At 52.7% G+C, this 508,765-nt stretch overlaps 16 protein-coding genes and 4 long non-coding RNA genes across 45 annotated transcripts; 12 read left to right on the forward strand and 8 right to left on the reverse strand.

Annotated features, from left to right (window-relative positions):
* Positions 1–479: 479 nt before the first annotated feature.
* On the reverse strand, positions 480–51,456 carry IKZF3 (IKAROS family zinc finger 3). Of its 3 annotated transcripts, none has more exons than XM_050934527.1 (8): positions 51,345–51,456; positions 40,610–40,663; positions 39,444–39,551; positions 23,363–23,623; positions 22,475–22,642; positions 19,852–19,968; positions 11,150–11,266; positions 480–4,850 (listed from the first exon to the last, which is right to left on the reverse strand). In XM_050934527.1, exons 1-8 carry the CDS (start codon positions 51,349–51,351, stop codon positions 4,147–4,149), a joined length of 1,536 nt encoding a protein of 511 aa, XP_050790484.1. In that variant the 5' UTR covers positions 51,352–51,456; the 3' UTR covers positions 480–4,146. The 3 variants fall into 3 exon arrangements, with proteins under 3 accessions (XP_050790484.1, XP_050790483.1, XP_050790485.1); XM_050934526.1 differs by having other exon boundaries at positions 39,444–39,554; XM_050934528.1 differs by lacking the exon at positions 22,475–22,642 and having other exon boundaries at positions 39,444–39,554.
* A 7,034-nt stretch (positions 51,457–58,490) lies between these two features.
* ZPBP2 (zona pellucida binding protein 2) lies at positions 58,491–73,028 on the forward strand. The gene is made up of 8 exons (XM_050934535.1): positions 58,491–58,569; positions 59,947–60,027; positions 62,521–62,646; positions 64,109–64,270; positions 65,235–65,453; positions 69,351–69,436; positions 70,593–70,770; positions 72,931–73,028. Exons 1-8 carry the CDS (start codon positions 58,491–58,493, stop codon positions 73,026–73,028), a joined length of 1,029 nt encoding a protein of 342 aa, XP_050790492.1.
* Positions 73,029–78,601: 5,573 nt separating this feature from the next.
* On the reverse strand, positions 78,602–95,777 carry LOC127040749 (gasdermin-C2-like). Its single transcript, XM_050935305.1, has 11 exons — positions 95,627–95,777; positions 94,015–94,247; positions 93,283–93,457; positions 90,872–91,040; positions 89,595–89,697; positions 88,979–89,026; positions 88,147–88,179; positions 87,457–87,596; positions 85,750–85,927; positions 84,467–84,540; positions 78,602–80,092 (listed from the first exon to the last, which is right to left on the reverse strand). The coding sequence occupies exons 2-11, from the start codon at positions 94,223–94,225 to the stop codon at positions 79,859–79,861; spliced, it is 1,365 nt and encodes a 454-aa protein (XP_050791262.1). The 5' UTR covers positions 94,226–94,247; positions 95,627–95,777; the 3' UTR covers positions 78,602–79,858.
* Positions 95,778–108,202: 12,425 nt separating this feature from the next.
* On the reverse strand, positions 108,203–115,698 carry LRRC3C (leucine rich repeat containing 3C). Of its 2 annotated transcripts, XM_050935303.1 has the most exons (3): positions 115,331–115,698; positions 113,837–114,082; positions 108,203–109,763 (listed from the first exon to the last, which is right to left on the reverse strand). In XM_050935303.1, the coding sequence occupies exon 3, from the start codon at positions 109,680–109,682 to the stop codon at positions 108,900–108,902; it is 783 nt and encodes a 260-aa protein (XP_050791260.1). In that variant the 5' UTR covers positions 109,683–109,763; positions 113,837–114,082; positions 115,331–115,698; the 3' UTR covers positions 108,203–108,899. The 2 variants fall into 2 exon arrangements, with proteins under 2 accessions (XP_050791260.1, XP_050791261.1); XM_050935304.1 differs by lacking the exon at positions 113,837–114,082.
* Positions 115,699–154,332: 38,634 nt separating this feature from the next.
* On the forward strand, positions 154,333–173,353 carry ORMDL3 (ORMDL sphingolipid biosynthesis regulator 3). 2 transcript variants are annotated; one of them, XM_050934802.1, is made up of 4 exons: positions 154,333–154,415; positions 162,655–162,860; positions 166,171–166,322; positions 167,917–173,353. In XM_050934802.1, the coding sequence occupies exons 2-4, from the start codon at positions 162,687–162,689 to the stop codon at positions 168,050–168,052; spliced, it is 462 nt and encodes a 153-aa protein (XP_050790759.1). In that variant the 5' UTR covers positions 154,333–154,415; positions 162,655–162,686; the 3' UTR covers positions 168,053–173,353. The 2 variants fall into 2 exon arrangements, with proteins under 2 accessions (XP_050790759.1, XP_050790758.1); XM_050934801.1 differs by lacking the exon at positions 154,333–154,415 and adding an exon at positions 159,189–159,296.
* A 2,421-nt stretch (positions 173,354–175,774) lies between these two features.
* GSDMA (gasdermin A) lies at positions 175,775–190,084 on the forward strand. 3 transcript variants are annotated; one of them, XM_050934785.1, is made up of 11 exons: positions 175,775–175,999; positions 180,371–180,611; positions 180,848–181,037; positions 181,391–181,556; positions 181,661–181,754; positions 181,986–182,027; positions 182,585–182,614; positions 183,912–184,057; positions 184,574–184,724; positions 185,415–185,488; positions 187,005–190,084. In XM_050934785.1, exons 2-11 carry the CDS (start codon positions 180,398–180,400, stop codon positions 187,245–187,247), a joined length of 1,350 nt encoding a protein of 449 aa, XP_050790742.1. In that variant the 5' UTR covers positions 175,775–175,999; positions 180,371–180,397; the 3' UTR covers positions 187,248–190,084. The 3 variants fall into 3 exon arrangements, with proteins under 3 accessions (XP_050790742.1, XP_050790743.1, XP_050790744.1); XM_050934786.1 differs by lacking the exon at positions 185,415–185,488; XM_050934787.1 differs by lacking the exons at positions 184,574–184,724; positions 185,415–185,488.
* Positions 190,085–190,121: 37 nt separating this feature from the next.
* Positions 190,122–194,133, reverse strand: LOC127040537 (uncharacterized). Its single transcript, XR_007771456.1, has 2 exons — positions 194,036–194,133; positions 190,122–191,259 (listed from the first exon to the last, which is right to left on the reverse strand). It is a non-coding gene; the product is annotated as an uncharacterized LOC127040537 (long non-coding RNA).
* A 394-nt stretch (positions 194,134–194,527) lies between these two features.
* Positions 194,528–205,237, forward strand: PSMD3 (proteasome 26S subunit, non-ATPase 3). Of its 2 annotated transcripts, XM_050934781.1 has the most exons (12): positions 194,542–194,762; positions 196,361–196,551; positions 197,041–197,178; positions 197,734–197,870; positions 198,085–198,275; positions 200,141–200,244; positions 200,728–200,842; positions 201,952–202,071; positions 202,338–202,441; positions 202,991–203,146; positions 204,236–204,286; positions 204,657–205,237. In XM_050934781.1, exons 1-12 carry the CDS (start codon positions 194,585–194,587, stop codon positions 204,732–204,734), a joined length of 1,563 nt encoding a protein of 520 aa, XP_050790738.1. In that variant the 5' UTR covers positions 194,542–194,584; the 3' UTR covers positions 204,735–205,237. The 2 variants fall into 2 exon arrangements, with proteins under 2 accessions (XP_050790737.1, XP_050790738.1); XM_050934780.1 differs by lacking the exons at positions 202,991–203,146; positions 204,236–204,286; positions 204,657–205,237 and adding an exon at positions 202,575–202,983 and having other exon boundaries at positions 194,528–194,762.
* A 9-nt stretch (positions 205,238–205,246) lies between these two features.
* Positions 205,247–206,706, reverse strand: LOC127040538 (uncharacterized). The gene is made up of 2 exons (XR_007771457.1): positions 205,654–206,706; positions 205,247–205,458 (listed from the first exon to the last, which is right to left on the reverse strand). It is a non-coding gene; the product is annotated as an uncharacterized LOC127040538 (long non-coding RNA).
* Positions 206,707–213,927: 7,221 nt separating this feature from the next.
* Positions 213,928–221,434, forward strand: CSF3 (colony stimulating factor 3). The gene is made up of 5 exons (XM_050934800.1): positions 213,928–214,540; positions 215,255–215,424; positions 217,381–217,488; positions 218,456–218,602; positions 219,043–221,434. Exons 1-5 carry the CDS (start codon positions 214,384–214,386, stop codon positions 219,214–219,216), a joined length of 756 nt encoding a protein of 251 aa, XP_050790757.1. The 5' UTR covers positions 213,928–214,383; the 3' UTR covers positions 219,217–221,434.
* Positions 221,435–224,210: 2,776 nt separating this feature from the next.
* Positions 224,211–228,555, reverse strand: LOC127040536 (uncharacterized). The gene is made up of 2 exons (XR_007771455.1): positions 228,000–228,555; positions 224,211–226,868 (listed from the first exon to the last, which is right to left on the reverse strand). It is a non-coding gene; the product is annotated as an uncharacterized LOC127040536 (long non-coding RNA).
* Positions 228,556–234,189: 5,634 nt separating this feature from the next.
* Positions 234,190–440,442, reverse strand: MED24 (mediator complex subunit 24). Of its 7 annotated transcripts, none has more exons than XM_050934758.1 (26): positions 440,436–440,442; positions 269,138–269,276; positions 264,442–264,524; positions 263,825–263,863; positions 260,960–261,033; positions 258,690–258,913; positions 257,966–258,077; positions 257,017–257,167; positions 256,422–256,535; positions 255,078–255,125; positions 253,424–253,506; positions 252,182–252,268; positions 251,537–251,648; positions 250,632–250,774; positions 248,680–248,717; positions 247,811–247,893; positions 244,533–244,711; positions 244,122–244,221; positions 243,096–243,271; positions 242,397–242,661; positions 241,915–242,096; positions 241,282–241,375; positions 240,754–240,853; positions 237,457–237,537; positions 236,699–236,847; positions 234,190–235,813 (listed from the first exon to the last, which is right to left on the reverse strand). In XM_050934758.1, exons 2-26 carry the CDS (start codon positions 269,265–269,267, stop codon positions 235,697–235,699), a joined length of 2,964 nt encoding a protein of 987 aa, XP_050790715.1. In that variant the 5' UTR covers positions 269,268–269,276; positions 440,436–440,442; the 3' UTR covers positions 234,190–235,696. The 7 variants fall into 7 exon arrangements, with proteins under 7 accessions (XP_050790715.1, XP_050790716.1, XP_050790712.1 ...); XM_050934759.1 differs by lacking the exon at positions 440,436–440,442 and adding an exon at positions 269,916–269,955 and having other exon boundaries at positions 237,457–237,534; XM_050934755.1 differs by lacking the exon at positions 440,436–440,442 and adding an exon at positions 269,916–269,955.
* On the forward strand, positions 291,896–332,711 carry THRA (thyroid hormone receptor alpha). Of its 2 annotated transcripts, XM_050934795.1 has the most exons (10): positions 291,896–291,972; positions 312,421–312,514; positions 320,740–320,989; positions 324,010–324,071; positions 325,773–325,873; positions 326,367–326,514; positions 326,851–327,056; positions 328,519–328,665; positions 328,941–329,199; positions 331,955–332,711. In XM_050934795.1, the coding sequence occupies exons 3-10, from the start codon at positions 320,937–320,939 to the stop codon at positions 332,203–332,205; spliced, it is 1,227 nt and encodes a 408-aa protein (XP_050790752.1). In that variant the 5' UTR covers positions 291,896–291,972; positions 312,421–312,514; positions 320,740–320,936; the 3' UTR covers positions 332,206–332,711. The 2 variants fall into 2 exon arrangements, with proteins under 2 accessions (XP_050790752.1, XP_050790751.1); XM_050934794.1 differs by lacking the exons at positions 291,896–291,972; positions 312,421–312,514; positions 320,740–320,989 and having other exon boundaries at positions 323,807–324,071.
* Positions 331,100–331,593, forward strand: LOC127040539 (uncharacterized). The gene is made up of 3 exons (XR_007771458.1): positions 331,100–331,172; positions 331,241–331,289; positions 331,530–331,593. It is a non-coding gene; the product is annotated as an uncharacterized LOC127040539 (long non-coding RNA).
* On the reverse strand, positions 340,219–351,807 carry NR1D1 (nuclear receptor subfamily 1 group D member 1). The gene is made up of 8 exons (XM_050934767.1): positions 351,100–351,807; positions 345,430–345,762; positions 344,978–345,066; positions 343,769–343,913; positions 342,607–343,235; positions 341,840–342,025; positions 341,126–341,336; positions 340,219–340,635 (listed from the first exon to the last, which is right to left on the reverse strand). The coding sequence occupies exons 1-8, from the start codon at positions 351,551–351,553 to the stop codon at positions 340,436–340,438; spliced, it is 2,247 nt and encodes a 748-aa protein (XP_050790724.1). The 5' UTR covers positions 351,554–351,807; the 3' UTR covers positions 340,219–340,435.
* Positions 371,606–384,812, forward strand: MSL1 (MSL complex subunit 1). 3 transcript variants are annotated; one of them, XM_050934776.1, is made up of 9 exons: positions 371,606–372,574; positions 375,350–375,571; positions 375,698–375,921; positions 377,690–378,072; positions 381,326–381,390; positions 381,922–381,989; positions 383,266–383,390; positions 383,536–383,608; positions 384,557–384,812. In XM_050934776.1, the coding sequence occupies exons 1-9, from the start codon at positions 371,930–371,932 to the stop codon at positions 384,645–384,647; spliced, it is 1,896 nt and encodes a 631-aa protein (XP_050790733.1). In that variant the 5' UTR covers positions 371,606–371,929; the 3' UTR covers positions 384,648–384,812. The 3 variants fall into 3 exon arrangements, with proteins under 3 accessions (XP_050790733.1, XP_050790734.1, XP_050790735.1); XM_050934777.1 differs by lacking the exon at positions 375,350–375,571 and having other exon boundaries at positions 371,612–372,574; positions 384,536–384,812; XM_050934778.1 differs by lacking the exon at positions 375,350–375,571 and having other exon boundaries at positions 371,643–372,574.
* CASC3 (CASC3 exon junction complex subunit) lies at positions 388,994–406,657 on the forward strand. 4 transcript variants are annotated; one of them, XM_050934769.1, is made up of 14 exons: positions 388,994–389,222; positions 391,357–391,384; positions 391,791–391,828; positions 394,129–394,287; positions 394,381–394,532; positions 395,072–395,248; positions 395,670–396,367; positions 399,616–399,683; positions 399,926–400,040; positions 400,828–400,926; positions 402,021–402,235; positions 403,703–403,825; positions 403,959–404,035; positions 404,833–406,657. In XM_050934769.1, the coding sequence occupies exons 1-13, from the start codon at positions 388,998–389,000 to the stop codon at positions 403,992–403,994; spliced, it is 2,133 nt and encodes a 710-aa protein (XP_050790726.1). In that variant the 5' UTR covers positions 388,994–388,997; the 3' UTR covers positions 403,995–404,035; positions 404,833–406,657. The 4 variants fall into 4 exon arrangements, with proteins under 4 accessions (XP_050790726.1, XP_050790727.1, XP_050790728.1 ...); XM_050934770.1 differs by having other exon boundaries at positions 403,972–404,035; XM_050934771.1 differs by lacking the exon at positions 403,959–404,035 and having other exon boundaries at positions 388,994–389,140; positions 389,171–389,222.
* Positions 420,952–447,372, forward strand: RAPGEFL1 (Rap guanine nucleotide exchange factor like 1). Of its 2 annotated transcripts, XM_050934775.1 has the most exons (15): positions 420,952–421,366; positions 434,054–434,132; positions 435,101–435,251; positions 435,745–435,842; positions 436,148–436,260; positions 436,954–437,121; positions 437,985–438,082; positions 438,888–439,010; positions 439,562–439,740; positions 440,157–440,247; positions 441,637–441,687; positions 442,657–442,744; positions 443,562–443,626; positions 445,931–445,985; positions 446,406–447,372. In XM_050934775.1, the coding sequence occupies exons 1-15, from the start codon at positions 420,952–420,954 to the stop codon at positions 446,528–446,530; spliced, it is 1,899 nt and encodes a 632-aa protein (XP_050790732.1). In that variant the 3' UTR covers positions 446,531–447,372. The 2 variants fall into 2 exon arrangements, with proteins under 2 accessions (XP_050790732.1, XP_050790731.1); XM_050934774.1 differs by lacking the exon at positions 420,952–421,366 and having other exon boundaries at positions 433,130–434,132.
* A 1,681-nt stretch (positions 447,373–449,053) lies between these two features.
* On the forward strand, positions 449,054–473,696 carry WIPF2 (WAS/WASL interacting protein family member 2). 6 transcript variants are annotated; one of them, XR_007771454.1, is made up of 9 exons: positions 455,945–461,180; positions 463,591–463,717; positions 464,690–464,822; positions 465,299–465,412; positions 466,176–466,838; positions 467,992–468,201; positions 469,616–469,717; positions 470,492–470,969; positions 471,012–473,696. XR_007771454.1 is itself a non-coding variant. In XM_050934789.1 (8 exons), exons 2-8 carry the CDS (start codon positions 463,655–463,657, stop codon positions 470,530–470,532), a joined length of 1,326 nt encoding a protein of 441 aa, XP_050790746.1. In that variant the 5' UTR covers positions 449,054–449,163; positions 463,591–463,654; the 3' UTR covers positions 470,533–473,696. The 6 variants fall into 6 exon arrangements, 5 of the variants coding, with proteins under 5 accessions (XP_050790746.1, XP_050790749.1, XP_050790747.1 ...); XM_050934789.1 differs by lacking the exon at positions 455,945–461,180 and adding an exon at positions 449,054–449,163 and having other exon boundaries at positions 470,492–473,696; XM_050934792.1 differs by lacking the exon at positions 455,945–461,180 and adding an exon at positions 449,469–450,210 and having other exon boundaries at positions 470,492–473,696.
* A 2,971-nt stretch (positions 473,697–476,667) lies between these two features.
* On the forward strand, positions 476,668–488,493 carry CDC6 (cell division cycle 6). The gene is made up of 12 exons (XM_050934779.1): positions 476,668–476,755; positions 477,320–477,517; positions 480,080–480,337; positions 480,423–480,622; positions 482,078–482,253; positions 482,671–482,777; positions 483,141–483,280; positions 483,895–483,995; positions 485,373–485,437; positions 486,367–486,581; positions 486,927–487,067; positions 487,600–488,493. Exons 1-12 carry the CDS (start codon positions 476,668–476,670, stop codon positions 487,687–487,689), a joined length of 1,779 nt encoding a protein of 592 aa, XP_050790736.1. The 3' UTR covers positions 487,690–488,493.
* Positions 488,494–508,765: the final 20,272 nt, after the last annotated feature.

A 508,765-nucleotide genomic window follows, 5' to 3' on the forward strand; every position in this document is an offset into this window, starting at 1 on the left:
AATTACATTTTAAATGACGTTGCTTAAACATTTTTAAAACCTTATTTACTTTACAAACAACAATAGTTTAGTTCTATATTATAGAAAGAGACCTTCTAAACACATTAAAATGTATTACTGGCACACGAAACCTTAAATTAGAGTAAATAAATGAAGACTCGGCACAGAACTTCTGAAAGGCTGCTGACCCCTGTGATAGATTAAAGCTTAATAAGACAAATTCTCAGCATTTGGAATCTAGGGGCTGCCTATCTGACTTAATTTGTCTTAATTAAATAAAAAAATTTATTCAACATATAAGCATTGTGTTTTGTAGCATCTGAAAGCATCAATCAGGGATCATGCCCCCATTATTCTAGGCCTTTTACAAACACACAATTGCAGTACATCTATTTGTTATATCTGCTGAGACATCTTTAGCAATTATAAATATTGGATATTCTTTTTGTAGACCTGTCCTTCAAAACATCAGTAAAATGTTAAACAAAAAAATAACATTTATTCCTTAATGATACAATACAATTTCAAAAACCATATCAATGTTTTGTATGTGTGCAATTTATCAGTTAGTACAACAAAGAATTGACTGAGACAAAGAAAACTGTTGATCAGACTGCATTTCAGAAAAATGTGTATGGAAATGTTTTCATACTGAAATCAACTGAACCAGCAGTGTTAAAATAGGCCAGTAGAACAAATTAGTCTAGCAACAGTTTGCAAAAGTTTTTCATTTTGCAGTTCAGGTAATTTTGCAAAGTCATCAATAGGTTTTTCAACCCTGGCGTTTGAACTCTTTGCAGCAGGGGTTGGCAAAATATATCTTGCAAGCTAAATGTGACTCTCAGTATCCAGCGATGTGATCCACCTTCTTTCTGATAAACAGACATGGCCAAAACAGACTACTTGCTTCACCATGCACTCTTTCCTTCTGACCTAGTGGAAGGTTGCTGAGATCAAGATGGAGCATTGCAAGATGGTATCTGTGAGCTACCCCTCCATATTAAAGATGAGGTAAGTTTCAACCTGCTCAATTTTCTGCCAATTAGGGGGCAAATCCTGATTTAAATGGAAAGCAGCGGTGCTCAGCACTTTGCAGGAGTAGGCCTTATGTACTTCTCCAGCTTCAGTGCCAGTATGTGATTAACGCAGTCCTGAGCCCAAGTGGGAATAGACCCAAACACACACTCATGAAGTTAATGAGGATTTATGTGTCAGATAAAAGGGACTCATTAAAATACACTGCTCATTGGGCCCAAAAAATGGCTATGAACAATTTCTTTTGGTGCAGTATGTCTTAACAACACTTCTTTGCCTGAGTAGTGGTGGGAAAAGACTGCCTACTAGGAGCAGATTCTGTGAAACTTCTCTTTCAAAAAACTGTCAATGTAGCTCAAACTGAACTTTTCACAGGTTCAGTGGTTGATTGCTCACTTTATCTGGGAAATAATGGGTGGGTAGGTGGCTGAAGCCCTGCCTAGCTGAACAATAAGTGAAGAGTGGGAGAGTAAATTCTGGGCAAAGTAATCTTCAAGGATTCTATGGTGGTGTGAGAAAGAAGCTGATGGTATTTGATGTAATATACATGCAGTAATTCAAGGTGTTTCCTGTGCTAATGACTAGGTAACACTTCACTTATTTGTACTTTTTCATCTTTCTAAATGATTTTGTTTAACCCTAATGAGAAACATTTTTTCTACGGTGTACATATATATTGATCATTTTCACCATGAAAATACAGCTGTCTTTGGAAAGAAATGTAGAAACTGTTTATCAGCTCACAGTAATTTAGGACAGGAAATAAAGAAGAATACAGTATGTTTCTGCCCCACCCTTTTTAGGCAACCTCCTGTTGTAAGAGACCCACTCCAAAGTATTTCCAAATATACTGAGCATGAACCTAATGTCCTTTATCTCATTCTACAGATCTTCTTGTAAGTCAGGAGTAACTCAACTGAAGGGTTTTGTAGTAGTACTGTGGCACGGGTGTTTTTTGGGGGTAGGAGGGGCATCCACCCAGCTCACTAAAAATGTCCCTGGCAATAAGAAGTTTTCTACCACAAAGATATTCATGAAAGTATTTTACAACTATGTATCTACAAATTGAACACAAATGGACAAAAATATCTTCCCCACTCTGCACAAAAAATATAGCACTTTTATAGTACTTTTCAACTTCATAGCATTTTACAAACATTAATTTTATTAATCCTCACACATACCCCTATCAGGCAGAGAAAATATTATCATCCCCTTTTTACACGAGAAAATAAGTCAGGGAGAGGTGAAGTGATTTGTCCAAGATCACAGAAGGAGCCAGTGTCAGAGGCAGAATTAGAATTCCCTGTTTCTTGACACTCAGTCCTCTATTCAGAACACTAGCTCCCACTTTTCCTTCATGGAAAAAAGTGAAACACATAATGCAGCAGTTGACACAACACTGAAAAAGTACAAAATAAGTGCTCAAACCAAATATTCACTGGCTGAAAAAATCCAGCAAAACACATCTAACTCTACATTATATAAAAGATTTTAAAAAAATAAACATACACTCAGCAAAATTATTATCATATTCACATCTTCAGCACAGTGACTAATAATACAGCTGCAGAACAATGATTAGATTAAAAGAACTATTTTAAAAACTGTCTTCAAAGTAATCGTAAATACTCATTTTGCAAAACAGCACATTTCACTCCAAGGGATATCCCCATGTAAAACCAGAAAGTGTGATTGAATTGTCCGCTCCCACACATTCTTACATGAAGATTCTCACGGTAGCTACTGCTAATATCTGCCAGGACACTATGATTCTACTTGGCAACGCTAAATCCGAAATATATTGAGTCAAATTCTATGCCCATCTACACAGCCGCATGGCCATCAGTGAGGTTACATGGATGTAAATGAGGGTAGCATCTGATCCAATACATTTTGAGCCTAGCTTTCCTCTCACACAGGTGTAACACAAGTGAGAGGAGACTTGGGACGTTTATTTTCACATCCAGTACACTTTCATCCAAAAATTGCTTTCTAAATCAAAAAGTTTTCATGATATTTGTTCTATATGTTATCTTCTCTGTTCGCTCTCTGAGTTATAGTAACCTCATACTGCCCAATCCTGCTGCCCTTAGATAAGCAAAAATCCCATTTGCCTTAATGAGCATTTTGGCTGCCCATTGATATTTTAGAGACTGCTCCTACACCAGGTGAAGTCAGTGTGAGTTTTGATATTGATGTCAGTGGGAGCAGAATTGGGTCTAAGTCTCTTTGCAATTTTGTTCTGCTAGAAAGACACATACTTGATCCGTCAATGAAAAGCAGGATTTCCTCCAGAATTTAGGGGCAAGCCAACAAAGGGTCTCAATGGGTATCCCAAAAGCGTACTCAGTTAAAAAAACCAAAACCTCCAATAGCTCAGATGGCTTATTTGGGTATTACTGAGTAAGAGGTGAGTGGGGAGAGACTTTAAAGAAAGTGAACAGAGTGGGGTAAGCAAAAGCAAAGTGTGGTGAGACAACACACTCTTTAAGACTTTGGGGGAAATATTTAAAAGTTATTTAATACGATCTCCCCAGATATGTGTTTTCCCTGTTTCAATAATTTAGCCATTTTAGGAATACCTCAGGAATTGAAACACTAACAGAAAGTGTCTCTTGTGTGTTACTGGCTGGAATACAGTGGTTCTGAAAGGGCAGTAAGGATAGACAATCTTTTGTGCTGAATTTCAACTTTTTTTATGAGAATTATTACATCAATATTTGACTTTGTATTTCACTCAGAATACAGCTAGATTTCCATTTTGCTATTACTGGAAGCAAATGTTCTAACAAAAATACATGTTAAAATATTTGAAAACATATCTTAAGTTGTTATTAATTTTCACAAAAATAAAGTTCATACAAAATCTGTATCTGCCTGTCTTTGGTATTTATATATAGTGCCAGTCACCGCAGTATCTAGGCACAGATGCTACAGAATACTGCATTTCGAGTAACAAATAAAAAGCCCCATCAGTACTTTGCTACTACAAGGGACACTAACATTTTTAGAATTGGCACAAAAAATATTTAAGCAATTTTTTTAGTCAAATTTTAAAAACAAACAAATCTAAAACAGATCCTTTGGTCTCTTGGAAAATCAATCCTTTTACTTCAGGACCACTCTGTGCTCTCCTCGTGCTATATGTGAGGAGAACTCATATCTGTCTTGGCTTCTGTACCCACACATGTTGCATTCGAAAGGATCACGGAATCCGTGGCATCCCATATGAATGGTGAACATCACATAATCCAAAAACAAGACACGACAATGGTCACATCTGTAGACCCCAATGACATCACCTTCCTTATTGATAACCTTAAAGGCATCACGTGGGCATATGGTTGGTGGCTTGATTATGTCATATGGCCTTGGGAGCTCCTTCAAGGACTGGAGGCCATTGCGGACCTGGGAGGGGATCATTTGGTTTTGATGGTAGGTGTGACTCTGGCGCTCCTCATGGTTGCTATCAGTATCTGTGGAGTCTTGGCCGCTGTTGTTTGGGGAAAGGCCTCTGTCAGAAGACAAACTTTTGTCTCTAAGGTGGGCATGGCTCTTCTCTGTGTCTTGTGCATTGCCATTTGACATTTCAGAGCGGGTCAGTGGTATGGGATACAAGCTGCTGATGACAGGAACCATCTCAGAAGTGGGAGCCGGTGGGGTTTGTACAAGGGGACGCAGTGCTTCTGCTCCAAGATAGCTGATGGCATTATTTATGGCCTGGTCCATCATACGTCCTTGCATCATTTCGCTTTCCTTTTCATACAAGAAACTGGAATTGTAATTAATGTCAAAGCTATGTCGCTTCTCACCTACAAGAGAGGAAAGAAACTGAATTACTGAGTGGATTGTAAAAGTATTGAAACTGTAGGATCCTTTTCTAAATAGCAGTAGTCCATGAAAAGGAAACAGATTTGAATTTAGCTGTATGCTCTTTGGGGTAGGCATGCTGTTTATGTAAGTAAATTGACTTTTTGAAGCACAAGCCCATAGGAAATGGAGCAATAGAGAAGTTAGTTAAGCAACTTGCTGGCCAATCCATCACTGAGCTTGATAGTTCTGGGATTTAAGGAAAAGATATTAGGAAAGATTGTCAAGGATTTATTTCCTTCATCTTTACATAAAATCATGAAAATTGATTTATGAAAAATAAAACAGGCAAAAAAGTCAATTAGTCAATAAACAAAATCCACAGCAGGTCCTTAGAACATTCCCTCTAGCTCTTTGATCATCTCCTGAGAAATTGTACTCTTCTGTGACGGGGAGGGTAAACAGGCCACTGTCAGAAGACAGAATACTGGGCTAGATGGATCTTTGGTCTGACCCAGTATGGCTGTTCTTATACCATTCATTGCTTTATATATATATAATGTATTCTCCTTTTACTTATCTCTCTCTAAATTAAGTAGTTGGAAGGCCTCTTCAATAAGATTACAAAGGCATAATTCTGGGACGATTGCACTTAGTCTTTTTACACGTCTTTGCATGGGAGCCCTCACTTAAGCTTTCTTTTTGCAGCTCGTTTGTTCTTATTGGGACTGATTCTCCATTATGTTACCTGGGTGTAAAACTGTAGAATTACACTGGAGAATAATGCCTATTGTATTTTAATACATTAAATTTAACAAGAATTTATGCATATTCCCAACCTAGACTACGGCATAATATAGCTCCCCTTGGACTGGAATTGTTTTCTTTTAACTCCGTGAAGGTTCTCAGATAATACAGTATTGGCAGCCATATAAGTAGAGATAATGTATTCTTTTGGAACATTACATTACATCAGGCTAGATTATGACTATTTCTAATGCAGTCGCACAGGGGAGCAAAGCCCACCTCTGCCCTGACCATGTTAATGCTGCACATATTGTACTCAGCCAAGCATCAAGGGAATGGGGAGAGAGCAGAGGGTCTACACAACTGAAATTCTCCTCATAGCCCTGCTAGCAAAGTATGGGACAAGGAAGGTTAGTGTGGGTGGAGCCATGGCCCTAACCCTTTGTGTGCCAGGTGCAAGGAAGGAAGAAAGCTGCACTCCAAAAAAGACTGAAGTAACTCTTTTGTGGATGTCTAGAAATAAGTAACTGAATTCTGTGGTTAAATGAAACTTACCATCTTTCATAGTTAAGAAAATGGACAAGCCTGAATGTTCACATGCAAGTGACTTGCAAACATCAGATCCACTAATCTCTGAGTTACGGTAACTCAAATAGTACAGATGTTTATCAGTCACCTGTAGACACTATGACTCAATGTATATGAAACTCACCAGGTTCCACTGCAAAGACAGCAAAACCAGCAGCTCACGTTTCTTTTATAAAACACTTTTATAAAAAAGGTTAGTGAACCACAAGAATGTAACTGGTTCCAACCCTCAGCAAAACTTGTGATCCAACTTCTATTCAGAGGGAACAATAATGGTATAACACATTTGAATGACTCATAATACCACCTCTAGACAAATGAAAGGTTTAATCAAAACAGAAATTAAAAAATAACAAGAGCAAAAATATACAGAATCTTACTATGAAACTCCTGTTAAAAAGCTCAGCAGACATTGAAATAAGAGTTGAAACAAATGCCCTGCCCTCTTGTGGTCATTAACGATCTGGCACTACTTTTTCCAATAGATGTGAGAGCCCTCAGATCCTGTTCAAACTCCCACTTAGTTAATTCCATTCTGCTTCCATAAAATTCCATATGATAGTTCAATTAGATAGAATTCCCAACTTCACTCCCCTGACATAAACAGGGGTGTCATGTGCTGTGCACCTTTAAAAAGCTTCCATATGCCACACCATAAACAGTGGTAGGTGAATGATTCCTACATGTATTTATCAGGTTATTAAGTTTGTTAAACACTTTGGGATGAAAGGTGTTACATATTCAATAATATAGTAAGTGGAATTATTATTAGATCTCATTACTGAAGGCACTAAATGTCAGAAAAATTAGTAAGTATATATTCTTCACTGCATTTACATCATACCAAATGATAACAAAACATTATAGGCGAACGGATGGAGTTCCACCGATTTTGTTGTGTTCTAAGTCAACAACTCTTTGCTTAAAAGGAGATAAAAGGCAGCTCAAACTTTGCCCCATTAAGACAGCAACAAGATATGGGGTGAAAGAAAAGAAGAGTAGATTAGGAAAAGGCAAGAGTGCATGAGAGTAATGGAATAAAGTGAAGAAGATTAATTAGGGCATAAAGTAGTGATACAATTTTATTTATTGCAGCATTGTGGGACAATGCATGAGATTACTGTGAGTTAAATTGCTATTGCTCCCAAAGGAAGTACCACAAAGTTACTGTGAAACACCAAATTAAGAACCAAGCCTACATTCTCTTCTACTGTTGATTTACAAAGCTAACTACTACACATTTTAAGAAATATCTTTCCCCAGTTAATCTTTTTCCCCTCAGTTTAATGCAAAACTTTCCCCTTCAGAATTCACACGATCATATAATGCAAACACATTGCCAGTTGCTGCTCAGTGATGCTTACTCTACAGCAGTATGCAGATTTTTGTGACATGATGAGGTGTGGACACTGGAAAAAGGGAGTGAACCTGCTTCCTGTTGCTCTGCTAACTAAGGCAGGCCATTAGTTACTTCACACAGAGAGCTGGCGGTATTTGCTGAAGTTTCAAAACTGTACTAGCACATTTACCACTGGGGAGAAAGATATTTTTAATTCTGCTCTCAAAAAGAAGTAGCGCAAAATGAGCCATATGGACAGTTGTGTAAACTGGCACAGCTTAATTGATTTCAATAGAGCTACTCTGATTTACACCAGCTGAGGATCTACCCCAATGTATATTCTATTCAAGAGAGGAGCAAGTTTAATTGAAAGGTTTGCCTACCAAGCTATATTCCTATTACTGGGTATCAGTTCCACTTAACGTACAACTAGAAAAAATGGCTAACTGAAATGGTAATTACAAGGTGCTAAATACTACAAGTTTGGTACACATTAGAAATCTGTCAGAAAGACGGGGAGTGCAACAGCTGTTCTCCCAAAACCGATGGAAAGGCCAAAGGCAGAACCTCTGCAACAGGAACCATGAAGGGAAGGTCTCAGGTAAGTTTTAGGAGTCTGGGGTATGGTTTGTTCATGTATATTCATATATGTCATGGCAATTGCAACTGCACATACCCACACAAATTATTTACACCAGTGGTTCTCAACCTGCAGGCCAATTAGCACACAGCTGTAGCCTATCTTAGCTGTGTGCTAAAGGCCATGGGCTCCAGGCTCCCAGCTGCCCTGCAGCACAGTGAGCTCCAGGCAGCTAACTGCCACGTAGCCACACATAGTGGGGCGCGGTGTCCGGGCAGCCAGCTGCTGCCTGGCCCTGTACAGCAGGTCCGGGTCTTGAGGCCCTGCATGGTGGGCATTGGGGTCCCTGCCCCCTGCCCAGCTCTCCGCTCCTGGCCCCAGTCTGTGGAGGTGTCTCTGGGCAGAGGGCGTGGAGCATAGGGGTTTATGTGAGGGTTTAATTGGGGGACACTGTGGTTCTCAACCTGCAGCCCAGATAACAATATGTGGCCCACAATGATAAATAGGGTGAGAACCACTGATTTACACAATGGGGCCACTGCTGGTCAGAATGGGATACATAATCTTTTAGAGCCATTTACACGATGGGCCAGAGTTTGGCCTACAGAAAGGGTGAGAGTCTGCAATGTCACCATGTTTAAGAGGAGTCAACAGACAATTTAATAGTTTTTCTTGTTAGTAGACTTCTTTCACAGAAACGAGCCTAGGCTGGCCTGTTGGTTTACATCTCCTTATCCCTCCTTCCTGAGGAAATGGAAAATCAGCACCCTTTTGAGAACTCTTTCCCAAGAAATCACAAAACTGTCCTGGCAGATTTTTCCTCCTGCACATATAGTTCAAGAAGTCACAAAAGTCAAGTCGAGGTCGAAAAGACTGCTGCTGCAAACATGCCACTCAAGAATAAAAGGGAGTGAGTGACTCATGCTTTTTTCACATAATACCCAACCACGTCATGCTTGTAGCAGAGGTTCTAGAGAAACAGCATGTTTCAGAACTCAATTACTCTGTATCACTAAAAGAATGTCCTCAGTGCCCCCAACTTATCCCCAAAACCACTTCTTTATACCACTGTGTCAGCTTTCACTGTTAATAAACTGTACCAATGAAACATTACAATAGAATACAAAGGGCTCTATCGTGCAAGGTGCTGAGCAAAGCACTTCAGCTCATGCTTAACTTTAACCACGTGCTTAAATTCTAATGAAAAGTTCAACACATGCTTAAGTGGTTTACTGAATCAAGGATTAAGTTATTTGTTGCCCTGGGCAAGAGTGTTTAGCACCTTGTAAAATCATCCCCCTCCCCCTCCATGAATTATGATGACAAAAATCAGAGGCTGCTCTCAATACCAAAAAGAAGAGCTAAAGAACTTGAGAAGCATTTTAGGAATCACAGTATGGCCTGCAAGGCCTAATCCCCAAGGCCAATATTTTCAAACCTGGGTACCTAAAGTTAGGGTCCTAAATCCATATTTAGGTGCCTATGTAAAAGTGGTTTGTTTTTTTGGCATGGTGAAAGTTCACGAGTTTCCATTGAAACCAACAGGTGCTATAGGTGCTCAGCACCTTTGAAAATCAGGTCACTTTTATTTAGATGTCTAAATTTTTACTTAGGAGCCTACCCTTTGGTACCCAGATTTGAAAATTTGGGCCCAGAATTTCAAGAAACATCCTTAGTACCCCTCTATGCAGGGTGCAGATCAGACTGTATGAAAATGGTTTGCTCAAGTTCTGGCAGATGATTTCTATCACTATTCTCTTTCTTTCTTTTCTGAGAGTGTGAATGTAAATTACCACAGAGGCCAGTATTTGCAATAGAAAATGTATATTAAGAAAATTATGCATCCTGTACCACATATATCCCTCTGGAAAATGTATGATTAAGACATTATTAGTAGCAATGTTTCATAACTGCAGGCTAATTAAACTCCTGAGCTCAAACACAACTTCATATAGTGCAAAATAAATAATTATGACCACAGACAGAGGTAAGCACTGCTGAGAAACAGGACCTGCCATCAAACTCAGATATACAGGATTATTTAAAAATTACACCTTTGATTGGTTAGCTATTTTAATTAAAATATCACAGTATATAGTTTTTTATTTAAACTTGAAACAAATCTAGCTACATATGAGATAAGTATTATTACTAGTACTACATACCCATTTCAGCAGGCTACTTGGCAAAAAGAAATGTGTTTTAAACTTATTTTGATTTCTGCAGAAAACATCTGGGCTATTTTAGTATACCAGTGATATAAACTAGAGTCAAATATTTTTCTGTGATAATTTGTTTATAATCTCATTTTGAAAGCTCAAGATTCAGTAAAACTGAAATGAAATGAAAGCAATTTTATAAACATTCATTAAAGAAAACAACAAATTATATGAGGCCTTGCTATTTAAGATTTCCAATTTGCCAAACATTGATTTTATAAAATTAAACCCAAAGTAAATTCTATGGAAATGTATTGTGGCCATATTTTTTAACCAGAACAAGAAAGGGGTTGACCCTATAATTCAGATTCAAATTTTTAAAAATGACTTTCAAAAATTCAGTAATTTTCTGTCTTTGGGCTCTATTCTGCAGTGCCTCCTGCAAGGAGGTACTGAGGACTTTCGACTTCCATTGACTACGATGAGAGTTCAAGGTACTCGCCCCTAACAGGATCAAGCCCTCTGATTCTTCCCCAGTAAAACACTAGTAGAAAGGTTTTCTCACACACATACAGCTCCAATCCCCCCCACCCCACCCACCCCCCGTAAAATGTATATTTATTAACCATGCAAACACTAACACAAACAGGTACACAAAATACAGTATGAATTCAGATCTATTTGTCATTTATCTAATTGAACAATTTCTCTTGTTTATCAAATACCTGTAATCAGTAAGTAGAAGCACAGCAGGAAAGCAGAAGTTACCTTATTTAAATACATGATATACTAGAAAGGGCCCTTCATAACAAGTACTGCTATTGTATCTGTTGGTTACCAGCCCTCACACAGTTAACTGCTGCATGTGAAAAAAATATTTATTCTTACCAATAAATTTCTGAGGCATTGAACTTTTTCGTTTTGCCACGTTGCTCGCTAACCTGTCCAGCACAAGTGCTCTTTCAGTCCCCATCTCTGCTTTGATGTGCCTTGCCTCCACGCTTGCTAGTTTGGAAAATGTGAAAAGAAAACACACGTAGGTTAAAAAAAAAAAAGAAGAAAAAAAAGGAAGAGATGAATGGTTTAATCTCCGGAGTTTGCCACAGTAACTGGAAGGAAACAGTCTGGAGATCTGATGTAAACTTGTTTTGTTGTTTTTCTGTTGTTCTTGTTCCTTGCGTCTTGGGCACCAGTTGCGGTCAGTGGAACCAAGCACAGAAACGCACACAAATCTTGCAGTCTTAAGCTCGTGCAGGAGAGCATAACCCATACAAAACCAATATCTTCATTAGCAAGAGGAAGTGTAAAATAAACAGGCTGGACGTGGTTGGTTACAAAATACAGATGGAGATATAAGCCCTGCTCGGCTTTCCTTTTGATTCTGAGTAACACTATGTGACAGCTGCAGACCAACAAAATTCTTCAAGACAGCTTAAAAAAAGATACAGTCCCTATGTTATATTATCAAAAGAGTGCAAGCATTTTAATAATACTGCTCAGAAACTGGGGTCATTAGTAAGCTGGCAACAAAGAAACATAAAAACGTCCTATAAATTTTACATTTTTTTAAATAGCATTACAATACTGTCTCCCATTCCCAATTTTTTTCCAGATTCTAGAAAAAGTCTGTTATCTAGTGTTACATTTTTTCTGTTTGTTACAACTGAAATTCACTGTGCACCCTCCATCTATGCATCACCTGCAGTTTTATCATTAGCTATTCAGATCTATTTAAAACTATTTAAACTTCCTAGAATTTCTGAAATTTAGGAATACTCGGTGTGTGTCTGTTCATCTAGTGCTGTGGCTCTTGGCCATTTTAAGCAACTTACCATATTCCAGAGTAAGACTAACCAGCGCCCACTGTCACACATTCACACACTGTGGATGCTCTCAACCTCTTCAAATTTCTCCAGACTTATGAACTGGACCAGCCATGAATACCTGTTTGTCACCTCAACCCAGTATTGCCAGTCACATTCTGATTTTAACTGCTCTAGCCCCCAGATTCTTGTTTTCTCCTCAGGGATAGGTATTATTATTAGTGATATGTATTAGAGCACCACTAAGAGGCACTACCCAAGATTAGGGCCACATCAGGGTAGAAACTAAACAAACATATCAGAGACAGATGTGCCCCAAAGAGCTTACAATCTAAATGGACAAAGGCTAGAAGGGAAGTAACTTGCCCAAGGTCACACAGCAGGTTGGGCTGTGGGATGACCTCACTGTAAATGGACAATTTAAATGTTATCATATTTCACATGGATACCATAAGATTTGTCGCCTTGCCTAGAGAGAAGTCTTATCATAAATGGAGGCTACATAAACATTTTGATGCTGCAGACCAATTAAATGCAGTTTATAAAGTATTAGACCTAAATTAATCTGTTTGCTAAAAATACAGCAGTAGAAATAACGTAAAATATGGCTGTGGAAACAAAAGTGCAATATCATCTTCCTTTAAGCTATTGTGCAGTATTTTTCTGACATTTAAAAATAAGTTAAACCTTACATGTTTACTGTTACTGTTATTGATATTGGATGTACTTCAATCAGTACTAACCATGACTCATCAAACCTCAGCTATGATTATTTAGTTTATCAATGTTTGTACAGCATTTTGAATATGTAAAGTGCTTCACAAGTGTTAAGTATTAAACTGCTCCTGCCATGAAATCTAGCTATATATATGACTTAGAATGGATGGAATAACAAGGTCTGTATCTCCATTGTGTTACTCTGGTCTTATGCAAGTGTACCTCCATTGATTTACATGATAAATCAGACCCACAAGTGAACACATTCACAGTGTTTTAAAGATAATAGTACCTTGCCTTTATATTGTGATTCTTTTTAATCCAAAGGATCACAAGCTGCTAAACAAACTTAAGAAACATATATATACTATAAACAGAGATCACTTTATCAACTGCTAAAATGCAGCTGCCTCTGGGGTGATAGAGTATACAAACATAACATAGCAGTTGAAGTGAGGAAGTGAAGAAGAATACCAAAATCAGTTGAAACTGCAAGAGAAAGTTAAGTAGGCAAAATTTAATTACCCAAGTTGGATTTTGGCCAGGATCTTTGGGTTAACTCTTGCAAATAGTGCAATGGGATCTTTAATGTCAGCTTACATCTCATCCAAAAGCTGTCACATTCAGCAACACCATATGCCTTAGCATCATGCTGGGGCATTTGGTTTGATACTAATTCAGGGGAAGAGCACCTGCTACTAAATCCCCAGCACCACTCCGTATGGCACCCTGGGTTATCTTTGGAGGTCTCCTAGCCAAGTTCTGAATCATCCTAAACCCAGGAGGCTTTTGATTTTGACAGGATCACTGTACAAGGCAGTTTGCTATTAATATTGAAAAGAAACTCAGCAACCCACATCTCTCCTGAACAAAAACAAGTTAAGGATTATGTTTTCAACTGTGGTCACTTTTTAGACCCAGAAGCTTTTCACTGGAATGAAAAATATCAACGCAAAAGAGGGCACAATAAATATGTGATAACAGTACTGCTTACTTGTTTATTTCTTTCCTGTTCACAGATCTTGGTTTGTTTGCTTTTTCTATTTTCTTTTATTCCTCCTATGCCTCTAAGTCTTCCCTAGTATCCTCTCATCAGTTTTTGGTGGTGGTGTTTTTTAATATACGTTCTCAGATCTACCTTATGTATCTATTGGTAGAACTCTAGAAGCAAGAAACGGTGACTACAAGATGTTTTACTCAGCCCAAGACCTATATTGGGAGTTATCCTTAGCATCTTGATGTCAAATTGGTTTTATCAATGCCATTTATTTACCACTGATGGAACCTTACAACATTACAGTCTAAAATGGTAGACATGCAGCTTCCTGCTGGGTGACACTAATATTCTGTGCAGAGAAGAGATTGCTGAAGAGACACTAAATATTGACCTACATAGTATGTTCTGGGTCATCTGCAAATGTCAGTTTTCTACACTGTTGTGTCTCATGATTTTAATTTTTTCTTCTGCATGCTAGTAGCCCTTTGTTTTTAAGAAACTCCAAAATATGGGCTGCAAAATATATTTGCAATCTCTTCAAAATGTAGTTCTAGAAAAACAATATGTTTGTTTCTGTAGCAGAGGTGTACAGGCATAGGCTCAGCTGTCCCACACCTTATCAGTGCAGTTCTCCCTGTCTAAAGGCTGGCCTGAGATAATCCCATCTACCTGTTCATTCTTGTCCCTTTAATTAATAAAGAATAATACTTAGTAATTATGTGGCATTTTTCCTCATCCAAAGATCACAAAACACTTCTCAAAGGTAGGTAAGTATCTTTATGTCCATTTTATAGATGAAGAAACTGAGGCTCAACGAGGCAATGTGTCTTCTAAAGTGACTGCAATTGCAGTTGGTCAGTTTTTAGCCAGTCTTTAGGACTGGAACCCACATCTCCTGACTCCTGCTCTGGTACTTTATTCACTTGATGTTTCAAGTAGCAACTGTGTCATTTCAACACGTAGTAAATAATATAATCTAAATACACCATGCATCTTTTTTTGTTTTTGTTGTTTTGTCACTTATTGACCTAGGATGGCTCAGAAGGATCTGGATTTAAATCAGCAACCATCTGAAAACTGATTTCTGGATGGCTTGACAGAGGCACAAGGAAATGACAGATGACTTGCCCAAGGTTACATAGAGAGTAACTGAAAAGCATGATCGAAAACCTAGACTCAATGAAGTTATACTACTTTAGACTGTGATCTTGATATGTCACTCAAATCAAATCATGTTGGCCATGGTTCATCTTTGAATGGGACAGTACCATAAAAACTCCCAAGGGTGCTGCAGGAAGTGTTGGAGATCCATTAGGTATTTTTCCCTCTGAACCTTTACTAATCAATGCCCTAGCATGGTGTTACAAACACTGAGGAGCTGTTTTTCAGATGAAATGTAAAGCCAAGTTTCTGATCGTGGCCTTCTACCCAAGAGTAGGGAGTGTTAGCTCTAGTGTCCTGACCATTTTCAACTGAACTCTCCCTGAAGTCACAACTGGTTATGGCATTCTTCATTTAATGTCTTAGACATCTGTGTAGTGCTTATAAATGCTGTTGTCCACTCTATCAGTGTTCGCATTTCAGATGTAAGTGTGTGCACATTTCAGTGTTAGTCCTTTGTTTAAAAAACGTTTTGGGATGAAAAGCATTACATACATGTGAGCTATTTTTCATTACTGACCACCACTTTTGCTATAATCATTAGACCCGTTATACTAATTTCTTGAGAGCAGAGACTCGTTATACTAATTTCTTAAGAGAGCACTGTCTCTAGTAAGCTTTACTGTCTACTACCATGCTGTAGAAATAGAGGGAGTTGGTCCTTTTCTTCCAGTCATGAACATTGATATTTTATCATTCGGCCTGTAATGAATTGTTTCCACAATGTGGTTTCTGTCACACTGTGACTATACTTTTTAGTGCATGTGGGCATCGTTAGCAAACCCTGAAGTGCTAAATGAAGCTCAAATTAGAGGCATTGCTTCCTGTCACATCTACTGTGTGGTCACTAAATAATGGAGAGTGGAACACAGAGGTGGGTTATTGTGCTAAGAAAACGGTGTGATCAGAGATTGTTATCAAGGACGGAGCTAAGTTCTAACAACCCTGTTACATAAAATCTTTTTTTCAGCAATATTGTTATAATGCCACATTCTGAGCAAGTAGAATACTAAAATGCAAAGGGAAATTATTTAAAATTTTAAAAGAATGGATGAACTGGAGTTTGCTGAAAATTCTGTTTAACTAGAGTTCTGTTTTTTTATTTTTTTGCCCTTTTCTTCAGTTTATTTATTTCAGTTGTAGTTCTATTAACAGTCTGACACTCAACTTTTAAGGGATACATTAGGTTTCCATAATACACAGTGTATTCTGCTGTTGCTGCTGCTTCTGCTACTATTATTACTACTGTGTTGTGTTTTTTTTTCTAGTGATCTCGAAGAGCTATACAAACAATAATTAAGCCTCACAATCTTCTGGCAAGATAGGTGCAGTAAATCTTATAGCTATTTTAGAGATAAACTGAGGCATTAAGAGGGTAAGACACTTACAGGACTCCCAGTCCACGGATATTACTTTTAACTTTTGGAATTCAACTTTAGATTATGGACTTTGTCCAGAAGTCACTAAAAAGAATAAATATTCTCCAAGCTTTGTAGAGAGCCTGTGTGCCTCAGGGAAATTATATGTTTGTATGTTTGGTTTTAGTTTATTTTTTTTAATAAAAGAAGGTTAATATTTGCATTTATAAGTTAGTAACAAGATACAACTATTGGAGAAGGATGAGAAAAAAATGGGATCGGCCTGCAGATTTTATTCTCCTGAAAGCAGCGAGAATAGACTTGGTCATCAAAACATGTATCTATGTTGAGGAAAAAAAATTATGACATATATTGTCTGCTCCTGGAGTCTATTAAGTTCCTCTCCAAGCCAGAGTGAATTTCTGGCTTTAACTCCAGAGAACACAGGTCTTGGTCTTACTCTGCTCTAGTTTTCATAGAAGAGAGTAAATTGAAAAAACAGATCCATTTAAGTACAAATCACAATATTCATCCAGTTCTGAGACTAAGGACAACATTTTCAAAAGGGCTGAAGTGTTGTAGAAGCCTGAATCCCATTTTCAAAAGACACTTAGGCACTTAGGAACCTAAACCTCATTGCCTTTTGATGAGGCACCTAAGGCACCTAAATACCTAAAACCAATTTTGAAAGTGAGATTTAGGAGCCCAACGTCTCTTAGGTATTTTTTAATATTATCCTGAATGTCTAAAAATGTCAGCACAACATTGCAATGTGTCTCCTTGAAGCACCATATGGAAATCATAATTGTTCCCGTGGCCGGTCTACATAATCACATGTTCCTATTACTATTATCCTCATCCTCCCACCACAGTTTCCTCCATTTATTTATTACACACCCTACTGCATCTTGTCTTAAATTAGGGTGTAAAGCTCTTCTGGATAGAGACTGTCTTTTACTATGGGTTTTTGCACCTATTACAATGAGATTAGTTAGGCCTTCTGGACATAACTGTAATAAATAAGAATAATCATAATAGCAGCAGCAGGGTTACGGGTAAGAGGAGCAATGATATGACATTTCAAGATTTTGCTCCTGTTGTCTCAACCAGTGTGGTGGGGGAGGTGGGGAATGCCACATTGAGGTGGAAACTTCTGAAATATTGACAAACATAAGGTGAATCTTTTTGCATATCAGCCACTGTGATCAATGCATGTTCCACGTGTGGAACGAGGGCAGAATATGCCATCTAATACAGTGCCTAACAGCAGAGAATTGAACAAAAATGCCTCAGCAAGATCTGAGTTCCTGTTTTTCGTAATCTTACAATGCTACTATTTTTTAAGGTATGAGGCCTTAAAGGCTGAATATACCGATACATAATGCTGTACTGGAAATTTATATTTCCTCTATGACCAATTTATGGCATACTGTACTACTTTAGCACTATATTTCAGAGATTATGGATAAGTGAAAAGTTGCCATTCTGAAGTGAGTACAAATAATGGCAACGACTATAAAGCAGAAATCTACAGTACGTATAAAGTTTCTGTGCCTCAATTTCCCTGTGGTGGACATCTCAATGTGATTGCCACCATGTGAGTGTACCTTGTAAGATAAAACTGCAGTTATGGTATGTACAGGTTCTCATGAAAATCACAACTTGCTGACACACTCAGTTAACCATTTAGTTTTACTGATACTTAACACATTTCTTTGTGCGCAAAAAGGAAAAACACTCTATGAAGCACTAATTAACTTTGATAAATCATCATTTCCTGAATTTTTTTTTCTTCACACTAAAGGCCAAACCTGCAAGCAGCTCTGCAAGGTGGGAAGGAATCCCTGCACCCATTGCAGAATCCTAATAAATCAGTGGGGCTCCATGGGTGCAAGGGCTTACCTTTGTGGTGCTGCTTGCAGAAACAGGGTCTAAAATAGCTGAATATTTTTTCTTGATAGCCATGTCCCAACAAGAATTTTATGTTTGAAGTGTCCATGTTAATTCCATAACTTTATTACTATTTATTATTATTATTCACATAAAAGAAGTATTTTAATCCTTATTTTACATTTTTAAATTTTCATATTTTATCAGAGGAAAACATGCACTTAAACTCTTTGTTTGAAAAGAAACATCTATTTCAAATTCAGAACCAAAAATGAGAGGCTTGATACTTTACATTCACTTTTCAAGGCAGGAAGTTCCTACCTATAAGAGCAGGAGAATGGGAGCCAGAATGCTGAGGTTTTAGACTCATATCTACTACTGACTAGGTCTGTAAACTTTCAGCAAGTCACAATCTCTCTATGCCTGTCTAAAATGAGGATAATTATATTTTCCTACCTTTTAGAGATGTTGTGAGGCTTAATTTATGTTTCGAAATTCCCTGATGAAAATAGCTATAGAAAGGGAGAGTATTGTTGTTGTTACTTTTGTCACTGAAATATTTTCTGAAATCCAGTATTGGAGTAATGAAAAGGAAAACAGAAGTTACAAACTATTATTGGAAATTAACTTTTAAATCAGGTGACAAACCTTGCTTCAAAATAACTAAAGGAATTTAAGTCACTGACCAATATAGACACTACATGAATGTAAAATTAGTTTGCCTGAATTCACAAACGGTTGTTTTCAGTTATTAAACTACTTAGACATTGTCACAAGAAAGTTATTTTTATTTTATTTTGTTTCAATTTGGAACAATAAAAAGAACCTCTATTCTGGCTCTGAATGCTGTGTCAATTATTTAAAATTACAAAACTAAGTTCAATCAGTTGACCTCTTCTCCAAGTAGCAACTCATAATCAAATACTAATACCCATTGCCTTTGCCTATACCTCAATTTTACCATTTCCCTTCAAAAGCCAAGTATAACGTATGAGCCCCTTTCAGCGTGCCCTGAAAGTGAGCAAATGGAACATGGATTTTTTATGTTCACATAATATGCATATTTCTATCTCCTTGTTTATTATTCAATATTTCCCATCTAAACTTCTCTCTGCATTAGAGGCTGGTCTAGCAAGAGTGTCAGAATTCCCACCCCATTTCCATCCCCTAGCCCTATACTTTTGCAGTTGAAACACTAACAAATTCTAACTGATTATGATGGTATCAAACAGCAAATATTAATCTACTGAAAATTGTTCTGAATGGACTAACACATGCAAACAATTGCTGTAATGAAATACCAGCAGCAACTCATCTAATGAAATAAACCACATAATAGTACTAGCGTAGGACTAATTTAATTTAATGTGTGTGTCACCTACAGAAATGCTGTGTATGAAGAATTCTGGATGTTTTATTGAAAGTAACAGTGAAATAAAAAAGTAATTAAAATAAAAGCGTTCTTTAACTAACTGCCTGAGGGGTGCATTAAGCTAGACCTTCTTATAAGAACTGCAGTCCCTTAGGTTACTACAAATGATTGTAGCGAAAACTGTTTTCAGGCTGCAAATTAACAGTTTGCCAGATGCCCTTTTTAAGGCACTGTAACATACAAAGACAAGCACTGTAATCTGATAAACTCACCAGCCTCACACATGCCAGTGCTCTGCAAGTAAGTACGACATCGCTCTTTATGCTCCTCTAATGAGCTTCTCTGCTTGTAACTCCTTCCACAAAACTCACATTTGTAGGGCTTCTCCACTAGAAAGAAAAGATGGCAGGATAAAATAACCACATGAGACTGATGAAACACTGCCTTTCTGGTATATGACCACATAATTACTGATAACTCTCAATTTAACACTTGGGGGATGCCTTAAATTCCTATGTAATTGGTAACTATTATTATTATTATTTATTACTATGAAATCAAGGTTAACTAAGAGTGAAATTCACCCCAGTATGGAGGGTCCATACATGGCTCTCTTCATTACTTAAGTCTAGCAGTGCCCTACTACAGTAATGGAATATCTGTCAGAGAGCTTCTGCACTGCATGCAGCTGAGATCTGTGTCAAGTAGGCTGGAAAACAGGCCAACAGGGGCATACCAAAGGGGTTACTGGACCTGGATTTCCAGATTCATACAGCCCAAATTCTGACATCATGACTGCAGAAAGGCAGTATTGGAACCCTGCAGACTGCTCACAGGTCAGGGTCTAGATTATGTTCTCATCCAAACTCTGCAGATCAATTTATGGTGTATGGGATACGAATTCACCCTAGGATAGTCATTTTATGTTAGTAAAGTTATAAATAATCGCTAAAATATGTCTGAGATTTTCTAAGTAAGCACAGTTTTAACAAAATGAATACAGCACTTTGAATGATAGACTTTTCCTGGTAGAATATAAAATAAATATGCAATAGATACATATCTGTTGATACCATGCTAACACTACTAATGTAAATTATTATCATTTAATTAGCATGTTGCTTTTAAAAAGATCTATTCAGATGTTATCTTCTCCCTCTTGGAAGGATAAAGAGTCTCCCTTTGTTCACCCTTAGCATGTCAGAACAGTTCAGTTTTCCTTAATGCATTTCACATCCTAAGATTACATGAGGCAGTGCTCTTAGGCTCAGACTTTCATAAGTTAGCCTCCACATTTGCAGAATCAGGAACAAAACCTAGACGCTCTGATTCCTAGTACCCTACTCTTAAGCACTAGCTTCTCTTGGCATAACCCCCTAACATAGAGACACTACACTTGTCTGAAACAGGACTTGAATCATCGTTACTTAACCTTGTACTGATTTACTTCAACAGGGTTAATAAAACCAGTGGAAGCCCTATATGGATGCTCTTATTTCAGTTTCAGAATGGCTTATTTCAATGTAGGGTAAACATGTTCCTAATCAATTTAAGATAAGCTGAAATAAACCTAGTTTAAACTGAAATAAAAGTATCCATACAGCCTTTACACTGCTTTAATTGAATTAGTCTAAAACATCCCTTATATTAAACTAGTGCCACTCTGTGCAGACAAGTTCAAAGGCACGCAGGTGCAAACCCCTTCTTGAATCAGTACAACACATATATATTGGGAATTTGCACTCTATACCAATACAAAAAGAACAACAACCCCAAAATCCGGTATAATTAGGGCCTTTGTTTATTTATTTAAAGATTTTAACATCTTTTAATTAGTCACTAACAGACTTCTCAGAACAATTTTAAATCACAAACAGCTTCTGATTGTAAGGTTATTAGTTCACATATTGTTTGGCAGCTGTGCCAAAGAGGGTTGCTGCATTGTTGATTAAGATGCATTTGAAGCATGATGTTTTTATGTGTGTCTTGATGGGGACGTGTAGTTTTGTTGATCTGGGTCAAAGTCAAATCAGAACCTTGTTTATTCATGTAAGAATCTCATTTTTAACTTTGATTCTTTGTAAGGTTAAACTTTTTTTTCTGCATACGGTAGTACATAGATAGTATCTGTCATTCAAAATGCTTTTTTTCTAAACCTCTATGTAATACATTAAGGACATATAAAAATAAAAAGGAGTAAGTATGATCTGATTGCTAAAGAGCAGGGCTAGGAATCAGAACATATGGGTTCTATTCCTAGGTTTCTGAGTGACTTGCAGTGTTGGGACAAGTCACCCCCAACTTTGTGCCTCCATTTCCCAATCTGTAAAATGGATATAATGTGTTAATAGATGTTAAAAAAATTAAATAACATTTGTTAAACTCTTTAAGATATTCAGATGAAAGGCACTAAAAAGGGCAGGTATTATTTGGTAGTTGAGTGACACCAGCCCTGGATATTCTCCTGGGGCCATTCTGATGATACAGGATAGAACAGCTCTAATAGACAAGAATGAGAAAGCCCTAGCGGAGTATAGTTTACTGCAACTATCAAAACTGAGAGTCTGATGGCATGGCCACATCTCCTAACGCAGAGGCCATGCCTAGATGTTATGCAGTGCAAACAAGTGAAGTAACTGGGTCTCTCTCATAGTACTCTTTCCTGAAAGAAAGGCTTCCTACAACCTTTTCCTCACTAGCACATCCATGCAGCAAAGAGCAGAACTGAGCCCCTAGGTGGAATGTACCATATATAGAACTAGAGATCATTGCAAATTGTTAGGTCTCCAGAATCCGACTGGCAGATTAAACCTTATTGATTAACCCTTTCTGTTTTCCACAATTGATGTCCTAGTGACACACATTTACAACATCTGTGTCTCTGTAGTCACTTACCAGAATGTGTCCTTAAGTGACCTGTTAGTGCATCTCTCCTTTGGCAGGCATAGCTGCAAAGATGACATTTAAAAGGTTTTTCCCCTGTATGTAGTTTAATGTGGCGGAGGAGGTTACCCTTCTGAGTAAAGGACGCTCCGCACTGATTACACTGGAATGGCCGTTCACCTTAAAATGACATTGAAAAAAAAGGACATTAAATATTTATATGGACATCACCTCCAGCCCCTCACCCTTTCCTTGTTGGAGGAGGAAAGAATGAGATACTGGATCAAATTCTGCCCTGGGACACACACACCACTCCTGTAAACCTCAGTGGACGTTACCTGTGAAGCTGGGGGCAGAATTTGGCACAATGTGTCAGTTTATGAGAAATATTCCAAATGTATAGTTTTTCTGTGGACTGGAAATACATTTTCTTGAGGAAGTTGATTCTAATATGTTGAGAATTTGCAGGAAAAAAAATCTTTTTAATTCTTTCCAGTCTGTACCTATTATGATAGTGACTTCGTGTTAAGGTATGGTATAAGGAGAAGCATGGCATGCAAGCAAGATGCAGCAACCAACAAAACAGCTTGACTCCTGGTTTTTGACCGACTAAGAAGTATTTACATGACGAAGTGCTAGTGCCTTTCATCCAAAATTCTCAAAGCACTTCACAAACATGCTTTTACAAACATTCAACCCTGATGTGATATGTAAATATTATTGTATTCATTAGCAGATGGGTAAAGAGAGGCACAGAAAGATTAAGTGACTTGCCCAAGGTCATATTTGCAGGTTCAGGAAGGGAACAGAGATTCCTGCTACCCTTTTAATCACTAGACCACACTCAAATCATATGCTGTCAAACTGTAGCTCTTTCAAGGATAATATAGGGACATTTACCAGTGTGGCTACGCTTATGAACCATCAAGACATTGAGGCTAATGCAGGCTAATCCACAGACATCGCAGTTCATCTTTCCACTAGTTGGCCTGATGTTGTCATATGAACCAGAATGTCTCTCCAGTTTAATGCTCTCATATTCATTATATTCTCTTGAATAGCTGTAAGGTATTTCAGATTCTTCTGTATTTTCCATAGGCTCTGAATTCAAAGCACTCTCTTCTCTTTCATTGTATTCACCCTTCACTTTGACCAAGTCATCTGCAGGTGAGCAATAAAGCACAAAATGAAAAATTATGTTAGAAGCTCTAATGTCTCTCTAAAACAAATCCACATTAGCTAATTTAATATAAAAAAGTTTAAAATAACTCTGCATGTTTGACGTAAATCCACAAAAATAATGAAATACAGTTAAGGCATCAGTCCTCATGGATCTTGCATTTATAGTGATAATCTTAAAGAAATAACCTTTACAAAAATTATATATATTAATTATTTTGGGGGATATTTTACTTCTAAGCTATATAAATACATGATACACTATATATCAAATTATTATTACCTTATATATACAGTACAGTATATACAAGAAAATATTTGTTCACATAATGAGACTATAGAAATTATTGCCTCAGGATGTCACTGAGGCCAAGAATACAGGGGAATCTTGCCCCTTCCTCTGAAGCATTTGGTGCTTGCCACTTGACTAGATGGACCACAGCTGTGATCCAGTATGCAATTCTGCTTTTCCTATATTGTAGTGTGAGGAGAGACCCTTTTAATTTAATTCTTCTCAACAATCCTCATCAGGATTTTCACTAATTATCACTTCAAATAACAATTTTTATCCAAGGATCTCAAAAGCTTTTAGAAGCACCCATTAATTTCCATTAAAATTGCAAAGAGATCTCAGAGGTCAAATTCCTCCCCAAGATATTTGCCCACAGTCACATAACACGTATCTGACAAAGAATTCAGGTATCCCCGAATATCAGCATCCTGCCCTATTGCTAGGCCATACTTGGCCTCCTTCTCCTAAATGTCCTTGGAAAGGCTCCTGGTCCTTTGAGTTCCCATTTTTTCTGGGTGGCTAATGAAGACAACCTCTTAGGTTTCGGTTAGAAAATGACCCTACCGGCAAGATGGGACAGTGGCACAAGTAGTTAGCCATTTGCAAATAATAACCCCTCACTCGGGAGACGATGCTCCAGGAGTAAAAACATGAGGAGGCAGACCATTCTTTTAGAGATAAAATATGTAATTTCCTGTTTGAAAGTATTGCACTCCTGGCCACCTGCTCCTTTCCAGAAATGAGGGTTAGACAGTTAAATATGGCCTTCCTGCTAAGCAAGGTGCGTGCCCTTTCTGTAATGTATAGAACATGGACTATCAAAACTGCATTATCTCTGGATCTGATAAAGAAACCACATCAGATGCAGAGAAAAAACAATTGGTGTCAGTGAAAATGAAGTGACAGCATAAAAAAATAAGTGAAAAAATAAAAACCAAGCAATAAACCCTTTCATGAAGTCAAACTTCTCAGCTAAAGTATGGAAGAAAAATACTCCTATGTCCTGAAGACTTTCAGTGAGCTCAGGCATTTATATGGGCACCAAGTATGCTTTTGTCTAAGTATATAGCCCTTTCCCACTAGGGTGCAATTTTCTGCCTGTAGCCTTACTTCTGGCTTAAAGGTATGAGGAGGTGGGGCAAGTGGTTGTGAGGGTCCTGGTCATGAGGAAAATTCCAGGTCTCGCCCGGTTTTTCCCATAGATGATTCTGTCAGCAGGGAGGTTGGCACTCAGAGCCCACAGATCACCCAAGGATTCAGACCTGTCTTGGGTAATGGTTCACTAGAGGTTCATCCACACAGGTACCTTATTTCTTCTTATCTGTTTCAGGAGTAACCCTGCCTCTCTATCTACCTCCTGGACAGTGCATCTCCTTTGGAGTCACAACACTGACAGGGTTTCCCTGCTTGAAGCTATTGCTTCCCATTCCCATGCCCCCAAGTGGGGGATTCTCCAGAACAGACAGGGCTCAAGCAAAAGTTAGTGTAGCCTCTAGTTGTATAACTTTGCACAATACTTACTGCTAGTTGTTGGGGGGAATGTTTAACAAAACTCTTTTCCACACAGATTTATTTTTTAATAAAAGAGGACAATCCTTACAAAATAATTCATCAGGTCCTGTACAGTGTGTTAAAAGAAAGTGCACACTGCAGCTGTACCTTGCTGATACCTTCAGAAATATGTTTAAATTTCCACTTACTAATTAATGTTTTACCTGTCATCTGTATTAAATGCAACTGCTTAGGGGAACAGAACTGGTCTTAACCTCTGATTTAGAAGACATCTCTATAGTTTTATCCTTTCTGTTTCCCACCACAAGTTCATGGTTCACATCTTTGTACTCTTTAGAGAAATATGCCAATGTTCATGTATATATTATACATGTGTTTTGTCCCTGATTTCCACTGGGACAGATGATGCAGACTGGTATAGTTTGAGCTATATCTTATGGTTCCACCATGGAAAATAACTGTTTTGCTTTTTCCTTATTGCACACTGTTTGCAATGTTTTTGTTTTCTGATGATAAATGAGAAGGATGCACCTGAGTTCTGATCAAGGCCCTCCCCCATAAATCATCTCTACCACTCCAGCTGTCGGTGATATCCCACCAAAGCTTGAGTGCTTTTCAGTTTGCATGTAGGCGTTAAAAGAACCTCAACGGAAAATTGCAGCTACTGACAACTAAAAGATAGCAGAAAGCAGAACCTATTAGGGAAGAGGTATTTCATTTTGAGTGAATGTTGGAATAGAAATATGTCCTTAAGATGTTGGCCATAATTAAGGGGAAAGTAGTACTACCAAAGTCCCTCAGTGTGCTTGTGATAGGAGAAGAGAACAAGTGGCAATATGTATGCCATTTTCCCAAGGAATAGAAATGGCCTAGGAAAAGTAGGTCAATAATTGATCAAGTGGTAGTAGAGGTCTGCACTGCCATGCAGGAGACAATTTCAATTTCTAGTCCTGGCCTTTTTGTTTTGCAAGCTGGCAGGCATAGGGAGCCCTATGGAAGCATAACATTGGTGGTTGGGTGGGGATGCTTCATGTTGCTTAAAGAGAGATTTTGACAGGTTCCAGAGAATGTCCAATCTAGTCCTCCTCAGCCAAAAGGAGAATGCACAGAATGGGGGAGGAGAATTAAAGTGAGGAAAGATGAGGATATTCTCACTGAAATACATATTGTCCCTTCCGTGTTCAGGAAAGTGAAGAGGTTAATAGAGAAGAATTAATTAATCTGTCCTGGCCTGGGTAACTACCTTCTTGGGGCCCCTCCTGAAGACAATACACACAGCAGAAAGGATCTGGTAGATTTTACATAACAAAGTGGCGGTGTGATACATTAGGGCTGATGCACATGGTTTCATTTCCTGGGGTGATGATTATGAGATGAAAGACATACTCCAGAGTAATATTTTTGTTTCACCTGAAACACTGTAAAAACAATGGGTTCTGGAAAAGATCCAAAATATAAAGCTGTGATGGCAACATTAGACTGAGTCACCACAGAAACTCTGCATATGTATGCTCTGTAAATTCAAGAATAATAATAAAAAGTCAGTAACAGCAAATAATTAAGAAAAACAAGTGTGTTGTCTTGACTATACTCTCTAATAAGAATTCTCAGGGGAACAGCCTTCAATTGCCATGCTTAATCCAATTCCTTGACATCAAACACAGGGAAAAGAATGTAAGTTTTGTGCTGTTACTGAGCAAAGTTTGTTACTGATGCTACAGAAGACAGAAAGATTAAGAATCAGAAGCCATTAAAGGCAACAGCACAACAGGGTGATGTTGCTCAAGTATTGTACGAGAAGTGGGGTCATAATAATGAAATCCTCAACACATGCAAAAAGTCAAATGGATAACAAAGAAACTTAATCATCTTAATGTGGCATTTTAATGATGCTACTGATTTGCTATGCCAATTCAGAGATAATGAGCCCCTAATGTTACAGATGTTCAGCCAGACTTAAAAAAAAAGAAAAGAAAAGGCTTTTCTTGTATGCCATTTCCTAACTATCAAATTAAACAAATTGTGAAAGCATCTAGATAGTTTACCAGATTTTGACAGCTGTTCACAGGATTTAGAAGCTTGGAGAACTAAAGAACAAAAAGGAAGTCTCTCTCTCTCTATATATATATATATTTATGAATATATAGAGAAGGATTAGAATGTTTTGTGACTACCTGTATCTGACTGATATTAACTGATGAATTGTTACATACAGTATGCAAATGTCTCCACAAACTGTTCCTAGAATTGTGAGTGGAAGACAGAATTGTGAGGTACTAAAACTACTCTTTGCCACCTCACAGAAAGTGAGATTTTCTAGCCTATGCTAGCAGAATAGCACAGTTGTATACCACAAAACTGAAGAAATCATAAGAGTTTACATATTAAAGAGAATTCACAATCCTGAATGTCTATGTAAAGCTCAGCAATCACTACCCAATGAACATAACACAATGTGCACATACTGTAATTCTATAACATGGCAACCATTTTCAATAATGTCAAGTGAAAGGGTAAACAAAGAAGAAAAATCCATAATTAAATATTGAGGAGATGCACACAGTTCATCCAATTACAAAACCTTAGATAAATTACTTCTTTTCTTTCCTTTCCATGTTTTCTTAAGATTTAATGAACATGTAATTTAACACTTTTTTTAAAATTTCAATACAGATTACAAAAATATTTTTCAGTATACTTAGTACTGGAGAAAGGTGCCAGGCAGGCAGCTTGCGATTTAGGCCAGGTCTAAACTACAAGCACTTTGCTAGTATAGATATAAAAAAAATTATTAAAGTTAATGTCAAAAAATTATGTAATACACAGGTTAAGAAAGAGTGTCTGTACATCTGGGTATAGTGCTTAGATTATCCATAAATACGAAGTTTGTTTAAAAGTCATAAGATACATATAATGAATGATCAGCAATAACCCAAATTTAGATGAATAAATTTAACAATACAGTTTAAATGTTAGCATCCAAGTATTTGGGTACATCACTCATGAAAAGTTGTACAGTGAGTTGGCTGTAGAAAGCAAATATAGGAATGAGAGTACATTGTCCCTCAGTAATTTAGCATTTAGGGTAAGTTGTCCATTTAGAACATACATATACTGGTAAAGCGCTCCTAGTGTGGATGCAGCTTTTACCAGTAAAACTACACTTTTGCTGGTATTACTGAATCTAAGGGATTTTGCGACACAGCTATGTCGGTCACAAATCACACCTCATCATATCTCTGACCAACACAGCTATGCCTGGTACAGAACAGGACAACACAAACAGATGCAGAGGATCTTTCCTTCACACCATTATGTCAACGTGGCTGAAGGTATCAACTGTAAGGATGAGAATGGAATTCAAGTCCTCCTGGCCCAGTCAGACTTTGAGGCTTCTCTGCTGAAACTGGTGATAAGGCCAATTAATGGTGACTGTGGTGATTTTTGTGAGAAGATCATTTGTCCACTAGGCACTGAAATTATATTCTCAAATCATTTCATAGTCCCCTGAATCACCATCAGATGAGCTCTATTAATCTGGACTGGATTCATGGGCAAGCAGAAGTAAAAGGTTCCACTACCTAACACCTGTCTTCTGAGCCAGCCCTTCTCCATTGTTCCAGACCATGTTCCAGAGCTGCGACCTTTCTGTATTTCTCCACCTGATTGTCCATTTAATTTCAAAACTCATGATTCCCCAGCAGTTGACTCCAACCATATCCCCTTCTGCCCTAGGAATAGAATAGGCCAGGCTGGAACTAACTGTACTCTGGCAATCCCAGTAGGTCTTATAGTCGCATTACAAGACAATGTGCTTACCAGCAGACTGGGGCTGCACTACATTGCACCAGGGACCGGGTGGAACAGCGCAAAGCCATCTTTGCTTCACTCTCCATAGGTGTTCCAAGCATTGAGCCAGTGTGCTGGAGATTTTGTCTTATCAAAATAATTATTTAATCTATAGATCAGATCCTCATCCAGTATAAATCAGCAAAGCTTCATTGACTTCAGTGAGTATCTGGCCCTATTGTTCTTTATTACTGTCATATTATTTTTGTCTGTTGCAACTAGTGTCTTTAATCTTAGTTCTATAATTCACCATCTACATTTTACAGTGATAAGGAATTAAACACCCATTTAACTTATACACTGTATACAGCACATTTCAAGGGTGATATCTAAATGAGCCAATGTAGCGTGCACCTGGTAGAAATTTCACTTCTAAAAATAGGAGAGAAACTTTCATAATTCCTCTCTGTGGAATGCATGTTCTATGCTAATTAGTCTCTTTATTTTTATTCAGACTTCAGACAAAAATAGAAGCAAATCAGACAAATACAGCACTTCAAATAGTATAAAAATCAGGAATAATCTTCCAAGCATTTGTATATTTAACGTCTATCTGTAACAATGTCCCTTTTAATAACTGTCCTCCTATCATCAAAATAGAATCTGATGTATCTTAAAATATAATTAATTACAACAAAATAAAACATCATAAGAATTATGCTGTAAAATCAAGTGAGCCAGGAAATTCAGAGTTAATCCTAACCCTCAGCTTCTTAGAGGTTTTTAATCAAAGACTAACATACTGATTTTTTTCCCTTGTGGAGACCTATAATTTCATGAAGGATCTTATGCCCAAATATTTTAAAGAGTACTGTCTGTTAGCTTTCATGTATTATCAATTGTCTTGACTGAAAGATGGCAACTATATATTATATCCAACTAAAGCTGCAGTAGGATTTTAGGGAAGTGGAATGTAAGCATCCTGGATGAAATCTGACTGGAACATCAGGCATTATTTGGGGATATGAGTTTACTATTGATTCAGAGAGAACACCACTTCCTACTGCATCACCTGCACTGCCTGAATTTTATCTTGAGCTCTCCCATTCAAATCCTGTCTATGCCAATGTTGCTTAATTTACAAGATTTTCTGGCACTGGTTTTCTGAACTTTAGTCTCCTTTAAAATCTCCCTTTCTTAAAAAAAAAAAAAAAAAGATTAAACTGAGTTTTCTTCTGTTACTATTTAGATAACATCACTCATAAAAGACATCTACAATTCCTAAAGTCCAGAAAGCCAGATACAATCACAACCGTTAAATCACACTTCAGTAAGACAGTTGAATCAGAAAACATCTGGACATAACAGTCAGACTGAAAGAGGTTACATGTTAAATTCTGATAATCTAATTCGTTAGTGTTTAAAGGTTATACTAAGACATATTACTAATGTGATCAGTCAGGCTTGACTTTCTTGGGTCATCTGTTTTTTAAAATGCATTTCAAAATCTGAAATGTTTAAAGTACAATCCTGCTAATCACTCTCAAGTAGATTTTCAAATGTCCTTTATTCCAATAGCACCTGATAATAGTAACTGATATTCATATAGCAAATTTGATTCCAAAATATTTTCAAAATTATGCACAATATACCGGACTGAGTAATCACTCTTGTGTGGAGTTTAGCAGCCAGTACACTATATGCATAAAGAAGGGAACATTTTGGCCCAAAAAAGCAAGGCAAATTCCTACCCTTATGAAAAGTACCAGTGGAAATTTAATGAACCTGCAGAGAAGACAGGACCTTCCTTTTTAAGGTATTGCCCAAAAGACCCAAACAGATTAAACTGCATGAAACTTAATTTATCTATTTGAAAGGTGAGTCAACCAAGCCAGGATTTGAATATATAATTCTTGATAATCCAGGTTTTGAAGCTAGATTTTTAGATTACAAATGCTTCCCCTCCAGAGTTACTTTGTTGCAATAATATAATCCATGAATTATTTTTTGCACTTTAGTCTAGCTTTGACCCCTCCGGGTTAATTTCTGCATTCCAGCATCTTTCCAGTGACTCAAACATTATTAAACTCATCCTTTTTTGCCACATAAATAGGTCTGGGGATAAAGTGTGAGTTATCTTAATTGATATTCTCTATTAGCCCATGTTTCTGTAAACTGATTCTTATCTAATATGACCTGTGATCTGATTTCCAGGGCCACTCCCTCATCTTCACCTCTCATGCATTGTATACTGCATGGGAAAATATAGGTCCCCTGGTCTAGATTTCATTTCAGTACAAAAAGAGAAAATAATTGTCCCTGTTTTAATTTCTTAGTTGTATTGTATGGATCTAAGGAATACAAACAATGTGAACAAAGAAAAGTGAGTACAGAATATATTTACCTTGAGAACTAAAAATGTTACTGGAAAAAAATTCCAGAATCTATTGAATAATAGTATGTACCTTTTTTCTCTTTGACCTTGCCTTCTCTGACCAGATATGATACAAATAGTCACATACCTCAAAAGAAATTTAGTCTCTTTTTCCTAGGTAAGGATAATGGATTAAACAGACTAAGGAAGTAGCTGCACATTTCTGGCTAAGGCAATCAAGATTACTGAGTTTTCATACCTCTAATTCCTAATTACATTGGGTCCTGTTATAAGTGCCCAGTACAACACAATCTGCAACTGTATGTCATTCATAAACAAGTTGTAATGAAACTGACTAATTTTTGTTGATGTCATTAAAAATGTTTGGCAGTATTGCTTTTTGTTGACAGTACAGTACTGCAGAGTTAAAACAAAGCAGAGTGAATCTTTTGTTGATAACATTAGGGAGATGTGACTTTCAGTTCATACATAGCTATCAAAGCTCACAGACTTGACACAGTTAACCAGTACAGACTCCTTGCCTGGTTTTAACGCTTACAGAAATCCCCTGTTAAGTGAACTTCTGCAGCAAAGTACTGCTGATGTTGTGAGATAAACCCTGAGTCCCATGAGCGGCAGGGCTCGATCTAGGCTTGGGAGATGTAATATTCTGATAAAAAACGGCACTTCCTTTTCAAGCAGATAAGTGCGTGTGCTAAACAGCACCACTGGAACCTCAGTGAGCGCCTAAGCGAGGGTTTGTCAGCCTCTCCTGTCTCACTCCAGCCTTTTAACCGCCCCCTTTCACACACCTAAATGCAGCAGCAATTAGCATCCATAAACCACAAATGTGGCTTCTATTTCTTTTTATTTCACAACCATGAAAGCTAGCTAACATTCATAACACTAAAAAAGTAGTCTGCCTCAACCAATGACGGAATTGAGACTTTAATTACAATACCTGTGCTTGACCTGTGTCTCCCATGGACACAAACATTTTTCATTTAATTTTTAAATTAAGGACTCTTCAGGTAAGCATATCTGCCACTCAAGGCCACCATGGTGGGGGATATGAAAAGGAAAGGGAAGTCTAAATCCTTCCCCCAATATCTGCCTCATTGCTTGTCTCTTTTCTGACTAGTTACAGGAAGCACCATAGGAACAGGTTTTTTTCATAGTTGCAGGCAGGCATACACCATGTGCACCACAGCATACAACTTCAATTCCCTTGGGGCAGCAAGGGTTTTTTTTTGTGCTTCACCAAGCTTTTTATTAACCTAGTACTATAGTCCTCTGTCTAACTGCTTGCACTATATTCAGTGATCAGACTAGAGTGAAGCCTATTTATTGGGCTGTGTGTGTGAAAGGCTGAATTTCACTCACCGTGTGTAACCTTTCCATTGCATGTTTTGAGCATGCAGTATGCAGGCAGAGGGAGCATATTACCCAGTGTGTTTGTGTGGCCAAGAGACTGTGCGAATTTTAAATTACTAGCTACAACTGCAGATTTTCTTGCAACTGATTTGCAATGTTCCTGTTTTCCACTGAAAACAGTGAAGACTGATACGGAAATACATCAAGAGTATTAGCTTTGATGAGATATTTTGACATTAATTCATTTATTGCCATTATTAATTTTCTGTAATGTCTCCTTGACGTTTCCCAATCTCACCATCTGCAAAGTTAGGCCAAAACTTCTACCAAACCAATCCAGAGTTGGACAAAATACAGATTTCAGTTGTCCCCACCTCGCACAAAGCCTGAAACCATGTCTCCATTATTCTATATAGAGACCACCTCCATTGATAATGCAAGATTAATAAGTGAACAAGCTCTAAGAAACTAGTGATTATTGTTACCAGATATGGATGATTTAATCAAATAACAGGGAAAATGCTGGCTTACAGCAGTAATACAGGAAAATTATTATTGTTGGAGATATTTTTAATTGAAAAAAATTCTAAACTATCAAATGCCTGATCGCCATCCAAGCAGATGAAGAACACCATTTGGGCATGGACAATGACCATAGGCTGGTGGAACTGAGTTCTTCTCAAAACCTGGCATGAGCGTCCATGGCTATATAACATCAGGATAGGAAAGGAGGCTTCTTGGTAGGCCTTCGGTGAGCTAAGCTTGATAGTGAAGCACCAGACCACAAGGATGAGAGCACTGCTTCAATGTGGAAGAGATTTTGGACTTCCTTGTGAAAACTGTCTGCCCTGGTCTTTTGGGGACAAGCTTGATGATGGGAAGTCAGTGGAGGGTATGTTGTGGAGGCTTGCAGGGCAATACAGAATGTGCTGCAGGGTGCGTGATCAAACAGAGTACAAAGGCCACAAGAGGGGCCAGAACATGGACAACGCTGGTTGCACAGATGCCATCAAAGCCTGGTTTGACCTGTAAAACTTTTGGGATTGGTGATGATGAAAAGAAGGAAAGAGCCAGCTAAGCCTGAGTCTGCACTCCTCACTTCCATTTCTAAAGGCGCAATGGTGGCAGCATCTTTTCTGCTACTGAACTCTTCCCTAGGCCTGGAACACACCACAACCCCAGCCTCCTTCCCCCATCCTGCTGTAAGCCAAGTTCCAGGACATTGTGGAATAGGGTTCTGTGCTTTGCATGGGGTGTGGCGGTCCCTGGTGTAGCTCCTCCATGGCATCCCCACCCAGAAGAGTGGACTGTCAGCTTTGCTGCTCTGGGACCTTCTCCACCCACAAAGGGATGCAGGCAAGCGTAGCATTTGAGTCACCCGAACTGAATCCATTTAAAATTCTTTACACTTAAATATTTATTTTTAATCTTCAAAGCTGCAGCAGTGATGAAAGCTTTGGTGGATCATCAAGGAATGTTCATGAATGTGTACACAAGGTGGTCCAGCAAAGAGCATAATGCCAGAATTTTCCAAAAACAGCAGACTTGTGGAGAGCAGAGAAAGGGGAACCGTATTCCCACTAACAATGTTGTCATGTTAGCGTTGTGATTCTGGATGACTTTGCATACCCATTTTTGCAATGGCTAATAAATCTTTTCATAGTTACGACAAACCCCAAAAGATGCACATCCAGTAGTAAATCCAGCAGGTGCAGCATGGGGTTGTGTAGCGGTGTCCCTGCTGGGCCCACCTGATTCCTGCCCCCGCTGGGCTGAGAAAGTCACTCAGAGTTCTTTGTTGGAGTACTCACCTGGTGTTTTACTTTACAAGTAGTGTTCCCATCACCGTTTCACCACAATACACACAATCCCTTTCTGCTTGTCTGCCAGCAGGCGAGAAGGGACAAGCTACTTTTCCCTTAGTGCAGCTTCCCCTTTTCCCAGCTCCTCTCCTGGCTTCCTTTCCCTGGGGCTTTTATCCAGCCCCAGCCTGAGGAAGCAGCAGCTGTTCCAGCTTCCCCAATCAGGGCCAGGTGATTTACCCAGCTCCAATTCACCTCCCTTAATTGGAGCTGGAGTGACAGAGGGTTGGCTAAGCAGCTTTCTGCTTAGCACCCTGTCACTGGGTGGAACGTGCATCCAGGTAACTGGAAGTAAAATGAAGATGGTTGTTGACCTGCAATGACTGTCCAGTGACTAATGTTCCAATTAATATCATACCCAATGCATTTTATATAGCAGATGTGAAAGCAAAAGTGAAGTTTTTAATTAACAGTCGAGTGTGAAGGCAGCTGGATTGGTATCAGTACATGCACAGTCACATAAGCAACTACACTTGAGCCTGCTAGCATAACCTACACTCAGCATGCTGCACAAATTAGAACTACTGTGTGCATACGCTACTGGACTGATGGTGCAGAACTGTATGTGAAGCAAACCCAAGACACAAGAACCAGAGGTCCCATAACACAAGAACCAGGAGTCACCCAATGAAATTAACAGGCAGCAGGTTTAAAACCAACATAAGGAAGTACTTCTTCACACAACACAGTCAACCTGTGGAACTCATTGCCAGGGGATGTTGTGAAGGTCAAAAGTATAACTGGTTCAAAAGAGAATTAGGTAAGTTTATGGAGGATAGGTCAATCAATGTCTATTAGTCAAGATAGTCAGGGATGCAACCACATGCTGTGGGTGTCCCTAAACCTCTGACTGCTAGAAACTGGAACTGGACTATATATTCCCTATCACTCAATAATTATCCTGTTCTGTTCATTCCCTCCAAAGCATCTTGCATTGGCCATTGGTGGAAGACACGACACTGAGCTAGATGGACAATTGGTCTGACCCACTGTAGCCATTGTTATGTTCTTAAGTAGTAAATGTCATTTTATGTTGTGATGCTGCGGTATGTCTTTTTATGTAATAAAAACATCCTTCTATTTCTCAAAATCTCTTTATTTGTACATTGAGGATCTTCACAGAGGAGTGGATTATTGTGGTGTTGCAGTAGGTTTATACTCTGGGTTGTTTCATGAAGGATGGATGTTATAATGGCGAGGTAGTTTACTGAAGAGTGAATTGATGATGTATCGATATTAATAACAGTATCTTTGATGTGTAAAATTCACAGGACCTTTGTTTTCAAGAATAAAAGTTACTGCACAAAAGAGGCTTGCAGGAGGTCAGCTGCCATATAAAATAATGTAACATATGTACAAGAGCAGGGTCAACATAAATGTTCTCTTCTCTGCACAAAAAATATATTATTTGGATAATTTCCTTTCCATACTATTGCAGATTGTTGAAGTGCCTGGGAAAATTTTGTGAAGGGGCTAAAGATAGGGGGTAGTCAAGTAACTACTAATGTCCCAATTGATGCCAGGTTATTGGGCAGGTGGTACATTGTAGGTTCAGGCCAGATTTTCAAAGATATGTACGTGACTAAAGATGCAAAGGAGTGCCCAGTGGGCTCTTCAAAAGCACCTAAGCAGCTTTGTCATTTAAATCCTTTTGAAAAATCCCATTAGGCATCTCCTGTAACAAACCCCTAACCTATCTCTGAGTTATTGAAGTCCTCAAATTGTAGTTTGAAGACCTCAAGCTGCAGAGAATCCTCCAGCAAGTGACCCCTGCCCCATGCTGCAGAGGAAGGCAAAAAATCTCCAGGGCCTCTGCCAATCTGCCCTGGAGGAAAATTCCTTCCCGACCCGAGATATGGCGATCAGTTAAACCCTGAGCATGTGGGCAAGACTCACCAGCCAGCACCCAGGAAAGAATTTTCTGTAGTAACTCAGATCCCACCCCATCTAACATCCCATCACAGATCACTGGGCATATTTACCTGCTAATAATCAAAGATCAATTGCCAAAATTAGACTATCCCATCATACCATCCCCTTCATAAACTTAAGCTTAGTCTTGAAGCCAGATATGTCTTTTGCCCCCATTACTCCCCTTGGAAGGCTGTTCCAGAACTTCACTCCTCTAATGGTTAGAAACCTTCATCTAATTTCAAGTCTAAACTTCCTAGTGTCCAATTTATATCCATTTGTTCTCGTGTTCACATTGGTACTAAGCTTAAATAATTCCTCTCCCACTTTCTACTCCTGCTGCCTGCGCTATACCTAGTTTGTGGAGAAATAAAGTACTTCTGTCTCCAATATGGTCATTCTAACCTCATTCACCAGTTTAGCACTAAATTTACTTTATGTATCGTTTTGTATTTTGTTAAAGCAGTTTTATTTTTAATTACTCAAAGGTTCGATGTGAAAGTTCATTTTAGATCAAAGTAAAACTGTTATTTCCAAGTTATGGCAAAAACAGATAATGTCTAACTTTATTCACTTAGATCAGCAGTTATCAAACCGTGGGTGGGGACCCCAAAGTGGGTCGGGACCCTGAGGGCTGGCTTGGGCTTCAGCTGTGGACCCCAACAAGTCTAAGCCTCAGAGCTTTAGCCCTGGTGGCAGGGCTCAGGTTATAGACTCTCTGCCTGGGGCTGAAGCCTTTGGTCTTCCTCTTTGGCACACCTAGGGCAGCAGAGCTCAAGTGGGCTCAGTCTTTGCTCCCCCCTCCTGGGGTCGTGTATTAAATTTTGTTGTCAGAAGGGAGTCGCGGTGCAATGAAGTTTTAGAATCCCTGATTTAGATGACCAATTAGAGACAATTTTTTAAAACGGCATGATTTAAGTAAATCCTGGTTCAGAAAACTGTCACCTGAAGCCACAGACATAATTTGTCTTGATACTACTGTATTTTCATGGACATGCTGTATTCAAGTGGCAATATGAAACTGGTAAAACACCACATGCCTTTTCCTCAGTATATATTACCACATCCTCTGCCAAGCAGTATTTTTCACTGTCTGTGGTTAAGAACTGGCATAAATGAACGTGCTCTACTCAGAGTAGCTGGAATGTTTATTAATGCTGTGATTTCACTTTATAACCATCCAGATACTGAGACCTGTTTCAAGGCCCCCCTCTCAAATTTTGCAACCCTAAAGGCCACACCATGACAGATTATAAGGAGTCCAAGGACTGCATCTTTTATCCTTTTTTGCCTGTTAGGTGCTTTGATACTACAGAGAAGAAGCCATACCCGTTTCTAGATAGAAAGAGTTAAAGACATATAAATGTACATAAGATATCTTTTCAATTAAAAATAGGTGCACATGGGTGTAATATTTGTGCTTATACTTGTATCTTCCTTGAGAGATATATAGAAATTGTTTGTTGTTTGAATTCATTGTCAATAAAAACATGGAGCTGCTCAGCTTCTTCCTCACTGAGCAGTTACAGGGAAAAGATTACTGCATACAGCAGTTGAAGATTCTAGTGCACCCCTGTCCCAGGAGTTTAGAATAATCTACTCTTTCTTTAGAAAATGAAGCTGAAAGCTGACAAAATATTCTGAGCTAACAAAGGGGCTAAGTGATATTGATGCACAGTGCCCTGCTAGCATGTATATCTTGTTATATGCAAACTACTTTTTTCAAAACATTTCAGTGTATGATTTTCAACAACAAAACATTGAGTGAATGATTCTGCATGAGGTGCATTACCCAAATAACCCTGCTTATCCTTCCTCTTGTTATCTGAAAGTCTGTCATGGCTCCCAACAAAATTGCACCCACATTCCCTTCTTCTACAGCAGGGGTAGGCAACCTATGGTATGCGTGCCGAAGGCAGCACGCAAGCTGATTTTCAGTGGCACTCACACTGCCTGGGTCCTGACCACTGGTCCAGGGCACTCTGCATTTTAATTTAATTTTAAATGAAGCTTCTTAAACATCTTAAAAACCTTATTTAAAACTATTGTTGTATGTAAAGTAGTTATATATTATAGACTTACAGAAAGACACCTTCTAAAAATGTTAAAATGTATTACTGGCATGCAAAACCTTAAATTAGAGTGAATAAATGAGGACTCGGCACACCATTTCTGAAAGGCTGCCAATCCCTGTTCTACAGTCTTGGTATCTGATATATTATTACTTAATATATGTGTATGACCTGTTTTGTCTGTGTAAGTAACACATTATAAGTTCTCTGGGGTAGGGACCATTTTTCCTTGAGCTTTTGTACAGCATTGAGCACACCATTAGAGTTTGCTAAATAATAAAGTCAGTTAATCTATGAACTCATTCATAAAACCAAGATTGAAATATACAGCATTTATCTGAGAACAAACCTGATAGTGTATGTTTCATGGGTCCTGTATGCATGACCTATGTGCAATCTGCACATGGAAATTGTTTGATGGGAAATAGTAGTACTCCAATCTGCATATCACCGGGAATCTGTTAAAATGTTCAGACCTCAAACTCATATTTCAATGTTTGTACATCACGTAGCACACGGGAGCATGATCTTAATTAAAACTTCTAGGCATGAACATAATACAATCAAAGGAATAAGATCTTTAACTATTGGTTTTCATCATGCAGCCCCTGTTTACCTCCTGTTTCTTCATGAGGTTGACTGTGCTCTTTCATATCTTCCCTACTATCCATGTTTTCCATCTCCTGGAATTTGTTCACATTACAGTCTTTCAAAACTTCCTGTCCTTCTGAAGAAAGGAAAATGTTAAATGATAATAATTAACCCTTCAATAGCACCTTCCATGTAATTATCTCAAGGCACTTTGGAAACGAAATAATTTTCACAACACTCGTGTCAGTACCCATTTTATGGATGGACAACATTGCAACATAGCTTAATAATTTGCTTATGATCATTCACTGAGTCATTGACTGAAGTGGGAATAGATCCCCAAAACTACACACCCTGCTAAAACAGCAACTATCACCAATGCCATAGAATATACATCTAAAAGGAGTGTCTATTGTTCAGACTTAAATATTCTGGAACTGTTCTGAGTCAAGTTAAAAACTGATATAAACTGAAGCATAATATGCTGTAGGACCTTTCTAATGTGTCCTATTGACTAGGAGACCCATTGCAAATTAGTTAATTTTATGAATTAGCATATAAATAAACAATAACTTTAAATAAAGCCTAGAAAATGATCACAAGATGTACTTTGTTCATATGGGGCTCAATCCTGCAAGGTGCTGAAAACTCTGGCCCCCATCTAGCAAAGTGCTTGAACACATACTTAACTTTAACCATATGAATAGTCTCATTGATGTCAATGGATTTGTGCTCCTAAATCACTTAGGTGCTTTTGGAAAAATTACACCCTTAAATATGAAAATTGTTAACTTCTTCACTGATGATCATTTTGACAGAAACAGCAGTTATGGTGCTTATCCCACAATTCCAGGCAGAAAAAGCCCAAACAATCTCTTAACCAGATACCAAAACCTCCAGCTTCATCTCTAAAACCTTTTCTTTTGTCCATGAGCAATGATAATTCTCTATCACACATTCTTTTGATTTCTCTTCTATCACATTATTTTCTAAAATTCTACCACCCTCTTATGTATTTACTTCAACTCCAGAGTTTAATTTTCTGTCCTGTAATGCCCATCTTCAGTTTTGTAATGTATCATCTAGTACATTGTTAATCTGAACAGACTGTGCAATTATTTCATTTTTTCCCAGTTAAAATTAACTAAGATTTTAAAGAGGAGGGTGAGAGAAAGCTTAAGGGTACAGTACCTGTAGCCACTGACTGTTCCTGAGAATTACTTAGGTCCATACCTGACTGTGAATCTGGAAAAGACACAGACAAAGTAAATGCTAGCAGCAATCTAAATTGCTAATAATATTTTTTAAATTTATCTCTGCTCTAACAAAGCTATAAGAGTATAATTTATTATGAATAAACCTACACAGCAAAATTGACACATTAATAATCTAAAGAAAGAGCTATCCAAGAATTATTTTTAGAAAGTGGAATTTGTGCAATATAATTAATTTATACCCATTCTTTTTCTATAGCTCGACTAGTGTTAGGTGTCCAAAACAAGCAAACAGCATTCTTCCTTTTATAGTTTCTCAGTATTAGTGAATCAAATCATCTATGTTTTCCATTTAAGACCTCATTCTGAATGCAGCTTGATGGTGATAGCTATGTATCGGGGAATCTCTGTGGAGCAGAGTACTAGATGCTCCTAAATTCCCTTATTAACAAAAGGAAAAAAGCTCTTATTAATTTTGCTACATCAAATTTATGTAACTAGGGGTGCAAAACCAACTTTGTTTCTGAATTCTCATAGGGGCAGAGATTTTAAAAAACTGGAGACTAAAGATAGACTCCTAAGTCTGTATTTAGAAACATATACAGTATATGTGATGTGAATTTCTAAACTGCTGAGCACCCAATAGGACACTTTGAAATCAGTGGGAGCTAAAGGTTCTCAGCACCTGTGAAAATGACTTAATTAGGTGTCTAAATATGACCTTAGTAGCTTAGGCAGTCATTGATTTTTTTAAAATCCTGGCCTGTGTAGATCAATGTACTGCACTTTCTAGATGCCTGTACTGTCATGACAACTTACAAATGTGGCTGATTTTAATATTCACCTTTTTAATGGTGCCATAGCTCCCTGTTCCTTTATTTCCTCTTTCCTTCACTATTTTTGTTTCTTTACTTTTACCTGTCAAAAAATCTTGAATTGTCTTTACACAATCAAACAAGAGACCCAGCACATAAAACTCATTCCTGACAGTTACATAACAGAAATACACATACTGTGGCAGTGAGGTGTTAACCACTACTGACATTTACCCCATAATTATCTTTCTTTACCACCACTGTTTATGGAACATTTTTGTGGTCTCTGCAACATCAAAATGTAAAGCTTTGTTAACTAAAAAGTAAAGATGCCTGGCACTGTGTGAGGTTATCCTAAAAGTTTTGGGTGAGTGTGACCTTGCTGACATGTTCAGCATAGTAAAAGTAAGTTTTTTTAAAAAAAGTCTTGTACCTGCCTGATAAAGTTGCTACAAATTTTGGATCTATTTTGGTCTCCTAAATGCTTATGTTTAGCTTTCATTTCTCAAATACTGTATGTGTGTAGCTCCCACTATGGTTAAATAGTAATTAGCAGTAAACAGCAAGAAAAATTGATCCTTTTTTGAAGTGGGATTGTCAAAAGTATTCAGCACTGGCCTAACTCTTCTCCCATCGAACTTAAATGGAAGCATTTAGACCAACACTTATGAAAATGTCATCTTAAAATTAAATCAGAATCCCTATCGTCTCTCACATTTAGTTATACATGGCATTTCCATAGTGTCTATTAGCCAAGGATACCAAAATGCTTTACAGACATTAATGAGGCCTCTGAAACTCCCTGTAAGTTAGGTTAATATTACTATACACATTTTACTGATGGGAAAAATTTAGTTATAGAAAAATTAAGTTAACCATTCGAGGTCAAACAAACTCAGAGGCAGACTCAAAAACAGCACCAAAAAGTACTGGTTCTCAAACTAGACCATAATATTTATTATAGGGCTGTCGATTAATCGCAGTTAACTCACGTGATTAACTCAAAATTAATTATCAGAGGAGTAGCCATGTTAGTCTGGATCTGTAAAAGCAGCAAAGAGTCCTGTGGCACCTTATAGACTAACAGACGTATTAGAGCATGAGCTTTCATGAGTGAATACCCACATCCATGCATCCGATGAAGTGGATATTCACTCACGAAAGCTCATGCTCCAATACATCTGTTAGTCTATAAGTGCCACAAGACTCTTTGCTGCTTTCAAAATTGATTGCGATTAAAAAATAAACCACCAATTAATTGGTGTTTTAATTGCACTGTTAAACAGAAAACCAGTTGAAATTCATTAAATATTTTGGATGTTTTTCTATATTTTCATATATATTGTATTATGTGTTGTAACTGAAATCAAAGTGTATATTATTTATTACAAATATTTGCACTGTAAAAATGATTTAAAATAGTATTTTTTCAATTCACCTCTACAAGTACTGTAGTGCAATCTCTTTGTTCTGAAAGTGTGACTTACAAATGTAGATGTTTTTTGTTACATAACTGCACTCAAAAACAAAACAATGTAAAACTTCAGAGCCTACAAGTCCACTCAGTTCTACTTCTTGTTCAGCCAATTGCTAAGACAAACATGTTTGTTTACATTTACAGGATATAATGCTGCCCTCTTCTTATTTACAATGTCACCAGAAAGCGAGAACAGGTATTTGCATGGCACTTTTGTAACTGGCATTGCAAGGTATTTACGTGCCAGATATGCTAAACATGTGTATGCCCCTTCATGCTTCGGCCAACATTACAGAGGACATGCTTCCATACTGATGATGGTCATTAAAAAATAATGCGTTAATTAAATTTGTGACTGAACTCCTTGGGGGAGAATTGTATATCCTCTGCTCTATCTGCATTCTGCCATATATTTCATGTTATAGCAGTCTCAGATGATGACCCAGCACATGTTGTTCATTTTAAGAACATTTTCATTGCAGATTTCACAAAACACAAAGAAGGTACCAATGTGAGATTTCTAACTACAACACTTGATCAAAGGTTTAAGAATCTGAAGTGCTTTCAAAATCTGAGAGGGACAAAGTGTGCAATATGCTTTCAGAAGTCTTAAAAGAACAACACTCTGATGTGGAAACTACAGAATCCGAACCATCAAAAAAAAATCAACTTTCTGCTGGCGGCATCTGACTCAAATAATGAAAATGAACATGCGTCGGTTCACACTGCTTTGGAGTCTTATCGCGCAGAACCCGTCATCAGCATGGACACGTGTCCCCTGGAATTGTGGTTGAAGCATGAAGGGACATATGAATCTTTAGCATATCTGGCACATAAATATCTTGTGACACCAGCTACAACAGCACCATGAGAACCCGTTCTCACTTTCAAGTTACATTGTAAACAAGAAGCAGAAAGCATTCTCTCCTACAAATATAAACAAACTTGTTTGCCTGAGCGATTGGCTGAACAAGAAGTAGGACTGAGTGGACTTGCAGGGTCTAAAATTTTACGTTGTTTTATTTTTGAATGCAGTTGGGTTTTTTACATAATTCTACATTTGTAAGTCCAACTTTCATGATAAAGAGACTGCACTACAGTACTTGTATTAAGTGAATTGAAAAATACTATTTCTTTTGTTTTTTTACAGTGCAAATACTTGTAATTAAAAATAAATATAAAGTGAGCACTGTACACTTTGTATTCTGTGTTGTAATTGAAATCAATATATTTGAAAATGTAGAAACCATCCACAAATATTTAAATAGATGGTATTCTATTATTAACAGTGCAGTTAATTTTTTTAATTGCGCGATTAATTTTTTTAATTGCTTGACAGCCTTAATTTATTCATGTCTCTTCATCCCTTCCAAGTCACCATGAGATCTCTATATAAGATCTAAAGCAGAGATATTCATAAAGACAAAGATGTCATAATATAATTCCTAAACATAAAGAGGTAATATCTCTCCATCTCTAAATCATTTGTTTTTCATTTAACTGCTATGGGATGACACAGCTCTGAAACCTAACAATTTAACACCATGTCCAGATTTATATGAAGTGTGATAATTCAGTAATATATATATTTGGACTGTGGAAATAACCTTCTCTTTGTCACTTCTGACTCATTTATGATTTTGTGATTTCTGAATAGTGTTGCATGTTGCAAAATAAAGTCTTCCAAAGTTAATATTTGAATGTGCAATTCAAGAAAGAACTTAAGCACATGCTTGAGTCTCTAAGTGCTTTCCTGAATCGGGGCCTGAATTAGAAAGAAAACAATTTGGGGGGGGGTTGGGTGTTCATGCTAATTTCTATAAAATGTTATACTTTTAAATGCTTTACAATAAATGGCCTGAAGGTTGCCTTGAAGGTACTTCATTTTGTATGACAGTTTTTTCCACTGAGAGACAAGGTGAATAAGGTAACAATTTTTTATTGAACCAGCTTCTGTTGGTAAGAGAAGCAGTTTTTGAGCTACACAGTGCTCCTTTTCAGATCTGGAAAAGGAACTCCTGGCATCACAGCAAAATGCAAGGTAAAACAAATTATTTAGCATAAGTAGCTAGTACATATTTTCCACTGGTTTTCTTGCCCATACATTTCACCAGGTACCTTATGTAATGAAAAAAGAGATCCCTTCGGCCAAAGACTTTCAGAGAAGACATCTTCTGAACAACCACCACCAGGGACAGCTAATGTTTTTCTTCAATCCCATTTCCCACTGATATCAAATAACCACTTGATATGCTGATCATCAGCTAAATAGAAGGGCTAAGTAGTTTTGTTCCATTAATGTTAATTTCCTTCTGTTTTACTGTCTGATTTCTTGGGCAACCATTTGCTGATCTGGTGGGTACTGTTCACAGGCAGTATTTTTTCACATGTATTGCTTTGATTTTTCCATACTCTGGTTTCATCTCTAATCCTTTCACAGTTGAATGGACAAATAAAATGTTGGTTTTAGCTACATGACATACATTTTTAGCTCCTGATGGGCCTGATCCCAAGAATATAAAAATATCCACCTCTAAGAAGGCAGGGACTGTCATTCACTACAAGTTTGTACAATGATTAGCACAATGGGACCCAACCTGTTGGAGATATTTAGGTTCTACCACAATATAAATGTTACACAATACATAATTTTTTTTCTTTTGAAGTATAGATAAAAAAATCATCTCCGATATCTGCAATGTAGATCTCAGAAATAAAGAAAGCTGTATTTTATATACTGTAACGTATAGCGCATAATTTGAAGACCTTCTCTAATTTTCACAAAAATGTACAGTACAGGTCTCCAGTTCTGCATGTCGTCTGCATTTTTGAAGCAGAATCTTAGAAAAGAACATATTTTGACCAAAAGTGGGTGAATTTACCCGGAGACAAAAGTCGCTTATGTGTTATCTAAAACAGGTTGATCTTTAGGCAAATTATGGAGTACACCCTGTTCTATGACCTTTTTGGAATAACTTGAGATCCTAGGCATCTCTTGAAGTGTTCTCAAAAAGGAATCATCTGGCATCATGTGATATTACCCACCTTAAAACTAAATAAGAAATCCAAATGCAAAATCCACCCTTGCTGTATCTCATGACACTCTGAGTGAATATCTGTCCACTGATATGTATATGCCCTTCCTGTGGCTTTCTTTGCCCTTTTCAGAAATTCTCACTCATAAAATAAATAAATAAATAAAATAAAAAAGCACTATCCCTGTTTTTTTTCCATTAGGAATGTAAAATGGCTAGTATTCTCTTCTGACAATGCAAATGCCTCAAATACTCTCCATTGGCAATGAGCACAATTAATAATAAAAGAAAAAAATAGCTAACTCTCTGATTATTAATGTATCCTCCAGTTACATTTTCAGTGTAATAATCAATTGTGAAATGTGAATTAGCTTTCCATTTTCATGTGATAAGAAATCCTCTTCAGAGCCTATATTATCTGAAACCATCAATCATGGGAATAAAAACAAATTATTACAAATCTTAACTCTTCATTAATCTGTTTTTTTTCCAAAGCCTAATTTTATTATATTCAAATCATACCCAAAGAAAAGGTGTTAAAATGCTCAGCAAAAAAGGTAGGGGTCCATTGATTCATGCAATGCAACTTTTTTCATATTTGTCTTAGATCATAAATAAACATATTACATTGTCATGTTCCAAAGTCACAGTCAAAAAGTTAAACGCAAAAAAAATTAAATATTACTAGAAATATTGGACTTAGAAATCAAGGAGTTTCACACCTAAGGCATTCGATTTGTCATTTTCTTACCCTATAATGTCTAAATATGAAAGCCTAGAACAGTGTATGACAGGCTTCTGCTGTGATACTGATGGGTAACTCCCAGCTGATAATAACTAGGTAGATGTCCGGTTGGGACCACTGACATCAATTCTAATTATTTGTGTGTTTATACCTTCTAAGTTGTACAAACATCTTGTGTATGTACCAAACAGCCTGATTTTGCTATACTATCATATTTTTATTCCACTGTGACAGAATCAAGAGGCCTTAAAATGAGTGGGAAAGGCTCCCTATGCAGGCATGGGCAGGGAGAGGGAACTTGGCTGGTGCAGAACTGGTGTAAGGACTCTGCAGGGGCCAAACTCCCAGAACTAAACACAGTGGGTAGATCAGGAACGTGTTGGGGGCATGTCTGCACTGTACTGTGGCAGCTATTTGCTCTTGAGGGTCCACAAATGGACTTGGGAAGTAAAATATAAATTAAAGTTACCTAGAGACTATCTTAAATTAGGGCTGATCTACGTCTACACAGTTTTTGTACCATTATATTGATTTAGAAACCAATATAGCTAAATCAGTACAACTCCCTAGAGTGGACACAGTTATACCACATAAAGGTATGCCTTATTCAAATAAGTTATATATAATATAAGCACCTTTGTATGGTATTCAATCAGCTATACCAGTATAAGAACTTTTATACTGTATTCAATAATCTATACCACTTTAATTCACTAAACTGTACCGATATAAGCATCTTTAAAGTTATAATTGCATCCATACTAGGGAGCTGTACCATTTTAACTATATCGGTTTTTAAAACCGCTCGTTATGGTGGTACAAAAATGGTGTTTAGACTAGCCCTTAAGCTCTCAGTGCAGGGACTATCCCTTTATGTGGATTTGTACAGTGCTTTGCACAATAGGACCCTGGTCATGACCAGGACCTTTGGGAAATACGTCACTATAAATAAATTAATTAATTCAAATAAAAAAAATAATGACATTATGTGTCATTTTTTCCCTCATTCACTAATACCACAGTCTTTGCATAACTTTCAGGCCTCAATATCCATTCATCTGCACCTGGATTTCATCAGACATTAGTCTTCTCTAAAAGACCTTCCTTCGAGCCCTTATGTTTTCTTCATATATATCCTCAGACCTCCCTTCTCAGTAAAATATTTTGAGCCAAATCCTTCCTTGTACCATGCAGGTGTGCTAGAAGGAGAAATGGACACAGGAAGCCTCTGTGCTCCATGAAAACAGTAAGACAATATCTCTACATAGCGCTCAGAAAAGCACAAGGAGGGGCTCACTTACATGCCAGCTAGTCCTCATAAACTTAATGGAGGCAGGAACTGCTGCCTAGGGTACATGGGAAGGGTGCAGCTGACTAAAGTGTATGTTGCATTTGGTGCGCAAAGTTCATTTACAAAACAGAAGTAAAGTGTAACAGATAGTGAGACTCACTCTATGCCAGCATTAGAGTTGTCAAATAATACTTAACAACAAACTTAGTCAAGGAATGTTGTTATATTTTAAGCCTAAAATCATTTAGAACAATTTATTCTGTTATTTGATCAGCAGACAGACATGGCTGAATAACTTGTGAACATATGTAATGAATCGTGTATTCAATGACTTGTGATTTTTTCCATTAAATATACAGTGAATAATATCTTTCTATTGGCCACACAGCTCTAACCAGCAGAATGGCAAGTGTGAAGCTGGCACTGTTATGTTCTCTTCTGTCTTTTTGCCACCACCAGTTAAAGGCAGGATTTTGCCTTTTTTATTAGTATATTACATTTTCCAATGCAACTGTAATTCTACACATCAAGGATGAAATCTCATCCCCACTGAAGTCAACTGAAGTTTTCCAATTGACTTCAATGGAGTCAGCATTTCACTGCAAATACCTATTTCACAGATTACTATTTGCATTCTCTTGTATTTTCAGTTTTTAAAGACAATTAACCCTGTTATTATTGCATGTAGTGGAGCAATTAAAACTATTTACTTTGTCTTGCTATAATCTTAATAGGCACAAGGAAACTTTGAAATAAAAATACAACAGTCTAGGCCTCTGTCTGCAATCAGATCTACACAGTTTAAATTTTGAATCCACCAAGATCAGTCTGTTACGTATAGTATGTAATTTCTTTTGTCACTGTCATATAATTTCCAATATTCTTCATATTCAAAACCATGTTATACTTCTAACAAGTGAACAAGGGAAAGCCTATTTAATTTTCAGGTTGAAGTGCCTTATTTGGCATTTCAAACCTCAATCACTTCCTGAAGAAAACACTTGGCCCTATTTCATCTTGTATTAAACAAAGTTATTTCTTTTCACTTTTTCGATTATATGTGTCCCTAATAGTATCTTTCTCATAGTTTCAGAGAGTCCAGCTAATACAGCATTAAAGCTCTTTCCCATTAAAGCATTCTCTTTTTCCTAATAATTTTAATTCCCTTTTTAAATGAGACATTTCAATTTTAGAAATAAATTATGCCATAACCTAAGTAGACTAAACTGATTCTTTTCCACCTTTTCCACCATGGCTCTCTGCTAAAACTAATATGCATTTTGAAAATGACCTTGAAAACTCAAAATGTAACAGTTTACAGATTTTTAGTCTATAGATCCCTCAAAATAAACACGATGGGACTTTAATCATCTTACATCCTTCCCCATGGACTGTGCCTCAACATGATGGAAAGACTTGAGTAATCTCATGACCCTGAAAACTATGCTGGCAGGAATATAACTAGTAGGGTCACCAGTGCCAGATTGGCTCCTACCCTTCAGCCTGACCAAAGGCAGTCTACCTGTCCTCCTGCTAAGAGGTTGGAAGAGGGCTAACAACTTGTTCCTGTAAAAAACAAAGCCGTTACAGAAATATACACTACTTCTCAGCTCAAAATTGGAAAACAGTGATGAAGGCCCTATGTTCCTCCTGGAATAATGAGACGTAAATCAAGCCAGTCTCATGGACTATACAGTATTTTAAGTTAGTCTTGGACATATGTTGGAAAATATAATGTCTAGTAGTATGCAGTTATGGACAACATTTTGATTTTCACTTTAAATTTCGATCTACATTGATATCTACCTTAAGAAACTGACCTTGTGTGGTATGTGGGATATCTTTACTCAGTTTATTCATCCCAATACATTAAATGCAAAAATGCTAATCACACAAGGTCAAATTCTGCATTCCTTAATAAAATAAACTTTCACTAAACTCTAACATTTGGTAAAGGAAGGACTACAGAATTTAGCTCATAAACACCAGGCCCAATCTGAAAACCCTTACTCTTGCAAGTAACCATGTGAGTAAAACCTCACTGAATTCTGTGGGATTACCTGTTCTTTTTTTAGGGCAGGAAAAACAAGGGAAGACATCCTGGCCCCACTGAAGTCAATGGTAAAGTTACATTGACTTCAATGGAGTCAGGATTTCACCTAAAAGTGTAAAACTAGGATTATAAAAGAAAACGTTACAGTTATTGTGTTCAGAGAGAATACAGTGTAACTTTATTCTATACAGCATCGTTTACATAAATTGCATCCGAAAACATAAGAAACTTTAGTACACTTCAAATGCATCAAGTGAATTTCAGAGTGTAGGATGTCACATGGGACCCATTGACAGCATGAAAACTTGAATCATCAGTAGCAAGATATATTTTACTTGCAAGAGTTTTTAAAAGACAAATAAGCAAATTTTTGGAGAAAAATATACATTTCACAGAGGTAGAGGCCTGCTTATTTCTTATTCAGAGACTGTTTGTTCTCACTTGCTGAATAAAAACATGCAGTAAGTAATCACAACTTGATCTACTAAGAAAAATGAAACTGACACAGGCAAGTAGGCAAACTGCAATTAGACCCATTCTTTCAAAGCATTCACCGCTATCAAGCTGTGGCTACCTGAATTGAGTCAGGTTGTATTTAAATTATGAGTCTTCCAGAAATGTACATCTCAAAATCTTTCATCACAAGAGGGCTAGACATTGTTAAAACAAAATTTTAATTTAACCTACAAGAAGGGGGTCTCCCCCTCGAACTGAGTGAGACTAGGCAGGGATGATTTTACTCTCAGGCTTTTTTAACATGAAGAATTGAAACAATGTATTAATAATCTCTCTCTCTCAAGCTACTAGTGAATGTGGGTAATTGCAAGGGTTGTTAATAATATGAAGAAACAAAGTATTTTGCCTCGTTTTAAATACTAGAACCTAAATTAACCTGCAACTTCGTTTCAACTGGATATGAAAGTTGAGTGCGCTTTTTATAAGCACAAAGAAACCCACACGCTCTTCATTCGTTAAAACCCAGAAGATGAGCTGTAGTTAAACCGGGCTCTAAATCTAACTTTAACATACACGTTGCACAGGTTCTGAAATTAAATGTAGAAAGAGGCTCGACTCGTTTCCTGTTTTATTGCAACACACGATTTGATTCCACCTCTATGGATTGGAATCTGGTTGCAGGAAAGACGGCAAAAGGAGAAACTTTCAATTAACTGCGAGGACAGTCATGATTTATAAAATACTCCTTTAAAGACGATTAAAGCAACCAAAAAAGAATCACCCAGGGATCCCTAAACCGGTGCACTACACCCTTGTAAAAACAGTGGAGTCTCTTCTCACCTTCCATGCTGCTGTTCCACGTGTGCTCCCTACTCCACGTGCTGGTCCAGGGCTCTAGGATTCTCAACTGCAGCAGGCGGGAGATTCCCAGCGACTGGGCTTCCGCTCTGGATAGGAGACGGTGACATCAGGCATTTAAAGGGACAGGAACTCATTGTCTGTGTGATTAGAGCGGCGCCGGGTGGTGGTTTGAAAACCTCGTGCAAAACTGCTGCGAGAACACACAGCCCCTGTAATCCCTCGCATGAGTCTGGGTGCAAAATTTCAACCTCTGGGCAGGAGAAATGGGCACATTTCAGAATTAGCAATTATTATGGTTAATTAACTAATTTAAAAATGCATTCATTTCATGTGATTGAAATATGTTTAGTTTCAGGCACAAAAAATGCCACCTCGACAGCTAAAATGTGTTACCAGCAAGTTATCTATAGTGGGAGGAAATCGGTGTGTTTTTGAGAGTTAAACCTGTAAGACCATGTATTCTGATAGGCGGAGGCAGTTGGATTAGTCCTAAAATAAACATTTAAAATGTCATTAGGATTTTTTAAAAGGCTTCTTCATAGTCCTGTAACCTGAGATTTATAAACATCATAACGTTTTACTCTTCTCCAGCACCCTTTATACCAAAGTGCTTTGCACACAATCTACACTGCAGAGGCACTGTAATGCAGATATCTGAGGGATATAGGGTCCTGCCTCCCCAATCTGTGTGCAGGATGCTTAATAATAGTGCAAAGGAAGGGGGGATTTTTGGTAGGAATATAAGGGCAAACTCCTATTCTCATACAAAGCACCAGTGGATCAAAAAGTGCCAGTGCAAACCCTACTCTTAGGAAAAGGGTCACAACAAACGTCATGGCTCTTTATCTCCATGTCTGCAGAGATGGCTTTCTGGCTTGCCAAGTAAAGAAGCAATGGCAGGGTCCCCAGAAACAGGCAGATACTACTTGGAGAAAGGAGCAAGGTGTACAAGACAGAATAACAACACTTGCCATTCATGGAGCTACAGCAGTGGCAGAGTTGGGAATAGAAGCCAGGTATCCTGATTACCAAATCCATGTCCTATTCCCTGGATTACATTGTCTCCCCGGAAGCTACTGAGGGACTCCCAAAAGCATGGGATCCATCCTGGAGGTGTCACTGGTGAAACAGGGAATAAGGTCTTATGTGACTGACCCTCTCCATGATCCCATCACCAGAGAGGGAAACTGGGCTCTGAGTTGCTGAGGATGTTGTAACACCTCTAAAATGTGGTGTCCTAAGTCATCACATGTCTTTACACTCACATATCTTTCTTAGTTCCCAGTGACTTGTTCCAGGGAAGTTTCTTCACATGTACAACATTATGATTAAAAAAACATTATTCTTTGAAAGGAATGGCCAAGGTGCATTCAAGGAATTCCACATGTCCCATGTCTGCCCTCATCTTGAATACAAACAGGGCATCAGCAGATACTAGTTTCCAGCATGCATGACCCATATTGGTCCAGTTGAACTACAGTTGTCTGTAAGATATATGCCTCCATATTAAACATAAAAGACAGATGCAATGTGTTCCATTCAAGCAATTTGCCATCGTAGCCCACATTTGTGAAAATAGTTTACCACTCCTTCCGTAAAGCAGGTGATCTAATGGACCCATAACCCATTAAAACATTTTTCCAGTTAAAAATGGTGCTTATCATTTATACAGTGGTTTTCATTTTTTAAGTCCTTTACAAGTATTAATTCCAACAATACCCCTTAAAAGTCATTTGGGGGCTACTTCGTTTCAGTCATCTATTACTTACTCAAAAGACAGTAACTACTGTATTGCTAAGAAGGATTTGACAGGAGTAACTCAGAACTACCTTGCCTTGGTGGGTTTGTGACTCATTTCTTACAATTTGGCAAGGGTAGTTTAGGACTTTGTTTGAAGGAGTGTTGCAATAGCACGCCAGCATGCCCACACTCAACATGAACAAATATTTTTCTTTCTTTATATTTAATTTCCTTTATGTGTTACTTGGACTGGTACTGTTTTTACATCATGTAAACATGGTGACATGGTCTTCAGACACTTGCATCAACACTGTTTTCTCTGTGTTATTCACCCTCGCAGGCTTGCATATATATTAACATGATATCGCTGAGACAACACTAGGCCTCTCTTTAGTCTTAATAAAAGAAAGTCAATGTTTGCTAGCTTTTTTAAAAAAAGCAAAAATAACTCAGCTGTTTAAAAAATGACAAATTACAAAGATGCCTAGTAATCATCAGTTATGATTAACTCCATTCAAATACCTTTGCTGCTAATAATGAATCATCTTTGTTCCTACAACTCAACAAAAAGTAGCATGAAACTGGGTCTAATAAACACTTGGGAACCAAATCAGCTGAAGTTTTGAATGTGCGAGAATTCACATGGTAACTAAAAATAGTTTTGTAATTGTTTTTATCAGAGTTCAGAATTATTTACCAAGAAATGGCCTTATGAAATTTTAAATGGCCTAGATATTACAATCAATGCATCAGCAACCAGCATCATCACAAGAACAATCATCTCATGACATGATTTGACATCATCTTATATTTGTATGAGCAACTTCAAGCTCTGGTGAGCGAAAGTAGGGGGGGGGGAATTAATACTTGAGATTGAGGCTTCTATGATTGTTATCAGTATGGAATACTTAATTTTTAAAAAATATGTTTTGCTTAATTTGGACTTTATGTTTTTAGAACTTGCAGCTTGTTTATGATCTATTTATTTGACAGTTGAGAAATTAAATAAAAGCATTGGAGTAAGAACTGGACTGAGAATTAATTTACGTTGTTACTTGACATTTTATGGGAACGATTACATCTCTAAGGTTATGGAGGCCAAGTCATGCAACCCATACTTCTGCAAGTAGTCCCTTTGAAGTCAATGAAAGTACTCATGCAATGATTGCAAAATCAAGAGACTAAAGTATTGGTGAATGAAATGGTGATCTGAAGAGATCTTTCAAAAGACAAACAGAACATGGCTCTGCTATTTGATAACAGTACAGCACAGGGATGTGATTCTAAGAGTTATTTTTTGTGACCTCCTGAAGACAGCATTCTGACTGAATGTCCATCCAGTTTCTATAACCCAAAAAGGGAGAAGAGCTAGACACTTCATGAAAGTCCCTGAGTATTTCACTGTTCCTAGTCTGTTCAGTGTCAAAGGTCCTGAGATACTACAGTATTGGATGATAGTGAAAAAAATAGAAAATATCAATAATATAGAAATGACTATGTTTGTAAGGATTATTAAAACTCTGAATGTTGACAACAGATGGAAGTACAAGAGACTTTATAAAATAAAATACTATTATTATTCCTTTTGACCAGAGCAGTTAGCTGGTATTCCAGGGTCTTGGGATAACTATTGTTATGTTTAGTTTGCCTGTATTAAATTCAAAGTTAGACTCATTGCGCCTTGGAAACACCCATTGCAACTGAAAAGTCAAAGCTGTAGGAAATAATAGAAGTTACAGGTTGGCTTCAGTGGAAGCAGGGAAGGATTGGGTTGTCTCTTCAGGGGACTGAGAAGGGACTGCCATTAAAAAAAGTGCTTTCATCACCTGAACTCTTTTTTCCATATACGCATTTTGCTGTCTGAATGAAATTGTAAAATTGGGTGTTTGTGAATTATAACATATTTATTGATCTATCAAGGGCCAGTAAGATGAGAAGCATTATCTGAATGCTAGTGTACTGACTCTAAAATACAACTTAATTCTTACTATAGAAAGTAAAATACACCAAGAGACAGATGCACAAATAAGTTTATTGCATATTGTATATGAATGCTCTATATTAAGGAATTGTTGTTTAGTAGATTAATGTAGCTTTGTTTAATTTTTAGAAGATCTTTCTATGTATTTGTACAGCGCCTAACATATTGGAGCCAGTGGGCGCTATCACAAGAATAATAAGTAAATAAAAAATATTTAAGGAAATAAACCAAACTGTATCACTTATTTTTTGGTTGACAAAGAATCTTTTTAAAGAAGAAAATGCTGTTCACAGATCTATTAAGAAGATGACCTAGCTGCTTTTAACTCAGAAATATCATACTGACTTTGAAAGGAATGAGTCATTTGGCTAGAAACATAGATCATAAGTCTCAATCTACAGAGATCCAAAACTGCAGACAAAGCTTTATAATGGAGAGAATCTTATTTTACAATAATTAACAAGTGGGATAATGAAAGTTTGTGTGGGACAGTCAAATTAAATTTGGGCATAAACATCCTCTGGAACAGACTGAGATATGACTAGTATATAACGGACACAGATTAGAACTGAATCACTTTGCCGATATCGCATAAGTGTGAAAAGTTAATTTGAGTAAAACTGAAAATCTTTGACACAGAGGAACGCTAGACCTTTTTGAGATGGTCCTAATTTTAAATTAATCAACTACTCGTTGAAACTAAAACCGAACCCCTTTTGACATATTCCTTACACCTGAGCCAGCTAGTCTAGACATAACCGTTAAGTTTTCCTGAACTTGAGTAAACTGAAATAATTAAAGCAGTACCAATGCTTAGGCAGGAAACTTTAAATAGCAGGAAAATTAGAGGATAAATAGTTTTAAAACACTAATGTTTTAGTCCATAATTGTGTTTTCATTCTCAACATTTTCCTTTCATAATTCAATATTATTCCCTTGGGAGGTTTCTTTCTTTCTTAATACTGTTAGCTAAAGTCTTTGGCATGTTTTCCGAACACGGTTATATGGCTGTTTCTAACAATGTCAGATATGAATACTGTGTCCAGGTACATTTTCTGAACATGGTTATTTTAACACTGTTTTTAGAAATGCAGTGTTACCAGCCCCAAATGTTCAAAAAAGTTGAGCCAGGCCCCCAAAATCATGAGATTGACTTAAAAATTATGATATTTTTAAAAACAATAAATCTGAAGCTCTTTTTGTTTGCATTTTGGATTTTGATACAAGATCACATTTTCAAGCTTTTTGCCACAATCAGTGCTGAAAATTTACTTAAAATTAAAAGAAATAGTAGAGAGTCTCAACTCATCACATGCCTCCAGAAGCTGGGGCTTTAAGAAAAAACACTAAACATTGCAGGGCTCACAATTAAATTGTGAAAGCTGACACAGCGGCGTGGGGACACAAACCATATTGTCACTGTGTCTAGCAATGGTTTCTAAACATGGTTATAGTGCAGTGCTGTTTCTAGCTGTGCGAAGGAGGGGCAGACATCACCATGCCACAGTTCTCTCAGGGTCCCTGAAGGTTTTTCTAATATTGTTGCTAGCTGTGTGAGCCAGGATATGGAGCACTGTGTTATGGTATTTGGAAATAATTTCTGGGCATGGTTATAACAACATTTCGACTGGTGCGGGGCATGGAGGTGTTGAGGATAGATGGCCTAGTGGTGCTCCGGGTGGTTCAACCCAAGGAAGGAGAATTATGCTTTTGCATTTTGCAACTTGCTTTACTGTGCTGGGGTGGAGAATGGGGTAGAAAGGGAGACCCACCCCGCCCAGTAGTTTTATTAAAGAGGGGGGATGCTGGCCTATCCAGCCAGATTTCCTGCACGGCCATCTCCTATCAGCCCCATCGGCCTTTCAGGTGGGCAGCTGACGACCAAGGTGGGCAGCTGACCTCCCCCCCACGAGGCAGGGACTCCCCTTAAGGGGGAAAGAGGCCTCTCTGGAGAATCAAGGTAGCAAATGGCAGCAGAAAGGAGGTGGGAAGAGCTGGTAGGCTTCGTATGCATCTGCCGCGACAGGTGCAAAAAAGCCGGGAAGGGCATTTGGCCTCGCGCTGCGGACGCGACAGGCGGAAAAAAGCCGGGAAGGGGCAGTTGCCCTCGCGCTGCGGACGCGACAGGCGGAAAAAAGCCGGGAAGGGCATTTGGCCTCGCGCTGCGGACGCGACAGGTGGAAAAAAGCCGGGAAGGGCATTTGGCCTCGCGCTGCGGATGCGACAGGCGGAAAAAAGCCGGGAAGGGGCATTTGGCCTCGCACTGCGGACGCAACAGGCGGAAAAAAGCCGGGAAGGGCATTTGGCCTCGCGCTGCGGATGCGACAGGTGGAAAAAAGCCGGGAAGGGCATTTGGCCTCGCGCTGCGGATGCAACAGGCGGAAAAAAGCCGGGAAGGGCATTTGGCCTCGCGCTGCGGACGCGACAGGTGGAAAAAAGCCGGGAAGGGCATTTGGCCTCGCGCTGCGGACGCAACAGGCGGAAAAAAGCCGGGAAGGGCATTTGGCCTCGCGCTGCGGATGCAACAGGCGGAAAAAAGCCGGGAAGGGCATTTGGCCTCGCGCTGCGGACGCGACAGGTGGAAAAAAGGCGGGAAGAGCATTTGCCCTCGCGCTGCAGACGCGACAGGTGGAAAAAAGCCGGGAAGGGCATTTGCGCGGACGGGCGGAAAAAAGCCGGGAAGGGCATTTGGCCTCGCGCTGCGGACGCGACAGACGGAAAAAAGCCGGGAAGGGCATTTGGCCTCGCGCTGCGGACGCGACAGACGGAAAAAAGCCGGGAAGGGCATTTGGCCTCGCGCTGCGGACGCGACAGACGGAAAAAAGCCGGGAAGGGCATTTGGCCTCGCACTGTGGACGCGACAGGAGGAAAAAGGGCGGGTAGGGCGATTGGTCTGGCGCTGCAGACGCGACAGGCGGAAGAGGCATTTGCCCTCGCGCTGGAGATGGGACAGGCGGAAAAAGGCGGGAAGGACATTTCGTCTCGCGCTGGGGACACAACAGGCAGAAAAAAGGCGGGAAGGGCCGTTGGCCTCGTGCTGCGCATGCGAAAGACGGAAAAAAGGCGGGAAGGGGCAGTTGGCCTCGCGCTGCGGACGCGACAGGCGGAAAAAAGGCGGGAAGGAGCAGTTGGCCTCGCGCTGCGGACGCGACAGGCGGAAAAAAAGGCGGGAAGGGCATTTGGCTTCCCCCCTGCACGGGCGACAGGCGGGAAGGGCCGTTGGCCGGGGGCTGCGGACGCCCGCGGAGAACGGCGGGCAGCGCAGAGCCGTTGGTCCCGCGCCGCGGCGGTTAGAAGGCTGCGGGCCGGGGCGGGGCTGCGAGGGGCGCTCGAGCGCTGTGCCCCGCCCCCTCCCCTCGGCAGAGAGCCGGGGTCGCGCGGGGGGGAGGGGACAGCGCTGGACCATGGAGGGCGGAGGCCGGGGGCTGAGCGCTCCGCTCCGCAGCGCGGCTCTCCTGTCCCTGGGGGTTTTGCTGACCCAAGGTAACCCGGGGGCATGGTGTCCTCACTCGCTGCGGGGCCGGCTCTCACCCTGCGGCTGTGGCTGGCAGAGGCACACCAGGTTCTCCCTGTGGCCCTCGCTCTGACAGGAAAGGGGCCATTGTCCTGTCCCAGAGCCCCTCACTGCCTGAGAGCAGAAACCATCAGGGCCTCCTGTTCCGCGTGGCTCATCACCGTGGCCTGGCTCTTCGGGAAGCCAGACACCAGAAGGGGCCATCCCACTGGCCTGGAGGCCTTCAGCGAAAGCCTGGGTCAGGGGTCATTGGGGACCCCCAAAATGGTGGGACAACGGTCCTCACACCCATTTGGGGCTCTCCTGAGAGAGTAGCCCTTGCACACGTACATCAAAGGGGGGCGACTCCCTTTAAACTGCTCAGTGGATATGGAAACTGGAGCACAGAAACGTGGGCCCCACACTCTCCACAAGGTCACTAATGCTGTGGCTTCCCTGAACCCCACTTTTGTCAGAGAAATCAGGGCCTCCTGCAACCTCAGCAGGTGCGTCCCTAACGCAATCCCAGCTGTGGGGAGATGCCCTTCTGTGGTGGGCGTCCCATAACCGTAGTTATCAGTTCTTTTGCCCCAAAGTCAGATGGGGTGTCTGGGAGTTGGGGAACCCTACAAATTATAAATAAACAGTATTCCTTTCGGATGAAATCTCTAACCTGTTCACTGAAATCTGTAACTATTCAGAGGTGCTGAGCTTGATCCAAGACAGTGCTTGGCATAAGCAGACAAAGCAATTGCTTAAGGACCATGAGCAACTCACAGCCCCCCCCCCATTAGTTAGTAGATATTATATGGGGGTGCCCCCTAAAATATTCCTGTTTAGGAGCTCAAGTGGATTAGCACAGGCCCTGCTATTGATTAGTTAAGCATGCAAAGCACTTCCTTCGCCTTTTGGGCAAAGTGTGCTGTTTCCACAGAACTTTCTGACCAGGGTAGTGAATGACGAATTAGAAATTGAACCAGGACTTTAAATAGCAGAAAATGGTTCAAACCAGTAGGTAATTCTTCTGGCTCCAAACTCCAGGTTTTTGTTTAGTATGCATTTATATCAGGGAAGTAATGCCCATTCTGTAAGTTTCATACAAGCTTGACAAGTTTTGTAGCTGAGAGCTGCAAATTGTTAAACAGCTTCCTTAATTACTTACATTTTTTTGGAAAGATAAATATTTAGCCAGTTTAGAGGCTCCAAAGTCAAGACAGGTTTACTGCTCAAACAGTAAACAGGAGTCCTTTTTTTAAGAAAAGGATGGAAGGGAGGGGAACTGCAAGAGTAAAATAAAAGAGGAAACAAACTACATTCAGATTTGATTTTTAAAATATTTTTTAAGTGTTACTGTGTTTTCTCTACAGTGGAAGCTGCAATTGATGAAGAACAATATTCTGTTAAAGTAATTAAAAAGAATTATATTTATGGCAACATCAAACATCAAGGTGATTATTTTTATAGTTAAGATCTAAGTAAGCATTTTAATACAATATTAATACAAATATAATAAATACAGCAATAAAGCATATAAACAAATATACATATGTAGATGACTGCGGCTGTGTTATTATAGCAAGAATTTCAAATCCTAATTATATAGATAATTACATAATTCTTCAAGCATATAAACTGGAAATGGATATCATAAAATAGGTAACTAAATTTTTTACTTCAAATTATTCCCTGCTGGAACAATTCAATTACTGTAATCTGAAAGCTGTCAACAAATCATACCTACTGTGCAATAAAGGACATTGTAAACAGAAAGATCTGTGAATTAAGTGATTGCATGGAGCAGTAGGATGTGCACTTAATGGGTTTTTATATAAAATGAAAAAGGTATTGGCAAAATGATAATTCATTCTACAAGCTATCAGCATTGCACAATCTTGGAGAGTCTGTTTTCAGTAAGGACTGTAAGTCAAGTATGCAGAACTGTGTTTTGGCCTAGGCCAGGGGTCTCCAAACTTTATCAGATGAGGGCCATATTAGATTTTTGAAGCGGCTTCATGGGCCAAAGCAACTGTTAAAGAAATTAAATATATGCAAAATTGTTAAACAACAATACTGTGCTATGTCAGTGTTGCATTAAATTCTAAATCAGATATAAAAGTTAATCGATGCAGGTACTGTGAAATCACAAAATATTTGTCAATACATTAAAAATCATTTCACATTTTTATTTTATTTCTAAACACTCACACATTTGTATCATACAAATACTGTTTGGTTCTATTAGTGCTGTAGCTAAAATTTAACCATTATGGAAGTGTTAATTTCTATCTTCTTTACTCCATTTATGGAGATGTAATCAAGCATCTGGCTTGTATTTTTACTCTAAGGCAGGGGTCTGTGCCTGCTCGGCTGCAGCAACGACTCTCCCCTAATTTGGCTCCCCTTTGGGGGGGACACTGACTCCCGGGGGCACTCACGCCTCTGCATAGCTCAGCTGTGCTGCCGCCCTGCATGAGCTGCTGCTGGCAGCCCCTCCCCATGCCTGCTCCGCTGCCTACTCAGCTGTTCGCTTCTCCCCTGTTGGTTGGAGGGCCGGACAAATGGAAGCCCCGGCCTGGATCCAGCCCACAGGCCGTAGTTTGGAGACCTCTGGCCTAGGCTGTAATGTTTTTAACTGAATCACAGTAAAGAAAGATAAAAGAGAACAATTATGTATTTTTAATCAGAGGACGGCGTATACATTAGACATGGTCTGGTGTGAATTCTTTAATCAGGGTCCCATTCTGACACAGATGGAGGTGGGTTTGAGAAAAAACTTGATTTGGCGTAAACGGTGTTTAAAAAGCCTTTGTACCAAGGTGCAGAGAGTCCAAACTGCTCTCTAAATACCTGTTTGCTATTACATGGTGGGTAACTTAGAGTGGCAGAGTATTTGGGGATGGCGAATGGTCATGCCTGGTGGGAAACAAGTACAGTTACTGGCATAGTAGCATTGATAGAAACCTGTTACATACCCAACAGCAGTGGAAAATGTATTTATTCCATACCTATTGTAACAGATCCCACAAATTATGTAGCTGAGATATAGAGTAGGGCTATAGCTTATTCGTTTCCATATGGATCCAGTCTGTACTTGTTCATTTCTTTCCTTTTTGTTCATTTACCAGTCTGACCCCATAAAGTATCTGATTGGTCAGCACAGTTAATAGAATTAATATAATAGATTTATTCTACAAAAGTTTAACACCACATGTTTACAACTACCTATTAAAGTTACAATGGAAACTGATTTAGAAAAACTCTAAAGAAGAGCTTGAATTTGGGTGGGAGGTGAGCCAAAGTCAATGGGAGCACAATTTATTATTTAATGAGAAATTAAATAGATCATATTAGAAGAATGCCCTTGAATCTTTAAGTTTTTCAGGGGTGTAAAATCTAAGTGCTGGCAGTGGTCAATTTATTGTATTTTAGCACTAGCCTTTGTTATATTAAAGCATTAACCTTTATCAGGATACACCATGGGAACAACACGTGCTGCTGAGTTGCTGGTGATTCCAACAATACTATTCCCATGATGCAGAGCTGTGGTTTAACAAACACTTTTCCCCTGTGGTGTCACTATAGAATTTTGTAAGTATTTAATGTCAGAATAAGGGTTCAGGTACTTCTTGCCTTCTCACCACCTCAGCTGCAAACTGGAGCTCTGATATTCTTAGACTGTCAAATCTTTGGAACTAGGACCATGTTTTCCAGTATATCTGGACAGTATGAAGCACATTATGGATAGTTCCACATTACAAAATAATAAATAATAATTAATAAAGAAGGCCATTAAGAGATTAGTGTAACGCTGAACTAATTTTGCAAGTTGCACCTAAAAAAGTAAAGAATTAAATAATGTATATGTATATATAAATTGATATTTAGTAATTTTGTTCAGTTTCAGCATTGCTGGTTTTTTAATTCATTCTCTTGTATTGCAGTGAACATTTATGTTAAAGTGTATACAAATAGTCCATTTTTAGTATGCATGGATTTGGCACTTTCTCAGAAAGAAGTAATAGATCCAAACTATTTATGGATTGGACCCAATGGAAAGACTCTAAAAGGCAAGTTACTTTCTCCTCATTACAGTTTATATACAGTCTTACTGTTTCCATGTTTATTCCATCACCTACTAATCCACGGAATCTGATTTTTCTGAATATCACATAACTAGAAACAATCCATATGTAATGGCAAAAATGAAAAATTCTACTGAGATCTTTTTTTCTATTTCTCTACTCTTTTACAGAAAAAAATTAATTCCATCACTAATGGTTGAGTAGATTTCAGAATTCTGTATGTGAGATCACGCGTTCTAAGTTTTTGGTGATCCCTATCACCAGTGAGATGGTGTGACTTGTGGGTCATATTATCCTATGTGAATTTGTTCATGGGTGCTTCCATTAATGTTCATTTCTTTAAGCCATTTTCCAGAAGAAATAATAATGTGTGATTAGTCAGAATTTGTTTTGGAGCTCTTCCTGATTTCCATAAAGAAAGGAGGTAATTTTCTTCACATAACTGACACAGATGTATAAAGCAGATTAAGGAAGCAGGGCTGGGGATTGAATATCCAATCAGGCATATAGAGGGAAACTGGAAGCACTATTAAAAATCACTGCTTGCTAACCAAATGGTGAGAGATTATGGAGAAGGTGGAGCTCCATGCCTAGTGGGCTGGGTTGTTGTTTGATTTGGGATTTTTCTGTTTGAATCTATATTTTCCTGTTTTGTTGCTGTTAGCTAAGCACAGACAGGAATAAAAGAATAAAACTGTGAAGAAAAGCTTCACTTGGTAAAAGACTTTGTAGCTGATCCAGCTGGCCCACTCCATCAGCTTACAGATGTAAACACACAAACATTCCCCACTCCACTAGTTTGAACACCAACAATGGTATTATGAATACCATAAATGAAAAAAATGAATTACTTTTTAAGAAACTAAGCAGTTTTCACATATATAATATTAGTTGGGTATTCACTTTATTAGCATATCAAGAGCATATTTTCACCTGTTCTTAAGTTGTCAAAACAGTTGATGCTTTGAAGTATTCTCAACAAATAAATACACAAAGCATGATTTGTACTTTACTAAGGGATGTAAAAACGTGACCTTTTATATATATTTAAAGGCTGTTTTAGTATTTTTATATATAAAGTGTATATTTTTTATTTTGATATATAGCAGTGCTAAAAGCACTCCCATCTTTATGTTCTCAACACACTTAACTTAAAATACATCTTAAGTGCAATAATTTAAGATAACCTGCTGCAAATCCTCCATTCTGTCAAATAATTCTGGACCCTTACAATTATATTCCCTCTTCCAAATTTTCAAATGCCTGAGGGAAAAAAATGAGATTTGCAACAAGTCCTGTAGGTCATTAGATCCAGACCAACATCTATAAGTAAATTCATACACCTTGTAAAGGTAAATATATCTTCTGTCATCTATTAGCATACTACATAAATTATGCATCAGTATTCTTCCAATATTAATCAGGTAGTTTCCTGTTTCCATTTTAGGACAAAGTTACGTCAATCTCACTGAAACAGGAAAACTGATGGTGAGAGGTTTTCAGGAGTCTATGTCTGGATCTTATACTTGCACTCTTTCTTATAAAACCATCAACACTGACATACAAGAAGAGAGAGAGAAATTTAAGACATATAAATTTATGGTATATGGTAAGACTGTACAAATTTGCTGGTACACTAATGCATGTGATTTTTCTGAATATTGGTTTATTAAAACAATTAGTTAGCACTGTATTCCAGAATGTAAGTTACATTTTCAAGCACCTTGGTGTTAAACATCTTTATTATTCTAAATACCAGTTTTTGAAAAATCAGTTCAATATAACTTTGATTTCAGTCAAATCAACACAACTGCCAAGAGCATATGGTGACTGTCCTTGAGAATGAAATAAACTTTACCCTTGGGAAAAATAGATGAGGTCATTGGCTTCTTCATGCCATTACCCAAAGATACCCAAGGTCAGAAGAGGAGGCTCTGGTGTGGTTGTGATCTTGTTCCAAAGAGGTGTCAAAGATGGGCTTCTGTCCTAGTCTGATCTTAGTTGATGACATGTGTTACAAGTGGTGGAAGGGTGACAGATTGTGCAGTTTAACAACCCCATCATTCTCCCAAAAACAGTTATAAAAAAATAAATGAAAGGAGAAAGAAACAGATATAATTTCTCTTTCCAGTCAGTCTTCAAAACTCTCCACCCTAAAATGCAGGTACATGAAGTACTTTCTTTAACAACTTCTCATCACGTTTCAGTTATGTCTACTTTTTAAGCAAGTGCACAGACTCAAGAATGGCCGTGTTCTGTGGCTATTTTGACATATAACATTTTCCCATGTTTGGTATTTAGACACATAGTCATATAAAAATATAGTGCATACACATGCAAAAATTCTTGTGCATATCAAACTAAATTAATAGTGTAACACCATTTAAGTCAAGGAAGCTATATCAAGGATACATTTGGCCCATCATGCTTAATACGTAAACAAATTGGTTTGCCTCTAAATAAAAGTCTATTTAGGATATAAGGTACAAAGAATAGTACTGCATAGGAAATATAACATGTGTGAGACAGACATTATATTGCATGTAATTATGTGTATACTAATTTTTTTGAAGCATATCGGGAGCCTGACTACACATACCAGATATCTGTTCGGTTTACTACAAAAGAGTGCACACTAGCAGCTAATGGTCAATTCTTTGAAGAGCTGAAGAAAATCTTGAATGATTTAATCTCTGATTTGACATGTCATGTTATAGAACCATCATACAAATGTCATGTCATCAAGATACCAAAGCATGGCCTCCTGGATGAGCTATTTGTTACTTTTCAAGGTAACAGATTTAAGCTTGTTTAAGAGGTAGTGTCACACTGTTACTTTATTAACAAAAGATTTCAATTAAAGACAATATAAATAACATTTGCAATTATATCATAGTCATATGTTCCCATGTATATTACTTCTCTGGTTTTCTTCAGAATTTCTGTATTTTTTCTTGTTAGCCTACAGATGGAGCTATAATGCAGCTTATGAGTTAGTTGAATTTATACTACTGTACTTTTTACAACCTTACTGGCAAAGGTTATTCTCTAACAGGGGTGTTGTTTGCAAAGGGCCTTGGGAAACATAGGAATGGACATACTGGATCAGACCATAGGTCTATCTAGCCCAGTATCCTGCCTTCTGATAGTGGCCAATGCCAGGTGCTTCAGAGGGAATGAACAGAACAGGTAGTCATGAAGTGATCCATACCTGTTGCCCATTCCCAGAAGATCATTTACTAAAGTCCAGATATAGTTCATTTATGATTCTTCATGAATGTTGTAATTCTATCAGAAAAATGATCAGATTTCTTCCTTGCTATTTTCTCTTTCTTGTTTCTTGCCACTTCCTTATTCGGGGTCGGCAATTTTTATAGTCTTCTTCCGAAACTCATGATTGTACACCTGGTTGTCATGCAAATTAGTCTCTCTAATGTCCACTGTTATCCTGTCCATGTACCAAGTCTTTGGCCTTCCCCTTGGTCATCTTCCATCCATGATCATTGCAAGGGCTAGCCTATCAACATAACTCTCAATTCTCCATTGGACATGTCCCTACCAATGTTGCCTAGCCTCCCTCAACTTGTCTTCATTTGGGGCAACCTGCATCATGCCCCTCACAACTTCATTTCATTTCCTATCATGGAGCGGGCAACCATTTTACCATCTCAGTATCTTCATTTCCGTGGTGGAAAGCATACTGATTTATTTTCTTGTGCCTGGCCAAGTCTCTGTTCTGCACATTTGGATGGGTAGAATTATAGTTTTACACTCTATCCTTTAATTTTATTGGCATCTTTTATCACGGATGACTGGGGTCAGCTCCCACCATTTGCACCAAGCAGCTTTGGTATAGTGCTGGACTTCACTCAGAAGGGCACTATTATCAGCAACCACTGATCCTGTGTATTTAGATTCTTTCATTTATCTAAGCTCTCTGCCTGTAATATCCTTTATGGTGTGTCCTCCTCCCTCAGTTACAACCTCTGTCTTGCTAACATTCACTCTAAGTCCTGCCTGCTCTATGTTGCCACTGTTCAAAGTTGGATTTCAGGGGCTCACAATCTTTCGCACAGATCACTGAGGCCATGTCTACGCTACGAGGGGAGATCAATCTAAGTTATGCAGCTTCAGCTACATGAATAACTTAGCTGAAGTCGACATACTTAGATCTACTTACCATGGGGTCCACAGTACGCAGTATTGACTGGAGATGCTTTCCCATTGACTTCCCTTTCACTTCTCATTCAGGTGGAGTACAGGACTTGATGGGAGAGCAATTGGCGGTCGATTTAGCGGGTAGACGCGCTAAATCGCCTGCCGATGCATTGATCACCGCACGTCAAACCCCCAATAAGTGTAGACAAGGCCTGACTCATCAGTGAACAGCATATTCCAAGGCAACTCCCTTCTCACTTATCACATCCAACGCAACTGCAAACAAAGAAGGATTCAACGCTGACCCCTCTTCCCCTAGTACAGCTAAACATTTACTGCTGTAGCAGACTATTATGGTAGTCACTCCATCAAAAATATCCTGAATAAGGCAACATACCCTTCTGGCACACCTCTCCATTGCAAATTCCACCAAGCTAATTTTCTTGATAACCATTCATACACCTTCTCCAAGTCAACAAAGGCTGCACCCAGTTGCTGTCTCTTGTCTCTAAACTTCTCCATGAGTATTCATAGAGCAAATATGGTATCAGTTGTACCCTTTCCCAGCATAAATCCATATTGACCCCTCCAAATCTCAAGTGTTCTCAGATGCTTTTCAATAATCTTCTCCCATATTTTCATAGTATGTGATGTCAGTTTAATTGGGCCATAATTGGCATACAATATAATATCTCCTTTGTGTTTAAAAATGGACACCACAAAGCTTTTATGGCATTCGTCCAGCATTTTCTGTTTCTTAAGAATATCATTGAACAGACTTGTAAAATACTTGATGCTGTCCCTTCTCATTTACTTCAGTGCGTCCACCAGTACTTCATCTAGCCTACACGCTGTCTTCTTTTTCATATTCCTCAGTGCCTCTGCAACTGCTTCCTCCTGTATGAAATCTGTTATGGCCTGGCTCTGCTTACACGTTCTTAGTTCCTCCTGTGAGTTCTCATTTGTCACTCTTTCAAAATAATCACTCCAGACATTCTTGATTGATTCACCATTGTTTGCAATATACCATGTTTATTTCTAGTATGTACAAACTCACATGAGCATTTTCTTTCTTGCTTTAGCGAGTTTTGGACAGTCTTTTCTCTGTCATATCTTCCTAGTTGATTATATAGTTTGTCACAAGCCAAATTTTTAGCTGTGACAACACTTCTAATGGCCTCTTTTTTCACCTCCATATACATCATTGCTCAGACTGCCATTTTTAAAAAGTTCCCTCTTTCTTATCCACAGATTTTTTTAACCTGAAGATTCCACCACCAAGTCTTCCTTCTTGTCCTTTTTGGCACTGTTTTAATCAATTCTAGTACTTCATATGCTGTTTCTATCAACATTAACTTTAATTTGTACCAGATATCCTCAACAAATCCCTTTGTGTAGTCAGGAAGTCTATGCATAATTTCTTGTTTAAAGATTTTTTTAATTCCCATCTTTAAGTTTCCAGTGCTTAGACCTTTTTGGTGCCCAGGGATTCAGGTGTTTCCAAAGTTTCTACATTTTGAAGTCCATAAGGATAGCTGACCTATAATGTTCTCTGTAGGTGTCATGGCACTGGGGAATTGATGAGGTACAGGGACACCTCGGACACATTTTTCTTGACTGTGTATCTGCCCTACATGAGGAGAATTCATCCGATGGGACCTGCAGTTGCTTTGTGGCAATTTTTCTTCATCAGAGTGAATGAATTACGCTCCCCACCTCACCACCACCACCCACGTTCACAAGCTTCAAAGTGCAAATCTGGATTTGGACCTTTCCATGGTTTGAAGTTATTTGTATATATGGGGGTTTGAATCTGTTCCCTCTCTACTTTCCAGATCTTTTCTCTTATAATGTAATTATTTTGTTAGTGAATGACACTAACATCACTAGATAGGAATCGTCAGGACCACTCCTTTTTTTCCTTATTAATAAATGATACCACATAGTTTTTTCCAGAACCTTGTATCTCTCCAGTTCTCCGTGACCCTTTGGAAATAATTATTAAGCATTCAGAATGTTCATTAGCTAATACTTTTAACATCCTAGAATGCCAAGCCAACTAGACTAACTGATTTGTATGTGTTCATGTTTTCTTAGTATTTCCTTACCTGTTTTTAATCAGTCGGAGGTAATCGAAGTTGCCTTTCCTTCCTGATTATCCATTTCTCTTTATTTTTATTATTAAAAACTCAGTTAAGTATCTTAGATCACAAGAATAATGGCTGTGAAAACAATATCTTGACCACAGAAACAAATGTAATAAAATAACTCTTCCTCACAAATTTGAGGCAAAATAGAGAGTGCCTCTGCTCTTGAGTTGTATTGTAATTGCATAAAATTAATGTAATATAAAGATAAGCAGCAGCAACAGTATGATGACTGGCATTTGCATGACAGTGCTTTGTAAAATAAATCTCCAAATGAAAGACACTCATTTCAGGATGCTCCTTTGTAATGTATTTTTCAAGGTATTTGTGATGAGCTATTACAAAACAGTTTTGCCTTTATACCCTTTCTCCTTTTCTCTATAGTAAATCCTTTTGCCCCAGGATGGGAAGCAGTTTGCCAACAGATTTCTTATGACTGTGAAGATGTAACCAACAGAAGAGTTCAGGAGGTAGGATATTTTTAATGTAAGCATACCTAAATAAAGGTGTGAATATTTTAGAACTCAAAATGAGGGAAGGAGCCGCTGCCAAGAGGGGATTTGTAAAATATGGACTACAAAGTTAGTTAAAGGTGAACTTTACTTTTCCCTGTACAAACCCTAGATAATTGGGCTTTGTGCAGGGAAGTCTCGAAGAGCAAGCGCAGCATGGAGAAAGAATTTATTCCATCAATCCACAAGCAGACCGTGGTGCTTTGGTGCAGTTATTCTAGATGTGGTGGGGAGTAGTAGCCATTGCTACTCCATGTTTCCTATGCAGATATTTTAGCCCATTGGATTCATGTAAATGGGAACTAGAGGCCCCTCCGCACATCCGTCCCCAGTGGTCCCCTGTGTAACTAATTTTGGACCATTGTGGAATGTTCCCCCCCCCACTTATTTAAAAGGACATGTAGATATCCATGCAGACGTCCCACTCTTAAATACTTTTCTTTGTATTCAGGATAGTCTGTCCACCATTGTATTCAGTGGGTCAGTAGGGTTTAAGTGTTATAGAAGGCTTTCATGGTCCCTTCACGCTACAGTGAATTTCACCATTAACATCTACAGATTTTGACTGGTTGCAATCTACCGTATGCAAAGAGCAGGAATGTGTATGTTATGTCTGGATTTTAAATAATTCAGCTCAAGATAGAAAACTGTATTTAAATGTCATATTTATCCAAAATTTGCTGAGGCCAGTGTTAATGTTGCTTATACATTTACTTTCTAAAATATGAAATTATGAAAATTAGCAATATCTTAACATGTACTGTATCTTTTATTTCAGTTTTCCTAGAACATAGATCTTTGGATTATGATTTGGTAGCTGTAATACAGTTTAAAGAAACTGTCAAATGTAGCTTCTGTTTTATATATAGTTCATTTAGCTTCTTGGTGATTGTTTATGATATACGTTATAAAGCCCTGATCCTAAAGGCCAACTAGAGCCAATGGAAAGACTCTGGATCAGGATGCAGTCCAGTGGGTGCAGGATCAGGCCCATATTGCATATCATATACATATTCAAGCAGAATTAGGACAAAATATATTTATTGATGTATCTGATCTACAAAAAACAAAATCCTAGAGTCATATTTATCATTTAATTGTTCCTAAATTTTAGGCAAGAGATCTCATTGAAGAATTTTTCCATAAACAAACATATGTTCTGAAGCACGAGTTTCGGAATGTACCTGCAATACATTATATAGACCATAGTTTTGAAGTTACTCGCATTGACAGCTGTCGTCCAGGTTTTGGAAAAAATGATGACATCCACAATGACTGCGCTAGTTGCTGTGGTAATTATAGAAAAATAAAGTATCCGTATTTTTTAGCAAGCAATATAAAGATTATTGTATATTAACCCTGCTTACAGGTTTTCTGCGATAGATATAGATATATAGATAGATAGATATAGTTATAGTTATATATAATGTAATATTTTAATATTGGTGATAAAAGTAAGTGTGCCACTGTTAATCTTTTGGAGAGGCATTGAGATTCTAGGTGATAAAGTTGGCAGGAATGGAAACAGCCAAGAAAAAAGTATTGATAGTATTTGATGCATATCATACTGTAATAAAGGCTACCACTGCTGTCATTGGCCCATCTGGAAATATGGCTAAATTACTTTCTCCTCTTGCTCTTAGATCAGTTATAGGATTCAGGACATAGGATCAATAAGACATTGTCACTTTCGTAGTACTGCTGTTTTAAAATAAATGCCCAACTGTTCTAGGAGTTCTCCTGCTACCAGTATCTATTTCTGAATTTAGGGTTACTGGAGGCAGGGCGTTCTCAGTAGGTCTTTAGTTCTTGCGCTCAGGCTGTGTCTTCACTGTGCACCTCACAGCAGTACAGCCACGTCACTGTAAGGCATGCAGTGTAGCCGCTCTTTGTGGTGAGGAGCAAGCTCTCCTGCCGACAGAATAAAACCATCCCCAAAGAGGGTCGGTAGCATTGTTGGCAAAAGTTTTACTGATGCAAGTGCAGTTTAGACGTAGCCTCCATTTGTGTTGACTTTCAGTATACAGTGCAAAGAAATGTAGGATTGGAAGGGACCTTGAGAGGTCATCTAGTCCAGCCTCCTGTGCTGAGGCAGGACCAAATATATGTAGACCATCTGGACAGGTGTTTGTCTAACCTGTACTTACAAACCTCCAGTGTCATGGATTCCACAGTTTTCCTTGGAAGCTTATTCTAGTGCTTAACAATTCCTATAATTAAGGCTAAAATTTTGTCAGGGATATTTTTACTAAAAGTCAGGAACAGATCACGGTCAATAGATAAAAATTCACAGCAGTCCGTGGCCTGTCCCTGACTTCGACTAAAAATATCCCTGACAAAATGGGGAGGTGGATTCCACTAAGCACCCATTGCTGCTGAGGTTCTGGGGTCCCCCGCCACCTGCAGCGAGTGGGAGCTCTGGGGTTCCCCACCCCTCATGGGGGCTAGCCTGCTGCTGGGTCCCCTTGCCCCCCTTCCTCCCCTGCAGTGCCTGAGAGCTCCTGGGGGTCCCCCAGCCATGGCTGGGCAGCTTCAGGGTCCACCTGCCGCAGCTGGACAGCTTCAGAAGATCCCCTTCCCGCCCACTGCAGCTGGGCAGCTACAGGGTCCCCCTGCAGTCCGTTGAGGCTGGGAAGTTGCGGAGCGACCTGTTCCCCTCCCCTGCGGGGGGATTTCCCGCTACAGCTGGGCAGCCGCATATGAGAATGTTCTGTGGGATTGTGTCAAAAGCTTTATAAAATCAAGATATATCACATCTGTAGTTTCACACCATCTACTAGGCTGGTATAGGTTTTTTAACAAGCTTATAGTTTGAACAGGTTGTATTTTTAAATTCTGAGTTTACCCAAAGGCTATGCAATACATATATGTTTTATACCTACAAAAATAAATAGCTAACCCTCCAGAAAAACTTCTCAGGAAAGTGCAGTTGGGGGTATTTACATGTCACTAGTCATTTCCAACGGTCACATCTGTTGCTCATGGCAACTGAAATTTGCAAGGCAGCCACATAGAGTCAATGTTACACAATATTAAGCAAAGTAAATGTGCACTGCTGGATTGGGACAAAGTGCTCAGCCCCTGGATTGAGCCCTTAATTTCTGATCAGACTTTTGGTTCAGGCTACTGTGTTATGAAGTGAATCTAAGTGTGTTGATCTCAGAGAAACTGAAAAAGGCATTCTGTAATACAGGTAGAGTTATCCTACAGGGTATGTCGAAATGGAGCATTAAAATATTAAATGAAAAGTCACTGATATAAAATATATTAAAATTAAGAATTTAGTTTTCCTTCATATGGTCACTTAGCTCAGTATGAAATATTCAACATGCAAAAATATAACTGGAGCTAGTTTAGTGATCTGCTGAAAGTTTGAAAATTCCATAATGTGTATAACCCAGCCCAAGGTGGAAGGCATCTGACTGAAATACTGTATATTTGTTTGGTTGCAGTGGTTTGTGACCCTGGAACATACAGTCCTAACAATGAAGTGAGTTGTCGGATTTGTACAAGCATTCGAATCAAACACTATGGAGCAAAATCTTGCTAATAAACTTAAAATAGAAATTGGAAAACTGAAGAAAAGTTGTGAAAGCATTATTATTCTTCTGTGATGTCCCTTTTTTTACCTCCAGTCTTGGGGCTTTTATATTTCAATAGCCAATCCTCTTAAGATTTATATAGCTTTACATTTTCTGTAGTCAGGAGCCACTTGTGGATAGAGATTCTAAAAAATGTCTAGTATAAAATGTTCATACTGAGGAGAGTAGTTCAATGGAAAACAAAGAATGCAAAGAAATTTATGAATATTAATAAGTGTTTTTTACAGAAAAATCTCTGGTTTGTGGTATTGACACTGAACACAGCATAGCACCGTACTTTAAATAAATGAAGGAGCCATAAACAATTAATGGAGAAGTGATATATGGTATAGCAGAATGATTGTAGAAGCATATTAATGTGTTATAATGCTTTAAGTAGAAGTCCATGTACATTAATGTTTGCTAGAATTTAATCTTGTAGGCTGGAAGTACATATTTAACCTCTATAATGTAAAAAATAAAACTATTTATTGTATTTTCTTTTGCTTTTTGTCCCTTTTTGGAAAAACATGGTTGTTACAACTTTCCTCTTTGCATATGAACTCCTTTTGAAGTCAGAGAGGTCGAAATCATTTATATTAATATATTGTACTGAGTTTGCTATAAGATATAGTGTACCAATATTATTAGCCATGCAAGCTAAATGTTTCAGAGCATGTTGTTAGAACTCATTTATAAACCCCTTTAAACACGGAATCTACAATGAAAACTCTGACACATTGTGTAGCTAAAATATTAATTTACTATACTGAGAATGAAACAAAAAGGGTTTCCAGACCATATCTAAGAAATTCAAAACAAATTCCAGAAAGTACTGTCTGCTTTCATCAGCAATTTGAAAACGTCTCCCTGCAACCACAGTACCAACATTCAAGGAGGATCATCTCCATTCTTCGTCTTTCTGAGACAGACAAATTAAGTTTTGTGTTGTTTAATGTAATTGACATGTCTCTTGGAGGAGTTCCTAAAAAACAAAGTTCTCTGTAGATATTAAAGATCAAATCACAATTTTTGTAAGAGTAGAGATTTGCCAAGAATAAAAGTGGTTATTTTCTTTTAACTTTAATTCACTGTAGAAAGTTCCTGCACATTTCTTTATGTTATCAAAGTGAAATCTCAGCATTTATATTGTGCCTGAAATCCTTCCATTCCAGCCTACTCTTCAAAGTTAGGCAGTATGATGATAAAAACACTGGCAGCCAGTTGAGCTTCTACCATTGCCTTCACCAGTGGGATCAGTGTGGAAGTTTAAAAAAAGCTTAATGTAGAGTAGGCCAACGAAGGCTGGAAAGACAGTTTTTCTGGTTGGGTGTTTTTTAATAAAAGCTTAGATTCCAGATCACATATTTAAAGGCAAGATATGTTGGCAAATTCCACAGTCCTGGAATCAGGAAACATAAAGGGCCTGTTTATATGACTTTTATGTTGTATTTTGCTTCCATCGTGCTTTCAGAAACTATATTATAAGAAAACAAAAAAGGTGCTGAGCATTTTGATCTCCATCTGCTTGCCTCCGTAGCTATTTCTTTTTCTCTGCATATCACCTGTGGCATGTGCTGGAGGTCCCAGGTGCCATGCTGTATGAACAGAAGCTTATTCTTTTCACAGCAGTTTTGAACCCTTCATCGTTTTACTGGATCAGTAAACAAGTCCAGGAACAAATTGTGCAAATATTAAGATAAAGTGGAAGTATTTATTCCCAGAAAGAATCTAACTTTTCAAAAGTAAAGCAAATTTGGTAACAATGTTATCTTATGGAATGAAGATATCTACAATGATAGACTGTATTACCTATAAAATAGAAGCTGTGTTAATACTACACTGTGGTATACAAGTGCTTTTCAAGTAACATTGTTTTTTGGTAATTTCATAATACACAATATGTATGTACCTTGCAAGCCTCTGAAAAAGTTGGCCTGAGATATTTCTTGAGTCCAAATAGGGTTAGCTATGTTTATTTTAAAATGGTTTGGTTTGTAAACCTAATATCTTACTAGAAGCTTTACAGTTCCCGGTGGGCGGGGGGAGAGGACCCTGAATTTTTAGATGTAAGTGGGGTTTTTTCATACATCTTTTGGAATTCCTGCTTCCTTAAAAAATGTTAAGCTCAGGGATACACTAAAATAGTTTTATTTTCACTTCTAGAATGAGTCTTTTCAGGTTGTCGTACTGCTACATTATGTGTAAACTGGTAGAAATACTCTGTTTCACTCTACAGCTATAAAGCCAACCCCTTTAGGAGGATCTGGGGGGAGCCATAACAAAGATAGTCCCTGGAAGCACAACTCCGGGGCCATTGGAAACTAGTGAGACTGAGTGACAGAGTAAACCAAGGGCAATCCAGGCAGGAGGCTCCTGCTTATCCCAGGGATCCATTGGTTTATGGGAGTGGAGCCCCCAACTTCTTTTGCAGGGGAGAATCACCATCTGAGTTCCCTCAACTTGTAGAGTTTCCTCTCCCTGTGAAGGTTTTCCCTTTAAGTAACGACCCTAAGTAAGGATTTCAGAATCTTGCACAATATGCAGTAGTCATCTAACCACATTGATTTTTATCTGTGGGGATAATATAAGCCATGAATTCTAGGATTGCAAGGGTGGTGATTAGCTCACAGCTGGCCATGTCATGATTTTTATTTCTTTCCAATAATACATTCTTCCTCAGCCACAGAATAAAACTGCTTTCCATTGGGTGTGCCAAACTGATTACCCACTCATCTGAGTGAAGAAGAATTCTTTAGAAGTTAATAACCAAGATTTAACTGTGTGATGAAAGGATACATTCAGAGGTCATGCTTCTAATTCTGTTGAAACTGATTCCAGCAGATAAATATACAGTATAATTGCAAATAAAACTACAGAGACATATGACATTAAAATGGATTAACGTATGTTCTTGTTCAAAGAAAAGTGATTACTATATCACTGTGGTTGATAATTTTACCTTGGAATTAAGTTCGTCCATGTGTTTGGCAATTTCCTGTATTTAGCTACAAACAGTACCGGTCATGCTGGTTTCAGATTTAACTCAGATGCCAACCCTTACCTAAATTACAAAGGATGGAATAAATATTAAATTAGAGACATTTACAAGTGATAAAACACAGTCTAGCTTGAGTACCTTGAACATTCCACTCTGTCTGAATATTACTGACATCAAATATATATTTCTGATCCAAAAAACCTGGGTAAGTAAGAAAGCTGATGATACTTACAAATATTAAAAAATCTTCAAACAATATTTGCTAAATAATTTAATTAATCATGCTGAGCACACATAGCACCCACAGTGAAGTGTATGGTATAAATGCTGAGTGAGAGAGTATATATTATATACAATGGGTGATCTACAAAGGAAATATTTACTTAGCTAGAGATTGCTTTCTAAGGAAGGGAAAATGCTCTAAGGAGCATCACCACCAAAACCCTGTACTGGTCCAGCAGTCACAATAATAATTGCAATGTATACCCTCGCCTTCCCAATAAACACACCTGTTCTTGGCACGCTCCAGCCCCAGCCTCCCATGTCCTGAGGCCTGACAATAAACCAGTCTGGAAAAGGCTCCAAGGCATCTGGTCATTGCATCCACTTTTTAAAAAAAAATACTTCTCCCATCTTAGAGCTCTGAGTCTCCTCTTCCATTGTGCACTGTGGAGTGAGGATAATTCATACCAACACATGCATCTGAGGAAGTGGGTATTCACCCACGAAAGCTCATGCTCCAAAACGTCTGTTAGTCTATAAGGTGCCACAGGATTCTTTGCTGCTTTTACAGATCCAGACTAACACGGCTACCCTCTGATACTTCATACCAACTTGAAGCTGGTTTAAGTTGTGCACCAGTTACACAACTCCACTGGGCTCATTTCTGCTGGGTTTGGTACCAAGCTGCCTCTTTTCCTATGGCCATACGCAAATGTACATTGATCTTGTTACCTGCACACATTAGGTCACTTCACCTTTTCCCAGTTCGTAGAGCTCCAGGCAAAAAGCACCTACCCTTGCCCAATTCATAGGGCTCAAGGCCACCTGTACCCAATTCGTAGGGCTCAGGGTGTAACTAACCTGGTCAATTTGAGTACCTACATCTTTTCCCAATACATAGGGCTCTGGGTGTATACTACTACTGCAGGTGTGCAGGACTTTTTACCAGTGAAAGAGCCTTACACAGTAATATACTGCATCACCTCTATTTATTAACAATCACCAAAAGCAGAATGCACATGCTACACATACAATGCTCACCACTCCCAATAAGACAAATTAATTTTTCTTGATGACCTGTCAGGATCAGGTCCATCTGGGGGACTCCAGTTTCTGCCCAGTGTCATTGGCAGAGTGTTGAGGTCTGGCAGCTCTGATCTTTGGGGCTGTGTCCCAGAGTTGGTTCCCAAAGAACTTTCTTTTAGACCCTAGTTTATATAGTGAAATTTGAGTTCTTTTTAGCTATACCTTAACCAATCGTTATACTAAAATTTTACTAACCAATCCTAACATAGTGTAACAAAATTCTCTAACCAATCTTATCCCACCCCCTTAATTAATTTACACCTAGCAAAATTAATTATGTAACAGACAAACAATTAAAGAACCAGACAGAGATCATACAGATAAACAATAGGGAAGTGGGGACCATAATGACAAAACAAAGAAATGAAGATTTCACAACCACAACTATTGACAAGTGATTTCAGGATACTATCAGACTAAGTTTTCTTTAGCCATCTTAAGATCTGTTTCTTTATCTGGTGATAGTGGGTGCCATTAGAACGGGGTCTCCTTCTTAATAGCCTGATATTACATTGTTTTAATGTAATTTAGATAGAAAGTGAGGATGTGACTTTCTGCTTCTCAGCTAATGGCTGCTGCTCGGGTGCTCTTTTAATCTGGCTGCAGACGAAGGCCATAGGCTTTAGGCCTTACAATATGGCTGCATACAAAGGCCTTATCCTTACAACCTCACCACCTTTTCCTGCACACGGTGGCAGGCATGTACCAGGGCTCAGATGAAATGCCATGTGATCTCATTTGCTGTGCACTTGTGCAGGATCATTCCAGAGAGGATTTTGGGATGCCCTTCACCCTTATTTGGTAGCACATGGGGCAATTTGTCCCTTTCCTCACTGTTACCCACTGCACACCAAAAAGAAAGATTGTCCTTGCAATTTACCACAGTAAAGTCATGTTGAGATAAGGGAAATGATTCCTTTTTACAGACAACTAATGTATTTTATATCCAATTTCTAGACCTTTGTCTGATACACCCGCAGTGCCCAGAGCTATACTGTGCCCAGGGATGGCTCCAGGCCCCAGCACGCCAAGCGCGTGCTTGGGCCGGCATGCCACAGGGGGCGCTCTGCCGGTCGCCGGCAGGGCAGCAGGCAGGCTGCCTTCGGCGGCATGCCTGCGGAGGGTCCGCTGGTCCCGCGGCTCTGGTGGACCTCCCGTAGGCATGCCTGTGGGAGGTCCGCCGAAGCCACAGGACCAGCGGACCCTCTGCAGGCACGCCTGCGGGAGGTCCACCGGAGCTGTGGGACCGGTGACCGGCAAAGTGCCCCCCGCAGCATGCTGCCGTGCTTCGGGCGGCGAAATGTCTAGAGCCGGCCCTGACTGTGCCATCCACATTTAAGCAAAATTTCCCACTGAGATCAATGGTGAGTTCTGCTTAAAGATGGATGGCAGGTGTAGCCCCTAGAAATCAGTTTATTTTCCTAATGAGTACCCCAGAAGAGACTTTTAGCCTTGAGCTGCTCCTGGACAGATATTTCAAGTGACCCTAATGAATATCATGCTTTAGGGCAGGGGTGGGCAAACCTTTTGGCCTGAGGGTCAAATTGTATGGCGAGTCATGAATGCTCACAAAATAGGGGGTAAGGGTATGGGAAGGGATGAGGGCTCCGTCTGGGAGTGAGAGCTCTGGGGTGGGGCTAGAAATGAGTTCAGGGTGTGGGAGGGGGCTCTGGGTTGGGGTGCAGGGGGGTAGGGCTCTGGGGGTGGGGCTGGGGATGAGGGGTTTGAGGTGCAGGATGGGTCTTCAGGCTGGGACCGAGGGGTTTGGAGAGTGGGAGGGGGATCAGGGCTGGGGCAGGGGGTTGGTTTACAGGGAAGGGGTGTGAGGGCTCCGGCTGGAGGTGCGGGCTCTGGGGTGGGGCTGGGGATGAGAGTTTTGGGGTGCAGGACAATGCTCCGGGCTGAGACCAATGGGTTTGGAGGGCAGGAGGAGGATCAGAGATGGGGCAGGTGGTGGGTGAGGGCTCTGGCTGGGGATGAGGAGTTTGGGGTACAGGAGGGGGCCCTGGGCTGGGATCAAGGGGTTCGGAGGGCGGGAGGGGGATCAGGGCTGTGGCAGGGGATTGAGGGGCAGTGGGCCTCAGGAATGCAGGCTCCGGGCGACACTTACAGCAAACAGCTCCCAGAAGCATGTCCCACCTCCAGCTGCGAGGCACAGCCAGGCGGCTCTGTGCGCTGCCCCATCCACAGGGGCCACTCCTGCAGCTCCTTTGGCCGGGAACCGTGGCCAATGGGAGTTGTGGGGACGGGGCCTGCAGATGGGGCAGCGGAGTGGGGAAAGCACTCAACCCTGTTCCCTTGCTGGAGGGCGGGAGCAGGGCAAGCTCCAGACCCCGCTCCCCAGCGGGAGCCGAGGACTGGATTAAATGGTCTGACAGACCAGATGTGGCTCGCGGGCTGTAATTTGCCCAACCCTGCTTTAGGGGGATGATTTGTAGCTCTTTGTTGATCCACATTTTTTATATTTACACCCTCCCACTTAAACTGGTATCACTCAGTTAGAATCCACAAAGCATACAAGGCTGCATACAGTACAGTTAGGTTTGATTGGGCTTCCTTATTCCACAGGTAGGTGAGAGAAGGTCTGTCTGTCTGTGGAATCAGTCCGCACATGTCCATCATTTCTGCAGTTACGTTCTTTTCTTCTTCTGGCAGAGAAGAGGCCAGGCTGAAGATGCTTTCTTCGTCACTGGAAAGAAGCCCCCACTCCAAGACGTCTTTCATCTTTGCAAAAGAAAAAAAAAAAGGAACCATAAAACAAAGGGTAAGGCAAGACAGTGAACATGACTTTAAAAGGCAAATGAAATGTTTGTCCATAAGCTGGGACATCAACTTACTGCCTAAACCGTGCTGGTTTGGAGTCTGTAACTATATCCAATATGAAGGAAGAGGAGGAGAACAGAAGCAGTTATATTGATCTTTAGAGAGCAGTGGCCACAGTTTTCAAAAGTGATTAAGGGATTTAAAACTGGGCACTCAAAATCACTAGAAGCTCTGATTTTCAGAGGGTGAGTGCTCAGCGCTTTCTGAAAATTGGGACCATTTAAGGTGTTTCAGGCTGAGCAACCAAAGTCACTAGTTGCTTTTAGAAAATCTATCAGATTTGTAGGGCACCACTCACTAGTATATTGGTTTTCATGACAAGTATGTGAGAATCCCTTTAGTTAAAGCATGTAAGGTCAGGTGTCATTTCATGCATAACCTTATTATAATTTTTTCTTAGTGATTCCATTTTTTTTCCTTTTGTCAAACTTGGGGAAATGCTGCACTCCTTACATTCATTTCAGTAGGAGGTTTATCTGAGAAAGGACTAAGATTTACTTCTTTTAGGTATTTTAGGATATACAAACCCCCTGTGACTTCACTGGTGCTGCATAAGGTGCAAGTCAGGTCAGAATTTAGGGTTGTCAGGATGGAATTTAGTGCTATGTTTTTAATGGAGCTTAATATTAACTCACATTCCCCTAGTCCCATGTACATCTTGGCTGCATCTCATTTAGCCTCTGAAGTTCATGTGCAGACCCTTTTACTATGATTCCTCATGTAATGTACATTATTATTTCTCCTCACCATTTCCTGCAACAGTTGTTGGATTAGACAAAGTTGCTATAGGATGTAAACTGCGTTTTGTAGGAAGCACTGGAGAATATTCTATCCAGTTTAATACCACTCTAGCACTGGAGAATACTGTAGCCAGTTGAAAAGCAAGCATAGGTTTTTATCAGATTTCTAATACAGCTTTATCCCCCTGTAATACCATCTTAGCCAGTTACTACCATATCAATTTATTATATCTGAGGACTGACTCACTTCAGTCATTATTATGAGTGTCTGTGGAGTTCAGTAATCTGGTTTAAAAACTATTTTGGACAGCTTTATACATCCAATTAACTTCACCCCCTAGAAATTAGGAGGGTTCAGGGCACTGGTTCTCAATATTTTCCATACAGCAACCTCATGTTACAACAGAAAAATTTTAGGACTCCCAACTAACCATAAAGAACAGGAAGGTGTTGCAACACTGGAACCTGCTAGTGACCCCCATGATGGTTCAGGGGTTGTCTAGTAGACTACAGAGGCTACTAAGCCTTTGGTTCAAGCCAGCCCAGGCTGATAATGACCAAAAGTCAATATCTTCTAATTACTGTTTGGGCATCTAGGCTGATATTTTCAAAGGAGCTTAAGGGAGTAAGGTGCCCAAATCCCATTCATTTCCAATGTGTTTTAGGCATCTAATTCACTTAGGCTCCTTCAAAAATCCCACCCCTGTACAATAGTGAGCTGGGTGGAAATAGTCCTTTTCCTAATGAGCTAATAATCCACACCACAAATAGCACCATCACCTGGCACTGATTGGTCCCTTTGTTGCCAGTGTCAGCAGAAAAGCCAAAGATGGAATGGGCTATTTTTCCTAAGGTGATATGTCCAAGTCAGGTTTAAGCAAAATTCATAGGTTCCAAGCCCAGAAGGGACAATTGTGATCATCTCATTTGACCTCCTGTGTAACACAGGTCATAGCACTTCCTCCAAAATAATTCTTAGAGCAGATCTTTTAGAAAAACGTCCAATCTTGATTTTAAAATTGTTAGTGAGGGAGAACCCACCATGACCCTTGGTAAGTTGTTCCAATGGGTTATTACTCTCACTGTTAAAACTTTACATCTTGTTTCCAGTCTGAATTTGTCTAGCTTCAACTTTCAGCCACTAGTTCATGTTATACCTTTCTCTCTTAGATTGAAAAGACCTTGTTAAATATTTGTTCCCCATGTAGGTACTTATAGATTATAATCAAGTCACCCTTTAACCTTCTCTTTATTATGTTAAATTGATGGAGCTCCTTGAGTCTAGCACTATAAGGCATGTCTTCTTCTCATCCTCTAATCATTCATGCGGCTTTTCTCTGAACCCTCTCCAATTTATCAACATCCGTGAATTGTGGACACCAGAACTGGACACAGTATTCCAGCCGCTCACACCAGCGCCAAATACAGAGATAGAATAACCTCTCTTCTACTCAAGATTCCCCTGTTTATGCATCTCAGGATTGCTTTAGCCCTTTTGGCCACAGCATCGCACTGGGAGTTCATGTGCAGCTGATTATCCACCATGACCCCCAAATCTTTTCCAGAGTCACTGCTTCCCGAGAGAGAGTCCCTCGCCCTGTAAATCTGGCCTACTTTCTTGGTTCCTAGATGCGTACATTTGCATTTAGCCATAAATGCATATAATTTGCTTGAGTCCGGTTAACCAAGCTCTGTATCAATGACCAGAATAATGATGAGACTGGAGCGTGCGGAAGGTTGTACTGCCACCGTACTATTTATCTCTCAGTGTATCTACCTGGGTCTTTGATATTTCTAAGGTGTTTCCATTCGCAGAACAGAATTAAAAGTTTCAGCCTCTAGGACTGCTTATCTGTGCCTTTCGCCAGCACTAAATTAATCCCGAAGAGCAATAAATAAAAGCTAGCTAGCAGCCCTAGTGTGAAAGATGTTATCACAGACAGCACTGATAAACATTTTCTAACCAAGCAAGGGACGGTCAACACTTTTATACTCTGCTGTGTGCTATGCTTGAGCAGACTAGGCAGGACTGGCACCAGGGTCTCTCGCGCCCTAGGCGCACGGCCATTTCGCCACCCTCCACGCTGATCCTGCGGCTCCGGTGGAGCTGCTGCAGGCATTCCTGCGGAGGGTCTGTTGGTCCGTGGCTCTGGTGGAGCTGCCGCAGGCATGCCTGCGGGAGGTCCACTGGAGCCGTGGGAGCAGCCCGACCATCCGCAGGCATGACTGCGGCAGCTCCACCGGAGCCGTGGACCAACGGACCCTCCACAGGCATGTCTGCGGCAGGTCAACCGGAGCCGCCTGTCACCCCTCCAGCAAAATGCCGCCCCCTCAATAATCCTGGCCCTAGGCGATTGCCTAGGCTGCCTAAATGGTAGTGCCGACCCTGAGACTAGGTATTTACTCTTGTTCCTTTAAGTAACAGGCTCACTACAGATGCAGAGAGGAGCATAAATCCAGAATGTATTCAGTCCATCACTTTTTACTGCAGCTATGTCTGCAATAGAGTAGTGATGGATGTAAGGAACCATCCCTACTAGAAGATACATGGAGACAGATTCCAAAGTGGGTAAATTAAATCTTTTCCTTATGCCTGAAATACTGTGGGAGAGGCTACAACTAGCAACAGTCTATAACCTGTACTGGGAATATTGAGGGAGGAGATCTTTGAGATCCAATTACAGTTACTGGAGACCTAATGCAGCCCTGAATTAGTCAGCCGGATACACAGATGATCACCGCCTTCTGGCCACCTGATACTGTTGTAAGATCTAGGGAACAGGAAATGCCTGAATTCATAGTGCGTCCCAAGCCACTTCGAGTCACGTCATGGTATAAACCTAGCAAAAGAATGGGTGTGTGTTTGGAGGGGGGGAAATGGAAGCAACTGGGTGTCCTATAACTCTGGCCTGGCTAACATGCTTGGCAAATGCTGCTGGCTCTCACTGGGGGTGGGGGTAGGGGTAGGGAAGAAATCAACTGAAGTATTTTAGTGGAGGTGGAGGCAATGGTTTGGTGGATTCTGACCCATCTCAGTCTCTGTCCACATCTTAGTCCATGGCCTCCTGCAAGGATAAACTGGAGATTAAAGGCCTGACTTGCTAAAGCTCAGTTCCCATTTTCAAAGGGGCCAGCACATTGAGGGCTGAGCTCATGGAAAAATCCAGCCTCCAGTGTGACACATGGGGTCTGCTGAGTGCCCAGCTTTTTTAAAAATTAACCATGGGGCCCTTTTTCTCACTAAAACATTCACCTCCTACAGGTGTTTGACCTCCAGCTAAAAAATCCACTCCTAGATATCGATCCACACAAGAGGCAGCTGTGAGGACATTGGTCAGAATGGCTTGGCATGGTTGCTCTGCAGTTTGTGCTGACTATAAAGGAAGCATCTTGAGCTCATATAGCACCTTGGTGAATCTCAGATGTACCAGTCCTGCCAAATATCCTGCTGGATGCTGTCCTGAGCTGTATCAATCAACTTTATTGCATTGTTAACTAGTAAATATTCAAAGATACGAGAGTGGGAGGATCTTACCAGCACAAGCTGCTTGGCCATCATGTTCTTCTCTATGCAGGTCACAAGTAGGGGCAGCACTCTAACGTCCAGATCTGTGAAAATTAAATCAGAACCTCAGAGAGAGTCAGAATAAGAAAAATGCTCGGTGTGGTGTGCTTTAGATGGAGCTGTTGAAAGTTCTGGGTGCATTGTAATAATTCGTTAATGTGATTCACGTTTTTAAAAATGCAAAATACCTTCTTTTCTCAATTGTTCAGTGCAGGTGAAGAATGCCAGATTATCAGCCCTTGAGGCTGAGAGTCCTTTGTTTCTCGAGCAGGTAGAGTGCAAATGGCAGCAATGTGCAAGTTTCGGTGCACATCTCCCCACTGATGCGCCTTAGCCCTACACACTACAACAAGTATGTGGAAAAATTGGAAAGAGTCTAGCGGAGGGCAACAAAAATGATTAGGGGACAGGAGCACATGACTTATAAGGAGAGGTTGAGGGAACTGGCATTTTAAGTTAAGCACTGGAAGAGGTTACCCAGGAAGGCTGTGGAATCCCTGTCACTGGAGGTTTTTAAGAACTGGTTAGATGAACATCTGTCATGGATAATCTAGGTATACTTAATCCTGCCTCAGTGCAGCGAGGTGGGCTAGAGGTCCTTTCCTGCCCAACACTTCTCTGATTCTTCTATGTTCAATATCCTGCTGACCCTTCCACACCCTCATTATGCTGGGTCTGTACTTTCCTGACATGATGTAGCAGTAGTCCAAAGCCAGCTGCTTCCAACCTGTGAAAACCTAGTTTCCTGGGATAAGGATAAGATGAACACTGCTTACTATAGAGCTTGATACTTCTAGTAAGACGCCATGATAGCATATAGGTTGGACTTCTTGCAAGATGGACTGGAATATCTTGCATGTGCTTCTGAGCATATCCCAGAAACTCAGCCCGATTTGTGTACTCCTTGAATATTATAGACAGTACTGGCTGAACAGCAATATCAGTTGCCGAAAGAATCAATAGAAGAGACATCTCAGGTTGGGTTTTCTCAAGTTCTCAATAGAAGATACAGTCCTGATTTTGAGAAAACACAAGGGCAATAGAAATTCTACATCCCACTGAAAAAAATCAACCCAGGAAGCTCAGATGAACATATGGGTATATGCTTATTTAGATCCAACACATAAAACTGCAGAACTCTATGTGGAAAACCTAGTTCTTTATGGATAAGGACCATCGTTCATGCTTTCCCCAAGCCATACATTTTTCAAGCAACTTTGAGACTGTCTCTACATTGATTGAAATCTCTGTACCTTCTAAAGAAGAACACAGGAAGTGTACCGGTTGCAATAATGAAGGGGCTTCTTCTCTCTGATTCTCACAGAAAACTCCTAAATCATGAAGCAAATTTTCCACCTGAGGCCAGAGAATTTTATCCAATGAGTCCAGCATTGAGTGCTTAGGTTGACCCCCTGCCAAGAACAGCTCCAGCTGGTGGTAAAATGAATAAAAGGGGAGGAGGGAGGAATGGCTGTCAGTCAAAGTATAGTTCCTTCCCCCAGAAGATTGGCATTTTGTGTGTATGCAGGCATGTGTGTGCAAACATGTATGATATAGATACCTGTCCCCTTAGCACTGTACTGGGACCACCAGACAAATGGGAACAACTCTCAGCCATTAGCCATCAGGCAGGATGCAAAACTGTGATGTAAAGGTGAAAGCTGCACTCTAAATCCCATTACTAATTTCCTGAACCATCCAGTCTCCCAGTCAATGCAATGGTTAAAGTATTTTTGACCCGGAATCTCATTTACATGATGGCCCCTTTACGTTCCTTTAATTTACATCAACTTTAAGGCATATTTACACTGCCAGAGTAGTGTAAAGGAGTCTTAGTGCAAATGCAAATCAGGATCTATATTTTAAACCCTTCCTTTTGGTAGTTCACAGCTATCTAACGGCCTGGTCTACACTTAAAAATTAGATCAAATTAGCCATGTCGTTCAGCGCTGTGAAAAATGTTGCTCCCTGAGCGCGGTGGTTAGGTTGACTTAACCCCCAGTGTAGGTGCAGCTAAGAATTTTTCCATTGACCTAGTTGCCACCTCTCAGATAGGTGTATTAACTAACTACATTACCAGAAAACCCCTTTCCATCAATATAGGAAGTGTCTATACTAAGACACTACAGCAGCTGTAGTGTAGACACACCCATCAGCTTAGATATTTTCCTCCAAGCCTCCTAACCTCTGTGTGGGATTTTCCTTGTAGCACCATGATCTAGCCCAGAGGTCCTCAAAGTGTGAGGTGCGCCCCCCTACGGGGGTGTGGAAGATCGTCCAGGGGGGTGCAGCGGGGCCCAGATCAGCCCCCCTGGGGTGGGGAGGGAGCACCACCCAGCCCCTCCCCACCCCCAGCTCTGCTCCAGTCCTGCTCCCAGCCAAGTCCCCAGCTCCTGACCCCATCCCTTGTCCCATCTCCAGCCTCAGCATAGCTCCGCTCCCAGCCCTGCCCCAGCCCCCAGCCTCAGCTGCTGACCGCAGCTCCATTCCTAGCCTGGGGCCGAGGCTGGGGGCACGGCCGGGAGCGGAGCAGCACCTGGCCGCAGGCCCAGCTGCTGGCCCCCACCACAGCCTGGCTGCGGCTCTGCTCCTGCACCCAGCTTTGGTTCTGCTCCTGGCCCGAGACACACCCTAACTGTAGTCCCAGCTCTCAGCCCCCTTACCTCTGTCCATGTTCCCACCCCCTAAGCCATGGCCCTGCTCCCAGCCTAGGCTCTGGGGGGTGCGGACAGGGTTGGGGGGGTAACCCTCAAAAGTTGGGGACCACTGATCTAGCCCATAGCTCTGTTATATCTGTGGTGGGTTACAAGAGTATTGTAGTGGCCAAGCAGATGGAGTGACGAATGTGTCTCTAATCTCTATTTAAGTGGCACTTGGCATGCATTAATATTAGAAATGCACAATCAATGTGTTTCTTGGCTTAATGTGAACTTGTCAAATGAAATTTAAAGAGCACATACCACAGTTTTAACATCTGATATAACATCGCCATCCTGCAGAAAACTCTTAAAGGTTCCCAGCAGTTTGATCCTGAAATCCTGACTCAGAGACATCAGCGGCTCACATTCTCTTTTGATGGTGCCCTTCACCTCCTGAAATACTGGTGGCGGATAAAAAGCAACATGCATCAGCACTCAGCCAGCCTATTCACCTAATGTTTCAATAAGCTACTCTACCAAGTCTGGCAATGGTGTGATGCATACATCAATGTGGTCTAGTGTTATAGCAAGAGAGTGGAGTCAAGCAATTATATTTTCATTGCAATGATGCTGACCTATTTGGAAAAAAAATGTTAACTACAATCAAAACACAGTAAAATAAAATTAAAAATAACAGAGCTAATACTAGACAGCCAAATACTGAGCAGTGCTGAGCACCTGTGACTTTGGAGACAGAACTCCTTGGTTCCATTCCCTGCTCTGTTACGGGTTCATTTTAGGACTTGGGCTAGTCATTTCAGTTCCTCCATCTGTTGCTGATATCCTCTTCATAACAGTGTTGTGTTGACTAACTGGTGTATGTTAATCATTTTGTGGGGAGCTAGATATATGAAAAGTATTATTACTTCTGCAGAGCCCCTTTTCAAGCCCTCTGAGATCAGAAAAACAGAAGCAAAATATGGAGAAAGGAATTAACAGCATTCTGCTTGCCTGTTAGTGAAGGCTCTGACTTATCCTTGAAGCCTGAAATGAGAAAAACATCAGTTTTGTCATTGGCCTACAATTAAATTGAAACAGAAGCTTAACAATAATATGTCTTTCTCTGTGGCCCTTTCTCAAGACTGTCAGAGAACTTTACAAGCAACCATTAACTGAGCTTCACAACCCCCTAGGAGCTAGAAATATTCATGGGGGAGTGTGTTTATACCCATTTTACGCCAGAGTGTACTAAAATCCAGTGAAGTTAAGCAGCTCAAGGCCACTCACCAACTCAATGGCAGAGCCAGGAACAGAGCCCAGGAGTTCCTGACTCTCCTTCCTTTTCACTAACGACTAGACCTGCCTTCTAATGACAGTCCAGATATGTGCCAGGTAGCTTTATCCTACAGCTATATTTTATGGGGTCTTCACTCATAGTAAATCTACTAACTGATCATTTACCTCCATCCATTGGTGCCATCATATGAGATTCCCTCTTAAGAACCCAAGTCCAGATGTCATTCTTTCAGCTACAGTGATTGATTTGAGAGTGTCTTTCTATTATCCCTCTAGGTCTCCACTCCAAATTTCCCTGTCTTCCTGTCCCAGAAACATTTTCTGGAGTGTCTCATGGCTGGTAAATTAATTTCTGGCTCAACAAAATACCCACGCTGACTCATTTTGACTTCAGCCATTATGAGACATGCCTGAGATGCAGTGCAGAGAACCAGCTAGTTAAGAGATGCTGAGGAGAGGAGGGGAATATAAGTGATATGAAAAAAGAGAGCTAAGAAAGCTAGAAGTTACATGTAGCTAGAGTAGGACAATACAATAAATTGCTTACCATCAGAAACAAACGAAGATTTCCAGTTTTGTAAATCCGCCCTGGCACCTGGAGAAGAAAATAGAAATTATTATTAATGATATTTTGACCTTCTCATGCTAGGATCTCAAAGTGTTTCCAATCACTCACTAATTAGGCCCTCAGCATATGTGTAATCCTTGTACATTTTATTATCCTGTTGTCAACAGATCAGGAAACTGAGGAACAGAGAGGGTGAGTGACTTTCCCAAGGTCACAGTAACTCAGTGACATCCAAACCAGGAGTCCTTGTAATGGTAGCATCTGAAGTTAGTGGACATTTGACCCCTACCAAATAAAAGTGGTATAAACTTGTGTAATCCTGACCCATGTTGTGTTATCAGGGCCAGGAAACAGAGACCAATCCCTTTCCAGCGCTTCTGAGAATCATACTTTTAGTCCAGGTGGGACATTCAGCCCCCAACTCTAGCCACAAGATACAACTGCCATGTTTCATCTAATATTGTTGTGAGGAAAGAGAAAATGCGTGGTGGTTGGGCTGCTGAAGGCAAGACGAATATAACTGCATTAAAGTTGGACCCATTACCCCGTGCCACATGTGACTTAATGGTTTCAACGCTTAGCTTAGATCACTTACAGAAAGTTCTTTCCTTCTGGATATTCAGGGGTTGTACGACATATGCCAGCACTGTGCCCTGAGGAATCAACATCATCTTCTTTTTAATGCTCTTGCCCCGCCCCTATGGAGTCAAACAGGACTCTGGTAAGATTCCTAAGGCAGGTCAATAAATCCTCAAGTGGGTACTTGACAAGCATTGATTCCTGGCAGAATCTATGGGGGGAAGGAGGTAGTTCTCCAGCTCCTTCATCCAAAACAGGCTTCTGCTTATTTATGGCTTTTAGACAAGGTTGCTCTGGAGAAAGGAACAAGCTGCAGGAAATAGGCTCCTGTTATGTACCTGATTTCAGCAGAGCAAAATACCCTGTAAATCTAGTCTCTTCTCTCCCCCCTCCCCTCTCTCTCAAAATCTTGGTGTGACTTTAAGTGTTGGCCAAAGTATGGCCAGTGGATAGCTTGGACATGATGGGCACCAGCAGCATCCCAGGCTGTGCTTCCACACTGCCCCCTGCTGGTGTGCCTCAAACCTCACCTATTGAGACTGTCCCTGGAATGAGAGGAGTTCTCATTCAAGCCAGAGACTTATCTTTGGAGTCTGCCTATACGTGGGCAAGTTAGAACCAATTGCGTTGTTGGTTTTGACAATACCTGTCCATTGAGAACTGGAGTGAGAAGTCTGCCTTCCTTTCCCCCACAATCATGTCTTTTCCCACTCCATGAAGCCCAGTGTGGCTGTTGCTGCATTCATATCTGCTGCACAGCCCTGGTTCTGTGACCGTCAGAGACCTTTAATTGGCCAGAGGAGACATGAGGTGTCTGGCAGCACTCCCAGACTGGGCAGTAAGATACCAGGATGGGAAATTAAACCAGAATCTCGTGCATGATGGCCATACAGAACACTGCCACCAATGGCAGTGAGTGCTAATGTTGTACTGACACCCGCTCATTAAGTTTTTCTACTGCTGTGTCACTTCTGTCAAATATGTGCTTCAGTGTGTGGGGTGCGGATGACACCAACTGCCACTTCCTCCATGCTGCTACTGAGTGACTAATGGAAGAGGCTGTTCCTGGAAATGAACACCTCTGGCAGGCACATAGGATTAGATGGAAGATACATTTATTTTACTGTAGATTTCATTTGTTTATTTCACTTATTCAGTGCTCCAAGTGCCTTCCTAGCTGATCCCAGTATCATGCGCTTTGCAAGCTGGTAGGAACACAGATATTAATACAATGGCTCCAACCACATCTGAGTCAGAGATCTGATTGAAATGACACAGTACAAATGCACAAACCTGTATTCCACCTATTTCCCCTGCTGTAATCATGACTTTGCCTCCTCCCTGGCTCGTCTTCTCAATGAGCAATGCTTCCTTTATCTCAAAAGCCTCAGTCACGACATACAACTTCCTCCTAGGGGAGCCTGAAAATTCTTTTATGAACTTGTGCGATGTGTCAATTTTCCTGCAGAGGACACAGAGTAACAATGAGAACATCATCTGCTGTTACTACAGAGGGTTTCAGCCCTGGTGCTTCAGGGCATCTGCCAAATACTAACCATAGCTGGTTAGGAAAAAAAAATTATAAGCAAGTTGTTCCTAGTGTAGCAGGAGGAAATCTTTACACCTTCTTCTGGTTAATGTTCTATTTTAGAAACATACATGAGCCTAGGCACTCAGACACTATTGTGACGAACAATAATCAGGGCTGGCTCCAGGTTTTTTGCCACCCCAAGTAAAAAAAAAAAGACGAAAGCTGCCGCCAAAGCAAAAAGCCGGAATGCCGCCCCTTGAAAAGGGCCGCCCCAAGGACATACTTGGAACGCTGGTGCCTAGAGCCGGCCCTGACAATATGAATGTATTTACCCTGATGAAACCCCTGTGGGGCAGGGAAATGCTATTATTCCCATTTTACAGATGGGAACTGAAGCAGAGAGAGGCTAAATGAGTTGACCAAGGTCACACAAGATGCCTGTGGTAAAGCAGTAAATTGAATCCAGGCCTCTGCAATTCTAGTGCACAGTTTAACCACAAGGCCTTCCTTCCTACCTGTACAGCCCTGCAGGATGTCCCAGGGCCACAGGGACTGGGAGTGTTGTGCTCAGTCCTTGTTGGAGGCAAATGTCGTAAGTCATTCCTCAGAGAACACTCTGGCCAGCAGAGGAATTTGTTTCACCTGCCAGAGGGTTGCTGAGCTCCAGACAGAGGTTTACCTTCTTCAGCTAGCAGGATGGCTTCCAGGAATGGGATTAAATGCTGTACATTGTTGTATTCATGTTGGGCTATATGGGCCCAGAAGGTTTAAGGTGTTAACATGACCTAGTCACTGTCCAACATTAAACAGTTTTAAACCAGGTTTGGGGTTTGGTAATATAGAGACTTCCACATATTTATTACCATGGAAAACGCAATATTAACTTTTTAGAAACTTTTATTAAAGATACAGAAGAAAAGGAAAAATAGGTAAAATATTTGAAATGCAAAGTATTAAGGAAGGTTTTCATTTCAACAATATCCCTTATTCCCTTTGCTTTTATCTGGAGAGAATTTTTAGAAGGAAATCCCTCCTACTTTCAGTCTTTTAGATGGTATTCAAGGGGATAATAATAGTCTTGTTTGGGGGAAAAAGAGAAGAAGAATTTAAATGGGCTGGTGGTGGTGGTGATGCTGTGTCAAAGTCCGGTGATGTTTCCTAAAAGACAAAACACTCACAAGTCGAGAGAGGAAACAACAGCAAAGATAGAAAATGCCACTTCTGTCTCTGATGTTGACTTTTATTTGCACTCTTCCTGCTGGAGAAACACAGGCCTGGAATTTATTATTAGCCACTCCGAGACCTGGCAAACGTATACCAACCTCAGGCTGTTTGATGCATTGCTTTTAACTATCTCTTTGATCACAGGTTTACAGCAGCATTGCAGAATATGCAGTCTGGGCTGGCTAAGCCAGGCTCTTATTAGACAGAAGGGAAAAGGAGAGAGGAGGGGGGAAAGAGAGAGAGAGAAAGAAGAAAAATAATAAGATGGGAAAGGAAAAGAACACTGGGATCCGGGGAGGGAGAATAACCAAGTCTCACATCCCAGGTGGCGTTGGGATTTATCATCTGGGTCCCTCTCTCTGGCCCAGTCTGGTTGAGACATCTCTTGAGATTAGGACAATAAAGTCCCAAAGATGTCACAATGGATCCTGGGTTCGCAGGAGGTGGTGGAGATGACAATCATGATGGTAAATCTCACTTCTTCTAGTCCACCCGTCCCCCAGACAGCAGTTATGAAACACCTTTTGATTTTTCCCCAAAGTCTTTTAAGGACCCCAAAATGGAAGTGGTGCGTGGAACAGCCCCTCACCCTAATTATTTCATTCATAATTAGGCCTAATTTTTGACACACTCATTTTGGTTTATTAATTTCTTGTTTCACACTTCCCTTGTTTACCAGGTTTAATATTTGCATACTCCTTGAATTATATTAGTTGGCCATTTTGTTTGTAATAATTCAGTCTGTCTCCCTTTTGTATCTTTTCCTTCAACATTTGTTGCAACAAGTCATTGTGACATTTTATAAACTTTCATTCACTTTTTACCGTTGAGCTCAATTAGTCAGTTTGCAAGTCCAGTTATTGCAACAGTGCCTGGCTATGGGAAGCAGATCTCAAGGCTGCAAAGGCAAGTCACTCCCAGAAGAGGTAAAATAAAAATCCATACTCACCACTGCCCTTTTTCAACCACATAGGCTTTTCTCACGGATATCTGAGAGACAGAGAATGAACTCTTCCCTGAGCCACCAAAGTCCACCTCAGTGGTCTGTAACTTAAGGCTGAGCTTTCCTCCTGCATTCTGGTCTGTGGTCTCGGAGTATCCTAACAGATCATCATATTTCACCTCTTGGGAAACAAAATTAATCAGGTTTCATTTATTGCAGAAACTCTTATTTGTACTTATTTCGTTAAGGTTTACCTCATGCTCTCACCGGTGGCTTTCTACAAACCCTCAATATACACAACAAAATCACCGCTTTCTTAGATGACTGGAAACTAGTCTCTCCCAAGGAAGTTGGAGTCAACCCAGCGTACACTGCAGGTGAGCACCAAAATCCAGGCAGGGATTTGTGAGTGACCTGTGAGGTCTAGTGGTCAGTTAGAACATAAGACTGGAGAGCTCAGATCTCCTGAGTTCTAATCCAGGCTCTGAGATTGACCTGCCATGTGATCTTGTGCTTGTTTCCTTGTGGCTTAGTTTACCCATCAGAGGAAACAATGTAAAAAATATTTACCTAGTGTACCTCCCAGGAGGGTGGTGAGGGCTTAATGAAATACTGTTTGTAAAGCACTTGGGATCCTTGAATGGAAGATGCTATAGAGGGGCACAGTTATTAGTTGACCCTTTCCCAAAATAACTGGTGATCTCTTGGCAGCCCTTTAAGTCTGAATTCAAGTCATACCTGCATCCATAGTTGTTCCTTCTTTGAATACATCTGTAAGTTTGTAGGGGGTGGCGAGATATTTTCTGGGTTGCCAAGGCAGCTTGGACTCTTCCTTCATGACCAAAGAGAAGAGTCTGTAACGATCGGCACTAGCCAAGCTGGATATAGGAATGAGCCTCCCGTCAGAGTCCAGCTCTTGTGTGAGCTGCTTGGCCACTCTAGCAAACATTTCCAGCCACTTGTAGCCAAATCTAATTAAAGATGGGACAGAAGGAGGTAGCTGATGGGTTAACAATGGACCATCTGTTTAAGGTAAATTATTGGAATACATGAAGTTAACATAATAATCATACTCATCATCTGTAGATTGCAAAGCACTTTACAAAGGAGGCTACTATTAGTTATTGTCTGTATTATGGCAGGGCCTAAAGGCATCAGCTGTGATCAAGACTCCATTGTGCTAGGCATTGTACATACATATAGTAAGAGACAGTCCCTGCCCAAGAAGTTTGCATTCTAAATAGATAATATAATCAATACATTATCTCGCTCACAGGAGTGTTCTGAAGGTTATTTAATGTCTACATAGTGGTTTGTAATCTTTCTCTGACAGGCTCAATATAAATGTGATGTATTATTATTATCATTATTACTTACATTCCATAGGAAGAGCTTCTGAAATCATAGAATCATAGAAGATTAGGGTTGGAAGAGACCTCAGGAGGTCCTGTAGTCCAACCCCTACTCAAAGCAGGACCAACGCCAACTAAATCATCCCAGACAGGTCTTTGTCAAGCTGGGCCTTAAAAACCTCTAAGGATGGAGATTCCATCACCTCCCTAGGTAACGCATTCCAGTGCTTCACCACCCTCCTAGTGAAACAGTGTTTCCTAATATCCAGCCTAGATTTCCCCCACTGCAACTTGAGACCATTGCTCCTTGCTCTGTCATCTGCCACCACTGAGAGCAGCCAAGCTCCATCCTCTTTGGAACCCCCCTTCAGGTAGTTGCTTAACTCAAGAACTGCGGCCTTAAAGAAAACCCACCAAATATAATGAAAGTTGTTAACACTGCTGTTTGAAGAGCAATACGTGACACATGATTTCCTATGGAAATTTGGGTTCAGGTTGGACTAGCTATACAAGTAATATATATTGTGATCTTGTCAGAGTCCATAGTTGATTTTCTTTTTTGTTCACCTCCTGCAAACTAACTATTTCCTGCAAAATGTGACATGCAGTGCCTGCTCAGGAGAAGCCTGGAACTGTCATAGGTTGGAAGAAGCAGGTGGTGCTGCAGATCGAGACCAAGGCACACTGATACAGGAGCAGGGCCCAGAGCTGGAATAGCAAGGGGCTGCAAGTCAGGACTGAGAGGCATTGATAGGGCTGTATGTAAGGGGCCCAGGACTAGAATAGTAAGGAAGAGGTGAGTCAGAAAGGATTAAGGAGCACCAGCAGAGAGCTGTGCAGAGAGCTCAGGACTGGAATAGTAAGGTCAAGTGTGGGAAGGAGTCAGGACTGAGATGCATTGGCAGAGGTGGATGTGAGTCCCAGCACTGAAAGAACAGATTTTGAAAATGGGAATGAAAAGGAGATTTCTGTCAGCATGTTTAAAAAAACTGACATACCTGGACTCTCACGCTTCACTTGTCCTGTATGCGGAGAAAATTCCCAATTGTTTTAACTGTGAGGAGAGGAGACGTGTGATGGCACCAGACTGTCCAATATGTTCCCACCAGCGAACTTCTGCCACTGCAATTTAAATCACCAAGTAGTGACTTTAAGTTCTAGGCTGTGCTTACCCACAAAGGGAAGTAGTTTACTGGCACTGGATTGCTTCACTTGTTATATCCACATGACTGTAGCCTTTTATTTTATCTTATACATTTTGTAATATGGTATTGCACCACTGTGGGCTCAGCTCTGGTCACTATAGTTTCAAGCTTAACAGAGTGAAAAAGTCACCTCTGCTGCTTGCTTTAGATTTAGAGTCTGTAAGAATACATAAAGAGCAAGGGTAGTGACTACACATATATTCACAAGTACAAGGTATCTGTTTTACAAGTTTCATTAAAGTTACAGTTAAAGTTATGATTACCCAAGCATATCAAAAGTCTATACAAACCTATGCACAAGTTGCAAATACAGTTATACTCACATGCTTAACAATAGTATTAGGGTCTGATGGGTCTCTGATGGATTGATCATCAGTAGAAGGATGGTTCTTGCTGGAGTCTCCCATAGGGAGCTCAATTTTCCTGCTCTGGGCATCTCTTTTTATAATGTAATTCTGACTATACCTCATTAGCATTTATGCACATTGTACACCCTGCATGGGCATGTGTTAGAAAAATGTGATTACTGGGTATCTTACTCTGTTAATTTTTCACAATATCATGCATAGGTACATCATCTTTTCATGTAATCTTAGGGCATTGGGTCATTCTTTGGTCATTTACTTATGTCAGCATTTCTTAGCTCTAAGGTCTAAAATAGCTAAGCTAAAATCTTGCAGGCCTCAGCCTACAGGCCTTGCGTGTCAACCCTACTCACTTTCACTTAGATACCTAATACATGATTATCCTTCTAACTATTGATCAGTTTTATACTTCTATAATCCTACAATTTAACTCTATTTACCATACAATGATTATATATAACATAACATGTTAGTTCATTATAACATCACACAATAAATGAACAATAAACTAAAATCATTGGCTACACGACTCAGAAACTTAGCAAATTTCTGTTGGAACGCCACAACTGGATTAAGGATTTAGGGGGGAGTTTTGGTGATTGTCTGCAAAGATGAGGAGAGGACAGAGTAGTTAAATAGACATGGGGAGTAATGGACAGGAGACTGGGTAGGAGAAATGGATGAGACTGTTCTTATGTCAAACATCTTTTTATTAACACCACTAACCTAGGTAATAAATCCCATTTATAGGATCTGGATTCTTTTATTTTTCCATGAATGAGCTAGTACGGTTGTTCCTTTATATAGACAACCAATGGCACTGTGAGTAAAACAGGGTCCCTTTTATTGAAGACAGTGTAAAATCAAACAAGTCTATCTGCTTTCCAACAGGAGACAATGACCTAAGTTTCTGAGCATTGGAACAATAGATTAGGTGCAGCTCACAGGATTGCCTATGGTTGGCAGTGTTACCTTCAGTAGGGGAAAGTTACAGCACCCTCTGCACTAACTGAAAGAGACCAGGGTATGTCAAAAAGGTTCCACTCCTTCCCCACTTGAGACTGAAGTCTGGTCTACACTGCAGGGTTAGGTTGAATTTAGCCGCGTTAGGTCGATTTAAAAATGCGTCCACACAACCAACCGCGTTACGTCGACCTAAAGGGCTCTTAAAATAGATTTCTGTACTCCTCCCCGGTGAGGGGAGTAATGCTAAAATTGACTTTGCTGGGTTGAATTTGGGGTAGTGCGTATGCAAATCGATGGTATTGGCCTCCGGGAGCTATCCCAGAGTGCCCCGTTGTGACTGCTCTGATGCACTAGCCAGGTACACAGGAAAAGATCTGGGAATCTTTGAATTTCATTTCCTGTTTGTTTAGCATGGCGAACTCAGCTGCAAAGGTGACCATGCAGTGCCCCCAGAATCGTAGAGCGTAGAATGTTTCTACGCTCCCCCTATCATCTTCGTCTCTGAGGTTATCACAGATTAGAAGTAAAAAAAAACGCAATTGCAATTACATGTTTTCAGAGCTCATGCAGCCCTCCTGCACTGATAGGGCACAGCTTAGTTACTTTATTTCGAAGGGGGGAGGGGGTTGACTTACAGGGAATTAAAATCAAGAAAGGAGGCAGGTTTGCATCAAGGAGAAACACACCCAGCTGTCACACCAAAGCCTGGCCAGTCATGAAACTGGTTTTCAAAGCCTCTCTGATGTGCAGCATGCCATGCTGTGCTCTTCTAATCACCCTGGTGTCTGGTGTAAAACAATTGTCTGCCATTGCTTTCATGGAGGGAGGAGTGACTGATGACATGTACCCAAAACCACCCGCGACAATGTTTTTGCCCCATCAGGCATTGGGAGCGTAACCCAGAATTCCAAAGGGGGGTGGAGACTGTGGGAACTGTGGGATAGCTACCCACAATGCACTGCTCCGTAAGTCGATGCGAGCCACAGGAGTGAGGACGCACTCCACCAACTTAATGCACTTAGTGTGGACATATGCAATTGACTGTATAAAAATCAACTTCTATAAAATCAACCTAATTTCGTAGTGTAGACATACCCTTAATTAAACTGGTTGTTAGCTAGCAAATTCCAACAGAGAATTCACTTGTGCAGAGTCCATGGTGTCTGACCATGAGCCTGTTGTTTCAAAGCTAATTACCCAGCAAATAGTTTGTTGGTCCAAGATTCTGTGCCATCCATTGCTATGGGTGCCAAAAGACCCAAAGAGGGAGAAGTAGGGGCTCATAGACTTTTCCTCTCTAAACCTCCATCTCCATAAGCACCAAGTGGGACAGGCCAGTGATGGCACTTGGGTGCCTTCATATACACACATCCCCCTCCTTCCACATCTGATCCCAAAAAGGTCAGAGGAAAGTGCCTGAAAGATAACTTGTGTAGACAAAAAGGGAAACACCCACCATCTGTCTGGCAGTGTATCATCTGCAGGAGTGCAGCCGTCAAAACAAGTCACGTCATGGTTGTGTCTGGAGCAAGCCATGTGATAAAGGAGGCTAATTTCCCATGAATGGGAGCTGTTCTTCCACATAAAGTCATGAGTTTTACCCTTTGTGGGACCAGGAAAGGTCACCTGCAAACTGCAGTAGAGATGACAATGGATCTGCCACCAGCAACAATACCTTCTTCTACTATAAGCTCTAGTATAATGCCCTGTGTTAGCTTAAGATGCTTGCCCATTACTGGCTGTGACAAAGTGGGACTGTTCTTGATGTGTATTTGAATATTGAGTGGGGAGTATTGGGAAGGTTGCAGAGAAGTTTTGCTGGGACTGCCTTTGGGGAAGGGAGGATACCTGAGCATGTAACATGAGAACCCAGGAGGGGAGTTGGAGGCCAGGGAACACCTCTGCCCAGGAAACTGGACAAAGGACACAAAGGCGGGGGGAGGAGCTGGGGGGAGGCTGAGTGAGTCGGCTGGAGGGAGTTTCAGTTTGGAGCTGGCAGGGAAATGGAGACCAGTTCCCCAGCAGGGCTTGGGCTTCCCAACGATGCCATGGCCTCCCTGGGGCCCCCAGATGGACCTAACTAAAGGGGGTCCTGTTGTCTGTACTGGCGAGACCTGTCTTGGACTGTGTTCCTGTCGTCTAAATAAACCTTCTGTTTTACTGGCTGGCTGAGAGTCATGGTGAATTGCGGGAAGCCAGGGTGCAGGGCCTAGTCTCCCCACACACTCCATGACACTGGCAGCCAAAGGTCTTTCCAGCCCTGCACTGGGTCACTGCAGGAGTCAGGAAAGAAGTTTTCCTCCCATGTGTAGATGACACCTCCAAATTATGAAAGCCCAGGGAGGGAGGGAGCGCGTACAGTGGTACAATGTCTGTTCTTTAGCCTGGCTGCTGGCCTTGTGCATCCTTCGGTACTAAATCTGACAAATTGGTTATGCTTTGGTGCACAGAACAATATGCAGGGGTGAAAGTAACTTAGAGGACTTAGGAGTCCTGAGGGGGCGTGGCCTCAACTGGAAGAGGCGGGGCCTCTCAAGATTTAAAGGCCTGGGACACCAGCTGTGGCTGGGAGCCCCAGGGCCTTTAAATCAACCCAAGGCTTCCAGCTGCAGAGGTGGCTGGGAGCCCCCAGGGCACAGGGGCAAATTAAAGAGCCTGGGGCTCCGGCTGCTGCGGAGCTCTGGACCCTTTAAATCCCCACCGCAACTCCAGCTGCTGGAGCCGTAGGCGGGATTTAAAGGGCTCTGGGCTGCCCACAGCCGGGGGAGCTCTGAGCCCTTTAAATCCAGCCCCAGCCTGGCCGCTGGAGCTATGGGTGGGATTCAAAGGGCTCTGGGCTGACCGCTGCAGCGGGGAGCCCAGAGCCCTTTAAATCCCCACTGCGGAAGCTGGTGTGGTCCAGCACGGCATACTGGCTCTTGCTGGGACGCCGTACCGGACCGGACCAGCTTACTTTCACCTCTGACGATATGATCTAGTGAGTAGAGCATGGAACTGTGCACCGGGACTCCTGTGTTCTTTTACTGGCTGTGCAATTGATGGGTCTCCTGGACAAGTCTCGGCTTTAGTTTACGAGTGTTATAGACTCACAGACTTTAAGGTCAGAAGGGACCATTATGATCATCCAGTCTGATCTCCTGCACAATGCAGGCCACAGAATCTCACCCACCCACTCCTGTACCAAACCCCTAACCTTAGTTCCAAGTCATTTACCAGGGAATCTTCTTCCCACCCCTTTAGAAAAAATATTGACGTTACCAACTGAACAACAGGGGGGTTGGGATGGTGATAGGGAAGCCCTCTGACTTACCCTAGCTTCTTCTGTTGTTAGAGAGGGGGAAGTGACATTTTCCCCTATCCCTGCCCTCTTCATAGACTATCAGGGGGTTAGAAGGGACCTCAGGAAGTCATCTAGTCCAACCCCGTCATAACATTTCTTCCCAGATCTGGACCTTAGCATCCAAAATATGGGTGTTAGCATGAAAACCTCCAATCTTAGTTACCAGCTTGGACCTGGTAATTGCTGCCACCAGCCAGGAATTATACAGTGCCTATCTCACTGTGGTCGCCCCAAAACCTTCCCAGGGGACCCCAAGACCCAGATTCCTTGAGTCTCACCACAAAGGGAAATAACCCACTTCCCTTCTCCCTCTTCCCCTCCAGGCGTTGCCTCCCTGGGTTCCTGGAGAGATATATAGATTCAAGCTCCATGAATCTAAACAAAGGGATTCCACCCTCCCTGCTTCAAGTCCTTGAAACACAAGTACCGAGAGATCTAACATCTCTCCCCCCTCACCCAGAGGGTATGCAAAGTCAGGCTTAGTAAATCTAACACAAAGAGACTTCCCCCCCCCCTTCGTTTCTTAGCCTTAACCAGTGAAAAACACTCAAACAGGTCTTAAAAAGAAAGCTTTATATAAAAAGAAAGAAAAAGGACATAAAATGGTCTCTGTATTAAGGTGACAATATACAGGGTCAATTGCTTAAAGGAAAAAAAATGAATAAACAGCCTTATCCAAAAAGAATACAATTTAACACATTCCAGCAACTACACACATGTAAATACAACAAAACAATATAAACTTATTGTCTTACTATCCTTGTACTTACAACTTGGAAACAGAAGATTAGAAAGCCTGGAGATAGAAAAATCACTCTCAGAGCCGAGAAAAGAACAGACCAAGAACAAAGGACTCACACTCAAAACTTCCCTCCACCCAGATTTGAAAAAGTGTTGTTTCCTGATTGGTCCTCTGGTTGGGTGTTGTTTGTTACCCCTTTCCAGGTGAAAGAGACATTAACCCTTAGCCATCTGTTTATGACAAAACCCCTGCTCAAAGCAGGACCAATCCCCAGCTTTTTGCCCTAAATAGCCCCCTCAAGGACTGAACTCACAACCCTGGGTTTAGCAGGCTATAAAGCACATTTCATGAGAATTAATGTTTGCAAAATAGGCCTTGAGATGAAAGTTTTCCTGTAATGTAAAGACAACAGTTTATTAGCTACTTATCTTTTCCTCCAAGGGGCCTCTGAACTATGCCCCTGCTTTGTTCTACTGCTGCTCTGTAGCAAAAATAAAAAATTTTAAAAAATCAATGCTTATCAAACAGAAACAAGATAAAATATGGATTGCTCAGACAAAGAGCTACCAAAGGGGCATGTTATGACTATATGTGAGTATATGAAAGGTGTAGGCCATAAGGGGAAAGGGGAATTGTTTAGAGTGCTAGGAGGAGGAGAAGGGGTTGCAACCAAGAACAATGAATTGAAACTGGTCAATAGATAGATAGATAGATATAGATGGAAAGTTAAAGGAAAATTAACTTATTAAGAAATGGACCAGTGAGTGTCTTTGGTTATGGTGCTGTTCTGCAGATTCTTCTGCAAAATTCCCTCTCCAGAGCTCCGACAGAGCAGGGAGGGTTCTCAGATGACAAGTGTCCAAATAAAGGAAGCAGTCACGCAACTGAGCCTGGAAGAACAGTTCTTTCACATGATGCAATTTCTCCTGCCGCCTGCTGACTTCTCTGCAGCCTTTGATGGGGGTAGCAGAGTTGCAGCCCAATATGATTCAATTAGGCCCATTGAGTGAGATTTTTAAATTTGATGCCTAGTGGGATTTTCAAAAGCATGTCAGTGCCTAACTCCCATTGATTGCAATGTGAATTAGGCAGCTAGGAGCTTTGAATGTCCCATTATATGGCTATCTACATACCTTTAAAAATCTGCCCCATTTTCCTTTTCCATCCTTTGTATACCAATCAGATGCAGTCATAGAATATCAGGATTGGAAGGGACCTCAGAAGATCATCTAGTCCAACCCCCTGCTCAAAGCAGGACAAATCCCCAGACAGTGTATTTTTTAACCCAAGTTCCCTAAATGGCCCCCGCAAGGATTTGATGCTGCTGAGCGGGCTGGCTCACCTTCCCATCCCCTGCTTCTGCACGAGCTGCCTATCTAATTTCAAATCTCTAAGTGACCTGAATTATTCTGATCCTGTGCATGGTCTCCTGTCTACAGAAACTTAACTGCTGTGTGTTCATTAATTCAAAGCTAAGGCAGGGTTACCACTAGGTGACAACCTGGGATTAAGGGATCTTATTTCTAAAAGCTCCATCCGCTTAACAGAAAGCAGAATGCCAACAATGATCCAGAAAAGTAGGGTAGGTAGGGTTTTTGGGCCAGGGAGCAGGGCTCCACCAGCATGAAGGATAGGGGTGTTTGCATTCTCTAAATGTCATGAGGATAACCCCAAAGGAAACTAACCAGCTTTTCCTGCCTATGATGTTAAAGTTATGTTATCAGCTTTGTGAGAGGCATTGGAAACAGACAGAGGCAATGTTTTCCAAGAGAGGACTTGCAATCGCCACCATCGCTGTCTGCCTCTTGCTCAGTCTGGCTGTAGAGACAAAGAAAGCCTCTCTCTGCTCACAGGGAAGCCTTGTTCTGCATGTACAACCCCAACGCCTACAGAGAGTCAAAAGCCAGAGGGTACCATCATGATCAACTAGTCTGACCTCTTGCATTACACAAGATGGACATGGAGATGCAAACAGAAGCAATGCAGACAGTACCACCCTTAATACCAGTATACACAGGGATGTGATCAGAGAACCGATGTATACATTTCATATAGACATACACAAAGAGTCAATGGACATGCTTTTACATGAACACACATGTATCCACAACACCAACATACACACACAAGAAACCAATACATATGCACACACTTCAGGAGACCCAGACATAAATACAGTACCCATGCATATACACTCAGAGACCCTCTCACACAGAACCTGACTACACACTCACATTTGGATACATGTCCTTGCCTAGTCCTCTTTCTTTGGGCCACTTCCTCTTTTATTTCCTTTCTGCTTCTGTACTTGCCCAGCTGGTCAACACTTTAAAAAAATAGTATTTAAACACCACTCTCTTTTACCCTGGTTCTCAAGGACATGTAGCAAAATGTCTTAGTTTGCCAGCTAATCAAAATAATATTGTATAGAACATGTGGCTGCTTTAACAATACCAGCTTAGCACTTCCTTAGATCTCTTCAGGGATGGGTTCTGGCTGCTAGTTTTAAATTAAATTAATGGAAGGAGGGTTTATTAAAATATGGACAGATCTTCCGAATTTGGGCCTCCATCTTCCAAAGGTCTGGCAGGGACTGAGAATGCTGCTGTCTGTATATGGTAAGTCTACACTGAAGAAAAAAAAACCCACAGAAGCGAGTTGTCAAGCCTAGGACAACTGACTCCGGTTTGCTCTTTGAGGCTAAAAATTGCAGCATAGTCATTCCCATGCTCAGACTGCAGCTGGGCTCTGAGACCCAGCCCACTCACTGGCTTTCAGATCCCAGCCCCAGTAAAGTGCAAGTCTACACTGCTCTTTTTAGCCTTGTAACATGAGCCCTAGGAGCCCAAGTCAGTTAACCTGGTGTGGCAGAGTGCTGAGACCTGACAGGTGGGCTTGCCCTCTGATCAGGGTAGCCTCAATTAGTTCCCCCAGTGAGGGCTGATTGAATAATTAGGTAATCAGAAGGAGAGGATGGGGAGGTAATAAACTAATTAATCCTCAGCTGGCTAACCTGATAAATACCAGGAAGGCAGCATTTTGGGGGAGGACAGGGCTAGCTGACTCTAGAATGGAAAAGCTTCCCTAGGGAGATCTTTTTTCCACCTGGGCCCTAGTAAAGAGGGGGTGAAAGATGCATGGATGTAAAACTGTGATGTTGCATTATACTGGTGGTGGTAGAAGGGTTTGGAATAAAATACAAACTGAACTCTAAAAGAAAGTGTGTCTGAGCAGTCTCTGAGGTATCTAAGAACAGGGACAGAGCATTGCCTGCTCAAACCCAGGCTCTGAGACTCGGGGTTGTTTTGGAGGGTTTTTTATTGTTGTGTAGACATACTCATGGGCCAGTATTTTGCATTACAGTTCTTCAGGCCCAAAATACACCAGGTCAGTTGGGCTGGATCCAAAGGTTGTTGAAGCAGATGAAGACTCCTATTGACTTGGGTTCTGGCCATTATGCGTTGGGGGGGGAATCTCCTTCCTCGGTTCCCACAGCAGGCTATCAGCTTGCACTGTAAAGCCTAGGCTACGGAATAACCACTGGGCATGTACCAATGCTACTAAGCACCCTCTAAACACTAACAGGTTCTTCTCAGCTTCCACTCTATCCTTACTGTTTATCCCACACACCCAAAACACTATCGTCTACAGCAGCATTAATTCACAGGGTCACTTCTGAATGGGAAAGTTCCTGGAATCTTGTATTCAGCCAGCGAGCTTCAGTGCCAAACAGAACATTTGACCAAAAAAAATGGAAGGAGTTCAGAGAAGAGCTCCAGAAATGATCAGGAAAGTTGAATGAGGAAAGATTTAGAAAGTTAGGAAGTTATGACTTGTCTAAACGACAGCTAAATGGTGGGGAAACATGGCAAATGTCTATAGCTACTGGAAGGGTATAAACACTCTAGAGGGAAATGTATTCTGCACAATGGTCTACAGAGCTCTTTTTCAGCCCTCCCAAGGAAGATAGAAGAGCAAGCAAATATAATTTGATGTATTTTATATGTGGTACTTAAAATGATGTCAATATACAAATAAATGGCGTTGCCCTTGACTTTGGTGTCGCAAAAGGTATAGTGGTGTATAAAAAGATAAGGCAAAAGCAATGACTGTTATTCAGCCTCCCTGAAATTCTGTGGGTGTGTTAATCATTGTGATCTCTACGGGGCCTTTTAGTAGCCTTGTTCATCTTTTTTCCTTCTTTTGTCAACAATGCCTCCAAAGCAGCAGGTGTGGCACTTCATAAAGATGCCAATTAGCTGTGAATTCTAAAGTCACAAAGTCAGCTCTGGCATACACACCACCAGGTAATTGAAAAGGTTTCCACTTATCTCCATCATCAGGTCACCAGATCACGGAAAAATCAGTGACTCATTTGTTATTGCAAACATAGGCAGTAAACAACTTCAAGGGATGCTTAGAGCTTCCTGCCCCAGCTTTCTATATAGGGGAAGTACCTAGTACGTTCCAGGCAGGCAAAGAAATCCAGTTCAGGATTTTGTCTTCCCAGGGGCTCTAACCAGACCGGATTTCATGAAGACTTAAAAAAATCCAGTCCAACTTCCTCTACTATTTATGTCAAATGGATGAACTGACAGAGGGAATTCCCTTTCAGCGTCTGACATGAGAGCATGACTTGCTCACTGGGATTTTTCACCAGCCACATGCAAATCCTGCACTGGATTTTAATGCCTCTTGGGAAGTGGATGGGGTTAGCTAGTGCCCCTGGGAAGAGAAGCTCCAAGGAATGTAGGAGTTGCCATATCAGATCATACTTCCACATCTCCTTCCATCCCGAGGCAGATTTTCATTTTTTCCTTTAAAACAGAAATAGCAACAAAAGCAAATTGAACAAATCTTGCCTTGTCTTTCCTGGAAATCACAATTGTAAACGGCACCATCACCATGTCTTGCTCTCAAGGGTTGGTAGTGGAATGACATCCGGCCACCAAAACTGTGATACTGATGTTAAAACATAAGAACCTTTTGCTTTTGTCCTGATAGGGATAAAGTGCTGAGACCAGGACTGGATGTAAGATGCACAAATTCATAGAATTTAAGGCCAGAAGGTACCATTAGATCACTTAGTCTGACAGCCTATATAACACAGGCTACAGAGTTTCACCCAGTTACACTGTATTGAGCCCAACAACTTATGTTTGGCTAAACATCTTCCAGAAAGGCATCTGGTCTTGATTTGAAGACTTTCAAGAGATGGAGAATCCACCACTTCCCTTGAGAGTTTGTTCCAAATTTGTCTTATTTCTCATTTCAATGTGTCTGGCTTCTGCTTCCAGCCATGGGTTCTTATTCTTTCCTTCTCTGCTAAATAAGGGTCAAACCACTTAGGCAGCTACCGAGGGCGCTGACTTTTTAGGGGTAGCTCCAGCCCACAACCTTCCTCCCCATCCAGGGCAGCTTTTGTGGGAGTGGGAAAGTGTTCTCCTTTAGGGATGATCCCAGCACTATGTCTACACTGCACCGAAAGCATTGAAATGCCTAGCTCCAATCCTGGCCTAGCCGGTCAGGTGGAATAATTGCCATGAGAGCAACATTTCATACCGTTCAGATGAGTGACACAAACTCCAAAGTAAAAGTCAACTTTATTCTCATATAAAGTAAGAAAATGAACAGTCTATTTAAGCATATCATTTGGTCAGATGTTATCAAGACATAATCCCACACGGTGAGCATGCTCTGACCACCATGTTTTAAACCTGGCATCCCAGAAGATCACAATTCTACTGGGCTTTTGTTACAGAGCATAGATGTCAGGGGTACTTGGGGTTGATGGCGGGGGGGGGGGGGAAATATGCAGTTCATTAATTCACATTTGGTTTTAATATGGACATCTGGATGACCCAGGTCATTGAATTAGCTGCTTTCAGCCTTCCATTTTCCAGCACATCAGATAGGTTTGTAAAGGGAAAACTTGTTAAACGATCTTTATTGTCAATGCACAAAAGTGGCATCAGACAGAGTCAAAAGGTGTTTGTGCGTGATGCAGGAGCCCTGCGGATGTTTGGAAAGTAGGCACTTCTGAATATATCTGAGCAGCTCTGAAGGCATTTGTGCATGGGACATCAGATTTTCTCACGAGCACCAAGTGAACTTTTGCTGCTTCCCACATCTAAATCTCTTTCAGATCATTTGGAGATTTCACCAACTTCCCCTTCCCCTAGTACTCAAATTTTCTTTTTGATGATTCAGGAAAATTTGGTCTCATGCTTGTCAGGGAGGGGCCTGAACCTAGACCCAACATCTACACCCCCCCAAAATGTTGTGAGAGTTCAGTTCATCATTAGGATCTGAATCCAGGTTCTGCTGCAGTAGGGTCTTCGTTAATAGTAATATAATATAATGGTTGGTTGCTGTCAGAACTACACAAGCAAGAAGAGAGACTTGAGGCCTGATCCAAAACCCACTCACATCAAAGCAAAGATTGAGCTCAAAGAACTTTGGTTCATGACCTTGACAGATTAAGGCAATTTACCCTTAGTCCATTTAGACTGGATGCAACAAAACAAAACAGCTTTACAGCCTTTTCCTCCTGGGCCAGAGGTAGATCCAGCTGTTAAATTTTAAGATTCTGGTTCCAGTTGGCTTTTCTTTCTTTAAACAGCAGCTGAATCTTGATTCAAACTTTGCAGCTGTCCTCCATCAAAGGCCATCCCAAACCTCTGATCCAAACACACACACCCCAAATCTTGGAGATAGTCCAATCAAGTTCCAAAATTTAGTGGATCAGGCCCCTCTCTAATTATTAGGTATTCAAATATTGTTTCTCAACATGGGACTGGGGGGATTCTATGCCCCAATACTGGAAACATAGAGAAGGGATGTTATTTTTTTTGGTGAGTGTGAGGGATGAGGCCACTTGCCAACAGAAGAAAGAAAGAAAAAAAGAAAGAGAGAAAGAAAGAGAAACTTAATTGTGGCTTCACTCTAACCCACCATATCCTTTTTTCTCCCAACATGTCACAGTGATAGGTCGACAAACTTGTGAGTTCTAAAGTAAACATGATGACCAAAGTTCTCTCTTCTGGAGGCAGTTAGATACAAGATTGTGAGGAATCTCCCCACTTCAAGGCAATGCCTTCTGGCCATGACCAGTATCCACTGGGAAAGTAGGAGACCCACTGTCTGAACCACTGATTTTTTTTAACACCTTAATGGATTCCTGTAAAGTATATAAAATTCTTTTAAAATTGTTTAATGTCTGCAAGGGGAATCATCTGAGTAATTACTGTATGCTTGAGGAGATACACTGGGTTTCGTTTCTTTTCTTTTCCCTCTGTTATTCAACACAATAAACAGATGCCCAAATCCCTCGTGGTGCTGCTGAGCCCTCGCTAATTGCTCTAGATCACAGCCCAGTTGGCTCTTGTTCTGCAGAATTGTGCATAGAGCTCAAGCCTTCCTTGCTCCTGTTTTATTCTGAACACGCAGGTCTGGGTCTCCTGAAATCGTCTCTTTGATTTCTAAAGAGAAAAACTAATTTGGTTGTTATTGTTGTTAACTAAAAGCCTCTTCAGCCTTTGTGTGTCTGTGGAGCTGATTGAATACCCATGAAACTCATCAGGGGTCTTTCCACAAACTTCCCCAGGGGTTCTACATTTCCTGGGGTTGGGGCAGGAGGGAGCGGTTTTTCAGTCACACCACAGTGCTAATGGTGGAGGACTCTTCTGACCTCCTCTGCTTGCTGGGCAAGGACTTCAGGTACTCAAGGTGCCGACGGGCATCTTCTTGGTTCTGCCGGACATAATAGACCAGGTAGGAGATCACCATGGCGAACCAGCCGAACATGGTGACCAGCATGGCTATGTCCGTGGTCTTTTTGTAAACGCTGCAGAAGTCCATGTCTGTGACCACTTGCAGGAAGGGCTTGCCAACATGCTCCTCCTTAGCAGAGGAGTCGCAGACGATGCTCCCAGAGGACCCAGCAACCAGGTCCACTGTCCTGATCAGCTCCTGGAGCCTGCAGTCGCACAGCCAAGGGTTGCTGGAGAGATTGACCTTGGCCTTCAGATTGCTAAAGACATCCGTATTGACTGACACCAGCTTGTTTGAGGACAAATCCAGGGAATGCAAGTGCTCCGACAAGCCCCGGAAAGCCCCACTCTCAATCCTGACGATGGCATTGTGAGACAGATCCAGCTCCAGCAGAACTGGCAAGTTCCGAAAGGCGTCAACGGGGAGGAAGGCAATCTGGTTGAAATCCAGGTAGAGTTTGTTAGTGTCGTTGGGTATGTCCTTAGGGACCTCTGTGAGCTGAGCGTTGCTGCACCGGAAGGTTTTGTAACCGCCCTCTTCTGCGTGGTAGCAGCCCTTGGAAAAGGTAGTGGCCGAATGGAAACAAAAGGTCATCAGAACAAAGCTCTGGAGAAGCAGCCACATGGTAACCGAGTGGCGGAGGAACCAGTCTACTAGAGGCATGGTGGGGTGTCTGCATAATCATGTGGCCACTTGCTTATCAGCTGTCTCTCTTTCTCAAGCAGGCCGCCGGATTCATCGTATCTGAGTAAGAGATAGCAAGGGGAAGATATAAAACATGCTAGACAGGGAGAAACAGTGTGGCGTTTATGTGATCCCAGTCCTTTATTCTCTCCATCTGGTGTCTCATAACAGCACCCACCGCTGTAATACCCAACCACCCCTTCCTGTTACACAACAGATGAATTATGGCTTCCGACATGGAGATCTGTCCTGGACACATCAGAAGTATCCAGGCCCAGAACTCAAGCCACTGAAAAAGTAGCATGTGCATGTATTGTAGGGCAATGGCTCTCAAACCTGGCTCTGTGGTCAGCATTTCCAAGCACTTTACCTGAATAACAGCCACACCCAGCAACTTCTGTCTGAAGATCTCAGATAGCATCACAAAAGGAAGCCAGGTATCAACATCCCCATCTCACAGAAGCACAGAGAAGTGACACAATTTGCCCAAGATCATATTTATTATTATTTGTGTGTATTACCGTGGTGCTGAGCAGCCTCAGTCACTGGTCCAGACCCCGTTGTACTAGGCATTGTACAAACATACAGCAAAAAGACAGTCCTGGCCCACAAAAGGCAGATTAGTGACAGAGCTGAGTCTAGAAGCTAAGGTCTTCTTGCTCTCCTAGTCCCATGCACTATCCAGAGAACTGGGACATCCTAACAGGTTGCTGTGGAAATGACAGTGATGCTGGGAGCAGAGAGAGGCAGGAGAATCAGGGCTGTTCACCTCCCTTCCTGGCCCTAGGAAGAGCACCAGTTATGGCCAAAAAATGGGTATTTCATTTCTCATTTCCATAATATGGATGAAGGCTCGGCATCATTGCCCAGGGCATGCCCAGTGTCTGCTCCCCCAGCACACCCCCTGCTGAGTCTAGTGAACCTACATGTATCGTGCTTTGCACTGCACTGCATGATGACTGAATGCATATGCTCATAGGGGCACAACTTGTGGAACTCCTTGCCTGAGGAGGTTGTGAGGGCTAGGACTATAACAGGGTTTAAAAGAGAACTGGATAAATTCATGGAGGTTAAGTCCATTAATGGCTATTAGCCAGGATGGGTAAGGAATGGTGTCCCTAGCCTCTGTTTGTCAGAGGATGGAGATGGATGGCAGGAGAGAGATCACTTGATCATTGCCTGTTAGGTTCACTTCCTCTGGGGCACCTGGCATTGGCCACTGTCTGTAGACAGGATACTGGGCTGGATGGATCTTTGGTCTGACCCAGTACGGCCATTCTTATGTTTTTAGGATGCTTCCCATTGAAATCAGTGGCAAAACTTCACCAAAATAGAGTTAGCCTCCTGCTCAGTGGATGCACATCTCCTCTTCGCAAGCTGCCTGTGCTACAAAGAATTTATAGGATTAAGCCTGAAGCAAAGATGGAGTAAAATCCTGACCCCACTGAAATCCATGTGAGTTTTACCATTGGCGTCAGTGGGAGGCAGGATTTCACCCTGGGACTCCAGGTGGGGAATAAGCAGCGGCGGCAAAATCCTGTGTTCAGGCAATCATTCTCTTAATAGAGACAACAAGGGGAGCAGAATGCAGAAATACTTGAGACAGAAGCAAAATTGGCCCCCAGAGTTGTCCAGGATTTGTCTGTTGCTCTTTAATTATGTGGTCTCTTACAAATTGATTTGGGGGTACAAAGATTCATCTACAGGGCTGCCATCACCCTGCTGTGGAAACTTGCAGTTGACCTTTCTGAGGTTTTTAATGCCAACAAACTCAAACAAGCAATTTCCATTCATCTCTCCAGAAAGATGCAAGCATAAGCAAATACTTTGGTGGGTGCATTTGCTTTTGATCCTGGTCCTAGCAAAAGTTAGCTTCCAGATTACCACTGGCCCCAACCCAGCTGGTTCACACACTGAGAAGGCTGGCTTTTGGCCAATACATCCCGTTGTGTCACCAAGTTTGGGTGGCCCCCACAAAGTGCTGTAATCGCATTCTCCATCCAGCTCTTTATTCCAGAAGGGAAGAACGTCAGCAAGAGAGAAACAAAAACAGAAAAAGGAAACTTGCTTGAGCAGAGCTTGCAAATATGTTCCCAGAGTGGATACAGCAGATAAGGGTCTCCCTGTGAAATCTACCAGCCTCCACGCTGCACAGAAAAAGCCCTCATATTTTTGAGCCTGACAGCAACTTCGATATCATACCAGCACTAACAATCCAAACGAGACACAGAAACTGTTGCCTGATTCAGCCCACGATTAAAGGAACATACATGAAAGGGTGCCCACATAGTCACTGAATTTAAAAACTGGGTGGGGTCCCCCAGGAATGGTTCAAATGGGGCAAGGGGTGAGGCATGCTTTAAAAAGCTGATGTGGGCTGCCTGGTGAGTTGATCTCTTCCAGATACAGGCCCTTCAAGATCTGTGCCCTTCTGCTCCCACAGCTGGCTGCCTTTTACAGGGGTTTTGCTAAAAATTACAGCAGTAGAATGGCAAGAGGAAACCTGATCTGCAAAAACAAGTAGACAAAAGTAATGAGGTAGGACTAAGTATTATCTAGACATGATGAGTTCACCAGCTCAGTAATGGGGCCACCTGTGGAAGTTTGCAGTCTCTCTGCCTGGACTTCTCCAGTTCTGAGGATGACTAGTCTCCAGGGCTGTCAACCCAGCTTTAAACTCCTATGAAATGTACATTTCTAGAGTAGCTTATCACAAGGAATCTCAAAGTAGGCGACAGACATTCAGCACTTGCATTCACCTATATGCTACTTCATTGTTTTTTGCTTGCATGGTGTTTTTTTTTTTTTTTTTTTTTTTTTTTTTTTAGCAATGATCAATGAAACGTTCATCCCAGTTTTAATTCCTGCAACCTTAAAGGAAACAGCACTATGTGGATGTACAATTCCTCCTCATTGCAAAGATGGTGATTAATAATCAACTGGCAATGCGTAGGTATCTTCCATCCACACCCCACACCAGTTCTGAGCTTATACATTTAAATGTGAATCTGAAACCTGCATGTTGATAATCATCCCCCACGGACAGGCTGTTTGGTTGGGTTTGGGTTTCCCAAAGCCTGTCTCAGGCTGCAGTGCCGCTTTACGGGGCTCCTGCTGGGAAACCTCTGTAAAATGGCAGCTTCCCTGAAGAAAGGCACCAGCACTATTTGCAGTGACGGAGGCCACGAAGCAGCAGCAGGGGTTTTTAAATACCAGTATTGAAAATCTCATCTCTTGACATATTAGTTCTTACTTAGCCAGTTGCTATTTAATTGTCTCTGATGATATGACTGCAGCTCCCTCTTCTCTGGGACTGGCCAAACAACCTGGCAACAGCATCTGAGAGCCGTCTTTGGCCCTCATTACCATGGTATCTCAGCACCTCACAATCTTTCATGTATTTAGTCTCAACACATCCCTGTGAGGCAGGGCAGGGCTATTATCTGCATTCTGCAGAGGAAGAATAGAGGCCAAGAGAAGCTAAGTGACTTTCCAAGGTCACACAGAAAGTCTGTGGCAGAGCATGCAGATTTTCAAAATCCTAGGCTGACATCTGAATCACTGCACCATCCTTCCTCTCTAACTTTGGCCCTAGGTTTGCATGGGACAGAAGCATTCAGCATCATTCAAGTGGTCAGAGGACCATTGACAGGCTCAGAAGGGGACACATCCAGCCTTCTTTGGTAGAAGAAGGGGATACCACACAGTGGGATATTTTAGCTGGGGAATGTGAAGTGAATATGGAAAATAGAGGAGATCTGGTAACCCCAAACACTGACTGTCTTGTGTTGGTGATGAGCCCTTTATCTCCTGATACCTGCAGCCAGACAGAGTGCAGAGACCAAACAAGAAATATATTCCAGAGAGTTGCAAAGTGTATCGCTGCACATCCAGCAGCAGTGAGGTGCACCTGTGAATTATTCCTGAAATCCCCAATCTGTCCAGTGTGTTCAAATGAAGCCAACCCCCTCCCCGACCTCTTGTGAGCCGCGAAAACAGGCAGAAAGGGGTAGTGCAATAGACACGCTGCATCCCTTTTGCATTAACCCTTCTCTGGCTGAGAGAAAGAAAGAAAGAGAAAGAAAGAAAGAAAGAAAATATTATATAATGTAAAACAAATATAACTGCAATACCTGCTGCCTTAATATTCCACTGCCTTTCAGGAAGAAAATTGCTTTTCTGCAGCCACCCGGTGATATTCAGTGGAAATCACCTTGCAGATCAGAAAATCTTCTGCAGGAGAAGTGGAACAATACTCCCCTATGTGTTTTATCAGGCAGTTTGCTCTTGAATTTCCTGAGATGAACCAGGGAAGTTGTGTCCTCCGCCCCCATCTCCCGCCTTTCAAGGAAACAGATCTTTGCCAGCAGACAGTCCCCCTAACAGGAGAGAGAAAGAAACTGTCCCACTATTCTCATATGATCAGCAGTATTTATTACTCCTTAGATGTGCATGGAACAGAAAGTCGAGGCTCCTCCAGGGACTTACCACGTGAAGTTAGACCGAAAACACAACGGCAGCGCAGGGAGCATGGCTGGGGGAGTGGGGAGCATCGATGGACTATACAGCTGACGGGGACAGCACCCTGACAAGGCACAGTTTGCTCTGAAGACAGAGACAGAAAGACTGCACATTCTCTTGGGCAGGGATTGTGTTTCTGTCCTGAGAGTGTCCAGCATACGCATGGGTGCCGGAATAAATCACAACAGCTCTGTGATCTGGGGGGTTTCCAACCTTTCGAATAAACGACAAGAAGAAAAATTTCTCTCTCATCTTTCCCGACTATTCAAGCCCTCTAGCTCGGGAAAGACGGTGCCATTTTCCCCATCACCAGAAGGAGGCGTCAGATCTGCTCCGGACCTAATACAGTGGTGGAGTCTTGGAGCTCTGGGGAAAAGAAACCCTGACAATGTATGGAGGGGATCCCCCCCCCCAGTGAAAGTTAGGGCAGAAGAGGAAGACCTCTCCCTGTTTGCAGTGAGGAGAAAGCAAATCCGCCAGCAGGTTAACCGGGGATAGATTTAAAACTGCACCTCCTGGGGTCTGATGTACATACAACACTCAACTCCCCTGTCTTGGGTAAGCTCAGATTTCATCTGATTTCTGAGACTCAGAGAGCAGCTGATAGAAACTTAACGCACACAACTTCTTGCCTCCCCCGAGTCCAGCTATTTGTTTGCATCAATCAGCAGACTCCCTCCCCCCCCCCGTTTCCTTCTCTTTTTTTACCTTTCGCTTTTGATTTGAAACATGCTTTCCCCTGCCCCTCCCCACCCCTCCCGCCGCCTCTCCTTTTCAAAGCCATTCCGAGAAGGTCAAAGCAGCCAAGCAGGTTTCTACCTAATTCTTTGGTTTTACCTTTGATATGAGCACGTGAAATGAGATCTTTAGAGGTTCTGCCGGATGACTGATCACACGGCCGGATTCTGATCAGTATAAATAGGAAGTTAGTGAAGTCACTCCAGATTTACACCTGTGCAACCCAGAGCAGAATTTGGCCGTCTCGCTTCTTTCCTGAACCGATCTGATGTTGTCTCATTTCTTCTCGCTTTGAGCATGTTTGAGGCAACCCCCGAGCCTCATCTCTTACCTTATTGCATTAACCGCATTAAGTGAAATTAACTCACCTTTCGTCAGTTGCATCTTTCTGCATCTACTCAAAGTCCTGGAACTGGAGAGGAAAAAGGGACAGAAACAGAAAGAAACCAGCTACGATTTCGACAAAAGCAGGCATCACAGCAGCTCCTGTTGTCACGGTACCCCTCCTGGAAGCAGGCTGCAGGCTGGGGGATCCTGATCGCTGGAAATAGGTCTCAATTCCAGCGTATGAGGAGGGGGTGGGGGCTGCAAGGTGCAGCCAGATGTGCAAAGAAAGAGGAGCGATAACAAATAACCCTTTCGGCTCAGCACCGTTGTATAAAGAAATCGCAGGCAAAGAAAAGCTACAGATGCTAGAGGGAAGGAAGCGGGTGCCCAGATGCTGGGGGTGTGCGTATCTGAGACTCTGTATGTGTGTGAGAGAGAAAAAGCAGTGGATTTTTCCTCGCCAGAGAATGATAGCCGTCCTCAGGGGATTGAAAACTCCGCCTGGAGAGAGAGAGAGAGTCTCCATGCAACCAGGGGGGAAAGCCCATTAGTTTTGGGAGAAGCAAAGCACTCAGACAGTAGCTGCAAGGTTCATTTTAGCAGAATCAACTCAACACCCCCTTTCTCGGAGATCTGCCCAGATATCTGGCCCCTGTATACTGGCAAATGGATTAGATGGAGATTTTAGCTACCTCTCCTTGAATGATGGGAGGCAGAGATAGCAGAGGGTTAGGCAGGTTAAACATTTCTTTAAAAAAAGAAAAAGATCTGTAAGAAGAGCAATCCAGAGTAACCCTGAGGATCAGAGTTGTTGTTGTAGGGTGCAGAGAACAGCCTTTGTCTGCTTCCTTTTTTCCCATTCAGCTATGGAGATCTGCTTTCAACCTTTTCTAAAGTGGGGAAGTCAGAAAAGACCCAAGATGGATGGTGGATTTAACTGGCTTCATATCAGTGTTGATATAGCTGCTCTTAGAATAAAGAAAGAAAAGTTTCCCTACCGATAATCTATATTTAGGTTTACCATATCAGTAAGTGTGGATGCTTTTACTGGTAGTTTATTTCACCACCGCTGAATGAAACAAGCTATATTGGGAAAAGCACAGTATTGCTGGTATAACTGCATCCACATTTGGAGCACACACCCGGACTGCTCACACCTCTTTAATACCCTTGACTGACATAGCTACGGTGGCAGAAATCTATAGTGTAGGGTAGACATAGCCTTAGATTCATATCATCTATCTTTGGGGGCAGCAGGGACTGTCTTCTTGTTCTGTGTTTGTTCAGCACCCAGCACCACAGGGTCCTGGTCTGTGACTGGGGCTCCTGGCCACTCTTGCAATATAAATAATTAAAATAATATTGGTATTTTATTCCTTCAAGGCCAGGACTTTATTTTCAGGGGTTTCAGTTCAACATTCCTTCCTTGCTTTAGAGGCCCTTCAAGGACTCACTCCATCCCATCTCATGAAACTTGTATCTCTCGGTTTTCCACCTCGTTCCCTCATCTCACCATTATTTATTATTTATTAGTTGGGTTATGGTAGCACCTAGAGGACCTGTAGGCCGGGCACTGCAGAGACACACAGTGAGAGACGGTCCCTGCCCTACATAATAATACCTAGCTCTTATGCAGCACTTTTCATCCATAGATCTCCAAGCACTTTGCAAAGGAGGTCAGTGTCATTATCACTATTTTAGAGATGGGGAAACTGAGGCACAGAGCAGGGAAATGACTTGTTCAAGGTCACCCTGCAGGCCAGTGGCAGAGCTGGGAGTCTCCTGAGTCCCAGGTAATCTGTGTCCCGGCCTAGTGCTCTGTCCACACAAGTCTTACAAAGGGTGGGAGAAAAGAAATATTATTTTATTGTAATATTGTACAGATAAGGAACTCGGGCTCAGAATGACTGACTTCATTCTCAAAGTTGCTGAGTACTTTCATGTCCCATAGACTTCAAGGGCATTGATGAATGCTGAGAACTTCTGAAAATCAGCCTATAAGTGGCTTGACCAGGATCATGCAAGAAATCTACGGAAGAGCCTAGAAATGAATGCAGGTTTCCTTAGCACCTGTGTTTTAACCACAAGACTGTTCTCCCTCTGCCAAGCCTTGGAGTTGGTGTGATGCTGGACGGTGCTAATAGCTGCCACCAGTGGAGTCTTAGATCCAAAAACAACCAGATCTCATTAAAACCAGTGGGTGGTCAAGCACTCGCTTTCAGGATCAACAGAAGGCACAATCAAGTCCCTTTATGTAGCAAAGAGAGTGGCAAACAGTGGAGGTGACTGCCCAAAGACTAAGCCACATTAGGTCAGAGCTAAGCCATGTGAACTGCAGGGTTCCCAAAGTTACAAATGCAGCCACTAGCATATTGGATGCAACTGGCACGTGCTGGAGGCAGAAAGTCAGGGACAAAGAGTTCTGAGCATGCCCTTGAGAGGAAGCAGAAATGCAGAGCTTCTTGGGCACAGAAATTGCTGGAGGGACAGACTTGGGGGCTAGGAAATGGCCTGCTGCTGTTTGTTCCTATTGTGTTCAGGGAAACAGGACTTTCTGTACGTTTTTTATAAAAAAAATTACACCAAGAGTAGACCAGACTCATACTACCAATTTCTCATCCTAATGGAAGCAACCCTGCAAAACCTCACTCAGCTCAAAGAGATTACAGTACCGTTGTAGTGTGTGTAAACCTGTGTTAAAATTGTAGGCTATCACTTCAGATTTCAGGGGGGTTTCTTGGTCCTGCTTTCAGGAACCCTAAGATTAGTCTCAGTCATCAGATAGTCAGTCTACGGAACAGTGAGGTGAGCTGAGCCTCTCTGATTTCAAGATTAGCCTGTTTGTCTCTTTCTGGTTTGGGTTCCTTTGTGTTATTGTTCTGAATTCTAAGCAATGAAGTGGTGTTACGCTGCCACCTTTCAGCAAGGGTCTTTTATGTTTTTAATCTAACTTCTCTCTGAATGTAAGCTGTGGACATAACCATAACCTTCACAGGTGCTATGAGGGCTTGCCTGGCATTGGACCTCAGGACAATTTACACACTAAGCAAGAAGTCTACCATAATGAATAATCCACACTCAGCTAGCACACACTATGCCTTCCTTCAGCCTGGCCCCTGGTTGGTGCAGCATCTCCATTGACCTCCTCTGCCTCTGGTTTCATTGACTTGCTGCCTGTGATCAAATCTCATCACCCGAGGGCAGTGTTCTGGGAGCAAGGTGGACACAGCAAGAGGCCACCTCAACATGGAAATCCATTCCAATCACAGACAGAACAAGCCCAGATTGTCCTGCCTTCAGAAAGAAAGACAAGGCATTTCTTTCTCTGCCAAAGTCGTCTTGCAATAACCATGTTGGGAGAAAACATCCAGTGTATAACTCCCTGGAGCTGAGCCATGGGAATAAAGGATAACAACAAGAACCACAAAATGCCTTGCACATCCACAGACCCAGCTGATGCCCTAAACCCAGGGTTGTGAGTTCAGTCCTTGAGGGGGCTGCTTAGGGATCTGGGGCAAAATCAGTACTTGGTCCTGCTAGTGAAGGCAGGGGGCTGGACTCAATGACCTTTTGGGGTCCCTTCCAGTTCTATAAGATAGGTATATCTCCATATATATATATATATATATAGTATGGGGGTGGGCAGGTAGGTCAATAGATAGACCTATAGAAAATAAAGCATTCCACCTAGAGAGAGGCCTGCCTGCCAGTTCCTTTGTGATCCCACAGGCAGCTCTGCTCCATTGCCAGGTGAAGCATAGCCACATTGCTGCAGCAGATCCTTCACCTTTGACCAAATAACAACCCCATGATGGAGCCAGCTGCTGCTCCATCCATGCACGCTCAGCACCTCCTTGCAGACTGTGCCTGTGTCCATCTGCATTTTCCTTTTAGCCCTTCGGTGTCATTTCTTGTTTGGCAAACACACCCAAGCGTGCAGGGTCAGCCCTTGGGGAAGCTCTTGCACTAATGAGGGCCTCTGCTGTGCCTGTAGGTTTATTCTTTACCTACCACTGGAAAGTCCTTCCTTTGGTTTGCTCTTCAGTCCCTGATATGCTGACAGCCTCTGACACAAACTGCTGAGCTTGGACTTGCTTGGCCACAGGGCCCAGGTGTAGGGAGACCTGTGGGTGGAGGGAGACTGGTAGATCAGTAGTCTCCAGTATGGCTCTCTGGCACCCAACACCCCGTATAGCTCCCAAGAGTCCTGTGGGACTTCAAAAAAAACTCTGCACATCTAGAACTTGGTGCCAGTGTGACCGGTTATACCCCTGGTATCGCCCCAAATAGGCCCTGCATTGTAGAATCATAGAATATCAGAGTTAGAAGGGACCTCAGGAGGTATCTAGTCCCACCCCCTGCTCAAAACAGGACCAATCCCCAACTAAATCATCCCAGCCGGGGCTTTGTCAAGTCGGGCCTTGAAAACTTCTAAAGAAGGAGATTCCACCACTTGCCTAGGTAAAATTAGGTTACTCTAGGCATCCTGGAATCGACTACTGAGTGTGATCATTATTGATCAATATCATTATGAAATCCCACCTATTTGCCTGGAGTTATTTTTTATTATTATTTTATTATGTTTACAAGCTGGTGAAAAAAGGATTCCAGGAACTCCCCATTTCCCCCTAAACCTTTGGGCTGAGATTATGGTTATTGCTAAAGTTCAGATATACAGATTTTTTTTCTCATCCCTTTTGATTTAGGAGAAAACTCTCTTCTCATTAGAAGGAATTCAGGGCCATTTGGGATACTACAAGCACCCAGAATTTGCAGCCACTGTGGGCTGCTTTGCTAGCTGAAGTCCCTTAACTTCGGAGTGAAAGGCACTGGAGTGACTTCCCTTAGGTCACTGCTAATCTTGTCCAGATCCTTTCCCATTCCTGGGAGCAAGGGAGGGGCACTTGATGAGCTGTGTGAGCTTGGCTTGGTTTAAGGATGATCTTAAATTCTTCATTTGCCTTTCAATGCAGGGAGCAAAAAAAATTTAATCATGCATTTCCATTCTCCCCAACTCATCTAAAAAATAAATAAATAAATAGCACTCCTGCAGCCAGGACCTTCTGATGATGCAACATGACTGCCTAGAGAACTAAAGAGAGACAGTGCATGTTTATTTTAAAGCCACTCAGTGGGAGCTGCATTGCACTGAGCAGCTCTGAATATTAGTCCCCCCACTGCCCTCTACTGGATGGATTCAGAACCTCTCCCCTGTGTGTCATAGGCCCTGTACGGCTAACAAAGCTGTTCCTTTCGCTTTAGGGGATTGTGCTTTTGGAGCAAGAAGAGCTGAGTTCTAGCCTTGCTATTGCTGCAAAGCTGTAAGAAGTCACTGGATGCAGCACAATGAGAACCATGCAGTTGCTAGTGGGCACTGACTTGTTACGTCAGCTGTCCCATTGGCACCAAAGAAGGAAGTGAGGCCATCGCACAGAGGAGGGGGCAAACTCTGGGCTCCTGAGCACTGGCAGGAACCAGGTGCATCAGAGAGAAGTCATTGGCACTGCCACCCCCACCTGCAGTGTGACATCTGCTTGTGGCTCCTCTTTTCCTGGGCGGGCTGATCTGCAGTGCAGACAGGACAAGGCACGGTGAGACAGGGAGCCCAGCAGCCTGCTTGGTAACAGACCCACTCCTAAGCATCAGACGAAATGCATGGTCATGGAAGAAGCCTGCGTGCAGCCTGCTCTGGGCTCAGAATTAAAGCAGTAATGATGCTGACAGCCTAGTTCTGGGTGTTTTATTTAGCACCGGAAGCCAAATCTAATGATGGGGCTAATTAGCCTCATTAGCCTCCCAGTGCCTGGTGGGTGTTACCAGTCCCATTAGTGGCATTGTGGTGACTCCAGGCCGTCATTGTTCCTGTGATTCTGGCTGCTCTCCTACGTAGCAACGGGCGGCCTGGTGTGCTCTGTTTATTCCACTGCAGGCTCCTCAGAGGAATCTGACTCAGAGGCAGGTGGATCGTCACCTGCTGCTGCAAACTGGCTCCCAGTCCACCATGGTGCTTTTTCCTACATGCTCTCAGATGTCGTCACACTCTCCCCCAGGGTTACTCTAGTTGTCCTGGAGGCCCCTTCTGCATTCATCACAGCAGAGAGGGAGTGTTACCCAGTTGTTGGGCATCAGGGAATTGGGGGTTAGGACTCCTGGGTTCTATTCCCAGCTCTGGGAAAGAAGTGGGGTGGGGGCAGAATTGGGAGTCAAGACTCCTGGATTCTGGTGCCAACTCGTCTTGTGGCTACAGGGAAGTTATTTTGTCTCTCCCTGCTTCAATTTTCCCATGTGTAAAAGGGGTGGGGTGGGGTGATCATACCCACCTTGCAGAGGGTCTGCAAAGGCTAATGAATGAGAGTTTGTGGGCTCCCTGGGAACGCATGGATACCAATCACGGCAGAAAGGTAACGTGTGGTTATTAACCCAAGTATGGAGCATGAAACAGAGACTGTGAAACTCACAAGGGCATATTATAAATCCTGCTACCACTCGCCCCAGCAAATCTGAGCTAAAAGCTTTTTGGAAATGTGAGTTACCCCTTGTCTGTGCTGGGATTTTAGCCGCCCCTACAGCTGATTTGTAGCCATGCTTTGCACTGCTGTAAGGTGCAACCGATTCAGTTGTGTCTACACAGGGGGCTTGCACAGTGCAGGTTAAAACCCCTGTGTAGACAAAGGCCTAGTTAGTTCAAACACAGAGAGAGGATCCTGGGGGCTGCTTCGTACAGCCACTTTGCTGCGCCAGCTTCACAGCCTGCACAGGAACAGCCCAGACGCCTTGGCTTGGCCGCCCTACTCAGGGCATTATGCCAAGCAGTGACGACACCATTCCCTGCTGAGCCACCTGCTGGCAACACATTGGGACCTGCATTCTGTTTTGAACATCCTTTAGCCGAGCCAGTATCTCTTGCTTACTAGAGATGGATTGTGACGTGCTGGCAGAGTGCTCGGAGCTGTACGAGATGCAGACTCTCCCTTCTCACAATCTGAGCAATGTTTGTCTCTAAAATGGTGGTGGTGTCTGCTCTAAACTCTCCTGCCATGGCTTGTCGTTTCCCACCTTCCCTGCCCTTCACACTGTGGTGGGGTGGGAAGTTGCTTAAGACCCAAACAGAGATCCCTAGAGAAAGAGAAATGAGCTCAGCAGCTCCTGGTATCAGCAGAAATCAGGGTCCCCTCTTGCTCCGCAAGCACTGAATTAAAATACCCCCACCCCCGCTTCCAGCAAGGCACACAGATAAGCTTCCAACCTAAGTTACCCACCACGTTCCTGCCTCCCTTGGAACCAAATTCACCCTGCATGTAACCCCACTGAATGCAAAGCACTTACAATATTTGCCTGGCTCCAGGCCAGCGAGGTAGCTCCTACACTCGCTGACGTGAAGCCTCCCCAGCTGGGGCCTCTTCCTGATTGTTTCCTAACATTTATTCTTGGCTGGGCATTGAGCTGGCCTCATGCACAGGGCAGCAGGGCCAGTTCCCATCAGCACAGCTGAAGAGATACAGACTCCTAGGTCCAGCCTGTTGGGTCCTGACTAAGCTGCTGCTGCTGCTGGTCAGGTAGCACAAGGCGCCCATCAGGGCAGCCGAGGTGGGTTCCACTGAGGGGTGACAGCAGCTCCGTGTGTGCTCACCAGCTGGTGGGCACGTCACTGGCAATACCCGGGCTGGGGGCCTCCCCCCATGCTCCTTTGGCATGGGGGCAGGTTTTGGCAGCATGGTGCCGGAGTGCCCCTTATGGAAGTAGGGGCTGAAAGCGTCCTTATGTAAAAGCGAGGCCCTGAGCGCCAGAGCCTGCTGGCAGGGGCGGGCCGTGTGGTCCTCTGCTCAGCAATGTCAGCGGGAATAATGGCCTTGGCAGCCTCGTGCCAGTCAGGGTCAGGAAAGAGCTGGGGTGAGGAGGTTTTATCTGCACTCCAGCGAAGGGAGCAGCAGAGTTTACACATGGAGAGGAGCATTTTGCAAGAACTCAGGTGCCCAGGGAGATCTGCTGTGCTGAACTTGTAGCTTTGCTGTGTGCGTGATACTGCTCCCACGGATGGCCTTGGACTCCCCTACCCTGGTTAGCATCCTCCCCACTTCTCTTTTGCAGTCTCCAGTCCTCAGAACATTGGCTGAGGGTTTCACAGGGGCCGCAGGGGGCTGGATACCGAGTCGTTTACTTTAGCTGAAGACACCTCACTCCTAGTCCCTTCCAAACTGCCAAGGGCACCCGAAGGTGTGCCGAAGCGCAGGCAGTAAAGGAGTCTACTCCTCCCCCAGACAGTGCTGCCATTCTGCTGGGAACAGCCATCAATCTACATGCCTGGGCTCCCTCACTGAAAGCGACAGAGCGTGACTGCCCTGCGTGTGGGAGCGTTCCTCCTTAGGGCCCACTTCCCAACTCGCAGCCCATCCCCGAGCACAACTCCCTGGGGAGCTGCTACTGCAGGGAGAGGCCTTTTGGTGGCCAGGGGGGCCACGAGGGACTGGCTGAGCAGTCCTGCACTCTGCCCTAACAGTCTGATCCCTGCCTTGTCAGCCTGGGAGCCCCAGTGAAACGTGACGTTCAAAGCAAGCTCCACACTACTCTCTTGTGTGTTAAATCCTAGCAGGCAGCCTGGACATTCATGGCTCAGTACTAACTGCAGCGTCATGATCTTTGATGCTATTTTGCCCTAGTGAATAAAATATCATTTTTATTGGTTTGGTTTGTTTGTAGAGATCCAGACTGAGGGGTGATGACAGAACTGTGGAGTGGGGGAGCTCCCGGGGTGGTGGTAGGGCTGTGGGGCAGGAACCCAAGGCTGGGAGAGAAGCGGGGGCTATGGGGCAGGATTGAAGAGTGTTGGCAGAGCTCTGTGAGAACACGACTGGAATACCTGTTGTAGGGAAAAAGGGACTTTCTCTGCTGCACTCTAACGGGCTCAAGAGCCAGAGCATGCCCCTTTCAGGCTCCACTCCCTTGTCTCTAACTGGCAAAGCTGTGAAACTGATCAGGGTGACATCTGTAACCCTTCCCCCTCCAGCAGCTTGGCGTTCAAGTATCATTTACTCGGCAAGAAACCCAAGCCTTGCCAGGCCACCTGAGCAGGGTCCGTACGGCAATGCTCTGGGCTCTGAATCTGAGAGGTGTCAGGTAGCTGCACCTCCAAAGAGGAAAAGCAAACGGCGGTGAACCTGTCTGCTTCATTGCAGCAAAGGGAAGGAGCCAGGCAGTGGAGAGAAACACAAAGCCGGGGCAGAAAGACGGACTTCGCCATCCTGCTAGGCTCCATAGGCCAGATTTTTAAACTATTTGAAAGATGCAGAGAGGTCACTGTGGTGTTTAGATGCTGCTTGTAATGATTAGAACTGGGAGCACTGGCTATTGGGAGTCTGAGAGGACAGGAAACAGGGAGGACGGGGAGGAGTTGAGGAGGCTGAGTGAGAGTAACAGAGGGTGCAGCAGCAGCTTGGTAAAGAGTTTCCACTGTAAATAAAGTCCTGTTGGAGCTTGTTAATACCTTGCCTGCCTGATACAACAGTCTAGTGGCATCGAGACCACTTAGAGATTAATGAGTCTGCTCTACAGCCTTCGCAGATAGGTATCTAAGTGGGATTTTCTTTGGGGACCTTCAGACCTTTACAGAGCTGACCCTGGGAAGCTTTCCAACAAACCTGGGCTGTGTCTCCAGCCAAACGCAGGCTGATTTAGAATACAGAGCTAGGCTTCCCAGAAGCTGGGAATGGGCGACAGGGGATGGATCACTCAGTGATTCCCTGCTCTGTTCATTCCCTCTGGGGCACTGGCATTGGCCACTGTCGGAAGACAGGACACTGGGCTAGATGGACCTTTGGTCTGACCCAGTCTGGCCTTTCTTGTGCTCTTATGGAGTCAATGCAGTGAAGTCATCGGCATTATCCTGTGGAGTAGAAATCACAGGATACTCTGTGATGTGAGAGTCAGCCTAAGACTTGCAAATGGGAATTATAGCTCGTGCTCAAGGGCTTTGCTGAATCGGGACCTGAGTGGTCTGTTTCCAAAGTTTTGGTCCAGCTTAGCCCCACAGCCTGCTTGCAGGGAAGGGATGGAGACAGCATAGCTATAGATGGTGAGAGAGATGGATTGGTTCCCCCAGCACCACAAGGCAGCATTGAAGCAGTCCACAACCCAAATTGTCAGGGGCCCAGTTCTCCAATGTCCTGCTGCATGTGTTACCAGAGTGAAGGGCGTATAAAATGATACCAAGTCAGATTGGTAGCATGTAGCATCCACTTTGCACTGGTATATGTGAATATGCAAAGTGGAGGGCAGGGCCGAATTGGGCACCTCGGGCCAGATACTCTGAAGCATTCATGCCCAGATTTCACTTCTGGTCAGGTTTTCAGTTCCATATGTAGGTGGGGGAATGGTCCCGCTCCATTCCCTTACACATATCCAAATTGCTGAGCTTTTTTGGAGATCTGGCCACTTATTTTGGCATGTAAATTGCATCTGAGGTGTCTGTAGCCAGTTGGAAAACAGACAAAATCTTCTTCTGTGAAGAGTTTTGTGCAAATTTTTTTTTTTGCACGGAAAAGAGAACTTTTTGATGAAGAAAAGAGACTGAACTCTTGCTGGTGGAGTTTTGTTTGATGCACTGGTTCGTGAGCTGGCTCCACTGGCTGACAGACAGAAAACCAGCCAAGATGCTGCTGCCTGGGTCACATGCCAAGTCCCACTCAAGAGAGACCTCAGGGCCCATTTCCACAGTGAGACATCCAAGTGTTTCATTAGCTTGTGGTTTGTTTTAAGAGGAAAAAAAAACCACCACTCCTTCCTGCCTTAGGGATTTACCAGAGACTTTTCCATCCCTCCCTCCCCCTACTGCTCTCTTTTTCCATCTGCCACAGCAACATCTCCTACAGAGAAAACCCCCAGCTGGTAAAATCAAAATGGGTTGAAATAATAACAGCCTCCCCCTCCCTCCCCAAATCCACCAGCCTAGTGATAAACAGAGAGGAAATAAAACATGATCACAAGCGTTCTTTGGTTTATTGCCTTCATTTCCCTGCTCCTAAACGCTCAATAAATTACACCAATGGAAGCAGTCTGGTATAGACTGAGCTGTGCATTTCAGCATATGTCGCTATTCCCTCTAAAGTCTGAATCATGGGTTCTAAGCCCATGAAGGTTAAACATGTTGAGAAGAGACAACCGTTGTGTGGGTTCCAGACTGTTAATAGGATGAGGATCCCAGCTACTGGGGGAAGGGGTGGAGTCCTGGTATGGAAAAGACTGAGAACCTCCACCCCTCAGATCTCTCCCTGGCTTCCAGCCGCTGCTCCCTTTTGCAAGGAAGCCGTTATGTGACAGTGCTCCTGTCTGGAGACTTTACATGGGTTCTTGGTTGTTTTCCTCCATCTCCCATGAGAGAGGCATTAGAACTGAATGTACATGTGGTGCTCTTTGTACGTAGGGATACAACACATGTAAGGGGACAGACCCACAGCCGGTGTAAACTCACACAGCCCTGCACCAGTCTACACCAGCCGAGGACCCAGCCCATCGTCATTAAATGGCTGCTGAGAGCAGCAGAAACCAAAGTCTCAGACAGGGGCACCAGGGAGGGAGACGTGTGGGCCTGGAAGGAGTGCTCACTGCCATCGGCCTTGATGACAGCACTGCGCTTGTCTATTTAAATTACACTGCAGACCAGGGGTCATCTGTTCCCATAGCCTTATTGCCACACAGACGACACAGCACCTCCTTAGTTTTGTTCTGTTCAGGGGGCAGGCACAGAGGACAAGTCAAATGCTGGGGGGACATTGTAAGACCCGATGCTGTGATTGTATCTGTCAGCTGTGATCCCTGAAACAACTCCCTCTTGCCTTGAATTTGACTGACCGATGTAGGGAGCAGAGGGAGGACATACCTGGATGGTTCCGGATCCCCTGGGTTGGGTAGCATGTTCCAAGATGGGCCATTGCTGTGATGCAAAGGAGCAATAAGCTGGTCTTGACTCATTTGGTCTGTTTTTCTTGTTGCGGTGGGGGGGACAGTTGCTTTGCGCAGTTGCAATCCCACACTGCAACCCCCCAGTGCTGTGAGCAGCCTGTACGGGAGAAGGTGCTTCGAATTAGGGTTGTGCCGCATAGCGTAAGTGATGAGTAATGGCGCGGACAAACTGGGCCCTGGGGGTTTGTCTCACAGAGGAGCCAGTGTTCTGCTAGTCTTCCTCCCTGGGTTTAAAATTCACACACCACTAGAAGAAAGGGGGGGGCGGGTGCTTTCTGAAGACCCCTCTCCTCAATAGTAATATTTGTCCAGGTTTAACTTTCTGGCATTGAAACGCACAGGGGCAATCCTGGAGCTGTTACGCTGGGCTCATTCTGTATGTACTCTGTGCTAACTCTGTGCTTAGTTATTACTCAGGCAAAACCCACATTGATCTCAGTGGGATTTTCCCCTGCCCAAGGATGGAGGGACAGATTGCACCTGACCCCTTTCCTGATGCAGAATGGGGAGGGAATGCTGGGCACTCACTGCTCCTTGCTCAGCGGCCGGACACCTCTGAGTGAAGTCCTGCTCCTGATCACCACCACTCTCCCCCCAGTGGAGCCAGGCAGCCCACCCCGGCACTCACTCCAGCCAGAGGGATGCATGCTGCACCCTCTACCAGGGCCATGCAGCAGCTGGGCTCTGTAACTCTGGAAGGGATTGTGGCTGCATGAAGCACATTTCCCCTGGAGGAGTGCAGCCCCACATCACCCCCAACGTAGGGCTGGGACTCCAGCGTGTAACAGAGCCCTGGGTGCGGAGTTCAGGGTGTTTAGCTCTCTTTACAATGTGGACATATGGGAAGGAGGGGAATGATTTTTTTCTGAATAAAGACCTTGTTATTATACACCTGCTCCCAGCAAGCAGCTCCTGGTCCTCCAAATACAGCTGATAACACAGCCCCTATTCAGCAACGCGGCTCCATGTTTGTTCTCTATTGTATTGCTCCTATTACGCCTTTCCATGGCAGACCGTGTGGGCTATTTGTCTGCGGCAGGTTACCTAACGTACAGCCAGCGCCCTGTGCACCCACTTAATAACACAGGGGGTTTCTTTTACAGTCCGTGGTACTGGCTCCGTTGTAGTTTATGGATAAACATAGTTAAGATACAGCTGATAGACCATCCTTCTCATTACACTGCCTTTACAGTCAATCTTACAGCAGCCAGGCCAATTCCCCAGACAGCAGGATTTCAGTCCCTTTGCTTCAGGGGTGAGTGATTTCTCCAGATCAAAAACAGCTCAATGTAAACCCAACAACGAGGCCAGACTCCATCTCCCACAGATCTCACTGTCTAGCTGATCTCAGGCTGCAGTTTCTCTCTCCCAGCAGGGTCTGGTTCTGAGTCATGTGGCCTCTGGACTCATGCCCTTCACGGGGGGAGCTGGGCTACACCTGAAGCAGGTGAGGATGAAGCCTGACCCTCTTGAAGGGCCAGCTTTCCCCGCCCCCGCCCCAGCTGCCCATGAAGTGTCATGTTCGCATGCAGCAGCAGAAGGGGAGCGGTCTCCCATTTGCGATGCATTTTCTCTGCTCCAGCACAGGAGCCATCATGACACACAGACGCATACTTGTACATGTCTGAGCAGTGAGGTGTGAGCTCTTCTGAGACCAGTAGGAGTTGGAAAGGGAATTCTCCCCCCATATTGGCAATTAACTTTCCGATCTGACTGGTGAACGCAAAGCCATAAGGCCTAATATTTAGATTGTAAGCCGCTTTGGGGCAGGGACCATCTGTTTGTTCTGTGTTTGTACTGCGCCTTGCATGACGGGGTCCTGTTCCAGGACTAGGGCCCCTAGGCAACATGATAATACAAATAATAAATGACCAGCAGACAAGTGATTATAGCATCATCAACAATCCCTTCCAGGAATGCCTAGTCCAGGCCAAGACTTAGGGATGCATTGTGTAGCAACACACAGGGAATGGTTTGGGCAAGGATATCCCTTGACTTGGCCCAGGGAAGGGTGAATCCCACCAGATCATGTGAAGCCCCAGGTTCGGTTGTGACATCGCCTCTTTTCAATAGGAACCTGTTGTGACAATACTGTCCCACAGCTCCACATGGGGTTTGGGAGCATTTCGCACACACACTGATTCAGTAACTCCCTTCTGAGACAGGGCAGTATTTTTATCCCTGTTTTACAGGTGGGGAAACTGAGGCACCAAGCAGGCATGTGACTTGCTCAAGGTCACAAAGGGTATGGCTACACTGCACACTAAGCCTGGGCTCTGAATCAAGCTAGATCTGAAGCCGCCTTCCATCCACACACAAATCAGTCGGACTTGGGTCAGCAAGCACTAGAACTCTGCTGGGGGGGGTCCTCGGAGCCTGAGTTCTGCCCTGACTCAGGTCCAAGCCCTGTCTTTTTGCAGTGTGGACGCTGCTCAAGCCACAGACCCAAGTCAGGAGTTCTGTATAGTGCAGTGTGAACGTGTGAGCACGGCCGTGAGACCCAGGTCCAGGCATTGTTAACACAGGTTTACAACCCTGTGTGGACGCCCAAGCGTGGGCTTGGAAACACCAAGCCCCACAGCCTCGAGCTGAGTTTGCCGTGTAGACACACTCAAAGGGAGATAGTGTCAAAGCTGGGAGTAGAACCCAGGAGTCCTTCTGCCGCTGTAACTGCTAGACAACACTCCCTCTGGCTTCACTTACAGCTAATCCATTCTAACCCAAAGCATTTTCTCCTTGACCCCCAGTGAGTGTGCAAACCCTCAATGCACCATGGTTTTCAGAACCATGGAGAACGACAGCCATTGATGGGAGCCAGGCTACTGAGAACAAAGTGTCCTGCTCATCCCCTCTGCCAAGGAGAAAGATCCAAGTGCAGAAGCGTTGCCCATTGACAAAAGTGCCACTGCCGGGGAATGTGAACCCAGCTCCTCCATCTGCCCATGCCACCGGCGAATGATTTCGATGTCTCGCTGGGACACTTTGTGCTATAAATAAAGCAGATCAGGGAATGAATTAATATGTCCCTGCAGTCAGGTTACATTCCATCCTGCAAAATGTACAGGGCAAGCCCTTCAAAGGCCAGAGCAACAGCTCCCCTCCCAGAGCGGAAAACACAGCCTGGGAATCTTATAGGACACTCCTCCACCAGACAGGGCTCCTCTCCAGAGCCAGAGACAGGACTCAGGAGTCCTGACCCTTATTCCCCTTGGGCTAACCACCAGATGTGACTCCCTGTCCAGAGCCAGAAATGGAATTTAGGAGTCCTGATTCCCAGGCCCCTGCGGTAACCACTAGACCATCCTCCCCTCCCAAATCATCACTCACAGAGAAACAGACAAAAAGGAAGTTTTATGGAGCTCATCAAGACAATCTCAGCAGCTGGGCAATGACATTGACAGAATGCTCCATGCCCTATGCCCTTACAGAGCCTGGCATGATGAACATTCACTGTAGATTGGTGATGAAATGAAGCCCAGAAATTAGATAGTCTTTATGTGGCTCCAAAAAGCACATTTTAAGCTTTGTGTATTTATATTCCTTTCCTTTAGCTCCAATAAATTGATACGTTATTTACCAGGTGACTGGCCCGGATCTTGGCTCAGTTAAGAAGAACAAAAACTGACACTTGCAAGAAAAACCAAAAAACCCCCGGCTGCCTATGAAGAAAAGGTCAATCCAAGGGATGAGGTCCCTCCAGCCTCCCTGTCTCTCTGGCAGCTGTGTTGTTTTAACATAAACCTCTCTTCATCTTCCCTAATGAGCCTTGTTCATTTAAGATCCCTGCGATTTGCGGAATGTTCACAAGAAGCTGTCCCGGAAGAAATAAACAACCTTCAGCCTCTGAAGTGATGAAGGTGGGTCTAGATTTCTCAGCCAAAAGGAGCAGGCCAGAACAGGGTGCTGCTCTAACATGTGGTCAGCAAACAGGCTGGAATCCAGAGCTGCAGAGGAGAAGAGCTTTGCGCCTGTGGTGGGATGATTATGAGCCAAGACAGAGAGGAGGGAGTTTAGGGGCTTCAGAGTCAGAATATATCCCCGACTCCGGGGACTGGAGGAGGGAAATGTCTCTGCAATGGCGTCTCCACTCAAGAATATCTCAGAACAAAGTGCTTTGGGGAGGTACCTGGGATACAAGCAGTGAGGCAGGTATGTCTGCACAGACATACCTGGGATACAGAGCAGTGACGCAGGTGCATCTCCATGGACATACCTGGGATACAGAGTAGAGAGGCTCCATCTGGCAGTACCCTTGGTCCAGGCTCATACAAATTGACTCTCTTTTTGTTTAGACAGATGAAAAATGGAGCAATTAAAGCCCCAGGTGTTTCCTTAGCAGAATCTCATTAGGATTTCCCTCTATTCCCCACAGTCCCACTGAAAGCCTGGCTATTTTTAGCAGGCTTGGCCCATTTCCAGGGCAGTGGGGAAGTGTGGAGGGGGGATGGCTTTCAGCAGGCACAAACAGTTTTTGATCTCCCCATGCTAATCCCTGGTCTCCTGGCAACAGGCAAGTGTGCACTTCTGAGATGCCTGGAGTTCCCCTGCTGAGAGCTCATCATGGGGGCCACGGGGCTGCTGTTGCCTGGGAAATGGGGGGAGTGTTTGCTGCTAGACTGGGGGGAGTTCTTGTGATTGAGACTCTCTCTCACCCCCTGGCAAAACCTCTGCTCTACTGTGATTATGGCAGCAGCTAGATTCCCCATTGAGCTGGTCACTGCACAGACACGTAGTGAGAGAATCGCTGCCCTGCAGAGCTCACGGTCTAAATAGGCAGAGGGTGGGAGGAGAAACTGAGGCACAGCAAAAGGAAGGGACTTGCCCAAGGTCACCCAGCAGGATGGTGGCAGAGCTAGGAATAAAAGCCAGGCGTCCTGACGCCCCACTCACTGCTTTATCGGTTGCACCACACTGCACCTCTGAGGTGTTTCTCTGTGGTCATTTTTCTTCTACCTGCAAGCACTCCAGGGCTCCATTAGAGAAGGGGTGGGGTTGAATGACCTTTCTTTGCAGCAGCCTCCGTGCTGACCCGCTCTCCAGGACCCCACCTGCCCTTGACGGTTAAGCGAGGCGGCCATCCGTCACCTTCCCCGTGCTCCCTTGCTGGGTTTGCATCATTCAGGAGCAATGTTTATTCCAAGCAGGTCTGCAGCCAGCTGGAAGCAGCTCTATCGCAGGAGGAGCGTGAACGGCTCCCCCCTGGGCATCCATGAGAGCCATCACCCTGCTGCCTTGTGAGAGGGCTCGGCTGCCGCAGCAGCATCTGTGACAGTGTAGCGCACCGAACACAGCGTGACCCCCAGCCCGAGGGTGCCCAAGGTTAGGCAGGACCTGGGTTTCTTGACTCCTCCAGGGACTCTCTGCTCCACCCATATTCCTGCAGGAGGCCCTAACTGCCAATTGGACAGGACAGCTGCATCCTTCCAGCCCTTAGGCTGCTTTGCTGGGGATTCCTCCCTTCCAAATAAGCCGTTTCAGTGAAATAACTGGAAATTGTTGGTGCCCGGGAAAGTGACGGCACTGCCCAGACCTCACTCAGTCCCCACACACAGCTGTACAGATGCCCCTCAGCCCTAATCCCTAGCGCCTTCATTACAGCTATTCCGTGTCCTCATGCCCCTAGTCCTGGCATAGGAAGGTGGGCCTGGCCACATTGGCCCCCCATGGGTATGTTCCCTGCATGCTCCTTATTTGTCTCTCCTGTCTAATGTCCCACAGAGAAGGTCCGGTGTTGAGATTTGATTTGTGGACAGTTGTCCCTGGAGGCAGGACACCACCAGCCAGGCCCTTGGCCTGACCCAGGCTGTCATGTATCCATTAGAAGGAGCCATCAATTGCACCTCATCCTGGAGGAGGAAAACCGACTGCCATATGAGCAGCTTCAAGTTCTGGTAGGGCTGGGCTGGAGCAGGCGGCTCAGTCAAAGCCAGGGGCTTTGGCCTCCGTTTCCTCTTTGCTGGGAAATACGAGCCGGCTGCAGGCAGGATTGTCATAAACAGATAGCTAAGGGTTAATGTCTCTTTCACCTGAAGCACCTGACCAGAGGACCAATCAGGAAACCGGATTTTTTCAACTTTGGGTGGAGGGAACTGAGTGTTTTTGTCTTTGTTTTCCGTCTGCCTGCCTCTCTGAGCTTTGGAGAAGTAGCTCTACTTTCTAGTCTTCTGTTTCTAAGTGTAAGGACAAAGAGATCAGATAGTAAGTTCTATGGTTTTCTTTTCTTTGGTATTTGCATGAATATAAGTGCTGGAGTGCTTTGATTTGTATTCTTTTTGAATAAGGCTGTTTATTCAATATTCTTTTAAGAAATTGCCCTGTATTGTGTCATCTTAATACAGAGAGACTATTTGTATTTTTTCTTTCTTTTTATATAAAGCTTTCTTTTAAGACCGGTTGGAGTTTTTCTTTACTTCAGGGAAATTGAGTCTGTACTCACCAGGGAATTGGTGGGAGGAAGAAATCAAGGGGAGATTTGTGTGTTGGATTGCTAGCCTGACTTTGCATTCCCTCTGGGGGAATAGGAAAGTACTTTTTGTTTCCAGGATTGGGAACAGAGAGGGAGATTCACTCTGTTTGGATTCACAGAACTTGTGTCTGTGTATCTCTCCAGGAGCACCTGGAGGGGGGAAGGGAAAAAGGATTATTTCCCTTTGTTGTGAGACTCAAGGGATTTGGGTCTTGGGGTCCCCAGGGAAGGTTTTTCAGAGGGACCAGAGTGCCCCAAAACACTCTAATTTTTTGGGTGGTGGCAGCAGGTACCAGGTCCAAGCTGGTAACTAAGCTTGGAGGTTTTCATGCTAACCCCCATATTTTGGACGCTAAGGTCCAAATCTGGGACTAAGGTTATTACATGAGTAGCAGCGGTGGGATATAGACAGAATCCAGAAGCCAGTAGGAATATTATATTTTTCTTTTCTCTGCTAAGGGCTTTTTAGCAGAGAGAAACAGTTTGGTTTTAAAAGGGAACCAGAGAGAAATTTTTTTTTTTTTTCTGCTCTCTCTGGCAGTTTGTGGCTTGCATGTTAAGCAGAAGTCGTTAAGGACTATTAACAGTCTTTTGTCACACAATAGCACTCCCATTGAGAGTCATACCAGCACTATATGAATGCAAATAAAGTGGTTTTTCAGGTTTACTTGACATTGAAGATTAGCTAAAGGCACTGTTGCTAGGCAGACTTCAGGAGGCAACAGAGAACCTGCAGTTCAGAAGATAAACACCGGAGGGCACCCCAACACAAGAAAACAGGAATCATGACTTCTAAGGCAAAAATTGACGCCGAAGAGCAAATCAAAGAAGCTGAACACAGGCGACAACTGGAAATAAAACAAAAAGAGATGGAAATGAAAGAAAGAGAAGAACAGATCAAAGAGGCAGCCTTCCAAAGAGAACAGGCAGCCTTCCAAAGAGAACAGGCAGCCCAAGAGGCAGCACACAAAAGAAAACTAGAAGAAGAAGAGATAGCCTACCGAAGGAAACAAGCAGAAGAAGAGTTGGCCCACCACCGAGAAATGGAAAAAACACCAAAAAGAAATGGAAAAAACACCAAAAAGAAATGGAAAAACAACAAAAAGAAATGGAAAAACAACAAAAAGAGAATGAAGAGAAGGAAAAACAGAGAAAACATGAACTGGAGTTGGTAAAAGCTGGGCTGCATGTGCCAGCCAACCCTAACAACCCGGCGCCAAGTATTGCTCCACAGCACAGGAAATTTCCCACCTACAAGGCAGGTGATGACACCGAGGCCTTCTTGGAAAATTTTGAAAGAGCCTGTCTTGGGTACAGCATTCCCGAAGACCAGTACATGGTAGAATTGAGGTCACAGCTCAGTGGACCTTTAGCAGAGGTGGCAGCTGAAATGCCTAAGCACCAAATGAATGACTATAAACTTTTCCTAACCAAGGCCAGATACAGGATGGGGATAACCCCAGATCATGCCCGTCGGCGTTTCAGAAACCAAAAGTGGAAACCAGAGGAGTCATTTCCCAAACACGCCTACTGCATTGCAAAAAACTATGAGGCCTGGCTAACAGGAAACAACATTCAAACCTTGGAAGAACTGAACCTCCTCATACAAATGGAGCAGTTCTTGGATGGTGTTCCTGAAGACATCACACGGTACATACAAGATGGAAACCCCAAGAATATCGCTGAGGCAGGGGAAATTGGAGCCAAATGGATGGAACTGGCAGAAAGCAAAAAAGCTACTGTCAAGGGGAACGATTACCCCAGGGGGCACACAGACCATAAACCCTATAACCGAGGACAGCCAAAGACCCCACATACCACCCAAGTAAAGCCACAGATACCCTACCCTTCAACCTCACCAGTCTCCAGTAACTCACCTCGGCCCAGTGACCCATCAGATGGAAGATGCTTTAAGTGTAATGAACTGGGACATATCAAGGCCAAGTGTCCCAAGAACACCATGCGAGTGCAATTCATTACACCACCATCACACCAAAGATCCCCAGGCCCGGATGCCTCTCAAATACCCTTGGAGCGAAGGGAAAATTTGAGAGTGGGCGGAAAGAAGGTTACTGCGTGGAGAGACACGGGGGCACAAGTGTCAGCTATCCACCAATCCTTCGTTGACCCCAAATTCATCAACCCAAAGGCCAAAGTTACAATTTACCCCTTCATGTCACAAGCTGTAGACTTGCCTACAGCTCAACTGCCTGTCCAGTACAAAGGCTGGTCAGGAATGTGGACTTTTGCAGTCTATGACAATTATCCTATCCCCATGCTACTGGGGGAAGACTTGGCCAACCAGGTGAGGCGGGCCAAGAGAGTGGGAATGGTTACACGTAGCCAAACCAGGCAAGCTTCCAGACCCATTCCTGTTCCTGAGCCGTCCACAGAGGCCCCGTCTGTGTTACCAGAGACCCAGACAGAGGTAGTGGACCCGGATTCCATGCCTACCACTGAAACAGCCACAGCATCTCCAGTCCCAGGCCCGGAACTGGAACAGCAACCAGCACCAGCAAGTGCAACCCCATCTTCAAACTCAACGCCAGAGGGCGCCAGCGAGCCAGAACTGGCAGAAGCAAAAGACAACCATACCCAAAAGGCTCAGCCAGAGCCTAAAATACCCTCAGGTGCACCAGCGGAGAGCGGTACACCAGCAACGGAAACAACACCATCACCTACATCGCTTCCAGAGGGACCGAGCCCAAGTCCACAGTCTGAGGAAGAACTGGTGACCCCAGCCTCAAGGGAACAGTTCCAGACTGAGCAGGAAGCAGATGACAGCCTTCAGAAAGCTTGGGCGGCGGCACGGAGCACCCCACCGCCTCTCAGCTCTTCTAATCGATCCCGGTTTGTTATAGACCAAGGACTTTTATACAAGGAAATTCTTTCTGGTGGACACCGGGAAGAATGGCAGCCGCAAAAACAGTTGGTGGTTCCAACTAAGTACCGGGAGAAGCTCTTAAGCTTAGCCCATGATCATCCCAGTGGCCATGCTGGGGTGAACAGAACCAAGGACCGGTTGGGGAAGTCCTTCCACTGGGAGGGGATGGGCAAGGATGTTGCCAAGTATGTCCGGTCTTGTGAGGTATGCCAAAGAGTGGGAAAGCCTCAAGACCAGGTCAAGGCCCCTCTCCAGCCACTCCCCATAATTGAGGTCCCATTTCAGCGAGTAGCTGTGGATATTCTGGGCCCTTTCCCAAAAAAGACGCCCAGAGGAAAGCAGTACGTACTGACTTTAGTGGACTTTGCTACCCGATGGCCAGAAGCAGTAGCTCTAGGCAACACCAGGGCTAACACTGTGTGCCTGGCCCTAACAGACATCTTTGCCAGGGTAGGTTGGCCCTCTGACATCCTTACAGATTCAGGGTCTAATTTCCTGGCAGGGACCATGGAAAAACTGTGGGAAACTCATGGGGTGAATCACTTGGTTGCCACCCCGTACCACCATCAAACCAATGGCCTGGTGGAAAGGTTCAATGGAACTTTGGGGGCCATGATACGAAAATTCATCAACGAATTCTCCAATAATTGGGACCTAGTGTTGCAGCAGTTGCTGTTTGCCTACAGGGCTGTACCACATCCCAGTTTAGGGTTTTCACCATTTGAACTTGTGTATGGTCACGAGGTTAAGGGGCCATTACAGTTGGTGAAGCAGCAATGGGAGGGGTTTACGCCTTCTCCAGGAACTAACATTCTGGACTTTGTAAGCAACCTACAAAGCACCCTCCGACACTCTTTAGCCCTTGCTAGAGAGAACCTAAAGGATGCTCAAGAAGAGCAAAAGGCCTGGTATGACAGACATGCCAGAGATCGGTCCTTCAAGGTAGGAGACCAGGTTATGGTCTTGAAGGCGCAACAGGCCCATAAGATGGAAGCATCATGGGAAGGGCCATTCACGGTCCAAGAGCGCCTGGGAGCTGTAAACTACCTCATAGCATTTCCCAATTCCTCACTAAAGCCTAAAGTGTACCATGTTAATTCTCTCAAGCCTTTCTATTCCAAAGACTTACAGGTTTGTCAGTTTACAGTCCAGGGAGAGGATGCTGAGTGGCCTGACGGTGTCTACTATGACGGGAAAAAAGACGGTGGCGTGGAAGAGGTCAACCTCTCAACCACCCTGGAACGTCTGCAGCGGCAACAAATCAAGGAGCTGTGCACTAGCTTCGCCCCATTGTTCTCAGCCACCCCAGGACGGACTGAACGGGCATACCCCTCCATTGATACAGGTAATGCTCACCCAATCAGAACCCCACCCTACCGAGTGTCTCCTCATGCCCAAGCTGCTATAGAACGGGAGATCCAGAACATGCTACAGATGGGTATAATCCGCTCATCTACCAGTGCATGGGCATCTCCAGTGGTTCTGGTACCCAAACCAGATGGGGAAATACGCTTTTGCGTGGACTACCGTAAGCTAAATGCGGTAACTCGTCCGGACAACTATCCAATGCCACGCACCGATGAGCTATTGGAGAAGTTGGGACGGGCCCAGTTCATCTCTACAATAGACTTAACCAAGGGGTACTGGCAAGTACCGCTAGATGAACCTGCCAAGGAGAGGTCAGCATTCGTCACCCATGCGGGGGTGTATGAATTCAATGTCCTTCCTTTCGGCCTTCGAAATGCACCCGCCACCTTCCAGAGGCTGGTAGATGGTCTACTAGCTGGACTGGGAGAATTTGCAGTTGCCTACCTCGATGATGTGGCCATTTTTTCAGACTCCTGGCCCGAACACCTACTACACCTGGAAAAGGTCTTTGAGCGCATCAGGCAGGCCGGACTAACTGTTAAGGCCAAAAAGTGTCAAATAGGCCAAAACAGAGTGACTTACCTGGGGCACCAGGTGGGTCGAGGAACCATAAACCCCCTACAGGCCAAGGTGGATGCTATCCAAAAGTGGCCTGTCCCACGGTCCAAGAAGCAGGTCCAATCCTTCTTAGGCTTGGCCGGATACTACAGGCGATTTGTACCCCACTACAGCCAAATCGCTGCCCCACTGACCGACCTGACCAAAAAGACCCAGCCAAATGCAGTTAAGTGGACTGATGAGTGTCAAAAGGCCTTTACCCAGCTTAAGGCGATGCTCATGTCTGACCCTGTGCTCAGGGCCCCGGATTTTGACAAGCCATTCCTAGTAACCACGGATGCATCTGAGCGTGGTATAGGAGCAGTGCTCATGCAGGAAGCAACAGATCACAACTTCCATCCTGTCGTGTTTCTCAGCAAGAAACTGTCTGAGAGGGAAAGTCACTGGTCAGTCAGTGAAAAGGAATGCTATGCCATTGTGTACGCCCTGGAAAAGCTACGCCCATATGTTTGGGGACGGCGGTTCCAACTACAAACTGACCATGCTGCACTAAAGTGGCTTCATACTGCCAAGGGGAACAACAAGAAACTTCTTCGTTGGAGTTTAGCTCTCCAAGATTTTGATTTTGAAATTCAGCACATCACAGGAGCTTCTAACAAAGTAGCTGATGCACTCTCCCGTGAGAGTTTCCCAGAATTCAGTAGTTAAAAAGTTTTCTTAAAATGTAGAAGTCTGTTAGTTAAATACTTAGGGGTATATGTAACGGTGCATGTGTTGTATTAATCTGTTTATTTTCAAGTTCTAGAAGGAAATCGCCGCCAGTGAGCTTCCCCACTGTCTGCAATTTGGGGGGCGTGTCATAAACAGATAGCTAAGGGTTAATGTCTCTTTCACCTGAAGCACCTGACCAGAGGACCAATCAGGAAACCGGATTTTTTCAACTTTGGGTGGAGGGAACTGAGTGTTTTTGTCTTTGTTTTCCGTCTGCCTGCCTCTCTGAGCTTTGGAGAAGTAGCTCTACTTTCTAGTCTTCTGTTTCTAAGTGTAAGGACAAAGAGATCAGATAGTAAGTTCTATGGTTTTCTTTTCTTTGGTATTTGCATGAATATAAGTGCTGGAGTGCTTTGATTTGTATTCTTTTTGAATAAGGCTGTTTATTCAATATTCTTTTAAGAAATTGCCCTGTATTGTGTCATCTTAATACAGAGAGACTATTTGTATTTTTTCTTTCTTTTTATATAAAGCTTTCTTTTAAGACCGGTTGGAGTTTTTCTTTACTTCAGGGAAATTGAGTCTGTACTCACCAGGGAATTGGTGGGAGGAAGAAATCAAGGGGAGATTTGTGTGTTGGATTGCTAGCCTGACTTTGCATTCCCTCTGGGGGAATAGGAAAGTACTTTTTGTTTCCAGGATTGGGAACAGAGAGGGAGATTCACTCTGTTTGGATTCACAGAACTTGTGTCTGTGTATCTCTCCAGGAGCACCTGGAGGGGGGAAGGGAAAAAGGATTATTTCCCTTTGTTGTGAGACTCAAGGGATTTGGGTCTTGGGGTCCCCAGGGAAGGTTTTTCAGAGGGACCAGAGTGCCCCAAAACACTCTAATTTTTTGGGTGGTGGCAGCAGGTACCAGGTCCAAGCTGGTAACTAAGCTTGGAGGTTTTCATGCTAACCCCCATATTTTGGACGCTAAGGTCCAAATCTGGGACTAAGGTTATTACAGATGCCTTAGAGACATTTCAGTCTGTCCCACTGGAGAGACAATAACCCATCTCATTTCATGGTGCTCCTAAGGCTGGTGCTAGGAGTAGAGTGGGGTTGCCTGGAAGTTATGACTCCTAATTTATTAGCAACCCGAGTTCCTGTGCTCAGGGAAAAGGGGCAAGTCTGGCCCCTCCCTCACCCTCTTTCCACCCCTTGCTGCACCTGGCATCTCCAGCCCCTATGTCTTCTAAACAGGCACAAAATTAATTCTGGAAGCAGGCAGCCCTCCTTGGTTTCTGGGTGTTGCTAATGTCAGCAGCCAGGGAAGTAGCTTTCGGCCAATGGTGCCACCCCACATAGCATGACAAAAGGCTTCCTCCAGCGTCAAACCACAGCAGGGCCTGGGCTCCTATTCCCTAGAACAGGGGCACAATGTGCTGGTCATTGGCAGAGCTCAGTGCCCTCAGCCATGTTTTACAGAGGGAGAAATCAAGGTACAGAGACTTTCCTAAGGTCAGGGGCAGACGTGGGACTAGAACCCCAGTGTCCTGACTCCTAGTCCTGTGTCTGTTCCTGCTTCATCGTGCTCCCTAATCATGCTGCTGTTTCCAAAGAGCAGCTTCACCTCACTCTTTCTGGGTCTGTCCCAAGTGTGGGTCCGAAGGGGCCTCCCCTCTCGCTCACTGCTGTTCCAGGCCCACCATCCAAGACTGGCTTCACCCTGGCACTGAGGCACCTGCAGGATCAATCTTGTATCACCAGAGATCCAACTGCTGCAGGCTTCTCCCGGCACTGCTAGGAGAAGCTCATGGCCTTTAGATAGACCTGTCCAAGAGCGGAGCATCACCCATGGAGACAGAGAGATGGTGCGAGACAACTTTGTTTAGCTTAACAATTCCCTGGGCCCCAAATCCCCTGCTAAATATAAGGACCAAGTGGCTCAATCTTTCTCATTATTCCCCTGCAAGATGAATGAGGCAAGGCAAAGGGTGACCATGGGACCTGGTTGTCGCTAGGCACCTGTCTGCACCCCAACGCTGATGTTGACCCGTAGTGCCATTCCAGATGAGATGGGGCAGGGCTGGGAAAAGCTCTCAATAGCAATACCCTCCATTTCAGCTGGCTAACAGAATTCATCCAGCTCAGTGCCCTAGGGGAAAGGACAGCAGCATAGCTGATGGGATCCTAGGGAAGTCTGAAGAACTGGGAGCCTAGATGCCATGGTGATGGGTGCATTATATTTGTGATAGATAGCTAAAGACAGCAGCACAGGGAGCTAGGGACAGACAGATGAGATATCTAGTTATAGACAGAGCAGGATATAAGGATCTGCCACTGGAATGCATCCACTTCTGGCAAAATGCAGCAACTACCACCGCACAACTGCTGTTTAGAACAGGAAGTGAAGAAGAATCCCATACCCAAGTGAAACCATGGAAGAAAATGTCAATGACCCCGTCTGGAATCAGGCCAGAGCAGCAGAGCAACCCATACCCCTCCCTGGTTCGTGGGGACAGTGCCGTAGGGCAAGTAGTCAGGATGGCAATTTAACACCGTACTGGAGAGGTGGCACCACCAGCAGCACAGCACCCTCTGGGCTCAGCAGGAAGAGCATCCAGAGCCGGAGCCCTGCCATGTCTTCCTGCAGATGGCTGGGATTTCCTCACAGGGCCCCATCCAAGCTTGGCCCAGCTTAGCAGGGGCTGGTATGGCTGCAGGACATGTGTTGCATAAATCTCCCTTTTGTCCTCCTCAGCCCTATTGTTACTGACCAAGAAGTTAATCTCCAGCCTGCAAGGAGTGAACCATCCTAAGAACCGGCCCCCAGCCCCCGGCCCTGTTTCCCCTGGGCAGCAGGAGCCAAAATTAGATCTGCTACGGACAGTAGCAGCCGCACCAAATGAGACCCAAGGCGCAATGGCCTGGACCCCAAAGCAGGCGATCTGGCGAGGCAGAGTTAATGCCACTGTCTGATGCAATCGAGTGCAGAGTGCTAAGCCTGGCAAAGGGGGAGGCCTTGGGGAGCCTCTGGGCGGGCTGGGGGTGTGGGTCAGAGTTCAGCACTGCCCTGATTCCTCTCTCCGGTGGGGAATCCCTCTGCTCTGCACTGGGCAGACAGCAGCGATTCAGAAGGCTGCAGGGCAGGGGGCAATAGCTGTGTGCTGGCCAACCCTCCTTAAACTGAGGGCAATGGATCCTGACCGGAGCCCTGCCTGGCCCTGAACAAAGTATTTGTCCTCTCTCTCCTACCTCTTCTCCAAGGAGAGATGGGGCTCCCTTTCCATCTCAGGAGCACTGCTCCTGCCTTGCCCCCCGGGGGGAGCTGCCAAGTAAGACCTCTCAGTGGGGACTCTGTCGCACCGTTACTCCTGCACAGGGAGAAACAATACACAGAACCCAGGTGTCCTGCATGGCAGCATGGAGCACTGGCTCTCTGACGCCATGGAGCCAGCCTGCCTGGAGAGCACTGGCCATTGCTGTACATCAACACAGCCCTGCTACTGCCGAGGGCTTTCACTTCCCTAGTCACAATTCATTACGGTTATTTATTTTCCTCGATGGCCACTTGGCAGCCTCATTACAGGCTCCACGAAGCCCCCGACAGCTGCCAGAAGATAAATCAGCCCCCGATGCGAGCCTGCAGTGCGGTACAATCCCAGCACAGACCGTTCCCAGCAGCGAGGATCCTGCTCTGCACAGAAACAGGGCCGCAGTGGGTTAAAAATAGCTGACGACCAGACTTCTCACTGAAGCGCTGCTGCTAAATATAGCAGCCTATTGACCCAGACTGCAAGCAGCAGCAGAAGTGGCAACCTCTGGGGAGGAGGCGGGGGTGGGGACATGGGGAAGTGTGGCCACTTGGGAAGGAATGCAAGCAAGGAAGGGAAGGATGCTTCTGAGTGAGGAAGGGGGAGAAGGAGCGTAGGGCAAGGCTCTCAGCTGGCATAAAGCAGGATTACTCCACTGAAGCGCTAGGGATGCCCCGGCTTACCCCAGTGGACAATCTGGCCCGTAGAATTGGGAGGTGGCATGAGGTCCTCGTCTCTAATCCCCTGATGCTGATGCATTGTTAGGAGTAGTAGCCTGGATGTACCTGCGACGCTCATTAGCAGAGCGTCTCACCCTTCACTTCCAAAAAGCTGCTGCCCCCAGCATGAACCACTGACCTCATTCCACTTGGCTGAGTCCGACGAGCCAACGATGCACAGCATGCTGGGAAGGCTCCAAGGCCCTTTGGGGCCAAGCCAGCCGGCTGAATACTGGTAGAGTCACATGGGGAGTCAGCCACCGCCCACTGGAGTCGGCAGAAAGCCTCCCTGGGGACTCCAAAGGGCTTTGGATCGTCAGTGAGTTGGGGCAGGAATGGTCTGTTTGTTCTGTGTTTGCCCAGCACCCAGCCCAGTGGGGTTCTGGGCCATGACTGGGTTTCTGAACCTACCACCACACAAAGAATAAATAACAAAGAGCAACATATTTTTTTCTCTGCTCCAGCACCTCCTCCTGCTCCAGTGCCTTATCCAGACCATCTCTTCTGGACTCTGGTTGCCAACAGCCACCTGAACTAGATGCTTCAGCAGTTTCCCTCTAGCAGACATTTATGGATGACTCTGGCCAGGGGTGAAGTTCCTTCCTGACCCCATGCAGTTAGTGGCTGGGCTGATGCCCTGAAGCAGAAGGGTTTATTTTCCTTATACACTTCTTGTATTTCACTGTGGATGTTCTTATTCTCCATAGAAACGTCTAATCCTGCAAGGAATCTGACAAAGCTCCCAGCCTCGGTGAGACCTTGGGGCAGGGAGCTTTTCAATGCACTATATAAGGAGAAGAAAGCAGAGCAAAATGTAACAAACAAAGGAAACCAATCTATTTTCCATCTCCCAAGAGTCCACGACCCCTCCTTATTGCCCCAACACAGCGAGGCTCAAAGTCTTGCAATAAATCCAGATGTCTTTACCCAGGGAGGCTCCTCCTTAGCTGGTGTAAAACAACCCAGCTGCCCTGAAGTCCATGTGGCAGTGCCAGTTTAACCAGCTGTGCTTCCGGCTCAGAATCCGTGCTCTTTGCTTCCACTATGTGGGTGCTATTATGGTACCTCTCCATGATAGAACAACCCCCATATCCCATCTTCACCTCCATCTCCACCCAACCCCTTGACCAGGGGCGGCTCTGGGTATTTTGCCGTCCCAAGCACGGCAGGCAGGCTGCCTTTGGCAGCTTGCCTACGGGAGGTCCCCAGTCCCGTGGATTCGGCGGCATGCCTGCAGGAGGTCTGCCAAAGCCACGGGACCAGTGGACCCTGTGCAGGCATGCCACCGAAGGCACCCTGCCTGCTGTGCTTGGGGCAACCAGCAGAGCACCCCCCACGGCTTGCCACCCCAGGCACGCGCTTGGCGTGCTGGTGCCTGGAGCCACCCCTGCCCTTTACGTGATGGAAGAAGAGGGGGGGATGGCTAAAGTGGGGGGGAAATGAGGGCCCTTCTCCCCCACCCCTCAGGAGATTAAAAAAAACTCTCCTGCTTTTCCCTAAACCCCAGCCGCTGCCCCAACACCGGTGGATCCCTCGCATGCAGTTGCAGGTGTGGGGTACATCTGGAGGAAGGTGCTGTTTCCTCTAATGGCAAGTGCTAGCAGATTGCCCAGCATACATATACAGAGAGAGAGAGAGACTCCTGGTGATTTCACACACAGGCAGCTGAGACAGGCTGCCTGATAAATGGCTGAAGGGGATTAATATTTATGGGATTTAAAAATAGCTGCTGCATTGAGTTTCCCACTCACGTGCAGAGCCAGCGGGATGCGGAGAAGCTGCTAAATTAGATGTCACAGTGCAGAGGGATTCTGCTCGCTCAGGCAGGAGAAGGGATAAAAATAGATTCTGCGTATGTACATGTGTCTCCTACACAACAGGGCAAACTCCACTGGGAGCTCCCTCCCTCCCTCCCCCATGAAAGAACAATCAGGCATCCCTGTCGTTGAGCAAGCCAGTGCCTTCCCCTGCTCCCCCAGCTCTGCTGCAAACACATCCTCCTCCACTGCGCCATCCCCTTTGTTCTTGCACCAGCTCTGTTTTCATTCATGCACTGTTCTTGCTTTTAGAGCAGAGATATTCCAAGCCAATACATAATTGAGCAGGGAAAGGTGTAGGTCTTTCACACAATATCAGAGCCTTTCTGCTGATTTGTGATAAAAAGCAAAAACAAATTGCAACATTTCAAGCTCTTGGAATGTCTCTGAAAGATTTCCACTAGCTCTAAGCAGAATCCAGTGTCTAGGCCCTCTGCTCTAACCTCACATTCCCTACCCAAGCCAGGAACAGAATCCAGGAGCTCTGGTTCCCTCTTTCCCATGGCTCTAACCACACTTGCTATCCCAAATCAGGGCTAGAACCCAGGAGTCCTGACACCCAGCCTCCTAGTCTAACCACTAGCCTCCACACCTCTCCTCATAGGTGGAACTAGAACTCAGGAATCCTGACTCCCAGTCCCCTGCTGTAACCATAAGAGGCCCCTCCCTTCCCTTGCCTTCCCTTCCCTTCCCCTCCCAGAGTTGAACTCAGGAGTCCTGATTCTCAGACCTTCTCTCAAAGTCAGCAATAGAACCCAGGAGTCCTAGTCCCCAGTTCTACCTACAGAGCTTCCTGAGGGAAGATCGTGGTCTAACCTCCTGCGGTTTCCAGCCTGCTCCCCTGAACAAAAAATTGGGGGGTTAGGTCTGTGTGGGATTCTCAGCAAGTGAAATAAGCAAATAAAGCAGATTAGCCACTGCAAGGGATGAAGCCTGGCAGGAACGGGAGAGTTTGCAAAGCAACAAAGGTTGGGGCAGGAGCTTCAGACAATATCGTAGAGGCTATGGAAAAAGACATGAACAGGGTGCCTGAGTCTGCTCTCTCATGCTGGTGTAACTCAGGAATAACTCCATTAAGTCTATGGCGTTTCAGGGTAACACCAGTGTCAGAGGAGCATCAAGGCTAGGCTAGGTCAGACCATAGGTCCATCCGGTCCCAAGTCCTGCCTTTGCACGTGACTAATCCTGATGCTTCAAAGGAAGGAAAAGCCCATAATGCATCTGGCCAATCATGCAAACCTGCACATAGGGAAAAGATTCCTTCTTGCCCCCTGCAGTGACCAGCTGATGCCCTGAAGCATGAAACTGGACCAAGCTTCATATATAACAATGTTGTTATTGGAAGTAAAATTGTCCAGCCCCTTTTTCTCAATCAAGCTGTAGTGTATCTCTGACCTCCTGGACCAGCAAACTCCCATTTTATGGCCTACAGCTGGACTCAGAAGAATGGTGCTTGGTAATTGTGTCTATCGGGTGGAGCTTGAGTAAACAGTGACACAATGGTCCCTCCCAGCAGGAATGGTTATCTAACCCTCCAGCTCCGTAAGGCCGGGATCACGCCCCTGTGCGCACATGGCAAGGGCAGGAATTAAAAAAAACTGAGTCCAAAATGTCAGCAGGGAAAGTAAATGAGCCAGATCCTCAGCTCAGTAAATCTGCATGCGCTGCTCGACTTCCCCAGCTGAGGGTCTGACCAAAGTGCACTGAAAGAGAGAAGGGATGGTTGCGGGGTCAGGGTGCTGGCTTGTGACTCCAGAGACGTGCCTGGAGTTCCCCGCTCTGCTCCAGACGCCCTGTGTGACCTTGAGTCAGTCAGTCTGGTCTCAGTTTCCCTCTGTACCATGGGCACTAGCCCTGCCTTGCCTTCCAGGGGCACGTGAGAGTAAATACTTCACAGACGGTGGGTGCTGTGTAAGACATAGACAAAGAGCAGCAGGCTGAGGGTGGGGCACAAGGCCCGTTGGAGACAGTTCCCTGCCAGAGGGACGGTGACGAGGCTACGTCTACACTACAGCTTATGTCGACATAATTTGTTTCATTGCTCCTTACTGCCCCTCCCCTGGCTGTGCTGCGATCAGTCAACGATATTCCGCTGCAGTCACGGGGGTGGACTGGGGAAGATCCCCAGCTCTCAGCTGGAGAGTCCCACCTGGAGGTAGCTGCTGGAATTAGCAGTGCTGCCACACCCCCTGGCTTGAAGTGGTCTCCATTATATCCAGGGTTTATGGTTTGAGTCAGTGGCTCTCAGCACCCCCCTCCCCACACTATAAATATTGTTCCAGCGCTCCTGTGCCGCAGCCTTAGCCAGCTCCACCAGTGTGTTCAGCCTGCAACTCTTGACAGTGCGGCCGACAGACAAAGTTTGTCCATCTGCTGCCTCCTTTAAAACTACATACACGGGAGGCATCCTCTGCTGTGCACGCACATTGCCAAGGCCATAAACAAGCTGCTGCTGTAAGGAAATCTCTGCCTCAGGGAGGTCACCTCTCTGCACTGCCACGCAGGCCCAGTCTTTGATAAACTAGGCAATCCTGAGTAATGCACGCGCCAGCAATTCCTAGCAGCCTCCTTAGAGCTTAGCCCAGCAGTGCCCATAGGGCGTATTGCCATCTCTTGGCAAACCCTGAGAATGCAGCAGCTGTCCAAGTCCAGCAGGGATTGCCATGACTTGAGAGCCAGCGCCTTCGGGCGGGTGTCCATCGCTGTGGTTATACTGATTTCAAGGGAACGAGGCTAGCTTACACCAGCTGAGGATTTTGCCAAAAGTCCCTTCAAGGAGCATTTATCAGAGACTCGGACCAATTATTTCACAATCAAGAAGAGAGGCTGGAACTAGGGGTGCTGGGGATACTGCAGCATTCTCTGGCTTGAAGTGGTTTCCATTCAATACAGGGTTTACAGAGTGGTTCAGTGGCTCTCAGCCCTCCTGCTGTAAAAATTGTTCCAGCGCTCCTGCAAGCCAGCAAAACAATCCCAGATAAACAGAATTGTAAGGGACCTTGAAAGGTCATTGAGTCTAGTCCTCTGCCTTCACTGGAGGACCAAGTGCTGTCCCTGACAGATTATTTCGCCCTGATCCCTAAATGGCCCCCCTCAAGGATTGAACTCAACCCTGGGTTTAGCAGGCCAAGATGCAAACCACTGAACTATCTCTCCCTCCCAGTCTTTTCATTTGTTCCTGAATTTTGCTTCATAGAAGAAAACTAGGCACTACAACTCCAGGAGAACCAGTGCCCTAGCATCATGGAAGCCACCCAAGCCAGAGACAGTTGAGGGTCCTTGTTTAGCAACATTACAAGAAGGAGAAAGTATGCAGGAGAGAGATTTAAAGTAGGGGCGACCCAGGAGTGCCCAGGTCTAGTGGGTATGGTACTGCTCTAGGGATCAGGGGAGCTGTATTCTATTCCAGATCTGCAACTGACCTGCTGTGTGACCTTGGGCAAGCTTTGGGCCTCAGTTTCCCTTTCTGCCTTTTGTCTATTCACATTGTAAACTCTGCATGGCAAGGACTGTTTCTCATTATGAATAATACAGGGCCTAGCGTAATCAGACCCTGATCTCAGTTGGAGCCTCTAACTGCTACTGTAATACAATTAATAATAACCAGGGACGTCAATAGCTCTGGGTTTGCCCAATGAAGGCAGCTGCATGAGGTGCCAACATAATATCTCTGTAGTGCTAGAGGCTGTCATGGAGATTTCCACTCTGTACATCCAGCGTGCTGTAAAAATGCAGCCACCTCTGGGTCACCAGCTTAAATCCATCCCACATCAGCAGTAACCAGAATAGTATTTCCATTGCATGGCACTTCAGTGAAGTAGTTGTGACGGTTTGGGGGGTCTCAGTCCAGCTCTCAGTGGAAAGTTATTCACATTACAGAAAACACTAGCCCAGGCAGCACTAAATCGCAATGTAATGGATGATATTACAGATTAATCATGCAGGCGAGTTAATTAGGCAGTTGGTACAAATAAATCTCCCAGATCAAAAGGTCACGTCAAGTGTAATTAATGTGGTGGAAAGAGCTGTGCTGCCACACAAACACACTCATTTGCATGCACACTCACACACACAATTCTCACACATGCATACATTCACAAACATATTTACTCACTGACCCCCTAGGTACTAGGATGACAAGCCTGGACCGTGGCGGCCTCACTGCTTGCTCAAGCATAGCTGGTGTGGGGATGCCTACCCAAACTGGGAATTACCCCTCCTGCTGCAGTGTAGTAGATGTACCTTTCACACACACACATTCACTCACACACCTATTAAATTGACTCTGTCTCACACACACACAATGTAATTTACTCCCATACTCAGACACTAACTCGCACAAACACACTCTTCTCACATGTAACCCTAAATTAAACTTTGCTCCCCATCAACAGCCATGCTATTTTGGCTCAGGTTGCTAGTATGACTCCAGCTGACAGCTCGGAGAGAAAAGATGAAGAGCCAGACACCTTGCATGTGCTTCTGAGAGCCTGGCTGGGCACTCACACTCAGCAGTTAGAGGGCTATAACATGGCAGAGAGGCACTGATTGCTGGTAAGAGCGCAGGAAAACCTCAGTTACTTCTATTCAGAGCATCACCGGAAAGCTCGCCATGTTCTTATGCTTGCTGCTCGAATTCCAGTCAAAGAAAACAAGGTTTCTCTGGCTAATTATTGCACAATCAGAGCGGAGAAAAAAATCAAATGAAAATCTGGGCTAAAATGAAATTCAGCAAGTTGGACTTGAGGGGTATTGACAGTACAGCGTGCAGGAGCCCAAGGCTGGAACAGTGGTGGGGCTGCGAGTCGGGATTGGGAGGAACCCAGGACCTGAGCCGAGGGTGCTGTGCAGCAGAGCGGTGTGTGTGAGGCCCAGGACTGGCCTATCAGATGGCATGGCCTGTCAGCATGGAGGTGCACTGGTAGAGTCCTGAGGGAGCTCCAATCAAAACAGCAGGGGGTGCTGTGCGTCAGGGCTGAGGTGCATCTGCAGAGCCATGTGCAAGATCTTAGCACAGCATCCATGGGTCTCTCTCCAGCCATACAGAGCTTGGAGTCCCGCACTCTCAGGAGCTGCACCTTCACCTACATTCATCTGATGGCAGCCTGTGCTTATAAAACAGGAAAGGAAGTGACTGGTAACAGCAGCCTGGGCTCTGAGCTGCTCTGCTGGGTTAGTTCTCAAGACAAAGCGAGTGGGAGGGTCTGAATGTTTTTCCAAACTCTGGGGTAGTGGTTAAAATGGCAATCCATGTGCACTAGCGTTAACTCCTCTGCCCATTAGAGCCCGCCTGAGTGGTAATTAGGGGGACACCATGGTAAGACAATTACACCCTCTCCCCCCCCGAAATGTAGAGTCTGAGTTTCAGTGGGAGCTGCTGGGCATGCCGCACTTTTGAAAATCAGGCCACTTTATTATGGTGCCTAAATGTGGATTTAGGATGCAGTTTTCCAAGGCACATCTGGCAGTTGAGCTCCCAGTTCCCACGCCTTTGACCATCGCTCTGGAGGGTCAGAGGAAGAGATAGGCAGCTACCTTGGGGGTAACAAGGAAGAACTCGTGAGCTCCAGCGACTCTGGTCACATGCACCATACTCCACCAAGCCCCACATATGAGCTTAGGAAGGGATTTTCTCTCCACCACTGCAGGACCCTCAGGTGGTTGAGCTGGTTATCACTGGGAACTGAACCAAGGCATACCAGTGCTAAATGCAGGAGCTGAAACAACCAGAGCCAAAGAGGTAGGTTCTGCAGCTGTCGACTGTAGAAGATTTACATCCCTGTGGATCAGACACACAGGGGAATGTGTAAGTCATTCTGAGCAGAGAGTTACATTTGCTTTTCCCCACTTTCTGCTGGAGCAGTGATTGATCAAGTCACAGATCAATGACTATGGGCACTGATGTCTTCAGCTTTCCGAACCTCCCTCTCTGATCCTGGTCAGCTAAGGCAGATACTACAGTAAATGAGCCCGTGCCAGGGAGAGACCAATGAGTCCAAATGTCTGACGGAGAAGCAACTCATCCTGGGAGCTGGTTTCCAAATAACAGAATGCCCCCCTCTGCTGCTGCTTGGTGGGAAAAGCTCACAAGCTGCACAAAGCAAATATAGCCAGCATGCAAATGAGCCATGCATAGGGAGGGGCTGTAGCGGTAAGGTACTTAGCTTTGATTATTTAGCAGACTAATGCAGGACTCCCTTGCCATGCACAAGCCAAAGAATTCAGAGGTGGAGACAGGATCCTGACCTTGGTCCCAGGATGTCATAATACATACAACTATTATAGGATTATTAGAGATTGGTAGTGTAACACCAACAGACCCTGGTCATCAGCGGGCAGGATTGAACCTGGGACCTCTGGAGCTTACTGCATGAGTCTCTACTGCATGAGCTAAAAGCCAGCTGGCTAAGGCTGTAGGCTGGACTCATTTTCTCTCTCTAAGTGGTCTCAGTGCCACTAGATGGGACAGAACACCACACTCAGGAGTTGTGTGGGTTACAGTAACACAATGGGTGTCACTGGTTAGCTAATGGTTATTCACAGACACACTCTCAGCCCCTGAGCCTGTAAAGCACTTAAGCACCTGCTTCACATTTTGCAAGTGAGTAGTTCTCTGGAAGTCAACACGACTGCTCTTGGGTTTAAAAATGAGGCACATGCTTAAGTGTTTGCTGGATCAGAGCCTCAGTTTGCAGCTGGCTATGAACATGTTATGCCTACCCCTATAGTATTATACTTGAATCCCACAGAGTATGCTACATTACATGTGATTATTATTGCTATTAACAGTTGGTGTTCATTGTTGTATGTTATTATAGCACCTCTCAACCCACAGGAGTCCCAAAGTGCCATACAGACAGTATGTACATGGCACCATTGAAGTGCAGCCACTTCTGGGGTGGAGGCCAACAGCCAACTAATACACAAGTGTGGGAAGGGGAGAGGAATTTTGGCCAAACACTTCAAGACCAACTCCCCACACTTAAAAAAAGGGCAATGGGCTCTTTAATACCCAAGCAGAGAGGACAGGGCTCCAGTTTTTAAGGTCTTATCAGAGAAAGACAACTAGAAAACTGCCTGGGACACACAAGTTAAGCATTGGGTGGGGTCAGGGTGTCTTTTGAAACAATCTTAAAAATCCAGACTCTGATCTGTGCAGACATGAAAGAACCCATGAGGGACTTTTCATAAAACCCAGAGTTTGGCCCAGTGTCCTTAGGCCAAATTTCCTTCCTCCCCGTTGTATATTTCTGCCACTATCTGGAAGCGAGAAACTTGGATGTTTTGGAAAGGCTGGTATCCTGGGCTAAAACTCAGGCAAGCTGGATTCAGTTCTACCACAGACTCCTTGAGTGACATGGGCAAAGTGATCTCATCTCTCCAGCCCTCAGTTTCCCTCTGTACAAAGCAGGTAACTGTCCTTCCTATGTCTGTCTTGTCTAGTTAGACTGTAAGTTCTTTGTCTCTCATTATATATATATGTATAGCATCTAGCACAATGGGGCCCTCAAGGTGCTACCATAATAATAATTATAATCTGGGGGAGAATATAAGGACAGAAGTGTATGAGAGTAGGAAAGCCTTTTGGAGGAAAGTGGAGAAAAAAGGAGAACTGTTTAGTGAGTGCCTGCCTTTGCTAAAGTGTGTTGCACACTGTGCCCAGCAGCCTGAAAGGCAGGGATGGCTCTTCATTCAAACAACACAAGCAGCTGCCTGGGAGCTCTCTCATTTGTGGAGGGGGGCAATGTCCCATGTGAGCTCTGCAATTTACGACTCAGAAAGGCATGAGTCAGCTCATCCCTGAGAATGCTTTGCAGCCCTCACAACTTATATGCCAAGGAAATGAAGGGTGAGCATATGAAAAAAGATAGAGGACAAATGATTATTAGGCAGCTACACAATTCATTATTGATGATGCAAAATCATACTTAGTACTAATATTACAGGAGATGCCTAGCATCCTCAGCTAAGATCAGGGCCCTGGTGTGCTGAGTTAGGCTGTAAGTTCTGTGTCTCTCATTATGTATATATACAGTACTTATCACAATGGGGCCCTCATCTCAGCTGGGGCCTTGAGGTGCTATCATAATAATTATTATAACATGGAGGAGAAAATAAGGACTGAAGTGAATGGGAGTAGGAGAGCCTTTTGGAGGAAAGTGGAGAAAAAAGGAGAGTGAGGCTGTGTTTGCCCCAAAGAGTTTCCAGTCTACACAGATAAGTGGGAAACAGAGGACAGAGACTTGCCCCCAGATCACTAACATAGGCAAGAACTGACCCAGATTTCCTGAGGCTCAGTCCACTTCGCTATTCATAAGGCCCATCTCACCTTTCTATTCAGCACAAAATCACACACTTATATCACAGTGTCTGCTTCTTTGCAATGCATACTTCTTGCTGAAACACAGGACAAATAGAAGCTGGCCATGCAAACACTTACACATGTGAATAATTTTACTTATCTGATTTCTCAGAGCCTCCTGTTCCGGTGATTGGATCCTCATGCCCACACAAAGCCCCATTTGATTTCAGTCGGGCTTCATCTGGGAACAGAATCCACCCATGTTGTTTCCATTGCAAGCTCCAGGCTAGCTCATGGGAATAAGACATGAGAGTCTGAAGGGGCTGAGCTCACAGAACATGTAAGCTTTTCAGGGCAGGGACTGTTTTGCCACTGTCCCTTGCAAAGAGTGAAGCATGTGCTTAGCCCTATTGAATTCAGTGCATTTACTCAGACACAAAGTTTAAGCACACGCATATAGCCCCAATTCTGCAAGCACTTATTCCAACACTTAATTTTACAGCTACACTGATTTCAGTGGGACTATCCATGGTCGGAAAGTGAAGCCTGTGTAGGATCAGGACTGTAGTCTTTGCCAGCCTAATGCCGTACCTGTGTGTACCGTGCAGTGTCGGGCATGCGGCCGATGGTCAGCGAACCATAACTGAGCCCAGGACAAGCCCAGGCTGCTGACACTTCACGAGAGAATCACAGGTGCTGCAAACAATAGCAAGTCAGAGAATGAGAACCAATGCACAGAAATATAATAAAATGAACAAGCACAAAAAACTATCTGCATTGAGCTGACAGGGAACGTACAGCAGCCGCCCCCATCCAGCGGCGGCCCCCAGGGGCCATGGGACATGTGGGAGTCCCGAGCGCCCCAGGGGAACTACATTTCCCAGCGCGCCCCGCGGCCGCGGGGGCTGCCGGGGAGGGCGGAGCTGCCAGCTGCTGCTGCTGCTGCTGCTGTGTTGTTGGCGGCGGTGGGGAGCGGAGCGGGGCTGCGGGGAGAGGCCCCCGACGCCGAGCCCGGGGCGGCCGCCCGAGAGCCGGCTGCGCAGCGCGGTGAGCGCGGGGTCTGCAGGGGGGCCGAGATAGGGGCGGGGCCGAGGAGAGCGGCTGGGGGGGGCCAGGGGGCAGGCATTGAGGGGAGCAGAGATAGGGGCGGGGTCAAGGGGGTTCTGGGGGGGCCGGGGGAAAGGGGGTGCAGGGACCTGGGGGGCAGGCATTGAGGGGAGCAGAGATAGGGGGTGTGGCCAAGGGGGTTCAGGGGGGGCCGGGGGAAAGGGGGTGCAGGGACCTGGAGGGCAGGCATTGAGGGGAGCAGAGATAGGGGCGGGGCCAAGGGGGTTCTGGGGGGGCCGGGGGAAAGGGGGTGCAGGGACCTGGGGGGCAGGCATTGAGGGGAGCAGAGATAGGGGGTGTGGCCAAGGGGGTTCTGGGGGGGCCGGGGGAAAGGGGGTGCAGGGACCTGGAGGGCAGGCATTGAGGGGAGCAGAGATAGGGGCGAGGCCAAGGGGGTTCTGGGGGGGCCGGGGGAAAGGGGGTAAAGGGACCTGGGGGGCAGGCATTGAGGGGAGCAGAGATAGGGGCGGGGCCAAGGAGTGCGGCTGGGGGGGGCCAGGGGGCAGGCATTGAGGGGAGCAGAGATAGGGGGCGGGGCAAGGGGGTTCTGGGGGGGCCGGGGGAAAGGGGGTGCAGGGACCTGGGGGGCAGGCATTGAGGGGAGCAGAGATGGGGGGCGGGACCAAGGGGCTCTGGGGGAAAGGGGGTGCGGGGACCTGAGGGGCAGGCATTGAGGGGAACAGAGATAGGGGGTGGGGCCAAGGGGGGTTTGGGGGAGGCTGGGGGAAAGGAGGTGCAGGGACCTGGGGGGCAGGCATTGAGGGGAGCAGAGACCTGGCGAGGAGCAGAGTGGGGGGGGATGCAAGACTTTGGGAAAGCCCCCGTGATGGGAGGGGCAAGGGGCTAAGGGAGTGTGGGGGTGCTGGACTCTGGATGATGGAGGTGGAATGGGGGAGATCTGCTGTCTAGGGCCATGAAACGTTAGGAAGCCAGCTGGGAGCGGCGCCTGCTTCCACCTTGTGGGGTGTGGGGCTGGGATATTGCAACCTTTGGCTACGGTTTTTTTTGTGCATCTGGAGTTAGGCCCTTGGACCTTCTCTTAGCACTCCAGAAGGTATTGTTTCTGTCGAGCTGAGTTTTTGGGGTGACTGGGATCTGGGGGGTAGGACTGGAGATGTGAGAGCATTCCCGGTGTTCAGTGGCAGCATCCCAGGCTTTTGGGGGGGGAGAAGGGAGGTCTCCAGGGAGAGGTGACTTGCTGGCTTGGCAGCCCTAGAGTCGTGGCTATCCACAGACCAGATACAGTGTGGGGAAGTCTCCCACATCTCCCCAGGCACATCTCCCTACAATTACCTGCAGAGGCCCTTTGGTCCCTATGTCTGACAGCATCTTTTGGTTCTCCACTGAGGCTGCCATCTCCATTGTGATCTGGGTCTTTGTCCAAAGACCCAACTGCTCTGCCAGCCTGAGCTGGATTTGAACTCATGAGCTCGAGGTGAAAGACTCAGTGTCCCATCCCCTCTTTGTCCTCCCCTCGCTGACTTTCTCAAAGCTGAGCTGTTGGACAAAATCAAATTGTGCGACTAGAGCAAGGCGTCCGCTCCTGCAGCAGTTTCCTATAATACAGTGTAGTGGAATGAGCTGGCATAGCTAGGAAGCAACAGGTCCCTAAGTTGCCACGAAGAGGTTAATAGTGGGAGGCATATGAGGAAAGTGCAGATTGGAACAAATTCTGCTGTGCAAACAGAGGTAGGGGGTGAAACTGGAGCTAGGGGCGGGAGCAGAGGCCTTCTGCAGTTCATAGGCAATGCAACCCTCAATACCCGCTGCCAAGAAGCAGTGGGGATCTCCGCACATGTGGGAAATCCCCAGCAGAGGCATGCTATGTGGCTGAGAGAAGCTGGGGCATGAGTCTTGTATGGTGGGTTCACTTCTGGCTTGGGTATGTATTTCTCCTTCCTCTGCGTCCCAAGCAGTGCTGAAGAGGCCTCAGGGCACACACATCTCCTGGACAGCCTGCAATCTTTGCTTTGCTCAGATTACTAGCTTTTTGGGGCAGGGACTGGTTTTATTTTGCACTTGTACAGCCTCTAGCACCACAGGATCCAGGTCCTTGTCCATGCCTGGGAATCCTAGGTGCTACCACCGTACAGGTAAATTATACTATTGTGCAGCCATATTGCTATTGTCACGGGGAAACCCAAGCAACTGGCAGTTGTGCTGTATGCTGTGGGAGCCCCTGTTGTTCCAAAGAGAGAAGGTCACTGAAAAGTGATGAAAAGTCCCAGGTCCCAAAAGTGACTCTGGGGCCACATGAACATCCCTCAGGTGGCTCAGGGAATAAAACTGGATGATCTGCGCAATACCAGTTGTATGAGAACTCCCATTGAAAGCTTGTTATGTGCAGTGTTTGCTTTGATAATAGCAAACCATATTCAAATGACAGCAACCACAGATGGCTGCCATCCCCTTCTCCCCACATCACCCCACAGTCATAACTAGAGATCTGGTTATGCCAATGTTCAGATTTTTCGGATGATGTGTTCTGGAAGTGGCACTTGGAAGCTGTACATTACGGATCAAGATTTGATCCCACTTGTATATTTTAATTCAGGCCCTTTGCTCTAGTTAACAAGATAAAGAGGGTGCAGCTGGGAGACCCTGGCTGAAGCAGAACCAGTGTGAACGTGGTACTGGGAGCTGGGACCCCCCCCCCAAGTCCTTAGCTGAGCTCTGCTATTGATTGCTGTGTGGGTAGGAGCAAGTGACTTCCCCTCTTTGGAGAACCTTGGCGTCATCTATAGAACGAGGCTGCTGATGCTTTGGGGTGCTGTCAGGTAGGGGTTGATTAGTAAATGTGTAGAGAGCTCTGTGCATCTGGGGTGTGATCATTCCAGACCCTCCTCCAAAAACCTGTAGGCCCTGGTCCTGCTACCCTGTGGAACAGACTGACAGTCTGCACACACACAGCTTGAGCAAATGTTGAGGCACTCGTGGATCATGTACAAAACACCGTTCAAATCCTCTGGCTTTTTGCAACATAGCATTCCCTGAGCTCTTGTGGATGTAAGGCCAGAGCCTCATCTCACTGATGCTGCTGTAAACCCCAGATCATCCCATTGACTTCACAGAAGTCATTCTGGGATTCCCCAGGGTGGCTGGGGTTGGAATTGACTGTGTTCTACTCCAACCTGTCTAGAAAGCACTTCATAGCACACCCCACACCTGACTTCCCCACAGCCTCACTCCTCCTCTAGTCATTCCTATCTTTGTAAAGTGGGCATAAAAAGACAATGCCAGGTGCTAAGACGTGGATGATGCAGCCCAAATGATCTGTTGGGTTTTTCAGTATCATCCCACCACCTAAATTAGATTTATGCTGGCACTAATCAGGTAATATTAAGTGTTTTGAAAATGAACATGATGGTGTAAAAGGACTTGTTACATTCCTCCAGAGCTATAGAGTCCATCTGGCAGGCGGTGGAGGTGCTGGTACTTCTCTTGGCAAGTGGTGGAGCATAGCCCGTTCCCATATAACACTGCAGCAAACAGGCGCTGTACACCTCTCACAATGTGGTAGGATGGTCCCCACCTTCCAACCGATCCTGTGGCTGGCAGGTGTGTTGGGAAGGGCTGCCCTTCAACTGGGGTGCTGTGGAGAAGAGCAGGTTTTAGGAGGCCACGTCCATCCCCATTAAGGAGGGTGGGGAGCTTGCTTGCTCCCCAGTGGCCAGCCCACACATATTGAAGGCATCATGCCCATCTGCCCAGCGAATGGCTCACTGCCTCGTTGGCCCATTAACACCCCGATCTCCCAGATACTGTCTTGCGTAATGTGTTGGTTGTTTGTCATGTGTTGGTTCCAAAGGCCCCTCCCTTTGGAGTCCTTGACCCCGTGTGGCCCTGGCATGGGATGGTGCAACTGCTGCTGGCTTCAGCCAGAGTCACAGGGTTTAATTTGGCTCTCATTTAGAGTGCCATTTCAATATAACGCAGGAAGGCAAGCAGCTGAATATGGGCGAAATATAAAGTGCTTTTATACAAATGCTAGAAATCGCAATTCTCTGATGGGTGAACTAGAGTGCCTGGTATTCAATGAGGATATTGATGTAATAGGCATCAGGGAAGCTTGGTGGAATGAGGATAATGATGGGACACGGTAATACCAGGGTGTAAAATATATAGGAATGACCGTGTAGGTTGTGGGTTGAGGGAGTGGCATTATATGTTAAAGAAAACAGAGTCAAATAAGGTTCTTACATGAAACAAACTATACCATGGGCTCTCCATAGACAGAAATTCCATGCTTGAATAAAAAGAGTAGAACAGTAGGAATACACTGCTGAACACCTGACCAGGGTGGGGACAGTGATTGTGAAATGTTATGGGAAGTTAGAGAGGCTGCAAAAGCAGAAAGCAGAATAATAATGGGTTAGGACAGGGATAGATAAGAAGACAAAAAATATCATATCACTATACAAATCAGTGGTGCACCCATACCCTGAGTATAGTGAGCAGTTCTGGGTACCCCATCTCAAAAAGGATATGGTAGACCTAGAAAAGGTTCAGAGAAGAGCGACACAGATATTCAAGGATATGGAACAGCTTCCATACATGGAGAGATTAAAAATTTAGGGCTGTTCATCTTAGAAAAGAGACAGCTAAGGGGCAATATAATAGAGGTCTATACAATCATGAATGATGTGGAAAAAGTGAATAGAGAAGTGTTACTAATCCTTTCCCATAATACAAAAACCAGGGGCCACTTGCTGAAATTAACAGGTGGAGGATGAATACAAACAAGGAAGTACTTACTCACACAGCAATTGTCATGGGATGTTGTGAAGGCCAGAAATATAACTGGATTCAAAATAGAATTAGGTAAGTTCATGGAGGATAGGTCCATCAATAGCTACTAGCCAAAATGGTCAGGGATGCAACCCCATAGTCAGGGCGACTCTAAACCTCTGACTGCCAGAAGCTAAGAGGGGAGGACAAGGGTGGATCATCCAACTGCCCTGTTCTGTACACACCCCTGAAGCCCTGGTACTGACTACTGTCAGAGACAAGATACTGGGCTAGATGGACCATGGTCTGACCCAGTGTGACCGTTCTTATGTTCTTCTTGGGAGTCACTTCTCTGCCCTCCGGGATGAGCTCTGCTCTTTGCCAGCACAAACTTCTCTCTCCTTCCAGCTGAATGTTTGCTTTCGGCCAGAGCTGCATCTGATCCTGTGGGGTGAGGAGGAGAGTTCATAACCCCAGCGCTTTCAGGGATGTGGGGACCCCAGACAATAGGTCAGACTCTGTATGGCACCCCAGATGTTACTGCTGCCTCTTCCATGTGTGATCTGTGCGCTGTGCTGGGTTCCCTGGAGGAGATGGACGTGCAGGGGATATACGCCCGCCTTGCCTCCCTAGACAAGCTGCAGCATAGTAAACAAATTGCATTAAGGGATGTAAGAGACTTGACCCCTTGTGAGCAGCAGTGCAGTGCTTCCCTGGGGCACCACGCCTCTCAATTTACGTGTGTCACAGGGACTGCCTGGCAGGATGCATGTCAGTCAGTTCAAGGGCATGAGAGGTTAAAGGAGATGAGTTGATCTGGCTGTCACAGGGTGACCAGATGTCCCGATTTTATAGGGACAGTTCTGATTTTTGGGTCTTTTTCTTATATAAGCTCCTATTACCCCCCACCCCTGTCCCGATTTTTCACACTTGCTGTCTGGTCACCCTAGGCTGTCAGCTGGGATGTTAGGGGGGATTCAGTTTGCTGAACGGGACTGGTACAGACTCAGTGGCCACATGGTCCCACCCTCTGTCTCTGCTGTTCATGCAGAGAGCAGCAGGCCATGTGCTGATCAAGCAGCTAACCAAAGTCCATCTGACTAGGGGTGAGCAGAACAGCTCAAAGCGATTGTCTGCTACGTTCTGGCTGCAGGCATCAACTCTCCGCTGCTTCAGCTGGAGCCAAAGACATGTTCCCCTCAGCCACAGCTCGTGAATCAGATCCCTCTTCTGTGCAGGAAGGATGGCACTGGCTCTGCTCTGGGTGCAGCCTGTTGCTGGTCTCCTGAAAGGACAACAGGAAGTTACATCTGAAGCGTTTTACCTTTTCTCAGAGACTTCTCTGTGAATTTGGGAGTGAGGGAGGTAATTGCAGAGGTTAAAGCCAGGGGTTGGGCAGGCTTCCCATTGTCAGTGTTGACTGTGCACCTCAGTCTTGACCCACAGCACATACCAAAATACCTCAGTTATTCAGCACCCCCTGCATTTTCATGCCTGGTGTCCCCTGCACAGCTCTGCCATTGCATCCAAACGGTTAGGCACATACAGGTTTCAAGGCCAGAAGGAACATTTCTAATCATCTACTCTGACCTCCTGTATCTCACAGCCCCGAAACGCCCTCCCAGTGATTCCTGCATTGAGCCTGGGAAGTGGTGAGGGAGGAGTGATGTCAAGTGATGGAGAATACACCCGCTGCTCTGTTGAAGGTGTGGCACCTTTGGGAGACAGATGGCGATGAGGTTACTTGCTTCAGTCCCACAAAGGTCTGAGCTAGGGTGACTAGACAGCAAGTGTAAGAAACCAGGGGGTTGGGAATAATAGGCATCTGTGTAAGAAAAGCCCCAAATATCAGGACTGTGCCCATAAAATCGGGACATCTGGTCACTCTAGCTGAGTCTGAAAATATTGCTGACTTGGCTTAGCAGTGACTTCATTGCTCAGTACCGTGAGTTATCCCATGGTCTGGGAGCAATGTGCTCACAGGATTGGGCCCATCCCGTGCACATTTTGGCTGTCTCTGGAATCTGAGGGTTTTTTTGGTTGTGATCTCGCTCTGACTGAATGACATCACAATCTGCCTTCCAAATGGAGCCAGCTTTGGAATGTACCAGCTGAGATCTGCTGAGGGGTGGGTGAAACCCCTCATTTCCTGTTTGCTTTGTGATGGTGGTTTTTATCCCTGTAGGGTGGTGGCAGCGTTCGAACCTTGGCCGCAGATAGGTCTGTCCAGCTCCTGCCCCTTGTGTGTTCCATCATTAGCTGGAGGTTCAATCAGCATGCTCTGTATTGAATCCCGGGACTGGAGTTTGCTGCTGAACCTGTTTCATTGTGCAGGTGAATGGGTGCAGCAGCCCTTGGCCCTGAGGTTTCATGGATTGCTGTATATGGCACCAAATTCAACCTCAGCCCAGCCATTGATGATCTTCTCCTTTCCAGCAGTGAGTCTCTTTCTGGCCATATCAGAATTGCTTTGAAAATGCTTCTTTCCATGCTGCTCCTGGGGTCTGCATGTTCTACCCCCCGGCAGAGTGGGAGCCTTCTCCTGTAGGATACGTCCTGGTGAACAGACCTCCCTACATCATTACCTCACCATGGCTTTTCTAACCTCGCTGTCAAGGATCTCTCTCCTGGAGCTCTTCATTTCTCCTTCCCGTTGCTGTAATGATCTTTCCAAAGATCATTGGTAGACTTTTTGTGTGTGTGTGTGTCCGGCTTGTGAAAGAAGAGCCCGGTTCTGTGATGTGGGTCAGTGTGTAGGCTCCTGCAGCCACGCAGAACCCTGGGGCAGTCAGTGGGGCTAATCCTAGGTGTAAGGTTACACACACCTAAGACTTTGCAGAATCAGGGCTGAAGTTTTTCTCTGGACATGTTATGGCCTGGATCCGGCAAACCCTTAAGCATGTGGGTAACTATGCTCCTGATTTTGCAGGACCAGGGCCTTAATGTGTCCTGCGAAAGAAAATTTGGTCCATGTTATGCTGTGGTATTACCCATTTGGCTCTTCACAGGCAGTGTCACAAGACTGAAATCATCCATGTGCCCCGGTTTCACCAGAATATACCACCAGAGTTAGAAATACCCCATTGTAGAGATGCTTCCCATTTCCTTGGCACCTTCCACCTGAATCTCAAACTTGAGTGTGAATCCCACACAAGAGTATTGTCTCTATTTTACAACTCGGGTAACTGAGGCAGGGGGCAGTGAAGTGACTTGGCCAAGGTTTTGTGGTGAGAGGGTGGCAGTGTCTGGGACAGAATCCGGTAGTCCTGACTTCCTGTCGGCTGCTTTACCTGCAAGACAGTGCTCCATCCTGGGCTGGTCTTGGCTGAGTAGCTGGGGCAGGGAAGGGTGGGGCCATTGCATGGAGGGTTCTGGTTAGCTTCCAGCTTAGTGGAGTGGCAGAGTCTGCTGCCTCCCTGCGCTGACCTGCCTCTTGCTCTTCTCGGTTCAGTTCAGGACTGCCTATCCAACGCAGGAGCCAGCATGAACGTGGGGACGGCACACAGCGAGGTGAACCCCAACACCCGCGTCATGAACAGCCGAGGCATCTGGCTCTCCTACGTGCTGGGGATTGGCCTGCTGCATGTGATCCTCCTCAGCATCCCCTTCTTCAGTGTCCCCGTGGTTTGGACTCTCACCAACATCATCCACAACATGGTAAGGGGGTGCTGTGGCTAACTGGCCCCATGGGGAACCCCCAGCTGGGCTCGTTGGTCACATGGGTGGTTAGCCCTTAAAGGGATACTGCCGAGGGATCCTACAGTGAAATCAAACCCAAGTCCTGAGTTCCCACAAGTGTGTGGGATGCAGTCTGCCTGACTGAGCAGCCTCATAGACTTTAAGGTCAGAAGGGACCATTATGATCATCTAGTCTGACCTCCTGCACAAAGCAGGCCACAGAACCCTACCCATCCACTTCTATAACAAACTCCTAACCTATGTCTGAGTTATTGAAGTCTTCAAATTGTAGTTTGAGGACCTCAAGCTGCAGAGAATCCTCCAGCAAGTGACCCATGCCCCACGCTGCAGAGGAAGGTGAAAAACCTCCAGGGCCTCTGCCAATCTGCCCCAGAGGAAAATTCCTTCCCGACCCCAAATATGGCGATCAGCTAAACCCTGAGCATGTGGGCAAGACCCACCAGCCAGCACCCAGGAAAGAATTCTCTGCAGTAACTCAGATCCCACTCAATCTAACATCCCATCACAGATCACTGGCATACTTACTTGCTGATAATCAAAGATCAATTGCCAAAATTAATTGCCAAAATTAGGCCATCCCATCATAGCATCCCTTCTGTAAACTTATCAAGCTTAGTCTTAAAGCCAGATATGTCTTTTGCCCCCATTACTCCCCTTGGAAGGCTGTTCCAGAACTTCACTCCTCTAATGGTTAGAAACCTTCATCTAATTTCAAGTCTAAACTTCCTAGTGTCCAGTTTATATCCATTTGTTCTTGTGTCCACGTTGGTACTAAGCTTAAATAATTCCTCTCCCTCCCTAATATTAATCCCTCTGATATATTTATAAAGAGCAAGCATATCCCCCCTCAACCTTCTTTTGGTTAGGCTAAACAAGCCAAGCTTATCCTAGGCTCATCTCCCTTTCACCTTGAGGTCATGGGTTCTAATCCAGCCCAGGTGGTAATTTTTGGGTCTCAGACCAGCTCCCATCCGGGCAAGTGTCTACATCATCAAAGCCACCTGAAGAGCGGAAATAGGCTGTGGGGTGTAAACTACTGTCTGGCCCCCGGACACATGGCAGAGCAATGCAAGGTGGGGGAGCCTTGTGTGACGACTGTCCTCTTGGCTGACTCAGAGGGTTGAACCAGCAACTTCCCGGGTTGGAAGTGTGAATCTCTACGGCTTGAGCTAAAGGATCAAGGACTAGGAGCTGTGACAGCCTCTCATCCTCTGAGAGTCAGGCCCAGAGTGGGACCTGCTGCCCGCTGGTTACACTCACTTTGCTGTTGCCCAGGAATCCTCTGGTGTTACTGGCAACAAAGGGAGAGGCAGGAAGGGCAAGGTGGGTTTTTGCACCCAGGGTGGAGGGTTTAAAAAATCAGCTGCTGACTTGTAAGCTGACAGTGGGATGGGCCCATATGAGAGGACCAGGGTGCAAAGCCGAGGGATAGGGGTGGGGGTTGTTGGCTATTTGTCTGAGTCTGATGATGCTGTCTCTGGAGCAAGTGCATAATGTGAACGGGGTGTCACTGACTCGAGTGTATCACAGAAATGAAACAGTCAGTTTTCCTCATGGGTGTGGGCTAGGGTGTGTGGATTTTTTTTCAGGGGATGGGTGTGGGGTGCAGGTGAGAGGACGCACTGCAGCCCTCTGCTGGGACATGACAGGACCGCAGCCATTCAGTGGAACCTTTTCCTCTGGGGCTGAGAAAAACACCCCATGCTTTTCACTGATGATGTATTCTCCCCTCCTGACTCCCCTCTTGTTTTAGTCTGTGTGTTTCCCTGAGATCAGATCGTGGCTCCATGCAGCAGCTTGCTCCCTGATTTCCAGATCAGAGAAACACAGACGTTGGCACAGATGCAGCAGCTGGTCTATTTGTGCCCTTTGGTTAAAGTGATTCTCGGCTTGAGATTAATCAGAGACCGGGAATTGATTCCCTCGCACGGCTCCTGATGCCCCATCTCATAAAAACCATCCAGATCTCTAGCAATCGGCAGCTGGAGCTGAGAGCAAAAGGGCTGAGATCAGCACTGGTGCGCTCTGCTCTTGTGCCAATCAGACCTCCTTGCCTTGACCTCTGTCCAGTTTAGAGCCGTGAGTCTTAGGAGCAGGAGGCTTTTAAAGAGCCAGCAGCACTTGTTCATAAACAACAATACCAACAGATTTGCCGTTGGCTTATCCAAGGATTTCTTGCTTGTGTGTACCTGGAGTGAGTGTCACTGGAACCTTTCCAGGAGACTGCTTAAGTTTCAGTTACAATAATACTTGGCTATTATCTAGTGCGTCTCACCAGTAGAGCTCACAGTCCTTTACACAGGAGATTGGTGTCATTATCCCCATTTTACAGATGGGGAAACTGAGGCACAGAGAGGCTGACTTGCCAAAGGTCAGAGCTGGACATAGAAGCCAGGGTTCCTGAGTGCCCAGTGCAGTGTTGTGTCCACTCCCCATAAATAATATTGCTAAGCCTTTGCCTTCCTCTAGAGCTGTACGGTTTAGAATCTCCACGCTCATTGCAAATAGCGAGGCATTACCCTTCTCCTCTCATGCGTGGGGGTCTCTATTATCACTGTTTCACAACTGAGGGAACTGTGGCACGTAGGGACAAAATGTCGGTTGAGGTTAGTACTGGGAATAGAGCCTGGGCGATGCCACTCTCAGCACCCACATGGAACGCAGGGCTGAGGGCAGCGAGTCTGTGGCTGTTCCATGTCAAAGGCTTTCTCCTGGCCGACAGGCAGGAAGCACCTGGTATTGTCTGTGCAACTGTATGGCCATGTTCACGCCCAAGTCTGTGCATCAGGAAGAGATGTGATACTGGAGTTTAGGGTGACCAGATGTCCCGATTTTATAGGGACAGCCCCGATTTTACCCCCCACCCTGTCCCGATTGGTCACATTTGCTGTCTGGTCACCCTACTGGAGTTTGATTCCACTCCATGTGTGTTCTCCTCTGATGCCGGGGATCTGAATTTCCTAATGTGACCGTCACCATCTTGGCCAGGGCACCAAGGAGCTCCAGAGGTAAAAGCAGGAGCTGCTACAGCTGGAGCCCAAGAGCCCAGGCGTCCTAGCTGGGCTGTAACCAGCTCGTATCCGGTGGGACCCTAATTGCCAATGCCAAAAAAAACCCTCTCATCGGATGAGAGCTCCCCCTGGTGGCACAGCCCTGACTTGCAGCTTGCGAATGTAAGAGCTTTCCTAGCCATGGGTTGTGGGTGGCTAAGGTCAACCTGGTCTCAGACGGCTGCACAAGTTTTACCTTCTGCTCGTGTTTGCTACAGAGCATGTACATCTTCCTGCATACCGTGAAAGGAACGCCCTTTGAGACTCCGGACCAGGGGAAAGCCCGGCTGCTCACGCACTGGGAGCAGATGGACTATGGGGTGCAGTTCACGGCATCGCGCAAGTTCCTGACCATCACGCCCATCGTGCTGTGAGTACTTCAGGCGGGCTGGTCACAGCAGCACCCTGTCGAGCGAAGCTAAAACCCTCCGTTGTCCTCCAAAAACAGTGCTCCCTCGGTGCTAAAAGGAGATCCACATATGTTGCGACAACAGATTTATTCACAGTATCCATAGCCCACTTGTGTCTGTGCTGCTGTCCACCACTCATGGCGTGGATGTCGTGGGGGATCTGCTTTGAGCTTTTGTCAAGGTGCTATTCAACCTGGGTCAGTGCCCAGAAAAAGCACTGTCAGAAAGAGACCAGTGCAGCCCTGATAATGTGCTTCGAAGGTCCACTATCTCACAAGTCACCAGGGCTGGCAGTGATTAACTTTATTAACATTAATATTAACATTATTTATATGTATTACGGTAGCAGCTAGGAGCCCTAGTCACAGACCCAGAACCCCATTGTGCTGGGTGCTGCACAGGTACAGAACAAAAAGACTGTCCCTGACCCCCAAAGTGGATACTCTAGCGATGGTTTGAGGCAAGCTCTATGAGCCTGTATGGACCAGAATGACGGGCAGTGGTTTCAGCCCACCAGCAGCCTGACTGTTGTCAAGTTACACTCACTAACTGACCGCCCCACTGAATCTAGCCCCCAGACCAGGGGCATTGGATTTGGCCTCATGGCAGAAGGGATTTGGCGGAGGGCAACGAGAGGGCTTTGTGGATTTTTATGGGGAATTCATTCCCAGAACAAGTGGCAGCAAGGGAGAAGCATGAAGCTGCTCGTCTGCAAATCTAACAGATGGGCCGTGAAGGCTGGCACCCTGCCTTTGCTGGAGGCAGGTGTCAACCTCTCAGGAGTGAATGAGAGAAGTAGGGTGGGAGAGGCTGCGAAGGGCTCTGAAAGCAAAGACGAGTAGTTTATGTTTAATGTGATGGATAAATTCTTTAGAGCATCCAAAGTCCGCAGAGTCCCAGTGAAGTGGTGGAGTCTGGATCAGACTGTAAAATCACATCACCAAGGGGAACATCTTGTTTTTCACCCCTCTCTGTCCCCTGGCTCCCCTGCCACCCACATTTCAGTTCTGACTGATGTAATCGCTGCTGGGAAATGTTGTTTTCTAGCCATTTCCAGTGCGAGGGGTGGAGGGTAGGCTTCATCACCACGGACTGAAGCTATTTCTGAAGGGCCGGTCTGTTCTGTGTCTGTTGCCAAAAGCACACACAAGCTGCTGCTGCAAAGATGCTCAGTTGTTAGTCTTTTGGGACCAGAGCTCATGGCCAGAAGGAGAGAGAGACTGAGATCCCCCAGTGTGAGACTAAATCCACTTTGGAATTGGGGCTCACTAGCTGCTAGAAACCGGATCCTTGATTTTTATTTTGGCTCACCCAGCTTTGCTGTGGTGTGCTAATCTGAAGCCCTGTCTGTCTGCCCTGAGCTGGTGGCTAGATTCCAAGGTAGGGTCGGCTAGTGGGCGTAACTTATACACCAAGGGAGTGGTATGGGGTTGTAGCAGGAAACACAGTCAGAGTCACTTGCAACCAATCTCTCTCCTCAGATCGTCACTGGTCCCGGGGGGTGATGGAAGCTGTGGGTAGCTGTGATTCAACTTCTGCTGCTCTCTCCCCTAGGTATTTCCTCACCAGTTTCTACACGAAATATGACCGGATACACTTCATAATCAACACCATCTCCCTGATGAGCGTCTTGATCCCCAAGCTACCCCAGCTCCACGGAGTCCGGATCTTTGGGATCAACAAGTACTGAGCCCCCTGGATGAAGTGAGCTGAAGTGGAAGGGGAAACCCGGTGGTCTTAGTCCTCCCTCCCTCCCGGCCGGGCTATAATTTCACAGCGGCTCTTTAAAGGCAGTATCCAATAGACTTGTATACCGCATGCAGGATCCTCGTGCCCAATAAATCTAAGCAAACTCTGGAGTAGCAGAATCCTGAGTAGAGTGTAGCATGGAGCCAGGAGACTGCGGGGGTGGACTTCTTGTGCTCCAGTATCTTGAGTAGATGCAGATAAACTGAGACGTTGAGGTACAAGTAAGTCAGTGTCTGGAGAGACTCTCATCCAGAGGCCAATATGCTGCTGGAGAGAGCAGGGGTGGGGAGAAAGCTTTAAGAGCTAGTGGTCATTACTATGGCAAATGCACTTTAAAATGCATTGGCCCTCTTTGAGGTTAGATGCACTCACGAAGGGCTATGTGGGGAAATTAAAGGGTGGCATCGCCAGATTTCCCAGGTGTGAAAAACTAGTTGGCCACTTTAATTTTGGGAGGTGGATTTTATTCGTAAACCTCTCTCCTCCTGTTGGGGAGGGAATCATTTTTTCTAATGAGAAAACAGGAAGGAGTGACTTGGCATTTCCAGGGGAGCTTTCCCATTTTCCAAGGTACAGTTTGTGTGTGATTCGGGGGGGTGGAATTGGATTCCAAGGTGTTTCTGTTAATTTAAACTATAACCAATGTCTGTCTTTGTTTAAAGTGGAAGTGGTTATATTTTAAAGCGTGTGTGATTGGGCGGGGGGGTATTCTCCCCCATCACATGCAGCCCAGCAGTGTTACCCTTAATCCTACTGCCACATAGGGCTAAGAGGTGTGATGCTGCTGGTTGTTAGTTGTGTGATTAAAAATGTTAACACTGCCCAGGAGAGGTATCTGAGTCACTTGACGTGGAGATGGGGGAGAGGAGAAAGGCTGATGACTGACAGGTTTGCTCTAGGTGAAGGATGGAGCGTCGTCAGGTACGGTAATGGGGTGCTGGTACAGGCAGAGAGGTGACCATGTTTGGTTTAAATGGGTCTCGTTCTCCCACCCCCTTTGCCCAGGACTCCAATGTCTAGATCTAGATCAGTGGCACTTGCCAAATACCAGTGCTGGGCACATCTCAGCATGTGACAGGCCAGGCAGAAAACCCTTCTCGGACTTCTGGTTGGGCCTGATGACTTGTCAGTAGCATACTGTGGGCCACAAGCGAGGTTAAAGGAGCTGTAGAATAGGAATATTGTAGTGGTGCCACGTTGCTGAGTGAAGGCAGGAGCAGAGGGCAAATGTGGCTGGCTGGCAAGAGGGCAACGGGTCTGAGCGGTCACTGAAGCATTTAGCTTTTCAGTGGCATAGAAAATCCAAGATGTACAATCTGTCACATCCCCAGACCATGGCTGCAGAAGATTATCTGAAGGTGTTTGGCACAGCAGGGGGACAAGCAACTCTTGCTTTGCTGACTTCTTCATTATCCAGATTTGTTGTACTTGTTTAAATCCAAAGTCCTGCCGTTCTGCCCCTGATCTGGTGGCTAGATCCAGAGGTGGGGTATGGCACATGTCAGTTAGTGGGTGGAACTTGCACCCCTAGAAAGTGAGGGGCAATAGGGCGTTGCAGAGGGCAGTTAAACCACAAGGGGTGCAAACCACCCTTCTGTTTCTGACTCTTGTTTTGATTTTGTTTATGCATCATGATCTTATTTCAGGCTGCTCAGTGGAGCGATCGTGTTTTCTGCACCCTGCATTGGCAGGTGGGAGGGAGCCCTACCTAGTAAAGTGTGTGTGTGTGTGTATTTCTACTAAGTGGCTGTTAGCAGATGAGCTAGTTATCCATAGAATCAGGAGCTGGTCTGGAGGACGATATGGGATTTTTAATTTAATTATAATCTGCAATAGAAATGCAATAATCCCAGTGTGGAAAGAGATTGTTGAATAAAGTTTTGAGAATCATCGTTTGGGGTAAATGAGAGGCTTGTAATTAGTAGACGGGTGGGGGGGGCATTTTCAATATAACAGGGAGGTTTGGATAACCGAGGATGAAGCAAAGTTGCAACACTCAATCTCCCCTTCTCCCCCCAGATTGCCAGCTAGAGTGAAGGGTTAGCAGCAGAATTAGCCCCTAGTGGCTGGGGTAGCTGTCCACTCCTCGCAACCATAGGATTTTCTCAAGGGTCAATATGCTGATTTGAAATATGCCTTTGTTTATATTTTTCATGATACCCTTGCACATTCATGAAGGTGATTTTTGTTTGTTAGTGTTTTGAGTGTCTCGAGTTTTCTGACAATGTAAACGTTTTAAATAAGACATTTTTAGTTCCTGCATTAGGCAGATGTAGCTTTGGAACTGAGCAGGCGGTACAGTGGGTACTATCGAGAGAGTTTAGACCTGATCTGATGGTCCAAGGCAGGACTGGGAGACAGGAATTCCCAAATCTGAATCTCAGCCCTTGTACTGACTCCTCACCTGCCTTTGGGTGAACTGCTTAACCTCTCTGGCTCAGTTTCACCATTTGTACCTCGCAGGGGGGGAGAAATCATCAGTCTACCTCACAGGGCTGTTGTGAGGCTTATTTAGCCATTGTCTCTTAAGCGCTTCAAAGACGGAAAGGCTACTGTAAGTATTAGTGAAGAGGAAGATGGTGAGAAGAATTAGCTGGAGGAGGAGGAGGGAACCTGCTTTGGGTTCTTGAAAAAAGGAGCCTGTCAAATGTAGAAGGTTAATTTATTTAATACAAGGCTCTTCCTTTTTTTTTTTTCCCCCCCACCCCCATCCCTGACATGGTTGGGAGTGGATGGTTGCTTTGGTTACTGTACTGTATACCCCAGGACTGCTTTTCAAGCTACTAGCCTGTGATTTCTGAAAAAAATAGTTTCAGGCTAGTGCTATTTTCTGATCAGAATGTCTGAGTGGATTCAGAAATGAACATTGTAGATACATGGCAATGGGGAGACTGCAGGTTTCCACTCTGCAGTGATCGTACCTTCGCCCAGATGGCTGGGATGATGTGCCTAATCTAAGGTGCACACTGCTGGACGAATTCAGGTCTGGCAGGCCAGAGAATTACAGTGCTGATGCTGAACCTTCTCCAGTGAAAGAGACGGAACACGTGGCGTGGTGTTAATCTAGCTTTGGGGACAAATACAAACCTAACTAGAGATGACAAAATTACTTTAAAGGTGGGAATCTCGACCCAGAGAAGTGGGGCAGGAATCACTTTATCCTTATGTTTTGCAAAAAGGCCTTCTTTTTCTTTATTTGCTTAAAACCATTATTCCCGGATGCATGTAGGTTTTGCCTTTTCTCTCCCTCTCTCGTGCATGTAAATTATGCAAAGCTGGAGTGATTGTGTAGCAGAAATATAAGCTGACGCTAGGCACCAGACCCTTGGGCGCTGTGGAGTGGTGCAGCTCGACAGACCTGCATCAGCTAGGGTTGGGACCTGCACTTGCAGGTTGCTGGGTTCAGTGACACTGGTCACGTCCAATCAGTTCTGTTAAATTAATGATGAAATGTAAAAAAAAAAAAAAAATAAAATCATGAACTCTTCAGTGGGGCAGTTTAAAACCCGGAGTGCACGTTTTCCTCAACGGGTTTACGAAGACGTGATATTCATAGACAAGTCCAATGATTTCTCTTTTATGAGGATTTCAGTGAAAAGAGTTTCCGTGAAGCACTGCAGCGTGTGCTTTCGACACACAGAAGTCAATGGAATTTAAGCACACACTTAAGTGTTTTGCTGAATCGGGGCCTTGGCTCAAGTGAGAGGGGAATCAGGCCCTAGGACTTAACCAAAATCCCTTTTAAACTGTTAACTTTTTTAAAGAGCGATGCATAATTATGTGTCAGAGATCTGTTCCCCCTCCGTGTGCACAGGTAGCTTCCATTAAAATGTCAATCAGAAGGGGGAGTCTGAGTGTGCAGTGAGGGACAACAGCCCCCTTCACTAGGCACTTGCAGGTGATCTGGGAGACAAAGCAATGAAACGCTAGTCCAAACATTACGGAACAAACCACGCTGTAGATTTCCTGAAACGTTGCATTGAAACCACTTTTATAGAACGGGTGGGTGTGAAACGGGCCAGACATGGCAGTTCTGAATCAAGACAAATGATGAAGGGCCACTCAGGCTGTGGAGAGTTGGAGAAAACAGCAAACACACCAAGGAAGCTCCTTGGGGATAAAAAACCAGCTTTGGGCAGAAGAGGGATTGCATGCACCTCAGGTTGGGGAAGTTTGCAGGAATTTGGAGAGTCTTGAGCATTTAAATATGGCTGCAGCCAAGAGTGGTGGTGATCCCAGAGTGAAATTCAACCCTTGTGTAATGCGCCTAGGTGAATTAGACCCTGGACTCCCCTTGACTTTCAGTGGGATTTAGGTGCCTAACTCACTTAGGCCCTTCGGAAAATCTTCACCCAGGCCTTGTGCTGGCTTCCTGCATAGCGATCGGTGTGAATTTCAGTACAGCCAATGCTTCTCATTGTAGTTTTGTCTGTTGCGGATACAGAGAAGCAATAAAGAAACCAAGGGTTTTAAAATCTGTAACAATAGACCAGTTCACAGACATTGGCCTGACTCAAGCCATTCGCATTGCCTGCTGCTGTTGCTGTGAAGCCTTTTTCATCAGCCATTGAGAGAACTGTGTGCTTGTCCATATAGCACAGAAAGGGCATCTTCCCGCTTGGAGAAGATACAGAACAGCTTGGCCTTGCTGAGTGAAGGCGCCAGTCTTGCAATTGGATTCCAACAGCTGGATCTTTAACCCGACACTATACAGCCCTTCCGCATGGTCTAAGTGCAAGACTGGAGCCGCCTTTCCCCTTCCACCTGAGATCTAAGGCTCTTTAATCAATGAGGATTTATTTAAAAACAGCAGCAGCAACAGTTTAAAAATAATTTAAATATTAAAAGAACGGTCCTGGTCCTTGAAGAGGGGACAGTAGTTGGATCACTGCTGGCAGTAGCACACAGTCAAGACTCGTATTGCATATCATATGATTTTCTTTAATAGCAGTGAGATATATTGCTTCGATTTACCATCGTGCATAAAATAGATATATTTTTAAGTGTGTGCACATAATACACTCTTTGGATCAATTTCAGTGGGCTAAATCAGTTTTGTATGGAACATTCTTGCATTGTACATAGAAGTTTAGTTGTTTTTTTCCAGTTCCTTCTCTTTTTTGGGTATACAAAGAAGTTTCATCTAGAGGAACTTTCTAAGACAAAGTGTGAATATTATTTTTATTACTCCTTTGTACAGTATTCTAAGAGAAACTAATAAAGGTCAGTATTCATGTAACAACCTGTGTGGGCTTTTTACATTTGATATTTATGTGAAGTGATTTCATTTTAATCGCAAACTGTACTGCCACGAGTGAAAAAACAGTAAATGGCAATCTGCTAGCAAACCTATGCTGGTAACTTAATCGGGCTTTTCCTATCCCCTAGCAGATAAAGGCATAACAAGATCCAAGAGCTGGAGGCTGAGGTGTGCAAATTGGAAATAAGATGCATATTTTTAACAGAGAGGATAATCAGTCCTTGGAACAGATCCATGAAAGATCAGATGGATTCTCCATCACTTGGAGTTGTCAAATGGAAAGTGGTTGTCTTTAAAGATGTCCTCGTTCAGTCACCACTCGTTGAGCTGGAGGCAGGAATCGCTGGGAGAGATTCTCTAGCCTGTGCTATGCGGGAGGTCTGATTAGATGGTCAGAATTGGCCCTGCTGGCCATAAAAAATCTAGGCAGCTGGAGGCAGTCACCACACCAGGCCCACATAGAAGGGGCAGAAACGTATAGAGTCCTGGTTGGGATTATCGTCTGATCTTCAGTTTGAAATCGGTAGGTGAGTTAGTTGGTTTCCGGCTGATTCACAGACTGGGAAGATGCTTACGGACACTCAGCTCAACTCCCTGTCTGCAAAAGCAACCCCCAGCCCACAATAAAGCTGGACCCCACCCTCTGCTCCCAGGCTGTGTTCAACTTGCCTTCTCAGGAAAGGCCTGGAAGCAGCGATAAAGCCTGTTGCAGCAGGTCCTGAGTGTTGGCAAATCCAGGCTGTCAATATCAATATCCTGCTGCCAGCTCACTCGTTTAACTGGGGAGGGAGGGCAAATTCAAGGGTCCCAGCTGCAGGGGTATCATGTGGCAGCAGAAAGGGGTGGTCCTGAGAAAACTCCCCCAAGAGTTCCAAAACAAAACGTGGCCCTGTACATACTATGTAGAAAAGATGCAGCAGTCCAAAGCCCTAGAGTGCTTTGCAGATTACAAGTCAGTGCCTTGAAATGAATCAGAAATGTATGCACCCTGCAGATCTCTGACAGGTACAAAGTGACGGGAGGGGGTGGGGTGTCACAATGCATCAGGCCATTGGGTTAATGGGTGGATGCAAATCTCTTGAGAATCCGCAATGGGAACGCAGTTCTTTTTGCTGATACAGACTAACACGGCTGCCACTCTGAAACCTGTCACTCCGAGGAATGTGTCTGATTAGACTCCTCTGGCAGCATGTGGGGGAAGACCGGAAGTTCTACCCAGTGCCTAGCCAGGCTGGTTAGTTGTGTGTAGGGGGGAGGGTGGGCACCCAGCTCATTCACATGAATATTTTCTCAGTTGTGGGCTGGGGCCATAACCCTTAACCAGGCCCCCTGCTTAATGGAGATGCCTCCTGCCTTATGTTGTTTGGGCTCCTGCTGGTTCTGGTCTGTTTGTTCTTCTCACACTGTGTGATACATGGAGCCAGTGCATGAATTTGCCTCATTCCCTGCCTGATCCTGGATGTTGCTTTTGGGTGACATAGCTAGGTCTATGTGGGGGACTACACCTCCCACCAGACCCCATGGCGTGTCCCTTTCCCCAAGACACTGGCCAGATCAGGGGAAGGGTGGTGAAGGAGGAAGTGCCCGACCTCTGTTGTGAGCTGTGCTGGAGGTAGGAACGGATGCAGAGCCACATGTGGAACAGGCTGAGACTGCTGGACATTACAGCTGGAGGCAAGTCTGTGTGGGACTGGTGGGAAAGCAGCAGTAACGGGGGGCTGTACAAACAGTTCAGAGTCTAAGAGCTTGATAATGGAAAACACGGAATCGAGTATCATAACTGCACGCTGGTTCCTGAGCTGCTTTTCACCTCCCTGCCCAGCTGGAGAAATTTTTTTTTCATAAGTAAACACCCCTCACACAGCCTCTGCCATCCGAGCCTGGGGGTATTTTCACCTTGGGGGTCCAGTTTTTGCCCATGTAAAGAGTCAAACAGTCTGCAGAGGGGATGAGTTAATCTGTCTAGGTTCTTTTCTTACATGATGTCCCTCCAAAAGTATAAAGTGTGCATATAATGTTGTATATGTAAGATGGGGTTTAAAACATACAATCCACTTCTCCCACAAGGCTGCATCCTGAGCTTTGCATGCTGTTGGGGCCTATAGTTGCTGTAGATGACACCCTAAAGTGGCATTGTAGAACTCTGGAGGAGGCACTTGTCCAAGTCCACTGTACAGTCTCTGGGCCTGGCATGGGACAAGCAATGCCAAACAGGAGCTTGCCACAAGTACAGAAAGTTTGTCAAAATGTTGAGATGGAAAAAAATGAGAGAACCAGCTGCTTGGAGGCAGAATTAAAAGCAAAAAACATACCCTTGGGCAGATTGGTTCAGGCAACCCCCCCTGCACCGTCACAGGAAGTACAGAGGAATCTGTTTTTTTTATTTCAACTGCTGAAAAACGAAACTTAAGAGGCCATGCTGAGATGCCGAGAGACGGAGCTGATCGCAGCGCTAACAAACAGTTCCGCCAAGTTTGTTTCTAAGACGAGACCTCATTTAAGGACAAGAAACACACGGGCTCGGTATATTGCTGGGGGAGCGAGTTTACAGTAAGAGAGGAGCAGGCACAGAGGCTGCCTGTTAGTTACTTCTGAGACCCTCCTTTCTTCCAGTCTTCAGACAGTGTGGTAAGTGTTTAATCAAGTGACTGTAATAATGATCCACACTTAGGGTAATCCCGATGGGGGAGGCTGTTCCTTTTTCCACTGGAGCACAAAAAAAGAAAAGACTCTGTGCGGTTCTTGCTCTGGTTTCTAATCAGCGCCTTTCTGCTCTTCAAACAAATCCTTTCTACTGTAGTGTCAGGTTTTAAAAAGAACCACCGCTTATGGGCTATGAGTAAAGCAAGGTCTGTGTATCACTGGAAGAAAAGAACAGTGATTTGTTTTTTCAGGAGCGGTGGACAGTATTAACCTGAAGTATAAATGTGGGGAGGATCAACCCTTCCTTCCTTCTCCATAGGAGCTGAATCCTAGCCCTGATGGGAAATCTCACTTGGCACAGAGAAAAAGCAGTAACGTTCTTCTGTCTCGGCAAGTTTCGTTTTGTAAATCACTATCACATTCCTTTGCCCTGAGTCACCACAGAACCTACTACATCTTCCTGACACTCAGGAATTTCTTCCACGTAGGCACTGCTTCTTTGCACAGATAGAGAGCGACCTTCTTCACACAAACATTTGGAGAAACCCTCCATAGGCAAATCCTTGCCCCTAGCAGACACAGGTTCAGGATTATTTCTTTCCTGTGACTGGTTTAGGCAATCAACTTGATTGAACAAAGCTTTAATATCCTCCCCAATCAAAAGATCCTAAGGCAATAACTTTCTTTCCCCAGCTATAACCTCATGTTTAACACCATTCCATTCAAGATGGATTCTGGCTAAAGGCACACGTACAGTGAACTCAGAGGATTACAATATTCACACTCTTAGGTGGTAAATAATCTTCCTCTTTGACAAGTTCTGCTTTAACAAGAGTGATGTCAGAAGCTATAATTTGCCCTCAACAGCTTTTCCCATTGACTTTTACATTCTCTGTGCAAGTTCTGGGGTTACCTTCACCCAGCTCACAGTAAAAGCATTTACATAAAAGCTGGCAGTGTTGGGGTAAATCTAGTTAGACACAGACAACTGCTTAGAGTCAAACATACCAACACTGTTACACACTGGAAAGATTCTATCCCCATCTTTGCTGTTTAGAGGAGCTGTTTTTTCAGGATGACACCGTTATTCAGGATGTTCATTCATTCTCGAGTAGGAGCTTAAGTCTGTCCACTTCTAGTTCCTACAATCCAATATATGCCACTTTTTGTTCATGTTCGAAACTCAGGTATTCTCCTTCCACAACTTCTCCTTCTATATCAGCTATTTTTTGCTTTTGTTCAAGTTCTAGCTGCTGGTTTCGCACTGCAAGCATTTTCGGTGGGTCTGCTTCCTTATCAGTGGCAATTAACAGATTTTTCAGTTCCTGCTCTACGACCTTTTGCTTAAAATACAACCCTCTCTGTAAGCACAATTCTTCCAGGCTTTTTCAATCAGGAACTTGATCATAGGTCACCCACTGTAACTGATTTTTAACCCTTAAGCTCTCCAATATCAAAATTAAATTTTGACAAGCATGTGGTTCTGATCCAAAAACCCAATTAACCTGTGGCAATGTGTATCCAAGCACGACTAGGCCACTGTGACGGGGTCCGAGTGGGGAGCCAGCTATGGTCACTCAGTTAGGGTGAACTGAGAAAATGGGGCAGCCAAACCCCAAAAAGCTGGTGGATATTCCAATACTTAGATTTACCAAGCCAGCATAAAACAAGTTCTTTATTACCTCACTGGTTACTCAGAAGTCCAAACAATACAGTTCCCTTCAAGTGATCTGGCCTCAGGCCTCCATCCAGATACACACGTCAAATATGATGAAATCTTCTGTAAATCTTATTTCATCATATAAAAGAAAAGGTTCTACTAATCCCCAAGGATCGGACACGTTACCTCCCAGGTTACTGAATGTTTCAGATCTTACCCAAATATACGCTACAGCCAATTCTTATTAACTAAACTAAAATTTATTAAAAAACAAGAGAGAGAGAGCATGGTGAAGAGATCTATACACATGCAGACAGGAGTTCAATTGAGGTTCAGATTCACAGCACAGAAGGTGAGCTTTGTCGTTGCAAAGAGTTCCTTTAGAGTTCAGATCATAGGCCAATGTCCAAATCTCTTATCAGGACGTACCAGCGTAACTGGGACCTCAGTCTTGTGACTCAAACTTCCCCGATGAAGTCTACGCAGATCTGAGATGACCTGTGTGAGGAGTTATATGAACTTCCCCTCTACCATACCAACAAGAAACTACTGAATCATTTTCAAAACATTTCTTTAAATCTCCGTAATGGAATTATTATAGGCAGCATCCATTCATCAGTCTTTGTTGGCCCACTCTCTGACTGCTCTGCCTTTCCCTAGGGCACTGGGCTGTGGAGTGCTAGCTCTGGAAGATCTGGGTCTAGTGCAGCGGTAGGCAAACTACGGCACACATGCCAAAGGTGGCACGTGAGCTGATTTTCAGTGGCACTCACACTGCTCAGGTCCTGGCCCCCAGGCTGGGGGGCTCTGCATTTTAATTTAATTTTAAATGAAGCGTCTTAAACATTTTAAAAACCTTATTTACTTTACATACAACAATAGTTTAGTTATATATTATAGACTTATAGAAAGGGACCTTCTAAAAACGTTACAATGTATGACTGGCACGCGAAACCTTAAATCAGAGTGAATAAATGAAGACTCGGCACAGCACTTCCGAAAAGTTGCCAACCCCTGGTCTAGTGGTTAGAGCAAGATGCCAGTAGTGAATGCTTCCAGGTTCTATTCCCAGCTCTGCCACTGACTCCCTCTGTGACCTTGGACAAGTTACTTCCACTTGGTGCTTCAGTTTCGCTCTCTGTGAAATGCCAGTGACAGCAACCTGCCTTTGTGCTCTTGGAGCTACTGATGAAAAGTACCTGCATACTAGCTAATTATTGCCTTCCTTAGATCATAAGCTCTTTGCAGCAAGAAACATCTCTAGCTCTGTATTTTGTGAAATATGGACGTTGATGGTTCAATCTGAATGCCTGCTGGTGGCAACTGGTTTTAAAGATAAGGTGTAGTGGTCTGCTAGAGTCCCAGCTCTGGGAGAGGACAACATTGTCTGGAATCCTCTTCAACTAATCTGATATTCAAGAAATGTCATTTGTATTGTTCACTCATCACGGGGGAGTAATGATCAAATTCCTTTAGAAACTAATTTCATTCTCTGACCCTAAACAATCGACATGATCAAAAACATGGGCGGCAGGTATAATAGGCCAGGGCTGGTGCAGTTGGTGCCACCAGATCCCCGCTTGCAGGATTTTTGGGGAAGTGTTTGATTTATTATGCCCCATGAAGGTTCTAGGGTGGTTGAGGAGGTGGTATATGCTACTCAGTTTCCCAGGTTCATCAGTAATCTCCCTGGATTTGGGAGAGATTACTGACGAATTCAGGAAGCTGAGCAGCAAATACCCCTCCTCAGCCACCCCAGAATCTGCATGGGGCATATCAAAAGTGTCTTTGGACAAGAATGAGCAGCTTTTCCCTGGGACGGCTTGGGGCCTGGGGATGGGAAGTGCGGCTGGAGCTGGCCTGGGGCTCCTCTGAGCAGGCGGGGGGGAGAAGGGGGGATTTGTGGCTCCAGCTATGGGGGAGGGGGTCTCAGGGCTCTGGCTGTGGGGAGGGATCCTGGGCAGGCAGAGCCAGGGCTAACTTCCCCTAAGGGGGGCTCCACTCCCTGCCCATGATCAGAAAGTATACCGTTTGACAGGATACAAGTAAGTGAACCTACTTAGGTCCTGTTCACAGCTCTTGAACTGACTCACTGTACCTGATCTTGGGCAAATCATGTCTCTCTCTGACTGGGCGTAACAACAGCAGCCCAGCCCACAGGCCGTTTGTGGAGCTCAGGCCTGGTCTACACTGCCTTGTGTTGACCTAGCTCTGGCAGTGTCTTCGCGTAAATTTGGCTCCCACCACTGTAAGAGCGTCTCTACGCCAATTTAGAAACAGCACCTCGCCAACGGCGTAGAGTCATAGTCAGTGTAATCAGGCCAACGCAGTGTCAGCGCAGACGCTGTGTTGCTTACATCGACTGTTACTGGTCTCCAGGAGCAGTCTCTCAATGCTCCCCTCAACAATACAATCAATGCAAGCGCTCCTGTTGAGGACACACACTGCTGACACACGGACCCCAGTGTGCTCTCACACAAGTGATATAATAATGACAGTGGCTATATGCCAGCGTAAACTAGATCAACAGTGTTGGTCAACATGGCCTTGGGTTTTTTGCTTGTTTTTAAGAGCTCTGAGCAGGTAAAACTGACTGTCAAAGAGCAAGACACCTTGCTGCAACCCCCAGTTCACATTTCAAATGTGTTTGCTTCACTTGTCTTCGCCTCCTAAGGTAAAAGTACATTTTGCTTCAGTTCAAGGTACATCAGGCTGCAGCCAGGATGTTTCACAAGGCAACCAAAGACCTGGCAAAGCAGTTGGCTCCAGATGGAGATCTGCTCCCAGTTAGCAGCCTTATCGACCAAGATCACTTCAGACCCCTATACCTCGTTCGAAGGAAACCAAAGAGATCCTGGATGACTCATCATCGCTACTACAAAACAGGAGTTAGGCTCAGTGACATTCTGGTACCTGCACAGGATAACAGAAATCTAGGTAATGTGTCTTCCCACGTTATTTACCCAGCCAGCGTGGCAACACTGCCTACAGCGTCCTGGGCTTGAGGGGGTTTTCTTTCAGTGACTGGCCAGGGAATTATGCTGCTTGTGTCTGAGCTCTGTCAGGCCACATCCTTCCTGTGTGCACAGGAGCTATGGGCCGTAATTACATATTAATGGTACAAAGAGAATATGTTAACTCTTGCAGGGTTTCTCTCTCCTCCCTCCCCACAGACGTCCAGGATTCACACACAATCACTGTTGAGGATTGCTCTGATGGCAGAGTAGAGTGGACTATTAAGATGCCTGAAGACTTTGTGAGTATGGAAGTGACAGGAGCTGCCAGCACCTACCAAGTGAAGTCCATCAAGATGAAAACAGCACGGGTCAGCCCAGCAGCCCTGGAGATTCTACCAAAAGAAAGGTGAGGGCGGCAGAAATGGGGAGAAGGGAGGACCGCCCTAACTTATGCAGTAGCTGACCATGGGCCCACATCAGCTGCTGAGACTAGCTGTAACAGGGCCACACCTCATTTCCCCTGGCTGCGCCTCTCACTAGTACTATGAAAGGAGATGGAATAAAAGCTTCCATGGCTCTTGTGCAACTCAGGGATTCTGCTTACATCAGGGCAATTCCCTGGTGGACACTTAAGCCAGCGTTCCTCTTGATTTCTGCCCCAAATGGCAAATCCAAGAATAAGGGGAGCCAGTGTCAAGACTCCACACTAACCTACAGAAAGAAACTCAAAAGTGATGCAGAGTCCACTTCTTTTTTTAGGAAAATCAACATGGACCATTCCTTCATTAAGGATTTAAGGAAGCACAGAGAGAACTTGTATGTGATCAATGAGGCTGTTCAGGCTTTGGAGGAGACCACATTATACAAAGCCAACACCATGGAAGGCAACATTCGGAATGACATCTGTGTCCATTTTTCATTAAAGGTTCGATTTCTATCTAGATTCAGGAAATACGGGGGGGATAGCCTCCTCTTTTTAGCGCATCTCTGTGCTGTGGGAGCTCGCTAACTCCTCTTTCCACGAACCAGGGCACCAGAGGCAGCAAGAGTGTCATAGTTATCCCTAAGGACTGTGTCCTGGCGTTCAGAATCAAGCCGCTAATTATTCAAAGTGAATCATGGGGTAAGCATCATCCAGAAAACTTCAGCTCCTCCACTACGGGGGCGAAAAAAACAATACACCAGAAATGAACTTCCCAAGATGAAACGTGCATGTTACAGATATTTGGAAGTGGGGTAGTGGTATTTTCAGGTTTAAATACTGCTGGTCAAAACTGGAAGAAAAAAACACCTGAGGCATCAAATAACTCTTCAAAGGTTATAAATGATCATTTCCCTTTTTCTATCTTCCCAGGTATTTCTCATCATCCAGATGAAGAAACATTTGTTGCAGAAGGTAAACAGAACATTTTGCCATCTTCATTTGTGTTAATTCTCTCTCTAAAGCGTGACTTTTAAATCAGTTAAGTTACACTATTTTAACTATGTGTATGGACACTCATATCAATTTAATCCTGGCTTAGAGCCGTTTACCTTGCACCATACGTTTATAGGGGCAAATAAAATTGATATAGCCAGTTATAAACCACTGCAGGGCTTTGCACCAGTTTCATCTGTTTTTAAACTCTCTGTTAAGTTAAGCCAGTGCAATCTGTCTGTAAACAAGCCCCCAGTATTGCTAATACAGATGTAGCTGAACCAATCTTAGCAACAGTGGGAATTTTTTTGAAAATTTCCATAATGTAAACAAGGCTCCAGAGTGATTATTTTAGTCAGTTCATAATAAATTAAAATTGTAAACAAGGATAATGGCTTTCCTCAAATATAGGTACCCTTTATACTGACAGTCCTTTTAGTGGAGTAAAGATAAATGCATGTTGGTGTTGACAACAACTCATAATTATAAGGGCTCAACTTCTATGTTACTTTTTCTTCACCTCTCTGCCTTCACAGGTGTAACAGCGGAATCTGATTACTTTCCAGGTAGGCAGCTCTTTATAACATCCTCATCTGACAGGATACAATGTAGCCAAATCCTTTCAGGGTGTTCTGACCTTATGAGCCATTGCTCAGGGAAGCCACCTAGAGATACACAGACATTTCACTCTGCATTTCATTCCCAGACATTTCACTCTGCAGAGCACTTCATAACAAAGAAATCCTCATCCCACTGCTTGATTCTCAGCACATTTCACTCTAAACTACCAGAAAGGTCCCCACAGACTATGGAAATATCCACAAGCCAGCTTGAAAAATATTACTCCAGAGCTTGATGTCTGCACCACATAGTTTATAAAGATTTGTTTCTGGACTGTATACTGAGTTTCAGGGTCTTACTGCTTCCCAACTTTGCACCTTTACAGTTACAAAAATCTGTGCAAAATGGATGTAAAATACCATCAATTCAGAACTTACTCATACCCACTGAAATCTTTTACGTACGTTTTGCATAGGTGTAAGTGATGACACAAGGTTCAAAGGAATGGGGAATCATGCTCACAAGGTACATTCTTGTCATCAATCATACAGAGATCTCATATGCAGGATCTGAAATTTCACCAGATGACACAGCATGAAAATCAAATTTGACACAGTTTAAGTGGCATACATAAGCCAGTGACAATTTATGTTGACTTTCATGTGATTTGGGTATTTCTCATTGATCAGAAAGCAGCATCAGAATGTCTGTAAACAAAAATTTGTCATTATGTAACAATTTCATCTCTCACTGTACTTGTTAATGTAAAGTGGTGTAAACCTGACAATCATACAAAATTCCTTGACAAAGCAACGGTTTATGCTGCTGTGCATTTCATATAGGCTACCCTTAAACTATGGCTTGGAAATAATTTAGTGGACTAATCCTTTTTTCAGTGAAGGAATTAGAATGAGATGACTTGTATTCTATTCTAGTCTCTGTTATTAACTCATCATGTGACTTTGGACAAGTTATTTCTGTAACATGGAAAAATATTCACTTTAATAAGAAAACATATCCAGATCCTTGCATAGGAGACATTAACTGAGAACAAAGTACTGGGTGATTCTCTGAATATTCACAGATGCCTTTCCAAATTTGTTTTCCACATCTAAATTTTGAGTCCTATCTGACCCTTTTGAACTAGGACAAGCATAGGGTGACCAGATGTCCCGATTTTTGGGTCTTTTTCTTATAGAGGCTCTATTACCCCCTCCCCCCCCGTCCCGATTAACATTTGCTGTCTGGTCTCCATAGGCAAGCAGGGAATCTTGCATTCTGACTCTCCTCCGTTGTTTTCAGATGGAGGAATGGAAGGCCTGCAGAGCGACGTTGAAAAGGAATGTGCAGAGCTCTCTCAGTTGTCCACAGATCTGCGTGCCAAGTTCTTAAAATCAATCATAGCCGTGATAATAAACAGCGACCTCTTGCAAGAACTCAAACTCAAGGTAAAGCTACTTTTTTTTCAGTCATTATGGATTTAGAGACCTCCCCCAGACCACTATCAATCGAAGTTCCTTCCTATCCTGTGACTATCTGTCAGTCCAGCACCTTCTGATCTGGCCCCCATCGCCATATAAGTAGATAAACTAAATGCACAGCCCCAGCCTTGCTCTGGAAGGAAGATGGACAGAATGATTCAGTAGGCTTCTTCCATCTAACTTCTATGAGTATAATTTACAAAGGAGCACAGATATTCCTACATCTGAATATGCCAGTGGACCATTTCATCCAGTATCCTGTATCTTACAGCAGCAAATGTGACTATTCAACTCCCCCAATCCCCAGCTGTGCTACAGTAAATAGCTGACGTTAGGGAAAACGTGGTCACCCAATACTCCTTTCCTCCCAGCACAGTCAGATGCATACTTCAGTACATCACATGACCACGCTGGACTGGAGTTTCTCTCAGTAGCTTCCAATTCTCAGTCCTGAAGCTTTCCCCCTCCCCCCCTAACCTGCAGCTAGAAGAGGCTTTTGAAGATGCTGATAAATGTGAGCTAAAGAGTGAGAATCCAGACCTGGAAGACCTGCTGAACAATGTACAGGATTCTGAAGGAAACACACATCTTTACCTTGTTGGGCCGGTTCTCTACACTCTACACGCACTTGGTGGTAAGAATCAGTTCTGGATATTTTAATGGGGGCACCCAACCACACCAGAATACAAGAAACAAGTCTGCCTATGAAGAACAGAATGAATGATGAAGGCGAACTCGCATGGTTCAGACATTCCTTAGATTCTTGGCTAGGGCGGGGTGCAGAGTCCGCTGAGAATCTGGACCTGCTTTTGGCAGCCATTGCCAGCTAACACAGTGTACCATTTGCCAGACATAGCATTGTGATGGAGTTTGCATCTCATTGTGGAATCCTAGCAGAATCCTCATATTGAGGCACCCACTTGGAAACGCAATGCATTGGGGACCCCGGAATATGGCACACAGAGGACCTGAAACCTCAGCAAGAACCTGAGGAAGGGTGGCTAAGTAACAGGAGTGGGGGAATCAGGACTCTCTGGTTCTATTCAGTTTTGCCACAGCTTGTTCTGTGACTTTGGGCAAGCCACTTCCTCCCTTGTCTGTGCCTCTGCTGCCCCATCTGTATAATTGGTATAGTAATTTAAATCACTCACCCCCTCACAAGGATAGTAAAACTTAATTTAGTCAAATTATTAAAGTGCTTTAAGATCCTCCGAAAGGAGTGCAGACAACTGATGATTATCCACCTGGGCTTGTCCACCCTCTGCTCTTGCCCTCTTACCGCCCAGAAAGAAACCTTTTTCTCACATGAATTCTTCTTTTCCAGAGCTAACTGAGGATCAGTTACTACGGCTGGCACAGTCTGTGGAGAAGCAGATTGTATCCAAACAGCTCGAGCTGGTGAGAGAGAACGCCAGTGAAATACAGCACCCCACAGCTCTCAATGAGTCTTCCCTTTTGTGGTTTTAAAGCAAAGCTATGATTAGATCAGGGCATAAGCAGCAACATCACAGCTTGAAGTGATGCAAGGAGGAAGGATTACTACAGGCTTCAAACAAGGCCCGGACCGTAGCTGCCACTTTCAGAGAGATCCACTGAAACATGGAAGCCCAAATTTTCTGACACTGAGGGCCACATGGCATCAACCCAGGAAGCCATGGGTGGCACCTAGATTGCAGATACACGATATGCCTAAAAAACTGAACAGAAGCAACCCTACCAATTGTTGGAATTTGTATTCTCCTTAAGAGACAAATAGAAATCAGTTTGTAATTTGAATTCAGCACGTTCTAGCTATGCTGTTGCCCAGTGTAATGGGGTTGCACTCACCTCACGTGAGCACCCCTTGCCCGAGTGCCTGCTTTCTCTCTCTCTCTATTTGTGGTGGGTCATCGGCCAAGTCATACACAGTCTGTCTGTGAGATTAAAAGCAAAGCAAACCCTTTTTGGGGTACAAATCTAACAGGGCTTCTCTCAGTGCCCTCGATAATGTCTCTCTGGCTGTCCCTGCTCCAGAATACTGGAGGCAGTGTCTTCGCCCTCCCAGGGCCTTTCTGGCCCCAGCTCTTCAGCTGGGCCACTACAGTTCAGTTCCCTTTCTGGGGTGCCTCAAAGTCCAGGCTACTTTCCCAGGGGCTGGTGGGGGGGACCCGGGCCCACCCTCTACTCCAGGTTGTAGCCCAGGGACCCTATAGATAGCAGCCATCCATAAGGTCCCTTGAAATAAACGGTGTTGCTTCTATAATTCCCTTGGCCACTTTCCCATGGTTCCTGCACATTCTTCACCTTTACCTCTGGGCCTTGTCCTCATAGAGTCCCAGCAACCAGCCCTAAGCACCAGCCACTCTCCTCCTTCTCCAGCAAGGAACTAAACTCACCCTGGCCCTGCAGCTCTTCTTATACTGCCCTGCTGGGCCCTGATTGGCAGCTTCCCACAGAGCTGCTCTGGGCAGCCTGGAGGACCTATCTACTGCCCTTTCTGGGGCGGGATGTGGCAGGGCCACAGGGCCTCCAGCAGGGGGCCTCAGGACCTAGTCCACCCCATCACACCCAGTTTTACCTCACTCAGCAGTTACTGGGAGAACCTAGCTGTGGGTTGCATTTGTATGTCACACCTGCTGTAAAGGCAAAATACTCACTTTTAGGGAACAACTAATCCAGGAAAAATTGGAAATCAATATGTGTTTATCATGATCTTAAGAGACAATAAGAATCTTAGTTCTAATAATGCACATTTACACACAGCACCTTTCACCTGGAAGGATCTCAGAGCACTTTGCAAACTGAATGACAGAGATCATTTATTCATCCACTGCAGTGACGCTGGTTGAGTTCTGTAGGTGATTTCTGACAGAGGGTTATTCCTGTAGCAGCCAGAGATTTAATATTTTGATTTTGCTTCTTTGTTGCTGCAAAGGTCAAGAGCATCTTGAAGCAAGATTTCCACCTGAAACACGTTTTCAGCCTGGATGCCAAGCTACTCTCCTGCCTGCAAGAGGAGGAACTGAACATAACCAAGGCAATGATAGAGCGAGGTGGAGTAACACTGCAGAGAAATGGACCTTCTTTCACTGGGACTGGAGACCTGGCTGCTTTTTCAGCCCTCAGTGCATTGTATGTAGCCTTGTATGCTTTACATCTTCTGTCTAGATCAGACTAGACATGACACCTTTCCTCACACTACAAGGGATGTCAATAGAAAGACTGAAAAAATATTTCCTGAGGTTGATTATGGGAAGTGAGTTTTTCTCTACAAAAAGAATCCCAAATTTTATACACACCCACACACCGTAGCAACCTTCCTTGATCTGGATGAGACTCTCATCATATCTCCTCAATGCTGCTTCTAGATCAGTGGGTGGGAGAAGGGGATTGTTGCAAGTTGCCTGGCAGCCAAAGGAAGCAAGAAACCAGAACCAAAAATTAAAACAGGCTCCCTCATGAGAACCCATGGCCCAGGATGTCATGAGCTTGTCTGCCTGATTTTGGCAGAACCGGCCAATGGGAGCTGGGGGGTGGTGCCTGCGGGCGAGAGTTGTGCGGAGCCGCCTGCACGCCTCTGTCTAGCAGCTGGACCTGCTGCGGGCCGCTTCAGGCGCAGCGCGGTTCGCAGTGCCAGGACGGGCGGGAAATCTGTCTCTGGCACCCCGGCTGTGCCGCTGACTGGGAGCCGCTGGAGGTAAGTCCACATCCCAACCCTAATGTTACACTGCATATGGAAACGATCGGGGGGCACAACCCCCTAGAGAACAGCCACTAATTATAAGCTGTAAGTAATGTAGTAAGCCCTCCCCGCTACTCTAGCAGACAACCTGGACCCAGCCTTCTCAGGCCCACTATAATGGGAAGTCTGGAACACTAATTGGAATAGGCATGGTATGCCTGTATGAGAGAAGGTGCAGGGCGCAGTACTACACAAGAGGCAGATGGAGTATCAACACCTTCCACCTTAATGCCTGGCCCTATCAGGAAGTGTGTCACCGTATGTCCTATGCTTTTCCAGGGATACCTGGGCAGGAGGATCCCAAAAGAAAAGGGGGGAAAAAAAGGAAGGTGGAGTGTTCGGATATAGATATTCAGGCCTGTCTGTAATCACCCATACTTTAAGAATTTAGGTATATGTTTATCACTTCGCTAGTTATAGAAATATAAAAGAATCAAAATCACTGTCTGCCGGTGTAAGGGCCTTTTCTCACTGTGACAGTCTGAGGCCCTGTTCTTAAGTTAAGACCTTTGGCTAAGCAGTGGGAGCAGCCATAAACTGGAAAGCGTCATGCCATCACACATTTCAAACCAGTCATATTGAAATAAGGCAATCGGGGGCTGTTAGAAAGGGGATCCAATCTATCACCTCCAGATAAAGGGAAGAGCCTAGAAGATGTAAAAGGAAATTTAGTTTGATAGTTTTCTGTTTGGTAAGAACTCACTTACCAATAGACATAGTTGGGAAGCCCTTATGCCTTTATAGATGTAGTTGTGAAATCCTCTCTTCTGTATTGTTTTGTCATTATAATTGCTATTGTTTATTTGCATGGTCTCTATCTAGTTCTGTGATTGTTTCTGTCTGCTGTATAATTAATTTTGCTGGGTGTAAACTAATGAAGGTGGTGGGATATAATTAGCTAAGCAATCATGTTACAATATGTTAGGATTGGTTAGGTAAATTTCAGTAAAATGACTGGTGAAGGTATAGCTGAGAATATTACTATATAAATTAGGGACAAACAGGAAGTAAGTGGGGATTTGAAAATAAGGGAAAAGGAACTTGGATTTAAGCTTGCTGAAAGTTCACTCCAATAAACAACAAATTGTTTGCACCTTCGGAGTTTGGGTATTGTTGCTCTCTGTTCCCACGAGAAGGAGAGCATAAGGTCACATTAGGTCTAATATAAGTTAGCATAAGTAAGTAACCTTGGGTCAGAAGATTCAGCAATATGTATCTTGTGGTAGACTGTTAGAGCACAAAGTAATAGTTCAGGTTTTATCTAGCCAGATTTTGGTACTTTCCTAACAGCGCTGCATAAAGAAGCATGACAATTCCTATTAGCACAAATGCTTGCGACAACAGTTGAACCCCAAAACCGGATAGCAGTAATGACAAACATGGACAAGAGGCCAATACTTAATCAAATATGGTCTCAGAAATAGGTGGGTGTAAGAAATGGGTGGTGTAAGTAATAGGTGCATAAAAAGTAACCAAACATGACCCTCAGCAGGTCCTTAGGATGACAGAATGTTGGCAACCTTCACATTATCTCATCTTAATGGAAACCCACAGCCCTGAGGATTTGAAAGTGTATACATGATGCAAATTCTCATGTCATCTTTATCCTGTTTTTCTAGTTCTGATAAGGTGGGGGAGGTAATATCTTTTATTGGATCAACTTCTGTTGGTGAAAGAGACAACCTTTCAAGCTACAGAGAGTTCTCCTGAAGAGCTCTGTGTAGCTTGAAAGCTTCTCTCCTTCACCCACCAAAGTTGGTCCAATAAAAGATTTTTATTACCTGATCCACCTGGTCTCTGACACCCTGGGATAAACACAGCTACAACTCTACAATTTTCTAGTTCTGTGATTTTGATTATGGTATTAATAAAACTCAATGTCTCTGTTTGTCACCAACAATCTTCTTCACACTTAATCTCTAAGTAGCTGCCAAAAAACGAACCTGTTATTAGTAACAAGTGCATTTTGCACCCAAATGAATCATAAGACAACAAAGGCCAAACAAACTGACCTTTAACTAATACTCAATAAATATAGGCTCTCTCTGTGTTTACACTACTATATGAAAACCTTCTAAGTTACTTTTACATTCTATATCCTCCTCCTTTTTGTACAGCACTGGTGATGGTTGGGTTTTGGGGTTTTTTTTTTTTTATATGGCTGGGGTGGTTTTTTTGACTGCTTGTATACCAGGGAGCCCTGATCCTGACAGGAGCCTCTGGGCACTGCTACAATACAAATAAAAACAATCCCTTTCTGTAGGGTTATGGCAGATGTTTTTAAACACAAGTATCTATTCACTGATAAGCTGAGCAATTCAAAATATTTTAATGTTACATTACTTCTGAATTCCAGGAACCTTAGACCTGTCTAATCACACATTGCACTCCTTCCAAGACCCCTGGGAATATTGTGAAGAAGAGGGCCTGAGGGCCTTGGGGGGTGAATTCAAGTCTGTTGTATAAAGCACCCCATGGGCTTGTCTATCCTAGAAAGTTTCACCACATTAACTATACCCATAAAGTTAAAGGAGCAAACCCTTCCTAAGTGTGGGCAGTTATACCAGTATTAAAGGGTTTATATTGGTATAGCCTATTCTGGTTTGGGAAATTTGCTATACCATTCTTGAGAACCTTTATACTGGTATAACTGTCTACACAAACACTTACTTTGGTACAAAAATATTGGTTTACAAAAAGTCACATTTCTAACCACACAGTTATACTGGCATAACATTTCTAACATAGATCAGGCCATATTTACAATATGTCATGACACATGGGCAGAAGCTGTGATCAAAGCTCCACAAGACCATAAGGAGTGTAACATTCTGATATTGCTTTTTTTGGCATGGGGGTGACTTGCTACCCTGCATCCCCTCACTCCAGCACCAGCCCAGGCCAGGCAAAATTGGGACTCCATCCAATTTTAGGATGTTGTGAAGGTCAAGACTATAACAGGGTTCAAAAAAGAACTAAAGTTCATGGAGGATAGGTCCATCAATGGCTATTAGCCAGGATGGGCAGGAATGGTGTCCCTAGCCTCTCTTTGCCAGAAACTGGGAATGGGCGATAGGGCATGGATCACTTGATGATTCCTTGTTCTGTTCATTCCCTCTATGATACCTGGCATTGGCCATTGTCAGAAGATGGAATATTGGGCTAGATGGACCTTTGGTCTGACCCAGTCTGGCCGTTCTTCTATTTTTTACAGAGACGCACGCAAAGCTCTGCACCCAGATGAAAAAACATATCCTAATAATGGCTCTAACGCCTGCAGAGAGTACCACCCACGAGCCCTTACTGTTAGGTGCCATTGCTGCCTTGGGCGGAGGCACCAAGCTCTTCTTGAGACCCAGACTGGAAACGCTGGAGCAAGGGCTGCATCTTCCTGGGTGTTTGTGCAGCGCCCAGCACAATGGGGCCGTGGTCAGGCTGGGGCACAACCCTGATAACAAACAGGAGTTCCTCACCCTTTTGGAGACCAGCAGCAGCAGTGGAGCTTGTGGAGTTTCCCCTGAGGAAAGTGGGTCATGGGGGAGGGGGGCGGGAATCCTCCTGTGGGAGAGGGAGTTCACTGGAGGGAAGGGGTCCCTGCGGGGATCTCCCCAGGTGAAGGGGTCTTCCCTGGGGAATGGGGGTCTCTATGGGGAGGGGTCCCTGAGGGGGGTATCCCCAGGTGAAGGAAGTCTAAGGGGAGGGGTCCCTGGGGTGAAGGGGAGGCCTTGGGGGGGAATGGGGGTCTCTGAGGGGAGGGGGTCCCTGGGGTGAAGGAGAGGCCTTGGGGGGGAATTGGGGTCTCTGAGATGAGGGGTCCCTGAGGGGGGTATCCCCAGGTGAAGGAAGTCTAAGGGGAGGGGGTCCCTGGGGTGTAGGGGAGGCCTGGGGGGGGAATTGGGGTCTCTGAGGGGAGGGGTCCCTGGAGTGGAGGGGAGGCCTGGGGGGGGAATTGGGGTCTCTGAGGGGAGGGGTCCCTGGGGTGAAGGGGAGGCCTGGGGGGGGAATTGGGGTCTCTGAGAGGAGGGGGTCCCTGGGGTGAAGGGGAGGCCTGGGGGGGGGAATTGGGGTCTCTGAGGGGACGGGTCCCTGGGGTGAAGGGGAGGCCTGGGGGGGGAATTGGGGTCTCTGAGAGGAGGGGGTCCCTGGAGTGGAGGGGAGGCCTGGGGGGGGAATTGGGGTCTCTGAGGGGAGGGGTCCCTGGAGTGGAGGGGAGGCCTGGGGGGGGAATTGGGGTCTCTGAGAGGAGGGGGTCCCTGGAGTGGAGGGGAGGCCTGGGGGGGGAATTGGGGTCTCTGAGGGGAGGGGTCCCTGGAGTGGAGGGGAGGCCGGGGGGGGAATTGGGGTCTCTGAGAGGAGGGGGTCCCTGGAGTGGAGGGGAGGCCTGGGGGGGGAATTGGGGTCTCTGAGGGGAGGGGTCCCTGGGGTGAAGGGGAGGCCGGGGGGGGAATTGGGGTCTCTGAGGGGAGGGGTCCCTGGAGTGGAGGGGAGGCCTGGGGGGGGAATTGGGGTCTCTGAGGGGAGGGGTCCCTGGGGTGGAGGGGAGGCCTGGGGGGGGAATTGGGGTCTCTGAGGGGAGGGGTCCCTGGGGTGGAGGGGAGGCCTGGGGGGGGAATTGGGGTCTCTGAGGGGAGGGGTCCCTGGGGTGGAGGGGAGGCCTGGGGGGGGAATTGGGGTCTCTGAGGGGAGGGATCCCTGGGGTGAAGGGGAGGCCTGGGGGGGGAATTGGGGTCTCTGAGGGGAGGGGGTCCCTGGGGTGAAGGGGAGGCCTGGGGGGGGAATTGGGGTCTCTGAGGGGAGGGGGTCCCTGGGGTGAAGGGGAGGCCGGGGGGGGAATTGGGGTCTCTGAGGGGAGGGGGTCCCTGGGGTGAAGGGGAGGCCGGGGGGGGAATTGGGGTCTCTGAGAGGAGGGGGTCCCTGGGGTGAAGGGGAGGTCTGGGGGGGGAATTGGGGTCTCTGAGGGGAGGGGTCCCTGGGGTGATGGGGAGGTCTGGGGGGGGAATTGGGGTCTCTGAGGGGAGGGGTCCCTGGGGTGGAGGGGAGGCCTGGGGGGGAATTGGGGTCTCTGAGAGGAGGGGTCCCTGAGGTGAAGGGGAGGCCGGGGGGGGAATTGGGGTCTCTGAGGGGAGGGGGTCCCTGGGGTGAAGGGGAGGCCGGGGGGGGAATTGGGGTCTCTGAGGGGAGGGGGTCCCTGGGGTGAAGGGGAGGCCGGGGGGGGAATTGGGGTCTCTGAGGGGAGGGGGTCCCTGGGGTGGAGGGGAGGCCGGGGGGGGAATTGGGGTCTCTGAGGGGAGGGGGTCCCTGGGGTGGAGGGGAGGCCGGGGGGGGAATTGGGGTCTCTGAGGGGAGGGGGTCCCTGGGGTGAAGGGGAGGCCTGGGGGGGGAATTGGGGTCTCTGAGGGGAGGGATCCCTGGGGTGAAGGGGAGGCCGGGGGGGGAATTGGGGGTCTCTGAGGGGAGGGGTCCCTGGGGTGAAGGGGAGGCCTGGGGGGGGAATTGGGGTCTCTGAGGGGAGGGGGTCCCTGGGGTGGAGGGGAGGCCGGGGGGGGAATTGGGGTCTCTGAGGGGAGGGATCCCTGGGGTGAAGGGGAGGCCTGGGGGGGGAATTGGGGTCTCTGAGGGGAGGGGTCCCTGGGGTGTAGGGGAGGCCGGGGGGGAATTGGGGTCTCTGAGGGGAGGGGTCCCTGGGGTGGAGGGGAGGCCTGGGGGGGGAATTGGGGTCTCTGAGGGGAGGGGTCCCTGGGGTGTAGGGGAGGCCGGGGGGGGAATTGGGGTCTCTGAGGGGAGGGGGTCCCTGGGGTGAAGGGGAGGCCTGGGGGGGAATTGGGGTCTCTGAGGGGAGGGGGTCCCTGGGGTGAAGGGGAGGCCTGGGGGGGGAATTGGGGTCTCTGAGGGGAGGGGTCCCTGGGGTGTAGGGGAGGCCTGGGGGGGGAATTGGGGTCTCTGAGGGGAGGGGGTCCCTGGGGTGTAGGGGAGGCCGGGGGGGGAATTGGGGTCTCTGAGGGGAGGGGTCCCTGGGGTGGAAGGGGAGGCCTGGGGGGGAATTGGGGTCTCTGAGGGGAGGGGGTCCCTGGGGTGTAGGGGAGGCCGGGGGGGGAATTGGGGTCTCTGAGGGGAGGGGGTCCCTGGGGTGTAGGGGAGGCCTGGGGGGGGAATTGGGGTCTCTGAGGGGAGGGATCCCTGGGGTGGAGGGGAGGCCTGGGGGGGAGGGGGCACGCGGGGTTAACCTAGAGGGAGAAGGTTTCGCGCCAGAGGGGGGCACTGGGGACACCCCGTATCTGCGTGACTCGCCCGAATTCGCTAGGCTCGCCCGAGCCCGCCTCAGCCAACGAGAAAATGCCGCGGCGCGCATGCGCCAAGCTCCTCGGTCCTCACACCGGAAATAACCGATTAGGCGGGAGACACCCGGAAGTAGCCGAGGTGATGACGGACATACCCGAGCGGAGCCGGAAGTAGCCGAGGTGATGACGGAGATATCCGAGCTGAGACGGAAATAGCCGAGGTGATGACGGAGACACCCGAGCGATTACGGAGACGCCGGGCGGCAGCGCGGGGCCGAGCCGTGACGTCCCAGCGGCGGGAGGCGGCCCCTGATCCCGCTCGGCGCTCGGCTCTCCAGCCTCCTTCTGACTCCGCCCCCCGCTCTCTGGGCTCGGCTGGCCGGGCCTGGCCTTTCCCAGCACCCCTCGCGGCGGAGCGGGCCGCCTCCTCCCGCCATTGTTGCACCGTCACCGCGAGCGGCGCGAGCCCGGCCCGGCCCCCCCCCGCCCCCCGCCATGAAGCAGGAGGGCGCGTCCCGCCGCCGCCCCGCCGCCGACAAGGCCAAGCCGCCCCCCGAGGAGCCGCCGCCCGGGCCCCCGGACGTGGAGATGCAGGAGGAGGCGGCGGACGGGGCCGGCGGCGCCGCCGGGGAGAAGCCGCCGCAGCGCGAGCTCGACGCTATCACGCTGGAGGGTGAGGTGGGGAGGGGCCGGGCCGGGCCGAGGGGGAGCAGGGGGGAACGGGGGAGGCAGACCCGAGGGGGGGGGCAGAGGGGAACGGGGGGAGGCAGACCCGAGGGGGGGGGCAGAGGGGAACGGGGGGAGGCAGACCCGAGGGGGGGGGCAGAGGGGAACGGGGGGAGGCAGACCCGAGGGGGGGGGGCAGAGGGGAACGGGGGGAGGCAGACCCGGGGGGGGGGCAGAGGGGAATGGGGGGAGGCAGACCCGGGGGGGGGGGCAGAGGGGAACGGGGGGAGGCAGACCCAAGGGGGGGCGGCAGAGGGGAACGGGGGGAGGCAGACCCGGGGGGGGGCAGAGGGGAACGGGGGGAGGCAGACCCGGGGGGGGGCAGAGGGGAATGGGGGGAGGCAGACCCAAGGGGGGGCGGCAGAGGGGAATGGGGGGAGGCAGACCCAAGGGGGGGCGGCAGAGGGGAATGGGGGGAGGCAGACCCGAGGGGGGGGCAGAGGGGAATGGGGGGAGGCAGACCCGGGGGGGGGCAGAGGGGAATGGGGGGAGGCAGACCCGAGGGGGGGGGGCAGAGGGGAATGGGCTGGGGGAGAGGGAGCAGAGGGGAATGGGACAGGGGGGCGACCCAGCAGGACTGGGCTTCGGTGCCCACCAAATCATAGGGGCTGTTGTCCTCAGGGAGGCCAGTGCCAGCCCCGGTCTCTTCCCCGTGGGCTCCTCCCCACTGCTCTGTGAATTGCCCCTTTCTCTGAGCCCCAGGGGAAGACTTTGTAGGGAGAGGGATATTTGGGATGATGCTGAGTGATGGTTCGGTTGGGAAACGGCATCGGCATGGCCAAGGTCCCCTTCGCCGCACACCGCGGGGAAGTGTCATTGTCGCTGTCTCCTGGGGCACGGGGAGATACAAGGACTGGTTCTTTAGTGGTGCTGAGCAGTGTCCGCTCCCATTGACTTCAGCTGGAGTGGTGGGTGTTCAGCACTCCTGAAAATCAGACCCCAAGTGGCTCACTTAAGGTGACAGAAGGTCTATAGTCAATCTGGGTGCCAGCCAGCATCGTCTGTGTCCCCTCCACCCCAAGTGGCGCATAAAGTGACCCCAGTGTTTAGCTTAGTCAGGTTTCTCGTAAAGTGCAGTGGGGCACTTCAGTGTGAAAGCAGCTACCTAAGCGTGAGATTGTTATAATTGCTCTGTAATTAGGATGAAGGCAGTACCTAGCACAGTGGGGTCCTTGTCTAACACTGGGGCTCCTAGGTACTATTGTAATACTCCAGTATCCCTTCTCTCACTGTAGCTGGCACCACCAGGGACTGCAGAGGAAGATGCAAGAAACCTGTAGTAGACAGATGTAGGATAAACTGCCTCCAGGAAAAATTTCTTTCTAACCTCCCCTCCACCCCCAACTTAGAGAGTGGCTTATGTCCTGAGGTATTGAGGCTTTCTCCTTAGAATTATATTAAAATGAGCAGGTAGAAGCATGTATCAGTCTTCAGACAGGAAGCAGGGGTATCACCAGTATGATCATCAGGTATCAGGATTTGCCTCCTTTGTGAGAGCACTTGCCAGAGGCAAAGTGCTAGCAGGATTTCCCTGTGCCGATGCAGACATCAAAGAGCATGTGAAGCAGCTTGAGAAGGCTGTGTCTGGAAAGGAGCCTCGTTATGTCCTGCGTGCCCTACGGGCTCTACCCTCCACATCCCGCCGACTCAACCCCAACGTGCTCCATAAAGCCATCAATGGCTTCTTCACTTCCAACAGCACCGTGCGGGATTTCCTGCTGGGCTTTCTGGAGGAGGTGAGTCTGCAGTGGGTGCAGAGGAGGCTGCTGAAGTTGGTGGTGACTCTGCCTTGGCAGATGCTGGGACTTTTAGTAGCAGAGAACATGTTGTCGTAAGGGAGGGGAGGGGGAGCAGAGACACCAAAGGGAGCGTTCAGACATTACAACCTGACTATTCAGGAGTGCCTGGGAAGTGATTTGAGGGCAGTGACTCGATCCAGTTCCCAGCTGGCTTGTTTCTGTATCTAAGAAAAATCGCAATGGTATTTGCTGGCCTGTGTTGGCATCCTTAGCAGAGAGAGAGCAAAGATTGAGTGGGCCGTGGAGACTGACCTCCTTTGTTCCTAGAGGTGGTCCCTCCAAGTCAAGACTGAGGCACGCTGGGTGGGCAGGGAAATTTGTACGGGCATTGGTGATGGGTATGGCACATCCATGTTGAGTTTCCTCTGTGAATTACTAGAGGACTTCAGAGCTGTGGATCCAGCACATCTCGGTCTCTCTCTATAGCCTATGGACACAGAAGCAGAGCTGCAGTTCCGTCCCCGGACAGGAAAGGCAGCCTCAGCCCCCCTCCTGCCAGAGGTAGAAACCTATCTCCAGCTGCTCCTGGTCATCTACCTGATGAACAGTAAACGATACCCAGAGGTAAAACCCCAGGACTGTCCTGCATGCTGCATTGGGGAGATCCAGCCTGCTACTGAAACCCAAGTACTGGGTGTGTATGGCCCATGAGACCCTAGGGTCAGACGAATAAACTGGCAAACCTGAGTGCTCTCCACATTGCCTCCCTGTTCCCATGAGCTGAGTACAGGCAGATGGTGGCAGAGCTTCAGAGCAGGGAAGTTTTGTGTCCCATCCTAGCCTAGCACAGTTGGAAGCTTAATAGCTGGCCAGCAAACAAAATACCACTGCCTCCATTTAGCTACCTCACGTTTTACTGCTGTGCTAGGAGAGCTTCCCTGGCGTTATGTTAACTGCACCCCAAAGGGACTGGCCAGGATGCAGCCCTTGGAAGCTACCAATACTTTAGAGACAGGGGATTTAGATTAATGGAAGTTCTCACAGCCAAAATGCTTCTGACTGTTTCCCCTCCTGTGTTTCCTCACAAGCGAGTCTTCGTTTTCTCTGTCTCTCTCTCTCTCTGTCTGTGGGTGTGGGTGTAGCCTTGTCTGTTTTGACTTTCCTCTTTCCCTTCCCCAGGCGCAGAAAGTGTCTGATGACCTGATGCAGAAGATCAGTCCTCAGAACCGCCGAGCCCTCGATCTGGTGGTGGCCAAGTGTTATTACTACCACTCCCGCAGCTACGAGTTCCTGAATAAACTTGATGTGGTCAGGAGGTAGGACTGGCTGCTCCTGTGTCCGATAGGTCAGTTGCAGTCCTGTGTGCTGCATTCTCCCGGAGCCTGCCTATACAGAAATGAAAGGGCCCCTTGGTGCCTAATGGCAGCCGTTTGCTAGGATCGAAACCTTGCTGGGACATTTGTGCGCTCCCCTTTTGCAGTTTCCTCCCTCCCTTCTGACGCACTCTTTCCTCTCCACCCTCTTTTGAAGTTTCCTGCATGCCCGTCTGAGGACGGCAACCCTCCGTCATGACGCAGATGGTCAGGCCACCCTCCTGAACCTGCTGCTGAGGAACTACCTTCACTATAACCTCTACGACCAGGCGGAAAAGCTCGTCTCCAAATCAGTTTTTCCTGAGCAGGCCAATAACAATGAGTGGGCCAGGTACCTCTATTACACAGGTGAGAGGCAGCAGTGCCACCACACACTGCTTTACTGTTGTGTTGTCTAGTGACTGGAACAGGAGACTGGAATCAGGACTCTTGGGTTCTGTTCCTGGGGCCAGGGAAGGAGTCCGATCAAATGGTTAGGGCCAGGGTCTGGATTCTGAGGGTTTTCTCCTGGTTCTGCCACTGACCCCACGATCTCTGGAAAACCGCATAATCGCTGCTTCCATTTCTTCACCTGTAAAATGGGCTAATACTTAAGACGATGTGTGTGTCACAATTCTTTGGCAGCGGAATTTGCTACAAGATCCACTCCTTGCCACAGAATTGTATTCTGGAATCTACACATCCTGCCCTAGTAAATGGGAAGAAAACACTGGACAACATGCACCAAGGATAAAATGTTATAGTCTTGTCTGCAGGTCTGAAACGATTGGTCTGAGGGGGCTGAACTGCGAGATAACTGCACACAAAGGGAGTGGCGGAAATGCCAGCACTATTCACTGCTATTGTGCCCAATTCCACCATCTGCAACAGCCCCCTCTGCAGCTGCCAAAACCTCCAGCTTTGCCGTGGACTCTTTCAGTGCCGCTCAGCGTCACTGGTAAAACAAACATCGGCAAGTGGGGAAAGTAAAACTGAACTGAATGGAAACTGGAGAAGGGAGGGGCCGCTGTGCTGATCATGTTAATATTCATGTTTAATTATGTTCAAAATCTGTTCTAAAATTTAAATGAAGCTGCCCCAATTTCCAGACCATGTCCGTCTTCCCGGGGAGTGCATGGGGCCTTGGTAGTAATCAGCATGCTAGTGAGCAGAGGTAGGTGTGAGGCTTTGAGAGCTGATGGAAGGGCTATGTATGTGCAAAGAGGTGTTTGCATTGCTGCCCTGGGCAGGGAAGGTGTGAGGTAAAGATTGCTCGCATCCTGTTGTCCTTGCTGAGAATGTCCTGTGACAAAGTTCCTCCTCTACCTTGGTGGGTCCTGCGCTTATTGGCAGATTTGCTCATCTCAGTGATCCTCCCCACAGTCTGGGTCAACTCCTCCTGTGTCTGATCAGGAGTTGGGAGGTTTGGGGGGAACCCGGGCCCGCCCTCAACTCTGGGTTCCAGCCCAGGGCCCTGTGGATTGCAGCTGTCTATAGTACCTCCTGTAACAGCTGCATGACAGCTACAACTCCCTGGGCTACTTCCCCATGGCCTCCTCCAAACACCTTCTTTATCCTCACCACAGGACCTTCCTCCTGGTGTCTGATAACGCTTGTACTCTGTAGTCCTCCAGCAGCACAGCCTCTCACTCTCAGCTCCTCACCCTCTTGCTCCCAGCTCCTCTCATGCACTTCCTCTCCTCTGGCGCTCCCTCCCCTGACTGGAGTGAGCTCCTTTTTAAACCCAGGTGCCCTGATTAGCCTGCCTCGATTGGCTGCAGGTGTTCTAATCAGCCTGTCTGCCTTAATTGGTTCTAGCAGGTTCCTGATTACTCTAGTGCAGCCCCTGCTCTGGTCACTCAGGGAACAGAAAACTGCTCATCCAGTGACCAGTATATTTGCCCTCTACCAGACTCCTGTACCCCACTGGTTTGGGTCTGTCACAGTCCCCACAACACAGAATACATAAGTGTGTGATCTCTGAAAGACTGGAGCTCCTCTAGTCATTTGGAGCTGAGGCAGCTGAACACAGATCTGTTTGTTGCTGCCGTGACCTCAAGTGCTCTCAGTCTCAAACTGCACCAAACTAAAGCAGCCAAACAGCCAGCAAGGCATGGGCCGTTGGTTTGATTGGCAGTTTGTGCCAGGTAGGGTGAAGATCCCAGTGCCTGGGCTGGGCTTTGTCAGTTAAACCAACTTCTCCCTGAAACAGTTTCTATAACTCTCTCTGCCAGGTCGCATCAAAGCCATTCAGCTGGAGTACTCCGAAGCACGGAGGACCATGACGAATGCCCTGCGGAAGGCACCACAGCACACAGCGGTTGGCTTCAAGCAGACGGTGAGTGGGTGCGTGATCATCCAGGGGGCACCTCTGGGTGCATGCGTGTCAGGCACTTGTGCAGGCACCATGTGTAATCAGGTCCATGGAGAGGAGCAGAGACAGGGTAGGATCTGGGTCTCACCAGCTTCTTGGCTGGTCTATTCTAATGAAGAATTTGCTTCCTTCGGGTGTCTCAGGCAGTTCTAAGAGATTCAAACTGTTTGAAATGGGCCATCCTGATTATCACTACAAACGTTTTTTTTCTCATGCTGATAATAGCCCACCTTAATTGATTAGTCTTGTTATAGAGTTGGTATGGCAACACCCATTTTTTCATGTTCTCTGTGTATATACATCTTCCTACTGTATTTTCCACTGCATGCATCCAATGAAGTGGGTTTTAGTCCACGAAAGCTCATGCCCAAATAAATTTGTTAGTCTCTAAGGTGCCACAAGTACTCCTTGTTCTTATAGTCTCTTGTGTCTGTCTTCCTGCCTAAGGTCCACAAGCTGCTCATCGTGGTGGAGTTATTGCTGGGTGAGATCCCGGACAGACTCCAGTTCAGACAGCCTTCCCTCAAGAGGTCACTGATGCCCTACTTCCTCCTGACGCAGGGTAAGGATGCTCTGGCTGCTTCCCAGAGCTTCATGATCTGTTGTTGGATGATCCAGGAACCCCTAACTTTCTGTTGTGTGCCCTACCATTTGGTCTAGCTACAGCTTCTCAAATTGTCATGAAAAATGACAAATAGTGACATCAACAGGTAAATTGCACACTCTTGTTTATGCTATCGCATACTGCAAGAACAAAGAGAAATTATATGAAACTGAAAGATGTAGTTATAAGGAAATGCGGGTCAGAACCTGTGGAACTCATGGCCATAAGACATCAGAGACCAAAAGTGTAGGTTGATTTTAAAAAAGGTTAGCCATTAGTATGGACAATGAGAACATTGACAGTTTCATTACATAAGACTCAGACTCTTTTTTACATAACCATATTTTCACAAACAAGGGTCACATTCCTGGTTAGATTTTTTTAGACTAGCAAAATAGTGGCGCAAAGATAAAAGAGCACTTAAAAAATGTGTGCTAGTGTTGCTGTGGCCAGCTTCTGATTCCAGAGCCACACGTGCACATTTTTCAGAATGGAAGATAATTTTCAGTAACTTTGTGCTCTGTTAACTGGTTTGATGACCAAGGGACACTGCTCCTGCTTCCAGTGCCCATGGTCCTGGGTTCTAATATCACTGGATCCCTGGCTGGGGGAGTAAATTTTACTTTTTACAGTGAGAGTAATTAACCATTGGAATGATTTACCAAGGGTTGTGGTGGATTCTCTATCACTGGCAATTTTTCAATCACGATTGAATTTTTTTTAAAGACATGCTCCAGTTTAAAAGGAAGTATTTTGGGGAACTTCTCTGGCTTCTGTTACACAAGAGGTCAGACTAGATGTAAATTGATATAATGTTCTGCTCTTCGAAGGAACAAAATATTTTTAACATTTCATCAATAAAGAGCACTGTCTCCTGTTTTATTTCTGGTATTTATGAATCTAACCTCAAAATTCCACTTACTGTAACATTTACATGTCAGGAAGGAGTTTGTTGAGTGGTTGGTGTACAGGATTCCTGGGTTCTGTTCCTGCTCTCACTGTGTGACCTCAGCAGATCTTTTCTCTCTCTCTGTTTACTCTCAACCGTCTCCTGTATGTTCCCACAGCTGTTCGGACGGGTAACCTAGCCAAGTTCAACCAGGTCCTGGATCAGTTTGCAGACAAATTTCAGGCAGATGGGACCTATACCCTGATCATCCGGCTGAGACACAATGTGATTAAAACAGGTAAGAAGCTGCCAGTGCCATGTTGTTGGGGCCTGAACATCCTGTCTCGATGCAGTGTGGGGCTGTCGTGGCTGACTAGACGTCTTGGGCTAACTAGCCCCTGTGGCTTGCTCCTATCATTTAATGCAACAAAGGAGAGCAGTGTGCATTTGAGTCTCCTTGTGCTTCTTAGTTTAAAAGGCCTCTCGCTATCACACCCACTTCCCACCTCACTCAGTGTGTGGCCCCATGACACGCTCCAGCTCCTGTTCCTTCTCCACCTCCAGGTGTTCGCATGATCAGCTTGTCCTATTCACGCATCGCACTGGCCGACATTGCTCAGAAACTGCAGCTGGACAGTCCGGAGGATGCTGAGTTCATTGTTGCCAAGGTGGGTCATTGGGATGAAGTACGGTTCGGGGATCAGTGTAGGAAATCTAGCCCTTGGCCCCTTCTCCCTGTGGTGCTCAGGGACCGCAGAGCTAACCGTTGGATTTCTGAGTGGTTGGTCCTGTATCTTTCAGGCCCTTCTGAACCAGCTCTCTGCTCCTCCAAAAGGATCTGTCACCAGCCTCTTACTACTGGGATCTGGGCCATCAGCAGCTCCAAGGGCCTGCATCCCAATTAACCCCTTCATGCCAGGATGCTCTGACCCAAAGCGTAGCCTTATCCCTACCCATCTTGCTACATCTGTCATTTCCTTGAGCAATTGTTACCAAGGGATGTTGCACCAAGAAAAACTTGAGGTGTTCCCAGTGAGTGGAAAAGGGATGTGGGCTCAGGGCTTGAGAGACCAGACAGACCAAGTCGCTGTCTTGTGGGAGCCAGTGCAAAGTGCTCACTCTGCCATCCCTGGCTGTTGACCCACGGGCACTCTGCGCATGCGAACACCGGCCTTCAAGGTTGGCCCTCTGCCATGACTGTTGCCTCCGGGCTGTAGGCTATCCGGGACGGCGTGATAGAAGCCAGCATTAACCACGAGAAAGGCTATGTCCAGTCCAAAGAGATGATTGACATCTACTCCACACGGGAGCCCCAGCTGGCCTTCCATCAGAGGATCTCCTTCTGCCTCGACATCCACAACATGTCTGTCAAGGTAGCTAGGCTGCGGCGCAGGCTCTGCCCATTGTGTGGGTGCTGGGTCAGGTGTCCCAGGGGCCACTCTCTTGAGATGTGTGAGTGCAGCGGGGTGATTTAGAAGCCTCGGGCCTTCAGAAGCTCCCCCAGCAGGGTCCAGGCCCCTCTGGGGTGATGGGTTGGCTCTTCTCCTTCCTCTCCCTTGCACCCTCAAATCCTCTGTTGGGGCACCAGTTCAAAGCATGGTCCCCCTGCCCACCATGAGCTCCCCACATTCTCTCATCTAAACACACTCCATTCTGTACTCTGGCTGCTAATACAGTGCACTGCATTGAGGGTTGGGAGACAGGACTCCTTGGTTCTGCTTAGTACCAGAGGGGCAGCCGTGTTAGTCTGGATCCGTGAAAGCAGCAAAGAATCCTGTGGCACCTTATAGACTAACAGATGTTTTGGAGCATGAGCTTTCGTGGGTGAATACCCACTTCCTCAGATGTATTCACCCACGAAAGCTCATGCTCCAAAACGTCTGTTAGTCTATAAGGTGCCACAGGATTCTTTGCTGGGTTCTGTTTGTCACTCTACTGAACTGCCTCTGTAAAATGGGAGAAGAGCAAGCTCCCCACGTGGGCGCTGGGAGGCCTCATTCATGCCAATATGCTGTGAAAGCCTGTGCTGAAAGGGCCTGATCTCTGGCAAATTTCTCTGCACTCTAGCTCCAGCTGCTGGGAGCGAGAGCGGATTCCCTGGGTAGGCTCACAAGGCCTCGAAACATGTGCTACCTTGGAGCACATCCTGAGCTCCACGGCCCTGGGAGGTGCATCTGAAGGTTGCATGTCCTGCTGTCCAGGACATGGCCGTGCTGGAACTTGCTGATGGAGCAAGGTCATGCTCCTTGCTCCATCAGCAAGTTCCAGCACGGCCATGTCCTGTCAGCATGTCAGTCAGGCAACCTACCTGGCCGTGCTGGAACTTGCTGATGGAGCAAGGAGCATGACCCCTGGCTGCCATGCATGCTTGGAAATGTCTGCTACAGCCTGGGAGGTGCCTCTGGGTTCCTTGCCTTGGCCCTGGCGGTCCCTCACTGATCCCCTTTTGTTTGTGTTTCCAGGCCATGAGGTTCCCACCTAAGTCTTACAACAAGGACTTGGAGTCTGCAGAGGTGAGATCCTGCCTGTGGGGAGAGGGGGTTGAGCACCCCATTAGCAACCCTCCCTGGGAGTGACACTTGCCTCCCAACCAGTGCTGTGTACCCTTGTCTAGCCTGGACTGAGACCCCCATCCCTGCCCTGGTGGGAACCTTTCTGTGGTGAGTCAGGAGTTCTAGCTAGGGCCCCTGTCAGTCCTTGGTGCCAGCTGTGGTTTGGACAGAGCCTTCTCGTCACTCATTTCACGTGAATGGCCATCACTTCCCACTCTCTCTCGGTCACTGCTGACCTGGCAGCCGCTCCGAGCAGCTCAGTGCCCTGAGCCAGCCCAGTCCCACTGCTGCCATCAGCCTGTTAGGAACGTGCCCTGCCTTTGCCTTCCAGGAGCGCCGGGAGCGTGAGCAGCAGGACCTGGAATTCGCGAAGGAAATGGCAGAGGATGACGATGACGGTTTCCCATGATCCTCTGGGGACTGCAGTCTATTTTTATCTTCCCACAGGGAATATCCTGTCTGATAGAAACCATCCTCTGGTGGCTACAACCCAGAATCTGCCTTTCTTTTATAAACTATCTGCATGTACGTATTGGGGTGGGAAGGGGAGACACTCCCAGGTTCTATATCACCCTCTGCCTATTGCAGAGGGCAGTGCTCCCCTACAACCATCACCCCAGAGATCAGCATATTAAGGGAAACCCACCCTCCCAATTCCCAATAAAACTTCTTTTAAGGTTGCTTGTGGTGGATGTCATTGCTGCACCTAGCGTGGGAAACACACAAGGGGTTAATGAATTAAACCTACTAACCTCTTAGCCGCTGGGTGCGTGGTGTGTGACCTGCTGCTGGGTGGGTGGTGGTTACTGCTACGCAGACCATGTCTGAGCCGCAGCTCTCAGAACAATAATGGGTTAAGACTTTGTTAAGATTCAATTATGACTTTTAAAATAAAAGTTGGAAAAAAACCTCGCACGTGTGTGTGGTTTTGCAGCTTTAAGTTTCACGGCGGGGGAGGTGGGATGGCTTAGAAATCCTGACGCTTTCAGATGCTGATGCAGTGAGAAGGGAGGTATCTTTCACAAGGTGAGATCTTTCTCCCGAGAGCAGCAATTGGGATTCCTGGTCTCCCTTGCTCTAGTTACTGGAACCAGCTCCCTGCAGGGCTTGGGTGGTGGTGGTGGAGGAGCAGGCTTTTAGTAAAAAAAAAAAAAAAAAAGACTCTGGTCAGCTCCAAAGCTCCTGTCAGCTCCATCGAGTAACCCTCAGGTTTCTTCAGAGAATTTGCCAGAAGGGACCACAACAACCATCTAATCTGACCTGCGTGGCACAGGGCTGAGAACCTCAACCACTAATTAGGCATCAGGCATACAGATGATATCACATACCGTGTTGTGCAGCACTGATCCTTCTGCAATTCTCCCCTCCGCTAAGGGGGCTTGGGCTTTCCTCATGTGGGAAGCGGTGCCAGCCTTTGTGCTGCGGGACAAGAGCCAGGGTTATGAGGCCCTACATAACTAGATGAACCTGCTAAGTCTCCCTGAAACTGTTCCTTGCTGCCTGCCTTCTGCCTCATTTGTAGGTAATACACTGGCCTCTGTTGTGGATGAACACACTGCCCATGAAAGCAGCAAGTGCTTCTCTGAGGTCCTGCTTTTTCCCTTGTTTTCCACATACATGGCTGTGGTCTGATGCTCTCAGACATCCTCTCCCTCTGCCGTGTCTCTGCTAGAAGAAAACATTTCAAGGCAGCAGCAGGCAACCCTCAAAACTACTGTTGTGCTGCACAGAGTAGTTCTGTTCCATAGTGGTTCTTCTACCCTGCTCCCGCCTCTAGGGTACGAGTGCCTTGCAGTTGTGCATCAGTCATGTTGCTTAACATCTGTCACGGTGGTTCTCCCTTCCGCTCCCCAGGAGAAGCCTGTGCCGGAGAATGGCTTGGTTTGGCAGGTTTTAGTATCGATGCCCTGGAGTTGTGGGAGAAGACAAACACACCAGGTGCTCGTAGCAGGAGGTGGGTGGTTTGTGATGGCTCATTCCGCTCTCAGGCCAGCCCTGTGAAAGTTCTGGTATCAGCACAGACGAGCTTTACCCTTACGGTGCAGAGTTCCTTGGGCCAGAGGAGGGAAGTTGGTGATCAGGGTTCTTTATCCCACAGCTTTAGGCTCTGTGGGACTGAGGCCGGTAGTCATTACTTCAATACCAATACCTTTGGAATCTTACATGCTAGCCCAAGGTAATGGTGCTGCTGCCTGTATCCAGCGGGGTGCTGCAGCGCCAGGCCAGGCCTATGCAGGGTCACTGAAAGCAGGGCCAGCGGGAGGGCGGGCAGGACTTCGTTAAAGGCCTGGCCTGAAACAGGGCCAGGATACACAAAACAGCCCCGGACTAACTTCAAGCCACAGCTTGGATTGCACCAATCTAAACCAGGTGCTATGGGGCTCCTATAACCCACCTCACCCCTCTGTGTTCTCCTGGCACCACTTCTCGTGATTTACCCTCTGGCAGGACCAGTGCAGGGAGACGGGTCGCGGCCCCTAAGCAGAGAACGAAACCTGGAAGGGATGTGCTAGTCACTCAAGCCCTGATCCTGCACCATGGAAGCTAATGGGAGACGATGAGCACAGGAACAAGCCCCTGGCCTTTATTAACCATGTCAATCGGGGTAGTGCCCAGGGATCGGCCCAGCCTGGAGTCCAGTTCCCCTGGTGCACGTGCAACACAGGTCCCCAACTTTTGGGCCAAGCTGCTCTAACCGCAGGCCACCACTTCCCCCTACTGACCTGGGAGAGACAGAGGAAGGTCGCCACAGGGGTGGGTCGCAGGGGAAGGCTGGAAGAAATGACTGGCCTGCGAGGAAAGACACACTGAGCCTACTTGTCAGTGAAGCCCAGCTCAGTGAACTAATCCCAGTTCCTCGCAGAAGCCGCCATTGCTGGCTCGGGGCAGCTGGAGTCGTTCTGGGGCTTGTGTTGTGGCTCCGTGGATGATTCGTGTTTGGTTTCAGAGGCATAGACAGTCTGGGAGTGATTCCCCTTTATACACAACAGGGGGGCTCTGCCCAATCCCAACCCACAGCTCCCTGCTATTCCAGTCCTGCCCCCTCTGTCAGAAACTGCCAAGGGAAGGCTCCTCCAATGCCACTGCACCAATAATGCACTTAGTGCACGTTCAGCGTGCACAGCCAATAATGCATTTAGTGCACGCTCAGTGTGCACAGCTATTAATGCACTTAGTGCACATTCAGTGTGCACAGCCAATGCACTTAGTGCACACTCAGTGTGCACAGCTATTAATGCACTTAGTGCACGCTCAATGTGCACAGCCAATGCACTTAGTGCACACTCAGTGTGCACAGCTATTAATGCACTTAGTGCACACTCAGTGTGCACAGCTATTAATGCACTTAGTGCACGCTCAGTGTGCACAGCCAATGCACTTAGTGCACGTTCAGTGTGCACAGCTATTAATGCACTTAGTGCACGCTCAGTGTGCACAGCTATTAATGCACTTAGTGCACGCTCAGTGTGGTGTGCACAGCCATGCCTACAGCCTGGGAGAGAGGAGGGCATCTAGCTGCTGGTGCACTGTGGGCCCGTCTGCTGTGAGTAATGTGCCTTGACAACACTGCGCCACCAGAGGGCGCCACGTCACTGAAGGAGACCCACTGCCGCCTCTGGCAAGCTGGGCAATGGGTTCAAGCCAGAGGCACGATCCTTAGAGCCCCGCTGGGCACAGACTATGGGCTCTTCAGTAGCCCCGAGCCATTGCCGCTGGGCCTGAGCCTGAGGGGCCGTTGGCCTCCCAGGAGGGCAGGCAGAGGGCACAACCCGCAGTAGCCAGCAGTAAAGCTACCGCAGCCACAGCCCCGTGCGCCAGGCCCGGCATTGGTGTCCTGTAATGGCGGGAGGGACGGCTCTGGCTGGAGCCCGGCCCAGGGAAAGTGGGAGGGCACATCCTGCAAAGGCTCCCCCGTGCATCTCTGCCAGTGCCCCCTGCGCCTGGCCTGCAGCCCTCCGCTAGCCCAGCCCTGGGCTCCCCCCACAGCTCTGCCAGTGCCCCCAACAGCCCCCCACTAGCCCAGCCCTGGGCTTCCCCCACAGCTCTGCCAGTGCCCCCCGCTAGCCCAGCCCTGGGCTTCCCCCACAGCTCTGCCAGTGCCCCCTGCAGCCCCCTGCTAGCCCAGCTCTGGACTCCCCACACAGCTCTACCAGTGCCCCCAACAGCCCCCCGCTAGCCCAGCCCTGGGCTCCCCACACAGCTCTGCCAGTGCCCCCTTCAGCCCCCTGCTAGCCCAGCCCTGGGCTCCCCACACAGCTCTGCCAGTGCCCCCTGCAACCCCCTGCTAGCCCAGCCCTGAGCTTCCCCCCCAGCTTTGCCAGTGCCCCCTGCAGCCCCTTGCTAGCCCAGCCCTGGGCTCCCCACACAGCTCTGCCAGTGCCCCCTGCTCCTGGCCTGCAGCCCCGGGTTCCCCACACAGCTCTGCCAGTGCCCCCTGCTAGCCCAGCCCTGGGTTCCCCACACAGCTCTGCCAGTGGCCCCTGCACCTGACACACAAACCCTCCTGAGCAGCCAGTCCTGAGATGCCACCACCGGCCGCTCTCCTGGTGCCGCTCAGTTTCACCCTGCAGCCAACTGCTAGGCGAGTCCCTCACTCCCGCCCCCGCAGCCCCCAGCTACCCCAGCCCCGCACCTCTGGCTCAGGGCTCATGGAGAACTTCTCAGCCAATGCTGCTGTTCTCCCCTCTGAGTCAGGGCATGAGCCCCACACCCTCCTGACCCACCCCCTGGAAGGACTCCCGGCTTTGCTGAGGTTGCTTCAAAACCCACTCGGCCTCATCCCATCTGTGCCTCAGGTGGCCTCAGTCCAGGGTTGTGCTGAAAACCTCTCCCCAGCAAAGGCCTGAATGGGGACGGCTGGGCAAGGTGTGCTGGCCAAGACCTGGTGGGTGTCATCCCGGCCATGGCCACAGGGGGCAGTGCCAGGCTGTGCCCCACTGCTCTTAATCCAGCTGGGGGGTGTCCAGGGCCACTGCCCAGGTGAGAGGCCAGAAGAGACGCACCTGCCGGGGCAGAAGACAGATGCGCTGAGCCCCAGGAATGGCCGAGGGGGGCGCCAGCCTGGGCTCTGCTGCAGCTCAGACTAGACGGCTGCTCCTGGCCTCAGTATCGGTGACACCCCCCAATCGAGAAGAGTCTGAAAAGCGAGATCCAGGGGCTGGCTCCAGCCTCCAGGGGGCAAGCGCTGCAGCCAGGCCCCAGGGACCAGCCAGAGCTGCCCCCCAGGCCCAGCCGGGGCTCCAGGATTGGGTTTCACCCACCCGATCAGGCTCTGGGAGGAACTACTTTTGAGAGATTAGCCCTGCTTTGAGCAGGGAGTTGGACTAGATACCTTCTGAGGTACCTTCCAGCCCTGATAGTCTATGATTCTCTGAACTGTCTGAATCGTCCCCCAGGGTGCTGAAGGGATCCCTCCCATTCAGGTTTAATGCAGGTTGCTCCACCCAGGAGGGGTCCTCTCAGAAAACACATTCCAGGGGCCCATCTCACAGCATCTGACATGAGGAGCCCAAATACTCTGGTGATGGGCGCCAGTATAGCCTAGCTGGCCAGATAACAGGGACTTTCAACCTGAAGGGACCTCAGATGCTTTACAAGTCACACACATTCAGAGGATTCACCTCACCTTCCACTAAAATGCAGTCAGCTCTGAGGTGAAGCACTGCAGTTGAACAGCACACAGCAATGCTGGGTAGTTTCTGAGGGAATGTGAAATACTGTAACTAGAAGGGGAGATTTGGTCCTGTGCAGTGCACAGTCCCTGTAAAGCCGGACAGTTCAGTATGTGCCTGTCTGCAGGGGGCAGAGATCTGGGTTGACTCTGCCCTGCCCATGCCATTAAAGCAGCATTATCTAGCTCATTATGGGATTTATCTGGTCCCCAACTTGTCAGTCTTTACCAGCTGTAACCTCACACCCTCCATGGGGCAGAATGGGGCTAATGTCTCCATTGCACAGATGGGAACTGAGGCACAGTGAGGCTAGTTGACTCATCCCAGGGGGCACAAGCAGCTGTGAACTCAACCTAGGTCTCTTGTGTCCCAGGGCCCTAACCACTGCACCAGCCTTCCTCCCTTTCCAGAGGAGTCGAGGTAGAGCCCAGGGCTAGCACATCTGGATTTGTTTGCAGTGACAAACCGGGAGAATGAACCAACCCGTGCGAGCGCGATGGACGTGTCTGTGGTTTCTTCACATCAAGCTCATCTCAGCTCCTCCCACTTGGGAAATCTAAGAGCATCCAGGATTTCCAAACCGGGCTGGGTCACATCCTGCCCTTGATCCCCCCAGGGCAAGTTAAGAGCAAGGCCCAGGCAGTGGAACCAGGAAGACCTTGGCCTGCGGGTTTCAACGTAATTGCGGCCCCAGGACACACACAAACGTTTTCTCCCTTGGGAATCCTACTCATTGCCTGGATCCCGGCCTTTGGGGGGGGAAGGGGGGCCTCATGCCTCACAACAGAGACTGTCTCAAGGCCAAAGGCCTACCCTGGCCTGGTCTCAGGAGGGACCTCTCCAAGCAGTGAGCTCTCCAGCCAGACAGCGATCGCACCAGGAGACGCAGCCATCCCAGCGCTGGGGTCAGCTCAACTGGGCTGAGTGACGCCCTTGGAGAATGGGCTGAAAGGGATGTACCAAGCCACTTCCTCAGAGAGGACCCTGTGGGGCTGCATGGGGTCGCGTTCAGGAGGCTGAGCCGCTGCTCTGTGGGCAGGTGTGGGCATTGGGGGCAGGATGGAAGTCCATTTTCAGAGAGTCCCACACATGCGGAGGAGGGGGCAGAGCGCTCCTCTCGCTTCATGGTGCTGGGCAAGCCCCACCTCAACTCAGCCTTGGGCCAAGATCCAGGAGCACCTCCTGCCGGGGTGAGGATAGGAGCAGCTAAAATGGAGCTCACAGGTGGCTGCTGCGCTAAGAAAGGCCACAGTTTCCCATGCACATTGGCCAAGCCTGGTGGAAACTCCACCACTCTTGGTAACCAAGACAAAGCTCATTCCTAGGCCCTCTCGCACCCATCCCCAGAGTTTCTGGGCTTACGCCCACTTCCTGCCATGGAAAATAGTGACGACTTCCTATTTGTGACTCACTCTTTTCTTTTTAATAGCCCTAATTCTTGAAAACAAAAGCCTGCTGACTCCTGGCCTCGCCCAGCCATTCACTCAAGACAGCATTTTCCATCTTCACCACTTCCAAAAAGGTGACACCACTCCATGGGACCCCTCCCTGCCTCAGGCCTTCAGTGACCAACACTCCCTGGGAAACGTCACTACCTCTCTCCTTTCTTCCTCACCAGGGCCGGATTAACCATGGCTGGCCCCTCGCTCCAGGGATCGACCCCCCCACGCCATGTTCCATTGCCCCCAGGATGACCCACAAATATATGTCACCAGACCCACAAATCCAAACAGTGGCCTTGCTCCTCCCCAGGCCAGCGCTGCCTGACATGGGGGAACCCCAGCCAACTCCTTCCCCCAGCGAGCGTAGCAAGCCCCATGCCTCCCACCTCCTCACGCTCTCCCCCAAGTTAGCTGCTTGTTGGTCTTTCATCTCACCATCTGGGAAGCAGGTGGGGCACCATCCAGCTCCCTTAAAGGGGCCATCTCAGGCCATCTCTGGTAGTTGAGAGCTGACAGAGCCAGAAGTATACTGACCCCCCCGTATACTGACCCACTGTGTGACTCGCTCTGTTCCTCAGTTTGCCCTTTTCCAAAGCAGCAATTCCAGCTCAGAGCACAACAAGCAGGAGTTAGACAATGTTGCAAAAATTAATCAGCAGCAAAACAGTGACTGCTACTGAAAGTGTCACAGTGGTCCTTTGGGTTCAGTTAACACCCCATTGAGGTGGATGGCTTGATTCATGCCTGGGGCTGGCTGGCTCAGCTTACACTCAGCTGGTGTAACGGTTACATTCGCAACCATTAGTTGGTGTAAATCAGCACAGGCCGCTGCCTTTGACCTACGCCCGCCGGGATCAGATATCTATGGAGAGCCCAGATGGGGGCAGTGAGGGCAGCATCTGAGGCACCATGGAATACCCCAAGCCTAGCGGATTATCCTGAGGTGAAGTGATTTGACCAAGGCCCCAGAGGGGAAGTGTGTGTGTGTGTGGGAAGGCAGCATGAGGAGGATCTGGTTCCCCCTCTTCCCCCAGCTTTTGCCTCTCCGAGCCGGCATGCTGGGACAGATGGTTTATATCCCCATGCCGGGATTTGGTGAGGTGGGTTGGACTTTTCATTTCTTTGGCGCCTGCCCAGAATCCCATTTCCTCATTCCCAGGCAGGTAGAACATGGAACTTGCGGTTAAAAGGAGCCAGGACAATATATTCCAGGTCATCCCACTAAGTGCTGCAGCCGTTTTGCCAAGGGGCTGGGGTCAAAGCTGGGCCCCCTGCCCAGCTTGGACTCTCCTCTCCAGTGCCATTTTTGAGCAATCGTCCCCCTATCCCCAGCTGGGAGTTGGTTCAGCTGACACTGGGCCAGGCAGCCCAAGCTGGAAGTGTGCTTCGGGTTTTCCCCACCAGCCTGCCAACAAAAGAGCACTGAGGAGTTCGGAAGCAGCGCCCGCGTCAGATCCCCCGAGTTTGGGAAACAATCGCCGTCTCCCGGAGACCGGCGCAGGATCGCTCCCGTCAGGGCCTTGCCAAGGGTGCTGGAGCTCCTACCATGAGCCAGCTAACGCTAGTGGAAAGAGGCGTGGGACCCTGATTCAGATTCCTCATGGTGTCTGTATCCCAGCGTAGCTGGGAGCAAGGTGCTGCACACACACGGTGAAATCCTGGCCCGCTGAGATCAGTGGCAAGACTCCCAGTGACTTGACTTTCACCCACAACAAGTCCCTGCCCCCAACAAGCTCACTATCTAAATGGACAAGGCAGGCCAGAGCCAGCCACGTGTTTTCCATGTGACCTCGGTCACATCCCTTACACCAAGAAAGCAGCCTTCAACTCCCTGAAGGGGGGTTCCAAAAAGGATGGAGCTTGCCTGTTCTCAGTGGTGGCAGATGACAGAACAAGGAGTAATGGTCTCAAGTTGCTGAGGGGGAGGTTTAAGTTGGATATTAGGAAACACTATTTTACTAGAAGGGTGGTGATGCACTGGAATGGGTTACCTAGGGAGGTGGTAGAATCTCCGTCCTCAGAGATTTTTAAGGTCAGGCTTGACAAAGCCCTGGCTGGGATGATTTGATTGGTCCTGCTCTGAGCAGGGGATTGGACTAGATACCTCCTGAGGTCCCTTCCAACCCCAATATTCTATGAAGATCTTCATAGGACAATTCCTGAATTTTAGGGTCTTGAGTTGGGTATCTACCATCACTAGCCACTTTGGAAAAGTGGTCTAAAGCCTTGCTGTGCCTCAGTTTCCCCATTTGTGACTAATGATCCTTCCCTATCTCCCTAGGTGGTGCTGTGAGGATCACAATCAATGACTGTCTGGGGCCCAGATACCCTGGTGTGGACCCCTCTGACCTATGGCACAGGATCTCTCAGCAAGCAGACACATGCTGTTTTAATTCTAGGCAAAGCACATATCCCATGACGGAATGTTAGTGGTTCTACTTGAGGGCAAGTGACCACAGCTACAAAGAAAAAGGAATGTAAAGGTGATTTCTCTCTTCATAATGACTTAATTACTTGGTTAAATTAAACACTCTACCCAAGTTGCTCAAGAACAAAGCAGCTGCCTATATTGTAAGGATAACGAAGTTTGATCAGGACTGAGATGTCTTGTTAGCTCACAATTAAATCTCTGATGGGGAATAAAAAACAGCTGATCTTTTGGGGAGTGGCTAACTTTGGGGGCATTCTGGGGTCTAAAGAGCAACGAGAATTAATGAGTGTCTATTGATCTTGTCCCAGTGGGTTGGAGAACAGGTCCAGTAGTCTAAGATTGGGGTCCCAAGTACAACCATTTGGGACCATTAAAAACCCCACATTTTGCAAAATCTGAAAATACAAATCTGTGAAAACAAACATTCTAGGAATTTGGTGTTGATATGCCCAGCGATTTGTCACACTTACTTCATCATTTCATCAGAGTGAATTTTCCCTGACAAGACTATAAATGCCCTGTATTGATGAGAGGTTCAGCATTCGTGAACTGAAAGGGACTAGTGCAGCTTTTGCGTCTGTCTTATTCACATCCCTGGTAACCGTCATAAACTCAAAAGGGGAGGAGATACTCAGAAGATTCCACGCATTTAGAATGAGATCTCTCCAAAGTAAGTATGAACCTTCACTCGACAGCAAGATACCATAGCCACTGATTTCCTAAGTGCTTGGATTTATTCTAGGTGAGGGGGCTGGTAAGTGTGATTTGGGGAACAGCAATGTCTATAGTTGCTGTTTGGGTTGTTTGATTTAAAAAAAAAATATTTTTTTTCTTCCTTCTTCCTGGTATATTTGCCTATTTATAGTATAACCAGGAAAAGAACAGACGTGAGGACAAATACACCACATTTAAGAGGCATGTGTTTTATACAGGCTGGATTATGTCTTAAACAGGTGGGGTTTACTTAGTGCATGTTATGGGTCAGTTTGCCTCGCTACAAAAAATTATGAGCATCTGATAGCAGAGGGGATTTAAATCAAAGGCTCGTTCTAACTTTAACTATAAAAGCTTTAATGTACAGATTGCCCAAGGAGCTTAGTCTAAATAAACACAGAGATTGGGGAAACCAACACACTTTGGGGTGACGCTTACATGAGAACAGTTTCCACTGGAAGTTCTCCTGGGCATGGCCTGTCTCTCACTATATGTATGTGCAGTGTCCAGCATACGGGACCCCCAACCTCAGTTGGAGCTTCTGCACTAACCTTCCTATCTCCTCTGAACACACAGAGTGCTTCTCCTGCTCTGTGTCTCGGGCCACATCTGGATTCCTATGCACTTACCTGACTAACTCTGCTCCTCTCTCTCCTTCCTTCGTCCCCAGCTGTTCTACCATTGCTAGTCAGCACCGTGCTGTGTTTGGGATGCACCATGCTGCACGCAGCTCCCCTGCCGGAGTTCTCCGGGGATCAGGATTTCCAGCAATTCCTGCAGAAGGACCTGGAATACATCCGCAAAATCAAAGGGGACGTCGCTCAGGTGCAGGAGCTTGTGGTAAGTCGCTCGACACAAACCAGGGGGAGAGGCATTGAGGGCACCCGAGGTCTGGGGTAGGGGTGGGGGATGGGCTGTGCAATGCACCCAGAGTCTCATCTATGACCTGCACAAAAGGGCTTCTTGACATCTGATGAGAAAGCTGCAGCTACACCCCTCCCTGGCGATTTGGGGTCTCTCGCTCATCAGTGATGCTGGGGGCTGCAGCCTGGCTCGAGGGGACTCAGGGGAGAGCTGCACAGTGGGTTAAACTGTAACAAGGGAGGATGCCAGCAGCCCAGCACTGAGCACTCAGGGGTGGGGCCCTGACATTCTGCTCGGGAGGCTTCATCTCTGCTGAGGATCTCAGCCCCAGGCTTCCAGACAGACAGAGATCCAGATAGACAGGCTTCCCCAGCAGCTGTGCCTTGGGTTGGGCAGTAGGACAAGCAGCAGGACGAGACGGATTGGGAGATCACTCCGTGGCATCAGACCCCTTGCTGTAGAGCAGCATGAAGTTGTGCTGATCTTCCCCAGGGACAGATCCCTGACCAGGTCCCCACTACCTCCAGCTGGCAGGGTCAGAGACATCTGATCCAGCAAACTTCAACTCCCGGCACGAAATACACAATAGGAGCAAGAGGAACTGTGCATCTTCACCTCTCTCAAAGCAAGAACCAGAAACAGGGACCCATCCCTCCCAGAGGAGTTGCAGGCTGCTCCTTCTCCTGGACAAGTGTCTTCTCAGAGACCAGGCCTGACAATTTACCCAGCCGCTAGGTAGAGGATCTGTCCACTCAGTTAGTGCACTCTGCCCCTGCCTGATGCAGGCAGAGAGTAGATTTGAGGACGGTGAATCCTCCTCCTCAGGCTTTGGACTGCAGTTCGTTTGGCCTGATCCTCATGCACTTCTGCAGGTCTCTCTCCTCAGGCAAGCAGCCCTGTTTATTCAATGTTACTCTCACGCTGAGGCGTTTTCAAGATTGGGCCCAAAAAAGTTTTTCGCCCTGATCATGTTAAATTGGGAAGCAGACGCTGGCCAGACCGCTGGCCCGGGCGATCCGAATGGGTGTGTTTCCTGGAGATTACAGCTAGTGCTTGTCAGTATTTTAACACCGTGGGGCAGGGAGTCTTATTCACATAGCCAGGGGATTTGTTTGCTTTGGTCCAGTTTCCAAGGTCTCGCACGACCATGTCAGCCAATGTGCAGCTCCTTTCCTGCTGCTCCCGGGGTCGTGGCAAAGGAAAGGACAATGCAAAAATGAAAATAGAAAAACATTGCTTGGGAAAAGGCAGACGAGAACAACAGAATCAGAGAAAGGCAGGGCTGGAACGGACTCCAGGCAGGACCAAGCAAACGCAGACCATCCAACCTGTTCTTAAAAACCTCCAATGATGCAGATTCCACAACCTCCCTGGGAAGCCTGTTTCAGAGCTTAGCTACCCTGACGGTTAGGAAGTTTTTCCTAATATCTCACCTAAATCTCCCTTGCTGCAGATTAAGCCTGTTACTTCTTGTCCTATCCTCAGTGGACACGGAGAACAATTGATCCTTGAAGGTTATTATAAAGACAACAATACATCTGAAGCCTCCTGTGTCTTACAGACAACGGTCTTGTTCTTCACCTCGGAAGAGCATAAGCCTTTTTCACAACAGCATCACATTATTGACTCATATTCAATCTGTGACTCACCCTCAGATCCTTTTCATACCACTGCCTAGATCCTCATTCTGCAGTTGTGCATTGGATTTTTTTTTTCCTTCCTAAGTGTAGAACTTTGCGTTTGACTTCAGTGGGTAAAGTTACTCGCAGGAGTGTTTGCAGGATTGGGGATGGTGTCTGGAACCCATCCCGGCCATCGCATTCTCACCGTACACTGGGGTCCGGGAACAACAATCGCTAGCTGTTGCCGAGGCAATCCTTGGCTTATAATTCCCACCTCCTGACTATACCTTTTCTTCTTATCCCACCTCAGTGCACGACCCTCCAGCTCTGCAACGAGGAGGAGCTGATGCTTGTCAAGCAGAAACTGGGCATTTCCCAGGCCCCGCTGGATCAGTGTCACAGCAAGACCTTCCAAGTGGTGAGTCTGACCGCAAGGGACTACAGCAAGGGCAGGGCGAGGGGGCGGGAACGATCCTTGGGCTGCGGCCTAAGGGCCCGAGGTTGTTCTGAGTGACAGAGGAAGCCAAGCTCCCGGTGGCAGCCGCAGAGTTGGACTGACTCCAGCAGCAGGTCTGCCTGTGTCAGGAGTGAGGATCAGCTCTAACAGGGTGAGAGGAGCAGCACCTCGCTGTGCTTCCCAGCCCGGGGGCGAAGGAAAGGCATCCTGCAACGAGCTGCTGGTTCTCAGCTTTGGCTTCTCTCCAGCCATGGCAGCATTCTCTAAAAACAACAAGAACAATGGAAGCACTCCAACTCTATTCCTCTGCCGGCTTCCCACAACCCAAAGGCCTCTCGTGGCTCAGCTGCCGGCATCTTGGCTACGTCCGAAGCTGGGCTCCCAGGCCACGGCCTGGCTGTTAAACTCAACCCAAGAACAGTCCGGCCCCGGGCGGGGGCAGCGAGCTAGAAAGAGGAGGAGGCTTCCTCACAGCCCTGGCAAACATTGCTGCAACTCAGCACTTCCCGCCCTCGGTGATCCCCAGCGCCGGCCCAGCGGTGAGGGAGGGAGAGGCCCAGGTTCGTGCTGCCTCACTGAGCTTCACGGATCTGTCAGCCGGGGCTCTGGGGAATCTCCGGTCCTTGCAGGGTCTTCAGCTCGATGGTCACGTTTTCCAGCCCTGCTCTAGAGCCATGACTCGAGGGGAGTCCCTGGCAAGGAAGGAGCCCCAGGGGAATCTCCGACCCCTCGGGAGCAGGGGGAAAGGGAACAGCTGGCCCTCTGCAGTTACAATTAACCCCTTCTGTGCTGCACAGTCACCGCAGCCAAGGTGTTTTGCTGGGATAGACATTGCACAGGAAACTTGATGCCAACTGGGTCACTAAAGAGCTAGCGAGAGTCCCCACTCAGGCCTCCTCTCTCAACTCCTTCCTTCTCGTGCCCACAGGATGCCTGCTTCAGCCAGATCCGGGATGGGCTCCAAATCTACCACGGCCACCTCGCCCTCCTCCTCCAGCTCCTGCCGGCTCACTCCAGCCGAGTGGATGCCCTCCGGCTGGACGTCTCGAACCTGTCCACTAACATCCAGCAGCAGGTACACCACTCTGCCTGCTCCCCCGGTGGGTGGGACCAGGCCCTCGGGGTGGGGAGGGGGCAGGGCCCCTGGATGCAGCCAGAATCCTGGCGGCCTTCACCCAGATCAAGCGGGTCAGGTGGCGAGCCAGCCAGGGCAGGGCCTGGCAGCAAAGGTGAAGCCAATCCCTGCTTGCCATCGCCCTGCTGCATTCCTGGGCCCGACGTGCTTGGCCGATGCCGGCAGCTTATGCGCAGGATTGAATAGGACGGGGAGAGCGACCCGCCCTCAGCCTCACAGCTGGGCCTCCAAGGGTGCAGAGAGCTCGCCCCTCAGCTGGCCCTGACCTGTGACTAGATTGAGGCTTCGGGCTCAGAGCAGGCCCAACCTTCCCCGGGTGCGTCAAGCGCTAGCTCCGCTGGGCTTCTGCTAATGCTGCTTGCTGTCTCCCGCTCCCTTAGATGGAGGATCTGGGTCTGAACACGGTGACGTACCCCAAGGCCGAGGGCCAGGGCACCCTCCCCAGCCTCTCGTCCAACTTCGACAGACAAGCCAGCGGATTCATCATCCCCGCCAACTTCAAGCGCTTCCTGGAGACGTCCTTGCGGGCCCTCCGCCACCTCACGCTGGTGTAAAGGGGCACGGGGACGCACTTCCCTCACTGCAGCCTCCGGCCCAGTGTCAGCGCCTGAGAAGCCCTGTGCCTTGGGGAGGCTCTGGGCTTTGAGACCTAAGGGGGAGCTTTACGGGGGAGGGTGTCTCTGAGCCGGGAGAAGAGCAGCGTCTCCCAGCCGGAGGATGCTCTACTCATCCAGCCTGGATTCTCCCTTATTCCCAGCCCATCCTCCCCACCACCACCTCCACTCTGCAAAGCAACAACCAAGGCTCTTAACTATTGGACTGGGATATTAGCAGCAGCTGCCCCTCCCTCTTTGGGTCAGTGGCAAACCCTGCCCCAAACCCCTGTTTACTGTTCCCCAGGGTTTGAGGCTGGGCATGGTTCTCTTTTAGGGTGACCAGATAGCAAGTCTCAAAAATCAGGACGGGGTTGGGGGGTAATAGGTCGCTCCATAAGACAAAGTCCCAAACACTGGGACTGTCCCTACAAATTCAGGATATCTGGTCACCCTATGCTATTTAAAGGTTATTTATTTCTCATTTGTGAGCTTCACCACTGGTTGGTGCATCCATGCACGCAGCCCCAATGCAAGCACTGCCCGGCTTATTTAATATTTATCACTATTTAATATATTTATAGGGGTTTGGAACCTGGTGGGAGAAATATTTAAGTGCATCTGGTTCATGATATGTTTTTAAAGTCAAAATCCATTCCCTTTATAACGAACCACGGGCATCAATCTCGAATGTTTTGCAGCATCAGCAAATCTAGGAGCAGGGCCTGGGATGCTGGCCGTGCATTTTTATGTGCGTGCCCAGTGTACTTACTGTTTAATATTTAAACAAATGAGCGTCTCCAGTACCAGATGTTTGCCCTTTGGTAGCTGGACCAAGCACAGGGCTGGGAGCCAAAAGCTCCTGGCCCAACTCCCTGTGGGATCTTGGCTAACAATCAGTGCCTCAGTTTCCTCATCTGTCAAATGGAGGATGCTAATGTTTACCTACCTCACAAAGCTGGTGTGAGGCTTAATTTTCCCTTGTCCAGCCAAGGGCAAGGTCTGAGTGAGTAGGATGGTAGAGCACCTGCAGAGAAGGGTTTGCTGGGAGCACTCGGCCACTGAGCGTGGAGAAGCCTGCACTCTGGAAAGCCTCCAGAGCTTTGGATTAGGCCCCAAGCACGCAGTGCGCAATACAAGCCACTTCGCTCCTTGCTTGAGCACAAGCCTGCTGGGTGGGTGGGCAAATGGATCAGGGCTCCTGGGTTCTATTCCTGGCTCACCCACCAACTAGCTGCATGCCCTTACGCATGTTGCTTCCCTTATCCTTGCCTCAATTTCCCCATCTATAAAGAGGGATAATCCCTTTTATCCTCAGATGAAGGCACTTTAAAATGGCATTTTCCTTCCTGGCTTGTGGGCAGTGCAGGGACAGAATTGGCTAACATTGTTTTTGTTATGACAGTGCATTAATGCAAAACGGATTATTATTATTTAACAGACTTGGCAGGAGGGCAGGCTCCTTAATTAGCAAAGTCCTTGGCTGGGGAATTGTTTATGTACAGCCATTCTCACTGAATGACAAGGAGGTTTCCAGTTCACCCTCCCAGAAAACCAGCTTTATATTTTTTAATCCACTGTTCCTCCTCGTTCACCCATGAGATTTACATTCATGTCAAACTGATTTTATTTATTATAATTTAACTTAATGATTGATATCTTAATTCTTACTATTAACTATTATCACTCCTTTAATTTCAAATGATTTTTTGCCGAGAATGGCTCAGACCTGAATCCTACCCGACTTCTGCCTGGTTCAAATTCCAGCTACCCTGAATCCACCCAGTGTGGATTGGACTGGAGGGACTGGCGTTGCCTGTATGTTTCAAAGCTGTCACCAACAGACAGCCCACATGAATTTCAATATAAGTCACATTGTACTAGATTAGCGGAGACTGTGCAATTCTACCTCCCCGGATGATCCAGATGAAGAATGTCCATTCTTGAATGGTTGGAGTTTAATTAAAAAAACCAAAGGCAAGATCTTCACTGACAAATTCTGGAGTTTTGCCTATTAGCTTGGCAAAATGCCCAGCAGAGTGCGATATTCTGTAATTGTCTTGAACTGGTTTATATTGCAATGTGTTCTATTTATTACTGCGGCTGGGCTTGGCTCAGAGCAAATCGATTTGTATTTTTATTTAAAACAGAGAAATAAAATATTTTGGTACCTTCTAAAGCAGGTATGTTTGGCTGAATGTATCAGGAGGTGTGGTCCGAGCGCTAGCCAGTCCCTTATCTAGGATGACAGCAGAGAGGCCCCCACGGGGTTAGTTAATAATTCTCTTTACTTGTTCAAAGCGCTGAGCTTCAAGCCAGCCCATCCAGCCCACAGGCCTGTTGCCGGACATGGCCCAGCCATGGAGAATTAATCGAATACTAAACACAAACTGCCCCTGAGCTTAACCAAAGCACGAGACGCAAGGCCTGGTCGAAGGCCAGAGCCGTTTAACCCTTCAGCCCATGACAGAGCTGGGTGGGGATTTTCAAAGGGGACTAAGGAGTTGGTGCCAGCCCCCACTGGGATTTTGACACCTTTGAAAAAGTTCATACCCAAAGCTTCAGGGAGAGCAGGAGCTCCAGCTCCAGCCCACATGGAAGGCAATTCAACAGCTCAAGGACCGGGCCGGCTCCAGGCACCAAGTGCGTGCCTGGGGTGGCAAGCCGTGGGGGGGGCCTGCCGGTCGCCGTGAGGGTGGCAGTCAGGCTGCCTTCGGTGGCATGCCTGCGGGAGGTCCACCAGTCCCGCGGCTTCGGTAGCAATTAGGCAGCGGGTACACCGAAGGCGCGGGATTTCCGGACCTCCCGCAGGCACGCCACCAAAAGCTGCCTGACTGCTGTGCTTTGAGGGGCACAGGAACCTGAGGAGATACTACATCTCAGGAGCAGGGAGGGGAAAGCTGTCACCAGACCAAGGAGCACTTGAAGGAGATAAGAATCTTTCTCACATCCTCTGCAGTATCCCAAATCCTTCTCCCCTCTCCTGAACACCCCTACTCTTGGGGCATCTGCTCAGAGAAGGGCTCCCTGGATCTGGAGCAGGTGCTCCCGTGGCTCCATGACAGGGCGAGAAAGGCAGAGCTCTGGGCCGAGGAGCCGGGGGGAAGCGTGGCTCTCTCATGTCCACCAGGGCAGAGAGGGTGCTGGTCCCACTCCCACCTCCTGTACGTGGTGCAGTGCTCAGCTACCCGGACTCAGGACAATGGGCTCCGCTAGGTTGGCTGAGATTGATGGGTTCAAACCTGATGCTCCAGGCATTCAGCCCCCACTCTTCCCCGTTGCCAGGCCTGGGGTCTGAACCCGCCAGGTGTCAGGGCCCTCAATTCCCATCACGGTCAGGGAGGGTAGAAGGAGGCGGCGCTTCCCAGGAGCCCTCTGGGCTGAATGGCACCACAAGCCTAGGGCCCCCCGGCTGCCGCAAGCCCATCTCCACCTGTGAAATATTCGCCTCGAGTCCAACAGGCTTCAGCTCAGGCCTTCGGGCTCAGCGCTCCCTCCACTCCATAGGGGCTGACCCTCAGCTCACCATTACATCACCACAGCGCCCAGGAGCGCCAGTCCTAGACCAGGACCCCCTCAGGCCAGGTGCTGTCCAGACACCGAACAAAACCATTCCGGCCCTAAAGAGCTGACGAGCTAAGTACAAGACAAGAGATGAAGACAGCCAGGGGAGTGCAAAAAACCAGGGAGACTGTACTGATCAGCGTGGCAGGTAGGGAGCTTAGCCCCAGCAGCCTCGCCCAGTTTCTGCAGACCTCCTGGAGGCCTCGGAGAGTTCTGCAGGGGGATTTGAAGGTGGGTATCGATCGGGAGCCCTGTCCAAACGCCGGGGGCAACAGGGAAGAAAGCATATGGGTGCTAGTTTGAAAAGATAACAAGTGGGTGACTGATCAGAGGGGCAGTCGACAGCTGGATGGTGAACGAAAAGAGGGGAGGGGGGAAGCTGTGAAGGGCATTGACAGTGAAGACGAGCAGCGATGGCTGGTGCAACAGAGAACGGGAAGCCTGGGTAGGATGCAAAGAGAGGGGAGATACGGGCAAAGCAACGGGCAAGGAGAACGATCGGACTGGATACGGGCGGGGCCAGACCTAGTGTGCCTAGGGCAGCCCGCACTGGAAATGCCACGGTCAGGGCAGGCTGCAAATAGGAGAGCAGATCCTCCCAAGACTGGTGGGTAACGCTGAAGTTAAACTCCCCAACCAGCCACACACTGTGCTCCTGATCCCCCACACTGGTTATCAAGAAGCAAAAAAGAAATCTCACAGTCCCCTTATCGCATTCCAGTTCTCTGGCTCCCAACCAGCACCTACGGCCAGCACAGACAGAAGTGATTTAAAAACTCTGCTCACATGTACAAAGTGTTCTACTGATCCCAAAGGGTCAGCCCCATTACCAGGGCAGTCTAGGTTTGGCTCTTACCCAAAATACCAGGCTGCCAGCCAATCCTTTAGGGTCTAGAAGTAAAGATTTATTATAAAGAAAAAAGAAGAGGAGAGATGTTAAATGGTAAAACAGTCACATACACACAAAGACTTCAAAGTCCATAGATCAGGTTCCTAGCAGTACTGGTGAGTTTGCTGACTTGAAATTCCCTCTGGAACCCACCCACAGCTTGGATGGGTCATTCAGTCCTTTGTTCAGAGCTCCAGTTTGTAAGAAGGTTACTCCAGAGTGAAGAAGCAGGACTGAACTGAAGACAAGAAGAAGAACAGAAGACAAAATGGAGAAGATGCAGCTGCCTTTTATAGTCTTTTGCCATGCAGTTTGATTTCCTTTGTTCCAAATACAAGCTGCCCCGCACATGGCTTGGAAGCCTTGAAGTTCTGTCCATTGGCATGCCCCCCCGCCCCCAACGGGTCAGCTGTGTAGCTGATGGTCCTTAATGGGTCATCAAGCAGGCTAGAAAGTGCTGATGCCAAACTGTCTGGGGGGTCATCCAGAAGCATAACACAAGTTTTGAAATACAGGTATAATCCACAGTACAAAGGTGATACAAACACAAATGAGATCGTCATATCTGGCAGATAACATTTCTGCAGATATCTTACATGGCATATCTCACTGCAATTTCACAATATTGGTATTCATAATATCCTAAAGTGTCCCTCAGATTCCATACAGTGTCACATAAGGCGTGCCCCAAATCTCTACTCAGTGCAATCAGAGCCAGCCAATCCAGCGACTCGAGAGCTGAATCAGAAGCCATCAAAACATAACAGGACAAGCTGGTCTGTGCCCCCTAAGGGGTCTGCTTCCCAAACCAGTCCCAGAGGCACCTTCATTGAGTGCAGGTATGGCAAGTGACCTGGCCTCTGCCCCCCACCCCACCTCCTGACAGCAGAATGACTGCACCTAAAAAAATCACCCGCTAAGGACAAAAAGCCGTCCCCTGCAACATGCTTAATGGCTGGATCAAACTGTCGGGGGTTGAAAACAGCCTTCAGGGGACTGGCAGGCTGATCTGGAACGATGTCCTATTCTGCTGCTTGGCTCAAACCCTAAATAATCAATCAACATCACCAACCACAGTCTGCAAAAGGACTTGGGCCCAGACATGAAGAACCTGTGAGCATCTGGACTTTTGACTTTTTTTTTTTTTTTTTTTTTTTTTATGAAAGGTGAGGCTCTCCCATGGTCTCTCATTTTCAAGGACCGAGCCCTTTACATGAAACACCAAATGTTGGGTGGGTGGGCACCACAGCAGTTTAATCACAATGCCTAGCTCCTGGGCTGCCCCCCACCATCCCAAAGCACATCACAAAAGCAGAGTCAGGATCATTAGCCCTATTTTTATAGATGGGGAAACTGAGGCACAAAGGGGCGGGGAACACAGGTTAGGAGACTTTCAGATGATTAACTACTCAAAGCAAGGACTATCCTTACCTTTCACTACATCTCATCCCCCAACCCACTGCTGGAACCCACTGCTGCAAAGGCTTGACACGTTATCTACAGCCCCACCAAGCAGAGGGGCTTTGGACTCTCTGGGCACTGCACAGTTAGGCTGGGCAGCAAACAGGCCTCCCCAGCGATTTCTGCTCCCCCTTGGACACCGGCGTGAGTAGGCTCCTCAGCAGCAGCTCGGCCTCGGCCGCTTCAGGCCTCAGCGCAGCGATAAACCAATGGGGCTGCGGCTGCAGGCAATTAAACTATTGCAGGCCAAAAAAGTCAGCAGGGTGGGACGACCCAGAGCAAGAACCAGGGGATGATCAAGAGGGAGATAATATCAGGGCCAGGCTGCTGCCCAGGCATGTAGATCCCAGTCCCCTCGGGAAGGCCGCTGTGATGTACATCTAGCGGAGGCGGGAGGGTTTTTCCCCTGGGAAGCGGAGAGTTTTCCACTATTGCTACACTCCTGCCTGACCATTGGCTCAAGATAAAGGCAAGAGGGGGACTCCCCTGCCATTATTCACCAACTCCCAGCTGTTCGGAGAGCTCAGAGAGAGCCCAGGGCTGATTTCTAATGGCCCAGTGTAAAGATAGCCCCTCCTGTACGGTCTGGACCACCTCCCCTCCCCCAGGGCCAGCCGGAGGGGATGCAGATAAGGGGATTGCTCCTCTGCCTAAACCTGAGATCCCATTTGCATTTGAATCTGAAGCAGACCTCCTAGGATAAGTACCCCCAGGCCTAATGCTAATAGAGGTTAAGGCCAGGAGGAGCCAGTAGGTCTCCCTCAGTAGGACCCACTTCTAACATAGGCACCCTGCCCTGAGCCCAATCCCGTGTGTTTGGTTAAAGTATCTCTTCCAGAAAGGCAGCCAGGGCTGGAGCCGCAGTAGCACTGCGTCCCGCTGAACAGAGCCGTCCGCCATGGGAATCGGGACAAGCGATGCAGGAAGTGTGGCTACGCCAACAAGATGCTACCCCACGTCCTGGGTAGCTGCAAGCCCCATGCGAGAGCTTGGCAGCTGCGAAACGCCACCATCCAAGACCGCCTGGCCAGAGCTGTCCTGCCACCCGGGGGGGCCCGTGAACTCCTCCATCCCCAGAACCGACAGCTAGGGGCGGCTCTAGGTACTTTGCAACCCCAAGCACAGCAGGCAGGCTGCCTTCGGAGGCTTGCCTGCAGGAGGTTCCCCATCCTGCGGATTCGGGGGCACGCCTGCGGGAGGTCCGTCGAAGTCACGGGACCAGCGGATCCTCCCCAGGCGTGCCACCGAAAACAACCTGCCTGCTGCCCTCCTGGCGACCAGCAGAGCACCCCCCCGGGGCTTGCTGCCCCAGGCACGCACTTGGCGTGCTGATGCCTGGAGCCGCCCCTGCCGACAGCCAACTGCGACCAGACATCACCACCACCACTGCCGAGGAGTGGAAGATCGTCATGGTGGAAGTCACAGTGCTTTCCACGATGCCCAGTTTCGAAAGGTAGAGAAATACGCCCTTCTGGCCAACACCTTGAGAGCTAAGGGTTCCAGGTCCAGACACACGCACTGATCGTCGGAGCCTTAGGCACATGGGACCCCAGTAACAAGCTAGTATTCAGTGAACGCAGAAGGGGTCAGCGCTACACTCGGCTGATGCGGCAATTCATGGTGTCGGACACCATCAGGTGGTCAAGGGACATCTACATAGAACACTTCACCAGACATCGGCAATACCAGGAAGGACGAGCTGGAGGCCAATGAAAAGCGCAGTCAGGAAAGTAACAAATACTTTCCTCATGGATTGTATTTTCTAAGTGGAAAAGCAACCTAATTCTCAGTTACTGAGGGACAATCTCCACTCACTGATATATTTTACTTCCCACAAGAAAATCTCTGTACAACTTTTCATGAGGGATGTACGAGAGTATTTGGATTCTAAACTGTATTGTTAAATCTCTTCACACAAATTTGGGTTTTTGCTGATTACGTACTCTACGTATCAAGTGACTTTGTATTTGTGGATAATCTAAGCACCATACCTAGATGTACAGACACTCTTTCCCCAACCTCTGTATTTTATAATTTTTAACATTAGCCTTAATAACATTTTGAAATCTAAACCCAGAATCAAGCTCCTCCAGGATTCACATGACCCTGAAGGTGCCTACAATGGCTGAGCACCTACGTTGTGGCGGTGAAAGTTCCCATCTACCTTTCTGCCTCTGACCACGAGCGCTCCAGCTCCAGCCCCAACCCCAGCCCCACCCCACCGCAGGCTGCTGGATAAGCCCCAGAGTGACACTCGAACCGGGGTGGATGGGCTTTCACCTACTTCCCTCCGGGCCAGACCCAGTGAGCATGCACCAAGCTCACAGAGCGGATGAGACCCCTGGGGCGAGCCTGCACACACAAGGGAGCAGTGGCAGCAGGAGCAGCTGCCACCCGGTGGTTAGGTTCTCAGCTGGGACGTGGGAGACCCCTGGTTCATGTCCCCCCTCCTCCAGAGGGGAGAAGCAATTTGAACTGGGCTCTGTCACCTCTCAGGTGAATGCCCCAACAATGGGGTGAGGGGATCGTCCAATGCAGGGCTCCTTCGTGGACTCCTGTTGGAGCTGTTCCACCTTGGATAATAAATCATGAAAAGCCATTGGAGCAGAGGGATTGAATGCTGGGTCCCCCCCACCCCATTTCCCAGGGGAGCGCTCCAAGCACCAGACTCATGTTTGCACCTGCTCTCCCTGGGCCAATGATTCTGTCACCAGTTATCCAAAGTGGAATAGCTTCCCCAGGACAGATGGTTGGACCTGGACATCGGCTCAGCTGGGCCCTGACCTTGCAAGCTGGTGCTTTTCCAGGTAATCCTAGTGGAGCCGCTCACTCATTTCTCAGCTGTCCAACACCAAGGGAACGCTGACTCTCTTCTCAAGAGAGCGAGACCAACTACAAAGTGGGGAATAACTGGCTGGGCCGTCGTCCTGCTGAAAAGGATCTAGGGCTTACAGAGAAGTGCAAACTGAACATGAGTCAGCAATGTGATGCAGCTGTGAAAAAGGTTAGTATCAGTCTGAGCTGCAGCAACACATGTGTCAGATGTAAGACACGGAAAGTGATTGTCCGGCTCTACTCGGCTCTGGTGAGGCCTCAGCTGGAGTCCTGGGTCCAGTTCTGAGCACCCTGTTTTTAAGAAAATTAGGGAGAGTCCAGAGGAGAGCTATGAAAATGATGAAAGGTTTAGAAAACCTGACCTATGAGGAAAGGTTAAAAAACTGGGCACCTTTAGTCTTGAGGAAAGACGACTGAGGGCGACCTGATCACAGTCTGCAGGTATGTTCATGGCTGATAGAAAGAGAATGGTAGTAATCAATTATTCTCCATGTCCACTGAAGGTAGGACAAGTAATGGGCTTAATCTGCAGCAAGGGAGATTTAGGTGAGATATTAGGAAAAACCTTTCTAACTCTCAGGGTAGCTAAGCTCTGGAACAGGCTTCCTGGGGGGCTGTGGAATCCCCCTCACTGGAGGTTTTTAAGAACAGATTGAACAAACATCTGCCAAGGATGGTCTGGGCTCACTTGGTCCTGCCTCTTGAGGTCCCTTCCAGCCCGTTTCGATGACATTAGGGAACTACTGAGGAATACTGATGCGAACAGGAAACATTTCTGCAGAAGGAATTCAGCCCCCAGCCCTGTCAGGTTCCTGTGCTACAACAGCTTTTCCATCGATTGCAACATCTCTCTCGGAAGCCTCTCACAAGGCCCTTTAGCACCAGTCAGCACACAATGGGCACAAGTTGCTGGGTCAGCACCATGGCACACACCTCTACTGCCTGGACTAAAGGAGTAACTCCATCAGCAGCCAGCAGTGGTAGACTGGTGTCCTCAGAGAACAAAGTCATGTGGGGAGGGACATAACATACAGTTACCTTACAACTACTCACAGCTCTACCACATGGCTCCTTAAAACTGCTGGGGGAAGGGCTTGGCCTGGTTTCAAATAATGAAATTTACAAAGTAACCCACCAGTATGTCATGCCCCTGCCTTCTCTTCTGCTGTCACTTTCAATTTTGGTCACATCACGGGTTGGCATGACGTGTGGGGGACTCCAGCCCAACAAATTCCTCTTTCACTACTGCTGTGAGAGGGATTTATTTCAGGAGTGGGCCGGACTAGTATGATGGTCACAGACCCTTGCTCTTCATCAGCGGATATTCAAGCACTTCAACAAAGGCAGTCAGGATCGTTATCCCGATTTTACAGATGGGGAAACTTAGGCAGGGGATGTCTGGGTTGTCAGGTACATTATTGACTCTCTGCATAGCTTGCGCTGTCACTTCAGCTCTCTAGGCCTTGCTTTCTCGTGTTAACACACACACATAAGCTTCATCACTCTCAACAACCAGCAGCTGTCCTGTGAGAGCTCAGGAGTCAGTCCCAAGGTAACATGACATGTTACCCCTCACCTCACCAGACGATCTGCTGCCTTGCAACAGCTCGCACCAATAGTGATGTCTGGTCCCCAGGTCCACATGATATAGTTTCCCTAATCTCAGGTAATGGGAATCCCAATGCCACACGGTGATTTTGCTCCAGAGGGAGATCCTGCCCTAGCGGACTGTGGTTTTCACCATAGAAAATCTTTCCAGTCCACCAAGGATGATCGGGCTGGCCTGAAATAAGTCCACTCCCCCACCTAGCAAAAAGCTGGTCACTCTGACTGGGGTTAACACTACCATAGGCTCTCCAGAAGAGACATGGACAGTCTTCTTGCGTCACTTTATGACGGCATGGACTGAGCTGACATCTCTTCCTCATTCCTGCTCCTGGGGTATTTTGTAGTTACGATTCTCTCCCCCAATTCCCTGTATTACAACAGCAGCTACTTTCCCAACCACCAGAAACGCTTCCCCTCATCCTATGATCCTGCCACAGCCTCCCCCAGACTCCCCTGCTGTAGGTGTTAGGTGGGGAGCATGACACAGGGAAAGTGATGCAAGAGTCTCTATCATTCACTGTCCCATGAGCAAAGGGTTTCCCTTTTTTAAACGCCCCCCCACCACGCCCTCGTCATTTTCCAAATCCAGTCAACCCTAGTGGAAATCGGCTCTGAGAACTGGAACACCCCTATGGGGCCCTTTAAACCACCCCTTGCTGCTGTGGCACGATGGATTCCTGAAGTGAGTGTGTTCCACTACTTTGAACAAAGTCATTTTTAAACGTCCCAAGCGCTGGGGTTCCCGTCCCCTTGCTGGGGGAGACGATCCCAGCTCACTGCCTGGACAATATCGCTGATGGCCACTGCTTTTTTGGGGCTCATCCCATCCACAAGCTTTAGGACACATACAGAGATAATGAGCTCATTCGTTCAGCCCCCACCCTCCCCACTTATCAGCATTTACAGGAAACCTGTTCTCCAAACCCTGCTCCCTTCCTGTCAGGCAAAGCCGGCTGCTTGGCACTGAGCTGCTGGGATTGCCCCACTTTGGGCTGTGGCTGCAGCGGCTCTGGAGGCCCTTCCAAGGTAGGGCAAATATTTGCAAAACTGGCAATGGTGGGTTGGCGGCAGGATGGGTGTGTGCCGGGGCGGTCAGAACAGTTTGCTTTGCTGCAACGATAACGGGTCATAAAAGGGGATGCCAGGCAGGATGCCTTAGAAAGCTGTCACCCTAGAAGGGGGAGTGGCCTCTGCCAATAGCCCAGGGCAAATACTTTAGAGGAAGCCATAAAAACCCCCAAGGGACCTGCCTATGCAACTCTGAGCCATCCACGGGAACTGTTTGCTCCCACCAAGTTCTATAACAGGAGCGACGGGTCTCGTTCCTCTCCTGCCTCTCAGGATGCTACGCTGAGCCACTCCTGTCTCATTTAAAAGGTGCTGAAGATAAACCTCCTGCAGCAGGGAGTTGCACACATTCCTCAAGACCAGCGCCCGTTACTTTTGTATCACGGGAAGAAGAGTAGCCGGGGGAGGGTTCGTTCCCAGCCCACCCCTCAGGCTCCAGGAATGATTATGTCATCATTACAGCCACATGCCAATGAGCCCTATCAACCATTTCGCAGCCCTCTCCTCCCTTCGCTACGTCAGCTGGCAGGAGTCTTGCTCAACCGCCCCGAGTGCCCCAACCACTTGAAAGCCACCGCAGGTGATTTAGGAGCCCCCTTTATGGCTGCCCCGCCCCCCCGAAAAAATGAGGGTGGGGTGAGTCGCTCCACGTTACATAACGAGGTTACATCAGCCCCGGGCTGGATGGCACTGCTCTCTGAATCCACTTGGCAAAGCCAGCGGACAACAGCCCAGCCTGGTTGCTACGCACAGCGGAGCTGGCTCGGCTGGGAAGCCTGCGTCCCAACTCTCCCTTTATCATTCCTTGTCAGCCACGGGTTCTTCCACCCGGACACAGCGTCTTTTCCCCGACATCACACAATGACTATGGGCTGGCGGGTGGGGCCATGTGACAGCCAAACAGGAAGGAAATGCTCATCAGGCTTCTAGGACATGGTGCTCCCTTACCCAATCCCACAGGAGCCGAGAGTCTCTCAAGGAAGCTCTTGAGCTGACTCTGCAGCCAGCCATGCTAAGGCCAATGCAGAATCCCAGGCGATGGCAAGATGCCCACTGGTTTCAAAGGCAGCCGTTCTGCAAGAGCAGTTGCACTGTCTCCCTAAGCACAAACGGCCACCACCGGTTAGAGGTGGCAAACCTCCTGTGGATTGGTGAATTCTCGGGGCACGCTGCCTGCTTGCTGCTCGGGGTGGCAGGCGTAGAGCAGAGCAGGGACTGAGGCAAAAGCAAACTGCTGGTGAGAAGGCCCTTGATCCCCACTCCCCGCAATCTCTGCTTGGCGAGGCCGATTCCGAGATAGGAGTTGAATTTCCCATGCAGGGCTGCGTCAGGGGTATGTTCTGTTCCAGGCTGTGCTGTCTCAGCAATGGCTCACTGCCTGAATCAGACCGTGCGTGAGTCACATGGGGTGTTCAGCAAGGAATCCCAATGGATGTTTCCCGGCAGAAATTTCCGTACATTCTTTTAAATGGAATTGCTTAGCGGTGAATCTGCTTTCCAGGCATGTTGCATGGACATTGCTTTGCATGGAAAGGTCCCTACAGCAGGTTCCAGAACAGGGGTCCATCTTCTCAACTATGGTACAACCCCATAGCTGCTGAGGACAAACTAGAACGACAGACCCAGGCAAATGGACGAATTTGGAGACTCTACTCGTGGCACTGATGTCTTTGGCCTGGTTTGCGCCAGCTGTGAGCGGGAGTGGAGATCATTAGGAAGGTAGCTTACAAGAGTCAGGTCATGCCCTGAGCTAGCCCTTAGCTACTCCTCCCAAAGATGACAATGCTGGTGAGTGCCAGAACTGCCACCTGTATAGGGAGAGTCTCTCGCTGTAAATCTGCCACCCGCCTGACCAGCAAATGGCTGCAGAGAACAAGGAGGAGTCTGTCAACCTTCCTCCCCTTGGGTAACACTGCCCAGCCAGCCAGGTGCTAACTTTTCACCTCCCCACTCAACAGGCAGTGGCTAGCCAGTTTCAGAGCCAGGATCTGCGGCCTGACACAATAAGACAGGATTTCTAGGTTAAGGGCCAGTAAACACAGCAGAGATTTGTAGAAATTGGCCAGAGGGGAATCTAACAGACCCTCCTAAAGCCAGCAGCATTTGCACTGGGGCAGCCCCTAGGCGTAGAGAAGGATTGGCACAATCGGCACAGCTGCTCACTCCAGCTTCAAGCAGGTGTCAATGGTGCCTATCTGTACTAGGGGTCTGCACCAGATCAGCTGCACCACTGGCTGGAATCGGGCTGAGAGCCCGGCGTCGGAATAGCCACATGGCAAGCTCCACCTTGCACTTCAACCTAGGGCACACAGGAGAAGGGCAGCTGGGATGGATCAGAGCCTGGGGACACAGAGAACTTAAAGGGAAGGGCCCAGTTACAGAAATGCTAACAGGGAGAGCCAAGTGTTACACTAAAGGAGCCCCTCAACGACCCTTCCTTTTCACTTTTCTGTCTCGAGCAAAAACACATGAGCAAAGAAAAGACAAACCGGCAAAAACTCAGCAAAGCCAACCGCTCCCACTCAGCCTGTCAGTGATGAGATAATACGCCAGGCAACCCAGCAACATCACAGTCCGACCCAGCCCAGGGCTGGGTGATCAAAAGGAGCAGGCGCTATTTACTCCAGGCAAACGACTTGCACAGAATCAGAGCTCTGTTCTCACGGCAGCACTGCCGCGCAAGCGTTGTAACAAAAGGAACTTACAATCATGGTCGCACTCACTCATTCACAGGGGTTTCCTAGGATAGCTGAGTCCAGCATCCCTGACTGCTACGGAGAGTCAGCTGGACCCTGACCCTGCGGTGCTTATCATAAGCGCTCTCCCCAGGCAGGCTCACATTACCTTTCAGAGAGTGCGCTGGCTTCCAAGCACTAGTCAGAGCTATGGGGAAGTCTGTTTGCATCCCTAGGAGAGGTAGGCAGTTTTGGGGACTCTACTTCACTCTATGCACAGATCTTGTTCTCTCCTTTGATTTTAAAAATAAAAAGACCTCTCTATCTTATATGGAAGAGTCATGAACCGCAGATCTGAAAGCAACAGGAATGGATAAAATATACAAAACAGAGTCCAAAGGGAATTACAGATGATACAGATTGAGATAATGCTGCTGCCTCTGGGGTAGAACGCAGGGCAAGACTTCAGCACGGGTAAGAATCCTCCTTTCTTCTTGCAAGCAATGTTAGTTTGCTCTAGTTGGGGAAGGCAAGCTCCGGACTCCCTTACATTAAGATTGAATTAAATCATTCTACCCTGCTTTCCCGTCGCGATGCATTCCACCGGGAGAGGGGAAAGGGCAGGTTTCAGGCTGGCTTCATGAACAGCTGGAAAAAGCAGGCAAGCCCCACAGCACAATAAGGCTGAGTTATAGGAAGGGGGAGAAAAGCCCCAGGCCGAACAGAGGAAGAAGGAGCATTTGAAAGTTGTAAGGTGTGCTTGCGCTTCAGTTTACTGTATTTCAGAACTGCTAGTTCCTTGGCGACGGGAGAGAAATGCCACAGAAAGCGATCTGCCCTTGGGGGTTTATCGTAGGTTTATTTAAGCCCATGGTACAAGTCAGTCATAGCACATGACAGGCGTCTTACAGGGTGTCAGAAATACACCGGCCGGCAGAAGGGGTACAAGCGTTTCAACCTATGAAGGCACGAGGGCAAATTCCGTGCTGAAATCCTGCTTCTGGCATCACATGGGATGAATCAGCAGTGCCCACGGACTTGAACTCAGCTTGTGCCACGTGGCAGAAGTGAGTTTGGTTCATCTCTGCCCAGGCTCAGCGAGGGCATGTACTGCAGAGCCGCAGGGATATCTGGATTGAAAGGCAGCACCTGGGCGGCATCGGCAGAGCGGCGTGGGGAAAGCGGGCCCATCAGCTAGCTGGCTCCAAGACACAGTACTATTTGCTGTCTTCCACAAGCGCTAACTGGCGCCTCCTCCCCCTGTGACAGAGATGCCATATCTGTTCTAGCTGCTTATCTTAGCAAAGCTTAGGAGACAGGGTAAATCTAGCAAAGAGCCCTGGTTCAGAGCTGTATTCCCACAGGAACCCGTGCACTCTCTGCCGACATGGGGTGGGCGACGTTACGGGATGGAGCTAATCAGAACAGGAGGGAAGTATGAATTGTCTGCTGCAATGTTTTGCCTGCAGAGCCAGGGTGGCTGCAAAGTTGGACTTTGAAGTCTCCCAAACTAGCAGAGGATCGCGCCAGAGAAGATTACAGAAGAAATCACCACAACATCCCCCTTTTTTATCTAGCAATACCAGTTATGCATCCCCTATAGATTTAAAAATACCACTTCGGAAACCCCTGGGATCTGTAAGTCGCAGCAGGTAGCACCTTTGCTACAGACAAGATGTCGTCTGGCTGCTTTTCAGTTGGGTGTTTGGAGATGAAGGCCCCTGATACATTTGTTTCAGAGTCACCGGTCCATGGGTGAAGCGGACAAAGCTGCACGCGCTGGAGGCAGGAAGGCACTGAGCAGTTATAGGGTCCCCGTAGCCATTCATCAGCTCCAGGTCCCATGTGCAGGATGTTTTGCTCATCAGGAGTCCAGGACTCAGTCACAACTCCACAGACCCAACAGCAAGTGGAGAAATATACCAGCTACCGAGCCCCAGGGAAATCATCAGTCTCTCGAGACACCAAGCCTTGGCACAAAGGCTATTCGGAAAGAACCAGGCATCTGGGCTTTATGAGAATAAAAAACTAGATCTTAAAACATTAGGAAAAAAGATCCGATCAACAGCCAAACAGCATTCGGCATCAGACGACGATAGGGAACCACAATCCCATCTAGGTCGGAGAGAATGGTACCTCTAACATGCCTAGTGCTGGGGAAAGCTGCTTCTCTGGGAATGAGGCACTGCTCGACTCAGGGTCCACTGCAATGGTGCCCCCCTGGCACGGAGAACAGGCAGGATCCATGCAGCCAGAGACGATCCATTGTCCGCTTTTCCTAGCTCCCCCGGCTTCTGTCCAGCCTTCCCCTCACGCAGCATCGCGGAAGGGGGAGCCGTATTCACAAAGCAGCAATGGCCTTGGCAGCCACCCGGCGACCCAGGGGCAAGCTGAGATCCGTGATGGCCAGGACAATTTTGGGACTGGACATGGTGGACACTTTCACCAGCTCTGACACCTGCCCAGAGAGAGAGGGGAGGAGAAAAACGGATGCCTCGAGTCAGCGTTGGAGGCGCCACTGGTCTGGAGAGAGGGCTCAGAATAGCACATGTGCAAAAGCTACCAGCATGCAGGTCACCTGAGCCAGATGGTGGGACATGAGCCAGACTAGAAAAGGGAAGTGACCCCGCTGCCAGCGGGTTAAGATACAGGAATCTGAGCCCCAAGACAACCTCCTGCAGCTGGAGGCAACTTACGGGGCTGCTCTTCGGTGCTAGCAAATCAGGTTCTCATAACAGCAGCAACGTCTTGCCCATCAAAGGATGTCAAAGCACTTTGTGCCTCACAACCCCCTGCAAGGTGGGAATTAACCCCATTGTTCAGAAGGGGAAACTGAGGCATGTGAGCGGGCATGCTAGGTGCCCAAGGTCACACAACGAATCACTGGTAAAGCTGAGAACAGAACCCAGATCTCTTGAGTCCTAGTGCCAGGCTTCAAACCACAAGACCAACTTTGCCCCAAGCGACGGGACTTAGCTGCTATAACAGTTTAGCCTTCGCCGTTAGGCCGAGGCCCAGAATATTGGCAGGAGACACTGCTCCGTATAACGGGCTTCCCCGAGTCAGTTAAATGCTAGCAATCACCCAAGTCACCCACAGTGCCGTTACTGACTCTCCACCTCCCCGAACAGCCCCTCCCCTCTGTCGCGGTGAGGCGTGATAGGTCTGACTAGGCCTCTCGCTGTGCCATGCTGCTCCAGAGGCAAGCGGCCTGCCCCCAATTGCACGCCACAGCAGCCCCGGGCCCAGGCCCTGCAGAGTGAAGCGCGTGGGTCTGCCACGTGGGGGGCTGGGTCACAGATCTCAGCAGGGACTGCGGACCAGGAGCAGGACCAGAACTCACCATCGTGAAGGGCATGAACTGTAGGATGCTCCCACGGCTGCCCTGCTCCAAGCAGTCCACGCACTCCTCCATGAACCACTGGACGAACTGGGTGTGCGTGCCGGCTGTCTTGGCTCCCAGGATAGAGGAGATCAGCAGGAAGAGGTTCGCTGGGGAGGAAGGGAAACGAACGGGTATTTGTAGCCTCAGGACTGGCAAAGGGCCGGGTGGTGCCTCCAACCCCTGGGGACTGGGATCTCCTTCCAAAGGGCTGGGGTGCACCAGGCTCACCCACTCATGGGCACAAGCTGTATCAGGGCACCTGACTCTGTCAGGCTGCTCAAGAAGAGTCAGGCAGCAAAAGCAACACTGGCTCACTCAGCACCAGAACGGTTTTATAGCAGGAAACGTACCAAACCCCTGCGTTAGGGAGACCAGCCAGTGCTCTGCTGCCGCCAGTGGGATGGGATCCATGCTGCGAGCCTGCCATGCAGGGACGCAAGCCAGGTCCACGCCGAGGGGAATCAACAGGAGCAGTGACTACAAAAGCGTCCAGTTCAGAAAGGCATCTCCCCGGGGAGCCCATACACTGCAACTGACCAGGTGCGTCACAGCATGGTAGGGGGTGTTCCACCTTCCTCTGATGCACAGGGAACTGCGGGCTGGACACTCGACCTGACAGGCCATTGCCTGATCCGATCCAGGCCTACGCTCCTGTACAGCCCATGCAAGCCTCCTTATCAAGCCTGGGGAACAGCTCCCGCTTGGTTGGGACTCACCGAGGACTCTGTTGAGAGGGTCCCTCATGCTGACGGTGTGAAGCTGGGAGGCAGACAGTGAACTGCTCATCGAACGATCTGCTGCGGAGGAGAACACACCCCGGTCAGGAGGGCAGCTGCAATAACCCCACCGTGCACTGCGCTCAACCACAGCTGTCGACGTTCCACCCCAGGCAAGATCAGGGACTGCTGCCCCTTCCTAATCTTAACCACACAGGACCATGGAGAAAACCAAGCCAAATGCGGCTCCATTCCTGCAGAGAGGGACAGCAGAAAACTCCTGCTGTACCGAGCCCACCTGCAGGTGTGCTTTGCTCTGCCACTTGAGGGGTCTCCCTCCACCCTCAATGGGGGGGCACATGCCTTCCCCAAACCCTCAATTTTGTCTTTAATATAGTGATACTCAGACCTCAGTGGTTCAGGAGCCAAATTAGTGATCAACATTACGCAGAAGTGCCACAGTCATGTGAATGATTGTATCATTTACTACAATCCTATGTATTCATATTTAAACAGTATGACAGGAGAAATATTTAGTTTTCTATATGCAGTGCGTATATATATATAAATTCTTACAGGAAATAAGTTAATAGCGTAGTGCAAGTTGATGACTTAATTGGTTAACATAGTAAAAGCACCCTGACTGTGTGATGTAATTATTAATCAATCAAAGTTATTTACCCGTGCTGCAAAGAGACACAATAAAGAGCCATTTGCGGCTCTCCAGACTCAGTTGGAGAATCACTGCTCTGATACAATCAAAGCTTTCCCAGCCTTTGGGGGTGTTTGGATCCAGGGCTTTGCTCCGGCCCATCAGGCAGAAAGGTGAGCTAAGAGGTTTGGAGCAAGATCCAAAGCTGGTTCCAAATGTGAGGTGTTAAGATGATCTCTGAAGGCAACACACATGTGGATGTGAGTTGCCATGTTAGTCCATTGCAACACTGGGGTAGGAGAAAACTTGTTTCTGCTACCACGCTCGAAATGCAGATCCACAGACACACTGTTTGCACTCATCACCTGGATTTCTATGTTGATCACCACACGGAGGATTCATTATGCCTATTGACTCCTATCGTTATTACTACTGTAGGTCAATTGGATGTATCACAGGGTTTTTGGTATTCTGGGATTGGACTAAAAATGCCATGACTAATTTTTGGATACATCACTGTGCTTCACTGTTGTACAAGCCCAGATGTTTATGGTGCTTTCTGAAAGCCAGCGAGGCCGGCAAAGCTTAACAGTGGTTATTATAAAGATGTATCCGTCTTCATTTCCCCAGCAATCCACGTCTGATTTGGTTTGAATAATGGCTCTGAACCGACACTCAGTAAAATCATGATTAACGTAAAGCAGTAAAACATTTATATAGTGCCTTTTGTGCAAAGTACTTGACAAAATTAAACTGATGCACATCTTGTCCTTACGGTTCACATCACCAGCACTGAAATCAGCCAGCTCTGGGGTGGAATATGGTAGCTGTTTAACAGCCTCATAACAATGCTGTATGACAGGGCAGGGTGCTACTGACCACTCACTTAAATGTCATAAATTGAGGACAAGGGGGTTCATAGACACGTTGGGCTGAAAGGGACCCTGAGAGGTCATCAAGTCCAGCGGCTCTGCTGAGGCAGGACCAACTGAATCCAGACCATCCCAGACAGGCATTTGTCTAAACTGTTCTTAAAAATCTTAGTGAGGGAGAGTCCACTGCCTCCTTTGCAAGCCTGTTCCAGAGCCTAACTGCCCTGTTCTTTAGAAGGCAGAATTCTATCATCGGCGTTGAAGTGTGACCAAGACACCAGAGTTTAACACTGCAACTCTCGGGAAAAGGACCAATGGGATCTACACTAGCCAAGGCAGCCTGACCCTCGGGTTTACATCTCACGCAGGACCGGACAGGTAGCAAAGGATGCCAATGCAAAGCATATTCCCCTGCAAGCTGCTCGAGAACTACGGGTAAACTCAGGAAGCAGGATTTCCAAATCACTGCTCCGTCATAGCAAATTTTCAAAAATCCAACATGTCATGGAAAAGGGGAGAAAAAGGTACATTGAAAAGAAGAACAGGACAGACGGTGAAATAAGGGGAAAACCACACAGATGGTCGTGCATGTTTAAACAGCAACAAAACCATCAGAAACCCCCGGTTTAAAGGACACGTGCTGAAAGGAAACTACTCAGATTGATGGGCTGGAGAATTGCAAGGGCATTGCTGATTCACTGCAGACGAATCTGAGCGAGCATATTTCTGACCTGTAACATCCTGCTATATATAAGCCAAGACCCCAGAATGCGTTTCCTGTTGGATCTGTCGCAACGATTATTCATCCATACACCAGTAACAATCAAATGTTACATTACATGGAATTCTTAAAATTAGCTTCATTTTGCTTCTTTAATGAAGGCCACGGCCAAGTGAAATTCCACACACGTCCATTTTTACCTGAGTGGTACCAGTAATGTCAGCTCCTGCCGGCACTAGTTCGGCTGGAGCACATGGTGGGGGTCTCTGATGCTGACAGAGAGCTCTCCTGCCCCTTACGCAAAGGGCAGAAGTGATGAAGATTATCAAAAAACGCCCTTGTCTCCAAGGGCATGTGAGACATTGGAGTTAACAAGCAAGGCGGCCTTCCTAACCCTCATCGCCACTCAGGTCCTTCATGCATCATAAGGAAGCAAACTTAGGCATAAGCCCAGCCTTCGCTCCTGCTTCCCACCTTTATGGCTTCAAGTCACAAAAGCCTCTTCAGTGAAGTCTCTAAACCTTCCTCAACTCCTCCTCCATCTAATCCACGAACTGGGGTCACGGCGCATCCCAGCCGTTGCTTACGGCTTTCTGCAATTCACCTCTAAAGATATTGTGCAGTACCTGCTGATCACTGTTAAATAACAGCTGTGTTCCAAACAAGAGGTGGCTGCACTGCACCGCTGGGCACAGAGAATGCTGTAAACCCACTGGTCAGTCACGCTACATAGAAAGCCTGAATCCATGAAGTGCTGAGCACCCTCCACTCTCAGCCACGTCAGCTGCACAGATCATGAATAAAACGAACGCTTTGCATTGATAAAGCAATTGACACGTTCAAGCATTAAGCGATTAACCCGTGAGGCAGGCGGGTCAGTATTAATAGCCCCAGACCAACCAGAGGCAATGAAGTGATTGGCCGAGGCCAGGTATCATTGGTGTCGGAAAGGCAGGAATAGAAGCTGGGTCTCCTGATGCCCAGATCCCCACCCCAATTCCAGCCCCCAAGCCACACTGCCTCTGGGAAGCTGGTGCCACAATTTCACTTACTAGGGCTGGACAGAACATTGGGATCCTCCTCGTTGGAGCTCAGCAAGCGCATTAGCTTGGACGGTTGGGTGTCGTCCAGCGGGAACAGGCTAATGTAATCCTGGGGAGGGGGAAAACAGAAGATTCAGGCCTGGCTGAGCTGGCGCTCACTGCGCACCCACAGCACCTCACAGCCGCATCCTTCCCTGGGGGCAGGGGGCAGCATGACGGGATGAAATCAAGGGATAGGCGTGTGGCCAGGTGGGGGATTTTAACCTGCAGCTCGCACAGCAGCAATCGGAGGTGCGGTCCAGCTCTGTGTGGAGGAATCACCGCACACACGTGCGTGCGAAAACGGTCAAGCGAACAAACTTCACCAGCCAACCCCAAAGTATCCCCGAGGTGGCAGCCTTCCCTTTATGAGAAAACCAGCTCTCTCGAAAACAACTCGACTTCTGGCCCATCCTGAGTGGCTGCTTAAGATAGGTTTGCCCAGATGTGCACTGTCCACAGGATGTAGATCCATGCACCGCACTTACACACACGTACCTCTATGTCCTCTCGGTGTCTCTTCTTCTGCCTGGCTGATGCCTGGCCCTTGTTGTGGGAGGAGTAGGAGCTCAGGGCGCACCAGACAGAGAGCCTAGCATGAGAATCACGGGAAAGGAAAGCAGCGTGAACTGCACGGGGCGGTTTCCCTGGATTCAGTATCACCTCAGCAGCACGGCAGACGATGCTCAAGAGGATGTGGGTTCCTGCCTCCATGGCTGGTTCATTGTTTGGGGGTAGCATCATCGTCAGCATGAGCCTCCCAACGTGACACGGCAGCATGAGCCTCCCAACATGACACGGCAGCTTATCGCTCCCCTCTAGCCCCCACAGCTCTACCCACTGAGCCCCCCCCACACAATCCAGGAGACTTCCTGCCTCCTGCTAGCCTGGCCAGATTTGCTTAGTCACTGCTTTGAGGGAGGGAGATGGTGTCGAGAGCAGGGGGACGGGCAGCAGGATGCCTGGGTTCTATAGCCAGGTATGCCACTGACTTGCCAGGAGAGCATGGGTCACCTCCAGCAGGGCTCCTCAGTTCCCCCAACCCCCAGCTCTAAAAGCAGGACTCCTAACACTGGCGGTACATGTCTGTCGAAGGGCCCCGGGCTGAGGCAGGCCGGGAGGTTCCCTTACTTGGCAAGGGCCTTGCCAGGCGGGTCCATCAGGGTGTGCCACTTGGAGGAATCGGTGAGCAGGCTGGGCAGGATGTGGCCGAGCAGGGATAATGTCAGCTGCTGCATGTCCAAGCAGAAGATGGCGTAGAGGAGCTCCACGGCCCGCAGCGTGTGCTCCTTGCGGGTTTCCTTCAGCAGCTCCTAGGAGGAGATGGTGGGGGACAAATCAAGGAGTGGACTGGCAGCCCTGCCCCTATTGCCATGGATACGGGGATCTCCTGCAAGCAACACGCACTACCTGTGCACAGCAAAAGGGAGGCAGCGTAATGCAATGGTTAGAGCAGAGGTCTGGGAATCAGAACTCCTGGGCTCTATTCCCAACTCAGACATCAACTTGCCACTTCCTCCAAACCCTGCCCTCATCTGTGTCTCAATTTCTCCACCTGCAAACCTAGCACCATTCTACGTACAGCCTCCTTCTGCCCATCCCCCAGCACGTACCTTGACCAGGTTGTTGCAGAACCAGTACACGCCCCCCATGTGCAGCAGCGTGTCGAAGATGTGAATGGAGCGACTATCGACCCAGCCCTTCTCCAGCACCTTGGTGAACATGCCCATCAGGACCTCCTTGATGGGCTTCTTAGGGGGCAGCAGGTTCCAGTAAGGGATGGGGTCCGTCCCCGTGGAGGGGAACCGGATCTGCGTCGCCGTCTGCTGCAGGACGTCGGCACACATGCGCTCCAGGATGGAGCTCATTATCACCACGCTGGGAAGCGAAGAGACACCCGGAGGGGGCTGAATGAGAGGGCACCCCGCACCCACACCCTGCTCTCTGCAGACACCTGCTTCCTGCAACATCCAGTTTGAGATTTAAAGCTACAAGAGGCAGGAAATCGAGCCAGGGTGGGAAACTTCCATAGCCTGGCTCCCCTTCTAACGGAGGGACTGGCTCCAGGACAGCTCAGCTCCTCCCCTGAAACATCCCTGGGGCAGGTAACATTTGGAAAACACTGATGCTTCTTTGCCTGCAGCAGCTGGAGAGGAGGAGGAGCAGCAGCCGCCAGCTCCACGCGCCCAGCCAGGGCGTTGTCATTCCCTACAGTCTATTTGTCAGAGTTCTACCGAAGCTAGTATTAGATGCCTCTCTAGTAACAGAGCCCCCTCCTCTCCGGAGACAAGGCATGTGACCGCCCCGCTCACCGCTCGTTGTAGAACTGCAGCGTGTTCTCGCTTTGCAGGGACGTGGCCAGCTGCCGGATCATCTGCAGCGACTTGTCTCGCTCGTCCAAGCCCAGCATGCGGACGTGGGCCACCAGCCAGGCCATGGTGCACACGGCCATGCTGCACACCTTCCCTTTGATGTTATCCGTGATTTTCTGAGGGTGAGACACAGGCAGACAGCTGAAGTTCCGCGCGAGACACAAATGCAGCCCCGCCCCTGTTCCAAAGACACCGTCCGGTCTCATGTCGCTGGGGGGTCCTGAAGCGAAAGAGCCAAATCCACCCCAGGTGCAATTCCATCCGTTTCAGGGGAGTGGGTCTAGCCCCAGGCCCTTGCCCAATCCCTGAGGAAGTCAGGGGAAAGCTTCGACCAGTCCCTTGAAGGCAAGTGCTGAAAGCAAATGGTCATACGCAGTGTTTCTACAATGATCTTTCTCCCCAGACCGCAGAGCACTTGACAGAGGGGGGTGGGGTCAGCGTCGAGATCCCCCAATACAGATGGAGAAACTGAGGCACAGAGAGGCACGGCACCTTGCCCCAGGCCACAGGACAGGATTTTGTACATGTCTCCTCCTACCAAAGGGCTGGATGTTTGTTAGTTTCGACCTCTGGAGGTGTAAATGCCTGGTGGGGAGAGCTCCCAGAAACGAGCAGAATCTGGACCCTGCAATGCAGAACAAGGGAGATTTGGACTCGGTCGTAACCGAGAGTTTACACCTCCATCAAACTTCGCTGGCATTAGACACTTGCATTGTGAAGGCTAGTACCACTGAGCATGTGACACACGGATCACACACACATGGTGAGCAGTGAAATTCCAAACATGGTTTCTTTGTGTTAGCTGGAGGCTGGTGAAAGATGCTAGATTGGCCATTCTAGAGACCGACATCCCTGTTTAACAAACCCTTCTGGAAACAACCAGCCCAGGGAGGTTTGTGCCTCAGCTCTACCCCAGCGGGGAGGGCTCGCCTAAGGTGCCTGGGGACAAGCCAGCGCAGCAGCTACCTGAATCGACTCGAAGGTGAGCACTCCGTTCTCCCAGGCGTTGAGGATCTCCAGGATAGCCGCCGAGATGCTCAGACATGCCTCGTGCCACTTCATTTGCCTGCCGGGGGGGTGGGGGGAGAGAAACAGAGGGAAAACTGGTCAGGGGCACAGGATACCTTTAAACACTCACACACTGTGACCACACCAGCCCAAAGAGGCAGGTCAAATACTGGTGGCAGCATGGGTCCCACGGGCAAGCCAAGCTGCTGGCCCTCAGCCCAGGCTGGGTTCTGGTAACTGTTTGAGAGGGGAATGGGCTCAAGCAAACTGCTCAGCTGGGAATCTACCTCAGCCCAGGCTGGAGTATGGGTGGGAGTCATGTGTCCCCCGCCCCCCAAACACACCCACCCGCACACACACACTACGTACACCAGCTTCATTTCTGAGGAGCTGTTCAGCAGAGCGACCAGCGATTCCACCTTGGTCGAGTCGGGCCGGAAGCAGGGATGATCTGGGTTGAGGATTTTCCCCTCCTCCGGCATGCAGGTCTGCATCCAGGTCTCGAAGAACGGCACCTCGCCAGTGGGGCTGGACTCTGAGAGGATCACCTGGAAAGAGGCCCCAAGCAAAGGCATCCTAAGAAAACACGGAGCAGCCCAGCCAACACACAGCTTACAGCTGAAGCAACAGCAACACATAGTGGCCAATGTGGCTAATGTCAGGGGACTGTTCCTGATGGAAAGGCAAATCCCTGTGGTTCTGAGGTGAGTTACTCTCTGCCCTCGAAGCGTCACTCTCCCACGGGATTCTCCTTCCCTTCCTGCTGTGCTGTGCACAGACTGCAGATTCCACCCCAGAGGTGGCTGCATTTCAGTGACAGAATGGAAGCAGACCCTGCATCAGCCTCTAAAAGTGCTCTTTGGAAGGCGGACAAGACTGCCACCGGGACCTGGCGTATCTGTCCCGAGCAGGGGTTTCCTGTCTGGCCAACTCCTCAGGTGCAGAATGCCCCCAAACCCTCCTAGGGTGCGTCCCTTGCTTCCCTACAAACCAATCACTCCAGGTCCCTGGTAGTGTTTTGGGCCAAGGACTTCCCCACCACACCTGTGCACAGGAAATCCCAGGAGCGAGGAAGCCAAGGATTGCAGGAGCTGGGAGGTTTGCATCAGGCTGACCTCCTCATTTCTGGTTTGCTGGTGTGTGGAGCCTCCCTTAGGGCCCCCAGTTCAGTGAGCTGGGGCAGCACCCTGCAGGCTCTCACAACCCACGTGTGGAAGCAGGGTTGGGGGAGGAGCAGAGCAGGAGCAGGCTCTGCTGCACTGCAGGTCAAGTAAAGCATGGAAATACCAGAATGCAAATGCAGCTGAGTGCCGGGGACTCCAGCTGAACCAACCCACAGCACAAGGTTAAACCAAAAAACCTGTCTAGGGAAGAGTCACGCTCCCCAAAAGAGCTGTTTCACTAGCCACCCAATTCCCCTGCCCAGCTATCTGCCCCCTTTAACATTCCCTGGAAGCAGATCTAGGCGTGTGCGACATGCCAAAGGACTGAACTGCTAGGCTGCAGGCACGGGAAAAGCAGCCCAACAGGCACCAGCGTCTGCACTGCCTTCCTTGCCACTGCCGCTTCATTAGCTGTATGGTACTATCACGGGGGGCCTGTAGTCCAACCCCGCACACGGCAGTTTGGCTTTTCGAATCTCCAAGGGGGAGACACGGCTGTGAATTTTCCTGTTCAGAATACAGGAGGCTGCTGCCTGGGCTACTGGCTGGATTGTGCACTGACACAACGGAGGGGGGTTGGATTGTGGAGTGTGGCTGGCTCCCGAGCCGCGGAGATTCAAGAATACCTGTATATTTCCCTACCGAGTATACAGGAATATTCCTGGGCACTTCCCTAGCCCTCTACGACATCACAAACAGTAAGCAAGGCCCACAAGCCCCCAGAGAGAGACATTTTAGGATTACTTTAAGCAGCACCAAAATGCAGCCGCCTCTGGGGTGACACATCAGTGCTGTTCAGCAGAACCCAGCCAAGCTGCACAAGAGTTTAGGATGGAAAATAATGAACAAAGCCAGCTGAAGTCACAGAGTGTGTTTACTAACAATCCTTCGTTCCTTTCTATCCCTTCCCCCAAGGGATCCACCAGGACCTTCCAAACATACTGAGTTAATTCTCACCGCACTCCTGAGAGGTAGGCATTAAAGACTGGGAAACAAAGGCAGAGAACAGGGAAGTGGCTTATTCAAGGCCACAGAGCGAGTCCATAGCACAACCAGAAACAGAACCCAGGAGTCCAGACTCCCCTGTCCTAAGCTTTATCTGCCGTAAATTAGAAAAACGAAGGTAGAATGAGAACGTGCCCAGGATAGGGTGGTTAATTCCCCAAATACAAACGTGTTTAATAGCAGCGAGAGAGTTCCCCGTAACCACCCCTGGAGCTGCTCATTGCTAGAGCTGTCTGTGTGGTATTCATACAGGCTAGGACAACGCTGCATCCTTACCCAACTGAGGCCCTGGGGGCAAATGGGTGAGAAACAGACCCCCACCAGAATCCAACAGGGACATGGACATGGACAAGTGACAGAGCTTGACCCAGAGTTAGCACCTTCTTTCATGAGTGTCAACAATGTTAATTGTGGTTGCACAGCGCCCCTAGGTGGGCATCTTTATATATTAACCTCTGCCTGAATATCAAAACTAAGCAGGAGGACACAGGATCAGAGATGGGAAGAGACATGGTCGATCCCTGAGCCTGTCTCGCCAGAAGTTAATCCGGACACAGCTCCAGGGAACAAAGCAGGAGTGGGAGGGGATGGTTTTTTCTATCTCCGCCTCCTGTGATGTTACAAGGTTACACCAAACGCCCGCACTTTGTGGGTCTGACACAAGAGGCAGGGGGAGTAGGAACGTGAGAGCTGCAAAGGAACGGGCAGGTTAAACCAAAGATAGGAGCGGCCATTGATTTTCAGAGGTTCACAGGTTTCAAGGTGAAAAGGGCTGGCTGTGATCATCTGATTTGACCTTGCAGGACACAGCCCCAGAGCTCAGCCAGATATCCCTGCAGCAGATGAACCATTCTGTCATGCCCGATAATGGGGGTGGCCTCAGTTTGGGGGCGTCCAGCCCTTTGATCTGATTTTAACGGGTGCTGAGCACCCGCAGTTCACTTCAACTGGAGTCTTGGGTGCTCAATGCTTCTAGGGAGGGGAAAAAAAACAATCAGGCCCTTGGCTAGTAGCTAAAGTCAGCAGCCGCTGACAGACGTTTGGCTGGAAGTTAATTTCATGTATCCATTGACATGAGAGCAGAACAGGAGTCACCACAGCTACCAGGACTCATGCTCTTTCCAAACCCAGCCCTCTCTTTTCTAAGCTGAAAGGAAGCTGGTGAAATGAAATGACCAGATGATCTCTGCACAGATACCCCCGGGGTCACCGTCTGTGGCAATCAAACCCACCACCTTTGGATCCAAAGGCAGGAGCTTCTGCTGCCCAAATGAAAAGACCCAGCTCCGTTAGCCGCACCCTCTATGTGATCCAGCCACTAGAGGGGCACCAAGAGTCACCGTGCATTAGCCTGGGCTGTAGACGCGCTGCATGGTCTGAGCTCGTGTTTATTCATTCCGGATCTCCTAGCTAGATAGCACAAGCTCAGGCTTCTCGGAGACGCCAGCCCGCAGAGCCGCACGGACGGGGGGAGCCTACCTCAGAGCCGTAGGTCTGGGCGACGTGGCACAGCATGAGGAAGGAAATGTCGAACAGCAGGGCCCTGACGGAGGCGGCTTTGGCTGCAGAGGAGAAAGCAAGCTGTTACCGGAGGAGCTTTCCAACCCCAGCTCACCCAGCTCCTTCCCTCGAGGCCCCAGTGGGATGCTGTGGAGGGACCTCCCCCGACCCCACTGCACTGGCACATGCTGCCTCCCCGGGGCACCCGGCAGTCCTACTGGCAGGGAGAGCAGGGCAGTGCTCACACCGCCCAGATCTCCTCACCTGAGGGACCAACACGTCCACGGGCCTGGAACTGTAACTAATCCCCACCCCACACCCTAGGCCAAGAACCTGCTGCTCCGAGCCTGGAGCTAAGCCTTCCCGCCAGCCAACGGAAGGTCAGAGCATTTCACATGTTTAATCACATGCAAATATATTCAGAATCCTTATCTTGGGTCCTGTGCTCAGACATCACCCCTTCCAAAGAGGGAGAGGCTAAGGGGCACAGGCAGCAGGCCAATCCCCGCTCCCCGCTCAGGGGAAGGAAGAGGGGACTCATCTCTCCGCCAACCCCCCCCCCCCCCAGCACAGAGCCCCCTGACCTGCGAATGAGCGGGGGACGAACAGCGGGGGCTGCAGGGTAATGCACACGTGCTGCCGGAGAGGATAAAGAACCTCAGTGAGCCCTGCACCCTGCCAGAGCGAATCAATGCCCCCTTGTGCAGGCAGCTGGGACAGTGCTCGTTACCGCTACCCTACGGCGTTAACCCTTCCAGACCGGGGGTGCTTTCTGAACGGGCCTGGCACAGCTCCTCCACTCTCAGCAGTAAGGGGCTCTACCGTACAAGCTGCCATGTCACACTTACAGCCTTCTCCACTGATGTGCTTGGTAAATTCATTCAGCCTGAAGAGAGGTGAAGAAAGAAGCAATGAGGCACCATAGCTGTGGATTCGGTCGCTGTGGCTGGTGAAACTGAAATCGCTTTATCCCCAGAGCAGGGCAGGCTGCCCACGCACGCTGCTCCCTGCCAACCCTCCTCCACCCTCGCTTGCCACAGTAGCTCAAGCCCAGCTGGGACCCTATCCCCAGCCAGTGCCAGCCTCCCAGTTCCCACCGGCTCCTTTCTCTGCTAGCCCCATGGTGCAGATCCAGTCTAAAGATGGAAGGGGAAGGAGACCAGACACTGGGCTGGGACTCTGTAGGTCTGGGTTCAGTTCCCAGCTCAATGACGCGTCTTCTCGACTCTCAAGGCCTCCATTGTTCAGGGTCCTTGCTCTCCCCCACCCTTAGTCTGCCAGGTCTGGTTAGCCTGGGAGCCCCTGCGGTCGGGACCGTCTCCCTGTGTCAGTGCAGCACACCCTGATCTCGGCTGGGGCCTCTAGCCGCTGCTGCTCCAGCCATCAATCCTAGCAGAGTAACTGCACGTACCACATCTGCCCTGGGTGCACTGAACAGGGGGAATCCAGGCTAACACAAGAGATGGCACACTGCACATTAACACATGCACACCTGTTCTAAGAAGCAGGCACTACATCAGCCTGACCCTCTATCACGCCCCAGCTGCATGTGTGCAAAATAAAAATGACTCCAAACCCCCAGCCTGGGTTCTGCCAAGACTAGTCTGATGATAGTAACAATTCTCAAGAATGATTCCAGCGGACAGGCAGGGCTTTAACGTGTTGAAATAGGAAAAGGCCCTGCTTATGTATATTACTGTAATGCTCGGACACCCCGCTTTGGATTTTGCTGGGTGCTGCACAGAAAGCTAGTGAGATGCATCTCTCTGCCCCAGAGCTCGCAATCTAAATAGACTAAGCCCTCGTCTACATTAGGAGTGCTCTGCTGCTCCAGGAACACCAGCATATACACACCAGGAAAGCATGGCTAGCGTGGACACAGTTAAAGCTGCGCTTTCCTGGTACAGTAAAAGCGCCCCGCACAGACGAAACAGGCGATATCTGTAAAAGCGCAGCGTAGTCAGCAGAGCTGCGTCTACACTAGGGGCTCCTGCTGGCACAGCTAGGCGGCTCAGGGATCACATCCCTGACTGACGTAGCTACCCTGGCCGAATTTTGTAATGTAAACATTACCAAAGGCATGGAGGGGAAACTGAGGCACGGAGAGGGGACAGGACTTACCCGAAGTTGCACAGCAAGTCCATGACAAAGCTGGGAATAGAACCCAGGAGGCCTGATTCCAAGTGTATGCCCTGCCCACTGGGCCTGAGTGCCTCAAGTTGGCTTAGCACATGCACTCCCACATCAGCTGGTTTTAAAGTACACAAGTGCAACCCCACAATTCTAGCTCGTTATTTTTAATGCACCATCCAACACCGCAGCTTTTCCCCTGCCCGCCTGGGGACAGCGAGGGATTGTAGCAGGGCTGTTTGTTTTCGATATCATGGCAGGGGCAGGTGGATTTTGTGCCTGGACTGTATGTTTCCAGCACAGGAGGCTAACAACCCCCCCGCATAATGATCTGAGCTCTGAACATCTGCAGACCCAGCCAGGGACTGCAGAAAAGCACCAATTAAAGACACGTTCTCAAAGCACCACAGAGTGCTTTGCTGTAATGCTCCCACTGCCAGCCGAGGCCAACGCGTGGCCAACACCGGCTGCATCGCTGCACCCATCACGTGAGAGAACACAAAAAACAGATCGATCCAGCCTCATCACATCTCCTGGATGTTTGCGGCCACCTGCTTCCCTCATTCTGCTTAGAGGTGGGAGGTCAGAGGCACAAACATGCTACACAGCTGCCACGGCACCCCGCGCCCAGCGATAACCCAGCACAGACAGTCTCTCTGAAGTCACTCACTTGATGAACTTTCGAGCAAAAGATTTCAGCTTCCCCGTCGCTGCTGCAGCTGCCAACAGCAGATCCAGGCTCTTCCCAGACAGCATGTGGCCCAAGACGCCTAGTAGCCCCTCGGGGGATTTGGAGTGATCTGCATCCATGGTCTAGTGAAAAAAGGGGGGGCGGGGAACAAAGCAGTTTTAAACAGTGTTATAAAGCGGCTGTAGAACTCTGGGCACGACTGGAGCTCTCTGATTGGCTGTCGGTAACACCATATGCAAGTCAGTCATCATCAGACGCCACGTGAGAAAACGAGCGAGAGATCAGACCTGCCAGACAGGGCTCTAGCATTGCTCAGCCACCCCCCAAGGACAGCTGTAATGACCCATAATCCACCACCGCTGCGGCTCCAGCACAACCTGCGAAACAAAATGTACTTGCTGATTCAGAAGCTCGGGATCCTACGCACTCTTGGGGAGCGTGGCGGCCATAACAATGCAGGGAAAGACTGTGTCTGCCTGCGTGAGCTGTGTGCGCGTTATCCAGAGAGAAAGGAGCTGGGAGCAGGACGGCCACAGAGTTCTCTGCCTGCAAAGGCCTGAGTCATGCTGTTACAGCCCAATGCTTTAACATGCTGCATAAGCTCACGGCTTCCAGACGCAGCTAAAGGAATGGTTTGGCATGGGGCACAGCCCCTCTGACTCTTAGCACCACTACAGTGGAACAGGACAGCAGTAGATACCAATGACGCAGCACAGGGCTGCTGGCGGCCAGCCGCCCTCAGTGAGCCTGCCCCCAAGCCTGGCTAGAGGCGCCGCCTTTCCCCCAGCACCGGGAGAGAACCTGGAGCATTACAGCCGCTCACAAGCGATCAAGGGTCCCAGGTGTCCGCAGCAGTCTGGGACGGGGGGCACTGGGGAAGTTACCTTGAGGATGTTGGTGACAGTGGGCTCGGCTCTCAGGATGAGCCCCGGGTTGGGCTGGATGTTGGCATTCTCTGCCGATTTCAAGCGTGGCGCATGTTCCCGGTCAGCCGTCCTGGGGGGGGATATGCACAGAGATGAGGGAATCAGAGAAGAGGAGCCCCTCTTCCCCTGCTTTCCAAACAATGCAATCCCCCACTCCCTCCTCCAAGAGGGCCGTCTACACCACGAGGGTCAGGGTTAGTACAGCCCGTGGGAATGCAGCACCCATGCCCCTCCCACATAGGGAGCCTGTGGCCAGCCAGACCAGCAGTTCTGAGCTGAGGAGGCAGTTCCCTGGGTTGACAAGGCCCCCTTCCCTCCCAGTCCCCATAGTGTGCTCAGCAGAGACCAGCAAAGACCTTTCTATTCAAGCTGGGACACCCAGGGTCTTTTAGCCCCCATGCCTCTCTGGCTGTTCCTTTAGGGTTTTGATGGCTGGTTGGATCCAAGCTGTCCCGTTTATTCCGCTGTGAGGAAGTTAAGACACTCAGAGCCCCCAGAAGCCAGTGATTCCCTGGGGGAAAGGGATGGCAACAAGACCCAGCTGCTATCGATGTGCAGGGATTTCACAGGGGAACTCCCGAGGCAGCAGAGCTGGGGACCTACCGTTTGGCGACCAGGTTGGTCATGTGGGCCTCAGACAGCAGTCCCTGTTTGCTGCATTCCTGCAGGAGCAGACTGGTACAGTCACAGCTGGAATGGAGAGAGATGGAGCTAAGGGCACAAGGAATCCTACACATGCGCGGGCTCACTGACCCACGTTAGGGCGGGAGCGGGAAAGCAGCTACTTCAGAGAGGCCAGAGTGTTCCTGCTTCTGACCAAAGCCAAGGAGACGGCATTGTGAAGTGCGGGGTCAGGACTCTGGGGTTCCAGACCCACTTTTAGGCAGACGTTGGGAGTCAGTGACTCAGACAAGAGACGGACTCAGAACTGGGTTCTCTCTTTGGCGGTGTCAGGCCACTGTACCACTGGGCACGTTAGTTCTGTCAGAACGAGGCTAACAATATTTACCCACCTCACAGAGGGGCATGCCAGCTTGTGTGTGTGTGTTTGTAAGGTGCCTCAGAAGCGGAAAGCGTTATTAACATGGGACTCAGCTGTTAAACACTGGCTGGTGGGAGGGGAAATGAGGAACGGGAAACGTGGGGAGAGAAAAGCTGCCCTCCAGGCTGTACGCCAGCCTCATGACCAGCCAGCGGGAAACATGCCAGCAGTTGTTCAATACCGCCTCAACGGCAACGAGCAAAGCCAGGATACTGAAGGCTGGGCTGGGCGTTCCGCCACAGATCCAGTGCTCAGAAACCAGGGATTAAAAGTTAAATTGGATCCAAGTTTTCTACTAGGGGTACATCTACACTACCCACTGGATCGCGATCGATTTATTGTGTGTAGTGTAGATGCGATAAATCGATCCCTGATCGCTCTCCTGTCAACTGCTGAACTCCAGCTCGGCGAGAGGTGGAAGCAAAGTTGATGGCGGAGCCGCACCGCGAGGATGCAAAGTCAGTAATTTTAATTCGATCTAAGAAACGTCGACTTTAGCTACACTGTTCTCATAGATGAAGATGCATATCTTAGATCAATCCCCCTCCCAGTGTAGACCAGGCCTAGGTATTAAGCCCAGGACATAGGCCAGTTTACCCATTCAGGGCTGTGGGGCTCCTCCGGCATGAGGGACATGCTGTCCCTATGGTTCTGTGTGCAGCTCAACAGAATCCAGTCATTCCCACAGCAGTGAGGAGGAGGAAAGACCCTGCCCATGGCGTACAGCAGCTGTGCCTTTCCATATGCTTAGGCCCTTTCCCCTGGGGGCTCCGAGGTCAGACAAGGGAGGGAGGAGGACTCACTTGCATCGCTGATCAGCTTTGTCCAGCAGAGGGGTGAGTTTCAGCAGGAACTCAAAGGCACAATTCACGTCCTCGGTGAAATCCTGCAGCCACACAAGCAAGCAAGCACTGGGTCAGACCTCACTTCACAAGGTACATGAGATTCTTTCAGCTGAAGCAAGAAAGCCACTTGGAAACTTGGGCTCAATTCTTCCCCGTCAGCTGAATAACTCTGCACAACTTCACCTGGTGGACCAACAGAGCGTTGGCCAGTCAGTGACACGTTAGCAAAGGGACGGATTATCCCAGGGATCGGCAACCTTTCAGAAGTGCTGTGCCAAGTCATTTATTCACTCTAATTTAAGGTTTCGTGTGCCAGTAATACATTTTAATGTGTTTAGAAGGTCTCTTTCTATAAGTCTATAAAATATAGCTAAACTATTGTTGTATGTAAAGTAAATAAGGTTTTTTAAATGTTTAAGAAACTTCATTTAAAATTAAATTAAAATGCAGAGCCCCCCAGACCAGTGGCCAGGACCCAGGCAGTGTGAGTGCCACTGAAAATCAGCTCACGTGCTGCCTTCGGCACATGTGCCATAGGTTGCCTACCCCTGGCTTATCCAATGGTGCTTCCGGGACACGGGGGAAAGGCTGGGCAGCCAGACTCTGATATTCAGAGGTGCTGGCTCCCACTGAAGTCACAGCACTGCAGGAACACAAACCTCAGCACCAATGGGAGCTGCTGACGCTTGCCATGAAAGTCGGGCCCCGACCTCCGTTCAGGTATTACAAGCTGACATCCACTGCTCAGCAAGGAGAGGGAGGAGATCCTGAGAAACGGGCTTGGTTGGTGCTTTACTGTGGAGTTCCCACCCCTCGAAACAAAATCGCCCACAGCAAGTAGAAGAGCAGCCAAGTAGGGATGACTTGGGCCCACTGGCTATAAACCTTCCCCCAAGGTGTGTCAGCCTAGAGCAGCTATTACAGTGGTACCCTGTCCTTCCATCACATCCCCGAGGCCAGGAGTGTGGCTCCTCCCCCACTGACTTCTCGTCTTTTAGACTGTAAGCTCCTTGGGGCAGGCACTGCCCTTGGCTGCATGGCCCCGATGCTGCCGAGACTTACACACATGCTCATGGTTACGGACACCAGGGGCCCTGCTGACCAATCAGATCATTCCTGGTGCAAAGCTGAGCACGGGCTTATGTCTCTGAGGGAGTGAGGTCTGTATTTGTACAGTGTCTAGAACAAGAGGGCCCTAACTGGCTGGGGTGTGTGTGAGGGTTTACACAGAGCCCCTGCTGCAGTGGGGGAGGACTCTGGTACGGGAGCCACACTCAACCCCAGGCAGAGGGGCAAAGTTTCAGCAAGTCCCTGAAATAGAGGAAGGTAGGAGGGTGGCACTGAGGAGTTGGGGGAGGGATGCAAGGAGCCCCTGGTGTGTACAAGCTCAGACCACACAAGGTACAAAGCACGTGACCTCCCAGGCTATTAGACCGTAAACACTTTGGGGAAGTGACTGTACAGCGCCGAGCACAATAGGGCCTCCATCTCATGCGGTCCCCAGGCACCTCCATTACAAACATGATCTCTGTGTGTGTGTGTGTATTGTGTACACACACACACACACACTGTAAATGATCAATACTAAATACAAACAGTCACAGCAACTCACCTTCTCTCCCTGGGGATATTTCTTTAGTTTAACCAGAACCTGAGGGATCTGAAAGAAAGTTTTTTAAAACGTTCAGATCTAGCCCAAGAGATCCTGGGTGCGGAGACTCAGGCTCGTGCAGCACGACACATGGCTCCCACTCAGGAGTCCTGGCAGAAGACACCAGCCTTAGAGGAAACACCCCTCAAAGCTGCCCCCAGAACTGCCCAAGCGATCAATCTAGTCAATGCCCTGGGACCATCTGTTCCCACGGAAGGTGGGAGGAGAGCCCCCTAGTGGACATTTATGGAATGACCCGCACAAAAGGGAGGTGTCACAGTCCCCGTCACTCAGAAGGCCCCCGATTCCCTTCACACCTGTCAGTCCCAGTGGCGATTACAGGGGACAAGATGGAGGAATACGAAGCTGTAATGTGTGGAGCCTCTTCTGGGGAATCAGTCCCTGTCCTTTTTATTTTTCTTACGAAGAGTGGACAAGAGCTGGGACAGGGGATCCAGGGCCATCTGCTGCTGTTTACATTGGGGAGGGGGGAAGAAAGAAGCTGAACACACAACCTTTCAGTCTGCCAAGGACAAAGGAGGAATGTGAAAAAGCAACAGCACCAGGGGCTTAACACAACACTTACCTCCCCCTGTGATCTAATCCAGAGAGTCACTTAGCATTTATAAGGCATTCTGCAAGCATAGCCCTCCTGGAAGGCGATCCTCTGCTTTACAGATGGGGAAACTGAGGCGGACATGGCCAAAGCAACATGGCAGCGCTAAGAACAGAGCCCAGGTCTCCTGGCTCTCAATCATGCACGTTAACCACCATCCCCACATTGCACACCGGGACCAAAAGCTCCAAGGAGAAACGCAAGAGGCATGGGGGAGTGTGTGTGTGGGGAGGTGGGGCAGAGAAGCTACTGAGGTTTGAACGTTGGGATCATCTCCACGTTGCTAAGCCAGCTCTTATCTGACAAATAAGATCAAGGCATCTCTGCATACAGCTGGATAGAGTCAAGCTGATGTCATGTCCCACAAGGGCGCAGGTTCTCCATTAAGCCAAGACCAACCGCGTCCCACAGCCAGGAACAAAGTGAGACGAAAGCGGTTTTGCAAAACTAAAATAAGCCCGACATATCAACGTTTGGTGGCTTGTGCAAAGGGATGCTGCCTGCGGGCTCAGCCTCTGAGTCTGCGGTATAACATGCTCTGTACAGCTGGGGCAAGAAAAGGGTCCCCGGTGGAGGATGCAGTGGGAGAGGAGAGATAATTGCTGTGCCAGGTTTTGACACTCAGCAGGGTCCAGGCAGGGACAGACTCTGGGCTCTTGGCAGGGGCGGGAAGCATGACAAGGGGTTACCTTAAGGAAGGTGAAGGCCGTCCATTTCAGCTCCTCCGTCCCCTCCGGGGACTCGATCAGGCCCACGAAGCAGGCTTTCCAGATCTCCAGCACGAAAAGCGGTGAAGGAATGCGCTACAAGTGGGATGGAACACATGTCAGACCCAGAGAGTCTAAGGTATGCCACCCACTCCACCCCCCACCCACTGCATGGGTCATCAGCGGGGATCGAACCTGGAGCCTCTTGATTTAAAAGCAGGTGCCTCTGTTGCTTGAGCTGGAGGAGTAACTCCATTCACCAGAGGCACAAGCGGACTCATACACGGACCAGCCAGACCCACCCGGCACTAATGGGAGTGACGCACAACTGGATTTGGAGGGAGTCGTACTTCCCTGCATTTCTGTCCGAAATCAGGGGCCAGCATCAGGCTCACCCCCCCAGTGCAAGCCGGACACCAAGACGAGAAGTGACCTGCCAAGGCCAGACAGATTCAGCACCACAGCTGGGATTAGAGCTCGCAAGGCCCAGCTTCTGGTCCCACTAGGCCACACTGCCTCTCTGAGTCAGGATTCGCCCAGGACAGGGAGGAAACACGCTGCTGCTCCTTCGCTGTACCTGCATCCGCTTCACCATCATCAGCTGTTCCACGAGAGGCTGGGTCTCTCCAGTGAGGTTCATGGTTCCTTCCAGCAGCACCACGGCATGCACGGTGGGGAAGCCGGTTTTGTTCAGCTGCTCGGAGTGGGCCGAGAGCATGGTGGGTATGCTGCAAAAGAAGAAAAGTGGTAATTGGGCAGGGGGCTTGGGTGATGGTGGGGGAGACCCTACACCCACCAGAGCTGAAAGTCATTGGGTTTCAACCCTCCTCTATGCTGCCGTCACATCTGGGTCAGGACAGGCGACGGCCCTTAGACTCTTCTCTGGTTTGACAGATGAACCTTTGGGCCCTGGCTAGGTCATTGGTGTTTAACACCCTGGGCTTGGCCACATGGGGAAATGAGTCCGGAATATGGTCGGGTAAGAGTTTAAAGACTCTGGCTAGCTCCCTGCATGGACACTCTTAGTACAGAACAGAGTCCACGTGGCCTTATTCCAGAATCGCTATTCCGGCCATGTTCCCATGTAGACAAGGCCAGAGAGTTAAAGGGGGCAGGGCTGCTGAGGGGGTACCATGAGTGGGGCTTCCAGCCTGGGATGCAACTGAATTCCACCTAGCCCAGCATCCTCCTTCCCCGCTGCCAGCTCCCAACCCCTCCATCGACTCGGGGTGTGGGGGGCAGGACAAGCTGTACAATGGGCACAGGAGATGCCTGCAAGAAGTATGAGGCTCTCTGACCTCTTGGGCTTCTTCTGGCCAGCAGCAGAGGAGCAGGGACCCAAACAAGTGTGAGAGCAGAGCCCACAGGCATCAGAAAGGAGCCCTCCTGGGATGTGCCAATGTGAGCCGCCCACTCATCCCACAGCTACCCTTGCTGTCCCAGCCAACAGGCAGAGCAGGTGCACGGACCCCCCCTACACACACACTCGTCACCCCAAGAGCCCGGAAGGAAAACCGTGGAGCTACCTCTTGATCAGGGAGATGCACTCGTCCGCTTGGCTGCGCAGCTGGGGGGTGCTGAGGATGCTCAGATTCTCCCCCAGTTTGATCAGCGACTGCTCTATGGCGCTCCACGAAGCTGGAAGGAAAAGAGGAGGGGCAGGAAATGTAAGATTTTCAAAGTGGGGATCCCAGGGAGTATATGAGAGTCCCGGTAGGTCTGTACAGCTGAGAGGATTTCAACGGTAATGAGGTGCCTGTGGAAATCCCAGCCGAGATCTGTACTGCCTCAGAATTGCTCTGGGACACAGCTCGGCTTTGCATAGCACCCTCTCCAGGTGTACCGGGGAAAGCCAGACCGCAAGGGAGCCAGTCTGCAGCAGTCATTAGCTCCCCTAGCCTTCCTGCCAAGACTACTCCTCTTCCGGGGCAGCAGGGACTGGAGGGCAGGCAGCGTGGGTGCTATGTCAGGGAGCAGGTGGCTACAGCGATTGAGACAGCAGAGGAGCGGGTGTTGGAGCAGCAGGGACAAAGAGGGCTAAGGGAGGAGGAAGCAGTGATGGCAGGGCTTGGCTGAGCGGGGTAAAGGAGAGGAGGAGTCGAAGACGATCCCCCAGGGGATGGCAGCAAGAGAGAACAGGGAGGGAAGCTCAGGAGTTCAGGTCTGGCCATGGCAGAGACACCAGTAAGACAAGTCGAGGTGAGGGGGTGGGATGGACAGTGCTACACCGGTAATGGCCCAGCGACATACACGTCTCTTCCAGCTTGCCAATGTGAATCAGGGCCCGGTTTTTGGTGCTCCCCAGGATCTTCTCCAGACGCTCCAGGCACATCTTCAGCTGGTTCTCAGCAGCCACCTGGTCCAGCATCTCTTTGAACTTCTCCGTATAGAAGGCCGCGCAGCGCAGCATCCAGTTGAGGGCGCTCATCAGGGCCCGGCATAGGCCAATGCACTCCTCCGCTTTGCCATGGCAGCTGAGAGAGGGGGGCAGAAGAAAAGATTAGGTTTGAATGTCTCATTATGGGACCTTCCTCTTATTCCAGCTAGCCAGGTGTCCCCACTACTGCAGCATCCAAACACCTAATGATCCTACAGATAGGTCAGCTTAACTACATCCTGCAGGGCTGTGAAAAAACCACCCCCTCTGCAACGTAGTTACATTGACCTAAGCTCTGGTGTAGACACTGCTAGGCCCAGGGACTAATTCATCCATCAACCTAGTTACCACCTCTCGGAGAGCTGGATTTACTACAGTGAGGGAAGAACCCCGTCTGTTAGTGGAGGAAGGGTCTGCACTACAGTGGGGCTGCTGCAACGTTTCTAGTGTAGACGCACCCAAAAGAAGATGCTGAAGGTCCCACAGGGAGCTGGGGAGCTGACCCCGAACATCTCAAAGCTCAGCCCTGCACCTTAACCACTTGACCAGTCTTCCTCCTAGTCATGTGGCTGAATTTCATCCACCTGTTGACTGTTTTTCGCTCCTCGACTAGCACAAAGCACTTTGTCATGCTTATCACCTCCAGTATGGCTGAAAAATCTCACCATCTCGGGGTCTTCCTGGCCTCTCTGGGCTTTCAATTACAGGGATACTTTTCTAAGCCCCCAGTTGAATTATCTTGTCAAAAGTGATCAGCACTGATCAACTACGAGGTGGGGGTTCTCCTTCTGGAGCACAAATCAGAGGTTTGAATCTAATTAAATGGAGGATCAAATTAACTGGGGACTGGATGAAGCGGCCAGCTTTGTATTCGGCCAGCGGCAGCTCCTTGTCAACAGCTGGTGACAAATTAATATTAATTGTTGCAATTCTGCTTCATGAAATATAAGAGCAGCTATTTCCGCTTTCCTACCCCATCTATTCACTCCCCCTGCACACACTAAACTCAGCAATATCACTGATGCCTCTAAACAGGTTTAGTTGGGTTTTAAGGTAAACTACAAGAATTCTGGGTTTTCGAGAAACTGTTTACTGCCCTGAATCATTGATAGAAGATCAGCCCCTCGCTCACTCTCTGGACACAGTCTCAGCAGCGTCACAGCAAACGCCTACTGACTTGCAGCAACGCAAATGCTCACGGTTGCAAGAATGGCCTGCTGTGTTCAGAGACAGAAGTAGGAAGGGCTGCAACAATGAGGTGCATTGGCAGTGCTGGGTGTGCGCAGCCCAGGACCACGGAGCAGGAGGTGCTGCAGGTGAGGACTGAGATGCAATAGCAGGGATATAATCCCTCACATTGACGGGTTTAAACCTACCTCTAACTACTGGGGCTGAGGAAGAATCTTTCTGTGGAGGCAGGTTACCCCATAATGTCAGATGCAGGGTTTCTTGTACCTTCCTACAAAGCTGGCACTGGCCATGGGCAGTAACAGGACACTGGCCTGGGCAGGTCACTGGTCTGAGCCACTCTGGCAGTTCCTATATTCCCTGCGTTTAGCACAGCTGTGTGGGGCATCCAGGACGGGACTAGCAAAGTGCACAGGTAGAGCTGAGGGGAGTGACCTGTCCAGCTCCTACACCAGGGGTTGCCAAACTTTTGTTCAGCATGACCCCATTGTAACAAACCATTTCCTCCTGTGACGCCAGACAGCAGGACGAAGTCATTTTCAACAGCAAATTGGCATTCTCTGCAGAATGTGACCAGGCACACACCATGGATAATGCCATTTTGTCCTCCATGCAGCGTGACCTCATACATATGGTGCGTGCAAGGTCACGCTGTGTAGAGGATGCTACTTTGTAGAACAAAATGGCGTCCTCCATGCAGCATGACCTCACATGCATCATACATGCGAGGTCACCAAGTGTCATCCTCTGTACACTAGGGATCACTGCGACCCCACTGGCTGATGGCATGACCCCATTTGGGGGTGCGACCCACAGTTTGAGAACCGCGGTCCCACATATTCACTACTCCTGGCTCATCAATGTTATCAATCTTTGCCTTTCAGGGGCATTAAAGCAACTCCTCCCAAAGTGTCATCACACAGCCCTTCAGAAGAGAGCAGAAACAGCATGGTACCTGAGCCGATCACAAAACATATCCATGATCTCCAGCAGGGACTGGACGCAGAGATCTCGGGAGAAGTCATCGAACTACAACACAGGAATACAAGGGGATTTAAAACCAGACGCACTGAATACAGATTTCGGTTTTTAAACAGATACTTTAGAAGATCGTCTGCATCCCGCTCTGGGATAGGACAGGGCTCCCAGCCAAGAGTGTTTATTGGCAGCTCGTTCACAGCTACTCAGAAATGAAGGATGTATTAACAGGAATGTTGTAGGCAAGACACAAAGTAATTCTACCACTCTACTCAGCACCGATGAGACATTCTGGGCACCAGGCTTCAAGAAAGATGTGGACAAATTGGAGGAAGTCCAGAGGCGAGCAACAAAAAGTGATGAAAGGTCTAGAAAATATGATCTACGATGGAAGAGTGAAATAAATGGGTTTGTTTAGTCTGGAGAAGCAAAGACTGAAGGGAAACACAATAACAATTTTCAAGTACGTAAAAGGGTGTTATAAAAAGGAGGGTGATAAATTGTTCTTCTCCACTAAGGACAGGACAAGAAGTACCGGGCTTAAATTGCAGCAAGGGACGTTTAGGCTGGACATTAGGAAAAACTTCCTGGCAGGGTGGTTAAGCACTGGAACAAATTACTTAGGGAGGTTGTGGAATCTCCATCATAGGAGATTTTTAAGAACAGGTTAGAGCAGTGAATCTCAGATCTCAGTGATTCATCAGCCAAATTAGTGATCAACATTACCCAGAAGACCCACAATCATGTGAATTCATTGTCTCATTTACTGTAGTACTATTCAGATGTAAACAGTATGATGGGGAAATATTTATATATATTATTCTCATAGCAAATAAGTTAATAACTTAGTGCAAGTTGATAACTTAACTGGTTAACAATACAGTAAAAGCACCCTGATTGGTTAATAATTAAATCACTCAGTGTTTTAATATCATGTGCTGCAAAGAGCTGCAGGAGACACATTAAATAGCCACTTGCAGCTCACAAGCCTTGTCTGACTATCACTGGGTTAGACAAACACCCGTCAGAGATGGTCTAGATAATACATAGTCCTGCCTCAGTACACCTGACCCATCAAGATCTTTCTAGTCCTACATTTCTATGATTCTAGGTCAATGTTTCTCAACAGGTGGGTCACGACCTGCTGGGAGGGGATCATTAAAGGCAGTCAGGGGACCACCAAGGGTTAGAAGTTTTATTACAATCTAAAGCAAAGAAAATCTCACTCCTCCACTGCCCACATGCTCTTACCCTTCACGTGATCTCTGTCAACCTCAGAATATATGGAGATGTACCTATCTCCTAGAACTGGAAGGGACCCTGAAAGGTCATCGGGTCCAGCCCCCTGCCTTCACTAGCAGGACCAAGTACTGATTTTGCCCCAGATCCCTAAGTGGCCCCCTCAAGGACTGAACTCACAACCCTGGGTTTAGCAGGCCAATGCTCAAACCACTGAGCTCTCCCTTCCCCCAACCTAACCTCTCGACTCTCACACACACAAATAAATATTAAAGCATCATCATCATTGATCCTTTCTTCCCTTTATTCCTACAGCAAACATAAGGGCTCGTGACAAATTTCTGACTGAGAACAAGGGCTCCCCACCTTAAAAGGTTGAGGAACACCGATCAGCTAACTTACTCTAGCAACCACTAGCAATCTTTCATACGAACCATTTATTACCCACAGCAGCCTGTGCTGGGAGTGCATTTCCCTCTGTCACTACAACGCAACGTCACCATGGCCAGATTTTCAGAATGGTTCATTGCCCAGTAAGAATGGTCAGGCCAATGGTCCGTCTAGCCCAGCATCCTGTCTTCTGACAGCGGCCAATGCCAGGTGCTTTAGAGGGAATGAACAGAACGGGCAATCATTGAGTCATCCATCCCCTGTCGTCCACTCCCAGCTTCTGGCAGCCAGAGGCTAGGGACCATGGGCAGCTCTATGTATTTTGCCGCCCCAAGCACGGCAGTCAGGCGGCTTTCGGCAGTGCACCTGCACGTCCGCTGGTAATGCGGATTCGGCAGCGTGCCTGCGCCTTCGATATACCCGCCTTCGAATTGCTGCTGAAACCGCGGGACTGGCAGACCTCCCGCAGGCATGCTGCTGAAGGCAATCCGACTACCGCCCTCACGGCGACCAGCAGGCTGCCCCCCGCAGCTTGCCGCCCCAGGCACACGCTTGGTGTGCTGGTGCCTGGAGCTGCCCCTGCTAGGGACACTCAGAGCATGGGGTTGCATTCATGATCATCCTGGCAAATAGCCTTTGATGGACCTATCATCCATGAAGAGCGGGAGCTGCTGGATGCTGAGTACTTGTCAAACTGACCCTTCATGTGTAACCTCAGGTCCTGGGACATTTAATACAAGTTACACTGGCTAAGATGTTAATACTGATTCAAAGAGAAAAAACAGCAGTCTCTGGCTATGACACTGCATTAACTGGCAGCGCTACATCTCCATGTTGCTGGTTTTAAGTATTAACTCTGAATTCCCCCACCATTGCTGGAGTGGTCGACTGCAGTGAGAAGGATGTGCTAGCATGTGGTTTTAAACGTGTCGTACCCACGTTAGATGATTAGACTTTTAAACTTCTCTCGCAAGGAACTGCGTGCAGTTTCCCAAAGGAAAGGCAAAGTGATCTCTTTCCATTGATGGTGTACAGCCTGTTCCACAGAGCAGGGACATAGAAACGTAATCTCTTCGGTTTGTGCCATCTGATCATTGCTGACTCAGCAAAGGATGTCACTCCCCGCTTGACCTATATCTGGCAGGAGTTAGTGGGACAGAAATGGATGCATAGATTGTAGGTAAAATGAAAGACAGCATCCGTCAAGATCTACCTTACTGATGGCCATCAGGACAGTGGAATAAGACACCATCTAGGAACAAAAAAGACAGAGCAAGAAAGTTATTAGCTAACATTTTTAAATGCAACTGCTGTTGCCAAGGCATAATGAGGTCATTTTACAGCTGCGCTACTTGTCTCTTAAAACGGGGCTTTGGCAGTGACCCAGCACAAATTAAAGAGACATTTTTAGGTAATCATTGATTTGCTTTACACAAACTTCACATTAAACTACAATTTTAAATAACAAGCTAAGGAAAGCAAGAGTGTCTGGCAGCTGAGGAACTGTCTAGAGGGCAAGGGATCTCTATGCCCGCCTCTAGGCCACCATCAGAAGCTTCACTGCTTTGGCACGTACTGATCAGCGGGATGCTCCGCCATTATCTCCTTGCAGAGGAGAGAAGCATGATCGAGTACCACACTGGGAGACAGAAAATTCTGAATTCCAATCCTGGCTCACACACTGACTCCCTCTGTGGATCTAGGCAAGTCACTTAACTTCTGAACCTTGGTTTCCCTGGAGCAACAGGTCCCCTAACTCGGGGTTGGGAAGGGTAATTCCTCAGTGTCTGTAAGGCACTTTGAAAAGAGAAGTGCTATGGAGGTTGTTACCTGGGAACTGATTGCATATTTCAGGTAGGACAAGATCAGTGGGTTGGGTGATGGGCCAATCATGGCCTGTTCAAGGAGAGCTTCTGAAATGAAAACAAGAAAGGCCGGAGATTTCAGTTCAGCTAACACATGATCTCTCATTGTCAGCACATCCCACAAGCAGAAAGGGAGACACAGAAAATATTGCTGATCCCGAAGATTTAGCACGACACCTTCTTTAAATTAAATCCTACAACTGTCCATTCCCAGTAGCAGAGGACAATAAATAACTTAGGAAGCATAAAGTATCCTGCCGCTAACTCAGCTCTTGCAGAGAATCTTGGGCCCTTCTTAGACTCATAGCCTTTAAGGTCAGAAGGGACCATCACGATCGTCTAGTCTGACCTCCTAAACAACACAGGCCACAGAATCTCACCCACCCACTCTTGTAATAAACCCCTAACTTATGTCAGAGCTATTTAAGTCCTCAAATCATGGTTTATAAACTTCACGGTGCAGAGAATCCTCCAGCAAGTGACCTGTGCCCCACACTGCAGAGGAAGGTAAAAAAAAAAACCAATCTGCTCTGAAGGAAAATTCCTTCCCAACCCCAAATATGGCAATCAGCTAAACCCTGAGCATGTGGGTAACACTCACCAGCCAGACACCCAGGAAAGAATCATTCCATCTAACATCCCATCATGTACTTCCAACTTACTGGGGCCCAGTGATCTGGGAGAAAACCTCTGCTCACACACATCTCTTGGCTGCTGCCACAGTTGGGTGGCTTTTGCTATTGGTTCCTGAACTCTCCAGGCCTGGCAAATGGTCCTTCTCTGGAGAATGCCCATGCACTTTTGGCACCCACTTCCCCGGGCAATCTGCCAGCGCCTGGGTTTGGCAGCTCACAGGTGCAGAGTATGTCCTATCTGTTCAGTCAAGCTTTTAATTGATCATTTGAACTACTGCAGCAGAGCACGGAGGCTGTCTCACAAAGACAGACCCACATTTTGCAGCATTTGTTTTAATTAGTCTGAGGCACCCAGACGCTGGAGGTGGAAGCTGCCATTTGGGAATCTCTAAATAAGTGCATCCCTCACTTTCTTGGAGGGCAACTGCTCAAAAATAGTGCACCAGTCTGAATCCCCAGACAATCATAAATTGCAAGCACTGAATGAGAATTGTTGGCTGCAATTACGGACACTGGGAACCAAATGCATCTTTCTGCTCACCAGAGAGAGAGAATTCTAATGGTAACTTTTCCCCTTCCTGTCATCCTGTAACCAGGGAGCAGGACACAACCGAGACGAGACATTATGATCCATCACGTACATATCACTACAGCTCCGCCAGGCACTGGGGCTGTTCTGGCATCTCGCTGCCAGATATTTTCCTTTGGTCTTTGGATTTGAAAGCCGTGTCTGAATGATAAAAACGACCCATTCTAGGGCTAATGCACAGGGGGTTTAAAGGAAATCACCTCATCCGAAATTACAAACAAGGATGATCATCAGAGCTATTCCAAGTGACAAACCAGTCCTCCCTGGACTCCTGCAACCCTGTCATTATTTGTATTAAGGTAGCGCTACTAGAAACCACAGTCGAGACCAACGGCCTATTTTACGCACACCTTGTGAGAGACAGTCCTTATCCTACAGTGGGTGAAGAGAATACAGGTTCACAGCGAGGGGAACGGACTTGCCAAAGGCTGCACAGCAGTGACAGAACTAGGGCTAGAACCAAAGTCTCCAGAGTCGTCTTAGTGCCTTTCCACTGCCACCCACCCCCCTCAGGTCAGCGTCTTCATAACAGGGAATCACTGGTTCACCTGGGCTGCCTCATTTCTACACAAACTCTACAGATGACAGAGAGACTCTGTTATAATTGACATGCGCCAAAAGTTTCAAATCCAGGAGCCTAAAGTCAAGCTCCCGCATGCAGATTTCGGCAACCACATGGAAGTGCCTTGAATGTCAACAATTCTGAACGGCTGCAGTTCCCCTACCCCAACAGAGCTGATGAAACGTGGCTAAATCTGGACATAGGCGCCTAACTTTAGGTACCTGGGTTTGAAAATAGTAGCCACCATTAGGGTGACCAGATGTCTCGATTTTATAGGGACAGTCCAGATTTCAGGGGCTTTTTCTTATATAGGCACCTATTACCTCTCACCCCCTGCCCTTTAGTCACCCTAGCCACCGTGCCCAACGGTGCTAAATATGGTCAAGGCCTAGAAGGAGGCAGAATCTCTGTCCTGAAAGAGCTTATCATCTAAGAAGATAAAGTACAGACAAAGGAGTGAAGGCAGGAAACAATAGGCGGAGAGGAGCGTAGGCCTGGTAGGAGGAATACATGGCCGCTGGGGGTGGCTGAGCTCTGATTCGGGTTAGTCTCTCAATATAGGTGCATTTTTACAGTTATGTTTTCAGAACTTGAGGGGGAAAGGGGTCAGCTATATCCTATCACAATGATATCTGAATGATTTTTATCTTGGGACTGGATTTGCAGTACACAACAGTTATAAGTGTCAAGTATCAGAGGGGTAGCCGTGTTAGTCTGGATCTGTAAAAGCAGCAAAGAATCCTGTGGCACCTTATAGACTAACAGACGTCTGTTAGTCTATAAGGTGCCACAGGATTCTTTGCTGCACGTCTGTTAGTCTATAAGGTGCCACAGGATTCTTTGCTGCACGTCTGCTAGTCTATAAGGTGCCACAGGATTCTTTGCTGCTTTTACAGATCCAGACTAACACATCCTACCCCTCTGATACTTGATACCATGCAAGGCACTGCATTTAGCCGTATGGAGTGGAACGTCTGTTAGTCTATAAGGTGCCACAGGATTCTTTGCTGCTTTTACAGTTATAAGTGGTAACTCAGAGTCACAGATCTTCCATGTAGATCACGTGGTACCCAGTAAATTCCTTTGTATGACAAGTATCAGATCATGCAGGTCTTTAAAACCAAAAATCTATTCACCACTGGTGAATGGGAAGCTTTCTATAATTAGGGGAGGGGAGCACTAAATGATAAATTTCTGCAGCTCTCAAAACATTACCTTTCTAATCCTAGTAGTTGTAAAGAACACACGCCAAATAGAAATACAGCATCGTCTTCCTGAGCCTGCAGACTGCCTCAGTGCAGCTGCTGCTGCTCAGAGCTTTTCCAAGCAGCAACACAGCAAAAATAATAGAATACTTATCAGTTTCAGAACTGTGAAAATAATCATGGCCATTTTACTCTTGTGCTGCTCAAGATGGCTAACAGCAGAAGCAGAAAATGGAGCTACTCACCAGGGACAGCGACTGTAGCAGAAGAATACACCCTCTGCAGCAGCTGAGAAGATGGGGTCGGGTAGGGTAGCAGATACCTCACTTTACAGAAAGCTTACAATTGGAGGGCAAGCAAAGCGGAACTCTTTTCCATACCAGCAGGCAAGGTGAGGCTTCAAAATTTAGCAATTACCCTCTAGCCAGAGAGTGAGATTACAAAAATGGTACTCTCAGGCAATGTCCGGGCATAACATTACAGTACCTTCCTTCTACCCAGCAGGTTTGAGCTGGACTTTCCACCCACAGCCTTGAGACCTTACTGGTGTCCCTGCAATCCAGATTCCACGCTAGTCCTCTAGCCAGTAGGTGTCTGGTAAATTCTATAAGACTATGTTAATGCACCAATAAAGAACTTTTGAAAGGAACAGAAATGGGATCTCACAAGTGAACGAGATTCCCCACCCTTCACTAAACAGAAAATGGACCCAGATGAATGGAATCGCATGTGGGGAAGATATGATCTTAGGTTATGGGAGAGCCAACTCTCATCTAGCATAATTCTGACGTTCAGTCCAGTTCTCCATGTTGGTTTGAATGAGGAATATTTCCCTTGAAAACCTCTCCTTTACATCAACTCAAGAACAAGTGATTTAAGTTAGTTTACACAGGGCTTTCAAACACACACCACACACAGGAAAAACTAACAACATTACCATAATTGGCATAAAAGCCTAGCAATTATTTTACCTATGTATACTCAGCAGGTACCACCATTTAGCAGGATTTGTGTCAATCTCCCTTCTTGAACTGGGATGAGAAAAGCAAATTCTAATAAGATCTGTGGGTCAGAAGATGCTTTCAGTTTCTTAACAATAATCCCTAACGCTTATAAGAACAGAAATACCTAGTTCCTATACAGCGCTTTGTATCCACAGATTTTTAAGCACTTTACAGGGGAGATAATGATCATTATCCCCACTGCACAGGTGAGGAAACTGAGGCACAAAGGGATGCACAAGGTCTCCAAGCAAACCAGCAGCATAGCTGGGAAGATAACCCAGGTCTCTTTAGTCCCCACTTAGTGTTCTATCCACTAAGCCAACCTGCATCTCTCAGTGTCAGTAATAGCTCAGCAAGTTATTGCAGCCAACAATCATGCTATATACTCCCCTCTTCCTAAGATTTACATACTTGGCTTTAAGCATGAGTGGCCCCAGTGAAGGGCTCCACACGTGTATAAATCTTTGGAAGACAGGAGCCTTCATTTCCAAAGTTTACTGTTGGGAAGTTTTTCAGCCCTGATAACTAGGGCAGAGAAATAACACTGAACATAATACAAGTGCTGTGGTTTGCTTTTCCAGATCATATGTTTGTCTCACTTTGTACCACGCACATAACACAAACAGACATGTGCACCCAAGCAATCAAACAAAACCAAACCCTGACCTGCCAAATTAAGTATGTCCCACGTGGCTCCTTTGGGGAAGAATTTCTTCATGTTTATGGCCCACTGGTAATCGCTCCACCGCTCTTTCCAGGCCTGGAGAATGGCCTGTTTTAGATTGACAACCTTCATCTTTCCGTTCTGAAAGGGAGAGAGAAGATACAGCAGCTTGTTCACAAGAGCATTTCGCACCCATTCCTCTCACAGACTTAGCTCCCCCGCACATCACCCCTGGGGCTCTATAAATTAAAACATCTTTTATTTCTATAATAAAAGATTCACTTAGCAGGAGGTAGGGCAGCCGGTTCACGCAGGAGGCTGGGAGCCAGGACTCCGCGGCTCAATTCCCATTATAAGGGAGAGACTGTAGTCCACCGGTGGGAGCAGGAGCAAAGGCTCCTGGGCTCGAGTCGCACTGGGAGGGAGCACAGGGTGCTGGGGGGCAGGATTCCTGGGTTCCCTTCCCACTCCCAGCTCTGGGGAACACGTGGGCCCGTGTTTACAGCACGGGAATGGGAGCCAGGACGCCTGGGCTCTGCTCCCAGCCCTGGGAGGGGGCAGGCTCCTGTGGCCAGAGGTGGGGGAGTGAAGCCCCTCACCCCCCCCCAGTGGGGCACCCCAGGGGGAGGGGGGGTGAGCCCGTCTCCTATTAGCACCCCTTGAACCTGCTTATGGGGGAGGGGCAGCCCCCCTGGAAATACACCCAGGTCCCCCCCCCGGGGCCCCCATCTGGAAACACACCCGGGGGGGGGGGGCTCGCACCCAGCAGCCAAACAGCACCTCCTTCAGCCCCTGGGCCCCGCCATCTTGGCACCCACCAACAAGCCCTCCACGGATTGGCTGGAAGCGCGCCGCCCGCCGCGGAGCTTGCTGGGAGCGGTAGTTTTTTGAGGCTGGCTGCTCTAGCCTGGGGTCGAGGGGTGTTTTAATACTTACAAATACCGGTCCCAGCCAGAGACACCGGGGCTGCCCCTCTGACGTGGCGGGTGGGGCGGTGGTATTTTCCAGGCTATAGAAAATGATAGGATTTTTTTTTTACTGTTGTTTGGGGGGTTATTTATTGGTGCCCCTTTGCCAGTAGGAATCTATAAACAGATATTTGTGCTGCCCACCCCCCAGCAGCTTGCGGAGAAATGGGGCTGAATCCTGGGGTGGGTGCTGCAGCCAGAGGGGCTGTGACCCGCCCCCATCTCACCCCAGCAAAGATTCAGCATGCATCCTTAATTACGGTTATTTACTCTTCATTTACAGTAGTGTGCGCCAAGTGCCAGGCACGTCCCAAACACCCAGGAAGGCGGGCACCTGCTCACCCTCTGAGGCGTTGTCTCCTCCAGTCAGTGGGTTTCAAACCATGGCCCCCGAATAACGGGCTGGGCACTGGCGTTGGCTTTGCGCAGAGCTCTGGGCAGGTGGGGCATTGGGGTCGGCTGGGCTCCCCTCATTTCCAACAGCTACACCATGTTAAGTGATGCGACATGTTTAATAATTCACTCAATGTTACTTTCCCCAAGCAAGCAGTCACTCTGGCAGCCACAAAGTTCAATATCCGTAGATTCAAAGGCCACAAGGGACTATTGTGATATAGTCTGACCATCTGTGTATCATAGGCCAGAGAACATAAGAGCAGCCATACTGGGTCAGATCAAAGGTCCATCTAGCCCAGTGTCCTGTCTTCTGACAGTGGCCAATGCCAGTGCCCCAGAGGGAATGAACAGACCAAGTAACAGAACAGAGCATCCCCAAATAAGTCCTAGAGGAGCTGTATTAGAAAAAAAAAACATCCAAGCTTGATTTTAAAATGGCCAATGATGGATGTGATAGGGACTGGGAAAGGAGGTGGGGGCCAGGCTTTGAGCAACGGGAGGAGAGATTTCCTTATACTCTCCTGTCTGTATCCATCTGTTGTCTCTTATATTATACTTAGATTGTAAGCTCTTTGGGGGAGGGATTATCTCCTTCTGTGTCTGTACAGAGCCCAGCACCATGGAGGGGTGGTAGGGCCATACAGATAATAAATATGATGAGGGAGGAGGGCTATCCACAAGAGGGAACATTTGGGAGACCCTTTCCGAAATAAATTGGAATACTCCAGTATTTGCACCAATCCCTTCACCTCTCTCTACTTACTGCAAATACAGAGGTACCGTTCTTTCGTTCTCTGGGACAACTGGCAGGTTTGTAAGGGGAAAGCTCTCTCTTTCCAACCTGGCGCTCACATCTCTAGCCAAGCCCTCCGGCTGAGGGAGGCCATCTGAAGGGGCAGGCCTGGCAGATGGTTTTGGATCATCTTCATTCCCTTCCCTGTCTCGAGGGGAGGTGGCAACGCTGGGATGGAAATGCTCTGCTGCTGCCACATGCACAATCAAAATATTTGTGCAAAGCCGCAGATTGACTCACGTGCGGGGACCCATTGTCTACGTGGGCCTCACCAATCAGATCAAGGCAGTGTGTTGCCTCCCTGATCAGGCTCACGCTGGGACATGTTCTCCTTGGGAGCTGCAGCTGTGTGTTCGAGGAGGAGCTGCAGCTGGCAACCCTGGCGCTGAAGACAGAATCAAAGCCACCTTCTTGGCTACCCGCTCCCAGGTGCATCCCAGCACAGGCTGGCTTCAGGGCTGATGGGCACCTGATTCATTCTTCATTCCCCAGCCCCAGCCCTTTTGCTGTTTACTGCTTCGTTGGGGCTCCTGGTCAGAGTGATTTGGGGAGGGGGGTTGACGTAGATCCAGGATGATTCTGTGATTAGGACAGAGAATTGGGACTCCAAAGAGCTGTGGGGAGAAGGGTGTCCCTTCCTGTGACCTGCTGCGTGACACGCTCCTTCTCTGGGCCTGGTCCCCCCACTCCTAGTCTAGCTAGACTATCAGCTCGTTGGGGCAGGAACTGTGCACAGAGCAGCCTCGGTCTCACTGCAGGCGTCGAGGAGCTGCCATTAATACACATGATCCTCCGGCACCAAAGCCCGGGCCCAGATCCCAGAGGGCTTAAGCTAGGGGAGACTCTCCATTAGTTATTAATGAGCTAGGGGCCTTTCGCAGCGGGCCCATCCCCAGCCCCGCAGTGGCCTTGTGCCCCGTAGCAGGCGCCGCCAGGGTGCACCTGGATGGTCCGTGCCCACGCACCCCGCTCTTTACTGCAGTGGAAGCTGCACAGGGGAACGTTCTGGCCTTGTGGTAGCCAAAACAACAGGGAACTTTCCCCCCAGGATAGCGGCAGCGGGAGCTGCACTGAGCTCTCTCTCCTCTCTCTCTCTTTCCTGGCATCTGTTTCTTCCCACAAAGTGCCACCCACCTTCCCGGGCTTGCTGGCTGGTGTGCCCAGATCACCTGATCCCCCTCCCACAAAACCCAGTGTCTCCCAGTCATGTGCCCTGCACTCGCAACAGAGAACTGTGCCATTCGCCATCTGCCAGGGTAATTGGGCAGTGGCTTGGAAGGGAACCTGGAGGAAGAGCTGCGTTCCTGGCAGCGTTAACCCAGTGAGCTGCCAGCTCCATGTGGGCGCTCTGCACTTACATGGCTGCAGACATGCGTTGGGCTGGGCCAGGCCAGGCCCTGGTACCGTGGGTGTGCCAGTGAGGGGCGGGGTTGGCCCCTCGCTGCAGTGTCGTCCCCGAGGAGCCTGCATTTCGAGCATGCAGAACAGGCGCCGTCGGCTGAGCGAATTCCACCCGGCGGCAAGGCAAAGAAGCAGATCGGGCCCAGCTCAGAATCAGGCCTGGGTTGTGATGAAAAGGCCTCTGAGCACAAGTTCACAACCTGGTTTTCAGAGGTGCCGGACACCTGGCACTTCTGTTGGCTCCGGCGGGACCTGCGGGCGCTCAGCATTTCGGACCCTGTCTCTCTGCAACGACAGCTGAAGCCAGCTGAGTCTGACCTAGTTCCCAGCTTGGCTGTAGGAGCAGTGGACTGAGCTGGGGGCCATCAGCCAGGACTCCTGGGCTTTATTCTTGGTTCTGCCACTGACTCCCTGCATGACCTGGGGCGAGTCCCACCTCCTCTGACCTGCACTTTTCCCATCTGCAAAATGCTGACAATGCTGCTGGCTGATCGCTCCCTTTGTGGAGCGCTGGGTGTCTGGGATGAACGGCACGATGGCCGTGCACAGCACGGCAACCAACCGGTGGGCGTGGCTGATTCACCAGTGCCCCCTGCTGGATGGAATCGCAAACTTCTCGGCTGTGTGTCATAGGCCCTTCACCGCTGACAGAGATTCCCCTTGAGCGGTCATGCAAGGGCTTTCGGTGCTGCTCTGAGATCTAGCCCCAGGCAGTTCCAAGTCCCTGTGAGCTATCTAGGAAGCTCCTTTCTCCCATGAAAGCGGCAATTCACCTCTTCGCCTCTCTTCTCCTCTCCTGTGGCTGAGCAATACATTGTTCTTTTTCTTTCCCCAGTGGCTGGGAGCAGGTGACACAGGCTTGGAATAATGATCAGCCCACATGTGGTTTCAGAAACCTTCTCTCTTCCCTCCAGGGTCTTTGTCTGCTGCCCTGGGACACCCCCCTTCCCGCCCAGCCCATGCACAGAAGATGGAGCAGAGCATGGCTGGGAGAGCCTGCGTAGGGAATCCTCAAACAGCCCTGACCGTCCTGCAGGCTTGGCCTGGCCTGTCTCCATTCACTGCACATAACATTGCCTTGTCCCCTTCTGCTTGTATGACAACACAACCCCGAGACCCGCCCAGGGCCCTGCTGTGCCAGGCAGCGCACAAGTGGAGAGGCTGCCCCGACCCAAGTGCTCACAGGCTTACCTGGCGAGCGTTGTGATCTCCCTGTTCCAGAGGGCAACGGAGGCACAAAGGACTCCCCTGAGGTCACGTGCCAAGTCAGAGAGAACCCAGGAGTCCTGCTTAGTGCCCTGCTACCCCCGATCCCATAATAACCCAGCTCAGAACGTGCCATTCTGCAGCGAGGATGTGAATACGGGACCCAGCCCCCAGCCACAGCAGGGCCGTCCTGAGCAGCCTCAGCGGAGAGGCCTGTGGCGACGTCTCGCCTCGACCTGGGGCGTGCCAGCAAGGCTGGGGGACGCCAGCCCTGCCACGGCCTGCACTGCCCTTGCCATCAGCAGAGGGCACCACCCTCCCAGGCGGCTGAGCCTGTGCCCAGGACTGCAAGTGCCAGAGCAGCCTGGATCTCTCCGGGGGGCTGAGGGCCCAGCCCCGTTGTGCTGCGATGCGGAGGCAACACCCCGCTGCCTTGGGTTAGGTCGTTACCTCGCCTGGAAAAGCTGCTGCTGCTGAAGAGCAGGGAGGGATGGGGGGGCCCTGCGCCCCGTTATGCCAGGGCCCTGGCCTGGCTCCCCCCAGCCAGCGTGGGGTGCCCCTGGGATCCCACGGGGGTACAAGCGACGGCCGTGGCCTCAGGCTCTGGCACACGCCAGCTTCTGCCGCAGCATGTGGGAGCCCAGCCCTGCCCCAAGCTGACACCACGCGGGCGCTGCCCACACGTGAGCAGGCGCTGCCAGTGCCCGGTGGGGGGCTGTAATCCACAGTGTTACCCCCCCAAACGGGTCCCGGCCAAGGGATTCTGCACTCTGGCCAGCAGAGGGTGCTGGGCTGCCCCTGGCCATCCCTGGCACCCGGTCCGTTGTACCCCCCCACACACATCCACATACACAGGGCCCTTGTTTATTGTTCAGCCCAGCTCCTTCCCAAAGAGGCTGTCGAAGCCGGGGCGGGCGGGGGGGGAGCCTCTGCGGAGAGGCAGCAGCTGTCAGCTGAGCTGGCGTCTGCCCAGCATGGCTCTGTGGGGGCCATTCAACAGGCCGGGAAACAGCCTACGCTCGTGCCACGGCACCGCCGGCCCCGCCTGGGCCAGAAGGATCCGCTTGCCCCTGGCGATGCCAGAATCCGCAGCCCCCGCTCACCAGGGCTCCTGGGCCAGCAGCCTGCTTGCCCTGCACTGCCTCCATCTCCCCAGCGCCCCTCAAGCCCACCCCGCAACCCCCTGCTACCCAGCACCCCCACTACCCTAGCCCTGGGCTCCCCCCAGGCCCCAGCTGTACCAGTGCCCCCCATTCCTGACCCACAGCCCCCTGCTATCCCAGCACCCCTCGCTACCCTAGCCCTGGGCTCCCCCCAGCCCCCAGCTGTACCAGTGCCCCCCATTCCTGACCCGCAGCCCCCTGCTATCCCAGCACCCCTCGCTACCCTAGCCCTGGGCTCCCCCCAGCCCCCAGCTGTGCCAGTGCCCCCCAGTCCTGACCCACAGCCCCCTGCTATCCCTGCACCCCCCGCTACCCTAGCCCTGGGCTACCCCCAGCTGTACCAGTGCCCCCCCATCCTGACCCGCAGCCCCCTGCTATCCCAGCAGCCCTCACTACCCTAGCCCTGGGCTCCCTCCAGCCCCCCAGCTGTACCAGTGCCCCCCAGTCCTGACCCACAGCCCCCTGCTATCCCAGCACCCCCCACTACCCTAGCCCTGGGATCCCCCCAGCCCCCAGCTGTGCCAGTGCCCCCCAGTCCTGACCCACAGCCCCCTGCTATCCCAGCACCCCCGCTACCCTAGCCCTGGGCTCCCCCCAACCCCCAGCTGTGCCAGTGCCCCCCAGTCCTGACCCACAGCCCCCTGCTATCCCAGCACCCCCCACTACCCTAGCCCTGGGCTCTCCCCAGCCCCCAGCTGTGCCAGTGCCCCCCAGTCCTGACCCGCAGCCCCCTGCTATCTCAGCACCCCCTGCTACCCTAGCCTTGGGCTCCCCCCAACCCCCAGCTGTGCCAGTGCCCCCCAGTCCTGACACACAGCCCCTTGCTATCCCAGCACCCCCCGCTACCCTAGCCCTGGGCTCCCCCCAGCCCCCAGCTGTACCAGTGCCCCCCAGTCCTGACCCACAGCCCCCTGCTATCCCAGCACCCCGCGCTACCCTAGGCCTGGGCTCCCCTCAGCCCCTCAGCTATACCAGTGCCTCCCAATCCTGACCCACAGCCCCCTGCTATCCCAGCAGCCCTCACTACCCTAGCCCTGGGCTCCCTCCAGCCCCCCAGCTGTACCAGTGCCCCCCAGTCCTGACCCACAGCCCCCTGCTATCCCAGCACCCCTCGCTACCTAGCCCTGGGCTCCCTCCAGCCCCCCAGCTATACCAGTGCCCCCCAGTCCTGACCCACAGCCCCCTGCTATCCCAGCACCCCTCGCTACCCTAGTCCTGGGCTCCCTCCAGCCCCCCAGCTGTACCAGTGCCCCCCAGTCCTGACCCACAGCCCCCTGCTATCCCAGCACCCCTCGCTACCTAGCCCTGGGCTCCCTCCAGCCCCCCAGCTATACCAGTGCCCCCCAGTCCTGACCCACAGCCCCCTGCTATCCCAGCACCCCTCGCTACCCTAGCCCTGGGCTCCCTCCAGCCCCCCAGCTGTACCAGTGCCTCCCAATCCTGACCCACAGCCCCCTGCTATCCCAGCAGCCCTCACTACCCTAGCCCTGGGCTCCCTCCAGCCCCCCAGCTGTACCAGTGCCCCCCAGTCCTGACCCACAGCCCCCTGCTATCCCAGCACCCCTCGCTACCTAGCCCTGGGCTCCCTCCAGCCCCCCAGCTATACCAGTGCCCCCCAGTCCTGACCCACAGCCCCCTGCTATCCCAGCACCCCTCGCTACCCTAGTCCTGGGCTCCCTCCAGCCCCCCAGCTGTACCAGTGCCCCCCAGTCCTGACCCACAGCCCCCTGCTATCCCAGCACCCCTCGCTACCCTAGTCCTGGGCTCCCCCCAGCCCCCAGCTGTACCAGTGCCCCCCAGTCCTGACCCACAGCCCCCTGCTATCCCAGCACCCCTCGCTACCCTAGTCCTGGGCTCCCTCCAGCCCCCCAGCTGTACCAGTGCCCCCCAGTCCTGACCCACAGCCCCCTGCTATCCCAGCACCCCTCGCTACCCTAGCCTTGGGCTCCCTCCAGCCCCCCAGCTGTACCAGTGCCCCCTAGTCCTGACCCGCAGACCCCTGCTACCCCAGCCCTGTGTTACATGGATCTGCACAAACTAGATCTCCAGCCAAGTTCAGCGAAGTTGTTGCTCCTCTGTCCAGGGCTAAGGGCGACCGATCTCCCAGCTGCGCCATGTCAGCGGCAGGTTGGAGCCCAACACCTGGGCAAGCCAGGACTAGAAGAGGTAGTGAGCAGGTGCCCCCGGTGCTTCCCCCCGCGCCACGTTCTTTGCCAGGCGGGGGGGGGGCAGACATTTACCCCAAGTGACACTGGCTTTTGGCCCTTTGTTGCACAGCATCTGCTCCGGCTCCAGGACTGATTCGCTGCCAGCGTGGTGGCAGAGGGACCCAATGCCAGGAGGGATCCGTGCTGGGGGGAGAGGCCGTGGCAACGGCAGGAGGAGCTGAAGCAACAGGGAAAGAATTTCAGAATAAAAGGGGTGCCGGATGCCCAATAGGGGCCCCCCCTTCCCCACCACACCCATGGGCCCTTCGTAGCTTCGAGGGCAGCTGGAGAGAGAGGGGAGAGGGAATAGTTACTCAGGATCCTGCATTTATGGAAGCAGCTCAGGATCTCAAAGCGCTTTGCAGAGGTGGCACCGTATCAGTGCTACAGATGGGGAAACTGAGGCAGGGGGACTCACCCATGCAGTCACAGTGGCAGAGGTGGGTGCCTGCTAGCACCACAGCCAGGCACAGGAGTCCTGATGAGACTTAGTCCTTGCCCCCACCCAGCGGTGCTCAGCTTCAGGGACAGGAAAGGCGCAGCCCCATGACCCAGCTGTGGTCTCACCCAGGAAAGAGCCCGTCTGGGCTGCTGCGGTCCGGCCGCTGGCTGACCCACCAGCCCTTTGGGTGGAAGCCATCCCGGAGCATTGGCAGCCTGCGAAAGATCCAGGGCCCCAACACCCAGGAGAGGGCCGGGGTCAGCAGCTTGGGAACAGCTGGCCAGCGTCAAGCATGTTCCGCAGAGTCAGCAGCCAAACAGCTGGGGGCCGGATGCAGAGCCCGGGGGTAAAATATTTGGGTCGTTTACAACATCGGCATCAGAAACAAAACCAGAGGCATCGAAAACGCAAAGGGCCTGGAAGCTTTTGTTCCCAGTGCAGGAAGGATGAACAAAGCCGTCCTGAGAGGGCTGCCAAACTACACCCACTAGTGCTGGGCCCTGGGCCTGGCTGCTAGGGGGAGACACCCCCGCCCGGCATAGCGCCCCCCAGCACGGCTCTGGGGTCAGCCCCTCTCAGAGGGCAGAGCGCCGCCTTTCCAAACACCAACCCTGTTTTCGGCTGCCCCGGGGGTTTCCCTGGCTGCTCCCCCATCCCAGCACTGAGCGGGTCCCCAAGGCGTGGGGCTCGGCCAGCCCAGGCTGTAGGGGGATGAGCAGTGCTGAGGTGACCCTGCTGGTGAGCTGTGGCTGGGTGTTCGGGGCAGCACCTATTTCCCAGGGGTGTCACTCCCGTTCAGCACGTCGCTCTGGGTGGAAATTTCCCTGGGACCCGTCGCACGTGGGGAAAATGCCTCCTCAGCTCTTGTGGCCAGCAGGGTGAAACCCCCCCTCACCCCAGCCCCACACGGGGTACCAGCCGAAGGGGCTGAAGTGGATCTGGCAGTGGGGGAACAAGAGTGTGGGGTCCTGGGCTCATTCTGGGGGCTGGGATTTCCCAGCACTAACCAGCCAAGAGGAGCTGGGAGCGTCAGTGTCCAGGTTGGGGCGGGAACCAGATCTCTGAGCCCACTCGAAATGGACCCCAGCTATGGCCTCTGGAAATGGAAACGGTCCCCCTCAATCCCGACCCGCAGCCCCCTGCTAGCCCAGCCCCGGGCTTCCCCCCACCCCAGCTCTGCCAGTGCCCCTCATTCACTGCCTGCAGACCCTGGGCTCCCCCCACAGCTCTGCCAGTGCCCCTCAATCCTGACCCGCAGCCCCCTGCTAGCCCAGCCCTGGGCTCCCCCCTACCCCAGCTCTGCCGGTGCCCCTCACTCCCGACCCGCAGTCCCCTGCTAGCCCAGCCCTGGGCTCCCCGCACAGCTCTGCCAGTGCCCCTCAATCCTGACCCACAGCCCCTGGGCTCCCCCACCCCAGCTCTGCCAGTGCCCCTCATTCACTACCTGCAGAGCCTGGGCTCCCCCCACAGCTCTGCCAGTGCCCCTCAGTCCTGACCCACAGCCCCTGGACTCCCCCTACCCAGCTCTGCTGGTGGCCCTGACAAATGCATTGACTGGCGGTAACCTCAGCCCCTGCCCCCAGCACTGAGGCAGTGAAGGGCACTGAGACTTCAGCAGCAGCGGCTGCAACTCCACATGGGGGAGAACAGCAGTGGGTGAGCTGGGAAGTGGGGGGAAGGCGTGCTGGGTGGTTGTGCTCTGCTCACACAATGACTCAGGACTCCTGGGTTCTATCCTGGCCCCAGGGGGAGCAGGAGATGGAGCAGGGTCGAGTAGCAGGGAGGGAGGGTGTAACTCAGGACTCCTGGGTTCCGTCCTCAGCTCTGTCACTGGCTTGGCCTGTGACTATGGCTGGTGAACACCCGCCATTGTGAAGATGTTTTGCCCCAGCCAGACACCTGACCCCTGCTCGCATGCGCTCCTGGGACAGACGAGGAAACTGGGACAGGATCACAGACTTGCTCTTAATAGCTGACCTGGGAATGGAACCCAGGAGTCCGGGCTCCTGGCCCCTCGAGTAGAACCCAGCAGATCCCACTCCTCTCCCAGAGTCAGGGACAGAACCCAGGAGTCCTGGCCCCTCAAGTCTAACCCAGCAGGCCTCACTCCTCTCCCAGAGTCAGGGACAGAACCCAGGAGTCCTGGGCTTGGTGCCTCAAGCCCAAGCCCTGCTGGAGGGGGGGAGCAGAGGACAATCCTGGGAGCCAGCAAGGCCCGTGCGGGGTCCCTGTCTCCAGGGTCCATGGTAAGGATTCTCCATCTCTCCTGGGGGGCTCCGGCTTTTCCCCACGATGCTCAGCCTCCCATGTCCCAACTGCAGGCCTAGTATGGGGAATTGGGGGAGAAGAGGGGACATTTGCCACCCACCTCCATGATCTTCAAGGGCCTCCAGATTATTGTCTGAAAGGCCAAAATCCCCGATCCCAGCAAAACCCTGATCCAGCAGCCAGAGCTTCGGCCCCAGGATTTCCCAGGTCCAGGAGCCCCTGGCGTCTGGAGGGCAGGTTGTGTTTTAAATAGCAGCATCCAGGGACCCAAAGATACCCACTGGCCCCCCAATAATGGGGGTCTAGAACCAGCCCTGCTCAGAGTGCCAAGCCCTTCCCCAGGGCTCAGAGCCCTCTCACCCCAAGCTGAGCAGGGACTCTGGGTGGCAGGAGCAGATGGGACAGTATGGGAGCCTCTCGCACCCACAGCCCAGCTGGAGCCTGCCTGGAGCGATGGAGCTGCCTTGGGGCCAGGCCCCTGCACTCTGACACCCCCAGCCACCTTGCAGCCAGTGCCCCCGTGCCTGGGGTCGTCCCCAGGTTTGGGCCGGACAGTACTGGGACAGGAGAGCAAACGGGTGTTAGCCTGTCAGCATATGGGGCTGCGCCTGTCACAGAGAGGCCCTGGTCCCTGGGCTCCTTTTCCCAATCCTTGGGGAAGTTTGCCCCTGTCTCTTGGTCAGACCCCAGCAGGGGGGCTTGCACCTAGCCTCCTTGAATTGCTGCTGGTGGCTGGAGAAGTGGCTTCCGGGCTCCGCCCCAGAGCGGGCTGCAGCAACCCCAGTGACGTAGGGGATAAGAGGCGCCCCAGGCATGGCAGAGCCCTGTTCCTTCCCCAGCTGTGTTCCTGGCCCCACTGGGCCATGGCAGGGAGGGGGTCGGATGCTGGAGCCTTTGTCTCCCAACCCGGCTCTGGCTTAATTACAGGGAGAGAGCGACCCTGCCCTGAGAAAAGAGCTCGTTTAGCAGCCTCCTAATGAACCTGTCTCCCGGGGAGGCGCTGACCCCGCCGAGACCCAGTTCCACACCACGCTCCCCTTCCCGGAGCCGAGGCCACGCCGGAGGAATGGATCAGAGACGCAGGCACAGCAGCTTCCTATTGCAGTGGGTGAACTGGGGGGCCACAGGCCTATCGGTGCCCCTCAGTGCCGGCCCACAGCCCCCTGCTCTGCCAGCTCTGGGCTCCCCTACCCCACAGCTTTGCCGGTGCCACTCAATCCTGACCCACAGCCCCCTGCGTGTTCCATTTGCACCTCCCCCTGCATACACGCTGGGCTGCAGTCAGGCATGGGGTACCTGCTCCCACATTGGGAGAGGGCCCTGTTTCTTGCTGCCCCCACTCTTGTGGGGCACAAGCAACCATTCATGTTCTAGAGCAAGATGTGTGTTCTAGAGCAGGAGCACGTGGTTCTTCTAGAACAGGGTGCATCTACAGACGTGTTCTAGCGCAGGTGCCTGTTCTAGAGCAGGAAGGGCCTGGGGCGAGTTGGTCTAGAACAGGGGTAGGCAACCTATGGCACGTGTGCCCAAGGTGGCACGTGAGCTGATTTTCAGTGGCACTCACACTGCTTGGGTCCTGGCCACCGGTCTGGGGGCTCTGCATTTTAATTTAATTTTAAATGAAGTTTCTTAAACATTTTTAAAACCTTATTTACTTTACATACAACAATCATTTAGTTCTAAATTATAGACTTATAGAAAGAGACCGTCTAAAAACGTTAAAATGTATGACTGGCACATGAAACCTTAAATCAGAGTGAATAAATGAAGCCTCAGCACAGCACTTCTGAAAGCTTGGCCAGACCTCTGGCCTGGAACATTGATGTTCTAGGGCGGGGCGTTCTAGAGCCAGGGAAGGGTTGTTCTGGAGCAGGGCATTCAGGAGGCCTGTATCCCCGAACCTTCCCCTCCCTAGGCAGTGAGGAGCTGAGGACCAAGCCTGGATGCGGTGAGCGGTGCCTGGCCCCTCCAGGCCCCTCCACCTCGGAATAACTCCCTGAGGCTCCAGCCAGGGCCATGCCATGCCCAGATCCCCCACCCACCCGCCAGGGATCAAATCTCAGCCCAGGTACAGGGGCAGGGGAGGCGCCAGGAGCTTTGCCAGCCAAGGGGACGTCTGCTCCAGCAATCGCACTGATGAGGAATAACAAAGGCCACTTAATTCCCAGCGTTAATTATTCATCCAGGCCCCGCCGAGCAGGGAGCCACAAATCCCCCTATGATGGAGCTGGGATTAAGGGGATTTGGGCAGTGCCTTGCCGGCTTGTGGAAGTGACTCCCGGAGAGGGCAGCCGGCACTGGAGGAGCCTGGGTGGGTATTAATAAGGAGAGATTTCCTGTGACTAGGGCTATGCACGGGGCCCTTGGCACGTCTGACAGCTGCAGGCTGGGGCAGGGGGGCTGTAACGGGACACTTGTTTTTCCCTGTCAGTGGGGCGCTGGTTCGAATCCCGCCTGGGGTGGTGGAGAGCAGAAGGCAGTGCTGTCCAAATGCTCCATGGAAGGACCCAGGCCCCACTCCCAGTGTGGCTGGGACCGGATGCCAGGGTGGAGGGGCCATGCAGGCGGCAGCCTGGCAGGCCAGGTCCGTCTGCAGCGAAGTGGGGACCCTGGGGGTGAATGAGGCTGCCGGAGCCCACGGACAGCAGGGGCAGGGAGCTGGGAAGCTGCCCTCCCCCAGCCTGGCCAGCACCAGGGGTCATGGGCAGCCGGTAGCAGGGCTGGGCAAAGAGCTCCTGGGTCCGTCCCTCGGGCAGGGCACTGCACGCTGAGCTCTCTGCTCCCTGCCTGCGCCCAGCCCGCTCTGCCCACGTTTTCTGCCCACTGCCCAGGCTGCCACAACCCATCACGCTCAGGGTGTCTCTGCAGGAGCAGGCTGCCTCCCCCCGCCCCCTGCCTGGGGAAGCGCTGCCCTGCCAGGGTCCTGCTGACACCTGCACCCACTGGGGGACAAGGGGCGTGGGGTGGGGGCTGCAGTTTGGGATTGAGGGGCACGGGCAAAGGGGGCCGGAACAGTTCCCAGTGGGGTGGGGGGGTTAGCTGCCAGCTCCCTTTTTAAGAATGAGGCCCCTCCCCCCGCAGCTGGGAATGGAGCTGAGGCATCTGGGGGGAGGAATTCATGCTTCGGGGAGCCCATCGGATTCTCAGCCAATGTCCCCCTCCTGGGACCAGCCTTGGCAGGGAGCCCTGGACCAGCTGCATCCAGCCCCCCTGGCAGACGGCAATGGGCTCCCACAGCCCAGGCAGGGCAGGGCTCCGGCCCCTTTCTCACCCTCCTGCAGACATGGGGAATCCGGTCCCATGGGGAGCTGGAGCCAGCGGGGTCCCCCAGCACCGCAGGGGTTAATGGCCCTCCCCACCTGGCACCAAGGGGAGGCAGATGCTGGGAGCAGCCTGGGGGCAGGGAACAAGGGCTGGCCCTGGGGGCAAGGGGCGCAGCCCAGGGGCCCCGAGATCAGGCATCCCCATGCTGGAGATGAGTGATGGGCGAGCGAGCCCTTTGCCCCGCAAGTGGCTGGTTCCCCCAGCCCCTGGTGCCAGGTCTGCCAGAGCTGCCCCAAGGAGACAGAGGCCCCCATGTGCCTGTGGGGCAGCTACAAAGAAATGTGAGGCTGCCTGTGTGCAGTGCATGCGGGGCCTGGATCCCTGCTCGGGCTGGGAGCCAGAGCGTCCAGCACAGACCCCACTCCCCTCCCAGAGCCGATGATGGAACCCAGGAGTCCTGGCTCCCAGCCCTTCCCCCACAACCACTACTCCCCTCCTGGGCTCGTTTCCCTGAGACTAGACCCCACATTCAACGGCCCGTATTGTTTCTCTCATCCTTGGCCTGGGATCCGCGGTGGGGAGCTGAAGGCTCTGGAAGAGATGGCTGGGGGCAGGGGGCAAGGGGGGCTGGCTACAGTTCCCACCAATGCAACTCCCCTGGGCTGCAGTTTATTGGGTGTGAACCGTTTCCTTCCCAGGATGAGTTCCCAGCAGGAAGCAGGGCATGCTGGGCTATCAATCGTCCTCCCACCCCCAGGTGACCATGGGCCCTTAGGCAAGGCCTGCTCTGCTCTGTGCCTCAGTTTCCCCATGCAAAGCCAGCCTCTTGGCAGTGGCATGGTTCACATGTCATTTTACACCTCATTTTACAAACAGGGAAACTGAGGCACTGAGCAGTTCATTGGGCAGAGCTAGGAAAAGGAGTCCCGGCTCCCAGCCCCTCCTCTCCCCCTGCCTTTGCCCCATGCACAAGCTGTTGTCTGGTTCCTGGCACGGCTCCCCTAGCTGCGTCCGGCGGCTACAAGCCCCAACAGCTGATCCACCAGGCATTGTGCAACATCCTGGGTGGCTTCAGGACAGAGAAGCAGCCGGCTCCATGCAGACGCCAGCGCCATGAAAACGGCCTGTCCCGTCAGGGCGCCCTAGATCTGGGCATCACTGGGCATGGGCGCAGCCTGGCTGCCCAGAGCCACAGTGCAAAGCATGCTGGGAGGTGCGTCAGTTCCGCTCCTGGGCATGCTGAGCCTGGGGGGCAGGGCCTGCTGGGCACCCCAGGCCCTGTGGGGAAGGGAAGAGCCATTGTCCTCTGCAGAGCCACCCAGAATCATCCTGCTCAGGGTCCCCATGTCACCAGTGTTAGCCAAGCAAAGTCAGGGAAAGTGAGGCACAGAGTGGGGGACATGACCTCCCAGGAGCAGGGAACAGAACTTGGGAGCCCGGGCTTCCAGGGGTGGCTGGGAAAGTGATCCTCGAATGGTGCTGATGAGCAGCTGCTAGGCCCCACCCCAGAGGTGGGCGCATTCTGGACGGGGTGAGGGATCCCTCTGTGTTAGGGGATGGTTTGGCATGGATGATGCAGGAAAGACAAACTGTTCCTAGCCCTGCCGGCTGGTGGGACAGTTGCAAGGGGAAACAGCTACTTCTCTGCCTCCTGGTTTACCCCGTTTGGTGGATCCTTGCAGCAGAGGAAATTGCCAGAGGGACCCGGTCAGGATGCGTCTCTCTCCAATCCAAGATGCACTCGCCCAGAACAAGCTCACTAAAATTCATCCTGCAGCTCGGCATCCACAGGTCTGTCTATATATAGCCTGGGCCCTGGTGGAGCAGCTGGTGCAGACGGGGCTGCTGGTTCGGTCAGGAACCGCGCTGGGGATTTTAGGATCTGTGTCCTGAGATCTGAGCCCACTGTGGGTGATAGGAACAGTGATCGTGGCCCCACACATCACCCGACCTGCAGCCCCCTGCTAGCCCAGCTCTGGGCTCCCCCACAGCTCTTCTGGATGACCCTCAATTCCGACCCACAGCCCCCACTAGCCCAGCCCTGGGCTTCCCAGGCCAGTGTCCTGTGCCAACCTGCGGCTGCACCCAAAGCAGTTTGGAAAGTCATCAGTTTCTTGTCCCAAAACCCTGTGACCTCCAGCTTCCAGCCCCCTCCTCTCATAGACACCACCCCCCCTCCAGCGGATGCTGCCCTAAGGTCTGGCCCATCCCTGCTGAAACCAAAGGGTCCTTTGACGGACAGCTGTCTATCACCTACTGGGGGCAGGTGTCGTCCCAGCTGCTATCAAACTGGGCAAGAGGGATGCTGGGTTTCTGGGCCTGAAACACCTCGGCAGCAGCCTCAGGAGTGAATTTGCAGTGACAGCGAGTTGCAGTCCACAGGCTTCATGGCCAGAGCTGAGGGGCAGGGCTGTGGTCAGGAGGGAATTATCTTTCTCTCATCCCTGCCCTTATGAGAGAGTGTCGAGCAGAGAGGGTGCTGGGAACCAGGACTCCTGGGTTCTATTCCCAGCTCTGTTCCCATGTGAATATGGGTGGCCCCTTCACCACCACCTCAGTTTCCCCCTTCTAACATGGGGCTAATGATCCTGCCCCACCCTGGGGGCTCAGCTCACCAGTGCAGACAAAGTCCTTTGCGATCCATGGAGAGGAGACCTAGGGTCTGGGCTGGGATGAAGCTCATTGGGGCAGCCCACATCCTGCGGGGGCAGGGCAGTACGTGCTAGGGGAGCCCTGGGGACACCGGACTCCCCCTTGCCTTGCTGAGCAGGCCCTTCCCCAGAGGATGAGCTCAGCCCCGGCTGGTCCCTTATCGCAGCCAGACGCTGCCGCAGACGCAAATTATTTGCAGAGGATAAAGTGTACGGTACAGCGAGGACTCGCAGGGGGGAAGCTGCACGGCCTCACTCCCACACTGGCTCGCTGCCTCCAGGGCAGGGAGGGGGCTGGAAGGTTGCCACAGCCCCTGTCAGGAGAAGAGGGTACCAGCATCCAGCTGCCAACCTGGTGGTGGGGATTGCTAGCAATCCCTGAGCCCGCCCCCCTCAGCTGGACCAGGAGAACCCTAAGCCTGCTTCCCAGGGGGACTCTTTGGGCCGGCGGGGGCAGCACCCCCTGCACACAGGCAGGTGGAGATGGGCGGCAGAGACCAGCCCTGTGGGTGACACAGTGCCAGGCTCCCCACCTGCTCTCTGGCAGAGGCTCCATGCCAAGCTCCTGCCCCTGTGTGGTGAGTCATGGGAGGGAGGGTGGCGGGACACCCACTGGTGTGAACCAACTTCCCAGGCAGGGCCTCATTACCTCCTCCTGGTCTCCCCCATTACATACCGGGGTCCCTGGAGTGTGCTCCCACGTGCCAATCCACCAGGTGACGAGGTGGCCCTGGCCCTTTAAGGGCAGGCATTCTGGGACTTGTAGTGCCCAGGAGCTGAAGCAAGGCCTGCTGGGAGAGGAGACAAGGTATAAAAGCCAAGAGACCCGAGTGTGTCAGTGCTGTGGGTGGTGGTACAAGGTGTTTGGTGGGGTGTGGACAGTCCCTTGAGATGCTGCTGCCCTTGGGATGCCCTGATCCAGGGGGTGCGGTCTGGGGGTGTTGAGGGGGTCTGCTAAGCAGATTTGCCTGCCCCAGGAGGGGAGAGCTAGTGCTAGGGGTCAGGTGTCAGCACTCCCTGGGGGGTGGGGGGCTGAGCCCAAGAATGCAGATTTTGGGAATGTCCCCCCCCCACACACAGCTGGCCTAAGGCTGGCTGCAGTGAGCGCTGGCCCCTGGGCCTCTGTCGCTTCCCTGGCTGGGCTGAGCGGGGATGCAGGTAGCAGGGGTGGGGGGAAGCTGCCCAAGGGCAGGGGCAGCTGCCCTGGCTGTGGGGTGGGTGGCGATTGGCATCCAGGCTGCTGCACCACTGAGGGACCAGAGCCCAGCGGACCCGTGAGGGACCCCTGGTTACGGGGACCCCGTCTCCAGCACAGCTTCTTGCTCTCCCTCACCCGCCTCTCCACCTCCATTCTCCAAGGCTGAATTGCTGCTGACTCAGGGGCCCCGGAAACACAGGGCTCTTCGCAATCAGGGCTCTGGTCTCTCCGAGTCAGGTGATTGCAAATCCTGTGTTAGCCTCTCCCCTGCCGGGCACGTCCCCACAATTCAGCCTAGCCTGGCACTTAGGGAGGGGCCTGGGGCTGCAGAACAGGGAGGGCAGGGCAGCCCCCTCCCCTGCTGTATCAGCCTTGCCTCTCCTCCCACGCCCCTCGAGTCTGACCCCCATTCCTGGCTATGTCAGCCCTGCAATCTCCATACCCCTGGTGCTGCAGATCCCCTCAAACCCAATCTCCCCCTGCCCCATTATAATATTCACCATTGGACCAAATCTTTACTGGAGGAAAAACATTCCCCAAGTCCCAGCAAACCCCTTTGTCGTGATATTCATCAGCTTGCCGAAGGTTTGCTGCCCTGCACTCAGTGCCGCCTTCCCTTGCCCTGCACACACCCACACAACCTGCCTGCCCTTCCCCTCCCTCCTGAACAAGATCTGAGCCTGGAGGAGCCTGCGGAGGAGCCATGTGTCCCCACAGCCTGTGCACAGGACACCTGCTTCTGAGGTGCGCCCATCTCTCTGCCCACCCGCAGACTGGCCTTCCTCAGGGCCGCATGCCGGACCTGTGCAGTTTTGGAGACAGCAGCTGCTAGGAAGGGATGGGAGCCAAAGCTGGGAATGGTTTGGGGTGCAGGGAAAGGGGATCAGTGCTGTGTGTCTCAGGGCATCACCTTTTAATGTCCTTCCCATGCTGGTCGGTTACGTGCTGGCCCAGACACCCGCATACGGGAAACAGCCGTGGATTGCTGCACCCAGCCCCCAAATGCAGCCACTTCTGGGGTGGGGCACGGCGCCTCTTTAACCGCGTAGGGCAACGCTGGGTGGCAGTTCAGTCTGGGAGGAGAGGAAGGGGCTGTGTTCAGCTGACGCCGCAGCAGGGGCTTTGGAGTGGTAAAACACCCCGTCTCACGCAATGGAGGCACAAAGCCCCTCTGATGGTGGTGGGCTGGGGGCCTGAGCGTTACAGCTTAGCAGAGCCTTGGCCTCATAAAGCCTGAACGCCACCCGTGCGGCCAATGAGAGCCTCTAACCTAGACTCAATTGGGGGCATAGCAGTTGGTAGCCCAGTGTGGACCCTCTATGAGCCAGTCCCCTCCTCCCCAGCCATGGGGCTAGCAGGCAGGATGCACACTAATACCTCTGACCCTGTGCAATCTTCCCCCGCCCAGCCTGTGGGGGGCGGGGGCAGGGGAGCCAACATCTTCACCACAACAAGGGGATTGTCATTGCTCCCCTCTGAGATCATCGCTCTCCCCAGAGCGCTGGGCTCTGATCCCGGCTTCTCCTCCTGGCGCGCGTTTATCCCCAGCTGATTTATGTGCATGGCTGTGGGGCGAGGGGCTGCCTCTCTGTGCGTGGGTATGTGTCTGTCTCTGGCTGTGCATGCAGAGGCCTGTGTGTGCATGGTGTGTGTTCGCATACAGCAGTGCACTTATCTCTGCACATGTGAACACGTGTGTTTGCATGCCACCTACATCTCTACATCTTGGGGCATTTGTGTGTGCCTGCATGCCCAGGTGTGAGCAGGCATGTGCTTTGCATGCTCCAGCGTGTGTCTCTGCAGCTGTGTGTTTGCACACCTCATGTGTCTATCTCTCTGTGCATGTGTATGAAATTACTCTTGTCTGGTCCCAGCCTGCCCCACGTTTCTAAACTGTCCAGCCAGTTTCATGGCTTGCAGGGCAGGTTCTTCTCTCCATTATACTAGGGGAAATCGTGAGCCCAGAGAAGGCTCTGGATTTTCCCTGGTGTAACTGAGACAAGAATCTGCCCTTTTCTGTCTCTGCATCCCTCCACCTATCTAGCCCCAGCTTCCTTGAAGCCTGCCTGCCTGCTGCTGGCAGGAGAGCCCTGCCCTCTGGGCCAACCTCCCCAGGCCTTTCCACCTCACCAACAGCAGTCCCCGCTCTGTGGCCACTAGGAGACACTGGACCAGTGGAGAAATAACATTTAGCTAGTGCCAAGGATTTAGGTGGTGGCTAACCAGAGCCAGAATTCAGCTAGGTCATACTGCTGATATTGTCCCAGCGTTTGCTGGTACTTCCCTGGCACTCGGTCTGGATCCACCTGCTGCCTCAACTTGCCCTTAGGCTGCAGACTCTGTGCTGCCAGGACTGTCTCCCATTTGGTGTATGTGCAGAGCCCAGCACAACCCTCCAAGGGAGATTCCTCAGAACTCCAAGCTCTGGCATCTCCTCATGAACAATGCAATGGGATTTCCCAAGGGGGAAACCACTGGGCTCCATAATCTTTTGATGGGGTCCTATAGAAATGACAAACAACCTACTGAATTTAATCCTTTCTACAGTAGGGTGGGTGGGGTTTTTTGTGTATTTTTTTAACCATCCTATAGATTTCCACAGCAGGGAGAGAACCTGCCAGGGGACATATTAGGAACCTATAGGCCAGTGATCACTTTGCGTTCAATTTGGCTGGGCTTCTCCAGCAAGGGCCGCTGGCAAAGCTGACGACTAGAGAGGGAAAGAAGTCGGTGTTCAGTGGCGCACACGGCAGCATTGGCCAGCCCGGCAGCTTAGCTCCTTCTCCTCCCAGCCCCGATCTCCCCATTATGAAGGTTTCTGCTTTACATAGTGTTCTTTAGTCTCATTAATGAAAATTAACCTGCCTGCTTCCTGTCTTCAAAGGGAATCATAAACATTAGCTAATCTTGACTACACCCCAGGAGCTGCAAAAAATCTCGTTCCAGCCAGTGTCTACACTCAGCAGGGGATAGATCTCCCAGGCACCGCGCTTGGAGCCCTGAGAATCTCCATTCAGCTATAAGCCATGTGGGACGTTCATGGTTATTATCCAATTAGCAGCAACAGCTGAGAGCCCCCATCCCGCACCAGGCCCCGTGGTGCTAGGTGCTGTACGAACACAGACCAAAGGGTTGGCCTCTCTCCCAAAGAGTACAAGATGCCAGACAACAGACAGACAGACGGAAACACACAGTAAAGGGACCATGGCATGCAGTGGAGCAACTCTTATTGCCGCCAGTAGAGGGCAGCACTGCGCAGGCACCACACAGTCACTTGGGAAATAGCCACGTTTGATAAATGGGGAAACTGAGGCACGTAGAGGCAGGCATCAGGGAAGGCGCTGGGAGTAGGGCCAGGAGTCCTGCATTCAGGCTACTCCACTAGACCGCATTGGTTAATGCGGTACAATAACTGGGTTGTTTGCGTCCTCGAGCACATGGTGGGTGCATTGAGGTGGGGTGGGGGCAGAGAGGCTGGGAGGAGGGCCAGGGTGGGGGGGTGCAGGGAAATGGGGGTTGCTGGGGATGTAGGGCTGGGGCCTGGGGATGAAGGGGAATGGGATTGGGGGGTGCAGGGAAATGGTGTGTGTGGGCCTGAAGAGCAGGAAATGGGGGGGCAGAGCAGAGGAATAGGGTCGGGGTGCAGGGGCTTGGGGCAGGGGAATTGGCCCGAGAAGCAGGGAACGGGGGGACACAGCAGGGGAATGGGGGGTGCAGGGGAATGGAGTGGGGGCACTGGGGGAGGAGCTGCAGGGTGCTGGGTCTGGGGTGCAGGGAATGGGGTGGGGGGAGCAGGGGCTGGGGGTGCAGGGGTTGGGGGCTGGGGCAGGGAATGGGGGGCGCAGGGAATGGAATGGGGATACAGGGAATGGGGGGCACAGGGGCTGGGCCTGGGGCACAGGGAATGGGGTGAGGGGGTGCAGGGTTTGGGGGGCAGAGGCAGGGAATGGGGTGGGGGTGCAGGGAATGGGACGGGGATACAGGTGACAGGGTGCAGGGAATGGGGTAGGGAGGTGCAGGGAATGGGGTGAGGGTGCTGGGGATGGGGTGAGGGGGTGCAGGGTTTGGGGGGCAGGGGCAGGGAATGGGACGGGGGTGCAGGGAATGGGGTGGGGGGAGCAGGGGCTGGGGGTGCAGGGGTTAGGGGGCTGGGGCAGGGAATGGGGGGCGCAGGGAATGGGGGGCACAGGGGCTGGGCCTGGGGCACAGGGAATGGGGTGAGGGGGCTGGGGATGGGGTGAGGGGGTGCAGGGTTTGGAGGGCAGGGAATGGGGTGGGGGTGCAGGGAATGGGACGGGGATACAGGTGACGGGGTGCAGGGAATGGGGTAGGGAGGTGCAGGGAATGGGGTGAGGGTGCTGGGGATGGGGTGAGGGGGTGCAGGGTTTGGGGGGCAGGGGCAGGGAATGGGGTGGGAGTGCAGGGAATGGGGTGAGGGTGCTGGGGATGGGGTGAGGGGGTGCAGGGTTTGGGGGGCAGGGAATGGGACGGGGGTGCAGGGAATGGGACGGGGATACAGGTGACGGGGTGCAGGGAATGGGGTGAGGGGGCTGGAGCAGGGTTTTGGGGCAGGGGGGCGCAGGGGCGGGGGGCCGGGCGCAGCGAGCCGGGCGGCCGGCAGGGAGCGGCCTTTCGCCGGCGAAGGGGGCTGGGGCCGCGGCAGGAGCCGGCGGGGCGGGGCGGAGCCTGGCCGCGCCGCGCTCCGCAGCCCGCTCCCGGGGACACGCAGCCAGAGCCGCGCTCCCAGCCCCGGATTTACAGACTCGGCCCCGCGCGCAGCCACCGGCCCGGGGCCGCGCGGGCCCCCGCAGCCGGGCCGAGCCGAGCCGAGCCGAGCCGCCGCTTCCTGCCGGGGGCAGGGGAGGAGCAGCCCCGCCGAGGTAAGGCACTGGGGAGTGCAGGGCAGGATCTGGGGGGAGCATTGCACGGGGGTGTCTGTGCGGGGGGGAGGTCCGTGCATTGCAGGGATTAAACTGCAGAGTCACAGGCTGAGCCCCCCACGCCCTCCTGCCTCTCCCAGCCGGACAGCAGGGCTCTTCTCCCCTGCTCGGAGGGGGGCTGCCCTCCCCGTCCCCAAGACAGTGCCCCTTCTGCCCCCCCCATGTGCTGTCCGGTTTTCTGGGCTCTCTGTTGCCCCCTTTCCCCGCTGCCCCGGGCCCTGTCAGTGCCATGGCACGAGCTGGGGACGGGGCAGTTAACACCCCCGCCCCCCAATACACGCACGCACACCCTTGGATTTTGGATTTTGCACCGTGTTGTGTTTCGTACTAATTCACCCCCCGGCCCGAAGCCCGGATCCCTCGGTCGCTCTGGTTCCTTCCTGACACCCAGCTTTAATCCCCGTCCCCCCGCGCTGGCATTAACCTATATTTTCCTCTCCCGCAAATGGAGAGCGCTGGCCTAGCTGGAGGGGCCAGACACGCTGCCAGACAGCGCCAGCCCTTTAAACCTGGGTTTGTTTACTGTGTGCATGGCTCGCCCTGCGCGGTGCCAGCCTGGCCTCTGGCACGCCGGACCCCGGGCGCTGGGGCTGGCTCCCCCAGACACGCCAAGTGCCTTTCATCTCCCCTGCAAGGATGGCACCACCTCCCGCTTGCCAGCCCAGCCCGGGCAGGAGTTGTTAGCTGCACAGGGGCTGTTGGGGGGCGAGTGAATCCGGTTTTGGGGGGACACCCTCTCGCTCATTGCGTTGCTGACTTGGAATATCCCCAGCTTTCTACTGCCAAGCAATGGTATTTTGCTTTTAAAGGGGGTGGGGTGGGGCGCAAGGGGGCCAGGACCTGTGTGCGATCGACCGTTGCAGGGGGGAGGATGTTGGGGGGCTGCTGGAGCAAGGGGGTGAGTTTGGGGAGGGGGGGCGGAGCGGGGAGGAAAATATGGGTAAATATTTTCTTAAAAACCAGGGCCATTTGGCATGTGGCTGGCTGATCACAAGTCAGGGGGGTCCTAGGGGGGCTGCGTGGGTTTCCGTTATGCTGCCACGGCCCTTTTCCGGCAGAGCCAGACGGATTGAACTTTCAGCTCCTCTTTGGTGGCAGGGAGGGGTAGGAGCGAGCAGTGTTCCCCTTCCCCCCCACCCGCCGCCCCCCACTTGTGGCTGGGGATCAGTGGGGGGGAGTGGGGCGTACTGCTGGGCTTTGAGGACCCGTGCAGTGGGGTTCCCCTCCCCGGCCCAGGGAGGCTCCAGACGGGCGGCACGGGCGTAGCAGCGACAGCCCTGGTGTCAGCGGCCAAGTCTGCGTAAAGGAGGGTGACAGCCGTGGCCAGCGGGCTCCGGGGGCGGGGGTAATGTGGGGGCCCAATCCGGCATGGAGCTGAGTGCCGTGGGGACACATGCAAGGTCAGGCCCTCTGTAGCGTGCCCCCAGCCATTCCCTGGCCCCGGCCTGCTGGATTGAACGTCACTCCCTCGCCTTCAGAAAACAGGGACCCTATCAGACTTCAGCCAGCCTCGTCCTGCGCTGGGCAGCTGGCCTGGCTTCGCACGTGCGCTGCTCCCGGGGAACCTGCGGAGGGCGCTCTGCCTGCCTGGCCCCACCCCCTCGCCAGACTTGGCACGCGGCGTCTGGAATGCATTTCATGTTTGGCAGCGATTTTCTGGTTGTGGGAGCTGGTTTAGGCTGGGGGGCAGGTGACCTGTGACACCGGGACGTCCCTTCAGCATGTGAACGGGCCTGCTCTGGTGAGCGGACTGGGCTGGGCCAGGCATGGCGCCGCTGCCACCCCCAGAAGTGCGGGATGACTTGCTCGGGATCTCCAGCAGAACATGCCGGGTGACCCTGGAGGGGGCTAGCAGGGGCAGGGTGGGAGGTCAGGCCAGGGACACAGTCACCTGTGGGCTGGAAGGAGCGTGTGGCCAAGGGGAGGGCAGGGTCTGATGCTCTAATCTGGAGCTGCTCAGCAAAGCACCCTGTTTGCAGCTGTCTCCACCCTGCGGTCCCTCCCCCACCATCCCCCGGTCCCTCCCCTGCTTTCCTTGCCTTCCCCTTGTCACTGTGTCCGTTGCCACATACACAATTAATGGCTGTGCTAGAGCTCTCAGGAAACCCAGCTGACTGTCCTGTCCTGTCAGCTGGAGGACACCTCTGGCGATTGGAGGTGTGTGTGGGGAGCTGGCTTGTTCTGTGGTCATTGGTAGAAGATGAATGGCAGCTGCTGTTGGAGAAGTCGTCATAGTAGTTTATAACCTGGTAGCGCCAAAAGGCCCCAACAGTGAGCAGGGCCCTATCGGGTCACGCGCTGCCCAGACGCAGTGACCAAGATCAGGGCCCCTCGTGCCGGGCGCTGCCCAGACACAGTAACCGAGATCAGGGCCCTGTCGTGCCAGGCGCTGCCCAGACACAGTAACCGAGATCGGGGCCCTGTCGTGCCAGGCACTGCCCAGACACAGTAACCGAGATCGGGGCCCTGTCGTGCCAGGTGCTGCCCAGACACAGTAACCGAGATCGGCGCCCTATCGTGTCACGCGCTGCCCAGACGCAGTAACCGAGATCGGGGCCCTGTCGTGCCAGGTGCTGCCCAGACACAGTAACCGAGATCGGGGCCCTGTTGTGCCAGGCGCTGGCTAGACACACAGTAGCCGAGATCGGCGCCCTATCGTGTCACGCGCTGCCCAGACGCAGTGACCGAGATCGTGGCCCCGTCATGCCAGGCGCTGCCCAGACACAGTAACTGAGATCAGGGCCCTGTCGTGCCAGCCGCTGGCTAGACACACAGTAACCGAGATTGGGGCCCGTCGGGCCGGGCGCTGCCCTGACACAGTGACCGAGATTGGGGCCCCGTTGGGCTGGGGGCTGCCCAGACGCAGTAACTGAGATCAGGACCCCATCGGGCCGGGCACTGCCCAGACGCAGTGACCGAGATCGGGGCCCTGTCGTGCCAGGCGCTGGCTAGACACACAGTAATCGAGATCGGGGGCCCGTCAGGCCAGACGCTGCCCAGACACAGTAACCGAGATCGGGGCCCTATCGGGTCACGCGCTGCCCAGACACAGGGACCGAGATCAGGGCCCCTCGTGCCAGGCGCTGCCCAGACACAGTAACCGAGATCGGGGCCCTAACAGGTCAGGCGCTGCCCAGCCGCAGTGGCCGAGATCGGGGCCCCGTCGGGCCGGGCGCTGCCCAGATGCAGTGACCGAGATCGGGGCCCCGTCGGGCCGGGCGCTGCCCAGATGCAGTGGCCGAGATCGGGGCCCCGTCGGGCCGGGCGCTGCCCAGATGCAGTGGCCGAGATCGGGGCCCCGTCGGGCCGGGCGCTGCCCAGATGCAGTGGCCGAGATCGGGGCCCCGTCGGGCCGGGCGCTGCCCAGATGCAGTGGCCGAGATCGGGGCCCCGTCGGGCCGGGCGCTGCCCAGATGCAGTGGCCGAGATCGGGGCCCCGTCGGGCCGGGCGCTGCCCAGATGCAGTGGCCGAGATCGGGGCCCCGTCGGGCCGGGCGCTGCCCAGATGCAGTGGCCGAGATCGGGGCCCCGTCGGGCCGGGCGCTGCCCAGATGCAGTGACCGAGATCGGGGCCCCGTCGGGCCGGGCGCTGCCCAGATGCAGTGACCGAGATTGGGGCCCTGTCGTGCCGAGTGCTGCCCAGGCACTGTGACCGAGGTCGGGGCCCCATCGGGCCAGGCGCTGGCCAGACAGGCCTTGCCCTGAAGAACTCACGGTGGGAGAAAACGGGTTTTCCCCACTGTACGGTTGGGGAACAGAGGCACTGAGAAATCTAGCTGCCCCCTGGGTTAGGCGCCCCGGGGCGCGTGTGCACGCTGGGGTTTGAATGGTACACTGATGTCGCCGAGGAGGGGTGTGCAGGCATCTGCGCAGGCAGCTGAGCTCTCTGCTTCGTGGTGCCTGGCGGTCCCCGGCTCCCCTTGGCTTGTGGCCACGCTGCATCAAACGTTCCTGACCCCTGTTCTGCTCCGAGGCCCTGCCACCTTGTCTGCTCCCTGGGCCGAGCGGAGCCGCCGAGGGAATCCTCAGCCTGTATGGCTTGTGAGCAGGCACCTCACAGCAGTGATGGCTATGGGGCAAACCCTGTGCCGGCTTTTCCGACTCGCCTGGCATGACCTTTGGCTGCGCCAGCCCTCAGAGCTGCCCTCTCCATGGCCTGCTTCCTCCCCTTCTCCCGCCCCGTGGCCTTGGATTGCCCGCACAGGGGCGAGGCATATGGTAGGAACTGGCTGCAAATGGGGAGATCTGGGGGTGGATCCCTGCCTAGGTGTAATGCACGGGACGGGGGGGCTGTTGTGTGCCCCTGCCTGAGCACAGCGCCCGCCCAGCTTGCCACAGGGCATCCTGGGATGGGGGAGAGCTGGGGGAGGGAGGGGGGCGCAGGGATTTCATTTCCTTCCCTGCTGTGGAGCTGAGGACAGGCACACGCCCGCACCAGCGGCTTGTGGAACCGGTTTGCAGGACCCCCCCCACCCCCCAGCCCCACTGCACCTCCCCTCTCCCCGTCAGCTTCTTGAGGTTTTTTAATTTTTCTACTGGGCCCCAGGGTGTTTCTCAGGGTGGGGAACTCGCCGAGAGCTGGAGGTTTCTTTAATGGATTCTTCTCCCCCCCCCCACCCACTTGGCAAAAGTCCCTGCAGTAGACAAACGACGTGCGTGCGGGTGCATGTGTTGCACACATGCATGCAGCCGCGGACATGGATTCGTGCACACGTGGATCCATCCGTACGTCTGCAGCCCACCCTGGCCTCATGGACGCGCATGGATCCCGGTGCCATCACGCAGCCTCTGGACAGGCAGACACAAATCCGTTCCCCCCTGTGTGTGCAAGGGTTAATCTGTGCCCCTGTGTGCACAGGCACATCCTGGCATGCACACAGATTCAGGAGCGTGTGCACCGACACATACATTCATATGCGTCCCCACGTGTGTAGTAGGAGCGCACAGGGGTTCGTGTAGAGATGCGTGTGTGTTCCTTCATGCACACATGCATGGATGAGCAGATGTGTGCGTGCCCACGGTGTGCCCACCTCATGGCGAGCTGCAGCAGAGCAGGCAAGGAACAGCTAAGACAGGCAGGGCAGGGTTTGATTTCCGCTGCTCATCCCTTCTGCCCTGTACGCAGAAAGTGGCAGAGGAAGGGGCCTCCCCGGAGGGGACTCAGAATGTAGGGGCAACCCCCAAATATGGGCACCATCCTCTGGCACCTTGGTAGGGGGGTCAGGGGACAGCCTCAGCTTAGGGATCACGCTCCTGTGGCATCAGCCGCTCTCCCCTCTATGCTCGGGGCCAGGGGACTGCCAAGTGCCTGCACCTCTGAGTACTCCTGTGGGGGGGGGGAGGGCCTGTCCACCCCTGTGTCTGCACTAGACACAGGCAGCTGGGAGGAGCCTTGGAATGTGGGTCGCCACCCTCCTGGGAAGTGCTGACATTGCGATCCCACAGCAGCCCCCAGGGAGGCAGAGCCGGGACAGGCCCTTGGCCCTGACACTGAGAAGTTCCTTGGCCTGGCTGGATTCTGGCTGCAAGGATGCCTGGAATTCAAAACTGGGGACACAGCCTAGCTCTCCTGTGGCTTTCTGCCCCCCACCCCCCAGCAGTGCTATGGGCTGGGGTCTCCAGGACGCCGTGTAAGCTCTGGTGGAGCAAGGCTGGGAGGGGAGGAAGCCCTGGCTGGTGGCTGGAGCAGCGAAGGAGTTGTCTGGATCCCTGGTTCAGGGGTGTCGTGGTTGGGGTGGAGGTTGAGGGGTCAGGACTCCTGGGTTCTATTCCCAGCTCTGGGGGGGTGTTTCCTAGCCCAGTGGGGGCCAGGAGCCAGCCGATGTGGGGTCTAGTGCTGGCCAAGTCACCGTGCAGCCCTGCTCCGTGCCCTGGTGTCCCCAAGGGGGGTATGGTGCTGCCCGGCCAGCCCCTCCTGGGGGGCATCGGCAGCCTGGGTAGCAGCTGTTCCTGGCGCTCCGCGGAAGGAAGGTGCCGGCCGAGGGCGGTGCCAAAGACAGCGCCGCGCTCAGGGAGGAGCAGGGCCAAGAACCTGTTGAAGCAGCCGCCCTCCCCCTTTGCGTGCAGCTGGCTCGTCCTCCTGCTCTCCGGCTCCGCCTGCGCCGTGCAACTTCCTGCCAGGGCCCCGCAGCCAGCTCGGTGTGCGAGGTCCCCAGAGCGCGCCCCGGCCACCCCAGCCCCATCCTTGGCCCTCCCTGGAAGGGGGCAGGGTTCAGGCTGGCTGGCTGGACCATGCAGGGCCGTGTTAGCCGATGTGCTCGGCTCCTGGGGGAGGAGAGGGGAGCGTGTGAGCGCTGGAGCAAACCTCAGCTGAAGCGCAGGCCAGGCCGGCTGGGGAGAACGGCTCCGGTGAGGCTCCCGGCTCGGTGCAGTGGAGGATCGACCTGGAACCAGGCCCAGCTCGGCTCTGCTGACTCAGGCTTCGCGCTGCAGGGTGACGACCCTGTCGAGGCTGGAACCGGGCTCCGAGACCCAGCCGGGGGGACGGTCTCCGGCTCGAGCCTCTGTGCTGCTTTTTTCAGCCCCTGCGCATGACCCCAAACAGGCTGCCCCAGTGTCACTGCCGCGAAGTGGGCAGGGAGCTGTCTACAAACAGTAGCATGGGTGCTGCAGCTCCCCAGCCCACCTGAGACCAAGCTGCAGCCTCTGTCTGCTCCTCAGGGGCATCCTATGGGGGCTGCCCAGACGCCACTTGGGCTCAGGGACCGGGCTATTGGGTACCTGCCAGTGACAACAGCCTTCATCCAGGCACCTCTGCGCACTCTGTGGGTGCAGGGCAGGGTCACCGGCTCTGTTTTGTAGAAGGAAAAATCAAGGCACAGAGAGGTCAGATGCCATGGTGATGGGCGCTATGTGAAGACATAGGATAGCAGTTTGTGTGACTTGCCCAAGGTCCCTGGGCAAGGTGGTGGTAGAACTGGGAATGGAACCCAGGAGTCTTGACTCTCCCCTCAGTCCACCTGCTCTAACCACCTGCCTCCCTGCTCTGCCAAAGCTAGATATGGGACCCAGGAGTCCAGAGTGCTGGTGCCCTGATATAATCACTGAACTCCTCTTGCCGCTTACTCGTCAAGCCAGGAATAGGACCGAGGCATCTCATGCACGGGACCAGATATTTGATGCTGCTGGTGGCTCAGAGTCATTTTAAAGTCACCTCCCCCCCGTGACATGGGGCAGGGAAGCAGATGCCGTCAGCCTGGCCCATGGGCGCTTTGCTGCCCCCGGATCCTTGTACAGCTGGGGAATGGGGGCAAAAATTAGTCCCCTCTTGAGGCCCCTTGGTGGCAGGATCGCAGGGCGCAGGCATTAGGGTCGCATGCGTGGGAATCTGCTCTCGGCCCTGGGCGGGGGGGCCTGTGGAGTGGGGTGGGGGCTGTTCAGTCTCCCTGGTTCATTCAGCCCTTCATGCTCCGAGCGCAGGGGACCCCTGTGTTGGGGGCAGGGAGAGCTGAGCCCCAGGGTGTCTTTGCATGCTGGACGCCGGGGGGTGGGGAGGAGCCTGGTAGCTCATGGGTTGGGAGTGGGGTGCTCAGAGCAGAGAGAGCCGGCACGGCACCCCCAGCCGCTAGGCCCCGATGGGCTTCGCAAGCCGGCAGGCCTAGTGGGGAGCCCAAGCCGGGGCGCTGGGCCGAGTGAGCCCCCCGTGTTCCAGGAGCCCCCTGCCTGCTCGGCCGGCCGGGGGAGGGTTGTGCACAAGGCGGGCGAGTGTGGTGCCGGGGTGGCAGTGGGCCAATGGGAGCCGGGGATTCCCCGGGCGAACCGCAATCGGAAGCAGGTGGCAGGAACTCCCAGTTCGGGGCCGCGAGGCTGCCTTCCTGCCCAGAACACCCCCTCCTCCCGGGCACAGGACCCGCCGGCAGCCCTGTGCCGGGACCCTGTCCCCAGCATTCCTCCGTCAGCGAGCAAGGGGAGCTGGAGAGCCCGATCCTGCCCCAGGCTCTCCCCTGCTCCCCCAGCAGCGGCCAGGATGGCACTTGACATGTTGGTTTAACCCTTCCGGTGCCGGCCCCCTCCTCTCCAGCTGGGGGCTGGAGTGGGACTCCTTGGGCTCCATGAGCCAAGGGCCTGAGCCAGGAGGGCCAGGGCTTGCCCTGCGGGGCCCGGGGGGCCACACAGGCTGCTGCCCCCTGGTGGCTAGGCCTGTGCTGTGTGGGGCAGAGGGATGGGAGGGGGGATCCCAGATGCTGATTGGTTTCCCCAGGGTGCCAACTCATGTGTCCTCAGCCAATCAGGTGTCTTGGAATCCAGTGAGATCTCAGCTGCGCCGGGCTGGGCTCCCTGGGGAGCTGCCTGCTCGCAAGCCCCTCGGGGTTGTTTGCCAAAAGTCTTGCTAGTCTCTGTAGCAGAAGCAATTCTGCCCGTCCCCCAACCTGTCCAGGCCCTGGAGTCAGCACCTCCTGCCTGCCCACCTTGGCAGGTGTCAGGAAACATTGGCGACTGACCCATCTTTGCCTCCCTCCCCCTCACCTCCCCAGTGCCCCATCAGTTGTGTCCCCAGAGGGTGCTGACCCCTCTTTTCTCCGCCGCGGTCCCTCCCCTGGCCCCTATGTGCAGGGTCTCAGGGCGGCCTCGTCACTCGGGGTGTTAGCTGGGCTTGCTCCCTGGGCACTGACGTAGGCTACCACGTGTTTTCGGCCCCAGCCCTCTCCAGCCCAGGATGCAGGTTTCCGTCTCTTGGGGAAGGCCCCGGGCTTTGAGCCCTGCTCCCTGCCCCCAGGGGTAGGTTGGCCATCCGGCCGGGGGGAAGGTGATTTCACAGCGATGGTGCAAGAGGGGAGCTGCACAGCTCTCTCTGGCTATGGTTGTGAAACAGGAGGGGTTTTCGCACTTTCACCCACCCCTGAGTCAGACCCTCCCCGGCGGCGTTCAGCGTCCTGTGGTGTTTCTCGTAAAGCCAGTGTTTGTCCCAGCCTCCTTGGTCAGAGCTTCCCTTCCTGTCAATGGCCTCTCATGCTTCCCCTCTGAGGTTGGCAAAACTTTGCAACAACCATGGGAGGTGGGGAAACTGAGGCACCGAGTGAGGACAGGGACACAGCAAGCCAAGGGCAGAGCTGGGACTAGCACCCAGGAGTCCTGTCTTCCAGTTTCCCTCCTCTGACCACTAGACCCCACTCCCCTCTCAAAGCTGAGAATAGACCCCAGGAGTCCTGCGCTTTTAGCCAGAGGCACCATCCTAGCAGTGCTGGGCCAAGTGAGTGGTGACCCCCGTGTTCCAGGAGTCCCCTGCATGTGGTTTGCTGCCTCTCCTCCCAGAAGTGGCTGCTCAGCCTTGGGATCCTTTTGAAAACAAAAGGCGACATACCAAGCATCAAATGTTAAATCGTCTAACCATCAGTGATTGGATTTAAACCCCCCAACACTTCTCATGCCTGCAGGGCCAAGCTGATCTCTCAGCTCTCTGCTGCACCACACACCCAACAATGAGCTGTTTATAACTGTCTTGAAATCAAAGTCCCAGGACAGAAAAAAAAAGTTTTCTAGAAAAGTTAATTTTCCTGTTTTTCTGGGTGTGGGAGATTGGCTTGTCAGGCAGAATCTCACAAGCTGTGAGGAAGCGGGAGATCTCCATGCGGGGAGGGGGAAGAGAGGCGCGCGTGTGTGTGTGATTTCAATACTGTGTATTTTATGTCACCCGCTACATAAACAGTTCCAAATGTTGCATTCACTAGCTATCACGGGCTCCTGTTGGCAAGTTTTAGTGTCATCCTTTGCTTTGAATGTTTTTTCTTGGTTGCACACACACTTTTACACCTGACACTGACTCTCAAGAGATCGATTCTCCCCAGCACGCCCTTCCCACCCCCTCCAGCCTGGAACTGACCCCTGCCGTCCCTGTGCAGGTCAGCCCTGGCAGGGTGGTGGCGGGACGGGTAGCCTGGCGCTCTGTGGGTTCTTTACACAGGGGCGTGCTGGCAGCGAGTTGATTTCACAATAGTTTGTTCTGTTGCCAGGTAGATCCCGGCCTGTCTTTGTGCGGGGAGGGGGGGGTTGTAATGCCAAGAACGTCGCCTCCCATGTAGCAGAGGCTGAGGCCGCATGCTCTGGCTGAAACGCCTTGCCCCGGCGCAGTCAGAGCTGCAGGAGCCGCAGCGCCGTTGTCACCCCAGCCCCGGTGTGGGGGTGGCTGCGGGCGTCGTCTCCCTGCCATGGGGTAGGCTGGGTCCCATGTCTCTATTATGTCATCCGCATGGCATCCTCCTTCCAAACCTGACTCCAAGCAGCCCAGCTGCTGCCACCAAATGCTTGGGATTCCAGCTGCATGTAGTCATGTGCTGGCTGTCCCCAGCCAGCCACTGGTGTGTGCACCTCCGGGCACATGCCCACCCGGGCAGGGACGTGCGTGCGCGCACACATGCTGGTGTGCAAACCTATGGGATATGCACGCCCAGCCAGGGACAGTGCATGCACGCGCACACGCTGGTGCGCACGCCCAGCCAGGGACAGGGTGTGCACGCCCAGTGCGCGCCCAGCCAGGGATGGTGTGTGCACGCGCGCACACTGGTGTGTGCAGGCCCAGCCAGGGACGGTGCTTGCTCGCACACTGATGTGCACACCCAGGTGGAGAGAGAGCACACATGATCACTTGTGTGCACAGGTAAATTTAGGTGTGCAGCCCCGGATGGATAGATGACACTCAGACACAGACCTGCTCACAGACACTCCCACACATGTAGTCTCACACACGTGTGCAAACGTCCATGCATTCCATGCGTTGTGTCCATGCACACACATCCACAGCCATGTTCATGTACCTATCTGTGCCTTTTAATCCACGCACACACACGTACATGACTGCATCTGCACCCACAGGTACGCTCATTGTACACGCACTCAGTGACACGCCCATGCCCGGCCCTCCTCCACCAGCTGTTAATGATGTTGGTTAATCAGCTTGCAGAGGTCCCGCCAGCTGCGAGCACCCGCCAGGCCTTGGCACGGGCATCTCCCAATTAAATCAGCCCCAAGCAGGGATGAACTCCACCTAGCCCCCGGCACCGCTCTGCGCCCCTTTGGAGGTCTGACCCACTTGCGGGGCTCCATGCCAGGCCTGGGAACATTGGCGTAGCCATACTCAATCTGTGCCACCCCCCTGAACGTCATTCTCAGACATCCCGCTCCACGGTGCTGGTAGCAAGATGCTAGCCAACGGGGAGGCCCCGAAGCTACCCCCACCCCCGGACCTAGTTAGTGCCTCTAAGCTGGGCACCTCAGGATGCCGGCAGAGGGTGTCTCCTTGTCCCCTCGCCAAGGCATCGGGCCCCTACCACTGCCCTAGGGAGGTGCATGGATCAAATCCCCCTGACCCAGCACCCTGCCCTCCCCACATTGCCCCATTTCCTGTCTATGCCCCGCCCCACCTCATAGCTCCCCTTTCCCCATCCCTCAAGGTCTGTTTGCCCCAGCCGCTCCAGGCCTTGCGTCCCGCCTCCCTGAGGGGCCGGCTGAGCCCGTGTGCAGCCCGCGCCAGGAGCTGTCTGCATGCCTGGCACCTCGCCACATCTGTGGTGGGACAGCTCTGCCAGCCCGTTCCCTGCGCCAGGCTCCCGTGTGTGTGGGTGGCTCTGCTGGTGCCCCTCAGTCCTGATCTGCAGCCCTCTGAGCCATTAGCAGCTGCAGCGTTTATTGTGGGCAGAAACATCTGTCTGCTCGCTGTCTGGGGCACCATCCCCCCAGCAACCAGCTCCCCCTGGCTCCTGTCCCCAGCCCCTGGATCCCCCTCCCCAGCTGAGGCTTGGGGTTTTCTCTTGCTGGGTCCTGCAGTGCTCTGTGCCCATGCGACATCCCCAAACCCGCCTCTCCGCTGCAGCCACCGGCCTAACTGGAGTCCCGCCCGGCCCTGGACTTTGCCCACCGGTTGTTTTTCAGCCCCATAAAACCCGCCTCTTTTTGCCCAGCTCAGCAGTAAAATCCCTGCTGGGCTGGGCCAGGGCAGGGAACTGGGAGGAGGCTCTGGGTTAGGTGATTGGGGACTAGCTGGATGCCAGCGCTGTGGGGCCCTGATGGGGAATGAGTTGGTCGGGTTTTAGCCCCTTCCTCACGGGGCAGCTGTGGGCAGCAGAAATCCTACCTCACTGCGGGTACTGGCTGGCAGAGACGCCCAGCACTGACTGGGCCACAAAGCTGGAGCTCCCCTTGGCGGGGGGCAGTGTGTGTATTGCGGGTTGTGTCAGTCGCTGGCATAGGCCTCCCCCATGCCCCTGCAGAGCCAGTTCCCAGTCGGTGGCAGGAATCTGCCCGTGCCCAGCTGGCTGCTGGGTGTGAATGTGCCGTTGCACAGATGTGCGGGTGCAGATGCAGGTTCCTGCCCATGCACAAGAAAGCGGGGCCCCCGGGGGCTGAGGAGGGGGAGGGAGTGTGGCTCGGAAGCTGTTACAGTCGTTTCCCCGGGCTGCCAGCCAAGCATACACTGTGGGCGCTGGTGGAGAGCTGCTGGTCAGGCCCCAGCGCTGCCCGCTGGTCCTGGCGGGTTTGCGGGGCGCTGATGGGGCCAGTGACAGGTGCTGGATGTCGGCTGCTGCTGCAGAGCTCTCCCTTCCCCCGCTGGCCGGCACTTTGGCCAATTAAACATTTTCTGATCCGTGCCCGGGAAGCTAGGGTGCACGGATGGGCTGGGACCTTCTGGGGCTGGCTCTTGCCCTGGCCCCCCCCCCGCCCTGGGGTATGTGTGGGGGAGGGTCCCCAACAACTCTGGGTGCAAGAGGAACACCTGCTGATTTGGCTTTGATTCCCTCCTTTTCCCCATCTCTGCAGCCCCCTGCTAGCCCAGCCCTGGGCTCCCCCTTTTCCCCAGCTCTGCCAGGGCCTCTCTCTCCCGACCCGCAGCCCGTGACTGAGTCGACTGCCATGCCGTGGCGCTTGCAGGGTGGGCACTTGGAGGGGGTTGCTGGGCTGAGGCTTGGCCAGTTTCTTTCACTTGTGCCCAAGGCTGAGGTTCGAGTTCTGCTCTCCACAGGTGACTGGTGGGGGGCCCCCCTTCCCGTGGGGAAGGCAGGAGCTGGCTTGGTGCCCACAGGCTGGCTGGGTCTGGCCAGGCCTGGCTGGGTGTCTGGCTGAGTCACCCTGCGGCGGGAGCCTGGTGCGGAGGGACCTGTTGTCCTTCAGGCAGTGGCAGAGCCGTTGCCCGTGGGGGAGCCCGGTGTCCATGGCCCATTGCCCCCTCAGCTGGTCATGCTGGTTGGCAGGGATCCCAGCTGCTCTGAGCTGTCCCAGTGCCCGTGGCCCTGTGGACGCAGGGCTGGCAGAGGCTCCCCGGCGGAGGTCGGGCTGCCCTTCGTGTACCAGCCAGGGGAATGGGCATCTGAGGCAGTCCCCTCCCCACCAATGTGTTAGTGGCCTGTCTGGTCCCCTGAGCCCAGGTGCTGGGGGGGGGAATGTCATGGGGGGGTGAGAGTTTGGATCTGCGTCAGGGTCTTTGGATGGAGGGGGTGCATTTAGGGCCCTGTGTTAGGAAGTGGATATGTTCGGGGGTGAGGGTGGGGCAGGGTGTGCCCATCATACTGAGGGGTGGGGTACCTGGTGTGCTGGGGGATGGGGTCTGTGCATGCAGGCTGAGAGGCAGGGTGCTCAATGTGCTGAGGGGCAGGGTGCCTGGTATGCTGGGGAATGGGGTCTAAGCATGCAGGCTGGAGGGCAGGGTGCCCGGCGTGCTGGGGAATGGGGTCTATACATGCAGGCTGCAGGGCAGGGTGCTGGGGGATGGGGTCTATGCATGCAGGCTCGGGGGCAGGGTGCCCGGTGTGCTGGGGGATGGGGTCTGCGTGCAGGCTGGGGGGCATGGTGCTGGGTAATGGGGTCTGTGCATGCAGGCTGGGGGGCAGGGTGCTGGGTAATGGGGTCTGTGCATGCAGGCTGGGGGGCAGGGTTCTGGGAGATGGGGTCTATGCATGCAGGCTGGGGGGGCAGGGTGCCCGGTGCGCTGGGGGATGGGGTCTGTGCGTGCAGGCTGGGGGGCATGGTGCTGGGTAATGGGGTCTGTGCATGCAGGCTGGGAGGCAGGGTGCCTGGCGTGCTGAGGGATGGAGTCTGTGCCTGCAGGCTGGGGGGCAGGGTGCTGGGGGATGGGGTCTATGCATGCAGGCTGGGGGGCAGGGTGCTGAGGGATGGGGTCTGTGCATGCAGACTCAGAGGCAGGGTGCCCAGTGTGCTGGGCGTAGCATGCCAGTGTTGGGAGGGGCACGTGAGTCTCTAAGACAAAGCTGGAAGAGGCCAGCTTCCCTGGAGGCCTGTACCAACCTGGCAGGACTCGTGGGGTGAGGGGGCTCCAGCCCAGCATGGCTGGCAGTGGGGCGGAGCTGGCTGGGGGACAGCCCAATGACATGATTGGGGTCGGTGGCCACGGGGGGAGCTGTGGATGGGGCCCAGCAGATTGGAGAAGTCCCGTTGCCTCTCGCTCTGTGCCCTCCCTGCCCTGTGCCAGGCGCAGACGCTGGCTCACCTCCAGGTGGGCTGCGGGAGTCACCGGGCCCCCAAGCTGCAGCCGCAGCGGGTGAACCCTGGCTGGCAGAGTACTGTGTAGGGAGGGGATTGACCTGCTGGGGCAGGAGCAGCTTGGGTGGATGAGGGGACAGGGGCGGGGGGGAGGAGCCCCAAGCTGAGCTGCACTGATGGGGCAGCCCCCCCAGTGCCCCCGAGCTCCTCCCCCGCTGCTGGGCCACTGGCGCTGCTGAGGCAGGCGCTTCCGAGGCCGTTAATTAGCCGTCACCGTTAGTGCAGCTTAGCCAGGCTCAGCACCGGCTCTCGTCCTAAGCCGTCTCGTTCATTATCAGTCACAGCATATGGAGCATTTCGCACCTGTGCCCCTGCCCAGGTCATGGCCCTTGGGTGGGGCCCGGCCAGCTGCATGGCTCTGCCAGGAGCAGTGGCTTGCCTGTGCTGGGTGCCAGGCCCATGGCCCTTTGCCAGTGGCACACCCAGGTGGGGAAACTGAGGCAGAGGGAGGGCAGGTGAGCAAGGGAGTTGCCCAGTGTCATACAGAGAGTTGGCTGGGGCTGAGTGCGGGCAGGGCGGCTTGTTCTTTGGGCTGGACTTTCCATGCCCGCTGTTAGCATCACTGAATCCCACCAGATCCGCATGGTGCGGCACCCCCCAGCATCAGGGGGGCTGTGGGCAGCATGGGGAGGGTGGTGTGAGGAGAGGTGGGTGCAGCGGGTGTCTGGCTGGTGTGTGGAGGGGGAAGGCGCTGGATGTCTGGCTGGTGCTGAGGGTGGAGCTGAGTGTCTGGCTGGTGAGGGTAGGAGGCGCTGGGTGTCTGGCTGGTCCTGGGAGGGGAGCTGGGTGTCTGGCTGGGGTAAGGGGGAGGTGCTGGGTGTCTGGTGGGGTAGAGGGAGGCACTGGATGTCTGGCCGGTGCCGGAGGGGGGAGCTGAGTGTCTGGCTGGGGCAGGGGGGAGGTGCTGGGTGTCTGGCTGGTGCTGGCGGTGGGGAGCTGGGTGTCTGGCTGGTGAGGGGAGGAGGCGCTGGGTGTCTGGCTGGTCCTGGGGGGGGCGCTGGGTGTCTGGCTGGGGTAAGGGGGAGGTGCTGGGTGTCTGGCTGGTCCTGGGGGGGGCGCTGGGTGTCTGGCTGGGGTAAGGGGGAGGTGCTGGGTGCCTGGCTGGTGCTGGCGGGGGGGAGCTGGGTGTCTGGCTGGTGAGGGGAGGAGGCGCTGGGTGTCTGGCTGGTCCTGGGGGGGGCGCTGGGTGTCTGGCTGGGGTAAGGGGGAGGTGCTGGGTGCCTGGCTGGTGCTGGCGGGGGGGAGCTGGGTGTCTGGCTGGTGCTGGCGGGGGGGAGCTGGGTGTCTGGCGGAGCTGGGGGAGGCGCTGGGTGTCTGGTGGGGTAGAGGGAGGCGCTCGATGTCTGGCCGGTGCTGGGGAGGGAGCTGGGTGTCTGGCTGGTGTGGGGGGAGGCGGCATTGAGAAATGCTGCTGAGTTTTCTGCCCCACGTTCGTTCTCTTCATGCCCTCAGAGCTGGGTTCTGTGCACCGGAGGCTGCCGCAGGCCCTGGCTGGAGCTGGAGTCTCCTCGCTTCCGGCTGGCTCTGACCCGGCCTTGGCAGCTGTCCTTGAAATGTCAGAAGTGGCCCCTGATTGTGGGGCCCCCGGAGGCGTGCGGGGCTCTCACCGGGTGTTGTGGGGCCGGGCCCAGCGACTCCAGAGGCCACGGCTGGTGCTGTGAATGGCTGCGAATCTCAGGCTCTCCCCAGAACTGACTCAGGTCTGTGCAGTGGGGTCGGGCTGCCTCCCCTGGGAGCATGTCAGAGACACGGCTAGAACATTCCTTAGACAGGCGAGACCCGCCTGGGCTGGAGAGATCATGTCTGCACACACTGAGCTTTCTAGCACTGGCGGAACATTCCTGCTCCGTGCCTCAGTTTCCCCGTCTGCAGGTTGGGGGCTGTAAGAGTTAAACAGTCCCTGCCTATAAAGCCTTGATCCCAGCAGAGGAATGCTGGTCCAGTACAGGTTTGGATGTGGGGGTTTCTCTGCATACCCCTGGGGATCCCAGAGCCTGCGTTGTTTCTACCGGCTGCCAGGTCATTCCAGTGCCTGAGCCGTGGGAATTGCAGCTCTACCAAAATGCAGCCACCTCTGGGGAGCAGCAGTGGCCTGCAAAGTGTGGGGCAGAGAGTGCTACCCAGGTATAACCCCTCACCCCCAGAAAGAGAGGGGGGCTGGCGCCAGCGATCTGAGCACAGGCCTGGGAGCCAGGACTCCTGGGTTCCATTGGCAGCACTGCGGCCGACCCAGGGTGGGGTGATTAGCTGGTGATGGGGGCGGTACGGAGCCGGTGGCTGCCAGCACTGCACCCTCCCCTCCTGCGGGGCAGCGCTGCACGCCGGAGCTTGGCGGGGTGGGGGTCTCAGCGAGTGGGTAGCGGGAGACTCACAGCAAGGGGGCTGGAGCCGGCCCCTGAAGGCCGCGGATCCTGTGTCCTTGGCTTCCCGCCAGTGCCTATACTTGGAAGTGTTAGTGCGGCTGATCCCTGATGGAACAAACCCAGCGCAGCCCCTCGCCCGGGCTGTATTTACACTGCAGCCTGTGGGCGCTGCCTGGGGCAGGGCGCAGCCAAGAGCCGGCCTGGAGCAGGGAGTGGCCCAGCAGCCCGGGTGGGAGGGAGCTACAGGGGCGCTGTCCGGGGCCCAGTGTGCCCCCCCGCCTGGGGGACTGTGTGCCCCAAATACCGGATGCCCAGAGCACAGCTCACCCTGGGCCTCACACCTGCTGCGTTCGCTGGCCCAGCAGGGCAGCGCTTGCCCCCGAGGATTCATGGAGGGGCAGGAGGAGAGGCAAGGATAGAACCTAAGAGCCCTGGCTCCCTCGCCCCCTTCCCCCCCCCCGGCTCTAACCGCCCACGCCGCACAGCTCTGCAAAGCGCTGTGTCTGTGTAAACACAGGGTCAGGGGTGGCGCGTCCATGGAGAGTGAATTGGCACCGTCTGCCTTGCACACGCTCAGCCCTGCCCCTGACCACACGCCCTCAGAGCCTCTCCCACGCTGGCCCTGCCCACCCTGTCTCCCCCTCACGCCCGCCACAGTGCTCAGTGCCAGGAGCCGGGCTGCTCTCTGCCCGTGGGCTCAGCAGGACAGGTGGCTCCCTGGAGAGCCTGGCACTGGGAGGGCAGAGCTGCTGCCGGGCACCCAGCCCCATGCGCGGGATGAGGCCCTGGGCGAGTCTGTGTTGGTGCTGGTGACAGGGAGAGGAGTGGGCCCAGGTTGTGCCCCAGGGCCGGGCTGGGAGTGAGATGGAGAGTGCATGCGGGGGCAATGGGGGGGATCCCGGCAGGGGGGAGCACAGGGCAGTATGGGGAGGGATCTGCACAGGCCGTGTGTTTGTGGGGGATCGGCACGGGCCCGGCTGGGGAAGGGTTGTTCTGCTCAGTGTCTGGGATGGGACGTGCCAGTGACTGACTCAGCCCGATTGTGCAATGCGGAAGCTGTGGGCTGCTAGGGGGAGAGTCTGGGGCCGCACCAGCCCCGGGAGTTCTCCTGTGAGGTGTGGGGACTGCAAACGGCCAAATAATCCCCCAGTTGCAGGTATTGAATTGGGGGCCTGCACCGAGTGCCATTCAAGTGGAGACCCTGCTGAGAGAGAGGTGTGGGGGGCAGTAGGGAGCCCTGCGGGGCTTTCCTGGGATCAGGGATGATTTGCAGGGTTGCAGGGCAGGTGATGTAAGAGAAAATGTAGCATAGTGGTTACAGCAGACAGGGTGTGGTTTCGGGAAGGCCTCAGTCACTGGGAAGCAGGGAAAACCTTTGCCCTTGTAGAACCCAGGAGTCCTGGCTCCCAGACAGCCCTGTCGCTGCCCCACAGCCCCGACTTGCCCCGTTCCTGCCCGGCTGGGAGCTGGTCGTGGTGATTCACCCAGCAGCCTCCAGCGTCTCCCGCTCTTCAGTGAGTGGGGAGTGCGGCAGGCTCCAGAGTCTGGCACAGTGTGATGCTGCTGGCAGGTGGCCCGGTGGCACCAGGGGCTGGCAGCTTGGGTGGAGGGGACAGGGCTGAGGGCTCAGATTGGGAGTGATGAGTTGCCATTTCCCGTGCCGATGGAAGGGGTCCGTGTGGCAGCCCAGGGGATTGGAGGGGGAGGGCATTTCTAGCTGGGCATGGACACCCCCCATACCCGCTAGTGCCCCAGACTTTGCGGCTGGGACCCATGGCAGGGTCTGAACCCGCCCGGGCAAGAGCCAGGTCTTACTTTACCTAGGGCCATATTGGAGTCAGACTTAGGGTCAGAGTACCGGCCTGGGCATCAGGATGCCTGGGTTCCCTTGGTCACCCTCTGTGTGACCCCCTCCGTCTGCCTCACTTTCCCTGACTGCAGCGCGAGGTGGAGGACGCTGGGGGCGTTATGGGAGCCGCATCACTGGCAGGGCCCTAGAGAACATCCCGGGATGAACCCCTCCTGCCACGGGGGTTTGATCTTGCCCTTGTAGAATTCCCTCTGTCCTGGGGGTCTCTCTGAAGCGCTATAGGGGCCTTTGGAAATGGAATTCTATAGGAGCCTGTGACACTCACGGTCCTGTTCCATAAGGGCTTTTGGCATCACCTGTCGGTGGTTCTGCCCTGCCCTGAAGGTGCCCAGTGACCCCTCTGGGGCAGGGACGATGAGGGGGGTGTGGGAGCGATGGAGCCTGGGCAGGGCAGGCGGCGGTGGGGTGATGGGATCTCTCTCCCCCCCCAATGCATCCTCCGCCCACGGGCTCCGTGCCAACCAGCCACAGCCACTTCAGAGAGCTCAGCTTCTCCTGCCGCCGCCATGCAGCCTGCTCTGGGGTGGGGCACCCACAGCCAACGCCAAGGGGGTAGCACGGGAGCTGGGATGGCAGGGCGGGGTTGAGGGAGGCAGCTGGGAATCTCCCGAGCTGGAAATGGGCCCAGACGCCAGGGTTCACGCTCTGCCTCTCGGGGAGAGCCCCTGTGATCTGTCAGTAGGGACCACTGTGGTGATCCCAGCTGAGAGACAGCCCCATGCGGCTGGGAGAGCACCCCCCTCCCTGCAGCCCAGGGCCCCCTAGTGCAGTGCCACACTGGGGCTAGCTCTGACTCGAGGGGCCCAGCGCCTCTCCCAGCAGCATCTGGGGAGCTCTCTGCCTTTGTCCCACCAGGGCCATCCCTCGCTGCCCATCTTGGGCTGGTGCTTTCAGAGAAGGGGAGATGCTAAAGCTCAGAAATGAGGCCCCTCTCCCTGCCCCCCAGGCTGGCTCTCCCCAGGGCCCGGCGGGGCAGTGATTACCATGTTATAAGTCTGCACACGGACTCTCTCCCTTGGCCAAGACAAACTTGACCTACTTTCCCGGCTGTCCTTGCACCGAGCCAGCAGCTTTCAGCAGAGGCCGCTGGTGAGTCCAGCCCTCCGCCCAGAGGCGGGCACCCCGGGGTGGGTTTCTCTGCATGGGGGGATGCTGGGTCCCCCCTCGAACCGAGTGCAGCGCTAGGGCAGGGTGGGAGATGCCCAAATCATGCCAGGGCTTTTCTACACCTTGCGCTGTTGGGGACGAGCGGGCGGGCACCAGCTTGCAGGCAGGGGGGCGAGGAGCAGGTGCCCATTGGAGGGGCTCCCAGCGCATGCTGGGCACGTTGCCCAAAGCCACCCCCACAGCTGGTGGGGCGGGAGGAAAGGCAATGGAGGCGAGAGAGGCCCGGCTTCCTCATCTCCCCCTGTCCCCCAGCAGTGCCCCAGAGCACAGCGGGGCTCTGCAGGGGGGTTAGCCGGCCGCTGGGTTCCCAGCTCTTCCCCAGTCAGGGACAGCTAAGAGAGGGGCTGATCGAAGCCCCAGGGAGGACAGCCACTCTGCACCCGTGCCCTGGGCAGAGCAGCGGGCATGGGGATTGGCCCCTGAACCTCACCCCAGTGTGTGAGAATAGCTCCCGTCACAGCCCTGCTCTCTCGCCTGACCTTGCTGTCGCCTTCTTTGCAGGAGGGATCGAAGTGGAGGAAGAGGAGGGGTGTGAAGCAGCCACGTCCTGTCCCCGTCCCCTCCCGCCCCCCCCCCCCCGGTGTCACCTACAACTGTGAGTCACTTTCTGTTACCTTCCCCAAATGGCCAAGTGCTGTTGGCGTCTGTCCCCCGAGGGGGTGCCGGGGGGCGCTGGGCTGGTGGTGTGTGTCAGGTCACCCTCTAGTGACTGGTCTGCATCTAGGATAAAGACCTGCTGCTGCTGCCTGCCCTCCTGTGAAGTCGCTTCTTGCACCCCAGCCCTTTGGGGACGGGGTTCTGTCCCGGGCCGTGTAGTCGCTGCACAGATAACCCCGCGGCTGGTGGTGGCCCTGGGACCGGCAGCTGGATTTAAAGGGCAATGTGGTGCTCGTGGGAATGGGCCCTGGGGACTTCTGCCCCAGGGCTGGGGGGACTTAGTTCCTGTGCAGGGACCTATGTGTGTGGTGAGTTGGGTGGGATCTCAGCCCTGTTCCCCTCAGGGAATCCCTTTCCGTGCCTGGCCCCATTCTGGTGTCTGGAACCCAACAGGGTATGGATTATGACCCCCCCAGTATGGGGCAGGATGTTGGGGGTGGGCATGCCCCGTCCCTGCTCTGGGAAATGCACACCCCAGGGTGAGACGCCGACGCGCCTCTGGGAGCCAGACGGCTGGAGGGAGGGGGTGGGCCAGAGACCCCGCCGTGGCAGCGGGCCTGGCGCCCCGAGGCGGGTGCAGTCATGGAGGATGCTATGGAAACGCTGCCGACCCGGCTCGCCTGGGGAGTGGAATGTTCCCCGGCGCGCCCCGGCTGCGGCTGTTGGGTGTGGGGCTCGCCCCGGCCTGGCCTCGCCTGGCCGGGCCACTCCTTCCCCCTCTGAGCACCTGGGGCAATGGAGCTGGGGGGGCGGGGTGTCTCAGTGAGGTGGGGGGGAGCATATGTTGGGGGGTGGCTGAGCTCCCCTTGGAGGCAGCTGGGATTGGGGCCTGCCGAGGGCCCATGGAGTGCATGGATAGGGGAGCCGGGGGTCCCTTTCGAGCAGGTGGCGAGTGGCAGCTCCTGCGGGGCATAGGGCCCACAGCCCCCATCACCGGCCCGGCTCCCTGCCGGGCATTAAGGGGCCGCAGGGCCGCGTGCTGCCTCTGGCTGGCAGAGGGTGCCGTGTGCTGCCCAGGAAGGGGGCTGGCTGCTCTGTCATGCCAGGCTGTGGGGGACTCTCTGTATCACCCCGCGGAGCCATGGGCCGGCCCCAGCCCCCATGCCAGGCGCTGGGCCCTGCTTGCAGAGAGCCTGGGCCTGCCCCATCCCCAGCAGAGGCCCCTGCTCCCCTGCACCCAGGTTAGCGCCTGGCATTTCATAACCGCTCGGCTGGGTTGCGTCATCTCCTGCGCAGCAACAGACACCCCCCCGGTCCGCTCAGGGCTCGTTTGCTGGGCCCTCAGCTCCGGGCTGGGACTGGGGCACTGTTAGCAGCCAGAGAGCCCCAGGGTCTGCAGAGAGCAACCCCTGGTGCAGGGGCCTGGCACCCCTCAGGGGTCCCACCTTTGGAATGGGCCAGTGCTGAGCCAGGCCTGGCCTGGGCTGGGTCCATGGCAGGGCACTCCCATGGCACCCTGCTAGCCCCCTCCCTGCATGGGACCTGCCCCCTGCTCCAGGGGCTCCAGCCCGGGTCCGTCTGGAGCTGCATCTGGGCTGAGGCCCATCAAGCTCGTCTCGCTCAGGTCTTGACCCCATGGCCCCGAGGGCAGGGGATGCTTTGTGCCGAGGTCGCTGGCCCTTGCTGCTGGGTCTCCACTGGGCTGCGTGGAGGGCCCTTCCTGGTGCTCCAGGCTGCGTCTTCAGCTGCTGCGGGGGCACCTTCCCCCAGGGGCCATGGCACAGGCAGGAGGTTGGGGCCGGGGAGCAGACGTGTCTGACTTGAGATGGGGAGACGGGCCCATGGGCTGAATCAGCACAGGGACTGGGGGTGGGATGTGAGGTGGAGGGACTGGGGGGTGCGGGTCACCAGGCTGGGTGAGCCAGGGCATGAGGTGGCATGACTGGGGGTGGAGGTGGGGGGGGGTAACCAGATTAGATGGGCCAGGGTCATGAGGTGGAGGGACTGGGGGTTACCAGGCTGGAGGGACTGGGGGATGGGGGTTATCAGGCTGAATGAGCCAGGGGCATGAGGTGGCATGGCTGGGGGTGTGTGGGGGGTAACCAGATTAGATGGGCTGGGGTCGTGAGGTGGAGGGACTGGAGGTTACCAGGCTGGAGGGACTAAGGGGCGGGGGTTACCAGGCTGGAGGGACTGGGGTTGTGCTGTGGAGGGGCTCCCCATCTCTCCTCGCTCTGCCTCATGCAGTTCCATTCGCCCTACGGGCTTTTCCCCTCTTTAATGTCTCCTCTGATGGTCTGGGTTCCCCCGTTCGTGTCCCGGCTGTCTGATCCCACGCGGGGCGGCTCTGCGAGGCCCTTTTGGCTGTGGAGCTGGGCTCTGAGCCCGGGGCAGGCAGGGCATGTGCCTGGGGGAAGTGAGGGGTGGCGCGGTCCTGTGGTCAGGGGCTGGAAACCCTCCGGCCCGGCCACAGGTGCAGGGATTAGTTGCCCCGGGAGATGCAACAACAAAGCTGGGCTCTGTGTCAGCTGCTCCACCAGCCTCCATGGCTGGGGGGCAGATCGGGGTGGCAGGGTCTCCCACAGGTGGCCCAGCCCCTTTGCACCCTCCCCCCTGCTCCCCGCCAGCCTTAGCAATGGCCTTGAAGCCGCCCCTGAGCCTTCCTGTCCCCAGGGCTGCCAGTGCTTTGTGAGTGGTTATATTGTGCCCAGGCCTTTGGGTGCTGGGTGCGAGGATCTGGAGCTCTGAGTGGGGGAAGGTTTCCACTTCACTTACTGTCCTAAACTGCTGTTGTAAGGTGTTGCTGTGTGGCTGTTGCCTGGCTGCTTTGCTCCACCCCAGAGGTAGTCGCATTTGAGCTGGCGGGGAGCAGTGTCTATGTGGCAGGGAAGCTCTTTGGTTTGAGAGCGCTCCTGTAGATGGTGGAGAGCTTAAGGATGACCTGCAAGTGGTGCTAGGAGGAGGGGCTCTGCCCTGTGGCCCACCCACTTTTAGCCTGGGTTGGGAGGGCAGCTGGGTCAGGCCCCAGCCTGCGTGGTGTGAGGACACTCTTCGTTTCTTCTGAGTCATCTCGCGACGCCTGGGAGCGCGGAGGCCTGTGCAGGTCAGAGTCCTACGGGGCCGGAGAGGGAGGGGGAGAGTGCTCGGTCTGGACCCCAGGAGCCCTGCTGCCCCCCAGCGCAGTGCTGACACCGTCCAGGGGTGCAGCCCACCTCCCCCCCCCCCAATTGCTCGGCAGCGTCTTCCCCTGCAAGGAAGTGAGGATAGGGGAAAAGGAGAAGTGTGACAGGCACCTTTCTCCCCATTCCAAACCCTGCTGCGTCAGCGGGGGAGGAGTCTGACTCGGACTCCTGGGTCCCAGCGAAAGCTGACTCCCTGTGTGCCCCAGCCCCTGCCTTCTCTCTGGGCGCTGAGCTTGGCAAAGTGGCAGGCTCTGGCCTGGGCTTGCCCCAGAGGCCTCCAGCAGCACCATGGAGATGGATTGTGCCCTGCAAATGCCTCCGTGCCCGCAGGGTCTGGGAACACAGAAGCCTGAGCAGCGTTGGCTCCAGGCGAGGCAGGGGCTTGGGCCCTGTGCTGCCCAGGGCTCAGTGCAACAGGCCTCTGGAGAGCATTTTTGTTCCTGCTTTGCGCCAGCCACTGGCCCTGGTGTGTGAGTCCTGCTTGCCCAGACATGTTGCGGGTGCTGCTGAGAAGGGAGGCCTCTTGGATGGGCACCCTGGGCCCAGGGCTAGCCAGGGCCATGCTGTGCTCTGTACAGAGCGTGCGCTGGCAGTGTGGTGTGATGGTTAGAGCTTGCAGTTGGGACTCTGGGTCCTATCCCAGCTCTGGGAGGGGCCTGGAAGTCAGGACTCCTGGGGTTTCATTTCTGGCTCTGTGAGAGCCGGAGCACCTCGCTGCTGCTCAGTGCCTCAGTTTCCCTATCTGCGCAGTGGGCCGCGCGGCAGGCCAGGAGTGCTGGGATCTGGGGGTCCAGGGTTGCCAGAGAAGGCCTGGTTTGTTCGTCCCTTCTCAGTGCCCGGCCAGGTCCCAGTCTCCCCCACACATGGGCTCTTGGCTGCCCCAGGCTGATGGCGGGGCAGAAACGGGTGGTGTCCTTGAACCCCTAGTCCATCCCTCCTCTGGCCAGCAACCCCAGACTCCAGCCATGGGGCCTTGCCACCTCTGCAGCCCAGTGCCTGACGCCTCTGGTCTCAGCTCCGTCCAGGCTGGGGGAATCCCGGGGGCCGGGGGATTGTCACACCGTGCAGCACCGCGGGAGCAGGGCTGAGCCCTGGCACACGGCAGGCTGTTCTCTGGATAGCCAGGGCAGGGTGGTGTGTGGAGCTGATCCACCACCCGTCCCTGCTCTCCTGGCCAGGGCGGGCAGGGGGCTTAATGTCGTCGCACCCACTGCAGGGATCCCCCCAGAGCTCTGCACACCCATGGGCGCTGGCTGTCAGCGGGCACTAGGGCGTTCTGCCAGGCCCATACTCAGCTCTGGGCTCTTGGGGGGCATCGGCTGGCAGGGTGCCGTGGGGCTGCACGCCTCACCTGCCAGCCCCTGTTGCTGCAAGGACCAGATGCAGTTCTCTCAGCTGCAGAGCAGGGCTGCATACCCAGAGCTGTGGGGGCAGAGGCGGGTGCTGGCTGAAAACAGCCAGGCACATTCACATACCTGCTTGCACGCTCATGTGTGCACAGACACTGACACACACTTGCTTGTCTGTGTGCTCCCCTCCCCAAAAAAAACCTCCATTCCACTCCTGTGTTCATTGCCCTTCGCTCACTGTCATGTCAGCGCCCCAGAGTACAGATGGGGAAACTGAGGCACAGTAAGGGGACGGGTCTGCCCTGAAGTCACGCACCAGGCTGGTGACAGACCTGGAGAGAGAACCCAGGAGTTCTGGCTCCCAGCCCCCTGGTTCTAACCACTAGACCTAACCTCCCTCCCAGACCTGGGATAGAACCCAGGAGTTCTGGCTCCCAGCCCCCTGGTTCTAACCACTAGACCTAACCTCCCTCCCAGACCTGGGATAGAACCCAGGCGTCCTGGCTCCCAGGTCAGTGCTTTAACTTGCTCACTCACTCGCAGCCCTGGGGCACTTGTCAGGAGTGAGAGCAGGAAGCTTCTGGCTCTGGGGCCCTGTCCCCAGCCCCTCTTGCTTCTCTCTGGCTGGGAAAGCCACCCCACCCCCTCCCCGCAGTGCCCATCAGCCATGGAGAAACACCGCTCTGCTCCGTGCTGGGGCCGAGAGCATGACCGGCCTTGGCTGGCACCCAGGGAATCCCCGAGAGTGTCCTTGGCTCATCCCACCCGCTGGTGCCCTGGGGAGCACCCACTGTAGGGATCCGCCTGCCTGCCAGGGGAGGTGCTGGGCCACAGGTGGGCCTGGCACTGCCCAGAGCTGGTGCCCTCCCCCCCCATAGCCCCCAAGTCTCTGGGGCGGGAGCTTCATTTGCATATCACCCATAAGCCCTTGCAGCACAGTAAGGCGAGGCGTGGGGGGGGGCTGTGTTGCAAGGGATTTCCCCCTCCACTCAAAGCTGCACCTGCCATAGCCCTGAGAGGCACCATGAACTAGTGGCTAGAGCGGGCGCCTATCAGGACTCCTGGGTTCTGCTCCTGGTTCTGGAAGGCGAGTGGGGGCTTGGGGTCTAGAAAGGTGGGGCGGACGGGGGTTAGGAGCCAGGATCCCTGGGTTCTAGTACTGCCTCTGCCAGTCCCTTCCCTTCTGTGCCTTAGTTTCCCCCCTGTTACCTGAGGCTCTGGGCGCTGTGGGAAGTGAGTGGTGCCTTGGCACAGCTGCTCTCACCCCCCTTCCTGTCTGTGCCCGTCCTGCTTGGCACAAGCCCAGGGCAGAGCACCCCCCTGCTTTGGGGCGGGGACCTCTCTCCTGTGATTTTTCTCACAGGCTCCTCTCTTCCTGTTGGAGGGAGACAAGGCCCCTGAGTGCAGCGGGACGCTGGGCTGGGTCATCAGTGAGGGCGGACGGGGAACCAGCCAAGGCGGGGCCAGCCAGACGAGTGTGGTGCTGAACAGCTCCGGGGCTGGGAACGGCTCTGGGGCCGTCGGATCCGGATTGGAGCCCTGTGGCCTGGAGTCTCCACATTCTGGCCGTGTCCCCCGATCTGCCCGGTGCAGGAGCCTGAAGGCCGAGCATCTTCAGCGGCTCTTGGGAGCTGCAGGGTGCCCCCACCTCTCCTAATCCCGCATGCCCAGGCCCCCCGTGCTCCCCTGCCCCATGGCCTCCCACCATGGCTGTAACAGCTGGAGCTGTTCTGGGGTGCCCGGTGCTTTTGGGGATGGGGGCAGATCAGGACCGTGTCACACAGGCCAGGAGGCAAAGGTGCTGTCGCTCTCTAGCAGTGGTGCTTGTGACTAGTGCATGCTCCCCGGACACGTGTGACCCCCAGCACTCAGGGCAAGTGTGCATGCTTCCCCCCCCCTCGGCTCTCAGGACATGTTTTCCTCCCCCCTGCCTCCTGGGACACGTGTGTGCCTGCTCTCGCACGAGGCTGCCCCCTTGCGCACACACCTCTGCACAGAGCTGTGTTCTGCGCAGGTACAGGCCTGTCCCCTCGTGCGCAGCGTGGCACACAGGGCCGGCTTTAGGCCTGTTCCACCAATTTCCCCGAATCAGGCCCCATGCCTAAGAGGGCCCCGCGCCCAGTGAGAATCCCTTCCCTGGCTAGAGGCACCTTTGTAATTTTTACTCACCTGGCAGCGTTCTGGGTCTTCAGCAGCACTTCAGCGGCGGGTCCTTTGCTTGCTCTGGGTCTTCGGTGGCATTTCTGCGGCGGGTCCTTCAGTGCCGCCGAAGACCTGGAGTGAGTGAAGGACTTGCCGCTGAAGTGCCGCCAAAGACTCGGAGCACTGCTCGGTGAGTACAAGCCCGTGTTTTTTTACATTTTTTTGAAGTCATCCCTGCAGGGGCCCCGCCAAAACTGTTCGAATTGGGCCCCGCACTTCCTAAAGCCGGCCCTGGTGGCACGGGCGTGCCAGTCCGGATGCTGCACGCATGCTAGTGCAAACTCTTGTGCACACCCCCGACCTGCAGACTCCTGCGCTCGACAGATGTGCCAAGCCAAAGCCTCTTCCCCCACCCCCACAATTCTGTGTGAGCCCCGATGTCTGGCAGGCCCCGACACTTGCCATCTCAAGCCCCCTCCGCCCAGGCCCCCATGTCGCTGCAGTGGGGCCATGTGCCCCCCAGGGCAGCCGCGCCTCCACTGGGTCTGCCGGGAAGCCGGGAGCGCCAGACTCTTGTCCTCAGCTGACCCCAGAGCACGATTGTTCCCCCACGTGCGCTGTGTGCCCAGCCGTCACGCACCAAGCCGAGACCCTGCCAGGGGTCAGCCGAGGACACGGCTCGCCTGCCCCCACCTCCCGGCACTTCCTTCCTCGGGGGGCCCTGCTGGGACCCCGCTTCTCCGCTGCCCTTTGATGCGTCTGCTTAGCTTGGCCCCGTGCCAGGCTGTCTGCAGAAATCCTTATGTTTGGATGGGAGGGCAGGGGGGCGCGGGGAGGGGAGGCTGGGGGAGGGGGCTGTGTGAAGTGGGGGGGTTGCACGGGAGAGGGGCCGTGCTCTGTGCCAGGCTGCGGGAGGGCATCCAACTGCTTGTTAACCTCTGGGTACCCTCAGCTGCTGTCGCCAGGGGAAGAGGAAGAGGGCGGGCTCCTGGCTGGGGAGGGCTGGGGGGGAAGGTGTGTGCCTGGGAGGCTCTGAGCCAGGGGGAGCCCAGGGCTGAGAGCCCCTGGGGGATTCCAGCAACCCCCTCCCCTGTGTCTGACTGTCTGTCTCGCCTGGACCCCCCCTTATCTGCCATCAGGTCATTGTGATAGCTGGGGGGAGGGCAGGGGCGTTGCCTGGGGGACAGGGATTTGCAGTGGGGCTGAGGGGACCCGATTCACCCCCCCACATGGCTTCCATCCTTCACAGAGCAGAACCAGGCCTCTTCCCATCCCCATTCACCCCCCCCCCCCCCGTGGGGCACAAACACCCCTGGCCCCTCGCTGGCCATCGGCTGGGGGGGGCACGGAGCCTGGGCTCCCTGCTAGAGGGGGCCCTTCCGGGCAAGGCTGAGCCCCACAATGGGGGGAGGGGAAGTGTGGGGGGTTGGAGCCCCAGCACAGCTTGGTAACAGGGGTTCTTCCACCACCTCTGGGAGGGAGTGAGTCCCTGCTCTCTGCCAGAGTTGGGTCCCGGAGCTGCCATTTCAAGGCCGTGTTTGTTTTTGTAGGGTCTCTCTTGTGGGATCGGCGCCCATCCCCCCCCGGGGATGGTGTTCGCCGGCGGGCGCTGAGCCAGGCGCCATGGGGAGTGCGCCATAGACACCCCCCGGCACCCCCCGTCTGCCGTGGTGGCTGCGGTGCTGAGCACCTGGGGGCGGAGCCCACCTTGGTCTCTCGTGAGCGCTCCTGGATGGAATTGCGGTGAATGGAACAGAAGCTCAGCACCCTGGACTGCCTGTCGGAGCCAGAGGAAACCCGGTAAGAGTTGGGGGAGCCCCGTTTCACACCCCCTTCCTGCACCCCATCCCCAGCCTCTCCTCTCTCTGTCCAAGGCAGCTGTGACCTGCCCTGGCCTAGGGCAAGCTTCCCTAGTGGTCCGTCTTCTAAGGGGACAACAACCTATTTCTGTCGCTGGCTGATGGAGTTCTCCCTTCAGCTTGAGCTGCTGAGCTGATGGTCCCAGGTTCCAACGGGCCTCGGTGGGCGGCTGAGCTGGACTCGTCCTGATTCCCACCCCTGACTTTTCATGCCTGCGGATTGGCACTGCCCCCGGGGTTGGGGGTGCTGGGTGGAGGAGTTCAGCCCTTGGGGGAGGGGTTGGCAGGACTCAGCATCGAGGAGGGGCTGTCCAGGCCAGGCTGGCTGCAGCCTCCTGCCCGTGCTGGTCCCTTTGTGGCTGGACATCTCTGAATTCACGTGTGGTCTCACGTGGGGCTCTCTGGGTGAGTCAGCAGCCCCCTCCCCTCCACGCAGAGCTGGGGCAGCAGGGGGGTGGGTGTGAGAGATGGAGTTTGCACGAGCATGTACCCCAGTGAAGATGGGCGTGCCCGTACGTGCTGCAAAGAGTCAGTGCCAGCCGTCCCTGTTTCCTGCACTACCCGCCCAGGCTGGGCAGAGAGGGGGCCAGAGAACAGGTCCATTCTCCAGCGCTGGCACCGTCTGGCCCCCGCTGGGTTCAGGGCAGCAGCAGGTGTCTGCCCTGCGTTTGCACAGCCTCTCGCTCTGGTTTCCTGGCACAGGTGCCCTGCCTGTCCCCCATGGCTTGGGGTGCAGGTGGCCTTGCCCAGCACTGGCTCAGATGATCTCTGCTGTCACTCCTTGTCCTAACTGGCTGTGCAGTGTTGCTGTGTGTCTCTTGCCATGATCCACCTCAGAGCCTGCTGCGTTCGGGGTGGGGGTGGGGGGTGACGGCGATCCCTAGTTGTAAAAATCTTTGGGGTGGAAAGGCCACAAGTATGAATCTTCCCCAGACTATGACTACCCCCGTCCAGCACCTACCCCAGAGGTAGGTGCCCCCCTACAGAGGGGGAAACTGAGGCACAGGGGAGGGAGGTAACGTTCAAAGTCTCCCCGCACATCCCTATCTGTGGCCAAGAGCAGAGCCCAGGGTGTGTGGGCCAGAGATGCGCACCTGTGATTGGTGCACCTGGCCACCGGGTGGCAGTGTCACTCCATGGAAACCCAGCCCCCGGGGCATTTACCTGTTTCGCCCCCTGCTGGGGGGGGCCTGGGACAGGTCAGGGGAGCGTTGGCTGGAGGCCCTGGCCCGCTGTGGGGGTGTCTCAGGGCGGGGGAGGTGGCCAGAGCCAGCGCTGACACATGCTCCATAGCACTGCCCAGCCCTGTGCAGTCACATGGGGCCAGGACTTTCCACCCTGCCTCTTCTGGAGGGGCTGGCATGAACCACGGGATCAGGTTGCCTGTGATTGACTGCTCCTGTCAGGAGGGATAAAGGGTCCCCCACCAAGGGAGGCAGGGTGCTCGGGGGACAGTGCTGACTCATGGTTAGTGCTGGCTCCCCACAGCTCTCCTGGCTTCTGTCCCCAGCTCCAGGAGGGGAGTGGGGTCCAGTGGTTGGAGCCAGAACTCTCTCTCTAGCTCTGAGAGGGGAGTGGGGTCTAGTGGTTAGAGTGGGGGGGGGGACTGGGAGCCAGGACTCCTGGGTTCCCTGCCTTGCTGACGGAGCAGCTTGCCCCCGTTTGACCTGGGAGCAGTCTCCATGTCAGGCAGGGCAGGAGGAAGCCCGTTACCCTGAATGCTCCTGTCCCCTGATGACCCAGCAGCCCCTGCGAGGGCCCCAGCCCCTGGCGGTGCCCAGCTGGTAAACAAGTTGTGTGAGCCCAGGCAGGGCTGGGGCCAATTCCCCAGGAGAGCACGTGGCTCCCCCCACCTCGCACTGGGAGCTGGGCCAAGGCAGGGTCACCCTTGGATCCGCTGGGCAGCTCTGGGCCTCGGAGCAGGAGAATCCCCTTTTGTGGTGCAGCCCGCCTGGGTCGCTGCCTGTGTGCCCCCTTCCCTGGCGCTGCTCTCCCTGCAGGATCAGGCCCCGGGCTGGGGAGGGGGCTCTGTCCCCCCTCCTCCCCTCCCCGGGCTCTGCCAACCCCCCCTCTTGCCCCCGGCTCAGCCTCTGGATCCAGCCGGGGGCTGTTTCATTCGTGGCACGTCACGGCGCCACCTTGTGGTTTGCACGGCCACTTTCCCGTCGCCTCTGCTGGGGGTTCCTGGGGGGTCCCTGCAGCAAACCCCTCTGAGCTCGGCTGCCCTGAGGAAGGAAGGGCATGCGGGTCCCCTCTGCAGCCGGCAGGCGGATCAGCGCCCCTGCCCTGAACTGGCCAGGTTGGGTGCCACTGCTGGGGGGCCAGCTTCCGCGCCCCTGTCCCCACTTCACCCGCGCCCCCCACCCCCGATCTCACTGGCCTGGGGCATCTGAATCCAACCCTTGGATTCCTGTGCGTTGAGACTCTGAGGGTGTGGAGAGCGTGAGACTGTACTGGGAGTGGTGGGGGGACCGGGATCAGGTTAGAGGCCTGGTGGGGGGTAGTGACAGGGTTAGATAGTGGGGAGGGATGGGGTCCGGATTAGAGGGCCATGGCGTCAGGGGTTGGAGGGACGGGGTCGGAGATACAGGGCTAGGGGGCGGGTTGGGGTTAGAGGGACGGGGTGGTGTCAGGCTTATAGGGCTGGTGGAGGTCAGTCAGTGGGTGGGAGGAGGAGGCCCAGAGCAGGGAAGCAGGGGGGGGCGCTCAGAGCCTCCCCCTGGCCCTCCCAGGCCCCCTTATCTCCCCTGCTTTCCCAGATAATGGGCTGTTGCTGCCCCTGGCCGGCCCCTTGGCACCTGCAGCCTGAGCTGGGGCTGGCCTGTGGGTCGCTGCCCAGGGCCTCGGCTTGCCCGACCGTGCAATGGGGACAGGAGGGGCGACCTGCCTGTCGGGGGAGCTCCCGTCGGGGGGAGGCGTCGCTGCAGCCACTAACCGGGTCTTGTTCTCGCTCTGCTGCAGGTGGCTGGATGGGAAACGCAAAAGAAAGAGCAGCCAATGTTCGGTGAAGAGCAGCATGTCAGGTACCGTGTTTGGCTCGTCCCCCGCCAGCCCCCAGGCCAGGCCTGTCCATCCCCACTCCTCCCAGGCCTGTTCCGTCCCCCCACAGCCCCCAGGCCAGGCCTGTCCATTCCCCCTCCCCACTGCCCCCCGGGCCTGTTCCATCCCCCCCCCCAAGCCCCCAGGCCAGGCCTGACCATTCCCCCTCCCCACTGCCCCCCGGGCCTGTTCCATCCCCCCCGAGCCCCAGGCCAGGCCTGTCCATTCCCACTCCCCACTCCCCCTGGGCCTGTTCTGTCCCCCCACAGCCCCCAGGCCGGGCCTGACCATTCCCCCCCCCCATTGCCCCCCGGGCCTGTTCCATCCCCCCCCCAAGCCCCCAGGCCAGGCCTGTCCATTCCCCCTCCCCACTCCCCCCGGGCCTGTTCCATCCCCCCCCCGAGCCCCAGGCCAGGCCTGTCCATTCCCACTCCCCATTGCCCCCGGGCCTGTTCCGTCCCCCTGCCCCCAGGACAGGCTGCGAGCACCCCAGGGCATTGTCTTGTGCCCCAGCTGATGGGTCAGGCATGCAGCTGTTTTCTTCTTGGCGTCGTCACTGGGCCCTGGCCTAGGCTGGGAGGGCACCACAGGCGGGTTAGGGCCCCCTTCCCAGGGCACTTGGCGTCCAGGCCAGGAGGACGCAGGGTCCTGCCCTGCTTGGTGCCCCCACCCCAGGAGATCCGTCCCTACAGCATCCTAGGGAGGGGCTCGGGGTCAGGTCAGGGCCTGACGTGCAGGGGCGGGCCCAGCTCCGAGTCCCAGGGAGGTTGGGCCAGTGCAGCTCAGGGTATCGGCTCCAGCAGGCTGGACAGTGGGGCCCTGCGGGCGGGAGATAAAGCCTCTGGCTCAGCAAACAACACGACCTCTGTGATGGGGGGGCCTGTCCCAGGGACAGGGCTGGCAGAGCTCCCTGGGCAGATGGGAGCAGGGCTGGATGCTTTTAGGAGCTTGGAGGGGCTGGTGTGGGGCGTGGGAGGGTGCGTGGGGGGAGTGTGGAGGGGCTGCTGGAGAGGATGGCATTGGAGGGCACGGGCTGCTTAGGGTGGCGCTGTGCCCATCTACATTTGTGTTTCCTGAGTCAAGTTCCTGGGTTGCAGAGTCCAGCATTTTCCATGCAAGACCCTGGCTGCTCCCAGCACCGCCAGCCGCACCCGGCCCCACCTGAGCTGCCCCCTCCGCCCGCTTGCGTCCCCACCTGGCAGAACAAGGTGCCCTTGAACCCAGGGGGCATCTCTCTCTGTGTCCCCAGCCTTGCCGAGCGCAACATGCTTTGGCTGGCTGGCTCCTCTGCAGCCGGTGGACACGCCTGCATTGCCTCTGCTCTGCACCCTGGGCCTGCCTGCCCTCAGCTCTGCCCACTGCTCGGCGCTCGCCCCGATTCTCTGTGACACCCTGCCCCACTCGCGTCCTTCCCTGCCTGTGTGCTGCCCGGCCCCAGTCTCTGAGCCCTGGGGCTGCAGCACGGAGCAGAACAGTCTCGTCTGGTGTCTGGCTGAGTGAATGTGCCGCCCCCTCCGGGGCACCTGCCTGCAGGCACAGGGCCTGGGTCCCTGACACCCCTGGAGCTGTCCCGGGCCAGGAGACTCCTCTGCCACAACACCCGCTTCCTGCAAGCCGTGGGGCTCCCTCTCTCCCCCGAGCGCTGGCTCCGCAGGGCTGTAACCTCCGGGCTCCCTTCTCCCCAGGGTACATCCCTAGTTACCTGGACAAAGATGAACAATGTGTCGTGTGCGGTGACAAGGCGACCGGGTACCACTACCGCTGCATCACCTGCGAGGGCTGCAAGGTGAGACGCAGCCCGGCCGCCCCCACACCTGTGGGCCAGCGGGCTCCTCAAGCCGGCAAGGCAGGTGTCTGGTGTCTAGGGCACAGCCAGGCTGTGGGAACTCTCGAGCTCAGCCTGGTCTCAATGTGGAGGGGAGACCTCTGGGGGGGCTCAGTAGGGGGCGCCTTCCTATCACTGAGCTAGGGGGCGCAGTGCTGCGGGAGGCTCACTGGGGCGCTCTCCCCTCTGGGGCAGGGGAGCTGTGGTGACGTTGGAGGAGGTCACAGGCTCCTCCGTCACTTCCTGTTCTAACCTGCCACGTAACTCTTGCCGTGCTGCACCCCAGAGGTGGCTGCACCCCTGTGCCGGGAGAGTCATCCCCACAATACCAGCCCTGACCCTGTTTGGGAGCCTGTGGGGCTGCACTGGGACTCCCTCTGCACCTGCCTTTCCAGGGGGGTGGGTGGATGGGTTCAGGGCTGTCTCTCACTGGGACCCGTCCTGCTCCCCGCAGGGTTTTTTCCGACGGACCATCCAGAAGAACCTGCACCCGACCTACTCCTGCAAGTACGATGGCAGCTGTGTCATCGACAAGATCACCCGCAACCAGTGCCAGCTCTGCCGCTTCAAGAAATGCATCGCCGTGGGCATGGCCATGGACTGTAAGCGGGGGGAGGGGGGCAGCCAGCGGCTGGGGGGTCCCTGGGGCCAAGGGCCGGGGGAGGCAGTGCATGGCCAGGCTCACTCGCTCGGTATTGGAGCAGCCACTGCAGTCCCTGCTTACAGGCCTGTCTGGGGGCCGTTTCCCCAGGGCGGTGCCTGCCGGGGAAGGGGACCCCAGACCCGCCTCCACTGCTGGCCCCCCTCTTCCAGCCACAAGCCAGGGGGCGGGGGGGCAGCCGCAAGGGCAGCAAGGGGTTAATGCCGGAGGGGTGGGCTTGCACGTGTGAGACAGTGACATGTATTCACGCCCCGCCCCCTCTGCGTGCTGCCCCCAGTGGTGCTGGATGACTCCAAGCGGGTAGCCAAGCGGAAGCTGATCGAGGAGAACCGGGAGCGGCGGCGCAAGGAGGAGATGATCAAGACCCTGCAGCACCGCCCGGAGCCCAGCGCCGAGGAGTGGGAGCTGATCCACGTGGTGACGGAGGCGCATCGCAGCACCAACGCCCAGGGCAGCCACTGGAAACAGAAGCGGAAATTCCTGGTGAGCGCCCCGCCCTGTCCCGCCTCGCCCCGCCCTGCCCGCAGCGCGCACGCCCTGCCTGTCCGCCTGCGCACCCTGGGGGCAAGCCACGGTCCTGGAGCATGGACTCGCACCTGCACCACGGGCAAGCCATGCCCATATGCTCCCTCGCAGGCGTGCAAGCCGCAGTCACGCACACGCACGTTCACGTGCTCACGGGCCCTGGCCCACTGTGCAATGCCCGCTTGAGCACATGGCCCTCCCTGGTGCCCAGAGCCGTCACACTGCTGCAAGGGGCTGGCAGTTTGTGGGGGACACTTTGATCCCACCCCTGTGCTCTGTGGCCTGTGCAGCCCGTGTGTGGGACCCATCCTGCTCCCCTTCTGGTGTGGGAGTGCCGTCCCTCTACGTTGGACTCAGAGCCTAGAGACCATGGTGATGGGCCCATTAGAAATCTGGTGGCACGACACTGTCCTCTCCAAATGGGTGACAAATCATAGAGCACTAACCTGAGCCCGTCCTCTCCCCCTGGCTCTGCGAGGCGCCTGTGACCCATCCATCCTCCATCATGGGGGCAGGGCGACCCTCCGGCTCTGTGCCCTACTCAGCCTTTGCTGAGCCCAGGAGCTGATTTGGGTCAGTCAGGTTAGAGGGGAGGTCTCAGGATGCAGCCGTTGGGAACTGGGCTGAGACTCAGCAAACTCATTTTAGACGTCTGTCACCAAAAGTGCTGCCAGATGGGGGCACCCTCCCGACTCTGCTGACCTAGGCTGGGTCCGGTGGCTTGGGAGTGGGGACTGGGAGCTAGGACTCCTGGGTTCTCTCCCCAACAACACCCTGGAGTACGAGCCCAGTTCCATTCAGGTTCTGGTGCTGGCTGCGGGGCAGTGCCCAGGGGTCTCGCTGGAGCGCAGACGGGGTGGGCAGAGGCTAACCCCAGAACCTGCAGCAAAGGAGAACGATGGGTCCCCCAGGGAGCAAGCAGGAGAAAACCCAGCCCCCCTCCAAAAGGCTCGTGCGTGCCCAGGTCCTGCCTCACCACCGGCCCCTCCAGCTGCCAAGGGGTTAATGCTGCCTCGTGTGGGTGAGTGAAGGGCACATCTCTGAGTGGGGAGACGGGTGTCCCACAGCCCCCTCCCGCGCCAGCCAGGGTGTGTCTGCTGAGGGGGCTCCCTCTCCTGGCCACAGCCCCTTAGTGCCATGGGAGAGGGTGCCAGGACTCCTGGGTTCACTGACCAGCTCTGTGCCCTGGCCGAACGGCTCCCTCTCTTACCCTGCCCCCCCTCGCCTCTCCCCTGACCTGGCCACAAGGCTGCTCTCCCCCCAGCCTGCCTGGGGCCCAAGAGGAGGAGCCCTGAGCCCCTTCCCCTCTTCCAGGGTGGGGGCAGTGGGAGCTCACACAGGGAGGAGGCTGGGGACAGGGGTCCAGGCAGCACGCTCGGCGGGCCGGCTCCCTGACAGGCTGTCCCGGCCTTCCCCACAGCCCGAGGACATTGGCCAATCACCCATGGCCTCCATGCCCGACGGGGACAAGGTCGACCTGGAGGCGTTCAGCGAGTTTACAAAAATCATTACCCCGGCCATCACCCGCGTGGTGGACTTTGCCAAAAAACTGCCCATGTTTTCAGAGGTAGGCGGGGGCAGGGGGAGGGTGGTTGGCAGGGGAGGGGAGATGGTTTGGGGGGGCAGAGAGGGGAGTTAGAAGCAGGGGGAAGGGGGAGGGTGGTCGGTGGGGGAGGGGAGACAGGTTGGGAGACAGAGACCCTAGGACTGAGAGGGGGTTAAAAGCAGGGGGAGAGGGGGAGGGGGAGGGGCAGGGCAGGGCCCGGGGGCGGAGTCCAAGGAGGAAGTGGGCGGAGCATGGGGCAGCCAAGCCCGTGTCTGACCCTGGCTCCTCCCCGGCAGCTGCCTTGCGAGGACCAGATCATCCTGCTGAAGGGCTGCTGCATGGAGATCATGTCGCTGCGGGCGGCCGTGCGCTATGACCCCGAGAGCGAGACGCTGACGCTGAGCGGCGAGATGGCTGTCAAGCGGGAGCAGCTGAAGAACGGCGGGCTGGGCGTGGTGTCCGACGCCATCTTCGACCTGGGCAAGTCGCTCTCCGCCTTCAACCTGGACGACACGGAGGTTGCGCTGCTCCAAGCCGTGCTGCTCATGTCCTCAGGTAAGGGCCAGCGGGGGGCGGCCGCCCCCTCACCCACTGGGACCTGCTGCTAGGGAGGGATATTCCCATCATGCACCAGGCCACATGGCCGATGCTGCCCATGGGGGTAGGGGGCGGTTCCTTCCTCCCCCTGTGAGCTCAGCTGAGATCTCCACAGCCTCCCTCCCCCCATCAGCTTCCCTTGCTGGGGTCCCCATGTGCTCGCAGCGGGGATGCACCAGCTCAGGGTCTGTAGGGAGGGTGAAGCGCCCGCTGCTGGTGCCCACTAAGAGTGCCAGGGGAGAGGCCTGGGGCGCAGGAGACAAAGCCCCCAGGGAGCCCAGAGCCAGAGCTGTTGCTCGGGTTTCAGAGAGAGCTGGAGACGGAGGGTCATGGTGGGGCTAGATGGGGGCAGGGAGAAGTGGGGTGCAGGGAGGGGTAGATAGTGAGTAGTTGTGGAGTTGAACGGATAAAGGAGTATTTATGGGGTGGAGGGGTACAGGAGTAATAATGGGACTGAATAGCCAGAAAGGGGGGGCGATGGGTAGGTAGGTCATTGGGGGGGTTGGAGGAGCACAAGGGAAGAGGTGGGGAGGGAGAGATAGACAGAGGGGGCGGGATGCGGTGGGGGGGTTGGATGGAGGGGGCGGGTAGCTAGTGATGGGGAGGGGTGAGTAGAGGGGACTCGATGCAGAGCAGGGGTTGGAGCGAGGGGCCGGGTAGCTAGCAATGGGGAGGGAGGGGTGGATAGAGGGGGCTCGATGTGGAGCAGGGGTTGGAGGGAGGGGGCGGATAGCTAGCCATAGGCATGGAGGGGTGGATAGAGGGGGCTCGATGTGGAGCAGGGGTTGGAGGGAGGGGGTGGATAGCTAGCCATAGGCACGGAGGGGTGGATAGAGGGGGCTTGATGCGGAGCAGGGGTTGGAGGGAGGGGGCGGGTAGCTAGCAATGGGGAGGGAGGGGTGAGTAGAAGGGGGCATGATGTGGAGCAGGGGTTGGAGGGAGGGGGTGGATAGCTAGCCATAGGCACGGAGGGGTGGATAGAGGGGGCTCGATGCAGAGCAGGGGTTGGAGGGAGGGGGCGGGTAGCTAGCAATGGGAAGGGAGGGTGGGTAGAAGGGGGCACGATGCGATGCGGGGTTGGATGGAGGCGGCAGGTAGCTAGCAGTGGGGAAGGGTGGGTAGAGGGGACTCCATGTGATGTAGGGGTTGGAGGGAGGGGGTGGGTAGCTAGCAATGGGGAGGGAGGGGTGGGTAGAAGGGGGCACGATGCGATGCGGGGTTGGATGGAGGGGGCAGGTAGCTAGCAATGGGGAGGGAGGGTGGGTAGAAGGGGGCACGATGCGATGCGGGGTTGGATGGAGGCGGCAGGTAGCTAGCAATGGGGAGGGAGGGTGGGTAGAGGGGGCTTGATGCGATGCAGGGGTTGGATGGAGGGGGCGGGTAGCTAGCAATGGGGAGGGAGGGTGGGTAGAAGGGGGCACGATGCGATGCAGGGGTTGGATGGAGGCGGCAGGTAGCTAGCGGTGGGGAGGGGTGGGTAGAAGGGGGCACGATGCGATGCAGGGGTTGGATGGAGGCGGCAGGTAGCTAGCGATGGGGAGGGGTGGGTAGAAGGGGGCACGATGTGATGTGGGGTTGGATGGAGGCGGCAGGTAGCTAGCAGTGGGGAGGGGTGGGTAGAAGGGGGCACGATGCGATGCGGGTTGGATGGAGGCAGCAGGTAGCTAGCGGTGGGGAGGGGTGGGTAGAAGGGGACTCGATGCGATGCGGGTTGGATGGAGGCGGCAGGTAGCTAGCGGTGGGGAGGGGTGGGTAGAAGGGGGCACGATGCGATGCGGGTTGGATGGAGGCAGCAGGTAGCTAGCGGTGGGGAGGGGTGGGTAGAAGGGGACTCGATGCGATGCGGATTGGATGGAGGCGGCAGGTAGCTAGCGGTGGGGAGGGGTGGGTAGAGGGGGCTCGATGCGATGCGGGTTGGATGGAGGCGGCAGGTAGCTAGCGGTGGGGAGGGGTGGGTAGAAGGGGGCACGATGCGATGCGGGTTCGATGGAGGCAGCAGGTAGCTAGCGGTGGGGAGGGGTGGGTAGAGGGGACTCGATGCGATGCGGGTTGGATGGAGGCGGCAGGTAGCTAGCGGTGGGGAGGGGTGGGTAGAAGGGGGCACGATGTGATGCGGGTTGGATGGAGGCGGCAGGTAGCTAGCGGTGGGGAGGGGTGGGTAGAAGGGGGCACGATGTGATGCGGGTTGGATGGAGGCGGCAGGTAGCTAGCGGTGGGGAGGGGTGGGTAGAAGGGGGCACGATGCGATGCGGGTTGGATGGAGGCGGCAGGTAGCTAGCGGTGGGGAGGGGTGGGTAGAGGGGGCTCGATGCGATGCGGGTTGGATGGAGGCGGCAGGTAGCTAGCGGTGGGGAGGGGTGGGTAGAAGGGGGCACGATGCGATGCAGGGGTTGGATGGAGGTGGCAGGTAGCTAGCGGTGGGGAGGGGTGGGTAGGAGGGGGCACGATGCGATGCAGGTTGGATGGAGGTGGCAGGTAGCTAGCGGTGGGGAGGGGTGGGTAGGAGGGGGCACGATGCGATGCAGGTTGGATGGAGGTGGCAGGTAGCTAGCGGTGGGGAGGGGTGGGTAGAAGGGGGCACGATGCGATGCGGGGTTGGATGGAGGCGGCAGGTAGCTAGCGATAGGCACGGAGGGCAGCCGTGGGGCTAGCCCCTCGGGCGGAGGCTGCGTTGCCCCCGGCCCCCGCTGACGCCCGCCCGTCCCGCCCGCAGACCGCACCGGGCTGTTGCGGGTGGAGAAGATCGAGAAGTGCCAGGAGACCTACCTGCTGGCGTTCGAACACTACATCAACTATCGCAAACACAACATTCCCCACTTCTGGCCCAAGCTGCTGATGAAGGTGACCGACCTGCGCATGATCGGCGCCTGCCACGCCAGCCGCTTCCTGCACATGAAGGTGGAGTGCCCCACCGAGCTCTTCCCACCCCTCTTCCTCGAGGTCTTCGAGGATCAGGAAGTCTAGGGCGGGGGGAGGGGAGGGGAGGGGGCGAGGGGGCGGGGCCAGGACTCGGACGAGAGCCCCGCCCCCAGCCCCTCCTGGACACGTTTTACTTGGTTCTTTTTCGTTTTGGTTTGTTTTTCTAAATATTGCGCGTGGGTGTCACCCAGCAGCGCCGACACCACCACCCCCACCCCCGCGGAGGGGGTGGGACCATGGGGGGGCTGCTGTCGGGGTGGGGGGGAGGGGCAACACTTTTCAAAAACCACACAAAACATGAGCTTTTGGGGGTGGGGGGCGCAGGAGTTGGATTTGGAGTAGCGGGGGAGGATAAGTGGAACCTGGATCTCCTTTCCTCTGAACCCCTCAGTTATGGGGATGCTGGGGGGGTGGATACATAGCCCTGGTTTCAACCCAACTGCAGGAAGAACCCCCCCACTCATAGAATTCTCCGTCCCATCACCTCCCTGGCACTGGGCTCAGCTGGCACCTCATGGCTCCCCCCAAATAAACCTCTCTCGTTCCACGGACGTTATGAATTTTGTTTGTTTGCACAGGACAGTCCCAGACGTCAGAGTGTTTGTTTCCTTTATTATTTCCTTAGGTGGTTTTGTTTTTGTTCTTTTTAGCATTTATTCCCTCCCTGAGAGGCTAAAATATTAACTAACTGCACTTTGAGAAGAGAAAAGCTATTAAATTATTAGAGGAGAGAACCCGGGCACAGGGAGAGGTTAGAGGTGAGGTTAGAGGAGGGGTTCGGGCCATGGAGCCGAGCGTAAATGACAAATGCACTTTTTTTTTATTAAAAGACGAAACTCCAGCGGGAAGTCGCTGGTTAGATTCCCAGGGGTGCCTCGATTTCCCATCGAACTACAGGGCGCGAAGCCAGGGTGCCAGCTGACCCCCATGCCAGGGTTGCAGGATAGGACCACCGGAGAATGTCAGCTCCCTGCTACACTGCAGAATCGGGGCTCCGAGGTTGGGCTGTCAGGTCGCTTGCCCTCTCCCCGCCTCCCCTCCCCCCCCAAGAACCCGCCACTTCGGCCCATCTACCTCTTAGGCTGGATGGGGCGGGCAGGTCTGTCCTGATACCCCAACCCCCCCAGCACACCCGCCTCTCCCCCAGTGCAGGCGCCTGCCGAGAGCCGTAGTTCCAACACTTTCCCGAAGGCGAGGCAGCAGTGGGCATGGGAGAGAGGCTCCAGCCCGCAGGGGTTGGGGGCTGTGCTGAGAGGGGGCAGGGGGAAGATAAGAGCTGGTCGAAAACATTGGCTCTAAACTGGCTCTCATGGGACAATTTGGTTTTCCATGCAGAGTCTACTCCGCGTGGAAAGTTTTGATGCTTTGTTGACGGAACAAACACCAGAAAACCGAAAGAGCTGAATTCACAATGGTGCCGTCGTGCCTCTTGGGAGTTGTGGTTGGGGGGCCTTGAGCTCCCATTCATCTCTATGGGATGGACTCTCTGGTTGGACTCCATCTCCCATGATGCACCATGGGCAGAGGCTCCCATGGGGCACCCCCTGCCCAAGGAAAGTCACTGTGGGATGGAGTCCAGCCCAAGAAACCAGCCCCAAAGGAGAATGGGAACATGAGACATCTGAACTACAACTCCCATCAGGCAGTGCAGTGCCATTTTGAATGGAAATATTTCGGGTTTTAATATTTTGCCAAAAAGTTGTCATATTCTTTGGGGAAGCTCCTTATGTTCCAACCAACTCTGCCTGGGCGGCTCCTTCTGCCAGGTCCCTGCCCCTCCAGTGGCCTGTCTGTCTCTGATACCCCCAGGGCAGGGAACATCTGCTCTGGTCATGTGCCCCCAGGAGAACCCCTCGCTCAGCAAGGAGCCAGGGAGGACGTGTGCTGAGCCCCACCCATGCCGCTCCCCATGGGGCCCACACTTTTAATGGGCACGCGCTTTCCACAGGACAGCCCCCTCCCTGCCGCCGCTCACTGCACTAACGCTGTCAGTCGTCTGCTCGGTATTGGCCTGCAGCATGCGCTGTCCTGTCCCCCGGCTATGCCGTCCCAGCCGGCACTGCCATCCCAGTGCCTAGCTCGCCTCACCACCTCAAAGCCTTGATTCTCCATGAGGCAGGGGGCATTGGGGAGCCCTGGAACATGGCACTTATTGGGCACAGGGGCCGGGAGTCCGAGCTGAGGCGTCTGCCCTTTCTAGGCGTGGGGGGGAGCTAGGGACAGGCCAAGCCGGGGCAGCTGCGTTGTACGGGGCCCGGGGTCTCTTCATGGTTGTCTACCCGCCCTGATCCCTCTCCCAGCCCCCGCCCCGATTCCTCCAACAGCCAGGGCCTCGTGATCACCAGGGTGGGGTGTGCACTCCCTGCTGTGCCCGGGGATCCCCCTCGCCCACCGTCACCCCTCACGGCCCCAGCCCGGGGCCCACCCGCACTGGGAAAGCACGAGCCATAGGAGACATGTCACATCCGAGTGGCAGGCGTGTTTCGACCCGGCTCAGCCCCGGGGAGCCACCCACGCGTCTCCGATCACGGCTTGGCCGGGACCATGTGTTTAACCCTCCGTTGGCCGATGCGGCTTCCCCAGCGCGGGCGAGTTCACGGCACCGCCGTTTGGGGGCTAGACCCGAGGCAATGGAATAACCCACCCTGCCCACCCCCGCAGCCTGACAGCAGCCATGGGAGGGGGGGACGCCGGCACCACCCATCCTTAAAGCTGAACCAGCAGAACTGAGCCTCAGCCGAGAGCAAAGCGGTGCTTCTAGCAAGGAGCTGCCTGTGCCTCTGCACTTAGCCAGCCCGTGGGCTGCGGCCCGCCTGGCTCCTCCCTTTCTGCTCCTTTTCTTTCCTTGGTGCGGGGGGAAACAATCGTAAAGGAATTTAAACCGCCGGGGAGCAGATCTAAGGCCCAAAGGGCGTCAGGCTTTCTGGACTTTTCAATTTCACTCCTTGTGCGGAGAAGCTGCACTCACTCACCCCTGCCTGTAGGAGGCACTTACTGGTAGTCAGCCACGCTTTGCCACCCCCACACACGCCCCCCCGTTTCCCCAGCTGTCTGTCAGCAAACCCCCAGCCGATGATGTGCGCCGGGTATTTGTATCTATCCATCTACGTCAATATCCAGTGGGGGGAGTTAGTTTTTAAGCTTTTTCTTACTCGGTTTAGAGCGTGAATTTTCTTTTTCTTACCTCAGTCGAGAGGCCAACAGGGATCGTGGGCGGGGGATCGGCTTATTCTGAATGTACCGTTTAAGGTTCAGGTCCGGGTGAGGAGAGCCACTGCAGGGGTAACGCCGCTCCGATTTAAGCTAATATATATATATATATATATATAATTATATATATAAATTTTTTTAATTAAAAAAAATCTTTTTACGGGTTATTTAAAAAAAAACACACAAACCTTTTGTGGTTGGTTTGGTCGGATAGCGCTTGGCCGACGTCATGCTTGGGGTGCTGGACAGGAGCCCAGCCACCGCCGTGACCCCGGACTTGGTGGGCGTAGGCCGAGGGGCTGTTCCGTTAGCGTTGTGACCAGGGCGCCGGAGCCAGCAGCGGCCATGGAAGGAGTTGATTTGGGGGCGGGAGTTTGCAGCCCCCTTTGGTATTAGCCTCGCCTGTTGTAGTATGTTCCCGGAGCAACCCATGTTTGGGAGAGATGGAGATGCGAGGGCCCGGCATCCACAAAGGGCCCAGGTTTTCAAACAATCTGAGCACCCAACATGCATCCAGTGTCACAGGCTCCGTGGGAAACCTGGGCCCAGGCATGGGTGCTGCCTGCTTGGAGCCGTGGCCTATTCTGTAAATATAGGAAGGAGCACGTTTCCCCAGCCTTCTGTAATCTGTCCCGCCTTCCCCTGGGTGTGTGAGCTGCAGCGTCTTGGCTCATTACTCAGCATTGCCAGCTCTCCTCCCACTGGGTGATGCTTTTTGTAAAGCCCAGCTCCCGGAGTCATGGGATTGGGGAAAACTTCAGCTTTCATTTAAAAACAAAAAAAAAAAAGATTTTTCTCTCTGGTGGTTGCCGAGAAAGGCTAGAAACCAGGAAGCGAGTGCAGCTTGGAGGGCAAGGAAAAGGGACCCAAATTGGATGAGTTAATAAAACAGCTCCTGTTTGAATGCTTGGGACTGGCAATTGGCTTCAGAACCCGGCAGTCTCTTCCCCGCCTGTCAGTGCTCCGGCTCAGCACCGAGCGGCTGGCACAAGGCTGGTGACAGGCGCAGCATCTTCACCTGTTCCTGGTCTGGGCCAGAGGAAGGGGGCTAAAAATGGGTCAAGTCAGGGCTGGTTTTGATTTCTGCAAAGCCCGGGCGAAAGGCTGGTTCTGATCCAAACCCCCACAGCGTTGGGGAGGTGGTTCTGATTCTGGGGCCTCCCTATAAACCCATGGAGAAGTTGAGACTCCTGCAAGCTCTCCTGCCCCTCCCAGGCCCCCCACTCCCCCATTCAAGCTGCAGTCAGCGAGTTCCTGATGGCAGGAACGCTGTGGGGTAGTGCTTAGGAGTGGGTGTTTGGGGGGGACAGATAGCGACTGTTCCCCCACCCCACTGTCCCCCCTATGACACAGCCCAGCGTGGGTGCTGCTCCGCCATCCCTGCCACCCCGTGCCCCTTCCCCTGCCACGCTCTGCAGCTGCTTGCTCCATGCAGGCTCCGGCATTGGGCATGTCAGTTCAGTGACAACGGGGCTGCTGATTGCGGGGTGGGTGGGTGTGTGTGTGTGTGTGTGTGTGACCTTGTCTCCTTGCACTCTTGGTGCACAATGTCTTAAGCTCCTAGGAAAACTGTGAAGTCCCCACCCTGAGGAAACACGCTGCCTTGCTTACCTCAGCTCTGCTGAGCAGCTTGTCTAGGAAATAGGGTTTGGTGGGGGAGGATCAGAAATCTTCAGCCTCCCGTCCCCGCCGTCCTGCCGGTTGTTTTGGTCTCTGAGCATGGGGAGGGGAGGAGGCTACGGGGGTGTCTGCAAGGTGACCAGGTCCCTGGCTGGGGGCTGTGCCAGCTGCCAGGGCCTTCAGCCAAGCCTGATGCCCAAACACTAATGCACAGAGCTGGAAGGGCCTGGCTGCCCACAGGTAGCAGTCGAGGGAGACTCTAAATTTGGCCCACCCTGCCCCTCCCCTGGTATGAGACCCCCCTCAGCCAGCCCCTTCCCCCACTCCCGCTAGCCTGGCATAGGCCTAGGCTCCCTGTGCCCATGAGCAAAGCAGGTTGCATGGTTCTGGCCTGCTTCTGCGGCCTGACCCTGGTGGAGGTGGTGCCGAAGGCCTAGGGGACAGGGGGAGCCGGTCTCCCCACTGCTCAAGGAAACAGTGTCCAGACCCTCAGGGGGGCAAAGGGCAGGGCCTTGACAGGGTCCTGCTTAGGGTGGTGGAAGGGCTGGGCCACTGGCCTGGTCCCCATTGCAAACCGTGTGCGTGCGCATGCCTGTTTGCACATGTGGTGTGCATCTTTGCACGTGCCCATTTGTGCAAATAAACGTGCATCTGAGAGTTTGCGTGTGCAAGCCTGAGTGCATGTCTGCGCCCAGGTCTGGACACGTGTCTGATTGCACATGCATCTGACCGCTAACCTGACACACTTGCTGCTCTGCGCCATTTCTTCTCTTCTCATCGCAACTTTCCCGGCCGGGCGCCCCGTCGGCTGCCCCAGCCCCTCCACCACCCGCCGTGGCCTGCTCCCCTTGGCCAGCCAGCGTCGATCTCCTTGGGGCTCGGGTGTGAGCAGGCGTGTGTATGCACCGGGGGGTGCTGCACGCTGTAGTGTTTGTGCTACACCTACGTATCCCTGCGCCCCCGCTGAGACCCCCCCCAGCCCCAGGGCTCAGGCAGGGCAGCTCCTTGGAGGTGCAGAGAGGACAATCATGCCCCCATGCTCCCCCCCTCAGGAGCTGTGCTTCAGCCCCACAGCCAGCCAGCCAGCCTGGGAGGGGGGGCTCGGCCTGGGGGGGTACACCAGCTAAAACCACCCCTACCCCCACAACCTCCCCTCTTCCCACCGTTTCAAAGGGGCGGAGAGTCTGCAGGAGTCTTCAGACAAATCCATTCCCCAGGGGGGCCTCCAGGCTACCCCCCACAATAATTGCTCAGAGGGGGCCTCAGGCATTCAGGGCTCAGACATGTTGGGGGGGGCAGGGGGCTTGTCTTGTGTAAAACGACCCCCAGCAGTGGGGGCCGCGACTTCACTCCTGGGGGACAGGTTCAGTGCCAGCCACCTGCGTGCGCACACACACCGGGCACACACACACACACACGCGTGCACAATGGGACCCCACCCTCGCGTTACACCCCGTTTGTGGCTGGGGTCCATGCTGCCCCCTGCTGGCTGTGGCCATGTCCAGCTGCTCCCCCCAGGGCGGCTCCGTCTCATATCTGTTGGTCTCTGTTGCAGTTGCACGTCCAGTGATGCTATCTCTCCCCGTCTCTGCTCCCAGAGGCCCCCCAGCCCAGCTCCCCATCGGGCAGGCTGTGCTATGACACCCCCGCCCCCCCAGCTCCCTGCCAGAGGCAGCCTGTGGGCCCCCTCCCCAGTATTTGGTCACCAAGCACATACCTCCTAGCTTCTGGACTGGGTACCTCCCTCCCACCCCCACCCCCCCGTAGCATTGCAGGGGGAATGGGGAGCAGCTTCAAATCCAGCCCATCTCTAGAGACAGTGAACTCGCTTGGCGCTCTGGGGGGGAGGGGTCCTTCCCTACTGTGTCCAGTCATCGAGGGGGGCCTCCCCCCCACCCCATGTACTATGCATTGTGGCTCTCGCAGCTGTGGCAGTGTGGAAGGGCAGTGGCAGGAGTTACTGAATGTATGTCGGCGTATGGGTCTCTGTGCATTGGGGGGACGGGGGCTTGGGGGACAGGGAGGTGAGACCACCCTCCTTACCCTCCCCCGTGCCCCACGAGGGAGGGGGCTGGGCGGCAGAGAGCTGCTGCTGTACATGACAATCACAGTGTCTGTGACGTGCGATTTTAAACCCTTTGTGTTTTTGGTCAGGATTTTAAAGAAAGATATTTTTATGGTAATTGTTGCTGGTCTATTTTACTATATATTTATGTAATAAATATATGATGAAAAACAACCACCCCCATCCCCACCGCCCCACTGGCCTCTGATTTATTTCTGTGTCCAGCCGCGAGGGCAGGGGTGGGCACCCCGTCACCACAGGAGGCTGCAGAATTTGGGGTGAGAGCTGAGGGGCAGGGCAGCAGGTCATCCTTCCCCCCAGAGGATACCTGAGCCAAATTGAGGCCGGGGGGGGGCGCGTTTCTAGCCTGGGGCTATGAGTCAGGTGGTGGTAACGAGGCCGAGGGGCACTGCAGCTTGCCCTGAGGGCAGCAGGCACCTGGCAGAACGGGCCTGCACTGCTGGAGCAGGCGGCGGGGCGCATCTGCGCATTTAGAACAACACTTTGGTCCTGGGCCACCCTGACGCAGTGACTGCAGCTCTGCCTTTGACTGCAGGGATGGACACACACACCCAAGGGCGCAGCCAGACCCCTCCCTCCCTGAGGATCAGCCACTTGCATCTGAGGAAACCAGGGCCCAGGCTGAATCCAGAGTCCTCCCCAGCACGTGGCATGAGTTGGGTCCGGGAGGGTGTAGGCAGGATAACCTGTCCCTGCAGCCAGTGAGCCCCATGCCCTGGGGGACAGGAAGGGTGCCTCGGGTGCTCTGCAGCAGCCAGCCATGTGCCCTGGGCCGGCGTTCACGATGCTGAAGCCGACAGCTGGGGCAAGGCCGGTCACTAGGCTGGAGTTGCTGCAGGGCCTGGCCCCCCAGGGAACTCCCCAGCTCGGCAAGTGACTGGGAACAGAGCCCAGGACTCCCAGCTCTTGCTCCACTCGGCTCTGGCCACTGGCCCTCCCAGCTGCGGCTAGAGCCCAGGAGCCCTCGGGGGCTCCCCCCACACGAGCCCTGCCACCCACGTGTCCTCTCCCTGTAGAAAGCAGGACCCAGGCATCCAGCCCTCCCCTCCCCCTTTGCAGTGAGCAGCAGGCGGGGTGCCCTCGCCCCAGGGCAGGAGCAGGGGGCCCGGCTCACTCAGGAAGGGACGGTCCAGGCCAAGGCGTTGGTTTCAATATATTATTTCCCGTGTGGCTCAGACAGAGCTGGGCTCCAGCCCTCCACGGGGGGCAGCAGCGATCAAGAACATGACTCCAATATACACAGATCACTATTTACAGGGGGGGCTGCCCCGGGGGCTCTGTCCTGGCTGAATCAGCAACAGCAATGAGAGTCTGGTGGGTTTCTTGGCGGAGGGTCCCGGGGCGGGGGCCGGGGGGGCCCTACTGGGCGTCGATGCGGAAGGACAGCAGCTTCTCCGAATGCATGTTGTTCAGGGTGCGCAGGTCGGGCAGCTTGAGCAGCAGCTTGGTGAAGCGTGAGGTCTCCGTGGGGTGGTTCTTGAGGATCAGCGCGCGCAGGGCACGGATCAGGGTCTCCTGCAGCTGCTCCACTGACGCCGTGTTCTCCATGCCAGAGCGGTCTGTCCCGCGGGGCGGGGGAAACATACCATGAGCTGGGGGAAAACGCCAGCAGCCCACGGCCCAGCTTCCCCGGCGCACCAGATCCCTGCCTCTCCTGCCGCACCAGATCCCTGCCTCTCCTGCCGCACCAGATCCCTGCTGCACCAGATCCCTGCCTCCCCTGCCGCACCAGATCCCTGCCTCCCCTGCCGCACCAGATCCCTGCACCAGATCCCTGCCTCCCCTGCCACACCAGATCCCTGCACCAGATCCCTGCCTCCCCTGCCGCACCAGATCCCTGCACCAGATCCCTGCCTCCCCTGCCGCACCAGATCCCTGCACCAGATCCCAGCCTCCCCCTCTGCGCCAGATCTCCAGCCTGAGATCGCAGCCTCCTGGCACCATTCAGATCTCTGCTTCCAGATCCTGCTCCCCCAGCAGCAGGCAGTGGAGGCCCGGGCCACACACCCTCCCCCTGCCCTGTGGCTCAGTCGGGGGCTCGCGACCCACCTGCCGAGACCAGCACGACGGCGGTGAAGAGGCCCAGCTCCTCCTCGGTGAGCTCCAGGGAGCCGAGCTTCTCGCTGAACTCGAACATGGAGCTGAGCAGGTCGCCCATGCCCATCCCCCACAGCTCCCCCAGGCTGTAGGTCGTGCGGCTCATGAACATCACCGTCTGCTCCTTCACGTTGAACAGGGGGGCGAACCGCACCATCAGCACCTGGCGCGGGGCAGACGAGAGCGGTGACGGCCTGGCCTGTGCACCCTGCCGGCCACGGGGCTCCTGACTGCCAGCCGGGCAGGGCCACAGACCAGGCACCTGCGAGTGGAGGGGGCAGGAACCAAGGGCACGGCTGCCATCGCCTGGCACAGACCCGGCAAGGCGGTGCTGCCCTCCTGGTGGGCCAGAGGGGTGGCCACGGGAACGAAGGCCCAGTGGAGCTGCCCCCCTCCCCTAAGGAGAGGGTCCCATTACAGGAGATTGGGTGGAGGGAGACGGAGGGAGCAGCTCTTGGCCAGTAACCGGCTTTGGGGCAGGCCCCAAGGCGAGAGGTTTCATGGGCTGCTTTGAAACTGGCTCCCCCAGTTGTGCCCTGCAGCCCAGCCACTGCTAACGACCACAGGGCAATACCCCCAAGGGGGCTGGCGGCACCGAGGAGCCCCTGTGAACTGAGCGCTGCCAGTGAGGGCAGCTGGCAGGAGAAGCAAAGGCCCCGGACCTACCTCGAAGGTGCCGGCTTTCAGCAGGGCCACTTGGTCGTGCTGCGACAGGTCCTTGAAGCCCGGTATGTGCTTGGCAAACTCCACCACCTCCCGAACGGCGGGCGTGAAGCTCAACGAGAAATCCTCCCAGATCTCCTGGACGGTGTGGCCGCTCCTGCCGTGCGGGTGCGCATTCATGGGGCATGCCTGGGGCGGGGGCAGGGAGCAACCTCAGATACGGAGCGAGAGGGCTGGTCCCCAGTCCCAGACAGCCCCATTCCTAGTACCAGGGCCACTGCACCAGATCCCAGCCTCCCTCACTGCACCAGATCCATTTCCTCAACTGCACCAGATCCCAGCAACTGGGACCCAGCCTCCCTCACTGCACCAGATCCCAGCCTCCCTGACTGCACCAGATCCCAGCAACTGGGACCCAGTCTCCCTGACTGCACCAGATCCATTTCCTCAACTGCACCAGATCCCAGCAACTGGGACCCAGCCTCCCTGACTGCACCAGATCCCAGATACTGGGACCCAGCAGGAGCCAATCCCTGCATAACACCTCCCTCTCTTAAAGAGAGAAAAACCAGTGACTCGGGGGCCTAAATGCCACATCCCCTTCTGCCCCCCACCAAGGCCACCTCAGCTCTGCCCTGCGAGGGACTGGACGGCTCTGATGTTCTGGCCTCAGAGACAAGACAATTACTAGTGATTAGAGGCTAAAAAATACCCTGAGGCGTCAGGGGGGCTCCCAGCTGGAAATACCCGCGTGGGGCTCTGGCACTCACCAGCAGGATGTCCTTGGTGCCCCTTTGCCATGGGCAGCCCTGGCCTGCTGGGGTCTCGGCCTCCTGGGCCAAGGAGGGGTAGCCGGTGGGGCAGAGCCGGTGGCTGTTCCGGTTGTTCTGGTTGCAGGCGCTAGGGGAGCTGGAGTGCCAGGCGGGGAAGCGGGAGGCGTCGGGATGGGGCAGGTGGTTGTTGTTGTGGCGATAGAGGCTGTTGCCCTGGTAGCTGTTGGCACAGCGCTGGTTCTCCCAGTTGAGGGCGTTGTTGTCACACGGCCGTGGCAGCGCCGTGCCCAGCTTGTCATGGGCGTAAATGAAGATCTCCCTGTGCGCCTTGGTCACCTGCGAGATGACGTCGTCCATGGCCTCCGTGGGGCTGGGGGAGCGGGGGGGCGTCAGCTGCTGGGGGAACTGGGAGAAGCAGGGCGGCTGCTGCTGCGGCGGGGAGCCGGGGAGCTGCTGCTGGGGCTGATGGCACGGCAGCGGGGTGGCAGGCTGGGGGTGCCCCAGCGGGGAGCCCTCCAGCGGGCACTGCCCACTCAGCTGGTTGTTGGCCATGTTATTCATAGCACTCTGCATCTCCGCCAACATCCGCTGCTTCTCACGCTTGGGGATGCGCCCAAAACGCACGGCTGCAGAAACGGGGGGGGGGGGGGGGATTAGCATCTAGCAGGGGGCAGAGCAGAGCCTGACCCGGGGAGCCCAGACACCAGCAGATGCCCCCCACTCTCCGCAGCTGCGCTGAGCGACCCAGGTGCCTCCAGACCACCATGCACCCCACGGCAGCAGGGCAAGCTGATCTCCCCAATCCACCCCCCCTCGCAGCCACTGACACACGCCCTGGCCCAACTCAGTGTCCATGGGGCCAGCCACATGCCCCATAAAACAGGGGAATTAACAGTGACCTCCTGGCTGACAGCACGGGCCCTTTGAAGCAGGGATTTCATGGACGTGCAGCACCTGGTGCAACAGGGCCCCGATCCCTGACCGCAGCCTCTCAGGCACCACGAATAAAGGGGTGTGGAAGATGTGTGATTTGAACAGTGTGTAGAAGCCAGACACTGCTATGGACATGCCATTATGGAAGGGGGAGGGGAGGACACCACAGTGCCGGGGAGAGCCTTCCCTGCTCCCCCCAGCTCCCCCATGCTGAGTGGGAACTCACCGTCCCGGGACATGCCGACCGCCAGGCATTTCTTGAAGCGGCACTGCTGGCACCGGTTCCGGTTGATCCGGATGATGGAGCAGTTCTCGTTTTTCAGGCACTTTTTGTACTGGATGTTTTGCTGAATGCTGCGTCGGAAGAAACCCTGAGACAGAAAGACAGAGAGAGAGAGAGAGAGAGAGACACACGGGGTGAGCCGGGGGAAGGCAGAGCCAGGCAATCTCACACAGCAAGGAAGGCGGATGATAGAAAAGGTTGTGAGATGCAAGGCCCCGCCTCCATGATGGAGCTCTGCCCTGGGGGCTGCCACATGCTCCTCCACGCTGACCTGCCACCAGGGTTCGTATTTGAGAAATTGTTTGCGGCCAGCAGAAATGACAAAACTCAAGGGAAAAAAAAAATCCAGACAATTGTTTCCTTCAGCTGAAGCTACCTTCAGTGCCAGGCTTACTATGAACAAGCCAAGTGCTGCCCAGTCGCCAGAGCCCTGCCTAGAATTCCTGAGAAGCCGCCGATTCCATCCCACGCCCCCCGGTCATCGTCCTGACCCAAGAACAATGATCATTCAGGGTCAAGCACCGGCATGCTCCAGCAGTGAACGTTTCTGTTCAGTCACAGATGTTGGCGAGTTACGCAGGAGCCAACGACAGGCTCGTTCTCCCACAACAGCGCCCAAACCCCCCAACGTTCTGGGAGAAAGCAAGCGCCTGACCCCAAACATCCAACACAGGCTGTTTTCTGGGCCCCGCCGAGAACAGGGGGGAGAGAAGGGGAAGGAGAAGATGAAGCCAAGTTTGAAGGGAGGCAATGAAAGTTCGACGATAGAAATAGTCAACGATAAATCCCGTGAAAGCCAGTGACTGGACATTTTCACAAGTGGCTTGTGACTATAAGGCATCTCCAGTCAGGCTCCCAAAGAGGCCAGATGGTATTGTGAAATCCCGGCCACTTCAGGGCCCCCAAAATCATTAGCCACTTGGGAATAGTTAGGCCTCATCTGGGGAGGTGTGACAGTGCCAACCGTGCCCGAGTCCCTTGGCTGGCTGGAGGGGCAGACGGGGGTGGTGACACATTAACAAGGTGCTAGGGCACTGGTCCCACTCCCTCCCCAGATTGAGCCACTCGGGCTGGAACAGCAGGAGCCCCCAGCAGCGCTTCTGGCCCCTGTCGCCACAGCTCCCCCTGCCCTGTCCCATCCCGCCCCCTTACCTTGCAGCCCTCGCAGGCATGGACCCCATAGTGGAAGCCTGAGGCGACATCTCCACACACTTTGCAAAGCAGAACCATCCCGTTCAGCTCTGGGAGGGGAAAGAGACACCCAGGTGAGGGGCTGCGGCACCCAGCCTTGCCCAGGAGCCAGCCCCGGGGGCAGCCAGGATGTCTCCCTTCCTGCGCGGCGGGCAGCTGTCCTGGTGCCAGTGTAGCTGCTGTGCCCACCGCTGCTCAGACGGTGGCGCTCTCGTGTGGGCACAGCATCCCCAGCAGGTATGTGGCCGGCCATGCTGGGGAGGACATGGGGTCCGGGGAGGACCCACCGCAAGGGCAGACTGAGTTCCAGCCAGGGATGGAGGGCACCACAGGTACCCCAGTGCCCAGCCACAGCTACCCCCACCATTCCCAGTCTCCCCACACCCAGTGCCCACCCCGCCTCCAGCACTCACTGGTGATGTTGCTGGTGGTCTTGCTGGGAGAGATGCGCCTCCCATCGTCCATGGCGACCTGCAGGCCCCCAGGGGAGGTCCCGGAGGAGCCGTACGAGGAGGAGGAAGAGGAGGATGACGAGGAAGGGGAGCCATCCTCCCGCGAGCCCTGCAGCCCAGCGCTGTAGGGCCGCGAGTCGTGGGTCAGGGAGCCAGTGGGCGAGGGCGGGAAGTAGGAGGGGAAGGCCTGCGAGCCGGACTGGAAGCTGCCGTTGGAGCTGTCGCTGCACAGGGAGACGGGGCTCGTGCGGCTGGGTGAGGAGCCGCTGGAGCCGATGTAGCTGATCACACCACCTGGGGAGACAGAGAGAAAGGCTGAGACCAGGGCAACGCCACCCCCTCGAGGTGAGTGCTGGGGGGGCCTCCCCAGACAAGACAGCTCAGGAGGCGGGGGAGGAATGGGACACGAGGCCTTTCCCATCTAGAGGGCACCAGCTTCAGTGCAGCCCAGCCGCGACCAAACACTGCTCCCACCCGACGGCTGTGCGGTGGCCCATGCATGAAAGGAGTTTGGCAGGTCTCTGAGACAGGTAATCACAGCACAGCGAGGGGAGGGTGAGATTTCTATGCCCCTGTCTCTGCTACCCCTGCTCTGGGCCTGCCTTCCCCCACCCTGAGGGGGCCAGTCCCCAGCCATAACACCCCTCCTATCTCTCCCACACACTCCCATGGAGAAAGTCAGGCATGGAGAGGCCACGGCATTGGGCCCCTGGAGCGAACCAATGGCAGATAAAGCCCAGCTGGCCTCGGGGCCAGCCCTCCTTCCCAGGAGATTGGGGATTTCGCAGCCAGCCTGCCAGGGTGCCCCAGGGTGGCTGAGACAGGCCCCAACGGCGCTTGGGCAAGAGGCACAGTGGGGGGAACCTGGAATCCATTAGCACCGTGACAGACAGAGCAGCAGGACTGCTGCTGGGGGCACCTGGTCCCCTGCAGGAATCTCTACTGAGCCTCGACCAGTCTGGTGTTACTGCTCCCCCTTCCCCCCGGGATGCACCCTGGAGCCCTCCCTGGGGCAGACGCTCTCTTGACCCCACCCGTCTCTGTGCTAGGGAAGCCCTCCCCCACCCCCAGGTTCTGCCTGCCGGTCCCTTAGCTGCAGCTCCCCTCTCTGCACTGCGGAGGCTGCAGCGACTGCTGAGCGCACAGGTAGAAAAACGCAGCATTGCAGCAGGCATGCCAAGGTCAGGCAGCGGCAGCGCGGGGGGGGGAGCAGCCAGGGGAGATGGGGAGCACCGGAAATGCAGCCCCTCCCCTCAGGGGTTATGCTGCTCAGTCAATAACACGCCCAGAAAAACAGCCCTTGACGTTTCGGCTGGTGGGTGCGCGCAGGGGGCTGGACAGAGGGTGGGTGCGTGTCTGAGTGCAGGAGGGGTACGTGGGGCATGCATGGGGGGCTATATATGCATAGAGTGTGTACGTGTGTGTGTGTGTCCATCTGTCCATCCACGCCCCCCCACACACACACACATATCCCCCCATCCCGAAGATCTGGCTACCCTTTCTGGGCCCTTCCAGGCAGCCAGGTTTGCAGGCACCGCCAGTGATGTGCAATAACCCACGTCTGTCATGGCTTCCTCCTCCCCCCGCTCCCCCATTTCTTTCCCCTTGGAGCTTTGAAATGCTCCAGCTGCCGCTGACCTACATCTGCGGGCTGGGGAAGGAGGCTTAGCTGGGCCCCCAGCCACACAAGGGAAGAGTTTGAAGCACTGGGGCAGGCAGGCGGCCAAGGGACCAGATCTTGGGCACCGGGAGCTCGGCCAAGAGGGCCCTGGGAGGCAGGGATGGGAGCAGGTGTCACAGCCAGCAGCACTGGGGGCGGGGGGGTGGTTACTGGGGAAAACCCAAACCACTTAAGAGGAAAAAGTGCAGTGATAAGACAGTGGAACTCCGTGCCCTGTGTCTGCCAAGCCACAAATACTGTGGAGACCAGGAAGCCTCCTGCAAAAACAGGATCATTGCAAAACTGATCACAAACAAGCAGGGAGGATCACATGTGTGATCTGCTTTTGCACCAGGTCTCATCCCCGTTGGTCATTATTCCCTCCAGCCCAACAACTGCCACTCCTGACCCTAGGAACGCAGCCAGGACCCAGGTCTGGATCACTGAACTATCCTCTCATCCACCCGGGAAGGCATACGAGCCACCCACACACGCGGCGTCTGCACGAGAAAGGCTAATGCCAGGGGTTAAGTCACTAAATGCTCACCGGGGAAACGTCCACTTAACCGCTGTTAAAAGCCCGGGAGTGCTAGGTGAGGCCAGCGGGTTTTAAAGCCAGCAGGCCAGCTCTGCCCCTCAGCTGGTGTCAGTGGGTATGAAAGTCAAGGTATGCCAGTCTGCACCCAGCCCAAACCGAGGGAGAAAACGGACTCCTGCCAAGTGCTGAGGCAACAACGCAGCCAGCCCTGCTCCCTACCACACAAGGGGGAAAGAAACTGTGCCCCTAGCTGGGTGCTGTTCCCTGCAGCACCCAAACACACACCTCTGCCCCTTGCTGCTTCTCGGCATGTAGGAAGAGAAGGAGACGCTGGATCAAGGGGGAGACCTATCTCCTGCCAGGATTTTTCCAGTGGGAAAAGAGCTACCAAGAGCTGTAAATAGAGAACACGGGAGGAAAACCAGACCCCCTATGAACTGCAGAGACTCCTCAGCACTGGCTGGCGTTGAAGGAAGGACGAAGTGGTAAAATTACAAATCATTTGGTTGTTTTTAAAACGAGGCGTAATCGGGAAGGCTTTGAATTCAAGAAGGGAGCAGGGCGGGGTGGGGAATCCTAGCTGAGGCAGAGGGTGCCGTGTATGTGTAGGGACGAGCAATGTCTGCTACGCCAACCGCCAATCCCTCCCCTCGCTCCAGTCATTCTCAAGCTGCAGCGTCAGCTTTGGTGCATTTGTTTCCTTGTCTTTAAATAGAACAGATTGGGAAATGGAGCTCTGGAAGTAGGTCACAAAACCCCAACCACTTCCCTCACCACACCCAAAAGCCAGCTCTCCTCAGGCTGCCTCTGGCCTCGGGAAGGGCTCTGCGGATGAGACTGGTACCTGTCCAAAGGGGCATGTGGGAGGCACACGGGCGGCGGGGGGGGTGAAATCTCGCTGCCTGCCCAGGCTGCAGGACTGCTGAGGATACCAGCCTCCTGCAGATGAGTCAGGAGCACCTCGACACGTGGCCTGCGCTATTATCACACACGCTCTTGGGGCCATGTGTCCCCCTCCCCACAGGGCACAGCTGGTACACACACCCACAGCAGCAGCCAGCCTGGTGAGACAGGCTGGCCAGTGAGCCCCGTAGTCAGAGGGTCATCCTCTAGGGTGACAAAGTCACCATGGCAACCGCTTTGCACTCCAACTTTTATTCAACCCTTCCTGTGGGGCAAAACTCCCTCCCAGAGCCTCGTCTGGGGGCAGCACACGAAGCCTGGCTCTAGGGCAGAGCGTAAGGAGCATGCAGGGCTCAGGATCGTAGCCTAGGACTTCAGAGACCCGGGTTCAATTCCCTGCTCTCCCAGACTCATATGTAACCTTGGGCAAGTCCTTTAACCGCTCTGTGCTAGATCCCATCCCTATGCTCAGGAAAGTAGCCCTGACCTGCCCCCACTCAGCATAACTACATCCAAAAGTGTGGGGCACCCAGAGGCTAGTGATGGGAGCCAGATAAGAGAGAGGGGTGTAGTGGTCCATCTAGCCCAGTGCCCTGTCCGCTCACAGTGGCCAACACCATGGGCTTCAGAGGGAATGAACAAAACAGGCAAACATCAAGTGATCCACCCTGTGCTGTCCAGTCCCAGCGTCCGGCAGTCAGAGGCTAGGGACACCCACAGCATGGGGCTGCATCCCTGACTAATAGCCACTGACGGACCTGTCCCCCCAGAACTTATCTAGTTCTTATTTCAACCCTGGCAAAACATCCCAAGGACTCGGCTGGAGGTCCCACTGGGGGGAGGGAGGCTCAGCCTGGGGGGGCAGGGGCTAGGCCAGGGGTCCTGCTGGGGGGGGGCTCAGACTGGGGGCGGGAAGGGGCTAGGCCAGGGCTCAGACTGGGGGGCGCTCAGACTGGGGGGGAGGGGCTAGCCCAGGGGTCCTGCTGGGGAGGGGGCAGGGACTGTGCTGGGGCGACTCGTGCTAGGCCGGGAGAGCAGGGGCTGGGCGGGGGCGGGGGCGGTCCTGCTAGGGAGGGGCTCAGCCCGCCGGGGCTCCCGCGCTCGGACTCTGGCGGCCTCACGTCCCCGCTCCACGTGTCCTGGCCGCACGTGGCTACTCCGCCCCCAGGCCCTGCCCATCACGCTTTGCTCCGCCCCCGCCGCGCTATTGGCTGCCGCTCGTTGCCACAGCAATGGCGTCACCGCCCCGCGCTGCTGCTTCCTTTTACTTTTAAAAGGGCGGGGAGACGCGGCGCCAGTCTTCCTGGTGCGACGTCACGGGAGCCCACGGGGCGGGGCCTGCGGGGGAGGCGACCAATGGGAGGGGGCGGGGCGGGAAAGGGAGGAAAACAAAGTCCGCACGTGGCAGAGCCGGAGCGGGGGACACGTGAGGCAGGGGGAGCCCCGGGGGGAGGGGCAGCGGGGGCTGCAGCCCTGGGAGGGGTGATAATGGGGGGCCGGGGCGCAGCCGCTCTGGGAGGGGTGACAAGGGGGGGCCGGGGCGCTGCAGCCCTGCGAGGGGTGACAAGGGGGGGCGCAGCCCGGGGAGGGGTGACAAGGGGGGGCCGGGGCGCAGCCGCTCTGGGAGGGGTGACAGGGGGGGGCCGGGGCGCTGCAGCCCTGGGAGGGGTGACAAGGGGGGGGCCGGGGCGCTGCAGCCCTGGGAGGGGTGACAAGGGGGGGGCCGGGGCGCTGCAGCCCGGGGAGGGGTGACAAGGGGGGGCTGGGATGTCACCCCAGGGAAAAGTGGGGAGCAACTCGCCCCCCTCTACTGGGGTCACGGGAGCTGGTGGAAGCTGTGGAGCCAGTAGCGGCCACTTGACTGCTTCTGAAGTGGGGGCGAGGAGTGACCCCACTGACCCCCTACCTCCGTCCAGCCAGCACCCCCTGGACCGGAGCCGGCCTGGGGGGGGTCTCCCCTGACACCAGAGTAGCGAGGAAGCCGGAGCTGCTCCCTGCTCGGATTAACCCTTGTCCCAGACCGGGGGTCGCTGCGCTGCTACCCGTGACCGGGGTTCCAGGGACCGAGCCGGGAGCCCCCTCCTGCCCCCTCCCCGTCCGCATCCCATAAACAGCGTCAGTAGCTTGGGAACCCGAACCCTAAACCCCCTCCCCACCCAGCGGGGCCCGGGGCTCCCCTCCCAATCCGCTCCACCCAGAGAGGTCGGACCGAGCCCCTCCCACTCCCCCACTAGAGCAGCTCAAGGGAGCGTGGGAACCCCCCCAACTGCGTGCAGAGGGGCTCCCAGCGCCGCCAACTCCCCACCTCCGGGGGGCCCCAGAGCACTTCGGGGTGGGCAGACCGGGTTCCCACCTCCAACACACCGCACGGGCCAGGACGGAGCAGAGAAGTGGGGGACCCGGGAACCCTCACCCCCGGCAGGCAGGAGGAACTGGGGGCTGGCCGGGGCGCCCACACGCTGCAGGGGGGGAGGATCCAGGCATCACCCCCACTTCGGGGGAGAACACGGCAGCCAGAAGGGCAAAGTACCTGTGTTGTTGTTGGAGTCCGGAGCTGCCATCCTTAGGGGCGCGCTGGCCTGCAAGCCTGGCTGAGAACCTCCCTCCCGGGAGCGGGGGAAGCCCCTTGCTGCCCGGCAGAGCCTGCGCTGCCTCTGCTCAGGGCTGGGGGCGCGGGCAGGACGGGAGCTCTGCGTGCCGCCGCCTCTCCCTCCTCTGCAATATTTTACTCTGCCAGGGCTCCGGCTCCAGCCTCTTTGCCTGGGACCCGCCGCAGCTGCGCAGTCTCCAGCACGCGGCTCCGGAGCATCCACCATGTGATTCCCGGGGAGAGCCTCGTGCCCCAGTGACACACTTTCGGCGAGCAGCGGGCGCGTGAAGCAGGCGGCCAGGGCGCCTGCCCAGCCCGGTGGCTGGCGGGACTTGTAGTTCCCAGGGCCGTGCCCTCGAGCCCTGCGTTGCAGGCGCGTGTGCGGCTGGAGCATGTGAATTCCTGGGGAGTGAGTCCGCCTTCGGCTGCCTCCCGGGAGAGATTAACCGAGCCTGCGACTTCGAAACGTGAGGGCTTAAGGCGGTGTGCAGAGCTGCGCTTTGCAAATGGTAGGGGCGTGAAAAAGGCGAAATAAAAGAGTGCGTTTGCAGTGGGGAGGTTTTGCGGGGCTCCCCCGTCCACGCAGCCCCCGCCCGGCCATCCCAGCTCACCTGTCCAAATAGCCCCCCCCCGCAAGGAACAGGACTCAGGTAATTTAGGGGACACCCTTTCCCCCCCGTCCCCCGTTTTACCAAAGGCACAATTACAAGCAAAATGAGCTCTAGCCTCAACTTGAAATTGACCAGCCTGCTCTGGTGAAATGCAAAAGAAAATGGGACAGATTCCTCATGACGCTTTCACACGAGGGACCCCTCCCCCCGCCCCAGATTTGGATTCCCCCCAGTGCCGTGTGTACTGTGCTGCCACTGCAGTAGGTGTGCCGTGCCACGTAGCAATGCCAGGCTAACACCGCTGCAGCGCTGATGTAGGTCAGGGAGCGTTAACGGTTGTTCCTTTGGTTCTTTGGCACATTTCAACAGGCCGGTCCTTGGGAAATAAGGGCTAGCACCTGAAGAACAAGTTGTTTGTTGTCCAGCTGATGAAACGGTCCTGCTGTGGATAATAATCGTCATTGCTACAGTCCTTGAAGGGTCAGGACCCAGCAGTTCTCTGATTTGCTCCTTCTGTAGGTTCCTGAATCACAGGACAGGACTCTCTGGGGTCCCTGAGTGCCAACGTGCCCCCCCCCTCCCTGAGCCCTCATACCTTTCCCTGTCCTGGGTGGAATTTCACAGTTCTCCCACTCTTAGACCGGGCTACAGTGCCCTGGGAATCAACCCAGGTCCAGCTGAGTTCACCATTCACAGTTCTTGTCTGTGGGAGTCTGGGCCCAGTGGCAAATGTGGTGACCAGGCAGCTCCGTAAACCCACGTTCTGCAATAGGGACAAAGCATGTTGACAAAAGGGGATTTTAAAGCACCAAACAATCTAGTGGCCTGACTAACAGCTCAGCATCCCTGACGGTGACCTAGGCAGACCTACCTTCTTGGGACACCCAGTGACCCCCTGTGTCCTTTTAATCCTCCCGCAGCTCTTCTGTTCTTAGACTGGCCCAACCCAGTCCTGCTAGCCAAAGACCCAGAATGCTCGAAGCTACTGGCTCCAGCATTGTCCCTTAACAGTCTTAAGGACCTGCTGAGAGCTGGCTTCTCTTGAGCCGTTCTTTTTCCTGCCTGTTGATCTAATCCAGTGTAGACACGCAGTAAACACCCCAATAACTAGGTCACAGTATTCATCACGTATTGCAGAGCCGTCCCAAAGCAGCAGAGCCACAGCCAGATCTTTTTCATGGATTTCCAAGCAGACATATCATGTGCAACCAGCGACGTGTCCACAGCCAAAACAAAGACAAATTACCCCGTGACACCAGCAAAGATCCTTCTTTAAAACGAGTCATTACAGGAACTTCAAGGAACTGTTCCTCAACTCGATAGCACCTGTGCTCGCCCGCTGGGAAAGCTGCCAAGGCTGTTGACAGGAGAGACATTTCCCAGGCTGATGTGTGAGATGCGCTTTTTGGGCGTAGCAAACCTGTCTCATTGCGCCTACCTTGGGACTTCCTCCAGGAGTTAGTTATTTCTCTCGCTTCAAGCTGTAGGGTGTGTCACACTCAGCAAGGCTTCAGAGCAATGTCTGGGCTAAAAACCCACTTAGCCTCTGTTCTGAAATCCACACCACACCTCACTCAGCACGAGATCCCAAAGCAAACCAATGCCAGTAAAATTGGTCAGAAAATGCTGCTATTTTCCATTAAGAAATGTACCAGAAAATACACATTAGAGAAGGGAGATTTTTTTACTTTTGGGGGCAAAAACTTTTCTGCTTTTTTGATGAAAACCTGAAAAATGTTGAAAGAAATAAAACTTGCAAGGAAATTTTTTTTTTATTTTTGTTTTGAAGGCTCATTTTGGTCAGAAACTTTTTTTTGAATGAGAAATTTTAACCAATTCTTAAAACAACACTAGATCCATATAAACACTGCCAGTTCCAGCCCCTTGCCCTGCCGCTTCTCTGTCTGATGCCGAGATGTTTTGATGGCACTCTGGCCAACCAGGGGTGGGTCTGAGGAACCCCTGAAGCACCGTCACAGAACCCGTTGATAGCCAAGGTCACTGGCAGATTGCTCTGCTCTGCAATCCCGCCTTAACCGAGCCTTTCAGACTAACTAGCAGGGCTTATATGGAGTTTCTCCACCGTTCCTTGTCATGGGCTTGCCCGTGTCTGGCACCAGTGTGGCAGGTTCCTCCCGATCACAGATGGAAATCCTAAACCGTGACCCACTTCCCATGTTATTGTTTATTTAATTATGACTCACAGACATATGGCTGCACGGAAGTTTGAGCAACGTGAGGTTGCTTTCATGCTGGGAGGAAAGGATCCTAAATACCCAACACTGTTTGTATCTCCCCATTTGCCCCCGGACGGTTTTCTTTACCCATCGAGGCTCAGAGCGTTCAGGAAAACAGTCCTCCCTGCCTGCCCATTGAACAGGCTCTTTGCCATCGGCTTCAGTGCCCTGACAGATGCAGGCAAAGGGGTGAAGAGGTCGTGTGCTCATCCAGCCCGAGATCAGGGAGGCCACCGCCGAATCCTGCGTAAACCACTCCTTCTCTGAGTCACCTTGAACCAGTCAGCCGACCTCTCCGTGCCCCGGCTAGCCCGGGCTGGGCTTGCTGGGGTGAACCTCGGATCCTGTCTGCCTCCAGCAAGGGGGACTGAAAAGTGACTGGGGCCTCGGTGCATCAGCCCTGCCTGGTGCACCATCACTTGCCTGGATTCCCAGTCTGGCCTGAGCTCCTGCTCCCCAGCTGTGGCTCAAACCCAGTTTCAGGCATGCACAGCTGCACTTCATGCTCTCTCTGCAGGCGCCTGGGATTCTGCCTGCCTGCCAGAGAGCTCCCTTCCCCTCTGCACCCATGTTCCAGGGCTGCTAGAATCAGTCCTGACCTAAGCTATTCATTTTCAACACAGAAAAAACAGCCACCCACAACCACAGCAGCAGCCCCTCGCACTGGGAAGCAGCTCCTCAAATGTGACCTTGGCAGCCGGGAGCGGGATTGCAGAGCGTGGGACCGGCCCTGCAGCCCTCACGCCTCCAGCTTGCCCTGTGACCTCAGTGGCTGATCTGGGGAGAATCTGCATCCCTGGGAACAACCCTGGGGCTTAACAAAAATGGCAAACCCCGTTGCTTCACATTCAACTGCTAGATAGAAACGGTCTCTGATTGTCGGGGACGCGGGGCGGCTGCAGCTCCCACTGGCTTGACTGAGCTGTGTGAATGCTCAGCACCTGTGCCCTGCGTAGCTTGTGGCAACTAGGGTTATTAAGAGGCCACGTTCCTTCCAAGATTGTTACACCAGGGATGGATCTGGCCTGAAATAGCCTGGCCAGGGATAGAGAATCTCTGAGTCTGACTTCCCACCGTGAGGTTCTCATGCCTTCCTGCTGGAGACGGGCCACGGTCTGGGGCACTGGAGTCTGATCCAGTCTGGCAGCCCCTACGTTCCGGATCCTCGGCTGGTGTCAACTGACTCAGTGCCGCTGAAGTCAAGATCTGGCCACAGGATGCTAACGCTGATGGCAAGAGAGGGGTTATTGACTTTTCCTGCATATGCTGAGCCTTCCCCCTCCCAAGCTGACCAAAGCCAAAGTTTATGTAGGACCTTCACAAAAACAACGCTGTGCCCTCGAGCGCCCCCCACTTGTTCTGCAGGAAATGTACCGAGTGACTGGAACGTTCCCCTCAGATGGAACGGTGTGCTTGCAGGGTGGAGCTACACGCTTCTCAGAGGCAAAGAGCTCTGTGTATCAGACTTTGTGTTTTACAACTGATTCCTACACATCATTTTAAACATTCCTTGTTATTATCTAGCGATAAGAACAGCAATGGACAGGTGCTTTCTGCTCCTCCGATTTGTCAGACGGCAGGAACACATTCTGCTCCCAGGCACGATGTTACTGACCAGTGATAGTTTCCATTTCCATGGCAACTTTCATCCACGGATCAGCAAGCTCTTTGCAATGGCAGGTCTTAGACTGTCAGCTCTTTGGGGCAGGGACTGGCTTTTTGCTCTGTCTTTGTACAGCGCCTGGCGCGCTGGGGCCTTGGTCCACACCTAGAGCTCCACGGTCGCTACCACAATACAAATAAATAATAATTCTAAACCAGCTGCTTCTCTGCCCTGCTTTGAGTCCCAGGATCTCCAGCCAGGGTCCCTTATGCTGCTCAAGGCCAAATTGTAGCCCCATCCATCTCCCTTGGATTAGTGAAATACTGACCCAAAGTCAACGGGAGTGTTTCTACTGGCTCCAGAGAGCACCGACTCCAGCCCTCCGGGGTCTCAGAGCTATTCGAAAGCAGTGGGACAGCGACATGGATCCTGAGCCAGCCCCTGCGCTGAGGCAGTGCCAGTGGGGGACACACTAGGAACAAGGTGTCAGGCACCGGGCTACCTCCTGCTCCCCATCGTCCCCGAGAGATTTAAGTACAGATTCCTGCGTCAGTGTAAGATAGTGTCACACGTGCACACAGCAACTAGCTCACTGGGGCCCAATCCTTCACTGGGCCTTTGGGCCCTACTGCAATAGAAATAATATCTAAATATTCCCAATCATGCAGCACGTCCCTATGGAGCTGGAGATAGTTGCCAAATACTGGATGGCTGCAGCCTGTCCCCTGAGATCTGAACCGGGCTTCTCCCATAGGGAGCTGAATGTAGCTTCCTGCCCAGCCAACACAATCCCCTGGCTGGTGCCACCAGGAAATCCCCTTTTAGCCTGGACTTGTCCCTTCACACCCCAGACCTTGCAAGCAAAGCAGGCTCGGCTCAGATCCACTGCTACCCTCTAGCCCTCCCTCAGAGGAGACCGTCACAGACGGGCTGCGCTGCTGGAAATCACAAGGATGCAGCTTAAAAACAGACCTCAAAAGGCCTTTTGCATTTGGGGCTGAACGGGAGACTGGGCAGTAAATCTCCTTCGGGATTGAGGAATCAGGTCTCCGTGCCCTGTGGGTCCCAGCTCCTGGCTGTGCCCAGCCGCTGTGCCATGTGACTTGGCACCTGTGTGCGTAAGAGGTTATTTTTACTTCAAGGCTGGCCACTGCCAGATTCTTTATCCTATTAAAACCTGTTCCAGGAAAGGGCTTATTACATGAGGCTGCAGCTACCAAAGCCAAGTGGAGTCCATATAGAGTCTGTTCTGCATGGCATTAAGCAGAGCGCTCTGGGTTACAGCCCCTGATGCGGTCTCACTCTGCAAAAGCCAGTCACAGGAGTAACCCCACTGGGCAGCTCGGAGGAGGGGCTATGAGTGCTCCCCGAATCTGCATCAGAGGACCTCGAATCAACTCGTGTGAACAGTCCCATTGGATTGAAGGGCTTTACGCCTGAGAGAAAGGCTGGCTCACATGAGTAAGGGCTCATAGCGCACTAGAGCGTGGACACAGATTCTACTGCCAGGTCTGCCACTGGCCTTTGGGTGACTTCAGGCCTTGTTCTGCCTCAGTTTCCCCAGCTGGAGCTCAGGATACCTGCCTCTCGTACAGCGCTTTGAGGCCAAGGGATGAAAAGCGTCCCACAGAGCCCAGGGTGACTGCTCCTCGCCGTAAGGGTTCCTCAGGTCAGCCCCTGCAGAACAGGCCAATTCAAGCGCGCAGTGGGAGCTCTGACTCTACCGCACACCAGGTGTTCAATACGCGGACTAGCTAATTCCACTTCCTCAGAGCCTGCAGCTTCCGGTGAGAGGCTTTGTGACAAACCAATTCCACCGCCCCCAAGTGAATAACCCACAGTAACAAACAATAACATGTAACACTTCATCAGCAGGTCAGGCGTGACCACTAGCCCAGAGGAAACTGAGGCACAGAGAAGAGATGGGCCCGAGACCATCCGGAGAGCCACCGGCATGGGGGGTATAGACTGCAGGACTCTCGGCTGCCAGCCTGCAGCCAGCCCCTGTAACACGTGTCAGACCTGTAGGGTGCATGTGAAGGTAACAAATGATCTGCCGGGGACCAACCACGCGCCTTAGGTTTGATTTTAAGGATCAGGACGTTCAGCAGTCACATTTTGTTCCCTATCGATTTCCTTTCTGGGCCCCTTGCAGCAAAGACACGTGTATGCGGGCCAAGCTCCTCCGCTGGAGGAAATCTGAATAGCTCTCCTGACACCAGCCGAGCCGATTTGCCCCACCTCCGGATCCAGCCCCAGGCCCTGACGAAAGTCCTGTTATGCCATCGTTTGACGGGACCTTTGGGTTACTGCCAGTCCTGGTGGTTTCTGCCCCCAGTGAGGTTAATAGCGGAAAAGGAGTGGGGACATTCAGACCTGCAAGCAAACATCAATTCAATTCTACCTTAAATGGTCCCTAGTTTTTCCTTCTGACTATTCCTCCTTAAAACCTGCTGCTGCCTGCTTCTGTGAAAGGGCAGGGCTGGAGGAGGCAGAAATACAGCCCACTGGGGTGGGGGGGCGAGGGTTCTTTAACAAACATTGTCTTTCAGTGCAAACTGAATTCACAGCCTTACTCAGCTGATAGCCAGGGCTGAGGCCCTTCCACGCTGCCTGGGCCCCAGTTCGAGCTGGGATCTCAGCGCAGCAAACAAGCACCAGGCAGTAACGTTGGCTGGGAGATCCCTAAAAGGTGCTTTTCACGTTACCAATATACTGGAGGGAAAAATCCGCAAAATGCTCCCTGGTCTTGACACGCATCTGGTCAATTACTCCCGTCCCAGAGCGTGACCCTCCCCTCCAGCCAGGGCGTGAGGTCTCGGCTCATGGCAAAGAAGAGGAAATCCAGCCTCCTCCGAGGGCCTGGCGAGGCTGCCAGGCCAAGAACTGATCAGCCCTGGAGGTTTTGCCAGGCAACCTCTTTCTCCACAGCACAAAGTCATCTCTGCTGGCGTGTGACAGGCTCTGAGGCCAGCTCAGCTCCAGGACCAACCCCTCCCCTCCCCAAAGAAAAGCCAGGCAACCAAGGACTCGCCCCCCTGAGACACAGAAGCACCGCGCCAAGTGGGTTGTACCAGGAGCGGCGCCAGGGTTTTTGATGCCCTAAGCGGGGGTCCTTCCGCACTCCCAGTCGTTGGCGGCAATTCTGCGGCGGGGGGGTCCTTCTGCGCTCCCGGTCTTCGGGGCACTTTGGCGGCAGGTCCCGGAGTGAGTGAAGGACCCACTGCCGAATTGCTGCCAAGGGCGGCAAAATGCCGCCCCCCCAGATCCTGGTGCGGTCGCCTAAATGGAAGCGCCGGCCCTGGGTTGTACAAAACAGAAGCTGCTTTAATTGAAACCAATGCTGCAAAATGGGGAGGGGGAGGCAGGGAACTGAACTGGGGTCTGTAATGCTGAGTGCAATTATTCAGCCAGCCGGGGACATCCCCCGGGCAGCACCTCGGCCTGGAGCAGGCTGTTGTGACGTCCCCTGCTCCCCGATTGCCCCATGGGCAGCGCAGCACGGCACTGAGCCAGTGGACAGGTGGTTGTACCACCCTGACTCTGCAGCGACCCAGCCTCCTGCTGGGATGCGCCCCCTCCTGCTCGGTGCGTTGGGCCCGGCGCAGGCTCCCAGCTGCGGCCCGTGACACAGGCCTGGGAAACGCTGGCCGTGCAGGAAGCCGCCTGGGCTGCCTTGGCACAAGCAGGCACTGGGAGCAGGGCAACCTGAAGTCACCTTTGGGACTGCAGAAGGCCGAGGGCACCAACCCCTTCCCAGAGGCCGGGGGGATTTCGAGGGGGATGCACGAGCCAGGGGTGGTCGCTTGTGCGTTGTCCCCTTTTGAAACGATCCCATCCAGGGCCTCTCTGGGCCTTGCACAACAATGAAGAGGGGTCCCCCTCCCCCTCTGGCATAAATGCATTTGTTTGCACAGGGCCCTGACCTAGCTGCAGTGATCCCTGAGTGTGTGAATGCCTTGGGACGGGTGCTCCCGCCCCTGCTGCAGGCTGTCCAGGCACCTGCAGCGAGGGAAGGGTTTTTCCGTCCTTGTGGGATCTCCACTGCAGCCCGTGCAAGGCTTTCCTGCCCTCCTTCCCAAGGACGCGGGGACCCGCCCCGCTTTGGTGCAGTGTAACGCCTGCGGAGGTGGCTGGTGAAAGCTTTCCAGCAGCCTCCCCTTTGCTCTGCATTGCAGGAGCTGCCAGGCGGAGGGAATGTAGGCTGAGTCCTGTTACTAGCTGTTCCTCCTAACCCACTGCCTGCCTTGGGAGAGAGCCCACATTCCTGCCTGCCGGATGCAGCCGCCTCAGAGCAGCGTCACCAGAAATTCTGGCGAACTAGAGCCCAGCTCCTGCAAAGCCTCAATTCCCTGTGGCTTTCCAGGGAAGGGGGCTAGCCCCTAGCTCAGAATCAAGCATGTGGGTTGGTCTTTGCAGGATCGGGGCCTAGGTTGTTCCCCATCCACACTGCTCCCAAGGCATGTCGCAATCCCCCCATTTCGAAAGCAGATCACGGAGAAAACAGCTTCTGCATTTGGGTCTCCTGCTAGATTGCCCAAGGGTCGGGCTGGTGGTTTGGGGAAGGAAACCAGGCGTCCTGTCTCCCATTTGGCAGCCTAATTCAACCTGCTGCTTTGGTTTTGCAGTGATCCTGCCCTGCAGCGCTCTGGTTGGTCTGTCCTGGGTGGGGGAGGCTGGAGAAGGGGAAATACTCAGATATAGCTGCACCATGCAAGGCCCGGTGCAGATGTCCAGCCAGGGGTTAAAACCACCGGCCCTGGGGTAAAGCCCGTTTTTGTAAGTGTTTGCACAAGGGGCTTGCGCTGGGGTCCTCGCTTCGGCGCAGAGGAATCCAGGGCCTGCTTCACCACTGGCTTGCACGGACATTTGACATGTGTGCAAAGGGCCATAGAAACCTTTTGTGGCTTAGGAGTGTACAAAACGGTGAACAAGCCTTTGTCGGTGTGGCCAGGATCGGTGCCCTTGTCCTCTGTTTGTCACTGTTCCCTCCCGGGCGAGCTCCTTGCGGGGGAGGGGAGACTGAGACGCTGCTGGCTGGAGGTGTAGTTTATAAAATCCTGTGTTGGGTTTTTGCTTCAGTTTTTGGGGCTTTTCTCCGTAGTTTTGTGGTTTCCAGACACGGCTCAGATCCATGCTCAGGACATGGCGCTGGCTGCTCTCGCGAGCTTTGGTGGTTTCCAGAAAGCCCCAGCTCCTGGAGTCATGAGCACAGGGAAGAACGGCAGCAGCGTTTGTGTACAGCTCCTCCAGCCTACGTTTCCAGCCCCTGGGCTTGCAGACGCAAAGGCGAGTGCGTGGAATCCCCGCCCCAGGGACGATTTCTGGGTTCTGGGGGCTGGACTCAGGATTTCTGAACCCCTGGGGTGGGTGACACTGCCCTGTCTCGCTGCACATCCCTCATTCCCTCTTGACTTGCAGTTCGCCTGGGCCCTGATGCCAGCTGATAGCGGCTGGGCGGGGGAGGGACTTTGCCTGTTTACCCTCTTTATCTGGCCTGCGCTTTCCCTCCCCCAGCCTTCCCGATGGATTGTCACCTGCTTTAATTCGACTGCGAGGGGAGCTGGTACCGGGACAGATCACTCTGACCGCAGGGCAGAGACAGGGTCTCTTGCTCGCTGTTAGGGGTGGGAGCTGGTACCGGGACAGATCACTCTGACCGCGGGGCAGAGACAGGGTCTCTTGCTCGCTGTTAGGGGTGGGAGCTGGTACCGGGACAGACCACGCTGCAAGACTTCACTTGGCAGCTGGAGCCCTGACGCTCCGGTGATGGCCAGAGCCGGGCTCGGGTTCAAGGGGCCCCGCACCCCACATGTACCTGAGCTACTGAGTGCTTGGGGAAAGCTCCCCTGGCGCCCAGAGCGTTACCCCGGGGATGGATTTGGCCCAAACTTTCTCCCTCGCTGTCCAACTGACGTGCTGGTTTGTTGGGTCCCGGAGGGTGATTGACAGACGCCGCTGTCCTGGGAACCCCTGTGTACGCTTCAGGATTGGGCCCCACTGGCCGAAACAGCCGCGCCCGTGGGCGCCGGGGCGGGGCCAGGCTCTCTGCACGTTCCCGTCAGGACGGGGCTTGTTGTTGTTATTTCTTTTCACTCTGAGGCCGAGGGACCAGGGCAAACCCGCAGCAGCGGCCGTGCTGGCACAGACACAGGCATGTGCTGCTGGGAGTCGGCTCTGCTGCCCTGACCCAGCCTAGGGCTTGTGTTCTGCTTGCCAGCCCATGTGAGCCCGGGCGCTGCCCTCCCCTTCTCCTCCTGGTGTGTGCAGCCTGCTCCATCTGAGAGCTGTTTGTGGCTCTTGCGTCACGTGGCCCAGGCATGTGAGGGCTGCTCCATTTTTAGCCACAACAACTTCCCTGTGAAACATCCCTGCTGCAGAGACATGTGCAGGGCTGGGAGTGGAGGCCAGGCACGTGGGCCTGCAGGAGCTGGGTGCTGGGTGTGCTCGCTGGCCGCCCGCAGAGCAAAACACGGAGCAGGGGGAGCCCTGTCAAGAAGGCTCAGCTCAGTGGAGCCTGTTGGAGAAAGTTGGTGCCGCTTGCTGCAATGGAGATCTCTGCTCCTGGCTGCCAGGCACAGAGGGAAGTGGGGAGGGGGAATTTGGCTCGGGAAGCTCTCTGATGCAGAGGGATTGCAGTCCCGCCAAGCTGCGAGTTTTCCTTCCGCAGCGCAGTGAAAACACGGCTGCTGAGACAGCCCGCTGGACTCAGGCAAAGGCTCGGGGGGGGGGCGGGGGGGAACAGCACGCAGGGCAGGTTAGCTGCTGTGATTGTTGGTGTCATGACCCCATGGGCTGCCCAGGGGCCCCCCAGATCAAAGCAGTTCTGTGAGACCACAGCGCATCCTCCTTTCAATAGGAATTCGTTATTTCTTTGTGCTGGGAAATGCCTCGAGATCCTTCTGCCCAGCGTGAGACAGCTCCTGCCCCAGAAAGCTAATAACCTAGACAGTCAGACCCAGCCAGGAAGAGTGACTAATGACCACTTTGCTAATGACTGGGCATAGTATTCATCCATCTGCCCCCTACCCCCCGACACATCGACCGATCGATTCAGAGATTCCCAGGCCCCATGGATGGGACTGCTGTGGTCCCTGACTCTGACCTCCGGGGTCGCCAGGCCCGAGAACTGCCCCAAAGCAAGTCCCAGGGCAGATCTTTTAGAAAAACTTCCCGTCTTGATTCCCAAATTGCCTGGGATTGAGAAATCCGCACGAACCTCTGGCAATGGTTCCACTTGCTCTGTCTTTTCAAAGGCTCCACACCCACCCTCCGGGCCAGGTTCCCCCGAATGCTTAGTTCAGTTGGTGCATGATGAGTGACCATCACCTTAGCATCCAGGCTCCAGATCCCATCTTCAGTCTCACCTGTGGGGACTTTCCTCTGTTGCTCGGTTCTGCTGCTCTTGCTCCTGTTCTTTGGTTCCTTCCTCCAGGCCTGGGAACGAAGCAAATGTGCTGGCGAAGGGTCCAGGTAGGGTGTCCCCCTGGAGCGTCTGAGCACCCAGGACAGGTATGATGCAGGGCAGGTGGCTCCTATAGCCTGCTCCCTGCCATCCCTAGGCTAGTGGGACCCCACTCGAGCCGAGGGCCATTGAGTCTGTTTGGCCCAGAGGTCAGTGCACCGAGCCTGCTGGTTCAGGGTGGGTTACAGACACAGCTCCTTTGGGCTCACTTCCCACGAGCTATGAAACAGCCCCTGAGCCGGCTCCGAACCAGTGACCTAGAGAGGCGATGCGCAGCTGAGTCCCATGACAGTCCAGCGTGCATCAGGACACGTAGCAATGGGGGACAGGACAGGGTAGAGCCCAGGAGTGCTGGCTCCCCAGTCCAAGCTCTAACCGCTACCCCACACTGTACTACCATTACAGCAGCCCCTCCGCAGCTGGAGCTAAGCGCAACTGGTATCCCGCGGAGCAATGGGCTGATTTTCCACCCAAGCTGCCTGTCTGCCTCACGGTTCCTCCCTGCGCCGTTGGCCCCAGCCCTGCTCTGTGCCTGAGGGAGGGACCATCGCACACTGGCATGCAGCAGGTCAGAGCTCAGCAGAGGGCACAGTGAGAGAGGCAGCGCCCCGCTAGCACTGGACAGCCTGGCACAGGAGAGACCCACCTGGGGTTGCAGAGACCCCTGCCAGGTGACCCACCGGACTGCACGTGGGTTTCACTGGCAGACCCCTGAGGGTGAGGGGGATTAATTATCCCAGCTGTTCCCCCGTCTGCCTCCATGCCTGTCGTAACAGGCTCGGTCCATTGGCACAGCCTAGACGACTCCTGGAGATCTGAGCTGGGTGCTCAGGCAAGGCAAAGGCAGCCCAGGATCAGCACCATCCTCACATGGGTGCTGCGCGGTTGAGATGCGCCCGGCCATCCCTGCGAGGAAGCGTTGGGACCAGAGGCTGAATGGGACATGGATGGGACAGAGCCTGGGGGGTTCACGTAACAGATCAGGACAGAGCACGGTGGCAGCAGGACCCTCGCTCTGGGCTGTGCACATCCGTAGGTCGCCGGGGCCGGAGAGCTCCTCCCACTGGCTCCAGTGCAATGGGGGTCTCACTGCAAGGTCCGAGAAGCCCCTAGGGTCCAAGGGCACCTTGGACACAAGTTTAACCTGCTACCAGCCAGGCTAAAGGGATCCTTTCGGGGATCCCAGCTCAGTGGGGCAATGTGCTTCCCCACCAGCGTCCCACCATGTCAGGGCCAGTTCCTGCCCCCCCACCCTGATCCTGCACCTAGTGCCTATGCAGAGAGGCTGGAAGAGCTTCCCCAGGTGCAAAGGATCCCAAGGGGGGAGACCAGGGCCCCAGCCAGCTCCTCGCACACACAACCTGCCTGCCCCATCCTGGCTGCTGCTGAGCTCTGGAGCCACCGAGCGGCCAAATATGGCAACTGCCGCTCGAGCGGGAGCCTCTGTCTGCAGCCCAGCTGTGCAGAGCAGGCTGGGGACCGGGCCTGCTGATGGTGCAGCATTAGCTGGGGTGCCTGGGCTGCGAACGGCTCTCCCCAGCCCTGGGGCCTCGGCTGGCAGGTCAGGCAGGAGCCAGGGCCCCATTCCCCGCTCTGCCGCTGGCTCCCTGGGCCCTGTCGACGCTCCGCGGCAATGGGAGGGGGGTGCCCGAAACTCGAGTTAATCCACTTCTTGGAGGCGGTAGCTGGCGACAGGAGAATCCATCTGGTGTCCTGGCCGTGTCTCCCCTGGGGGATCAGGTTGACCTATCTGCAGCGCTCAGGGCACAAAATGTGTCGCAGCCCTGGGCGACGTAGCTGGGTTGATCTAATTGTTACATGTGGACCAGGCCAGTGTGTCTTTGGGTGAGTCACTTGGCCTCTCTGTGCCTCAGTTTCCCCCCTCCCCCTGCAGAATTGATGACCCCGCTGAGAGGGTGGGAGGCTGTGGCTGGGACATGCTGACTGCCTGCGGCTCCCAGGGACTGGAAGGGCAGGTTTGGGCCAAAGCACTGGTCTGGGACCCAGGGAGCCTGACGGCCCATCACTCTGCACCTCAGCCCATCATCCACAGCCCTGACAACGTCTCACAGCCCTTTGCTCTGGTGCAGGGCGTTGGGGAACCAGCCGGGCCAAGAGGCCCAGGTGCAGTTCCTGGCTCTCCCTGACCCTGCCTGATCACTGGGCAAGTCACTGACTCCCTCGGGCCTTCTCTAGCCCAGCCCCAAAATGGCAAGAATGGTCCTTCCTTTCTCCCAACCTACGTGGGCTGTGAGCTCTGTGGGGCAGGGAACGGTCTCACAACGGGGCTTCAATCTCACTAGCTGCCGAGAATCAGGTCCTTTTACTTAGCTGCCCAGAACATCTCCAGAGATTGGGCTGTTGTTCCCAGGCAGGGCCGCTGCAGTTTTGTCCCAGATTTGCCTGCCAAGCGCTTCCAGTGGTTTATTCTGTGGAAACCCTCTGGCTCTCAGGCACTTATGGAGGGGGTTTACCTGCAGTAAGAGAGGCTGGTGGGAACCGATTAACAGATTAAACGCTTTGTAAGGCCAGACGGGCCCATTCTGATCATCTCGTCCGAGCTCTTGCATAGCCCATGCCAGCAATTCTCCCGCAGGCTTGCTGCAGCAAGCCCGGATCCTGTCTGTGCTGGCCCGTGACTCCAGTCTCAAGTCAATGACTCCAGGAGGTGGAAACCCCACCACATCCCTGGCTGATTCAGTCCCCTCGCTACTAAAAATGGGTGCCTTTCTGATCTTGTGTTGGCTCCCAGATGCAGGAAGTCTGGTGGCCTTTGCCTGCCCTCTACGAACTCTCTTCCCCAGGTCGCTTCTTCTAGAGTGCGCAGCGCTCAGGTCACCTCTGAACCATCTCTTGCCTGAACTGAATAGCCCAAGCAACTGGAGTCTCTCCCGGTCAGGCTGGTCCCCTCGACCTGAATCATTCTCGTAGCTCTTCCCTGAGCCCTTTGCAATTTGTCCCCCTCCACGTGGAAGTGCGGACACTGGAAGTGGATGCCATATGCAGCCGTGGTCTCTCTGGTGCTGCCTGTATACGTGAAGCCAGCAACGAATGGGTGTCTGCAAAGGGCTTTGTTACTGTTATGATTGGGCCAAATTCTCTGCTGGCGTAGCTGTTCCTTTCAGCAGTTTACACAAGCAGGGGATTTCCCCCGTTGTTACTGGGGTTAATCCTTATGGAGATTGGGTGGCTCTGGGGAGAAAGAACTGGTGGTGGCTCCTTTTCCGGCTGGGCTGCTCATTCAGCTCCCCGGAGGGGAGGCAGGGTGTGGGTGTTCAGTGCCCTGCATGAACTGAGTTTGGCGGGTCTTAGTCAGCGAGGTTCCCAGTGGGGTAGGCCTCGCTGGTCCTATTCATTCAGCAGAGAGGCCCAGAATTGAGGCTGAACTTTTCTCCAACCTCTGGGGGTGCAGGGTCTCTCCTGGTCAAGATTGGGGGCAAGGGGTGGGGAGCAATGCCTGAGTTATTCCTGTCTTGGTTTTAAGCTGACTAGGCCTTCGGCTGCAGAGAGTCAAGTAGCCGTGGGGCTCACGGGAGCACGACCCCTGCACCTGGAGCGTGAGTCCTGCTCTTTGAGGGAGGGACTATTTGGGGTTTGCACAGTGGGGTCCTGATCCATGAAGGGGGCTGCTGGGCACTACGGTAACACAATGAATAAATGACACTTGGACGAAGACTCAGCCTGTGTTCTGCTGGGGTGAGAGGATGCAAAGAGGCTGACCCTCTTCATGTACAGGAATCGTCAGGAGCATGATCAGGCCGAATTCTGCTTTCCCCTTACACTGGGGAACGTCCAGCTGGCTGGGGAGAGGGCCATGGCTCTGGGTTCCCCTGCTGTGAATGGGCATCGCGTGCGGGGGCCCAGCCGAGCTGTGCACGGAAGGTCTGTCCTGTGGGTCAGCGAAGATGCCATTCGGCACAGATTGTTCAGTTTGGTGCCTGGCTGGAGGTCCAGGCCAGGGTGGCAGGGCTAGTGTGGGGGGAGGTGCAGAGCAGGAGATCAGTGGCCTCTGCAGATCTCTCCCCCCCCAGGGCAGGCTCTGTCTTCGCTTGTTACATAATCCATCCATGGCTAATTAAGAAGCTCTGTTTGTCTGAGACGCTTGGGAGAAAATCCAGCTAGGCTCTTTTGACGCCTATTGGTTTGAATGTTTTTTTTTTTTCCTTTTCTTTCTCCTCCCTGAGTTTCTTGGGTAACCCTTGAAGGAGGGGGCTGGAGCGGGCTGCTGCCTCCATGGCCCCGCAGGGCGCTGCTGGCTTGGGGAGCCCTCCCAGGGGCCAGGAAAGACAAAACAAAGTCACGAGGTGCCGCGGAGCGGACGCTGCTGGGAGGGGCCTGTGGGCTCAGGGCTGCTTTTGATCTCAGTTACACCGGTGTAAATCTGGAGAGTTTTTCCTTTGTGTTTGGACAGGGCTACATAGACTACATGGCCATAATAGAGCAGGATCCGGCCCTTTCGCTGTAAAGCAGAAGCAACTGCTTTGTTGTAGTCAGGCCAGGTGAATGCGGCTGGAAGGAGCTGGATTGGCGCCCCAGAGATTGACTCTCTGTGTGTCTCCAGGACAGGGACAGGCCTTGCTGCAGCCTGGCCAGTCCATCCTCAGTACTTAGATGGTGCCTTTAGCTGCACAATCGCTCTCTGCCTCTCGCCCCGGTGTGTTAGATGAGAATTTAATTGAATTGTATATATGTGGGGAAACTGAGGCACGGAGCAGGGCAGTGACTTCACAGCGAATCAGATGTAGAGCTGGGTACTGGCTCCTGGCTCTGTGCTCAGGCTGAATCTCTTGCTAGCTGGAGCAATTGATTCTGAGAAGCTGTGGCTTTTTTTGATACATTTGCTGTAAATTTGGTATTGTTTTGTGCTCTGATCATAGATGTTTAATAGTGAAAGAGACACTTTCCCCTCTTCCCCTAGGTCCCAGGCCAGCACAGAAACAGCCCACGGCAATCTTCAGAGGTTGTTCTGCTGCCCAGGCTGCCGGCCCAACAGTGGGAAATCGACACTGGCGAACTCCCATCGACTTCAGCTCCTTCCCACCAGCGGTCTGGTGCTGCTCTGGGTCCAAGCGCTCTGGGCCGCTTTGCACTCCTCTTGTCAGCCTTTGCCTTCTTGGGTTACAATGTGTTTTGGGGGTTTTTTTGCAGCAGGAGGGAAACCACTGCAGGAAATGAGGCAACAACAACACAGACATGCACACCCCTTCCCCCCCCCCGCCCCCTGGGGCCAACAGGATGGTGCAATTGACTAGGCTTTCCCGTGCAGCCGGGTACTTTCAGGATTCGAGCAGACAGTGGTGCAGCAGATATCTTGCAACGCCCAAGCCTGCAGGCAGGCAGACACCGGGCGCTGATCCAGCCAGTCTGCCATGCTGGGTAAGGTCCCTGGTCCAGAAGCTCAGATGGCTCGATGGAGGTTGGGGGTGGCAGTTTGAACTGGGAGAAGGTGGTTGGAGCTGGGGGGTTGGGAAGAGAGAACTGGGGCTGGTGGTTTGAACTGGAAAATGACCAGTGGGAGGGAAAGGGGGGGCAAGCTGAGAATGCAGCGAAAGTGGAGGGGGGGGGGCAGGCGCTCCTGGGCAGCCAGGTAGCAGGCGTGTAGGGAAAAAGCAGTAAGGTAAAGAAACTGAGATGAACCAGGGGGGGAAAAATCAACCAAACAAGAACAGAGAGAGGAATCCAGGGAACAAATCCACACAACCCCTCCTGGGGGGTGCCAAGGCTCCCCCACGCTGCACGGCAGGTGGGTTGAGCTGCCACCTGATGAGAGTATAAAATGAAACCAGGAATTTTTCTCCACTTAGTGACCCTGATCAGGGCCACTCTGCTGACACAAAGGCCCTGTTAAAGTCAATGGGACCATTGGAGGGAGTGGAGGCCACTCCTGGGATGTGGGATTGGACCCTGGGGGGGTGAGGGGTGAACACTGAGGTATCGATTGCTGGGGACTCCAGTTACTGAAGCAATACATGTAAGCTCGGGGAAACGAGGTACTTTGCATTGCCACTCCTTAGGCCAATTAGGAGTCCCTCTGATGGGGTCCTGAAGGAGGCCCTGGAAGCCATAAGGAAGCCTGCGTGGAGCCCCATAGGTATCAGTGCAGAGATCATTGCAGGATCGGGGCCTTCGACTCTCTCTGGTTTTCAGTCCTACCCATTTATGCCCCTGTGTATGACATAATTCATAGTTGGGCCTTGCCCTCATGTTACCTGATGGCAGCCCAGATGGCACCAGGAACCTAGATGTGTGACAATTTCCCAATTATAATCCCTGCCCCCCCCCAACCTAAAACACATTATGAGGTGCTTTGCAAATGGGATCTAAAGAAATGGAACAACAGCCCAGCCTGGGAGGAACTGGCCCCAGCAGAAGATACGTTTGTTATCAGTGTGTATTTGGTTTTTTTTGGATTGCTCAGCCCTGAGGCCCCCAGCGCGTTGTCCCGCTGAACACATTCCAGACACACAACCCTTTGCTTCGGCCTTTGAGTGGCTCGTATTTTTCATATTGTGCATCTTCTGGTAATGGAATGGTTGGCGATGGCTATGGTACGCTACGTGTTGTGCAGTGGGAAAGCACCTTATAAACAATTATGATTATTATCCACCAACAAAAATATTTTGGAGGCTCCTTATTCCCGTATCACTTGGCAGAGAACATTGTACCGGCTAATGTTTCATTGCATATTATTTATTCCTACATGGGACCAACATGAACTTAGACTAGACTCTGATAAAGAAGCCATTGTGTCTTCCTCCTGACCAGCAATCCTCCCTTCTACTACAGCACAGCCAAAACGGGAGGGGGGGTGGCTGATCACAGGACCAGAACGAAATGCAGAGCATGAGCTCTGCCTGCATGGCACAGAGCTCTGCCCCCTCCAACCAGGGGCTATGCCCAGAGCACCCAGGAAATCAGACCTCACTGCCCAGCTTCCCTATCGGCCCCCGAAGACCGGGGCCTTAGCCTTGCCCAGGACAAGCGCACCCCAAGTAGGGCACTGCCCTGCCCTTTCCTCCCTCAGCCGACCCCTTGGCTCCTTTAGCCCCTGCCCTCTCCCACTTACCCCCCATGCCCCTCGGCTCCCTTTACTTGCCCCCCTCCTGTCTCCCCACTTGTCCTTCCTCCTCTCGTTTACCCCCACCCCTCACTTTCCCCTCACCCTGCACCTTCTACCCCTTCCCCATTCTGTCATGTACCTCTCTCCCTGTACCCCATGCCCCCTCCCCTCCCATGTACCCCTCCCATGTACCTCCTGCTCCCGTCCCCATGTACCCCTCCCCTCTCTGCCCCCTCCCCCTGTACTCCCTGCCCCCTCCCATGTACCTCCTGCCCCATGTACCCCCGCCCCTCCCCCATATCCCTCTCTTCTTCCTCCCATATACCCCCTGCCCTCCCCCATGTACCCCCCGTGCCCCCTCCCCTCCCATGTACCCCTCTTCCTTATGTACCCCTTCCCCTCTGCCCCCTCCCATATACCTCCTGCCCCATGTACCCCCGCCCCTCCCCCATATCCCTCTCTTCTTCCTCCCATACACCCCCTGCCCCTCCCCCATGTACCCCCCGTGCCCCCTCCCATGTGCTCCCTGCCCCCATGTGCCCCTCCCCTCACTTTCTCCCCATCCGCTCCCCCGCTGTCGGCGCATGCGCCGGGCGCAGAGCAGGGGGAGGCTGGTTTAAAGGCACCGAGGAGCAGCGGGGCCCGAGCGGCGGCGGCACGGAGCGCGCCGGGGGCGGGAGGCGGCCGAGGCGGGGCCGGGAGCGGGGGGCCCGGCGGAGGAGCGAGACTCGCGGCCGCCCCGCGCGCACCCCGCCGAGAGCCGGAGGGAAAATGGAGGCGCTCGGCGGCCGCTGAGAGACGGAGCCGCCCGCCCGGCCGAGAGAGGGGCCCGCCCCGCCGGCAGGGGAGCCAGCCCGGGGTGTCGGGGGGATCCAGCTCCGTCCTAGAGGGGGAACCCGGGAGACCCACTAGCCACCCCTAGGGGGGCACCCGGGATCCGGCCCCTCCCAGCGGGGGGCACCCGGGATCCGGCCCCTCCCAGCGGGGAGCGCCGGGGGGGGGCACCCGGGATCCGGCCCCTCCCAGCGGGGGGCACGGGGGGGGGAACCCGAGATCTAGCCCCTCCCAGCGGGGGGCACGGGGGGGGGAACCCGAGATCTAGCCCCTCCCAGCGGGGGGCACCGGGGGGGGACCCGGGATCTGGCCCCTCCCATCGGGGGTACCTGGGGGGGACCCGGGATCTGGCCCCTCCCATCGGGGGTACCTGGGGGGGACCCGGGATCTGGCCCCTCCCAGCGGGGGGCACGGGGGGGGAACCCGAGATCTAGCCCCTCCCAGCGGGGAGCACCGGGGGGGGACCCGGGATCGGCCCCTCCCAGCGGGGGTACCGGGGGGGGACCCGGGATCCGGCCCCTCCCATCAGGGGGCACCGGGGGGGGGAACCCGGGATCTAGCCCCTCCCAGCGGGGGTACCGGGCGGGGGGACCCGGGATCGGCCCCTCCTAGAGAAGGACCCGAGGGGGCACCGGGATCCGGTCCCCTCCCAGCCAGGGGCACCAGGGCGGGACCGGGACCCCCCCCGCAGCATCCGCCCCCGCAGCAGGGGGCGCCCCAGCCCGGCGGAGGCTCCGTTGGTCCGCCCCTCCCCGGGGGAGCCCCCGGCCGGGGCCTGCGCCCTGGGGCGGGGATGAGCCCGCAGGAGGCCGCCCGCTAGCCCGGCTCGCCCGCCGCATGGACAGCGCCGTCCGCCCGGCCCCGCGCGCCTGCTCGCCGCCTGCCCATGGCGCCGGGCGGTAGCGGCCGGGGCCTCGTCCCGCAGCTGGCCCGGGCCGGGAGAGGCGCGGAGGCCGCGCCATGACCATGAGATCCACCGTCTTCAAGGCGGCCGCGGCCACGGCGCTGAACGCGGACAGGCTGGACTACGAGAGGCCGGGGCTGGCGCTGGAGCCGGGCCCGGAGGAGGAGCCGGACGGGGAGGCCGCCCCGCTCCCCCGCCAGCCGCCCCGCAAGCCCAAGGAGCCGCCCCCGCTGGGGGGACACAAGGGCCGCGGCGGGGGCAGCGGGCCGGCGGCGGCCGGGGCGCCCGGGCAGCAGGAGGAGAGCTGGGGCGGCCTGGTGCCCCTGCCCTGCCCCCCGGCCAGCACCAAGCAGGCCGGCGTGGGGGATGCCAGCAGCAGGCCCAAGTACCAGGCGGTGCTGCCCGGACACACCGCCTCCCAGGTGGCGGCGAAGGACAAGGGCTGCCCGGCCGCGGCCAGCGCGCCGCCCCCGGCCCCGGCCACCGCGGAGCCGGGCCAGCCGCCTCCCGCCGCGGCCTCGGAGAGCAAGTGGAAGAGCGGCGTGCGGAAGAGCCCCATGGGGGCCGGCGGGGGCTCCTCGAACCAGGCGGCCTGCCTCAAGCAGATCCTCCTGCTCCAGCTGGACCTGATCGAGCAGCAGCAGCAGCAGCTGCAGGCCAAGGAGAAGGAGATCGAGGAGCTCAAGGCCGAGAGGGACACGGTAGGTGAGGGGTTAATGGGGGAGGGGCGCGGGCCGGGAGACAAGGGGTTAATGGGGGAGGGGCGCGGGCCGGGAGACAAGGGGTTAATGGGGGAGGGGCGCGGCACCCGAGGGGTTAATGGGCAAGAGGGGCGTTGTAACCCAAGGGATTAACAGAGCAGCGCGCAGCAGACAAGGGGTTAACGGGCGGTGGGGCTGCGGGCACACGGCACCCGAGGGGTTAATGGCCAAGAGGGGCGTTGTAACCAAAGGGTTCACGGGCAGGGGGGCTAGGAACTGTCGATGAGTTGGGGGAGGGGCATGGCAACCCAAGGGTTAACGTGCCTCTGGGACGGGGCGGAGGGCCTTGGTATGTTAAGGGTTAAAGGGCTGGGGTCCGGGTGCCATAGGACTGAGATTAGAAACGGCCAGGGCAAGGAAAGGGTTAATTTAAAGGAGCCCATCGGGGATTGTGATCGGGTTAAGGCTGGAGCGATAGCGTTTGTGAAGGGTTAAATTAAAGGGGCCCGGCATGGGGCTCCTGCAGAGGCTTGGCACGGAGGAGAATGGAGGTAGCAGAAGTAAAACAGGGCTGCAGCGAGCCATCTGGGTGGCAGGGCGGGAGAGCACAGAGGGCCCTTTAATTGCTGCCGTTTTAATTACTACAAATGGATAACACACTCCCCCCTTCCCAGAGCAAATTCTTTCCCTCCTCTTTGCTCCTCTCCAGGGAGCCTCCCACTCCCCACCCCCTTGTGCTATAAGGAGACCAGCCTGGGTTCCTCCTCGTCCTCCTTTAAATGTTTCACACGTACTGAGGCAATGTACAGAAACAACATCCTGGCCAGTGTCCAGACTCCGATGCTGCTGACCCGCTTTGCTGATAGGAGCATGGAAGCCTGGCCCACTTGCAGAGCTGGGCTAATGCAGGGTTTGCTCTTTACTCAGATGCACGTCTGAGGGGGAAGGTTCACTGTGAAGCAGTGGTGCCCCCCCGCCCCCAAGATAGCCTGGAGAGATTCATGGGGCGCAGGGGAACAGATTTGGAAAGCCCCACTGGATCAGAACCAAGTGAATATTTGTTAGCTTTTTCCCTGCAAGCAGGAGTTATTTAAAACTATCCAATTTGGTGCAGATTTCACAGGGCAAACCCATAAATAGTCCTCCATTCTCTCAAAATGTCACAGAGTCTATTGGCCTCACTATCCTGTCCATAATCTGCATGCCTGCAGCAACCTAAAAATAAATTTCTTCCCCGTTCCTATAATTGTCTCCCTGCAGGAATGGTGGTCTGGTTTTGTTTTTTGCAAAAATCTTCAAAGGGCTGCACATCCAATGAGTGGGGGATTATTTTCCTTGCTTTCCAAAGGAATGGCACGAGCCAGCAGGCGGTATTTTACTGGCATATGCTGACTGCAAGGTGGGATAGGGTCTGAGGTGCAAGGCACTGTCAAAACCTATCCTGGTGTTGATCTGAGTAAAGTGAACCAACATGGAGGTAGCAGCTGCTGTACTGCAGTCAAAGGGTGTGATGGGAGTTTTGACACGTGGGATTCTCTCCTGTGAGGGTTTAAAAAAAATCAAGGAAATAGAACACACAAGCCATGTATGATAAGCCTGTGAGTCAAACAGAGAGACAAGCACATTTGAGTTAGTTCTCTCTGGCTCTTTGGCCCTCTGGTCTCCTGCTGTCTGCAGATGCATAATCAGTTCTAGAGGCTGTGTCCCCTAACTGCAGTACCTAGGCAAAGCAGGGGTTGAATTAAGGACACCACTGAATTTGTTTTCTCTCTTGTAATGAAGCTGATACCAACTTGAAGGGGAGAAAGCTTAAAATTCATTTTCTTGGTACATTGTGTCCATATGATTCAATTCTGTGGGACTATGTGAAGGTTAAAGGTGTTGTCCTCTCTCTCTCTCACATGCACACACATCCAGCTTGATTTGAGACTCAGGACCCACTGAAAGTCACTGTAGCTTGTGTCTCTCTCACTTTAACAGGTGCTTTTTAAAAGCACCTGGATGAAGAGGTGGCTCTCTGGAATGCATTTCCTGCACAATTACAGAGCTGTCTGAATTATAAATCCCTACTGCATTTTAATCAGAAGCTTTGGTAAGCTTCTTTCTTTTCTTTTTTTAAAATCTATTTTACATTGATATTCTTCAGACCCAATTACAAATTACATGGCCTCGTTGAATGTGGAGGTGATGCGCAAACTTTGAGAGCACCCAAAACTGCACCGTATCTGTCAATTGGAACGATTTGTAGCCATTTGTTCCCTCCTTGGATCATCGGATGGAGTTGGTTGGGGAACGAGGGGAAGCAATAAGTCAAATTACAAGTGAATATTTTATGGAGTTTTGAATGCAAAAATGTGGTTGTTTTGGAGCTGTGATGTCCAGGCTTCTTGTGGGTAAACAGAACAGGTAAAAATTTTAAAAGTGCCCAAGTCCCATTGAAAATCAATAGAATTGAGGCTCTAGAGTTACTTAGGTGCTTCTGAAAATTTTACCCCTAAACACTTTCTCATTTGTAAAGGTCTCTTATTACAACCCTGTTTCTTTTGTCCTTCTCCCCATGTAGCTGTCCCTGATATCTCCCCTCTGTAGCTTTGGGAGGGGAGTTGAATGATTTAAGCCAAATTGTGCTGTTCCTTAGTGAGTCTGAAATATTAAATCAACCTGAAGCTGTAATTTTCACTCTAAAGTAAGAGGTGTGGCCTCAGGATTTCCAACTTTATAATTGGGATCAGAAATGTGTCTTGAGCGTTTCTAATTCATCTGATCACTCCACAGCCATCTTCCCAGCTTCTAGAGGTGAAGTTCATACTGGTCATTTTCCTTGAAACCTGCGTTGAGAGAACCATGGGGGTACAGCCTGAGCCGAATGACAATACTGTAATGAAGTCTCTTTGGAACTTCTTCCTCTCTGTGATGTCTTGTTATCTGTACAGTTTGGAGAAAGACTGTAATTGTAGCTCAGAGGTGGTGGACAGCAAGGCACAAATACCAGAACAGGTGTGATGTGAATAAAATAAGTCAGGGTCTCTTTATTTTTTTCAATCAAACTGGACTTGGTGTAACTCTTCTCTGATGAAAGCTTGTCGGTGAAAGCGTAAGTGTTGGTCTCTGTTCCTCTTTCAGCTCCTAGCTCGGATTGAGCGCATGGAAAGGAGGATGCAGCTGGTGAAGAAGGATAATGAGAGAGAGAAACACAGGATTTTTCAAGGGTATGAAACCGAAGAGAAGGCTGAATCAGAAGCATCCGAGAAATTACAGATTGAATGTCAGCAGGATCTCTTGGACACGTCCCAGTCCCTGCCTCCGAAACACGTTTCGTACGGAAGAAATGGAAAAGGACATAAAAGGTACAGGACCCCTTCACGACCTTACTCTTAATAAGGGCTTGCCATGCATCAGTGGGGCCTGTGTGTTTGTACGCATCTGCTGTCATTCACATCACTTGTATAAAAGCTCATCAGAGCTGCCAGCTTTAATGCTGTTTCTCCTACACTAACTCCTGTCAGCTTTTCATTTAACGGTTTGACTGGCACATACCACGAAGCCTGACAAATAAGACACTGGCCTGTTGGGTGACCTTGCCCAAGTTGTGTCTGTGCTCTGTGCCTCAGTTTCCTCATCTGTAAAATGGGGAGAATGATCCCAACCTCCTTTCTAAAGTATTGTAAGATCTACTGCTGAAAAGCGCTAAAGAAGAGCTAGGTGTTAACATGCATGTTCGAATACCAAGCAGCAAGTACCATCCATATTAGATGCAGAACAAAGAATATGCCTGGATTTCGTAAGTCTGGGGTAACTTAGGACAGCCCACTTGTGGATGTGCTCCTTTGAGTTATCTGAGTAATGTTAGCTTGAAATAAAAAGCATTTTTCCATCCCGAGGAGATGACAAGGAGTGAGCTCGTCGCCTTTACCGAGTGGGTTTGCCCATTTCTTGTCCAAAAAGTTTGTAACTTTGCGTGGCAATGTTTTTTTTTGGGTCACTCATTGCTCCCAAGTTCACATTTATGTCCCAAAAATGCCTTCCTTTTTTTTAAGAGCTTGAAAATCGGATTTTTCTCTGTCTCAAACTTGCCTACTGCTAAGTAACTTCTCTTGTTCTCCCTCCCCCAACTTGTTAACTTGTGCATTTGACAGTTTAACTCTATTCTTAATGGTCTGTTTCACTTGTCTCGTGCACTAACATGAGTACATTCTAGTCTAGTATGTGTAAGTTTTTAGACTGTATTCATCACCACAGTATCTGAGCGCCTAAGGCAAGGAGGGGAAACTGAGACACAGAGGTGAAGTGACTTGCCCAAGGTTGCGCAGCATTTCAGTGGTAGAGCCTGGAATAGAATCCAGGTCTCCCGTCTCCCAGACCAGGGTCTTAGCCACTAGACCACACTGTCTCTCATCACTCATGCATTGATCAGGGGAAGCTCACAAGCATGCTTTTCCTCAGGCCCTGCGAGAGGGTGTTTACTATAACAGCAAAGCTGAGCCTAATGAAAGAGCAGGCAGGTGTATATGGGAAGGGAGTGGGGAGGAGGCATTTGTCTGACGTTGCTCTTGAGGGGTCCACCCAAAGACCCTTCTAGTTATCAAGGGAATAGGGAAATCCTGCACGCTTCTTTTTAAGACATACTTTTTTTTTTTTTAAGGGTGCTCAAAAAATAGATGGGTGCCCTTCTCACTAGTTGAGTGTCCCTTTAACCCAGGTCTGGCAATGTGCGAGTAGCACTCACTGTGCAGCTTTTCCCAGTTATCCATGTCTCTGGAATCTGGATTGCTGTATTGCAACACACTCTGTAAGGGGCTGCCATTGGTGGGTTGCGGTTTGAATAGCACGCTGCGCCGTACCAAGGTGAAAGCAGTAGCCTCAGAGTGCACAATACACCAGTCTTCTGAAAATAAAACCCCTCAGCCTTCGGTTATCTCTCTTACAGACTCTGCTGCCTCATCTCTGCAAAGGGACATGCATTTGGACTACACCAATGTTAATCTATGGTTCTGGAACAACTAGCATTAGCTTTATGGCACACACGATACAAATACAGACACTGGGAAAATGAGTAGGCTGCTCTCATGATAGGCTAGCTGAATATGCTGCTAACCTCTCTCCCTTCTTTAACAGGAAGTCGGCATTTGGAAGTGCAGAGAGGAAGACTCCAGTTAAAAAGCTGGTGGCTGAATTTTCAAAAGTCAAGAGTAAAACTCTGAAACACTCTCCAGTGAAAGAGGAGTCGACTAGCTCTTTATCCGAAACTGTTTGCAAACGTGAACTGAGGAGTCAAGAGACTCCAGAAAAAGCCAGATCGCTAGTGGACACTCCCTTAAAACCATCCACCCCATTGAAAAGTCCCAGTGCCCACCCCAGGGATAAAAGTTTCCCCAGCGAGACAGAAGATCTGCCGTACCTTTCAACCACCGAAATGTACTTGTGTCGTTGGCATCAACCTCCCCCGTCACCATTGCCGTTACGAGAGCCCTCGCCAAAGAAGGAGGAGACTGTAGCAAGTAAGCGATAACGAACTTGCTCGTAGCTGCGTAGTGGTTGGTCTGACACACGTGCTTGCCACCTGAAGTGTTGCCCTCCTACCGAACAGATGCTCGGCAAACGTGAAAATAGGTGGAATTGCCAGAAAGCCGTGCTCTGTCATTCCCCGATTGCTGGAGGTGCTGGCTAGTAACAAACTAGCAGCCGTGGAAGGAGAGCTAAAGCCCCAGTTGGGCTCTGTGAGCCCGAGAGTGGCTCTGTCTGTGTTTTGCATTGTGCGTACGTGACCCAGTGAAGGCAAAGTGCATCTCAGGATGTAGATTGTCCCTGGTTTTGATTTCACTAAAAAAGCCAAACACTCTTCAGCTCTGAGACCTCGAATGTGACAGTTATGTAAAGGGGCCTTCTCTCTGGCCTTGTCCACGCTGGGATTTCTCCCTGAAAAGCTCCCCCCATTACTGCCCCGCTCACGTGTTCAGCTCCCGCATGAAAGCTGGTGGGCACCAGGCACTGATAGCCGCTGGCATCTTAATCGCCATGTTTTCTAGGCCTTCTCTGAGCAGTGCTGACCAGTGCAATGGCAACAGAATCCAGCAGCTGGAAGAGCCCTGTCTACACTAGGCTCACAGCAGGATGTTAATAGGAGGAATGGCTAGTGCAAGCCATGCCTCTGACTGCAAGGTGAACTCCCTTCTTCCTTGCCCTCACGGCCATGCTGGCACAGTCGACACATCGAGTTGCTGCCTCATGATGGCTGGGCAGGCAGAAGGAATCTCTTGGTGACCCACACGATCCTTGGTACAGAAACCAGTCGGGGGTGTCAACGTGAACTCCCTTTGGCCCCCTCCTCGCTGATCCCCCCCTCCTTTAGTTTCCAGCCATCTTCTGCAGCTGCACAGAAGCGTTCTGTCTGCTGCTCAGCAAAGTGAACTAAGATCCCACAATCCCAGCCTGCTTTGCTCTTGGCAGGCAATATACATACAGCTCTCCTCAGAGCCGTTGTCTAGAGGAGGTCTGGGAGCAGTGGGGTCTGCTGCCCAGCGAGGTGTGTGAACAGGCAATGCTTGTGAGCAGGCAGCTGCTCTTGCCTCATGACTTGGGGAGGGGGAGGGGTGTTTTCCAATGTATTTTACCTTGACTCTGCCACGCCCCAACTCCTCTCTGCCTTCCCATCACTTCAAAATTCAAATCTTTCCTCAGTAAAGTCCCCGGAACCTGCCTCTTGCCTGTTGGAGGGTGAGGTGGCCTGTGGCCAGACCAGACATTCCCACAAGCTGGATTAGTGAGCAAATCAAAGTCTAGTCTACTGTTGGCACTGGCAGTAGCTGCTGGTCAAGTGTGCCAAACTTGTGTGGCATCTCCCCTCTCTGTCCTGAAACAAGAAATAACCAGACACCTGCTAGTGTGAAGTGACCTTGAGGATCTGATTTCAGTGCACAGAAGTCAGGAGGCACGAGTTGATCATCCGTGCTTTGAACTCGCCCTGTGCTGAGGCAGGCCTGGGGGCTGACGTGCACTGACCTACAAGGCAGAAATGATTTGAACAAGGCCAGTTCACGGGGCTGCCTTTGAAGCCTCTTTGTTTACATGGCAATGTCCATGCCCGTTTCTGGGAAATTGGGAAGCAGCTTGCTGTTCGTCGCTGAGGAATTGTCTCTTGGTTGTGCTGTGGTGGTGGTGAATTTCACAGAATTCTGCCACTTGTGAAAATCAGGACAACGGACCAGTGAGGGGATTTGTAAGGAGAAGGGATTAATGTGAGGCCTACATTTTCCCCCATGTTCTCCTGCCTCTAAATCTTGTTGAGTGTCTAATCGCCAAAAACTGGGTTAGCTTTGTGGAAATACTTCAGGATCCCAGGGTTGAGATCTGTTTGAAAGCTCTCTTGGCAAAGCGGCAAAGATTGGGGGGTGTCTTGGGAGAGGGCTAGTCCCTGATTCTGCAGCAGGGATAGAACGGGTCACGATGTAAATACTCTTCAGGCAAACGAGCTGAAAATCCACTTCCCTCATTTTCTCTCTTACCTGCCAAGTTCTGAATCCAGGTGCCCTGGTTCCCTAGCAACAAGGAGCTGCTTTGATGATAAAATAACCCTGATATGTAAAGAGAAGGGAGTCTCCCTGAACAATGGCCCTTAAAGAGTAAGCAGCAGTACTTAGAGGCCTCTGAGTTTGCACATGCACCTGGTTTCGCACTTGGATGTGGAAAACACAAACCCTAATAAATGTGCATGCATGACATGGAAGGCTGGGTTGAGGCCAGCTGAACATTTTGCCCCAATTCTTGCCTCCTCTCTAAACACAGCTCCCCTGATCCTTTTAAACAGCAACCAAGCGCGGTTTTATTGTCGGGTTTTCTCCCCACACGGATTTATGGTGCTTGGGGTTAGCATGTAAAAAAAGGAACAGATTTGGCACAAAGTTATGTTTGAAACTCCCTAGTCTAAGCATCAGAGGGGTAGCCATGTTAGTCTGGATCTGTAAAAGCAGCAAAGAATCCTGTGGCACCTTATAGACTAACAGACGTTTTGGAGCATGAGCTTTCGTGGGTGAATACCCACTTCCTCAGATGCATGTAATGGAAATTTCCAGGGGCAGGTATATATATGCTAGCAAGCAAGCTAGAGATAACAAGGTCAGTTCAATCAGGGAGGATGAGGCCCTGTTCTAGCAGTTGAGGTGTGAAAACCAAGAGAGGAGAAACTGGTTCTGTAATTGGCAAGCCATTCAGAGTCTTTGTTCAATCCTGAGCTGATGGTGTCAAATTTGCAGATGAACTGAAGCTCAGCAGTTTCTCTTTGAAGTCTGGTCCTGAAGTCTAAGCACATGTGTTGTACCAAACTGATCTCTTCTTTGTAATACAATTGTTTGGCTTCTCTTAAAGGTGAACTGTGTTCCCAGTTCCTGGATCACTGGGGGTCTGACATGTTATACTCCGAGCAGGCTACATAAACCAAGCTTGTAAATGATAGTACATATATTGCAGGCTAAGATCTAACGAACATTTCCTTGCGGTAAGAAAGCAGAGTTTCCATTTGTAGCAGATTGACTGATGGTGAGTTGCTCTTTTTGTACAGAAGCATCTGTGCAGAACAGAGGGCTGTGTTTTCTAGTGATTTCAGCAGGGAACTGGGAATCGGGATTCCTGGGTTCTGTTCCCAGCTCTGGGCGAGTAGTGTGGTAACTGGATGAAATTCTGTGCCCTTTGTTGTATATTAGGTCCCTTCTGGCCTGTGAAAAACTGACCCATGTTAACTCTTGTTTCCTTCCGCAGTTCCTTCGTGGAGGGACCATGCTGTGGAGCCCCTGAGAGACTCAAATCCTTCAGATCTCTTGGAGGTACATAGTCAACTAATGGTTTTGGTGAAGGAGACCAAAGAGAATAAATCACTGTGGGCCTGCGTGTGTACAACTTGTAGATGTAACAAAAATACCCATTTTACCATTGATCCAGTGGTCGGTTTTAAAGCTCGAACTTCCAGCTTGTGTCTGCGGGGCCATTAGTACGGTTTGATCAGTAGGGACATACTAGTTTTCCTAGCTGGGCCAGGAATCTCCTACGTTTACATGAGCAGCCTCCTTGCCGAGCTGATATTAAATAATGGTAAAACCTTGGAAACTCTTGACTGTTATTAAACTGTTTGAGTAAATGATTGCTGTAGTTTTACAACTGGGTGTCACCGCTGAGAGGTGACTCACCACAGAACCTGGATTTGGATTTGTACTATCCTGTGGATGTTTGTGTTGCAATTACAGTCACTCTGCAGCCCTTCCCTCCGTTGCAGGGAAAGTGGATTGCAGCAGATGAATGAACAAGCACATGCCCCTTATGGGGGAGGAGAGGGCTAACGTCTGCTCTTATCTTCCCAGAATCTAGACGACAGTGTATTTGCCAAAAGGCATGCGAAGCTGGAGCTGGATGAGAAGAGAAGGAAAAGGTAAGGGCAAAAATTCTCCCAGCCTGAATATCGCAGTAGTGGCTTTTGCAGCCTCTGGCGCTCCAGGGCCTCTCTAAAAATGAGTGAGACTCAGACGTGCTCCAGCAAGTGAAGAGGAAGGATGCCAGGTAATAGAAGTTTGTGGAGCTGGAGCTTTTTGTTCTAGTTCTTAGTGTGTTTCTCTTAATTTAAACTCACCTCCTCCTCTGTTCAGCCAATGTAGGGTGCAGGGAAGAGCCCAAGAGTGATCTGGGGGCTGGCAAACATGCCTAATGATGAGAGACTTGTGGAATTTGGTCTATTTAGCTTATCAGAGAGATGGTTGAGAGATGAGACTTGAATGTGGTCTTCAGGTTACTTCCACACCCTCTCTCTGAGGGGCTTTAGCCAGGCAGGCAGACACTGAGCTAGATCCAGTCGGAATTTGAAGTTAAAAGCAAAATTCAAGCTGAGAATGACCTGCAGGTTTTTAGAGGGGGTAACTGAGCCATCAGAGCAGCTTTCGGGAATGTTGTTAAATTCTCCAACATTGGAGTCTTTAAATCAAGCTGGGGGAGGGGGAGGTCTTTCTCAAAGATGCTCTTGTGGAACCACAAGTTATTGAGCTTAATGCAGGAACTGCTGGGTGAAATATTCTGGCCTGTCTGGCTGGATGATCAGAATGGTCCCTCCTGGCCTTTCCATCTGTGAATTCTGTGTTTGTAACGACAATCATTAGCAATGTGGGATCATAGGTACACCTCTACCTCGATGTAACGCTGTCCTCGGGAGCCAAAAAATCTTACTGCGTTATATCGAACTTGCTTTGATCCGCCGGAGTGCGCAGCCCCGCCCACCAGAGCACTGCTTTACTGCGTTATAGCCGAATTCGTGTTATATTGGGTCGCGTTATATCGAGGTGGACTGGACCCAATAGGTCGTCTAGTGCATCCCCCCCGGCCAGTATATTAAGTCTTCCCTGTATTGTACTCAGAAGCCAGCTTGGCTGTCGCCTGTTCATGCACCAGCATCTGTGTCAGCAGGAAACTTGCATGGATCTGAGAACAGAAAAAACTTGCAGGAGGAGAAGCCCTTGCATGCTACTTGGTGTGCGTGTGTTCTCCAGTATCTCTGCCCTAGAATAATGATAGTGGCTGCAGATGGAGCAGATGCCTAGTCACGAGGCCTAATCAGTGGACGTTAAGGAAGTGCTCTGCGGCCATCCATCCGAGGAGCTCAAAGAAGTACCAAGTATTGTTTACTGGATAAGGGTTTTTAACTGTTTTATGTTTTCCAGGTGGGATATTCAGAGGATCAGGGAACAAAGAATTCTACAGCGACTGCAGCTCAGAATGTATAAAAAGAAAGGAATCCAGGAATCTGAGCCTGAAGTTACCTCATTTTTCCCTGAGCCAGATGATGGTGAGTTCCTTATCCGACAGGTTAGGGGGAAGGGGGTGGGGAGCATTTGCTCTAAATCAGCGGGTCTGTAGCTTTGAGCTAGCCATGCACACCAATCAGCTGTGCAGCTGAGTAACGTTCTTCCGTTGTGTTTTTCTCCTGATAGTTGAAAGCTTGCTGATTACCCCCTACTTGCCTGTTGTAGCATTTGGCCGACCATTACCAAAACTAACCCCACAGTAAGTATTGCTCGCTTGTACGTTTAGACAGGGCTCCTCTAAAGTGAATCCAGCAAAGGGGCTGGACCATGCTTGTGGAAGTGGCGTTCAGTAGGGGACACACACAGCCGCCATGCTAGTCTCTAAACAGCCCTGAAACAGTCATTCAGGATGGGCAGTAGCTCAGTTACATTGATTGGTTGTGTACTCAGCTTCGGTGGAGTGGGAAGCCAAGTGACACCCCAGTGGTGAACGTCTGTAGGCAGCGTGCGGTCAGTCCTCGAGTACGGTGCTGTGTGTGGCCAGATCGGCACAGAACTGAGTGTGGCTGGCCTAGTGCAGCATTAAACATGAAGGATGCGGTCAATTCCCAGCTCCCCAAACAGAGGGTAGACGGGTGTGCTGGAGGAGAGGGGCCCAAAGGACATCTTGTAGGAACAGTTGCTCTGATTCCCAGGCCTTTCCTCCGAGACCGACAAGACTGCTCCCACCCCACCCTGAGGCTTTAGAATCAACAAAGTGCAGAATCAACCACCGTATGGGAGCAGGACGCCCGTCGCGGGCCTGCAATACTTCCACATGGAATAACAATAGAAGGGCAGGCACTTTGGTAGTCATGCTGAAGGCTAGTCCTGTTCAGATTTGCACCCTCATCTGAGGGGGACGGCAGTGGGCCCTGAAGGGTAGAGCACTGGATGAGGACTCGAAGACCTAGGGTCTAGTCCTGCCTCTTCCAATGGCTGGGTGACCTTGGGCAAATCACTGCACTTCTCTAGGCTTCCCTTTGCATCAGTTGATTTCAAAGCACTTTACAAAGATTAATCATAATTAGAGTTTATTTATTATAATTATTGTTTTGGGGGGTTGCAGGCAGTAATTCAGCTACACCGTCTCAGTCAAAACAAACCTCCTTCTGTTCTGAACTGGATGTTTTCATCATGGACCAAGGCCTTTTTCTCTATCTGACAGGAACTTTGAGCTGCCGTGGCTGGACGAACGAAGCCGCTGTCGGCTGGAGGTGCAGAAGAAGCAGACGCCTCACCGAACGTGCAGAAAGTAGCTGCACGGGTAGCGTTGCGATGGGCGTAGCGTACCATCGGCAAGGAACTGTTTGTTATTCGGTCCCGTGAATCTTTATCCTCATGGATATTCTTATTCACTGATGGTTTTCTCCAGGCCTCTGTATTTTTCCTGTTTTTCACAAAAACTTTACCTGGCTGATTAACTGTGGTTTATTTATTTCTCTCCCCCCCCCGCTTTCCTGATCAGCAAGTTCTCAAGCTTTATGCTGGCACAGCAGGGCTGGAAGCTCAGACCCCTTTTGCTCTCTGCCTAAGCTTCCTCAGCTGCTGTGGCCACTACACTTCATAAGAGGCTTTGTGAGGGTTGGGAAGCCTAAAAACAGGCCTGCCTTGCGACCTGTCCCATCTGCGAGTCCCCAGGGGTGGTGCCTGTGTGTGTTGGCTCATTGTGTGGTGCCCATCATCTTTGTGAAGCTGATGTTTGTTTTCTTGGAAAGACATTCAGCAGCGAGACCTTGTAGATGAGACCTGCAGGCAGAGTTAGGCCAAGCTTGTCACTCTGTCACTTGGAAACTCTGTGGTGAAAAGAACTCAGCTAAGAGGAGAGTAGATTTGGCTGCGACTTCCTCTTGCCTGACAGGTCAGGCTTCTAGTACTGTGCCTGTGTTGCGCTAGGTAGGGTTGCTTTTTTGTTTTTAAATAATGGGTGAAACTAACTTCATGAATACCCTGAGAGAGGCTGGCAGATGGTTCTGAACGTGCCGTGTCTCACTGAGTGCAGCTGGATTGAGCACCGCATCTCATTGTCGCCACAAGACGCACCTGGTTAGTTACCTGAGTCAGAAATGGGTTAACCGTGCATATTCTGTAGCGAGACTGCCCTCGAATGCCAGTGTGGAAATGCTTCTGCAGATGAGACTGTTTGCCAGCAGCTATGCCATGTTCTAGATAGATGGGGGTGAAGGGTTTTTTAAACATTTTTTGTTTGTGAAAACAGAATTCGAGACGCACAATTGTGGTTCATTTTTATTTAAATGTTTAAGGACGGCACTGGCTGGCAAACCATTTGTATCTTGTAAAACGCTTGGATTGGCTAGAGAAACTTAGAATGGGACCTATGCTCTAGCTCTAGTAATTTGCTTCCTTTATGAAATGAGCCTTCGTTGCTGTACTGCACTAATGGGTGATGCCAAACGCTCTGCTGTAGGTATAATTAGTACTGAAGTCTTGAGCCGAGGTGTCAAATCGCCTTTCAGGCTTCACCGTGGACTGGAGTGAAAGCAGGAATGTTTGGTCTCTAAAGAGAGAACGCCTGTTCCTCCTGTTCACAATGCTTGCCTGTCTGATTGCTCCGCAGTCATTGTCCCACCTGACAGGTGTGTGGTTAGGGGGAGGAGCTAACTTCATTTCCGAAGATGTTAGTGGGCCAGGGAAGAAATGATCCCCTCTGCTTGGTCCTTTTGCGTTTGTAGTCCTGTCTGAGGCCAGCGATCTTCTCTCCTTGCTTTGGTTCAAACAGCTATAAATAGCAGTGCACAAATACAAAACCTGGTGGGTTTTTTTTTTCTTTTCCCCCAGAGCTGGGGTTCTTATGCAATTTGGAAGAGAGGCTGATTCTCGTGACACAGCAGTGGGTTGTGCTAGGGTTCCTACAGTAATGGTGTTTGGACCCCACGGAAAAGGGGAAAATCTCTAGAAGCATGGGCCCTGGTACCACTCAAACTGTATAATTAGGGCTGGGCACTGCATATTTTTTTTTTAAATAAGGCTGTTCTTGGGTGTCCTGCTTTCGCATGATAGCGTGTGTCCTTAATGGATTTCTGTGCAATTAGGAGCCAAAATGTTAAATGGGCAAATATTAGCTTGAGCCTTGTTTCTTTCCTTGATGTTGTCTCTTCCAGGTCTGCATCGAGCGGGTTTTGCATTCTGGTTATACCCTGCATTAGTGGCTTTTCAGGGGTCAGAACACTGCTGAGTCCCAGTGACAGCCGGCTCTGAGAGGTAGCTGCCTGGCCTCCCACTGCCCTCACTCCCAGTGCAAAGCCGGTTTTTAAACTCTTCTTCCTGCTGCCATCCAGAAAGGCAGCCAGGTTTTATAAATGATCCTCTTTAATACACAGCGATCCAGCAGTCATCAGCTACAAAGGGGGGTGGGCCGGCCGGGAGTAGGGAAGTACAAAGTTAAATTTTCAGTGAGTGTTAGTGTGGAAAAATAGTCTTATTTCTCCCAATATGGGGTACAACACTGTGAAATTCAATCTGCAACGGAAGGCCCTGCGAGTCCCTATTAGAACCGTTCTTTGGTTTAAAACCTTGCTTTCTTTAACCAAGTTTAAGCTAGTGTAAAAATAAAATAGAAAGCTTGTCTGTATTTTCAGCCTCGTTTTATGGCCATTTGACACACAGTTGTCTGTAATGCATACTTTTGATACCATTTCTAATGTGTAAAATCGGTCGTCTTGTAAATATCTTATTAAAAAAAAAAGTTCCATTGTAAATAAAAACTATTGTGGCTGTTAATTTTTTGAATTTGTTTCAGTTTGTTAGAATTAACAGTGTTAATGGGGAGTATTAAACAATTCTGCCTGTATGTTTAAAAATTTAAACAAATCAAATTTTTTTTACAATAAAATAGAAAAAAAAAGTACGTTTTATGGTCACATTTGTTTCAAACCCTTACACGTCTTGTTTGGAAATTTTCTCAGACCCAATTAAAAATCTAGCCTGCTTCTCTCTGGCATGCTGGTGCCTCCCATGGAAATGAGGTTACCAGCTTTAGAAATGTCAGCTGCTGCCGGAGCTGGCTAAGAACTATGTGGACTGGAAGAACCATCTATCCTTGAGGCCTCGTCTCTTTCTCTCTTTTGGCGGTGGTAGAAACTACATTAAGGATCTTTCCTCTGAAAGCTTGAAGTCCTAACCTGTTAGCCATCAATTCCATAGCCAAATATGTGGGACCCACTGTTGAAATGTATGAAAAAAATTAAAAATATTTCCTGAAACTGTTTGTAATCTGACTCCAATTTGCTCTGAAAGGCTTCTGCCAGAACGTGCTTTGGCTCTTTAAAAACTGCAATGCAGATTGACCCTTGGTCTGGGTCAGTGCAGGTTGAGTACTGACTGGCCTGTTGCCAAATGCTAGTTTAATAAATTCTGTAGGGAACAGTAATTCCGGAGACTCACACTCAGCCATTTGCTTCCGATTAATTTTTTTGTTGTTCTCTTTACAAGTCTTTAAGCAAGTGGGTGGATGAAAAGGCAAAGATAGGCACTGCTGTTCCTAGATAACAGCTGAACAGGGGGTGTACCTCAAGTGCTGGAATACCAAATGCTGGAAGAGAGATGAACTATTGTGGAATATGTGATGAATCACCTCACTTTACAGAGGGTGAACAAGTGTGTTAGGTAGATAATGGCGCAGGGAATGGGTGGTCAACATGCCTGTGTTGTCTGTTTCTAGTGAAGGCAAGTGACACACTTTATCAGTGTCGGTGCCAGTCACCTCACCTCTCTGTGTCTCTGTTTCTTTTTCTGTACAATGTGGATGACTAATTCCCTACTGCCCCCTACTTAGTCCCAAAGGCCCAGATACTCAAGGATAGCTGGGAGTTCAGCTCCCTCTCATTTCAGTAAGCACCTAAATACTTTTGAACTTTTAGGCTCCTAACTTCCTATGAGGAATGGGGCCAAAGTTACCAGCATTTCACCCTAAGGCAGGCTTCCTTCACTTTCCTTGCTGGAAAATGATATATAGGACAATGTGAGGAGCGTGAACTGGAGCTACCCGTGGGGAAAACTTAGGTGCATGCGTGGTTGTGCAGCGTCCTGCAGGAAGGGTGTCTCTGTCTGTCTGTCCGTCCGTCCCTGGATCGCCCCCTTCGCTTGAAGTGATCTACAGCTGTGGGAGCCCATTAACAGTCTGCCCCCTCCCCCCCGTGTATTTCCCATGCTGGCTCCCAGACCTGGCATCTGACACTTGCCCCTCCCCCCCAGCGAAGTGGGTCCAATGCTGGAGGGGCCCCCAGCCCCTGCTCCCCTGCACTAGGGCCAATAGGTGGGGGGGAGCAGTGGGGCTCTTTGCCCTGCAGTACGGCCTGCAGAGGGAAGGGGCGATGATGTCATACCAGCATGACATCAACGTGTGATAATATGACGTCATAGCCCCCCTCCCGCCAGGCGCTGATGGGACCAGCCCCAGATCAGCAACTCCTTGGGGGCGGGGCAGGCACGCTTGCAAAGCATTGTGGGAGCAGCGGAGAGGGCTTCCCGGAAATAGAATGTTGACCCCTCTAGGGAGGGCCCTGAAGCGGGTGGCCCCGCGGTGCATCCTGGGAGCTGTAGTTCGCTCGCCGTCCCGTCGGTCCCTGCGCCCCCCCCGACCCTCCAAGATGGCGGACAGGCGGCGGCAGCGGGCCTCCCAGGACAGCGAGGACGAGTCCGACTCGGCCGCCTCCGACAGCGTCGGTTCCCCGGCCGGCGCGGCCCGCTCCGGCTCCCCCGCCTCGCCCCCGCGACCGGCCCGGAGCGTCGCCGGGACCCTGCCCGCCGGGGGCTGGGGCCGCGGGACCGAGAGCGCGGCCGGGGCCGCCAAGAGCCCGCCGGAGTCCGAGTGTGTGAGTGGGGCGGGGACCCCGGGAATGTGAGCGGGGCCCGGGGGGCGGGGACCCCGGGAATGTGAGCGGGGCCCGGGGCACGACGGGGCGGGGCGGGGGGGGCCCCGGGAATGTGAGCGGGGCCCGGGGCACGACGGGACGGGACGGGGCGGGGCGGGGGGGGCCCGGGAATGTGAGCGGGGCGGGGGGGCTCTAAACGAGCTGGCGCTGCCGGGGGGGGCCCGGCTCGTTCAGCACCTGGGGGTCTGGCTGGCTGGGGCGCTGCGAGCCTGCGCCGCAGAGAGGAAGGGGGCTGGGCAGTGTGGGGATCTGAAATACCCCCCCCGCCCCCCCAGTCCGCCCCCCGGGCTTGTTTCCCCATTTTCAGGGTTTCGCACATCTGGGCTGGGGACAGTCTCTTCCCAGCGTCCTCTCCCGCTTGGTTCGGGGGCGGGCGGGGCCTTGCTGGTGTAACGCACAAATCGGGCTGACCCCCCCCCCCCCCCCAGGGCAGGTCCGGAAGGGGAGGTGCCTGGGGCACGCGAGTGGTGTGAGCGGGTAGCCTGCCTCGAGGGAAGGGGGTTAAATACCCCCTGGGGCATTTCAGCCTTAACACAACCCCAGTGCGGCTTGACCCTGAAACGCTTTGCCGGCCTTGCCCAGCTCGGCAGGAAGGGTAGATAGATGTCTTCATGTTCTGTCGTTTCTGATCACCCGAGCTGGTGACAGTGCCATGGGGAAGACGGCTTTGTTTTTACTGAACGTCTTTCCTCATTTCTCTTTCCACTGTAGCAGTAAAGATTGTACAGACTCTGTTGCTCACTGATTTAGTGCAGGTGGTCTGGGCCTGGACCTTTAGATTCATAACGCCATCTGGTTGGTCCACGACCCCTTCTCATGAAATTTTACAGCTAGTTAGCAAAGCTTAATGTGATCATCAAGATGGCAGGTCAGCTGATAAATGTACTGCTTGACCCCAAATAAGACTTCAGAGAAATGTAAAACAATCAGGACTCTTGAAATGGATTCAGTCAGGTAAAATGGTGTTGAGGGAAATTGTGTTAAAATTTAATCTTGTGTTTTTGTAGCTTGTCAGCCATATGGATACCACTGTGTTTACAACTTTGAGTGACTGTATACATCTTAGCTGAAAACACTCTTTTCTGCCTTGGCTATGTGCCTTCGGTGAACCTAACAATTCTCTCTCTAGTTTCATGTTTCTGACGTGCTTACAGAATTTCTTGTTTGTGTTTGTCATTCTTTTCCTCATCAGCAGGCCAGTAGTATAACTCTTGGGGGTTGTATTTGTTCTGTTCTTCCTCTTTTCCAGTAGATTTTTATGCACGCTTTTAGGATATTGCTCTGCCCACCTGTCAATCTAATTGTTCCTCCTATGCAATTTATAGCCATGTATTATAGTATCTTGTCATTCCATCAGACCTATTATGCCACGTTCCTATTTTGTTTTCAGGCATGTTCATCGTTCACCTGTTTTTGCTTTTAGGCTTCTCATTAATATATAGACAGTTTTTTATTTTTGATCATGAACCTATTTTATTAAATTCCTTAGTCTGATACTCTGCTACTTTTCTGGAATTTACCGCTGTGATCTGATCTCCTTTTCCAGTTCAGTCTTAACTTCTGCTCTAGTCTTTACTGGGTACAGAGTAATTTTTATATTTCTGACATCTGTAGCAGATGTGGGTCTGAGTTGAATGCTCCTCAGCCCATGTAGGCTGGGGGAAAGCCACTAATTTAAATAATCCCCCAGTAACCTTCTGAGCCAGCAATCTGGTTCCAGTTTTATTAAGGGAGCCCATCATTTCCGTGTAGGCTTCCTCCTCCCCCAAAGATCCATAGTGACTAAACACGCTGTTAACCCCACTTTAGTCTGACTGGCCCTACGCGTGGGACTGGATGCATGTTGTACAGATTCCTGGATCTGTGTGTTCTCCTTGAGTGTTCTGAAATGTAGCTTCCAGGATGGGTCTCTTATGTCTCTCTTTATCATCGATCCCCGTATGTGTCACGGTCACAGGCATCTCACCGGCACTTCTAGACGTCTGTGGGGTCAACCTGATTGGCAAGTGACTGAAATGTTCCTGGTCGCTGCATACCCAGTAATGTGTCTGTGTGTTTCTCTGTCTCTCAATAGGAAAGTGAAGATGGCATCGAAGGAGATGGTGAGTAATAAGTATCTTAGGTCTGTTCTGCTTGGAGGAAGAAGTGAAATATGAAAGCATAGAATTCATTATCTTTTAAAAATGCATATTCTGAGGCCACTTGGAAAGGCCCGTTGTCTGTCAGCTTCCCCTGCTGCAGTCTGAGTGCCTGTTTTGTTTGTTTCCTCTGAGGCATGTAGCGCTTGCCTAGCTGGAGCATTGGTTCAGCACTGGTTATGCTGGTCAGCTGGGCGATTGAGGGCCAGTGTAATAATGCTTAGCACAGCTGTGGTTTGAATGCTTTGTGTCTGTACTCTGGGCTGTTGATGAATGAATCTCTGAGTGTTACAGATCAAAACGAATTCATGTTTGGAGAAAGCGCCACTATTGCAGCATTTATGCCAAATGTCTGCTTTCCCTTCTCTAGCTGTTCTGTCGGATTATGAAAGTGCAGAAGACTCCGAGGTGAGTGTATTCTTTATCCTGACACCTAGAATAGCCTTCAGAGCTTCTTTTTCTTGCATCATGTTAGCACAGAAACCAGCTCGTATGTCTTGCTGGGTCCTACTGCCCCTGGCTGGAGAGTTTCCCTTTGTCTCACGGAATGGGATGACAGGCAAGGCTTTGCGTCCAGCCTGTGTGGGTACTTGAGGCTGGCTGTGTTGCGTAAACTGTCAAAGTTAGAAATGGAAAATCCCATGGAGTGATACCAAGTTTGTCCCTCTGGCCAGTGCAGTACTGTAGTAGCATATTATCTTGGAACAGGAAACCAAGGGCAATGGTGCTCAGCAGTGGCAATTTTTAAATCCAGATGGGGTGTTTTTCTAAACACTGTGCTCTAAGAATTATTTGGGGGCAGGTCTCTGACCTTTGCTGTCCAGGTCACAGTGGTCCCTTCTGGTCCTGGAATCTGTGAATCTAGCATCTTGTCTAGGATGCCTTAAACTGACCGGGTCTCTGGGCCAAGAGCTGCCCTGCCATCAAGCCATACCAGGAGACTTAAACCTAAGGTCTGGCTCCTCTGTGAAAGCAAATGGTGCAGATCAGGGGACAGACTTGAAAACGGCAGCAGGAGGTAAAGGAAAGGAGGATTAGAGCTCTTGCTATGTCTTGATTAGCTGTAACTCAGACATAAATATTGAACTTGAAAAGCTTATTCTTTGGCTGAAAGAGGAATACAGCTGCTAAGCTGTGTCCACGAATGTGGCCTGACCATTCATAGCTCACAAAAGAGAACATTTCTTGTCAATGATTCCTTCTGTTTGTGTCACTGAGGACAGCCGGCGTGTCCCGTAAGGCAGCCCTGACAGCAGACTGGCCTAGTGCTCCATGGACACTTAGTGTTTGACGATAGGACGAGGAGGTTGAAGGATGTTTTGGGAAGTTTGGTAGTGGCCATGACCACCTGCCAGCTGTGAGACAACCACAGACACCTCCCCTGAGGTGTATGGGGCGCTGCATAGCTCAGTGAACACTTCTGGGGAAAAACACACTCTCAAAATGAGCAGTGGGGGAGATGGGGCTGGGGGGAAGAGAGAGGGGCGGGGAGGAGGCTTGCTTAAAGTACCTAGCTGGGCATGTCATTGGGGGGAGGGATAGCTCAGGGGTTTGAGCATTGGCCTACTAAACCCAGGGTTGTGAGTTCAATCCCTGAGGGGGCCATTAAGGGAACGGGGTAAAAATCTGGGGATTGGTCCTGCTTGGAGCAGGGGGTTGGACTAGATGACCTCCTGAGGTCCCTTCCAACCCTAATAGTCTATGTTTCTATGTTTCCGTGTGTCATTCCCTGCAGTGAATGTTCGGGGGCTGCTGCAGGCTCCAAAGCCAGGTCAGAATGTGGACAGGGAAGTGGGCTCTGAAATCATGAGTTCTTCCCCTCTCTCCGTAGCGTGCCCTTTCCGACTCTTTCAGAAGACTTTATCTGCAGGGGCCTGCGTTCAAACTGCAGCTAAATCTCTGGAAAATGTAGAAATTGGGGCTCCAGGGACCCAATAACCATAGCTCCAGAGCAACTGAACTAACCCCCCTTACACTCCACCACTTCAATGTACTGGGGCTGCTGTGTGAGTTAAGTACAGCTCTTCTTCCACTGTGCCTCAATATAATGCAAACGCTCTGTTTCCAAACATAAACGAAAGGAGCAGCAATTGACATGTGAACACACTGCATGGAAAGAGAAACTAGAGCAGTCGCCTTGTTAATCGTTCAATACTATTTTTAGTGTCGATTCCAGTCAGAGCAAGGCTTGCAGTCTCCCGGAGGGTGAAACGACGTCAGATTCCTGCTAGCAGAGTGTTTGGAGTCAGCCAGCCATGCAGTTCCAGGGAGTTCAGACACCCAGCGGTGGCTGGGACCAGCCCTTCGGTGGGGGGAGGGAGAGAGAGTCCATGTAAGCAGCAGAGCTTGGTGGCATGAGCTGTCCCCCCTGGTGGTGTCTCTCACAGTACTGTACAAATGGCTTCGTGGTGTAGAGATCAGAGGCTCTGGTTGCGCTGTGATTTTCTTTGACATTTGCTCTGAATTCTTCTAGAATCTGTGACTGTTGGTGGCCTAGGATTGCTCTGTGGTATTTATGGAGAAAGGAATCAGTCTGGCCTTCCCTTCCTCTGTGTTAAACGGTTGGCCCTCTTTAGCACCGGAAAGAGGTACTGGCTAGGGGTATGTCCCGAGCTGTGGAGATCTAGGCACGTCGGCCATAACTCACTGGGGAATCTGCTGCTAACACACACATCATCTTGTGCCAGCAATTGGATGTTTGTTTTCAGGCCGAGGAAGGGGAGTACAGCGAGGAGGAAAGCGCAAAGGTGGAGCTGAAGCAGGCGAGTAACAATGCCAGTGAATCCACAGGAAAAGCTGAGAAAGGGGAAGAGAAGCCTGACCCGAAAGGTGCTGTGACTGGCGAGAGACAAAGTGGGGATGGGCAGGTAGATATCTGATGTATGCTGTGGGGGCCCTGGGGTTGAGGCTGGCTGTACGTGGGAGGGCTGCTGCAGTGGAATGTTCTCTGATTTTGATAGGAGAGCACTGAACCGTCTGAGAATAAAGTTGGGAAAAAGGTCCCCAAGCACTTGGATGATGATGAGGATCGGAAGAACCCTGCGTACATACCCCGCAAAGGGCTCTTCTTTGAACATGATCTCCGAGGACAGGCCCAGGAGGAGGAAGTCAGGTAGGTAAAACTCATGAAACTTCCCTGGCTAAAGAGAGGTTGAGTCCTGAGCCAGCACCTAAAACATCCCGGCTCTTGGCTCCTGTGTTAAATCCGTGGCAGACTGGGAGATTTTCTAAGACTTGTGAGACGTGGCCATGTGGTGGCCCAGTTGCCTAGTGGTACTGTTCTGCCAGGACTGGCTTTGGTTCCACATGCTTCTAAGGCAGCAGAGACGGGTAATGCTACAGAAGCCTGAGCTGCGCCTCCTGCTGCTGAACCGTGACCCTTTTGCTGATGTAAAGGAGTGCTGGTGGCATATTGCCAAGAAAACCCTCTCTCCCTCCCCAAGCTAGCAGGGCAGTGACTGTCTGAGCCCTGAAAGTCTGTGAATGGCGTTGGGGAAGGGGAGATGTTCCACAATCTCCCATGCACACCCCTTCCTAGAAATAAGCAGCCTTTGTTTGCATTCTGTACTGTCTGGAACGTCCATGCCCATTCCACCCATGTATCCTTGGCTTTGCAAAGACCTGTTTGGTCTCTCCGTATTCCTGCTCCAGGCCGAAGGGTCGCCAGCGAAAGCTTTGGAAAGATGAGGGCCGCTGGGAACATGACAAATTCCGGGAAGATGAGCAAGCCCCCAAAAGCAGGCAGGAGCTGATTGCGCTCTACGGCTATGACATCAGGTCGGCTCACAATCCCGACGACATCAAGCCGAGGAGGATGCGGAAACCACGGTGAGTAGCCAAGGCCGTAGAGAATCCAATCAGAAGGCCCCTTGTGTACTGGGGAGAAAGATCAGCCTTCTTGCAGCCACCGAGATGTTGAGCACAAAACTGGGATGGACTTGAAGGCAGGGGTTGGGCAAAGAACTAATGGGTGCATGATGTTCTGCTGCATCCATGTCAGATTGAGACTCAGCCTCCTGGGTTATCCGGGCATCTGGGTGCTGCTTCTTGGGGAGAGGGATGTCTTGGCGCTGTGGGGATTCTCTTATTACTAAGGAGTGGAAGCATCGGGCTCTGGAGCAAGCCAGCTCCAGGATGGGCAGATAGAACAGGTGTATTGTCTTTGGGAAAGGATCTTAAGGGGTGAAACAAACCTTAAAGGGTCTGTTTCTGATCCTTGGCATTCCCCACCCCTGCTCCCCCCCTTAAGGTTTGGGAGCCCTCCGCAGCGAGAGCCGAACTGGGCCAACGAGAGGCAAAACAAGGCGCCAAGACCCCAGGGCTCTGATAGTGATCCGCTGCCTACACGAACCTTCATCAGCCGGAACTCCACAGGCATGGGTAGGATGCCCTCTGCCAGGAACTTTCCAAGGATGGGCGGCTACAAAGAGAACCGTCCAAGCTACCGAGCTGTGGAGGCAAACAGCCAGCACCTCTCTCGAACGGGTGACCCAGCTAAACACGAGAGCAGTTACCGGGCAAGGCGTGTTGAACAAGCCCCGGAGAGGGACCCCTCACCTGAAGCTGAGATTGCACATCTTCACAGCAGTCCTGTCAAGAAGGAAGAGGTCATTTTGGAAAGCCAGACCCCAAGTGCAGACTCTGTACAGCCACCACCAGATCGACCCATTGAAAAGAAATCCTACTCCCGGGCAAGGAGGACCCGGACTAAAGCTGGCGATGCAGGAAAGCTGGCAGATGAAGTGCCGCCTCCAGAAGGCTTGACGCCTGTGACTCCGAAACCAGTGCAGGTTGTGACGCCCCCTCCGCCTGCAAAGGCCGGTAGTTGGGAGACACCAGTAGAATCCAGCATGGATGGACTCGAACAAGACATGACTCAGTTGAATCTAACTGAGCAGACCTGGACCCAAGGACAGCCTCCGTTCATACAGCCTCGGGAACTTCGGGGTAAGTGCCACGGGCCATTGGGTTTTCATTGGTTTTCCCCACTGAGTGCAGCATGACTGCTGTGCCAATAAAGGTCTGACAGCTTAATTGTCCAAGTATTAGTGCCAGAGCACCTAGCTTGCTGTAATTGCAGGCTCCGAGCTCAGGGGTAGGTATGGTGAGTTCCATTCAATTTACTCTTGCTTGGAGTAAAGTTCTTTAAATCGGAGCCTGCCTGCTTTCTGTGGATATGGGTCCCATGGCCCTTTGCAGAAGAATAAGAATTTACATTGTTGTATTTGACAAGAATTACCCCACACTCCCAGCTGTTAGGCAGATTGCTGACTCTCCTCAACCTCAAAAGCTGCATCTCACTGGTTCCTGTCTGCAGACATCGGTTGGTTTGCTGCTGATACTAACTTACTTGGTTTAATAACAGAAGGATTGTGAAACTGCCCATTGACTGAAGGACGGACTGAATGACATGATGGTGAGGGAAATTAATGCATGTAAATACAAACGTAAACTTCTTGTAGGAGCTGAAGGGCTCTGAATGTGCAGCATCTTTTGAGAGGAACTAGGGAAAGACTTGTGCATCCTTTAGGACATCTGCCCAGTACAAAGCTGCTGTTAGCAATGGGATGGTTGAGTGGATTAAGCAAACGACGTGTGGAATGTTGACGCTCTCCTTGGGAGTACTATGTTCCAATATTAGCTGCCTCCCCGTAGATAGGAGTGGAGATTGAAATGGTCCCAAAAAAGTGTTTGGAGAGAGCTGGTCAGGACTCATGTAATGGCAAGAGATTCCCATCCCAACCCTCCAAAAAGAGGGTTACTTAGCCTGGGATTAGTAATGGGAAATAGGTGGAATAATTTAGGGCTGGGGATAGTATGATAAGAACGGATCATTCCCTCTTTTGCCATGTCTCATGTTGTGAGAACAAGGGGATACTTGGTACATCTGGGACAAACAGAAGGAAATTTCCTCCTTTCATGTACAGCATCCATAATTAGCTCCGTATAGCCTGGTACTGGGTTTGGCTACTGCCAGACTAAATGGACCAGTGGTCTGATTGGGAATGGCAAATCCTCCGTTCTTATGCACTGAGCTTAGGTGCTAGGCGGTTTCTCCTGCTGCCTGGAGTGGAATTTGGCAGGATTGAAGCAAGGGCGGCCCTGGCTTGTCTACCCAGGAAAGTTAGACCAGTGTAAGTGAACGTCGGACTTTACATTGGATACAGTCAAAGCTGCAGAAGTCATTTTGTGGACACTCTCGTGTGGATGAAGGGTGGCCTTGTTTTGCTTTAGTTTACGTTTCCAGGGAAGGGGTTTAAACTAAACCAAAAAAAGCCATTTGTACCGGAATAAGAAGTGTCCGTATGGGGTTTTATCCCAGTACAATTATACCAGCACAACTGGTCATACTCATACCACATGATCAGTGAGGCTTGTATGTATCTGGATAATTCCTTTCCTTTTGAGGCCACTTTACTTCTAAAAAAGAGCATCCACGCCAGGGTTAAGTATCAGAGGGGTAGCTGTGTTAGTCTGGATCTGTAAAAGCAGCAAAGAATCCTGTGGCACCTTATAAACTAACAAAGCGTCTGTTAGTCTATAAGGTGCCACAGGATTCTTTGCTGCTTTTACACGCCAGGGTTTAATGTGGTTTAACTACTCCACTTCCATTCACACTTTTAATTCAGATTAACTTTCCCGAGCATCCCCTTGTAGCAAGCCTTTCCTGCGGCCTCACACCTCCTGGGGGCAATGGCAGCAGTTAGTTTTTAGGAGGAATGTGGGTAGGTGAACAGGTTTGGGGAGGCGTTCCACACGCAACCCTACATTAACAATGTAGCCAGTACCTGTGCATGCCTGATCATTGCCTTGTGTTGGACGTTGCTCCGATCAGTTTCTGACTGTCACGGGGTGGCCGGCCCCAGTAAATGAAGCAAATCCAGCTGCCCTGTGCCAGACTAGGTGCTCCCAGTTTAGCCAGGTGAGATGGCAGGACAACATAAGGCGCTATGAAAGGTCTGGGAGAATCTAAGAGGGAGGCCCCAGTAATTCAGGGCAGCCTGGTTTAGTCAGGAAGAGCAGCCAGTGAGAGCGGGCAGAGCCTGGGGGACTGGAGAAAGTAGCAGGGGCCAGAGCCAGACAGGGCTGAAGGCAGGAAGAGCAGCAGAGGGAGTTGCCTATGAAAGTCTAAGCCAGAGAGCTGAAGCCGAGGGCTGACAGCAGAGGGGCTGGGGACATGAGGGATGCCCCCTGGGCAAGGCTGATCTCCAGCAGAGAGGCAGTCGGGGTTCCTGCTGGGAGGAGCAGGGGTGGATGTCCTGGCAGAGGGACAGAGGAGGACTGACACGGAGTCCAAGGGCGGTGGAAGATGCTGGAATGTGTTGTGGAATGGCACAGAGGATATGTGATTAAGGACTCCTTGCAATGGGGTTATAAATGGACTAATGGGACTTGGGATTTGGACAATTTAGACGATGGTTTTCATAATAAACCGGCTCCCAGGAAGGACCTTATTGAAGCAAGAGAGGCTGAAGTGGTGTCCTTGGGTTACTTAAGGAGGGAAACTGAGGCAAGTGCACTTGTGGTGTGGCCTGCTGCATGAGGACACTCTTGGGAAGGAACTGGGGGGAGGAGGGGCAGGTTTACCCTATGACACTGAGATTGAGGTTTTAGATGTAGTCAGAGTTCAAGGCCAGAAGGGACCTCCCAATCTTCTAGTCTGACATCCTGTCACAGGCCACCGACCACCGCACACGCACGCTAACCCCAGCCAATGACATGAGCTCCAAATATCCCAGCCCTCAGGAGACTAGATTATTATGTGCCACAGACAGAGAATAGGGGGACTGAGGCCCCTTCAGTGGCTGGGAAATGAGACACCCTCCTGGCAAGTGACCTGCATGCTGCAGAGGAAGGTGAAAACCCCCTAGGTCACTGCCCACAGCCACAGAGCCAATCACACATTGATCAAATAATTGTCTGCGTCCCTTTGTGCTCGGTACTGAAATGCATAAAACCTTAACGAGGCTGATACTTATTGCATCATCAAAGTTCCTTATGACAGAGACATTTTCATTGAAATTTGCAAGGCATATGTTGGTATTCACACTGCAGTAACTCCTCTAAAACTGACATTTTCTGTACTGCATTTCATAAAGTGGGCAGATGATGTCTAGCGACGTCTCTGACACATAAGATTGCTCATTGTTAAAGACAAGTGTAAGACTTAATAACCAGCCTGTCTCTTTTCCTAGGTATTCCTAATCATATGCACATGGGAACTGGACCACCACCACCTCAGTTCAACAGGATGGAGGAAATGGTAAAACAGGGGATATTGTATGGGGTGTAACTTTTCTTTTTAGTCATTTTAAGTCAAAGTGTTGATTTGGTTCTGTGCTTTAATGATTCGAACCTGGCTGTGGCACACGAGCATTTGTCATTTTGGTTTTTTAAGCCAAATGTAGGTTTCCAGGCAGGTTGGGTGGGTAACGCTGGTCAGAGCCTGGAGAAATTCCTCTTTGTAACTCTCTGTAGCTCACAGATGCCTTTGAACTCTTCCAGGGAGTCCAGGGGGGCCGTGCAAAGCGTTACTCATCCCAGCGTCAGCGGCCACCAGTTCCAGAGCCTGCTCCGCCCATGCACATCAGCATCATGGAAGGGCACTATTATGATCCATGTGAGTGACCCCTGCAGCTCTCATTTCTCTTCTCAATTCTTCAGCACACTCAGAAATGAGCTTTCAGTGCAGGAGTGGGTGGGGTTCCTTCCCAGCTGCATAAGAAGCTGCTCCATCAGTGGGAAGGGCTATGTGGTATTTTGGTGCAGACATAAAACCAAGTTAATTACTGGGAGCTTTTCATCAGTGCCTCAAGAGGCCCTTCCTCTTGAACAGGACATGGCAGCTAGTTAGAGATCCAATACAGAGATGGTTAAAATTTCAGAGCTTAGTATGAAATGCTTTCCTGAAATCATTCTTAAATGTCCATAACAACCGAGTTTTCTGGATTTAATCCCTGCCCTGGTTTGTAAAGCACCTACCGACACTACCTGTATCATTGTGTGATTGTCTGCAGCTTTGGAAACTCAGATGTTGTTCTAGATCAGGAGAAGCGGAAATTGAAACTTGGTAGAAATAATTGTTTCATTGGCATTTTATGAGGGAGAGATTGAGGAGTAAATGAGATGTTGAAAATCAGTCTAGGTGTTCAAAGCATTAAAGGAGGAAGCTGTGTAAGTGGGGTGTGTTCCATTACAGGTAGGAGATAGCTGGGAGCTCTCCCTCTGGTGGAATCCTGTCGGGCATGTGAGCCCGTTGCTGGGTGGCACATGCAGTTGGCAGTGTTTCTAATACAACGGCGCTCAAACACTGCGGCTCTCTTTGACTTCTGTAATCAACGTGACTCTCGTTACAGCAGAATAGGCTAAATAGCTTTTATTTCCTCGCAAACCGTTTTCTCTTGCAGTGCAATTCCAGGGACCAATCTACACACACAGCGAGAATCCTGCCCCGTTGCCCCCCCAGGGTATGATTGTACAGCCAGAAATGCACCTCCCGCATCCAGGTGAGCCACTGTCTCCCACCTCCCTGCCCTCGCAAGCAAACTTGCTAACCTTGCATTTGAGGAAGGTCCTGTCTGAGCACAGGCCTGGGAATCAAGGACTCTCCTGTGTTGTAATCCAGCTCTGATGTAGATTCCCTCTGGCCTGGGCCAGGCATTTAACTCCTGTTTCCCTATCTGTAAAATGAGGCATACTCACCTACCAGCTCGTAGTTAAACCAGTGGGCATCCGCGTTGCATTTTGATAATGGAAACCGTTGTGTGAAACGTTGCTGACCTGTTTGTCTGAAATCGAAGGCCCTTCCGTTTCATAGCCATTTATGGCAGCATCTCTGAACATCGAGATGAAGGTTGACAAAGGGATGTATCCATTTCTTAGGTGTTGTAAGCAAATCTTCCTCCCTCCCATGGTGCTACCATGAATAAGTGACTTGATCTTTGTTAAATGTCATATATGCCCATGTAAATATGTGGTGCTAACTGCTGCATCTCCTTTGCTTATGGCCAGTGCAGGTCCAAGCCCTCTTGAGGGTGTCTTGGAAACTTCTGGGTATAGCATTGCTGGTTTTGTGCAGAATAGTTGGCTGAGTCACGTCCCTGTCTTAATGGAAAGCTTGAAGCAGCCTGCCCCCCTCCTCCTGGATGGAGACACTTGGCAGCTTCCCTGACCCAGCAGCTATTAGATACGAAGGATCTCAGAAATCAGGGAGGCAGCGGGTCTCTTAGACTTGCCCCAAAGGCTAATGTGGGATTGTTCCCCCATAGTAAGTAACTTACTGGTACACTGTCCAGTCCGTTTGAATACGATCCACATGTTGGGAGACTCACCACTTCCTTGGGAAACTGGAGGCCACTGTCAGCCTTCTGCTATTTGTGTGTGAACTTTCCTGTCATAAACAGTGCAAGAGTTAGTCGGTCACGATCGCGTGCCAAGAAGGCTTTCACAAAGTGCTCTTGTTCTATAAACCCTCCTTATTAAGCTAGTGAAGGTCAGAGCAAGGCTAATGCAGAGACGCTAATTCACAATCCCAGCCGTTTCCGAGGATGCTCTGGTTTGAGGTGACTTACATATGGATTTATTTTGTTTCGCTTCCTAGGTTTACATCCACACCAGACACCGGCACCTTTGGCCAACCCTGGCTTATATCCTCCACCAGTCTCCATGCCTCCTGGGCAACCGCCCCCGCAGCAGCTGCTCGCACCCACCTATTTCTCCCCTCCTGGAGTCATGAATTTTGGGAATCCCAGCTACCCCTATCCCCCAGGAGCACTCCCACCACCACCTCCTCCCCATCTGTATCCCAACACACAGGTGAGCTGGCTAAAGCAGGCTTCGGTTGCCTTGAGCAGAAGTTCTTTAAGCTTGGAGCGATGGGATCCTATCCTGGATGGGTCCATATGTCGTATGTCCTTTGAGACAGCGTGTGGTAGCAGCTGGTTCCCTTGCCATGTGGGATTACTCCCTAGAGGAGGCAACGCACTAGGTTATTAAAACAGACTTTAAGACTAAATCTTAGTAAAGAGCATGAATGAGGAAAGCATCTTGCTTCCTACTCAAACTGGGGAACAGAAGCCGGAGCCGACCTCCCTCATTCACCCACACTGGGACTGGAATTTGAATTTTAGTTATAAACTCCCTGATGGCATGTGGCGGTTGTGTTGTTTGGGCCACGAATTTAAATTCTCTACCAGGGCAAGAGAACTAGGAAAGTGAAGCTGCCTAGAAGCACATTAACTGGATGGGTCTGTTCATGGGCCAAGCTAAGCCAGGCACAGAGAATTACTGGGTTCTCTTTTAGAGCCTACTTCCTTTTTGTTTGTCAGACCAAGACAGCAGGGTGGGCACAGCCTGGTGTTTGTGATCTCAGCAGGGTATGAGCCCAAAGGCCACTTTTGGGCCAGGAAAATCCCCTGTGGCATCTCAGTCCCACAGGGTTGGGAAAGGTTCTTATGTGCACGGCTGGAAGCCAGGTGGGGTCTCTCTCTTAACTGCCAGGCCTGTACATCCACTGGCTCAAATCCTGTAGCCATATAGCGTTTGTCTCGCTCGAGGTCCTCTCTTTCTGGGGGCGTGTGCCCTTTTTCAGGACATCCTGCTAATGGCTGGAGTTGTGGCAGGTCAGAAACTCCCATCACTGAGGCTGTCGTGCAAATAGCACAAGGGTGACACTCAGTGGCAAGACAAAAGAGGTGCAGTTTCTTAACCAAACCTAAACAGTTCTGACCTTTCCCTTCTCTGCTGGTCTAGCTGAAGAGAGAGAGATTGAGCGGGAGTAAGCACAGGACCCCTGCGCTCCTGGACGTGATCTGGGTGTGATGGGGAATTACCAGCCACCTTGAGCACAGACCAGTTGCTAATTCAAAGTGGGAACATTATATGGCCTATGCAAAAACTGTGCAGGGTGTAATGAGCCCATCTGACCTTACCATCTAGGAATCTAACTAGCTTAGCTGTAGAGTGACCCAGTCAGAGAACTGACCCTGGCAGCAGGGCCTTTGCCAGGGATCCCGGGCAGTCTGGCCAGGCTGACAGCTGGAGGAGCCCACTCCACTGAAACTCCTTTTTCAGGTGTTTGCAGACAATGCTTGGCAACTGCATTCCGCAGCGCACTGTGAGCCCTAGCCGGCACTGCTCCCCTCTGGCTTTAGAGGACTTGTTTTTTAAAGCTGGTTTACACTCTAAAGAAAGCCAGGCTGAACCCTGCCAACGCCTGGGCAGCTGCAGCTTCGCATCCCGTGTTAGGAAGAACTAACCCTTTCCGTTCTTTGGGGGATCCAGGCCCAGGCCCAGGTGTACGGAGGAGTCACCTACTACAACACTGTCCAGCAGCAAGTACAGCCGAAACCTTCACCACCACGAAGAACATCCCAGCCCGTCACTATCAAGCCGCCGCCTCCCGAGGTATTGACCTCTCTGCCATGCGCTGCTGTGGGAGCCGTTTTCCCAGTGGCCTGTGATGTGTCCCCCTCCCCGCCCCCCTTGTTTTCAAGAAAATCTTCAACTGTCTAACCTTTTGACGTGTCCCAAACTCCAGCTTCTCGTTGCAGGTTGTAAGCAGGGCTCCAGTTAATTTGAGTTTCTAAATACTTTAAATCTAAACCCACGTACAAAGTAAGTCCCAAGTTGACTCTTGGTTTCCTTTTTGTTTAGAGAAAAAGATACTTGAAAAATCCAGTTCTGACTTAGGAAATTGTGATTTCTCGAGAAAAATAAATGCTCATGCCTTGACCTCGTAGAGGCTTAAGGGGCAGGTTTAAAGTCTGTACAGAGACAATGAGAATCAGTTCTCTGCTGAGTACCATTTCCCCTCTCCAGTGCTATGCACTTGTGTGTTTTGATGTTCTCATAAATATCAGCCAGTGCACCGTAAGAGTTTAGTGAGCTTTGGTCACAGTGTGCACAGAACCACATGCTGCTCAGGATCACTGTCCCTACGTCAGGAGGAGGAGGCAGCATGCGCTAGACCAGGGGGCTGGGAGTCAAGACTCCCGGGATTGATTCCTGGCTCTGCCACTAACTCACTATGTGACCTTGGGCCTTAGTTTCTCCCATCCATAAAATGGGAAGAATGTTCACCTTTGTACAGTGCTTTGAGATCCTCTGATAAAAGGTGCTGCCGAGATGCCTGGCTTTAACTACTAACCGTGGGGAAATCTCAGGCCCCAACTCCTCACTGGCCTATTTAACTTACCTACTGTGCAGACAAAGTTTGCTTTGAAGCGAGATCCGGGAGGTTGAATCTGGTGGTGCAGCCGAGACAAAGGGGCGGTGGGAGGACGGTGGCTGCTTTCTAGTGCCCTGGTGTGGGGAATGTTTGGCCCACCTAGGTGATAGACGTAACCCTGTGCAGAGAGCGTGTGAATGGTGTGAGGCGTGCACTAACCTGTGGCTTGCATCTTCCCCTCCAGGGCAGCACAAGTGAAAAATCGAAGGAACGGAGCAATACGTAGGGACACCCGCCTCAGAAGTTCCCGCACCAGAATCGGCACCGCCAGCAAGCAGGAAGCTCTGACTCCGAGAAGTCCCCTTCTCCGTGCTTGGGTGAGGCCAGCAGGCGCCCACCTGCAGCACGCTGCCACAGCAGTATTGTGCCCAGGGCCGGGCACCCTTCCCTGTTAGGTGTTTAGTGGGGTTCTCCTGCAAACCACCTCTCTCCCCGCTGCCCCTGTTCACTGGGTCATGGAAGGTGTTGAAATACTAAACACAAGGGTTGCTCCCTTGTTACAAGTTCTCGTGATTCTCCTCCCCCCGTTATTAAATGTTTGCCCTTTTCCCATCGTAGCATATTGAATGAAGCTGGCTTGGTTCTGTCCTAGTTTTTTGTTTTAAAGATGAACTGGCCCTTTCTGTTAAGCTGGGTATAGGAGTCTCTGTTGGTCAGGTAGCCAGGAATGTAACCACCTCCCCAAGGAAATGTCTGATGTTACTTTGTTTCTTCAGCTCTGAAATTAGCAAGTTTATTTCTGACATTGTTTAAGCTTAGGTGTCTGGGAAAGGGCCGCTGGGTGTTAGCAGCCTGACAGGAATGCGCTGGCCGTGCAGTCACCACTTAATTTAGAAGCTCCTCCTCTTTCTCTCTGGAGCAAGCCCTGCTGGTAACTGTGTTGTGGGCAGTCTCTGTCGTCCATGTGTGCAAACTCTCAACCTGCAACAGACCGAGACAGGGGAAAGTCCCGTCTCAGCTGCCCCACCAGTGCACGCTGCATCCAGCAAAGGCAGAGTTCCTGCTGCCTGGGGACTCTCCACTGAATGGGACCCAAAGAGGAGCATGTGGCTCTCCAGGCATGCCCTTGGGGTTCTGAAGAGCTGGCCTCTTGCTTGCAGGCTGCTTTTCCCTCAGCCTCATTCTTGGGCAAACCGGCTTGGCGGGATAAGCCCGTGTACAGTTTGTACCCAGCGCTTGGGTGTTGCTTCTGTGTAAATGGAAGGTGATGCAACCAGCCTTAACACGTCCACTTCCAAGGACGAGGCTGCTCAGTCTGATCCCCCAGGAGGAACACTTGCTGCACACGTACCATAACTTAAATGGGTTCCTCCCCCTTTGTCTCTGAAACAGCAGAATAGCCTTGATCCCTGGTTTAGGAGTCGGAAGCCTGGCCCTGCAGCACTGTGGTTGCTGGAGCAGCCTGGCTTGCTCACGCTGCAGTGATCTGCTGTCTCATCAGTGCAGCATAGGTCCTGCAGCGATCACAGCACCGCTTCCAGCTACCCTTGAGCTTGGCTTTGGCCTCAGCTGTTTGCAAATTGCGTTAGGGGAACTTGGCACAAGGTTGCTAATTCAGCCCTGGACGCGTTGGGGCAGCGTGCATGCATCTGAGTCGTTCAGCAGGTTACTAAAAAGCAAGCGGTGTCTTGGCCTGTGAATTCCCAGCCATGGGGAGAGGGGGGAAGAGCTCCCACCTGCCTGTTTCTGGTTGAGATCTTTTCATGCAGATGTGGCTTTCGAACTGAAGTACTTTTTTGTTGGTGTTTAATTTAACAACCTTTTGTACTTAGTTGAAATTAACTCAAATGGCATTTTAAAAAAATCCTTTGTTTAAACTGTAACCGTTTCTCTGCCTTATGCTGAAATGTGTCGTTTAACATATCGGTCGCAGGACTGACTTTGTAGACCTAACAACACTGTGATGGCTTTTTTGTTTTGTTTTTGTTCCTGTTCTTTTGGCGTGCACACGTGTAACCGACATTGTAATGACTTGGTGGAGACGACAATACATCTTAAAAAGTAACTGATGCTCTGGGTCTGTCTTTCGTGCTGCTTAAAGGTGGTCTCGGCAATCAGCTTGCCAGGAGACCTGGTATTGAGCTGTCATCGTCTGGAAGGGCGGATGTCCCCTCTGCCATACAACGGCAGAAACGCTTGGAAAACAAGAGTATCAGAACCACCCTGATTTTTGCCTCCCCAGGCTTCTAGCACTGCTGGAAAACCGAATCCCTTTCTTCCCACTTGGCGACACTCCCCACGTGCTCCTCTCCATGCTGACTCAGTGCCATTTTTAATCATGCAGCCACTGCCCTCTCCCTCCAGAAGTTGAGCCCTCGTGCCCTCTGCTCCCTGCATGAACGATCAGCAGAAGAAAACACGTAGCTTCCCGCCGTGGCAGGTTTGTTACATCCAGGGGGCTACAAAACAAGACTGTTCAGAGTGCGGCAGAACAGCTGCTCCGTAGGTAGTGCTGAGCAGGGGCCTTGCACAGCGCTCGGCAGGAGTGTAATGACCCTGCATCCCGCGCTGGGCTTCAGCAGAGCATTGCAAGGCGGGCTGGCCAGCACGCCAGTGGGGCCAGGCTTCCGCTGGTGTCTGGGATAATTGTTAAAGAATCTGTACCGCGGAGGCAGCTTGCCCTGGGCTGTTCGGTTGGGCCCCCGTGAGAGAGGCACCGAGGTTCCCTTGGGGCTCAGTGTAGGAGGAGTGGGTGGGATGCTGGAGGTGGGCAGAGCTGAGAGAGGCAGATGAGGTGGGCAGATTTTAAACCTCTCTTCGTGGAGTATATTAATGGGTCTGGCGCAGAGGTTCCCAGACGCTGATCTGTGGGGAGCAGCTGGGTCACGTGGGGGTCGGCTCTCCTCTACAGCAGCGATTGCTGTAGCTCTAGTGGAACATTCTGCGGGGAGGGGCGCCGCAGGTGTCCATAACTTGCCCCTTGAGTAAGACCCTTAACCTCTGACCCTTGAGGCAATGGCCTGCGTTGAACATGAGTTGAGAAGCCTTCGGTGCGTGGTAGCAGCTGGCCAGCAGAGGGCAGGAGGGATTTTGTAGCCCTGTCAAGGAGAACATAAGCCCGGCCAGACTGGGTCAGACCGAGTCTGTAGCCCAACAGCCTGTCTCGGGGGTCGTCTTTAATCTCACCGCGGATGGAAGCTGTTCCAGGCCCCCCATTGGTTTTGTTGCCCTTCCCTGTACCTTTTGCAATTCTAATCCATCTGTTTCTGAGATGGGGCAACCAGAACTGCCTGCGGTGTTCAGGGTGTGGGCCTGCCAGGGGTTTATATTGTGGCATTATGATGATTTGGGTCTTATCGCTCCCTTTCCTAATGGTTCCTAACATTGGGTGCGCTTTTCTGACGGCTGCTGCACCCTGAGTGGGCTTTTTCAGGGAACGATCCATGATGACGCCAAGATCTTTCTTGAGTGGTAACTACTAACTTAGACCCCATCATTTTGTATGTGTCGTTGGGGTTACGTTTTTCAATATCTGTGGTTAAGAAAGAGGGAATTGAAACTGCAGAGGAGGGTTACTAGAATGATCAGGGGAATGGAGAACCTACCTTACGAGAGGAGCCTTCCAGAGCTTGGCTTGTTTAACCTACCCAAACGCTTTCTCTCTAAATACAGCAGAGGGGTAAGCACCAGGGAGAGGGAGGAGTTAAGGGACAACATTGGCACAAGGGAAGAACAAGTGGATATAAACTGGCCATCGGTAAGTTTAGGCTTGACTTAGGTGAAGGTTTCTGACCATCGGAGCAGCTTCCAAGGGGGGCAGTGGGGGAAAAGAACCAAACACGTTTTAAGGCTGAACGTGAGACGTTTATGGAGTTGGTATGATGAGGTTACCTTCAATGGCGTACGGCCCATCCGTGACTGCTACTAGCAAATATCTCCAACAGCAGGACATGGGACACGGGAAGGGGAAGGCTCAGAGTTACTACAGTGACTTCTTTCCCAGGTGTCAGACAGTGGGTCTCACCCACATGCTCAGGGTCGCACTGATCACCAGATTTGGGGTCAGGAAGGAATTTTTCCCCAGGTCAGATTGGCAGAGACCCTGTGGGGGACTCCCTCTGCAGCAGGGGGCACGGATCACTTGTCAGTTTGAACTAGTGTAAATGGTGGATTCTCTGTAACTTTATTTAACTCATGATGTGAGGACATCAGTAACTCAGCCTGAGGGTCTGGGCCTGTTACAGGAGTGGGTGGAGCAGGTCAGAGTAGACAACCAGGATGGTCCTTGCTGGCCTTAAAGTTTCTAAGTCTAATACTTTGCAGTTACTAACATTGAATTTCATCTGCCCGTTTTCTCGCCCAGTGTAGCGAGGTCCTTTGGTAGCTCTTCACAGCCAGCTTTGGACTTAACGACCAGGAGTCATTTTGTATCGGCTGCAAATTTGGCCACCTCACTGGTCCCCCCTTTCCCAGAGCAGTAATGAGTGTGTTGAACAGCACAGATTCCACTACAGCTCCTTGGAGGACCCCTGATTATTACTGCATTTTCTGCCTTTGTCGCCTCTCTAATCTCCCTGAGCATTTCAGTCACTGGCACCATCCTGATCTGGTGGGCGATAGGATGTTCCAACGGCTCCACTCTCGATTCAAGCCTGGAATCTACCCATCGAGCTCCTGTGGTGCACCTAGATTCATTGGAGGTTTTTCCCTTACTTGACTGGCTGTTTTCTTGCACATACAGGGCTGCTCCACCATGACCTACTATGTCATTCCAGCTTATTTTATACCCTGGTGTTACGGCGTCCCATTGATTATCCTCATTCCACCAGGTTTCCAGCAAACCCTCAGTCAATGCCCTGTGCTCTGCTTCACCCCTCGTCGTCTCTGGGTTTCTAGCTCTTGTCCATGTTGCCAATATTCAGTTGCCCTCCTGCGTGATACTTAACAGCAACGCTGCAATTGGCTGTTCCTCCTCTTACCAGCTTCTTTTCGGGTCACGAGAAACGGTTCTCTGACCTGTCAGTGCCCCCACGTAGTTACTCAGCTGCCTCCTGGACATGGTCGCTGGAGGGCCGGCAGGGGCCATTTTAGTTCTTACCTACAACTCGCTTTTATGAGCAGCTTGCTTCCTTGGCTGGGCCCTGCCGCGTGGGAGGAATTTGGGTGTGTGCCCGACAGACCAGAGCGGCTGCTGTGGCCAGCACAGACGCCACCGTGGATGGTAGCCAAGCCGCGTACGCTGCCCGGCTTGTTGGCAGGCTGCTGCTGGTAGCCAGCAGTTGCGGCAGCCAGAGGTCCTTGCCAAGCAAGCGGGGAGCCGGGCGCTGGCAGCGAGTGCTGATCTCTGCACCCTGGCACTGGGTGCTGGCGTGTGGGGTTCCCTGCCCTTCGCCCGCCGTGGGAAGGGCCCGTGGTGAAATGCTGCCCCAGGCAGTGATGAGCAGACCCGGAGCCGTGCTGCAGAGCGCCAGGAGCCGTGGCAGGTGGCCCTGCTGCTGGAAGGAAGGCTTGGCGCGTGCCAGGATCCAGGAGGGCGCAGGGCAGGCAGGCTGCCCCTCCCAGGAGCATTCCGGGCAGGCCTTGCCCTTTCACAGGAGCTGGCCATGCCTCCACTTGCATGGGCCGCGCCGGGGAGGGACTCCTGGGCTTTTCCAAACAGAAGGGTAACCTGAGGACGAAGAGCCTGTTGAAAGGCGCAGAGCTGGGCTGTCCAGGCTCCTAGCCCCCCAGCTCTGCCTGCCTCCATGCTCCATCCGTGGGCAGGTGTAGAATGAACCCAGGAGTCCTGAGTCCCAATCCCCTTACACTCTAACCACTAGCCTCCCCTCCCCCCCCCCCAGCAGAGCTACAAACTGTTCCTTTTCTGCCCCCTCCTCTAAGCCTGGCCCGGCCAGCACAGCCCTTTTCTGCGTCCCTTCTCACCCGCGACAGGTGGGACACACCAGCCGGGCAGGGCCAAGGGGTGCTGGGGTGCTGCAGACGTGCTGTTCTCGGATCCCACTGAAACCTTCGGCTTTTGTTCCTCTCACACCTTTTAATCCAAAGCTTTCCTGGCCCTGCCCCTTGCGAGCCAGCTGTGGGGAGGGGAAGTGACTTGTCCAAGAACAGAACTCAGGAGTCCTGGCCGCTCACCCACTCGACCCTGCTGCTCGCGGGGCTGGGATCTTGCTTCGGCTCAGTAAACTGGGTGAAACTGCCCCTCCTCAGCAGGCAGCTGGGTGTGAGTGGGCCGACCTGCTTGCTGGCTGTGACCTCCCGGCTGGGGCCAGTCCCGCTTGGCAGCGCCCTGCTGCATGCACACGTGCCTCCGAGCTAGATACTGCCGAGGGCGATGTGGGAAACCCTCCGGCGCGCAGCTGTTTGAGGATTCAGGCAGCAGCTTCCCCTGGGGAAGGCCGTGCCTCCCCTGAGTGAAACTGGGCTGGACAGGCACCTCTGTGAGGTGTGTTACAGTAGCAGCCAGGGGCCCTGGCTGAGGCTGCACAGACAGCCCCTTCCTCAGGAGGGGAATACAGCCTAAATACAAGAAGGGCAAGAGGGGAAACTGAGGCACAGAGGGGCAAAGGAGATTTGCCCAAAGTCAGTGGCAGAGCTGGAATTAGACTGGGTGGTGGGTCCAGCTCTGGGAGGGGAGTGGAGGTTAGTGGTCAGAGCAGGACTCAACTCCCCTGGGTTCTGTTTTCCCAGTTTTGGGAGAGGGTATGATGAGGGGGTTAGAAGTGAAGTCTCCTGGTTTGTGATCATTTTCTACCATGGACTGGCTGTGTGACTGTGCTACTCCCCCTGCCTCAGTTTCCCCACCTGTACAGCGAGTTAATGATAGATTGTCAGTGCTCTGCAGTGGGGCCATCTTTCTGTTCTGGGTTCGCACAGTGTCTGGCATGGGGGGGGTCCTGGGCCATGAGGGGGGCTCCTAGTTTCTACTGTAATACACCTAATAAATAATGTACAGCGCCTGACACGGCGGGGTCCTGGGCTGTGACTGGCCTATGGAAGAGCTGCGGAGGAGGAGTATTTTTTTTCTACCAAGGCTGATCTTGTTCTCTGAAACTGGAGGGTAAAATCCCCTTTTCATTCCCAGTACTGCGGCGTAAAAATGAGTTAAAATTCTCACTCTCAAAGAACATTTTCCCATCTTGAATGCTTGTAATTTCTCCCTCCCACGCACGGTCTGTTGCGAAACATGCGGCGGAGACTTCACACTCAGCCCCCAGCTCCCAGCCGCCGGCTACTTTTCATTGCTTGAGAGAATTGAACATTTCATGCGCGGTTTGGGGGGCAGATCCTGTTCCTGGCTCGGTAGGAGAATTAAGAGCAGCCAATAACTCCGTTTGCTAAAGGCCCAAGCCCACCCGTGCTTTGTCACGGCTGGCGTATTTCCTGCAAGAGACGGGTCAAAGCGCATGCTGGAGGGGGGCAGGGCTCCTGGCTTTCGTTCCCAACCGGGCTGCGGTGACCCGACACATCTCGCTCTGCGCCCGTCAGGTGCATGAGGACCCTGTCGCCCAGCCAGACGCCCGCGAAGTGGGGCTGGACTATGGGGGGAGCTGAGCAGGCTGGGTCTCTGCCCTGCTCCTAGTCAATGTCCTGGGCCTAGTGCTCCCCGGTCCTCCCCAGCAGCTGCTGACAACAGCCTATGCCCCCTGGCCCTGCCCCCTGGCCCTACTCCCTGCCCCCTGGTGCTCAGGGCCCAGCCTGCACCCTCCCCTCCGGGCATGAAGCCGGGCACTGTCTGCAGGTTGTGTCAGCCACACGGGGCTGGCAGCTCTTCCCCAGCGCCCCAGCACCATCTGCGTGGCAGGCGGCTCTCGGCTCCCAGCTGGCACATGCTGTCGCTGTGGTGTGCAAACCTGGGGGGCTCTGCTGCTCCCCTGAAGGGGGGGGTTAGGGTTAAATTCTGCCGAGTCCCTGGGGGAGGGGCTGGCACAGGCTGCAGCAGTGCTCCTTGCAGAGGAGCAGGGCTGGAGTGGGGCTGAGATCAGCTCCCCTGGGTCGTGCTGGGCTGAGACCTTCCACCCCACAGTTGCTAGGAGGGAGGGGGACCTCCTAGCCTGAGCCCCCTCCCTGCCCCCAGCCCTGGCTCTGGGCTGCTGGGAGCTGGGTCACACTGAGGCCCCAGAGCGTTACCCTAGCTAGCAGGGAAGTGGGGACACCCCCCCCCCAGCTTAGGGAGCTCAGCCTGGAGGGTGAGGTCACAGCCCCAGACCCACTGCATGGGGGTACAGAGAGAAGGGGAGAGTTTGTGAGCCAGGGTGTAGGGGGTTTTGGGGGCAGGGGCGGTGGTATGGGGGGGGGTCTGCAGCGGCGCAGCTAGAAGCTGAGCCAGGAGCAGATCATGTACCCCCCCCCCCGCGGCTTGAGTTGGGTCCCTCCTGCAGGTGCTGCTGGGAAAAGGGGCGTCAGGCCCAGCCCTGGGGGGCTCCGACTGCCATCGACAGGGATGGAGCTATGCTCTGGCTCCTTTTCCCTAGAGGAGGTTACCAAGCAACCGGCTTCCCATGGCAACACAGCACTGGGAGCTGATGAGATCCCCCGGCTCCCCCCCTCAGTGCTCCCCCCATCACAGTCCGGCTGGCGTTTGGAGCTGGACAGCGGGGCCCAGGACCTGGAGCACAGGAGCAGGATGTTCCCTGGGGCCCCTGCGGGCCGCCCCCCCCCCCCCCGGTCCATGAGTCTTGCTCCTCAGCGCAGCCTGGGCCGGGCCTGTGGAACTCACCGCCGCAGGCTGGAGTCGGGTGCTGGGCTGGATTCAGAGGGCGGCATGGCTGGGGTTGGGGGGGGCAGATGTTTGGGCCCATTGGTTACATCAGACCTGCTAGCATTGACTTACCAGGCTGGGTCCCCCTTTCTGGGGACAGCCCCTGACCGGGGAGGAGGGGGGCACCCTGGCTGTCTGTATTGTGTCCCCCCCGAGCAGGTGATTGACATGGTGGGTAACTGCTCCCCCCCGCGACAGTCCCTGCCAGACCCTAAGGGGCACGGGGGCTCTGCACCTGGATCCAGTTGCTCACTAGGCCCCAGGCTGCTCCATCTCCGTCCCCTGCCCTGCACCAGCCTGGCCGGGAGCTGCTGCTCCCGGGGTGTCTGTTTGACCGGTGCCTGGAGATGGTGAGTGGTGCAGTGTGGCCAACTCTTGAGGTTTTGACATGAGTCTCAGGATAATCATCGTTTTCCTTAAAGCCCCAGCTCCTGGAGTCAGGTGGATATGGGCCAATCTCAGCTTTCCTTCTGACAGAGCCAGTAAGTTCCCAGCCCTCAGGGCTGTGGAAAAAGCTGCAAACGGGGACCCCAGAGCACCCTAAAGTCTCAACAAGCAGATGGCAAATAAAGAGCCCCCCAGAGCTATTATTTTGACACCATCTCTGGGTACGGGCTGCGGCCTGGTGGCTGGATTCTTGAGCAGGTTCTAGATCTGGCAGGACCCTGGCCCTAGGCGTGAACCCCAGTGCACAGCCCTGCTTCCTGGGCATTGGGGGAAAAAGTCAGCCTGGCTGGGGCCCTCTAGGTGCTGGTTGGGCTGGGTAATTGGAGGCTGGGTCTATGCTCCCCCCAGGCAGGGCAGCTTCCTGCCTGTCTGGGCTCAAATGGGGATGCGCAGGGGGTGGGGGTGGGGGTGGGGCTCTGCCCCCCCTGGGGGGGCTGGGCACAAAGGTCTTGCCAAGAACTGCGCCATCTCCAGCCTGGCTCAGAACCAAGGCCCATCCAGGCCAGTGTCCTCACCACGTGGCCTCCCACAGGCGTGTCTTCAATCATCGTTAATGCTCATTAGTCCAGCCCCGCAGGGGGTGGGGGAGGCGACCTTCTGGCAGGCTCTGGGCTGGCCTGGAGCAGGGGCCAACACCAGCCGGGTGCCCTGGGGCACGACCCCGCTTGGCCAGATCCTGGAGCTGAGCCGAGCCCTGCGGAGCAGAGGGCGGGTCTTGGGGAACTGGGCAGGCACTAAGGGGATTAGCCGGGCGGGCTCACGCCCAGTGCCCGGCCTGAGTGGGAGTGGCTGGAAGGCACAACGTGAATGAGGAAAACCGGCAGGGTGGGGCCGGGGTGGGGCCGGGGCACAGGGGGTCAGGAGCTGCTGGGGCCTGTGTCTATCCACAGGGCAGGGGCAGGTGGAGGAGCAGGGCAGGATATGTGTGCACACGCCCAGGCACACGCACGCACACGGGCACATCCATATACAGTCACACACACGAGCCATCTAGCTGCTTCCTCCCTGCCTTGGCGGGCCAGGGTGGGGTCTCTCTCTCACCCACTTGGTCCATGAAGGCTGCTGCAGAGGAGACGTTGCATCTCTGAGGCCTGCGCATCTGGCCCAGCCCCTCACCCTGGCCTCAGGGCTATCATGGTCTGAAGTGGGGCCCTGTTGCAGTCAAGGTCCTGGCCACACATCCCTGACCCTGTGAGGTGGTTTCTCCAGGGCAGGAATTGGCCCCCAGTGGTGTGAGCCCCACAGGCCCAAGGACCCCACGCAGGAGCCAACGGCCTGGGTTTTGTTGTTATTTTGCAGGCGAGGGGCTTTGGGGTGCCTGAACTACGGGTGGATGGAGCCGGACCAGGCGACCTCCAGGGCTGCGGGAAGCAGGGGGGTGCATTGGTCACTGTGGGTCTGATTGATGCAAGCCGGACCCTGGCTGTAAATGTTACCCCCAGCCCAGCCCCTCTGCCTCCTCCCGAGAGGCCCAGAGAGCCTTGATCCCGGTGCCTGACCCGCCGTGGGGCTGGGGAGCTTTGGGTTCAGAGCCTGTCTCTGGGGCCCTGCCTGAGCCACCCGCTGGCGAGGGACTGGCACAGCCTGTTGGCTGATTGTGACAAACTGGGAATGTTCTTAATGGTTGCTCTGAATACTGTGTTGGTGCCTCAGTGTCCCCATGGCAGTTCTTAAGTATCTGGGTGGTGGGATAAGGGTCTGTGATTGCTGCAGAGCAAAGGGCCAGTGCACCTAAATGCCTGGCACTCTGTCTCCTAGCAACTGATGGCCTGGGCCCCTCCCCTGCAAAGGTGCCAGCTGAAGGTGTTGGAGACAAAGGGATCAGGTGACCTCCTGGCCCGGGAAAGGAGCTGAGCAGAGAAGAGGGGCTGGGAGGGGTTGTTAGTCTGGAGCTGGCTGGGGTCAAGGGTGGAGGGCAGACCTGGGGGTCTGGCTCACTGCCCCCCAGAATGGACCCGGCCGAGGGGTCCGGTTCGCTGTATCTACAAGCTCTGTTTTAGACCCTGTTCCTGTCATCGAATAAACCTCTGTTTTACTGGCTGGCTGAGAGTCACGTCTGACTGCAAAGTGGGGGTGCAGGACCCGGTGGCTTCCCCAGGACCCCGCTGGGGCGGGCTCGCTGTGGGAAGCGCACGGAGGGGCAGAGGATGCTGAATGCTCCAAGGAGAGACCCAGGAGGTGAAGACGTGTGAGCTTCTTGCCCTGAACAAGTCTGCTCCAAGGGAGAGGAGGCTCCCCAAAGTCCTGCCTGGCTTGGTGGGGAGCAGTTCCAGAGCATCACCCGGGGACTCCATGACACTGATGTCCCAATGGGCACCCTGCCAGGGCTCGGGGCATCTGCCACGTGGGGCGATGTTTGAGCCAACAGCTGCTCCTCCGGGAAGTGGGTTCGGAGGGTGCAGTGAGCTCCCAGGCCTCTCCCCTCCAGGGGTATCTGTGTCCTAGATCGGGGCACAAACCCCAGCTGGTGGGGCTGGTCCACTAACAGCTGTGCTGGCCAAATCCACCACAGGCTTCAGAACAACTCACAGCCTTGTGTCAGCTGAGCATCAGGCGGGGCTAGCAAGGGCTGCGGGTCGGGAGTGAGGGGCAGTGGCAGAGCTGGGGGGGGAGCCCAGGGGCTGCGGGTCGGGAGTGAGGGGCAGTGGCAGAGCTGGGGGGGGGGAGCCCAGGGGCTGCGGGTCGGGAGTGAGGGGCACCGGCGGAGCTGGGGTGGGGGGGAGCTCAGGGGCTGCGGGTCGGGAGTGAGGGGCACTGGCGGAGCTGGGCGGGGGCGGGGGGGGCTTCCACAATCTTGTTCCCAAGAATTGCTATTGGCCCCTCCCTTCCATGAGTGTTACAAACTCAGGCGTTTCCATGACGATGCCTGTAAGTGGGGCCCCTCCCCCTTTTCATGCCACTTCCTATCTCAATCCCCTCTGGGCCCAGGGGCCGTGGTGGCTCCTGGCCCGTCTCACGCCAATGGGGCTGGGCTAGCAGTATGGAGACCCCCCCCCGTCCTCACCGCCAAGGGGGCTGGGGGATGCCAGGCAGCGGCGCTGGACCCAGCCATGGGCAGCGGGGGCACCGCTGGGCTGGGCTGGGGGATGAGTGTGAGGGGGATCTTGGGGGGGGGGAGGACCCCGGCAGGGAGATGGCTGGGCTGAGGGGGACAAGGTCTCTGCTTCAGCTCCTTCACGCTGCCCCCCAGCTGGGCAGAGCTGCGATCCCCATGGGGGCATCAGGACGTGTCCCTGCCGGCAGCCAGGGTCGCCCGGAGCAGAGCAGGGGACTCAGCCCCTGTCTGTGTCCAGCCCCAAACACTCTGGGTGGGACAGAGCCGCCCCAGCTAGGCCTGGAGAGAGGGAGACGGAGGGGAGGCCCCATCGCTCAGCAGCAAGGTCGCTTGTTTTTGATCCACAGTCACCTGCCTCCCACACAAAACTGCGCTCGGCTTCCCGCTCTGAGCATGGGCCCAGCCCTGCTGCCTGTCCCGGCTCGCCTGGCCTGACATTCCTGTTCCCCTTCGCCTCGCTGGCAGGAACCGTCCGTTGGATGGGGCTCCCCAGCGCCCGGGCAAGGCAGCCAGGCACAGGAGGCAGAACGCTGCCCGGACCTGCTCGGAGACGTCCTGTGCTGTTCTCCAGGTGCCGCAGGACCAGGGGAAGCGCAGTCCCATGTGGCAGGGAAGGTGTATTCGGGGTGTGGGGGGATTGCACTGATCCTGATCCCCTCCAGCCCCAGGCCGTCGGTGGGGGCTGGGCCACACGCTACATAGCACTTGACACTCGTCAGCAGTGGTGCTGGATTCAGCTCGCAGCCAGGCCACACAAACATGGAGTCGCTCCGCAGAAACCCATGTCGTTCCCTTGGTGTCAGCAAGTCCAGGCTCTAGCCCCAAGGGGCTCCAGAGGTGACTCAGACAAACACAGCGGCTCTGAGCTGCTCTCTGGCCTGGCTGCTCCCGGGGCACTTCGCCCACGACCCAGTGCTGGGGAACCCTAGAACAGGACGGGGGGACCGGCCTCTGCCAAGCAGTGTAGGAACAAAACGTAAGTTTGTATGTGTGACAAGGGGACGTGACCGGGGCTGCCTGTGGCTGTGGCTGTGGTTGTTACAAGACAATGGGTCTAGTCCTGTTGTCTGTCTGTGGATCCCTTTCAGGGAAGAGAGTTCTGCGGGTGGATGTCAACGTTTCTCAGCGTGCTGGGACCCCAGGCGTGCCAGCAGCCTGCTCGGGTAGCTAGCAACCGAGCTGGGATATTTATAGGCCAGCGACATTTATGTGCAACTCAGAAAATAAACAGAATCACAGAGCACAAACAGCAAACTGTGTAACACACTGGAAAGCGAAATCGCTCACTCTGTGGTGTCTGCATGAATTGCACCAGGGCTCTGTCTGTGGGTCTGACCCTGCAAACACTTCTCCTTGTCTGCCTGGGCCCCGACAGCTCCCCAGTGCTCCCCTCTCAAGCCCAAACAGATGCCCAAGGAGCCAGGAGAAGCTGCTCCACGTAGGATTTCTAGCTGCAGCAAGGATGCGGCAGTCGGGCGGTGGAGATCCCTGTGTTTTGTGTCACACAGCACACACCGGGCACTGCTTGGCGGCGGATTACAGCCCAGTTAAGCACACGCTGAAGGCCTCCACTCCCCGAGGATGCGGAAGCGCGTTGCCAACCTGGGGCCTAGCTGAGACAACAGCGAAAACGCTCAGTGCTGCGAAGGGTTGTGTGCAGGCCGAGCGTTACGACGCTGGTCCCTAACAGCTGTGAGCAGCGATGGGGCTAGGATCAGACCCAGCGTTAAGGAGCTATTAAAAACACGCTGTAAAATGCACGAGCAATAAACTCTTGGTCCCTGGGGATGTTCTGACCCGGCGTCTGAGAGCAGCCATGCAGCGGGAAACGCTCCAGCTGCCCGGCCTGATTTAACACGGCGTTATCACGTTCTCGTCACGCAGCCGCGAAAGAGGCACATCAAACACCACCAAACCTTTAGGAAGGGCAACAGACCCTGTTAGCAACGTCGCTCCCAGAGAGTTTGTGCTGAAGAGGCATGGTCACAAGGCAGTGGGTTGATCACTTTCCACACAAGGCTCTCAAAGCACAAAAGCGAGTCGCTTCCCCCCATTGTATCACCGGGGGAAACTGAGACACAGGGAGGGGCAGTGATTGGCCCTGAGAATAGAACCCAGGAGTCCGGAGAGATCAAAGGGCAGCTCTCGCCCCTCCCACTCCTTGACTATTGTCTGATATTAATCACCTATATTGTGGTAGCATCCAGGGGCCTCTGTCGCGTTGTTTTTGCTTCCTGAAGGATCTATATGGTCTGTACAACACGTATACGGTACATGTGATTCGCTTTCCTGCTATAGGACCCAGTGTAGCCTTGCTCCATGTGGCTGAAAAGAACAACCCATTATCTACCTCCATTCTGAAAAGCTCCTTTTGGGTGTCACTCATCACAATTTATACAGTGCACTCAGGTAGTGGGAGTCAGGACTCCTGGGTTCTCGCCCCGGCTGGGTAGGTCACGTCACAGCTCTGTTCCTCAGTTTCCCCTCAGCACAACCGAGCACAGGCCAACTGCAGCAACTAGGAACTGAGGGAAATCACAAGCTGTAACGGTGCTTCTGACGCCAGGGTCACGAGCCAGGCCCCGAAATCATGAGATTTTAAAAAGAAATTTAAAATGGGGGTTCTGCACATTGGCCTCTGGGCTCCTTTGCCAGTTTCCCACCCTCTGCCCCCAGGACTAGTGACCGACCCAAAGGCTGAGGTCCCCCGGCAATCCCAGGAGCTGGCCAGAGCCAGGGCAGAGACAAGCGGGAAGGGTAAAGCATCGGTCTTCGTGCTCGGAGCAGCCAGCCGGATGGGCCAAAGCAGAAGCAGGGACTGTGCTTTGACTGGCTGGGCCGGGGGGCTCCTGGGGGCGCTGGCACAGGCGCTGAAACCACGGAACAAACCCGTGGATGGAACCAGGCCTTCGGTTGCCATTGTTACTGCAAGGTGGGGGGCGCGGCACCACCCAGCACCAGCCCCCTGGGTCTCGGTCAGGCTCGCGCCCTCCAGTTCTCTGCAGCAGCACGTTGGCCTCGGACATGGGGCTCCGTCCAGGGGTGTCTTGCCCAGGTGAGGCAGGAGCTCGGCCCAGTGAGTGAATGGTCCCGTCTGGCCTCAAACTCTCCCTACATTCCCGGGCCTTGAAGCTGTGAGGCTCCTAACTCCCCTGGACTCCAAGGGAGGTTAGGAGCCAAAATAGCTTGGAGGGTTTGGGCCTAGGGAAGTTGTGGGGGTGGGAACTCTGCTGACCCCGGTGCCTGTCCGCTGGGATAGGCTTGGGGCCAGATCTCCCCACAGCCAAGCGGCCGCAGGTGTCACCCCAAATCTCCACCTCCTGCCCCACAGCCAGGCCCCTCTCTGTTCTCTCGCCCCAAAGGGGCCTGCTCCCCCCAAGTCTGACCCTCCCCCCGCACGGATGTGATTCTCCTCTCGTACCCCTCCCTGCCCCCCCCCCACGCCTCGCAAACACACCCAGATCCCCTGCCCCCCTCCCCGCACGGATGTGATTCTCCTCTCACAGCCCCCTGCCCCCAGGGCTGTTCCCCCCCCCGATCCCCCCCGCACGGATGTGATTCTCCTTTCACACCCCTCCCCGCCCCCCTGCCTCCAGGGCTGTACCCCCCCCGGGCTGTACCCCCCCGCGCAAACACACCCAGATCCCCCGCCCCCCCCCAGCACGGATGTGATTCTCCTCTCACACCCCTCCCCGCCCCCCCGCCGCGCACACACCAGGTCCCCCCCCCTCGGCCAGGCCCGGGTTTATTCTCAGCCTCCTGCTCCCAGATCAAGGTGTTTCGCTTGGCAAGAGCTGCGGGGGGGCGGGACCGGGGGGCGGGGCGCAGCGGGCGAGGGGCCGGGCCTGGAGCTCGTTACCTTCCCGGGGCGGAGACGGGCGCCGGGCTGGGCGAGTCCCGCATCCCGCGGAGCCGGGGCAGTCCCGCCGCAGAGCCCCCGGCAGCCGGGCAGGGACGGGTCCCGGGGCCGGAGCCTGCGCCAGGGAGCGAGCCCGGGGCTGCCCGGCCCCCATGGCCCCCTGAGCCCGGAGCGCAGCGCAGCGCGGAGCCTGCGCGCCCGCTGCGCGCCCCGTGCGCCCCCGCTGCGCGCCGCCCGGCCGGGCATGAAGCCGCTGGAGAAATTCCTGAAGAAGCAGAGCTCGCACCTGGCGGGCCGGGCCGGGGCCGGGGCCGGGCTCGGCCCGGGGGGGCTGCAGCGCCGCCACAGCGTCTCCCGCCTGCTGCTGCCCGGCTTCCTCCGGGAGCCCGGCGCGGAGCCCGCGGGCATGGAGCCGGCCCGGCCCGGCGGCGACGGGCGCTGGCTGGAGCTGCGGCCCCCGGACGCCGCTCTCCGGTCCCCCTCGTCCTTCTCCTCCGAGGAGCTGTCCCCCGGCGGCGGGGAGCCCCCGCTGAGCCCCGACCCCGCCGCCACCTGCTGCTGGCCCCCGGGGCCGCCGGACAGCCCCGAGCGCCTGCTGGGGGCGCTGCTGGACCGGCTCGGGGGGGGCCCGACCTTGCACGGCCAGGGCTGCGGCGCAGGTAAGGGACGGAGCCAGGGGAGGGGGCTGCAGGGGGGCAGCAGGTGCCTGTGGTGCCAGGGCGACGGGGGGTCAGCAGGTGCCCATGGTGGGGGGTGGGAGAGGGAAGGGGGGAGTCAGCAGGTGCCCATGGTGCCAGGTTGGGGGGGACTGCAGGGGGTCAGCAGGTGTCCATGGTACCGGGGGAGGGGACTGGTGCTAGGGGACGGGGGTCAGCAGGTGCCCATGGTGGCAGGTTGCGGGGGCTGCAGGGGGTCAGCAGGTGCCCATGGTACCAGGGGGAGGGGACTGGTGCTAGGGGAGGGGGGTCAGCAGGTGCCCATGGTGCTAGGTTGGGGGGGACTGCAGGAGGTCAGCAGGTGCCCATGGTACCAGGTTGCGGGGGCTGCAGGGGGTCAGCAGGTGCTCATGGTACCAGGGGGAGGGGGGCTGGTGCTAGGGGACGGGGGTCAGCAGGTGCCCATGGTGCCAGGTTGCGGGGGCTGCAGGGGGTCAGCAGGTGCCCATGGTGCCAGGGGAGGTCTGACTCTTGGGATGAGGTGCATGTTGAAAGTGGGGGTTGGTTTCTGTCACATTGGGGGAGGGAGTCTGAGGGGGAGGGTCAGGCCATTAGGGGGAAGGTCAGGGGGCCCTGTTGGGCTCTCAATAGATCTGGCAGGGCCTGGGGTATCCACATGAGGCTGCAGGGTCCTGCACTGTGGTAACCAGGTGGGGGCCTGGAGTCACCCTCCCGAGGAGCTGTCCACTTTGGTGGTCTGCAGTGTCATTGTGGAACAGAGCCACCAGGAGGCGCCGTGTCTGGGGAGAGCCTGTGGCAGAGGCCGGGGACCCCTCCAGAGAGAGGGGTGCTTGTGGGAGAGGACAAGGGGGCTCCGTGGGAGAGGCCCCCCTTGGCCAGCTGGGCAGTGACTGGCTTTTCCAGCCCTTGGCGAGCATGGCCCTGGGGAGGGGGGCTGCAGGGGGCTCAGAACGGGGCCCAGGTGGTGTCGGCTGCCCCTCGAGCCGCCTGTTAATCTTTAACATTGCTCCTGTGCTGTAATTAGCCTGGGTGGCAGCGGAAGGCAGCTGGCTGGAGCGGGAGCCACGGCCCTTGGCACAGGCTGCCCCTCTCGCCTCGGGCTCTCCACCTGAGAGCCCAATGGCAGATGGCCCCGGCTCCCCATGCCTGGCCCTGCCCCTGTGTTCAGTCAAGGCTGGGCCGGGTGGGATCGGGGAGCGGGACCCCCAGGTGGGATCGGGGAGCGGGACCCTCGGGTGGGATTGGGGACCAGGACCCCTGGCTGGGCGGGTGGGATTGGGGAGCGGGACCCCCGGGTGGGATTGGGGAGCGGGACCCCTGGCCGGGCCGGGTGGTATTGGGGAGCGGGACCCCCGGCTGGGCCGGGTGGGATCGGGGAGCGGGACCCCCGAGTGGGATTGGGGAGCGGGACCCCTGGCCGGGCCGGCTGGGCCGGGTGGGATTGGGGAGCGGGGCCTCCGGCTGGGCCGGGTGGGATTAGGGAGCAGGACCCCCGGGTGGGATCGGGGAGCGGGACCCCCGGCGGGGCCGGCTGGGCCGGGTGGGATCGGGGAGTGGGACCCCCGGGTGGGATTGGGGAGCGGGGCCCCCGGCTGGGCCGGGTGGGATTAGGGAGCGGGACCCCCGGGTGGGATCGGGGAGTGGGACCCCCGGCTGGCCGGGTGGGATCAGGGAGCGGGACCCTCAGGTGGGCGAGTGGGATTGGGGAGCGGGACCCCCGGCTGGCCAGGTGGGATTAGGGAGCGGGACCCCTGGCCGGGCCGGCTGGGCCGGGTGGGATTGGGGAGCGGGGCCCCCGGCTGGGCCGGGTGGGATTAGGGAGCGGGACCCCCGGGTGGGATCGGGGAGCGGGACCCCCGGCGGAGCCGGCTGGGCCGGGTGGGATCGGGGAGTGGGACCCCCGGCTGGGCCGGGTGGGATCGGGGAGTGGGACCCCCGGGTGGGATTGGGGAGCGGGACCCCTGGCCAGGCTGGCTGGGCCGGGTGGGATTGGGGAGCGGGGCCTCCGGCTGGGCCGGGTGGGATCGGGGAGCGGGACCCCCGAGTGGGATTGGGGAGCGGGACCCCTGGCCGGGCCGGCTGGGCCGGGTGGGATTGGGGAGCGGGGCCTCCGGCTGGGCCGGGTGGGATTAGGGAGCGGGACCCCCGGGTGGGATCGGGGAGCGGGACCCCCGGCGGGGCCGGCTGGGCCGGGTGGGATCGGGGAGTGGGACCCCCGGGTGGGATTGGGGAGCGGGGCCCCCGGCTGGGCCGGGTGGGATTAGGGAGCGGGACCCCCGGGTGGGATCGGGGAGTGGGACCCCCGGCTGGCCGGGTGGGATCAGGGAGCGGGACCCTCAGGTGGGCGAGTGGGATTGGGGAGCGGGACCCCCGGCTGGCCAGGTGGGATTAGGGAGCGGGACCCCTGGCCGGGCCGGCTGGGCCGGGTGGGATTGGGGAGCGGGGCCCCCGGCTGGGCCGGGTGGGATTAGGGAGCGGGACCCCCGGGTGGGATCGGGGAGCGGGACCCCCGGCGGGGCCGGCTGGGCCGGGTGGGATCGGGGAGTGGGACCCCCGGCTGGGCCGGGTGGGATCGGGGAGTGGGACCCCCGGGTGGGATTGGGGAGCGGGACCCCTGGCCAGGCTGGCTGGGCCGGGTGGGATTGGGGAGCGGGGCCCCCGGCTGGGCTGGGTGGGATTAGGGAGCGGGACCCCCGGGTGGGATCGGGGAGTGGGACCCCCGGCTGGCCGGGTGGGATCAGGGAGCGGGACCCTCAGGTGGGCGAGTGGGGTTGGGGAGCGGGACCCCCGGCTGGCCAGGTGGGATTAGGGAGCGGGACCCCCGGCTGGCCGGGTGGGATTAGGGAGCGGGACCCCCGGGTGGGATTGGGGAGCGGGACCCTCGGGTGGACGAGTGGGATTAGGGAGCGGGACCCCTGGCTGGCCAGGTGGGATTAGAGAGCGGGACCCCCGGGTGGGATCGGGGAGCGGGACCCACGGGTGGGCGAGTGGGATCGGGGAGTGGGACCCCCAGCCCGGCCGGGTGGGATTAGGGAGCGGGACCCCCGGGTGGGATTGGGGAGCGGGGCCCCCGGCTGGGCCAGGAGGGATTAGGGAGCGGGACCCCCGGGTGGGATCGGGGAGCGGGACCCCCGGCTGGACCGGCTGGCCGGGTGGGATTGGGAAGTGGGACCCCCGGCTGGCCCGGGTGGGATTAGGGGGTGGGATCGGGGAGCGGGACCCCTGGGTGGGATTAGGGAGCGGGACCCCTGGCTGGGCCGGGTGGGATCGGGGAGCGGGGCCCCCGGCTGGGCCGGGTGGGATTAGGGAGCGGGACCCCCGGGTGGGATCGGGGAGTGGGACCCCTGGCTGGGCGGGTGGGATCGAGGAGCGGGACTCCCGAGTGGGATCGGGGAGTGGGACCCCTGGCTGGGCGGGTGGGATTAGGGAGCGGGACCCCCGAGTGGGATCGGGGTGTGGGACCCCTGGCCGGGCCGGCTGGGCCGGGTGGGATTGGGGAGCGGGGCCCCCGGCTGGCCCGGGTGGGATTAGGGGGTGGGATTGGGGAGCGGGAACCCCGGGTGGGTGGGTGGGATTAGGGGGTGGGATTGGGGAGCGGGAACCCCGGGTGGGTGGGTGGGATTAGGGAGCGGGACCCCTGGGTGGGATTGGGGAGCAGGACCCCTGGCCGGGCCGGGTGGGATTGGGGAGCGGGGCCCCCGAGTGGGATCGGGGAGTGGGACCCCTGGCTGGGCGGGTGGGATCGGGGAGCGGGAACCCCGGGTGGGCGGGTGGGATTAGGGAGCGGGACCCCCGGGTGGGATCGGGGAGTGGGACCCCCGGGTGGGATCGGGTGGGATCGGGGAGCGGGACTCCCGGCCGGGGTGAGCGATGCAGCATATGGTGGCATTTGGCTTCTGGGGAGTTGTGGAGGGTGGAACTCATGTCTGTGAGGCTGGGCTAGAGCCAGGCATGGAGCAGGCACCGGCTGTTCACGCTCCCTCCAGCACAGCTGAGAGGGGCCTTCAGTCCCGATACACAGCACCAATTCCTCCCCTGGTCCCCCGCTCTGCCGGTGCCCCTCACTCCCGACCTGCAGCCCCTGGGCTCCCCTCCCCCCAGCTCTGCCGGTGCCCCTCACTCCCGACCTGCAGCCCTTGGGCTCCCCTCCCCCCAGCTCTGCTGGTGCCCCTCACTCCTGACCTGCAGCCCCTGGGCTCCCCTCCTCCCATCTCTGCCGGTGCCCCTCACTCCTGACCTGCACCCCCGCCTCCTGCAGTCTGTGGTCCCTCACCAAGACCCTGGCCAGTCGTGGCGCATTCCATGGTGATTTGTGGCTGGGCACTGGCCCTACAGGCCCGTGTGGCCCAGCCCAGGTCGGGGGCTGGGGTGCCCAGATGCCTCATGAGGCCATTGCCCTGCGAGGGGGCCTGTGCTCCTTGCACCGGCCCCGTGTCTGCGCACGGCCCCCAGCGCGGTCCCATGTGGGTGCCGGAGAATTAGCAAAGCTCCTTCCACTGCAGTGAACCAGAGCGTCACCCTCTGTGCCTTGAACGTCGCCTGCAAAGGGGGTCTGTGCAGGGGGACGACCAAACCACCATCTGGGCCTGGACTCTCCTGCCCGAGTCAGGGGGTGCAATAGGCACACGGGGAAAGGGCTGTCACCCCTTTGCTTGGGACCTTAACAGCAGAGGGGGTGGGTCTGATCAGGACCATCTCTGCACTGGCTGAGAGGGACATGCAGGAAGCCTCCTGTCCATCTCTGAGCTCAGGTGTGGGGGGATCCTGGGTGGGACAAGAAGCTGGCGGCTGTTCTAGGACTCTGGGACCTTAGCGTCCAGCACGGCTCTCCCTGGGAGGTGGCAAAGCCCTCTGATTGAATGCCTGTCTTTGCTTCTGCTGCCCAGTGCATGGGCAGTGCCAGTGGCCATGTGGCTGTTAAACAGCGGCTGAGTTCCACCCTAGAGGTGGCTGCATTTCAGTGTCAGGTGAAGTGGTCCCTTTACCCATGTCACAAGGGGCCTGTGGGACTAACTTGTGATTTGAAGCACTATGAGATCCTCCCAGGAGCGCTGTCATATGTTGTATATAGATGGGGAAACTGAGGCACAATGAGAGGCGGAGCCTCGTGCAGCACATCAAGGGCAGAACTAGGAGTTGAGCTGGCCCCCGGTCCCCTGTAGTAACCATGGGACACGTGCCTCTGTGTGTGTCACCTCCCCATGCGGTGCAGGGTATAATTATCCAGATTTTCACAACCAAGCAGGCTCTGGAGCAGGAGGTGAAATGTCAGGACAGGTCCCAGCCTGGGGAAGAGAAGGATTTCCGTGCTACCGCCCTGCAGCCCTCCTCACAGACCACCCTGGCAGCAGAGCTCTGGCTCCATTGTGTGAAGGATTTGCTTAATCTCCAGCTCACTGGTGCAAAGTTACCTCGTGTGCAGAGTGGCAGAGCTTTGATCCCGAGCTTGGTGTTGCCCTGAGCCGGCGGCAGCGGAACAATGCGTCTGCCGAGCGATTCCCATCCCAGGGGCTCCAGGCACTAACGACTAACGCTCCAACTCCGCTGTCGGCAGCCTCACTGGCAGAGGGCAAGTGACTCCTCTGTGGTCACGCAGTAAAACTGGCAGCACCAAGAATAGAACCCAGGAATCCTGGCTCCCAGCCTCATTCGCTCTAACCACTAGGCACCACTCCCTCCCTTAGCCTGGGTAGAACCCAGGCATCCTGACTCCTGGGTGTGTATTTAAACCACACCCTGCCCCCTCCCTGCATTAGGTGCTGTGTCCCCACCTCAGAGTGCGGCTGGGCCCGTGGGGCCGGCAGCTCACAGAGGGGGCTGGGTGTGGGGGGTACTGGCGGGTCATGCTGGCTGTGGTTCGGGGGCGGGAGGAGGGGCTGGCGCCTGCTCCATGAGCCAATGGAAGGCTTTCCATTGACCGCGGTGGGCTCTGGAGCTGGGCCCATGTCTGAGCTGCTGGGATGCCTGGCACTGCGTGGCCCCCAGTCCCTCCCTGGTGCAAGGGGACGGCCCCCAGGAGAGGGGCAGAGCCTGTCTGCCTGCTTGCTGCTGCCCTGGGGCCCATTCACTGCCAGAGGGTGGGTCAGCTCAGGGGCTCCCTGATGACCCAGCTGGGGTGAATAGCTGGGGGGGGCTGGCAGAGGTGGGGTTCAGGGGACGTTTGGTGGCACTAGGAGCCCCCCACCAGCTCCCCTCACTGCAGTAAGCGGCTGCTCTCTACTCCCTGGTGCTCAGAACCGCTGCCTGGTGGGAGCCCCGGGGCAGGGAGCAGCAGCCCCCCGCCTCGGCTCGCTCCCGGGCTCCTCGCACCCTGCAGCTGTTCTGGAGCACGGGCTTGCCCCGCACTCGGGTTCCTGCTTGGGAGCTTCCCTGAGGCTCTAGCTCCGCCCTCCTGGCTTCCGCGGGTCTGTATGGTGAGTGGCACGGCCCAGGCGGTGCTGAACATGCCCTAGGAGGTGCTGCGCTCCCAGAGGCTCCCAGCCCAGCAGCCAGCTAGCAGCCTTGATCTCGCAAGAACAACCCCTCCCCCGGGCTGGGGGGAGCTGAATTGGTCTCTCCCCACTTTGAGGAGTGTTTTTGGGTGGGTGGGGTGGGGGGGATCTGAGTGTCTGGGGCGGGGAAGGGAGGACCCTGCCTCTGGGAGGCCTCCTGGGTACCGTCCCCACGGCAAGGGAAAGCCAAAGGGTCCATCCTGGGGCTGCCTTGGTCCTAGGTTGGATACCAGGCCATATGGACCAGCGGGACGGTCCAATACAGGGAGCACCTCCACTGGCTCCCAGCTGCATGTAGCAGGAAGCCTCCATCCATCCCTGCTGTCCTGTCCCGCTTGGAGTCTCGTCTGCTCAATCACATCTTCTGTGGCAGGGAAGCAGCTGAGGCCCCCGTGTGCTCTGTGGATATGCACCGGGGAGCCCATGGGCGGACAAAGCCGCTCAGATATAACAGACAAACCGACCATGCGGCTAGCAGGAAATCCCCTTTTCTTGTGCACTCGGGTGGGAGGGGGGAGACAGACGCTCCGTTAACCTGCAGGACTCACTGCCCCAGGTTTAGCTGCGTGGTCGAGGACCCAGTATGATTCAGGAAAGGGTTAAATACGTACCCTGGCATTTTCCCAAGGCCTTAAGGGACCATGATCCCAAAGGCCCAGAGATCCCCAATCTCAGCCTCGGGGACGATAGAAGGAATATCTGGTCTGTCGTTCAGCAATCCTAGCTAAGGGCTGAGGGATATACACCCTCATGCATCAGGGCACAAGTCAACCAGAACCTTCCCAGGGTCAGGAAGGAACATCCCCTGGAGACAGGCTAGGGCATGAACTGCATGGTTGTATAGTCCGTCCGTGCACCTTCCTCTGTGGCACCTAGGCGGAGACGGGCCGCTCGGCTCGTGGCTGCTCTGAGCCCGTGCAGCAGGAGACATCTTAGGAGGGACAGTGTGACTCAGTGGGTAGGGCTGGGAGTCAGGATTCCTGGCCTCTATTCCTGGCTCTGCTGCTGACCTGCCGGGCAAGTCATTTCCTCTCTGAGTGCCTCAGTTTCCCCTGCCGCCCTGTGTTTGTTTAGTCTGAGATCTGTATGGGGCAAGGACTGTCGCTATCTGTGAGCACCTGGCACCATGGGGCCCAGTCTGAGCTGCGCTTTCTACATCCAGCTGTAATCCTGGCAATCCCTGTTCTGATGCTGCTGGGAAGTGGTCGCACACAAGGCTGGAGGGAGCCCTGGGCTCCTGCGCTAGGCTAACCCCTGTGGACCCCCTGGGCCGGGGAAGTGGGAGTTTGCTGTGGCTGGTCCTAGGCTGATCTGCTGCTCAGAGACTGCACTGCGGCCTCGAGCCGCGGTGGGTGGTGGGTGCCCTCTCCCCGTGGGCGCCCGTGGCAGGCGGCTGGCTGGGAGGGCGGCGTCAGGCAGGCAGGCAGGCCCCGCTTGGGGCAGGGTATGAGACAGTCCCTCCCTCAGGCCACTGGGCACAGCGAGGGAGCGGGCGGTAAGCGGGCTGCTTGGCTGGCACCATGAGGGGAGATGCTCGTTGGTTCCTTTAGACCCCACTTGGCTTCCCCAACTGCTCCCGGAGGAGCTTCGGGGCTCACCTGTGGGCTGGCCCTGCCACGCTGCGGGACGTGTTCGACCCCACTGCCAGGCGGTGCTTGCCCAGCCTGGGTACCTGGCACGAGGCGGGGGAAGGGGCAGATTTGCCATGGGTGCCCGAGAGATTGCAGCGTGTCGCGCAGAGCCGAGGGGCCGTAGGGGGGAGGGAGCCAGATGCCCGGGAGCTGGAAGCCATCTGGGGTCTGAGCTTTCAAGCAGTGGAGAAGGGGGGAGGCCAGGTCACCCTGCCAGAGCTGGGCCAAACCAGGGTCCCTGGCAGTTAAAATCCCCTCCCCCAACCCAGGGAAATGCCCCCACCCCAGCTCCTGCGCAATTTCACTTCCCTCCCTGCGGTGGGCACCAGCTGCGCTCAGCTGTGCCAGGGAGCAGGCACCAGGGAGCCAGGCCTGGCCAGGCTGGCGAGGTCCCAGGACTCTCTCAATACTCTGCCACAAACCCCCTTTGGGAAATGCTCCCCCTGGCTCAGGGGGGGTAGGGGGGTGCCTGCAGCCCAGAACCCGCCCCGCACGGGGTGCTAACCAACCCCCTGTTCGCACGGCCGTAGGCCTGGAGCTGTTCCTTGGGCAGGGCTTGGCACGCTGGCAGGGTGTGGTGTGTGGGAGCCACCTGCCCTGCTCAGGTTGTACCTGCTCTGTAAATAAACAGCCAGCAGGGCGGGGGGGCCCGTTCCCCAGCATCCGTGTGCCCCCTGTTCAGACACAGCTGCGGGGGGGACAGGGAGTCAGGACTCCTGGGGTCTATTCCCAGGTCTGGGGCCGGGCGTGTGGTTAGAGCAGCAGACAACAGGTCAGGATCCCTGGGTGCTGCCACTGGCTGGAGGGGGGGGGGGGCAATGCGGATTAGTGGTTACAGCAAGACACTGGGATTTGAGATGTCTGGGCTCTGGTCCTTCCTGGGTGGCACAACGGGATCCCTCTGAGTCTCAGCATCCCCCTCAGCCTCCGCCCCTTCTGCTGGGGTGTGGAGCCCTGGGACGGGCCGCGTGCTGCTGTTACACGCTCTGGCCCAGCCCTGTTGTTGTGGATTAGCTGTGCTGGGGCTGCGCCAGGAACCTGGCTTGCATCAGAGCTCGGCGGGCCGGGTGCTGCACAGGCTGGGATCACAGGGCCTACGATGGAAGTGACCCAGCAAACGGGGTTCATGCTAATACCTGACCCCCGGCCCCTCCTCTCCGCCCGCCTGCCCCCAGGCAATGCAGGCTGGGCAGGAAGGGCCCGTCGCTCCATGCCACGGGGTTCTCAGCTGCTCATGGCCTGCTCTGTTCCTTGGGTTTGCCTTCGTTGTCTCCCCCTGCCGTGGCTGCCGGGCACCTGGTACCTCCCGCCCCTGCAGAGAGAAATGTGGAATTCCTTCAGTGCCAATTAGCCAGCCAGCAGCTGTGCCCACGGCAGCGTGTGCCGGGCTGGGATGCCAACGGCTGCGTCAGGAGCCCGACAAGATGCAGCTCCCAGGTGCTGGCTGCGTGAGCTCATCCCAGACCTGCCAAGAGGCAGCGCGGCCTAGTGAACTGAGGCCCTGAGAATCACTAGTGAGGGCTTGATTGCTTGTGGCAGCCTGGCCTGGTGGCAGGGACACTGGGTGGGAAGCAAGATTTGCGGTTCTATTCCCAGCTCTGCCATGTCACTGTGGGCAAGTCATGGCCCTGCAGTGTGCCTCAGTTTCCCCTCCCATCCCTTGTCTTGTTTGCTTAGATTGTGACCTGCTCAGGGCAGGGACTGTCTGTCTCTGTGCAGCACCCGGCACAACAGGGCCCTGGTCTTGGTTGGGGCCTCTAAGCAACACCTTGTGCTATGAATACTAATATTGGGGGGTGTTAGCCTGGCTTTCCTGCCTACCCCCGCCGCAGCCTCAGTCAGGTATAGGATTTTCCTTCCCTGCCCGTCCCATGTGCTGTTAAACAAATCAGTGCTAAGCCCTGGAGGTGGCTGCTTTTCTGTCGATCCGCACCAGCTGCAGGGAATTTGCCTCCTGTCCTAACCTGTGCTGCTGCTGTTCCAGTTGGCTGCTGGGCCGCACACTAGAGGTGGCAGCGCCTCGGGGCTGGCTGTGGTGTGAGTATTTAGGAGTCGGGGTTCTCTGCTCTGACTCCAGGCTCCTCGCTCACACAATGGAGTTAGGAAGACAGGGAATGAATTTCCTGCCCTGCTGGGGGCGGGCGCTCAGCCTCCTGCTGGCTTTTGGTGTCGGGCAATGGGAGCTCGAGCGGGGCTCAGCACCACAGGGCCTGAAGCGAAACCGAAGGGATTTGCATTTATAAAAGCGTTTGGCTCATATTGACAGATGCCAAAGGCTCATTCCCCTGTTTTCCGGCCTAGTGCGTGGCGTCGCTGGGCAGGCTGGGCTTCCTCGGGCAAAGCCCCCGCTGAAGCCGGCAGGGAGGCTCGTCTGATTACGGAATGGCAGGACTTCAGCGGGTGCCGTGTTCCACCCCAGAGGCGGCTGCATGTCAGTGGGGGCTCAGGGGGTGATGTGTGTTTGTGGGAGAGGTATATGAAATGGGGGGGTATATGAGGTGGGATGGATGTAGGAAGTGGCGGGTGCATGCTGTGGGGCGGTGTATGGGGTGGGGATATAGAGGGGTGTAGGAAGTGAGTGGAGGGTATATGAGGTGGGGTATGAAGTAGATGAGGGCATATGGTAGGTGTAGGAAGTGGGTGGGGGATTGGGGTGGAGTATGAAGGGGAGGTGGGGGGTATATGGAGTGTGAGGTATATGAGGGTGTAGGAAGAGGGGTTGGGGAATATGAGGTGGGGTATGAAGGGGCTGGGTCGGGGCATATGGGGGTGTAGGAAGTGGGACTGTTCTTAATGTTTCATCTGAATACTGTGTGGGTGCCTCAGTTTCCCCTGTGCATTTCTTAAGTCTCCAGTGTGCATAAATGGCCAACACTCTGTCTCCTGGCAACTGATGGCCAGGCCCTTCCCCCCTGCAAGGGGATGCTAAAGTTGTGGGAGAACAAAGAGGTCAGGTGACCTCCTGGCCCGGGAAAGGGGCTGAGCAGAGGAGATGGGGCTGGAGGGGGTGTCAGTTTGGGGCTGGCTGGGGACAAGGAGTGAAGTGCAGATGTAGGTGTCTGGCTCACTGCCCCCCAGAATGGACCCGGCTGAGGGGTCCGGTTCTCTGTACCTACAAGCTCTGGTTTAGACCGTGTTCCTGTCAGCTAATAAAAAACCTCTGTTTTACTGGCTGGCTGAGAGTCCCATCTGACTGCAAAGTGGGGGTGCAGGACCCGGTGGCTTCCCCAGGACCCCGCTGGGGTGGACTCGCTGTGGGAAGAGCACGGAGGGGCAGAGGATGCTGAATGCTCCAAGGAGAGACCCAGGAGGTGAAGCCGTGTGAGCTTCTTGCCCTGGAGACAGTCTGCTCCAAGGGAGAGGAGGCTCTCCAAAGTCCTGCCTGGCTTTGTGGGGAGCAGTTCCAGAGCATCGCCCGGGGTCTCTGTGACAGGGAGTGTAGGAAGTGAGTGTGGGGGGGGGTGACTCGTTTATAGACAAACGGGTCTGCAGGTTTGCTGAGGGTGCTGGACATTGCTCCCCTCAGGGTCGTGCCAGGGGCTCACCTGGCAAGGGGGCTGGACTGGATCAAGGAGCGGGGGGTGGCATGGGTCATGGGTGCAGAGCCCTCACTGGCCCCCGGTGTGGAGGAGGAGGTCAGAGCGGGGGCGGGGGGCAGAGTCCATGTGCAGGGGCTGAGTCCCAGCATTCCTGGCATGGGAACAGCCTGGGATCAATACCAGCGCGTCCCGGCAGGTCAGGGACCGAACGGGCTGCCCCTACTGCCCCTCCAGGCCGGCCCCCTGGGGGAAGCGGGAGAGCTGGGCACTGCTGCCCAATCACTGGTGCCAGGAAGTGGGTGACAGGATGCCAGGTTCTATGCATGGTGCTGGAACTGAGCGAGTCCTCTCCACGGCCTGTGCCTCAGTTTCCCCAGCAGGGCGAACAATGCCAGCCACCCTGGTTAAGGACAACGTGAGATTATCCTGTAGCAAAAGGGGCTCAGCTCCCCGAAACACAAGCCTAGTCCAGGGCACCCTGGGCAGACCCCCGGCAGCAACATCAACCCTGTTGTCTCACTCAAGCCCCCGCGCAGGCCAAGCAATTGTAAATAGCTTTGATGCAGGTGTGTGTGTGCACGAGGGACCATGTGTGCAAGGGCAGCACGTGTGTGTGCGAGGGACCCTGTATGAGAGGGTGTGTACATGAGGGACCATGTGTGCAAGGGACCGTGTGTTTGGGCGACACGTGTGTGTGTGAGGGAAGCACAAGTGTGTGTGTGAGGGCAGCGTGTGTGTGTGTGAGGGCAGCGTGTGTGTGTGTGAGGGCAGTTCATGTGTTTGTGTGTGAAGGTGGCACGTGTGTGCGCGAGGGCAATGTGTGGGAAGGGAAGGGATGGGGCCAATTCCCTCTGACTAACATGGTGCTCACGGTGTTTGTGATCGCCCAGTGGGTGCCCTCGTGTCGTGGCCCAGCCATGCCACCGCCAGGGCAGCAGGCATCGTGGGCACAGAGCGCCGCCCGCCTGCGCCACGCAGCCCCCAACCCTGGGTCTGTCTCTCCCCTAGACGTGCTACTGGACGACGTCATCCTCACTCACTCGCTCTTCCTGCCGACCGAGCGCCTGCTGCAGCAGCTGCACCAGCGATATCCTTCGGGGAAGGCCCCGGGGGCCCCTCCGGGAGGTTGGGGGCAGTGGGAAGGGGCAGGGCTGCTTGGGGGAGGGGCAGGGGGGTCTGATCTCACCTGTTCCCTTTCCACAGCCAAGGGTGGGGAGAGCCGCCGGGCCGGACGCGGCGGGGGCGCCTTGGCCTGGCCATTTGCTCCCAGCAGGAGGTGCTCACTCGCCGTGTGGCCGTCGGACACAGCCACACCCTGGCTGTGATTTACGACAGCCCCGGCGGAAGCTCGAACCGGAAATACGCGGCGAGTAGAAGCTGGCTTGTTATTGTAGGGTCTCCTGTCAGGAGCTGTGCTCTGCACGCTGGTTTGCTCCTGAGAGGGCCGGTTTGTTATGGTAGGGTTGCACACCGGCACTGGCCTGCTGCCATTTATTCGTAACGGGGCTGCTCTCAGCCTGTGCCAGGCTGCCCCGTGCCAGTGCGGGCCGTGCAGACGTTGACGCCAGGCAGGGCCGGGGTTGGGACGCCTGTGGCTCCCCTCGCGGCGTGACTGGAAGCAGAGTCGCCCAGCAGAGAGGGGGTGGAAGGAGCCAACGTGTCCTGCCTCGCCCTTTGCTTCAGCTGGCTGCCCTGGTCCGTGCCCCGTCTCTGGGCCCTGCACGGGGCCAGGCATGCTCGAGGGAAACACGTAACCTCACTCAGGCGCTTGTCCTCCCATCTCTCCTGTGGGGTTACCCCTGTTTGCCCCACCCGAGGGCCCATGGGATGCAGAGCCTGGGGCGCTCAGCACCCACCTCTGGAGCTGAGCTCATCTGTCCCCGGGGGCAGCCGGGAAATGAACCCAGGTGTCTGGCGCTGCAGGGTTCTCTTGCCGCACAAGCCAGGTCGCTCGTTGCCCCAGGGGCTGATTGCCCCTCTTCCTCCAGGGGAGACTTTCAGCCCCTTTCCTCTCCCCCAGCTCTCTGGTCTCTTTTCCCTTAACCCCCTGCCCACCTTCCTGCTGGCGTCGGGGAGCCCTTCGCCCGGCTGGGAGGAGAGCGACGCGCTCCCAAGGAAGCGGGCCGTGCTGACCGTGCTCCTGCACTTCCTGGAGACCTACAAGGGCCTACTGCAGGAGGAGGAGAGCGCTGGGAAAGTCATCAAGGTGCGTGGGGGCCAGGGGGCAGCTCGAGGGGTGGGGGGTCCCGCCCCGGAGCAGGACAGCCCAGGGTCTGTCACTGCGGGGGTAGTCGTCAGATCCTCTCTGCCCATGTCTGACTAACCCTCTGCGCTCGGCCAGGCTGGTCAACGTCACTCTCTGGGCTGCTCCATGCCCCCCACACCGGCTGCCCCGATTCTTCTTAGTGGATTTAATCCCCCCCCCAGTATATGGGGCCCCGATACCTCAGCACCCCCGGCCGCAGGGAGTCTGTCTCTCTGGTGATGTGTTGCTGCATATTTCTGCAAGCTGCTCGCTCAGCAGCCTGAACGTGGGCCCTGCAATCCCCTCGGCTGCACCCCTCGGAAAATCAGCATGGCCAGGGCGGGGTGGGGTGTGGCAGTGGTTTGTTCCCCAGTGTCTCAGGGCAGTGTCAGGCCAGATCTGAGCCGGGGGAGCCCTGCTGGCCAGGCAGCCTAAGACCCCCCTCCGCCCCCAGGATCTCTACCTGCTGATCATGAAAGACACTTCCCTCTACCCGGAGCTGGAAGACGAGATCCTGAGACTGCACCAGCTGGTGGAGACGGTGGAGCTGAAGTGAGTGACGCGGGGTCCCCGCCGGGCTAACTGGAGCCGTGCTGCCCTGAGCCACGGCCCTGCAATTACAGCCTCGCTATTAGCAGCGTTACGGTAATGCCAAGAGGTCCTGATCCGGACCCTGGACCTGGATGCAAAGGGGTTGCTACTGGGGGACACTAGATGACACCCAAAGATATTTCTGTTGGAGGGCCAGGGCCTCATGCAAACCCAGAGTGGCTTAGTCCCCACTCTGCCATCCCCCCCCGGGCATTATTCCCCTATAGTCCTGCCCCCTTCCCTGACCTGCCCCCACTTGGTTGCAGGGTGCCCGAGGAGACCCCGCCACCCAGCAAGCAGGTCAAGCCGCTTTTCCGGCACTTCCGGCGCATCGACTCCTGCCTCCAGACCCGGGTGGCCTTCCGGGGTTCGGATGAGAGTGAGTGTGGGGAGGGTCTGAGTGCCCGGCCAGGCACAGCGACCAGAATCCTATTCCCTGCCGGGAGGCAGGACGCCTGGGTCCTTCCGCAGGGGGGGATGTAGGTACTTGGGCCACTCACCAGCGCCGGGTTCCTGCCCCCCCGTTGGAGAGTGCTTGGCACCGGGGGGACATCCTGCTGCTTGCATTCGTCACCATGATCGCGTCAGTTTCTGGGGGAGCCAGCGGCAGCCCCGAGGCTCTGGGCAAGCTGCCAGAGTGGCTGTTGGGGGTGTAAGATGTGGGCCCTGCCCCTACTGGTTAGTGCGGGGAGACCGCGGGCAAGTCCCTGCCCTGCTCTGTGCCTCAGTTTCCCCATCTGTAAAGTGGGGGATCAGCCCCGCGGCCAGGCCGCAGGAGACGCTTTGGGAGCCTGGTGAGTGATGCGAAGGATGAACTGTCTGCTGCCACCATGTCTGATTTCCCCTCACCCCAATCTAATAGCAGCCCCCAGGCGACCCTGCCAGCAGAGCCCCAGCCGGGGGGCCGCCCCCCCCATGCCCATCAGTGGGGTGATATAGCCGCGGGCTCATGAGAGTGGGACCTTGCTGCCCGCTCCCACCGGGGGGCGCCGGCGATGGGACAAGGGGGATGTAGCTGAGATTCAACCCCCACAGCAGCCCCCCCACCCCTCCCTCATCTGTCTCCTTGCAGTCTTCTGCCGCGTGTACATGCCCGACCACTCCTACGTCACCATCCGCAGCCGCCTCTCGGCCTCGGTGCAGGACATCCTGGCCGCGGTGACGGAGAAGCTGCAGTACTCGGAGGAGCAGAGCGCCCGTGGGGAAGCCCTCGCCCTGGTGGTGGTGGCATCGTCTGGAGGTGACTGGCCGGGGGGGGCGAGGGGTATCAGCGCAAGGCATGTTCCAGCTTCCCTTGGGGCTGGGAGGGCCATTACTGGGCAGGGTCCAGCCTGGCATTGCTGCCCCTGGCTACCTGCTGTGGATCAAACCAAGGATGTGCCAACCCCCTCCAGGGCTGCCCGATGCCCTGAGCCAGAATCACATTCGTCCCCATGGCCTGGGCAGAACAGGCCCCCTTGCAATGATGTCCTCCCCGGGTCCCAGTGGGGGATGCTCTGTGTGGTTATCTGGGCACAGGGGCCACTCCAGAGCTCTGCAGTCTCCGGCTGATGGGCTGGGGCGGGTGAAGGGGGCTGCGGGGAGGAGAGACCTGCTGTCCCGGGGGGGGGGTCTGGGCGGGGAGGAGAGACCCGCTGTCCTGCAGGGGGGGGTCTGGGCGGGGAGGAGAGACCCGCTGTCCCGGGGGGGTCTGTGCGGGGAGGAGAGACTCGCTGTCCCAGGGGGGTCTGGCAGGAAGGATATTTTACGGCTGGCCCTGGCTGCAGCTGGCTCGTGGGCGGGGGAATAGCCCCCTGCCCGGGGCATTCAAGGGTCTGGCAGCTCCACGAGGCCCCTTGATACAGATCCAGGAGCTTGCCGCCACCCCCTCCCCATTCCAGGCCAGGGGGCAGAGCCTGACGGCCGCTCTTTGGCTGGCTAAGGGGCAGCGGGTCTGGCAGGTCCCAGAGGGTGAATCACAGACCTTTGCGCACTAGCCAGGCCCGTTCTGAGCAGAGAGACTGGTTGGTCCCTGGGTCCTAGGCCCCTCACCCCCGGGGCAGCGTGGCTGGGAGAGCTGCGCTGAACACCACTGACCCCAGCCCCCGTCTCTCCTGCCCCCAGAGAAGGCCCTGCTGCAGCCCAACGAGGACTGCGTCTTCACCACGCTGGGCATCAACAGCCACCTCTTCGCCTGCACGAAGGACGCCATTGAGTCGCTGGTGAGAGCCCCCCCCCAGGGCACGGCGCCAGAGGCCGCCCGCGGGAGAGCCCGGCTTTCTGCTGGTTAGGCCAGAGGCAGCCAGATGGTGCCAGCTGTGCCACAAGCCAGAGGGGGGGGCTAGGGATGCTGGTGCCCAGATTCCTGCTTGTCCCCGCCCCTGAGGATGGATCGCTGGTCTCCCGTAGTTCTGGGGAATCCCAGTGCTTTACGAAAAACGTCTTAACCCTGAGATCACTGTGCTAGCATGGAAATGCAGCCACCTCTGGGGTGGGTTGGCAGCTGTTTGGCAGTGCACCATGGGAATTTAGAAATCCTGTATTCAGCTGAAGCTGCAGGGGACAAAGCAGAGTCCCCGGGGTTGGGATGTGGCCAGGGCCCTGGGGTCGATGTCCCGACTCTTGCAAAAAACATCATGAAATCTTAAAGGGCTCCCGGGATCTAACCACTAGGCAAGACCCCCTTTCCAACCAGTGCCACATTAACCTCTTGACTGCTGGACCTCACTGCAGTCCCTATGTAGCACTGGAGCCTTGGTGGTACATAGGGGGGGCAGCCATGCAGGTGCCCTTTGTACCAGGGACGTGGCCACAGAGCCACTGGGTTACTGGCTCAGCACTGAGCAAGTGATTAAACTGGGGTCTGGTCACTTTAGCTGTGTGGTTCTCCCCCCTTCTGAGTATTTGTGGGTGGGGGAGGATCTCCCCTCCCTGAGCAGTTGCTACAGAGGCCAATACCCTGGGCACCCTGCCCCTTCTCCACACAGTTAGCCTGAGGCTACAGCCTCATGGCAAGTCTCCCCCCAGGTCCCGCTCCCCGAGGAGATCCAGATCTCGCCGGGCGACACTGAGTTCCACCGCGTGGAGGCCGAGGAAATAGCCAATCACATGACGGCCTTTCACTGGGAGCTCTTCCGCTGTGTCCACGAGGTGAGGTCGGAGGGGCTGCCCTGCGCGTCCCAAGGCTGCGTGGAGGGCGGCAGGGCGCATGGGGGGCAGGAGAGGAGGTACGGAGCACAGCATGCTGGGGAATTGTGGGAGGGGCAACAAAAACCTGAGATTGCTGCACAAAAACGGAAACTGGCCCCATGCTCTCCACGGGGTCGAACTGCTTTTCTTTTTGTGCCCAACTCTAAGATGGGGCCTTTGCTCCCCCTTGCTGGGTTGAGTCCAGCCTAGGCCAGCAGCGAACAGCTGTTTGGCCTATATGTGAGGTGAGTTTGGCGGGTCTCAGTCAAGCTCCCAGAAGACAGGTGTGCCCCCCTCGCTCTCAGTCCTGGCCAAGAGATCATGGTGCTACAGAGCCCATTGCCCCTCTGGGCAGGCAGTTGACGGGGCAGTGTGGGACTTTGCTAAAACTTTCTATACGGGAGGGGGCAGGGGAGGGGTCTGGGTACGGGGCGGGGTTAGGGAGACCGGTGGGAGCTCAGGGTTCAGGCTGTGGAGCGACACTGACCATGCCCCTCTCCTGTGGTTTGCAGCTGGAGTTTGTGGACTACGTTTTCCATGGGGAGCGGGGCCGGCGGGAGACGGCCAACCTGGAGCTGCTGCTGCAGCGCTGCAGCGAGGTGCAGCACTGGGTGGCCACCGAGATCCTGCTGTGCGAGTCGCTGGGCAAGCGCGCACACCTGCTGAAGAAGTTGATCAAGATCGCAGCCATGTGAGCGCCGCGTCTTGCCCTCCGCGGGGACCGAGGGGCCCTGCCCGGGGCCGGGGCGGGTCAGTGGACAGGGCCCCCCCTTGCAGGCCCGGTCCCTGGTCCCTTGGCCTCAGCTCGACGCTGCCAGGCGCATGTGCAGCTGGGACAGTGGGTGAGGCAGGTCAAGTGTGGATGTCGCCGCCGCCGGGCCCCTGACTGGCACCGCCAGGGCTGGGGCTGGCGTGCTGGGGGATGGCTGGCCACGGGGCTGCGCTCTATCTGCCCCCAGGGTCCTGATGACCCAATGCCCAGGGCTTGCCCAGCTGGAGGGCTGCAGGTTGCATGCCCCTTACCCCTCCTGCCGGTCTGGGGGGGTAGGATCTCTCCCCTGTAACCCGTCAGTGGCTGGCCCTGAGCGTCCTGCTCCATCTTCCCAGCTGCAAGCAGAACCAGGACATGCTGTCGTTCTACGCCATGGTGATGGGGCTGGACAATGCGGCCGTCAGCCGGTTACGGCTCACCTGGGAGGTGAGGGGGTAGCGGGAGTGTGGGTCTCTGCTTGTTGGGCCAGGGTTTGGGACCCCCCATCGGTCAGGGGAGGGCTCCCCATCCCCCACCTGAGCCAGCCGGGTCGCCTTGCCCCGACTGGCAGTGACCTCACGTCATGGACGGCAGCTAGCCCGGGCCGTGCTTGCGGGGAGACCTCTAAGGAGAACCCGGGGGGGGCTCATAGGGGGCGCTCTCCCCTGGCAGGCAGTGCTGACCCCAATGCCCCAGGGGGCGCTGTGCTGCAGGGACTGGAGTGGGGGGTCAGTAGGGGGCGCTCTCCCCTGGCAGGCAGTGCTGACCCCAATGCCCCAGGGGGCGCTGTGCTGCAGGGACTAGAGGGGGGGGCGCTCTCCCCTGGCAGGCAGTGCTGACCCCAATGCCCCAGGGGGCGCTGTGCTGCAGGGACTGGAGTGGGGGGCGCTCTCCCCTGGCAGGCAGTGCTGACCCCAATGCCCCAGGGGGCACTGTGTTGCAGGGACTGGAGTGGGGGGTCAGTAGGGGGCGCTCTCCCCTGGCAGGCAGTGCTGACCCCATGCCCCAGGGGTGCTGTGCTGCAGGGACTGGAGTGGGGGGTCAGTAGGGGGTGCTCTCCCGTGGCAGGCAGTGCTGACCCCATGCCCCAGGGGGTGCTGTGCTGCAGGGACTGGAGTGGGGGGTCAGTAGGGGGCGCTCTCCCCTGGCAGGCAGTGCTGACCGGAGCGTGGTGCTAGGGGCCCAAGCTGCTGTTTCTGAGGTTGGCACGGTTTTGGAGACATTAAAGACCCTGCCGACTGCCCTTTGCAGCTGAGTTGGCTGTTAACCCTGATGCCCGGGCTGAATTCCAGCCCTGTCCTACATCGGCCTTGCCCCATGGTTTCAGCTGAGTGTGCAGTGCCTCGCCCTCCCTGCCTGGAGAGGCTACACAGCCTTACTCCGTGGCTGTGCAAGCAGCTGCCGTGGTCCACCCCAGAGGTGGCTGCATCTCAGTGCTGGGGAAAACGGTTCCTTCTGCAGCTGCAAAGCGTGTGGGGATCCTGGTTGCTGCTTATCTTCCTCTTCCTCCCTCCAAGTAAACAAACCCAGGAAATAAACCCCAGGCCTCTCCCTCTGCCAACAAGGGCCCGGCCCATTGCACACGAGAGCCCTGCCCAGACGGGGGTTTAGCTGCACGTTCCTGAGCCCCAGCAGCCTCCCGGCCCCCTCCCTGTGGACCAGTGACCCCGCTCCGCCTCGCTGCCCAGGAATGGTGCCCTGCAATGGAGCCGAGTCCCCATGGTGCCAGCCTGAGCTGGTGGCACCTTTCCCCCAGTGCGCATGTGATTGGCACACGCACACGAGGGTGCTAGGCGGCCACAGGGCCAGGCACTCACGGTTCCTTTTGTTTTTCAGAAGCTTCCGGGCAAGTTTAAGAACCTGTTCCGGAAGTTTGAGACTCTGACGGTGAGACCCTCGCCCCTGGGGGCTGGGCTGAGTGGGTGGGGGCTGGAAAGGCGCCCCTGCTCACCACTCTTGTGCCAAGGTGCTGGGGGGCAGGACTGGGCCCCCACAGGTACCTGGGTAACCTGGCACCTGCACAAGGGCAAGGTAGGGGGTGGAAATATTCCCCTGCAGCTCCGCTCCCTGTGGCTTCCAGCGGGAATTTCCACTCGGCGTTAACCCGCGGCCCAAGGACGCAGCTGAGAGGAGGGAAAACACAACAGGGTTGGGGACCGGCCGGTCAATGGCCCTGCCCCTGTGCTGGACGAGGCAAGCGGCAGCCCCCCAGCGCCTCCTGCTGGGAGCTCCGTGAGCCTGGCGGGAGGTGAGCACCACATGCCCCCCGGCTGCCACAGAGAGGTGCCTGGATAATGTTTGGTGCCGTGGCAGGAACCATCCTCCCACCCCAGCCCTCTCACCTCCTACCCCCAACGCCATCCAGCATCTGCCCTCTCGCTCAGTGTGGGGGGTGGGTCTGAGTATCGGGGACCTAGATGGGTCCTCCCCCCCATGCTGAGCACACAGCACTTGGCACATACCCGGTGGCACCCCGGGTAACCCCTCAGGGGCCCTGCTCTCCGCCAGGGGATTGGAACTGGCGTGTTCCTGAGGCAGCCAAGCCGGCCGGCTGGAGACCCCCACCTGGGGGCTGGGCCTCGCCAACGCTGTGATCTTAGCCACCGGCATGGCTGCCCAGAGTGGAGCCTTGGGTGTTAACGGGGCTAACGCCAGCGCGGCCCCATGTACCTCAGGATGGCCAGGCGTGTGGGAGGCTCAGCTGGGTAGGTCTGGGTCCCCCACGGGGTTCGCTCCAGGTCTGGTTCTCCTCGCCCAGTCCCTCATGCAGCCTCTCTGGGGTCCCGGAGGGGTGTCCAGGCTGGGGTCCCCCAGAGCACCCCCTCTTGACCTGTCCTCCCTCCCTGCCCCCTGCAGGACCCCTGCCGGAATCACAAAACCTACCGGGAAGTCCTCTCCAAGATGAACCCGCCCCTCATCCCCTTCGTGCCCCTCATCCTGAAAGGTGAGCCATGGGCTGGCAGGGAGCACCAGGTATGGTCCCTCCCTGCGGGGGCCTGGGGGCTCCTGGGAGGTGCTCCCCACTGCCCTCTCCCCAGAGGGCTCGTGGCCATTCAGGGAACCAGTCCCAGCAGCTGAGGGCCCATGTGTCTGCACCTCGTTGTGCAGGGAAAGTGTTGCCTAGTGGTTACAGCTGGGGGGGCTGCTGGACAGGGCTTCTGGCTCTGCTGCTGTCTCATGGGTGATCTTGGGCAACTCCCCTCCCTCTTCCGTGCCTCAGTTTCCCCAGCAGTGCTGCAGGGAGTGGGGCCTAGGGCTCAGTAGAGGGCACTTTCCCTTCACCATCAGTGCTGACCCCACTGCCCCAGGGCGGTGTCAGGAGGGGCTGGGCTGCCTGAGCTGCTGTTGCTCCCAGGAGATGGTAAAACCCTGGTGACCCCACAGCCCTTCATGGCGAACAGCGGCCTCCTGGACATGTTTCGACTGGGCAGAGTGAGCCCTGCCTGCTCCCCTCCCTCCTGCCGCTGCCACCCGCCTGGGATTTTCCTTTATGCACTGACAGCTGCCGCGCTGCGCCCCAGAAGAAGCTGCATTTCAGCTCTGAAACACTGAGGATTCCTGGGACTTTTAGGGGCCATGTCCTGCCCTCAGGCAGAGTCTATGACCAGCAGCCCTGGGAATCCCTCTGCCTGCAGTGCTATGAACGGGGCGTGAGTGTCCATGGGGAGGGGCTGAGGCCCAGGACAGCAGAGCCCCTGGGAGGGGCAGGAGAGGGTCTGTCTTGCCTGCACTCACCCTGTCCCTCCTCCTTTGCCCCCCAGACCTGACGTTTGTGCACGAGGGCAGCAAGACGCTCCTGGACGGGCTGGTGAACGTGGAGAAGCTGGTGAGTCCTCCCTACCCCCCAGCCTCCTGGAGGAAGAGACCTCTGGATCCAATTCTCCCCAGCCGGTTTCATCCTCCAGGACACCTGGGTTCTTTGCTTGTCTCTTCCTGGGTGAGGCCCTACTACTTTGATGTGTGTTACGCACAGTGTGTCCCTGCCCCAAGGAGCTCACACAGGGTGGGAGGGGAAACTGAGGCAGAGTGGGGACAGGAGCTGGGCAGCATCACCCAGCAGGCCGATAGCAGAGTTGGAGATGGTCCCGTGTGCCCATTGCAAGCCCCTGGCCTGGCTCTGAGAACAGCTGGTGTCTGGGCTGGGGTGGGGGGCGTTGCAGCACCAGACCCCCAGGGCAGTGAGCTCAGCCTTTGTCTGGATGGGACCCCAGGTGGCAGAGCCCCCAGCCCCCTGCAGCACCTCCCCTCCATGGGATTAACTGGCGTTGTCCTGGGAACGTCCTTCATGCAATATTCAGCCTGGCGCAGGCAGGGGGCTGGGGGGGGGGAGCGTCGCAGCCAGCAGGGGCGGGGGGGGGGGGGGTATGCTGCTGCATGGAGCCAGTGTTGCCATAGTGACGTACTCATTCCTGCAGCCCCTCCGGGGTTGTGCCAAGCGCTCGGCTTGTGGGGTCCTTGGGCTGCTGCTCGGCACAGGGAGCGGGGCCATGGCCAGCCTGGGGGCCCCCGCTGCCCTGGGGAGATTCTGGCCTGATCTGTCCAGCTCGACTCTCCTGTGCTGGTGTAAATGGGGCAGCTCCCGTTTGGCCACAGAGCAGAATTCCCCCCACCTGGCCCATAGCTTGTGGAGGGGCTGGGCTGAGAGATCCTCTCCCCCCATGGCACCCCCGGGGCTCTGGGCTGGCTGCTGAGCAAAGTGCGGGTCACTCCCCCACTAACGCAGCCCGTCAGTGCCCTTCAGCTGGGGGGTGCTGAGCTGGCAGGGGGGCGGCACCCTGGGTCCATACCCATTCACAGCCAGGCACCTGGGGGGGGAGCATGTTGGTGCCAGCGCTGGAGCCTCAGTGGAGTCCAAGCGCCAGGCGTGCGCCCTGGGCTGATTCCGCCTGTCCCCTGTCCCATCCTTCCCCCAGTGCCCAGTGGGCACCGGGCATCCCTGTTGTCTGTGCCAGGTGGGTGCCGGGCGTCCCTCCCTCCCGTCCCCAAGCTGTGCTGGGCGGGTGCCGGGCATCTCTGCCCTCTGAGCTGTGTCCATTGGGCACTGGGCATCCTTGCCCCCCCAAGCTGTGCCTAGCAGGCACCGGGTGTCCCTACCCCCCGAGCTGTGCTGGGCCCTCACTTCCGCACTGGGGCGTGAGGTGCGGGGCTGTGGGGATCGGCCCATGGACATGAATTGACGGGCCTGTGCCCCATGCAGGATGGCAGCTCTGTGTGCCCTGCACTACAGCCACACCTGGGCTCTCAATGGGCTGGGAGCCAACATCCCCCCCCTTCCCAAGGACCGGGCTGTGGGGCGTGGACCCCTGGAGTGCTGATCTGCCTCCACAGCGAACCCGGGCAGCTTTGCCCTGGGCACAGCATGACCAGACCCCACAGTGTCCTGTCCCCCTCCAAGCCTCCTCCCTGCCTGTGGATCGGCTGCTCCACGGCCGCTGGATCCAGCTGTTCCCAGCACCCCGGGGTTCCCAGCTCAGCCTGTGTGTCACCTGCCTGGCCCCCGCCTGGATCTGTGCTGGGCACTGCGTGAGGGGGCTGGGGCTCTGAGCTCCCTCTCACCCACGGATCCAGGTGCCCCGTGTAGGAAACCGGGGCCCAGGTCTTGCTAAATTGGCCCTGGAGTGGAATTTCCCCTGCACGACCTGCAGATCACAGCCCTGTAGGGGAGTGGCGAGGAACGATGGGGACCGGGGGGCAGAGCCAGCCTTGCTGCTGGCACTGGTGGGGCGCCAGGTGCTGAGAGAGACAAACAACAGCTGGGTCCAAATCTCCTCCCCTGCCTGCACCTGGCGCGCGCGTGTGTGTGTGTGTGTGGGGGGGGGCACCCTCTGCTGGCACACACAGACCAGCTGTTTGTTGTTTAACACCCCTGCAGGGGTAGTGCTAGCCGGATCGGGCACAGGGTGGGCCCAGAGTCAGCGTCTGTCCCTTGTGGGTTGGGGAGGGTCTGTGGGGGGTTCTCCGGGCTGGGGTACTGGATGGCTCACTGCCCTGACTACCCGTCTCACTGGCTGGGCTCCTGGGGGGCTGCACATACGCTCCTGAGGCCCTGCCTGCCTTGCTGGGGCCTGGGCTGCCCCAGAGCCAGGCCCAGCACCCAGCCTGTAAACCGCTTGGCTGCCTTCCTTTGCAGCACTCAATCGCCGAAAAAGTGAGGACAATCCGGAAGTACCGCAGCCGCCCCCTGAGTGAGTATGAGTGTCTCCTGCAGGCTCCCCCCACGCTGCGCTCCGGGGAAATGAGGGGCATGGAGCTCCCTGCTTCCCTGGGCTGCACGTCCCGACTGGGGGCTCCAGCCCCGACAGCCAGTGCGACTGAGGGGGTTGGCAGTGCAGTGCGGGGCCTTTGCCTCTGGTGTACTGCTCTGCAGCCCTGTGCCATAAACCTGTGCAAAAGCCGACTCAGGCTGGCCTGGCTGCTTCTCGGTCGGGTCACCTGTGCCAGGCCCCGGCTGGCAGACCCCATGCTTAGCCCCAGGGCAGCTAGCAGCCCGGTGTCCTCCCTCATGCGGGCAGGAGCCAGGCGTGGTGAGTTCCAGCTGGGGAGGCAGAGCAGCGCCTCCTGCTGCTGGCTCCGGAGCCCTGCGCCCTGACATCTCCTCCCCGCAGGCCTGGATTTGGAGGCCTCGCCCAGCCAGCTGCAGACCAAGGCTTACGTGCGGCAGTTGCAGGTGATCGACAATCAGAACCTGCTCTTCGAGCTGTCCTACAAGCTGGAGGCGAGCAGCCAGTGACAGCCGGGGGGCGCTGGGTCCCTCACACTACAGCACTTTGGCCGGCCGCGGCCCCGGCTCGCCCCTGTGCTTGGGGAGACGTGGGGCCTGCTGCTGCGGCACTTTGTGGTTTACAGAGTCGGCTGGACTTTAAACACGCGGAACTTCCCCCTCGGGGGTGGGGTGGGGGGCGACACCTGCTGTGCAGACGGGGTGGGGTGGGACTGGCTTTCGGTCTAGCTTTAAACTCCAGCCCGGGGGGTTATGTGGCCCTCATAGCGCTCTGAGGCTGGGTTTCATTTCCCATTAGACTCACCTTGCCCCTCAGTTTCTCCCCCATCTCTGCCCCTCACTTACCTACGCCAAGGGCAGGGGCCGCAGTCTGCCTGGGCCAGCGCTAAGGGCACTTGTGTAACCCCATTGCCTTTAAACCCTGCCTGTCTGCTCCACGGATCCGCTCGTGCCCTGAAGCATGGCCCTGCCCTGGCCCCCAGCCACCCTCCACTGCTATAGCAGGGACTCTTCACCTAGGATGAAGCCAACCCCCCATCCCATCGTGCCCCTTGGCGGGATGGGAGCCACTCCCTACAGCCAGCTGCATCTGGCCCCAAGGAGCCCCATGGTAGCATGTCGAGAGGATAGCAGCCCTGCGGGAGTGGGGGTCAAGTGTGGGGTGAGGTGGCGGCGGGGGAGCCCCAGAACCCTGTTCCCTGCAATTCTATTTTTGTACCTGTCCTTTTTGTCATGCTGTAAACTCCGCAAGGAAGTTCTCTTTCTATATATTCAGGGTCTTTCTGTTTGTCACTGCTGAGTGTCTCGCCTGCGGCCTGGGTGGCTCCCTGGCCTAACACGAGAATGTATATATTTTGTACCAAAATGCTCTCAATTGTAAATTTATTTTTTAAAAGAAAACGGCAGCTCCTTGTGTGCTACGGTGCTTTGTACAGAGACTTTTCTACGGGCGGCTTCGGGGCGGCAGCCTTTGCCCACGTGAGCCGGAATGGAAAGATGCAGCGGGCCGTGTGGTGGAGGCTGTTTGGGTTCTGAGTCTATGATGCTTTGAGTGTGCTCCAGAAGCACTGTGGGGGAGGAAGATATCGAAACAGAACTGGCCATAAAAGCGGCACTGTCTACTGCGGGGCTTGTCCAGCACCTGAACGATTGCAGCAGCGGGTCCGAGCCCCAGCCGGGCACCAGAGCCACACGGCATTGGTGCTGGGCAAATGCAGCCAGCTGAGGCTCTATAGGCCGTGCCAGGCCAACCTGCCCCTTCTCATTCAGTTCCACTCGTCACACGCCGTGGGGGAAACAAATGGGAGATGCCTTTGTAACCCACATGCCTCCTGGGGGTAGGGGTTTGGCCCAGCTAGTGGCACTGAGACCACTTAGAAAGAGTTAATGAGTCTGTTCTATGGCCTTAGCTAAGAGCCAGTTGGCTTTTAGCTTGTGCAGTAGAGGCTCATGCTCTGAGCTCCAGACAGCCCCAGTTTGATCCTGCCCGCCGATGACCGGGCGCCTGCTGGCTTTACACCTTTCAAGTCTAAGCTCCCTAACCCCCATTGAGCTGAGTGCCTCTTGTAAGAGGGGAGGTTAACCTACAGGCTGGCCATGCTTAGGATTGGCCATGTCTGTAGTGCCCCCAGTCTCTGTCCTAAGCCCATCAACCCAGCCAGGTGGTGTGTGTATGAGGGACACTCATGAGAAAATGGGGACAGGTGCCAACCCTAACTCCATGCGCCCTTTCCCCCTGGCTGAGTCCAGAGGTGCTCCCTAGTGCTGTGTGTGACTCCCCACATGTTCCCTGGGCTCCCCCAGTTGTTTGAGGGGGGTGATGCAATTTGGGGGATCCAGTAAGTAGGAAGCAGGGGACCCGTGGGGGTGGGGTGCTGCGCAGAGAGGGGTATGGCAGAGGGCCCTATGGGGTGCTCCAAGCTCCCAGCTGACACCCCCCCATAGGGGTGCCAGGGGCTCCTGTGGCATGGCAGGGGGCATGAGGTTGGCATCATGGCATTTTGGTGCTGCATGATGATGTCATACAGTGGTGTGACGTCACTGAGACAATTACGTAGAGGCCTACTGGGGTGTGACATCATTTGGGCACAGCATGATGATGTCACGTTGTGCTGTGACATGCCAGCTCCCCAGGCCTGCGGACAGGTGGGTGCCAGGGTCTGGCAAAGTCGGCGCTGGGCCTCAGCTGCCCACCCCTATTTGACCTTCCCTGCATGGTGGCCCAGGCCACACGGCCTCAGCGACGGTTTCTTTCGACCTTCCCAATATGGCAAGGGCTGCGGTGTGACCGGGCGACCTCACCAACATGGCCGCACACTGGCAGGACATATGACCTTTCCAACATGGCCGTCGACCCGCTCCGCTATCTTTGCCTGTCCTTCCCAATATGGCCTCCGACACCGAGGGCCCTTCAATGACCTTCTCAACATGGCGTCTTCAACCTCTCCAGAGCGTTGAGCGTCCCGTCGCGCTCAGACCGGATGGAAAGGGGCGGGGTGTGCCCTCCGCCCATGCGCAGAAGGTTCCCCAGCCGCCATTTTGTTTGGCCGCCGCGGTTGGGGGCCGGGGAGGTTCGCTCATTTCCGGGTTGGCGGCCACAGGAGGCCCCGGTGCAGAGCGGGCGGCGGTGGCGGCGGCTCCGGGTGAGGAGGGGCCCCGCGCCGCTGGCGGTTAGCGGCCCTCAGCCCCCTCCGCCGCCTCTGGGGGGAGACGTGCCAGAGCCCACAGGGCACCTGGGGGGCTGGGGGGCTGGGGCTTGGGGGGCCCGGCCGGCGGGGGGGGGGCAGGGGCTGGGGCTTGGGGGGGTTCTGGGCCGGCGGGGAGAGGGTTTGGGGGGGCCCTGGCGGGGGGCGGGGCTGGACCATGGGCCGGCGGGGGGAGGGGCTGGGGCTTAGGGGGGGTTCTGGGCCGGCGGGGGGAGGTGCGGGGTCTGGAGCCTGGGGGTGGAGATCTGGACCGGGAGCACTTGTAGCAATCGGGGTGGCTCCGATTCCCTGCAGCCCAGTGGGGTCCTCCCCCCTCTCTGTTTCAGCCGTTCCTGGATGTTACTTGCTCTTGTGAATTGCCCCAGGCTGTGCGGGGGGGATGCTCGTACCAGCTGTTCCAAGGCTCTGTTGCCCCGAGCTAAGAGCTGCTCTGCTGCTGGTGCCTGCGGGCCCTGAGCTCAGACCCAGCCGTGCACTGCTGACAGAGACAGTCGGGGGCCTGGATCTCCTGCCTAGCAGCCCCTGCCGAGCCCCCAGACTCCCTGCAGGAGGAAGGTAGGATTTCCCTTCCAGGGAGGGGCTAGTTCCTCTTGCCTGGCCAAGGTTTGTCTCTCTCAGAGCCCTTGCAGCGCCATGGTGTGTGGCATCCTTGCCCCTGTGGGATGCTGCTTCCAGTGGATGCGGTTTGTGTCGCACTAATTGGGAAGGAGGCTGCGGCCATATCTGCATTGCCAAAGCACCTGCCTCTGCCTGACAAGCTGCTTGTGCTGCCGAATCTTAAATTGCATGTTCTTCTCTGAGAAGACACATCGAGTTCTTCCAAACTCCCTTTCCGTCTCCCAGTCATCCTCCACGCCTGAATGTGTGCACCTGCCAGTGGTCTCCCAGAGCCCTCCAACATGTGGCCACTCTCCCGTGAACGACTTGCGGGGGATATGGACAGTCAGCCGGGGGCAGAGGATTGCCCATTCTTCATAGACTCTGGCAAGCATCTTGACCCAGGCATTTCTCCCTGCTCGGTCTGTTACCTGCCCAGCCTTTAGCCTTCTCAAAGCTAGGTTATGTGCGGGTGAGGAAGAGCAGACAAATGGATTGCCAGCAGCATACGTGAGAACTTGGCTTGCATGTGATGGGTTTGTTTCTGTTGCTGGAGTTTAAGGAACAGGCTGCATGAGAATACCTCAGTATCATCTGTAGCCTGGAAGTTGACAAGCCAATCGCAGCCAGGGAGCTCTCCTCTGAGCCGAGACCAGAATTGCCCAACTGGTCAGGTGCATGATGGGGTTTCTCGCTTTCCTCTTAAGTGTCAGGTTTGGCTGCAGTTAGAGGCAGGGTGACAGCTGGGGTGGACCAATAGTCTGATCCCATCTGGTAAACTGTGCTTTGCTGTGGTTCTAACTGATCATGTAATAACCTGGCTCCTGCCAGGAAATGCTCAGTAGTAATTCTTAATGTACCTCCCCCAGTCCTGCTCTGCGAGCTCAGGGGCTCTGTGCGTCCATTGTAAACCTTTGGGGTTCCCAGTGCAAAGTCCTTGTTTTAACCAAACAAATGAGAAGGCAGCTGATTATTTGTTGTCTTATCTTTCATGGCTTGAAAGAACTTGATGTCAGGCCAGTATGCCATGGTAGAAGCACTGTCCTTTCACACACCCTTGCTCTGCAGAATTAATACGGCTTATTCATGCCCTTTATTATTCTCCTGCTTTTCCAGGCTCAGGCGTCACCTGTGCAGAGACTGTGACTCTGTCTGCTATAGGCATTTGTCTATGTGGTGTCTTGGTGCACCCAGATGATCTTCAGGGCTCCAGAACTGGAGGAGGGACTATAAATGGGCTGTGGGTTGGGGGCTGGGTATGGGAAGACTATCTCTGCACAGCCTGAGTGCATGCCAGGTGTCTTGGCATTGAATTGTCCCTTGTAACTGCAGTCTGTTGGCTTGCTCGCCTACTGTCACCTGACTGATGGGCTCGCTCTCGCTCACTTGGCTATTCAGCCCCAGCACAAGGCTGTGCAGGGAATGTCTTGTATGGGAAGAGCCAGGTAAATGCATGTCAGGTTTGAGGTGCTCTGGCCAAATCACAGGTGGGAGCTGGGTCTGGAACGGCAGGTGAGGTGAGAGAGGCAGCAGCAGAGCTGGGGGTGGGTAGCCCGGGACTGGATTAGGGAGTCATCAGCAAGCAGCATCTACAGGCAGTGTGGCCTGGTGGCTAAAGCACTAGACTGGGATTCAGGAGACCTTGGTTCTACTGCTCATTCGTCTTCTGGGTGACTGGGCAAGTCACTGCCCCGCTTTGTGCCTGTTTCCTCATCTAGCAAATGGGGCGATGATACCCATCCGCTTTGTAAAGCGCCTGTGATCTGCTGATGGCACATGCTGGATAGGAGATAGGTGGTATTTCTGGGGCCTGTAGTGAATATTTTCCAAACCGCAGCTTGAGCTGGCTTCCAGGCTGATGCATCTGGAGTGAATCTCTCACAAATCCATTTGCTATTAATAAGCTATGAACAATCCATCTCCGATTCAGTAGCTTTGAGGACCAAATTCATGTAGAGAGAGACAACGGCCCCCTTTGCAGCTGTTCAGGAGCCTTGGCAAGCAGTTATTTTAATGCCGCCCGATGGGATGCAATGGAAACGGATGTGAATTGAATGTAGTGATCAGCAGATAAATGAATGCACAGCGCCTGGCACCTTGAGAGCACTTTGCAGGCATTGCCATCAGCTCCTTGCAGCCAGCTGGTATCTGCATGGAAGTCACTGTGCTGAAATGCAGGCGTTGGACATGGGAGAGGCAAAGAGGCACCTTCAGGCTAAGGACGAAGTGAAGCTAAAGCGAGCTAGGACGGGGATGTTACAGCTCTTCCTTGGGGTTGTGCAGGTGTCCTGGCATTGGGCTGTGCTGAGGATGGAAGCATCACAAGGGGGAGTCATTTAGAGGAACCACTGCAGTGAGCATATTTCTTCTGCTGCCTGCGGGTGGGAATGTTTGGAAAGATGCCGTGAACCCCAATGGCTTTGTCTGAGGCCCCTCGTTTAGCCGTCAGCAGCCTTTAATTCTGCTCTGCCCGCTGTGGGCTGCTCCCGATCTCTTTGGGGTGGCCCGTGGCAGCCCCGCTAGGAACTCCAGAGGCGCTCAGCAAAGTTGATTCCCTTTCACAGTAGCACCTTGGTGGCTGCTGAAGCAGCCAGTGGAGTTCCAGCACAAGGTGTGAATTTGCCCGGTATCGTGCGGGAGGAGTGATTTGAACGTCTCCTGCAGTGCTGGGCTGTCCCCTGCGTTAGTGTGTTAGTGCCATGGCTTATTGTGGCTGTCACACCCCTCGGGAGTGCAGCACACCCGCTAGGCTCCTCGGCTCACTCGTGGAGAGTTTCTCGGAAACGTTGTCAATTGGGCTCTTGCGGCAAACTGTTGAACGACATTGCAAGGTTCTGCCCAGTTACTGCTGTGTGTGGAGCAGCTGTGATGCTCCAGATGTGCGCAGCTGTATTGCGTCGCTGTGTAGGGCTCTGAAGGAGCCCAGGCCCCTCTGCATGACAGTGAGCTGTGCATTGGGCCATGAACTGCCCAGACTGGTCCTGAACAAATACAAAGCGTCCGATCCAGCAACTTCGCATACGCTCAGCATGTGAGCTGTACCACAGCTGGGAAGAGAGCAAGCTGTGTGTCGGATCTGCACACACTTCACCTCCTCTCTCCAGACATGATTTCTTTGCAGCTGGGCCATTGCTCATCAAAGCCAGACAGGCTGGCTTGATTTCCTATCCTCCCCTTTCACTGGATCCGTTTGACTTGTGTTCATAACTTGGTGCTAAATCAAGGCCCTACTTTATGTTGTAGGCCATCAAGTAATGGCAGTGTGTGAATGTCTGAAGCGCTCGCTGCTGCTGCTTTTGCCGCAGGGTATTGGAGCCAGCAAAGAGAGTCACTGCTTGAGAGTTCAACTCTGTGATTGGATTTTCTGTTCTAACTGGATTGGATCTTCCTGTATTATCTTTGAAGCGAGGCATGACAGTCCCCTGCATGCCAATGGAGAGCTGAGGATGCCTGCTCCAGAGCCGGCCTCTCACTTCCTGGCTCTCTTTGCTCACAAGCGATTCTGTCAGGGCTTTTGGTCCTCAAGTCTGTCTGACCTACTTATTTCTCGCTCTTTCAGAGGGCAAGACAGAGTTGTTCTTCAAAATAAAAGTAGGCTTTTCACTGCGAAACAGACATTGCCTGGGGGAAAATGGTCCCTAGTTAGACGTCCCACAAAAGCAAACTGTTGTCTTTCCTCTCCTGGCTTCTCAGTAGCACTTACTGAATCAATTCCCTCACAGTGCTGTGCGGCTCGCAGTGCTCCTGGGGCGCAGTAACCACATCTAGTACCGGAGCATTTTTACAAAGGTGAGTCCGTTTCATTGGCCCCATTTTGCAGACGGGGAAACTGAGGCTCTTAGCAACTGTGACTTGCCCAGGGTCACACAGACAGTGGTTGAACTGGGAATGTGATTTGGAGATGCTCTGGATGTATGGTCAGGATGAGTGAGAGGCTGCCATTGTCCCTGACAAGCAGTCTTATCGTCTCACCTCTGATTAGCCCTACTCCTGTTTCTCCAGAGCCCGTCCTTGGACACCGGAGCAGCAGCTTACAGCTCTGGGAGGCTATGACTTGTCTTGACGCATGAGGCAGACCAGGACTCAGTTCAGTGTTCCAAGTGCAGAATCTTCCTTACTGGCAATTCATGGCCGGAACAGACCCAGGTGACTTTCGGGTCCCACTAGAAGCACCACAGTGGCACAGCTGTAGCGTGGCAGCTGCAGCACTGTGGCACTGTAGCATAGACATGACAGTATCGGGAGGGGCTTTTCCATCACTGTAATAAATCCGGGTGTTGTAGCTAGGGCGAGGGAAGAATTCGTCCATCAACCTAGTAGTGTCTACACATGGGCATAGGTCGGCTTAATGACGCGACGCTCAGTGTGACATTTTCACAGCCCTGAGCGATGTAGTAAGCCAACTGAACTAGTGTGGACCACCCCAGGGATGACTCTGCCAGGGGGCTGTTAGGAAAGCAGCTCTTGCAGGTGGAAGTCGTTGGGAGGGTCAATGTTTGGCGTGGCCCCTTTCCATTTAAACAGGAGTAAATGAGGTGACCTTGGAACTCCGGAGAAAGGGGAGAACTCCAAAGATTGTCGGCCCCAGTGTAGGTGGGCGCAGTCCATGGAGTCGTGCTGGGTCTGACTGCGTCCCTGGGTGTTGATCCAGGCCTGGCCTGCTTAAGGTGTTGTGGCATCCTTGCTGAACGGGACCCGCTTGGAGAACGCTCCTGGAGTGTTTGGTTACACCCAGTGCTTGTCTGTGCTTCCACCCCAGAGATCCCTGCCAAGTCTGCCAAGACTCCAGATGTGCCCTTGCTGCTGTGGTTTGGCTTAGTAACAGCTGAGATAACACCTAGGATCTGCGGCTCCCATTGACTGCCGGGGGTATGGGCACCTCTGAAAGGCATGCCTGGTTGGGGCCTAAATAGACACCTGAACTCTTTCCCCCGCCCCCCAGTTTGAACAGCTTAGCAATGGTCTGACCCAAGAAACTGAAATTGGTCTCCCTTTGGCACTGCTGAAATCACACTGGGCTAACGGGCACCTCGATTCCAGCACGTGGGTCCCTCATGCTCGTGCCTACCTTGTGGGCAGCCTGCTCCCCAGCGGTACCTGGGCAGTGAGAGTCAGGGTGAGGCAGTCCATAAAGATGAGACTTAAAAAGAAAAGGTAAATTTTCCTGCTACAGCTATGGAGCCAGTGTCATCCTGACGAATTCTGCTCTGCACCATATAGGCCTGTCGGGGCAGTACCTGATCCCAGCGCTTTCACTGGGGCAAGCGTCCTGGGTGGCCACTGGGCTACTGTTCTGAGTGTGCTGGCTACCCATGCCAGTGGCAGTGCGGAACCAGTGGGCCAAGCTCTTACCACACCACTGACTTTAGTCCCATCTCAGTTCTCCCTGTAGCTGTCATGTAATTGCTAGAGCAAATGCTCTTCTTTCTCTGCTCCGATCTGGCTGTCAGCGCAAAGCCTGCTTTGGCACCTGGCAGTCTGGAAAGCAGCACCGCACAGAGCTGACTGGGAGCAGGGCGGATAAAAATCCATTTTTCTATTTAAATTGGATTCTTTTGTTGAAATTATCTTTTAAAAAAATAAACCTGTTTAAAATCGGAATGTAATATAGACTATTTACTATAATAGACTAGATATGCTATCAATTTACTATATTCTCTGGAAACATTTCTCTAAAAAATAACTCTGCTGTTGTGTCTGTAATTCCAGTCACCACTCTAGTGCAGCTTGATACAAATCAGGAACAGAGTTAATTAGCCAGTCAGTAAGCAGTGGATCATTCACCACTTGGTAACGTTTCACACATTCTCAGTTACACTAGACAATTGCTTAAATAAACGTGGCTGGTTAGTGGCTCCTCCTAGGCAGCAAAGCAATGTACCAGCTCTCCGGCAAAGGCCTATTTCGTTGTAAATCAACATGTTTAACTGATTAGATCAACCAATCAGAATGTGCTTTTGTTTAGAAAATAACTGAAGTCCCAGTGGAAAAGTGGAGTTAAATCAGGTAGTGATTTAAATCCGTCCGCTGGGCTGGGTACTGAGCTCTAGTCCTGGCTGGCTGGAGTGTCAGTTTCACCCCCTGTGTTGACACAAGACCTTCCTTATACTCACCCAGCCCTTGCAAAACACACGCGCCCCTGCAACTGGAGCTGTTAAAGGAGCAGGTCTTAGGCCTTCACCACAACTCCTGTTGCCTTCAGTGGGAGCCGTGCCTGAGTAAGGACTGCAAGATTGTCTTAATCTGGTGGTCCCTGGTTATGCGCAGTGGTCTATGGCTAAGACATGGTATTAATAAAATGATTTGGGAACCCATGTGGACTATCCACCATGCCTGGCAGGCAAATGCTTCCCTTTTCATCTTTCCCAGAGTGCATAGGTAGTGGTGGGGATTGCAGAATGCTTTGCAGGCCGGATTGCAGAGGGCGAAGTTGCAGTCATGCCATTGGCAGGAGAATTGCATATTTATGCCACAAAGCACCTGTATGGCTCTTCCAGCAGAAAATTGGGCTCATGTATAATGCTTTTGTGTCTTCAGAACTGTGTACAAACATTCAGCATTCGTATAAATGGCCCAATATCACTTGCAAGCTCTGAATAGATGGACGCTGTTCTTGTACACTTGCTCCTAATTGCTCATGAATTGCAGAACCGGTTAGAAGCAGCAGCGTTTTTAGCCACTTTGCTGTATGTATTTTTTTTTTTTAAACCTGTTTCCTGACTGCATCTCTTCTCTCTGTGAGGTCATTCTGGCTTTGGCGCAGCTCAGGGTAACCAGACTCTCCTGGTGGAATTCCATTAAACGGTTCCCACATTATTACAGCAGGGATTGGCCATCTGTCAGAGCTACGCAAAATGACTTGCCCTGCATAGTCTGGATTATAGATCGGTTCATCTCTGCTTGGCCTATGCCTAGGAAAACCCTGCGAATACTTGGCTGTGTCCCTGGGCCCAGGCGCTTGCTTTCTCTCGATTGCATGGTAGGGCGAGAGACCTAACTCTCCCCATGCAGAAAGAGAAGAATGCAAGGGACTGTGGTGGCCCATGCTGCCTCCCAAGGCAGTGCTCAGAGATCTCATCCTGTGAGAGAATCCCTCCTAGAAAGTGGAGGGGGCAGAGAGGCAGGTGAACCACATCTCCAGTCCCTTGTGGCCTACAGGAAAAACCAAAGACTAGCAAAAGGGACGCGTTAAAGGCCCAGGAGGTCCTGGAACAAGAAGGGCTGTGAAGGTATCTTTGAGGAGTGCTCCACAGACAGCTGGTCCTTTAGTAAGTGCGGATGGGTGGGGATGACTCAAACTGGAGAACACAGAACTTATGGGAGTGAGGAAGAGCAGTCTGGACAAGCCTGAGCCTGACTGTCTGCTCTGTAACTTCATCGCCCTGCGGCCCGAGTCAGCGGAGCTGGACCAGCCCTGTTGTTTTATAACAGTGGGGACATACGCAGAGAGGGAGTCGGGAGAAGACACTGGCTGGGACTGGCCATCATGGGGCCAGGGAAGTGGCCGCCATCTGGGGCGCGAGAGGCGAAGTTCCCTGCAGCACCACTTCCAGGCATGAGGGGATTCCCTAGAGGTGAAGATGCTCTTACAGACCCTTAGCACCTGTTGAAACTGCTGTCAGCCTAGCCAGTAGCATCTCCTCTGTTCCTGCATTGCTCAGTGCTGAGGCTCATTTCATTAGACATTCTCCTTACCTAGTAGATTCTGTTATTGCACCTAAATTCTGCTCTGAGACAATTCTCCAGTTCCTGTCCTAAGCAATAGCCTTTTGTTCTTTTCAATTGAGAGAGTTTAATTTATTTGAAACATACAAGCAGCTATTTGAGCTCTTAGTGGAGGGGGATGTTAGATCGAGAGTCACTAAAGAAATGTCATTCTTATTTGAACTATAAGCTACTAACTTCAATCAAACATAAGGCGCTGGGGTCCTTTTTCTGCTTGCAGCATATTGTTTGGTCGGAGGCATGGGTGGTGCAGTCGAATGCATCCCCCTTTCCCATCCCCAAATGCCTTTATGGGGTCACATTCTAAAGCCTCAGAAAGCCCTCGATTCTGCCTTCATTTCCTGTTGTCGGCGAAATGATCAGTAGAGGATTTTTTAAAATAAAATGTGGATAAGAAAAGTTCTTTTGTCAGTTTCCGTCATGTGCGACCCCATCCCTCTCTGCACCTCACGGGTTGTTCTGTGGAATGGGAGGAAGGAAGCCCCTAGCTTTTTATAGGAGGAGGGGTGTTTCCTGCTTGCAAGATTGCTGTTTCCTTTGCTTCAGTTTGATGTGATGACAGGATTCCTTGATCCTGCTGACATGTTTCCTTTGCCAAATGAAGAAAATTAAGATTTCTGGAAAGCTATTAACGCGCGGCCCAACTTGGCAGCCCTCCAAAGGAGCGAAGCTCCCGCTGAGGTGCAAAGTGGGGCCTTGCTCCGCTGAGGACCCTGGAGTTTGACCGAGTGGCATCAGAAATGTATTTGTTCCAGGTTTGTTAAAAATGCACCGTCAGTGACCGTGGGTGGCTGTTAATTCTTGATGAGTGTCTGAGTCCTGCAAACTGAAGCAGGTATGTCTGTCTGTGCTCCGAGATGGGCCATGTGTCTGAGAAGCTCTGAATTGAGATGGCAGCTTGACTGATCCTAAATTCTGAGATGTTTTGCAGAATAAATTAGTTATGTAGCAACCTCCGTGCTCTTCAGAAACACACTCAGGAATGTCCTCTTCAGGGTTGGGTCTGGAATACTTTCGAGAGGCAGAAGGAGGAAAGTACATAAGTGCTCTAATCTTGCGAATAGTCCAAAAGCTACTGTAGCTACATCCGGCAATCAGTCCACCATCAGAAGGATTGGAAATTCCACTCTGATCTGCAGTTCAAAGCCACTGCCCTCCCTGAGGATGAATTGTTGGCTTCATCTTGATTTGCACATGCAAACTAGCTGTAGAAGCATTGTAACTCTAAAATATAAATCTGTCACGGTACCCAAATCCCTTTGATCGGTGAGGAAATGTGCTCATGACCTGTGAAAGGCACTGCTGCATCTCCAGTGAAAAGTCGTGAGTGGATCATAAAGGATAAATACTGAATCCTGTCGAAAACAAGTTTTTCCCTTTACAGCACATCTGGAGTTCACATGTCTAGAAAATGTAGACGACTTCCAGCATGGGTTCTATCTGTGTAGATTTTCCAAGGCTAAGCACAGTGGTCACTAAAATCCAATGGGCTTTTGAGCATGAAGTTGGGTTTAGTTGTTCTTTAAAAGGGGGGTGGGAGCGGAGGACTTGTTCTTATGCCCTATTGAAGTGCTTGCAAACAGACCACTTCTGATTTGGGTTTATTGGGCAGATAAACTAGTGGGTGGGACACAAACTGAGTTCTGAATGGCTACTACAAAGGATCTCCCTCAAAGGAGGCCTGCTTGCCTTGCCATCCAAAAACCACTTGCCTCCGCCTGAGCTCTAGGCTTTGTTGGTGGCAACTGAAGAAACTGGGAAGAAGATGCTTCCTTTGGTTTTGTGTATAAAAGACAAATTAAATGGCAAATGTCTCCCCCCTGGTTTAGCCAAAGAACATGGCTGTGTTCTGTGTTTTTGCATGCTGCCCTGCTTTGGGTCTTTCAGATTGCTTCCACCACAAACCAGAGGCTAAACCCCCAGAGTGTATGAAACCCGTAAACGTTAAGATCAGTTTCCAGGTAAAAATCCTGGTTAATAAAGGACAAAGCAAAAGAAATGCTGGGAATCAGCTGTCTAAACTGCATTGTGTCAAAAGGGCGCGTTTTCCATAAGGCATAGACTTAATGTTAAGGGGCTTTAAACATTGCTGTGAGAGAGACTTTTTTTATCAGCTGTGTTGAGTGACTTCATGAAGGTAACAAAAGATGTATGTGGGGTTTGTTTGTTTGTGTTTTCATAGATTCCAAGCTCTAGATTACGTCAGCGTTCCTGCTCGGCATTTTCTCCTTGTTTCTCTGGGAGTAAGGTCACATGCTCCAACAGGGGCTGTGTTTTGAGCTCAGTTCATTTCAGGGGCTCTTAATTTTAAAACTGCCCCTTGCTGAGGTGTTTGCAGTGTTGGTTGCAGGATATTGGAGAGGAAGAGTGCTGTGTAGCTCCAGCTTCTCCCTTCCGCCAACAGAAGCTGGTCCAATAAAAAATGTTACCTCCCCCACCTTGCCCAGTAGATAATCCATAATGTGCATTAGGCCACACTTTTTAAAATGAAGTGACCTGTTCATTAGAAATCTAGCTCCCTTTTCTTTCCGAGCTGCTTTAGTTTAGACCTTCTAGGACAGAACCTTTCTTTGAATGCCTGTTTCAGTACACTGGGACTTCTGCTCTGGCACATGCAAAGTAAAGCATTTGGGGAGTAAAGTGAATCCATAAGAATTGTGTGTGAATCTTTCCCCCAACCAACCCCACAGTCACTCAGGTTAATTCTGGGGATTTTCCCCTCTGTTCCACTGATGTCAAACTGATGAAGATTGAGTAATGATCCCAGAGGCACAGTGAGGTCCCAGAGGTCTGAAGCAGGAGTGTCCTGATCCTATCCTGGACTTTGCCAGTGACTTGCTTTGTGAGCTTAAACAAATCATGTACTCCGTTTCTGTGGAGTCTTTGTCTAGGGAGCCCATTGCAGTCGTGTCCACGTGCTGCTTCTGTAGCATCTGAGCACGGCTCGTACCCGCCTGGCTGGGCAGGATGGGTGTGTGCAAGTAAACGGCTAGATAGCAACACCTTCCTTTGCATGGACTGCGATGGGGATTCCATACTCGGAGCAAGCTGCTGAACTTTGATTTCCGCTCAGCAGAAATCCGTTACATGGCTGATAACTCCTCTCTAATCATCTGAATGTTCCTACAGGCCACGCGTCGAGAGGATGGGGAGCAGCTCTTCATGGCTTTGATACTTTTAAAGAGGAAGTTGGGTGCTAGGCACAGCTTTCAAATACCTGAGAGTGAATCATGAATCTCTTTACCTGGCGCGCGTTTCCCAGCTGTTACTGCTAGCTAATTACCCCCAGGCTATTTTCGACTTCTCCTCCAAGCTATGAAATCATAGTATTGGCCTTGTGACATCACAGTCACTTCTGTGGCAACAGGCCGTGCGAACGTCAACACGAAAGCATGAGTTCATCGCAGGAAGGAGTGGGAGCACACGTGATGCTGCTCAGGGAGCAAGCTCCTATTCAGACACACCGACGGCAGTGAAGGTAGTGCAGACAAACCCCAGCCAAGTATGTGATGTTATTTCTCTTACCGAGAAATTTGTTCTCTTTCAGGTCTTTCTTGTGTGTGAGTTCCCATCTGAGTGGATTTGATGTCTTACTCCGATTCGCTTGCCTCCTCCATTGTTGTGAGGACAAGGTGGGTGAGGTAGTGTCTTATTGGACTCACTTCTGTTGGTGACAGAGACAAGCTTATGAGCTTATGTGGAGCTGGGATTAGTGTCTGGAAAGTGGTGGGAAGAGTAATAGCTCTAAATGAGGTCTAGATCTTATTGAAAAGCAGGACCTTGTCCCGAACAGAATTCCACAGCTGTGTCAGAATGAAGAGCTGCTGTCTGGAAGAGCCCTCGGGTAGCTGGATTGCGGCTCTCACTTGGTGGGCCGTGTTCAGACAAGGAGCCCGGTTATTTAAAGAGATGCTTCTAGCTGAATTTTTTTTATAGTAATGTCTCAAGTGCCACTTAATATCACTGTAAACGAAAGACTTAAAGTGACAAATATTTTTCCTCTCTATCTATGTATTTAACAGCAGTTTGTGTAGGGCCAGTTTTCACTCTTTCCCACTGTCTGTGTGGATCTTTCACGCAGCAGCAAGAAAGGGAAATGTTTAGAGAGGTGGTTGTAAAACCACAAATATTGGCACATGGGCTCTAGGGCAGGGAAAGTCCTTTACATTATTTTGAACTCTGGTGTCTCTTTAAACTAGGCAGTACATGTAAGTGGTGAGCCTAGAACCTCCCTAATTTGCTCTGACCATGCTAGGGGAAAGGGGTACTGTGGGAACGACGGGATTCTGTGAATTAGTATGAAAGGAAATGCACACAGGTTAAAAAACAACTGCTTTGATGGCATCACAAAATGTACATGATTTATGTAGACAGTATGGGTTGCCTCATTAGTAAATTGTTCTATAGTTCATTTTGTAGGAATAATGAAGTCTTATTACAAGCCCTCATTGCGGCATCTGTTGCTCACTTCCCACCTCTCAAAGGTTGGCCAGGGTTTATTTTCTGCATTATAAAGTTGTGGACTGGCACCATCTTGCTGTGTCATGTAACTGTCTGTTAAACTTCCTGGTTCGCTTATGCTGGGATCTGGGCAAGGGATCTGAAATCTACATGTTTTAAAACGTCAAAGCAAAATATTGAGTTATCAGGTGTGAACACAATATGTGCTTTTAATATCGGATGGTCTCTGCCTAGGAGGATTCTGGTGTCTTTCTCCATTGGTTCTACTGTGTAAAGTTTTCATCCTCTCTCGCTTTTTGCCTGGAGCACATGTAACTCCTGCTTTGACAAGTGAGTCCTGGCATTTGTCACATTCCAATCCCATTAGCCGCTGCTGTTTGAGAGTTTTAATTTTGTAATTTCATGTTGTCAGACTAATGGCTCTGACAGGTATCGGTGTCTTGCAGGCGCAAGATGGTGAATCACCAGGTGACTTTATCTACTTCCTCCGCGGAAATGTTTCATTTGTGACAGTGGATGGTTTGCGCAGGCTGTTAAATACCCAGGTTATACAAAGGCAGCTGGTTGTCGTTGTGTTAGGTAACTTAGAACTCAGAGACGCTATTAGGAGATTTCTATGTGGACAGTTCAGACAATGAAATCCGCTCCCATCAGGTGCCTTGGAGTCGCTGTTAGAAATAACCTAGACAATGGGCCAGATTTTCAGGTGCTCAGCTGGCCCTTTGCATTGGCACTTGTGTGGGATCTGAGCCTTTTTGAAAACCTGGCCGTTAATGCTTCCTTCTCGGGGACGGTTCAGGAAGAAGCGATTCTACACTGCTGTGACCCAGGGGTGCTGACTCCAGGTCTCTTCCATCTTGATGATGATTTACACGATAGAAGATGTAGATACATTTATGGCTTGTGGCTCCTGGCGGGGAATTCTGCAGTGTTAGCGCTTGATGGATACAGATGAGCTGTAGATGTCATGGGCCCGTTACGTCCCTGCGGAAGCAGCCCCCTGCTGTGGAGGAAGGGGTGTAGATTGATGGGATGTAGGCTCAAGGGAGCTGGTTTGTTCCTTTCTCAAGGGAGATGATTGGGCTAAAAATGACTTGAATTCTGGATGTTCAGCAGCTCTCACCAGTCTCATGCTTCCTGGGCAAGTGCTGATCCTTCCTTGCTAGGAACCGAAAAGCGGGTCCAGATACAGGGTCTGGGGTACCCCGGAGGCCTGCTGGGCTGCTCTTCCAGGTGGGATTCAACTAGTTGCCTCTTAAGGAATTTTGCCACCGATCTTGCCCCTTAAGCTGGTGGGAGGCGGTGCTCGAACTCGCAGGCATTGCTCTCCTGAAGCCGAGCCCTCGGAGAAGTCTCTGGGCGGCACGGGGGCCGCTGGTGGATGTCTGCTGTGCGTAAAGCTCTGTGCGCAGGGTCTGCCTGCAGTTCACCCCCAGGGTGCCGTGCCCTTGTGGACTCGGGCAGGGGCTGCTGACGTGGGGTGTTCCCACTCGCACCAGTTGTTGTTCCTTGCCCTGGCACTCGCAGGGTTGTGTTGCTGAAACAGCTGCGGGTCCCTGACTGGTTCTATCTGAATTACAGGTATATGAGGGACCAAACGCTCCGCAGACACTAAGCAGACTGAGCCAGCCAGGAGTGGGAAAGGATGCCGATACCTCCTCCCCCTCCACCGCCTCCTGGCCCCCCTCCGCTGCCAACCTTTCATCAGGTAAGGCCCCACTCACCCCCTCTCTCTGGGGCTAGTGGCTGCTCTGCCCTTCCGCTTCCCTTCTCCTAGGGCGGCTCATCTACCTGGAGTGCTTTCTTCACAGCTGCCTTTTCTCTGGATACGCCAGTCTACCCTGGTGCATTGCTGGAGGTGTTGGCGGCAGCTTGAACTGGACTCCAGAGACTGTGTGTAACTGTGGATAAGTCACCTGACTCCTGCCCTCAGTGTCCCTGGCTGTGTGGTGGGGATGCTAAGTGCTGGAGATGTGTTTATTAATTGGGTGATCTGGCACGGAGTGGTTACAACCCACTGCTATGTCCCCTCAGCTGCACGTCACGGCATGTCACTTGCAGAACTCCTGCTGTGAGGCAGGGCGCGTGCAGCAGGGAGAGCTAGGAGCGTTTGGGGGCAGCGGGGAGCTAGAGCTGGTCAGAAGCAGGAGATGGGATGAGACGAGGGAACGGGGGAAGTGAAGTCACTGGTGGGCTAACGGTTTCCATCACCTGTCAGCTGGGAGTGGCGCTGCCTCCACCAAAGCCAGCGGGAGGTGCGCTGGGGAGGGCTGAGATCCTGTGATGTGCGCTGCTGCTGCTGCTGCCCCCTTCCCTCCCAAGCAGCCCAGAGGGAGAGCGAAGAATCTCAGGTGTGGGTCTTACGCCCTTTGCCCAGGCAGAGACGAGGACACTTACGTCTGGGGTAAGGGGGAGACAACTGTAGCGCCACTCCTCTTGGAGGGCGTAAGAGGAACCTGCCTTGGTTTGGTCTGGGGCGATGCTCTGTCTGGAAGGGAGGGATTGAAGCAGAGCTGCCTCCTGGCGGAAAGGACGGTGCAGTGGGGCCAGGGGCTGCAGTCAGGGTTGGAACGGGGGACAGGGAGGGTTGATTTGTAATCAGACTTCCAGCGAGCCCGTCTGTACCAACAGTGCAGGGCACTGACTTGCTTTCTCTCCGTAACGTCCCTCTTGTCTCCAGGCAAACAGCGAGCTCCCGAAGCTGAGCCGAGAGGAGCAGCGAGGTAGAGGAGCCCTGCTCCAGGATATCTGCAAGGGGCCCAGACTGAGAAAGGTGACGCAGGTCAATGACCGGAGCGCTCCAGTCCTGGAGAGTGAGTATCCTGGCGTTTGGGTCCAACCCGCCCTGCGGTGCCCTCTAGCTGCAGTTCCAGCGCCTCCCTTAGATGCTCCTCTGAATTGCTGCATTCGTTGGGAAACTGCAGCTGCTTCGTGCTGGCTGAGTTGGTTTCTCCCCACACCTTCCCGTAGAAGCTTTTGATGCCCCATACTCCTAGGCTACAGTCCTCGTTCTGTGAACGCGCACTCGCTCCTGAGCCAATGCCTGGGCAAATGTTGGTGCCCTAGCTGCAGACGTGAACGGCACCGTTCAGTTCGTGGTCCCGGAGCTCTGGGACAGCCCACGGGGAGAGCAGAGCTGCTAATCCCCACATACACGCCTGATGCTGTGTAATCTCCAGGCATGTTGCACCTGGACCTGGGATGCTTCAAATCGAAGCCGCAAGAAGACAAGGGGACCCTCGGGAGGGATGCTGCGTTAAGGGCTGAGTTTGGACCCCTCTCGTTTCAGAACCCAAGGGAGGAGGTGGTGGTGGCTCCAGCTCTGTTGCGCTCCAGCCCAAAGGCGGCCTCTTCCAAGGGGGCGTCCCTAAGCTCAGACCCATCGGAGCGAAGGACAACTCAGGTACCCAGGAAATAACTTGCTGCCGTTGCTTACCGGTCACCAGTGTTTAGCCGGGTTGCAGGTTTGAAATGCTGCTGGGGTGCAGGGCGCATCACAGCACATTGCAATGCACCAGTCCCAGTGTGATGACATGAGGCTCCGTCACGCCCATCACAGCAGCTGCCCTCACTTACACAGATGCAGGATACGATTTCCCCACCCCGCCCTCGCCAGGCTCTGGCGCCTGATCTGGTCTCAGAAGGGCTGGGGGGTTCTCACTGCATGAAACCAGGGTTACCAGGCCTGCCCAGACTGGGGAATGGTCTGAACACAGGCCTAAGAGCCAGGCAATAATCCTAGTTTTTACAGCCATCCTGTCTGGGACTTTGGGCTCGCCAGTCTTCCCTCTGAGTCTGTTTCCCCATCTGTCCCATTTAAGGATAGTTTATTTTCCAGGGTGGGGTGAGGCTTCTCATGCTTCGGGAATGGCCCTAGGTGCACCAAGTGTTAACAGAAGAATGTTACTTTGCCTTTCTTCTGTGCGTAACCCTGGCCTTCAGAAACTGCCAGGATTAACAAGGGCTGCTTGGGACAGGAGCCATCAGTTCCCTCCGGAGATCCCTGCTCTTGCCATTCCCCCTTCCTGGTGCTCCGGTGAGCTGAGCGCGCTGGCTGCAGTGTGTCCCTTCACACCAAGCTGAGCCCATCGGTCTCCCTTAACTCCAGGCCTGGCTAGGACCCTTTCCCTCCCTTGGCAAGTAACCCAGCTTTCTCTCCGTCGCAGACAGCTCCTCCGGCAAGCAATCGCTGCAAGTTCCTGGCTCCAGATCAGCAGCCCCGCGGCCCCCGGTGCCCGTGACCAACAGCCGACCTCACGATGACTCCGACAACAACCGGGCTTCCCCCCCTGAGCTTCCCCGGATGCAGAGACCCTCCTTGCCTGACCTTTCCCGGCCCAACAGTGCCAGCAGTACCGGCATGAAACACAGCTCGTCTGCCCCTCCGCCCCCGCCTCCAGGCCGCCGAGCCAACGCGCCCCCCGCCCCCCCGCCTATGCATGGCAGCAAAGCACCTTCCTATAATCGGGAGAAGCCGTTACCGCCAGCTCCAGGACAGCGGCTCCCCACGAGCCGGGATGGCCCCCCAGCACCGCCCCCCATCAAGCCCCCTCCTTCCCCAGTGAATGTCCGAACGGGGCCAAGTTCTCAGAACCAGTCTCTAGCTCCCCCTCCGCCCCCTTATCGGCAGCCCCCCGGCGTTCACAACGGCCCTTCCAGCCCCACCAATGAGCTGGCCCCAGAGCTGCCTCAGAGACACAACTCTTTGCATAGGAAGACGCCTGGCCCTGTGAGGGGCATGGCTCCTCCTCCACCCTCTTCGGCTTCCCCGTCGCTCCAGAGTAATCGACCCCCTCCGCCGGCCCGAGACCCTCCGAGCAGGGGAGCAGGTAAGAGCCCCTCAAGCACGGGGCTAACTTGGCCCTCAGGCAACCACGCGTGATGCTGCTGCTGGCTCCTGCTGCTTCGCGGTGGTGCAGCCGCGTGGCTCCCAGGGTGTGAGGAGAGAGAACGGGGGGGTGGAACCCCCAGCGTCTGCTGCGGGTAAGGGGTGTCGGTTTGTCAGCTCACCGATGTGTGTCTCTAATCCCTGAGGAGGTGCGGCCTGCGCTGGAACTTGTCCCTTGCTTTAGAGGCCTCATCTGCAGGAGCTGCCTGGGAGACAGGCAGAGCGTCAGGGTCTGACATTGGCCTTTCCCATAATGACTTAAGGCAACATCCTCTCTTGGGTGCCCTCGACTTCGCCCTCGCACTCGGCTCTGCGGCCGAGCGAGCGTCGGGAAAGCACTAGTATTTTATCGTCCTCTTGGGCTGGGCCACAAGGCTGCAGTTGTACCTCGGCTGTCGCCAGCTCTGACCCCGCCAGCCCTAGAATCGCTCACTTGAGTCACAACTCCGGAGCTGGTGCGTTATTCTGTGTAACTAACCGAATTAGGAACAGGAGCTGAAACTGTCTCGTTGGGGCACTAACCAGCAGAAAGGCTCTAGTAGATACTTGCCAGGCCCTGATCCTGATGCACTGGAGCCTGGCATCTCGGCCTGCACTGGAGTCTCAGCTGGTGTGTGGGGGTGGGGTGGGCCCCTGAAAATACTGGCCAGAGCCTGACAGGTGAGCTGCGTGCTGGGATTTTGAAATGGTACCAAACAGTCTTGAGTGTAGGCTGGAGGAGGGTTAGACCTGGCGTCCTGTGCCCACCTCTGGCTGCCCACTGGAGAGCTGGGCAATCCTCTCCGAGCGGTGGAATAACTCCGTGCCCCACTGCTGGAGGCTGACTCTCTAGAGAGCGCTGTGACGGGCCCAGTCCTGCCCAGGCTGGGTGGGTGGCCAAGATGATCCAGGAGTGTCTCCCTGGCCCTAGCCTGCGTTGACTGGAAGCTGGGAGCGGGCGACGGGCTGGATCACTCGATGGCTATGCTGCTCTGTTAATTCTTTCTGGAGCACCTGGGGTTGGCTGCTACCAGAGACTGGCTGCTGGGCTGGCTGGGCCATCGGTCTTACTGTTCCTGTGTCCTTATCTGTGCTGATCAGGGTTTCTATTGCAGCACCCCCACCCCCGCCCCCACTGATGCGGAATGGTGGTCGTGATGCTCCCCCGCCCCCACCCCCCTACAGAATGCATGGGTCATCGGAGCCTCTGAGTCGAGGGAAACCTCCGCCCCCACCTACCAGGACACCGGCTGGGCCGCCCCCTCCACCTCCCCCAGTGCGAAATGGGCACAGAGATTCCATTGCCACCGTGAGATCTTTCTTGGGTGAGTAGATGTTAGACCCCAGAGAGAACCTGCCTCGGCAGTGCAGTCCAGATTCCAAACGGTCCTCTGGCTGGGGAGGTGCATGGAAAGCTGCTGTTCTTGTAGGTCCTACATAAACAAGGTGTGAGCCACTCCCTGCTGACACTGCAGGGATTCAGGAATCTTCATGGGTGGGCAAAGGACTCCGGCAGCTCGAGCTCCTGGGTCTGCCTCTGGCACAGTGCCTCTGCTGCGGCTGTGCTCGCTGTCCTTAGCAGCCAGGAGCTTTCTTCCGAGGGGTGTTAGGGCAGGGATGACCTCGCCCTCCCACTCCTCCCTGCTATTTCTGTCCACCTGCATTACTTCAGATGGGAATTCTGTTCCCTCCCCCAGCGCATTCGGTGTCTCATGTCTCTCTAGCCCCTGGCAGCCTGGCTTATGATACCATGTTGTGGTGTAATGTTAGCTCCTTCAGAGACAAGGGAAGATACAGTGGATGAATTTCAGGGTCTTGTAAAAGCTTTGAGGGTGGCGGGAAACCTGGTGTTCCCTGGCCATGATGTCTGTGCTGGCTAGAGGGGTGGGAAACCTTCAGGAGTCCCCACTCCTGCAGAGCACTGGGCCTAACTACTGAATGAAAACCTGCCGGCCTTGGACAGTGCCAGGCGTGAGACATGCTGGGGCTGGGCAAAGTCCCTGTGTGTCGTTCTGGTACCGGATTTCATCGGGCTGGAGTGGTCAGGTTCTGGATTCACTCCCTGGCTTGATGTCAGGGGCCCCACTCAGAAAATCTAACCATCCTCGGCTGGAAGTTGAGCCTCGGGAACCATTTGGCTCCTGTCTGAATCAGGCCCAGGCCCACTGGGAAGAGAGAGTGAGGAGGGAGGATGTTCCCTTTAACAGGTACCAGGGCCCAGCCATTCCACCAGGCTGAGGCCTGACTTCCACTCGTGCAGCACTCCCTAATGCTTGCAGAGCGACTTTGTAGCTAGTGCAGTGAATGGAGGGCCCCCATCAACGGAATCGTGTCTCTAACTGCGTGATTAACACCCACTGATCATGTTCCAGGTGGAAATCCAGCCCTGTGCATGGAGCCGTTCTTCTTTGTCAGCCAGCAGCTGGCAGCATGGTCGGGGGAGAAATGGGAACTTACCGGGGGAGGGAAAAATTCTCCCCTGGTTCATTTATATTGACTTGCTTAGCCAGTTCTGTTTGACTCCGCTCCCCCCGTGAAGCCTGGAGCACGACCAGGGCAGGGTATGTCCACCCCTAGCTGCGCACATATGCACGGCCCAGCAGGTGGGCAGAGATTCTCCGTGCTCCCCCCAGCAGCAGAGCACGTCTGTGATCGAGAGCGCTGAGAACTCGGGGTGCCAGGTGACCGTTTCCATTTCCTCTCAAGCTGCCTTAGCTTACCCTTTCCCCTTCTTCCCAGATGACTTTGAGTCCAAATATTCCTTTCATCCCGTCGAAGACTTTCCAGCTCCGGAGGAGTATAAACACTTCCAGAGAACTTACCCCAGCAAAACGAACCGAGGTAGGTGATGGACCTAGCCAGCGTGTCTTGCCGCTAAAATATCTGCGCCTGCTTGGCGGAGGGTGCCCCCACGCCTGCTCCACTAAGCCACCTGGGCGGCACGTACCGCTTCGGAGCGGGAGGCTAAAGCGACGGCCAAGCATCTCTTTCCGCTGGCTGGCTGTGCAGCCTTTCTATCAGCCCTTCCCTTTCTAGGCTTCTCCGAGCCCCTGCGACGGGTCTAACCCCAAAGGTGTCTTGATTAAACTCTTGGCCTGTGCCAATATTGTCTCATCTAATAGCGCCCCCCAGAGACCTGCCTCCGTCAGTGCAGAGCTTGCAGGGCTCTGGCTTCCCCACCTGAGCTCCCTGGGAGCCTGCTGCTGACAGGCACTGGCTGGAGATGCAGTCCTGATCCCACCCGCTCCTGCAAAACCCTGGGCCTCATGCTGGGCTCCTCCATGGCTCATTCAGCGGTGGGCTGGTCTTTGCATCCCCTGGGTGGGGGGGCCTGCACAGGCCCCAGTGGAAGCTGGAGCCGGGATGATAAGCCCGTACACCAGTGACAGCTGGGTCTGTGGTCGCTGGACACGGACCCCGGGCTCTGGGAATCCCCAGGCACCTGGGGGAAGTGGCCCATGAGCACACAGATGTGGCAGGCGTTGGGCAGACTGGCATCCAGGAACGATTCTTGAAACAGCAGCTGGCGAGGAGACCTTTGAACTGAGTGACTTGGCCAGAAAACTCCTGGGCATCCTGCTGCAGCCTAACTAACCGGGCTTCCTTGCCTTGCAGCGAGCCGGGGGGCCCCACCGCTGCCTCCCATCCCCAGGTGAAGTCCAGCTGCATTGCCTGGTTGTTCCTTGGTGAGGAGACGGACCTTCTCTCCTTTCCTTGAACGGACTCCCCCCACAGCCCGCCCGCCCCTAGGAACCTGCATGAGAAGCTCCCAGTGTCTCGTTTTGTTTTTCCAATGGTGCAAGGAACAAACAAACCCGGATGAATCCCCTCTCACCTCCATCTATGCATTTCATACCTGGACTTACCTGGGTGAGTCCCTTCCTCCACTTTAGAGCTGCAGATCTGCGGGCCGCGCTGGGAAGAGGCTTCCTGCACCACTCTGCAGATCTGTGCAAAAAGACTCTCCTGGTCCACAAGGTTAATGTAACGCAGGATGAACTCCGAGCCAGCGTGGGATGGCTTTGGGGCCAGAAACCAGTGTGGTGCGGCCAGTACCCTCCAGTGCTCCGCGCTAGGGCAGGGCGAGGGGCATGTGGGGTGGGGTAGGGGGTCAGACTTGGAGAAGGGAGGGTAGGGAAAGGGGTGGGGGGGGTCAGATTTGGAGATGGGAGCACAGGGAAAGGGGTGAGTTTTTTTTGTTTTTTTTTTTTTTAAAGTGAAATGTCTAGAACACTACTGGCTGTGAACACTATGTACAGATCAGTTCAGCTAAAGCAACGAGGTGCAGGAAGAGTTTAAACTAACGTGGTTATTTACCCAGACACACTAACTGCCATCCCCCCCCCCCCCCCCCCGGATCCAGCGAAGGGGGTCAGACTGTCCCACAGGAACACGGGCCCACTGGGTGGAGCAAATGCTAGCACGGGGCATGCTATGACAGTGGCTGTAACACACAGGTGGTTTGTGGGCCGTGTTCTGTCTGGGGATGCTGTCCATGGCTGCATGGCCTTTCCTCCGAGTGCATCTTTGTAACAAATAGGGCACTGCTAGATTCCCCCCGGCGGAGAATTTGACAAGACTAATCATTCCTGGGTTTTTAACCTGGTAACAGCAGCTGCAAGCATCTCCAGCTCGCCCCCCGGTTAGGAGACGGATGGTAGCTAGCGGCCCGCGGTGTGGGAGCTTGCCGCTTTGGGAGCAGTCAGCTTAATCACACTGATGGGTTCCTGCAAAACGCTGCTTCCCTTCCCGACGGGTGGCGCGGCTCTTCGTGCCCTGCTGGGTGCTCTGATTTTAATGCTAAATGACCACATTTATAATTTTAACAGGAAGACGATAATCGTTGTAATGTTAATAAGCAAAAAATATGGAAACCCTGCTAACTAGGTTTTAATCTGTGGAGGTGAGATCAGGGGCCTCGTGTTCTGACTGTGGGTCATGTGGTTAGCATGAAAACACACTCTATTTTTCATGGGGGAATTGCCTCGTTTGGCCAGACTAGCTAATGACTGTTCATATTCCATGGAAGGGTTTATAATAATCCTGTACCTAGCTGTTGTTTTGCCTTATACACTACTTCTGTCCTGTTGGTACCAGATTGATGATTCTTCTGTATATTTACTCTCTGACCGGGAGGGGTTACATTAATCATAGTTACTGATCTATTTTGTATGTTGTAAAAAGCTTGTAATATAGGATTAAGGTGGGCTTGTTGCAAGTATACTAAAATCCTCACCTTTAAACTGCTCTTTTTCTATGATGAGGGAAATGTATCCTTTTTACGTTCAAACTAGGCAGCACTCATGTTGAGGACCACTGCCCAGTTACAGGAAATGTTGGGTTTGTTTTGTTTTTTTGTTTTTCTGGAGGAAAAATATCTGCCCAGCTTAGCTGGTTGGAAGAGAAGTTGATGCACTGTGCATTTTTGTTTAAATAAATTTTAAAAAAGGAAAAAGTCTTTCCCTGTAATGTTCGCTCCCTGTAAGTCTTGTTCTGGAAGCAGAGGGGGTTCTTTTTAAAAGGAAAAAAAAACCTACTAAGCTTGAAATTGCATTGAAATAAAAATAATAAAGATGCACATCAGTTCAAATCGCAACTTTTGGGCCAAAGCACTTTGGTGTTAAGTGTTTCGCATGTTGTCTTGTATGTGTTTTGTGGTACTTCCATTGCTCGTCGGAGACCTGGTAGCGTTTCCGTCATCTCACGGCTGTGCTGCCTGTACGCCTTGGCCATTTATCAGCCAGTGGCGAAACACAGGCTGAACCCGCTTTGTAGCAATTCAGGGAGTATCCAAGGTGGTTCTGCCAAACTGGGCTGTGACTCTTCAAAGCCTGCTGCTAATGGTGGATCCCTGGGAGCCCTTAAAGGAGGCGTAGACTGGTCTGGGTGGGGAAGAGGGGCAGAAGAAAGATACCGCTGTATGCCAATGTGATGCTTCCTTAACTAGTCTGACCAACTTCACATCATAGGACTAGTGAGAAGAGAGAACTAGACCGAAGCTTTGCTTAACATAGCGTGGAGTTTGCTTGGGTTTTTTTTTTCTCCTGACTGCTTGAAATAGGGCCCTTGAGCCTGGGCTTTTTGTAGCAATAGACACTGCACCAACAAGGTGGCGTGTCCACCCCCCAAGAGGCGAGTGAGCAGTTTGGATGCTCCAGCTAGCGAAGCTGCGTTGTGCCCTCTCTGGGATCGTAGGGATCGGCTGGGAACAGAGTTCCTAGCGGTTCTGTTTTTCGTAGTCTTGCATTGCACCTGGAGCAGTTCCGAAGGGCTGCAGAACGGAGAGGCTCGGTGAGTCTTCAGTGAGAGACCCGTCAATGGGAGAACTCTTGGTTCACGCTTATGGTGCCTTACCTGTGTCCAGAGCATTTCAGACTCCTCTCCTTGTGCTTTGTGGACTAAAGCAATTCAGCGTGCATAGTCGCACCACTGCGACTGGTTTTTCCTTCCACCTGTTTGGTCCTGTTTTAAATCCCCATTTCCTCTTGACTGCAGCGTCACTGAAGGGTTCCAGTTTCTTGAGTCTCTCCCACGGCAGTCGCTCCTTGGCATGGAAGAGCTCAAGTATTCAACGGCCCGTTGTATAAATGTACTAGACCTGACCTGTGGGTGGAGTCCGCACATTAGCTGGATTTTTAAAATGTATTGTATGAATTTTTTGTTTCATTTTGCTGTGAGACTGTAGCCATCTCTAAAGGTTTGACTTCTCCCTGGGAGGGATGTGTACTGTCGCTTAGATTCTGGTCTGATTTTTGTATGCTTCTTCCTGTCTCTCCTACATGCAGTTCTTTAAACCTCACTATTAAAATAATAATCTCAATGCTCTGTTGTGCTTTGGATTCTTGCCGTGTGGCGCTGCTTGAGGTCCCGAGGAGCTGCTGGCCCTGCTCTCTCATCTCCCAGTGGAAACAATAGCTGGATGGCGGAATCACTTGTGCCAGGTCATTTCACCTGCCTGGGTTTTCACAGCCCACATCTGTAAAATGGGGTGACCCAGACCTGCCTTTCCTGAAGCACTCTGAGCTGTTTCCTTGTAGCTCGCTAGCTAAGTGCCAAGTATCGTGTCAGGCTCTGTGCATCTCCTCAGCTAGTGTCAGAAAGGCAGCCGTGACCTTGGATTTGGAGTGCCTGGTCTGAGAGGCCTTGGATGGGATTTTTCTCAGAGGTGTGGAGTGCCCTTACCCCCATGGATTTCAGTGGGAGATGCAACTGCTCAGCTCTTCTGAAAATGGGGGGTGTCTATAGACATTTGAAAACGGGTGGCTTTAGCGCACTGTGCCTTGGTTTCCCCATTTCTCTACTGGTGATTTTTCCCTATCTCAGCGTTCTGGGCCTTTGAGGCGCATTGTGATTCTCAGATGGGAAGAAACAAGGGCAAAACCCAAGGCTTCAGCAACCCCGAAGTTTGCAATCAAGCGATCTGCAAGGCAGAGGATGCCAAGAGCCTGCTGTGTATCCAATGGAACAGGCAGCTGACCTGCAATTTGCTACTGGCTTGGCTGGAAGGTCCCTGCCTGTTGTTGGGACATAAGAGATTCAACTGGGCTGCTTGGCCTGGCCAGACCTTCACCTGAGCACAGTCAGGCCAAGCATCCCACACCTGTATGGGAGCTGCTCTGCAGAGCCCAGAGGCGGCAGAGCTGAGTGGAAGCAACAGTCAAGTTCTCCCCCTTCTGAAAATTCCGCTTTGGAAACTTCTCAGAGCTGGGCACTACCCAAGGACTCCTGGCCTGCAGGGCAGAAGCCTCTGGCCTAGTGGCTGAACAAATAAGAATCCCACTTCCTCGGTGTAGAGGAATTCTGACCCAGGGCGTGCTCTTAACCCAGCTGTCTCACAGCTCCTAAAGCTTGTCATTCTAAATTCTCCTAGAACTAGGGCTTCCATGAAGGGTAAAGAGTCTGCACGTGGCTGCTTCATCGTAATGAAGGTAAATGTTCTGTGGAATGCTAATGAGTAGTGTAGCTGAGCACAGAGCCAGCTGGCACCGTCACTGCCTGCCCAGTTCACAGTACTGCCTTAACATTTTAAAAATCAGCTCATTGCTGACCCCCCCGTAACTCCACTGCTTGTGGCTGGTTGTAGCAAGGTGGATTCTCCAGTAGTAGGTGCTTAGAACTGACTGCCATTTTTCTCAGGTGGTTGAGAAGCTGTGCTGTATAAGCAGTATGGCACTGCCCTGTGATCCTGGAGACCTAGCGTCTAGTCTCAGCTCTGTGCCCTGGGCAAGTCCTCTGTGCCTCTCCCCCTGATTTAGATTATACAGCGGGCTGGGCAGGAACTGTTTGTAAGGTACCTAGTACCCTGGGTTCAGGTGCCGCCTCACTCCTATAGCTCATAAGAGCACAAATTACATCTTCTTATCACTTCTCTTTATTTTCTGATCTGTGTGGTTGTGGGGAGAAGAGGAGGTGAGGGGAAAGAGAATGTGGTTAATATTAACCCTTATCTACAGGCACCTTGTCCCAGTTAGTATTTAGCAGGCGTCTTTAATAATACACCCAAGGCTGTTGCCGCCCTGCCTAGCAGCCTGGGAGAGAGACATTGTTTAAAAGGCTGGGTTTTAGCAGGCTTACAAAAAATAGCAGAGTGGCATTTTTTTAGTGGCAACGGCCCTCCTCCCTCCAGTGCTAGTCCAGGCACCACTGGTATAAACTTCGCAGACTAGCTACCTCAGCCACACACAAGAGGCTTCAGTCCTTGGCTTCTCTGCTGCTATTATGCCTGCTGAGGTAGGCTGTGGGTACTTGATCACCATAACTATCATGCTATAGTAGTCAAGGCTGGATCCTCACCACCCCTGGAGTTTTGTTAAGCAGCCTCCTACCTTCCTACTTTGTTACTAATTAATTTGTGAAATAGTTAATTGCAGGGACTGTCCTTTTTCTCAGGAGTGATTGTGAATGTTTTCTTCCTCCGTTCGGGCTAGGCCCATGTGCCTTTGAGTGGAGTTGAAGGAGGTGGATTGCTAATGTTATGGTCTGGCTATGATCCCTGAAGTAGAGAGCAGTACCATTTCCAGGGGCTGGTCAGATCTTCCAGAGCCCTTCCCCTAGGTCAGGGCTAACCTGCTGTGTTCCGGGGGGGTGGGGGCTCTCTGTCCCCAGGCCTGGGGAGGGTGCAGCCCTAGGTGCTGTGGAGGAGGACCTGTACGTCCCCATTTTAGGTTTAAAACAAAGGGAGTATTTTTCACACAAGGCCTAGTCCGCCCGTGGCACTCCTCGCTAAGGATGGTGTGAAGGCCAAGACAATAACAGGATTCAAAGAAGAACTAGATGAGCCATGGATGGACCTATCGGCCGTGCACTTCCAGCCGGGCTGGTGCCCCTAGTCTGTGTGCCAGGAGCCGGGAATGGGTCAGGTGCTGAGTCCCTGCTCCGCCCGTGCCCTCTGGGGCACCTGGCCCTGGCCCTGGCAGGACCCTGGGCTCGGAGCCCGCCTGGCCGCGCCGATGGTCTAACCCCCCCGGGGCTTTGCCGAGTCTGCGGGGGGCTCGGCTCCCGCCTGCCCCGTGGCTGGGCGGCGGGCAGGCAGGGACCGTCGGTCCCAGCGCGTCTTCCCACGGGGACTCCATCTCCCAGCATGCACTGCGCCCCGGGGCCGCGCGCTGCGGCACCAGCCCTGCCGCAGGGGCTGCTGGGAGCCGTAGTCCGCCGCGCGGACCGCTGTTTCCGGGATGGATGGGGGGGTCGCGGTGGCGCTCTGGGCGCTGATTGGCAGGCGGGCAGCTCGGGCCGGGGCCTGGCTTGGCGCGGAGCCGCGCGATTGGCGGAGGCGGCGGGCGGAGGAGCCTATGGGGCGCGTGGGCGGGGCTGTTTCGGGCCGGTGGCGCGAAGTGAGCGAGAGACGGAGAGCGCGGAGGGGCCGGAGCGGGAGCCGCGGTGAGAGGGGCCGGGGCCGGGGCGCGGGGCCTGGTGGGGGGCACGGTGCCTGCTGGGGGGGGAGGCTGAGGGAGGGAGGTGGGGGGGGCGCGGTGCCTGGTGGGGGGGGAGGCTGAGGGGGGGGCGCGGTGCCTGGGGGGGGGGGGAGGCGGAGGGGGGGCGCGGTGCCTGGTGAGGGGGAAGAGGCTGAGGGGGGGAGGTGGGGGGGGTGCAGTGCCTGGGGGGGAGGGAGGCTGAGGGAGGGGCGCGGTGCCTGGTGGGGGGGAGGAGGCTGAGGGGGGGGGCGGCGCGGTGCCTGGTGGGGGGGAGGAGGCTGAGGGGGGGGGCGCGGTGCCTGGTGGGGGGGAGGAGGCTGAGGGGGGGGGGCGCGGTGCCTGGTGGGGGGGAGGAGGCTGAGGGGGGGGGGGCGCGGTGCCTGGTGGGGGGGAGGAGGCTGAGGGAGGGAGGTGGGGGGGGCGCGGTGCCTGGTGGGGGAGCCTCCCTTCTCCCTGCCTAGTATTGTGAGGGGGCCGGTGCCCCTTACAGGGGGAATACTCTGAGGCCAGCGGTTCCTCTGCCCCCCAGGTATCCGTGTGGCCGCCATGCCCAGCACCAGGTCCCAGACCCAGGCCGCTATCAAATTCCCCAGGAGGAAACAGGCCAGGACGCCCGGCGCGCCTGCTGTGGGTGGCAAAGATGCCGCATCGAACCTCACCAGCGTGACCCTCCTGCCGCTCTCTCCCCGGGAGAAGGTCCTGCCGCTGAGCCCCCGCAAACGCCTAGGTGAGGTACTGCCAGGGGACTTACCTGCCCCCCACCTCTTGCAGGGCCAGAACCCGAATGAGAGTTCAGGGTTCCTGGCTCCCAGCCCCACACTTGGAGCTTGCTGTTCCCACGGGCGTTACCAGGCTGTTCCCTACACTCCACAGACAATGGGCCTTTCTTTTCCTTTCCACCTGAAAAAAGGAGGCATCAAGATTGCTCAACGCCTGAGAATTGGGCCTTGTTTCTTGGGTAGCAAACAACTACCTGGTTAGTCACCCTCACAGTCCTCTGGGTGAGGTGGCAAGCGCCTAGGCCATGGGCCAACTCCAGTTCTCTTGGGATAGATATAGGGTGACCAGATGTCCCAATTTTATAGGGACAGTCCTGATTTTGGGGGCTTTTTCTTATATAGGCACCTAATACCACCCCACCCCCATCCCAATTTTTGACTTTTGCTATTTGGTCACCCTAGATAGATATGTTACATCTTCTCATATCCAGTATCCATGGGCTTATCAGCACTAGAAAATTTTGCCCCTTTAGCTATGCCAGTATAGTTAGAGTGGTGCAACCCTCCTAATGTGGATGCAGGTATAAGGTACCTCTACACTGGTGCAGCTGCATCCACACAGGAGCTTAGACCTGTATAACTATGTCAGTGAAATGTCACACTCCAAACTGACATAGTTATATCGGTAACAATTTTATTTCCAATTCCCCCCCAGCCCCTGCCCACAATTCCTAAGAGCCTGTCAATTGTGAACTGAGTGTAACTAAGGAAGTTCTGACTCGGATCTCTAGACAGGCTGGACCAAGGGTTCGGAGAGGTGTCCATTCCCCACTCCACTCATCACTGAAATATTCACTCTAGGACCCTAAAATTATTTTAGTGGGTGGAACAGGGAAATAGGAGTGGACCCCAGGGGTGTGGAGGTGGGACCTAGGATTGCCAGGCGTGAGGCTGTTAAAAGTCCGATCAACAGCTCAGTGGGACAAGGCAGCAGTGATGTCATCCTGCTTCTACCTGTAGGGACAGCCCGGGGGCTCTGCTTGCCACCCCTGCCCCAAGCAACAGCTCTGCAGTGCCCATTGGCTGTCCCTCCACCTAGAAATCGGAGAGTGGACATGCTGCTGCTTTCGGGAGCTGCTTGAGGTAAGCACTTCCTGGAGCCTGCACCCTGACCCCCTCCTGCACCCCCACCCCCTGCCCCATCCCTGATCCCCTTCCTGCCCTCTGAACCCCTTGGTCCCAACCTGGAGCACCCTCCTTCACCCCAAACCCCTCCTCCCCACCCCCCTGCACCCCAATCCCCTTCCTTAGACCAGAGCCTCCTCCTGCACCCCTCATCCCTGGCCATGCACCCCAGCCTGGAGCCCCCTCCTGCACCCTGAACCCCTCATTTCTGGCCTTACCCTGCATTCCAGCCCAAAGCATGTACCCCATCCCACACCCCAGCCCCCTCTCATGCACTGAACCCTTCAGTGCCACCCTCAAGTTGGAGCCCCTTCATGCACACCAAACCCCTCATCCCTGGCTGCACCCCACAGTCAGCGCCCTCACCCCCTCCCGCATCCCAAGCCACTGCCTCAGCCTGGAGCCCCCTCCCACACTCCAAACCCCTCAGCCCCAGCTTGGAGCCCATTCCTGCACCACAAATCCCTCATCTCCAGCCCCACACCAGAGCTTGCACCCCCAGTCAGAGCCCGCACCCTTCCTGAACCCCAACCCCCTGAGCCAGCCTGGTGAAAATGAGCAGATAGAGGAAGTAGGGGATGGAGTGAGTGGGGGCAGGGCCTCGGAGAAGGGGCAGAGAGTGGGGCAAGAACTTTCGGTTTTGTGCAAGTAGAAAGTTGGCAACCCTGGTGGAACCTAGGAGTTGCTGCAGGGCAAAGAGATCAGCGAAGGGGGAGAGGAAGATGGAAGGAAGGAAACAAGGCAGGAATGGTGCTGTTCCTAAAGGGGAGCAAATTGTTCCCACTAAGTGATGATGAATATGACAGGACACTGAACAAACAAGCCAAGGTGACTGAAAGCTTTGTCACCAGATAAATGCTGTTGCACTTTTGATCTGTGTCAGCCTCCCGTTGAGTCTGCTGAGGTCAGAAATGGTACGTGGTCCTCAATGGAAACCACTGCCCAGGGATTGCACTGGAAAAGTTAACCCCTGTTATCACCAGCAGGCTTCTCCTGGGCTCTGTAGGCTAAGGGACGTTCCCGCTCCCTGAGGCCAGTGTAGGATTGTTTCATTGTCTTACCCAGCCTAGTATGGAGGATCTCAAGCAACAGATGAAACTGCTCCCTGGGAGGCTGGCCCACAGCTGGATAGGTCTGTCTCAGGGAGCTTTTGCTAATATTGGGGCTAATTTCCCCTTGGCTCATTAATTGTAGTTACAACCCCTGGGGGCCATTCTAAATTTCTTGTGGGGTTGACATCCTAGCCTGACTTTCAGAGCATGCCCTGACCCTGCAATGTAAGATGGTCCCTTGTGAAGGCATCCAGATGCCACACCTTCCTCCAGCCATTTACCTCTCCATTGGCCACTGCTACTTATTGAACTTGGCGCTGCTCCCTCCTGCAGGTGATGACAACCTGTGTAACGTCCCCCAGTCAGTGCCCTGCTCCCCGACAAAGCAGAGCAAGAAGGAGAATGAGCTCCCATCTGCCTCTCCCAAGGGGCGACGCTTGTTCTCCAGTGAGCAGCCAACGACTGAGTCTCCTGGCAAGAGGAACAACTTGGTGCCGTCCCCGCTCCTCAAGCGGCAGGAGACCCCAAGAAGCTCTGAGCGCGCTCGGCTCAACAAGGAACCTGTGTGCATCCAGCTGTTCAAGCAGGAAGGTAGGTGTTGATGCAGTGTCTGGTGGAGAACAGGCCCCAGGGTGCTTCCGCATCTTTCTCTGATGTGTCTCTCTATCTGGCATAGGCACTTGTTATCAGCAGGCAAAGAGCGTTCTGCACACAGCTGTCCCTGACCGGCTTCTTGCCAGGGAGAAGGAGACTGATGCCATCAGGCGGTTCCTGAAAGAGCATGTCTGTGGGGAGAAACCTGGCAGTCTTTACATCTCCGGTGCTCCTGGCACTGGAAAAACTGCCTGTCTGAGCAGAATCCTGCAAGACTTCCAGGTATGGCTGTGGTTGGAGGTTCAGACACCTGTCTCAAATGCTCTGTTATGGGTGTCAGTGTTTCTGCTGTAGCTAAAGCAGGAACATGCCTACCTGCTGTAAGCCCAGTGTACCCCCTCTCTTTTGACAAACAAAATCTGGTCCCCCTGAAATCTTTCTTGGGTGATCTTAGGTGGGATGGATTTTCCTGGGAAGCTTGAGGCAAATCACATAGGTGGTTTGGAGTATACGGGGAAGGGAGCAAACAGTGGGGTGACTTTGCTTCTCAGGCCCCTCAAGGCTGCTGCTCTGGCTCACCACAGCTCAAACACTTTGGCCTTAATGCTTCATGTTTGGTTTAATCTGCCATCCCCCGTCAGCATTAGCACCTCTGATTACTGCAGTTTGGGCATGTTGTAGCTCCACGTGTGTGCAGAGCAATCTACGAATGCTTACTCTGGTCTCTGTCCTGTGGTGCTTAGTCTGGTTCAGGCAGTTAAATGCAGTGCGTGTGGAGGGGGAATAACGAGGTGGAGCATGTGCTTGGGGCAGAGTGGGGTTTGAGGAGGAGATGGTTGAGGGCGTTTCCTTAAGAAGAGAGGCGGATGCCATGAGAATCAGAGTAGGAGAGAGGAACCCAGAGTAAGTCTGCACTAGATACACTTCAGCTGCACCACTGTAGCATAGACTCTTCCTACAGTGATGGAAGGGCTTCTTCCATTGCTTTAGTTAATCCATGTCTCTGAGACTCGGTAGCTAGGTTGGGGGAAGAATTCTTCCCCTGCCCTAGCACTGTGTACACGAGAGCTTTGCTCGGCTTAATTATGTCACTTGGGGATGAAAAATTCATCCACGAGTGATGTAGTTAGCTTGATCTAAGGCGATGGCTATCCTGCGGAGCTTAAAGCCATGCAGCTGCAGTGCTGCTAGTGCAGATGCTCTAAGCTGACGGGGGAGAGCTCTCCTGACAACTTAGTTACTCCAGCCCTCGTGAGCGGTGGTAGCTGTTGGCAGGAGAGTCTCTTCCGTCGATACAACGCTGTCCGCACCGGTGCTTAGGTTTGTGTGACTTACATTGCTCAGGGGGTGGCTTATTCACATCCCTGAGCAACGTAACTTCTACCAACTGAAGTTCTAGTATGTGCAAAGTCTGAGTTTTCGGTGTGGACTAGGCCTGAGGCCGAGGGACATAAGGGAGAGAGAGATGGAGACACCTTGAAAGTGAGGGTGGGAGGCATGCATTTGCTGTGATTGTGCTGGGGGACTGGTGTGCTGGGAACGGGAGATGGCTGCTAGCTGGTCTCTGCTCTGGCCAGACTACCAAAGCTTGGGTCAGCTGAGCTGCCTTGTCCTTTGCTCTGATGCACTGATCTGCTTGGCTTGCCCAAGCCTTCCCCTGGTGCAGGAGGGTGAGTGGGACGGGATCTGAGCTGTGGCTTGCTGGCTCTCTAATTCTCCCCTTTCTCCCTGTGGCAGAATGAGCTCCTGGGCAGCAGAACCATTGTCCTGAACTGCATGTCCCTCAGCAGCTCCCAGGCCGTGTTCCCGGCCATAGCTGAGCAGATGGGCCAGCAGGGGCCGCCCAAGGTATCTGGGAGAGACCTGGTGAGGAAGCTGGAGAGGCAGCTGACAGCAGAGGGGACGCCCATGACGTGAGTGCAGTTCTCTGAAACTCTCCCAAAGTGGTGTGAGCCGCTCAGTGTTACAAGGCCAGAGGCTGGGCCTGCGTGATAGCTGGGTTCCCAGCCGCGAGTCCCCTTGTCATTGCAGCTGGTCGGTGCCTCTCCACACCCAGGTGCTGAGGGCTTGATTTTCCAGAGGTGCGGCGCACCGCCAGCCACAGTGGAAGTCAGGGTGGGATGTGGGTGCTTGACATCTTGGAAAAACCAGGCCATTATTTTGTTACTAAGCACAGGCTGTGTCAGGGAAGGGTTGCACCCTGCCTCTGCCATGCCCCGAGCGACAGCCAGGAAGTGCCTGGTCATTCCTCAGCAGGGGCTGGTTAGTCTCCATGCTCCCAGGGCAAAGCCTTGGTGCTGAGCTGGGCTTTCTTTCCTGTCTTTGCATAGCGTGCTGGTGCTGGATGAGATGGACCAGCTGGACAGCAAAGGACAGGACGTGCTCTACACAGTGTTTGAGTGGCCGTGGCTCATTGGCTCCAGGCTTGTCCTCATCGGTAAGTGTGTCAGTTGTGATGTGACAGTGCTTTGGCCTGGTGCTGCCGTTGAAATGCCCTGTGGCTGCAGAAGCTCTGTGTGGGAGTGGGATGGCACATATCCTTCCTCCTGCAGGAGGTGCCCTGGCGTTTTCCTCTTGGAGAAAGCTGGGGAAGATTAGACTGATTTCTGTTGCCAGAAGCCAGCTTCATAGTTACTGTAGCAAACCTATCACCTGATGGGTGCTTTAAAAACTGTCCTTGCCCAGCCCCAGGATGCATGATGAATGCAGAGCCTTGCACATGATTCTCGGACCCTGGAAGATCTCCCCACTCCCTGTTAGCCCAGGCTGCCATTCTCAATAGCCTCAATGTGCTTCGCAGGAGTGGCCAACGCCCTGGACCTCACGGACCGGATCCTGGCCAGGCTACAGGCCCGGCCCAAGTGCAAACCCCAGCTGCTAAACTTCCCACCTTACACAAAGGAGCAGATTGCCTCCATCCTGCAGGAACGGCTGAGACAGGTAAGAACCCAGGGACCAAGTCCACATGGGCTCATCCCCTTCTCTGGGAGAGAAGCTTAGACTCCTGCATTGACATAGGTCTCTGAACGAGTCCACACAGATCTGGAACCAGGAGAGCATCTTTCTGGTGCTGTCTTGAAGAAACTTTGAAGTTGTGGCTGGCTGACCTTGCTTACTAACTGCAGCATGGCACTCTTCTGCAATGCTGGCTTCTGTGAGAGACTGCTCTGCTCTGTTGCCAACCCTGCCACTTCCCACTGAGCTGGTGGCAGAAGGGACAGCTGGTGACTTTCCACAAGCAGGTCAGTCAGTGGCATAAGTTCAAGCCTAATCCAGGCACTGGCTCCTGCCCTGTTTTGGTGACCCCACTGCCTTGGCGGGGACAGCCAATTCTCAGTGGTATCCCTGGATCCTCTCAGACTCTGGGGCTGGAGGTGAGATCTTAGCCAGGCTGCAGTGTGTTACGCATTCTGTCTTCCCAACACAGGTGCAGTGGGGTGCGTGACACAATCCACATGCATCCAGCCAAATGGGCTGTTTTCTGTCTGAACTGTATTGGACCTTCTGCAGCGGAGACCTCTCCGTAACTGCCCTGTGCTCCATTTTCTCCGCAGGTGTCTGGCGATGAGGTCTTGGACAGCACTGCCATCCAGTTCTGTGCCCGGAAAGTCTCTGCAGTTTCAGGAGATGCTCGCAAGGCGCTGGACGTATGCAGGTAAACGCCGCTGCCTTGCCCTGCCGCCTCCGAAGGCAGGCTCCTTACCCTATGTCGCGTGACTTAAGGCTCCATTATGCTGCTGCTTCCCTGGCGTTGAAAGGAGGGCTTGCATCACTGCAGGAGTGCTGCCTCCTGACCATGTTAATGTCTGAGATGTTCGCAGTCCATTACCTATGGAGGGTGAGACAAGGCACTGCTGCCAGCCCTTCCCGCTGTGACTAGAGATTGGTTAATTACATTTGTATTGCAGAAGGCCCCATTAGCAGCTCTCAAGCAGGTTTCTTTATGAAGCTGAACCAGTTTTTCCTTCAGAATTTTTTCCCCCTCCCCGTTCTTCCTTTCTGGGGCTGTTTTTCTCCTCCAGTTCCATTATAGGCCGGACTTTTGTACCGTAGTGGGGACCCTTCCTTTGCTGGGGCACATCTCTTCCAGAAAGGGGTGCCAAGTAAGCCCGGGCCAAAGGACTAACCTATTCACTAGGGCTTCCGCCGTAGCTCAAGGACACTTGCCATCCTGAGCTGGGAGCATGGCAGAAGCAGGGCTGGCCCAGTAGGAGAACAGCTGAATTGGAGGGACATTGGCCACCAGTTTGGGTCCAGAACTTGGGCTGGGAGAGACTAGGAAAACTTACACTAGAAACATCTCATGATGCTGTCAAAGTCAGGCTGCTCCCCCTGCCCAGATCTGAACCTTCTGCTGCTATGCTGGCCTCCCAAACGCTGCATCATCTTGCCAGGCACGCAGTGGTTCTCTTGCTTCCCGTTGTGTGGCCCACTTGTTAAAATCAAATGATTTCCTGGGCGCCTCCTCTCCCAGCCTCCATCCGTCAGTGACCCTGCAGCAACTAGAGGATTTTGTCTCATTAGGGCCATGTTTAGAGATGAAAACGAGCTCCTGTTAATGGGCTGTGCACTGCTGTTTGCATCCCACAACTTCTGTATTCGTGCTGATTTAGCTCCTCTCCCTGGGTGCAGGGCTTATTACTTGCTGGCTGTGATACTGCCTGCCCGGGAATGCTTGGGAGGGTGGGTCCAGCCTCCTGGAGGGGGGGAGAGTTGGTGCTTCAAGTGATCACAGCTGAAGGAGAGGCATGACCCAGGCTGCAGCCAGCAGCGAGCATCCCTGCTTGGAGACAAATGGATGATGCCCTGGCGTTGTTAGGGGGCCATTCTTTAGTGGGGCAATTGGGGGTCCAGGTGTGGGATGTGCCTGGGGGATAAGGACTTGACCCGAGTGCATGCAAGCCCTTCATGTTCCAAGCTCTCTGTTTCAGTGCAGAGGGGCAAGGGTGCTGCCTTCAGGGCTAGGGTCTTTTAGGTTTTGACAAGGCCCAAAGGCTCAGTCTAAAGTAACTTGCATAAATGTGTGTCCTAGGCGAGCCATTGAGATTGTGGAGTTGGACGTGAGAAGCCAGACTGTCTTCAAACCACTGCCTGGCTGTAAGTAGCTGCCGCCAGCCTGAGTCAGGAAGCTCTGCACTCTCAGCTTTTATTTTTCTGTCAGTCTCCTCGACCTTAATTGTAGCCTTCCTTGCCAATGGCGTGTTTTGCGCATTACTGGAATGGAGGTCCCCAGGAGATTGCACAAACGCCTGGCACGCAAGGAGCTTTCCTTCCAGCTCTCTGGAAGCAAAAGCCCTGGATGTGAAGGTCACACCTGCTCTCGTCTCTAGGGCTGGCTTCAACTAGAATGAAAGCACTTAAGTGTAGGTGTGAAATAGCAGCTCGCAAAAGGGGGGGCTAGAGTGGGCGGGAGTTCAGCTTGGGATAGTGGGAGTGGAACCTTTCCAAGTGCAAGCTGTACGTACGGACAGTGCGCGGGGGATATTGGCACTGCCATGTCTCAGCCCGTGTTCCAGAGGACTTCAGCCCGTCCCCTTGGATTGTTGGCTGCCGTATGCAGGATGTGCTGTTCTTAGGGGTGGCTAAAACATCCCCCACTCTTGGGTCCTCATCAATTTGGCGACTATATCTATAGAATAAGATTCTCTCTCCCTCTGCTGGTGCTTCAGACTATAGTAAGATGAAGTTTGCTTTAAAAATCTGCTTTTCTTTGCACCATTTTAGGCCACTGGCATTTTGCCCTGCCGTGTCCTAACAGCAAAACTAGATGGATCAGTTTCACTTCCTGGTTCCCACGCGCTGGCCCAGGGCTGCAGGATTTGGGTTCCCAGTGCGATGGGGGAGGAAGGGATAGTTACATCCCACTCAAACCCATGGCTTCTGACAACTCAAACTTCACTGGGCTGCCTTTCGCCCGTAGCCAATACACTGTGTATTCTGCCCTGCCCTGTTTCCTGTCCCAGTGTTGTATTGCTTCTATATTGATCAAACCCCAACTTCTCTGACTCACATTGTCTGGCCTACAGGTAAATCGCCCACTACCTCCGCCTCGGTCTCCCCAGTTCCTAGGAGAGTTGGGCTCCCGCACATATCCCGGGTGATCTCGGATGTGTATGGTGACAGGATGGCCCTGGGAAGCAATGGAGCCAGTGACTCCTTCCCCTTGCAGCAGAAGATCCTGGTCTGCTCCCTGCTGCTCCTAGCCAGGCAGCTGAAAGCCAAGGAGGTGACGCTGGGGAAGGTGAGTCAGGCCATTGGGTTGTTCGGCTAGATGAGCCTGCAGCAGAAGCTGAGCTCTTTGCCTCGGGCTCCAACAGCCATAAGTTGGGGACTGTGAATCCCTGGGAAGGACAGTCACACCGGGCACGTGACGTGGACCAGTCTTGTTTGATCTCTGGCAACTCCCCAGGCAGGTGCTGAGCGATGTTGACGCACTCTGGAGGGGGAATTGGGTCTAGCCACACACCTGGAGATGGTCAGCCCGGGAGCGGGGAGGGGGAGGGGGATGGAGGCTGGCATCCGTGCGTCTCCCTCCCCTGCGTTCAGTGGCTGTGGGTAATGACCAGTCCCTCCCTCCCTCTCCCAGCTGCATGAAGCCTACAGCAGAGTCTGCCGGCGGCAGCAGATGGCAGCCATAGCCCAGTCCGAATGCCTCTCCCTCGCCACCCTCTTGGAATCCAGGGGCATCCTGGCACTGAAGAAAGCCAAGGAGGCCAGGCTCACAAAGGTACCCCCCAAACCATGCTGCCTTCTGCCCAGAGACAGGCTCCAAAGGGAGCTGCTGCTGAAGTGGGGGTGGCTGCAACACACGGGCCTGGCAGGCAAGGGGAGGAAAGCACTGGCAAATGCAGGGTTAGCTGGGGAGCCAGCAGGGTTGAGGAAAACCCTGAGGAGGGCGTGGGTAGCAGGGGGGAGCTGCCCTGACCTGACAGTCAGGCTCCAGGCCTAGGAGGGCTCCCAGACCAGTGACTCTGTTGTGGGGATATTTGAACTCCTGGAGGATCTGGCTCTGGCTGCTCTCGGAGGCAGGCTGCAGATGGAAGGCACCAGTGCTTGGCTCTGGTGGTGGACTAGCTGGGCCAGCGTGAGCCGCAGGATTGCAGGCTATTGGTCTGCTGCACGGGGCAGTTCCTGTCGGTGCTGCTGCTACTATGGACCCTGTAACATCAGGTGAGAGTTTGAGTAGCCTGGGCTGGGCTTATTGGCTACCATGGATGCTGGGCAGGTCTGTGTAGTAAGGAGCCTTGTCTGTCCTTCAGGTTTCCCTGAAGATAGAGGAGAGGGACGTGGAACATGCCCTCAAGGACAGCGTCTTGGTTGGAAACATCTTGGCGGGGGAGCAGCTCTAGGCTCCTCTACCTTGATGCCTCTTTTCAAAGGGCTGTGGCTCTCTCCGGGTCTTAGACACATAACTGCCTGGGCTCCGTTGTCCGCAGTAACAACCTTCGCTGAAGGTCACGCTGAGCCATGGCAGTGGAGTGTTTAAAGGGATGAATTTGATCTGCCTTCATCTCACGACATCTCGTTATAAAGCTCTCTTGTTTGTTTTAAACTGTATCCTTGTTTTTAAATCTGCTGCCAGCTGAGGTGGACAATGCCCTGAGTCTGAGACAAAGCCAAAGTGACCCTCCTTGTGTTGGATTTTGAGCAGTTTGTGAATGGCCCTATCCTGAGCCTCTTGCAGGGCTCCCTTTCCCTCTTGGCTTCAGAATGTTTGCAGGCCGTCCTGACATCCTTTCCCCGCAACCTGCACGTACGCCATCATGTTGCCTTCTTAGAACAGCTGGAGATCAAAGGGATGGTGCTCAGGCAGCAAGAGTCTGTTTGGAGAAACGAAACCATTAGCAGCGCGAGAGGCTGCAGGAGGAAATGAGATGGCAGGCACTGCGCTCCCAACCCAGGCTCCTTTGAAGTCTAGTTATTTCCGCGTAGCAGATGTCGCTCTTAGCGAGGCGTAATGTCTGGGGGGCTCGATCGGGGCTTAGGCTGAAGCCCTGAGGGCCGTGTATCTCACTGCTCAAGCTGGGGATACATGTATTCTGGCTTGTTTATGACATTAGGAAGAGTCACGTTAGGCCTCTTTCAAAAGATCTGGGTTGTTCTCCCCTTTCCCGTGCGCTAGAACCCAACGGAACATCTGGCCTGTGACACCACCCTGCTCTGCACGTCGGAGGTTCCTAAGCTCAGCACTGGGTTTTAATTTGATTCTACTCTCCCGCCCCCCATCCCTACTTCACCCATTGTGATGTAGTCGCCCTTGGAGCAAGCTGTCTCCAGCAGGGGGCATCCTTGTAGCACAGTGAGTCGTGCGTCTGTCGCCTGGAACGAGTTTGTGAAGTTTGAGGAAGCTGCATTGCATGTGTGGGGATTCTGGGCAACCCCTTCTCCCATCTATTTTTAAATTAAAAAGTAACCCTGCTGGGTTGAAAATGACTTACTGTCTGATCAAAGTGTCATCTGTTTGTAATGAGCCTCTTGGGAGAGCGTAGACCAGACTAATGTGTGTGCCAACGCAGTGAACGTTTGGCACCTGTTATGTCCTTCCCTAACCTCTCTGTCCCCTACATCTCCCAGGTTCGCGCTGCGCTTGGGTGGGCTCACTCCTGTAGCAGGTGTGTTCTGAAAGGCAGGTGCAAGGACATAACTCCACTGCGAGACAGGCCCAGTGGTATTTACGGGTTGGGAAACGCAAAGCCCCGGTCTCTCACTGATGTGTGGCAGTCTCTGACCAGTTCGACAGGCACTTTGAAACGATCCTCCAGTGCTGAGAAGATGCGATTACATTTTCTGCAGCTTATGTTAAAAATAATACAGGCTTTGAGAAAATCGCAGCTTGCTTGATAGGCCGGCTGTGCCTCCCTCTTCTCCTGGGGCCAACCTCGAAAGGGTTCAGTGGGGGTGTGAGACTGACGCTAACTTGCCTGGAACCTCTCTGCTATCCCACGGAGTGCTCCAGTTCTCCCCACACATTGCAGGGAGGGGTAAGCTGCCACCATGCATGGCCAGTGCAGCGTGTGGGAACTAATGCCCCCTGTTTAAATGGAGTGGGATGTGTGGTTCCTGCTTCTGGAACCCACCTAGGCCCTGTGCTACAAGGCGTTTCTGTGGTGCTGTTCAGCTAGTCTAGTCCATGAGCCTGTGCCGTACCCATAGCCGGTGAATGGGGGGGCGGGGGCTGCAGCAGGCTGACCAGCTGCACAGTGAAGGCTGGAGCCCTGCTCATCTGGCTCTGCTGTACTCCCTGCTCCCGCTATGAAGGCATAAGGGGAAGGAGTGTGTGGACAGCTGCTGCAGCGGAGGTCTGTCCCCATCTAACAGTCCCCCAGTGTGGGAAATGCCAGTGGACAAAGAGTTAAAGTGCTGCTGGTGAAGATGTGCTGTGGTCTAATAAGAAGCAGGCTCGGCGCAGAATTGAGAACAGATGGGAGCCTTGATTTAAATTGCATTTTATTGGCTGCGGAGACCTTGAGCAAGACAGTTATTCCTCCAGCTACTGTCCGTGCTGGGTCTGGTGCCAGGCGGGCCAAACTATTAGCAAATTTGCAAAGATGCTGGCAGTGAGATGGGGTCAGCCAGAGCCACCACAGCAGATATGGCCTTGTGAGCTGCTTGCCCTCGGCAGTTCCCAGCACCGGCTTGCCATGCAGCAGCTGAAAGCTGATTTCTTTTAACCACCCCTGCTGCAGCCGCCCAGTGGAACCTGAGAACCCCTCTGGATCCTTGCCTGGCGTGGGTGGTTGCTACCCAGGGTAGAACAGACTGCGGCTTGCTCTCCCCTAGGGTTAATGGCACCTGCAGGGCCTTGAGAATGAACTGCAACAGCTTCCTGGTGCTGATGGCTCACTGTCCAGGCTGCAACGAGGCGGGGGTGTCTGTGCTGTGCCCCTGAGTCAAATCCTCCGCCCAGAAATTAAAGCCCAGCGAGACCCGGCCCTTTCCAAGTGCAGACTTCAGTCCCCTGGAGTGAGGGCTTCGCTGCTATTCAATGGAAACGGGGCTGGAGCAGAGCACTTGTAGAGCGGGCCTGCACCTGGTGTCAAGAGGAGAGCCCGGTGCGTCTGTGAGCGAGGTATCCCACCTACGCTAGAGAAAACGCAGCTGCCTCTTCGCGCGCTCTCACCTGCTGAACGTTAGAGACCTGGCGCTCATTAGGGGCTGGCCCCAAGTAACGGGCATGGAGCTGGAGCAGAGCTGGCGAGTAATGGGCTGATTTCTAACTGTCTGACTGCATGGCATCTTGCTGGGCTTGACGCTATCCTCAGGGGAAAGAGACCATGTTTGTCTGGGGAGCAATGGGGGCTGGCAAGGTGCAGAGGAGGGGGCTGAAATGATCTAGGGCACAGACCCCTTTCAAACTTGCCTCTTAGTCATGCCTCTAAACGGGCCCCCTCTGCCCCATCTCTGCCACTTGGCTGGGCTTGTGCGCAAAACAGGCTCATCTGTTTGAACAGATTGTCCTGATGGGGCTAGCATGCAGCTGCCCTCTGCCTGTCAGACTCTGAATTGTCCAGCTGTGTGGCATAGCCCTGTACTGCTGCTTGCCAGTGGAGGAGGGGCAGCTGGGGACGCTCTGGGCTGTGTAAGAAGAGCAGATAGTTTGGTGCCATGGCTGGGCATGGTCCCAACACCTCCCTCCCTCCCCACCTTGGCCTGGAGCACAGGCCTGGTGGCCCCTTTTCTCAGCAGTCGGTGGCTGTGGGGTGGAGGCTGGACCCCTGCAGTCCATGGTGCACATGCAGGGCCCTCGGCCTAGCTTCACACCACAGCTGACTGCGCCCTGGCAATAGAGCTCCCTCTTTATTTTAAAGGCACTAATTGGGTTCTGAATCAGGCTAGACTGCTTTGATCTCTCAGCCATTTCCTACACAGCCTGCAACAGCCTCATCAGCGATTTCTAATGAGGGGGCCCTCTTCCACCCCCCATCCCTGCCTATTAGGCACCCGCACAGCTGCCCTGCACCGCTTGGCATTGAGGCTGGGAGGTAAAGTCTGTATTTCCTACGGGCCTGGGCTGGGGGCAGGGGGGCAGATGCTCCAGCATGACTGCAGTGCCAGTGTGTGCAGAGGGGTGCCCCCTTCTGGCCAGGCAGCAGAACGGCTGTGCTGCATTAGTGCCATCTGCCTGTGAGATTCGAACCCAAGCCCCTTGCAGGCAGCCAGGGGAGCCTTTGTTCCTTGCTGCCCTTTGGTGATGGGTGGAATCCTGCTAACAATGCTCGTTTACAGGTTCACATTGTCCGGCTGCAGGTGGTCACTGGAGATCCCCAGGAGTCAGGGTGTTACTGCTGGGCTTGGGGGCACAGTCCAACATGGGTCATTACACTCTGCCTCCCTGAATCCCCCGCCCCTTCCCTGGAGTCAGACCTGTGTGGTGGTCAAACACGGGTTCTGTTCCACCCCAGAGGAGACTGCAGATCAGCGGGCACAGTAATTCCTGTATGTAGGTAGGTCTCGAGTGATCTGTGGGGCTGGACCTCTGCACGGCTGGGGCATGAGCACCAGGATCTGCAGAGCACTTTGGGCAAAGAAAGGAGTGAGAGAGTGTGGCTTGTTCTCATCTCTGCCCTTACCCCCCTGCACCCCCCAGCTCCCTGGTCCCCCAAAGGTGCCTTTGTTACAGCAGGGCTGTGCCCCTAGCCTGGGCCGCGTGCCCCCGCGGGAGCCCTGCCATTACAAGGGGATGCTTATGAACCTTTTGGTTTCACTGTCACTTCAGGAAGGGAGCTGGTGGGTTTGACTCCTGGCCGCAGCCCGGGTGCTTGAGGACAATGACCTGCAGTGTGGCTGAGCTCAAGGGAAGAGCAGGTGAGGGGCAGGCTGTGGGGCTGGGGAAAGCCCCCCCCCCAACCCCCACCATTGCACCCCAGTGCCTTGCACTGGAGGGACCCTGTGGGGTGGCCCAGCCCGGAGCAGAAGTGTTTCAGGGAAACTCCCTGCAGATTGTTTCCTTTCACATCTTTATTTAATCCAGCTGGAAGCCAATAAAAACATCCTCACCCCCGCGGCCTTTGCCACTCCAGCCTGGGGCTGCCAGCGCAGGAAGCTGCCTGGGCGCGGGGGACACAGCCCGGTTCCCTGGGGGCTGGGAGGGCAGAGAGGGGGCGGGAAGGGGATGCAAAGACGAGGGGAAGGAAGCGGGGGGGGGGGTCTGCTTTTTTAACACCAGCCTGAGCCTGAAAGCTGAGTGTGTGTGGGGGGGCAGGGCCGCCTCTGAGCCCCCCCCCAGGTGAGCTTAGCCCCCTCGTTGGTGGGGCTGTGGGGGGGCTCAGGCTGCTCCCCACAGCCCGTGTGGCCCGAGCCCGCTTGGCAATGAGCAGCCCCCCCCAGGTGTGGCGGAGCGGGGCGGGCGCTAGGACCCGGGGCGGGCGCGGTCCTGTTGCAGCAGCAGACGGTGCAAACACTCGCTCCCGGGAGCAGGGGAATCCTGGCCGCTGGTTTCCGAGCGGGCTTCCCCGAGCGAGCGGCCCCGGCCCGGCCCGGCTCGGCTCGGCTCGGCCCGGCCCGGCCCCGCCAGGTAAGCGAGCCCCCCGCCCCTGCAGCCTTGGACACTTCTCCCAGCGGCTCCCCGCTTTGCAGCGCCCCCGGCCCCCCCCAGAAAGTTGTGTCGGGGGGGGGCCTCCCTCTCCTGCCTTTGCCCGTTGCACTTTGTCCGGGGGGGGTGCGCGCTGCCCCCCCCTTTGCAGGCTCCCCGCGGCCCCCTGCAAACTGCTGCTGCGAGGAAGGAGAAGTGGGAGCGGCTGGGCGAGCCGCCGGCCTGGCGGGGAGGAAACGCGGCCGGGCCCCGGGGGTGGGAGGGACCCCGCACGGGCAGGGCAGAGCGGAGCTCTCGCTGCCAAGCGGGGGAGGAGCTGATGTGAACTTTCCCCAAGTCCAGGCCCGTCTCAGCCCTGTCCCGAGCCGGGCTGCCCGGCGGGGGGGGCCCTGCTCCGGGGCCAGGCTGGCGTGGGGGCTACAGGGGCAAAGCCCTGAAGCCACGTGATGTTCGTTACAGCTGCGGTCTGACAGCTGGATCTGCCCCCCCGTAGAGCTGAGCTTTCTGCTCTGGCCGAGCCCAGCCCCTGGGACGCTTGGGTCAAAGTTTCGCGGTGCCCTTCCCCTGGTGCAGCTGCTAAAACCCGCCGCCGAGCTCCACCCCAGAGGTGGCTGCATGTCAGGGTTGGCCCAGAGAGATTTCCCGCAAAATCTGGAAGGCTTGAAGTGGGAGCTGGGGCAAAAACTCCAATTTTTCCAATTCCTTCAAAAAGCCAAAGCAGGTGGTGGGTTTTGGAGTTTTTTTTTTTGAGCCACAAAAGAGGTTAAAGCCTGGAACAAACCTGCGGATCTGTGTGTGCCCATGGCAGTGTGCTGCCCCCACAGTGAGAGCCAGCACGGCCCCGCGCCGGCCTGGCGTAGGGCGGGGGGCGATTCTGTTCCTTGCCCACCGACAGGCCTGGTAGAGTCAGGCTCTGGGCTGGCAGTTTCCAAGGGCAGAGGCTGGGCTCCGATGATGGGACGAATTGAAGGGCTCTGGTTAGACACGGACTGGTCTGGTTTTCGGGGTCCCATGGCACAGACTCTGGGTTCCCAGCAGCAGGGAGTCAGGCCCCTGGGCTCTGGCCGGTGGATGGAGGCTAACTGGCTGTTTTCTGGTTGTGTGGCTGTTAGGGCAGGGAAATGGGGCAGGCATCCCCGCTGCACCGCAGCCTTTCTGTGGGCCTGACAAAGGGGAGGAGCCGAGCCGGGCCGAGTGGCACAACCAGCTGCAAGGCCAGACCCACGCCAGGCAGTGCCCCCAGGTTCCATGGCTCTCCTGCGCCAGGGCCCCGGTGTGCAGCAGGTGCCGGGTCAGGGAGCCCTCTGCCATTGTGCTTGTGTCCCAAACCCTTGGGAGAGAGCAGGTGAGTCTGTCCCCTGCTGGGCTTTGTGCTGTGGATGGGGAAACTGAGGCACAAAGTGGCATGGACTTGCCTCAGGTCGTGTAGCCAGTCAGTGGCAGGGCTGGGAACAGAACCCAGGAGTCCTGACTCCAGTTGTGTCCTGTAAACGAGCCGCCATTGTCTTGCCCTGACCAATATCTGCCTCCTCCCGACAGCGCTGGAGATCCGCCAGCACCTGCTCTGAGCGGGTCTGTGTGTGGGCACCCTGCCAGGCATTGCCAGCTGCTGTGCGGGTGCCCAGGGGTTGGGTCTCTGTGCCAGGGCTGGGCTGGGCAGCTGCCTGAGGCCAGGGTGGTGGGCCCTGGGTCCCTGCTGCCATCTCTGCCCTGTGATCCCCATCTGTCCCCAGGCCTGGGGGAGGGGTGCAGCACTAGGTGCTGTTGGGGAGCACCTGGGTGTCCCCAGTTGGGGGGGGCGGCTCTGCCTGACGTGCGGCCTCGCAGCTCCCTGGCTGTACATTGCGGGTTCTCCTCCCCCCGCTCCCCGTGTAATTATCTCGTGGCTCCGCGGGCTGCCGAGCGAATGTAGGTCATGCAGATGGGTGAGTCCTGGATTTCCATCAATTAGAGCATGCAGGGGGACAGGGAGGGCGGCTTGTTCAGTGGCACCAGCCAGCCCTTCTCGCCCCCACCCCCCAAGGCTCTGGCCCCATCTCTCTCCCTCCTGGTGCAGCGCTGGCTGGCCCGGGAGCCTAGGGGTTAGCGCTCAGCGTGGGGACCCCATCCAGCTCCTCCATGGGCCGCTGGGAGCAGTGGATTCACCTCCCAGTCCCGAGTGATAGGACCTGGGTGGTGTCCAGAGCTCAACAGCCCCCCCTCCTGGCTGAGTAATGGGCCGGGGAGGAGCCTCCTCTGCTGTCGCTTTCATTTGACTGGAGCCCGGAATCAGGACTCCTGCCAGTTTTGGGGCGGGGGGGGGGGGTCTAGGGCTTAGACCGGGGAGGGGCTGAGAGCCAGGACTCCTGGGTTCAATCCCTGGCTCTGCCAGTGACTTACTGTGTGAGCTGGGGGTTCATTCTCTCTCCCTCTTTGTGCCTCAGTTTCCCAGCTGTGTAATGGGGGACAATTGGGAGGAGCGAGGATTTGAGATCGTTGGCAGGATTGCACTAGGGTAAGCGACCTCTGTCTGGCAGGGAAATGGCCCCGTCTGCCAGGGTGGGTGTGGATGGGCTGTACCCTCCCCTGGGCAGATGGAGGGATGGAAACTGGAGAGGATGGGGCCCTGGGCTGCCCTCAGCTTGGCCTCAGAAGCACAAACCTTCGAGCAGCCGGGGGGGGCAGGGTGGTTCCTGAAAATGCCCCCCCAGCTCAGCTGGTCACGGTGCAGCCCCCTGCTGTCCCTGCTTCCCCTTCTCCCTCCCAGCGCTTTGTAATGGCCGCACCCCCTGATCTTCAGCAGCCCCCAGTGCTGAAGTCAGCGTGGGTCAGGGGGACTTAATCAGATTTGTGTGGCTGAGTGGAGGGGCGGGGGGGGCTGAGAGTCAGGACTCCTGGGTTCTTTTCCCAGCTCTGCTTCAGACTCACTGTGTGACCCTGGGTGAATCACCTCTGTGTGCCTCAGTTTCCCCAGCTGTCATGAGGGGGGCCTTTGCTGTGGTTGCCCCCACTGGCAATGTCCCCACAGCACAGACAGGTGAGGTTACCTCCCTGCCTATCTCCCCTCCCAAGGCTGGGACCAGCTTCTCCCCCTACAGAGCTGTCTCCCATCTCGTGTGGGGGGGTGCCCCCCAATGCCAGAGTGAGTCTCCTGGTCCCATTCCCCGTCCCTGCCCCCCTGAGCGCATCCCCCCGCCCCCGTTCTCATTTTGTGTTCTCTGGCTCCACAGCCCATCGGATGCCCGAGGGAGCTAATCGAATCTGACAGTTGAGAAATACACCAGTGGCTTTTAGGCTGAGAGTCGGGGACCGGGGGCTTGGGGGGGACGTTAACGGGGCGCGTCCCTGCCCGTGCTGAGCACAGCAAGGCCTCTGCCATTCCTGCTGTCCAGCAGCAGGTAGTTCCGCAGGTTCCAGCCAGCCTCATCCCCTTGGGGGCCCTGCACTTGGCTGGCAGCTCTGCGGCCCAATAGGAGGACAGGCCTGGGGGGGACAATCCAGGGGAACTGGGGGTGAGGGGGATGGGTGCCAGGGGGCAATAGCTGCTCTGCCCAGCACCCAGTTCCACTGCCCTGGGGCCTCGTCCCTGAGCAGGAGCTGCATTAACTGAGCCTGGGGCAGGGAATAGAACCCAGGAGTCCGGGCTCCCAGCCGCCACCTGCCCTGCTCTTCCCTGTTATCTGGGCCCTGGCATCAGCCCCGCAGCTGTTGTAGCTGGTGCCCTGTGCACCCCCCAAGCCAGGTCCAGTCCCCTCCCCTCTGGGCTCGGTGCCACTGGGTCAGCTCCCTGGGTCTCTGCTGACCAGAGCCGCCTGCGGTCAGTTCCTCAATGGGACCCGGGAGCAAGCCCTGGGCCGCTGCCCCGTCTCTCCATGCGTTTCACCTGCCTGCTTGGCCGGCCAGGGGCTGTGGGTCGGGAGTGAGGGGCACCAGCAGGGCTGGGGAGGGCAGGGCTGGGCTGGCAGGGGCTGTGGGTCGCTGGTGAGGAGAGGAAGGGACCCCAGGGCTGGGCTAACAGGGGGCTGCAGGTCGGGAGTGAGGGGCACCGGTGGCGCTGGTGGAGGGAGGGACCCGAGGGCTGAGCTAACTGGGGGCTGCAGGTCGGGAGTGAGGGGCACCGGCATGTTGACGAATAACCTTGTAATTAATCCCACTGGCTCAAGGTGTCGCTGATGCTCAGTGCTGGGAGGCCCCATGTTTGGGGGGGGGAGCTGCTGGAGGGCTCCAGGGCTCTGAGCCAGTTCCCCCCCCCCCATGGACCCCTGGCACCTACAGCCAGGAGCCCTGTGAGCTGGGACAGGCCCTGCCTGCTGCCCCCCCTGCCAGCGCCCCCTACTGGCCTGGGTGGAGCCTGGCTCCTGCTGTCTGGGGGGGGCGGGGGCTGCTCCTGGCCGGCTCCTGTGCTGCGACCTTTCGCCAAGTTGGCTGTGAGCGGGGGGGGGCGGAGGCCTCCGGGCGCCTGCTCCCAGCTCCATCCTCCCGTGCCTGGCGCCCGGCCAGGGCATTGGCCAGCGACCGGCCGGGCCTTGGGCACCGGCCCAAAGGTGGGAAGCTCCCCAGGGCGGGGGGGGGGCCTCCCTCACCCCCCTCATCACTGCGATTGATTCCCTGTTACCAGCACTGGCGTGAACTAGCCAGTGTCCCCTGCGAGGGGGAGAGGAGCCAGAGCAGGGGGCTGGGAGCCAAGACTCCTGGCTTCCAGCCCTGCTCAGACACGCTGGCTGTGGATCATTTCCTCCCCCGTGCCTCAGTTTCCCGATCCCCTGGGGCTGATGCCTGGCCTGCAGGAATGGTTCAGTGTTTGTGGGTCCCTGTGCAGAGGGCGCATGTGGGAAGTGGGGCAGAGACTTGCTCAGTCACCCACCAGGACAACAGCTGAATTCAACAGCCCCTCACTCCTGACCCGCAGCCCCCTGCTTCCCAGCCTGGGCTCCCCCAGTTCTGCTGGTGCCCCTCACTCCTGACCCGCAGCCCCCTGCTGTCTCAGCCTGGGCTCCCCCAGCTCTGCTGGTGCCCCTCACTCCTGACCTACAGCCCCCTGCTTCCCAGCCTGGGCTCCCCCAGCTCTGCTGGTGCCCCTCACTCCTGACCCGCAGCCCCCTGCTGTCCCAGCCTGGGCTCCCCCAGCTCTGCCGGTGCCCCTCACTCCTGACCCGCAGCCCCCTGCTCTCCCAGCCTGGGCTCCCCCAGCTCTGCCAGCGGTCCTTACTTCCGACCCGCAGCCCCCTGCTCTCCCAGCCTGGGCTCCCCCCAGCTCTGCTGGTGCCCCTCGCTCGCGACCCACAGCCCCCTGCTGTTCCAGCCCTGGGCTCTCCACACACGCGAGGAAATGCCCCAGCGGTTGGGCAGGGACTGGGAGAGCTGTGCCTGGTTGAGGGGGGGTAACAGCTCTTTTCCCAGTGCTGCCCAGTCCTGGAGTGTTGCCAGAAGCTGGGAATGGGCGGCAGGGGATGGATCACTTGACAATTCCCTGTTCTGTTCATTCCCTCTGTGGCACCTGGCACTGGCCACAGTCAGAAGACAGGACCCTGGGCTGGATGGACCTTTGGTCTGATCCCATCTGACCTTTCTTGTGTCCTAAGGATTTGAGCTGCTCTCATCACCCCCATTTTACTGGTGGGGAAACTGAGGCATACGAGGGCAAATTGGGCCTTGACATTACAGGGTGAGTTGGTGGCAGAGCTGAGGGGACTGAACCCAGGTGTCCTGGCTCCCCGGCCATTGCCCCCCATGTCTCTCCTGTCCCTGCTTTACCAGCGAGGCCCCCTGTGTGCTGGCTGGGTGCAGGAGTTAAGCAGATAATGCGCCAGGGCTATTTATAGCTGTGCATTCCCTGGCATGTGTGGACGTGCAGAGCGCCGGGGGGGGAGACACGGGGTGGCTCTGGGGCGGGTTCAACCGAGGCTGCTGGTCTCTGTCTGCAACAGCCGGGCCTGGCTGCGAGGGGCTGAGCTGGGGGCCGATGGGTGGCCCCAGGCTCTGCCCCTCCCCTACCCAGGGGACCCTTTGGGCTCAGGCCCCCCAGATCCTGCCCATGGAGGCTGGGATGGGGCTTGGGAGCCCACAGGGCTGCTGGCGTCCTTGTGTGGGCCCTGGAAGCTCCTCCCCCGCACCAGGGCATACCCAGGTGCTGTGCACAGCCGAGCCCGGGCTAAGCTATCCCCAGGGTGACAGGAGCCGGGGTGCCCTGCACCCCCCCGCACCCCAGGGTCCCCGCCGTGACTCATCCCAGCATCGTCCTGGCTCTGGTGCAGAACGCTCGTCCCGTGACGCCAGCAGGAAGGAAAAGGCCGTCAGGTTTCTGCCAACCGCATTGACGCAGTGTGATGGGGGAGGGGGAGCCAGCCTGGGTCCTGCCCCCCGCCCCCGCTCCCAGGAAAGGAAAACCCCTCAAAGCCAGAGCGGGGAGCTGCTCAGACTGGGGGATCCCCCCATCTGCACAGGGCCCCCGTCCCACTCCCACCCTTTGCAGGGGTGACCGGGACGTGCCCCGCAGGCTCCAATCTCTGCACCCTGCCCGGGCTGGAGGGTTTGTTTATTGTAGGGTTGCTGGCAGTGGGGGGGCCGTTGCCCAGACTCCTGGGTTCACGCTGCGCTGGCAGGTGCTACAGGAAGTGTTTGGGGGGCTGCCCCCCCCGGTCCCCTCACAATCTGGAGGAGGCCCTGGCACTGTCCTGTCAGCCAGGGGCAGCAATGCGCTCCCCTCCCGCCCCCCTGGTGCTGCCCCCCCATGGCGCTGCTGTGCCCAGCAGGAGCCCCCCGGGCATTGTGGGTAAAGGCTGGCGGTGCTAAAAATAGACTTGGGAAACCTGTTGTGCCTGTTCCTCCCGGGTTAATTTCCAGAAGGGGGGGGGCTGGGACAAGCCCCCGCCCCCGGCTCTGCCTGGCGTCCCGAAACTGGCTGGGAATGGGGTCCTGCTGCCTGGCTCTGCGGGATGTCGGTGGAAGGGGTTTGGCTCAGGTATCCGGTGCCCCCCGGGAAAACACTGCGTGGGCACTGGGGGGCAGTCAGGGGCCTCAGCAGTGTCTCCCCCAATGCAGCGCCCCCCAGAGTCCCCATCCCCCACCAGCTGCTCCCAGGTGCCCGCTCCGCGGCCTGCCCTTTGCCTGAGCCTGATTGGGGCCGACGTGGGCAGGGGGCTCCCTGCTGCCTGCCCTCCCCGGCCGCCCGGTAAAGGTCACAGGTGGGGTGGGGGGGAGCGTGAGCTCTGCTGCGTTCGGATGAGCCAGCCCCCGCCCCTCCCCCACACCGTGGTGCCCACCTCAAATGGCACCCAGCTCCTAAGGGGTGAGACAGGCAGTTGGAGCCCAGCCTGGCGGGCGGGTGAACATGGGGGGGACAGAGGGACTACAGGGTGCAGGGTTTGGTGGGCGGGAGCCCGGACGCCTGGGTTCTATCCCTGACTCTGGGAGGGGAGTGGGGTCTGGTGGTTAGAGCAGGGAGGCTGGGAGCCCGAACACCTGGGTTCTATCCCTGACTCTGGGAGGGGAGTGGGGTCTGGTGGTTAGAGCGGGGAGGCTGGGAGCCCGGAAACCTGGGTTCTGTCCCTGACTCTGGGAGGGGAGTGGGGTCTGGTGGTTAGAGTGGGGAGGCTGGGAGCCCGGATACCTGGAGGTCTGCGCCACGGGGACTTGTGCTGTCACCTTGTGGACGATGGGCTCTGATCTGCTCCCCAGGCTCAGCTCAAACAGGGGCGTCTGTCCCAGCACTGACATGCAGCCACCTCTGGGGGAGCCCAGCAGCTGGCCCCAAGGGGTCCCTGTGCCCAGCGTTGACACGGGGCTGCCAGCTCAGGGGAAGGAGCCTCCTTGCCCAACATGCGCTGTGGGCTCCCTGCAGCACTGGGCAGCCCAGAGGGCGTCTGCCTGCCGAAGGGGGCACTGGGAGTCCACGTTTACCCAGCTTTGGTATCGGGGGGAGGTTGGAAATGGGAGAACCCCCTCCCATGTCCTTCCCCATCTCGTCTCGCAGGGGCTGTGGTGCTGGCAGCCTGGGACCCTGCCATGGGCGCAGGGGGCGCAGAACCACCTTGATGAGAACCCCCTGCTACCGGCAGGGCTAGGGCCGATCCCTCAGGGTGGCATGGGCTGTCACAGGCATGGGGTTGCCATGGTATAGACAGGGCAGCGGTGGCATGGCTCGGTGTGGCTGGTGTGCGTGTGGCCAATGGAGCCTGTGAACTCCTCGGAGAGGGTTGGGGGGGGCTGTGGCTCACCCTGAGGGTCCCCCAGAGCCGAGTGTCAGGGTCCCAGGTCAATCCCTCGCTCTCCAGGCCCCGAGGGCCTTGTCCCAGATGTACGGGGGGAGCCTGGTGCACGAGGGAGGAGGCTGGCATAGAGGAGGAGCTGGGCACTGGGGGGTGGCACAGGGGGAGGAGGCTGGCATATCGGGGGGCTGACAGCAGGGTGTGTGGGCACCGGGGGGGGAGGGCATGCCGGGCCGTGGGAGGCGGATTTGTTATCTCCATGGCCCTTCAGATCCCACTTTCTGCCGCAGTGGATGAAAAATCGATGGCGCAAATTGATTCACTCCTGGCGGCGCCAGAGCCTCCTGCCGGAGCCGTTTATCACCGGCTGCGGGAGGGCCGGGCTGCCCGCGCTGACAGATCCCATGGGGGTGACTGAACACAGCAGGAGACCCTGTTTCCCTGGCCCCAGGGGGCTGCCCCCTGTGCTGGAGAGAGGGGAACCCCCAGCCAAGGCCCCCAGAAATCCCAGCACAATCATGGCAGAACAGACAGAGCCCGTGGGGGGCTGGGCTATCAGGGGCTGCAGGTCGGGAGTAGGGGGCACCCAGCCCAGAGCAGGGCATTTCCTGCCAAGGGAACGTGGTGGCAGTTTGGCTCCAGCCAGGAGTCGGGGAAGCTTTGGGGCAGGACAGGCCGTGTCTGGGCCCCCTGCACTGGAGGGAATGATGTAGGAGCAGGATGGGGGGTGCGGAGCAAGACGTGTGCAACTGGACATGTGTGTTAGCGTGACTGCACATGTGTGCATGGACAGTTGCTGGTGTGTGTTCACTAGTGTGTATGTTGCTGCATGTGGGGCATGCATGGCTCCGTGTGCACGCTCCGGCGGCCACCTCCATGCGTGTGTGCACACGCCGGCGGCCACTCCCACACGCGTGTGCACACGCCGGCGGCCACTCCCACACGCGTGTGCACACGCCGGCGGCCGCTCCCACACAAGTGTGCACATGCACACTTCCCTCCCTTGTGAGTTTCTCCAGGCTGCTGCCCAGGTTGCAGGGAGCAAGGTCCAGGGACCTCCTTTCCCCACAGGTCCCTGCAGCTCCTTCCCCGTCTGTGGCTGCGCTGGGGGCTCCAGCACCCCATCCCCCGCCCCGGCACGGCCTGTCCTCCCTTGCACTCTCCTTACATAAGCCCACACGTGGCCAGCCACGGCCGCCTCCCCGCGCGGGGCCATCACCGGCTGCACCCAGATTCCATCTGACAGGGAGCGTTTTCCACACGGCTGGGCTTCTGCTGGGCACCGGAGCCAAGGGGGGGGACCCCGCCTGACCCTGTCGAGTGTGGCCCTGGCCAGCCCTGCTTCGAGGGGGGGGGTTTGTGTGTGATGTGTGTGTGTGATGGCAGTGCCCAGGTGGGGGGTGACATGGGGCGGGGGAGGAGGAAGGGATGGGATGGAGCAGTGGGGGGCACCAGCAGAGCTGGAGTGGGGAGCTCGGGGCTGCAGGTCGGGAGTGAGGGGCACCGGTGAGGGCCCTGCTTTGACAAGCCCCAGGGCCCCACCAGCTGGGTCTGAAATGGGCCAGTCTGGCCTGGCCCCCTGAGCTCCAGGTGCCCACAGGACCGTAAGCTTCACGGAGCAGGGCCTGTCACCTGCTGTGTGTGCAGCGCCCGGCACAAGGGGGATCCGGGTTGGGGCCTTGGCAGCGCCCGGCACTGTGGGTGTTCCTCCCCCGACCCCAGCTTTGCCGGTTCCCCTCACTCCCAACCCATAGCCCCCTGCTCTCCCAGCCTGGGCTCCCCCAGCTCTGCTGGCGCCCCTCACTCCCAACCCGTAGCCCCCTGCTAGCCCAGCCCTGGGCTCCCCCCCCAGCTCTGGGGGTGTCCCTCACTCCCAACCCGCAGCCCTCCTGTGACTGCACTGGGGGAGCTTGTGGTGCAGTGGGGTGGCTGCGTGCGTGGGGCCCTGGGGTGTGTCTCCCCCCAGCATGGCCGGCTCCCTGGCGTGCGTGTTTGCACCTGGTTGCGCCGCAGCTGGTGTCTGCGGCCTGAGCTGCTGGGGGGTGTGGGGGGCGCTTGCCCAGGACTCGTTCAGGAACTGACCCGCGGCCGTGCCCGGGGTCCGCGTGGCACGTGCTGGGATCGCTGAGGCCAGGTGGGCTCAGTGGGGCAGGCGGGTGGCCAGGGGAGGGGGCGGCTGGCACGGGAGCTGCCTCACATCTGGGAGTGATCTGGGACATTCCTGCAGGCTGAGCGCATGCAGCCGGGCAGCTCCCAGCACAGCGCAGGGGGGGTCACCTAGACAATAGGGACCCTCCCCCCGCTGTGTGTTCCCACCCTCCATCATGGAGCCAGCACCTTCCAGGTCTCTCTGAGGGCGGGGGCGCTGGCAGCGGGGGGGGGCCATGGGACCTTGTGCCTTGGCTCCTGGGGGCTGCGCTGCAGCTCTGCAGTTCCCCACCCTGAACGGACTCAGGCTCCATCGCCCTCTCCCCATGGGGAAACTGAGGCACAGAGAGCCAGGTGCCCAAAGTCAAGTAGAGAGTCAGGAATGAACCCAGGCCGGGCTCCCCCTGCTCCACAACCTGTGTCCAGGTGAGTCCCAGCCAGGGCCATGCCCCACAGAGCCTCCCAAACTCGTCCCACTTAGCGTTGTCCAGCAGTGCCCCCAGGGATCCCATCCCCTGACAGGAGCGGTGGCCCCGGGCATGCCCGGCGCTGGGCAAGGCCGGAGGGAGACGGGGTCACATCTGCTGGTCTGGGGAGCCCAGCAAGACACAGCAGGGGCCCTAATGCACACACATGTGCACAGGTGTAAGCATGTGTTTGCATGCAGACGTGTGAGCAGGTTCATGCAAACACATCATATGTGCACACACACAAACATGCACATGTGCGCACACATACACACATGCAGTTTTGTTACAGGGTCTGCTGGTGCCTTTTTCATCTCAGTTGAATGAAGTCATCTGCCCCAGATCCCGCTGCCCCAGGCAGTGCTCGGCAGGGCCGTGGGGTCGAGCAGTTAGAGCAGGGGAGTGCTGGACAGGCCCCCAGGTTCCGTTCCAGCCCCGTTCTCAACTTGGCACATGACTGCCCTGCTCCATGCCTCAGTTTCCCCACTCTGTGAAAAGGCTCCTGTGACTGTGGGATGTGGGGCGTTGCTGGTGTCTCCGAGGCGCACTGGGGTTTGGGGGTCCCTGGGGGGCAGTGCCGGTGGTTGTTGCTGGTTGCATGCAATGAAGCTGTCTCGTGACAGAATGGTCGGGTTCGAGTTCCGATTGCAAAGAATTCCTGGGGGGTGACTTAGATGTGAGCGGGAAGCCTGGGGGGACTGGGTGAATTGCTGGGGGGGTGGGGAGAGGCTTGGGGGGGCCCAACTCCAGGCTCCTGGATGCCCAGGCCCCTCGTCGGGCAGGTTAAAAGGCTCCAGGAGGTTTCATTTGTAGGAATTGATAAATGTCACCCTGGGAGTGAGGGCGGCAGGCTCAGGCCCTGGGGTTGTGACTCCAAGCACCCCCCGGCCTCTTTGGTGGGGTGGGTCCGGTGCAGTGGGTAGGAGCTGGGTCCCAGCCTTGGTGAGAGTGCTGGCGTCTGCCCTGCCCCGCAAGTGGCACCATAATGCCCAGAACTGCCACGTCCCCGCCCTCCCCTGGCTGTGGGGGCCTGGTAGGAAGGTTGTGCCACACACATTCTGGCATGTCCCGACGATGCAGAGCCCGACTGCAGCCTAAACAAGGGTCTTTTCATGTCGTCTGTGTGTCGCGACGGGAGGGGGAGGTGTCACTTGCCAACCACTGAAATGCAGCCAGCTCTGGGGTGGAACGTGGCTGCTGCGTAACAGCTGCGCGGTACTGGCTTAGGGCCGAGCACGAGAGGCAGCAGAACCGGCTGGGGGAGTCCAGGGAGAGGGGAGGCTGAGCTGAACCAGGGCCAACGCCCTGACTCGTGTAAACACGCCATGGTGTCGCGGCTGGGACCTCGCTCTCATCCAACATCTCTCGCTCCAGGGCAGCCTGATTCCCCTCCCTCAGCATGGAGCCAGCCAGGGTCCGAACTGCAGGGGCTGCAGACCCCAGGGATGCCCAGACTTGGGCCAGGGCTCCTTTGCCTCTGCCCCCCAAGTGGGATGAGCTACAGATGGGCAGCCATGAGCCAGAAGCTGAGCCTCTCCCCCATGGTAGCAGGGCACGGTTACAATTGTCCCGGCTCCCTGGCCTGCGGGGAGCGCCCAGCAGAGAGCCAGCCCATAAATCAGGGCCTGCTCCTCGAAGGCCTCCCCCTCCCCCCGCTCGGATGCGTTTCCGATCCCTGGCCAGCCATTAATATCCGAGAACAACAGTGCGCCTTGCACTCCACCCTGGGCGGCACAGCCGGCCCCAGGACAGGGTGGGGGGCGGCCGGCTCTGGGGCCAGGTTGGGCCCACCTCTCTGGGGTCCCTGTGCAGTGGGGCTGGGCCTGGCTGCCTGGCGGGGAGGGAACCGATTGCATTCTTTTCTTCTTTCTCCTTTCCTAGAGAAACAAAATTCCCAGGCTGTCCGGCGCTGGATTAAGTCACGAATTCAGCCCTGGCCAGGCCCGGAGCTGTGCAGGGTCCGACAGGTGGCAGGAGCGTGCTGCAGGCCCGCTCTGTGGTCTCGCTCGGCTCCACGCTCGCTGTGGGCCTTTGCTCGCTGTGGTGAGCAAGGCCCAGCGACTTCCTTAGGCCGATAGGGGCCAGGGTCAGTAACCAGACTCCGCGCTTTGCAATCGCTCGCCTGACTCCTCCGCCAGCTCGATGCCGGGCGCTCGGGCCCCCGGCTCGGAAAATCCCAGAGCCACGCGTTGTGCAAAGCTACCCTTTGGCTGTGCAGTAGCTGCCTGTCCATCTCTCTGCCTGTCCGTCCGTCTATCTGCCTGTCTGTCTATCCATCTCCACACACCCCACTCTCTCTGTGACTCCAGCAGTGGGATTTTCACTGGGATTTCCTGCTGTCTTGGCTACCCAGGCTAGTGCCCACCAGCTCCTCCCCCACACCCCACCCGCTGGCATGGCTGGAGAAGGGAAACTGAGGCAAGGGCAGGGACTTGCCCGCGGGCGCCCTGCGAGGTCAGGGGCGGAGCTGTGGGTAGAACCCAGGAGTTCTGGTTCTTGCCCCGCCCCCTGCTGCCCTCCCCGCCCCACTGCCCGATCAAGGCGGGCCCCTGTCCCTTTAAGAGTCCCCCCCCGCGTCCGCGGACACTTCAAAGGGCTGCTGCCCCGCCCCCCGCGCGCCATTGGCCGGCTGGCTCAGGGGGCGTGGCCAGGCCCTTCCCCTCCCCCCGCCCCGTGTAAAGTTTCCCCGAGCACATGACCGGCCATGGCCGCCGCCGCCGAGCGCTGAGCGCGCCGGGCCCCGCGCAACCCCCGCGGCCGGGCCAGGTACCGCGCGCAGCTGCGCTGGGGGAACGGGGGGCGCCGGGGGGCAGGTGTGTGCCTGGGGGACGGGGGGCAGGTGTGTGTTTGGGGGTGTTGGGGGCTGGGGGGCAGGTGTGTGTTGGGGCTGGGGGGCAGGTGTGTGTTTGGGGGGTTGGGGGTTTTTGGGGGTTTGGAGTGTTGTGGGCTGGGGGGCAGGTATGTGTTTGGGGGGTTGAGGGGGTTGGGGGGCAGGTATGTGTTTGGGGGGTTGGGGGCTGGGGGGCAGGTGTGTGTTTGGGGGGTTGGGGGTGTTGGGGGCTGGGGGGCAGGTGTGTGTTTCGGGGGTTGGGGGTGTTGGGGGCTGGGGGGCAGGTGTGTGTTTCGGGGGTTGGGGGTGTTGGGGTGTTGTGGGACGGGGGCTGGGGGGCAGGTGTGTGTTTGGGGGTGTTGCGGGGTTGGGGGTGTTGTGGGGCTATGGGGTAGGTGTGTTTGGGGGTGTGGGGGCTCTGGGGGTGCTTGTGGGGAGGCGTACGGAGGGACTCTTGCCCCCAGCCATTGTAAGCTCTTGTTTCTCGCTGATCTCCCCCCGCCCCTGGTAAGCGTGTGTCGTCGGGGGGTACCCCCCTTGCCCGGTCACTCGGTGTTTTCGGGGGCTGTGGGCACTTTGATTTGATGCCTCTGGGCTGGAACAGCTGTGGGGGACAGGGGGAGCAGAGCCTTTTCTTGTCCCCCCCCCTTGGAAATGTCTGAATCCAACTGTTGCCAAAGTTGCTCCAGGCCGGAGCATTCCCAGCTGTCACCGGATCCGCCCCCAGCTCCCGCCCGGCCAAGGGGTAACGGCCCGGGGCAGCTTCCAGGCCAGGCTGGGGGAGCCTCCCTTGCCCAGGGACCCCCTGGTTTTCTTCCTCACCTGCTCCCTGTCAGGCTCCATCACCGGTTGGGCCTTTTGTGGGGAATCCCCGTTGCGCCGGGACCCTGCAGGGGCGCCGGGCAAGGGTGGGTGTGCGCCTGGCCAGCTGGCTCGCCCCACTGCGCTGAGCGCTTTGACACACTTTTCACTCCTGCAGATTTGTTTGCCAGGGCCCATCCGAAGAGCACTGGGCCGCTTCCCCTTTAGCGGCTATTATCTACCTCGAAGTGGTGGGTAGTTCCTGTGCTCTGGCCTTTCCCGGGGACCGGGCGGGTGCCGTGCCAGGGGGCCGCCTGCTTTGGAAACCTTTGAAAAGTCGCTTTTGTTTGTGTGTCACTTTCCCCGGCCTGTTGCGATCTCTAAAGGGCTCGACACGGCTTGCGAAAGGCGTCTGCGGGGTGACGAATGTGGGGCTCTGGCCCACTGCCTTCCCCGCATGCTGCATTCGATGGACAGGTGTCCCGGGGCCTGGACTCGGGATCAGGCGTGGGTGGGGGTGAGAGAACTGAGGCGGCGAATCCAGCCTGGAGTCGCCCGGCGCTGAGGCAGCGGTGGGTGGAAAGTGAGGGTAGGGGGGTCAGGCTGTGGTTTTGCAGCGTCTGGGGGTGCAGGTCTGAACTCGGAGCTGCATGTGTTGAGGGGACTGGGGCCGTGCGGAGGTCTCGGCTGGGGGGCCGGTGTCGGGCACGCCCTGCTGGGGGGCCGCGTTTGGCTTGGCCGTTACCGTAAGCCCGTTGCGCTCCATCACTGGGGTTTGCGGTGTGCACAATGCGCTCGGAGCTGCGTGTGTTGTGAGAACTGGGGCCATGTGGAGGTCTCGGCTGGGGGGCCAGTGTCGGGTACTCCCTGCTGGGGGGCCACTTTTGGCTTGGCCATTACCGTAAGCTCGTCGTTGGGCTCTGCGGCGTAGGGTGCAGGCGACGTGCTCGGAGCTGCACGGTTAGGTTGGTTCCTGCCCCAGGAGCATGATGTCCGAATGCCCCTGGTGGTGGCAGGGGCTGGGCCGGGCGCTCCCTGCTGTTACCCGCCATGTCTCTGCTTTCCAGTGCGGCACCGGGGGGCTGATGGCGGCTATCTTCTCACCACTGGGGGATTGCACTGCGCTGCGCTGGCTGTCGCTGTCCTGCTGCAGTCCAGGGCCCGTGGCCGGGGCGGTGGCTTGGGGCTGACCCAGCCTGTGCTGGAGGAGGTGATCCTCCAAGGTGGAAATCCTCTCTTTGCCGACAGACACCCCACTGGCACAGCTTCAGCCCCGGCACCCTCCCTTAGTTCCCTCCCACAGGGCAGGGTGGGGGGGTGTTTGCGTCACTCATGTGCCGCTGCAGCAGGTCAGTTCCTGTGTGGTAGAAGCGGGGAACCCAGCCATGCCGGGGCTAGGGGGAAGCCCGTGCGTGTTACCTGGGCCCTGGCCTCCGCCTGGCGCGCTGCTGAGAACAGTAA

This window comes from Gopherus flavomarginatus, chromosome 25 (assembly GCF_025201925.1).
Source record: "Gopherus flavomarginatus isolate rGopFla2 chromosome 25, rGopFla2.mat.asm, whole genome shotgun sequence".
Taxonomy (NCBI): domain Eukaryota; kingdom Metazoa; phylum Chordata; order Testudines; family Testudinidae; genus Gopherus; species Gopherus flavomarginatus.

Coding starts and splice junctions, on each gene's coding strand:
- IKZF3 (XM_050934526.1), bottom strand. Junction 39,555..40,609: donor GGAACAGTCAGTGGCTACAG/GTACTGTACCCT, acceptor TCCTTTCTTCAG/AAGGACAGGAAGTTTTGAAA. Junction 23,624..39,443: donor ACCTCATGAAGAAACAGGAG/GTAAACAGGGGC, acceptor GCTCACCTGCAG/ATGACTTGGTCAAAGTGAAG.
- ZPBP2 (XM_050934535.1), top strand. CDS start 58,491: ATGGAGGGCGGAGGCCGGGGGCTGAGCGCTCCGCTCCGCAGCGCGGCT. Junction 65,454..69,350: donor GCTATTTGTTACTTTTCAAG/GTAACAGATTTA, acceptor TTTTCTCTATAG/TAAATCCTTTTGCCCCAGGA. Junction 70,771..72,930: donor TGACTGCGCTAGTTGCTGTG/GTAATTATAGAA, acceptor GTTTGGTTGCAG/TGGTTTGTGACCCTGGAACA.
- LOC127040749 (XM_050935305.1), bottom strand. CDS start 94,225: ATGTTTGCTAGAGTGGCCAAGCAGCTCACACAAGAGCTGGACTCTGAC. Junction 91,041..93,282: donor GTGGTTGAAAAAGGGCAGTG/GTGAGTATGGAT, acceptor TGTCCTCTGCAG/GAAAATTGACACATCGCACA. Junction 84,541..85,749: donor CCTGTGTTCTTCTTTAGAAG/GTACAGAGATTT, acceptor TAATTTTCACAG/ATCTGGACGTTAGAGTGCTG.
- LRRC3C (XM_050935304.1), bottom strand. CDS start 109,682: ATGCCTCTAGTAGACTGGTTCCTCCGCCACTCGGTTACCATGTGGCTG.
- ORMDL3 (XM_050934802.1), top strand. CDS start 162,687: ATGAACGTGGGGACGGCACACAGCGAGGTGAACCCCAACACCCGCGTC. Junction 162,861..166,170: donor CCAACATCATCCACAACATG/GTAAGGGGGTGC, acceptor TGTTTGCTACAG/AGCATGTACATCTTCCTGCA. Junction 166,323..167,916: donor ACCATCACGCCCATCGTGCT/GTGAGTACTTCA, acceptor TCTCTCCCCTAG/GTATTTCCTCACCAGTTTCT.
- GSDMA (XM_050934785.1), top strand. CDS start 180,398: ATGTTTCACAAGGCAACCAAAGACCTGGCAAAGCAGTTGGCTCCAGAT. Junction 182,615..183,911: donor GGAATCTGATTACTTTCCAG/GTAGGCAGCTCT, acceptor CGTTGTTTTCAG/ATGGAGGAATGGAAGGCCTG. Junction 185,489..187,004: donor TATCCAAACAGCTCGAGCTG/GTGAGAGAGAAC, acceptor GTTGCTGCAAAG/GTCAAGAGCATCTTGAAGCA.
- PSMD3 (XM_050934780.1), top strand. CDS start 194,585: ATGAAGCAGGAGGGCGCGTCCCGCCGCCGCCCCGCCGCCGACAAGGCC. Junction 198,276..200,140: donor CAGGTACCTCTATTACACAG/GTGAGAGGCAGC, acceptor TCTCTCTGCCAG/GTCGCATCAAAGCCATTCAG. Junction 200,245..200,727: donor CGGTTGGCTTCAAGCAGACG/GTGAGTGGGTGC, acceptor TTCCTGCCTAAG/GTCCACAAGCTGCTCATCGT.
- CSF3 (XM_050934800.1), top strand. CDS start 214,384: ATGCCCTGTATTGATGAGAGGTTCAGCATTCGTGAACTGAAAGGGACT. Junction 214,541..215,254: donor TAGAATGAGATCTCTCCAAA/GTAAGTATGAAC, acceptor CTTCGTCCCCAG/CTGTTCTACCATTGCTAGTC. Junction 218,603..219,042: donor CCACTAACATCCAGCAGCAG/GTACACCACTCT, acceptor CCGCTCCCTTAG/ATGGAGGATCTGGGTCTGAA.
- MED24 (XM_050934758.1), bottom strand. CDS start 269,267: ATGAAGGTTGTCAATCTAAAACAGGCCATTCTCCAGGCCTGGAAAGAG. Junction 261,034..263,824: donor TCCTGATGGCCATCAGTAAG/GTAGATCTTGAC, acceptor CCTGTGTTGTAG/TTCGATGACTTCTCCCGAGA. Junction 240,854..241,281: donor GACACCGAGAGGACATAGAG/GTACGTGTGTGT, acceptor CCCCCTCCCCAG/GATTACATTAGCCTGTTCCC.
- THRA (XM_050934794.1), top strand. CDS start 323,912: ATGGGGACAGGAGGGGCGACCTGCCTGTCGGGGGAGCTCCCGTCGGGG. Junction 326,515..326,850: donor CGTGGGCATGGCCATGGACT/GTAAGCGGGGGG, acceptor TGCTGCCCCCAG/TGGTGCTGGATGACTCCAAG. Junction 329,200..331,954: donor CGTGCTGCTCATGTCCTCAG/GTAAGGGCCAGC, acceptor TCCCGCCCGCAG/ACCGCACCGGGCTGTTGCGG.
- NR1D1 (XM_050934767.1), bottom strand. CDS start 351,553: ATGCTCCAGCCGCACACGCGCCTGCAACGCAGGGCTCGAGGGCACGGC. Junction 343,914..344,977: donor ATGCCTGCGAGGGCTGCAAG/GTAAGGGGGCGG, acceptor TTTCTGTCTCAG/GGTTTCTTCCGACGCAGCAT. Junction 340,636..341,125: donor CGTCGTGCTGGTCTCGGCAG/GTGGGTCGCGAG, acceptor CCCGCGGGACAG/ACCGCTCTGGCATGGAGAAC.
- MSL1 (XM_050934776.1), top strand. CDS start 371,930: ATGACCATGAGATCCACCGTCTTCAAGGCGGCCGCGGCCACGGCGCTG. Junction 375,922..377,689: donor AATGGAAAAGGACATAAAAG/GTACAGGACCCC, acceptor CTTCTTTAACAG/GAAGTCGGCATTTGGAAGTG. Junction 383,609..384,556: donor TTACCAAAACTAACCCCACA/GTAAGTATTGCT, acceptor TCTATCTGACAG/GAACTTTGAGCTGCCGTGGC.
- CASC3 (XM_050934768.1), top strand. CDS start 388,998: ATGGCGGACAGGCGGCGGCAGCGGGCCTCCCAGGACAGCGAGGACGAG. Junction 394,288..394,380: donor GACAAAGTGGGGATGGGCAG/GTAGATATCTGA, acceptor TGATTTTGATAG/GAGAGCACTGAACCGTCTGA. Junction 402,236..403,702: donor ATCTGTATCCCAACACACAG/GTGAGCTGGCTA, acceptor TGGGGGATCCAG/GCCCAGGCCCAGGTGTACGG.
- RAPGEFL1 (XM_050934774.1), top strand. CDS start 433,606: ATGCAGGTGTGTGTGTGCACGAGGGACCATGTGTGCAAGGGCAGCACG. Junction 440,248..441,636: donor GGTTACGGCTCACCTGGGAG/GTGAGGGGGTAG, acceptor TTTGTTTTTCAG/AAGCTTCCGGGCAAGTTTAA. Junction 441,688..442,656: donor GGAAGTTTGAGACTCTGACG/GTGAGACCCTCG, acceptor TGCCCCCTGCAG/GACCCCTGCCGGAATCACAA.
- WIPF2 (XM_050934789.1), top strand. CDS start 463,655: ATGCCGATACCTCCTCCCCCTCCACCGCCTCCTGGCCCCCCTCCGCTG. Junction 464,823..465,298: donor GAGCGCTCCAGTCCTGGAGA/GTGAGTATCCTG, acceptor CTCTCGTTTCAG/AACCCAAGGGAGGAGGTGGT. Junction 465,413..466,175: donor CGGAGCGAAGGACAACTCAG/GTACCCAGGAAA, acceptor TCTCCGTCGCAG/ACAGCTCCTCCGGCAAGCAA.
- CDC6 (XM_050934779.1), top strand. CDS start 476,668: ATGGGGCGCGTGGGCGGGGCTGTTTCGGGCCGGTGGCGCGAAGTGAGC. Junction 482,254..482,670: donor GCAGAGGGGACGCCCATGAC/GTGAGTGCAGTT, acceptor GTCTTTGCATAG/CGTGCTGGTGCTGGATGAGA. Junction 482,778..483,140: donor CTCCAGGCTTGTCCTCATCG/GTAAGTGTGTCA, acceptor TGTGCTTCGCAG/GAGTGGCCAACGCCCTGGAC.